This window comes from Melospiza georgiana, chromosome 11 (assembly GCF_028018845.1).
Source record: "Melospiza georgiana isolate bMelGeo1 chromosome 11, bMelGeo1.pri, whole genome shotgun sequence".
Classification (NCBI taxonomy): domain Eukaryota; kingdom Metazoa; phylum Chordata; class Aves; order Passeriformes; family Passerellidae; genus Melospiza; species Melospiza georgiana.
The window spans coordinates 5,933,082-6,466,918 of record NC_080440.1 but is presented as its reverse complement, the minus strand read 5'-3'; the positions used below and the strand labels follow the sequence as shown (position 1 = coordinate 6,466,918).

The 533,837-nt window shown below is 43.0% G+C and overlaps 1 protein-coding gene across 22 annotated transcripts; it reads right to left on the bottom strand.

The window, feature by feature from the left end:
* Nucleotides 1-204,068: 204,068 nt before the first annotated feature.
* On the bottom strand, nt 204,069-533,562 carry MAGI1 (membrane associated guanylate kinase, WW and PDZ domain containing 1). Of its 22 annotated transcripts, none has more exons than XM_058032300.1 (25): nt 533,277-533,562; nt 371,422-371,538; nt 290,551-290,670; nt 279,342-279,548; nt 276,308-276,518; nt 272,884-272,966; nt 270,088-270,126; nt 265,751-265,808; nt 263,422-263,510; nt 262,390-262,482; nt 259,460-259,642; nt 257,092-257,712; nt 241,234-241,265; nt 234,554-234,770; nt 228,814-228,891; nt 226,063-226,154; nt 224,918-225,110; nt 220,235-220,528; nt 216,886-217,089; nt 213,184-213,274; nt 213,005-213,068; nt 211,863-212,009; nt 210,569-210,707; nt 208,504-208,592; nt 206,792-206,936 (listed from the first exon to the last, which is right to left on the bottom strand). In XM_058032300.1, the coding sequence occupies exons 1-25, from the start codon at nt 533,560-533,562 to the stop codon at nt 206,880-206,882; spliced, it is 3,804 nt and encodes a 1,267-aa protein (XP_057888283.1). In that variant the 3' UTR covers nt 206,792-206,879. The 22 variants fall into 22 exon arrangements, with proteins under 22 accessions (XP_057888269.1, XP_057888272.1, XP_057888273.1 ...); XM_058032302.1 differs by having other exon boundaries at nt 211,863-212,006; nt 213,005-213,065; XM_058032301.1 differs by having other exon boundaries at nt 270,088-270,123.
* Between the last annotated feature and the right edge of the window lie 275 nt (nt 533,563-533,837).

Here is a 533,837-nt window from a genome sequence, read left to right as displayed (position 1 = left end):
GATTTTTGCATTTTGGTACAAGTTTTTTTGGGGAAAATGGGCCCATGTGTTATTGTTCTGTAGAGTGGAGGGAGGTGAAGCATAAACTCAGCTGAAAACTTATCCAGGGCTTCTGGCAAGTGTGGCCAGAAGCGTGTGATTTGTGCTGCTTACCAGATCTCTGCAAATCATGAATCCCACATGACGATTTGCAGGGGGATCTCTTTAAAAGGATGCAGGAAGTTAGAATTATCATCAGCTAATGAAGAGCGCAGAGAAATTAAAATGGAGCCAAAGGGAGGGGAAGATGTACTCATTTTCCTGAGAACTACTGCATTAGAGCCACCTGCTTACAGGGTTAACTTTCTTCCTCTCTATTTCAAATAAGGGGAGTCAACCTGACCTTTACTTTCAGATCTGAGAGAAGCCTTGAAAATGAGAACAGTGAGGCTCTCCAAATGCAAACACTGGCTGCAGCAGACCTATTTATAAATAGTTTAGAAGAACATCATGAACTACAGGAGGGGAATTTCCCCCCACAAGTTTGCTGCCTCACTGAACACAGCGACAAGCTTGAATTTGCTCTCTTACATACCAGGAGGCCTGCAGCAGAAAATGAAGTTAAATCCACAAACACAGGACCCAAAGCACTCAAGGGGCACCAGCTCCAGTTTTGCTGCAGTGTATGAAGGGGCCATTCTGCAGAGAATGCCTCTGCTCCAACATTCTCAGGCTTTAGTTCGTGGTTCTGCTTCATGGGCACAGACCCTGGGCAGAGCTGCTAAGGGGAAAAATCCCAAACCAGCTTAAGTGGCTCAGAGGACATCTACCTCTGAGAAGGGAGGAGTTTGGTACAGCCTCCCAGGCTGCATTCATCATTCTCTTCTATCTCTCTCCAACCTAAAAAAAAAACAACCTTTTTTTTTTTTTAACAAAGAATAAACTACAAACCATTCAACTGCAATAGTAATATAAAAAATTAATGAAGCGAGAAACTTACCCAAAATAGCAGCACGCCAGTCCTCATATGTTCTCTTAAGAATTCAGATTTATCATAGCCCGCAACTTGCTACACAATTCCCAGTCACATCTCCTGCTACACATTTCTGCTGGGCTGCTACTTTCAGTTTTGAACCTTAGCCCTACAAGGAATTATCTGAACAGAAGGTTAACCTTTGTTTTAAAGGATGTCATAAGTAAAAACAAACTCTGGCCTTGCAAAATTTCCCTGTTTGTATGTTTTGCTCCAGTTACTCAGAAAAATAGATTAAATTTCCCTTTCTGAGAAGTGTTATCTAACTGCAAACCAGTGGTAATGTCACTGGGCAGATGATATAGTCACTAAAGTGCACTTACTTGGTCAGCAGAGATGGCTTTGATGCTTGAAAAGACATTGCAAAAGGAGCATTTAATCTCTTCTCTGTCTACCCTCCCACACAAACACTGAGGATCAAGGCAGTTTCCTGGGGCCTGACAGAGTAGATGGCAGAGAGAGTTGGCTGGTGAAATTCTGTGTGATTTCAGAATAATACCTGTAATTATTGCCATATTTTGGTGTCTCCTATCTGCAGACATCCCAGGCTCTCTCTCACCTCTCTATGAATCACATCAGAGGCCACTGGAGCATACCAGGACTAGGAACAAAAGTCAGTTAAGGGTGAGATGCAGGGAAGAGGAATGCACACCTTTGACACCTCTCTATTAACAAAGGTTAACACACTGTCCCCTCTTTTGCAGGTTACTCCAAAAGTGGGGTGCATTTCACCAACCCAGACATTTCCAGCTACCTGTATGTATCTTCTGTTTCCCATCTCATTTCTCCTGAAGCCTCTCTAACAAACTTCATGGGTGATTTCTGGGATCAGGGTGATATCTTTCTATTTGTATTTCATAGCTCTCAGGAGAATTGTTTTCCACAGACTCATCTGGTTACTCTTGAGCTCAGGAGGTTTACAAAGAGTCAGCTGTAGAAAATACTGAAAATGAGAAAATTTTTTTTGCTATGGATAGTAGTCACAGACATACTCCTCTCTCCAACCAGCTGCCTGAAACATCCCTCTCCATTTCATAGAAAATGATCTTGGATGTGGGTTAGCTTGAAGGGTCATTGAGCAAGTTGCTGGCTCCATCAATGGCAGACTTGCTCTTCCAGGATCGCTGTGGCCATAAATAAAGTTACTTTAATTTCTCATAGGTCCACTCTTGGATTCAAGGAAAATAAGAAAAAAATAAAGACAAGAGGTGAGCTCACTCTGTTGGCCAGGCATGTAAGTTCACATCTTAGACAATCTGCTGATGAAGAGTCAGAGTTCCCAGAAGTTCAAGGATGTCTCAGGGCCTCTGAAAATCAGCTCCAACAGGGCCCAGTAACACCTGAAGTGGTGAGGAAAGGAACCCTGACACTTTTTGTGCCTGCACCAAAGTCCCTGACAAACTGGCAAAGCACTGAATTTATTTGCTTTAGATTGAGCTAATTTGAGCAACAGCTGGAAAGGTGAGTGTCTTTAATTAAGTGGACAATAATTTATGACTTATGTTGGATGCCAGTAAAAAATAAACTGTTTATTAATAATGGTTTTAAATCTCAGTTCCTGTTTTAAGCAAAATAAATTTAAGTAAGCAGTCCCAGCTGAGCTTCTGGTAGGAGGGAGTTTACTGAGAAAATTAAGTTAAAAAAGAGAAAAGCTACTCAGAATTTACTAGAGTTCATTCACCATCCTTAAATTTTGTGGGGAATGCAGTGCAATGTAGAACTCACGCTTTTCACAACGTTTTCTAAAGACACTGGCAACAGGTGTAATTCTCCTTTGGCTGAGAATTTGGAATCTCAGAACCTCTCATTTCTTATTTTATTAGTACTGTAAATGTATTTTGTACATACACACTATGTATATTTATACATATACACTTCTAGAGATAAATTGTTCCTGATGCAAAGCAGTTTGAGAGTTTCCCTCCCTAAATAAAGTGTCCAGTTCAAGCTGGCAAGCTCTCCAGAATGCAGCAAGTGAGATGGAAAAGACAGCAGCTAAACACTGGTTTTGTTTTTGGGAAAGGATTAGTTTCCTGTTTACATCAAATTCCTTCTGCAACCATGGGTAGATGAGTTAGTACCAGACACTCAGAGGGATTTAGGTTAGCAAAGGTGTAAATAGAAAACTTACAGAAATTTCTTTAATACCTGATGCTCAGGGGAATTGAGAATTGCTCTGTGTTCCTCTTTCTACCTAATTTGCTTCAACAGATGAAGTTTTCTGTGTCTTGGCTCTTCCTATTTAGAAAACGTCAAAACAAGTGATTTCCTTCCTCACCAAGAAGGATCAGGAGAGTGAGGCACTCCAGCAAACAAGTCGTTGAAAAAGGAGATAGCTGAAGGAATATGAAAGGTTTAATGCATTGCTGCTCACCTTTATCAGACATGAATGACATATGAAATATTTATCATCAGAACCACTGTCCTCACATGGGTGATGCTACCCAGAGCCTAGACAGCATCACTGCTCTCCTTTTCCACTGAGCAGGAGATGCTGCTGCAGATTTGGAGGAGAGCAATGCTCCACACATGAAAGCAGGGCTCAGTTCCAGCACCTTTCCTCAGCAGTGACAGGGTGTGCAGTTGGTCATGAGGGTCTACTAAACACACAGAGCTGAAAACCAGCCCCCACCACACAATAGACCTGAGACCTGTCAGGAACTCACTGTTCTGTCTGCATTCATCACAGGACCACTATGATCCAAATGTAAATGTCCCAGGCAGAGTTCTGGGATTGTGGAGTCATTCCACACATTATATACATTTGGCACATTTATATTCTTATTTTCTACAAACTGTGGTCACACATGTTGATGTTCTCATGTTCTCTGATGCAATAAAGCTTCCTGTGCTCCCTGCCCTCAGGTTCAGTTTCCCATCCATGCTCAAGAATTATTACTAAAGTAAGTACTGGAAATGCACCTCTCAGCACAGTTGCACAATATTTAATGGAAAGAAACCACCTTTAGTAATTAAAACAAAAGCCCAAAGGTTGACACGCATCTCTGACAGTGAAATTAGGAAGGAGTTTCACAAGAAGCCAAACTGTGAGCAACAGAAGCTGCAAAGACCTTGTTGCCTTTGGCTCCCTGGTTCAGGGCTGGGCCAGTTTCTGGGTAGTAACTCACAAAACCCAAGTCAGAACACCTCCTATAGCAGGAATACTTTTACTATGAGTAGTCTGAGGGATTTGGAGATTTACTTGAGATTACAGGTCAACTTTTGTTCCTGATTGAGTGCCATGGATTTAATCTCTCCTCAGTGGCTTATCTTACTGTTGCTGACATACCTAGCTGTCTGTCAAATTTGGACAGAACTTAACAACATATTCAGGTGTAAAGACTTACAGTGTGATGTTGGAAATATCTTTAGGAAGCCAGGCTTCCAAATCCCCCAGCAAAACCAAGTGATTGTAGTTTGACTTGTCTGCTTCAGCTGTGTTAACTCATGGGAAGTTACTGAAGCAAGTTCACGAACCGTCACTGATGCACAGCATGGGAACCCTGCTGATGGTAATTGCTGGGAGGATTGGTTGGAGCATTCAGTGACAGCCATTTATTGGACTAATAAACACAGAGCTTAGTGTTCCTATAGGAAGCACCAGCAGCTTTTGAATCAAGGCAAATGAAGATGGAAGATCTTTCCCTGTGGATGTAGTATCTGCAAAGGAGCAGCTGAATTTTGTTTCATCAGAGTTGTAACATCTTTCTGAGTAACATTTCCAAATGAAGGACTACTGAGAAACTCAGACATTGTCCATTTTCTCCCTAGGATATATCCTGCTGGGGCTTTGTACAGGTCATTAATACATTATCTGCTGAGCCATAAGACAACAAGCAAAGCCAGAGAAATGCAGTCTAGTGAAATTTGATAAGAGTAGAGGATGCATGGGTTTGCTACTTAAATAAATAAATGTTTAAATATTTAAACAAAAAAATTGGTTTGGAAGGAAAAGCTCCATGAGAGGGAGAGGTCAGATGAAAGCTGATGTTTTCTGGACCAATAACAGATATAACTACTGATCCAAAAAACTTGAACAGAAGAAGCTCTGCCAGGTTCCATTTGAATGGATAATGAATGGCTGAACTAGTTAAGTGAAAAGAGATGTTATGTGAGCCTAATATATAAAGCTCTAAAAGGAGGTAATTGGTTTGCTTTGATCAAGTAAAGAAAGAGATCCCCACCTTGGCTCTTCCCAGCAGAGATGGTTATCTTGGCAAAGCTGAGGAGGAGAAGTGGCCAGGCTTGCTCTGAGTCAGTGTCTGCAGCTTCCTGATGGCTCCCCATGTGACTTTGCTGTACAGGAAGGCCACGAGACAGAAGAGAGCAGTAACCTGAGTAGGAGCAATTCCATGTTGCTGCCCAGACAGTGTTATACCCCTGCACCCTTGGGGGAAAATCACAGTGTTCCACATGGCAATGGGAGCTCCTATCCACCACATACAGCATGGAGTGTTTCACAGCAGCCCCAGGTATCCTGTGAACATGACAAACACAACCATTCTGTTTCCTAGGCTTCAGTAGAAAAGCTTCATCTGCTAGCAAAACACTTGAAATTAGGGTGCAGTTCTGCTCTGAACATTAGCAACCAAATGACCAAAATATGCATTGTTTCCCAATGCTCTCACAGGGAGGGTGATGCCCAGAGCTCCAGGAACTCAGTGTCTTTCCTCCCTTCATATTCTTACCAGCAGAACCTCTCACCTACCTCAGTTGTATTTTTACCTCCCACACCCCTTTGACTCCAGCTGTTTACCAAACTCCAGCCACTTTATTGGGCAGAAATGGAAGAATAAGTGATTGTGAGAATATCTTGAGGGAGTGCAATCAGTGACTGAATTCAAACACAGTTATTCAGCTATTGTTCATTCAGCACCATGCCCGAGAGAAAATGAAATTCTGACCTTTGGCTATTTTGTAATATAAAAACTGCTGATAATATAAAGACAAACATTTTCTTGTGTACTTGTGGGAGACATCTGCTGAAATCAAAGGAAAATTTCCCACTATTTCAGAGTTTAGTGTGCCAGAGTAACTGAACATTTCAGAGCTCCTTGCAGGTGTCCAGCACATCAGCATTAAAAGGTTTGCTCCCATTTCATGGAATGCTTGTCAAAAATCAGGCATCTTTGCCTAACAAATTCTAAAAGTTGCATAAACCTGCCATGTTCTTGAACCAAACACTTCTCAAGTCTTTGTTCCTTTGCAACAATATGTGCTCTATTAAATAGCATAAGGCTCAAAATCACAGTATATTTTTAAAAATTATATAAAATGTTCCACATGTCAAATTAAAAGTTACACAGAAAACTTCATGTGGACCATCTGTGTTTGACTGCTCAGATAATATTAATTTCTGGAGTTCTGGGTCACAAAATTCTTCTCATTTCAAAAGCTAGCTAAAAGATCACTTGGATTTTTTCCTGTTGGCTTGAATCTTGTGTATCTTGTACAACTTCCTGGCTGTGTAGATGACATGTTGCAGCAGTAAGCTGCAGAACACTTAAGAGTAAAATTGAGCAGTATTTGAACACTGGGACAGTTTTCAAAGGGCATTGCAAATACACTCAATCCATCATTTGTTTTGCATTACTCTAAACCACATATATTCCCTGGGAAATGTAAGTAAATTTTGATGCGGAGAGGAATGGAAGAGGGCAAGAAGGGAAAGCAAGAAAATGTAAATACTTGAAGTGGAAATTAATATTGAAGAAATAGTTATTTGTGCTAAATAACTATTCCCAGGCGGAATATTAAACATTTTCTATTCTAAACAGTTTTTATTAAGTATAAACTAAACTATCTGTGTAACATAAGCATAGTTGAGAAACAGGAGTTTATTTCAAGTAAATATATATTTTTTCAATTAAAATAATCACTCAACCAGTTTTACAATTTAATCAAATCTCTGCATGACTGCTGAGATTTTGTGTATATACCAAGCCTTTGGGTACACACTGGAGCATCAGAGGGTGAGGACTGTCCCCGTGCCCAGGGCTGTTCCTAGAAATTCTTGGGTTGCCTTCTGAAGTCCTGCACAGGCTTTTTATCTTACTGATTTTGGGCCAGGAAACTGGAGCATTCATTTCACCTGTCATGGTCTGACAGAACTCCCTGCCTCCTTTTTGCTTCCCATTCCCCAGTTCACACACACTGTAGTTTATTTTGTGCAGCTGCCTTCCTTCCTTCCTGGGAAAGCTTTTAAGGTTTTGTCTGGCCTTAAAATGAAATCTAATAGAAGAAGTAGGAACTTTGGAAAATTACCTGGACAAGAGGGCAAGCATGGGTGTTCTTCCTGTTGTCCCTCCCTACTGCTGGAAATCTCGGTGTCAGTGTTGTGTCTGAGACATCATTCAAAAGCCATTCGTGAGCCACCAACCATGGGCTTGTGCAGCTCCTTCTGATCCCATTCGTGCTTTGGCTTCCTCAGCTTCCAGCAGCAGCAAGCTCCATGAACAAATTGTGCTTTACCTGGACAAGAGCACAACAAACCAACAATGCCCACACAGGGGGCGTTTTGGCTTTCCTCCCTGCTCTACTCATCCCCTCCCCAGCTGCAGACAGCCATGGAAGGGATGCAGAGCAGCCTGTGAGGCACAGACACCTCGAGCTGAGCACGGGCACAGAGGACGTGCCAAGAGCCTGGATCCAAGCAGCCCCTCTGTGCTGGCCTGCTCGCAGCTCCTCCTCTTGTACTCCAAACATAAATCAGAGCATGGAGAAGGAAGGTTTCCAGTTCCATGCTGCGCAGTGGAACCACTGCACTTACAGAGCTTACCCCAACGCCAGCTCTGAGTCTCCCTCACCCCCAACCCTTCCACAGAGTTTTCTGTAACAATTTCCATTTTCCTGCCCTTTTTCTGGGACAGAGAAAGGTAAAAGGAAGACATACAACATTCTCGGGCAGGGAAGAAACCCTCCCTGGTGTGCTTTCAGAGCAGGCTGGTTGTATTTGGAACTATGTGTTCAAGCCTCATTTTGCCTCTCCATACCCACAAACTCCTCACATCCCCATTGGTCCTTCAAGGTGGATGGGGAGCAGAGAAAAGCTCACCCAGGCTCTTGAGATGGTGACCAGAGGCAGGAGGGGATTTCACAAAGCTGTTGCTAGTGAAGGTCCAAGGTTTCATTCCTTAGTCCTTCTCCAAAATGTAACACATTCAGCTCACTTGTCCTGCAAAGCATCCCACGGACCTAATGATGTTATACAAACACAGTGTAGCATCAAATTTCTGCAAGACAAAACAGCAATAGGGGGTGTAAATCAAGTGCTGGCGAGAAAAGCCTTGCTAGAACAAAATAATTTCCAGATTGGAGAGCTGAGGGAACATTATCTTCAGAGAAGTGTGTTTCTGAGTTACTTTGATCAAATGAGCTTCAAAGGTGACTGCAGCCCCATAAGTGTTTTCCTAAGCAGTATCCTGTGGGATGGGGAAGGACAGAACTCAAGCAGAAGCTTTCTCCTGTACAAAAGCCTTGCCACTGACATTGTCAAGGGATCTGTTGCACTCCATTGTGTCCATAATCTTCAAATTAAAGCTCCCTAAATCCACAATAGTCTAATAAACCACAAGCCTGTAACAGCCCCTTCAATTTTCCACGTTAATAATCCATGGATTAAGAGTCCCTCTGCTGCTACAATAGCCAGAACTGATCTTCTCTACTGTGTCAATGACCCATGAATTATAGGGCTGTGTCTCAGATGGTTAGATAATACTTCACTCAAGTCTCAGTGATAGATTTTTCTAACAGGGCAGATTCAGGACTCTGTTTTGAAGTAAAAGCACATCATGGCATTCTCATTTTTGCGAGTGCTCTTCCTATTCCTCTTGACAGTATCCCCACACAAAAGCACAGCCCCCTTTTAATCATATCAATCCATTTGTTTTGCAATAAATGGCCTAGTCACCTTTCATTTACAACTGTACATTTAATATGTCATATGAAAGTTTAATGAGAGGCACAGCTTCCTAACTGGTTAATCAACTGATGCAAAATCCTTCAATTTCCAGGTCTTACAATAGCCTGGAATATTTTATACTGATTTGTGGATTGCACCTCTTAACAGACTTGTATCGCTTAATAAACCTTTAATACCCATTTGCTATGAAGTACACACAGCATCCCCAGCAGTCAAACCAGAGGGCAAAAGGAGGCAGAGCAGAGTCGCTTTAGAATTGCTGCCCAAACCCATCATCTGTAAAATGTTTATCGACTTTTCCTATCAGTGACAGTTGCATGATTTCACCTTTGCAAATACCACTGCAGCCAGCAGGCTGGGTTTTGTGTATGGATTGGAGCCAGGCACTGGCATGGAAAGCAATGTGATGGGTAGGAGCAGACACGTTGTCTCCGTGGCATTTTCACTGGGGGCACGGTCCCTGCTGCACGTTGTCTGCCAGAACAGAATCCCAACTCAATTACTTTTGTCTGCCTTTAATTTTTAAAGCAGAAACCTTCATATTGAACTCAAAGCCACACAACTCACGCAACTCAACAACCCCACTTTGTTGCAGGGTTGTTAAACCAAGGAATGCCTGTTAGGTTATCCAGCCATGTCTTCATCAAAGCCTGGCTGCTCCATACCATATTTTTACAACATTTGGTTCAGACTCCTATAACTCGGACCATTTAAAATGACACTGTCAGTTCTGCTAGACATGGAAAGAGGCTCTGCACTGCAAGTAATCAGCTACTTTTACCTCTGCTAAACATCTTAATGTGCGTTGAGCAAGAAGTTTGGGTTTATTCCACCCTTTGCAGGGCAATACATCATCTGCTCAAGAGTTAGAGCAGTAATGCTTTGGGGCAGGTAAAGCTGTGGCCATGGCTCAGGTGCCACAGTGATTCCCAATAAGGAAGCATCCATTACTTCCTGAAGAAATGTATTTACTGATTTTCTGTTTTACAGACAGTCAGTGAAGGTCAGTTTTGTGTATCACCCCTAGAGGCTATGAGAGTTTATTAAATAAGGGTCCCGAGTAAAGACTTGTTAACATTGATTCTGGAGCTTTATTCTACTCTTAAATCTTTCGGTGTCAGAAAGATCAGTGCAGGATCTATAGACAATTAAAATTACAGTCAAAGTCACAGTGAGGCCACTGTGGTGGCTGATAGAGAGTGAAGACAAATCTCTTCTGATGCAACAAAGAGAGATTGATAGGAACACGGAACAGTAACAGATGATGAAGTTTTACTGTTTGTGTAGCAATTGTGACAAGCATCAAGCCAAAGTGAAGTAAGTTTTGTGCTGCTGGCTACCAATTGTGATGTGATCCTGCAGCAAAACCCTGCAGTGCCAAAAATAATTGGATTCCCCTTAGCTGGCTGCCTAGTTTACAGCTATCAGAATCTCACCTCTTATTTCACTCTGGTGGAGATTCTAATGGCTTGCTTTATTGTCTTTTAGATGATGATAAAACAAGGGGCTGAATTGCCTATATATATATCTTGGGTTGCAGCTCAGATTTGGAAGACTAGATGTACTGCAATAAATGACAAAAATAAAGAAACCTGACCCATTTGCCTCATGGAGAGACACTAAAATTCTGTCATCAATTCATTTCCCTTTGCAAACAAGTGTAAGAACAATAACTGTATTGTCATTAGCCAGCACACAGAATCAATGCTAGGAACAAGTCCATACTAGCTGACCCACATGGAATAGAAAGTGCTGTTTTATCTCCTACAACTGCCAGGACCTGAGCAATGACTCTCCCCCTGACATTGACACAAAGTCAGCATTGTCTTCTGAACCCATCTCAGCCTTTAAGGTATCTTTGCAGTATTTTTCTTGAGCACAATGTTTATCTTGTTATACTGTGTATACAGAACAATCTATTTTTCTATAAGGAAAATATCAAGTGTCAAGCATCTGAAAGTCCAGAGGACCATGTGCTCAGCTGGGGTCCTTGCTCCAGAGATGGGGCAACCAGTGGGACACGGTGCCATGGTGAGCTCCCAGTGCCCAGCACGATGGTCTTCAGACCATCCTGTGACACAAACAGCAACAGCAAATGTTCATTCACTCATCCAGCCCTCATAGAACAGTAACTGCTGCTGTGAGACCTGTGGCAGCTTTTCGGGTTTGGCAATGCTGTGATTCCCATTAAATGATTAAACACTAAGCCTTGAGAAGTGAGGACAGGGCAGCACATGCACTTGTCACACAAACAGCAGTCTGTCACTCCTCTCATGCCAAGACAAACTAGTCCCAGGGTGAATGGGGTCAGGAGAAGCCCCATGGTGAGCTCCCCAGCCAGTCCTGTGGAGATGAGAGCAGGAGGGACACGGAAAGGGCAGCTCCAGATATCCCCAAGCCCACTGCTCTGGCAGGCACTGAGCAGGCTCCAAATGATGTGAACCTGCCCACCCCTCTGTCCCCCTGCCTCCAGCATATCCCTGCGTGCTCTCAATACACACACAGCTTGTTAGCAGCTCTGCAGGGTTCCCAGGAGCAGTGAATGAACAGAAACTGGGATTGTATGATCATAACAACCAGCTCAGTTTCTTCTCTCCTAAGCCCTCCTCCCCAGGCGCTGGAGGAGTGGCTCCAGAGGAAAGGCCATGAATTTTTTATTTCCCTGACCAGAGGGTGATTTTGCCTGGTTGAACTTATATACATTGTTGCTCGTTACTAGGGCAACAGGTACCTTACAAATGCTGATAATACACAAACTAATACAACTCTGCAGTTTGCTCTTTCTTTTCAGTGCAGCTTAATAACCCGTGTGGATGCTGCGAGCCGCCTCTCTCCCGCTGGGATAAATGAGCACTTCAGGAAGTATTATCTCCCTCCAGCCTGGACTCCATGGTGCCTGCACAAAGAGGAGGCACTGAACTGGGGAGCAGGGCCACTATCAAAAGGCAGAGTGATTTCAGAAAGCTCCAGGGAGGAGTGGGAACGCCTGTGGAAGCACCACACAAATCTGCTATGGCACTGCTGCCTTCCTGAAACCCAAAAGATCCTTAGTGCTCAGAATCCAAAGGGAGGAAATCCTCTAGGAAACACTCCTTAGTTCCATGTTGTGGCCCCATCAGCAGCATCAAGAGCTAACTGGATTAGGGGCTCTTTGTCAGACTCCACCTCTCTCCCCCTCTCATGCCCTTTGATGCACATGCCCAGTTGTTAGAGAACACTCCGGTTCCCCAGGGCTCTTGCGGAGAGAGCAGGGTTAAAATGCTTCGCTGCTCTCCTTAATCCCTCTCACATGATTTAGTCAACACCAGTAGGAGAGAAGGACTGGCAGGTTTGGCTCCCTCCTCTCCAGAAGCTGGGAGGAGGGCTGAATCCAGCACAGCACTGGGGCTGGATGCTGTGGGAGCTGCACAATCAACACTGAGCACACCAAAGGAACTGCAGGCTCAAGAGCTGCTGTTCCTCTAACCTTAACGCTTGATTTTTTTCCACTACTCAGCACCATTTAAAACTGGAAACAGAAAAGGCAAAGAGAAATTTAAAATACACTTTCTGCTCCTATCCAGAGCTGCTGCAGCATTTGTTCTGTGATAAGGGGTTGATCACTGTGCAGTAACAGAGGGAAAAGCCACCAGGAAACAGAGGCAAGTGCACAGTACTGTGCTGGAGACACTTCTCCTCAGTGGACCAACACACCAGTGATCTAGAATTTAATTTTCAAAGGCAACTATTCTGTTAAAGAAACTGAATAAGTGGCCATATTTCTGGGGACCAGAGATAGCCTAAGATGCAGTAGGCTAACAGGAGCTCAAAAAGAAAAAATGCAACACATAAACTAAAGCAACTCAAAACATAACTGATCCTCACTTCCCCCCACCTCTTCCGTTCCTGTTTTGGAAGTTTGTTTTGTTTAGTTTTTTAGAAAAAGAATCATAGGGGCATACATACATTTCAACTATTTTATGCTTGTTACCAGTCAGCCCCTTTGTCCCCGTGATCTAACAATAACACAAATAACTTAAATAATGTATGTTTAACTTCCTTCCAAAAGCAAAACACAGGATGGGTAGTGTAGTCTCTCTCAAAGGGCTTTACAAGCACAAAACCAGGACAGTTTTACAGACCCCATTCTTGTCCTGGATGACTTGCTGCTGCTGCAGGACAAGGAGCTTTTATTGAAATCCCAGCAGAAAAGTAAACATTTGAAATAAAGCTAAACAAGAGTTTAGTTGTTGAGGAAAAGACAGTCATCTGTCAGCATATGGTGAGCAAGCTCTTAGGAGTGGGGTGCTGAGCTGGGACTCCAGCATTTGAGTTTAACCTCTGCAGTCTGAATCCCTTCTACCTGATGAGAGGGCTCCCTGCTGGATCAAATTTGAAGTGCTGTTGGCTGCTGGAAGCACTATTCGTTTGCCAAATAAACCTAAGGAAAAAACAGACCAGGGTTCTAACACCAAAATATGCTGCTGGAGAATTCCCCCCAGGAAAACACCGTGAGCTCAGCAGCTCCCCCTGAAAGCTGCCAGCCACAGGTGCCTGTGTCAGCTGGGAATTTTCTGCCTGCCTATTCCATCTCCCCAGCCTTGCCTGCACTGCTCCCTAACCCAGCCCAACCTTTCAGGCTACGTGTGCAGACACCAGTAAAGGGAAGAGATTGCCCTGTGTTCCCATAGGAAGTATTTCAGACAAGAAAGACATGAAAATGCTGTAACCAAGTCAGGCAAGGACTGGAGCACAGGACAGAACAAGAATGGCATTTTTTCAGCATTCAAGGAACAAGCTGAGGATAGGTGCATCTAATTGCTTTCTCCAGTTACCTCATGGATGGCTATGATAAAGACAAAGGCAGATGGCCTTGCTTTGAGTAGGGATTGGTCTAAATGACCTGTACATTTTCTATCCAACCTCAGTTTTTCTCTGATTCTATGAAACTGTTCCAGTAAGGATTGTTTGCAGAACATGACGTTTGAAGTAATTGACTCCTGGAGAATGTGTAAAGCTCAGTTTCACCATAAACTCAAAGGAAAAAAAAAACCCTCTATGAAGTCCCTTCCGTGCCCCTGGATGACTTGCCAACCCAAACACCTGTTTCATATGGGTAGACTGCAACAAATAGCTGACCCATATCTGTAATTAATCTTGAGGGTGTTTTGATTTTTCAGAGGATTAATGCATCCAACATCTTTAATAAAAAACAAAAAGCCAAAACAATCCAAGCCTTCTTGAAATCAAGCAAAACCTAAAGCAGATGGCTAGACAACAGTTGCAAAGCAAACAAATATTCCATGGTTCAGCTCAACTTCAAAAAAGTTCAGCACCAAAAACCTGAGTAAGCACAGAGAATGTGTTACCTTTGGCAATCAGCAGGGCTCCAGATTTGCAGTATCATTTCTGATCTATGCAGACTGCTAATCAAAAATGACTATTCAGATTCTAATCAAAATAAACCTTCAAATTACTTCAGATGTGAACCATGGTTGAGACTAAAATATCAAGTATTCATAAAAGTTCTTTGACTGAACTAAGGATACACAGACAATCTTGTGCCAACAGATTGTGCTTCAGTTTTTGGTTACATAGAGCATGTGAAAACTAATAGAAATGGCCTACCAGCCTCATTTCCCACTCTGCTTTATCAGAGTGACACCATCTGACCTTGGCAAAAGCAAGGCACAATCCAACATGCCTGAAAATAGCAAGACCACGACATTTTCTTAATCACATTTTTTCTTCATGACAAGGTTGGACCAGATGATCTTTCAAGAACCCTGGTTTTAACCTGGGCTGTGCTATGAATCTATGGAGCATTTCTTATTAACAACAGCAGGGATTTCCAACATACAGTGCCTTACTGAACCTCCCTCCTCCTCAAGATACACTTTTGACTTTCTTGTTCTAAAATTCTTCATTTAGAAATCACTTATAATGAAATATTCCTTTCCTTCCTCTTCAGATTTTCAGGCAGAAACAATAGTGACAAACAGACAAACAAGAGTGACACCATGCCTTATCTATGGAACAGAAGTGCTCTGGGAAATGCATTGCTGGGATGTATGGAAGGGAGAGGAGGTGAGAGGAAGAGAACACGATCACTTTGTACCCTAGATGAGACAGAATCACTGTACAGACCCCTTCACACCACAACTCCTGCAAGTGCTGCCAGGCACAGAATTTTTGGCTAGAATGGAGGATGGGAGGGAAGGATTAGTGACAGTGCGTGTTATCTGCTTCAGACTGGAAAACCTGCTCTGGGGCTGCCACTGAGGTGCCTTTGGTGGAAATCCCTGTCTCCACATATTCCATTTATCCTTTCTCACATGCTCCTTGAGATCTACTAACAAAATAATATCTGGCCTGTGCAAAAGTACAACAAGGCAAAGTTTCTTCTCCCTGTGCCCCTGACAACGTGAGGCATCTACAGCATTTCTCAAACATCTATCTTGTTAGATTTTCTTTTTTTTGGTATTTCAGTACCAGTCTCTGGCAGATACAGCTTGAATTTCAGCATATTAATCAAACTCCTCCACACCCCATCAGCACCGATCTTGGCATGTGGCTACTTTAGTCTCAGGGACTCCTTGAGCTGTGTGCCCTGAGTCTACAGAAATTCCCCTCAAACCTCAGGAGACAGAAAAGGCTATGGTTATATTATTATTACCACACTAGAAAGTATGTTAGGGCTAGAACAAAGCCTAAACCATGCAACATGAATTCATAACACTGGAAAATACAAGGATGAGACATGCCATAGTTAAGTGTGATTTTTTCCCTCTCATTCTTGGACATGTCTGATATGGAAAAAGAGAAACAGGGGAGAAAGTACAGCTTTCCTTTGTGTCTAAAAGCCAGGATATCTTTCCATGGCAAAATACATTTGACAGTTTCTCTGCTCCTCCCAGGTCCCTTCAGCTGACTGAAAACTCAGTTTGTAGGAGAAACTGGAAGTATGTGGCAGCAATTATGTGTATTTTGCTCCTAACACTGGGTCAGAGTGCCCAAGACCACAGAAGAGTCCTAAATACCCATGTCTCCATCCCAACCAGTCCTGTTTGTGCCACTGATTGTGCCACTGATTGTATTTGCTGCTACAAGACACCGTAGACCATTGCTTGTAATCAGATACACATAACAACAGTGCCTTTGATCTTCAAAAGGGTTTTACTTCTTTGATTATGAGTTTATCAGCAGCACATACTCAGGCTGCAGACACACACAGTTTAGTCTTAACCCATTTTAAATGCAGGTACACAGCCAGCAAGTGTCTTTTATGCTGTATCCAAGTATCTATTGAGATAAACTGCCTGAGCTCTTCCAGGAGATAGCCTTTCTTGGCAGGTGCAACAGGGTGAGCTTCTCAAGATATTAAGAAACATCACAGCTAATAAATTACTGTGTACTGTGACTTTTCCCTCAAGACGAACTCTCAAATACACCATATTCCATATCAATCCCAATCACAATGCATTAAACCTACATCATCTTTATGTATGGTTTGACTCTCCAGTATTGGCTAAGCAAAAGAGTGTCAGGTAAAAAAAACCCCCATAACACAATAGCAATATTTAGAATTAGGGATAGCAAATTATGTTTTTTTCACTACATCAAGTTGCAAACAAAGTCAGACACTGCCTTGGGAACTGCCACACAGCCCAAAATGAAAATAAACGCAATATCAGCGAAGAGAAAAGTACTGAAGAGGAGTAATTAATTACTCTGCATCCATATTTGTTAGCTGATTTAGTTTCTGACCCATATGGAAACGCTGACAGGGCAGCTCAGAACACCTGCTGCTGTTTAGGCAAAAAAGCATTAAAACAAGAGTAAAAAAGAAATAGCAGTTGGCTATTTCATGTTTGCCACCCTACAGTTAATTCCATGAAATCTGGTTGATTTTAATAGCAATCTGCTCAGCTCCTCACTCTTTACAAGGAGATCAAATTCTGTTTGAGGTGCATGTGATGAAATTGTGTTACCTAACTGTGTGTGGGAAGAGGGACTTGCCAAGGAAGCTCCTCTGGCCATGCCCTGCAGTCTGCTCCTGCTCCCTCCATTTCATCACTGCTTTCTGCAGCCTTCTGCTGCTGGTCCAGGCTCATGAGCTCTTTGCAGCTCTTCCCCGTAGGCATCATCAAGCCAAATACAAAGATCCTGCCAGAAGATTAGAATATTTCTGTAGAAATCGAGAATATTTCTAAAAATATTCAGAATCAGAAAAAAACAGATTTTTTTTTTTTTGAAAGGGTTGAAATCCCTTCCAAAAGGAGACCATTTTTTTCAGGAAAGCTCAACATGTTGTTTAACTTATTCAAATATCTCAAAAAATCTTGGCCTCCATTACAGCATTGAACACCTGGAACTGGACATGCTGGGGTTTGGATGTCTGCTCCTAAAAGCAACAATAGCTTATGCTGTTGTGGGTAATTCAGTTTTGGAAGCAGAAGCCTTGATTTATATGAACTCCATGCTAATGGAGAATTACTTCCAGTTTGTTACAGATTTCAGCACTGAAATTAGCTGGTTTTCTTGCCAAATTTGGGTCCAGGGTGATTCCAATCGAATGAGTTTTGAAGAGCTCCAGTCCTTTTTATAACACTACAGCATGGCTTGCAAACCAGCTTTTAAATGTTTGGGGTTACCCAGCACTACAAAGTGTTCTTTTATCAGATGCAGCTGACTGAAAAATGAAAAAAACACTCCCTCTTTCCTCCCACTCTAAAAGCATTTAAAATGCAGCGTTTCCGGCAACCTAGCTGGGTGGAGGCAGTTGGCAAAGTGGTTTGTAATGTATAAAATACGGAGGGACAGATGTTCAGCTGATGGCTTTAACAGATACAACAGCAGCACAAGGATGACAGCTCTATTAGATTTCAGGAGGTGATGTGTCATTTGTGCAGTAGGCTACTCCACATCTTCATAAAAGCCACTTTTTATGGGGTGAGACGAGAGAGATCCAGATAAAAGTGACATAAGAAGGCTGGTCATGAGCTCGATTAAAGATTTGCTGGAAATCACATTAAATGGGAGCACACATCTGCAGATGAGCTCTGTGGCATTCCCAGTTGGCAGCAGAGCCCTCCCTTGCAGCTCACTGCTCCCTGGTGCATCCTTCACCTCTCTTACACCCAGGTGTAGCTGATGCTCTTTTCAGAGGAAGAGAACTGCCCGTTGCCCAGAGCATTGCCACATGATGGGTGTTTAAAGTTCCACTCTCAAACTGGTGATATCACAGCAGCATAGTGCTGCCAGTGACAAAACCAAGGCTGGACATCCCTATGATCCATGAAGCAGGAGCAGTCTCATCCCCAGCAATGTCCATACCATCAGTTTTAGCTACTCCAGTCTTTGCTCTTTGCCCATGACCTTCTTCCACTTCATCTTGCATTTCCTTTCTGAGTGTATTTTTCAGCTCGTGAATCCCAGGTGTTTCTCTTTCTCCAGCTGACACTCAGGCTGTGCATCAGGCAGCCAGCATGACTTGGCAAAGGTTTGCTGGGTCACTGGAGGAAGACCCTCAAATCCAGATTTTTGTTATTAAAGTTCTCAGTCATGCACGTCCTTAGAGACTGCGAGAGCATGAAAATTAAATCTACAGATTGAATTATTCCATGCTTTTATTTTTTTCTGGCTTAAGTGCACATGTGGTCTTGTCATCTTGTCATTTTTATCACTGTTAGTGATAGTCCTCAAAAAATAGTGAGCTAAACAATTCAATTTCTTATTCTTGCTGCAAGCTGAATACCAAATATGAACTCTGCAAAGTGCAGTTACTTATTCAACTTCATCTATCACATTTTACATTCTATCACACATAATGCTTATGTAGCATTTGCGATCATGCCATGAGGAGAATTTGCCTCAGGCTATAAACTACAAACTCATGTCCTGATGTCAACAAGTAGGAGAACCTGAAAACATCTGTGTCCTGCCTGGCAATCAGTCAGAGGAGAAGGTAAAACTACTCTGGTGATTCTTTTCTCAGTCCTTGGTCAGTCACACTCAGAGACTGGGAACCAAAACACAAGAACCCCTGCAGATTCAGAGCAAAGAGAAAACAGACAACAGCTACAGAAAAAGTGATATTCTAAAGGTAAAGTTCACTTCTACCAGCTCTAGTTCACTCTAGCCAACTAAGATAAAATCCAAACACATGGAAACTTTTTCTTCACATCCACATTCTCCAGCAACCTCCTTTCTGCTATCACTAACATAAAACAGGCAGAGAAACTTGCACAGTTTTTACTTAGGAAAGAGAGAGGAGATGACAACCAAGAGCTGTGCAAACCCCACAGTGTGAGCACCCAGAAAAATTGCAATGCAGGATTATTAGCAGAGTTTCTGTCCCTCTGCTGAAGGCATGCACAGCTTCAACAGAAACAAGGATCTGGTGAGAATCTTTAGTTATTGAATATAACTAAACAACAGCCCAGAGTTTCAGGTGTGATATGTAAATTGCTTACATGATTTTTGGTTGTCAAGTTTAAGGCTGCTTAAAAGACCCAAGCAGCTGGAGCCCTTCACCCTTACTGGAAAATCTGCTTCAAGCTGGGCAATCTTAAATAGTGTAAATAATAAAACTGGGTCTGCATTTCCTGGGAAACTTAGTGGGAAAGGACAAGATTTTGGAGGATGAAGTCATAAAAATCAGGGAGCTGAGGACTACTCCTCCTGGGTCACCCATCTTTTGCTGGAAGTTGAAACTTGTTGATTCTGTCTCATTTAAAAAAATTAAAATAAACATGAAACAGGTCCACAGCTCAAAGCAAGAGGTTTGAGCACCCTGTTACCAGTTTTGACCCTCTGTGATTAGAAATTTCTTTTCAAGCTCCTAAAGCACAGACCAGCACACGATGTCAACTCTAACAAAGCAGGAAAGAATTCTGCATATCAGCTAAGTGCTAATCTGTTCTGTCTTCTGCCACATGTCCAATATTTACACTTATTTAAATTGTGATTTTTATCCATGAGTGGTAGAACTGTAAACTTGCATTTTATTTGCAGTTTTGTACACTGCCCCAGCGGTTCCCTGAAAAACCCAAGAGGAGGAGTTCATGAAGGAGAGGAAGTGCTGTGCAGAGTGTCAAGGCTCTTTCAGTGGTAAGTTTCTTTTCCAGGCTGGATTGCAGGAGAAAGGTAGTCTCAAGGGGAAAAAACAGAATGAACATATGTACTCAGTAAATTCTTGATGCTTCATGAAAAATCTTGGCCCAGATACAGCTATGGCTAATAGTCCAAAGTAAAGCTAGTGGGAAAAAATTTCTCATACACAAACTAAACAGTTTAAAAGTTGAACTTAGAGCTTTCTCCTGAATAGATGTCCAAACCACATGAATTATTTCATGCACGAAGTAGCTAGACAAAGAGGTAAGAAACAACAGCTGAAAACACTGAAAAAAACCTCTCAAACATCTGTACTAAAATGATAACATTATAAAGGTATCTCAGTTCTCATGTTGAGATCCACAGAGCATGGGACATCAGCAATGGAGTATATAAAGGGATGTGTGCCTACTCTGCCTGCATGCCCCTCTTTCCAGAAAAACCTTCTTCAACATGCAATAAATGACTCTGGAGAAGCTTTGGGGAGATGGTTTGGGAGATCATATATAAATCTCTCACAAGGGCAAAATGATTACTGAGCAAAAAATCCTTGCTGTGGAATCTGTTTAAAAACACATCAAAGCTAGAGATGTTAAAAATAAAATATTTTCTCACTAAAAAAAAATCAACCAACCAACAAACCCACAAATCCAAGAACACAAAACTCCAAAAAACCCTCAAAAGACCTCCCAAGCCCCAAATCTCTGTCACTGGAAAACAGCCAGAGGAAGAGTTTATGTTCCTCCCCATAATAGATGTCAGTTCAGCCTTGGAACCTGGCCCACAGTGAGGGATGAAAGGATGAAGTTTCATACTCCCAACTATGAGAACCATACTCCCAACTAGGCACCATTTTGAATGAAAATATTTAGGTTATTAATGATATATTATTGTGCTCATAGGAAATAAAAACTTGAGCAAAACAAAAACTTTTACTAGAATGGTCCATTTTTTTTTTTTATTTAGGAAACTATTTAACTTAGGCTTTTTACCAGACATGGGAGAACAACATTTCTGCAAGTATTCTACTGGTAGTTTGACCCTATCTATCTCCAAAAGACCCAAAACCCACCCAAAAATGAACCTATCCAAAGGCATCTTCTTACTAAAAGATCCAAAACAAAACAACTTTCCCACAACTCGCTATCTCAAGCAGAATTTTCCATAACAAAAGCAGGGAGAACAGCTTTACCCATTTAGAGCAACTGAGATTTTGCCCCCAGACGTTCAGAAATCAAAAACACACAGCAGATTCAATTATGTCTCACAGCAGAAATAAATATTCAACTTACTGTAGGAATGTCCCAACGGACAACTTTTGTAGAAATAAATTTCAATAGAATTCATTTAGTTTTGCAACAGATGCTTTGAATTTGAGTCTGCTGCTCTCAAAAACCATGAGACAACAGCTGACCTTCAGCCATATCTTCCTATCATCCTCATTCTCATATCAACTTATGAACTGCTGGATGAAGTTAAGAGCAGAATCCATCTTGTGTTAAGGATTTACAAACCATTAGGAAGAGCTGAGCTCACTCTGACTTTATTTTGTTTTCATCACTAAAGCACATTCATTAAGTGCTGGTAAAGAATCCCTGAGCAGTTTCTAGGGATTGTAACAGATATTAAATGCCTTTTGGGTCCAAACAGTAGTTATTCAGCACCAATCTGTCTCTCCAGCTCTTGACAGGCACCACATAGGCAGACATCAAACGGGGCTGAGTATTTGATGAAAATTTTAGCAGATGATCTGGGAGCAGCAGAAAGGTTACAGACAGGGTTTAGCTTGCAGGGCACAAGCTGGAAGTGCCTCTGATGTATCCTCAAAAGATTAATGCTCAGTATCTTTAATCACTCCCTACAGTATTTAAAATAGGAATAAATCTACAGCCTCTCAAATGAACATTGTTTATAATCTTGGACAGAAAACAATGTGGGAGTTAATGTTCATGTAGAATACAATATTAAAACTCCCTTCCTATTTTCCTGTTTCTTTGAAAAGGTCCAAGTGAAAATAGCAGTGTTCCCTGTTCCCTGAGTTATCTGTAAAAAGGAAATGTTTCTGTGAATGCCACCAGCTGTTCTAGATCATAATTAAAGGATTGGTTTGTTATTGGTGCTTACAGAAAAATATATTTTACTGATAACTACAGCATAAATATTTATGTCAATTAGTTACAGCAAACCAGAAGCAATTAAGAAACAGCTTTTATCAGTTACTACACTACCTGCTAGCAGTGCAACTACTGAAAGTATCATGAATGGTAGATTGAAAAATAAATGTTGAGAGTAAGGAAATCTTCATACTTGCTCTTTTCTTGAAGACAAGGAGAGACCCTTGCCCAGCTCTTACTGTGCCCCTGTGATGGGTTTTTAATCACAAATGTGCTGAAATGCAAATGCTGTCACTAAAAACTGAGTGGCTGCTGTCTGTAGTACCCTGTGTACTTTTATTTTCCTATTCTGCAAATGAGTTGGCTTCAGTTTTGCTGATCTCCAGCGACAATTTGTTAGCAAATCTCTCTGCTAGGAAATTCACACAAACAACAGCGTAAGCAAATATTGGAGCATACTAATGAGAGACAATATTTACATTTACAAAATGTATTCTCCAAACCCAAGCCAAGATACCACAACCACTTATCCAAGGTTAGCTTTACTTGCACAAGGGACTTTACAGGACCACTGCAGTGCTGGAATAAAGTGACTCAGACAAGACCCTTCAGAAAACAACAGCAGCCTGAACTTCCAGTTGTTTACATCTGAGAGAAACCTTTGCTTACACCCTTAGTTTTAAGCACCTGTTTAGGTCTTATTAAACTGTTTTTACATTTTTAACTGCATAGAGGTGAATCCTAATTTAGAGATGCCATTAGATAAGAAAAACATAATGAGGAATAATTTATAATTGGAAAGTTGTTTAAAACTATCAATAGACAAAATTCCTGAGTGCAAATATACTCTGTTGACTTTACCCTATTTCTTATTTAAAAATAGAAAGAAATATTCAAACAATTTGGCTACAAGTATAGATTATTCAAAGCATGAATGAAAATATACTTGGAGGATATCTGAAAGTAGAAATCTTGTGTGGGGAGAAATAAGAGATTCTTAAAGTAAATGAAGTATTTTTTGTATTTTCCCACCCCTCAGAGATTTCTGAAGCTGAGGATGTTTGTCTTCCCCAGTTATTGACTAAAAATGCAGAGAAATAAAGAAAATGAATAGGACTGAGTTCTTTATAAGGGTGATAACATGCTTTTAGCTTTCCTTGTCAACCGCATACAGGTCAATCTTCTGAAAGATTGATCACAGAAGACAAGACCACTTCAGCAACCATGTTCTGGTAAAGCTTCTGCAGTTTTATTATTCATTATGTGTTGGTGCCTGTGGAATGCACATGTTTAAGTACCATAAAGGATCAATACTGTTGGAAAACCAGCTTATACACCTCAGACATGCACTTTTGATCACAAAAAGTTAAAAGTAAGGATGCGCTATTCTGTGCTGGAGATTTTTGGTTTTTGAAAATTAGATTTTTTTTTAGATTTTTAAAAATATCCCTTCACCATCCCTCCAAAAGATGTGTGCTGCTTTGAGAGCTGTAGGCTTTGCTCTGATTTTGACAAACACGCGGAGGAAAATTTCCCATTTATGCCAACACTGGCAGTGAAAATTGGATTTGAGTAGGAAATAGCAGAAGCAAGGAGGAAGCTGGTCTCAAAATTCCTGTCCAGGACCAGCACCTTGGTAGCCAATGAACTTGGAATTGCACCATGTGCTTGAACCAGGGAGGTCAGATCAGAGACACGGCTGAGCATGAGAAACTGAGGAGAACAGATGTGATGTCCACAGCTGTAACCACAGCCCTTACTCACACAACAAATACAAGACCTGCCTGGAAGATCCAAAGCTCCAAAAAGAAATATTTCTAGCCAAAACAATTACACTGCCATTGAGAGCTTCCTTGTATGGGGTCTCTTGGTTGTGCTAACCTCACCTGGGACAAGGCTGGGGTGCACCTTGTCCCCTGAGCACTCCGAGCTGATCCTGGTGTTTCACTGCAGCGCTGCTGCACCAACACCAAGTCAGACAATTTCTGTGGGGTAGGAATACCTGCACTCAGGTGGCCAAAAGCACTGGATCTGCATGCCCAGTGAGGGAGCTTGTCCCAGGCAGAGCAGGTTGGTAGCAGACCTGATTCAAGGCTATGCTGGCTCCAGGAGTTCCCAACTGCTGGGGTGGTAAACACAAATCCTCTGATCAGGTTTTAATTTTCTTCCAGGTATTGCAGCTACATGAAATCCTGCCATTCTTTTTGTCCATCTCAAATTCTTCATGTGTCTAAAGAGCAGCATCACCCTGATGACTAAAGGAGCGATTTCTTTTCGCTGCTGGAAAAAACAAGAAGTTCTGAAGAGGGAAAAAAAAAAACCCAAAAACCAAACAAAAAACCCTGAAGGTGGGGAAAAAAAAAAGAAAAAAAAAAAAAAAAAAGAGGTGCAGCCTTTTGACTGGTATTGAGCAATAATCCCCACCCAAAATTTTTTCCAAGCATGTTTCCATCCCTACAAGACAAAATCAGGGCTTCCCAATGACACCTCAGGACAAGCCTTTATTTTTCTTGGAAGATTCCATTTGGAAATCTAGACTAATAGATTCAGGCTGTGAAACAGTCCAAGCTTTTGGATTCTGAAAGGAAAGGATTTCCAACCAGCTCTCAGTGAGCTGATATCTATTTCCTGTCATCACTTCCCTGCTCTGTGCACCTATTGGAGAGGATTCCCTCTTTTATTCTCCCCGAGAACTTGGTTGTGTCTGGTGTGAGAAAACATCCAGCAAGGCTGTGCCAGGCATCTCCAGCCCCATGTGCTCAGGCTCTCAGCCTTTCCTCACAGATAAGGAGAACGTGCTCTGGGTGAGGCCGTGGCACAGCCACAACATTAACTCCCTCTGCCCCAGGCTCCTCTCCACACCTCCCCACTGCTGCTGCTGCATTTCCTTCCCCAGCACAGCAGAGTGACACTGCTGAACCCTGACACTGACCCCCAGCCCATCCAGGGCTTCTGCAGAGCCAAACCTCCAAATCATTTACTTCCACAGAGTAATTTGGGGATGCTGAACGCAATCAGCAAGAGGTGTATGCTCACATAATCCTGGTATTCTGTGCTGCCAGTGAGCTGTATTTATAAACAAGAATTATCTGTTTATCTCTCTTATCCATAAGAAATGCCTGACCAAGATTTCCTATTCTAGTTTATGTCAGTTTTCATTAGGCCTTTTGTTTCTACTATCTGAAGCAGCAGGCTTTGAATGGGGTATTATAAATGAAGATCATTTACCCCTCACAGAATAGACTCCTGACTTAATTAAAAGAAAACTGAAAGAATGAAATCAGACAATGATGCTATTGGAGAGTTCCATATCATTGTAATTTGATGTCATTTTCTAAATGGATCAAGAAATCATAACAGACAAGTGGCTGAATAATGCCACAGATGACTGTCTTAACAAGAAATATTTTTCCTATTTTCATCTGTGATGTACACACAGACAACAGCAACAATAGCATGGAAATAATTTCTTTAATTACTGTGTGATAGACTATAATGGAATAAAATGGCCATTGTTGGCTGGGATTAGGATCAGATGGATGCCTGAGAAGGAAATCCCCAAGATGTGGCTGGACAAACACCAGGCACAAACACATGCACAAATTCCACGAAGCACTTTATTAGTGAGTGCATTCACTGAATGGCAGCTGATAAGGTTTTCAATAACACAGAGACTGCTGGTTGTATAAAGCTCTGTAATCTAAACGAAATTCAAAGTGTTAACAATTTTGTAGCCTTTATCTGAACACATTTTTCCCACATGCTTTTGGTGACCAGGTCATAATCCAAAGACAAGCAACTCTCTTGTTTTACACTGTTGGTCTAGCAAGTGGCAATTTTTCTCCTGCACACAAAGGTCATTGTACCCCAGACAACATCTCATTCTGGGGTCTTCCACAAATCCAGGATGCACCAAAACAAACACAGATGGATTACATGTTGCCTGTTAACTCTGCATTCCTCTTTCTTTCCTTGGATGCCAAAAAATAATTAAAGAGCGTTTGTGTGCGAGTGGTGGCAGTGCATTCCTATAATTTGGCAATTATCTTGTCAGCTACCTTTATTAGATTCTCAGTACTGTAAATTGCTTTTAAGTATGTGCTCTGTGGCTCTACCATGCTTACAACATCAAATTCTGCAATTGCAAGCTTAGAGATAAGTTTTAATGGTAAACAAATTTGAGTGAAGTTCAGGATGTATTTATATAAAACTTCCCTTTTTTTCTGCTTAAAGACAAGGATCTAAATCTTTCCTAGGAAGTTAAGTGGGATTTTGTTTGCTCTAGTTTTTTGAGAGGAACTTGGTTCCCTTCCAGTCACGTGTGAAAATAAACCAAATTTGAAAGATGCAGTGTGTCCCAAAAGCTCTCTTTTAGGCATCATTAGGTACACTGTGAATTTTCTAATCCAGCCACAAGAATATCAGGCAGGGGAGTAGGAGATGAGGTACCCATGTCTGACTGTGGGAGCCCATCTTTAGAGAAACCCTCACTCCAAACCAGAAAACTGAGATAACAGAGCTGGGCACTGGCAGGAGGTGTGCAGGGCACAAAAGCAAGGATCCCCCTTGGTAAAGGGGCAAAATTGGAGACACAAAAAGGGCAAAAAGAGTGTGATTTTGTGAAGAACAACATTACTTGATAGATGAGAATTAGTTAATGAGCTATGGTTACAACATAGCCATGATCTTGATGTATCCCAACACACCTTTCCTTTTTTCTATCCTCTAACTCAGTGAATATGAAAAGCTACAACAACAGATGACAAATTGCTTGCCCAGCTCCATTTCTCTCATACTTGGTATGTATTTTAAGGAAAGATTTATCTGTTTCCAGTACTTGCTGACTGCTCAGATGCACCACAACAGCAGCAAAGCTCAGGGCATCATGGTGAGAGGCACGGGCTGTGTATGAGCAGCAAGGCCTGTCCAGTGCTCTTTGGAGTTCTGAGGGATGCTTGGAGGACAATTACCAGCTCACTTTAATTTGCAGCAATTTCTGAGGAGTCAGGGTAGTTGGGTGTGCAACAAAATGACCAGAACTGTTTGAACACTGCATTCTTGCTAACAAATGCAGGTGTTTTTTAGGGTGTATACTCCCTTCATCTCTTCCTGACATCTAGAAACATGCAAAAATGTTCTGCACTGTAGCAGGTTTTTTTTTTTGTTCTAGTTTTTTGTTTAATATAGGTAAGGTTGAAATGTTCTCCCCATTGAAATGTTTCCTTCCTGAATTATACATAACTTTAAGAAAAATACAGATGTGCAAATGTAAGGAAAACATCTAAGAATGCCCATATACAGCTGGTGTTTCAAGTGTCCTGTATCCTTTGGAAGGATGTCACTAGGACCATACCAGATTTAGATAGATAAACATCTATTTAGATACATAAATGTGCCAAAGTACTTGGTTACCTTGATATCACAATAGGATCTAACCTACAGCCTAAACTACATATTTATTCTGCTTTTAAACAATACCATGTAATTTCTACTGGCCTGAATCTCAGTATCACCACTTCCAGGTGGGTATTCTAACCAATATACTCCAGGATTCCTTTCATCCTTTAAAAAAAAAACTCAGTGAAATTCAGAATAATTTCAGCCAGAGACCTTCACAGCCAAATGGATTAGGAACATAGGATGGGAACATGGGGCTAATGGGCAGTGGTGGGAACTACTCAGTGGGAGCCCAGAGCCAGAGGGAGAACTTCCCCAGTGCCGGAGCTGGTGAGTTTAACAAGACCTGGCTCAAGGTTTGTTCTCTGCAGATTTCACAGGGAGCAATAAATTAATTATTTTCCCAGCCAAAAGTGTAGGTAGCATTGTTGTTGCACTGAGCTTTTTAACTCCAAAGCCACTGCTTCCTCTGTTTGTAAAGGGAGGAAGCATTGCAAACAAAACTTGAGCTTTTCCCTTGCTGCTACCTCCTTTGTGTAAGCAACCATCACTTAGCTTTGCAGTCAACCCCTTTTGTGGTACTTTAACAGTTGCAGATATTTCACAACAAGAACCAACCTCTGCCTGCTTGCTCCCACATCTCAAGTTCATACTTGAGTGATAGCGTGTCTAATTCTTAAAGTATCATTAGTAATTATGGGTCTATTAATACAGCTCCTAAGCCACTGTATTTTGTCTACAACCTCGTGACTCCCCTCACAATGTCACTGTCACTTAAACAAATGGACTGAAATATCCTTCCCCAGGATAAATTTCACTCCAGCACAGCTGTCCTCTGTCCTGCTGAGGTAGTTCAGGTGGTAAACTTTGCCTTAACAACACCATAGTTTGGGAATGGGATTAAGGAGTAAGAAACAACAATTGCAGGGCCTCTGCTAGGGGTCAGCTCACACATGCTTCCCTGGCAGCCTCAGAGAGGCAAATCCAGGATCAGAGCAATATGAAATCCACATGGGAAGTTCAGACCAGATACAACTGCACCATCATCAGCAAATAATCATCACTCATATGAAAAATGCTGCATTAGGAGGGGACAGTCCTATACCTCCCCAATGATTTATAAGCTATGATTGCAATTACCCCTTTGAAACAACAAAGAGGATGGCCTCCCACCAAATGTGCGTACAACACCCAGACAACTACCCTCTTCTTGGAAAACACAAGAAACCCAGACAAAGCTGATTATTTCATTCTAGCAACAAAGATCTTGCACAGAGGGAAAATGATTCACTTTAAATAACTTCCAAGTGGTGAGTGGCTCTGGAGGTGACATCTATGCCTTTGAACCCAAGGGTGAAAACCTAGAATATTCTGGCCAGTGGACAAAAATGCTTGCCTTGGTGCCAAAGGCATCTCAAGGTAAGCATGACTAGCAGCTCCTTGTCCAGACAGCTGAAGCCTTTGAAGATGAAGTGAAGGCATTAAGTGAGCACTGACCTGGAGTTGTACCACTTTTCCACTGTTTATTTCTGTTTGTACATGAAGAATAGATGAACAGTAGCCAGGAGACTGAAGAAGAGAAAGCGCAGAATCAATTAAAATGTACTTGGGAAAATGTCAAGGAGAACAAAACAAGCTCATGAGGTAAAGCTGGGGCACAGGTGAAGGTCAGGGTGGTGAAAAGGAAAAGGGGAAAGGAAGAAAAGGTGATTCTTCACCACCTTGGTGTCACACAGGCTCCCAGGGCAGCAGGGGGACGGGATTTGCTCACTGCCAGCAGATCTTGCCACGTACATGGCATCCTCTGAAAGTCCTTTCCCTTGGAGGAGAGGAGGGGACTGGAGCAGATGCAGCTGCATGGAGACCAGCCCATGAAGGAACCTTCTGGTCACTGTGCCCCAGGCAGCAGCTCCAGCACTCTGCAGGGCAGCTCACCCCAAGGATGGTGGCTGCCTCCTCAGAGCAATTCCATTCACCAACTTATTTGAGGTATTCCAGTGGAGAACACTTTCTTGTAAATTCCCAAGAGAAACAAGGAAACACCAACAGTTTTCAAGTGTTGGATTCAATGCTTGAAAGCATGTTGCAGGATATTCCTTGGTTGCATGACACATTTTTGTTGGGTTTATGTTATTCACCAACCCTTAAAATAATACCAAGGACAGCAGTTATACCTAGGATCTCAGATTTACTACTGCTGCTTCCCCACATCCCTGTCTGACTTGGGACCATTGCTTTCTGAAGCCACCCACACTGAACTCTGCAGCAGTATAATAGGAGCTTTTCAGGCAAAAACTGGAACTAATGAACAAAAACTGGGGAAAGAAAAGGCTCAGCTACAAGTAATTTCACATCCTCATCCTGAGGGCTCACTAGATTTCTTCATGTTTAAAGTCAGACCCACCTTCAATAAATAGAGATATGAAAGGATATCTTTCCTGCCTGAGGGATCAGCTTTCCTCTTCTGCCAATGCCACTTCCCAGATCAGGCACTTAACAGCTCAAATCCTGTATAATCCTACGTGCTACAAGAGTCAACTGCATCATGAGATCTACAAGGATGTCTCCAGAATTCATGTGTTCTCAATCCATGATAAAAGGACTGACATAAAGATTCTAGTGTAGAATTAGGACACAGTATCAATCACATTTCAAAAAATGCATGGTGAGAAACATTTCTTTTTTCTTCAAAAGACTTCTGGAAATTATTTTCTTTCAAACAAGAAAAACATATTTTTGATATAAAACAAGTCTTACAAACCAAAGCTTTAGCTTGGACAGAGATAATTTAAGCTCTTTCCAGCCATGAATTCACAGTGGGAGAGAGAAAACTGTTGAGTGTATAAAAGCAAGCTCAGTTTACCTGGGACCTCAGGCTTCTCAGATAACTAAGAAGTGAGTCACAGAGGCAAGAAAACTAAGCTGGCCATTCATCAAAACCAATCTAGCCACAGACACCACAAGTCCTGTTATCTTGCTGCCAGACACTACATTTTCCCCTATCAGTCTGCCTTGCAGCCTGGTCTCCTCATGGCCTCACAGTCTTCATCATTTTGGTCTTATTGTTGATTTCTTTCCTTCTTGCAAGAATTTTCACTTGATCCACCAGGTAACAGGGAGAGGAGAATGTTCAGATTGACTAAGCCTACATTTCTTTAAAATTAACTTGCTGGCTCTTGGAAAAACAAATAGTTTGTTCCCATCTCTCTTCAGGGGGTAAAGAAAGAAATAATCTGCATAAAAACATTTACAAATTTATGTTACTGACTTTCCTACTTACTAATTTAAAATAAGTTCTCTTAGGGAAAATTAAGGCATTTTTAACCAGATCTCTTTTGTGCAAGAGGCAGAGGAAAATTTCGGAGAAAAAAAAAACCCTCTCTAAAATCAAAACAGTAAAGATTTGCCCTTGGATAAGCACACAGGGTCTGTATTAGCCATGTCACTTAGTGCATGATTAGTGAGCTGTTAAATATTACAGCATGAGACAACTGCAACAGCATATGCAGGGCAAACAAGAAGCAAGGTTTTCTCCTAATAAAGACCTAAATTATTTGAGTGGCTCTAGAAAGAGAGCTCTCACCACCATCACAGATGGCCCAACCTGCACATGGCTGATGAGCCCATTGATGACCAAGTTTTTATTTGCAGGAGGCCCTGTGCAAACAGCAGAGAATGGGCTGTTTGTGTTCAGGTCTCATGTGGAATTGTTTCCACCCAGAACAGCTCTCAGAGATTGCTTTTGCTGACTGAAAGGGAAGTAAAATAACTCCTAAAATATTTTCACCAGTGCTCCTGTTTGGTTTTCCTGAGCACAGGAGCAACTGCAACACTAACACACCATCTTCAGCAGGGGAAAATGGATATGGCTCCGGTGACCTGCCCTGCGATTAACCCTCTTACACCCACTGAGCCTGGATCCTACATATTTTCCATTATGCTACAGCAACTGATAGCACTTCCATTCCTCTTTATAGCATCTGTGCCTATCTGATTAATTCTTCTTTCCTGCAGGAAGTCCAGCAGCCGTAGAGTACGTTTTATTAGGTAGAGTATAGCCAGATGATTTCAATAAATCACTTAAAAAAAGGAGACTAGTTTCCTGGTATTACCATAAAAACTACTTGAAGAGAATAATTTCAGATGATAAATCTGCTGCCATTCACCAACACTTGCATAGCTGATTAGAAACAGTGCATTGTCCCAAGCACGTCCCTTCCAACTCCCCACTGGGAACACTCCCAGCAGTACAGATATAAAACATATTCTTTCACACAGGGATACTAATATTGGTGATAAACTGGTAACATTTAACAGCTATTGTGCTACATTTCGTGACAGATTGCGCAGATCTTTTGATGCACATTTTCATAATATTTAGATCCAAATACATTGGGCTTTCTCCTACCATCCTGAACTTAAAATAAAATGTCCAGAGAAATCACAACAATCCATTTTCAACACCAAACCCATCAAAAGCTAAGGGAGCAGAATCAGGACAATGACAGGAGTGTTATGGATGCTCTCAATAGAACCCTACTACATACATCAAATAGAACAACTTCTCCTTGCATGGTTCAAACACTGGATTTTCTTTATGCATCTCATCACAGCAGTACACAGGGAAGCAAAGAGGCAATGGAGAGAACAGGAAAACAATAAAAATTGCCCGTAAGCATTATTATTGCATTTTGAATGAATTTGCTCCAGCTAGGCTTTTCCACTGGTGTTTGCTGCATCAGTGAGTGCAATAGGGAATTTTAAGCTGGTGAGCTCAAGCATTGCCCCCAGAAGCCACTCAGAGGATGGATCACTGCTGCTAACATGGTACAAATTGCTGCTCCCAAAGCCACTCAGGATTCAAAAGGGGAATTAAATTAACAACATGAAGGTGAAACACATTTTCATGGGATGACTGTGCAAACACATGCAGTCATTTGGCAGCAAGAGAAAATCCAAGCTCTACTAGCCCATATAGGAATGGTGTTGGGTATTGTTGGTTTGTTAGCTCTTTTTGGTGCATTTTACTCAATACAGACATTCTCAGTTTATTTCTCATGCAACACCACCCTTTACATTTCTGTGTAGTTTCCTACTGTGACCCCTTTCCAATGCAGTTGATTCTATAACACTTTCAAGTCCCAGACCTGAAATATGAATGCAACTGATGAGAAATAACTAAACTGATTTGAACCCCATGTTAAGACTGAGCAAAAATATGTGGAGTCAGAAGTCTGTGACTAAGTTTAAATATCCTTTAAAATAATTTTTGCACAAGTTTATTTGTGTGACAAGAGGAAGACGTCCTCCCTGCTCACTGATACTCCAAGAACGGAAGCATAATAATTTATGAAATAGGAGTATCTGTCTAGCTGGTAAAATATGGTTTAATCCATGGGCAAACAGCTGCCATATGTTAACTCTTTAACAAGCATCCAGATATCACAACTTATGCATGCAGATAGTCTACAATAAATGAATCTCTCTTTTGGCAGGTGCCCACACATAGATTTGGGAACAGAAATCATTCTTTAGTGTCAACAACCACAGCTGAAATCAGTACACACAGTAAATCAGAATCTCAAGTACAGCACCAACTTTCTGTTGTACCCTGGGAAGCACTGCTTTAATTAACAATGAAGTGAGGCTGTTGTGTTTGTGTAGGTTGCTGCTCCAGGCCATCCCTGTAGCGTTGGATGTTTGTGGTCTCCTCAGCTTCCTGCCGTTCTGTCACTTCTTGCTTGGTGCCTGCCATGAGACATGTCAGCTACAACATCTGTGCATGTAACATCAAAGATCCACTTTAGTTTACATTCTGGTGAGATGATGTAAAAGCAATTTGTTTGGGTCTTTTTAAAATTTGTTTTTCCTCCTCTTCTTTCTTTAGAAAAGGACATGCCACCAATGAGTCTCAGTTCAGTGCTGGATTAGCACAGGAAAGTGTGATGGTTGTCTACAAAGGTTGTTGCACGTTCTCTCCATGGGGGGGAAGGAAAAAATATTTTAAAAGTTTCCCATCCTCAACTATAGACGAGCTCAGTCTATTCAGACTCAGAAATTAAAATTAGCCTAGCAATTCCACTTTTTTCTTCCTTCCACTTTCATGACTTCAGATGACAAGTTTACCACAGGAAAAGAAATTTATTTAGAAATGATTCTGCATTGAGGAAGAAGAACCTCACTGCAACACTCATATGGTGAAACAATCACTTATAAATTGGTTTAGGGAAAGAAATCTGGTCTGGCAGTTAGGATGCTAGTCTCATAATTAAACTGCTGCATTCACAGTCCTACAGATTGCCCTGCAGACAATGACAGCCTGGTTGACATACAATGACATTCAGGTTGCCCCAGAAGCTGTGGATCCCATCCCTGGAAGTGCCCAAGGCCAAGCTGTACAGGATTTTGAGAGACCTGCTCCAGTGGAAGATGTCCCTGTCCAGTGTAAGGGAGTTGAAACTGATAAGATAATCTTAGATCCCTTTAATAATCTTTAAGACAATCTTTAAAATCCCTTCCAGCCCAAACCATACTATTTTTCTGCCCATAATTAGGCATTGAAATATTTTGATGAAACTGGATGCATCTCCCACACTTGAATGCCACACTTTTAGAATGAGGGCAGGGGCATTTCTGTACCTTCTGTATTGGGAGAACAACTCTACTGAACCCACAGTACTCAGATCTCATGGTGACAGGAGACACAATGGCATCAGACAACTTTGTGTGGCAGAGTACCTGTGCCTCCAAGCCTTCAGAGAAGCTCATTTAAAGTTGCCTGTTTTCAGTCTCTCTCCAGAAGTTACTACCAGTTCAAGGCTCTTCAGGACATTAATTATCAGCAAGAAGAAGGAGGAACAGAATTCAGCCACTTGAGGCTTTAAACACAGCCTCCCCACAGTGGTTGTGGGGAGCAGGAAAGCTCCTGCTGCACACAGAGCTGCTGTGGGCAGTCCCAGGCATCCTGCAGAGCAAGCAGTGAATTCTGACAGCAGCACTTCACAGGTACAGATGCTCTCAAACACGCCATTAATGTCTATCCTCTGGAAAATGAGCCTGGATTAGGAGAGTTCTGCACTTCTCCCTTCATCCATAGCTACATGCACGTAGCAAAAATGCTGGTGTCAGGTCAGGGGGCACGAGGGCAACTTCTGGCTATTTTCATCTTACCATGTACTGTAAATAGGAATTGCAACTGCTCAGCTGTGCAAGGCCTGTATCCATCTCAGCAAAGCCCTTGAGGCTTTTTTGGTGTGCTTTGAGAGTTTTTTGTTGTATCTTTTAAAAATGAAACAATGACCCTAATGTCTAGTTTTCCTCTTCAAGGAAAATTTTTCAATGTAAATGGTGTATTTTTTCCTTGTTGTTAGATACATATATAAATACACACACATGCATCCATGAATTTATTTCTATGGCCAATTATAACCAATTTGTCCCTGAAATGCTCTTTTGAAACATAGCAGGAAAAAGCCACTGATTCAATAGAGAATATTGACTTTTTCCCTACTGCCCTGGATATCTGCCCGAACAAAGAGCTGGTTAGACAAAATACAAAGAACCCTTTTGTGTGGGGCTAAGTTCACCTGGGAGAAGTATTAATGAAGTCCCAAGGGGGTGGGGACTCAAACTCCCCTGCTTTCAATGATAAAGGAAGACAGGCTCAGAACACCAAATACCCTGCCTTCCTCACCCCTTTCTCTTTAAGCCATGAGAAGCAGTGCCAATGTAATTGAGAATTAGGGACCTTTCTGCTATTAGTCTATAGGGTCTGTGAAGAAAGCAGGTAGAATTTCAGATGGCACACCAGCTGCTGCATGGCAGCAGAATCTACACCAAAGATTTTTAAGTAGGTCAATACTAGAGAACTGTTAACTCTCACTAAAAGACCTTCAAAATAAGTCAATAACACAAGCAATAATTACATGTGATAGCTGTACAAATGTCTGAATTTGAAATATGCTTGTTCAGTGTGTATTAAGCCATTTGTTCTATTTCATTTCTACTGCAGAAGACAAGACACAAAACCATTGTTCTGCCAGGAGATTTATGTCCACTCTAGTGAACCAGTGTCCCTGGTATTACTGTGGAAATTAAAACACTCCTAACTGATAATTATTCACCAGCTGTGCTGAGGAGCATTCTTCTCTCACCTCATATATTTGTATTTGTAAACTATACGTAGTTTGCAGCCTAAAGTTGGAATAGTGAAATATCTTTATTTGGTTCTGTTCATTTTAATTTTCCTTTAACTCCTGCCAAGCCCATTGCCTTAACTGTTACACCATAACAAACTCCTGACTCGAATTGTGAATTACAGAACCTATACCTGATTTCAGCATTTCTCACACATTGGAAAATAGGACAGCAGATTGCTCTCTCTCAAAAGAGCCTAAAAGGATGGAAATGCATGAACAAAGGGAAGTTGACATGATCCAAGTGGCCCTTCCAGACCTTCTGCCTGGGCAGAGCAGGAGCAGAAGAACAGCACAGGGAAGAACATCACCCAAAGGATGGGACCTGTGTGTCCCCAGCCTTGGTGAGATGTTCAACTGCTTCCCTACCCACAGGACAAAACAATCACTTTAAAAGAGAAGCAAAGGGCTACTCCTCCACACGCACCATTGGCACCATAACTGCCGGAGAGGAGAGCCCAAGCAGGCAGGGATAACTTTTTCCTTACAACCGAGAAATTGTGCAATTCCTGAAATACTTTCACACATTTTTGGGACAACTGTGCTGCCTGTTGTGGTACAAACATAGCCCTGCAGTCCTGCTCCCAAGGGCCTTCTGTAGCACAAGTTCTGCTGCTTCTCTAGTTGAGCCATCAAAACATCTCCCTGCAGTGCTTTTCCTGTGCAAAGCACAGACACATCTACACGAGTTATTGGGATTCAATTGCTTTTGCCACAGTCACAGTTCTAATGGGAAGGGCATACTTCCAGATCATCTAATTTCTTTTGAAGACCACCTCTGCAAGCTGTCCCATAAAACTCTAACCCCAGCACACACCCAGCTTCTGGTATCACCGTGCCTGAGCACAACTTGCTCGGGTGGGCAGTCACACAGCCCTGGTTTGTCAATTGTGGTGCCACCAAAGGAACACCTGTGGCCATCTCTGCTGAGCACAGGCTGCTGACACAAGTGCACACCTCTCTCTTTTGAGGGCTAAAAATCACAACTGAATGTCATTAAGAGCACATATTTTGAATGAACAGCTCAGAGCTAGGAACAATTAAGACAGGCTGCCAAAGCAGAAAGATTTATGGCCCTCAGGAAACCACTGTTTTGAAGGAGTCATTCTTCAGACTTGTAATGCAAAATGGTTTTGATGAACCAATTTCCTTTTCCCCTTTCATACATCCCCAATATACAGATACTGCTAGGTTTTCTATTACTTTATTTCCCTAAAAATTAGAAATGCTGAAAGCATACCAGCACTAGACATAGGTGCACTGCCATTTCAAATAATGCTCATCATTCAAGAGAAATACTACAACAATCACCCTGTAATACACTTTTAAGCAGGGGTCTCACAGAACAAATGCTTTAAAAGCATTAGGCTGGACTTCAAAAAGTAAAAATCTCATAGGTGGTCAAATGCTTTTGCTCTGGGTAAATAAGTTCTTTCTGATAGTAGAACTAAATCAAAATAAATCTGGTTAGTGTTCTTAGGTGAATTATTCTGTCACCTGAAAAACAAGTCTCTGTAGACCTAAGTGAAGGTTACTACTTAAATAGAGGGTGTAATGACTCCATTCTAGCTGCACTTAGCAGTCAGTGTGGCATGGTAAGTCAATATAACATTAGACAGGATGCATTATACTGCCTTTGTTATAAAAGACCAACAGCAAAAAGACAGAAACACAATTTTTCAGAAAGCACAGACCAAGACTTTCTGCAAACACTCATTAAAAAAACAAAATAAAGCTGAGTATTCCAATTCCACCAACATTTTAGGTTACAATATACATACAAATTCATTACCTTGGGTGAAGAGGCCCATGCAGAATCTTCTGTCTTCATGCAAAAATGGGTGTGAGGCAGCCTAGGGTGAACTTTCTCCTGGGAATGTAGGAGTACCTCCTTCACTCCCACCTAGTGTGCCACAGGGCACCTTCCAACCAAAAAGAGCCACCATACCTATCAGCTCCTTCCCTAAATCTCTCCTCCCAGAGGAAATAATTCATGTTAATCACAGATTGAGAGCACCTTTATCTGCTTTCAGTCTTGCTTGTTAGAGTTGGTTAGCAAAGGGCACTGAGGGGCTACAGGTGGGTGGCATTGTCTGCTGCCCCTCCCAGCACTTGCCAATGCGTAGGGGCAGCCCCAGTTTGAGTTGTAATTTTACTGAGTCAGTAAATAAATATAAGTACACTAAAGGTCTGAATCTTGAGTGACTGTAGGCAACAGCTTCAGTCTGTACAAGGTACAAAAGCACAGCAGTGAACTCAAGCACTACATGGTGTCACTTGGGCTGAAATGTTTAAGTGAATAATCATCACCTCAGCAGCAAGCCAAAATGCAACTTTATAATCCTTAGGAATCACACCTCTGTGTGTGCACACATAGATAAAACAGGCAAACTCATCTCCTTTCTGGCCAGATTGGAGACATGAGTTGTACATCTCAAGTTAAATTGGAATCTTGCTTATATCATCTAACATGATTTGTCTCCTGACCACTTTATTAAAATTTCAATGCCTAACCGTTAAAACAATAAAGCATCAGCACAAGCTTAGCTTTTTTGGTTTAACTTGAAGACTGATGGATACTCTCCTAACTCTTGCTGAAAGATTTCATTTTATTAGGTCACATTACAGAACTGTCTTCCTGAAGACTGAAATAATCTCCTTGGTGATAGCATGCTTGACTGACACGATGCACTCACCAACATCTTGTGGACAGCTGTGAACATTTGCAGTGGTGCCAATTAATCTATGATAGCATCAATGGAGACAGGGAAACAAAGAGGCCGACACAAAAAGCTCCATTGAATAACATAATAAATGAGTGATGCAGGTGTTCTGGGACTGGGTTTAATTTCTTCAGCCTTGCAGATAGTTAACACTTGAGTCACCTTGGTCAAGGTGTCTCCCAGTCATTGTCTCTTGGCTGCCTCCTCTCCAACAGCAACAGACCTTGCTCTGAGCTCCACTCTCAAGTATAAAGCTTGTACATACAAATAACATAAACAAATTTTCACGGTACAGCTGGAGGGACTTTGGTTTCTAAAATAGCCTTCAACACTCTGATGATATTTAAAGGATTTTTTTGTGGCATTGGAAAAGGTATAATTTCAGAAAATCACTAGGAACAGTTGCAATGTCCAATGAACAGAATGGCAAAAGTCAAAATGATGAGCCTAAAACTCATTGAATTTAATTGTAGGCGAGCACCTGGTAGCTGTTTTGCTGAATGGGGGCCTTGCAATCTTAGCTTAATGAGTTGCTTTGTAAGCTCTGAGCTAAATGGGGCTTGGAATCTTTAATGACCAATCTGTGTAAACAGCAGCTACTAAGTAACACTTTAATGCCTTGATGATCTTTTAATTTAATAGACAAATGATGAAGCAATTGTAACCAGCATCACAGCTTTAATGCAGCAGGGAATGCATGCTGGAAAGAGCAAACAAAGTAAGCAAGGATACAGAGGACTAACAGTATCTGGTAGAAGAACACAGATGCTCAGATGTGCTTTCCAGAAGTGAGATCTCCAACATCTGTCCCAGTTCAGAGTGAACCTATTTTAGAGAAATAGTGGTAAGGTGGTCCTTTAATCCTGAAGTGTACTGGGCCAGGATTTTAAAGCCATAGTTCCACTCATGTTAAAGGACGTAACCTGATTAAAGCACAGGATTGAAAAACCATCTTGGCATGCTCAGAGTGAAAATTGAGATTGTGAAGTCCCAGCCTGGTAATATCACAGCTGTGAGAGGAAGGGCTGTGCAAATGAGGGGTAATGGAGCAAGGTCATTATGGTCAGTACAGTCATTTACAACCTGCACCCCTTCTGCCACAAGGATTGTGTTAGATGTCAGTCAAGTAATGAAATGAGCTCTTTATGAAAAAGATGTGGCTGAAGGCATGATGAAAGCAAGGCTGTGTACTTACAACACATTGCAATGTCTTTAAAGTAGTGCCGAGCATTTCCCTGCAAGTGCACGAGCCAAGAGTCCACCTAAGGTCTGCATTTAATGTGCTGATGTGCTTGCAGGGTGTGTGCAGAGTGTGTAACATAGCAGGGTGCAGGTGCAGGCACTCTGTGAACCCACGCCTCTGAAACTTGGCCATTGCTCCTTGCTTTTCAAACAGCATCACCACTGGATCCTACCAAGGATGCCAGCTGCCTTACGGGGTCACTCACTCTGGCAATCCTTCCAAATGTGTTGAGCTCTCCCCAAAGCTCTCCTGTTACCCACTATACACTGAAGCCTCTCAGTTCAATCTGCTCCTTTCCTTCCTACCAGACCTGTATATTCATTACTTGCCTACTTTTGCCCCTTGCCAAACTCTTTCTTCCCTGTCAGACTCCCTGGTGCCTGGCAGTGCTGTTCCATGGGGTTATTCCACACTTGGCTGTCTCCAAAGGTCTGGTCCTTTTCCTGCTGTGCTGTTTCCAAGGCTCACAATCTCTAGGGCTTCTCTGAATAAACTGTGTCTCAAATATATCACCCTTTCCCTGGGCTGAGAGAAACTTGGGAGGTTCAAAGAGAACATCCATACTCTGATTTAAATGGAGTTCAGGAGAAAGGTGAAGTCTCTGCTGGGTTGCATAGGCAATTTTGGGTTTGGTCCTGTGTGAACCCTGGGAGTCACTTCCCATTTCCTTTCTGATCAGGTTCTTCTTTTGCCAGGGAACATACGTACAGTTTTCTTTAAAAACATAAATCATATATCTAATATTTTTTCCTTTGAAAATGAGCTGAAACTTGTGCATATTTTTTGCAGGTCTCCACCATTAAGACATAATCTTTTGGGCTGGCTAATATCTGAGATGTATTGTACCACCACACTGTGGATAAAAATTGTTCCTTGTGTGTTGGAGCACAAAAGAAGGACTTTTAATCTTCAGTTACATTTGGAGGCAGCATGAGAGAAAAAGGGGCTTGTCCAAAATGTAAATGTCATGTGTCATTCTTGAGGAGGCAGAAACAGAGAGGCCTGAAGAGACACATTTCATATTCCTCAGAGGGGCTTCTTGAGTGGCTGCTGAAGCCACTTGCCCCAGGAGAATATGTGGGATGTGCCAGGACCTTCAGTGGACTTGCAGAAGAGACCCTGATGTCAGAGGGAAGCCAAGAGACACAGGGGTGGCCAGGGAAAGGGCAAGTGCAGGGCTGAACCAGAGCAGAATTAATCTTTGGATTGGCATTGCTGTAGTCTGTGTTACACCCAGAAACTCCCTGCTTTCATCCATTTTGATTTGTTAAAGTCTTAATACTCTAAGATATTTTATGTATCTTTCAATCTCTCTTCACCTGAACCTGGTCTGTCCATCCATCCACCCATCCATCCCCAAAACTAAAGCAGGAAGCTGATGGAGGGTTCTGAATCTGTGGAAAATTTGTCTCCAGGCTTTTGGGCACATCTTCCCTGCTCACCTTTCAGAAAGCCAGCTGCCCTGGAATGGTTGTGATGTTGCTCCTGCCTGGCTAAGGATGCCAGCAGCTGCAGAATGCTTTGCTGGGCCATATGAACTGGCCTGTCCTGAAGCACTGATAGTGGTGAAAAGCTTTGGCTAAGTGGTCCCTCCACTTAGATAAGCTGCTTTTTACTTTTCCTTAAGGTTTTCCTTTCCTTTATGTGGCTGCTGATCCAGACTCTGTTGGCTTTTATGGGTGCATTAATGAGTCTGCTGTGAAAGTTTGCCAGTTCATTATTTAATGGCTCCATCAAGACTAAACAGAATTCTTTCTGAATCCATCCATCTCTGCAGAATGAGGCCTGACAAAGCCTTGTGCCCCAGATGAGCTGCACAAGGCTGTTGTCCTGTGCTTTGGCTGGGGGTATCACAGTGTTTGCTGCAGCCACATCCACAGCTCCTCCTGCACTGCTGGAGGTGGCACTGCTCTGTGCCAGCAGCTCTCATGCACCAGAAGGTAAAATCCCTGCTCTGGAGGCTTCTTATCACTGGCCTGCATTTCCCCACTGTGCTCAGAATGGTTTTATTCCATTTCTCCAGCCTAATTTTTTCTGCTTATCCGGTGACAGTTCAGTTGGCAGGGAAGAGGTTGTTGAGTCAATAATGAACATGAGGACAGAGCCAAGTGGCTGGCAGTCTTCTCCTGTCTCATGGATTTATTGAGTCTGGTTCTGAAAACTTCACACTGTAAGTCTCTTCCTTTTCACTTCTTTTCTTCTTCTTCTTCTTTTAGTTCTTGCAGTCACTGAAGCTTTGGAATGAGGCAAAGCTCCTCTCTCAACCTCTGCCTCATAGCTCAGGGATGGACCAGGACATACTGAGACCCAGGATGCTCATGACCCCAGACAGCTTCTGTTTGCCTTCTGTTTAACTCATGTTCTTCCTTTCTTGGGATCTCTCTCTGCTTATCTCCCAGGCTGCTGGCTCTCAGCAGGCATTTCTCTACGATTAGAGCTGAGTGTCTCACCACTGGCTCCTGCAAGATGCAGTCCCACACTTCATAAATAATCTCATCTGTAATTAGCAAGATCTTCTGTCTCCAGACTTGCAGTTCTAGTCCTGCACAGTCCAGTGAGTCCCTCCTCATTTCTTCTTTACTGAAGCTGAAAACATCATTCCCCTCCTCTTTGAGCCTGATGTGCTCGTGTGACCCCTGGGAGGCAGCTCCAGAAAATGGGGCTCTCCTGAAAATAGCAGCTCACCTTCTCCTTATCTCCTCACCATGAGATAAAGAAATGATGTTTCCTCTTTATCTCCCCCAACCCTGCTGCCAGTTCTGAACCCAGACTTGCCTCTTACTACAAAGTCTCCAATTCTGATGACCAACGTCAACAAATTTCTCTGAACTTTGGTTTTTTCATCTCTGCCATATTAATCTACATTTAATCTACATTTATTACTTACATGCATGCCCATGGAAAGATTTGCTTCCTAAAGTTACTCAGCCTGCCAAAACTCCTTCCCAAATTTAAGTGCTGCAGCTTAAATAGTTTTGTTATTCTTCAAAGGCTATTTATGAAATTGTATGATAGAAGAAAATTGTGCTCTGTGTTCAAAATTCTTTTATAAAACCCTCAGTAAAACATCATTTGGATATTTTTAAAATTGCTGACAGATTTCAAAGGAACAGCTGTTTATAGAACAAATTCCCCACCAGAAAAGCAATGACTGGAGTGTCCCACATCACATTTCCTTTGTGAGCCCTGATACCATCAGGAACCTGAAGTTTCAGATGAAAACAGCATAGGAAGATTAGAAATGTTCAAAATCCAAACTAAAGTTGGATGAGAATTTTTCAGGTGATCCTTCCAGCCTCCACAGAAGAATGAGACATCTGTGGATTTATACAAATAATTCCACATGACCTCACTACTCTATCTGAGAAGTCAAAGGCACTGGAATGCCACCCCTGTAAATGTCCCTGGCTCCATGACTTTTGTCTGCATGGAATCCAGCACAGCTGAAGGAGAACTTTACCAGCCCATGGCAGAGTTATAAATACACTTATAAATATATATTAAAAAACAAAGCCATGCAAAGAAGACTTAAATTACTTTTACCTGGCCACAATACATATAACCAGTATGCAGAGGCAGAACCAGCTCATGGCAGTGGTGACTGGCCAATGCCACAGTTTTATTTTGTCAGAGGCTGTCTAGCCTGTTGATTGCAAGACAGAGAACTGAGTGCTTTCCAGGATTTTTCATGTAGCAGAATTCTCAAAAAGCAGACAAGCACTGCAAGTGAAATACTTGAGGAGACTGGCCAAACCAAAGGCAAAATTAGCAATCATCTCTTTTGCTGCCATCAGTAGCTGAGGATTTAATTAGGGGGTGTTTTAAATATTTTCAAACCAATTACCAATACTTCATATATCTTCATTTCACAGATGTATACAAGATTGGTAAAGTAAAGCAATAGTTCTATGGGTTGGTAAATCATCTTTAGTCAGAAACCTTAGGGTACAACCAGAAATGAGTATATGAGGTCAAACTGCACTGATGAGGATGGTAGAGAAGGTCTGCTTCTTTTAAAAATAAATTATATTTTTCATACAAACCCCAGAGATCTTTCAATTCCTGCTGAAACCTGTGGCAGGTAGGGATGCAGGACCTGGCCTTACATGAACACCAGAGTGATTCTGAGCACCACAGTGCCTGCTGCTCCACTGCAGGGGCTCCTGAGCTCCAAATGCCTCCCGAGATCAGAAGCAGCAGTTCCTCCCACTCCTCACTCTACCCAGGTGGGTTCATCTCTGGTGCTACAGTAGCTGGTTAGAGAGAAAGCACACTTTTATTTTTAATGGTGGTACATGGCCAGGGATTTTTTAGTTTGGAACTTGGTTCTCATTTTCCAGAAGGTCATGTGGGATTTTTTTGCTCTCTAAGCAGCTTTATTTAATATGGAAAGTAGAATATCTTTTAAAACAGAAACCAGCTGTGTAGTTTATGGGTATCATCATATGGCTCTGCTTTTTGTTTCCTTACTTAACTGGAGCTTGGGGTTTCCTAGTTGCCAAGCTGCTAACACTAGTAAATGGAGTTTATTAGAGACAGTGTTTGTTGAACAATAACATTTTATATAGTCTGTCACTGTCTAGTACCTTAGATGAGTTACACATTTCTATTCTCTATTTTTGCCCTGATTTTTTTTTTTTTTTGGCACTTAAAATCCCATTTTCAGCTGTGGACACCAGAGAACAAAACCAAAGATGTGATCTTGTGCTTACTTATGCCTAAAATCTGCAAAGCCATCCCTGAGCAAACTCAGAGAATCAGACCTCCAAGGGTTAATCCCACGGTGCCTTTTGGCTGAGTTCAGCCAGCAGGAAGGGACTGGGGGGCAGATGAAATCCCTCCCCAGGAGATCCCTTCCAGGAGAGGGGCCCCTGTGCTCAGCAAAATATAATGTGACCATTCAAAGGCTGTCCCACAGCAGGAGCACAGACTGGGGTGGTGTGAGGACTGGGAGAGGCTCAGACCCTCCCAAAGGCTCAGCCTCTTCTTCTGCAGCTCTGAGGCATCAGGGGCAAACAACTCTTGCAGTCCAAGATGTCTCTGGAAGTTGCTTTCATTGGGCTCCAGCAGGCACCAAATTCAGCCCCAATTGGATGCACAGAGGTGAGCACAGCCTCTGCTTGGCCCTTTGGTGCCTCAATTGCACATGTAAGGCAGGGGCATCACTCAGCAGAAATGTTAGGGGGCAGATGAAATGAGGGTTTTTCACAGCAGCACCCTTCCCCATTTTTTCCTCTGTGCTCTGCAGATATTCTGGGCCAGCTCTGGTAGATATCTCTATGTGGTTATCAGCTGCTCTTCCTCTAATCAGAGAAGATTCATGCACTGCCAGCTTTAAACTGCAGGCTTGCTTTTAATAGCAGTTAGAAGCTTCAGGTATCTTTAGAGGTCCCTTTCACCAGGATTCCCCTGGGTTTTGGAGGACCTGGGCTTTTAAACAAGCACTCTGTAGGTGCAGCACACAGGGAACTGGGGTTACACTGAGTTCCTTCCCTGCTTGAGAATTATGGCTTCTTTGGCTACTGCTAGCTCAGCTCTGAAAAAGGTGATTTATCTTCATGGTTCATAAAAATACTCCTGGAGAAATTTCCCTTTTCCTGTCCCCCTTTGGAATAACTGCACTGCAACATGTCTTGGATTTAAAAACAAATATGGCCTGGAAAAGAATACCTTTGGATTTCCCCACTCTTACCTTCTGCTGTACAATGGCTTCACTCCCAGCTTTAAATTAGATGAGTGCTATGCTAGCAATATACTTCCCATACAGACTGAGAGCAAGGCATGAAAAGTTCAGCAAATGGGCTCAGTGGACATTTGCTTGCCAAGTATTAGCTGATGCTAGAAAGCAATTTTGATTCCCAGAGTTAAGAGGCCATTGCCAATAGAAAAGGTTTTGGTGCTTCATTTTCTTTGAATTACTTTAAAAAATTAGAGAAATTGCTTGCAGCCTGAAGAACTTGTGAAATTTATTAATGGTTAACAAATTTTCCAGTGTATTCATTTAGGTGTAAGTGATGCACAAATTCTGTGCAGTGAGCAATGTCACCTGTCTGGAAGAGCTCTCTTAGCCTATATTTGTGTGCAGAGGGATAGAGTGTGCCCCTGTCTGTTCCATTACCTTGGCATAAAGCTCTTTTGTAGATGTTCCTTAAATATTCACAGTACACAGCTACAGGATTTGTGGCTGAGGAATCCACAACTAGGCACCACAGGGACAAAGGACAACAGAATTGTATCTGTCTCAAAGTTAACATTTTTCTTGTTTTTTTTTTTTTTTTTTGAGGTTGGAATAAGATTCTGATCCTTCCAAAAACCATGTATGTCTAATGCAATGTTGTGATTAGTCCAATGAAGTCAATAAAGACAGTAACCAAGCAAAAATTGGAACATATGAATGTACTTTTGCAAGTCAGAGGAATGAGGAAAAGCTATGTATTCCCCTGGGTTTTAGCAATCAGAAGAGCACATGTATTAATAATGTGCAATACCCAGTGCAGTGCATGGAAAGCCATAAAAACGTGAGCCATTGGAGAGGAGTTCCTGTGTACAGAATTCCAATGCTCTTAGAGGTATATCCATTGATATCTACACACAAATCATATGTAACAATAAGAATTGGTTTGGCACAAGCTCCCAGACACTAATGGATAACACAGACCAAAAATGCTTGTCTAGCCTTTTGTTAGCAATTGAATGCTGCTCCTCACTGGAGACACCCACAGCAGAAACCTACCCTGGGGCTAAACTGGGAGGGTAGCTAGAGCTAACCCATCTTTGTCTACAGAAACCTTCTAGACACATAAATGTGTTTTACAGATGTCCAGTGGTGATTTACTCAGCCCAGAAGAATACACTTAACAGCACAAAGAGGGGTGCTGGGTTTAAGCACAGCCAGGGAGCTGTTTCTCACTACCACCTGCGGCTGGAGCAGACACTAGAGAGCATTTTACAGCTGAGCAGCCTAATCATGCTGGCATGAAGGGGTGCAAGGCCCATTGTCCTGTGGCATTGGCCAGCACAAAGGGCTGGGGCTGCCTTTGGTTCTGGATGCAAGCCCTTCTGCCAGAGCTTCAGCCCTTGTGTTCTACTTTTGGAGCAAATGAAGCCTGGACTAGCATGCTCTAGGCAGAGAAAAGGGCAAAATTTTAGCTAGAACTCCACCAGGAGCCAGGCACACAGAAATGTCCTGTCCCACATGTCTCTCTCACAGGGCAGCCCTAGATGACAGGCAAGCTTGAGCCTGGCTCTCCTTCCAGCACAGGCATTTGTGTCCTGTCAGAATCTGGCACTGGGTTTGGAAAGGGAAATTACTACTCCTTTCCTGAAAGTCAATTACTGCTGTTTCAATCCCAGATAAACTGGAGAAAGGCTGCCAAGAAACTCCAAATACACCCAAGGCCAAGTTTCTACAGGTGTCCACACAGCTACAGTCAACTCTGAGCTGCCACACCATGTAAGGAGTACATGTAAGAACACATGCACCAGTGTGAGAGAGTAAAACAAAGTAGCATTAGGGAAGCTGTTAAATCCGTGCCCATTTCCTAAAAACACGGAATGCAATTTGAGAAAACATCCTTGATACTGGTTATGCAAAAGAAGTGTTTCAGATACATGCTGAGTAGTTGGATGAGTGTTCTTTACTTACTTCCCCTCTGCTTCTGGAGTGGTTTGAAACATCCTTCTAGTAAAGGATCCAGTGTTTGGAGCGGGAAAAAGCACTTATTGGAAGATTAAAGGAATTTAAGCTTGCCAAAGCTAACAAAAGGACTCAAAGCTCAGCTGCTCCTTGTGGAAGGAGAGATCAGGCTTTGGTCAGCAGAGCTGGTAGCAGTTTGTGCAGGACTTTATGACAGCAAGAGCAAAGAGGCCCCAGGTTCTGCTTAGTAAAGGAATTGCTGTACAAACTCACCCTTTGCCAGCTGAGCCAAAGTCCAGGGGCCTCTGCAGGAAGGAGATTAACAAATAATATTTCAGAAAGGAAAAAGGAACAGTTCAATTGCCAAAACTTGTTCTGCCAGAGTGTGACCCTGCTCTTGCCCACAGAGACACCTGCCATTGTCCCCAGTGGGACACAGCCCTTGCCCACAGTCCCAGGGTGACACAGCAATGATGTGTCCCCTGAATGGCTCCTAAGAATATCCCAGCACTGGCAATCTCTGTTTCCTCCACCCACGTCCATTCAAAGCATCAATGGGCGAGGTTTTCCATTCTTAGGTTCTCTCTCACATTGTCTCAGAAGAATATGCTCAAAACTATTAACTACTTTCTAGCCAGAAGATTTTTTTTTTTTTGCATCCCACCTAATGCTCTGCACTTTATTTTATCTCTGTATTAATAATTTTATTATCAAACTGTGCAACAATACAGGAGACTTCAAATGTTAAGGATTTCTCCTGGTGTATTGTATTTGCAACAATGCTTCCCTCTTTATTTTCCATGGTAACAATATTTTCATTTTAAACACTATGGTTTTTAATGTAGTGCATGCTTTATTTCGATGGAAAGGTGATGCAAGCAATGCAACCTTGGTCACTGTTAGTCTTTCATAACAGTCTGGCATTTAGGATCAACAAATTTTCTTCATGAAAAAAATAAATGAAGAGAAAAATGTATCAAGGATTTTTCTATTTAACTTTTTTTGTATATAGAGCCTTGAAGGTCATGTTTAAACCCAGGATTAAGCCAACCATGAAGATTAAAAATTATATATTGAAAAAGATGCAGAGGTTTCTAAGCACGCATGAACACTTTAAGAAGCTTGAAGTTATGAGCAGAACAGCAATAAAGTGGCATGTTAAGAACACTGTTACAATAACACTGCAAGAATCATTAATTTATAATGGAGTTGATTTCATACTTACTTGAAAAGGTTCAGTGGCAGAGCACCTATAACTATGTATTTCTGAAAGGGCTGAAGAAGTTTCTCTAAGAAACTTTTCTACAGGAGATTTTCCCTGTATAGATGTTACCAGGCTAAATAAATCTGATGTACTGTGTGTGGAACAGGGACGTGAGGCTGAGGTGAATAAAGGCATTTGAGCAATTAGGGGGTTTCTGTCTGAATGCACCTCTCAATTTGGCTATAAAACTCAGTGCTGCAGGCAGTAGCTGTGGGTGCTGGACAGCTTGAGCAGCCTCATAGGAAACTGCTCTATTTCCCTACAGGATGATGCCATGGAAGTACCATTAAAGTGCGAGAGAGAATATTAGAATATTTCTTTCAGCATCTTTCACTGAAGCTGGTGTTCACCCTGCTGCTAAGTCTGCTATTGTGCTGTACTTAGGGGAGTCTGGGACTCTGCCAGTGCAGCCTCTACACTGCAAGGTGTCAGCTCACAAAAACACTTTGTGAGAATGTATTGGTGCTGATGAGACTTTCACTGGGAAAGGTTTCCTCAGCAGGGCCAGGAGACGACCACTGTGGTGTAAGGAATTGTCTACTCACTGGGCACCTCCTCAGGAACGTGAGAGAACCAAATTCAAGAGCCTGGGTGGTGACTCAGGGCAAGAGGCACCTCCCAAAACCCACAGCTGGCCTTGCCCTCAGGCTCTCTGTATTCCTGAATAAGCTCTTAAAATTTTTTTTACTACAGAAACTTTTGGGAGGCCTTGAATTTGTGTTGATGCAGAACAGAAAAATCTCTGAAATCTAAAAAATCTTTGAGCATCAAAAGCCTGTTTCTCTCCCAGCTCTTTTTCCTGAAGTCATTGACTCAACAAGATTGGAGATTTCTGAGGGAAAGACTGCAAAGAACATCATTGCTGAATCCTCTTCTTCACAATTTGTGAACACAGATCAATGCCAGTATCCTAAGCAGATCAAAGCACAGATTATTCTGTCTTCCAGTTTAGTCTGCCTAAAGGATTGACCCAAAACTTCTCAGAAAATGCTGCTTGTTGCCACCAGCCATCTCATTAACAAGGGGCCAGTCAGTCTGCACCTCACAGAGTGCTCTCAGTAGCTCAAAGCTTGGCACAGGCACTGGGGAGCCTCCCTCTGCATCTTGGCAAGGACAGCTATGAACACTCCTGGCTTCTTCTCCATGGACCAGGGCATGGCCAGACCTCAGCCACAGAAAGAGACAGGCATGGGGAGGGCAGGAGAGATATTGTTCCACAGCAGAGGGGAATAAAACAACTTCGTAATTCACTAAAATCCCTTTGGAAGGCGGTATGTAGATTCAGGTGATTTTTCCTTAGCACAAAACCAGCATCAAGACCCTGTCATTTCTCACCTGCTGAAGAAATCTTGGAAGGATAAGGTCTAGCCCAGAAATGGACTCAGATGCTTGCAGCTTTTTGCCATTTTCCCCTTGATTTTTCACCTGAAGTTCAATCACAAAATAGCATTCACAAGAAATGTGCCTTTCCAGCTGCAGTGACTGGAGGTATGTGATGTCTGGACCTGTAAAGACATCTTGGGCCTGCAGGTTGCCATGGGAGCTGAAGGTACAGAATACCCACAGCTTTCCCTTGGTTTTAATGAAGGGCCATGGTTGTTTTGGAAAGCTCAGCCCTGGGACAAAAGAGATATACACTGTGTTGACTGATCTTCCCTGGGCAGCACGGTCTCAAGTGGATTCTGAGCTCTAGAAGTGTTTATCCATTTTCAGAGGGTGTTTCAGCTCCTTGGCTGTGTTCATGCTTCATCAGCATGTGCAATCACAGCACTCACAGACATGATTGATTGAGCTTTCCACTGGCTGACTCCCACACAGACAGCATGGATCAGTCTCTGAGCAGGTATTAGCTCAGATACTCAAATCTTGTGCTTTCCACCCAAATCTGGTGCTTTGTTACCATTTGAGTGCTGTTTCTGGATGATATCTATCTTTATGCTGCTGTACTTGCTCCAACTCAACTCCTACCCCCTGCTCTTAGATCTACTGAGATTTTCTCCAGCCTGGCTCTCAGGCCAGAGGGTCAGCACATCAAACCAGCCCTGGTGGGACACAGCCTCCTTCAACTTCTCTCATCCTGTGCCTGCTTCCACATGATGGGGAGGCAATCACATGTTTTGTGTCTCCTGCACCGAATGATTTGTGCAGATTGATAAAACCCAGCCTCAGCTGAGATCAGGGCTGCCTGATGTCTGACCACAGCCTGGGACAGCACCCCTGGCCACATCCATCCATGGAGCATTTCACAGCAGGGGCAAATCCCAGCACCTTGAGGCCACTGTGCTGATGGATATGACCCTGCTCACCTTGCACAGTCATGAAAGCTCCCTTAATAAGCAAGTTTTTATTTCTGGAAATGCCACAAGAATTTTTTTCTTTTTTTTTCCCCCCTCACAATCAAAAGAGGCATCTCCTCCAGAAACCACAAAAACTTCCTTGGTAACTCCCTGTGTCCCACATCAATTTTATTGCATTCTTCCTGGCACAGGGAAAGAATGAAAATGGGTGATGGCAAGATATCTGCATGTTTTCTCCTCACTGCTTTTGCTGACTCAGAAATTTGATGAGAACAACAAGAAGCAGCAGACAGCATAACCTATCCAATCTTGCTGGAATCCAATTGTATGGCTTGCACAGGACATTTCCAAGGCAGGCTATCATTCTCACTGTTAATCTTGCATCACAGAACAGCTGGAAAAACTGTAAACTCCTCAGTTTTGCTAAGTGTATAGAAAGTTAGTCGTTCCACTAAAGAACATTGCACAGTCACAGACTTTCTTTTTTTAAGGTTCCAAGAAAAAAAAAAGAAAAAAAAGAAAGCGGGGGAGGAAACTTTTTTTTTCTTTTTTTTTTTTTTTTTGGTTGAGGCTGCTGCAAAGGTACAGACTTGTTTAAAGAAAAAAAAAAAGAAATGCTGATGACTGCTAAATCTAATTGCCAAAAATGTGCTTTCTGTTAATAAAGTCCTAATGAGATAAGTAGGGAAAAGGACAGGGTCTTATTTCTTGCTCATGAAAAAAAAGAGAGAGGAAGAAAAGCAATAAACAGAGTAACTGATTCTGTGGGGTGCAGATAATGGAATGACCTACTGGTCAAAGCTTTAGAGCCATCAGTACTGCACTATCAGCCTTCCCATTTTTGTTAAGGAAATAAATTTACTTGCAAATAACAGTAGTGAGGTATTACCCAGACTCCAGTGAGAGCACAACACATCTACAAATGCTTTCCCCAAACTGCTGAGTGCCTCCTGATGTGTCAGGAGAGACTGGAGCATGAAGGGAGGAAAGCAATGAAAATGCAGGTGAGGGACTGCCACATTTTCTCATTTCCTGGCCACAGTCTATTCCCAGCAGCTCCAGTGAAATATGTTACCTCCTCTCCTGAGAGACTAATGCAGCCACAACAGAAATCAAAAGGCACCTGGACTAGACAGCAAATCCTAAATCTTTATAGAGCCGAGGAATTCCCACAGGGAAGTAGGTTGGAGCCTTCCACTTAGCATTTACAGTATTTGTGTCCTATCCCAGGATCAGGGGGGGAGAAGCTCTGCTGGAGGTGTTTGTAGGTAAATTCCATGGCTCTGAAGGCCCTTTTTATTTTTAAGAGCCCACAAAGGGCAAGGTGTTTGGGAGAGGTGGGAGCAGAGGTTGCTTCAGGCAAGTGGAGATAAGAGAGCAGAAAGTAGTAGGCCTGCTTTGGTGGTTGTTAGAAGCCATGCTAGATGGAAAATGCAGCAATAAATATCACATTGTGCCTTAACTCCAACAGCCCAGAGAGTGCCCTGGGCTCAATAGCCATTGCAGGTTTGTACACTGCAAGGATGGCCTTCTGCTTGCAAGTACTTTTGGCCCTGAGTGGCCCAAAACACACCTGCAGACCTACCCAGCACTTGGGTGCTTCAAACAGCTTTTAAGTGCCATGTTGCTGTCTCTGGATATGCCTGGAGAGAGAAAGGCCAAGTTCTGGTTCCCCCAAGCCACACAGTCCAACCATCCACATCCCTTCCTCACCAAGCTGCTCTCACTTCATCCATGCCCAGTAAACTGGAACTCAGTATTTTGTTTCAAGGCCTTTCCTAGAATTAGGAACTGAAACTAGCCCAGGTCTTAAAATACTTTTTTACAGTTACTCAAATAAATGCTTTTAAAACAGTTTACAAGGGTGGCTTCAGATTTCGTTATTATTCCTATTTTTGTTTTGGCATTCACCAGCATTCATGGGAGTGTCTGAGCTCCTGCTTGGGGATCTGACCCCATAAAACAAGGCAGGGGATGGATTTGCCATATGTTTCTGTAACAGGCAAGAAGAAGAATTGCTAACAACAGAGCAGACAACCTCTGGAGCCAGGGCAGGGCCTGAGCCTGGCAGATCCTGGAGGCAGAAGGGGAGGAAGAGGAGAGGGGAGGAAGGTTTCCCCCAGGGCAGCCACTCACCCTCTTGTACTGCTGTCTGTAGGGAATACAGGGGACAAGCAGAGGGAATGCTGACTAGACAATAAGCAGCTAGATAGAAATTAATCCTGGAACAATCCCAACTCCTATACTGTTCATAATTACCTATCATTTTCCTGGCCAAACATTCACTCCTCTAGAAGTCCCTAATCCATTACCTGCCATGAAATGTCCTGCTGTAATTTCCTCATCTGGGCTGCAACGTTCCACCAGGCTTTGATGTTCTGGCAAGGCCAGGAAGGCGCTGAAATTTGGGATTAGCAAACATCCTCAGGCCTGATGTGGGCTCTCCAGCACCAGCATCTGAACCTAATAACAGCATTTCAACATTTGGGAAAGGTAGAGAGGTGATTCCTTGCTCTTTCAGGTATCAGAAGAGCTGTTTGAAGCCAGGGCAGGCTGGAAACCTTTGTGGTGTCAGCTACAGCTGCTCTGCTAAAGGGATGTCCCACATCCTGCTGTCCAGGCATCCCTACCCTAAGGACAGGCATGTTCCTCAATACAGAAATCATTGACCCAATGCCCCAAAGGGGCATCATTCTGGGTGAGTCTGTATGCCTTTTGTGTTTGGGGGCCTTTTTTTTGTTTTTTAAACACTGCACATGAAATAATGAAATATATATAATTTCCAAACAGTGGTTTACAAGGCCCAGTTAGGGGCTGAGGGGCAGTGCTTGCACAGATGAGCTTTAGGATTCTGCTGCTCCCCACTGAATGTTTGCAATCCTGCTTAGGCATACCTGCAATAATTGCAGCAGGAGCAGAGTCCCGTTTGCCTAAATATATTTTGAACAACAGTATCTAAGACATGAAAATAGACAAATTGCACAAATCCTCTAACCAGAGAGTTCAGCATCCCTTGCATTAAAAGAAAATCCTCAAGATCCAACATATTAATCATAAATGTGAGTATTTCTGTCTGAGCAGAGAAGGTGCCTTTGCTGAGCTCTGGCTGAAATGGAATATGTGTTGCCTCAGACCAGGGTAATGTCTGTTTATAAGGTTCAGATGGAGGAGAGGTAAGCAGCTCTCCAATTTTTGGATAAACAGCTGCAATGAAAACACAAGAAAAACCAGTTTTGTTTTGCTTTTGACTAATTTGTATTTGCTGAGAGCATGGGGTTTGTTCCTGTTGTTGCAGCTGGAAATTGCAAGGCGGCTGAAAGGTAAGAACTGAAATTGTACAAGCAATTAGCCCATGGTAATGTCTAATCACTGCTGGCATCTAAAAAAATGTGAAACAGCAGGGATGTTTAACTTTGAAAACCAACTACTGCACAGATGCAAGAACTATGTTTATTGAGGAAGTTTTCCTTGGCATATAGTTGTGAATTTTAAAAAAATAACTCTAAATATGCCAACATAAAGAGCACAGAACTATGGAAAGAAGTGTTATTTTTCATCACATGAACATTTGAGCGTAATTCCTGGGAAATTCATTCACACAAATCAAACAGTTTCTAAGGGCTAATCTCCACCAGATCAGTTAAAAATTATTTATTTTCAGCAGTCCTTAGCATGCCTCCAGTTCATGCTCTCCTTAAGCAGGATGGTGAGACCCACATCCTCTGCACAGGCTCTGTGTGAGAGCAGGGCCACCCCAGCAGGAGGGGTCGCAATGCAGCAATCTGTGCTGGACCCAGCAGCCTGCAGGAGCCTGCAGGAGCTGTGCGTGCCAAAACCCACACTGAGAAGCTGAAATGCATTAAAAATAACCCCAAGAGTCATGTCTGCAGTTGGGGTTCAGCTTGCTGGGAGGGCCCCAGCCAGGGGGCTGGGGACTGTATTGCCAGCCCAGCCCTGATGAGCCGGGTATTAAAAAACCCCATTTCCTTTCACAAATTTGGTGCTTCATTAGAGATGTGCCATCTCCTATTGATGTGCCAACCTCATCACATGAGACAGCTCTTTCTAATGCATGAGTAGGGTCCTACTGTTATTCCTTGCCAAGTTATGGTGTGGTGCTCTCCCCAGAAGTGAATCCCAGAGATGTGTTCTGGGATCCAGAGGTGCAGCAGTTGACTCCACATTTCTAAAAACATGCTGCTAGCTTGACTGATGGAAAGCATCAAAAGAAATTGTGATTTTGTAATCACACACCCAGAAGACCATGCATGAGTGTTTAGAGGGTATATAACACACAAGCAGAGCACAAGGGACATGTGTGTTCCCACAGTAGTGACACAAGAACCATCTTTAAGAAGAATCAGTCCTTTCTACTCCTGATCAACATGATACCAGCACTGATATGTGACACAGCAGGTTACTTTCCACAGCCTGCTAAGTCTATTCTGTCCTTTTTTCTTTTTTTAAGCCCTACAACCCTGTATTGATTTAAATCAGTGCAGGTTAATGAAACTGGTGGGGGTACAACAACATGTGTCTACACCAACTGCCAGACCTGTATTTTGAGATGAAGCAAGAAAGAATGGCAAAGACAGCCGACTAAAACCATGTTAGGAAATAGTGGAATAGCTAAATACACTGTAAAAATGGTGTAATAATTGATATAGTGTAACAATAATCAATAACAGGCAACCCTCCTGCCTTCCAAATGTTTGCCCTGTGCAGTGTCAGTAGGAGAGCACAGTGTTGCATGTCCAAGAGCAGATAAAAGAGCCAGCTTTGGTGTAGGGAGGGTAACAAACCATCCATGCCAAGGAAACCTAGACAAACCCACACTGACAGCAGGGAAACAATCAGTACAGCTCAGCCAAAGTTCACTTACTTCTTCTTCCTCCCCATGAGTGACCATGCTGGCGCTCAGAGGGTGCTGGACTCCATGTGGAACACCACAGACAGGATGGGAGGATGGCATCTCTGCAGCCCATGCTGCCTCCCAGAAGATTGCTCAGCCAACAAGCAGCAGAGGCTGAGCTGTGGCTGTTTTTAAGGAGTTTTATGTGGCCAACTCATACTCCGAATGCTCCACCCCACACAGGTGAGCTGTGTGCTTCTCCCCTGCAGTAATTTATACCCTTTGGGCAGGTAATCTCAGTAATTGGGTTCAGCTTGGGTGGGAATCTGTAGGGAGCAGCCTGGACCCAGCTGGTCTGTCCTAGAGAATGAGCCAGGCCCTGTCTCAGTGTCACTCTATGATCCTGGGGAGGAGGTGTTTCCAAATTTCCTTCCATCTCCCCTGGGTGCAAGAAATGGGGGGAAGGAGCATCTCCTCCTTTCTGTGCCCCAGGGGGGAATGTTGGTCACACTCACACCTCCCAGCCTCTGCAGCACATGCAGGTGGATACTGGTTTGTACACCCACTCATGCACCCCATGCACATCCCAGGGGAGAAATATGATCTGTGCAAAATATTCCCAGGTGGGAACTGGCCAGGCACTGGGACATAATCTGCTCCCAGGTCAAGCAAATGGTCAAGCAAGTGGATTGGTGAGATCCATCCACAGTCACTAGCAGTCTGGGTTAAAAATAAGAAGTGCCTGGGTTGTCACAGATTGTTTCCTCATAGTCAGAATGGGTCATTTCTTGAGCTTATTACAAAATTTAATTAAAATAGTTTTAAACTTTTTTTTTTTTTCATTTTACAGCTCCCATTTCTGCCTTCTGGGATTTTATTGGCTCAGCTCTCTTTTTTTATTATTTTCATTACATATTTCTGTCCCTCTCCATCAACTATCACATTTTTTTTTACGACACAGTAAAGCTGAAAGTGGGCTTTGACCCATGGATGTCATGCCTTTGTTAGCAAAATAAAACTGGAAAAGCATCTTTCAAAGAGATTGTATAAAGGGCCACTATGTATATAGTACTCACTTTCTTTAATCCACAGCTGAGTGCTTTTTCAAAACCAAGAAAAAAAGATGCAGACTTCAGTACTTTTAGCATAATTCTCCAGCAGCACAAAAATCACAGAAGGAAATGCCAGCCCCTGCAAACACCAGCCCGAAAACATTGAAGGCGAATCTGATGGTTCAACAAATCTGATGGGGTTTTGCTGAGCAAGTCAAACGTGCAAGTTCAAGGTTGGCTGAGCATCAGTATTATGTTCCAGTCTACCTCCACTGTCATATATTTAATCTCCAGTAATTAAACTTCTAAATGAATTCATTTCACCAGAGCCACAGTGCATGGAGCGAATCGGTGAGTAATTTTCATAACCTCGGAACCACCTCTGGATCGGGGTGGAGCTGCTGCTCCCTGTGCAGCAGCCTGTGCAGCAGATAGAGATGTAACTGTCAAAATAAGGGCAAAACTAAAGGAAAGAATACAAAGAACTCCCTTGGCTCAAGGTTTTCAAGTTCTTTCCTCTTACTAAAGAAATAGAACACACAATCACAAGAGCATATTGTGTTGCTGCAGCCCCTGGTTAAAAAAAAAGGTAAAAAATGTAAAGAAGCTGATTGGAAACTTCTGATTAGAGGTAAAACGTATCACTGATAACATCTAAGTACAAAGTGAGAATTGACAGCATGGTAGGCATGGAACTGCTGACACATGGATTGTTTGCTTTGGTGAGATGAAATGAGTTATTCCATGGTCAAACCCAATGCAGACAGGTAGGGGCAGGGACTGTGTGTCATGGGCTTCCAGAAGGATGCTGCAGAAAAGAGGGGCCTTGCATGTCTTGGTCTTTTGAAGAGTCAGGGTAATGCTTCCACCAGGGGTGCAGATTGGCAAACACAAAAATTTCCCCTCAAACGTCCAGGAAATCAGCATCATGTGACAAGCAAGGCCACGTAATGCTAATGCCTTATGCTTCCATTTTTATCCATTCCATGTGTTCCTTTCTTGAAAGTTGTGGCCCAGTTATCATTTATCAGCGCTTTCATATTTCATTTCTGGACACTGCTACCCATGAATTATCCATCCTTTTCATCTTGCTGAAGAGCTGAACCCTTTGAACTGTGTTCTGCTGCTCTGGTTCAGTTTTACCATTCATTCATCAGCGTGAAGTTAAAACAATTACTGAACAACTTGGGTAGCTGGCAAGCACTGAGGAAGCAGGATCCATTTCTGCCCGGGGGGAAGAAAGCCTCCATGCAATAGCATGGCCTTTGTCTTGCATCTCATAGGTGATGCTATTGATATGAAGGTTCTATCACATTGTGTGCCAAACCACTTGAGCTAGTTTCAGGTTGCAGCTCCCCCCGGGGTGTTTCCACTCAATATATAAAATAACCAGATCTGCTCTCTGTCCACTCCCAGCCTGGACACTGCTTAGTCAGCTCCCCAGTCTTGGCAAGCTGAAGCGAGAAAGTGGAGCTGCACTCCCTGCCTAGTTATTATCATTTCATCAATGATCACTCCTCTTAATGCTATGGAGCACATGGCAAAACAATGAGCAAATTGCATGTTTTCCTGAGGTGAGCAGAAAGCAGTGAAGTGACTGTAAAACACAGCACACAGATGTGTCAATGCATTCATTGTGCTCACCTCTGCAGCAGTGCTTTAGTTCATGACCACAGAGCTGCTGATTGCCTTGCTGCAAGGAAAAGGACTCTGGGGTGCATGGCAGAGATGCAGTTCTGCTTCCCCACACATCAGGAACATCAGGATTCTGGGATCTGATCTGGGTCATGTGCTACTATTTTTTTTTTTATAATTATCTCAACATTTACCACTAGGAACCATGGTACAAATAACAGTGATCATAGCTTTGCCTTGTAGACCTTTATGTTAGCTCCCTTTATTTTATATTGTTATTTTGCATTATAATTCATAACTATGGGGTTTTTTGCACTGTGCTGACATGAAATATCAAGGAGGGTTTTTTTTGGAAGAGTTGGACACCAAGTGGAAAGACTATAGCAAACTACAGCATTAAGAGTTATGGTTGAACTCAGAGATCTTAGAGGTCTGTTCAAACCTTAATGATTCTATTCTGTGACTACTGTTGGATGACTTGGACTGAGCCAGAACACCAGAAATTGAGTGTGAAAAGGGGCCAGTGTGCCAACAGCCCCTCCACAGGCAGGGCTGAGGAGGCAGGGCTCAGAAAGCAGGATTTCAGATCTGGCCTGGGGATGCTGTCCAGACCTTCTGCTTTTGAGGAGATGGGAACTGGGTCTGCTGGGAAGAGTTTAGAGTTTTGTTGATTTAACCCTCTCAAGCTGTTTAAAAATAACATTTCCTGTACTTAAAACATATCTCTGCTATTCCTGTGTCCCATGGTTTTTTATCACTCTTTTTTTTTTTTTTTTCCTTTTTTTTTCCCCCTGGTTAATGAGCTCTCACAAAATGCCTGGAGGCATGTAACTACTCTAGCATGAAGTTTGGGTTTAAGGAACAGGACCTTGGGGCCCTTCTGCCCAGGAAAATTCCAAATACAGGATTTTACCTTAAAGGATACCCAGGGGATCCAGAGATGGCAACAGCATCAGTTACCAGACTGGATTTCTCCAGCAAAAGCTGCTGGACAAGCTGGGCAATGCTAGAGAAACTCAGTTTGTCAGATGGGAAACTGCTCTTGGGGTATTCATGTTAAACAAGTGTTACATACAGTAAGGCAAGAGATTCTGCAAAGATTTTATTATAGCACACTCAGTCTGGATATTTAAAAGGTCATAAGGAAAATGCCTTAATTTTTCAGGTCATTCCTAAAGAACTTAATCAAAATTCTCTGTAAAGAGCCCGAAAGCACCAAGAAACCCATCACCTGAACTCTCCAAGCTGGGCTTAATTAATCATCAAAATCAAACCAGTCTTTTTAATTTAAAAAATACACATGAAGTACTCATCTCAGAGCAAGAGGCTCAGGTTCAAGTCCTTTTTCTGCTCATTACAGGTTTAGGTTTTTTTTTTCCTCCCTCCTGCTGGAATTGCTTAATTTGTATAAAAAGCGGAGCATTAATCAGATGAGAGCTCCTGCCAGTGTAATGTGGTTGTTGGGGTGAGGTGGAAATGCCCCTGCAGGTCTCCAAGCCGGGCTCATTTCAGGGGAGTGTCAGGGCTCCGAGTGCTCCTCTGCTGTGTCACTGTTCCCTGCCTCTCTGAGCCAAAATCCTGTCCCCAGGAATCCCCTCCCATCCCAGCACAGCCTGTTCCTGTGTCTGCATTGAGCGACGGAGAGCTGGGGCTGCTCAACAGCTCCAGGCTAAATCAGCACAAAAGGGGGGTAATTCCATCCCATTTTACATGCAAGCTCAAAGGCATCTTGAACCTGGAGTAGCTGCTAAAAGTAGGTGTGCCCATTATTTATTAGCAGTTAGTGTCATGTATCAGAAAATGCAACAAAATTGGCTTATTGTGGGTTTTTTTTGCCCTATCCAATATATTTTTATTGTTTATTTTGATTTTAGGAAAGAAACACTAGAGGAAAATTCACCAACTTAAACGTTTGCCAATGTTTTCACAGAAATATTTGCCACTGGAGGTCAGCTCCACATTTCCAAGAGTAATTTAATAACCTAAATCTATTATATCAAAAATCCCTCTGGACTCCTTGCAGACTAGAGAGATGTTCATAGGTCATTTTAAGAACATCAACATATACTTTGAAGATGACTCCAGAATCCCCTCTGTGCTATAGATTATTGTTGGACAAATTGTCCCTGAATCTATTTATTTGTATATATTTCTTTTTTTGCAGGGCTATGAGAAAGCATTGGTTTATCTGGCTGAAATTGTCTTGCTGTAGTTACACAACTGATGTTTGGCAGAGCACAGCAATACTGACTGAGAAAACAATGGAAAAGATTAAAAGTTACCTAGGAAAGATTTATTTACTCAAAATTGTTTCATGGAACTCTACAATTTAAAACCACTCTAACATCAAAACAGATGCTACAAATGATTTCACTCGATCCCACTGCTCAGAATGCCTGAAATTATGATCTGTGCATTTCTTGAATGCCTTTTGCATCTTTCAATGTGCACATTTTTCTTTTCTTTCAAATGGAAAAAGGAAATTTCACCCAGGCATTCTCAAAAAATTGACAAACTTTAAACAAAAAGCCATTCAAGTCAATGTAGGCTGGATTGATGAACCTTCAGGTTACACTGGCTAGCAGGCAGGCAGGAGCTCAGTGTGTGCACAGAATGCTGGAAAGGCTCAAAGCCAGGTAGGTTTTGGGCAGTGCAGGCTCTCCTGGCTCAGGGGGCTGATTTTTGATTTGCCTTTGCTGCCCCTGGGCCAGCCTCACTGCCCTGGCACCCAGGGACACCTGGCCTTTGGGCTGCTTCAGCAGAACCATGCTCACAACCCAGCCAAAAGTGGAGAGCAGGGGTTCAGCCAGGCTGGGAGTGCAGCATCCATTCAGTGCCACACAGAAGTGAAGCTGCTACACATGGAGAAACCTGAGCTTTGGGCAGTCAGAGGCACATCCCTCCTTCCAGGCATCCCCTCGTGCCCTGCAGGCAGAGTCTGTCTGTCTGACACAATAGAGAGAGCAAATTAAGCAAGCAAATAAATAATATCTTTTAAGCTTTTTGCTTCTTTATGAGGTTTTTCAGCAGACACAGAAGGTTCCTTGTCCTGCTGGCCAGGCAGAGCATCCCCAGCTTGCTGAGCCTCACAGAGCAGCAAATCCTGCACTTCCATCCTCATTGCTGCAGTGGAGACAGCAGGGCAGCAGGCCAGCTCTGGCTGAGTGACCCAACAGGAGTGTGAGTGAGGAAAACCCTGACCTAACTCGTTCTGCTGTTCACTCAGAGCATCCAGGCAGGGGCCAGCTGCTGCCCATCCTTCCTCATACCTACAACATGAGCTAAGAGTCACTGCTCATTTTCTGGCCTGATCCTAGAGCAGCACACATGCTTAAGCACATCTAATAAATATTTTTCCTAGCTCAGAGAAGACTAACATTTATTCCTGCTTTAGAAAAGATCATACCCTCTAAGTATACCCTTGCATTGCTCTGGCTGTATGCAGCTGGTTTGGGATGAGATGGCTGCAGATTCTGGCTGGAAAAACACTCATAAAACAAGAATCCAGAAATCCTTCAGTTGCATGAGGAGGGATATTCTGCAGCCAGAGGAAAACCCAGCACCTCAGCTGCTCCCAGAGAGATGCAGGGGATCTGTTCCTCCCACACCAGCAGCACTGGGTGATCTGGGCAGAGCTGTCTTTGCTGCTGAGGTTGAGCCTCTCAGCAGGGCAAGGACAAGGAGAGTTTTTCTGGGGGAAGATTGGAAAGTGTTTGTGTCCCTGGATAGTCTGTGGAAGTGTGTGGGTGTTTTCTGCTTGCTTTGAGGGCTCAGTTCCACAGAATACTTAGGCACATGTGTAACCAGAAGGGACGTCCAGGAGGAGTCCTGCAGAGACAGACGCTTCAGCCTCTCAGCTGCAGCAGCATCCAAACAGTTTTCCACGAAATCTCAATTGCTTTTCTTTTGTTCCAGCCACAAAAATAGCTTTCATTCTGGCAAGTCACTGCCTCTGTAGCAGCTGAATTAAACTCAGTTTGAAGTACAGCATGTCCTCCCCACTACAAACAAAAAATATCCCAATACAGGTAAGAGATCTTGCACTACTGAATATTATCTGACTACTAATGTGAAAAACAGAATTAATTCAATACCAAAAAGCTGTGAGAAAGTTTGTGCAAAAGCAACATCAATTATAGGGACTGTGTCATACCAGAACTAATTTACAACAATTTCAGTTTACATTACTTGGCCAGCACTGCTTATTGAGTAATTAAATGGCCAGATGACACACAATCAGATTCAGAAGCCTTGAATGTGAATGAATATCAGTTTCCCAATTCTGAAAGGAATTTAATAATGGAAATGTCCACTTACTGTCCAGTCAACCATATTCTGGAGAAAGCTGAAAAGCTGTGATACCCATGAGATCATCTTTGTGGTATTTTTTCCAGAACAGAAGTAAACCTGAGCTATTGCCTCATAGGGGAACAGGATTTGGGATGAAAACCCCCCTCTTTTCATCTTCACATAATGAAGCTTTCTGATTGGGATTCCTATGTCATTAAAACAGACACATCATTAAACCAGATACTTCATTAAATTTGGAAACACATTTAAAGCAGTGTGGGATAATTTCCTAGAACTATAAAGAAAACAATTACGGTTGTAGCAAAAGAAACATTTTCCACCCAACATTATTCAGTATGCATTGAATATCTAGTATTTAATATGCATTGAACACAGTGCCTTGTGTTGTATAAAGACACTGTGTTTCTCAGCATATAAACATTTAATTGCAATGATGTCTCACATTTCAGCTGCAAAGCTAGACACATATGTTTTCTGAATGTGTCAAATAAGCAAGACACCAACTAGCCTTGGTATATTGAGAAGAATGTGTTTAAACCACATGCCAAAGTAAACAGGAAAACTAAACTATTGGTTGGGATGTGTTTTTGGTTTTTGTGGGGTTTTGTTGGCAATTTTTAAGCATTACAATGTTTTATTGGAGCCCTAATACATATTACAATGAATATATATGAAAAATTGTCGATTCATCTACAAAATGAATTTACACACCCACCTGAAAAGACTCTTGAAATTTTGAAGAGTGTCAAAGTCCCACTTTGCTCACATGTATTTTCCTTCTCCTGCTTAAAAATCCAGAATGTGCCTAAATAAGTGACAGATTTAGTTAGACTAAGTTTTAGAGTGAAACTGCAGCAGAGACCCTGTTTTGTACAGAAAGCCATCCTACAGAAATGCAGGGCTGAGGCAGCTGCAGGAACTCAAATTTTGTGTCAAGAGGCTCCCTGCAGATGAACAGACACGACAAAATATGGAGGAATTACTCACCCAAGGCAATAATCCCCATCTGCAAAACTGTTGAACAAGGTAAACTGAAAGTTTCCTTGATGAATTTGCATTTCATGGGTAGAGAACCATTCATTTTATTCACTCAGCTATATCATGTCTGATAAACATATTTTCCATTACACCTTCTGGGACTTCTTTTAGGTACCTACAGAATTAAAGCCCAAACCCATGAATTGTAGAGCCAGTGTGAGGGAGATGGTGAGAAAAGCATCACACCCACACAGCAGCCCAGGCTTGTGCCAGATTAGTGTCTGCATCACCATGGCTTGATGTAAACAGAAATTTCCTGTCTTGGATCAGGGATGGGGGTTTTGATATGTAAAGGAGGGGAGGATGAAAGGGTAAAGCCCCTTTACACACAACAACAGGCCCAAGTTAGAAATGCTCCTGGAGACTCACACTTCCAAGGAATTGCTTCCAAAATTTGCCTGGTTTTGCACATTTGCTGTTAGTACACTCTGGGATTGCCCTATGGAGGAGAAGCACCTTGTCTCCCAGCCATTCCGAGGAGCAAACAGACTGGGATTTAGTCCAGGCAGGTGTTGGCTGGGGATGGATCTGTGTTCCCTTACCAGCTGTGTCTGTTTACAGGGCATCTGCTCGGCTCAAACACTGCAGGGTGATGCTGCAGTTTGTGCTTGGGCCAGCATAACTGATGGGAGGCTTTCCTGGCTGCCCATCATCCATCCCTGGAATACCAGTATGCTTTAGGAGATGAAATAGCCCAGTTGGTGCCTATTAAGCTCCTGCCTCAGACACAGAGGCAGGGTAGTCCTGGAGAGGGATCTTAACACGCTTTGGGTAAGGCTGTTATGGTGAGCACCATGCAGAACACCTGGCAGGAGATAACATCCAGACTTTTGGCTGAAAGACAGACTCACAGAGAGGGCCCAAGGGAGAGAAGGCAGGCCAGGACTTCTCCATCAGCATTCCAGCACAAGGAGGCAGAAGTGCGAGAGGATCTGTTTGAATTAGGATGTTAACTGGACTGGGATAGATGGGAATTGTTGATGCAGAGAAAACCAACATCCACTGGTCTAAACTGTGCAATACTGTCAGGATCTGCATTGCTGGGATTGTCTGAAGCCTGCTCTTAGGCTTTTTGCTGTCAGATTCCACTTGAAAACTGTTTCTTTCTCACTTTGTGGATGCAGCATCTGTCTGCTGGGAGAGGAGGGATACGCATAATTAAGTGCAAATAGTGTTCTCATGATGCAATGCAGAGTCATCTAATATTTCCCAGGTACCCCATCTCAAACAACTTGGCAGGAATTTACCAGTTGTGAGGCTGGGATTTAAGAACAGCAGTAAACTTGTGTGGTCCTGCAGAAGAACTCCTGATGCACAGTGCTCTGATCCTGCCCTTGAGAACAGCTGTGCAAGTCCACACTTATGGCTGGGCTGGTATTTTGAAGGGAAGCTTGGTTTAGTTTATGTGTTTTTCCTCCTTTTCCTTTAAGACAGCCTTCACTTTAAACCCAAGATCTCTGAATTTAGCACAGGGGGACAGTGCTGTCCGGCCACTGCAAGTGGCTGCTTTGTGTAATGTTCAAGAGACTCAACGTAGGAGACTAAAATCCCCCATAATTAATCCCTATGGAAAGTGTGGAGGAGTGCAGTATTTTATGTAAAAATGCAGGAGGGCCATTTAAGAACAGCTGAGTGGTTTGTTGGTCGTATTTGTGCTGGAATGAAGAGAGAATGAACAGTCACCAAGGCTAGGAGAAAAGGGATGTGGCTCCTGAGTATGCAGAGGGATCAAGAAGAGTCAATTGAGTGGTTTCCATCTCTCCCAGCCCTGACATTTCCCTTCTGCCACAAGCACATTGGGCAGGATAAGCTCACTTCTTTAGCAAATGCTTAGTTGTTGCAAATGCTCAGAATGTCAGCTGTTTATCACAATTATTTTTGCCTTTTAGCTGGAACCCAGAGCATTTTTGACTTTTGGCAAAAAGAATTGAGATACATATTACTTATTTATATAAGTAAAAGTACAAGCCAGGAATTTCCCTCATGATTCCTCATTCCAGACTAAGTTCTTGCTACCACTCCTCCTGACTCAGCCTTGGCAGGTGGCTCAATAAATTGATAATATGCTGCACAACCCTACAAGGAGCTTTATCAATGAAAACAAGCCCTCAACAGGAATGTTCAGTCTCTCTTCTCCAGTGGAATCAGCCAAAATGTAACGCTTTCATCCCAAGATAATGTTAGTCTGCAGATTTGGATCTGTTCTCACTGCTCCAGGGCTATTTATGTCTTCTTACCTTGAGGGTTTACTAATTAGCAGCCTTCTTCCACACCCTTTGATATCACTGAAGTAATCTCAGTGTAAGGGACTGCTTTCTCATGCTGTCTCTGAGGGAGTGGAGAGCAGCTGGAATCATTCAGAGTGGGAGAGTTTGAGCAGTTCCCCAGGAGCAGTGATTGAAAGATGGCAATAGTGCTGCTTACTCAAGGGAAGTGCCCTGGCTGCTTCAGGAGGGCTGTGGCTGACAGGGTAGGAAAGATATTCACCCTGAGCTCAGTCAGAACCAGTGGTCAGGTTTGCTGGTTGTAGTTGTGCTGAAATAAAGAGAGAATGAACTGTCACTATGAGGGGAGGGACGTGGCTCCAGAGTGGAAGGTGTCCTTACCCAAGGCAGGGGGGAGGCGGAACAAGATGATCTTTAGGTTCCTTCCAACACAAGTCATTCCATGGTCTTCTTTCATCCACTCAGGGAGAGGCATTCATTAATGAATACAGAACAAACTTTCCTTTTCCAAGCTCGATGCACTTTGCATTTACCACACTCAGCCCTATCTCAGGATGGTAGCAATTTCCTTCACCAGGCAGCAGCTTTCAAAGGAAGAGCTGGTACAGGTGGCTTCTCAGAACAAAGGAAAAGACAATAATAGTAGCTTTTTCTTTTTTCCTTTGAATGTTTTGCCTTCAGGGCTGTGTTAAGTACGAAGCAGATGACAAGCTAAGGAGATTGTTTCGGCTGATGCAGGAGTCCATCTCTGTTCTGGTGCAAAGAGATGACAGCAACATGTGTGAGACAGCCTGGCTGAACTGCAGCCTTCATGTGAGATGTTCACATCTCAGTAGACTTCAAGATAAATGGCCTTTATCTTGTCTTCCATATGGTTTTGCTTTCCGTGTGGTAAGTGAATAATAACATTGGCTGAAAGAGAGCAGCTATCAGACTGCACCAAGCTGGGAAAGCAGGGAAGAGGAGAGAAAAATTCAGAGGGCAGGGAGAAACCCTCCATGGAGGATCCTGATGGAATATGACAGGATGAAAATGGTACAGCAGAAATGGGCAGCTCAGGAGGCTGAAGAGAGCCTGCACAGCAGGTGGGGTGAAAGGCAGGTAATCTGGGTGAGAAAGGATCACATCCCTGGCACTGTTCACTCTCTCACCTGGGCTTGGACAAAACCACTCTCTGGTCAGTTTGCTTCAGGCCAAGCATGTGCTTCAGCATGTAGGTGGTTCAGAGTCTTGGAGGGAAGGTTTTCTGTTACAACTGACATCATCAGGGGTTTTGCTGAGCATGTCACTGGGACTGTGCACTCTGCGATGCTCTAGAGAAGAGGCAGGAGCAATATTGGCTCTATTTCAGCATGATGATTACATTACTGACTCCCACAGAGTAAGCTAGGAGCTGCAAACACAGTCCTTCATCCCAGCAATATTTTATACCTTAACATATTAGTTGTCAAGGTTAAAGAGATATGAAATACATATTAATAGCCAAAGCAAATGTGCTCAATGAGATGGCAGATCCACACTTCAATAGGTCTTTGGTTTTAGAAGCCAATTTAGCCCAGGTCTATTAAGAGCTCTTCCTGGTGAAAGAGTGAGGGTATTTTCTCTGCTACAATCATATCAGCCTGTACTCTGGGTTAATGGAGATAAGTATTACTGCCAGATTTTGTTCTTTCCCTGCATGTAATCTAATGCCAGATGGTTGTGAATGGGTATTAAATCCCTCATGTGCATGACCTCCCCAAGGTTTTTATCATTAGAACCTTAAAATAATTCAAGGAAAGCTTTCCCTAAGCCTGATCATAAACCTCCTAATGAGGAGCTGAAGTTACAAAGAAAATCCTTTCTTTAATTCTCATTTGGTGTTTTTTCCCTCCTTAATGACAAACAAGCAAGAATTCAGAGATGCCTTAAAACTATTTTCATAGAAAACATAAAAAAATGAGCATTCAGGTGAACAGTTCAGGTTCCCAGTGAAGTTCAGACATATAGAAACTGAACAGCCATCTTCAGCCTCCAGTGCCTGGGCCAGTAACATCACCACCATCCCTCAAGGCACATAAAAGTTACTCTGTCAGTAACTGACTGTTTTATTCACAGTGCAACATAACACCTTGTGTCAGAATAAATACGATCCAATGTCAAATGAGAAGTTCAAATGGGACCTTACAGAAGTACAAAGACTTACATGAACACTCTCTTCACACTATCTGGAGTTATGCAAGTGCAGCTGAATTCTCAGAGATTTTCCTGGGAGTTTTCTGTCCTTCATTTGCACAGCATGGGGGATACATTTTATGATTTTACTTTTAGTTTTCTACTTGCTGTATACTGCACCAAGCCTTACTTGCTGCCTGTTGCTTGAGCACACAAGAGAAAATTGTTCATATCCTCATGGGTCTTCTGTACTTCTCATTAGTGAATCATCCAAACACAACAAAAGTATTCCTGCAACTAAATCACACATTGTGAGAACAGGGAGGGGTGAGAAATAATAAAAATAAAATAAAGAAGTTTCAGAAATTTTGGGGTGTCCAAACTGTCCAAAAAACTTCACAAGGGCCTTTACACTGTACATGTAAGACTCAGCTCCCATTAATATCTGTACTGGGAATATGCAACATCTGCAAAAATCCCCAGTCCCTGGCCAAAACCACAGAAGCAATCATCCTGAAAGAGTTTAGTTCGGGTAACTGAGGAAACTGAACCCAGTTCATTGGGAGGGCACTCAAATGCATGAGCCCTTAATCATGGGACAACCTTGCCTTGCCCTGAAATCCCACACTCACCTCCCATCACCTAGGAAGATGACTCTGAAAGATAACATGCTACTTCCAAGATCTGACGCTAGAGCAGAGCCACCCAGCATGGCAGGAGATGATTTATTTAGAAATAAATGAACAAAATATGAATAAAAATACAAAACCTGCCTCAACACCCAGAAGTACCCTGTCATATCACCAAGGATGACATCACTGTGCAGCACATGGTTTCCCCAAACCAGAGCCACTCTTGCCCACTTCTCATGCAGCCACACAGACAGGGCATGTGCAGGCACCTGCTCTGTATTCTGTCACAGATGCAGGTGGCCTCTGGAATGGGAGAGGCAGGGATCCTTTGCCAGAGCTCAGAGCTGAACCAGGAGCACTGAGCTCCAAACAGACACTGGAGAAAACAGCATCTTGATGGGTAACAGCAGTTCATTAAATGTTTGAATGTAAGGCTGCCCCTTCTTACCTGCAGCTCCAGATGTCCTGCCCTCATTGCAGCCTCACCTCTTAGGTAAATTTGTCCTCTTCACCTTAATTCCATTCCTGTTTTATATTCACTGCTTCTGTCCACATCCAGTCTCACCCTGCTTAATTATCATTGTATTTATCCCCACATTTTCTTTATCAGCCTTGTTAGCAGCTCATTACCTCCCTGACTCCCATATTCCAAAGCCACCTTTACTTGGTTCTGCTCCCTGCCCACCCACCCACTCCTCACTACCCTTGTGCCCACTTGCCTCCCTTGGGCATCTCCAGTGAGGCCAGCTTGATGTCATTCATCCCCATCCCAAACTATTATCTGACCTAGAAGAGGTGTTTGTCTGGACAAGGAAATAGTTCATGTGAAACACTGGCAAAGACTCAGGGCCAAAGCCCTGTCTGAATTTGGAAGGCATCAGAACTGGGAATGGAGCACAACAGAGACAAATTGTTGCCCCCCTCATCCCTTGGTATAATTTTCCTCCCTGGCACCCTGGCCATGCCCCAGCACCACCATCGTGGGCTGTGGAGGAGCAGCAAGGAAAAGGCAAAGCTGAATGTGGAAGGAGCTAATGAAGCTGTGCAGAGCCCTTCAGCCTGCAGCCAGTGAAACCCTGCCCAAGTGCAGTGTTTTACAGCAGCACGAAAGCTATTTGTTATCCCAGGCCAAAAAGAAAAAAAAGAGTTGTTGGTTTCTGTCCATTCCTCAGATGCCATGTCTTAAAAGAACAAAGGAGCAATGCTGCCACCAGGCCCCACCAGAGAGGGACATGCTGGGGCTGCAGGACAGGCCACTTGTCCTGGGGAAACCTAACACTGAACTGGGGAATGGGACACGGGCTGCAGGACCCTGGTGTGCTCCATCTCTGGGGATGAGGAGTGCTCCTGGCACACCACCCTGGCACCTCCACAGCCTGAGAGCAAGGAGGGAGGCACGGGGTGAGCGGGTTTGCTCTGCAGCACTTTGGAGACAAAGCAATTTTACTAAAAAAGGAACTTGGAGCACTTCGGTCCATCAAGCAAGAGGCTGTGCCAGCTCTGTCTCCAGCCTGCTCAGTCCCTGGCGACCAGGAGGAGGAGGAGGAGGAGGAGGCAGTGGGAGGAAATGGCAGCAGGCGCTCTGCTCTGCACTGGCGGCTCAGGGCCGGCCACAAGAGAGCCCGAGGGTCTCTGCCAGCCCACAGAAGGGTGGGGAGAAGCAAACAGGGGTTTGGGGGCTGCTCTCACCAAGGAGCAGCAGGACACTGGTGGGGAACCTCTCCCTCTGCTTTCCCCTTCCCAGTCCTGCTGCCCAGTGCATGTTCCCCAGGGCACGAACCCACTCCTGCTGCGTGTCTGTGTCTCACCATGCCCTGGGACACCACACTCAACAGGGACCCACCCCTGCCCCAGGGTGCTGCTCTGGAACAGCACTCTCAAAAGCACTTCTGGCTACATGGATAATATCAACTTATTATAGCATTTCCCTTTATAGCTGTGCTGCAGACGGCGTTTTCAAATCACTGTAAAGCATTCTTGCTTTTTCTTTCCATCCCTCAGTGCAACTTGACAAGTTTTGTGGTTCTTTTCTTAATATGTGGGTTTATTTTATGTCACCGAGCACTGGCAAGGACAGAGAGGCTTTTAAGTCACAGTAATCTGAATTTTAGAAATAACAAGCTACAAAGATCTGTGATTAAATGTGGAGCACGTAAGAGCAGCAAAAACAAGTACTCTGTGTTCTTTAAAAGATCATTTGGGTAACAGTGACATAACCTAAGTACCCAGTTGCAGTCCAATTTAATCAGTAAATATGCCTCTGGAGCACAACCATCTCACTCAGGAAAAGAAACAGAAGTACAGTCACCACCAGTAGGAGAAATTAATGCATTCCACTTAGACAAAGATTAATTATTATGAATCAATCAAAAAATACATTTGCCCCAAGTGGGAGTATATGGTCTTGTATTCATCAAGTTGCTTTCAAATAATCATTAAACATCTAAAGACAGAAGACAATTTTGTTCACCCAAAGCAAGCACTACAAAATGAGGACCACCTTTTTTAGTCTGCAGCATTTTGATCTAAAGTAATTGCCCAAAAGTAGGACAGGCAGAATATCTGCTAGTAGGAATGTATATAGGTGTAGAGGACTCTGCTAATTCCAGTATCAGTTTTCATGTAAGAGTTTTCCTGTCAGTGCTGATTTTTTGATATAATTTTTATCATAAGTTTACCAAATTAAATTTATGTTTATAATAATTTTGTCCAGTTTAAGGGCCTCAGCTATAAACTCAATGGCATCTCAAAGGGTAATAAATCAGATTAAAAGCCAAAAGTTACCACAGTTGAATGTTTTCAAGAAAAATGAACATGGTGATTCCAGGAAGGGCAGGAGTAGGCGTCCCTTTGCATAGGGGTTCTATTAAAAATACTTCAGAAGGATGATGGTGGGACAAGTATGTCTGAAACAGACTGGGTTATTAACAGCAGGCCTGGCTCCCCTGCATCTCTTACATTGCATTTTCCATTTGTCTCTGGGCAGTCCTGGCATGTCCCTGTGACATTGCTCTGGGTAAGACAATGGGCAAGAACAAGAACACAGTCAAAATAAAATTAATTTGTCATTTACAAGAGAAAAGAAAAAGTGCAAAATTAAGGGACAGCAGGAAACAACTATGTTACCAACTGGAGAATATTATTTTTTTATTAAATTTATGTGTATGGGAAGTTTATTCTGTGGAACATTCCCCAAACCATCACTCCGTATTCATGGCTTAGCGTTCCTGGTGGGATGGGGAATGAGAAACTTGTTTCCTTTTACTTTGCAGGGCCAGGGTGAGGCACAAAGCAAATATCAGATGATCCCGATGAGTCCCTTCCAACTCAGTATATTTCATTATTTCTATCATAATTTATTCAGCAGAACCCCAGATGCTGAGGTTGACTTCACAGCCAGCTTTATCTGGGAGACTAAGAGAAGCCCTTCCAGGTAAAGCATTCTTCCCTTTTTTAAATAGTCTTTTTCTCCAGGGTTGGAGACACAGAGTAAGGCTCAGGCCTCACCAGCCCAAGCAGCGCTGGTGGGCAGGGCTTCCACTGACACTTTTTCCATTACAAATAATGTTCTACCCTAACATACTTTGTTTGACACCAATAAATCAGGGCAGCTCTTTTAATCATATCTGAGACTGAACTAGGCCGATTTTTTAAAGGTTAAAAAATTTGGTGACTTTTCAAAAACCCTTTTTTTTTTTTCTTTTTTAGTGCCACAGTCCAGCACTCCCTGTTCCTGGCAGCAGCTCAGAAATGCTCTGAGACATGCATCTTTTTGTGTCAGTTCTGACCCAAATGAAATCAAGAAACCTTGGAAATCTCACAGGAGATGGATTTTTGTGAGTTTTCCAATTTAAAGAGGTGGAGATAAACCAAGACAAGCGTGTGAGAAAAGATCTGCAGCATATGGAAGGTTCATCTATAACCAGATATGTCTGCCTTTATTTTTATGGCCTTACACTTTTCTAGAGATATGCCTACAGGCACTTGATTAACACTGGAGCAGTTATGTAAATGAATGAATGGGACAATAGATGTAGTAGAAGAAAGCCTTCATTCTTAACTCTGACAAGTGCTTTGCTTTCCAAAGGAGAGATTGTTTTAATTGGCCAGCTAGCTGCTTAGAGTGGGTTAGAAAGGACAGGGAGAGGACCTTCAAAAGCCAAGCAATTCTGAGGCTTTTCCCAAGCAGCAGCAATGATAAAAGAAAAATCTTGTTTCTGTTACTAATAATTTAAAAATGCTGCACTTTGTCATCAATCTCAATTTGCCATAATGAGCCTTGCAGGAAGTTCAAAAGTTGCAGTGGGACAAAAATGGGCTTCAGGGATGTTGGGCAATTCTGAAACATGATTCCAATTGCACCAGATAACGTCTGTGTTACCCTAAATAATATTTTCTTATTATGCCTGTTGTGGAGTCTGTATGCATGTGCAAGCATACATATATTTATAGATACACATAAATATAGAGAGCCCATGTGTCTACATGAATGTTCATATTAACAAATGTCAAAGGCAAGGCTCCTTCAATAACTATAAAGGTTTAATTTCTTATCTAGTGCATTCCATGTTTTACTTGGTTGAAGGCCTAGTATTTACATTTTAATTATCTAAGATTTCCTCTCTCCCAAGGAACACACTGGTTTGCCATGTTCAGTAAAGTAATGAAATGTAGAATAAATCTTTCTAGTGGAATAACTACATGATACTAAACCCATGTTTTATCTTATCCTCACCATGTACTTCAGTTTCTTTAAGTGTATCTTTGTAGCAACCAAACTTGCCATGAATTAGTTATGATGATATTACAGCTGAATTTCATTTCAAAGTCTCTCAGCAAGTTGTTAAGCATTTGTTGTCTAGGTCACTGCTGAGGAAATTTGAAAACTCTGATATGATTTATGAATATTACTATATTAGTACAGTATAAAAGGCTATGGGGAACACAAGCCCATAAACCGTTGTTTAATTTCGTTCCAATAAAAATTTCATTTCTTATAGCAAAACAAACAAGTAAATCAATGTTGAATGATTCTGTTGTTTTATTACGTAACTTATAATTTGCCTTGAGACATCCAAGCCAAGTAAAATCTGAGACCCTGCTCATTTTTGTTGAAACATGATTAGTTAACACTTAGAATTATTCTGCAGAGGTTGCTTCCTTGAATGGCATCCATAATGTGATGTAAGAGAAGAAAGTCCAGGAACAAAAGGTTTGGCTTTTTTCCCCCCTACGTATAATTATCTTATCCCTATTATTAGCCAATTTCTCAACGTAAACCTTTTTGTTCAGAAGTTTACTCAACTGTTCATGGGATAATTAGTTTCCTCAAATTCCTACAACATCAGTATTCAATTTAAGAGGTGCTGTTACCTTGAGACTTGATGTTGTACGAGTTGCATGGACACAGAACTCCTGGTGCTCCCCATGTAGCCCATCCCCATAGCTGGGGAACTGTCCCATCTGTACGAGCCCCTCTCAGCCCATGGAATGGGAAATGCTGAATAGTGAGAAGACAAGGTTAAAAGAGTCAAACCTTTGGCCATTTTTGCCAAATCACAAGCAAATCACAGTTTATATTAATCACCAGGTGAAGATTGAGCTCTTCTTTAAGAAACTGCAGTTTGTGGGACTTGCACATGGAGGAACACGGTGACATTTTGGAGGATCTGGCTGTTGCTGTCTAAAGCACCAAGTCTGTTGGCTTTTCCAGTACCATGCAATGAAAATGTCCCTCATACTAGTGAAGGACTAACCTAAGCCAGTATAATTTCTAATTTATTGTAGATGTATATATGTTAGCTTCTCAGAAATACTGCAGATATTTTTCAATCACTGGGAGGCAGTAATCCTCAAGCCCAACTAGGTTTTTCTCTTGGACATACTGCTTGACCTTAGGTGGATCACTTAATCTTTCATTCTCACTCTGTTTTGCTGTCTATAAAAGTATGATAATATTGGCTCACAGCACCTGCTGAATAAGCCAATATTCAACACAAATAGCTGATGTGAAATTAATATTTCTAAAGTACTCTGTTGCTGAGAATTGCTGTCAGCCCAAAGTGCATGCTATGGTGTACAATAGAAATGAGGCAGCTTGTGGCTATTCTTGAGCCAGCCTCTGTATCTGCTGCCTGACTTCACACGTACATGTCCAGTGGAAAAGAGATTTAAAAATAAAAGTGTCCTTGAAACTAGATAAGAAACTTTCAGCCAATGAAGAATGTCCATCAACACCTACCTGGGGGTACAGGTTATTTTCCAGTCTGTTCTGTCCAATTTCATGTCTTTGTGTACTCAAATCCACCATTCTGGCTGGTAAAGGAGGAAGGGACAGCTTTGGGAGGACTGTGGTAGGTCAGGGTACAGCAGGGTTTGAAAAGACCCCTCAGGGTTTTGAGTCATGATGTCTGCTGAAGCCACACACCTGATGATGGCAGAGCACAAGGTGACAGCAGTCCTGCCATCTCCACATGTCTGTCTGTCACTCCATGCCCAACAAGAGGATCCAACAATCCACATTGCCTACTCACTAATGAATTGAAGTACATAACTATTCCCTTTGGCTGGAAATTCCCAGAGAAAGGGTAACTGGCCCATCCTTTTTCCTTCCTCAGAGAAAATACCAGTTTGATTTTCAGAGGTGGGCATTACATACCTCGTGTCAATGCCTTGTACAAATCCTAATGCAGCATCTTCTGCCACAGAGCAGGAGGACCAAGGAGCTCTTCAGCACACTTAGGAAAGCTCAAAAATATTCTTTTCTTTAAAACTGTGAAGTCATCAGCAAGGGCTGAAATTTTAGAATGAATGAGATTCCATTTACACTAAACAACTGCTCAGTTGAATCTTCTCCTTCTTGCTTCTGCATCTCTTTAGCTCAAACTTTCACCTGGAAAATGCTCTGAAAATTTTGGGAACTATCAGTAGCAAGAAACAACCATTCAGTCACAGCCGGCATTTCTGAAAAATAAGTCACTCTATTCTCACTGTTGGGCAGTGGATTTTCCAGCAAAGTGGAACAGTGGGCAGAGCAGGCTTTTTTCCCCCTCCAACTCCACATTTCCCCAAGGAATTCCTATAGATTTCTCAGCATCCACCCAAGCAATGTCATGGTGCAGCTGTACTGTGTTATACCAACCCAACTTGTGTCCCCAGTGCCCTGCAGATTTGTACACTTCTGAGGGGAGGACAGCATTGCACAGCTGCTTAGGCCACAGCGTGGGCTGGTTTGTTTGCATGCTCGCTTCCTATAAAATGAAGAAAAAACCCCGAAGAAAACACCAGCCTGGAGATTAAAAGTCCCAAAGTTTTAGAATGGTCAACTCCAAGAAATGTGGTGGGTGTAAAAACCACAAATCAAGCTTTACATCCATGTACAGCATCTCTGTTTGTTCTGAACAATGCTCAATGGTGAGAGTGGGGAGCCCCGTGAGCGCTGCCTCCCACTGCGGACATGCCTCCCATTCCTGGGGACAGCGAGCTCCCCTTCCCACAGACACCCCAAAAAGCCTCTGTCTGCTCTTCACAGCACTGGGCAGGATTTTGCTTCCTCTTTGCAAAGCCCTTTCCAGCAGGATGGAGGTGGGCTTTGCTCCAGGAGCAGCAGTGTGTGAGCAGGTACCAGAGCAGGGCACTGGGTACAGAACTGCCTTTTGCACTGCTGTAATTGCTGGGAGCTGAGGAGCCACTGCCTCACTCCAGGTCCAGCTGAGGACTGGGTTTGGCTCATTAGTCTTAGCCCAGATCACACAGTGTTCACAAGGGGTGAAACTATAATTCATTCTTGTTAATCTACAATAAATCAGGAGAGGACAGAAAATGTTAGCTATGTAGCTAATATGTGCATTTGCCATTCATTAAAAACCATCACTGAAATGTGACTCAAAAGTAACTAAATTAGAGATTTTTCAACCAACTCTTCTCCAAAATTTGAATAACATTGATTTAATTTTTTAAAAAAATCTTTTGGCAAATGTACAAAATGAAATGAACATAAAAAACCCTTCCAAATCTGTTTATCAGGAACATCCTCATCTTTGTGAGATCTCTGTAGCAGCTGAAGGTATTACAGAGACATAATGCACAGAGTGCTTTAGGGTGAGAAAGTGCTTTTGAATAGGTTATAATTCATTTAAAACACACAAAATGAGTTTTAATGCATGCAGTCAAAGCATTAAACACTCTTTTAAAAGAAAAGCTTTATAAATATTGGGTTATTCAATAGATATAAGACCTCACTTATTCAGTGAGTGGAAATAAAAATTACTATATAAAACTACTTTTACTGTGTCATTTGCTACTTTGGAAGTTAATCTAGATGCTATTACATCTTGCAGAGATGACAATTCTGTATTAGGACTTAAAATCAAGTCTTCAGTCCTCCCAGAAATATTGCACAACTCACTTGCACCATGATATTTGGGAAAACTGAAAGCATGACCACCTTCACGACTTCCTCAGAGAGGCTGCATGGCAAGCCCACATAAATCTTTCAACTGAGATTCAAGCACTGGGAAGGAGCTACTGAATTGCTGGCAATGTGAGCTAATATGAACTAATATGAACTTCATGCATAATTTTGCTCTGTCCGGAATTGCCGCTTGGGGTGAACTTGTAGTAACAGGCTCGTCAGAGACCTGCCAGGGGAGTCTCTCTGGCAGGCTGAGAGCTGCAGCTGGAGCTGCCTCTCCTTCAGTTTGCTCTGAGTTCAGGACATGCTTGTGCAGCTCTGCTATAATCTTTTAGCTGGAGAGGAGGCAGAGAGGAACCCAACTGACCTGGAGCAGACGAATCTCAGCATAATCCCAGTGCAAAGTCAGGCTTCGGGTGAAACTGCAAAAGTGAAGAGTTTATTGAGGCTCACACTGGATCTAAGGCCATCTCGTCTGAGCTGAGGAAGCTGTGCATTCAGCATGCAGTTTGCTTGTTTTAATGACTGCTGGGGTGCCTGTAGCCAGAAAGGCATCCCAGCCCCTGGATGAGCAGACCCACCACCCCCGTGGAGCCACAAACACGGAGCTCAGTTCCCACCAGACACAAGCTCAGTCCATCCTTCCATCACTGCCTGCTTGACCCCTGGCACAGCAGCGAGGCAAGTCTCACATGGAGAAATAACACCTTGAACCTTTAAAAAACCAAAGAAAATCCCAAGAGGGCAAGCTTCATCAGCTGCACCTCTGAGTCCAACAAAGCACATCACTGTCCTTGTGAACTTTGTCTCAGCAAAGACAATACTTGGGCTTGACTTGTTTTCTGCTCTCCCAAGTAAAGAAATTGTTGTTCCCTTAAGAAAGCACTTCCCTGTTTGCAGTCAGGAAGATTTCCCTGATATTTTGCCAAGAGTTGTATAACAAATGGCTGATGAAACAAATAACAAGAACAGACCAGAGAGAAGAGAGGAAATATCTGAAAAGAGGAAAAGGACAAATGAGTCTTCAGAGAATATGAGCTATAGAGGATGGGCTGAGTTTATGTCTGGTAGATTTTGCTTCATTTCCAGTAATTCATGCTCTGTACGTTTCTAGAAACAGACAGATGAAGCATTTACAAAACCCATACCGCTGGATCCAAGAGAAGTTGTGAGAAAAAGAAAAGTTTTCTAAGTTTTGACAGTCAAAATAGATTTGTCACTAGGCCAATACACAGAATTTTCCCCTTCTAACTTGGGCTGAAAAAAGCAAATAGGATAATTTCTTTTGTCTGATTTCTCTGCCCAGTGGATTCACTCCACCACTGCTATCCCCACACTGGATGGTCCATGGAGCTCAGCCAGCACCTTTTGTCACAGTCCTTATTTTCTTTCAGGAGTTGAGTAGTGGTTAGTGCATGGACAGAACCATCCAAACCTCCAAAGGCACTCAGCAGATACTCTGAATATTTTGGTCAGGTGGGTCTGAACCAGGTGCCATCACTGCTGTCAGGCACTGGCACAGGGACATGCACTGCTGGCACACACCACTCAGTCCAGTCTTGACACTTTGGAGGAGCTCAGAAGCAGAAAATCTAGGAGTAAGGGGAAAAAACACAAATAAGAGACAAAAAGAAAATGAGAAAATAAAAAACCCTTATGCTGCGTAAAATTTGCATATGAATAATATTAAAATAATGCTTATTTATAGGCACATTATGAACAAGCAGTGCTGGTTATTAATCATTCTAGGGCCACTTTGCACATCTGTGTTTTCTATTAACACCAAGTAGCAGCCTCTGGAGCACATGTGTGTGCATCTGCCCTGTGACTGTGAACACCAAAACTGTTACACAGATATTGGGGAATAGCTCCCTAGATAAGCTGTGCATGTTTTCACAAGCAAAACATGCAGCCACAGCAGTGTGCACACAGAAAATACTCGATTTGTAAGAGCAAAACAGGGGCTCAAGGCAGGTCAGCACTACAGAGACCAAGCTCTGAACTGGCAACACCAATCCACCAGGACCTGTCACTGCCAAAAGACAGTGTAAGAACCTTTCAACATGAGCCACATCTTAATTTTTGTTTGGGCTGGTTTCGCCTCAAGGCCCTTGTCTGTGAATCCAGAATATAACTTGGACAAGAACATGCTTTTTCTGACCATTCAATGCATTTTTTTAGGGAAATTCAGGTGTAACTGAGCCCCATAAGCTATCATTACCTCCTTCTGAAGAGTCACCTAGCAAGATAAAAATTGTATGAGCAGCATAGTTATATTCCTAATAAAGTTTTCATGTGTTTAATTTTTGCAATATTGGTACAAAGGAAATTCTCACATATACAAAGTTTCAGGTGACAAATGTCAGCTGGAGATTTCAGGTGACAAATGCCAGTTCATTACCAGCAGTTAGGTTTTAAAGCACAACCTGGTTGCAAAAACTTGAAATATCACCATTCTTATAAGAAGAAATTAAAGCTTATTAAACCAATTCACTATTGTCTCAGTAATTCTCTGTTTCTGCTCAGTGATATTTTTTCCAGTATCCGCAGCAATTTTATGGGCGGGGTTCACATCAAGGACATGTACTGCTAGCTGGAAAATTGCATTTGATCTCTGCTTTTCCTTATCTCTTTTCAGGCTTTCTTTTCTCTTAAGTTTAAAGACACTTTCATTAAAGAAATTATTTCCTTTCTTTGGGAGGCTGAATCAGAAGGCACTAAAATCAGTGAGAGCCTTTCCATTAATTTAGGAGAGCTTTACATTAGACTTTCAATTAGAAACAGTTAAATGTAGAAGTATAAAGAAACCAAAGATAAAGGAGAGGGGACCAGGAGGTGGAAATGTTTCATGAACATTTACAAACCTCTAAGGTTTCATTTGGCTTTATGTTAAATTTGGGTCAAAGGTTTGGGGCAGCTTTTGTTCTCCTCAGCCCCCGTTTGCTCTGATCTTCTGTTCCAGAGTGGGATCTTGACAGGTGCACTGTGAAAAGGGAAAAAATCAGTTTGAAAAGCTGGACTCAAGACCTGCTAGAGGCAGAATGATGAGACAACTGCTTTGCAGTTTGTTTCATGTCAGAGGGAACACAATTGGCTGAGATGAAGTAGTGCAGCATTGGACTGAAAGCTGCAGATATTTTAAGGAAATGTGACAAGAGGGACAGATCAGAATTAACTCTCCTGCTGGGCCTCTCCTGCAATCACCTCGGTGGTGACAAACCCTTGAGTTTTGGGGCTGTGCCAGGCCCTGAGGCAGCAGCATTGACTGTGTCTGCCTCTTGTAAACCTATTCACTCGAGGACAACATTTTGTTGACCAGCGGCAAAACACCAAATCTCCCACAGGGAGATGGATCACTCATCCTCCAAAGGTCACAGGACACCAGGGTGGCAAAACCATTGTCCCCATGAGTCTTTGCCTGCCATTGAGAAGAGAAGAGTGAGGAACAAGAAGATTTTGGCACTAATGACGCAGATATATAAATAAGGCAACTCCATAAGGAGAGACAGTATCTTCAGTAGTAGTTTTTATAATTTCTAGATTATATTGTGGGAGAATCCGAGCAGCTTCCTGACACGTCTTCTAGCTAGCTTCAAAGGGAAGTAAAAGTTGAAAACAATTACTAAATTTTACTGAATTATGTTAATCAACTGGATAAATTTAGAGGAGGGGGGCAAGGGGCAGCTGATATATGGGAAGAAAAGAAGGATGCTAGGAGCAGAAGTGATAAAATTACCAGCCCTGGGGGACAGCAGGAAAAGCAGGCAGCTTTTAGCCCCAGAACACTAAATGCTCTGTCACAACACAATTCCTTCTGCTGCATCCCCAGCTCCTGCTTCTGCCTGAGTCCATCCCCAGCTCAGCCACATCAGCATGAAGGTTTGCCAGGCCCCTCTGAGCCAGACCAGCAAGACCTGGGTTAACACACAAATCTCCTGCACTGCTTGGGTGCAGCATCACTGCGCGTGGCTGGCGCTTCACACGTGTTTTGGCTCAGATTCATCCTATTCAGTTTAGGCATTTAACCACAGACTAAGTCTCTAATTCCCTTAAAATCCTTCTCCAGCAAGCAGAGAGAGGTGAGCACTCCCAGAGGCAATCCCTGCCGTTGGAGGGACCCTTGTCAGAGAGCACAGGGGCCAAGGGCACCCAGCCCAGCCCAGGACAGACCCTGGCTGCCACCACTCCTTCCCTTCTGCTCACTGGTGCAGGGGACCATGGTGTGGCCACAGAAGAATAAGGGACAAAAATAGGTTTGTGACCTACTTCTTGGAAGCAGGCAGCATTGAGAGAGACTGCTGGAGCCAAGGGGGAATAGATCTCAACCAGACAAATCACATGGATGCGTTGGTGAGCTGGGAATGACATTGCCTCTACATGCTGGCTTTCCCAGCTTTCCTGTTGAAGCCTTTTCTCTCTGTTTTTCACCATTCTTGACACACAGACCTGGACAGTTTTTTCCCCCCTTAATTTCTGTTGATATCACATTTTCTTCTGTGTTTATGTGAAACAATATTATTTTCCATGGTTTTGAAATCAGCTCAGGACACAGTTGTTGTCTCGCAACATTTTGGAAACTGCATTTAGGAAACAATTTTCAGCCATGAATATTTGAAGATTATTATACTTAAATCAGTTTCAAATATGAGATTCTTTTTCTTCTTGAGGGAATTGTGCTGTAACACTTAAATCCTTCATATTAATTTTTTCCCTTTCTGATTTAAATTCAGACATACTGTGGATTTATATTATTATTTTTCATCAATAGCAAGTGCTTTCCATGCTAGCAGGCTCTCAGTGGTGTCTGCTCTGAACAACAGAAAATACCTATTCCTTGGAGGAGTTTTCTCTAGATAATATTTTCATTTCTCGTCTATGTTTTTAATTATCAGTATTCTCTAGAGTTTCATCTTCTGCAGAAACCTCCAATATTTTTAGGACATCTTTTCAGACATCCTAATTGTTTCCTTGTGGAGACTGAACTGGATCCATGGGATGCTCAGCCTTAAATACCTGACACCTCTTACCCTTGTTTTCTCCCATGGGGTGGATTAAATCACATGTGCTGAAGACCTGCTCTAACAGAGGGACTGGATGATGTATGCTGCACACATCCAAGCAGTTCCATTGTAATAAATTAGTAAACTGAAATAATTTCAAAGAAAACATTTCATTTGTCCCATGTAAATAATATTTTCATTACTCATTTCAACTGGCTAAACAGCAAAACCAAAGTTTTTTACTGTAATAAAAAGAGAATGGTCTTAAGGCAAACACCACAAATAGAAAAAGTTGCTGGAAATTTCCTTTGTGGGAAGGGATGCAACAGAACTGGAGTTTTATCCTTGGGTCACCAATACTTAGGGTCAGCCAGGGGACTATCTTTGAAAAAATTAAAACTCTCCTGAGAAAAATAACACATTATTCCTTCTGTCTGACTCCAAAGAAGAAAAAAACTGTAATTTTACCCACCACATCTCACCTGATCCCTGTTCATGCCTGGGAAGATGCATTTCTTTCAGAGTGAGCCTGTTGCTGTCACATCCACCAGCTGAGCCCTGGGAGGTTTCTCTCTGTTGTGCTGCCAGGATGCTCCTCAGCCCCTTCTGGAGACACACAGGACAGGTCTCAGCACACTCAGCAAGATTATTTCAGTTCCATTTGCACAGAACACTCCTTTTCCATTGCAGGAAATCAGGGAATGGGGACTCAGCCCTCCCTTTGGCTGAGGATCACAATTATTGAGCATCCTGTAGACACTGCTGTTTAGGGTACACTCAAAATATCCCAGTGCATCCTAAAAACAGTTCCTGAACTGCTTAGCTTTAAAAAACATTATGTTGTCACTGCTGCTGATGCCATTTGGGCTCAGATTTATGGAAAAAAATTATAAATAAGCACACACCTGTACATAAATTCACACCTCAGAGGTTTGGGAGAATTAGATGTAAATGGCTGTTGGTGGAACTCAAACACTGTGCGCTGGTGCTGGAATTCAGAGCCAGCTTTTTGGGATTAGGTGTCCCTGACTAACCTCAGCTGTTAGAAATTATTGTGGAGCTTGGCCCTGGCAGGTGAGGGGTCACTGTGAGGAGGAGAACAAAAGCTTTTCTTCTCTCTTCTGCCCCTGCCTCCCCCATCTGCAGTATTGGGCAAATGTGGTTTTAATTCAGAAATACAAATGTCATCTTCAAAGTCACTCTGAGAAGGAAGGGTGGGGGAAAGGGAGAGCAAAAAAAAAAAAAAAAACCAAACAAAAAACCAACAAACCCAACCAAACAATTGGATTGCAATTTGTCAAGATTTTTTAAACTGTGAAATTGAACTGGAAAGTCTTAACAGCTGACTGATGAGGCAGTGGGGGAGGAAGAGAGACTGGGAGTGCTGGAGTTAGGCTGCAGTGCTCTTGAAATGCAATGAACTTCCTTGCTGTTCCAAACAGCATCTAATATTTTGCTTTCCTCAAGGCCAGCCCTTTTCTGATGTAAATAATCCTGTGATCCCATGTCACCAGGAGCCTAGGGAAAACAGCTCCACCTTACGCGCTGTTCTTGGAGCAAGGCAAAACTGTCACCAAAAGCTGTTTGGGAGCATTAAGTAGCAAGGAAACATTTTTTCCCTCACCTTGTGCTTTTGGAAATCTCCAAGCTGGGAGGTGTTTTTGTTTCAGGTTGTGACAGCAATGGCTGCACACGTGCTGCAGCTCTGACAGCAGATGTGAATAATGGAAAAGGGTTCTGAGCATGAGAAGTCACTCTGAGCAGTGGCTGTCCTTTCCTGATGTGTGTGACATTGACATAATACACCCCAGGGCTCTCTGGATCAGACAGTTTGCCTGTTCCATGTGCTGGTTTTATGAAGAGCAATCAAGCTGTAACCATGCAGGCAGCGTGTGTGGTGAGTGGTTCCATGCTGGCCATGGGTGGGAAGCACAGAGCTGAGGTCAGGGCAGCAAAAACAAGGTTTTGCCATCAGAGGAGAGGACTCCTGCTCCCTGGCAAGGCTCGTGGTCGGGGCTCTGGATGGTTCTACATCATCATGTTCTACATCATCATGGTTCTACATCTGATTGTATTACACGCACAGCACCTGGAAGCAGCTTTTGGGATGCACAGAAGCTCAACCAGATACATCTCACAGGAGCTGACATGTGAGCTGGAAATGCTCCTCACCAGTGTAAGAAATTACAGCAGTGAGGCTGGAGAGCAGGGTCACAGCTCAGCAGACGCCCAGTCCAAGCCCCTCTTCCTCAGTCTGTGAGGCAGTGGCCCATCAATCAGATACACGTTTCACAGAGCTGCATTAGGAAATCAGCAGCACTGAAAATCCTGTTTCCACCTCCCACATCCCCATCCTTCAGAAGGCAAAGTCTGTTTCTACAGGGACTGAAAGCAGGATTAATCCCCCTCTGATTTCCTCCTCTAACTCCTTCTCCCTGACACCCCATTCCAGCTTTCATCCTATCTGGGCTATTTAGTCTAGAGCAGGGAAGACGGAGAGGAGACATGATAACAGTCTTCAATTATATAAATGGCTTATGCAAAGAGGAAGGCAATAAATTGTTATCCACATCCTCAGGGAAAGCACAAGAAAAGTAATGGGTTTAAATGCAGCCAGGGAGACCTGAGTTCAGAGCTAGAATAACTTCCCTGCTGCAGGGGTCACTGGGCACTGGAGGGGACTGCCTGGGCAGGCTGGGGGATCTCCACGGCTGACAGGGTTACAAAAACACTGCAGACAAATGGGTCAGGAGTGGTTTCTGTGGGGGTGGATGAGGTGACCTGTTCAGGTCCTTTCTAGCCCTGTTTTGGTCTATACCATGGTGGTAACTATTCCAGCCTCACCCCTTGGCAGACAAGCACGACAAAACTCCACTCCTGTGTGTTTTGGTACAAGTTGGCAATCTTGTGGCAGCAACACAATTGGATCAAGGATCTGATGAAGTCAGCACACAACAGGCATAACCATAAGGTCCTGTGGCACCCAATTATTCTGCCTAATCCTAAATAGTTTAATTTTCTCTTGAACAGCCAGCAAGAGAAACTCAAACTCTTAAGAGCTCATCAGCTCTGCAGAGGACAAGGTTCACACTCACAAACACACACTGATTCCAAAGCAGCGGCACCTCAGCAGCCTCCCCACAAGTAAGACAAAGAAAGTTACTTTGCCCTGTGCAAGATTACCAGATATCTTGGGGTGTGCTCGTCTTGGCAGCTGGTACAGCCTCATCCTGCACAGCCCCTGCAAAAAGGAGCATCCCAGAGATGCTCTGCTCTGAAATGCACTTCTCACCAAATTGCGCTGAAAATGGGATGGATCCTGTGTTTACATAAGCATACCCTTAAGTGCATTGCTGGACTGGGGCCTTACCCAGCTATATTCCAGGCTCCTGGAGGTCAGTAGGGATTGATTAGCTTCTCTGCATGACCTGGGCACTGAAAGCCTACATGTGTCACAATGAGGATATTTCCCAGCATATAATTTTTCTCACTCAGTTTTAGATATCCTAGGCAGAAAAGATGGCCAATAACAACAAAGTCAGAAGGCAGTGTCTCCTTCTAAAAGAGAGGTGTGAGTGAACCCTAACAGATGTAATTTGTACCATTACTGCTGATGAAGCTAGCAAGGAGACATGATCAATAGCTGCTTGAGAAGATACAGCTGCAGATATCCAAATGGACATGAACAAGGAAGAGAGGTGTAAAAGGCAAGAGCTGAATATTTAAACCAGATGAAAGTTGTAAGGTAGGTTATTGACCTTGAAAGAACCAGATAAGTAAAAAAAAATTGAGAAGGGCAACAGTGATTTATGTACTTGCCCTGCACAAATATTAGAATGGCTTACTCAAGAGTGTAGTAAATTATGAATGAAGTAAAGCTCTATTAGATTAATGACGGAGGAGTTTATACAGAAAGGCTGGCATCTTTGGAAAGTGGGTAAGAGAAATTAATTTCATTTTAACTCCTTTGTTTCCAGGCTTGAACACTCCTTTTTCTGCCATGCAGTTACCTGTCTTACACTTTGTAATTATATATCTGTTTCCAGATCATTTGTGACAACAGTAGAACTCAATGTATGGAAAGAAACAAGACACCAGGAAGGGGCTCCCATGGAGACAGAGAAGATAAGTGCTAAAAGCTTTATCAAAGATGATAAAAGCTAAAAGCAGCTCAACAAGGAGCTGTTTCTAACACTGTAGAAAGAGGTGGGAGTTTTGGAATTGACCAAGAGGCTCCCAGACCTTTATCATGATTACTGTGGTGATGTCCAGAATCCCCAGTCCTGCGTCATTCATGCTGATGTCCCTAAAAAAGACAGAAGATGACAACCACCTCCCACAGGCCTCAAATCAAGCAAAGTAGGGTGGAGTTTGGTACAGCAACAAGGGGCCACAGCATGAACTGATTCACAGGTGATTGCACAGAAAGTTGGGCCAGGACCTCCACATTCCATTTCCTGCCCAAATGCCTAATCTAGACTAAAGGTAAGAACTTTTCTGTCTGCAAGAATAAACTTTTTAATCCGGCTTAAAGGGTTCTGTTTAGGAAAAAAAGGCTCAACACCCTCCCAAAAAACCTAACACACAAAAAAACCTCCAAACCCTTTCCCCCAAAAAAACCAAAATGAAAACCCCATAACAACGACAATAAAAAAAAAGAAGGAAAAAAATCCACCTAAATAGTTTTTCATGTATGTAGTTTGGTTTGCAAAATATGTGTGTTAATCCTAAACTGTGGAAGGTACAAACTGATCATCACAGCACTCCTAATTGAACATGGAAATGTATCTGTAATCATATGAAGTCCCAGCAGGGACTCTAACAATATATTGGACCATTGCCATCAACAAAAGAACTAATTCCACAGAGAAAATGTTCAGGGCACGGTTTGCACCAGTTACTCAGGGCACGGCCAGCTGCATTACTGGGGCACAGCAGCCTGTTGGTCACTGAGCTCTGTGGCTGCCTTTGGCTGCAGGAGTGGGTGCTGTGCTCTCCTCCATCCCTGAGACTGCCCTTGATGAGATCTGTGCCCGAATTCTCGCTCCATCCTCAGGGTCTCGCTCCATCCTCAGGCCTAAGGGGCTGGCACTGTGCTGCTCATTATTCACCGCTTGCCATGTACAGGTGACCTGAAAACCTGACCCACAGCCCAGTGAGCCCCCTGTGGATTTCTCTGTGCTCCAAATCGAGCCTTGAGAGAACAATTAGAATGAATGAGCTCAAATAAAAATTAAATTTCGGGAGTGTATTTATGATCAGTTTTGCGTGCTGCCCTTTGCTCCCTGCAAAACCCCTGGCTCAGGTGCAATGCAGCTGAAGAAAGTTCTGAGCAGGAGAGGACTGCATGTTAATAGATATACACAAAAGAGCTGCTTACAGGGGAAAAAACAAAGATGGATGAGAAATAAAAATTATTCAACAGCATCACCACCCACAGAGAATGAATTTCACAGGAAGGATAGTGCAGGTATAGCTACTATGGAAACAGGAATCTTCAACTCCTTTACATTATTATGTTTTCCCTTCATTGTAAGGTTTGTTGGAAAAGTAGAATATGCTAATAAACCTCCCTGACTTGTCTCCCTTGAAGTTTTGTGTGAGCAAAGTAACACATTCCATTTGAACTTCATAATTCATATGTAATTATTGTTAGTTATGTTCTCTTCAGCTCTCAATGGGCAGCTAATGAATTTAAGAAAATACATAGCCTCCTTGAATTGCCTACTGTAGTTTCTCACCAGCATTAGCTTGAACTTAGTTGGCAGCTTTACTCTAAAAAATAATCATTAAAACTTATCTCAATGCAGGTGTAATCTGGACAAAGAGGCTTACCCCATGATCTCCTGCTTCTGTGTTGCTCAATATCTCATCCTGTGCCATTCAAGGCTGCAGTATCTGAAGGCTGGGGTGCTTGGGTTCCTCCACCTGCAAGAACCAAGGGACAAATATGTATTTATTGGCCCACAACAGCTGCCATCCTGTGATGAGATAATTAGGCACATGCAGGGAGGGAATTCCCATGGGATTTGGGGTAGACAAGTTGAATTAGGCTGGAAGGGTGAAGGCTGGGATGGGGTCTGCTGCTCCTGCACAGCAGTGGCACTGGGCACAAACTGTCCTTTGCCCCGAGAAGATGCCAGAAGGAGGCACAAGGAGAAGGAGAACTGCTCCCTTCACTCTGTCCTGCCTCCACTGCACCTTCACCAGCAGTGGGAAGCAGTGGCTGCCCAGCTTCACCCTCACACCTGCAAACCTTTCCATGGCCTCATTTCCTCCCTCCTCCACATCCTCCCGCAGAAAGAGGTTTATTTGTTAAACAGAAAGACTGGCTTCTTTTGGTGAAGTATTTTAAGATGGTCTGCGTCTGTGTATGAAAATGGGGACTTATTTTCCTAAAAAAATCTACATTTTCTAAAGGTTACAGGAAACTATTTTTAAAGGAAATTCATAAGCATTTTTGAATTTTTTTTATTTTTATATTTGAATTTTTTGAATTTTTACAGCCTCTTCCTTGCAGAGAAGTCTCATCCACATTTCTTCATGAGACATTCAACATGTGCATTCATTTTCTGCTTCAAATAAGAAAAAGATCCAAACCCCATAGATGTTAATAGAAAATAAAGCTTTTTGTCCTGATACTGCAAAAACCTTTCACAACGGTGAAATGCAGAGTTAAAACACACTAATGTGGGGGAAAAAAAAGTCACTTGAATCCATCACAGTGAAATACTCTATCAATACCACCTTAACACAACACATTAAAATCACCAAAATACCACCTGCCTGTGAAAGGCTTGATTCTTATGAAATTGTTCCTTGAGAAAATGGTCCCATAGAACTTTTAAACTCTACTTAATCAGCACAAAACTAATCAAAGAAGACGACTCTTATTTCCTTTTCTAAATGAAAAATGTCCACTTCATGAGGGAAAGGTCAGCTGTTAGGCAGAGTGCTGGTGCACTTTAGAGAACCTAAAATCTGCACCTGGACTTCTTCACATCCTGAATATTTCCCTCCTTCAGTTTGGCTGAGAATTGCTGTTTAAAACTACTTTTTTCTTCCTGGTCCTTTCATTATTCTGACAGTTGTGTTTTTCCTAGAATTTACTCTTCCTGCAACATTTTCTGGATAGAACACAATAAATTCTGTTTTATGTCCTAATTCCAGCTACACAGCTATAGAAGTGTTAAATAGCTACTGTGACGTGTGTAATAAATAGCCATCTAACCACATTCTAAGCAACCTCAAATTCAGCCCAATAAATATTGCAATAAATTTGTGTTTGCCAGTAATCTGTATGAATATCAGTAAAAAGATAGACCAGAAATGCTAACCATACTAAAGAGCTTTGATTTTGGAAAAGGGCCATGTGCAATATTTTATTCTTCTCAGAGAGGAAAAAAATCAAAACAAAACAAAAAAAAAAAAAAATCCAAAAAAATTTTAGCAAATAATATAGTGCTGGGAAAGGAAGAGATTTTTCAACAACTTGCAATTTATTTAGATGACAAAAAATGAGATATATGAAGTAGGGCATGTTTCGCTGAACGTCAATGGCAGTTGCACAACACTTGCATGCATTAAAAAGCAGTAACTTTCCAGTTATTAATTAACTCCTATTGCCAATACCATTACCAGCAGCTGGAAACATCCACTGAACAAGACACACAACTCTTTTTCTTCCAGGCTGCAATCCTGTTCTGACTGCCAAAAGTTTTGAAAAATATTCCAAGTATTTGGCAGACTACTCAGTAGCCTCATCAATATCCCCTTCATCAGCATTTCTTCACCTACCACCCACATTTTGCCATCCTCTGGATGACAGAAGCCTGGAGCATCTCAGCTGGGAGAGGCTGGTGTGGCCCTGGCAGGAAGGGAGGGCTGTCCCCTCCTCCCATGCCCTACCTAGAGCATGGACACCCTGTTCACCAGACCAGGGACTGGGCTCCTCATCTCTGCTCTGCCTCCTGAAAAAACCTTCTGCATTTCTACTGCTCAGACTTGGACATCTTTAAGGTTCCTTCCTGGCTTTGCTTTCTCATTAACCCAAAAACCATTCACTGGTGTGAGCAGTGATGACAACACCTGCCACAGTTCTGTGTTTATTCCGGTCTGTTTAGTTTAGTTGTTTAGGTTTTGTTTCTATTTATAAGCTTAGAAAAAAAAATCCATTCACAGCAAGCTTTTAATATCACTGTTCATTCTTCACTCCCTATTTATTTCCTTCTGGAGCTCTGTGATCAGAAGATAGTACTACCAGCTTCCCCTGGTGTAAGTGTGCTCACAGAAAAAAAAAGCAGCTACACAATAGCTCTTCCATTACACAAAGGATGTGCATCAACATCTGCACAAGATAATATTTTCCACAGGGTCAGACTAATGGGTCATATACTCTGCAATTGTTTCTAATGGCTCAGTTTTGGTAAGGACTGTGGAAGCAAAGAAATGATGAGAAAAAGGGAATATTTCTTCACATTCAACTTCAGTTATTAGTGGTTGTACCCCAGGGAAGTGGGTACAGCCCCAAGCCTGGCAGAGTTCAAGAAGCGTTTGGACAATTCTGTCAGGCAGTCTGAGAGCACTCTGGGGTGTCCTGTGCAGGGCTAAGAGCTGGACTCGATGATCTCTGTGCATTCCTTCCAAATCAGCAAAATCTGTGATGTGCATTGAAGGTATGAAAGGTTGCCCATGGAAACTTAAATTCTGGGCAAAGCACTGCAGATTTGAAAACAGCAATTTTCTGTGAGCCTCTGAGCCATGTCAGAAGCACATCATACGTGCTTACACACAAAGTGTGGTTAGCTTGTCTTCTGCTCCTTGGGACACCACCACACAGAAAGCTTGGAGCTCCTCCACCAGCTGCATTGATTGGCAAGAATTTCCCAGGAGCAGGAGACACCAAACCTGTTTGCTCTCATAGGTGATCACTCTTTCCATTCCATCCACGGTTGTCCTTACCTTGTCTCACTCTTTCTCCACACAACACCCCACAGGGTTCTGCATCTCCCAGCTCCATAGATGTCTCAGCATGGAAGGAACAGCCCTGGACCTCCTCAGATTCTGTATGGTGCCATCAAAATCCACTCCGTCTTCCCAGTTATGACTGCTTTTCTGCCTGAGGAGAAACATTGCAAATGCAGAGGTACTGATTACACAGGGTGATTTTCTCTAGATGGAATCTAAGCTCTCAATTGAATAAATAAATAAATACAGCACAGAACATATTGACACATGTTCTGTTTTACATGAGACATCTCAAAGAGGGACAGAAAGGCTCTCAGCAGAGCACAGAATGGGCACACTGAAGCAGAAAAGTGTGTGGGTACAGAAAGCCCATTTTCCCTCAACTGCTTTAAATCACAGTCTTATTACAGGTGGAGGGTAAATGGAGGCAAGTATGAGCTTCAATTAACAGGTCAGGGGCTGGGACCTATCTAATTATAAACCCATTTACCCCTAGCCTAAACATCCTAATCTCAGCCCAAAATACACAAGTCTGCCTGCAGCAACACAAAGCAGCGATAGCCCGTGCAGGGACCTCCAGCCTCAAAGAGCCCATGTTGTTCTTTCAGCTATCACAGTTTATTTTTTGGACATTGAGGCTCCAGAGGCTGTGGAGCAGCAAGGCACCATGAAGAATACAGTGATTTGTGACTTCAAGGATGAGGGGAATCTTTTCAACAATACCATTGTCTGTCTGTCTCCACAAGATGTACTGCAAAGGTTAATTTGTTTTGAAATCCCCATTTTTAATTTGCATTGCTGATCAACCTAGCAATTATAAATGTTAATCTATTCTTCAGTGGCCTTAAATTCAGAGACTGAGACTGTTGAACAAAATAAAAATTTCATCCCTTGCTCTGATTTATTAAAACTTGAGTGATATGGAGAACCCACTGAGTCAGAGCACTGATAGGAGCATGCTTTCAAAGCACATCCTCAATTAATTTTAAAGCAGGAGGGACCAATTTATATCACTTTGATTTAAATCAGTTTTGTTAATTGTGATTTAAATCACAATTTCAATAATTCAATTTGCATTGCAGTTGTGCTTTCTAGCAGATATTCATGACAAAGGGTTATTCTCAGAGACTGACACCTAATAAAAATGCTTGATTGCAAAGAAAGGTAGCTCTGAGCTGGTATTTAGTATTTGTTTTTGTTAACTCTTAGTTAACAAAAACAAATAGCACACTAATGTCACATGTCACTATATATCTAAGCATTTATTTTGAGGGTTAATTTTTATGTTTCATTTATGAGAAAAACAGGACATGGAGGTTTTAGTCACCTGATTCACTTTTTAATGTGTGCTTTGTGTCATGCTGCTTCTAAACAAAAATATCCAGAAGAACATAGTTTAAGTGGAACTACATTGTGTCCTGCATATTTTAGGAAATATTATCAAAATATTCCTTGCAGCTGATGTACTGAACAGTGCAAATATCAACAGCAATAATCAGCTGAACTATTTTTTCTTTGCTTTCCTATTCTTCAAGATTAGAACTGGTTGATCTCAGATCTTCCCTCCCCCCCCCCACCACTCCACTTTTTACTCATAAAATGGGAAATGATAAGCAAATTTTCCTGTTCTTTCAACTACCAGTTGTTTTCCCAACTTGGAATACTCTAGTCATTAAGTGATGTAAAGCAGATAAAACAAAAAGAAGAAAATGTACTTTTTGCACCTGCAAAAAAAGGGCTGCAGCTGTCACAAGCTAGTTTATTACTCCAGAAATTCCAATTCCAGGTGTCTAGTTAGTAATTTCTCCCCTTTAGTGATATGACATTCTTCAGGATTCTGGCAATGAATATATACTCAGTCATTATTTTTATGAAAGAGGTTATTAATAAGAAAATAAAATTTTATTTTGGGCATTCATAACAAATTTAGGCTGTCATCATTTTAGAACGTGTGACTTCAAGTTTTATTTTCAGAAGACAAAAATATTAATTTAAAAATTCAAAGATGAATGAATGTGCGTTATAAAAACATACATTGATTTCTTGGCACTAAGGAACCACAGACAAAAGGACAAGAATGTGAATGGACTAATTGCCATCTGTTTCTAAAAGAGACACAATAAAGCACTGTAGATTTTTATTTTCTAGAGGATTTTTCTCCTGCCCTCAACTGACAAAGTATGATTTTTACCACTTGCACCTGGACAGGGATTCTTCCCTTCCCCACAAGGAAAACTCTGGAAAACAAACTCTCCCTACACCACAATTCTCACACATGAGAGAAAAGGCACATCTCTAATATCAAAGTGTTGTTTCTTAATCCAAATGCTTATTCTTGATTCTATCTAAATCTCTACCTGATTATAAATTAGTTAACTAAGTTAATTAACTGTGTCAGTTAACGATATGGCTGCTGGGTAAGAGAGCTTTCCCATTCAAGTACTTGATGCAAGTTTGCAGCACAGTTTCTTAGGGCAATGAGTGGTTTCAGTGGACTCAGTCTAAAGGCTTATTTTGGAAGTCTTTTCCACCCTTAATGATTCTGTGAATCCCATCCCCAGCAGGGCAGGGCACCAACACTGACTGCTCAGGCAGGCTGGCAGGAGGGCAGGGCTGGATCCATCTCTGGGCAGCAGCACCACAGCACTCACAATGCCCTTTGGAGCTGGGTAATAATTTTCCTCTGGGCTAGTCTTGCTATTTGGCACTAGGAAATTGTGTTCTCTGGGCCAAAAATCTGTGGGGTAACAGAGATCACAGAAGAGACATCCAGATGCAGCCTGCAATGGGGGTTTACATTAAGTCCTTCACACCTTAGTGAGCCTCCAGAACATGCAGCCTTATAATAATTTTCAATCATTTTTCTGAAATAAGAGACATTTGTTTTAATTTCTGCATGATATGCTGAAGATGCCACCTAGTACTTAGTTACTGGTGTTAACCAATAACCAGGAAGAATTCTATATTGGTGCTTAGGCCCTAGGAATTTGAAACTAAATTAAACAAGCAAGCAAGTTAGCTTTTCACCAGTTGTGAGTGTGCAGCACAGGAATATGCTCACGAAAAAGTGTGGGAGAACTGGGAACAGGCAGGGACACACCTGGGAGGGAGCAGGACAAACACCCAGCTAACTTTTCCATAAAGCCTTGCAGAAATACTTCCCAATCAGATGAAAACCTGAGCAAAACAAAATAAAATAAAAATTTGATAAGTAAACAACAATTTTGCAAAAGGGTAAAAGCATTTCTGTTGAATAAGATTTTTTGCTTACTCTAAACTTCAGAGCAGGCACAAACTAAAAAGAGGTGCCAAAAGCAGTAACTGGGGAGCTGTCACCGTGCTGCAGTTAAGGATATACACCCACAAGTTCCCCTTAGCAACACTTACTTTTCTGCTGAAAACCACCACACTTCACAATCCCTTTGTGCAAGTGCCAGCCTACCTAGAACTGGCAACTCAAATGTGCAGAACAGAAAAAAGGGATCAGGAGACACCTCAGTCCTGTATTTGGAGAGCTGCACTGTGCACTCAAGACCAATTAAATACTTTAAAACCTCAGTGAGTACCTGCAAGAGTTATGTCCACTAAGCCCATCAAGTCTGCAAAACTTGCACAGGAGAATCACAGAGGAATTTTGCAAGGGAAGGCTCAACACGCAGATGTAATTTTTATCCTTTGGAACACATAGGAAATTCCAGCAATCATGGAATGAAGTCTGAGTGTCTTGTTGAAAGATGTGCATTAAGCAAATATAAACCATGAAGTAAATACATGGAAAAAGTAGTGCCTTGGAAGAAACAAACAAGTGATACATGGCATCAGACTAAACAAGCCCATGCAAGGCCAAGATAGAGCAGCTATCTCTGAAATCACTAGGAAGTAATCATAAAGAAACACTTGAAATAATAAATAAAATAGAAGAAATAGTTCTTTTCCCCTAGCACTCATGTCTGAAGCAGTGCAGAGTGCCCTAGAGCTGGACATATAATTCTCCTTTAATCCCTTCATGCTGAAAGTGAAAGATGCTATACTGTGTCCATTGTACCTGGTCATCGAGGAATTGCCTCTGTGCAAGGATTCCTCATTTGCACAAAGCTGAGGAAATTGGGCTGCTCCTCCCAGACAGCACTGGATAAGACAGACAGGGGTGTCTGAGGAGGCACCACACTCCTGCTGCAGACAGTGAGGTGATCCATGATTTTGGAACAAGCCTGGCATGCACCAAAACAGCCAATGCTCAAATGACACAGCACATGGCACATTGAATGCTAACCAGATCTAAATTTCAGATTGGCTTTCCTGACACCAGCAGCTCATGAAGATGTCTGTGCTAGCTAGGTATTTCACCTCCTGTGTGAGGAAGGCAAACAAAACAAGTAAAACTAGCTGACATCAGGAAAATTGAGAAGCTGCAACTCACACAGAGTTGGCCCAGCAATAATCAGATTCCTCACTCCTTTATTTGCTCCTGGACCAGATCCATTCTGTCCAGATAAACTCCTCCCCAGTGCACTGCACAGCTCTGGTGTAATGAAGTGATGGGTCATGCTGGTGCTATCGCATCCAGGATTTATGAGGAGACATTATCACCTCAAATAGGGAATTGGAGTGGGCAGAGAGATTGTGGCTCTGCAAACAAGTCTTTTAGGCATATTTAGATGGGTAGGATGCAATCAATCAAATTAAGGTGCTGTGCATGGATGTATCTCCACTGACCTCAGAGAGAATTCCAGCATACGTTGGTACAGGATCTGGTGGTTAGGAATTCTTTAACCATGCACATCTATTAGCAAAAGCAGGTACACCTCCTACAGGTAATTCAGCATATTTCCTCTCCTTTTCTGAGAGTAAAATGTCCAGTGCTGATACCAAAGCTGCCTTCCCTGCTGATCCCCTTTTGTCTCTGCTTGGCACGTTACTTGCATTCTCCATTCAGCAGCAGCTGTGCATAGCTGGTCAAACACTCCAAGTTATTTGTCAAAGTTTTCCTAAGGCTTTTCATCTCCCTGTTTTCCCATGAGGTGCCCAAACACAAGTCATCTCTGTTGGCTTTTGGAGCACATTAATTCTGAGCACAGCATCAGAACTGGCAGGTAATCAGTTAGCTGGAGGTTAAAGTGGAGCATTTTTCCCTAACAAGGGCAACAAAAAGGTGGGAAAGATATTTCTGAATTAGAACATTTTTATTCAGGTAATATATTTCCTAGAGGCACACCTTTAATGCCAGCTCATGGGCAATTCTTTAACTAGATGCAATCTGAAAAGCCACTGGAGGTGGAGAAAAACAAAGCAGAATGTCTGATTTATCACTTCTGAAATGCAAGGTGGGGGGATAAACTGCAGCCTCAAGGCTTTGGGGCCTGAAGCACTGCACCACTCTGGATCCAGGAGGACAGAAAGAGGAATCCTCCAGCTAACATCACTCACACTTACCCTCAGACTGTGGGAGATGTCACTGTGAGGGCACAAGGAGGAAAGAAAGAGCCCTGAAGAGCAAGGGCAGCAACACAGGAGCTCTGGAGCACTCAGCTGGCAGCACAACACAGGAAAAGGGTCTGGGGGCCTGACCACACACAGCTTTTGTCACACAGTGAAGAGGGAAGTAGATCATATCTGCCCCATCTTGTAGCCCTGATCTAGAGCCAGCTAATTGGGAACAGGAGTTTTATGTAAGGATGAACTCCTTGGAATCTTTTAACATGAGTATCTCTCAAATAATTTATTTGATTTTGAGCTGTCTCCTAGGAAACAGTCCATTTGTGTCAGCATTAAGGAGTAGGATGCCATGCATAGTTAGGAATGCCTGTTAACCTCCACCCTTGGAATGCTCATCCCTACAAGACAGGAGGAGAGAGGGCAGAATGGGACCTGATCAGGGGGAGCCCGGCTCCTGTTTGTGCTTCAAGAGTTCTCACACCAAATTTAAGCCCAAATTCTGTCCTGTGGTGTCAGGCCAAGTGGATGCACAGGTAGCTGAGGTCAGGAATTAATTTGACACATTATGGCCCCAAATTCCAAAATGATTTGTGGATGAGAAAAACTTTCCTACCCTAATCAACAGGAATATTCATGTGCATGAAATTGGATGGGTAAGATCAGGATTAATCTCCAGAGAAACAAAATGATGTAAAGGCTGTTATTTATCCTGGCTGTGCTATTTTTCTAAGAGGGGGGAAAAAAAGGAGGAAAGATTTGAATTATAGCTATTTGATGGGTAACATTGCAGTAGACAGGTTAGTCCTTGTAACCTGCTGGCGCCATCAGCAGAGGACTAAATCAAATATGTTTTTATTCATCTTATGTATCTATTAATCCCATCCATTGCAATGCTTATTCAATATTTATGTTTGTATGAATTACTGCAGATTTCATTCCCTTTTGAAAACTAGGATAGCTGAAATGGTACAGGATTGCTTTTTATCCGACAGAGCTTTAATCTCTTTCTTATCATGGTTTCACCTGAACTGTTGTTCTAAAAACTAAATAAATTAGGTTTTGGTGAGATAAGAAGTTCCAATATTAGACCCTGATACCACTGGTCACGGTGTCATGATACACCCAACATTCCTTATAAATAATAAGTGTGTGAAGATCTATTTTTTTGACTGCCTGTATTAGTTTGAAAAAATGGCGCTTACCACACTGAGTAACATTTAACACTGCATACACTGTAGCCAAATTCCACTCTTTAGGAAGTACAGAAAGCCTCTTGCAGAAGTCAGGAAAGACTTTCTTCTCTACTTGTAGGAATGAACATAGTCTGTAGCTCCTGTCACTTAGTCATATCCATCATGGAACTCTCAATGTGGTACAAAGCATTTCAGAGAAAAATAGATCAGATTTATGTAAATCAGAATATGCCTGTTGCTGCACCCTAGCACTGAGATTGCAGTTCAGCATCTTGTTCCACTCTGCAGTGAAGAATCATCTGAAAGTTAGACTGGAGGACAAAATCTGCAAACAGACTTCAAAGGAAAACCCCCTGCCACCTTCTATGTGCCCACCATTTCTAGGGAGCAGGTGAAAGAAGGTTTGTAACTTCTGTGACTAAAAGTCTTGTTACCCAACCTTGCTCCCAAAAGAAATCTTGTCACATATATGTTAAACCAGGTCCCAAGTCCAGGAAGACAAGAGAGACATCAAGAAAGTCCAGAAAGACATCAGCACAATTCACAACTCCATTTTCAGAATCAGTGGATATTTTTCTTTGCTTATTCCGTACAGGAGCAGTCAAATGGACAACTTAGAATGACCTTAAAAAACTGAAACAAGAACAGGAGACAACTCTTAATACTGCTGTGCCATAATCCAGGCTACCCCAAACCATTCTCCAAAGCAAGAAACAGAAAAGCCCCATCAAGAAAATAGTGCCATAAAACAGAAAAACAAAGTGTAAACAGAAAAATAAAACCAGACGCCAATGTGCACCCAAAGGAACTATTAAAAGCAAAATGCTTGTCAGGGTAGGATGCTCCACTGCACACATCTGGTGCTCTCAGCAATTCAGAACATTTCTTTAATTGCTACACCTGAGACCAAGAGCAAGAAATAAATCCAGACACTGATCTCAATGTATTTGGAGGCAGGTAGAGATGAGTAGCAGCATGAGGATTTCATTGAGGATAATCAAGCAGTTATGCATTACTGCACTGAACAGACACGCTTGGGGTAGATCTATGCCTCTATAATTTGATGTCTGTTTTTTAAATCCTTCTGGTGCCAGACATTGCAGAGATAACTGTGATAAGCCTCCCATTTGGTATATATCATGCAGTACTTTTTGCACATCCAAGATGTCAGTTCAGCAATATCCAGTGGAAAAGGCAATGAACGAGATTTCAGAGCAGCTGGACTGACTCCAGGCTGTTGTTTCTTCTCATGGGTTGTTGCAAGTCACTGAACTTTTCTGTTCCTGTTTTATTTACTCAGACTCTAAGTACTGGCTGCATGTTTAGACAGCACCTTGCATGATGGATCCTCATACACTCTCAGGCCCTTAGAAATGTGTAAGTCAGTATTATTCACATTTCATGACTTAGGCTTTTCCTGACAACAAACAGTGAAGTCTGCGTGTTTATTGAGAGGAAAAGATTCAAAGACGGGCACAACACAAGAAAGAACATAACTAACACTTGCTCTGAGAAGCTGCTGGTGTTTCTAAACTGGAAAATGAGCTTGCTTAGCAAGTCCTCTTGCTCAGAATCTCTATATCCTTCACCTCTCAATAGGATGGTGAGAGGTTCCTCACCATTTTTCTAAGTGGTGTGAGTCCATACCAAGGGTGGGTTAGATACTGATGTTAAAATGTTCACATCCTTATTAGAAGGATATGTTATCACTTCCTTAGAAGAAGAATATTATTTGCTCTGAATCCAAGCTAAATATTCTAAAATTGCTTTTAATATTTTCTTTCAGAGTAAGATCAAGGATTTCCTTCTCTTGACTCAATTTGCTATAGCTTGTCCTTTGTGAACAGTAGCATGCCATAGCCAGCTGTCATTATTACTATATATTTCTCAGCTGTATTTCATGTAGACCTGGTGACCCATTTACCCAAAATATCCAGTTCTCACCCCTGCCATTTCCCAAATCAGGAATGACATATCTTGAACTACCTTAACTACCTCAGAGCATTCTAATCCAACAAATTTTAGCCATTTGTTGCCTTACAGCACATTTGAAGTCAGGAAAAGATATTAGGTTCTCATTCTTTGGGTGCAAACTGAAGTACAATCATGTTCTTAACACTGACCAGTACTAAATGCAGGATACATAGGTGCCATTTAAAGAGTCAAAAAGCCACTGGGTTTTAGCAAATCTGAGTCTGTTCAAATAGTGTCTTTTCCAGACAATTTGCCCTGCCTTGCCACAATTCATTTAAAAGAAATAATTGAATTAAAAAGTTAAATAAAAATAAATTTTTTACACAACAGAATATTGCCCAATTATGATGGCCCATTGCTCCAGTGAATAGCAGTGCAGCTGAGCAGAGGGCTGTGAGAAGAGTTCAGCAATCAAAGCCATCAGTCCTAACTGTTGTGATCAGACTGAAATTTCTGGTGAGTGTGGGGATCAGTTTCCTGATTTCATCTTTCACAGAGCACAAGCAGAGTAGACATCAACAACCCCTTTACTGTAGACCTCTGGCTCATTTTATTTGCATCTGATATGGACAATGTCAAAAGATGTTACCTCTAAATTGTCAAATTAAGATGAAGCCTGAGACTTGCTGATCCCTCCTCCTTTTGATGCTCAGAAGAGCTGGACATATTTTGAATGTCTGATTTGGTTTGTAGGGAATGTAATGCCTTTTTAACAAAGTTGGAATTTTGACCCAGAAAAGAAGATGAAAACACATGAATTATCTTGAAATGTGCTCTAATGCTGAATCAGAAGAAATTAAGTCAATATTCAAATTGTGAAAAAAACCCAAACCAAAACCAGAATACCAACAACACTCAAAATTCCAACTATACTCATCTTAAAAGTCCTTCTAATGACAGTTGTTACACAACAATATATTTTCATAGAGGCATAAATATCGATAACTTACAATGCCATTAAGAGTTAACAAGGAATGCATATACGCTGATGTATTTCCTTTTCCTCCCATCTTTAAGAAACTCCTGAGTCACTGGACTTCCAGATCACATTTATCTTTCTCTTTCATTGAAGATTCCTCTATACAAAGATTTGTGACCAGCTCAATGACAGGAAATTTTTTTTCCCCAAAGTTGAATTTCAGACTTCAATACCTCTTCATTGTGCAACTGCCTTTTCCTCAGAATTACGTTAAACTTATTTAAAGCTTTTATTTCAATTTAATTTAAAATAGATTTCCTGAAGATGAAAAGCCTTTGGGTTTTCTTTTGGCCTTCCCCTTGTTCCTACTTCCCATGTAATAATGCCATAATGATTCATTATTTGATGTTCTCTGGCTTCAGACTTATACTATAATTGCCTAATTTCTTATGAGAAAGGCAGATAAGGAAATATTTCAAGAGGCTTGTAAATAACTGACAAGGACCACAAGACTGTAGTTATTTTTAATTTATATCTGAAGTGCTTTGCTGTTCTAGCTGAAATAATGTGTTTGTATAGTTTTTCTCTGCAGCCTGTATCATTTATCACTCAGTAAGCAGCATGAGCTGCACATCCTGCTTTAAAACCTCAAAGTATTTTCCTAGTTACCATTACAGCAAGGTATTATAGTCTTCTGGAGAATCTATAGTGGAGTAATAAACTGCATGACTTTGAGTAAAAGACTTTCCTCTTTGATTTAACTCTAGTCTTACCAGCTAGAAGTTTCCAGTCCTGCATGGTTGCTTGGCTTTCCTGTGCCAAATAAGCCAGAGTTTGATCTCCTCCAGATTTTTTATTGCACTCCTGCAAAATAATTGAAGAAAATAAAACCCTTAAACTTGTCCTGAAAGCTGAACTTGCAATATCTTTGCATCCTGGCATTTAACTCTAAGAGGGAATACAGGTTATCTAATATGTGCTGCTGCTCACATGATGAATGCTACAGGTGGTGGTGCTTATGCTAATAAGGAAGTTAATGAGAAAAGCCAGGCTGGTTCATGTTTTGTAAGAAAGAGAATTAAACCCTATATTCATCAACTGGAAAAAAACCAAACATTAGAAAGGAAAGAATGGGTACAGTCCAAACAAAATAAAATTCAAGAAAGGAGAAGGAAACTATCATAGCTAGAAATATCAATGAATAGTGTCAGACATTGCTGTTGTATAATGCTGCCTTGCTTGCAGGGTTTATGTTAATATTGTTAGTTACTTCCTGAACAATGGCTGAAATAAGGATTTATAAGGATATTTAAAAATAGGATGAAAAGATGGAGAGAGGAAAGATCAGAAATCCAGAAAAACTTGAGTTTAGATGGGTGTCTACAGATCTTTTTCTTGTTTATTGATGAAAACTTGAGGCCTTGTAAAAGGACTTAAATGTTAAAAAACCCCACTAAGATTTTAGTCACAGCAGATAGGGAGTTCTTTACAGGGAGGGTGGTGAGGCACTGGCACAGATTGCCCAGAAAACACAAAAACCTGTGGATGCCTCATCCCTGGAAGTGTTCAAAGCCAGCTTGGATGGGACTTTGAGCAACCTGGTCTAGTGGAAGGTGTTGGAATGAGATGATCTCCAGGTCCCTTCCAACCCAAACCCTTCTATGCTTCTGAGATCACAAAAGTGAAAACATTTGGGTTTTAGGTTCAATTCAGTCTTTACTTCTATATCTGCAGAGCTTTGCTTTGCAAACAGTGATAACCAGGTTGAAGTGAAGAACATTCAGGTAATACCAATTTCTCCAGTTACCTACACTCACACCTGTGTAAAGGTAAAATGCAATTGTGTGCATCATTTCCAGCTTTGGGAGAGTCCCCCTTTTCCTCCCCTTCCCCACAGAAAGCAGTATAATCCTTTAAGTGGAGCTATGGTTAAAACCTACCCAAACTCCACACAGACAGGTTTTGTTCTGACACATGTGGTGGTGTGCTTTTTATTCTCTTTCTGACTAAAATGAATTGTAGTTAAGCACTTGACATTCCTCTCTGAGAACACTTCTGGTTTGGCAAAAGCTCAGTGAGAGTTCAAGAACCACCTCCCAAAGCTATTCTAACCTGGAGAAAAAAAATAAAGAGGATGGGCAGGCAGGTTGAAACACATGGATTAATTTCGTGCTAAAGTAAATTAACATATCTATAGAGAAGGGTAGAATAAAAGGAGGGAGCTGTAAGCATGGATAGACCTTGAACTGCTTGAAGAAAAGATCTTAGATGCATTCCTTTTTTTCCTACTTTATTATTAATTATTGCTGGTGTTTTGCAAACACAGGCAAGCCTGCTCCAGGGAATGTGGAGGTGTGCTGGAGATCCCCAAGGCAGCTGGATGAGGAAACCAGCACGTCTGCACAGAGCAGTGCCACAGACAAACCACTTCAGGTCCCCAAAAGGGCATCAGCTCATAGAGACATTGGTACAGCACCAGATCCAGACCTGCAGCACCATGATCATGTCTTCCCACAGAGAAACAGAGTGTGGGATGGAGATAGAGGAGTCACTGAACAGAAGAGCACAAACTCAACACCTCTTCAAAATATTGAAAATAAACCTCTACCATGTTAGATTGCCTTGATGTTTCTGGGCCTGTTTTATGAAGGAATACTCTTGAAAATCAGATTCACTGTGTCTGATATGGATGATTTTTGTGACAGCTGACAGTCTGTGAGCAACTCAATGCCCATGAGAGGAATAACCCCATGGAGGAATCCACTGCTGCACAGACAGACCTCAGTTTTAGTCTCCTCCCACAAAATGTGCAGTAGAAGTGGTGTCATGGTCACAAATGGGCAGTGAGGCAGGCTCAACATCTAAAATTCTGTACATCTCAGGAAAGGCCCAGACCAAACTAACTGCAATGGTGCTGCCTCCCAGCCTGAGAGCCTCACTGCTCACCAGGACCACAGTGACAGTCACCAGATGCAGATGTGGAAAACACAGGCTCAGCAGAGCCAGGACGTGGGGGTTTTTTTTGTTCAGCAACAGTTTTCACTTTGGGAACGTGGTGGAAGGAAGCTCAGATAGCATCAGGAGATTCTGCCATGCTCTCAGTATACTGGTTCATGTGTATCCCATGAACAGCCTCAGCTTTGGTGCCTGGTGCTGAATGAAGCTACCAGGACATGGTTCCCAAAGGAAGGTCCCTGAGGCTGCTCATACCTCACCCCATCCTTCAGGGATCTCCAGAGGACGTGAAGTCCCTGAGAAAAAGGAACAAATCTCATAGCCTTTTCCAATTAAAAATAAACCCATTAAATGAGAGGAAGCAGGGCAGGTGCCTCATTTCCCGAGCACCAATTCTGATTGAGGGCGAGTCCAGGCTCTGATTCACTGGCCAGCTTGGGGCCATTGTCCCACACACCCATGCACAGGAAGGAGAGCCCAGTCCCAGCACCTTGGGACCACCACCCTGGCACAGAGCTGCATCCTGGCACCCCAAACCTCAGTGGGATTCACAGATCCCCGTGCACAGCCAAGCAACTTCACCCTTATTTGCTTTCCTCTCCTGATGTTTGACCACCTGCTGCACTAGCAGAGCACTGAGCTGCTGCTGCTCCCAATGGACCCCAGACACTCACAGGAAAAAAAACCCAAATATAAATAATCACAACCCATGTGTTTAGTACACATAGGAGAAATCATTGACGTTTTCCTCTTCCGTGGTACTGGTTAAAAGAGCAAGCATTAAACCGGGGAGACAAATCACTTCCCATCCCAGATACTCTATTTAGGGATGTGCTTATCTGAAAGCTATGCCAGGAACACTGTGAGCAGGAAAGCACCTACTGACAACTAAGCCCTTCCTCCCAATTCAAGACATTTTATGACCTCCTGGGTTTTTCCTTAAGGAAGCCTTTCCCTTCTATCAGTTTGACTCTCTGTTCTCTGTAGCAGTGGCTGATAAATTAAGATGACAATATGGATTGATGAGGCTGAATCTGCTCCCAGCCTGGCTCATCTCTCTCCTTGATGCTGAGATGAAGCCACTGTCCCACATCTGGCACCCCAGTGTGCATCCAAGGAACAGCTTAAGATGTCATAAATCCAGGCTTTCCCAGCTAGATCAAGAAGGAGGAGGGCTTTCAGAGGCCTCCACTGAGACAGGGGAAGCTGTAACAAGTGTGTGAAAATTTGCTGGATTAATGTTTACATTTGATATATCTGCACATATGGGCAGAGGCAGCCATGCACATGCTTGGGTCCCACCAGATGTGAAGGGTTTGCAGCTGGGAAATCCCTTTTTGTTTGCGTCACCCAGCCCGAGCTCCACTCTTCAGCACACAAAGCACAGCTCCCAGCCCAGCCTGCCTCACTCCCAGATGGGGATCACAAACCAAAGGCTTGCACCTGTGTTGTGCAGACACATATCCAGAGGTTTTGCTGACCACTGTGAAAATAAAGCCTCCAACACATGGATTCAATGAAAATAGGATGGGCAGAGCTCTGCCCCCACACGCTTGTTGAGCTCAGTAGGGATGAGATGATGTGCTCATGCTGGTTCAGGATGTCACACATCACTTTCTAGAAGCTGCTCCAAATATGGGATGAGCATTTCTTGCTCCTCACTAATGGTATTACCCTGTCTGCCTCCCGGGAGTGGCTTATCCCTTCTGTGCTGAGCACCAGGGACAGGCTGGCTGCAGATGCATCACTGCTCTCTCTGCAGAGGGAAAGCAGCAGCTGCAGTTTAACTCCTTTCTCCCCACTGTCACAAAACACAATTGCATCTTCACTGAAAAAGTTACATTTGTCAAATTGGCATTACATTTGTCAAATTGGTAAGTAGCTCATAAACTGGGGCCAAGGACTGTGATTCCTCTGAGCTTTCTGATACTCTGACTCTGTCAATTTAATACCCCAGCAGAACAGGGCTTCTCTCCACTGTTTGTGTCTGAGGATTGAGACAGGATTAATTAAAGTGACTACTTTAATCTTGGAGTTTATGAGTAAAAACTGAGCATTAAAAAAATGGAGAAATATGTTTTTCCCCCTGAATATTTTTCATAGTATTTCCTAGGAAAATGTCTAAACTGATGACAGCACAATATCTCTTTCAGTTCTGGCCTCACCTTCACTGTTTTCTGTAAATGAAAAAGGGGAAGAAAAGGTTCAGATTTGATAGACTTCAAAATTAAATATTTTACCACATAGCCACATGCAGAAACAGTCACAAGATTTCATCAGTTTCCCTCTTCTGTCGTATTAATAATCTGTCATATTAGTGTTACTGCCTTTTAACCAACTTATTAGGGAAAAACCTCAAGCATTCAACTTCTGCTAATTTTTTGACAGTTTGGGCTTTTCGTCTGTGTTTAAATACAGTATTCACCCTTAATTCAGGGGGAAAATAAATCTTTACCTGGAAATCACCTTCTGTGCAATTACCTGTTAAGACTTCAAATGTAGCAAGGCTTCATTACTTTGGAGAAGATTTTCATGTGAAAATTGCTCTCCTCACAGGGGGCTGCCAGCTTTGTTATTAATGGCTGTCCGCTCACATTCTTTTCTCTGGACTATTGCTGCCGCTGTGGAGAGGTCCTGCCCGAGGGAGAGGAGCTGGTGGATTTGAGGGGGTGGCAGTGAGGAGTCAGGTCATTCATTACCCACCAGGTCTACCCAAAAACAACAATTCACAACTCACAGAATGCAATCAAGTGCATTCCTCTCCAGGGTGATTAAAGAAATATTCAATTCGGTGCAAGAGAGGTACAAAAGCTCTCTGTATCCTTCCTCTGCCAAGCATAGAAGAATGCCTTGCTTTAAATGATTTACAAAAACTCCCATATGCCAAAGACGTATCATTTACATGGAATCCAGGCAGCTTCATGCAATCACTGATTGCACATAATTGTCCCAAAAATGAGGGGCAGGGGGAGTAAATCAGCTTATCAGTGCTCAAGGTTTATTTTACTTCTCCCAAAAGAGGAGAAGCACAGGTTTGCTAGGAATCCTTTTTTGCTCTACTAAAAAAAAATTGAAATGAAGAATAAAATACAAAATAAAAATTCTTAGTTCTGATTTTCTAACTGCATCAAGTTTAGAATCAACACATAATATAAAATTGATCTAAAGCCCAAATCTCTAGTAACGGTATAAATCACATTCAAGTTTCTTCAAAACACTGCTAAACATCCAACAGGAGAAAATGACATTGTATATAACTTAACAGCAGTTGTGCCCTACCATATTAAAAATCAATTATGCAGTCTCAACTTATAGCAGATATTCATGGTGCTAATTTGAGTTGTCCTCGATAATTAGAGGATCTGTACCTCATCATTATAAAAAATTTACTTTTGCTAGGATTTGCACAGAGGTACTAACAGCATTACAGTCACGATGATTTTAATAAAAGCCAGATTGTGTCTAGTTCTAATACTCCTAATCTTTAATGGATTTATCCCACAATATCCACAGAAGAAAACTGAGCACCTTGCTGCCCATTTTTAACCAGTGGGGAACTGAAGCTCAGCAGCAACAGGGTTTAGACATTCAGAGACATAAGCAACCTGCTTGCCTTCACTTTTAACACACACATTGCAAAAATCCCCAACACAACCACATGAATGGTAACAGGCAAAAGAGATCAGACCTTTCCTGGAGAGCACCTGAGCTTCCAACACCCACAAACTGGTGTCTGTCTTAATGCACTGCAATATTTCTAGCGTCAGCCTGGCTTTACCAGGGAGGATGCAGAAACACAGGCCTTAAATTAGCTATAGAATGTGGTAGTGGGGTAAAATAAGAAAAGTACTGGAGATTTTCCTGCAGCAGGGAGAGGGTTATTTGCCTCAGAGAAGGGTTATTGTTTCAGAATTGTTTGATGAAATAATAAACAAAATACTGCACTGCTAACAGTTTCTGTAGAGCCATGCTGCCTTGCAATGCAGAGGAGGATGTGTACTCCCTGCTCAGAGAGGACTTCCTGCATAGCTTCAGTGTGAAGGAACACGCACTCATTTGTCAATGACAAAAAGCTAGAAGGCAATTTCTGAGCCGTAGTGCTTTCTCTTAAGCAGAAATCACCCCATCAACGTTTGAGGTGTTTAAGGAGATTCAAACGGTTTTAATGCTCGGGCTTCTTTTCTAAATTGAATTAAGAACCTGCACTGAACCAATATTGCAAAGGACAAAGGTCAAGGCTTTATTTATATAATACAAGGATGTAATGCAATAACCGGCTGTCGGAGGCACGTAAGTAAAACTCAGGGACAAAGCTGCAGACAGGATGTCAGCAGTGCACAGGGAATTAGCCATGCAATTCCCTCTCATTAATTACACACACACACGTCCCAGCCACCATACATCATCGTGAAGGCATAGCCACCAGTAACTGTGATTCATACCTTACCATTAACAGTGCAAGAAAAGGTGGAAGAGGATTGTGCTCTTCTGGCACCATCAGGTAGGCATAGTTGTGGGTTCTTCCTGTGTCCAATCTCAAATGAAACAGCAGCCATGGAAAAACAGTGTAAGGTGGAGCTTTTGTAATTTCCTGAAGTGCCATTTTTAGCCACGTTACTATATAAGGAATAAATATTTCACTACCAATTGTCAGGCAGCAATATAATATTTTTCTACAAAACCCTATTAAATAATTCTACATACTTTAAATATATACATACTCTAAATATTTTAATTCTACATACATTAAATAATTCTACACTAATTCTGTAATATTCTACAAAACTAATATTAATATTGTTACACCTTGCAAGATCTCAATAAGCATGTTCTGTGTCAACACACCTGTCAGAGACAAAAAGATTTAAAAGCTCAGAAGGACCTTAAAAGTTCCAGTTCTAAATATTGTTTTTCCTAATTTGCAAAGTACGTTGCTTGCTTAACATGGGGCACAACCTGCAAATTTACTCCCAGTCAAACACATCTACAACTTTTTGGAGCTCATTGTATATGTTTGGGGTACAAAACTACTTTGTTTTGTGCCAAACATTCTCTTACTATTGCCAAAAACAAAAATACCTGAAAAAAACCCCCACAGTTTTGGCAAAAAAAATGCAGAAAGGGAAAAACATTTCACTTGTTATATCTACTGTAGATGCTGGTTCCTTCTTTTCCTTCTTTTTTGTTTTTTTTTAATATGAGCATCACATCCTACTCACAATTTGACTTTCCAGTTTGTGCAGGAATGCCACAAAACCAAAAACCCATCTTAAGGTAACAGAACATACATAAGGCTTTACTGCCTTACCCTAAGAGCCCGTTGACATTTGGTTTTGTCCTCATGACATCTGTAACTAATGCAACATTGGAGCCCTTACCAAAGGCTTTAAAATAAAGTTTACCAGCATTAACTACCAGGTAGCCTTTTCCAAATGTTTTTCATGCACTTTCTACACCAGATTTGGAAAAATGCAGGTCTTCATGAAGTCTTTAACTGATGGAAAAGATCTAGGAAAGATTTCTGGTGACCAGGTGTACCCAAGAATTTCCCAGGCTCTCTGCTGGCAGAGAACAATGACTGATGTTCTTTACCTCAAGTTAACTTTAAGGGTGGGAAAAAGCCAAGCCAAGAATCTGCTCTATCCTATTCAGCTGAGCTATTTTACAGGTAAACCCACCAATTATGGCTCATGTTCACCCACAGAGCCTTGAGCAAGCTGTGCTTGGAATGGGAACTCTGAGTACCCCTTGTCATCAAAGGTCTCCAGAAAGATAAAGGTCAAATATACATTATTGGTAGGCTTTGCCCAGTTCTCAGGGCAAGAGTTACGTAAATGTGAGCAATCACACAGATTTTTTAACAAGCAGTCTTTAGAGAGCTTGGTGACCTTGCTACACATATAAATGCATTCCTCAAGAGGACAAAAATGTATAATGGCTGGTTTGGCATTGATGGATTTGCTGTGAGTCTGTGCTTAAACAAAAGAGAGGGAGGTGAGGAGAAAGTGAATATATGGAAACTCATTCAGTCTCAGAGAAAAGGGGGTATAAGAAGAAAAAGTAAAATGAAATATTGTTTATGGTTGCTCAACACAAGAATAGACAATCTTGTAACGTATAACAAAGATTTAAACATGGACAGAGGAAATTATTATTCCAGCTCTACAGAGAGAATCCCAGTCACAAAATGCAACTGCTTAAGAAGTGGGAAACTCCCAGTGACTGGACATTCCCCAGCTCAATGCCTGTCTTGTGCATTTTGCTGTTTCATGGTGTAGGACTTCTGTATGGAGGATGGGAAGCACAAAGGCCCTTGTGGTTGCTTTGGGCCTCTGGCTGCTATTGTAATACACAATACCATAAATATTGCTCACATTCTTTCAGCACTACACAGCAATTCTAGAAAGCGAAGAGCAACAATCTGGGCTGAGGGTCCAGTGCATTGTATGCACCAATGGCCCCTTCCCCTTAACCAGCCACTGCAGAGGAAGAAGAAACAGAAGAGGGAGCAGAAGGCAATGGCAGAAGGGAGAAGGGAACAGACAGAATGTCACAATGACCGTCTCCAGAGGAAACCTTCTGCTGCCCCTAGGAACACAACTGCTGGAATAGAAGGAAGGTCATAAAAACCAACCAGCACGCAACCCAAACCCAATTGCATTGAGAAGAACATTTCTGCAGACTGAGGATGGATGCAGCACCACAGAGTAGAAAAGAGTAACACTAACATCTTGCTTAAATGAGCACATCAGCAGAACTTTCTTTTTGGTACAATAAAAGAATTAAATGCAATGTGCAAATGATTCAAGATTTTATTGGCAGGGTGGAGAAAGAGTCTCTACATTCCAGGAGTGTTTTATTACTGCCTGCTTTTGCATTGCAAAGCAGTGAGCTCAAGGATATTTAGAGTAAGACCATTGTAAGAGGCATTTTTGTTATCCAAAACAAAATTGTTATTGCCTCAGAAGAGCAGGGGAGACTCCTGAAACATCTCTGTAACTGTATTTTAGGAAGCTGCTGCAAGCAGGCACACAGTTGCTTAGGGCCCATCAGAAATAGAATTAACATCTCCCTGTGTATTGAGACATACAGAGCTCATAGCTGGGTACCCCAAAGCTGTGTTTGCATTCTGCAGCTTTCAATTGATGAAGACATGCAACTAAAACATCTGCAAGTACGAGGTGTGCAATCATACTTTCCCTGAGTAACCATTTCTGAAATGAATGTTTGATATCAGGGAGTGCAAAATCCCGTTCCTGAAATCAGATGTATAAACCCCCCTCACTTTTGGACATCTCAGTCTTCAGCATGTGACTCAAAATCTTACAGCACAAAAATCATCCCTGTGTAGTTAGGCTGCACAAAGGAAGAGAGCTGTTCTCAGTGCTGCCATTCTCTGTAGGACATGCTATTCTTTCTAGAGCTGTAGGTTTTTGAAGCTGTGGTAATTTACACTTCTCTGACTCCTTCTCCTAGTTTCTCTGAGACTACTCAGCCATGATTTTAGGTGCAGTAATTGTAGGGACTAGAGAACTGTTCTTACTCCTGGGGATGGAAGGCCAGCCCAGCTCTCCACATAATTTTACTTTTCCTCTTCCAGCTTCCCACAGCCCTCATTTGCCTGTGTATGAATCCATCAGACAATCCACCAATCCCCAGATTTCTTCTAACATGAACAACTCAATATGATTCACAACCCCTTTTTACAGATACAACATAAAAATGAAAAGGGTAGAGTTCTAGGCCAGAGGGATCAGTTGGACAAGCACAGAAAAACAGAGACTGTGGTCTGGACAACAGAAATGCAAGAGAAAATCTAATTAATCTGGAGGGTAAAATGACTGAAATTTAGTCCACGGGAAGTTTGGAATAAAATTATCATCATTCTGTTTTGGAGAGAAGACCAGAAATTGGAGCATTCTTTACAGGCAGGAAATGAGAAAGAAAACCCATCAAAACAATATTAAGTTTTTCCAAATTAGACAACAGCTGAGATTCCCATTTTTCGGTCCCTTGAGCTGCCAGGCACTCATCTTTTCTTTCCAGTAACCCGAGAGGGAGCCAGGTGTCCCCAAGCCTGTTCCCAGGCTGTCAGAAGGGCACAGCAGAGGTTGCTGGCTTCTCCGAATGGAAACCATGGAGCTGGGTACCATCAACCCAGGCAGCTGCTGGGACACATCTATCCTAAACCTGTGGGTGCTGGAGCCAGGAACAGCCTGAATGGCTGAGTCAGCAGGCCCTGGAAACCCAGACTGGCTGAGAGCCTGCCAAGCAGCTCGCCAGCAGCCAGGCAAAGGGCCAGTGCTTCAGCACAAGTCAGTAGGAGCCTCCTCTCTGCTTTGCTATCAGCTAGTCAGACTTCTCCTGAAGGGAATGCTTGTCATTCCTGCTGGGAAGCTGCATGTGTGGCCCTACACCCCACTTCCTACCAGTCCCTGCATGAGGACACAGCAGCACAGCTTGTGTCACGCTTGACACTTATTTCCTCTCCCTTTCCAAAGCCAGATTTAACACAATCCATTCTTCCTGTCCTATGTTCTTTGCTTGAGGCTTCTTTGCCTCCATCCTGAGACAACACAATTTTACTAAGGACATTTTATAACAGACAGCTTCCCAGTTCCTCTATGATCATTTACTGCTGTAGGACACAGTTGCTTCATGCCCAGCCAAAACACTTGGGTAAAAGCTAAACATTCTAGAAGGGGTTTTATAACATCACATGATCCCAAGTGAGTCTTTAAATATATTTTATTGATTAGTTTTGGCTATATATGAACAAGGAATTGAGGGTCGATCCTGCAGCTTTAACTTAGGCTGTTCACATGTAACAAAGTGACTTTTGTCCCAGTCAGAATAAGGCCTTTAGTCCTAAAGCACACAACAACAAACTCCAATGTGACCTTTGCATGACAGAATTGCATGAAGAATGAGCTAGGCTAAACCCCAACCTTACATCTCCTCTTACAAGACATGGGCACATTCCCACTTGCTTTTGGAGCTCTGCTCCTACCTGCTTCCTGGAAACCCAGAACAGACCAGATAACATGACAGCTTTCACTGTTTTTTTCATGAGATACCCTGCTTGTCTTTCTTTCTTCTCCCTACTTTTAAAATCACCATGAGTTTTCTTTCTTCCAGATTTCTCTAATCCTTTCCCTGTGGTGTGTCCATTTCAGCCGGCCTCCCCTCTTCCCTCTAGTACCCGCGACTGCTCTCTTTGTCAGGGAAGTCGCAGGGAGTTCAGGTTTTCCCTTCTCCATTTCTCTTTGGACCTGACACTGCTCCTGACCCCTGCCCAGCTTTTGCTTTGAAGTGCTTTTTCTGCTCTCTGCTTTCCCACTGGATTGTGTTAACCCTCCTCCTTTCCCCGCTCCATCAGTTGGCTTCAATAAGCGAGAGGAGCTCACTGGAACCTCCTCTTTTGTGTTATCAGCATGCTTTCACTTCCAATAAAACCCTACCCACCTTCCACATAAAACAGTTTGGCAAAAAATGACGGCTTCCAAGGCCTGGGAATACTGCTAAATTCCATGTGGGAGCACTGCTGGCTGCCCCAGACAATCCTGTCAAATAGGTCTTGTGTTTGACCTAGGCAACTACACAGCAATGTCTAAAAACAAGCAGCCACCTTCTTTCCCCTCCCCAGGACCAAGATATTGAAGTGTGTTTTTTGCCATGTGCTGCAAACAGCATCATCCTTGTGGGGCTCTGCAACTTTGTTCCTGCTCTACTGCAATTTTAATGGAAAACACACCCAGAAATTTGGTTTAAGTACAGATGACTGATTTGATTCAGTCTCCTTGGTGCTACAGCTCCTAACTGATGGATGTTCAGGTCAAAGCAAGAAGTGGCATCAGCACAAAGAATGGCTCAGCTCTTACTCATTACAGACTCCTGTAAGTTTCCAGATCTATAAATATTCACGTTATTCCCCACAGAGGGGAAGAAAGAGGATGATTTGTATCCTTCTAGCTTGTTCTGCTAACACATCCCCATTTTTCAGTGTTTTCCAGTTGGATAAATACCATGACGAGCAGGAAACCCTTGTGAGAGAAACTACGTTTTAGAGTAAATCGTATTGGTGTATAGTTTATAAATATTTGCAGTGGAATGTGGAAAATGTCTGTATTGATCACATTAATGTATTCTGGATACAGAGGACTGGTCTTTTTAAAGACATGAATAGAATGAATAGAATGGGAAAAACACCCTGAATTTGTTTGTGTTATATAAACACATAGACAAAACCACTTTAAAGTAGAAAATGCTATTTTAATTATAATGGTAAAGCTTGATTTATTTTCTATACCTCTTTTGCCAGAAGTTGAAGCATCTCACAAGAATCTGAGTCATATTGCCTGAGGATCAAAACCAGAGAAAACTCAAAGCTAAAATGTTATAACCTCTTAACCACTCCATTAGCGAGAGCTGCTGATAACATTTAAATAAGAATGAAAAAACATTATTTGCTCAAAAATTGCATTACAAAGATAAACAGTAAGAGCTTGGGAATACCTTGGTTAACACAGCAAGCTGAAGGACATACTCAGATCTCTTCTCCACTCTCCTAAGTATTTTTCATTATTGCTTTACTAGATTACTAATTATTTTTGAAAGGATTGTTGTAGTTACAAATTCCCACTCAGGCTTCTTCACTCACCACTTGAGAATACTGCAAGGGAACACCTTTCCACAGATGAATGTGATCCACATGTGCATGTGGCTTTGTGCAGGTGGGAGCAGCACGGGGACACTGAGCCACAGCATTCCAGCACAGCCCCAGGCTGATCCCCTCCCTGACATCTCAGCACAGCTCATTCCTCTGTGCCACACTGATGCAGCTGTACCAGCAATAATAACCTTTCCCTCCTCCCCCCTTTTTCACCCGGGGCGTTTTAAGGCGAGCACTACCTGTGAGCCTTCAAACCCCTTTCACCCAGCACAATGGTGCTTCTTACAGCTGCTCATTTTCCAGCTTCCATCAGCATCGTGCAATTAAAGGATCTCTGCCATGAGTCATTATAACCCCTCCCCATGAAGCTGTTCAAAACATTAACCAGCCAAGAAAAGATATTGGGAATGATGCATGTGGAGCTCACAGCCCCTCACTTCACAGCTACTAACCTTCTTAGGTGCAGTGGCTTCTCACCTTTAAAAAAAAAAAAAAAAAAAAAAAAATAAAATAATAGCAGTAGTAGTAATTATCCACGCTGAGTGCCCATTCAGCTGTTTTGCTGGCAAGTAGCTTAACCAAATGGAAAACAGAATGGGAATAACCCACTCTGATGTTCCCAGAGTCCCTGTGGAAATCAAGGTGGCCAAGGTCACTGGTGTGTCTTTCCATACACTGCCGGTGCTGTTCATCTGCTGAGGGCAGCAGGAGCCCTGGGCAGCCCTCAGCAGAGCCTCCTCCTCCTCCTTCCAGGTATCTCAAGGATTTAGGAAGGTGAGTTCTCATGGTTATGGAGCTGGCTAACAGCCATCACTCATTTGACACTGGCCATTAAGCAGCCTGGAGGCAACCAGCATGGATCTTAAGCTGCTGCACATGTTTACCTTGCCTGGGGGAAAACAAAGTAGGGGAAGTTCTGGCAGAACCAACGTCTTGACTCTGTACACAAATATCCTCCTCCCTCCACTTCCCATTCAGGATTGTTGCATTCATTGCATTGCATCCTTGGTGTCTCAGCTGTGCTGGCTAGCAAACATCAGCATCTTCCCCCCACAGCCCGTGGGGCAGGAGGAGCAGCCATGTCCTCACTGGGGAGTTCAGGGCAGCAGATGAAGGCAGAAAACGTCCAGCCCCACCAAGCCTGAAGGGATCTGTGACAGGCCTGTACTCTGAGCCCTTCCACCACAGCATGAGAGAAATGGCTGTCAAGAACAATGATTATGTACATTCTGTACCCTGCTACAGAGGGAAAATAGCAACGGGGACAAGAGAAGCTTGGGTTGGGAAGGATGTTCCAGCAGAGGTGATTAATGGTGTTGAAAGAAACCTCCATTGTTTCAAATTTCTTTCCAATTAGCCACGAAGCTACTCCCTCCTTTTCCCTCTTGTTCTATTTTCTCTCCTTTTTTTCTTTTACCTGTGTTTGATTTAGAATCAAGGTTCATGATTTGTGTTATGACAGCAGAAATAAAGGATCTGTGTACTGTATGCATGGGGATTTGAAGCATTGCCTTTGATGGCTCATTAGCTGCATGTGGCTACATGCAACACTGCTCGACTGAGATATATTGCCCAGGATTTAATTCCAGAATTATTTCAAAGGCATTAAATTGAATGCTTGCCCTTTTCACCATGGTATTTAAATGGTACTTTGTATGCCAAGCTTCAAAAAAGAGTACAGGAAATACAGATGCACTGCTGCTTGAACATGTATTGACTTTGTTAATGTGTTAAACATTTATTAGAATTTTTTTTTAAAACAAGATAGTGTAAACCCAGTTGTTACTACAAGTAACTTTCTCTGCTACAAGAGAAAAAATGATTTTTTTTCTTAACTAACAAACAGCTCTCGGAACTAGTGAACAATATCTCATTTGTTCAGTGAGACTTAAAGAAGAGAACAGTCTCAGGCTGGAAAACAGAGATGCGCACATTTCCATGCTGGCTGAGTGAAACAAACCAGACAAAGCTTCTTCCAGAGTAGAGAGGAGATCAAACCCCAGAGCTGAGCTGAAGGTCAGGAGTCTCAGAGCTCTCCAGGCACAGCCCCAACCAGCTACTCCTGGTGGAAGGGTTCTTGAGGAACCTCTGGAGAAGCAGCTCTGAGCTCTCAGTTCACAGCATGGCAGGCACAGCCAGAGATGAGAGCTTGCCTCTGGTGCACAAAACCAAACCCTCCAAAACAGTCTGCACTTATTTCCTGCCAGTCTAAAACCTCCCTTAAGAAACAGTTCTCTGTATTCTCATTTTCCCCCCATTTGCCTTGTCCCTGCAGATTCAGAGATGCTGCTGTAAAACACAAAGTGGACATTATCCAGTTTACAACCAAACTTTCATTCCAAAATAAAGCAAACCCAAATCACAGTTTCCTTGAACTCAGGTGGGGATATCCCTCTGCTCAACCTCCCCTTGCCTACAGTGGGTCACACCTAAATGCAGTCAGTTGTGCAGGGGCAGCTGCCCAGCACTCTGCCTATGCACTTCTCCCCTTCTCCTTCCTGGCAGCATCTCTGCATCACAAACACACCAAATGTCAACATTTCGTTCAGGAGGAGACACATAACACAGCTAGTTCCATGATTTTATGTGTGGCCACAATAGGCTGGAGCTGGTGGGTTCTGTTGGAGCCTGAAGGACAGTGGGCATTACCAGAATTTGCATCTGGATCTGAAATGCAACACCATTTGGGAAGCACAGGCACCTAGAACTGTTGCCATGCAGCAACACCCAGGAGTCTGCAGCAGTATTACACCACAATTCAGCTTCAGCTGGGAGCCACGTTTTACTGCCTTAGTCACAGGACTTCTGAGTAACCACTGTCACAAAGAGATGCAAGAGGCAGAAGAATTTGCATTTTTTGAACCCGTTTGAGAGCTTGTCATTGTGTTTTAAGCCCTCTAATAAAACAGCATTAACAAAGACACTGAATTCCTTCATGTGCCTGAAAAGAAACCTGCACACACAGAGATCCTCTCCGCTTCTGCCCTGCCTACCAAAGGAAGTGCAAAGGAGCAGATCTGTCCAAACACATGGGCTGCATCTGGCCTGAGGTCTCTGGGGGGCTGTGCAGTGGGGACAGCACAGGGAGGCAGAGGAAAGATTGCCCAAAGTGCTCTTTCTGGCCCCATTCCAGCACATATATAATTTAATTGGGAATGCTGCATTACCCTTAGTCACTGTATAGCAACAGTTATCTTGATTATTTAGTAACTAAGGAGACTTTGGTGCAATTAAACAATTTCATTCATGTATGAGGGTCTGGAAAGGAACCTTACATTGCACAGAAAGGTCCCAACTTGCCACAAATGTACAGAACCGAGGCTGGCACCACGTTGATGAAGCTTGGTTTGATTTTCTGTGGAGATTCAAGATAACATTCCCAAATTTCCACATACCCAAATATCACAGCATAGGCATTTCCCCTCTTCCACCTTAACCACGGGATGTTTTGACTCCAACACCATTTCCAGGTACACTCTGTGGTATGGAATGGCCATGCAGAGTTTTCCCAAGAGCCACTATTTTCTGCATTTAAGTAAAGCCTCAGCTTCAAACAGACTGCTTTTACACGATTTCATGGCATATTGAGGAATGAAGCACTGGCGTTTGAGGCAAGTGATTTACTGACATGGGGTTATCCAGAGGTTTAATTTGTCATGCATCTCACTCTCATGCTGTGTTTCCCTCCTCATTCTCTCTTTCTCAGAGGCAGCATGCTGCACACCACTGGCAGTGAAAGGGCCTCCCTTCACACAGCAGCAATTAATTTTTCTCAGCTTCTCTCCAGCCAGATATCAATGATTCCTCAGGATCTGCAAAGCCTCTTTAAGACCCTGTCAGAAACATGGAAACCTTTTTTTTCTACTGCTCAGTTAAACACAGACTCTGTATTTAGATTACTCAGGCCAATCAATCTCATTCCTTCCCTCTTGATAAAATATTGGGTGTCAAAGCCTTTTAATCCAACAACTGGCCAGCCACAGACCCATTCATCTGCTAGTATGGATACAGAGTAGGCTGAAAGTGATGTCTGATCATGAATGTCTTTACTTTTAGATTATTGCAGTGCTTACAGACTGAGCCTGGTCCTGCACCTCACATCAGACACCACAGCTGGCAGTGGAAGAAGAGACACCCAATAGATTTGCAGCCGAAGCAAGACCTCCAAAGGATTTTGTTTTCAAAGCAAATGAATTCATTTTAAAGCACTTTGTCCAACCCTGGATGCTTCTAGGGCTGTGCAAACACTTGACTGCACGGAGATGGATTTGATCATAGCAACATCCAGGAGAAGAGTCAGTTCTGGCATTTCCACGTTCACTCTCACTTGCATCATGGTGTCTCCATCCATGGTGACAGCCATCACACATCCTCTGCCCTGGTCATCTTACACTGACTCTGTCACAAATACTAGTCATCAGAGAGGGGTGATCTTAAAAAGAGTTAAAATTTCCAAAAGCAAAAAAGAGTCTTTTGTTCAGGGACGTTATTGCATCACATCCTTCAAATAGCCAGAAGCTCCAGTTATTGCTCTTAAAAGTTATTTCTCATCATGCAGAGGTTCCTGTCTCCCACCACAGCTACTTTGCATTTCAGGAGAGGCACTGGCAGGTTGGAAATCCACAGAGAAAAACTGCAGGCAAAAAGGACTGCTTATTTATTTTACAAGGATATACTAGCAGTTAGGACAAGCTATCACATTGGAAATATGCAGTTGCATGCAGTAATGTGGACCATAAAAAGAGATTAATTAGTGATGAGAACCTAAAGAAGATTAATTAAAGTACACTAAACCAGGCATCATTTCCTCCACAACCTGCTTGATTTTAATCTGATTTGCTCTATAAAAGTGTTTTCCTTTGGGTTTATTGTTTGCCCTTTTGTGTCCTCCTCCAAAAGATATCTTCACACAACTGCCCAAGAAGCACTGCCTACACCTGCAAGGACAGGGCTCTTTGTGGCAATATTTATTTAAAAGTGGAAAATAACTGCGTACTTATTGATTTTGAGAGGAGCTTTCAGAACACACCAAGGGGATTAGCACTCAGCTCATCCCAGCTCATGTTCATTGCCTGAACTCATGTAGCTCCTTCAATTAACCTGCCAAAGTAATTTAATGATGTGTTTGATGGATCTCAGAAATAAACTCTGGGCACTTGTGGTGTGCTCAGGCAAAATTATGGCAACAGAACACACACAGGGGATGGCATTGGCCAAACTGAAGAGGAAATCTCCACTGGGCCAAGAATCCTTTGCCCATTTACCTGTGATGATTATGATAATATCACAGTTACACTTCAAATTTCCAGCTGAGATGCAGAGCTGACATGTTAAGTATCATAAAGATATGGATAACCCAAGCCTGCCTGGCTTCCTGAGTGCCTGCTGCATTCTAGAAAAAAGATACTAGTGGGAAAAAGCCACCCCTTCCTTTCAGCCCCAGAAATGGCTGGGGAGGTGAAGGATGAAACCCCCCCTGTGGCCTTCAGACAGGATTTGCTCTCAACCAGCACAAGCTGAAACAGGACTCAAGGTGAACAAGGGAATCTGAACAGGAGGGGAAAATAAGAATTACTTTCTGGAGCTGCAGCCTGCAAATCTGAGTATGCACCATGTCCCTCAGATGTATACGGCATGTCTTCCATGCCATTGTCACTTCTGGTGCTTTTTTTATCTGTATCAATTATCTCAGGGTGCCTTTTGTCTTGTATGCCCGCTGGCCATTCCTTGGACAGAGAGCTGGTGAAATTGGTTCCACACTTTTTATTAGAGAGAAACTTTCTCAGTATTCATCTGCACTTCATAACCCGTGGCTCTCTGCCACAGATTTGGGACAAGCATAGAAGCAGCTCTTCCCTACAGTTTAGCTTCTTTAATGTGAAATAGGGATACAACAGCCCACCTCAGTTCCCAATCCAGCCAGAACATTTTTCTTTCAAAAGCAGTAGAGCAATGTTAAGCTATTTCCTTGAGGCAGTGGAAATATGAAATACAGCAGTCTCCTGCTTTAAAGTAGACTTTGTTTTTTGGTTGGTCTTTTTTTGTTAGGTCTTTTTTTTTTTTTACTGTAAGTGGTATGACATATACCAGCCACCACTGTAAACCAATAAAAGCACAGCTCAATTTTCTGTCACAATGAAGATGACCAATAAAATTTTAAACCTGGACAACACCCATACAATTCTATAAAACCTGAGCAGAATGATAAATCTCCCTTTAAAAGCACACAGACTCTCACAGAGAGAGCTCTATAGGCATATAAATTATCCAGCTTTACCTTAGAAGGAATATGCTGCACATCATGACACACTCTTCAACATTGCCTGAACTGCCCTTCTAAACAGGTATGGGGCTGCTCTGCAGTACCACTGGGTTTTTTGGCAATTTCAACACAAAAATTTCAGCATAGGCTGCATTATATCAAGACAATGCTAACAGTTAACTAAATTAGACCAAATATTACTCTGTATTGTGCAGAAGCCTGCAAGGCTCAGCCAAAACCACAATCATCTTTGAAAACAGAGAAGGGATCTCTGCCCTGCAGCCTCAGCAGAGAAGACAGAGATGAAAATGGGGGAAATAGTGCAAAGACAATGCAAGAACTGTTTGCAAATGCCAGGAGTCCTGTGCATCCTGTCTGGGACTCTTTGTGTGGATGGGTGCAAGTCTTAGGAGCAAATTAGCTGGAGAAGACCAGAGAAGGAATTGATGAGGAAGGGCAGGGTTGCAGGAGGGTCATAAATGGACAGAATGAGCTAAATGTGTTTGACACTTGCCTGCAGTGAGAACTGTACCACACAAAGTCTATCAGAACCCAGGCTGGCACCAAATATAAGTGGAGGTGCTGCAGAACAGGAGAGGGGCAGCCACGTGCTGGCACAGCCACAGGAGGATGGTGAGAAGAAACTTTGGGTGGTAAAACAGCAAATCAACTTCCTGCAGTAGATTTGAAGTGGTGTGAAAAAACCCTAAAAGTACATAGATTTCAAGTCCTTTGTCTTGGAATAGAAGGAAAGGAAGGTAGTTTCATGTGCAAGGTGCTGCCAGTTCACAGGCAGTAGGATGTGGAGAGCCCTGGGCGCCCCCAGGACAAGCTGCTCACCCTGGAGCACACTCAGCAGTGTGAGCAGCAGCCCCTGAGCCTGATGGAAAGCTCTGTCCTGACTGTACCTACACATCAGACAAATTTTATTGCCACTATTCAGAGAAAAAGAGCCCAAATGCTTTCAAACACTGATAAGAGCTTTCTGTGAGTCATGCCAAGGAGGCAAAACTGTTACCATGTTTTGCTTCTTCTGTCTGGAAATGTGGAAAGAGTCCAAACCAGAAAAGGAGGGCCTCTGGGAGTCTTTGATTAAGGAAAACTATTTAACACACTTAAAAAGCTTTGCTACATTAAGACTGAACTCAAGCGAGGTACAGATGTAAGGCAACTAGAGAAAGAGGATTAAAGGGTCAGATTCTTTTGTCATTTAGAAAAAGGGATGCACAGAGTTTACCATTTTGTAAGGCATGCAGAAGGCAGAGGCCATTAGCATGGGCAATCCAAGAGTTTCTCTTCCCAATTTTCCTCCTCCCTGCTCCATGAGGTTTTTGGGGCTCTCCTGTAGTGGATACTCAAAGGTTCAGATTATGAGACACATTTGCCTCACAGCAAAAGCACTATTTACTCCAGGGGAAATTTTAGAGTATTATGCAATGATTATACTGAAATAATCAGAAAAAAATGCCTTTTTTTGTTAACCCACTTTTAATTCTACCGCAGTCAGAAATAAAGGAAATAAAACTGCAAGAAAATTGCTTCACATAGCAAAGGCAAGACCACAACTAGGGCTAGTCCATTCTTTAACTTGTAATCTTTCCATTGCTAACAACAGCTCTTTTCTAGTGATGACAAAATTTTGATAGAAGTCAGTACTTTGGTCATTTTTGGACATTGGCAGCATGTCAAGTAGCAGTGAAAAGGGTCAGTCTGGCTTTCAGGACAGCAAGAGGCTGGACCCAGCAGCACTGAGCAGATCTCCAGCCAAGCCTTGGGCTGGCACAAGCAGCACTTGCTGTTTCTGCCTGCTGACATTACTCAAGTGCTGCTTATCTGCTTGAACTCATATTGACTCATGCTGTTCCTGCAATAACGAAACAAAACTGCATCATTGACAGGATGCTGATCCATTTGGAATGATAAATGATAGACCAGAGAATAACGAAATCTGGGAAGTTCTGAAATTCTGATCTTCCATGTATCCAGTAAGCCAGAACCATAACTCCCTAATTTTTCTCCTACCTAAGGCCATCTTTTCTTGCCAGAGAAGATAAAAAAGGGTCAATTAATGGATTTATGCTAAAAGTTACTGCTGAAATCTTCACATCCACTTATTTTATATCTCTAGGCATTGAATTTTCAGCAATAGGCCTGGTATTGGATAAAACTGAAAATTAATGATGGAAAAATATTCAAGAAAACATGCAAGAGAGTATCACTTGCATCATAAATAGATTTTCAAGAGGAAGACTTAATCAGAGAAGCAGAGTAAGACACAAGAACATCCAGAAACGACTTCACAAATACACAAGGATGAAGAAAAGCATTTGGTTTGCTGAACTCAATTCCCCTTGGCACAGCTGCAAGCCACAAATGTGAGGTGACAGGATGATGCAAAAATTGCCCAATTTAAGGACTCTCCTGAAACTGATACGTGTCATTACTGAGACAGATTGTGGTTGCATACCCAGCTCTGTCAGTACCAAGGGATGTCAACATCCAGGTCATTCAAACCAATACCCTCCCAGAAAACTCTCACATGCAAGGATGAAGCAAGCACTCAAAAGTATCAGCTGCCACTGGTGAAAGATTATAAACGAAAAATCAGGAAAAGTCCCTTTTATAGATTTGTACATCATTAGGGAGAAAAGGAAAATAAGATCCCAAAGATTGCTGATAACAAAAAACTGAAGATTCAACATTTATTTTATCTGCGGCTGTGATTCTAGAGTGCCATAAAGAAAAATCCTGCTGAGAATTCAAAATATGCCTTCTCAACAGAACAAAAATGTAAGACTGATGTAAAGTATTTGCAAGCAAATAGACAAAATGCAAACCTCCCAAATTGGAAAGAACATTGTCCCTCCCGGAAGCTCCTCCTGAGAAGCGTTATTAGTGATAGCTCTCATGAAATCCTTACAATTTCCCAGTGTATGCATGAATGCAAATAGGTCCAGAGGGTGCAGGAACAATCATCCCAGCCCCAGTGATGCCACTGCCTGCCAGGGTGAGGATGACATGTGCCTGCCATTGCCACTGCCTGCCTTGGGAAGGCTGGTATTGTATGGGAACAAGAATTCCCAGCATGGGCTCCACAGGGCAGCATGGAGGAGCTGCGTCTTTCCTTTACTGCCCAGCACAAAGTACTCTTGGTAAAGCACAACTGAAATGGGAGGAAGTTTCAATCAAAGCTTGGGAAAGAAGAGCTGTGCTGTGCTGGGAGGCTGGGGTGCATTGAATGGAAAAGGCAGGGGGAATAACGCTAAAGCAGCAGAAACAAGAGGATGAATTCAGCTCCTGCAGACAGAGCTTCACCAGGAAGATAAGGCAAAATTATTGGGGTTTGTTTTAACTTATTTGCAACCAGAGAACTGTAACTCTAAAGCCTTCACCAGCATGGAATAAGTTTGAGTTTATTGAGCCTCTCACTAAAAAAAATCCAGACCAAAAAAAAAAAAGGAAAAACCAGGAGAGACCCAGGCACTCAAGCAGAACTTCTCATGATAATGAATAGTGTTCAGCACAGAGGGAAAGTTGCGAAAGGAGGTTATCAAAACCAATGGATACAGACAACTTTAAATGCACATCTGGACGCTGTTATGACAGGAGCAGTTTGCAGCACGCAGGGATAAAGTTTTAATGAAATATTCTTAACAAGAGAAACTTGCTACGCCTAGTCAGTAAAGGGCACAATTCCTTATTTTTGCAAGTAATACATCACTGAAGGCAAAAAGCTCCCCTCTAGGAAACCCTGGGATAAGGAGGTGCTGGCAGAGAATCAGGGAGGGACTGCCTGCTGCTGTTGCAAGCAAAGCCCTTTGGCACCAGGAAGAGCAAAGTATTTTTTTCCTTTATTAAAAAGGTATTTATTCACCCCAAGGGGTCTGTTCCTCTTGGACAAGGCATTGGCACCAACTGAGCTTACAGGGAGGAGGCAGAGTAAAGGGCACCTACACATTTCATTTCTGACACCAGCTCACACACCAAGGGAAGGGGATTAAGTGAAGAGAGAAAGATCTCATCAGAAATGCAGGGAGGGAACTACTGATCAACAGCAAGACATCAGGGTACAACAGCTCTTCCTACACCCAAGCAGTGCCCAGAGGTCCCAAACAATTTGATCTGGCAGTCAGATGCAAAGCTATCCCAAGACCACTCCTGGACCTGAGAAGACACTTGGTTTTACCCAAATGCAGGAGGAGGTACACTCTGAACTCACAGAACATAATACATTCAGAGTGCTCAGGAGTTATGGGCCAGCTCCTCACCTGGTTTTGTCTGACCTGAGCAAGAGCTGCAGCTCCCACAAGCAAGGGCCAGCCCAAACCCCCTGCTGGAGCACAGATACTGTGATTCTGAATTTCACAGGCACTCCCCACAGTTAGGGGCCCAACAGCCTGCCCAGTCCTTTCTGGAAGGTGCATAAAGGGTTGCAGCTTTTCCCAAGGATTCTTGCACTGCTTATAGGGTGCCTCTGTCACATTTTGCAGTAAAAAGCCACATGGCTCCTCCAGATCTTACCACCAGTACCCACAGAGTATTTTGGGCATGATGGAGGCTGTCTTGAACCTATCAGGCAACATAAGCATCCCCCCTGCACTTCTAGTGGTTCTTTTCTTAAATGAGCACTTGGGAAATAATTGTTGTGTGCTGAATACCATTATAAATCACACAATACCATTTCTCCCAGAGAACCACTATGAATCACAACCCCCTCTTCCAGAGGGCAAAGAGCAGAGCAGCACTCCAAACCACACAAAATGACCACAGATCCCAATATACCTAAGAACTTCAGAAGAAAATTTACATTCACAGGAATATTTTTCCATATGCCTTGTCTGTGGGTCTCCCAGAGAACAGGGCACATCAACAGCCAGGCTATTCTTTGAGGGAAATTCTAGAGGGCATTTCTCATTACAGACACATTCCTGTAAATAAAACAGACTACTGTACAGCATCTCCATCCAGGGCCCGAGAGCCAGGACTGCTCAGGCTCAGAATGTGATTTAAGCCCTGGGAAGGGATCTGGAAAATGCTACTGCTGACAGCAGAGAGGAGGGAGGGGAGGTGGAGGAAGCTGATTTTAAATCACAGAAAGAGCAGACTATGGAAGTGCAGACTTCATCATGCTGTGACAGAAGAAAGTGAGGGGCACTGGTGTTCCATCTTCATCATTGTTAAATCCTGGTTTACCTCTCAAACCTGTGCCTGCCCTGAGCAAACCTTGGCTTAGCTTCTTCTGTCTGCTGTACATATCAAAGTCTGGAGTCAGTTGTGGGGCATTCCTAGTCCTACTTATTGAACACTTTTATTCAAGGTAACAATCTCTTCCCTCCACTTCAGGGCACCATTTCCCTTCCACAGACATCTGCTAGCAGGAAGGTGACCTCCTTAGGCTCAGCTGAAATTAGCCAGCCTTAAAAGGAGAACATTACCTTAGTAAAATCACCAGAATTTTATCCCTTTGGCTTCCAATAATCAGTCCAGAATATACTCTAGGCCCTAATGCTACCCTTCTTCATCCTGCTGAGCATCATTCTTCCTTTGCAATTGAAACCCTCCTTCCACCCAGGAGCAGCAGAGGCAGAGAGGAATCCCCCCAGCCTCAGCCATCTAAATGCAAGTCTTTTAGTGTGAAATGGCAATCTGTGACCCTGCTCCAGTCAGGCACTGCAGAGACAGAAATTTTCAGCTCATGGGTTTATAAAAGACAGTGAATCTCACTATGGAAAAACCTCTTTCTTTCATTTCTTACAGAAGTTGTGAGTAGCTTCCCACTGCAGTATTGTAGCACATAGTAAAGCATTGAAAAAACTATTTCCACATCTACTGAAGTTCAGCACGCCCTCTAATCTGAACCCCTACAAACAAAAATGTAAATAATTTCCCCAGCATAAACCCCCCAAGGGCCAAGTGACTCCAGTTTATTCCAGAAGAACAGTTTGTAAATTATCCAATTAGATCTGTACAAGTTTTACAGCAAAGCCCTGAGTCATCTGCAAAGAAAATTCAGACCAGTATCATCAAAAAAGTTGCAAAAGTTTTTGAACAACATAATCCCAGTACCAGGAAACAAATTCTTTGTTGGACTTGCAACAGACTCTTTTTCACAAATTCCCATAAAGTGACCAGCAGAATAGGTTTGACCTCAAAAATAGAGCTTTGGCATGCAGATGTTAATTAAAAGAAAAAAAAAGTCAAAAGAAGCACTGAGAACAGACATTCACAAAGCATTTGCAGCAGTATAAAAACCACATGGTGCCAAGCAAAAATATTATATAGGAGTGACACAAAAGCAGTGCACACAAAAAAAAGAAAGCCTGGAAAATTCTGACACTACATTTCAAGCTGATGCTACTCCACACATGTCAGGAGGTCTGTGCAGTGAAATGACCATTTTGAAGCAAGTGAGGCTCTCCAGATTCCCAATCCTTCCTCTAGGAACTCCTCTGACAGGGTTACTCAACCCTTTGGATTATTTGCTTCACTGACAGGAGCTTAGAAAATGATCTCCCAGTAAGGATTGGCTTTTTGTATGCAGCTGGGACAGATCAGAAGAAACTTCAATCTTAGATGCTCCTGTTGTGCAAAGATTTAATAGCTTCCATTTGCAATATGATGATTGCCTAAATTAAAATGAAATTTTAAAAAAAGAGTGGTGTTGGAGGTTTCAGATTGGGAATTTAAATACGTGGTTGCTGTGGGTATTTGCTTTCCTGAGAGGAGATTTACATAGCTAAGTTTGGCATGTCTGCAAAATGTTTGCTCCTCTCAGAAAGCAGGATTACCAGGACAGCCTGCAGGATGCCCTACAGCAGCTCAGCATTCCTCCAGAGCAGGGAATTAGGCTCAGCCAACTTCTGCCTGGACAACCTAGGTCCAAAATAATTGGTTTTAAAGTCACTCCCTACAAGCCCTGTTTGGGTAAACTGTTGGGCTTTGCCTGCCTGCTCAGCCCCAGTGTCTCACCTATTCTGCCTTCAACATCTGAACCAGCAACCTCTTTTCCTCTGTTGCTTTCTAGTTATTTTGCCATATTTATACAGTTCCTCTAAAATTAAACATGCACTATTTATTTCTGCAGTACCTACAACATTACTTAGGAGTTATTACATGCAGCAAAGGAAAAAAAAATGTCTAAAATAACCTATGTAGAAATCTCGGATATGGCCTTCTATTTATTTATTCTCACTAGGAACTAACTAAAAATAAAACTGCAGTGAAGCTGCAATAAAGCAAATTTAAAATGCTCAACACAAGAGTAAATTTAGGTAATGCACTGCCATCAAGTATTTTGGGGTTTTGGGGGGGGGGGGGGGGTGAGTGTGTGTTTTTAAGTTTAAAACAACTTCAAGCATGGTTTAGCATTACAGTATTTCCAAAATAACAGTATGAGATAAAGTCTCTAACAGTATGAGATAAAGCAATCTAATGATGATAAAGTCTAACTGAAATGTGCTAGGAATAAACACTGAGTTTTTATTTAGTTACTCAGCATAACAGCTTCTTACATAAATGCCTGCAGGTGCTCCCTACCAGCACCAGTCCATAGCCCCAAGTATTGAGGTATTAAAACTCATTCAGACTCAGTTCTTTCCCCAGTTTGGATCCCATTTCTGGGTTCCAGATGTCTGCATGCTCTTTTTCCAAGGCATGTGTTCCCCCCAAGACAATCAGCCTCTCTGAGCTGGAAACCCCTTTACTCACATGACCATCCACATTTCTCTACAGGACCAATTCTGAAATTTGCTTCTACTTCATGCCCTGCTTTTGGCAATATTCCTTTTCTGTGTCTATTGACTGACAGTTGGGTTTGTTTCCTTTACAGTCAGGAATCAGAGATTTTAGATACAGCCTCATTTATTAGGATTCCTGTGGATGGATTTGCAGAAAATGTGTAGACTTGTAGATATTCAGCTGTACTGGAGTAGCCCCAACCTGTTAATGATTCAACCACTCTTCCACAACTAGAAGTAAGATTTTAATGAATGAAGAGTAAGAAAAAAGCATGTTCCTTCTCTTTAAAAGTACTAAGAATGCACAGGCATTAAAACAACTATAGAACAGAACAATTTCTAGCAGAAATGGTTCTCTTTCAAAACTAGCAGGTGAATACTTGAGAGTAAGCAACTCAGATTTTCAAAACTACTAAATAATTGCACTCCCACCTCCCCTGTAAGTGTTTCATTACCAACTTTTACCCATCTTACAGCCCTCACCCAGTAACACTAAAACACAGACATGCATCACTGCAGCAGGACAAAAACCAGCACGGGCTGGGTACAATTACAGGGCGTTTCTTGAGAGCACAGTTCACCTCAGGATAAAGTGTTCAACCCAGCCTGCTTTGTGCTTAAGCCTTTTGAGACAGCCAAGGGAAAATTTCATCTCAGAAGAGCAGAGACTCTGCAGTCTTAATAAAAGGTGGCACAGAGATAATGACATACTGCAGGCATCCCACAGTGATTTGGTGAAGTATCACAGCAAGGCCCCCCAGTCCATCCCAGCAATATTTTTAGAATTGTGTACTCTCAGACAGATCACAAAAACCTGAAGATTTTTTTTCAGATCAGAGGAAAAGGCTAGGCTTGTTCTCAGCTGCTTTTCCTACCCTGCCACAGCATTCTGCCTGTGTTTCTTGTCCTTGGGGTATTTAGCAGTAACAAAGTCATTGAGACACCCTTCTGTTCAGCAGATAAAACAAGTTTTCTACCTGACTTCACTGATTATTACCTTGCCTTCCAAAGAGGAAATGTCATCTGCATTCCCCAAGGAACAGAGACTGTATGAGGTACCTAATCCACATTTGCAGAAAGAGGTGTTGCAAATAACTTTCATGAAGTGCAAAAACTTAGGATGTGGCAGCTAATTGAACAGACAGCATTGTAACTGCTTAGGAACAGATCTCCAGAGCTGCCTCTTCCACAGCTAGGAGCACTCCAAATAAATGGAGGCCCTGCTCCTGACAGGACTGGTACAGGAGTCAAGGATCAATAAACCTCAGGGATTTCATGGAAGATAATAGGCAGAAAAAAGCACAGCTATGGCTGATAAGATCTTGCTATAAAGCCATACAGCAGAAAAAGTGTGAGAGATTCTAGTTACAGTAGAAAATACAGATTTCTTTGTGGGATCCTGTGTAGTCATGACCAAAGCATATCAGCTTAACCATGCTGTTAGAATGAGCATCCATAACAAAATAATCAAGACTTTACTTCAAAACCACTGCTTTGAAGCAAATATAGCAAAAAGTTTCCACTTTGAGTGAGAAACAAATGAATGAGAAGTAAAATATTTCTGTTGAAATCTTTGGGTACACTATTGCAACAGAAATAAAAATATTTGAATTTTAGATTGCAACTATCCTGATTCTGGGGACAAAAAGAGAGACAAATTAATTTTCAAAGAACACCACAACTGATGAAGGAAGTCTCCATTGCAAAGAGTCATAAAAATTCAAAATGCACTTGGCCACAAATGCCCAGCCATGCTAATTTCTATTTGTCATATATAGCCAGGATTTCACTGTAGTTCTCAAGTTTCTGCCAAGATTTATACAAAACCTGAACCTCAAATGTAATGAAAGAAGGCTGAAACAAGAGATCTGGCAACAACCTTTCAGGTTTTATTCAAGTAGGGCTTTCATTATGGAGGAAAGTGGACCTGGACATCTGTCAGCACTTTAATATAGTGTCTTGAAGTGTGACCACATTGTTTAACTCCTTCAAATCAAATGGAAATGTTTATTTTCTAATATCACTCAAAAGATATAAACTTTTTTTTTTCTGGACATAGATACCAAGGAACAAATTCATCAGAAAAAATATCCAATCCAAAACAATTTGAGACTAATTACCTCTTGAAATTTTGGCTTCTTCTAAACAGAGAAATTGAGGTCTTACTTCAACAGCTCTTTCCTTACATGCCTTTCTCCTTTATGTCCCTGTAAGCCTTTCCCAGGTCCAACTATTTATAAATTTGCCCTTTTTAAGCACTTTGAAGTTAGCCTTTTGCAGTTTGGAACCAATGCAGTGGGACATTTCTGCTTGAGCTGGAGCCATTGGCTTAACATTGCAAAGGCTGATGTACCTTGCACAAGATAAGCTCCTAAAATACAGAGAAGACTAAAAACTCTATGGACATTAGGAAAAAGCCTTCCAAAGCCTTCAATTACTGAACACAGGAGGAAATGTGGAAGACCAGCAGGTGAGAAAATAGAGCCTGTAATCAACATTATTCTTTTTCCCATACTCAAACATGAAAATTTACCTGGAAACCAAGCAAGTATAACTAAATTTCACTAGATTTGTTACTTAGCTGGGGTGAGCAGAACTCTTCCTTGTGGTAGACATTTCATACCACATCTTTCCGCTGGTGATGGCATCTAAAGCTGCCTCACCAGTACCTGCTCTTGGTGTCTTACCTGAAACCTGAGTGGCCCCCTAATGTATCCCATCTAGGCTCTTCTCCTGAATTATATACATTCCTGGAGACATCCCCCTGCACATTTGGTGTCCACCCTCTAAAGTATCCTGTTCTTCAGCTCTCCTGATGGCTTCATGACTGGCACACCTTCAGTCCTGTGTGTGTTCTTCCTGTTGAATTGGTCAGCTGTCCTGTATCTGAGGAGAGCTGTACCTGAATTATTTAATTCAGAATTGTTTCTTTTCCATAAACTTATTACCCTACTCTTCTCTGATACATTCTCCTTCTGGGCAAAGAAAATTTGAAGGTCAACTCTCAGTGAAATTAATTTTCAACATCCATGGCACTTCTGTAATTGATTGCAGCTTTAATGAGAGCCCTTTTGTCAGTGAATGTGTTAGGAGACGCTCAGGTTTCCTGATAATACACTTGATTAACATGACCAGGCAAATGAGGAATGGAGTCCTTTGTACTCATCTAATAATGCCCAGGACATTAAAATCAGTTTCTTTCCTCACAGCACTTGCTCCCATACATTGTTTTTGGATAAGCCACCTTTGCAAGATTGGATAGTGGTGAACATCCCTGAGTGAAGCAATCACACCCCTCTTTGCTGCTGCTGGAATAATGACCTTGATCCTCTGGGCATGGCCCATTCCAGACTTTTGATGCAGAAGGTGCAGCAATGCCATGAAACCCTTTTGTTCACAGAACTGAGCTGTTTCACACCCTCCAGGTGTCCTGGGCCTGGTCTCACCATACAGGACTGTGATAATGCAACATGGGGGCAAGGCCCTATTAGAACCACCTGGCAGGCTCCAATGACACTGTTGCCATGGTTATTTGTCACCATAGCTTTTTGTATGACATATCTTATGTTTTCTCTCATTGACACCTCAGGGGGACACTCCAGCTTGTAATGTTCCCTCTAACGCTCAATTATCCAAGCCAGTTACACAAGGCCTCACCTGCATTTTCTTTGTAAAATAAACCTCATGCTGGATTAGATGGACAAATCCAAGAGGTGACACAGCTCTTCAGCTGTGATTCAGCACATTATTACGAAACAATAAGAGCCTGGTATCATCAGGCTCTGAACTAGGCCTTCAGATGTGACAGGGTCTGAACTAGGCCTTCAGATGAGCCAAACCTTTCCTGATGCTCAAAACAATTAGACCCATCACTGATTTTGTCATCCTGTGCTAAATTTTCCAAACTATCAGGATTTTGTCCAGTATGAATGCTTGAGAAGCATGAAGAGCTTGTTCAGCTGTTGAAGAACCAGCCTAGGACATGGGTGACTCCAGAGGAGTCAGTCAGGAGTGTGGTACTTTGATTTAATGGGAAGATGCAATGGTCATGAGGGTTTCCTCATCCCACACTCCAGAAAATAATGACTAGTCACATCCTCCAACTAGAGCACATCAACACAGGACAGCTGCTGCTTTATTTTGAAGAAGAGCAGGAGAGCACATTGGCAAGAATCAACAGCTGATTTCTCTCAAAGATGAAATCAGAGCAATTGAGTACAAACTTTCATTTTTATGCTGTCATTTCTAGCCATGGCTATGTTTCTTGTCACATGGTTTTGAGTAGATTCCATTTGTAACCTGGTCAGGTCAGTGCTTCCCCAGAGTAATACAGGCTGACCTCCAAGTGCCATTCTGGGAGATGTGCAAAGTTGTGTGACTGATGACACTTCAGCACATGTTATTCTCTGAAGAGCCTACTTGGTGCATGTGCTTCAGATATACAACATATAAACTCTTGTCTGACTCCTGTCTTCTGTAGTAGCTTTGATCCTTAATTAACTCTACAGACGCACACTGAGTGGTCTTTACAACAGTAGCATCAGGGAAGAAAGCCACCCCTAGAGCCAATAACACAATGGAAAATTCAAAATATTTATTCCAAGCAAAAAGATTACTGCCCAGCCAGGGAAGGAAAGCTCTGAGCTCCTGCCCTCTAATGGATGTTATGCATCTGTATATGGCTTATTGGAAATATTTAATAAATTATTATAGAAAGTCATGTTACTCTCAGATTTATGCATTTCATTATTCTTCATTCAGTCTGACAAACAGCTTTAGTTTCCATTGCACAAAGTCTATAAATATAGAAGCTGCTATAACCAGAAAAATATACTATTTTCTATTTTTTACATGCTTTCTTCTTTACAAAAAAAAAAAAGTAGTTCTGGTATCCAGCACTATGGCCAGGCTGATCTAGACTATAACTGTGAAACCTGCAAACTGACTATGGCAATACATTGCACTGCTCAGTACTTTCTTTTTAATGTACCAATATGTCACACTTGAAGCATTTTTTGAGCAGTTCAAGAGAGTACTTGTAATGGAGATGTTAATCACAGGCAGCATTTTACACTGATTGATGAAATAGCAAGACAATTTTGTGTTCTTCACTTAATTATCTGAAAGTCTCCAAAAGCAATTCTTGCATCATGAGACACACTTGGAATCACTGCCTTATCTATACAAATCATCAGGAAAAATGTTACTGCATCCACTCGCCGAGGAAGAAAAAAGCCAGACTCAAATGTGCTCTCTGCTCTAAATAATGAAGTGGAACCAGCAGAACTGAGAGACTGGCAGGACAGATGTTTCTCAGCATTGTTAGTGCAGCCAGTAGGCTGCAGATTTCCCAGCTATCCTGGTCCTTCAGCTGCTTTCAGCAGCTTCACACTCACATTCCATCAGAGGGGGACAGTTAATTCTGTGAACAGCATTGCTCTGAACATCACAGAAAACATAAAACTAACAGAAACACAACCAGCTTCTAACTGAAACCTTTTCCTTCATGAATATAACAACTTCTACCAGTGACAGAAATTCTGCATTGAGTAATGGCAGATTCTTGCTCTGCTGAAATCTCCTGCAAAACTATGCAGCAAAGCCAAAGCTGATGTTAGTCCTATCTCTGCAGGAATCACTGGAGCTGAACAGGAGTATAAAACAAGGTGGAATTTGATTAGATACAAACATGTTTTCCTTTTACACAGACAAATCCTGCTTAAATTTATATCAGCACAACCCAGCGAATGTAACCACAGAAGCATGTGGCTCTGGTGGCACACATAATGAGATTTATTCAGAAAGCTGCCCATAACCGAACAGGCTTGTCACGAGAGGCACAAACTCCACATACTCAAGACCTACAGTATGTGTAACATTACACCCCGATTTGTTTTCTGAGCAGAGATGTATTCTCCATGGGATAATCCAGTCCTGCAATTTAACTCTCTTAAAAACATATGCAAGGCACATTTAGAAGGATTTCAACTCCCTGTGCAATAATAAGGATCGTATCCCTTTTTCAATCAGAGTATAGCATGCACACACTCTACTAAACTTTTACCATTAAATTACTTGCACCACATCTAATGACTCCATCTAAAAAGCCATTCCTAGAGGCTCCAAAAAAATCTCTGTAGTACTCACAGGCGAGGAAGCACCCCAGATGAAGGGTTATTCTGCTGCAGCAGTGTTAGAGCTGTTGACTACTTTGCACCACACTCTCCTGGGATGAATCCTGTCTAGGAAAAGCCAGCCCTTATCACCAATCCAGTTGGTTTCACTTCATTACTTGGAAAAACAGGTTCTCTGGTAGCAAACAGTCCTTATCTGCAGACTGTTCAGGGTGAAGAACCATTCACTTCTTGCAACATAGCTGGATATGGCTGTTTAGAAGTATAAACCAACTTCAGGGACCCAGTAAGAGCTCGTAGGAGGACCCAGAGTTTCTCAGAGTTTGCTGGAGTGACAGCAGATTTCCCTCTCGCCCAGTGACTGGCTGCTCTGCCTCTATTTCTAATGCAACACACTGAAAAGGAGAGAACTAGAGCAGAACCCAGCTTCAGACACCTCACAGCAGCCAAGAATGCTACAACTTCTTTTAAACCTAACAACTCCTCTAACCCTTTTATCTCAGTAACAAAGAGCCACAGATACTTATTTTAAGAATTGTCTTCTAAAGCTCCTGCTTAAATAAAAAGGGGTAAGAACACAGAAGCCAGCATACTGTTGTGTCTAAACACTGAATTCCTAGATTGTATCCCATCAAGTATAGTCCTGGGTAGAGTTACATACATTGTGCTAACCAAATCAATATGGCGTGATTTAAAGTAGGCATTACAATTTCACTGATAAATTTCCATTTATCATCCTAAAGGCAGAATGGCAAATGGAACTGCAACAGCAAATCTGGGGCAAGAAGAACCTTAGCCTGGCTGGAAAGGCTAAGGTTTTTTGGCTCTGGCTGAAAAAGCTTTGTTTGGGATATCTGCCTTGAAGAAAAATTCTTTATCTATCTAAAACCAATGGTAGAAAGATAGAGGGGACAAGGTGTAGGAGACAGCCACAATGAGTGGCACCCTTCCCACCTCCTGAGTCCATGGCCAGCAGAGCCAGAGGGGCCTGATGTTGGAGTGCCACAGCAACCAAAGGCTTGGATTTCTTAGAATTTTTAAAGTTGGAAAAGACCTTTAAAATCAGCAAGTCCAACCATCAAACACAAGTCCTGCTTCTACACAAGTAGGAAAACAAGTCAATAGCAGGTCTCACATTATTTCTCAGTTTAGGCAGCGTCATTGTTACCTGGGAGCCCCTACACTAATTGTGTGTGAACCAAAGCATCCAAGGAGAACCTCAGCCTGGTTTTGGAAGCAGGGCATGGGGATAGGAAGCAACAGGAGATAGACACTGCTTGGTGCTGAAGCTCATCTCTTAGCATGACTCAATCTGCACTGCCTAGGTTTTGCTCTAAGCAGCAGAAACATCCAGCCATTCAATGCCCTCTGAATATTACCAGGGGCAAAGCCTTTCACACTGAACAACTGCTTGGCAGGAGCTGCAATGGGCTTCCCACCCAAGACACATATATCATCCTTGAAAGCAATGAACCCACCTCACCCATAGCCTAAAACAGTTTTTTTTACATCTCCCATGAAGTTCACACAAGGAAGATTCCCTGAGCTGGAATCAATGAAAAGATACAACTAAAAAGCTACCTTTTACTGCCTTCACTACTGGTTCAAAGTTTAAGTTACCTTTGTAACACGTCCATCTTATATACCAGGAGGAGTGCACAAAAGCAGGAGGAGAGAGTTCTCTAAGGGCATGGTGCTGCAGGAGCCCTGCATTAATGTGCACCATTTAAAGTCAGCTCTGGCTGGTAGAAAACAGCCTATTTCACATGGCTCACAGCTCATGGACTTTACCAAGGCTCTCTCACAGCCACAGGGCCTGAGGAACAGATGGCCCAAGTGCAGTGCTGCAGACCTGCAGCTGAGCAGCACACAGTAGCTTTCAGTCCTGGTGTGATCCTTGCACATGGTAAAAATCACCACTGGTTCCAGCCTGTGTGTTTCAGCTCACTTTCACAGTGAGATGAAGCTGATCTCAAAGCAAATCAGCCATTTCTGAGCCAGCAATCCTTTAAAACCTCAAATCCATGTTTTCTTCATAAAACAGATCGCTCAGATTCAGCAACAGCACATACAAAGAACTCACAGAAGTCAGCCCAAAAACAGAGGGAAGGGAGCAGAAATTACATTTACAAAGCAGGAAGCAGACGTTTCTGCAAGGGTTCTGCTCAGCCACTGGAGCGCCTCAGGGAGGATTACACAAGAAATAAACTCTCTGCTCAAAGTATGTAAACTGATAAAACAGCCTTGCTTTGATGCTTGCTCTGCAAGAAGCATTTCAGCTGAATCAGTAACACTGCTTGTTCTTCACTGCACTGACACTGCAGCAGCTGCAGAGATATATTCACAATTTAACTGTGGTGTTTATTCCAGGAATTGCAAAGCTTGTGGGGCTTGATCTCTGAGGGAACATTGCTGCAACCACTCAGGCTTTTTCATGGGACTGATGATAAAAGATTCAGTCTTCTGTTAAAAATGGTATGCTGGATTTATGTGCTTATTGCATTTCTCCTGTACGAAAGCCTGACTTTTTATGGAAACCACAGAGATCCAGGTGGAGAAGTATTCAGGATATGACAACCACCTATTGCAGATTAGATCAGAAAGGGAAGCAGCAGCTTTATATATCAAGAAAGAGTCAAGTTTAGTTTATGGTCTTTTTAGAGCAGCCAAAAAATAACGATTCATTTTAGAGTCCTACTGCATCACTGGCAGTCTTGCAATGCCAAAGCTTTTAAATTTGGCAAAATGAAACCCGTAGGGAACATAGAGCTGTGGATGAATATCAAAACAGGGAGGATAGGCAAGCAGAGGACATGCTGCATTTTTGAGTGCTCTGGGTTTTGAGCAAACTTGGGGTCTGTTATGCTCATCTCCCATCTAGCACTTTTTTTTGCATTTAAATTAAATGCAAGCCCTTTGCTTTGTCCCAGGTTTAGTATATCAGTAGTTATCCCAGAGGCAGGGCAAGCAAAATCTGGTTTTATAATAGAGGGTTTCATAAAAAAAAAAAAAAAATCAACAGTTTTATTTTAAGACAAGAGAGCTCTCAAAACCTCTGAACAAATCCAAATACTGAGTGTGACAATCTCAAAAGGGCTGTTGCCAGCTACCACAGTGTAAATCCAGACAGAAAATACCTCACTTGCTTTTCCTGTGGGCCTTCTGTGTTTTCCCTTTTTTGCCTCACTACTCCATCACTCTCCTGTCCTCACGCTACTTTTGCTGGGGGCTGAAAGACCCCTTTTGTCATTTGGCACTTTACACTGAGGTGACATCACCCTGTGATGAACCAGCCCTCTGCACCCACAGCTCCTCTGGGGCAGCAGCAGATCCCACTGCCACAGCCTCAGGGACCCCAGTCCTGAGGACTCCTTTTTCACTTGGATCCCTCTGAAATGCTGCCACAGTCTCCATGGCACCATGGAAAAGACACATTTTTTAAATCCCTAAGAGTTGCAAATATTTGAGTGGCTCCTAAAACTAAGCCAGCCTCCTCAGGTGCTCTGAGCCTACCACATTATCCATTTCCCTCTCCACTTCAGAAATACTTCTGCAAAAGTTTCTCTGCCAATGGACCTGATGTGATTCATCATGCAGCATCAAGAGATGTCAGCTGAAAGCAAACCTGCTTAGGACCGAGGGCAGTAGCAAAGCTCTCAGTATAAGCTCCTATTTCCTTGTTTGTAAACAAAACCATGACAGGGTGCACAGCATTCACATTTTGACTTTTGTAGAGGTGTTTCACATTACTGTATGCTTACAAAGTCATTAGAAAGAAGACAGAGGCATGGCCCTGTGACATTGTGCAATGCTCTATTTGGGGAGCAGTACATGAAAGAAATTTTAGTTACACCATATTTCAGTTGTTTTCACTTAAATTTCTCCATAACATTTGTCTGGGAAAAACACCAAGAAATTTTTTAAAACTTCTGATCGCTGTGCTAATATGCAGAGTTAAATTTCAGATATTTTTTTTCCTTCTCCTTACTCCATTATCATCAGTGTTCCCAACAGATTGACATAGCAACAAAAATCTTAATCTCTCACTCTCTCTCCCCATAGTTTTGACCTTTCCATTTCCTAAGACAAGAGCTATAAACCTCACTTTCACCAATCAATCCCTTACTAGTGATGACACAGGCTTCAAGAGCACATGTTCTCTTCCTTCACACTGATAGGAAAGAACTGCTGTCAGTGATGACTCCTCTTACTGCACAGTGTGACCTGTCTAACCCCAGACAAATTTTTTAGGATGACTTTTTCATGGCAAGAGGTGGCAGCTTCTCCCTGCTCCATTAGGGCCTCTCTGCCTTAGATTTCTCTTTGCTCCAGCACGTGGAAATAAGTCCCAGCATGATGTGAGCTGTCAAAAGAGGAGGCACTGCTCAGCAGTCTGACGCTGCTCAGGAAGTGCAGAGTCATGGGCTCTCTCCAAAGAGCTTTGCCAATTTTCATTACGCAGGGATTGGGTAAGTAAACGTGTAAGAGCTCAGCAAGTCACTAAAAGGACGTGGTCAGACTGGAACTGTGCTGTTGAATCTGGAAGGGACTTTTCTTTCCCCTCTCAGTGAAGCAAGGGTCACCTCCCTTGGGATAGGATGTAACAAGTACTGCCAAGAGATCCATGGGAATTGCATCAGTTGGACGGGTGTACAGCACAGGGAACAGACTCTGGACATCAGTTCTGCATTTCCCTTCTGTGCTTACGTTTTAGGGGTTTTTTCCCAAAGGTTTGTCAGTGCATTTGTCACTGCTGTTAAATAATATTGAAAGGTCAGTTAGATAACTGACATTTTCTGATGTCACTCATATCCAATTTGTCTGCCTAATTCAATAGGGATAAGGGTCCATTCAAACAATCAAAAGCCCATCTCAGCTGTAAAGGATTTACAGCTTGCACATAGGTAATGGGGTGGTTATGTTCCATTCAGACACAAAATACTCTTCCTCCTTTTAATGCACTGCCTCCCTACAGGACACACCAGCTTCTCTCCTCCAAGGATCCACAGCAATCAGATTCCCAAAAAGCAGGTCACTATAGTGTACAGGGTCCCACATCAGCTGCACTAGTTCCTTACAGCTCACCTTTGTATTGTATTGCAGGTCAGTTCCTGAACTCACATGTAAGATAAAAAAACAGGGAACCTAAACCACCATCATACTTCCCAAATACCCACAGCCCCTTCTGCACCAGGAAAGCAACAGGCAGCTGCTGGCAATGAAGTGTTTCCAAGGAAATGGTTCTGAGCTGTGCTGCTGTTACACAGGAGGTACAGCAGCACCTCTAGAGTATGTAGCCCTACTTAAAAAGCAAGGCCAGATACACTAGAACACTCTGTACATTAAAATCACTCTCTCCACAACTCTGACAAGATTTTTTCTCCTGCATGCACAGCTCAAATGCAGCAGCCTTGCAGGAGAGTGGAGCTCCATGCACTTTCAAGTTGCACTCATCTCCACACAGCCAGCTTGGGGCAGGGGAGGAGAAAGTGGCATCCTGCTTTACACAGCTGCCTCCTGATGTTCCCAGCACTTCCCTCTGCTATTCGTACCTTCATGCAAGGAGACAAAGAAATACATTACCCTTTGCTGAGAGAGTTCTCCAGCAAACTGCTGCTACTTTGAATGGCACAGACCTCAGAAGGATTCTGGGAATTTGGAAGCTCGAGAGAATTTGCTTTCTACACATTGCTGGCAGAGCCAGTGCAGCTTTCCAAGTCCCATAACAACCCAACCTCCCCAGATAATCTGTTTTCCCAAACATTTAGCCATCTCAAGGCCCTGCTTGGATCTCTGTGAATGTTTATGACACTGCTATGTCACTCCTCCGTGGTGCTGCCCGAGTGCTTGCCTAATGTCTGACTCCTGAAAAAACATGGCTGTTTATAAAAGCTTGAAATGATGCACACAGTAACGGGACACAGCAGATTCAGCACACTGTGTCCAAAGCTCTGCTCTTAAAAATAGCCTGGACTGCATCACTGCATTTGTTCCAATCTAGAGAATTCATGTGCTCTCCCTGGTACTCCTAGTAAATAATTAACTGTTTAATATAATGAGTGTCAGAATAATTTAATGTTTAATCTGTCTAGAGTTTTTGTTGTAGTTTTTAGCTCTTTGCTGCCTCATACCAGCCACTTCTTTATACTAGACTACTAACAGAAGAATTAAAGGAAAACACTGACTTCCAGTCACCTTTCTGGGTCTTTGCATGTTTGGCAGTGACTTCTTCCCACTACCATTTAGAGCCATGTAACAGTTTCAGTGAACCTTCAGACCAGTATATCCATATATTCTTTGACCCCATGCACCTTTAGGGAGACAGGTTTGCTAGTCCAGGACAGCAATCAGATATCCTGCTCCTAATCTAACCTGCAGAGTCTCTCTTACAATTTGGGACTCCTTGAACAATTTTGTAATGCACTATCCCATCCCCCACATGTCATATATTTTGTTTCTTAATGGAATGTGTACCACCAGTGCAAAAAAAAAAAAACTTCCAATATTTGCACCTTTTGTTCCTTCACCCACTTCCTCTATGGATTTGCCAGAAGGATCAGCTTTATGTGTCCAGAAAGCCCCATAAATCTGCCCTGCCCAAATGGCCAAAGAGCACTCACACACCTTTGTGCATTCTGGTAGGTAAAACATTCTTGTATGGGTGTAGGAGAGAAAAGGGATGCTGATGAGATGGGCTCATTAGCAGAGCTGCAAGGCTCCAGCCAGCACTCTCAGACAGCACTTCTAGCCCAGGCTTTGCTGATATTTTTGGGAGTCTGAGCCACCTTCACGAGACAAAAGGGACATAAAGGAAGGTGTGGAAGCAGCAGAGCCCCAGAGCTGAGCCCAGTCCCTGATGTGAGACACGTACTCTAGGCCAGCTGATGGACTCTGCAGTTTGTGTCTACATGTGCACAGACACAGAGGCAAAAGCCATATTTACAGACATTTGAATTTTCTTAAAAAGCTGCTTTGCAGCCAAATACTTCAGCAAAGTAATTAGCTGGAGATTTTCAGAAAAGGCCAGCTCCCATGAGTGTTTATCTAGTGACTACTTCAGCCTGTGAAAACTTCATCTCTCTCAGTGCCTGCAAAACACAAGTCTGTATTAGAGTCCTAAACAGGAGCAATTACCCTTGCTTTGACAGTAATACAGCTCTTACAGAAACCTTTGTCTCCTCAATCCAGTTTCCTCTCATGGAGCTTTTTCTTTAATACCAGTCTCTGCACAATGATTCCAGAACTTGTGCTGCTATAAAAACCTTACTTCAAACCAGCTGACTCTTACTTTCCTCTCCCTAAAAAAATTACTTTCTGATATCTGAGGCTTATAATAGATGGGATATGTGCCAGAGTGAACAATAGGAGGAAATGAAAGATGAAATTATTAGGCAGGAATTAAACAGGAGATGAAATAACTCTGAAGTGTTTTGGATAGAAGAGAGCCTTTATTTTTGAAAAAAGCAGGATTCTGATTCTGGGTGGGGAAAACTCTTGCACATAAAGAGACAATTGCTATCCACTTCCAATCCTCACTTCATGCCAACATATTTTAAGGATCATTTCTATTCTTGCACACCCACATTGTTTTGATATTGCCCATGATCCAGCAGGGTCCATTACAACACTGCAAGTTAGCAGGAGAGACAAACCTTACTCGATAAGGGAAGGCATAGGTTTTGGAACACAACCCAAAGCTGAGAACCCCAAACTCCCCTGGTTTAATCCCAGACTAAGCTCCACACAATTCAAGCTGATCAGGTACAAAGGAAGGGCTGCACAAGCAGCAGCCTCCACTCACCATCCTGCTGAGAAGATGATGCTGGCAGTGCTACACACATCCTCACTCATGCCCAACTCCCTCAGAGTGAGAGAATCACACCCACCTTCCCTCTTTCTTGGTCTATTTAAAGACTATTGATCAGGCTGGGCAGAACAGGTGCTCATTGGGCACTCAGGAGAATCTCCTGTGGCCACTTTTCTAATCAGCACCTGGTGGCTTTAGGAGAGGAATTAAGCAGCTTGTCTTCAGCTGAGGAGCCAGGCTCACTCAGGCTGCAAAACCACATGTTTTCAGAGCAAACTAAGACAAAAAACACAGAAGTCTGCCCAAGGAAGTGATGGAGTCACCACACCTGGAGGGACTTAAAATATATGTAGATGTGGCACCAGGGGATATGGTTTAGGGGTGGCTTGGCAGTGCTGGGTTAATGGCTGGACTCGATGATCTTAGGAGTCTTGTCCCACCTAAATAAGTTTATCCAAGCCAAATGCTTTCACAGATAGTTAGAATGAGCAGCTGCCAAAAAGTGAGGCCCAGAAATGAGGCCCCCGGGTATATTATGCTAGGCCTGAAAATATTACGCTAAGCCGGGCTATATTACGCTAAGACCCAGCAATATTACGCAAGGCCCGGCCATATTACGCGAGGCCAGGCAATATTACGCTAGGCCTGCCATATTACGCTAGGCCCGGGTATATTACACGAGGCCCGGCCATGTTATGCCAGGCCCAGCCATATTACCCTAGACCCGGCCATATTACGCTAGGGCGGGCCATATTATGGTAGTCCCGGCAATATTACGCTAGGCCCGGGCATATTACGATAGTCCCGGCAATATTACGCTAGGCCCAGCCATATTACACTAGGCCCAGGTATATTACGTTAGGCCCAGGTATATTATGCTTGGCTAGGCCATATCACGCTAGGCCCGGCCATATTACGCTAGGCCAGGAAATATTAAGCTTGATCCGGTAATATTACGCTAGGCCCGGGCATATTACGCCAGGCCCGGGAATATTACGCTAGGCATGGCTATATTAGGCTAGGCCTGGCCATATTATGCTATGTCCCTGTATATTACGCTAGGCCCCTGTATATTACGCTAGGCCTGGCCATATCACGCTAGGCCCCTGTATATTACGCTAGGCCCAGGAATATTACGCTAGGCCCAAGCATATTACGCTAGGCCCAAGCATATTACGCTAGGCCCAGGAATATTACGCTAGGCCCCTGTATATTACGCTAGGCCTGGCCATATCACGCTAGGCCCCTGTATATTACGCTAGGCCCAAGCATATTACGCTAGGCCCAAGCATATTACGCTAGGCCCAGGAATATTACGCTAGGCCCCTGTATATTACGCTAGGCCTGGCCATATCACGCTAGGCCCCTGTATATTACGCTAGGCCCAAGCATATTACGCTAGGCCCCTGTATATTACGCTAGGCCCCTGTATATTACGCTAGGCCTGGCCATATCACGCTAGGCCCCTATATATTACGCTAGGCCCAGGAATATTACGCTAGGCCCAGGAATATTACGCTAGGCCCAAGCATATTACGCTAGGCCCCTGTATATTACGCTAGGCCCCTGTATATTACGCTAGGCCTGGCCATATCACGCTAGGCCCCTGTATATTACGCTAGGCCCAGGAATATTACGCTAGGCCCAAGCATATTACGCTAGGCCCAGGAATATTACGCTAGTCCCCTGTATATTACGCTAGGCCTGGCCATATCACGCTAAGCCCCTGTATATTACGCTAGGCCCCTGTATATTACACTAGGCCCAAGCATATTACGCTAGGCCCAGGAATATTACGCTAGGCCCCTGTATATTACGCTAGGCCTGGCCATATCACGCTAGGCCCCTGTATATTACGCTAGGCCCAAGCATATTACGCTAGGCCCCTGTATATTACGCTAGGCCTGGCCATATCACGCTAGGCCCCTATATATTACGCTAGGCCCAGGAATATTACGCTAGGCCCAGGAATATTACGCTAGGCCCAAGCATATTACGCTAGGCCCCTGTATATTACGCTAGGCCCCTGTATATTACGCTAGGCCTGGCCATATCACGCTAGGCCCCTGTATATTACGCTAGGCCCAGGAATATTACGCTAGGCCCAAGCATATTACGCTAGGCCCAGGAATATTACGCTAGTCCCCTGTATATTACGCTAGGCCTGGCCATATCACGCTAAGCCCCTGTATATTACGCTAGGCCCCTGTATATTACACTAGGCCCAAGCATATTACGCTAGGCCCAGGAATATTACGCTAGGCCCCTGTATATTACGCTAGGCCTGGCCATATCACGCTAGGCCCCTGTATATTACGCTAGGCCCCTGTATATTACGCTAGGCCCAGGAATATTACGCTAGGCCCTTCCATATTACGCCAGTCCCCTGTATATTATACTAGGCCCACCCATATTACGCCAGGCCCCTGTATATTACGCTAGGCCCGGCCATATTACTCTAGGCCCCTGTATATTACGCCAGGCCCGGCCATATTACGCTAGGCCTGGCCATATTATGCTAGGCCCAGGAATATTATGCTAGGCCTGGCCATATTACGCTAGGCCCAAGCATATTACACTAGGCCTGGCCATATCACGCTAGGGCAAGAAATATCACGCTTGGCCAGGCCATATCACGCTAGGCCCAGGAATATTATGCTAGGCTCGGCTATATTGCACTATATGCCAGGATGTATTAGGCTCGGCTATATGCCAGGATGTATTAAGCTAGATCCAGTAATATTATGCTAGGCCCTGCCATATTACGCTAGGCCCCTGTATATTATGCTAGGCTGGCCCATATTAAGCTAGGCCCCTGTATATTACGCTAGGCCCAGCCATATCACGCCAGGCCCGGCCATATTACTCTAGGCCCCTGTATATTACACTAGGCCCCTGTATATTACGCTAGGCCCGGCCATATTACGCCAGGCCCCTGTATATTACACTAGGCCCCTGTATATTACGCTAGGCCCGGCCATATTACGCCAGGCCCCTGTATATTACTCTAGGCCCGGCCATATTATGCTAGGCCCCTGTATATTACGCCAGGCCTGGGTATATTACGCTAGGCCCAGAAATATAACGCTTGGCCAGGCCATATCACGCTAGGCCCATGTATATTACGTTAGTCTCGGCTATATTACGCTAGGCCAGGAAATATTAAGCTAGATCTGGTAATATTACGCCAGGCCCGGCCATATAATGCCAGGCCCGGCCTTATTACGCCAGGGCCCTGTATATTACGCTAGGCCGGGCCATATTACGCTAGTCCCCTGTATATTACGCCAGGCCCTGGAATATTATGCCATGCCCGGGAATATTACGCTAGGCCCGGCTGTATTACGCTAGGCCCCTGTATATTACGCTAGGCCTGGGCATATTACGCTAGGCCCGGCTATTTTACACTAGGCCTGGCAATATTACCTGACGTTTTTGGTCAGGTTGGAGTTCATTTAAAATATGAACACAACCCTAACCCTGTATATATTGCACACCAGGAACAAAACTTGTAATTTTTTTAAGCTGAAACTTCAGGTCAGAATGAAGCATTTCTCAAACAGCCAGCACATCAGCTATTTTACTTCCCACACTATTTTTCATACTGTGCTATTGATTTTGTTTGGACACTGCAGATTTTTTTTGTGCACTGAATTTTTAGGTTTTTTTTTTTTTTTTTTTTCCTTCTTCGGTAATGATGTTCTCTAAACTTGGACTATAGAACCAGTTGCACAGATGTTGCCCTAGAACAAGTGGTGGTCAGTGTGACCTTCACTTGACACGGAAACAAAAAAGCATTTCCTCTACAATCTGCTATAAAAATAATAAAATATGGCTGTTACTATTTATCTTCTTGGCATGACTGCTGAATGATGAAGGCTATTAAAAATTTTGAAGTTATTGTTCTTTTGCTGAAACGTGGAGTTCCAAAAAAAAGTATATTATTCAATGTTTAAAAGTTAAAAATTATCCCAAATAGAAACTTTTATCTATGCTGAGAGATGGGAGTTGTGGATAACAAAGTGTGCCCTGTTTCTGAGTAGTAGGTGTGCAGCTACTACATTAAAAGTGACTCAACCATGTTGGGACATTTAGCACCAGCCCTGCCCTCTCTATGAGCTTATAAATCATAATCACTTTTCAGTAAGCACCTTATCATTCTTCTGGGGAGGTTTTATGTTGCCCTGGCACTGTCTGCTTTATGTACCATAGCGATGGCTCTATTAATTATTCAGCGCCTTCACATTTCCTGCCAGGCACTGTTGGTATCAAGCAGAAGTTCTGGGTATTGCCTGGCTTTTGGTGCCTTTGTAAAGCTGCTCAGAGCCTGGTTCCCCTTCACAGACAGGAGATTATTGTCTCTTACAAAATTTCCATGTAGTATATCCTCAGCTGGCTTTTGACCTAATGTTATGTAAACCTTTGCTCCCCTGGAGAAGAGCTGGAGAAATAAGAAAGAAAATATTCCAGAGAGGAATGTTACATGTTAAAAATATATTTGAGTTTTAGGTTTAAGAGAGGCTATTAAGGATGAATTTGAAATAGGGAATTATTTAGCATTAGGTACTTAGACCCTCTCTGATGCCTGTTTAATTTTCCTGTTAATATTCTTGTATTTCTGAGTATTACTCCTGGTTTTATCAGAGATGCAGCTTTAGCTCAGTCTGTCTGAGGAATAAGTCCTGATTCATGAATGGTCAATAAATACAAGAGGAAAACTGGATGAGGCCTGAATGATTGGGCCAGTTGTCAGCACTGCAGCTATCAGAACAGTCACTTCAGATCTGCCTGAGAATATACACAACACCAAGCTCAGACACCACAAGTGACAGCAACAGATAATGACGTAAAATTACCCCAGCAAGGTTCATTTTTCTAGATTTTGCATGACCTTCATCTACTCAGTAAAACCATCAGTAGTGTCTGATCTCATGAGGTTTTTTCTGTTGTTTGTGGCCCTCCTGTACCAGTCAGACACTGCTGCAGGCCAGGTGCTGGACTTGAGGATCCTGATGGGTCCCTTCCAGCTCAGAATATTCTATGTTTCTGATTCCAGGAGGGGTATGAGAGTGGTTCTCCAGCCCACCATGGTCACCGATGGCCTTTGGTACACATGGCCTGAAATCTGATGCTGTTCAGCAGCAGCAAGTTAATCACATGCAATATCTATGCAGCATAAAACCTGAAAATCCATACCAGTCACATTTCCTCACATTCAGCTCAGCCATGCTCCAGATTTATAAGCCATTTCTGAGTGATTTTATTCCTAGGAATGCATCCTGGCTAAGACTGCCTTTGCATGCATCATGCTGCTTTTGATTTAATCTCGATTAATTATTTTTGTCCAGCCATTCAGAGCCCACTCATCATGGGCACTGATTTATGATGCAAGGCATGAAATAACCAGGTTCTATTAGAGAGATTTGCAGTTACAAGACTGAAGCATTATTTATTGGGGCTTCACTGGTAATTGGTAATTTTCCCACCAGCACCTGTGAGTGGGCAAGGGGATTCTATTAGGCATTTTCTGGGATGATTACTTGTTTTATTTACTTGTCTGTTTTCAACAGCCACGTGAGAACAACAGTTGTTGTGGGTATTGAGCTACATACATTTAAATAAGAGCAAAACTCTCTCAGCAGTAAATGGAAGGGAGGTAAGACAGGTGTTTCCAGCACGGAACACATCTAATACCTGGATCTCTAGGCAAAAAGACACAGGCCTTATTGACTTTTAATGCAATCAGTTAAATATCCAGAAATACAAGTGTTGAATACTGACTTTTGCACCTCACAAATCAGCTGAAAGCTTCCCAGATACACTGCAGCTTTTGTGCCAATATAAAAAGTGCTGCTCCTGGAGTTTCACAACTGGTATTTTTGTGGGAGTTAAAAATACATGTATACATATTTGAACAAATATTTCCACTCCTCCTCCCATGCGGGCCTGATGCTGCCTGTTTGCCCGTGTGAGAGGGGAGGCAGGGACAGCCCTGGGACCCTGTGGAGCAGCCACATCTCTGCCCCTCAACCCCTGCCTAGGCCAGGCTTTACTGCTCTGCCCCTCCCTGCTCCTCTACTCTTTATAAACCAGTTTGTGGCAGCTGATTTTACTCTGGAGTGTAAATGCTCCAAGAGAAAGGTGTCTGGTTATTTCTCAGGGGATTGTGTGCTCACCGTGGAGAGGTGGCAGAGGGTCTGAAGGGAGCTGGGCTCAGCAGGTCAGGCAGCTCCCCAAAACCAAAACAGTCCAGGAAAGCTCCTAACAGGCACCACATAGATCAGGTTTAAGTCTTTCTTCTGTGCTGTGCTGCTGCTCTGTCCTCCTCACCAGGATGTTACTACCCTTGTTTTATTGCCCTCATGGAAATATGGGATTTCCAATCCCAATGAAGAAGTACTTAGATATTTAAATTAATTCAGCCTAACTTATATAAACTTGGTCAGGAAATGGTCCATTTTTTACTTAAGGTGCTGATGACCAAATTAGGCTGCAAAGCTACCCTGCCCTTTCATCAGCCCTTGGCTCACACCACAGACCAACAGCTGCCCTGGTTAGGTGGCTCTGGACCAAGCCACACACCCAAAAGCTTTTAATTTCTCTCTCCAGTACAAAGCCCTTTGCATTATGTGCAAAGAGAAAGCTCTGGTGAGTAAGAAATACTAGTTTTTCCTCTGCACGTTGCCCTGAGGTCCCATCGTTTTTCACAATCCAAACAGGACTGGCCTCAGTGTGTACTTGGAAGCCCAGAGAGTAAAACACATAGGAAATGAGGGGCAGGATGCTGGAAGTTCTGTGGCATCTTTTGTAATAGATAGGGTCTTAACCCCAGTGTCCTGGATAAACTCCAGTTCTGGTAATTGCATTCTGCATAGTTAAAATCCCCCTGCAGTTTCAAATGAATCCATTATTGCTCACTTCCTTCCCCAAATTGCTGTGCAGCTTTGCTTTGTGCTGCTCAAGAGTTGCTTTGTTTCACCTGAGGGATGATGGCATTTCATGACTGTATGAAACGGGCCTGAGTGCACAGTTTGTACAACACTCAGTGAAACACTCTGGGATTATTCATAATTAAATATCCGCTCCCTGCAAATGAATGGATTTATAATGTTGGGTGAAGTAGGGCAGCACAAAGCATGACTTCTCTCTGTACTTGAAAGTTGGTAATATAAAACTTAAAAGGGCAGTAAAAGACAGAAGTTTTCTAAAATTCCCCTTATGCAGCTAAGCATGCAAGCTCTAAGTGACTGTCTCAGTCTTTACTTTCCCATATTGCTATTGATTAATTGCTCTACTTCAATTTCCTTGTCCTAAGTGGAAACATTACAATTGTAACTTCAATCTCTGGCCACGATACAAACTGATTCTAAATCTTTAAATTGTGTCAGTGGGAGGAGGTGACGGGGGGGGGGGGGGGGGGGGGGGGTGTGTGTGGAAGGAGAGCTTTTATTTTTATTACTAATTTTCATGTGTTCCAGGACTTACTAATTTCACGCAGATGTAGAGAAACCACAAGGTATTTCTGCTGCAGTCGAACCCAGGAGATGCCTCAGCGTCATAAACTTGCTCTGGCATGATCTTGTCCCAGCAGTGCGTCCTGCTAAGGAACCTGAGGATATTCCACAAACATCAAAACATGCAAGTCTTTCTAGAGCTGAGCCACTGACCTTTTTCAACTCCAGCTGGTTGAGTTATAGCTTTGTTCCCATTTGAGATTCAGCCTTGTCCTTTTTGTGCTCATTGCTTGTGGTCTTGCAAGAATGTCGCAGGCATTTTGTGAATTTCCAGCTTGGCCTGGAAGGAAATGGCACCACAAGAAGCTCTGTGTCCCATAGGTGAGATAGACTTTCTAGGAGCCTTAGCAGGGGAGAAAACAGCCAGGACTCCCACCCTTGGGAGCATCATTCTTCAATAAAACTATTCCTCTGACCCAGGGGTATTACTCACAAAGCAGAAGGTCAATATAATGGTGTAAGCAGATTCCTCATCCCCTTTTCTTCTCTGCAAGGTAGGTCCCAATCTGCTCCTCGATTGCTCCAGCACAGTTTTGATGAAGGCTAAGAAGGAAATCAATAGAAAAAATTATAGAAAATTATGTATGATGTGGCATTCTTGAGAAAAAAAAATGCTTAATTTGAAACAGAAAAATGCTGGCTTGGGAGCCACATGTGTATTTCATTTGGAAAAAAAATCTGTACTGTTATTGAAGTAGCCACAATGAGAGTATTAGCTACAAATTAGGTATGTGTACTGGGAAGGCAGCTTTGTGTGGATGGGAGAGAGGCAGCAGCATCCCTCACACTGAGACACAAATGAGAAGCTGCAGGATCTGCAGGCTGGGCAGAGGTCAGCTCAGGACCCAACCCAGCCTCAGCGCTATTTTATCCATAAACAATATTTTGAACATAAACCACAATATCTTAAGAACAGTCCTCTGGTAAATAAATTGTCAGAGAGTAAATACCAAGCCTCTCCTTGAAGATTTGGAGGGGCAGGGAACCCAGCACGAGTAACAAACCACAGCTGACAGCATTCCACACTTCAAATGCCACGGAGCACTTTCATGGCACTGCTCCCCAGGGCTTTGGCCTCTCCACGTGGCAGCCTCGTGCCACCAGAGAGCACCCCCAAAGCCCAGCCATGGCTTTCTCCCCTCCCAAACCATTGTTTTTTCTGCAGCATCTGGGACAAGGATCCCTTCTCCTTCCTCCATCCCCAAACCCACATTGCAGGGTGGGTCCTCTGGGAGAGAAAATTAGCAAAATAAAACAAGTGACTTGCTTCCCACGTGCTCCTCTGCCATGCCACCCAAGTCTTCAGGGAGGAGGTGCTGTTCCACCCTCAGCTTGAATGCTAACAGTCCTTTAAAATTATATGGGAGCTGGCTGGGTTGGGCTGGAGGGCTTCTCTCCCAGGCCCCAGCAATGCCCTGATTTTGAAATAGGAAATTTTCATAAGCACTGTTGCAGAGATTTTGAAACTTTTAAAAAACAAAACTGGGAAATGGGCAGTGCATTTTTTCCATGTTCCTGACTGCCCTTTTTCCTTTTTCTTCAGTGAGAAAAGTTAAAAAAAAAAAAAAAATAGAGAGAGAGAAAGATAGAGAGAGAAGGAAACTAGAAGCACAGATGCGACATTATTCTAGAATGAATAATTTTGATTTAAAGTCCTGTCAGAGCTTTGATAAAAGAAGGTCTTTTTCCCAACATCGTGGTGGGGAAAGGACCGTGGAGGACAAATTAGAGGAGCGTTGCTTGTGCCTCCCAGCCGAGTTAATTCTGTTAGAGAGCTGCCGTGAGAGCGGTATTTACATAGCCACCCTCGGTGGGAATCGCACACACGGCGCTGCTCCGGCTTGCCGGCCAACAAACCGGGCAGCGACAGCTCCGAGGCCCCGGATTCGCGCAGGGATTGGATTCCCAGCCCTGGGAGCCCCCAGCAGCCGGACCGGGATGCGCACCGGGAGCGGGAGCACAGCACCCTCTGCTGTAGCTCTGCCTGACCGGACGGACACACGGACACGGGAATGACACCTGGGCACGGGAATGGACACCCGGGCACGGGAACGGACACCTGGACATGGGAATGGACCCCTGGACACGGGAACAGACCCCTAGACACGGGAACAGACATCTGGGCACAGGAACAGACACCTGGACATGGGAATGACATGGGAATGACACCTGGGCACGGGAATGGACACCTGGACATGGGAATGGACACCTGGATGCGGACACCTGGACACAGGAACTGACACCTGGACACAGGAATGGACACCTGGACACAGGCATGGACATCTGGACACAGGTACAGACACCTGGACACAAGAATGGACACCCAGACACAGACAACTAGACACGGGCACGGACACTTGGACATGGGAATGGACACCTGGACAGGGGCATGGACACCTGGACATAGACATCTGGATGCAGGTACAGATACCTGGACACAAGAATGGCCATCCAGACACAGACAACTAGACATGGGCATGGACACCTGGACACCGGAATGGACACCTGGACACAGACACCCGGACATGACAATGGACACCCAGACATGGCAATGGACACCTGGACACAGGCACAGACACCCCTACATGGCCATGGACACCTGGACACGGGCATCTGAACATTGACATCTGGACACGGGAATGGACACCAGGCACAGACACCTGGACACGGACACTTGGACACAGACATTGGTCACAGACAGACATGGCTCAGCTGAGTGCTCAGAGCTGCCTCATGCAGGGACACCCATGTCTGCCTTCTCCACTGGCTGCAAAAATCCCTTTTAATTCTTTCTAGACGCACATTATCATGGTTTTTGGCATCAAAACAAATTACTGCTACCTCTTTTGACTTTCCTCCTCTCTTGTTGGTGGCTAACCCTGCCATCAGTGAAACTGTGTGTGCTATTTAAAACATAAATAGTTCTTAATTTAACTGTCAGACACTGGATCTTGCTACACCTATTGGCATAGCTGAAATACTACTTTTAGAATATTTATTCCTCATGAACATATGTAAAACCTGTAGTCAAATGAAGGCCGCAATTTTTCTGATTAGCCAAACAGATTGAGCTCTGTAAAATCTCACACCATAAGAGACACTTTCCTGCCCTTTACTATGGCTCCTTGCAGTGTCCTTTCCAAGTTTTGCAACCTCTTTTCTGAGATGTGGGAGGCAGAATTGCATTTGCTATTCTCACCATAACAGCAGAGTTGGAGAAGGTTAAACCATTCATTCCCTGTTCTCCCATGTCCCTGGTCTCAGCAGATGTACAGGTCATGATGCTTCATTTCATTTTACTTCCTCTAAGAAGAGGATAAAATTTCCATTCAGAATACCAGTAAAAAAAAAACTAAAATCATCAAATCATCTTCTCCTCTTAAGACCTGAACATTTTATTGTGTGTCTATTAAATATTAATCCCTGATCCAGTAAATGAAGTTGTTTTGAACCCAGAAGAATTAACATGATCTTGACTAGCAAGTATGTTTAAGAAGGCATCTGGCACATGATGTTCACCCCTTTTTTTTTTTTGTTTAGAGAAAATCCTATGTAGGCAAATGCCTCAGGAAAGAGTGCACTCTTTCCTCAGAGAAGAGTACTGCATGAGACACTTCTTGTGCATTCAAAATTTTCCCTGGTGACAAGTAAGAATTTCCTCCCCTTAAATAAGGGATTGCCTTGCAGTCACAGCAGCTAAAAAGAGGTCACCTTTGCCTTCAAAAAGAGGCTCTTCAGGAATCTGTGTTCTGCCATAATCTCATTCTTGGAAAAAAAAATGAAGACATAGCCACGTAAAGAGATGTATTTATAACCACCATTGGTTTAATTTCAAACTGTTAGCTCCTCAACACACTAGCCATAAAATAGCTGTAAAAGCAGCTGCTTGCAAAAAGCTCCTGCACTGTCCCATGAGCACTCATAGCTACTTATTTATGATGGAGATCATGGAAGAAGAGCAGAGAAAATTGCACTTAGATTCCTTGAAGCAATTTTTTTTTCCCTGCAAGAATCGAGCATGAATTTATTGTGTAAATACAATTTAGGGTCACTCTTTAAAGCAGAGGTGATTACTCAAGGATGGAAATATAAGCTGTTATATGCATTGACAAAACAATGTGTTCACAGAGCCAGGTACCATCCGTGCTTTAACACCCAGGTCAGGCACAGGGATCTCAGCAAGTACAATTTAAAAGGTAATTGAAACATCAATATATATCTTCACGTTATTTTACTTGCAGCCAGACCATTATTGTAGTACATGTCAACTGAGCTGGCCAAGAGATCTTACAAGAGTGCATTGAACAATCCATGTTGGAAAAGGGGCTCAGACTGACCAAGCACAGCTCACACCATGGCCAGAATGGCTCTCTGTGGGTACCCCCAGGAGTGCCTGGAATTACTACAGAAAATGCATCCCCCAAACCCATACAAGGAACCCTAAGTGGAGTTGCAGAAATAACATAAGGCAGAGAATGGAGGGTGCATTATTTAGGATGGTTCCAGTTTCCCAAATCCTCCCCAAAACCATAATGGTGTCATGGGGACACCCTGTGGGGAGGTCATGCCTGGAGCCCAGAACCCCCCATGGTCTCTGGGCACCACTGCAGAACAAATACTAAACAGCAGTAAATTAACTGCATTTCTAATGGGAGCATCTTTTTTTCTTTCTTTCTTTTTTTAATGTAGTTTGTTGATGAAAACTTCATGACAGGAGAAAGATAAGAGTCACTTATAAATATTTATCATCGGTTATTTTTTCTATTCTCAAGAAAGAGAATAGTCTCTTTACTGAGAAAATAGAGTCTCATTAGGCTCTGCAGAAACCAATTATATGATGCTCATCATCTTTCAACTTTCATAGGTTCTTAATTGCTGTGGGAGAAACAGTTGTTGTTAAATAGCTATTTTTATATGATCCAGATATTATGACTGTTGAACCAGTAAAGTGCACAATATATTTATGCCATTGCTCTTAAACTTTTTATCTTCCTGGATTATTGATGTGCTCCTTGCAAACTGTCCAGTTAGCAAGACAGATACAATTAAAGTAAAATGGATGGGATGATAAGTTCATGTGCATAAAACCCCACAGGCACACACAGATCCCTTGTGCATCCTCATCCCTCTCAGCTAAACCAGGGAAGACTCCAAAGGTGTGCTGCAGCTTTAAAATATAATTCCTCCCAGCTGAATCGCTCCAGGATCTAAAAATTCAGTTCATTAAAAACATCATGACATCTAAAAATAATTACTAAACGAGAGTTTTGAAGGTGGCAGACTCTTAAATTGCCTTCTAAATTTCGGCCTTGCAGCTTTGCATGCTCAGCTTTCTTTTTGGAGTCTGTAAGTGCACTAAATATTTACTCCTTTCCTATCCCTTAATGAAAGCTGAGATTCTCATGAAACATCACAACCAAACAGCCTCATATCAGCTCACCAATACCAAGAGCAAAAAGTCCTTTAGATCTTAAATTGGTAACAAACGTGGAGGAGACACTGGGAAGTTTCAAATAGGGTACACCAGAAGGGAGGTTATTCATCCAAACCCTTTGAGATGTCTGTTACTCTTTATTAAGAAGGAACTGAGGAAGTCAGGCTGTTCTGAGCCACAGAAGCCCTTGGAATGTCCTGCTGATGGAGCTGCATGGTTCTCCAGCCCCACTGGAATAACTCACAATTTCTTCCTAAAGAGTTGAAGGTAAAAAAAGAATCTTGAGCTTCCCCAAACAGATCCGCAATTGATTCAATTGGGCTAATCAGAAAAACTGAATTTATGGAATGGATGTGCAAAAATAGGAGGAAAAGAAGCATAAGGAAGCCAGAAAGAGACGAAGACTTAGCTTAGCTGAGAACATTTTCTGAGCCCATAAGGGAAAATCACTGCTCCCAGCAGGCAAACTTCACCTTGTCCTTCCTGAGCAAGTGACATTCACCATCACGGTGGTATATTAGAGAGGATGAGCTGGGAGGGAATGTGATAAATTGCTGTAATTAAAGAAAGAAAAAGACACCAAATTAGCTGTCAAAGAGGAGGACTGCAAAAGTGCGCCTGGGATGAGATGATTCACAGGGTTAGAGCTTGGGATACTCCAGGCAGTGAAAGCACAGGAGATCCCCAAACATCCTCTGGGTGCTTCTGTCACACCTGGAGGATAAATCAAACCCGCAGCACTCCCCATCCTCCTTCCACGGCCTCTGCAGGGCAGAACTTCCCTCTGCTTTTCAGACTGCTGCATAACCCTGTGTGTAAATGATGCTTACAGCAAGGGGAGTGAGTTGACACTGCTGAGGGCTTTGTGAGGCTCTGCAGGGTGCCCTGGGATGCCAGTCGTGGCGCTCAGCTGACAGCTGAATATTGCTATATCCCTGCCTGTGTATGGTGGTTGCTAGGAGGCAAATATCATATTGAGAAACCTGAAAGGAAGTAACAATTTCAGGTCCAGTTTGGGGCTCCTTGAAATCTTTCTGTTGATTTTAAATAGGATGTGATGCAGCCTTTAGCAAAGATAGTGGGATTTTTGTGGAGAAGTGAAAATGGATGTCATCCAAATGACTCCAGGTAATAAGGATGGACAACAACGGGCCATTGGAAAGGAAGAATTACTGAGGAAAATGAAAGGCAGCATCAAAGAGCTTCAGCTGAACAAAACCCCACCAGATAAAGAATCTTTCTGGGAAAAGCTAACAATGGGAGCTTGTGTAAAACATGTATTATTCCTAGGCCGCTCTCATGCCAGGGTTAAATTTGGCAGAGCCTCTGGGGGTTTGTCCACATGGCCATTCTCACCTAATGAATTATCTCTACCTGTAAAGCTGAACCAAACTGTTTCTGCACTTTGTCCTTCCTGCTCTCCTACTGTGGAATCTTGCAGTGATTTTAGGTGTTATCTGGGCTGTAGGAGGTTTAAAGTTCACTGGATGGGGCCAGGGGAAGTTTTCTGGCATGTGGTGTGAACCCACTGCAGCTCTGCTCTGGACCCCTCTCCACTGCGAGCACAAAGCCACCCCAGGAGCCCTGAAACGCTGCAGCTGCTCTGTGGAAACACAAAAGAGAATAAAGGAATTTTCAAAGCGGAAAAAACCCCACCAGACCTGGACGAAACACAGTCAAACAAACAAAAGCTCTCCTTGCCTACTGTACTGTTGCAGGACAAGACCCTTTGTTCAGCAGGCCTCGAGCGCTCCCCATTAGCGGAGCCCCACACGGGCTCTCTGCTGGTCCCAGCTGAGCTCTGGCAGGATTTCAGCTCCTTCCTGGCAGCCCAACACTGCTCGTGCTTGGGACTTCCTGGGAGCCTTGCCCAGCAAGGCCACTCCTCATTTTGGGAAGGACAGAGCTCTGTCCATCTGGTGGGGCGTCCCTGAACAGGAGATGCTGGCCAGGGCACCACAGCCACACAAACGTCTGCAGCCAAACACCTGCAATCAGCGATGTCCCCCAGCTCTGCCACCATCCCAGCTACCCCAGGTCTCACCTGGGGGTGACCTACCAGCCATACCCATGTGGAGACCCCCATCCATTCCTCTTTGCTTTACCTGCCTTGCTGTGAGTGCTCAGGGCTGGGGACAGGGTGACAGACACCCCACAGGATGTGCAACACACTCTGACCACCCCAGGCACTGTAGGGATTAAGAATCTCCATTGCCATCATAGGCTGGGTTTTTTTTTTTTCTTTTTTTTCCCCTGTTATTATTTTGTTTGCCTATTCTCACTAAGAAGACAGCACAGAGAAATAAGATCAGTCGGCAGTCACACGTGGGGGTTTTGTGTGGTTGTTTCCATAGGAGCTGCATGGGGATGAAAGCATACTGCAAAAGAGTGGAAAACTGTTTTCATCACCTTCAGGGACTCCCTGTGGGGTGTAAGAGTCTGCTCAGGTATTCACACCTCCTCTGGTCCTCTAGGGAGGGATAATTTCCTCAGGGTTTGACTCGAAGACATTTCTTTTTTTGCAAGAGAAAGCAAACAACTCCCCCCCCAAAAAAGCACCACTGTGATCCTCACTCTCTGAGTGCTAATCTGGTTTAAGCAAAGTTACAGGGAGTGCCCACCAGCTGAAAAATGGTCCTGTCATCCTCAAAACAACTCAGTCTTAAATACCCTCACCAATGAGCAAGGAACAATTAATGCTGACTGTCCAAAAAGGCATAAAAATATAATTCCACCTCCCAATAAAATCTGATAAGTGGTTTTTAGCAGGCATGATATGCAGTCCCTTGCTCAGCCATATTCAAGCATTTGCACCAAACAGGTAAATTAGATGATTCAGGGTGCAGAAAATTAAAACCTTCACATCATGGGTGGAAGATTGAATCACAAAACTCACCTGTCTAGGACTGGCAAGATTCAAATTTTCAGTGCTAACTCAGCTTGAAGTTCCCAGCTGTATGCCATCATCTCATCTGTACATCATTGGTGACTGCTGTGGCCTCCCTCAGATGCCTTTTACCTGGAATTTGTTCAGGTGTCACAATAAGCCAGAGTCTTTACCTTATCGAATCTATAAAGTGACCAACAAACTTGAATCAAGCTGTTTTTAAATAAACATTTTTTTAAATGTTTAAAAATTTTGTGGATGGAAAAATGGAAGTTAATTTTTAATGATCCCAGATCCAAGGAAACCTATAGCTTGTACTGGTTTCAGCTGGGGTAGAGTTGATTTTCTTCACAGTGGCTGGTGCTGGGCTCTGTTTTGAACAGCACAGGGTTGGCAATACAGAGATATTTTTGTTGTTGCTGAGCAGGACTTACACGGAGCCAATGCCTTTTGTGTTTTTTATGCTGCCCACTGGTGAGGAAGTTGGGGTGCCTGGGAGGAGGCACAGCCAGGACAGGTGACCCAAAGAGAACTGAGGGATATTCCATGCCATGGGACATCAGGCTCATGTGTAAAGCTGGGGGAGGGAGGAGGAAGGGAGGGGATGTGTCTAGAGTGATGGAATTTATCTTCCCAAGTCACTGCTACATGTGCTGGGGCTCTCCTGGAGATGGTAGAACACCTACTTGCCCAGGGGAAGCAGTGAATTAATTCTTTGTTTTTCTTTGCCTCTGCTGGGTTTTGCTCTCCACATTAAACTGTCTTTATCCCAACCCACAAGTTTCTTGACTTCTAGCCTTCCAATTCTCTCCCTTCTCCTGCTTGGCTGCTGGCTGGGGTGAAACCATGACGCTGCTGGATACATCCAATAATCCACACAAGTGATGGAAGATCTAAACCCCTTGGAAGATCCAAGTCCCATTCCACAATCATGATCTGAATTTGCCTCTACCTGATGGACTGGGAAGATGCAGGGGGGGCAAACCACAGCCTGTTCTCCAGTTCAGCCCTCCTGGAGCTCCAAATCCCACCAAACCCAGCTGCTGCTACCCTGAGAAAAAAATATAAGTGGCAAAGCAGAGGCTCCTAAATAGGAATCATATTTAGATTGATTAAGATAGCTATTGTGTGTCAATTTATTTAAATATAAATGGATTATTTGGAATGTGCTCATTGAAGACTAATAGCTCCTGAATGCAATACAGATACGTGGCTAATTATAAAGTCAAGCAGCCATTATTAATGTTTCTAATGATCAATTTGTATTCCAACAACACACAATCATCAACTTTAAAGCTCCAACAGTCGCAGTAATTGGGAGAAGAGACTGCTCTATGCAGAAAGCAATCAACCAGCTAGTGCCTGCCTGGAATAAGAGGTAAAAACCTGGGTTTTCAGTGCCTGCACTAAGGCCTGAGAGCTGGAAGGCTTTTTTTCCTTGGTAGGCATGGCCTAGAGGAGGTTGGCTGAAAAGATGACAGAAATGTGGCTGGAAGGGGGATACACACAAGGATCTATAAGGCTACAGACCCTGGGCACTGTTAATACAATTCCAGAGTGATAGAGAGGCAATAGGACAAGCAGTCCCTGTGTGCAAACAAAATTCACTCAATTAGATACACTTAAAAGCAATAAATTTTTTCATGGAAAACCGGATCAGTTGTAACTTCCATTCTGCATGTCAGTTGAAGGAGCAGCAATAATTTAATACACTGCACTTGCAATTCTGTGCAACCAGAGCCTCACGTGGCTGGGTCACTGCCAGGAGGAAAGCAAACAGGCTTTTCTGAAGAGAGCATATCTGGGAGTAAATTTGGGCCAAATTAGATTTACCAAGCACACTTTGAAGTCTGTGGAAAGAGAACAGCTTCCCCCACCAGGCCAAGGGGCTCATCCCAAAGACATCTTGTTGAAGTCCCAGGGCCAGGCCTCACATGTGGGTGTTGGGACTTGGATGCAAATCCAAGTCTGGGGCTCATCATGGCCCCAGACCTGACTTCTCACTGGAACCCTGTGAAGTGTGGTGGTGGGGAGAGCAGGAGGCAGGAGCTTGTCGGTGAGCTCAGCCTCTGTCCATGCCATTGCCAGAGAACCCATATGGACCATCCACAGCAAACCCTCTGCACAGCCTTTGAGGAGGCTGCCCCTCAGTGCTCAGAGCCAGGCTGGCAGTGGGGCTGGGGCACCATTAATGGCTCCCATTTGCCATCCCTCTCTTGCAGAAGGATGCACAGCTTTCCCTGCATCCTGGAGGGCATGGGATCCTTTGCAGCAGCTCTCTGGTGCAGGCTGGAAAAGTCTCAGGGCAGATTGGTACATTTTGGATTTGGCCTTAGAGGTAGCTCCAAGTGCTGTTCTCCCTTTGAGGTATAAAACAAATGCTTCTTCCTCCAGGTTCTGTAATTCACTTCAAAAGCAAAGGTGAGATGAAGTGCAGGATGGTGCCAGTGGAAGGAAAAGGAACATGGAAAGGAGATGCTCTGTCCCTGTCCCTCCTGGCCCATTCTTCCCACCACTCCAAAGGTCCTGGTCTCATGAGAGAGGCCACCACAGGGACATCAGCCCTGAAGGGCAGAGAAATTCCTGGCCAGGAAAGACCTTGGAGTGAAGTTTTGGGCTGCCTACCTTCTGAAGGGCATGGGGATGTGGCTCCTGGGATACACTCACAGCTCCCAAAATCCACAGCATCCCTCTGCCTGGGGTGCCCATCCCTGAGGAGCTCAAAGGCTCAATAAAGCAGTGCTGTCACTGAGAGATGACAATGTGGAAGGTGTTGAGCCTGTAACACCTCTGCAAAACAGAATTTGAGGCCTTGAAGAACACAGCTTCTTTGTGGGCCTAGAACCAGTCCCATCAAGAGGAGGGAGATGATGGATCATGGGCAAGAAGGGAAGGACTTCAGCTGAGCCCTTTTGCTCTGTAGCATCCCCTTGTCCCAGGAATCAGCTCCACCTCAACTCTCTCAATGCTAGCCCAGCATGTCCTAAGAGCTTTCCAAAGGCCCTATGGTCTTTCCCAGGAAATTCTCAGGACACTTTCCATCCTTTCCACCAGGATCCCTGTGGCACCCAGTGTGACACAGCTCAATTCCCACTGAGCTCTCCTTCTCCAGGTGCTGTGGCCAGGGAGAATGAACCCAGCTGTTGTTATCTTGTTGTATTTCATATTTCTAGAGTCCCATACTGTTGCAATCATATTTCTAAAGTCCTGTACCTTCTCGGTGATATTTTTCATGGGCAGCTCCTCACAGCATGGACTTCTTCCTCTGCTTGTTGCTGCTTCTTAGTCAGGGCTCCTCCAAAGCTCTCCCTGACTAAAAAGCCCACTGCCTTTTATCCTAGTTGCCTTCAGCAGCCACAGCTGCTGCTCAATTGAGGACTTGGCAGCTGTAGCCCATCTAGAACAACTAGACAACTGGGATTGGGGCACAGCCACTTACACAATACAGATACTTACTAGGATAATCCTACTATACCCAGCACAGCCCCACCAGCCAGGGCAGCACAGCCCAGCTCCCCCAGCCCTCCTGCCTGCAGCCCCCAAACCACCCCCAGGCCCAGCTCACAGGGGGATGTCACGTTTGCCTTGGCTTTGTTTGGCCAGAGGGTGGAAGGAAACTGCAGCCAGACACACAGGCTCCCTCTACCCTTTGATCTTCAGCCAACAGAGTGTGTCAGATAGCTACCCAAATCTAGAAGGACAAGAGTATTACTCAGAGAAAAGCTTTATGGCAATTGCTCGATGCTTCACCAGTTCAGCAACTAAATCTCAACAAAAATATATATCTGCCTTCTATTCTGAGACAGCCACCCATCCTTTGCTGCAGTGACAGCACAGCGCTCAAAGTGTACTTTGGCCTTCAAGAAAATACACTCACAGCTCAGAAAATCACTTCAAAGCTCCATGGCTGCTTAAAACAGTGTTAATGGCTGATCTCTGCATCAGAAGAGGTGCAATTGCCATTGTCACCCCCTGCCCAAAGCTCTCCTGCTTTGTTGTTTGGAATTGCAGGCAGTCCCCAGCAGCCCCCCACTGCCTGTGGCCAGTCTAGCACTGCATGTGTTAGTAATGAGCTGCCATGGGCCATTCCCTGAGTATGAGCTCACTGCAGAAAAGGGATCTCCCTCCCCTTTTATTCCTTGGCAAGGCAGCAGGTTGTTCCTGCAGCTGTGCTGGAGCACCAACCATAGCTCAGGGGCTGGCTTCCAGCTCAGGGACCTTTGGACAGAGGTGGAAGGGCCAGAGGCTCTCAAGAGCCAGTGCTGGGGAGCCACTGTAGTGATTCCCTCATTTAGGGAACATCAGAACAACCTGCCAGAAACGCAGCCCTAGCAGGGACAGGCTGGCTGTGCCTTGGGCAGCAGGCACAGCATCTGACATCTGCAGTGTGTGACAGCTGCCCTGAGTCCCCTGCACAGCACAACTCCTCATGCACAGCTCCTGTGCAGGGAGGGAGCTTTGGAACAGATGTGCTGTGAATTGATAAGGTGTCAAATAGTTCTGACACTGTCTCCAGAGATAATATCAAGACTTGCATTTATGCTTCAACTCATTTCACAACTGCAAATCTCCAGGCAGCTGACACCCCATGCAGCAGCTGGGGGTCTGAGGAAGGTGCTGCACACCTTGTTCTACACACCCAGCTCAGATCAGCCACAGCAAATACCAAAACCTCTGGGTGGTTATGGTCACTTGCCTTAATGCACCTTCATCCTGCCATGGCCACCTCTCCAGTCTGCAGGGCTTTGGTTGACCTTTGGTTACATGAGAAATGTTCAAGCTGATTCTCTTTTTTGACTTACTCTGCATAAGATTGCTCCATTTGTGACTCCAATGTACCTGCATCTGCACTGGGGCAAATATTTTCCAGGCTCAGCAGTTGTGCAATTGTGAAGTGTAAATTCACATCAGTTTTCATTTTTTTTAAATTTCTTTCAGCATTCCAAGGAAAAGAATGGACGATTTCACTACCATATTTACTTAAAGAAAATTAATTAACCTCATGGCAGGACTGTGAATCTCATATGAGCCAGCATCTCATTTAAATGGTAGGCACAGCTTTTCTTACCTGGTTATCCAGCAGAGTGATTGCAGCCCCTGCATGGTGATGTTCATGCAGTGTGTGCTGGGGCTCTGGGAGAAGGCAGCAGTCACCTGGAGCTGCACCAGGGCTGGATTCTCACCACCAACGCCTCTCAGCACTGGTTATGAATGCTGAAGATGACAGCAAAGTGGGAGCTGAGGCTCAGCTCTCATAATCATGCAGCTCAGAGCTGTTTGAATGCCTGCAGAAAAAAACACACTTTACAAAATCAGACACATTCATACTGGTGTCACTTTGCAAAGGATAAGCAGATACAGAGCACTTTTAGAGCAGAACAACAGTGGCTCATTAGGTGTCAGAACAGCTTCCCAGCATCTGCCTGATTTGCACAAGCTCTGAACAGCATTTCTCTGAATCCCTGTGTTCAACTGCACCAAAGGCTGCTCTGCCTGGCAGCACCAGAAGCACACCAAGCTCCTGTGTCTGAGGCAGGCTGAGCCTCAGCCAGGGCTCTCCATCCTGAGCTTCCCCAGGGGCTGCCCAGGCAGCCACACAAGCACTTTCTGTCACCCAGGGGGTTGGGGAGCTCAGCACCCTCCAGATCCAGAGTAGTTTGGGTTGGGAGGCCAAACTGGGAGTCACTGACCCAACCCCTGCTCCAAGCATGGGCATTGGCTTGTTCAGGGCCTCCTGCACAGTATCTGAATATCTCCAGGATCCCAGTCTCCCTTGCTAGCTTTTCACATCCATTGTGAAATTGTTTTCCCATTTGTCTACTTGCAATTTCTCTTGCTGCTACTCATGCCCATTGTCTTTCTCATGCCCACAATATATTCTGCTATTGAAAGATGAAAAGGTCTATCAGGAAAGCTTTTAAATGATAGGAGCTAGTCACATTTTTCAAAAGGGTGCAATGTAGAACAGTGACAGAGGACTTGCAGGATTTTTTTGTGATTGTCTTGTCCTGCTGCTCCTTGCAAAGCATTGCACGCTGCAGCAGGTGTGGCACAAGAGTCACACAGAGAGCCAGCCCAGGAGGCAAGCACTGATTCCTGCTGGTGGGTAACTCAGCACTACTTAACTATTTGCCTGCTTCTACTCTGGTGAGTGCCACTGGAGAAGGAAGGCAGTGGGATCTTTGTCCCATTCAGTCACCCCCACTTGTGGGAGTCTCCCAAACAGCCAGGGCTGCCAAATCTGTGGTAAATCCATGCCAGGGTTCAGCCAGGATTCATCTCACTTCAGATTCTGCCCCAACTATCTCGTCATCCTACAAGAAGAAGAGTCACCCCTGTGCAAAATGCCTCCAAAATTTAAACCACTCCTAAAGAAAATGCGGTGTTGTGGTACCATGCTGGAGAAATCCATCCACTCTCCTCACCCCTGGGATGCAGAATGCTTCCCTCAGAGCACAGCCTGGGCAGACAGGACTCCTGGCAGCACACTTACAGCTGCCTGTTTATTCAAGATACAACTTCCTAGAAATAGGTTAATTACTTTCTTTTAATTACACATTCTCTTATTAAATGCCAATAATAAAAGGGAATGTCTGCCCTAGAGATAAGATTATGCCACCTTCATAATTTGGCTTTTCGGGACAGCAGATAAATGTCTCAGTCATTTTAAAATACAAATTTGTCATTCATGAGAGCAATAAATAATGCAAACAGGATGTGTGGTTACACTGACATTATCACATCATCACTGCAGCCTGGGCATGAATATGTGACACTATAACCTCAGGCTGTTTGATGAATTATTGCCCATCACCATTCTGTCTAACACAGAGGAACAGATGAGCACTGGCAGGGATTTATGGTTTCAGTTGCAGTTTTTGGGGCTGTAGTACAATTACTGGAGGTACTGCTGAAGCAGGGAGTGATGCAGGAAACGAAGGGAAAGTCTGCATCCTCCTGGGAGGTAATGTGTAAAGAAACCTTAACGAGTGTACCCTGTGGGGGATTTCCTACCCTGCAAGTACTTAAACTGCTAATTAATTCGTATTAAAACAAGGTCTTTTGTGTACATCAAAAAACGGTGCCTGAGGCTTTGAGCCTGCAGTGGGATCTCCCAGGACTGTGCACCAGCTGAGCCTGACAGCCTTGGCTGGGAGGATGCAGCGCTGAAAATCCTTCAGTGGCCTCCATTTTGGGGCTGGAGCACTGTGTGCTCATGTCCGTGCCTCAAGATCATTCCCAAGCATGATACAAGGACCAGAAAACCAGAGAGCACAAAAGCAACCAGCCTCCAGGCACAAATAAATTATGTATGGCTCTGCTCAGCCCTTGTTTTGCGTGTGCAGCAATACACGTTTGAGATGAGCCACGAGCTGCACATAAAACCTTTGCTTTTGACATCATGCTCCCTTGAAAACAGGGAAAAAGTTAGAGATACCCACACTCTCAGATCATTCATGGAAAACCAGAGGCTGACAAAGGAGCCTGAGAGGCCAGAGTGCTTTGGGTAGAACAGGACCATGCTGTTAGAGATGAGGTACCAGTGTCCTGCAGGGGATGTGATGCTTGTTTTGTGGAGAGGTTCCTCTTCCCATCCCTCCTCTCCTTGGGAGGACATCATCAGTTTCATACCCTCACAGCTCTTTCCAGGCATAATATTTCTTTTCCAGCTTTTTCTCATTTTTTGCCCCATAAAAGGCACTGACAATGAGCTTGCCTTTTGCTGTCAAGGCTGGCCAGACCCTGAGCTGGACTGGTGGGTTTGTTCCTGCAGGTGCTGGGTGGTGTCACAAGGCACAAAGACTCCAGCAGTCCCATCAGAGATGTGGGAGCTGGGACATCTCACCCCAGCCATGCCAGGGAAGGGATTTGGTAAAGTTCTGCCCTTCCTGCTGACCAGGGTAAGGAACAGCAGCTCTGCTGAGCACTGCAGCCAGTGCCATCAATGGGACCCCGTGCCAGGGCAGGATGGAAACTCCCAGAGGGCAGAGACAGACACACAGACACCCAGCAAAGCCCCCTGGGGTCAGGGTGGCTGGTGGCACCTTGGAATGAGCCTGGTGCCCCCAATGCCATGCCCAGGAGTGCTGCATGGCTGCTGATGCTGATCCAGGCAAGAAAGGTGGTTCATGAGCTTGGCCACCTCTTCCACAGCCCAGCCCCGGTACGAGCTGCCCTCACCCACACATGGTCTTCACCGATTGGCAAAATTAATGAGTCATGAACTGTTCCCGTGTTAATCACACCTTTGCGCAGCTCAATCCAACCTAACACTGCCCTCTTGTGCTGCAGCACACGAGGGGCCTTTGCTGGGAGGTGACTGGTTCGTGTTCTAATTAGAGGGGGGGCAATCTATGAAACCAGTTTTACCCACTTGTTTGTAAAGCAGTGCCAGTTTTATCCCAAGAGGGCAGGTCATCTCCATTTCTTGTCATTCTAAAAGCACGGGTGTCCTGCACAGCTCAGACTACCCATTCACTCACTCCAGGGAGATTAAAATGATGGGTGAAAGTAATAAACTCAAAGGGAAAATAACAATGTAACCACAACTCAAAGCATCTGAACAATGGAAAAGAGAAAAAATAGAAAACTGCACAATTAGGAAAGCACTTTGGCTCATACAGGCTGTGTTAAAATTCTTAAAGCATTGGTTAATGGCAGAAATCAGCATTTAATTAATACTGTGTTAAAATTTAGTTCTGTGGAGTCACATAACCCAAGCATTAAAAAAAAAAAATCATCATGATTAATGTTTTACCTAGAAAGAGCAACAATAGTCATGGGCAATAGCATGTCTGGAGCTCTCCCTCCACAGAGTCTCCGGCAGATTTCAGGGAGGGAGTTCTCAAGACACACATTTAGTCCTTTATTATCCCAGGAGGCCTGATGGGTGGCACAGTGTTTGGGTTATATTCTGCTGGGGATAAAGGTCTCAGTGGCACTGCCACAACTTTGAGCTGAAGTGCCACCCCTGAAGCCATGCACTGCCTCACCCTCCCAAGGATGGTGGTACCCCACAGCACCCACTGTGCTTCCCCTGGTCTCTGGGAGCAGGGCTGGACTGATGGGACAGCCCATGGAGAGAGGCTGCAGAAATGTGAAAGCACAGGGTTGTGCACTGTCTCTCTATCTACCCTGCAGGATCTCTGCCTGTGCTCTCACAGCTCCTTTCAAGTGGCTGCAAACATCACCTGTGTCTTCTGCAGAAGGGACAGAGATCAGGTATGATTTTATTTCAGTATTTATCAGACCTGCCTTGGACAGAAGTTATACCTGGCAGAAATGGTCACTTACAAAACTTATTTTCAGAAATCTGTCCACGCTGTGAAGTAGCCAGCACTGGAGCAGAAAGACATTAGAAACTCACTGGAGGAGGAAGGAGTGATGCCCACAGAGGAGAAAGAAAAGCTGATAATGTTTCCTCATTCTAAGGAAGAAGGACCTTTTCTGACACAGCACTGATTCATTCCTGGGTATTGCTATTTAATGGATTACTTACATAAGCAGAAGGGAAAAAAACGGAGAGAAAATAAAATAGGTGCCAAAATACAGACATGGAGATCCTGCATCATTTCCTAATTGATTTTAGAGCAGCCTGTCCCTCTCCAGCTGCACACTCAGGCGTGGGCTTGGCTGGGTTGTCACGACATAAACTCCAATGTGCTCACTTCCATGCAGGCAAGGCTGCCCATGGGGACCTACAAATGTTTCCTTAAGTTGAGACCTTTGTCCCTGGGGCCTTTGAAGAAGGAGGATAAACATTCATTCACAAGGGGAAAAGACTGTAAGAGCTCTTCAATCAATGGCCTATGAAATATGTAATCACTGAAGCTTGTGCTGCCTCAAACAGGATGAAGATCATTTGCTGCAGCACAAAGCTGTAGGGGGGAAAAAGAACTTTCTAAATTGGATTTAAAATCCAGCTCTTTGCTCCCCTCTTGCTGTGATAGCAGAGCTGGCAGTGGATGGTCACACCATTGAGGTCAGTTTTGCTGTTTGCCCCCAGTTTGTGAGACCTGCTCCCAGTTTTTCTGGCTGGCAGGAAGTGGAGAGCAGCCTTCCCTGGCATGTCCCAAATTAAATAAATATTGAAAAAGTTTCTGTAAGGGAGAGATGTGGCTGAAGATTTGGGAAGCTCTTGAGGCATTATTAAAATGCACTAAGTGGTTTGCTGGCAATTCTCTACTATTGTCATAGACTCAGGCAGGATCTGGTATGTCAGAAAATCCTGCATTCATTTTTCTAAATAAAACCTAGAGAAGAAAAGATGACATAACTTTTTTGACCAGGAAACTTGACATTTCGGAGTTGGCATTTCCTACTAAGTATTAATAATAAAACTTCCTGGGAAAAGACCAACAAACTATTTTGTGAAGCTTTTACTGGGCAGAGTTTAAGGTGTCCTAGTGTGAACTGATTTAGAACTTCTGCATTCTTGTTTTTCTGACAGACAGGAGGAGGAATTTCTTCCAGAGTTACCAGAACCCTTATTATACCAGCAAGATTGATTCTTCTGATAAACCAGTTAAAGCAAAACACAGCATTGGATGAGAGCAGAGCAGAGTGACCTGCCTGCCTGAGATTTAGTCCCAATAACGCTGATGACATATTGAAGGGCTGTTGAAGCCCTGACTAATATTGTATTTTCTTTTCCACTGGAGGATGATTTGATGTCACAAGCTGCACTGTGGGGGTTTGTGGATCCTCAGCTGATGGAAAGGGTTTTTCAACAGCAATGCCCTGCAACGCTTCCCATTACTTGCTGCTGACTTCAGCTTGTGAGAACTGGAAAGAATTTGTTCACAAGAGTTGTATTCATCTGGTCAGGACTGGAGTCTGTAATGTATTTTTCCTGAGGCTACACCTTAAGGCACTCTAGAAATGGTAGGGAGTGAGGATACCTACTTATTAAGTGTGGAAGGACTTTTTTATTCAAGGAAGTTTAAAAAAAATCTCTCTCCCAAAACTGGTGTGTGCTTCACTGACTAAACCAAGTGCTTGAACTTTTCCCAAATGCACTTTTGGCCAACACTGGGGAAACACTGAGAAGGCAGGACAAAGGGCAAAAATTGTTATTATTGCCCTGAGTGGATTTACTCTGGAAATGATAAATAGGTTTATAAGCATCCTGGGCTGGAACTGCTTTCTGCTTTGCAAGGAAGTCGCTTTATATTAAAGACTGTTTCATTTAAAAAGGGGTTTATAGTGTGCTTGCCACTGGGGCAGGGGATGGGACTTTCTGAGCCCTGAGCCTGCCTGTGGCTGCAAAGTGGTTCTGCCTCCTAAAATTGAAAATATCAGAGGATTTCTCCCAGACAAAAGCTGCCAGGAACTGGGGCTGTGACTGGCTTGGACTGCTGGATGCTATCTGTCCACTGCTCCCAAGACACTGGGGTGGAAATCTTTCTTTGAATTGTTCTCTCAAAAGGAAGAGGAGGAAAATAAAAAAAAGAGGTCTCCCTATGTTCAGCCTCCATCAAGCATTGTGAGGAATAACTGGCAAGAGAAATCCATCTGTAAAGCCTTGATGGCAGAGAAGAAGGATTTTCGCACATGCCAACTTCATAGTGGACACATTTATAGGAATATAAAGTGTTACTATGTGACAACAAAAATAGCTATTTGTTGACAGACCTTTTTTAATGTGTTAAAGGGCCATTAATCATTTCTTAGTCATGTCCAACAGTCAGATGTACTTACTTCATATCTTCATTTCCTTGTAACATTCCTACCAGCTCCTCAGCTATCTTCCTTTTCTTGGGAGCAGCTGTTTTGCCTGTTAAGGAAAAAAAAAGTTACATAAAAAATAGAAAAGAGAAAGTGGAAGTATGATAAAGATGAACACAAAGACTTCAAGGTTCTCAGTAAATACAGACCTCTATTACATGTGTGCAGTCAATAAGGTCACTTGTGTAGTAACTCATAACAAAGAACAGTTGACAATGTGTTATTTTTCTGCTGGAAAATATAATGTGAGGCTGAGCATGCTAATGACTTTTGGAAACGGGCAATGACAAAGATTGATTAATATCAGTTGACAGCCTGTTCCACAGCTCCGAAGCAGGAATAGCAATGATTGATTTGCCAAAATGTGGGGCACAGGCTTTAGATAATAGAAACATCTGAACTCAATCTGATTTCAGAAAAACAATTTAAGGGCCAAATGTATATCAGTAATTAAAAGCTTGCAGGAAAAGACAGAAGTGTTGCAGTATTTTCAAAAGGCACAAATTTAAACTGAGTTTTTCAATGTCTAATTACCTTTACAAACGTGAACCTGTAGAACTGTTGACTTCAGGACCAGAAACCTAAATAAAATGCAGAAACAAAAAATAGCAGGGGGGAGGAGAGAAACCAGCATAGTAGCATAATTGTTTTCTAAAAACCAGAGAGGGACATCATTGACATCTTAAAGCAGGAAGTTTTGATGGCAAAGCCCTCACCTAATTCCCATTTAGTAATGTGAATTACTGAAGAGTCACTTTCTGTCATGAAGACAAGGTGAACCAACAGCCATGGCAGTTTGCAGGGCTGCATGCTCACTGCCCAGGCTGCTAGGGAAACACCAGAGCAATGCTGCACCCCAGGCCAACAGGGATCCCCTCATTTTTAGCCATATCTGACAGAACACGCTCCAGAACTGGAGATAACTGGAAAGGAGAAGTAATCCCATCCTCACTGGATGTGGAGTCCTGTTCAAAGCTTGACCCATCCTTCCCATTTCTCCTCACATTACCGAGTTCAGCTCAAGAGCCCTGAGCCCTGGAAAGGCCAGACCAGTAAGCAAATATCTATTGTCCTGCTTTTGTCCACCACAGCATGCAGAGAGACAGGAGAGAAGGATGGTACATCCCATGACAGAACTCCACCAAAGTGCTGATCTTCATCAGGGATGTGGTCGTGAAGGAAGAGCTGGGTTAGCTGACACCATGCTGGCTGCTCTGCTTAGAATGGGTCAAATTGCAGCAGGTACCATGTCAGCTAATCAAAACCTCACTGCTAATGAAGGCAGAGCCTCCAAAAGAATTCCATCACCTGTCTCTGCTGCTGCAGCCACTGCCTGTGCAGTGCAAGGCACCATCTCTGCTGTGTCTCACAATGTGACAGACTGAAAGCTGCTCAGTGGAGCCCTAATTAGGAAAAGAAGATAAACAACAATAAAATTACAATAAACAACAATAAAATTGCAGGTGTTTTCACAGAGCACAGGATCTGTGAAAAAGTAGACAAGGATTTGATTAGGGAAGCATGGGGGTTTCACAGGCTTCATTCCAAAATGCATATTTTAAATAGAAATGGTGTTATTTGGTTATTTTCATAGGGAAGCTCATGAAGAATTCAGCAGGTTCATGAGCAACTGAGGATTTGAGCATCCCTTTCCAATCAGGCCTTTCAGGCAGGGTCTGAGTTTGGGGGTTTGTGACCTTTTGAATTGCATTACATTTATCAAGATGTTTCCAAAAAGAAACAGCAGCCACTCCTCCTCTGAGGTCAGTACATTTATAAATCATTAATATCTACAACTCAGAGGTTTTTCTTAATAAAATAAGGTGTTCCTGTGCACAATAAGCCATCCTCTTAAAGCAACCAGCCAAGCTTAACTAGTTAAGTCTGCACAGTGACCTCCATCCTGGGAAAGTTGTCCCTTGGATAGAGCTGTGTTGATCATGCAGTAAAGAACTGATGTGCCCATTCCTGGGGACAGATTACTCAGCTGAAGAACCCCTTTGCAGCAGCAGCTGTTCCAGAGATGAGGAAGGGGTTAAACCTTCCTTTGGGCACCTCAAAGTCAGGCATGGAAGGCCTTAGTGGATTATCAAAAGGCTTCTTCTGCCACCTGCAGATAAAGGCAGCTGTTCTCAAAGAGGTTTTGTTTCTACCACCCTGAAAGCCTCCTTCAGTCGTGCTAGTGGACATTTATGAGAGGAAGAATTTGGGAAAAGCTCTACAGTGAGTTATAGCTGTAATACTCATGGTAACAAGAAAAAATTTTTATAAGGCAAAATCCATAGCACCAAGTGTGTTTAACAGCTCCAAACACTCAAAACAGTGCATGAGGGGTGTGATTCACAAAGGATTCTGTAGGGGATGGGTTTTTTCTCCCAGGGCTGCTCCAGACTCCAGTGCATGCTCTCTGCAGGTGCAGGTGGACACAGAGCCTCCCCTTGTGTGCCCCAGCAGCTGGTGCTGAATTCCCCACCTGCACAGGAAAATGAGTGATGACATTTGCTGTCCTCCTTGGGCTTTAGTGTCTCTGCGCAGTGTCAGGGGCCTTGGTGATTGAGCAGGCAGTGGGGTGATGAACAGATACCAGCACAGAAAGCACTGGCAATGCCTGTACTGCTGCTCTGAGTAATGAGTCCCAGCTCAGAGCCTGGGATTTCTGCCGTTCAGGGGAAATTGATGGGTTTGGTGGTTCCACTGCATGGGGTCCATATTTTGTAGATCAAAACAAGGAGAGCAAACCACTGGAAATGGCCCCTTCCTCATGACTCCAAAGCTCTCTCTAAGCTTCCCTTCACATACATAATTTCCAGGTGCCTCTTTCTCTCTTCTGCAAATTGATTAATACAACACTTTTGAAAAGAGAATCCATCCAAGCCTGGGGCTTTCAAAAGTCCAAATAAGACCAATTTGTGGGGGTTTTTTTTGGTTGTTTTTTTTTTTTTTTTTTTTTTTTTGGTTTTTTTTGTTTGTTTTTTGTTTTTGTTTTTTTTTTTTTTGCTTTTGGTTTTTTTTGGTTTTTTGTGTGTGTGTGTGGGGAGGGATAGGGAGTGGCACAGGGCAGGAGCAGGTGTTCGCTGTCTCTTAGAGCTGCCATATGAAGGGTGGTGATTAAACCCATTAGTCTTGAAAGGATTCAGCTCAAATGAGAGTAATAACATACAGTGCATTGATGAAAAAAGAGCCTTGCCTCTAGAAATGTTTAGCACTGAAATCATGCTTTTTTAGGGCTTTGTGAGACATCCCTCAAGTGAACTTACCCTTAGAAATCAATAGAATTGATTTTGTTTATGCTGCACATTTTTCGTGTGGCTGCATCGTGGTGGCTAATTGACAGGTCAAAGTCTGTCCATGGAGTTTGGTAGAGAATACCTTTAAAGTTTAAGAGAGAAATTTAACTGATTATAGATAGTCACTCTAACATTTAATACCAGTTTTTACTATTGGAGTTCACAATGCATAGCTACAGCACAAAGAATATCTGCACCCCACTGCCTTAGAGCTCTTCAAGGCTCAGTTTCCCTGTTCTGAAATTAAAAGATGAGAAAGGTCAGGGACAACATCAATTATGGGCTTTTTCCAGATTAGCTATAAGTTTTAAAACTTTAGGAGAACTTTGCTTTTATTCCTTCTTCTCATTGAAAAAAAATTGAGTAAGTCTTTGCTCAAAGTGGGGAATAAATCCAAATGTTTACATTTGCCAGTAGTATCTAATCAAAGTCTACAAACAGAAACAAAAAACAGTGAGTTTTTTCGTCTAATAAAAAAATTAATTGTTTCTACAAAATATATGAGAATATTTTGTATGGTAGAAGCCAGTTAATATCTCATATCAGAGTTACACTATGATTTACTTTCATGCAAAAAAGTTTCTGTTCATAGAGAAATGAGGAATATTATATTTGAAGGGAATCAAGTTTGAAGTACATCTGAAATATACAAAAAATGATGTTTTAGCATCTTGTCTCCTTGTAAGCCATTAGTGAACTCAAACTCTGGCTTTCAAGATAGCAGGAAAGAGCTGACCTCTGACAGCCTCTGGTGACAGAGTCCTGTCTGAATGATTTAACAGCAAGATTAAGTGCTGTAGTGAAGTGTAACTATCACATAAGGAATACTTACTGTGATGCACTGTATGCTTTGCAAATGCTTCTGTGGATAACATCAGTCTGCTCCTCGTGTAACTGCAGCTGTTGTCCTGCCCCACTGACCTGGAGCAAAAACCCAGGGAGCTCTTGAGGACAAGAAAACTGTGGGTTTACCCCTGAGAGGATGAGGGAGATCCAGGAGCCACTGCACACAAATGAAAGCAGGAGACCCACAGGGAGCTCCAGTGGTGTCAGAATGAACAAACTTGGTTGTTAATTTATTTTGTGGTGAAGATAAAACTCCACTTGGTTCTTTAAACCAACACATCAGGTTTCATGGCAAAGAAATGTTACAAACATTTCTTGTTGTGCAAAAATGTGCAAAAAAAGAGAGGGTATTATACTGCAGGAGGAGTCAACCATGACAGTGATCACCAGCACATTTGTATGATGCTGTGTGGATGGGGTGACATTATCCACAGATCAGGTTTTAATCAAGTCAGAATTCCTCTGTAGCCCTTCATGCACCTCCCAGGCCAGCACTCAGAGGAGGGGTGAAGCATCACTACAAAACAGCTTGGGATATAGATTAGATGGCCTGCACTGAGGTTTGGTGGGTGCTCCTGCTGAAGGGCTCTTGGAGGGATTCCTCAGGAGAGAGCCTGGGGGTGAAGAGCTTGGATGGGGAGAAAAGCTTGGCACACAGACTCACATATTTATGTGTGTAAATAGCCACTGCCTGAGCTTGTTCTGGGCTCTGCTATCTCATATGAATTTTTATGAAGCAATTCCCAAGCAGGGAAGGTGTGAAAGGTGAGGAGAAAGGGAGGGCATTTCCTGGGAGCTGCCGGAAGCACATCCAGCGTGTTCCTGAAGAAATCCAGGAGGTGAAGTGAGGGTGACCAGTGTAGTGCCAGGGTTGGAAACATCTGGTCAAGAGGAGGAGAAAGAATGGGATAGACTGAGCAGAAACCAAGGCTCCTGGAGCTTTCAGCCCTGAGAGGCTGCTCAGGGCCCTGCTGAGCAGTGGCTTGCCCTCTCTTACTGCTTTCTTCCTACTCCACATCCTCTTGTCACACCACTCTTCCTTTCTGGCTCCTTGCCTAGTCCCCAGGGGCTCCTCCAGGGTTCAGGGGCTTCCCAGGAGACTCCCTCTGAGATGCACAGAGCAGGCACACACATGTGAGCAGAGGGAAACTTAAAGCAAAGACCCCTCAAGGTGCATTAACATGAAGCCCAGGGCCCCCAAAGCAGTGTCTGCTGCAGTGAGACACAGCACCCAAAGCAGTGAGGGTGGCACTGAACAGACAGTTCAGTTTGTGACACATTCTCACAAACATTTTGTTATGAACCATGAATTATTTGGAGTTCTTGCACTTTTCAGTTCAGGTGATCATGAGAAAAACACTTAACATCAAGAATAAATAAAATTACTGCTTCTTAGGGTGTCAGAAGGAGCTTTAAATTCAGATCCAGGAGTCCAAAATCTTTGTAGGATGCATTCAAAAGAAAACCAAAGCTATATAATTTTTATCTCATGAAGTCTCAGCTTTTCATGATTTCCTGCAATTGTGTCATCATTTCTGCTGCCGAGGACTGGAGGTTTATTTTCTCTCATGTCCTAGCCTCAGGGAATTGCTTAAGGAAACTCTGTGATAGCATTTCTATAACAGGGAACGATCTGGAGCTGGTCAGGCTAAGCAGCTGTGTCTCCCTGGTTCCCTGTTATCTGGGTAATTACCATCCTGCACTGCCTCTCGCTCAAAGGATGACGTTATTCCCTCCCTGGATAACAAGGTAGAATCAACTTTCCTCACAAATCCCATTATCTTCTGGAAGATCCTCTCAGAATGCAAATCAACAAGTCCAGTGCTGACAGGAGCCCAGCAGCAGCTCACAGCTCAATTCAAATTTCCTCCACGCTGCAGGATGAGACAATCTGGATTACTGAGAGTTACCTGGGCAGAGCAGTGACTCTGCATTTTATGAGCTCTTGTTCCTCAGATCAAAGAGCTTTGATGGGCATTTAATTAAAAGATAAAATAGCCAGCCATAAACTACCAGAGTAACCTTTTGAGAATACAGCTTGAATTACAATTAAAGAATGGCTATAATTGTCAGATTTTTGGCCTTCACCAAAAATGCCCTCCATCAGTGAGGGACTGTTGGGAGCAGCACCCACCTGGATTTTGGTGCTGTCACAGGGCAAGCTGCTTCAGGTGGTGAGAGCTCACATGCAGCGCTGGGTGTCTCCTGCTCACCCAAATCCAGGGAGACTCACAGGCAAGATTGTGAATCTCTGCTGCTCTTTTGTTCCAGAGCTGCAGCAGAGGTGTGCTGGTCCCAAAAGAAGCCATCCTCACTCTTGCCATATGGATAATTTCTTGATAAGGTGTTACACTCCTCCTGTGCCCTGGGGAGAAGCAGCCAAGGGGCAAAGCCCCTTTAGAAGGTGAATGTATGAGCCCTGGGGAGAGTGTGCTGTGAAATATAACTGCAATATTTCTGTGTTTTCTCCTTTCTGGCACAGTGCTGTAACTATTCCCTCACTACCTGACTCAAGGTGTGGGCAGTTTTTAGAGACAGTGAGTGTGACCAGTCTCTGTCTCCTCCATCACACACATGGACTGCTGATATTCACTGCTTTATCTCATTGGAAAGCTGCATTGCCTGGTCACAGCTACACAACAGGACAGCAAACTCCTGCAAGTTAACACCCAACAGAAATGTGATTTTATAAAAAGAAAGGGACACAAATTCCACAGGGAAAGGAAGCTGCTCTTGCTAGAGGCAGGAAAATGCAGATTGACTCTCAGGTGCAGAAAGGCCTGAGATCTGCTTCAGCCACGAATCTTATCTGAAACAGTCCAGTTTGAGAAATGTTTCAACCCAACAAAGAAACCAAAGCCAGACATGTCCCAGGTATGCACACCCACAAATCTGAGGTACCAAACTCCTCTAACACACCACAAAGCTGAAAAATCCCTTAGGCAGTGCCATAGGAGGACACCAGTGCTCCCTGTGCCCCCAGCCCTAAGTCCTCACTCCAGCATTTTGCTAATTACCTCAAGTGCATTTTCACGTATTTGGTGTTTAATTGTATTTTTCTCCAATGCATCCTCTTACATCATTCCTTTTTATAATTACAGTATGTTCTGAGGATGACTTACATTTAAAGCCCAGCACTAACACAATGAAACCTTTAACATTGAAAAATCCAGAGACATAAAGCATAACAACAACTGTTTTCTAAATCTCTGGCTTCATTCAAGGTGCAGAAGAGGCTATTATTTTTACTCTGCTTCTGGATCTGTTTTTTGCTCCTTTTGTCTGGCTGAGTTGCATTGTAATCTTAGAGGAATTAGTTGTTATCCAGCCTTGATGAGAAGGGCAGAACTGCTCCCTGAGCCTGGAGAATTGAAGTCCCATTTGATAGAGGAGTTGTTTCACTTTGCACATTTGTTTCACTAATGAAATATTTAAAAAATATTAAAGGATCTAAAGATGTTAAAATGTCTGGGTGCTGGCCAGTTCTCTGATAAGTTAATTTTACATTCAAAACCAATAAAACATTGGTCAAAGTGACAGATTTTGGCCTTACCCTGCATAATTCCTTTGCTTTAAGACATTTCAATTGAATCACTTAAACTCTGACTGTGCTTAGTCATTGATGCTGACACACCTTGGTAACTGAAGCAACACTGAGGAGTGTTTTGATTTAACTTAGCAAAAGTTACATCAGCTTAGCTGTAACCAAAATGATGTAGCTACAAAGAGGCCACAAGTCAAAATAAACACAGGGAGCGGGGAAAAGCCAGGAATTTGTAGGGAGGGGAGAGAAAGGCTGTCAGGGAGAGGGGGTCTGTGGGGCTCTGGTGATGCACAGGGGTCTCTTGCTGGTCTCAAAACTGAGTGTTCCAGCCCCACTGGGGTTTTCCAGTGTGAGCCCTCTGGAGCTGGGATTTTTATCTTGAGTTACAGAGGGGAATATTTTACATTTAGAGGAGGAAGAGATTAGATACATTTTCCAGCCTGCTGTGCAGTGAAGATGTATCTGCTTTGAGCAGGCACTCAGTTGAGAATGAAACTTAATAGAAGTGGAGAGATCCATTTCACCTTTGTCTCCAATCAGTTGTGTCATTTTACGTACTGGAAACTACTTAAAAAGCAACTAATCCTGCTGTTCAGGAAGGCACATGCCACCCTGTAAAGCTGCTTTATCTGCATATTGCTCTTGCCACATAGAGCAGGCAGAGCTACATTAGAGCTGTGTGAAAAGCTGACAACAAATTGACAAATAGAACAAAATTAATGTATTTTGTCACTTTGAAGGCTTCATTCTTTTCACTGAGAGGAACTGAGCATATTCCCCTCTCTTGCAGCTCAGTATGTCACCATTCCACAGGATGGCCATGCAAGAAGGAAACTGGGAAGATTGCATTTTCAGACCTTCAACAAAAACTTCCAGATGTGTTCTTTCCCCTGATCTTTTCCCTTGAACTTTCCAAAGTGCTTCCAGTGTAACCATGCTATGCATAAACCTGGCACAAAGCACCCAAGAGCACAGGCTGTGGTTTCATGGTGCCATTAGCATCTCCTTCCCCAGTCAAACCTGACACCAATTACACAAACATAAATCTTTGTAGCTCTTACTCCTGGCCAGGTTGGCACAGAGGCGGAAGGCAGCAGCAGAGCAGTTGCAGAGGAACATGAAAACAGCATCAGAAGCTCTCCTTCCCACTCAGCAATTTATTCACCAGAGAGAGCTTGCACTAAAGCAGGTTGATTTTATAAGCATCCTGGTAGCAAAAAGCTAATTTATTTTTAACTTCCTGAGTCGGATGAAAGGTGACTGTATCCAAATAGCAACTATGAATTTTTAGCCCATTGAAAGCCCTGGGGCAGCAATCATTGGCAGAGCAGCAAGCAATCAATGGCTGGCTCTGTGTTTGCACAAGGGAGCTGATTGATTACTGACTGCCAACACGATTGCCCGTGCTGCAAACATTTTCCTCTGGACTCTCCAAGGCAGCTGGGTTGTGAGGCTAACAAGCACCAAGAGAAGGGTATAGCAGCAGATCAGCTGTTTTCAGGATGTTTTGGTTAGCATCCTGACTGCAATGTTCAAAGTGGTCTGAGGCTCTGGAAGCACCCAGACGTTTTGTGTGCTGTGAGGTTCAACCAAGGTCTGATGGCCAAGGCTCCACACCTTCAGTGGGGAAACCAAACCATCCCTTCCTTCCACATGGCATTGCCAGGGACATCCTGCCCACCTGGTTTGTGAGGAGGGAGAGAGGGTTTGCTGTCTGATTCCCACCCTAGCTGAGGGCACAGGAGGCAATTTCCCCCTTCTTTGTTGGTTTAAACCTTCCCATCAAAAGCACTCCACAGAACCTTGCCTATAGTGCAAATTGTGCTGGTTCTACAGAAACCCAGGGCCTCTCCATCATTTTCCATCATCTATTACTAAGTAATAGAATTATTTGAGTTGGAAGAGAACTTAAAGATCATCTCATTTCACCTCCTTGCTATGGGCAGGGACTCCTTCCATCAGACCTCATTGCTCATCCAGCCTGTCCTTGAACACTTCCAGGGATGGGACAGTTACAGCTTTCCTGTTTCTCACAGTAAAGAATTTTTTCCTAAATTATTTTTGTTATTTTATTTGCTAATAGAAGAAAACATCTCTTCCTCTAATCTCTCTTGTAAAGTCTGCACTTATTTATGAACAGAGAGAGACAAGTTCCCCTCGAGGAGCTGTGATGGTTGGTATGAGCTGACATCCTTCATGACTATTTCAAGCCTTAAACTGAATGATGCAGAGGGATGCACCACATCTCCCTCCCCACTCAGAGCTGCTTTCAGGCAGAGGTGAAGCCAGGGGTTAAAGCATGCTTGGTATTAAATCAATAAACTGAGCATCTCTCTCAAAATTTTGCTTTGGGAACAAAACAAGCATTTTTCCCTAATCAAATAAATAACAAAACTATTTTATGCTATTTTTGTGTTTCACGCCTTCAATCCAAAACCCTGGCAAACAAATGAAAGAACCCAGTGATTTTCTGGCAAATGGCATAGACAAGAAAGTCAAACTACTCTCTGGTGCCCCAAGCTTTCCACAAGGGCCTTTCACAGGACACTGTTAATTAAGAATGCAGAAAAAAGTGTCGGCAGCTACTGATGACCAGAAAACACAACCAGCTTGATTTACATGGATTCTTCCACTACCTCAAGACAATGTCCAGACTTAAAATTAAATTTTTATTTTCCTCTGCTGCCCTTTCCAGGACCTGACACAGCAATAACAATGGTAAGAACCAAAGCAGTGAGGTGTTAAATAAATGTACAGCGTTAAATAAATGTACAGGAACAGACAGTGCACAAGCAACAACACCAACTTTCACTCCAGCCACTTTGTTGTGCCAGCTGTGGACACAGCAGCTTCAGTGGCTGTTGCCCAAATATATTCAAAAAGGAAACTGCATTATTGCAGTCAAACTGTATTTTTCAAGGACTGAACCCAAACGCCTTGAAAGAGCCAAATGGATCCAGAAGGTTGGGGATGAGCTCCCACTGCTTCCAGTGGCTTTTCTCACAGCTGGGATGTGTGATGTTGTTATACCCACACTATCTAACAGTGAAAAGATAACCCCTTTTTGCTGCCTTTTGACTTTTTCCCTTTAATATTGAGAAGAAGGTTTTTCAAACAATAGCCATCTCTTATTATGAGCATGCAAAAAATAATTGTACCCTCTATACATCACAATATTTGGAACAGTAGGGTAAAAAATGCTGCTGGCTTTGAGCTGCAAAAGATGGCAATGCATGAGGAAAGATGATGGAAGGGTGTGGATGTTACCAACAACTACTCATAATCACTTCCAGCTCTTCCCAAGCAGTTGGACATCACCAGCTTTTTGTTTCTTTCCATCTTTCTTATTTTCAAGTTTGACCTTTCTTGCTCCTGCTATCCCAAGAAGAGGCCACGTTGACTCCAAGTGACATTTCAATTACAGAGATAGGTCTCAAGCACAATGTATTATTAAAAACCTCACTGAATCAGAGAATGCCATAAAACTTCAAATGCTGCAGTTCTGATGCCATTGATCACTAAAATAAAGTCTTTGCTACAGACAGATGCATTGGCTGGGGATGTCTTGCTGAAGGATGCATAGGAGAGTAGGAGGCAAAGTGTTTTGCAAAGGTGAAAAGAGTAAGATAGAAAATTCAGCAAGTTGAGGGTTCAGCTGAAATTCATTTCATTCCATCAAAAAGAAAAAAAAAGGGTTTTCTTTCAGAACTGACACCTTCATGGGCCATTTCAAACCTTCCTATTTTCATACATAATCCTAGAGTCAATGGAAAGGTGCCCATGTCACACCAAGGCATCACAAGTGTGACCTTTTTAGCCCTTGGTTACACACTGATGGGGCAGATCTCTTGCAGCTCTTCCTCTTCTGCTGATACAACTACAATCTCCCATGTGAGTGGGAATGCACTGCAGCTCATGTCAAGGACAGTGGCAACTTCCACCATTGCTTTTTGCTATTCTGGATATTCATGCAAAAGCTTTGCTTTATCATCAGCTTGGTTGTTTAGCAACAACATTCTCAACAACAATTTACTCTAATGATCAAAAAATTTTTAATGAATACTTTGATTACACTTAGGTGCTGGAGGCCCACCAACATTCTGTTGGTCTGAGTTTTAAAAAAGCACATGAAAGAGTACTGGGTACAAGAGGAGCCTTAGCAACTAAGTGGAATTACTAAAATCACTGATATGAGGTGGTCAGAGAGGCACTGAAGTCTCTACATCAGACTGCAGCAAAGCTCTTAGCACAGCAGAGAAAGGCTCTGTGTGGCAAACTATGGAAGTTAAAGGTTACATCAAGTAAGATGTAAACCTCTGAAAGAAAATGGTAACACAGGTGCCCTTATCCTTCTGTATGCCATCAGCTTCTCAAATAGTGCCTGTGCCACCTCACAAACACGCCTCACTCTGAATGTGAGCAGTGTGGCCTTGGGGTTTCCCAGCAAGGGGGAGATCCTGGCTCAGGCTCACAGGGGCAGCAGGTGCATCAGCCCCAGAGCTCTCCCCCACCTGGGCTGTAGCCATGATATTTTCTGAAAAATCCTTTCCTTAGTATTTTTTCTCCTGAGAAGCTGAGAGGCCTCAGGAACAAAATGTAACCAATGGTTATCTGCTGCTGTGGAATAAAACAGGTGGATCTGTGATTGGTCTCATGTGGTTGTTTGTAATTAATGGCCAATCTCAGTCCAGCTGTCCGGACTGTCTCAGTTACAAGCCTTTGTTGTCATTCCTTTTCTATTCTTAGCTAGCCTTCTGATGAAATCCTTTCTTCTATTCTTTTAGCATAGTTTTAATATAATATATATGATAAAATAATAAATCAAGCCTTCTGAAACATGGAGCCAACATTCTCCTCTCTTCCCTCATCCTCAGACCCCTGCGAACACCACCACACTGGGCAGCTCTCCTGGGGCTGAGGCAGAAGTGTGTCCATGCCCAACACGCAGCTGTGACAGAACTACCCCAAAAAAGCAGCTCTGCAGCAGCATCCCCGCCATGGCAGAGCAGCCTGCACTGCTGCAGCCGTGCAGCCAAAGCCCCTGAGCAGCGCTGAGGCAGCAGCAGTGCCCAAGTACAGCACCCCAGCCCTCCCCTCCATTCTGGCATCTCTGAGATGGGCCAGGCACAATTTCAAACCCCCACCAATTCAGGGGCACCAGTCCTAATGCCCTCCATAGGACTGGCTTCCTTCCTGAGGATGGATTCCAATCCCATCTACATTTCAGTAAAATCTGATTTCAACAGAGACCATCGCGATAAACTCCAGCTTATACAGACCCAGAAGAAAATCTTTCCCGCAATCACCCAGGGCATCTACGACCAAGAGGCATCTTGGCAGGATGCATGAATGGCCTGATTGTGTCCATTTTCAAGAGGGAATACATATGTATAGCTCTGCATCCAGCTCAGCCTGTGCAGGCTCTGCTCCCTTGATGAGCAATCAGTCTGCTGCAGGAACAAACGCCTAATGACTGCTCTCAGCTGCTAATGCCACTGCTTTTTCTGGGACAATACCCAGGCCTGAACTGCAAATTCACATCTGGCTTTGTTGGAAATTAGCTGGGAATCGAAAGGGGTTAGCAATTAGCCTTTGGAAAAAATCTTCACTAATTCACAAGCAGGGAACAGGACACCAGAGGCCTCAGAGACATTTCAGAGGGATTTGGTGGTGTGTGTATAATATGGGGGCTTGTGGATTTATTTTAGGGAAAGGCTCTCCTCGTTTTTGGCTTTGGTCTATGAAAGAACTCAGGAACAGTGATTTTCCAAATGTATTTTTGCAGCAAAATGCAATTTGACTGCGCTTTCCCACTGTGCATTCAATTTCCATCAATGTTACTGGGATTAAGATTTTTCATGGCTCTTTTATTTTGCCATCTTCAATGAAAACTGGCATTGCTATTTGTACACTTGCTGTTTTCTTGAAGCCTGACAACATTCTATTCTGCTGAAACCCCTAAACCTCCTTAAGGTTTACAAAACTCATGCCAAAAGATTGGTTTACAACATTTAACTTGCTTAAAGGGTATCTTTATTTTTATCTGTTAAAATTAATTATTTTTCACCCAGTTTAACTACACTTTAGTCCAGTCTTCACACATCTAAGAGGAATAGCAAAACCAGCTCTGGTCAACCAAGAATAAAATATAAAATCTTCCTACTTTTCCATCAAGCCAACTGGAGGAAAGGAAGAAAACAGTCAAACTTTCTAGTATTGTTGGGGATAGTACTATAATTTGTTGTGTGTAAATATAATCTGAAAATCATTATATTTTGATGATAAAAATAAAATTATGCTTCCTGCTCTTCCAGGGGGCCAGCATGCACCATCCACTGCTCCTGAACTCTGGCACTCCATGGATCCCAAGAGCCACTGGGAATTATTTCCCTTTTTCACCCAGTTTTCTAAAACCTCTGTGGCTGCTCCTGGCTGTGTCAATCCAGGGGCTCAGTGGGAAGAGAAATGCAAAGAAAACCCCTCTCATTCATATTTCTCCTAAGTATTTAGGGTGGTTTGCTGATTCACTTCGCAGTGTAGCTTGCAGCAAACTCAAAATGAAGTTACTAGAGAATAATGACCACTAAGTGACTGATATTGCCTCATTTCTCTGAGCCTTAGCAACAGTCATTTCACTTGCCTGTTGCCATAACAACTCCAGCGTGCACATCAAGGTCACTAAGCCCACTTTGCTCCTTGCCTGTAGCTATGTCTCTGATGGCTTATACGCCTCATTTTTATTGTAGGTTCGTACATGGTGACTGGGAAGAAGAGGTACTTTTTCATCTTAGGAGTAAACAAGCACACAAAGATGAGTATTTCTCAAGGTAAGAGAAAATGGACAAAAGACAAAGCATTTCAAGGAAATGTTCATTCTTAATGGGAAAGCAGTTTTTAGGGGGAAAAAAAGTGTAGAAATATATAGATATATGAGGTCTAAAATACCCGACATTCAAGGAATCAAATTGGCAGCAAATTCTAGCCTGGAACGATTAAGAAAAATTTCCTGAAGAGTGGATATGAGTTCCTCGATTTCCAAGAGGACCTTCCAGCCTGCCTGAGGATGTGAGCACGGCCACATCGACAACCCTCAAGAGGCATCTCAGACATTGAAGAATTCTGACCTTGGTGCTGAAGTAAGTTTATCTCCAATGGAAACTCCCCATTTAGTGTTAGTCTAAGAGTCCTCAGTGCACCGTGCACTGAGGCATGCTGACCTGAAATAAGCTGGAAAGCAGCAGAGGACCACTGAGCTGATGAACTGCAAAGCCCCAGGTCAGGCGAGAAATCGCTCGCAGCTTCATTTTCCTTTGTTATTCCTTTCACAAATGTTAATGGATGCAAGTTTCCCTCTGTATTATTTACATGTCACACATCGTTTTCATTGTACAGAAAGGTTATAAAACATTTTTTTAATGCAAGTGAACCACATTCATTTGTCTTGCAAGCCAACTAGAGGCAGTTTCAAAGGAAAATCTAAGCTTCGACATTACCAAAGCATTTTTTCTGCCACATGGAAGGAGAAAAAAGAATTACTCTCTCTGAACAAAATATAAATAACTTTGCCACCTCGTCTTACAGCTGGTTGATTACAGCAGCCAGTAAATGAAAGGCTTTTCTATTTATTTGTAAGATTTACGCCAAAAATATCAGAGGAAAAGATGAAATGTCCAGAACTGCAGAGGGATTTATGAGGCAATAAATACTTCTGTGAATCATGAAATATAATTTTATATATGTGTGTAGTAGTTTGCTACAGGACAAGATAGAAAGACAGACAAGTGCATTTGTGTACATTGATGGACAGACAGGCAGCCATCCATACTGGAGCTGGACCACAAAATGCCAAATTTCAGTTTTGCTTGATCATTTCTAGTAGGCCCAGCTGACTCCAGCAGAGATTCTGGCCCAGCTCACCCTGAATCTTTCTAGAAAATGCAGAGCAGTGATTTAATCTTCCAGAGAGGACACAGAAGAAAAGGAATAGCTACAGACCTTGCAAGCCCACTGGGACCAGACAAAGAACTTCCCATGTTCAGGGATTCCCAAAGTTGCAGCCATGACACAGAACCTGTGTTCTTGTTGCCTGACCTCCACTGTGTCTCTGAGCTCCTGGCTGAACAGCAAGGGCTTCTTTTGGAGTTGACACCAAAGAATGGCTGAGAAAGAAATGGATTTTTGGTTGCTCTTGTGCCCTGGTGATACATACAGAGAATAAAGGCAGAAGGCAGAAGTGTTCTTGGCAATGACTTCTGCCATGAGCAAGTTCAACACACACAGGGAAATACAGATCGCTGACGAGTTAAATAGGAATTGCCAAATTTAGGACATTCAGGAGCAATCCATGTACTTATGATGGGATCCATGCCCTCTTAAAAAGAGTTGTGACAGCTGTCATACCCCAGGTGATACGCACAGAAGGTGTGAGCTGCCTGCCAGGCACCAGCACTAACACAGCCTCAGTAGAGGGGCTGGATGTGGCAGGCAGGACTGGGGCAGCTCTGGGAGCACTGGGGAGCTGAGGCCAGCCCCTTCCATGGGAAATGGGAAGGATGATGCATCAGGGACCCAGAGGGATCAGCTGGAGTCCACAGCAAAGGTGGGACTCAAAGTCCAACACGAGGGCACTGTCTGTCCTGCTGAGGGTATATATAAGGTTGAGGAGAAATTGGTTTCTGAACCCTTTTATTTATTCATCAGGTCTAAATTTATCCTTTTCAAAAGTTGTCTTATTTAGTGCATGTTCTGGACACACAACGTTAGGCCACTTTAATAATTCAAAGTCCCTTTGATGTCCTTCGTGTAGTCAGTTCACAGGAAGGTCCCAGCACGTCCACCCCAGAGCCCTGGCTGTCTCTAGGTCCCACCAGAGACAAAACACTGAAGAGCTAACACAGAGCCAAAGCCTCAGCATTGGTCTGACACTGATATTGACATCAAGGGAGCTCACCCTGTTCACCTTTGGTGAGCTGCAGCCCATAGAGCTCTGCCTGCCCACAGGTATTAAAAGTGTGCTGCTTAATGCCTCCTGCCAGCAAATAAGTGGAGATGTATCTCAGGGAAACAGCACATTCAATTGTCACAGATTCTGCTGCTTCCCACAGAGCATCTCTTGTTATTGCTTTAATAACTGAAGAGGAAATCCTGTTAATCATAAGTCTCAAGGTTGTAGGAGCTGACAGCTGTGATATCACAGCTGTTGATAGCTCAACACAGGCACGATGAGATGGCTGATAAGGCACGTCCTGGCTGTCAATAGGGAATTGAAGTACTCGCCTAATTTTTTACCAGGCACGCACCTTCCCTCCCAAAAATGTCACACGTCTTTCTTCTCCTGGTTATTACAATGAATGCACTGCTCCTACAATCAGATGCCAGCCTACAATTAAAGACATGCAGGTGTCAAACCTTGATTACCACTGCTTTAGTCAGCAAAAGCTTGAATGGGGGGAAGTGAAGTCAGCCCAGAAAGAAAGTAAAACAAATAACTGAATTAAACCTATCTTTGCTGGTGTAGCCTGGGTTTTTACATTAAAAAAACCCCAAAGCATCCAGCAAACTGAATTTGCTTGAAACATCAATACACTTTTCTTTAAACCATTGTTTAAAGCTCACAGTTCACATGCCAGTGTGGCAAGATGAGTTTGGTTTTGAGACTCCTTTGTGCAATGAGCTCCCTAAAATGGTGGCTGTTAGGAAGCTTTTACATCCAAGCACATGCCCATTACCACACATAAAATTAAAAAGCCATCCTGTGCAAACTGACTGAAGCCTGGCAAATATTTTAAACCTTTTGTGATTTTAAATGACACACGGTGATCTTCCCTTTTCACATCACTTATTGCCTCTGACACACACAATTTGTTAGCATGCCTGGGGTCACAAGCCAACAGAGCAAGGCTGAATTACAGCAGCCAGGAGGGTTTTCCTCCTCCATCCTCTGCAGCCTTTACACACTGCATGGTCTGCAGCTCCCATTGGTGCTACAGAAATAGAGGTGACTGCTGGCATGCTGGATAATGCGCATGGATGTGGCCTCATCTTTCTTCCTCTGAGCCCTGAAGGAGGCTGCCAAAGGCTCCTACAGAGAATTCAAGGTCTTTGTGGAAGGAAATTCCCATAAGAAAAGGGAAAACAAAAATATTGGTGAGAAACCCAATCTTGACCACTGTGACCAACACGGGAACCTTCTTGGGAAGAAAGGGAAAAAATAACCCACAACAATATGGCTCAAAAGGGCAATGAAATACCTGGTTCTGGGTGAGACTGTGGGGTCAGCAGTCCAAGGTGGGACGTGGTGGATATGAGAAAAGCCAAACATCTCAGCAAAAAGTGTGGCCTCTCCTGCACTGCTGGACAATTCAGCCTTGATTCTCTGGGCACCCTGGGCACTCACCTTGAACAGCAACTTTAAATCTCACTGATGTCAGTACAAAACCCCGTGGCTGGTTTAAAGCAGTGCTTTTTACCTTCTGTTTCAGCAAAGCCTGCTGGGGCTCTGTGGAGATTTTAGAGGGAGGTCGTGGCATCGTCCCCCAAAGAGACCCAAACCCTGCACACACAGCAGCAGGTGTGTGAGGTGTCTCCTTGGGAAGATCCCATGGGATGGCCCTGTGCTGCCCAGATTGACACAGCACCTCCAGAGAGAAAAGATTTCCTTTTAATTAACTCAGCCCTGACTTCGCAGAAGTTTTTCACAGCCCCAAACTTTATGTAATACTTCAAGATTAAGTTAAATAAGAAGAGACTTGACCTGGAAAAAGCTCCAGCTTAGGCAAAATTCATCTTTTTTTTTTCTCCTCATTTTTAGCAAATATAAAGATGTTTGGCTACTGTAGGTACAGCCGTGCCCAGAAGCATTAGCTATTAGTCAGCTCATGATAATTAGTCATCTAAGACACCGTTTTTTAAAGACCTCAAATAGCTCCATCTGCATCTTGCACTGAGGTCTTGAAGCTCAGTGCAGGAGAACAGGATGGGAACCCAGGAGGAAAGAGCAGGACAGGGTTGGCACCTGCACAGCCCTTCTGTGGCTGTGCAGAGGCTCTGGGTTTTGCCATTTAAAAACATCCCCAAAGCATCCAGCAGCATGAGTTTGCTTGAAACATCAATAAACTTTTCTTAAATAATTGTTTAAGAAATTAAACAATTATTAGGAGGACCAGCCTCCTCACCTCAGCCCCCATATAATGAGGGAGAAGAGACTCTGACACTTTTTGCTGCTGCTTCAAGCCCTAGCACAGTGCTGGAACATTGATTTCAGCACTCCTGATGTGAGCGGGGAGTGTCAGCATCACCAGAGGCTGTGCTGGCCCCTCAGCCCTGCTTTAGGAGGAGGTTTCTGCACAGGGCATGGGCTGAGGAGCCCCACAGGGCTGGCTTTGCTCCCCTATCCACAATCCATGTGGATCCAGACCTTCCCTGGTACGCTCTCCTCTGCAAGGAGGAAAGAAGGAAAGCAGGGTTGGAGATTTTTGTCCCACTCCTCCTCAAATCAACCTTTCATAATTAATTCAAAGAGGAAAATGAGTCTCTTGGGAAGGAAAGAGAGGAATCTTATCAATTATTTGAATAGGGTGGAATGCAGTGACATCAGCAGCTAATGAAGTAAATCTAAATTAAGCCACTTTTTTTTTTTCTTTACAAAAGCCAGAACATCTGGTGTTTGACAGTGAGACCCATAGAGTCACCAATTAATCTCACAAAGTGCCATTGCTCCTCATTTTTCTGTGTGAAACCATTTCTTCAGTCCTTACCACCAGTTTAGAAAATAAAAAATATCTTGTTGAATGAGCCACAGCAGAAATCTTCTTGTCATGAAGAACTCATTAGGTCAGCATTGAAGTGATTTATCAGGGGCTTGGATTTCAGATCAGCTTTGCTTGTACAACTGACTTGGTGGCTGTGCTTCAAGCAAAGGCTTGCAAATTGCCCTCAAAGCAAGCATGGCTCAAACAGAGCATCCAGCTCCTGACCAGTGGGGTGGAGACAGAGAAATCCTTCCTGCCCTCTATTGTGTCCTGACAGCCATCCAGATGTGATGCAAGGAGTGGAGCAGGTATTAATACTAATAAATGGTGCTGAGAGGGAGCTCACATGCTGGAGGAGATGCTGAAAGCAATATAAGATTAATTTATGTCATCTTAACTTCTCCTAAGCCCCCCTGCTGATCTGCCCAGCCCTTTGGGGGAGTGGATGGGCCCTCAGCACGTGGCAGGGACCAGTACAGTCTCACACTGCACCTGACCTTATATAATCCAACCTGTGTCTGATATTTTTCAGTTCCCTTGAGGTGAAAACTGCCTTTTCCATGTCAGTCAGAATTGTGTGTCTGTGCTAATCCTGTTCTTCCATATGCCTGAGCTGAGAGAGCAGAGTGGGAAAGGTGGGGAGGGAGGACATGATTTCTTTAAAAAGTCAAATCCCTAAGTTTCCATGGTCTGAAACATAAGATCAAGTTCATCATCCTTTTCAGCCCATCACACGTACAACAGATATTTTTCCTTGTAAGACAGATTTCACTTTCTTAACTAAGTTAATTTTCAGACAAGAAGAAAATCCACTGCTAAGCACAGCTTCAGGAAAAAGCCAAATACGTGCCTCCCTCCCATCCCCATCTGTACTCTATTTTCCATTCCCAGCTCTGCCTCTGACTCTTCCCCATCAGCTGGGTCTCGAGGTGGTGAGGAGAGGCATTTCTCTCCCTTCCAACTGTTTTTCCCATTGGAATTCCTTCTCCTTCTGCCAGCATCCTCCTCTCCCCCAGCACTGAACTTGGGCACATCAGCACTGAACTCTCAAACACGAAATTTCCAAGTGGATTCAAAACAAGTCCAAACGAGCTCATCCATCAATAGCTGTTAATGTCAAGGGCTCCGAGGGCAGGGGTGGGGTGAAGGCAGGGCCACAGTGCATACTCAGGCAACAATGGAAGTGTTGTTACGGAGCAATTAAGAATGCTGCTGTAACAGGTTGGCACTGCACCTTTGCTAAGGTGAGAGAAGTCACAAAACATTTACGTTACCCAGAGCAGGCAGCACCAAGTGCCCTTTATGTCCAGCCTGCATCTCCTCAGCAGTCATAGGAGAGCCAAACCTGCCTTGGGCCAAATAGTAATTGCATTTTTAAATAACAATAATCACTTTTTACCACGACTTTTCGGTTTGCTGAGTCAAATGTCATATTCCCAATTGCTGGGCATCCCTAGGTGCTGCCGTGTGAGCATTAATTAAATGGAGAAATTGAATTGGTTATCCTACACTTGAGCCACAAAGCATAAACATAAATAAAGGAACTTCTTTCTTGACAAATATTAGTCTAGAATAATTTGTTTATCCAAAAGTTCATTACCAACGTATAGTAACACTACCTTTAGGAGCTTAATCAGAGTCAAAACTCCATCCCCTGCAGAAGAATCTGTACTTCCTCCATATTCAAGGCTATTAAATTATTTCCACGTACATGGGATACAGAATTTTAACATGTGAATCTGGCAGGATTTGGCTGCTGCAATCCTGCCTGGTTTGAAAGTCAGGGGCTGAATTCTAAGCAGAGATGAATTGAAGGAAAGCAGCTGGAAAGGCTGCTTGACAAACAGCATGTATCTCCACTAAGGCCTGAACACACCGGGTAGGATTTCCATAAGGTGAAAAATATGGCTGTGAGCAAGATAGAAAAATGAAAAGCAAAAACAGAGTAAAGAACTGAGTGTCTGAAGACTATCAAGAGAGCTGATGCTCCCTGCATGGCTGAAGGGCTGAGCATGCTATTGACTGAGATGACAGAGCTTTTGGACAATATGGGAAATCAAAGAATGCCAGAGAGCTGGAGATCCAGCATTGTTCTGCACCCCCTCCTTTCCAAATGAGGGGAGTGAAGCAGAAATTGAATAATAGGAAAAAAAAAAAAAAGCTTGCTGGAAAAAATCCTTGTGCAGAAAGAAAGAGCCATGGACAAAACACACCCAGTGAAGGACTAAGAGTCCATTTCTTACCTGTGTGGAGACAGCTCCTCTAATTGCCCTGATGAGTTTCCCCTCAGAGGAGAGACCAGGTGCTGCTCCTCACCAGCCTCCAGGAACACATCAGCTCAGCTTTTATGTCAAACCATGCAGGGCAGACCAAGCAATCGGCATTTTTCTCCATTGGTGGAAGAGGATATCCAAGTCCAAGCTTGCTGAGCACTCAAGTTTGGTCCTCAGTCAGCCCAGGGGATGTCAACGGGGAGTTTGGCAGCATCCAGCACTCACAGGCGCTCAGGGAACATTTCTTATCAATGCCTTTCCAGAGCAGGAGAAAGGGAATGATTTTGGCCTCACCTGTGGTGACACAAGAGTCCCTCTGCTTCAGGAACAACATCTCTGGCAAAGGAGGACTGGGAGCCACCGTTCCTGGGCCTTGCACCAGCAGCACGGCAGAAGTGCTGGCCCCATGGTTAATCCCAAGCCCTGAGCTCTTGTCAAAGCACCAAAGTGAGGGACAAGCCATCCCATTTTAGCTCCCGTCTTCATGTCCTCTCCAGCAATTCTGCAAATATTGATTAAGACTGTGCTGTTCACTCGTAGTTGATAAGTCCTTCCAACAGCACTTCATGGGAGATTTCAAATTGCTTTGTTAGACCATCTTCTGTATATTTACCTACCAGCAACCCAATAATAGCAGGAAATTAAAGCCACATTAGCTTTAACTGCAATTATCCCATTATAGAAGCAGGTGAGTGCTGCAGAGGCAGTCATCACATTTTCACAGCATAACTACTTTGGATAAAAATTACAGGGAGGCAGGATCATTACCTGTGAGGAGATAAAGTGGATCACTTCAGAGCCTTGGTTGGTTTGTGACAGGAGGTCAAATGAAGATGTTCTAAGGTTAAAGTCAGGGTTTCCAGGTGACCTGCATTTAGCATCAAGAAAGTGCCTCTTTTCCCTTATCACTGAAACCTTTCTCACCTGCAGAATATTATTCAATAGGTGAATTCCATAGGTGAAAAACCAATTCCTTGGTTTTGTCTCCCAGCCAAGATCCATTTTCTTCAGAACCAGCAGACAACCACAGAAAACGAAATGGCACCTGCTGCTTTCACCTTTTAAGGAGAGTTTTATCCACCCTTACTCTCCTCTCCAAATGGCACAATTAAAAAGCAGGCTTTATCCTGTAATACAAATGAGAAATTTATCCACACCATATTTCTTGTGTCAAGCTGCCAGATCAAATTGGGAATGGGGGAGACACATGTTGGGGGTGTGGATTGATAGAAGAGCATTAGCTGGACAGATGAGTACAGGAAGAATTGAAGTAAGAGCCACTCAGTCCCCTCCCAAGAGTCCTGGGCAAACATGAAACCATCCAGCCCAAAAATCACTTTAAAATCTTTTTTGTGTGCCTACTGCAAACTGTCCATTCCTCACACAACAAGGGGTGCTTCTAGGCACAAAGCTACAGGGAAAAGAGACTTGAAAAATTGCCTTTTCTGAGGAATTTGGAGCTTCCTCCCTCTTTTGCAGAGCTGGGAGTGCCATTTTCAAGTGCTCCAGTGTTTTTACTAATTTTCACCAAGGGAGACTGGATCCCAGTCTTTTGGAGGATCCAGAGCAATTTTCTTCTTGCTTGGCCTTTCAGATTCATTTTTCAATGAATTTTTCAGATATTCAGAGCATTTGGATTGTTTGTACTGAACCATGCAAAGCTATTGCCTCTTCCCACCCATATAAAGTGGAATTTTATTTTGCACAAACAGGACAAAATGTTCATTCTGACCTGTCTCAAGGAAACCAAGTCCCACTTCTGATCGTCTCATCCACCAGAGCCTCTCTACAGAGGGAAGATGTCCTTAAATACCCTCATTTCCTTGGTGAGCACAGAGCTTTCCCCATCTGCTCTCTGAGCACAGACATGAGCCCAAGCCTTGTGTCAACATGTTCCCAGCCTCCCTCTGTAACGTGGAAATGACAGCGGGCTCTGCTTGTGAGGATGAAATCAAATGAATAAATGAACGTCAACAGACTGTGGGTAGGGGCCCAGAGGTTGCATAACAGAGACACTGCAAGTGCACAGATGCTGTGAAGCCAAAGTGGGTGCTGAGTGGATTGTCAGGGCTTGTTCTGGAGGGATGCACCTACTCGTGGCACCAGCACAGCTGTCAGGCAATGAATTATTCCCAGCGAATTAAGGAACAAAAAATCTCTCTCTCTACCCATCTCTACTCATGCAGGCCGTTTAGAGGGAATATTATGTGACATCTCTAGGTAAATCAGATGGTGAGTTATTACAGCGTGGTTCCTCTTCCCTGCAGGAACAAAATCTGGAGATATCCTACAAAATCCTTGCTATGTCAATGTCAAACTCAATAATGCTCCCCCAAAAAATTATTACCAGCTGCACATGTGGCAATAATGTCACACTAAGGGCATGGCTGCATGGATGAGGACTGACAGACTTATGCTCTGCGCCCCAGCTCTGAGCTGGCCAGATGCAAAGCAATTCTGCTCTAGAAGCAGAGAGCCACATTAGCAGGGTGACAGCTTATGCAAGAAGAGAGGACAAATTTTTTGCCACTGTGGTTTTCTGAATGCCTCTGTTTGGACATATTTGTCTCCTTTTCAGGTCTTGCCCTTTAGTCCTTTAACCTGAACTGGAATGCTTTCTTTTTATTCTCCTCTCTTGCAGTAGGAGAACTATACAAACCAAGGCTGATTTCACAAGCCTGGCAACAGCTTCTTAAATAAACAGCAGACTTTTGGGTTTTGTTCCTCTCAAACATAAATGCTGCTTCATCTTCTTTGTGCCACTTCCCCTCCAAAACTGCAGCAGCAGCAAAGCAATTAAGGGAGCATGAGGTAATATCCCATACAGAAAACCTGCTTCATTCCACACAAACACACAAATAACCTCCAGCTTGAGAGGGAGGAATGCACAAACACTTAGGAGCTAATTCCCAAACCCAGCAAGACAAAGGCAGAGTTAAAAGACTCAAAAACACCTGAGAAAGCAAAACAGTCTCTTATCCCTGGCTAAAGCAAACACAAAGAATAATTGCATTCACTTTCCAAGCTGGCAAGCCAGCCATAATATATTGCCTGCCACAGCAATCATTGTTCCTGTGCTCTCCACCCCAGCCTGACACACACTCAGCAGATTCATAACTCTCTCAAGTTCTCCAAGATAAACATGTGGGTGCTTGATACAGAATTTCAGGTATAATATTCCTTGGAGCATCCAGCATGCCACCCCATCCCCAACACAATGGGAGATTTACCCCCACTGCCCCAGGGACACGGGCTGCAGGCCAGCTCCAGAAGGACCAGAAGTTTCTTGTCTGTCTCCTATGCAGATGGGTGCCTGACTTGCACAGCTGCCCCTGGCATCCTCCAGTGCCCCCATCCCCAGTGGGATCACAGAGGGGTTGAATTGTGTTTGCCACCAGTGCCTGTGACAGGAATACCCAAAGGCCTTGCTGCACACTGAGCTCCCTGTGGCTTTTGGCAGCCCATTTGTCTTCCCCTCTTCTATTGCCAGTGACCAAAGAGCCCCTGCTCACCTTGACTCCTACTTCCCATGGCCAAATCCCAGCCTGAAACACTCTCTTCAGATGCTGGACTGACATAAATGTTGTGGGAAAACCACCCCACACCTTCAGAGTTTGGAAAAGCCATCTCCCCCTTCACCCCAAGGCCACAGTGGATTTATCTGACAAGCAGCCTTTATCAGAAGGGTGAGAAAGGCACCCCAGGGTTGAGCTGCTGCCAAGAGCCAGGAGAACCCAACAGACTGCATTTAGTTAAGGGCAGGTTATCTGATGCATTCAAACCTTGATTCAAGGAACCCATTAGATTCACTTTTTTGGTGGTGGAAAAAAACCTGACGGTCTTTGGCCAGGTTTAGCATGCAGGAAATCCTGGAGGGAAACTGGAGAGCACCTACATGTGTGCATGCACACCAAACAAGCTGCAGGTGTCTGTTTGCTGACAGCAACCAGCACATTCAAAGTGAGAATCTGCCCAGGACTGTCACATCTACTGCTGCCAGATCCATCTGCTCTGGTAGAAAATCCTCTCCTCCAAATCTGTTGTCCTGAGCTGCACCACACACTGCAGCTGGCTGGGAGGGCACTGAGATTTGCATCCTCAGTTTTTGGAAGGTATTGCTCAGCTCCCAGCTGGAAGGTCTCTGAAAGCTCCTGCTCTGCTTGACCCTGGCCCCAAATTCACCACCAGCTATCCCAGAGGGTGCCTGCCCCAGCTGCCCCAGGGGACATGGGGGCTGCAGGCCTGGGGACAGTGAATTCTCCCCAGCACGGGGTGTGCCACCCAGGGGGACTCTCAGAACCAGCCCCTGCCTGGATACCAAGCCCAAGAGCCCATTTATACAACAAATACAGAATGGTTCCAGTATTCCTAGTGAAATATTCTGTTTCTCCTAGGATAATAGGATAACAGCAGCACAAGAGATGAGGACTGATCCCAGCCAGGCTGGTCCTGTCTCCTTCTGCCTTCAGAATCTCCACTGGGACCCTCTGGTCCCCAGGCTCCACTGGAAATGGGCTGCCTCCACCATTGGAGGCAAGAACCCTTCCCAGACTGCTGGAGCCCAACTTCTCTGAGGCACTGCTGCCTCTTGCACCCCCCATTTCTTGTCCCATCCCATCCCATTGTCTCTAGCACAGCCCGTTTCATCCCCTCTGATGCTGACACTTGGCTCAGGGCTCAGTCCCTGGCTCAAGCAAAAAGGGAGGGCACCAAATGGTGGCAAGCATCTGCGTGCTGGTGTGCTCTTGGTATCACACGGGGCAGAAATGTGTCCTGCTTTCCTTCAGCAAGGGGAGATGAGGTGCTTGACAGGCAGAACTGCATTTAACCCAAGTGTCCCTGCCCACACATCTTGTCCCCCACCCTGTCCATGTCAAGGACAAAGCCTTTGCCTGCATGAAATCCTCCCTTTTCCCCAGCCATGAGCCCTGCTGCCATCCAGGCCCATGCCCTGAGGGGGAGCATTGTTCCTCCAACAGAGCCCTCTGCTCCTTCCTGGCCATGGCCTCACCATCAATGTTCTGCTGGTCCTTGAGGCATCTGCAAGCACTTGGCCCAGGCTTCCTCCATCCCTCCCCAGCCCTCCTGCTGCCTCTGCAGACTCCCTGTGCTTTATCCATGGTCTGCAAGAGGAAGATGAGGCTGGCTGGCTCCACTAGCCCTGCAAACTGACAGCAGCCACAGGCAGCTCCAGGCTAATGTCACAGCCACAGCCCCAGCACATGGCAGGGCCACTCTGACCTAGTTTTAACCCTGCTAAATATGCAAAGGAAGAGCACCACAGCGTGTGGGGGAAAGCAGTCTGAGGCTTTCCCCATTTCCTCAGTGTTCTCTGCTACTTTATCTCTAATACTCACACTACACAGGAACATGTCCAATGCCAGATCTTCTTATGGGTGTACCAAGAGAGGGAAAACATGGTTACATTTGAAAGGTGAGATGCTTAAGGTGGGGTTTTTTGGTTTTTTTACATGCTTATAGGAAAACGTGATTTTCCAAAGGTTAACATTTTGACAAAATTGAAAGAAGAAATGGAAAACATTTTTGAGTGGAAATCTCTTTTAATTTGCTTACCTTTTCTTATTGCTTGTTTTTTTCAGTCTTTTTGTTGTTAACTTAGTCATCAAGAGCTAAATGCTAGCCTGACTATCATTCTGACAGGCCTTTTTTGTTGTTGTGCTGGTTTTAAGAAAATGGATTTTTGTGCACTTGGCTTTATCTCTGTTTCAACATCTGCCTTTCCCTTACCATTACTGGCTCACTTCCACCATAGAAAATACTCAAACTTCATCTTCTCTTGATTCTTTAATAACTCTAGACCATTATGTAGTCTATAACTACTTCTTTGCTATGGAAACACTATTTTATTTGAATCACCCACATAGTTCTGGGTATTTCTGTTTTTCAGCATCTTAATTTCAGTATAAAATTGTGTTCACTGACAGTGCAGAGGGCTTTACTGAGGGAAAGGGCAGCACAGCATCCTGGTCTGTGTCCTTCAGATGCTACTGAAGCCCCCCAGCCAGGATCTGGTGATACCCAAGATGTCAATGCATCTCCTGAGTCTGAGAACACACCTGAGGCTGAGCTATGAAATTCCACCATGGCAGGGATGGGAGCATTGCCTGGAATAGGGACTGTAAGGACCTGTGGTAAAACAGAAATCCTCTAAATACTTGCTACCAGTGATCATAAGGGAGAAGAGATGCTCTTCTCATCCAGCATGGCCCAATGAATGGATGCCCTCAGTGCAGTGCCATTTTCTGCTCTGGAGAACTTGAGCACCACAAAGCAGAGCAAGCAAAGCAATGCGAGAAAAGTTTCCCGGAGAGGAATTTCCTGTGGAGCAAGAGGACAGCAATGGGACACAAAGCCACAACCACATTTTGAATGTGCTCCTGAGGGGCACTGCCACTTGATAGCCCATGTGAAACAAGTCCCAGACATGGAGATCCTTGTCAGAGTGCTCAAGAAAAAAAGGCAAGGACAGGAAGCCACGAAAACCATTAATCAGTAGACCGCAAGCGGTGTTGTTTCTGGCATAGGTTGAGAGAACGCTGATCATTAACTCCTATGAACATTCCTGACCTTGCTCAGGAAGGCTCTTAATTAAATGATTATGTCCCCTGACTTCTGCAAGTCTCGGGCGACTGCCTCTGCCTTCCTCAGCAAGGCATTTTTGGGAATCAGGATCTCCATGATTACACTCAACTAATTATTTGAAAAGCATTTTCATCTGGACTCCAAGCAATCAAATTAAATACAGTTAATGTGGGTTTGGCAGGACTACACACAAACAAAAGTTGCTCTGTTTTTGTGCAAAATTGGAAAATCAGTTTTTGCTAATAGCCTGGTGTATGAAATCTGCTGCTTCAGCTTTTCACTGTTTACCCATCCTCTCCATTTTGCTGCAAAACTGTTGATGCAGTTCTGCTGTGATAAATGAAGCCCAAAACCTCACAACATCCTGCCTTTAGCAAAAGACCTTGTAGGAACCAGAGACTGAGAAAGAATGAATTTCTCTGCTTTGCAGTAAAAAATGATAAAGACAAAGCGCGTGCTGGAAATGAAGGAACATGCCGAAAATAAAGGAATCAACTTGATGTCACTTTATCAAAAGAGATACAACAAGACAGTGATATAAATCATCAGGCTTTAGCAGCTATAGAAGATTTCAGGTAGGAAGGCAAACTAAGTAACACAAAGTAGAAGAAGCATATTTATAAAAAAATACTGCAAACCAAACCTCATTTTGCAGAGAACTGCAAGCAAGCAGATGGACATTTTCTAATAAGCTCACCAGTCTACTTGTCTAATTACTTAACACTTTGAAATTAATTTGATTTTTCTTTCTGAACAGCTATCCTTATGGATCATTTTCCACACTGAACAGGGAGTAAAGTACACCTAAACCTGAAGACAGCATGTGTCTATTTTTGGCTCAGTGAATTAGAGTGCATCCTTTTTAAAAAGAAATTCTGATGCAAAAGAAAATAATGAGATTTCATTGCTGTGAAACATGTCAGCACAGAAAGGATTAATAATCTGTAACTGCCATGAAGTTGTTGGAAGGCTCTCTCTTTATTAAGTCATAATTGGAATTAGAAGAGTCAGGCAGATGAATGAAATCCTCAGTAAGCAGAGGGATATAGATTTTCACAATATGCTGAAGCAATGCAATAACAGAAGCTACAATCATTAATATTACTTACAAACCAAGATTAATCTCTAGGATAGGCAGAATTTCAGGGTAAAATACTTGAGCTGATGCACTGCCACAGGTGATGGCAGTGTTAACCACTACTCTCAGCAAAAGGAACCAGCCCTCACCTGGAGGTCTTTGGGAGGAAAGCTCCCATCTGGTTTGGGATGCTCCCAGAGATGCACTCAGGAGGGAAGCAGAGCTGTGTGCCTACCAGCCCACAGTGCTGAGTGCTGGAATAAACACAGCCCAGGAGCCCCCAAGGCCCAGCTGCTCCAGCTGTGAGGGCAGCTGGAAGGCACCAGGCAGGGATGTGCCCAACAGGTACAGGTCCCTCACATGGGCTTGTGCCAGGCTCCCACATCAAAACTGTGTGTACTGTCACTTGAAGCACTTCAGAGCCATTTATAGTTTGCATATTTGCATATTTTTGCATTGTTATTGCACAATTAAGCTGAAGACTTCTGACCAAGCTGTCCAAGAGCACAAGGAAATCCAGTGGCAGTCAACTTTCAAGCTGGGTAATCAGTCAGAGGTTTAAAAAACAAACTGGGCCCATGTGAGTCAGGGCATGTTAGGAAGACACAGTCAGTAGTTCCTTTTATAAAGAATTAAACCTTTTCCAGGTTATTTAATGCATATTAAGTGACATAAAGTACCACTTTTATAAAACAGTACTTTTCAAGGACCAATGAAGAACTGCTTTAGACTTTTTCTCTGGGATTCCAGCAAAATAATTTCATGTTGACATCCCCAGCATTTTGTCTAAAAACACCTGTCTCATCAGGTTATCATTCCAACTAGAGAAGGGACTGGAGAAGGAAAACAGATGTCTAATGCATCCTCTGCAAGGAACAAGAAAACATATGCCATGAATATTCTTACGGTCTTTTCTTGTTCTCTTTCTGTTGTTACCATGCAAATAATGTGCACGGGAATCTTTAAACATCTTCTAACCATTCAGTAAATAATTTCACAGAATAATGAATTCAAGTACTGTGAATCAACCCCCAAAATTTAATGACTTATTTTAGTTTTTATGTCACATCTGGAAACCAGTAGGACATGGCTCTTGGGTGCACCTTCAGAGGGTGATTCTTGGCTTTTCCTCAGCTCTCCATGCCTGTGGTCAGGACCTCTGTTTCCACAGAGGAGTAGGAGCAGGACGTGCTGACCCTGTCTGCTGCAGTGTACAGCAGAGAAACTGCCTCGTGTGCTTGGAAGGCAGCCCTGAGTTACACAACTGCAGTTCAGAGGTCACAGAGGCAAAGGCTTTGCCAGAAGACTCCACACTTCAAAGCCGTGGCGACAATTGTTGGATCACACAGAGAGGAAAGAAGTTGCCTGTGGGTCCCTGAAGCAAACTGGAGTCTCAGAAGGAAAAACAGGATCCAGAAGAATTTACTGAGAAACAATGAGGTAAAAAACACTGCTTATTTATATGGAACAAAAGCCCCAGCTCTCAAGAAGCTCTCCAAGCTGCTTCCACATCCAATCAATATTTTCTTTAAGCACATATGGAATGAGCCTCAGCCAACTTCCTCCTCCAGACATTCCTATTTCTGACTATCCTTAGAAAGAAGCAAGGCAGCTAATTCAAAATTTCATTCATATGAACAGGAGTCACCAGGCTTGCAGGGACAGTCTCACCATCCTGTTTTCCTGACTCAACAAATTGAAGCAGCTAAGCTCAGCCATACATCCAAATATATGCACACACATGCCCTTAGCCCACAGCAGATGTCAGGTGATGGCACATGAGCCTGAACAGCCAGTGACACAAAAAAACCCTGAAGACTGAAATTTCTTACTAATGCAAGTGAAAGGAAATTTAAAACTGGTAATAGATGACACTGGGGCAGAGATGAAACCTGGTCTACAAAATCTACATAAGCAAGGTGGAATCTCCATTCCACATAAGCCTGACTCTTATAGTCAGCACCAAAGTTGCATCACCTTAAGAATGGACCAAAAGAACCTTGGCTGAGGCACAATGCCAGCAATTTGGATTTGCTTGACTATGACCTCTCCCTCCTGCTGCAGCAAAACCTCCTCAGAAGTTCTCTTTTAAGAAACTCTTTGCTGCAAAAAAATTAAAGCTAATGAGACTTCTCAAGGAGATGAAATCACCCCCGTTCCAACTTCAGCATCTTGAGGCTCAGACTGTTCCTTGAAAGGAGGGTTTGCAATGAAAATGCTGCCAAAGAAGATTTGCTGAGGGTAGGAGCTCCTCATCTGTCCAGTCAGCACCATGGATGGTGGGTGCTCATCTCTGGTGCTTCAGTGAAGAGCTCATCATTGCAGCTCTCATTATCACCAAATGGGCTGTGCAGAGAAGTTTGACATGGATGCAGAAGGGCTAGGGCATTATTTTCTGCTGACTTGCCAGAGCTCATCTCCTGGTGCCTCTAGACCCAGATTTGAAAGTTTAAACTCTGCCAAAATACAGGGGGAAACACTGCCTGAGGCTGAATTCATACATAAACCTCACTGCATTTTAATGGCATTTGCACCCTATTTTGTAGGATATGCTTGGGGCATTTATAGAGAATTCAGACACAGGAATTCAGGAACAGTATACCTTAAATTCTGGGGGAAAAAAAAAAATCTCTGAATGGAAGCTCAGGTTTTCATGGTCAGTCTCAACCACTGAATTTCTACATTCATTGAACACCAGTCCTTGTGACACCATGCATTTTATACTCCTCTCTGTCCTGAAACCCCAACATTTCCATCTGGGTGGCATTTTACTGCCTCTTCATTATATCCCAGGAAGGAATGCTGATGGATTAGCATCACATCCAAAACAGAAACTGGCATCATCTCAGACTCACGAGATTTACAGCAACTACAAAGTAAATTTGGATACTTTTTTTAGTTCCCACTCTTCCTTTTTTAGAAATAAATCTTAAGAAAATACAATCCCAAAGGCCTAACAGGCACACATTTACAGATGGCAGCAGTGAGTCATAAATGACATCTTTTCCTGGTACTATTTATGAGAGCCAAAAAACTGAACATATTATGAGCCATTTATAATGTTCTTCAGCAGAACAGTCAGCCAAGAGACAGAGCTGAAAGCCTGTTGCAACAAAAGGTATCAAAGTGAGGAGGAGAACAGTATCTATAATTACTACTCCAGTGATAAAACAAGCATATTACAGCAGATGGTTTAACACAAGATCACTATTAAATAAAACACTGGCTCCAATGCCAAGGGATGAATATTCAAGGAGTGAACTGAGTAAAAATGTATAAAGGCAGCAAATGCAGCTCAGTTAACCCAGAAGTTTTGTGCAGACTAACCAAAGAGATCAAACCCCACATAATTCCCCATGTTGGCTGAACAATCCCTCTGCAGTCAAAACTTTCCCAATTAGGAATTAATCAATGCAAATGGCAGGACTGAGCACACTGATGGCTCAGGAACTTGATCATGTCTGACTGATAAAAAAAGGTGTGAAACTCAACCCCAAAACAAATCCAAACCCTAACAGAATTAATTTGCACAGCTTTTTCACATACCACTTCAGAAACTTCCCCGTTCTTCATAAGAAACAGACTCTAATTCATCTTCTTGGCAGCTTCACAGTTGTAGGATGTTGTTTGACAAAACAGGAGCCAAGTTACAATCTAAAAAGAGGTTCTTTTCATTTTTAGAAGTTTTGAAAAATATTTTCTGGTCAAAAGTAAGGCTGGAATTAATTAAAGTGACTAAGGCTGCACCACAGAGCATGGAGCTGCAATGCTCATGCTGCACAGCAGGGCTCCAGCTCTCAGGGGGTTTGGAAGCACTAGAAAGGATGCCACCGCTGAAAAGGCATTTTGAATTTGTTTTTTGCAACTTGCAGTATTTTTAAAATTAAATGTTTCTGTAATTTTGATATTATCTATGTAATACCTTTAGCTGAGACTCAAGTCTTCCAAAGCTTGAGACTCACCTATGAAAGATCATTTAAATGATAACATGAACAAGGAGAAGAAAAATAGTAGCAACAGAAGGTAAAAATGCATAGCCAATGTATACCACTACAAAATGGTTTCAGAGTAAAAAGGCATTGTTCACTATAAGAGATTAAAATTAAAATATCCATACCCTCAAGGACTCAGGCTGCACCAGACAAATCCCTGTGATTGGAAATACAAATCCTTCAACCATTTGCTCTCTCTAGCTGCCAGGACTCCCACCAGGTTGCTTGAAGTGTCAGGTAAATAGATGAGTGGAGCCTGTTAAACTATGCAAGATTTAAAAGTTCTTTTAAAAATCTATGTAATAGAAACATTTTTCAACCTTAAAAGTCTTAAAGTCTTTCTGCATTTTAAGAACTAAGAGATGGGCGACCTACAGCCTTGGTGATACATAATATATATATATATATGTGCGTGTGTGTGTATATACACTTACATCATACACACACACACATATATATGTGTTATATCTATCTATCTATCTATCTATCTATCTATCTATCTATCTATCTATCTATCTATGTATACATATGGCACCAACAACCTCCAGTTGCTGCCTTGATTATTTTCTGGTCACATGTGCTTATGTGTTATGAAGAATCAATGACACAAACCTCAGACACAATTACAGACCCTGCTTCACTAAACCTTCAGTTTCTGACTACTTTAGGGGAAGAAATTTTATCCTGGAAGACTGGGAAACTTTACTTTAAGGCTTGTGAAATGATAATATATATTTAATGGATGATTAATACATATTTAATAGATGGCCCTTGGTGACCATAACCTATGGTTTTATTAATTTAGGCAGGGATGAATAAGTAACATTAAGGTGTGGTTCTTCCTTTATCTTATCACTACACTCGCATGCATGCTTTGTATGGAAAACTTTATTTGATAATAAAAATAGCATTCACAGACTTTCTCCTTCTTTGTTGCTACATCATATACATAGTGTCTGTTCCAAGGAAAGAAGCTCTTACTGGGTAAGTCCACATCTACTCATCCTAGTGTTATGTATAAACCCAATTAAGTCAAATAAAGCTATGAACAATGTAGTATTTATATATGCATAGTGTTTTATAAAAAAGATTGGCCCACATACTGCTTTTCATCGACACAGAAAAGAGCATTTTGCCTATAGCATGTTGCAAGAAATGATGATTGGAGAATATAGACTGCATACAAGTGCTTAATAATACATAAGCAGGCCCACCATGAAGAAAGAAATGATATTTTCAAACCAACAAAAGCTTTAGAATTACTGATACAGTCTCCCATTTTAAAACAGCTTTACATACCTGATTCAGTTTACATTAAAATATATCCCCTGAATCAAATTTTTTCCATTTTTAGAAATATAAACACTTAATCACATTCCTCACACCTAAATTTTGTCATAAATCCTCTTTTATACAAGAAAAAGGCAACAGTTTTGTGGTTTTTTTCCAACAGGCTCTATTAATTACAATTTCAACTGTACACACAATGATTGGCCATCTTCTTTCTTGGTTTTGTTTTTACAGTACCATGGCAACAACAGTGATAGACTTGCAATGGTTTTGTGTTCATATGGAGGATGTGAGTCAGTATACATGTACACACCAATGCACTGGAAAAAGCAGCAGTTTACTTTAGTGGTCCAACAGTAACGGCAAACATTTTGGCTCAGCTAGGCAGTAATCCATTAAATCTTAGACCAATGCTACAGCAGACTTACCACACAGCTTGCAAATTTAAAAATACAACTTAGAACCTTGCAGGTTTCTCTCTTTCTGCTGTTCTTAGACTCAAATTTACAGCATATAATCAGGTATGGATAGGCTTCCACAACCAGGTTGTCCCACTGATTGCCTCTTTTAGCCTGTGATTTTCTTTTGATACTTTTTTATTTAATTTTTTTTTTTTTTTTTTTTTGTTTTCCCTCCCCAGCAAGTGCACTCCTTTTGTCTCAGTAAGGATGAACCAGCAAAGCAACGAAAAACCAACCCTTCCAATACAGAGCAAGAAGAATTGAGAGCTTTTGGAATTTGGCAAAATGAAAGCCCACTGGTTTGGCCTGAGCAGAAGGAATACACCCACTCCGAGCAGGGGGACTGTGCTCCCACCGCATTGCGCCTTGTCCCAGAATCCCAATCCCTCCCCTTGCTTCCAAGCAGATACACGCCATGCATGCTGGGGTTGCTGTCCATATACAGCTGGGAGATGAGCAGGGCTGCTGCCTTAATGACAGATCATCATTACATGTTGCTGAGGCTAATGAGAGCTCAACAGTCCACGTTAGCGTGTGACACAGGCATGGTGCTGACCAGTCCTTCTGCCTCTGCGCATCCTGTCCAGGGGGGCCTGAAAGTATAAACTGTTCATGGAACAAACTACAAATTACTTATTGTAAATCATCTTGTGCTGTGTGGGTTTGGTTGCTTTTTTTTTTTAATTATTTATTATTATTATAAATATCCTTCATTGAAACAGTAGTCTCTTCAAACAGTTCTTGTAATTTTAGGAACATTTCTCTCTTTCCTTTTTAATTCCTTCAGCAGGAGCGCTCCATTCCTACTGAGATGAACAATTTTCTTCCTTCCCCACCCCCAACCCTTAAAAAATTTTCTACATACAGTGTAGCAGTGAGTCACTAGAGAACAGTCTGGATCAAATTATTCAAACTTGGTCATAAAATCCTTTCCCTATATTATATTACTGGCTACCCCCACTTACTATATTGGGGAGGAGGGGAAAGTAGCCCAATAAAGGGATTATTTTTAAGAAATCTACAAAGAATGTAGAAACAAAATTTTATAATCCTTTAGGACCAACATTTGGCAAGTAATTAAAAAAAAGAATACACTGAAAAATACTTTCTTTAATATTATACATCAGGCACAACGCTTTTTTTTTTGTTTTAAGATTTCATCTGCATAAACGGTTTGTAGGATCAGCAGGTGGCGGACGTCTCGTCGCCTGCGAAAGCCAGGTTGGTTCCACTCTCTCTTCTGCTCCCTTGGTGTGGGGAAGGTGACGGGGACCCCGGGGAGCCCCTCAGATGCTGAGGTCGGTGCTGCACTCCTTGTAGGGCCGCCTGCGCTGCTCGGGCGGGTGCCTGCGGCTGGGCTCGTGCTTCCAGCCGGGCTCTTCCCTCTCCCGGTGGCCAACTCGTTCCTCCCTGAGCCGTCTCTCAGGCGACCTCTCCCTCCGCCGGTCGGACGACTTGGCCCTTCGGTCGAGGGAGTTCTCTCTTCTCCGCTCAGGGGACCTCCTGGGCTCCGTGAGTCTCTCCAGCGACCGCCGTCGCCGGCCGGGCGACCGCTCTCTGCGCCTCTCAGGAGAGAGCTCTCTCCTCCTCTCAAGTCGCTCTCGCCTCTCCAAAGTGTTGTCAGCGCTCCTTGTCCCTTCCCTGCGCTTCTCAGGAGACCTCCTCTTCTGCCCGTTCACCACCGCCCTCTCTGGCTGCCTTTCGTGCCTCCTCTCCGGCGACCTCTCCGTCTTCCTGCCTGGCACGTGGTCGTTGGTTTTAGAAGTCCCATTCCAAGTGTGGTGTTCATTGGGATGTCTGCTAAACTCTCTGCTGCCTTTTAGGTCTCTAACGTAAGTCCGCTTGTCCCCATGTTGTGATGATTTGTGAAGGTCTGGTGGATAACTGGACTCCGATGATGGGTGCTGCCGTCGGTCGGATGGCGCGGGTTTCATTTCCGATACATTTTGTGAACCTGTGGCGGGACTGTTCCTGTCACTGCTGGGGTCTGAAAGAAAATAACAGCAAAGGGTTTGGTATTGATGCCTTCCGTGGCGCGCTGTGACACCACTTAGCACTCTTCAGACTTCATTAGTGACAAAAACAAACAACTGTTAAAGCAGTCAGCGAAGGCTAACCGAGGCTTTTGTTAATTTAACTGTGAACAACGAGAGTTACAGGTTAGTACTGGTGCTGCTCTGATCGTTAGCCATATTTTGGTCCAAGCTGATCTCATCTTTATGCTCTTCTGGGCATGGGGCACTTTACATTTCTCCCCGAGCCCAATTCATAATGTTTCAGTTATACTATATTCTTTCCAGTGGAAAAAAACCATTGTAGTTCAGGTTGTTGGCTGCTTTTTTTTAATAGCTTCCAATAAAGAGGGCCTTTAGGAAACAATTTTTTTCTTTTAAGACATTATAAAGAACTGCCTTCCAGGTGTGGGAGGCCTCGGTTCAAATAGTAGAAAATGTACAGAAAATAGAATTGACTATTAAGTTTTCACCTTGTAAAATAAAATTTTGAAGGTGTGAGAATTAGACTGTAATCATGCCATTTCCATTTCATTTAAGGCATAGCTTAATCTCACTTAGTTGTACCATGTTATGTAAAGTCCTAGGGTAGATTTTGGTTTTGCCACAATGATTCAAACAACGATGACAGTAGTTATGATTTTTTCATATCAAAGCAATGGAAAGATATTGTAATATGTAGGATGGCTTTGATTCAAATCTAATCTCCAGTTCATTATTTTTCATGTCCTATTTGAGGTAAAATACAGCTGAGCTGCCTCTGCAAGACAAACTGCAAAGCAGAAGTAGAAAAAGAACATCCAAACTAAACCCCAGCCCTTGCTGCAGCTAAGCTACAATTACTCCCGTCATTTGTAACGGATGTTTATGAATGATTCATTAAAAACATGAAAAACATTAAAGTAGCTGTGCTGCCTTAATGCAAGTGCTGCTTTTATTTGCTTATTGTTTTCTTTCTTAAAGTAACTCCTTCGTGGCAGCTTGGCTGACATTAGCCACTTCCTTACACTTGCACCCCAACACCCACCTTGTGGTGGAGTGCCCTGATGGCAATGACTGAAAACTCTCACAAACACTTGTGAGGACAGATTTTTTTCTTTTCCCCCTCTTTTTCTCCTTTTTGCCTTCCCTCCCACCAAGCCAAACACTCTACATTCCTCCTGCCACCATGCCAAGTGTCTCCCATTTGGTCGCACTTCCAGTCCTGAGCTTGGGAGGGCCGGTGTGTGCATGGGCTGTGATTTTTGTGAATTCCAAGTGAAACCCATGTTGCAACTCACACGTGGGCAGTTTTGCTCTATGAGCACTTTGAGGCCACGCTGCTTTCCTGTGGCTGTAAGCATGTGGCTTGTGGCAACCTGCCTTTCACACAAGGTACAAGTGAGGTTCAAACATGTCCTGTGGTGTGTGTACTTACAATTTGGGGGACGCAGGGTGTTCGGGATGAATTGCTGTACATATAGAATATAGCGAAGCAGAAAAGCAATGTGAGGGAATTAGGCCACAGCACAAAAACACCTAATATTGATTTTAGCTACAAACCGTAGTTTGATTATGGCCCATAAGGTAGAAGCAAGACTCCCCGAGCTTGTCATTTCTCATACATGCAGCGATATTAGGAGGTATCATCGCTGAGGAAGGAAGAGCCCAGCACCAAGAAAGGTAAGAGAAAGAGAAAGAGAAAAGTAGAAAATTTAGATTCCCTATAATAAAGATGAAAGAAAGAAAAATCTTCATATTTTATCTTAGAATAAAGAAAGTTTATTTTTCCAGTCAGATTGTCTAGGCTTCACCCAAATATAAGGCTGCAAAGACAGCAGTTGTTATTATTGTGACATAAAGAGACATCTAAGAGGTGATTCAATAACCCAGACAACGAGAGCATCCATTCTAAAAGACAGCTGGAACAGCGACACAGAATGTCATAGAAAAAACAGTAACAATCAAACAACAACGAAAAATAAAGTCCACCAGAGACCACAACATTAAAAATAAGTACAAAACTCATTACAAAAATATACAGCCTCATAGAGAAGCACGTTCCAATCAAGTCAGAAAAATATTGGAACTTAACATTATTAGAGGAACCATTTGCGACTGCAGCGAACAGAACGAAGAGAGAAAGGAGTCCCAAATGTTACAAGGATATTCTTTACAGTAGTGCAACCCCTGTATATTAAATCCTTGCTTGGAGAACGAACGTTTAGTGGTTAGCATTAGCCAAAAGAAAATTGGTGATGGATTTCCATCCTCAGTGCAACAGACATATGCTTTGAGAAGTGAAGCACTTAATTTACAGGGTATTTATGCAGTCTAGCATATGATACAGTACTGTACATCCAAAGGAGTATAGGAAAAGACAAAAGTAGAAAGAACATTACAGAATTTCAGTGCCATCATTGAACCTTCTGGTGTGCTATTTATATTACAGAAGTGTAAACCCACAGCTTCCCTTCCATATCGTTAAACACTTCAATTGTTTGTTGGTTATACTCTGAATTGGTCATTTTAAGTTAAATAATGAGCAGACTGAGCAGAAACTCTCAAACATAGTACAGTAAATGAAAATAAAGTCTAGTTCATAAATTGTGAAGAAGGGTTCTGTTTCTGGTGTTAGGGCATGGAGAGAATGATAAACACAGAACTCACTGACACAGAAATAACCCAAATACGGGGAGGAAAGTATAAAGGACATCCCTTCAATCATCAGTTTCTACAGAAACCTCAAAGACCTTTGGTTGGGAGTAGCCCTCCATCGAGGGCACAATATTTGACAATTATCTCAAATAAATAAGACATAATTATAATATTAAATAGTGTGCTAAGTTAAGCCACCCAGCAATCCAACCTCCAGGGGAAGAAAAGGAAATCTAATGCAATTCTTAGTAAGAAACCAGGACTGACTGTTTCCCCCAAGACAGACATGAGAGCACCTTTTCATAACCTCCTCACCTTTTCAGACCTTACAAATGAACTAGTTGAAACCAGCAGACTGTTTAAGGGGGGAGAAAAGGGCTCAGGAGGCCAAATCAATATATTTTTGCAGTAAAGCTTTTTTTTCCCCTTCTTTTTCTCAAATAACTTTATAAATATTTACATAAATATTATGGAAAGGCAAAAATCTCATAAGCCATCTCAGCATTCATGTCTATGGATACAGACAGGAACTAAGAGAAAAACCTAACCAAAAAAAGATAAATCACTGCTTCAGAATAGCAACTCGGGATCCCAGTTTTTGCATTGATTAGAAGAGGAGACCTATGTGAAACAACAATTCAGCCGCTGAGAAACAGTTTGGCACAGTTCAATAACATTCCTTTTTTGGCTGGACAAGACAATAAGGTTTGTTTTGTTTTGCTTTCCTCTCTGATCACCAAAAAATACTGCTATGATGATCTTGCCTTACACTGCGCCCCAAGTCCATGGAAGCAAGCAAAGGATGAAATGTGTAGAAAATTCAGCACAAGCGAGGCAATTATAAGTTGCAAAGGTTGGTAAGACACTGGTGAGAAAGGAAAATAAAAAAGAATTCCCGCTTCAGATCTTGAGACAAATATTCATGGAGTGATGCCAGGGAAGAAAGGAATGTTTTCATAGTTTGACCCACCATATTCTGGGACAGAGCCATCTCCACGTTTCAGAAACAGGCGGACCTTGCGGCCACCATTTTTAATCAGTTCGATGGCCCGAGCGTGCTTCATGTTCTTGGTAGTTTCTCCATTGATCTCTAAGATTTCATCACCAATCTGCCAATGCAATAAAGAGATTATGATTACAAACAAGTTCCCACAAGGGTCCCTACCAGCATACCACAAGACAGTGGCCATGGCAAAGCTGGAACAACTATGCATCAGGTGAAGCTAAACCTGCCCAACTCCTTCCAGTGAGTGCCTACTGTGTAGGAGTCTGGGAGACATGATGATGATGGAGAAAGCTTGAGGTATCAAAATATTTCACTGCTGTTCTGAAAATCACTTTGCTATTACTGTATTGCTCAACAGTAGTGTTAGAACTGGTGCTATTTTATTTATTTTGATTATTTATAAAGTCTTCAGTCAAAGTGGTTGCTTGTTTCACAGTCTGCTCCAACTAGGATGTTCAAAGAGCTTTTTCAGGTCTGTTTCTAACTAGGATATAGTTTGATATAGATATATAACTTGGATATAGATACCTACTATAAATCAGCAAAGCTGATTCTGCAAATAGAATAATTTATCAGGAGAAGAAAACATGGCATGGAAGAGCTCGTCAAAGCCTTGAATTCCACAGGGCAGCACTGATTTTGCATCATATTTTCATCAGCAAAATTTTTGGACCCATAGATCTACCCCTAGCACGAGAACTTTGAAAATGCCCTTCACATGCCATATCTGGAGACAATGACATATGCGGGAAAGTTATAATGCATTCTCCAACAAAGGTCCAAGGACTACATAAAGCCTGTCCAATTATTTCTTCAGTAGGCATTTTAAAACATATGCCCTTGTTATATAATGTTTGTCATTTAGCTGATATGTGAAGTTAACAATTAATGTTAATCAGAACTTACATTGTAATTTTTTAACCCCTGGGCCATAGACATGTTCTGTCCCCTCTCTGCCCACTAGCAGGCAAAGACTGTGGCTGTTCCATTTTCACAGCTACACGTGCCCTTGGGCATTAAACAACAGATCATGTACTAGAGTTTGGAAAGCAGTGTTGGAAGAAGGGGGTGAAATCTTCCACTGAACACACACTGCTCTAGACAGTGCACCAAGAGTGACAGATGCCATCAGCAGCAGTAAATAGAAACCACTTTCAGTTCACATTTAATTTCCCTTTTAGCTAGAACAGCAGAAGGGAGAGGCAGAGAAGTCAGCTTATCCCAAAGCAAGGTGATTTTGAGGCCAGTTTGTGCGTACCCTCATTTTGCCACATCTCTCAGCAGGCCCGTCCTCAGCGAGCCGCAGCACGTACAGGTCCATGTTGTACTCCCGGCCACCTCGCAGGCTGAAGCCAAACCCTTTGGCTCCTCTTTCTAGCTCAACAGTGTAGAAGTCTTGGTCCTGCTGGAGAGAAGACAGCAAACATCCAATTGAACAGAAAGTCAAGTACTGCTCCACTCTCATGTTGGAATTATTCAAGCAATGCTTTGTTGGTAATAATTAAAAATGCAAAATCAGTTGAATTTTCACACGCAGACCAGGATTTGCTGCTTCCTCAGACTCCACTCTGCAATTTGGAGTTCTGGTGGTTGGTGAAGGGCTGCTGGAATGAGTGGGCTTGGCCATGTCCTGTGGTGCATTTTTGGGCACCCTTGTTACACAGCACCTCCTGTGCCCAGGGCAGGAGGGGACATTTTAAGAAGGTGGTTAAAGGTTCTACCAATGAGGAAAGGAAAGGACAACCTTCCTTCCAGAACCAGCTTTATTGCAGTGTCTGATGGCACCTGGGGTGAGCCTGTGCCATGGTGCTGGCTTTTTGTGTTGGTACCACATCATTTATTCCTTAGCAAGAAGCTCAGAAGCCTTTTCATTGTTTTTCTCAAATGCTATTAAGGGAATGTTTTGAAGTCCCTAATGGAAGATGTTACTTCTGGGATGGCCAGTGGCAAGGAAAGTTAACAGTGAGATAGATAATCTTTCTAATAAGATGCCGTCTGTGCAAGCTGGAAAACTCCAGCTATCGCCCCTTATTAAGTTTTCCTCTTTTTTATTCTCTGAATTTATCATTTGCACACAACAATAGTTTCTGGAGAGGCCCCTCACAACAGACAATTCAATAAACAAACACAAAAATTATTACTGCCCTAAAAATGTCAGCTCCTTTTTTCTTTATTTTTACTCCCTCAAAGTCTCGATGAGAATGTGTTGGAAATGTTTCTCAGCTGAAACAACAGCAACACATATTAAGAAACTAATCAGCAAATTCCTCTTTCTTTTCAGGAGACTGAGGGAGAGCAGCTTCCCAGTAGGAATTTTCAAGGGGACTATTTAAACACAGCCCTCAAGCAGATTGGAAACAACAGTCTGTGGTAAGCAAAACAACTAGAGGTACTCCTTACCTGTGCTGCTTGGGGTGGTTTGAAATCAAACTGGGATTCCTGCTTTGGTTTGGTGTTGTTCCTGCTGCAATGAATGAGAGGGAGAGAGGAAAAATACAGCTCATGGGACCTGAAAGTGATGAAGAAGTAACTGAAGAGAGGGCATGTCGAGATGCCCTCCTCAAGGAAAACAATCTGACCTGGTCTCCTGTGGTATTTGCTGAGGAGTATGTGTGGTTGTGATTGTAGCAATTTTTTCTGCATTGGTCAATAAAGTAGCATTGGAGGATTCTGCAAAATAGATTTTGTTTCTATTATGAGAGAAGACCATGGGCTATTCACTGAAAGAAAAAAAGAGTTTTGCAAAAGCATTTCACAGAAAAGCAACATTACATTGTTTTTATAGAACTGGAGATGGGATCAAATTTCTTAATTCCCCAAATTAATATAATAAGTATGTATATGAAACTGTACACTCAACTGGAAAATGAAAAAAAAATTAAATTAGGACATCTGGATTGGAACCACCCCCAGACCATCAGACACATTCATGAAGACTCACTTATAGAAGGATTGAACAAAGTTTTGTCTGTTATCTAAAGACATGAATTCCAACAAATGAAGTTTCTAAATATTGTAGGTTGGGTGGATTAATTTTGTGGTATCTAAAGCCACTGCACTGACAGGCAGCTGCTCCTTTGCAGAACAGGTCTGCATACAGGAGACCCCCTTTTTTGTCTACACCCACTGTACCCAGGACAGACCCACAGATTGCAAGTGCCTACAAAACACTGACCATGATCCACCTTTCAAGACCGAAATCTAATCTGAATACACAGCCACTAAGACAACAGTGACAAAAACTGGATGGAGACATCTGGGTCTCCAAGATAAAATTACAAGGCCTTCTACCCTGCCCTTGTTTGCCTCTCAAGCTACAGGCATCCACTAATTCATTTTACTGGCTATGGAGAAAACTGCCATTATTAAACAGAGTCCAGATGTAATACAAAATCGCATCAATGGGAGGGTTTTGCCTGAATTAAGATGTGGTGGATCCTGGGAGTTTAACTTCATTTCCTTCATGCATTGATATTAATTCTGGAGATGTCTAGATAAGGGGAAGCTTTTTCCTTTCTGTAGCTATTTGCATGTCAAGGGAAATTCAGGAAAAGGGTCAGAGGAAAAGAAGAACCACTTAAACAGAAGGGTGCAACAAGAGCACAGCTCCTTTGCCTGCAGTGCTGTGCCCAAGTTAACATGCCCAAACCCTCAGCATATGGAGCTGAAACATCTTCCAGATCAGAGCTGGCTTGTGTCCAGCAGCTCAGAAAGCAAGAGAGGCTCCTGGGTCTGCCTGCACCTCTCAGTGTAGGCATGACCAAACCACACCCTTGAGATGATGTGCCACTGACAGCTGGCTTGTGTCAGAGGATGTCCCTACGTGTAGTTACACTGTTGGGGTTTAAGAAATAATTCTGTTTATTTTGTAAAGATGCCTTGATGTCAAAATCTGTCTCCTACACAAGAAACCCCCAAAACATGGTTAAGTGTTCTGTACTCATCCAGAACAAAAACCTCTGAAATCTTCCACAAATATTTGGAGATCAGATGAAGATGGGCTTCAAAGAGAATGCAAGATTCCTACCCTTTAGTAGGTCACACTAATAATACCAAGCAGAGCAACAACACATCTTTGGTACAGATGTATCTTCACACCACTGTACTGCATCTATCTTTAGCCCACCCTCTCCCATGATTCAGGAGTTGTGCATAATTTTGCCAGTGTTTTAGACACTGCTTCAGGACACATGCCAGCCACCATGCAAAACTGGAACAGAATACAGCAAAAATTATCTTTAGTACAATTATAATTACGTGTTCTAAACCTTACACATTTCATTGATTCCTTGCCCTGCGCTGCCCTAAAACTCTCTGTCACCAATTACATGCCTAACATAAGCTTGTCCTGTTCCAGCATTCTGTATCCTTGAATCTGCTGGAAGTGTTTTAAAGCATCATCCTTTCACTGCAAACACAATCCTGCAGTCATCTGTGCCAATTAACTTGTGCAACACTTATTACAAAGCAAAAACTCTTGGTGTTTTTAATAATGTTAGAAGAGATTAGCAGTGTGAGTTTATTGTGAGTCTTGTGATGCACCTCAGTTTCAGGTTTATCTGACAACTGGTTTCTGATTTATGCTCCCCCCTCCTTGAAGCACACAGACCATTTATATTTGCCAAAAAAGCACTCAAAAAGAAACAAAAGAAAACAACAAATCAAGAAAAGCATACAAAGACATCAAAAAGAAAACAACATTGAGACAGATTTCTTGTATCTCATGGGGTTTTAGAGCAAACCCCTCAGAGATTTTGAGAGTGTTGGGTCTTACTGTCTTTTGGAAAATAAATGCAGGTAATACTATGCAAAGTTGGCACTCTGACTTGGAATTTCAAAGTGACAGTAAATAAAAGGACTCAAAGCCTGAATTGCTACGAAAGCAGAGTTGATCCTTTCCCCAAAGAACAGCTTTCCATCTCCTCCAGGAATACGTGATGTCAATCACAGGTACATGTTTCCCTGACCTAAGCAATTTACATGATATTTGGGACACATCATTGCATGAGCAAGACTGGCTCAGCATTTATGTCAGGAGGTTATATTCTTAAAAAATTCTTAAATAATTTAGAAGTTGCTTAGTTCTCAGATGATTTTGCTTTTTTAGAAAATAAGCACTTTATTTACTTAAAGATTCACCCTCCTTTTTATCAGAGACTAAAATACAGGTAATGAACAATTCCTCTCTCAGTTTATCTTCCAAAACAGGCATGCACAGGCCAGCTCAGATGTTAGCTGGATTCACAGCCATTTTATTATTCATGAACACCCTATTTACTCCAAGAAGCAGAGGATTATATAGCATTTGACCTGGTACTCACTAGACAGTAGGAAAATAAAGCTTTTCTGCAAAACAGATCATCCTAAACAGAAATAATTTATAACCAGATCATTTCTCATCCTGGTCTGTGGGGAGCAATGCGGAAAGGTTTCTGCCCAAAGACCTCTCACTTTGAACCCATCCATGGCAGAGAAGCACAATAAACAAAGAAAATACTCAGAATTTAGAATGACAGCAATTTTAGTTCTGCTGCAGATACTTTAACAGGTTTCTGATCAGTTCCTATTTGGGGATCAAACCAGGGATTAATTTAATGGAACTGACACATAACACAGATCCTTATTTTTATTAACTACTTCAGTGACCTTAAATCAGCACCAAGTGTCAACTTAATAAGGGAATCTGCACATTCCCTCTCATCTGAAACAGTGAGATTCTGTCTAGGGTAACTCTTAAAATGGAACTTCAGAACCATCCCCATTTAAGTAGTCATTTAAAAATGTACTGAGCTTGCTCCCAAAGCAACTTACCCAGAATAAAAGCAAATCTGCTTTTGAAACAGCTTAAAACATGCCAAAGTGTTTATCTCTTTCTGTGATCTCCTTACTCTACAGCCTGCTTGTGTCTATACAAAGCTTCAAGAATCACACATCCTAACAAGTGATTCCCAAATATTCTAAAGCTGCATTATTAAACTAAGAATCAAACCAAAGTGTATCGAGAGATCCATCAAATTTATGGAAGATCATTTTAGGCAGATGCATGGAAAGGAATTTTTTTTTTTTTTTAATATTGAATTAGCACCTCCCTGTTAAAAACCAACCACTTCTACAAAAATAACCAAAAAATAAATCTAGGGGAGACTCACAACCTCCCTCACCACTAACTCCCACAGCGGGAGCGGAAACCGACCCCTCCACGGCTCTGCAGTGACAGAAAAATCCCGGGGAACAGCACCAAGGAGAGGGCGAGGCAAGAGAGCAGGGAACAGATACGTTACCATCTCCTGGAATGATGCGCAGGGTGACGGTGTTTCCCGCTTCCTTAATGAGGTTGACGATGTCTGAGTGCGACTTGTTGGTGATGGAGCACCCATTGACGGCCAAGATCCGGTCGCCGACTTTCAGCTTCCCGCAGCGGTCGGCGGGGCTCCCTTCAATTATCCGACCTATTTTGTGAGGCATGGCCACACATGCATTTCCCGCTTTTGTATCGGTTTGGGGGTTGTTTTTTTTTGTATTGTTTTGGTTTGGTTTTGGTTTTTTTTTTTATTGTTTACGTATGTGGGAATATGGTGAAGGGGAAAAGGAAAAAAAGGGTTGAAAAGGGAAAGAGAAGGTTAAGGGTTAATTAATTAATGCATCAAGCAAAAGTTATTATAGGATAGCTTTGCTGCCAGTGTTCAAAACATTGGCAATCAACTAGTTGAGTGCACAACACTTTACTTCTTCCACATAAAGGTGTTTTGTTAATCCCTCAAAACTCCCCCCAAGTGAATTTCTGTTAATAAATGGTGCAATTTTTATTGACTACAACTGCACTTAGCAGCTCCATCATAACCCAAATCTGATTTTGTTTTTGAAGAAAAAAATTGAACCTGTTTGTAGAAAACTCAACTTTCCTCCTCCAAGGTTACATCAGTGTCAGCCTCTTCAGTCCTTCTCTAAGCCAACTGCTGTTCAAGCTTCTGCCAATGTTTTGTTCTTTCTCAATTTAGAAAGATAAAATCATTCTAGGCCTAGGAGGGAGTGTGGCTCCCTATCTACCACACAGACCCACTCTACCAGTGCTGCATGGGGAAGCAACATGAAACGCTTTTCTTCCATTGTGAATAAAGGTACTACCAGGGAAGGCACAGGACCACTACAGATGGGCCAAGACTGACAAAGGTAACCTGTTTGGTGCTGGCACCCACCTCAGCCTCTACTAACCCTTCCTCTTTTATGATCTTAGATGCATCAGGTGAGAACAAAGAAGAAGGTTCTCCTCATTAAAATACCTCTAAAACCACACACAAAACCATTGAGATGTCTGACACACAGAGCGAGAGCACTTTAGGATGAATGTGTTCTGGAGACAAAATTCTCCTCCTGTTCCATGCAGTTGTTCTGTTTCTAAAACACGGGGTTGTCCATAACATGCAGAATTGGGACACAGGGGATATACAACATCACTCAGATAAATCCAGTGAGGTTTTTTACAGCTCCTTTGTGTGGGCAAGAGGCCTTGGGGCACACAGCACTGGTCATCTCACACTTTGCATCCACAATACATTCACCCTCAAGATGCACTTTCCCATCTCTGCTGTAGTCTTTATTTGATTAGTAGTTTTAGAGATACACACACATGACAACACTAGAAAGACCATAAAGAAGAAAAGGCTAAGACAAGGATATGTGAGGTTGGAAAGATGCAATGAAAACTGGCAGAAAGTGTTAATATTAGTTATATTAGTTACAAACATGAGGGAGATTTCTTTATTTATTTTGTCTTTAATTTTACCAGGATGTTAGAAAGTTTTTCTTTCTGGTAATACAAAGCCCCATCCAGTTTGCAGTTTATCATTTTGAGGATGTGAGTCTCTACTCTATCCAATCCACTAAACACAGATGAAAGAGCCCACACCAAAGTGACCAAGGTGGGTTTTAGAACCAGTTTGGCCCATCTCCAAATACTACCCATGAAAGAAAAAAACTACAAAGCAGGTCCAGAGCAAGCACCAGACAGCAGAGGGAACACATCTCATGCGGAGTGTTAGGAAAAAACTGAATATACTTGAAAAAATTAAAGGAAAAACAGTCACAGATCAACAGATCTCCTTGGGAGCCCCTGCACAGAAAACTTCCAGTTAGCAAGAATTTTGGGCTAAAGCAAACACAACTTTTAACAACCTCAGGTCAGGGTTTCTCTGCAGAAAAGAATTACAGCATAATCTTCATACAGTAAAAGTTATTTAGACAAGTTTGCAAACCTGTTCAGAAGATAAAAGCACGCTCTCTGTTCTAGACTGTGTTCAGTTTGATCTTTTTTTACATTACACCATTGTCTCCTGGCACCAAAACACCTATCTTGGAAGAGCAGTTTCCAGCAGCAAGGACAGGGTGAGAGAGCCTAGAATCTGAGAACTGACAGAACTCAGTGCACTAGTTTTGTACTACAGAATTCCCCCTTGAAATCTCTGCTGCCAGACTTCCCAGAACAGAGCCAGAAGCGGCCTGTTCTATCAATACCAGCAAAGGTGGTGGTGCTCCCTTGATGTATTACTAAGGGTGTCACTGATGGGTAATGGCAAGAAATATCAGAAATAAAGCCTAGGAGAGTGAGGAAAGGCCACTTCTTGCACCTGCATGCCCCAGGAGCACTCAAGCTGCACAGGGAGCCTGCAATGCATTTTCTCTGCAAACCACAGTGCTGCTGCGGGAGGCACTGTGAAGATGGACAGTGCTCTGTCCTTCCTTTCCCTCCACCCCTATCATGTGCCACAGACTAAGGGAACACCTTCCTTTACAAAGTACAAGTGGATGCCGCCTCTGGCCTCCTTTTGGAGGAGATGGAAAGGGAAGAAAATAGCATCTCTGAATGGTTTCCTCCTTGCAATGACACTTCTGCTTGAGAATAGGCTGTTCTGGGCATATTTGCAAAACCAGCTCATGTACATCTCCTCTGCAGCAGCCCTTGGAAATGGATATCTGCCTAGCAGAAAGACTGTCTTGAGACAGAAACCATGGCCACCTTTTTTAGGTCAGGATATTACGTGTGACATAGCTTAAACTTAATTTCTTCCTACTCTGAAGAAATGCATTTGGGAAGAGGTCAAATGGGTAAAAGAAACATCCTGTTCTTTTAACAGTATTCCCCATTTTATGTCTCACCAGGAAGCAGTATTAATTAAAACTTTCCAGTTACCAGCATGCTCACAACATAATGATGATCAGAATAACCCTGATTGCCAAAGAGAAGTTAATCAGTTTAAGCATTACTGCTTTTAAATCAACTGGCTTGATTCCACAGTCACGAGACATATTTCATTCCACCTGCTATATTTCTGCACTGGCAAACAGCATCACTGGGAGAGCAAAACCCAGAGAGGCTCTCCTAGAAAGTGAGCATCAGGAATTGCATCGGTGACATTTTAGCTCTTCAAGTTGGGATGTCATTTCACTTTTCTCAACTCAGTGCCGAACAACACCCAGGAGGCAACACCTACGGAGTCTTTACCTCTGATTTTGCTATAACTACATAAATTGGGGCACAATCATGACTTTTAACCAAACAGATCCCCACCCTCCTCCTCAGGCTGCAAGCTTTGCCTGTCACTGGAGGTGCAACCAAAAACGCACGGGACTCACCGAACGTCGTCCCCGCCTCGGGCCTGCTGACGGAGGAGACAATGACGAAGCCGAAGCCCTCGTTCTCTCCGCGGCGGATCTCCACGTCGTAGGGCTGAACCACGGCGCTGACCACACCGCTGCCGCCGCCACCGCCGCTGCCGATGCCGCTGGTGCTGCCACTGCCCGAGCTGACCGTGTTGAGCGAGTTCTGGCTGCCCTGCGGCGTCCGCTTCTCCTCCGTCAGCGAGGCCGGCTGGTTGCTGCTGTGGTGGGAGGAGGCCGGGGATGGGACTTCATTCTCTGCCTTGGGAACTGGGGAGGGGAGAAGAAAGAGTGTTGGAGCAGGCTGCACCAGTGTAGGAGTGATGGGGGTAGGACGGGCAGGACAGATGGAGATGAGAGATCTCTGAAGGCAGGGCTTGGAACTTGGGGTTTATTGCTGGGATTTGGGGTTTATTGCAAAGGGCCTGGGTGCAGGGCCCTGCTGGGATTTGGGGTTTATTGCACAGGGCCTGGGTGCAGGGCCCTGCTGGGAGCTGCCAGCCACAGCTCGGAGCAGGCCCGAGAGAAGTAAAGAGAGTGGTAAAGAGAAAGAGAGAGAGAGTATAAGAAGATAAGAGAGCGAGGTTCCTGTTACAATTCAATAAATTTTCTTCTGTGTTGACTATTCTAATTCTCACCAACCAATCTAATACAAGATACAAATCTTACAGCATTTATATACAGTCTATAAGAATCATTACATTGCCCTACTGTGTTACATTTTAAACTCTAAAAACTACTCTTTGGACTCCTTCTGCTAAGCTAGTAGGGTCTGCTCTGAGCCTTGCACCTTTCTGCAAGCAGAGAGTATTGTTTCATCAAAAGGGGATTACTTTCAGCTGGCCACACCACTGTTTTCTCATCATTCAGTAACTGAGGTATCTCAAAGCTTGCTTTCATTTCAATCTTGCTTATAGTTTCTATATTCTCAAAATCTTTTGCCAGGCAATCATACTTATAGGGCTTTCCTGTTTCATCTTCCCCAACACACCATTTAGTGCTGAGAGGAATATTGAATTTGTCTTTACAAACAAGCTGTGGGTCTGCTGGTAGATAAAACTAGCCCTGGAAGATAAAAGAAATAATGGGAAGGGTTCCACTGATTGATGAATGGAAGAAGATATTTGCTTTTACAAATAAACTTTACGTTTGCTGATAAATGAAATTAGACATTGAAAGATGAAAGAAACAATGGGGAAGAAAAACCCCTAAATTCCATAAGAATTAAAAATTAAAACAGAAGGTTATACATTAAAGGGGAATCTTTGGTATCAGGCATATTGGGAAGTCTGTACCTCTCAAGTACCTCAGCCAATGGGGAAAGAGAGAAGGGAAATGTGGCTGGGAAATTAGGATCAAAACAGAGGCTGCATCCTCCAAAAATTTGAGAGATCCCAGGGGAATGCCCCATGGCCTCTCCCTTTATTTTAATAAAGTAAAAGTACTTCTCTGTTTCCTTTTTGGACATAAACCTCTAATGTTTGTGGATTAATTTTCCTAACAGCGCTTGGAGAGAGGTGTCTACTGAGAAAAGGGTAAAAGAAAATCACCTGCTTTAGGCTACCCATCTATGGCCATGCTTTCAATGGCACTGCTCGGTGGTGGCCCTGCCCACACTGCCCACCCTCTCCTGTGTGTGCTCATTCAGCCAAAGCCATCCACTGCCAAACTGCAGCCTGGTTAGACCAGTGCAGTGCTGTGTGCTTGGATGCTCTGTGGCATTTTAAACCTGGATTGCATTGGTTCAAAGGTGCCTCCTCTTGCTACTGCATCCCCATTAAGTTATATATGTACAACCATATGTATGTTGTACATATATATGCACAACCCACAAGGAGAGGCAGTAATATCTCACAACACCACCTTCTGTGTAGTTTTAAACTGAAAGCTATCAATTAGTGCACTGATTGCCTTTGATTAATGGGATCTTTAGCAATAACAATCTCTCAACATGAGCAAAACAACTTGTGAACCAAGCATTTCTGGATGGAAGAACCAGCAACTATCATCTGTACAGTCTGCTACAGACATTAAACATTGTTAATGTTAATATTAAACAAGTGTTCAACAGCAACTGAAGTTGGAAGGGGTATTAGTTTAAAATCTAATCAGCTACCACAAGGCTTGAAGAAATCTCAAAAAAATTGCTTAGTCCAGACTCTGCTCGAGTGAGGGCCAACTATACCTAATATCAGTCCTGACAGATGTTTGTCTAATCAGCTGTTAAATATCTCCCCAAGCAATCTATTGGTTGCAATATCTGACTTAAATCTTCCCTGCTGCTACATAAGGCTATTATTCCTAGTGCTATCTAACGGGCATATGGAGAACATATTATTCCCTTCCTCTTTGCAGCAACCTCTTATAGTCTTGGGAAGTTTAATACCTCCTCCCCCTCCTCTGCTTTAAGCTAAAGAATCCAAATTTGTTCAATATTTCCTTTCAGACCATGTTTTCTAGAGCTCTCCTTATTTTCCCTGGTCTTCTGGACTCCTTCCAGTTGGGCTCTCTCCAAATCAAATATGTCTTTCTTGAAGAGCTGGACCATATTGCACTAAGCCATCATCTGCTGGGAAATCAGGAGAGTTTCCCCCTGCCTACATCCCTGCACAGTCTTTTTCTTCACCTGAGCCAACCTCAGCATAAAGCTCGTGGCCCACAATAGCTTCCACTTCTTGTTGCTCAGCCTGCTCTCCACAGCCCATTTGTGCAGCTGAGAGCAGCATATTGCACTTGTCCTTGCTGAATGGCTGCCTCTGCTAATCAGGTCACTTCTCCAATTTGGTGAATCAAAATTAAGTTGAAGATCTTAAAAGCATCAGCATGAAAATGGATGGCAAACAAAATCTAAACCTGTAATTTCATGATGTAAAAAAAAAAAGGATTTTAAAATATCCATAGATAGAAGCCCTGTCTGCGCTTATATACTCAAAAGTATGTACTAAATACATAGCATTCTTCATATTAAGATTACAGGAGCATAAAACTTCCCCTACATGAATCTCAGAACAGAGAGTACTCATTTAGGTGAACAATCTTTTTCTACGGGCATACAGATGACAGGAGGAACAAGGGACCAAAACTCAGGAACAGCCTTCTCCACAAAGTTCTGCTGAAATTTAAAAGCCTGTAAATATAAGGTGAAAGGAGGGATTCTGAATAATTTATCCTAGAGTAAGTGTCCACATTTGCAATGATTCAGAAATAGCTCGATGTGCAGTAACATGCCTCTGAATGAAATATCAAGAGAGATCTCAGGCATCTAAATCTTTCATGGTAATTTCTAGCCTGGAGGCTGTAAAACTGCATACAAAATTTACACACAAAAACAATACCAAAATTCAGCTGCCCTTCCCCTTCCTCCCAATGCTCTTCTAAACCTTCTCTTACACCAGACCTTGGTCAGGAATTAAAGACAGGCTGTCAGAGGAGAGACATAACCTAGTGTTTATGCACACTAGGAAGAAAGAAAGAAATGAGAAGTGAACATTTATTTATTATTATGCAGAAGGAACTCAGGCCTGGATAAGAATGCAGAGCTATTTCAGAGGTACTCTTCTAGTCCTACCTTCCACTGAGGACCTAATTTCCAACCTGAATGTTATTTTGATTCTCTCTAAGATCAAAGTACATGACTGCCTGTTTATCTGATGATGCCTAAACTTGAAAAGCTATATAATATCCTTTTCTTTGAGTGAGTAAAAGCAAATCCCACGCCTGAGTTCCTAAAGGGACTCAAAGGGACAGGCAGCACTCAAAAGTTACTATCTAGTATTAAACATATGGCTACATGTCATTTAGAAAGCTCATGCTCATGTCTTCATTTTCTCTGCTATCATGATGTTTTTCAATCACTTATTTGGGTGCCAAAATGGTACCAGTGTCACTTCTCTTTGCATGTTTGTCTTTCCACCACAGCTTCTTTTCTGTTTATTTAGATCCTGTACTTGTGCGGTGTGTACACAATGCCCAGTGTAACTCAGCATACAGAAAACTCTCTAGACCTGTGTAACCTGGTCTAGTGGAAGGTGTCTCTACCCACGGCAGAAGGGTTGGAAATGGATGATATCTAAGGTCCTTTTCAGCCCAAAGCATTCTATGATTCTGTGACAACAAACACCAACACCCTGGCCCACCAGAACCAACAATGTTTGCAGTTTCTCATCCTGAGGTCACTTTACTACATGTTGAAGCTTGCCCTGAGCCTGGGACAGCAGCCACCACACACCAGAGCCCTCACTCACACTCTGCCCTTGCCTCCCCCTCTCTGGACTCTTCATCTTTTCCCTCACTCCCAGTTTAAGGGTGACTATCAGGCTGCGCATTTATTTTGGGAAGTATACAGAAAACACAAGCAGCTGGCCACACTGTCTGCTGCATAAGTCAAACTAAAATTTTTCATTGCAACCAAACAGTTCCCCATTTTATCAGAAACCTTATGGAGATTGGGAAAGCCAACTGAGTCTCGACTGGAAAAACAATACTTAAAACTTATTTGATCAGGAACAAAAAAGACTAAAAACAGGCAAAAGAGGAAAAATAACAGTCCATCCCTTGAGTTTTCCCAGCACTAGAAGCTTTTTTTTCCTTAGACCATTTGCTGAACAGATGGGATCCTGGCAAGAAAAGCCACCCCTGCGGGGTGATACTGCAGCCTACCTGTGTAAACCACTTTGCGCCTGACGGTCAGGTTGACGTGGCCTTGTTTGGCTGCCTGCTGCATGAGCTGGACCACGAGCTGGTGAGATTTGCCCACCACAGGCGTCCCATCCACGCAGATCAGCTCATCGCCCGATCGCAGGCGGCCGTCGGCGTCAGCAGCACCCAGCGGTACAATGTGACCGATGTAAATCTGGGGAATTGGCACAGCAGGAGAGACAGCCATGAGAACCAGCTCAACAGACAGCTGCAAGCAAGGGGCACTCCCAGTTGGACCTGATTTAGGAGGGACATGGAATTGTTGACAAATGTCTGCTGGTCAGGGAAGTTGTTTCTGTGAAAGCGGTTCTGCGTGAATACAGCACATTGTGAAATTGTAATAAATTGACATCTTGTTTCTTTAGGCAGTCCGTTCACTCTAAGGACAGACAGCCTTGGGAAACTTCTTCAACCAGACAGTGACCAGACAGGAAGATGGTTAATAGCACTGAGGGTCTTGTCAGGGAAGCTGAGATTGAGTTACACTTTCAGTTGCCTGCAGCGTTTACAAGCTCTGCTCCACACGCTTGTTCTCCAACTCAGTCTTGGTTTATCTTCAGTGAGTTCTGTGGAGTTACTCTAACATGAGACAAATTCGTGGTCTCTCTTCTCATAAATGAGCAAAATAATTTTGGCAGGGTAAAACATGGAAAGTCATGCTGCCACTATCTAGCTGTGACCTGTGCAGCACAGGAAAGGATGACACCTCCCACAGGCACTGGATTTATGGTAAATAAATTAACTGAATTCAAGGAGAGAACTGAGCATTCTGAGAACCTGCCATTCTAAGATCAAAATACTTGCAAACATGACCAGAACATCCTCTTCTCAGTGTCCAAGGACCTATGTGTTTTTATTTGGTTTATCATTAAAGGAGAAGCCAAACACATTTCAGTTATGGAGTTCTGGGGTTATTTTGGAGGGAGAGGCAGGATAGATACATACATACATACATACATATATATATATATATATATGTATGTATGTATGTATACACCAGTAACTATTTAACTATTTAGCAATGATACTACAGCATAGTTCTGGACAGCTGTACATTCTATTGCTGTGTTTCTGAAAGATGCCACAAACTAAAACATGATACTCACAGGTTCTCCAGGCTCATTTCCACCTAGAATTCTAAATCCAAACCCGGTTTCCTTTCTCCATAGAAAGATATCCTGCTCTTGATAATCTGGAACTGAAGAGAAAGAAGAAAAACAATCATTTTTAATCAAAATACCACACCTTTTTACCCAAATCAGGACTATTCAGATGTACATAAAAGGATATGTCATGCAATTTTAACCTTTAAATGAGATGGGCTTGGAGACTACCTCTTTTTTACATAAAAAAAAGAGACATAACCATCAACATTTATAGTTTTAAATACTAAAGGATTATTACTTATATTAGCATTAAAATTTATGCAGTGGTTTCTACTTTCTAGGCATCTACTTGTGACATGCCCTTTATCCCTATAATATTTCCTTCTGTCAATATTAGCACCATTGCAAGAGTCTCTTCCAAACCATCAATAAATAAATGTGTACAGCAGAGAATTACTCTGCCAGAAACAATACAGCTGCCTCCTCTTACATGGGAGACAGAAGAGCCACTTGTTATGACTTCTACTATTTAATTAACTTCCCCAAGCATAGTTTGCTATCTGTCAAGCAACTCTGCTTCAAATAACTGTGGGACAGATCCCCAGTTGGTGTAAATCAGAAGGGCTCCACTCAAAGCAATGCAGCTCTCCTGACTCTCACTTGCTTGTGTGAAGGCTCTGCAAAAGCACTGAAGAAATAAAACCAGCTGGAAACATAAAAAAATCCCTACCTCACCTACTCATTAGTATGGAAGACCAGCAAGGTTTTTACAATGAATATTACATACAGTGAAGCACTAACCTTGAAGCGCTGTTGAACAGCAATGTTTTATATTAACTTACTCATGCTTGCTTTCATCCCTTTTTTAAAAATGCATAACTAATTGCTAACATTATATCATATCAGAAGGCAACTTCAGGTTCATTTAATATTTATTGGATAGTATCTGTAACATTGACTAATTTTGTAATGATCCCCTCCCAAAATTTATAATTAATGATAATAAAAAGCTGTTGCTTTACCAGTCAGCTGCCTATAACTTCAGCAAAGAAAGCAAAGTATATTGTTCAGGAATCCAATTTTAAAAAGTGCCTCCTCAGACACAGGATGCAGCATGTTTAATGACACATCATCTAGCTTTCTGTATCTCTGAACAGGTTGTTTTCCATTGGCATCAGTGAATGTCAAATTGGGCCCTAATTGGACTTTACACTGTCTGTGCTTATTCTGCAAAAATTTGGGTCTGCTCCGGTGCTTGTCAGACTTTTGGTTACCTCTGAAGTTCTCTCTTCAATGAGTTAAAATATAACACTAATTGAACAACTGGGAATACTAAAAGTTAAACGCATAGGTGAATGGTAAGCTATAGACGTCTGCTTTGACATTTTCATTTAAGCTGGCTTTACAGATAATATTTTTACATTTTAATTACCTGCAATTATAAGCCAAGCTTAACACCCGTGCCCTCCCTGAATCGGAGGCTGATTTTTGTCCAGACACAATTACAGAGCTCTGGGGTGATGAGCACGCCGGGTGCCTGCGTGCCTCATCTCCTCTGGCTGAAGGCAGCTCGCCACGCACAGACGTGCAGCACAACAGCATCCAGACAATGAATTAATTGCTGTTTGTCACTGCCTTCAGCAAGGGGAGCGTGACAAGCACACACAGTCAGGAGCGTCTCTCAGCCCTTCTCAGGCTGTTTTGGCACAGGCTGGCCCCAAACAATTAATAGTGTGTGTTGGATCTGTCAGAGGTAAAGTGGCTGCTGCAGAGAGCTCTGGTGTGGGCTTGTGTCCACGGCATCTCTCAGCACCTTCCCATTTGTCACCCCTCCAGTCCCACTGAGTGATGCCTTATGGCACTGGTTTGGGTCCCAGCTACACAATTAACACTGCTGGGGGGAACAGCAGGCCAGGCTGGACCAGCCATGTCAGACCAGAGCAACAGAAAAAGACAAGTCTGCCCCCAAAGAAGCCGATTCTTTTACATAGTGGTCCTTCCACTGGAAGGATTTCAGAGAGGTGGAACACAGATAAACAGATATACAGACAACACACACTGTTTCACAGAATGAGTACAAAGCTCCTTTTACCACTTATTGCAGCAGCTCTGCAGGGCAGTGATTCACTGGCACAGCCCAGAACACCCATCCACCCCCAAGCTTCAGAGGTGAGACCCTCTGAGGTTCCATACTGGAGAATTATTTTAGGTTGTCCCATTATTCAGTTGCACTTCTGAGGAGCCACTTTCCTTACTCAATGAGAACATGGTGCTGCTGAAACTTTGTTGAAAATGAATGGAAAATGGCCTCTAGGAGTCATTCATTGCAACTCTGCACCTTGACTGATCTCAAGCATGTCTGACTCTGATAAAACATGTACGCAGCCCAAACAGGTAAAATTTAACAGCAGTAAAACTTAATGTTCTTGTCCCAAATTAAACCAGACCATTTCGAGAGCAGTGCAAAAGTGGTAAGAAGAGTTCTGTGAATATCAGGACAGATGGGTGATGCAGCCCCATTGATGAGCCACGTGGGCAAACACATGAAGGAAACAAGAGCATGATACCCCCGCCCTCGACCACCTACACCATCCAGCCAGGACAGCAAAGCCAGGCTTTGCCCCTGGCTGGCTAAACCTGGCATATAGCCCTGCCAGGCTCCCTTGGTGATGAAGAGCCCCCACCACAGAGCAGCAATGACACCAGAACAAGACATCACAAGACACAGATACATTCTCAGCACAGTCTTACATTCTCCAAAACTCGTGGAATTGATTTCTCTCTCTCTCTCACCCTTGCTCAGTCCAGTTGCAGGTGAAGGTGACATAGCTGTAATATTAATTTTACAGTTTTGCGAAGCTTAATGTATCTGCTTTCTTGTTAGTTCATTTCATTAATTGTGACTTTATGGGTCATGTAAGGCTTGCATGCACAATTTATTGAGGTTATAGCTACTGTAGATTATGACATAATAAGTTTCACATTTCTGGGCATGTGTAGATATAAAATACACACACATATGAATTTACACATTTATGCACATGCATGCAGGTACATTTGAAAAACCTTTTTTCTCCTTAGAGGAAAAATTTATGTGAGAACACCTAAAACATACTTTTCTACAAATACTTTTCAACATCATAAGTTAGTTTTCCAAATAGAAATATCTTCACCTAATGTTAAAAGAAATTCTAAATATGTGGTGATGAAAAATGAACACGGTTCTTAATTGCAGACAATTTTAATCAAACTTTACTATGCAAACTTTAACATGCTATATAAAATAAAAATCTGCCTAGTGTGACATCAATTTCAACATAAGATGGATTCAAGAATGATCACTGTGAGTTTGCTTTAGTCACTGGCTCATTTGAGGCAGCAGCACTTTCAGTGACTCAGAGATTGGCAAAGCACGAAATGTTTAAGGCCCAGATTCAGCAAAGTATATGAGGACAAATCTTAAACTAGGAGTGGACAGTCTCACTAAAGCTGATGGAGAGTTTTTTAGATGAAAACACCTGCAATTTACCCACAGATTTCATAAGGCTCCATATCTGCAAGAAATCCATTTTCTAATCTATCCCACTGCAGGAGAATTCAAATTTTTTTTGTCTTTTCCCTTTAACCAACCCTTTGTGGTGGCATGGAAAGCTTTTGAAAGATGGCTTCAGCAGGAGCTCTTGACAAGATGAACAAGCTCACGTGAGTACCACGGTCCCTTTTAGCAACACATTCTCCAAGGGCACAGATACATCTGTGCGCCCAAGAGTATCACTGCAACTGTTTGTCTACTATTAATATAATAAAAGGACATAACCCTGCCAAAGGGCTTTTACTAAAAATCATATTTCAACTCAGTCTGATCAGAAGGTGGCTGAAATACTCTCTGAAATACTATGAAATTTATGAGTGTATTCTTCTTTTCTATTTTAAGGGGAAATTATCTAATGTTTGTGTCATTGTGCAAATATTTTTAGTTCTATGTAAGTGCTGATGAGCCAACATGCTAGGGTCAAGACTTGTTTGTATTGTTTTAATTAGATTTGGGGAGAGAAAAATCCTCCCAAACAAATTGTGTGCCTGAAAATAAAATTCAAATATTAATGATAACTTTGAATATTTTAAAAGCTTTAAAAATTCTCTATCGTGTTCTGCTTTACTTTTAATTAAATGCTTAAGCCCTTCAAAGGGATTCATTAACACATCTGCAATTCAGATTAATTCATTTTGTCACTGCTGTTTTGACAGATGGCCATATGTAGGATACGGTATTTTGCAATGCAATCAGGCCACATGAGAAAAATTTGACAACAGATTGTGTTAATCTTTAAGGAAGTTTAATAATACATTGAAAAGTAAAAAGCATATTATAAAAATATATTTCAATAAAACAGTGCGAGGTTTCTGAATTGTGGTTCTCTGCTAAGCCACTCAATTGCTGTTTCTCTAAGTGCTCTTCAAGTGTGTCATTCCTGGATCTTGGAGCTGCTTCAGCTTCCAAACCTTAAGGGTTTGTCCTTCCCTCTGATTCATGTACACAACTCCCACGAGCAGCAATGAGTTACCCACAACGAGCAGCTCAGGCAGCTAAAGCTCAGCACCAGCAAAGAGTGCATTTGTTGCCACCACCAAATGCTCTGTTTTCACATTCCCACAAAGCTGGCTATTCTCAAACATCTTAATCCAGCAAAGACTGGTCACCCTGGGCCAGACTGCAGCACAGCACATCTGAGCTCAGCCTTAGCCTTAGAGCATGCCTTTGGGTTTACAGCTTGGAAATAAGCTTCCTTGGGCCCCAGCCCAAACACTCAGCACCTTGCAGGGCTGATCCCCTCGCCCCAGGGAGCTCCACATGGAGGAACTTTAACCCACATTTGTGGAATAAAGTTGCAGCTCTAATCTGCTTCCCCTCAGCCAGTCCAGAAACAGTGATGGAGCCTTTCCTTAGCTTTGCATTAGTATTTCTAGCTTAATTTTTGTTATTTTTTTTCCTTCTCCTAAACAAGCAATGTCTGTGGCTCTCCCCCACAGAATTGGAGCACTTTCCGATATTAAGATGCTTTGGGTAAATCATAAAAACACATGCTTTTACCCAGTTATGGGTTAGCTGGTCCTTTTCAACCTAATTGTTCTCTACCAATGACTTCAGTGAGACAGGGCACATAAGGCAAATACAGTCTTTTTGAATGAAATACTGGTCCAAAGACAACTCAAGTACAGGAGGAATGAATTTTAGGAATTGTGAAATTTTAAAATGTTGCCTTTGCTTTCTGTGTCTGCACTCTTATTATTAATGTAAGTAACAGTGGGATGCATTCCCAGAGAAAAAGGCAGTAGGTATTCATTACAGATTCAGTACTTCTTAGAAATATCTTGGAGAAGAGAAATTCATACACTGAATAAAACCTCTTTACAATATTATTTTTAGATGAAAAAAAAAATAGGTCTTGGCTGGAGCTAATGAATTCATCTTCTTGTGTCAACTGCACTTGAGAAATTGCACTATGCTCTTTTTATGCTCAACAATTTCAAAACTGGGACAAAATAAAACACTTAAGATGATCTAACACTCTAAAATTCTGTCCTTTTTAAATTCATCGTATAGTTCAACACAAAGGCTTGTTCCTGTTTTTCAGCCCACTTGTTGAGGATTCAAAACCCTGAAGAACATCCTATAACCCCTTTTAAGGCTTTTTAAGGCCAGCAATTACCAGAGGGCAAGCCCTGAGTGGCAGAAGAGCTGTGCTGAGGGCTCCTCAAGTGGTGGAGCCTTCTAGAACCCCCCAAACTCCCTGGTGACTGCATGTGTCACCCACCCTCAGCCCTGGCACTAGGGTGACATCCTCCTGCTGTGCATGAGATTTTCACTCAGTTCTGCTCACACCTCCATCAGAAGGCTGCAGAGAGAGAGTCACACCCAGCACCCAAAGCTGTCACTGGGGATGACAGCCCCAAAGCCTGAGGGAATGGGTGAAGTAAAGGAGAAAGAGAAGATATGGCTGTTTCCCCACCATTCAAAGGTGGCACTGGAGTTAAACCCAACTGCAGATGGGTAAAAATGTGAGGAAGAGCACAGGTGGAGCTGACAGAGAGCCGAGCTGGAGTCCCCAGGGAATGGTTCCTCCCATCACACACTCTGATGCTCAGTGTCAGCAGAGCTCCCTGCAGATAACCCGAGAGCCACGCTTGGGAAAAACTGGGAGTGAGTCTCCAAGGGATGATTCAGGCCCCTAAGAAAGGCAAAGAAACACAGGGCTTCACCCCAAGCACCCAGGGCAGCAGAGCCAGGTTTCAGCTGTGAGCCACAGATTCTGCTTATGAGACTGGTGGTAAATATGGGCTTGGTGAGGCAAGGAGGAGCTGACCATTGGCCTCAAAGTAAAACCACCAGTCATGCTCTGGGATCAGACCACAAAAGTAGAAAGAGCACATCCAGCTCAATTTTTCACTTATCTTTCGTTCTTTTCTTCACATTTCATTGCCCACAGCAAAGCCATGTCACTAGCTAAGAGTGCAGGTTAATCCCCAGGGAATGTGTTTCACTCCAGCTTAAGGATAGAAATTCACAAGCTCTTGGACACCTCTAATGGTTTAAAAGGAGATATGACCATATCACATTTCCACCATTCTCCAAAAAAACCCTAACTATGAAACCAAGAAATCTCAGAAAAACACCTTCTTGGAAGGGAACAGCAATGGGATGAAGAGGTCATAGAAAAGCACCAATGTTCAAACAGGTTTTATCTGGCAGAAGAGGCAAGAGACAAGGACTGAAGCAGGAGAAGAGGATCAGCTCCACTAGAGATGCTGGACTAAGGAAAGGTGAGCCAGGGAAGCTGAAAAGGTCTAGCAGATCCCAGTCTAGCAACAGGCCCAAGCAGTGAGGACTGTGGCACAGGAAAAGATGGGGTGTGGGAAGCCAGCAGGTCAAGAGACTGAAAAGGCCTCTAGAAGGGCTCTAGTCCCAGCCAAGGACAAAACCTCTACAGGATAACTGCAGCCATCGAGGAAAGAGGGAGGATTTAGCACATGGTGCTGGAGGTGACACAGAAGGGCGACGGCCTGTGCACCTCAGGCTTTCTCCAGCTCAGTCTTGGGTCTTATCAGAGAAGACAGGCAGGAGTTAAGGCTGCTAAGCTGATACTAATGACTAATTAGTATGAGTTAAACAGTTAATTAGAAATTAGCTAAGTAGCTGCAGGGGGTCAGAGGCAATGGCAGCACAGTGCCAGCAGGAACCACGCGGGCTGGGCAGTGGGAAGGCCAGTGCCATGGGACACTGGGGGGGAGCTCTGCCCACAGCTCTGCAGGGCTCAGCAGCTGCTGTCCCTCAGCTCTCACCCCTTTTCCCTATTTCCATGAGCTGCACATACAAGTTCTGTCACTGCACTCTGCAGATCAGCGTGCCCCCAGAGCCCTCAGGGTCAGCATACCCAATCCCCAGGAAAGGATGGGAAAGGAGGCAGAGCACAAAAACAGAGACACCTACAAACTGCATTGCTGAGACATTCAATCCAAAGAGAGGCATCTTCAGCCAAGAAACTGTGACTCATGATTTAATTTTCCCAGGATATAAGACTTCAAAGTGATTCATTTCATCAGTGAGAAAAAGTCCTACCATTTTTCATTCTGAGGTAAAGGTTAATTTCTTACTGGTTTTACCAATTTCCAGTTAGACAATAAAATCAAACAGCGGGTGGTACTCTCAGCACTGAGACTTTGAAATTCCCCTTTCTCTAACTAAAGTAACTACTGCCTTTCAAAATGAACCTAACACTCTAACTCTTTAAGAAGCTTTTACAGATTTGATCATCTTCAGCAGTGCAATTAAAGCAAAGCCAATGTGTTTATTTTGTTTCCCAAGAAGAAACTGATTGAAACCACATTTATGGTCTTGGAACAGAGTCAAAACCCTGCTGAATTATTAGCCAAGTGAGCAGATTATTAATTGCCATAAAAGCCACTTACAATATGCATTTAATATCTGTATTGTTAAAGTGTCCACTCTGGTCAAAGTAAAATGGCTCAGCTGGATTTTCTCCTCCCCAGAGTGAGGCTGAAAGGCATCTGATATAAATTTCAGCAAACTAAATACTTCCCCTCCTTACTGAAATTCCTATGCATATCAGATAATGAGCCTTAACCTCAAAAAAGAGGTTAGGATCTGGATAACAAACTTGAAAAACTCTCCTCCAGCCTAATTTGAAAGCACAATAAAAACATAGGGGAAAAGACGGTCTTTAATTTTAAAGGGGTTTTTCATATTAAGAGATGAACCTTAGATGATTCCTAGAGATGATCTAAACCCAATCCTCATGAGACAGCAAACTGCATCTCTACCAAGTGGATCCCACCGACAGACACCAAACCAACCAGCAGAATCCCCACACCTCCAGCAGAAACCAAAACCACTCATTTCTCCGCAAAGAAAACACCCAGGCAGCAGCCGCCGTAGCCGTAGCCTTAGCAACTCCACCTGCTTCGTACTCACGTCGGCTTTCATACATGCTCCTGGACTGGGCCCAGATTTTGAATGGATCTGGCTTTTTCTGGCCGGCGGTGTCGGGCTGGTCGGCGGCCGGCGCCTCGGGGGCGGCGAAGTCGGGCAGCACCTGGGTGCTGTGCGCGGGCGACGCCGTGTGCCCACTGCGGTGGCTCGAGACGCTCTGCTGGGAACTGTTTTGGCTGTCTTTCCTTTCAAGTGGTTGCTGTAAGGAGGGGAGCGAGTGGAAAGGGAGAGAACAGACGGTTATTGGTCGCTGAGTGGGTGTTTTCCCATCAATTTTTCTCCCTTCTTTGATCAGGCTTTTTTTTCTGCATGCACATAAGTAAATATATAAGTCACAGTTTTGCTGCTACCCAGTTAATGCTGGGTACAGCTGAATTCCCCAGTGACAGATTCTGATAGGCAGACTGACAGAAAGAGATATACAAAACAAAGTAATTCATCATTAAAAAAAAAGAGCATTTTTCCATCTCACACATCAGACAGAGCTAAATCTCATTATAGGTTACTAGTTTCAGCGCACTTATTTTTTCCTAAATTAAGGCAGAAAATCTCACTAACCTTCTATTCAGATAACATTTGAGTCTAACTTGAGCCTGAAGTAAAATGGAAGAACTACCAATTTCACTGTGAAAACTCAGTCTGTCCCTCTGAAACAGATTCAAGCACAGCCCTTGCTATATAAGATCGCTTTTTCTCCCTGCGTAACAAATCTGTGGACATCTGAGTATACCTTTAATGGCTCTGCTCCCCAGAGCATCCAAGGGACTTCTACAGACCTTAACAAATGTGAAAATGTCTATTTGAAGTTTGATATGCTTTAATTAAATATATTAAAACAGGAAAAAATGCATCCATCTAAACTCAGAGCTTATTCCAAAGCAGTGTGTCAAGAGTTCTGACTACTTACTATTTAGCTAAGCGAGGTATATAGTTCCTAACTCAAATTCACAACTGTGTGCTCAAATGAAGCACAAGTCACATTTACATTGCCAGGATTTGTACTAGTCAACATGCAGCAAAATCCTCAACAAGAGCTCCCCACACTGTGCAGCAAATGCTTTTTAATGCTCTTTTGAGATGAACTTTGGGTTGCCACCAAGGCTGAGTGCAATCTCCACCTGCTCTGGAACAGGGAACTGTGCTCCCAGGGCTGCTGTGACACAGAGGGTGGGCAGAAAAACAGCATCCCACAGGTTGTTTATCCAACATCCACTGTTTCCCTGCTAAAAGGGGTCAGCTACAAGCACCAATAAACCTCAGGTGGGAATTTGAGCCTCCTGCTGGCAGAGGGTATCTGAAAACAGTGCAACAGAATTCTGTGCTTTCAGATACTTCTCTCTAGGAACCCAAGCTGGGGTAGGGAGAGAAGCCAGCAGCAGACACAGACTGGATCAGCATGGGGGGCTCACTGGCCACGGGTCTGGGCACCCCTTGGCTCACTCTGAACACGAGACCCCAGGCAGCCAATGCTCCATCGTACAACAGCTGAATTAACTGCAGAGGAGAAAGTAACCATACAAAGGGCCCTCTTTAAAGCCTTAAAAAACCCAAAACCCCAGGTAAAATTATTGTGAGGCTGTACATTCTTCAGGTTTACACTGAGAAAAAAATCCCAGTTTCAACAGCCCAAACAATGTTGACCTTTCAGCCCTGCATTTGAGTTGTTGATCCACCACCAGCATCTTTTTAAAGGGTATCTCGATTGACTAGAATGTGAAATTGCCTTTGTCCTTTAAAGCAATTTTGAACAAAGCTTACCTGCTGTGATTACTCATCTGCAGACTTTCAAATACAAATATCTAAACCAATTTCCAACATTTTTAGCTTTTTAAGTGGTAAATGAAGCTAATTCACATGCAGTCCTTCAATTTTTAATGAAACCATTTTAAAACAGCTATGCTGGGGATAATCAACTTAAAAAAAAAAACAACCCATCTCTCAGTCCAGCCATCTGGATTGGTTTGTTTGGCCAAATCACTAAAATAACTACAAGAATTCTGTGAAACTTCAGGCCAATCCCACTGGAAATAGCTGGTTACAGAATGTGGAGGACAGGGACTAATATGTGAAGCTTTATTCAGCCCTTAGGGAAATAATGAGAATTCTCTGAAAGCTTTCTGATTTAAAAAGAAACAAAGTTCGAACTTCAAGAAGTGCTCTCACTTTGTGATAGAAAAGGTTTACATTTTGAACAAACTGTGAATTCTGTTTTGTATTTGGATTGCAAATGGAAGTGTCAGCACATCTTAAGCAAAACTACCTCTAATTAAACTAGAGTAGCAGTTGCAAAAATAGGTATTTTTCAACAAATAGGTGATAACCTCTTTAGTGGGACAGGTGATTTTCCAAAAAATAACTCCTTCAAAAAGCCTGAAACATCTCTATTTAGGAGGGGGGACCAGAGCGAGGGCAACATAACCATGGTAATTAGGAATGGATGTAATTAAATTAATCCAAGACAATAAATATTGACTTTCATATCACCAGAGGAGGCCAGAAAGGTTTGGGGCCAAACTTCTTAGCACATGTTGCAGCAGCTTCAGTACCTCATAGCCATGAGGAATTGCAGGGGTCTGACCATCCTGCTCAGATGAAGTTTGTGTCTTGGTAAACAAAAAGCAGAGCCTTCCCAAGAGGGATGAGCCGACCAAATGCCAATGAAAGGATGGCTTGTCCATCTCCTGCCTTGTGCCCAGCTTTAGGCCCAATCTTCCTGGGTCTGAATCTCACTGTCCAGCTTGCTGAGTTCACACACCGTTCCTCTCTGCCCAGGAAAGCAGCAGGTGAGCTCAGGGTCTGGCTGGTGACAGAGCAGGAGGTTCTGAGCTCACCCTGAGGTGCTGATCATGGTCTCCACATCAGCTGAACTGTACTGACCTCTGCCAGGAGCTATGAAGAGCTTGGGCTACTGAACTACCTGAGCACCCCTGATTCGTGAGAGATCTCCTCCAGAGCTGCTGATAAACACCAGAGACTCACCAGCAGGACCTTTACCAAAAGTGGCTAGAAATCAAGGCTGTGGTGACTACCTTCAGTCCATTCAGGCTTAAATACAACTGATGAGATAAAATACTGATTCTGTTTTAAAGCCATGACAAAATAAATACATGGGAAGCTGGAGTTTCTCATGCCCTACCCAAACCCCTGGACTGTGAATAAAGAGGGATGTCTTGTACAGACTCATGTGGAACCAATTTCTCTTCCAAAATCATTGGCAGAGTCCCCGGTGCTGCTTATCCACCCAAAAAATGTGGTAAATCTCTTGTCTGGGACTAGCTGTGCATAGGAATTGCATTTTTGATCACAAGTCAGCTATGCTGACAATGCACTTATTTAAATCCAAAAGAAAAACATCAGATTTTTGGAAGAGTTTAGCATTTTATCCCCCCTGCAGTGATCCCATCTTCTGATGATCTAGATGCAGATTTTATGCTGTAGAGCTTTTTGGAGAAGCTGGTCCTGGCAGTGACAGCCAACTGAGCTGGAAGTGGGAATCTTTGCCCCCTTGTGGAGTATTTTGATGTAAGCAACAAGGAAAAAAAAAAAGAAAAAAAAGTTTGTGCTCATCCATGTTATACCAGGATAATTGCAGGGAAAATGCTCTTATAGAGAATTTTCACACCTAAAATGTATATCTCTAGATGTTCAATACAAAATATTATCCATTTTCATGCAAAAAATAATCAATAGGAAAATTTTAAAAAAAGGAGCAGCACAGAGAGCTGCTGGGAGCATGTCCTTGGTGAGGGGAAAGGGAATATAGAGTTTGGACATGTCCAGTCCCATGTATGGCTGGAAAGGGTTTTTTTATTAATTTAGGTCTTTCACTAAGGTTGAAAAAACACTCCTTAAAATCTGAGAAAAGCAAAGTCTGTCAGAAGATACATACAGACTGACAAATACAGCCCAGCAAACCTGAGCTGAAGGCAAGAAAACTTCCCAGGCTGTGTCACAGCCCCAGCACCAACAAACCTCTCACAGCATTAACATCTCACCACAGCCAGGAGGTACCACCAGCCTGAAGCTGGCCTTTGGGGAATGCAGGGCTGGGGCTGAGAACAGAAAATAGGATTTGCTTGAGGAATACCAGCCACTGGCAGTAAGTGGGGAATGTGTCTGGGCTTTGGGAAGGGATATGAGGAGATGAGAGAGGGTTCATCTCCTGAGCAAAGCAGAAGATGGACACCTGAGTCGTGACTTCCCTGATGCAGCACAAGAAACCAAAAACAAGCACAAGCTAAGATCAAAGCCAACTGCTCCCAGCTCGATGTGTGCTGTCCTCTAACTGCAGCCTGTTTATTGTACAAGGAGTGCTGGAAAAGGGAAATGCTGAGCAAAGGGCACGGGGGCAATGGGCAGCATGTCCCCCCAAGCCCCACAGCTGTGCTGTGCTGGGGACAGCCCCTGGCACACAGCTCTGATGGCAGCTCTCATGTTCACCCCATCCCTGCCAGTGCAGCAGCAAACTGGGAGTCCCTGGGACTGAGGGCATCCCCAGGAAACACACGGGCACAGTTCAGAGAGGGGATCCCAGACAGGGACCATGCCAGCGGGGCAGGACTGGCTCCTGCCTGTGATGAGTGGGAATCTTTGTGGCCAGGAAGGTCAGGCTGGACTCCCTGCAGTGGAGTGGCAGCCCTTCAACAAACCAAGGACAGACAACATTAGACACCACCTCTTCCCTGCCTCTGACTGCTGCCTTAGCCACACAAGCTCTGGGTTGGTGTAAATCCACCCTGGAGATGCCCTGAGGCACTGTGCCCCAGGTTTCCACACTCAGTGCCCGCGTGTCAGCCATGCCTGGGGAGGAAGGAGCGGCTGCAGCAGCTGAGCCCCGCTGGCTCTGCCCTCTGAGGAGCGGCTGCTCACGGTGCTGCAGTGAGTCCAGCATCACTGATAATTGCGCTGGTGATCACCCCCTGTGCAGCCAGGGGAACAGGAGGCTCTGCTTTTTGGGAATCCTGCACTTTAGAGGCAACAGCACCACCTAGGACCGTAGGAAAAATCACTGAGGGAACCCTGAAAAGGCTGGGGAGAGGCAGGCGAAGGAATGCCAGCTTTCCCCAGGCTGACAGGCTCCTCAGAGCAAACAGCAGAGAGAAATCTGCTGTTGCACAGCTACACCTGTTTGTAAGCAGCCTCTTTGTTCACCCAGGCTGGATTATCCAGCCACGGATTTACATGCTGCTCAGATTTTCACTGTGCATAGCTGCCAGCCAGAGAGGTGCCTGACACAGCAGGATCCCGCTGTGCGTGTGGCAAAGTGGGAGCATCCACGCCTGGGGAAGACCGCGGCTGATGGATTAGGGCCGCTTTAATGACAGAAGTCATAGCCCAGATCGCGTGCAGCCAATCCCGCTCTGATCAGGGGAGAAGGTGGAGGCAGGGAACAGAAACGTGCCAGACACGTCTGTATTTTCCACACTGGCTCCTGGCTCAGTGAGGGCTGGAGCAGCCCCCGCGTGTAACAGCGCCGCGATCCGCGAGGAGCACACCCCGCGCTTCTGCCTCCCAACATTAATGCGAGCTGACAATGGAAGAGGCCTGCGCTCACATGACTTTAATCAGCACTGCCCTAAGCCATCAGAATCACATTAATTATTTCAGGGCTTTCTTTTTGGATGAGCAGAGAGCTTGTATTAAAAGCAAGAGGCTTCTGCTCAGCTGCCTCCTAAACCTCTTGCCCAGGTTTGTGGTGAGGCAGTCTGTGCCCAGCTGCGGGTTTTGGCACCACCAGGGACTGTTGGTGAAGTTTCACACCATCTTACAGCACAGCAAACACCTCACTTGCTTTGCTTCCCCAAAGCTCCTGGCAGAGAATTTCGTCTCTCCCCCACTCTCAACAGATCAGTGCAAACTTTCAGGCTTTAGGTATTTCATTCCCTTTAAAAATAAAACATTGCTTTTTGTTGCATACAAATAGCACATTAATTCCTTCCATAATATCATTCATGGAGCTTTAACGATACTTGAGATCACAGCTTCCTGTGCTGCTAGCTGAGATGCTAAGATGTTTCCAGGTAACCGCTTTACATGGAAATCCATTCGGGAGGACAAGAAAATATTGTTCTGTTATTGCTTTTCTAAAGGATCTTCCTTCTAAGAGGAATCTTACACCTGCAGGTCAATCCTGCTCAGTATGGAAATGCCTCCAGAGCAGCTGGAGCACTCGGACAGCTGGCTGTATTCCCTGGGAACTGTAACCATGCTCCATTCATGCTTTGTCTCTCACGACAAGGTGCGTGCTTTCCTATTCTGTTAATAATTCAGCCAAAGGTTCTCAAGAAAACTCATTGAGTTAATGGAAAAGATTGGTGCCTATGAGCACCCGACAGGAATTGGTATCTAGCAAGAAGGTGGAGCCTCCCATCTTTCCAAAAGGAAACAATAGCTTTTTTTTTTGTTAAGTTAAACGATAGAGAAGCTCATCTGTCAGGGAAGCGGATTTGTAAACCTGAGGCTTTATTTGCAAACAAGTCCCCCTTCCGTACTGCATCCCCCTCTCATCTCCCCATGCAGCAGGAGCCGTGCAAGGTAATCATGGTTGCAACAGAAAAACAACTTAAAACAATCAAGACCCAGAAAGCAAACAAGCCGAACTCATGCTTTTTTTCCCTTCAAAACAGACAAACAGACAGAAATAGTAGCTGAAAAGTGCTTACCGACTTTGGGCTCTTCTTTGGGACTGGCAGTCCTGAAAAATGGCAACAAGGGAAAAATAAACATTAGCATTAAGCGTTACCTTCCCTTAAAGAAAAATAAAACCATCCCTAGGTGTATGATCCGAAGGTAGCCATCTGCAGAGTTATGTCAGCTCTCGCTCTGGCACCGGAGTTAGCAGTCTGTTCATATCGAATCAAAGCCGGGCGAGAGGCAGAGCCAGCCAGAGCCGGGGAAGCGGCAGCGGGGGGAGAGCTCTCTCTGCATTAGCTATTCTGCCTTGTGCTGCAGAGAGAAACCCACAGCCCTCAGCACTGCCCAAACCCAGCGCCTGCCTGGGCAGAATCTCAAATGCTCCCCTGGATTACAGCAGGTTTAGCTCACAATTAAGCCGGGGCTCTTTCCTCTTGACGCGATCGCCTCGGCGGTTCTGATCGGACCAATCGCGGCGGCGCAGGGGAAACAGGTTGATTTTTTAAAAAAGTATTTCTCTAGGAATTGATTTTTTTTTTTTTTTTTGAACGGAAAATGTGCGTTGGGTTTGAGCTGAGAGGTGTGGGCTGGGCAAAGGAAAACAAAAGCATGAGGAAGAATATGCTTTTCTCCCTACAATTATGAATGTTACTGAGAAAACACAGGTTTTCCTTCCTGTCCATCCTAAGTGGAAATCTTTGAGATTTTATCTGTAAGGTACAATTTCAGAGAGCTGTGGCTTGAGAACAGAGCCCTGACCCTTGGGGGGGATGCTGGGGAGCTTGGAGAAGCAGGGCTTACACAGATTGCAGGTGATGTAAAGGAACAAACACTGGGGAGGGCACCAGGGAAGGTATTTTCAAGGATAATTTTGCATTTTGAAGCAGCCTCTTACTCAGTCTGTGATGAGCAAGAGAACTCAAGTGATATTTCAATCAGCTACTTGTGCATAGAGCCTAGTTGCCAGCAGCAAAGGAGACACTTGCCTGGGGATTTACCTACAATGCAGGAAAAGCTCTTTCTTGGGGTCAAGACCTCCCTTTTCCCCCGCTGTTGGAAGACAGAGGAAACACCCCCAATATTTTTTTTTCTCTGTGTGAGACTCCAGAAGCAAACATAAACCAAAACACAGATTACACTACACATTAAGTGCTCAGTAATTCAGATGTTTGAAATCTGCTTTTGTCTTTAGGATGTGATTTATGTGGCATTTATGCCGCATTACGTTTTCTACTTTATGCATTTTGTTTATTCTAAACCCCATGCCCTCATATAACTTTTACACAGAGAATAAAACAAGCAGTGCAAGTGAATTACAAATCTGTCTAGGAAGATGCTTATTTTAAGGTAATTTGGGAGATGTTAGCACTGAATAGGGAAGATCCACAATTAAAAATTATAATCAGAGCTCTATTTGCTGCTACTCTCAGACTGGGATGCATACTGTAAGGAGTATTTTAAATGAAATATTTTCAAGCTTTTGAGGAATATCTGTGCTCTGCATGTCACTCTGATGCATTCCCAGCCAATAGGTGATACTCCTCCAGGCACTGATTGATTGAGGGACAATGAAATATCAAACTGTTTGAACTAAACAATCGAGACTGCAGCTTCATTTCTGCTGATAGGGACTGTGTTTGTATAATACCCTTAAAGAGGAAAACACTTCATAACATTCGTGGCAAATCACATTTTTAACAGGCATCATTTATCACAGAGATAAACAGACAGAGATTCTCCTCTCTCTCTCCTCATTCCACATGCATGCACACACGTTTACTCTTCCTTTCCAAGAGATGATCTTTCCTATTAAATCAATACATGGAACACATCCCCATGCACATACACACACCCTTAACCAACCAGCATGAGACAGAAAATATTTAAAAACATTTTAAATGTTCCCTCCAAAAAATAAAGCAGAAATGCAGGTGAGCTGCTGGGTCAAATTGAATCAGAATTCAGTCTATTGCATCAAAAGCTTAAATGTTAAAATTTAGTAAGTATGAACTACTGAACAAACCTTTCCTTCAAAGTTTGTCATTAATGTTGGCTATTCCAACCCCAAAGAGATGGAAAACAGTTGAAAAATAAAGGAAAACACATCAAGGCTATTGTTTGGTTGGTCCTTCAGAGGCCAATGAATCTTACAATGTCACTGCTCTGTGCCAGACTTTGCTGCAGAACAAGCAATAATTTACTTCTTACCAAAATAAGTGACTGCAGAACACGTTAACAAATGTTGGTAGTTTTTCAGGGGACAAGCTTATAGCCAGGGGAATAACCTGCCTGTACATTTTCCTGTGCAAATATTATTTATTCATCTAATTAGGGTCTCATTTTAGAACACCAGTTCCTGGCACAGCAGGCCAAATGAGTAAATGATAGATGTAATGGGGAGTTTTTATGCTCAGATGATGGAATGGATACAGTATTTAACAGAGATGAACATCAAGTGATTGAATAACCCCCAAATCCTGGGAGCTCCACCAGCAAGGAAATGCTGAGCTTTTCCAAAAAGCTTCTGGTGAAAACATTTCCCAAGCCTGTGAATTTGGCCTTAGGATTCCACTACCATGGAATTCCAGCACTGCTCATGCCATGCCTTGCTTGGAAGCTCATCCTCTTGGCTTCCCTGTTCTCTACTGAAGCCTCACTGCAACTTTTTCAGAGGTAAATGGGCCAAGCATAGACTGAACATCCCATCTGCATCTTTTTGGCATTATCCAGCTTTTTGGTGGTTCTGTAAATGGCTTCACATCCCTGGCTAGGAGAAGCCAGAATAGTAATAGTTTATTACTGACATTGCAATATAACTTCCCTGTGATTTGATACCTGTAGGCATCTCTCACTAGTACCTGAAATGCATCTTCTAATTTTGGGAGGTTTTGGACATACAGATTAGAGAAGATGGAAGAGTCAAGCAATCACACAAGGCTGTTGTCACCACAGAGTTAACAATGTTTTAAAACGAATGAGCACATCTGGTAAACAATGTCAATATGACCTAAAACCCCTTGAATGGGCTCATTGTAGCTAAATGTGCCTAGAATTAAATTAATTAGAAAACACAAATTACTTCCCTCTAAATAACAATGTAATAAAGCAACTGCTTAATGAAAAATATCAGTGATCAGTGAGCAATCCACAAGAACAAAAAAAGGGATTGTAATCAAACTAAATTCACAGACCTATGAGCAAAGCAAGAAAGACTTCATACAAGGTTAGTCAAAAATGAGTCAGATGCAGGGATCTAAATTAAACTAATTATCACAGAGATTATTACATTTATCTTAACAAAACCCTTTCTCTTTTCTCCCCAGTACTCCCTAAAGCTCTGTGTACAGCTGGCTGCATCCATCTGCTCAACTACATTTTGTAACATAGGGGAAAACCCACAAATCATTAAGCAAGTTCTGTAGCATGACTTCAGCACTCTTAATGCCACTGCCCATGAGGAGCTGTACCTCTGTTGCATGACACTGTGTTATGTTGTGAGTGATGTGACCTGTGAATTAAATCCATAATCCAGTTTATTTCATATTTATTTGTGTTAACTGTGCAGTCTTGAGTGGTAAAACTTCTGGGAAGCTGTAAGGTTGCTAACCCAATTTATGACGAGTTCATGGAAGAAAACATGGGACAAAACTTGACCTCAATTGTTGCTGTTTCTAACATGCAAATTTCAAAAGGACATTTTTTCCTCAACTCCTTTGTCTTTGTGCAACCTAAGTAACACAGGTAGACCACAAAACATGGCAAACTTTTGCGTTGTTGAGCATACACAGAATGCAATGTGTGACCTCAGACCCACACCAAAGCCTGGGCCTGCTTCTGGTGAGAGCTCAGAAGGCCACAAACACCCTAAAATTACCTAAATGTACACCAGACACAACACGCCCTCTTCCACAGCCTCATGTTTTAGAGATTGTGGGTCAAAATTATCTGAAATTGAATGCTAAGGAAGACTTATCTCTAGGCACTACAAGAGTAATGCAGTCAGCCCATCCCAACAGCTCGGACATGTGGAGGCCAGCTGCTGTGAATTCTTCACTTTTCACCACACATACACACACAAATTATATATTTCAATGGAATTTCAACTTACGTTGGAACAATCCAGTAGTTTGCACCACCCACCCACAGGACAAAGGCTCCTGGAATTGCTAAGAGCCAGTTTGGAGGCCTTGCTATCATCTTATGTATGGCTTACAATGTCTGCATACTGCTCAACACTTTTCATTTTTGGGGTAGTTTTGCACATGAAAGAGAACAGCTGTTTCAGATCTTCACTTCTCAGAGTTCCTTAACTCATCCAACACCTTGGATGGTCATTGTGGACCATCTATATCCAATAGCAAAACAAGCCATAGGTGAGTCTAAGAGGAAAGGTCACCCATGAGGTTTTGCCCTTATGTCACTTGCAGCCCAGAATGCACCAGTGCTGAAAATTAATTGGGGATGAAGGAAAACACAAGAAAATAAAGATTTCGGACTGTGTCCCAAGGTTAACATTTACAGAGAAAATGTTCCTGGCCTGGAAAAAAAATAAAACCTTCAAGCTTTCTAAATAGCACTTACACTGTGCTGAATAAAAACCAAAGGCTGTATCAAAGAAAACAGACACTTTGAAAGATGAGGTTTGGGTAAAGTACTGGAGTCAGGGGGTGCACAGCCATATACCTGGCATTGAACATTGATCTGTGTGCAAAACAAGGAACCTTAAATAATTAAAGCTAATGGCCATTAATGCTGCTGAGGGGGCAGGGGACAGGAGATTGGTGGTGACAAAGCAATGCCCTTGGTTCCCTATGATCCATTGCCAAAGAATTTCTAATAAAGGACAAATACTATTTAAAAGAGTAGATGGAAGTTCATCTTTTCCAGACCAGAACAATCAGCAGCAAGAGAGGCAAGTCTGTGCAAGCATAAGGAGAAGAAAGGAAAAAATCAAGAAGCATAAGGAGAAGAAAGAAAAAAATCAAGAAGAAATCCCCTACCTGTCCCTGCCAAACTTTTCTGCTCGTCATTGTGATTTGCATAACAAGAGTGACACTGCACTAGCAAAAAAAAAATTAGCTATGCAATATAAGCTTTAAGCAAGAGAATAATTTACACTGCAGTAATATAGCCCTGCCATAAATCAAGTTTGGTAACTACCAAATGCAGTGAAAAATGCTACATTTCTGATGCTAATGTTCAATGCTAATGCCAAGAAAGCAATGTTTTGAAGAGATCATCCTGGGCATTATTACCCCACTGTCACTGACGAAAAGCATAATGAGGCATAGAATATTATTGCCATTAAGAAGAATTTCAGTTCTAGATGCTCTAAAGATGCTAAATTTTATTAGCCTCAAATACCCATTTTTGGTTGGGATGCTGAACAATTCCCTGCCATTAAAGTCTCAGTCATATTTTCAGCATCTCAAATGAGAATTGATTTTAGAAGCAATAAAAAAAGATACAGGCTAATAAAATGCTATTTAATTACTATGAAAATATAAATTTAACTATGCAGTAATATATATATATATAAGATAATTTCAAGACAGTAAGGTAATAAAGAGATTGAAAATAAGTGTGACAATTACCCATCTAGCCTATGGTTGAAAGCATGTCAGCAGTTCTTGTATTTTCATTTTGAAGCTCATTAAATAAAGTGCTTATCATAAAGCTCAAGCTGTCAGAGTCATATGCTTCGATGAAAACCTTTGTTGATATTTAAACAAATATGTACATAGACGTTAAATTTCTGAAATCTCACAAATTTCAGAGGCTAAACACTAGAACTGGAAAGTAATTAGAGACCCCCACATTCTTTTTGCACAGATAAGGGGCTGTGGACACACAATATTATGTATCTGTTTTTCATATACATAAGCAAACATATGTGGCTATCTACATGTATGTATATGAGAGCAACTTTCCTTTTCCAGAAGCCCACAAAATCTATCACATAACAAGCTTTATTTCTGGAAACCTTTGCACAATTTTTGGGGCATGCTGCAGTTTTGAAGGTGCCCAGTCCCATAACTCCTGTCCCCAGCTGCCATGACCACGGAGGTGCCAAACCATATTGTGCTACAGTCACATCTGTATTTATCCTGCTTAGTGAGAGTGTTTGTCTTCAGACTTAGCACAGCACTGCCACAAGGTGTAAATCCATTTGCTCAAACTGGGTGGCTTTCGGGAGATTCTTGTGTCTCATATCTGGAGAGCAGCCTGTACAGAGGCTCCTGGCATTAGCTGGATGCTGCTATTAATATTTAACATCCCTTAATAATCAGCTAGCATTTACAGAATGCTCAGGCAGATTCAGACCTGGACAGTGCACATACACATGGCATGCTAAAAAGCTCTACTAGAGGGCAATGGTTTTATGGATGCTTTCACAAAACATCACTTTATTAGCCTGAAAACAGTTTTCTATTAAAATAGATCAAGACTTGATATACTTTCAAGGATGTAACCTGTACATCTCAGAAACTAACCCTGAAGGATGGAAAGAAAACTTCTGAGGACTGATATTTACCTGCACATCCCTACAAACATCACCAGGTCCTGACCTGTCCCAGCTGTGTCACCTCCCTGAAATTCAGCCTCCTCCACCAAGTCTCTCTGGCCTACAAGCCCTGCCAAATTCCTAAGCCCAACTTATGATGCACTGCAGGTCTTCTGGCTCTAAAGGCACAGCTTAACTGACTCTTAAAGCTGGAATAACCTAATTACTATCACCATAAAAAGAATAAATCTATCTGACCAAGGCAAAAAACCCCATTAAAATAAATAAACATAAAATCCTAATGCAGAATGGGAAAAACATTTAAATTCAGACTGGAGAGACTTAGAGACATGCAAACAGATATTTAAAAGCAATCCATTTCAGAACAAAACCATTGACTACCCCATTACAAAGTCATCCTTCTTCCTCAGTTTTGCCCACCTGCTATTGCTTTTAATGACTCTCCAAATGTATTTAATTACAGTGATAAACAGAGACCCTTCTTGGATTTCTGACACCTCATTACTTCTGTTATGGCTGGTTATTATAATGCCAAATCAAGGCAGCAGCTACTGCACCTACCTGCAGTGTGGCTGATAAAAACTCATTATTTACTTGCACACCAAAATGTCACCCAGGCAGTACGTAAGGGTAGGAGGAAAAGAAAGTGGAACAAAACCTTCCTTGCTGCACACCTCCAAGTCTGCTCCACTTCCTGCCGTGCAAGTCCTGATGAAGATGTGGGAGGCACATCTCCAGCTAAATCTGCCTTATCTAATGCACAGTATTAGGATCTGCTGTGCCACCTTGTGTTACATCACATCACATTTGATATAAAACAACACCGTGTGGGTTTGAGTTGCTCCACTTACACCACTTCAGCATTTAATACCAAAACCCAATCAACATAAGGTGAAAAAAAAAAAGCATGAGCTTTCAAAACCTCAAGCTAAGGAGAAAAAAAAAAACCTTTTAGAAAGAGTTTCAGAGCTCTAATCTTTCATTTGATAAGGAACCTGCTTTATTCTCATCTCAGAGCCTACTGCTTTCTGCAAGAAAGGATGGTTCTGGCAATAAAACATCCTGATGAGGAGATTTCAGCCATGCTTCCATGTTTTTTCTTCCAGCATTCAGCAAATGCTTTGGTTTTCTTACTGATGCTCAAGCAGATCCAGATTCCCTGCCACAGAAAGGCAGCCATGCATGTAACGTGCACACCACCACTATTGTGCTGTCATCACGCAGGACTACACAAAACTGACATTATTTCCCTATTCCAAACATGTTAATTGTTCATCTCCTTAGTGATTAAAGCACAGCTTTCCTCCTGGCCTTAAAGCACTCTTCATGAAATAGCAAAAAGCTTTAGAAGATTATATCAACCCTTGAAATAAATGCAAAATGTGCAACAAAATGCCAAATAATGAATCAGCAACTGTTCTATCCTATTTTACACTTCCAAGCAACTTTGGAGCTCAGATGACACATATATCTGGGGGACACAAGCTATAGCATAGATAGGCCATGCTGCCACAAAAATGCAGGCTAGCTCATGTAAAGCTGATGCTGACCCAAAAAGCAGATTTCACAGGAATCTCTTCATTTGCTTACTCATTTCTAGGAGACAATCAGTGCAAATGGAGTTAATGAAGGGTAGCTGAGGGGAAAACACTTGGGCCTCCAATGCCTAACAGATTAGTGTCAGCAATTCACATGTATCACACCAGCAATAGCTGGAAATTCTGCAGGCAATTAAAACGTTCATATCCCAGCAATGCTGAGTCTCCTTCATTATCAGAACTATAATATCATAAAGCTGCTTTTTCTGGAATCAAATGTTCATAGGACAATGTGCTTTGTTTGCAGCTCTTGGCCTGCCATGGTTTAGGAAGGCCAGTTGGATATGATACTAAAGTTTGAAATAAATTAAAAAAAAACAAAACAAAAAAAAAAAAAAAAAAAAAACAAAAACAAAAAAAGCCCCAAAAAAACTTTAATGTGGTATTTTTATAACTGGAATTTTGGGAGCTTAAGGAAGGGTTTTTGCACACATGGGCTTTTTGATATTTGGGTTTGTCAATTACTATTTCAACTGGATGCCTTGTACTGAAAAAGTCCAGCAGGACCTGGCAATGTTAATTCATTAGCTCCTGCAAATGCATTATTTATATGAATGTTAGGTACATACATTAAACTATCTGGTGTCTGAGCATGCTAACAACAATTACCCTTAGTGGCTGCAGCATTTCTAGGAGTGAAAAACCTGGGTGAAACCCTGCTGCCTCCTGGAGTCTAATGGGAGCTGTGACATGGACTCCAGCACCACCAAAACCTCCCCCTTTGTGTTTTTGGTCAGCAAAATCATCCCAAACCTCACAAATTCAGATCATCAAAAACAAACGACTAATGTCACTAAGATTAACACCTGTAAAGCACTTTGAAGGAGAAAAAACACCACGTAATCCCAACATATTACATTATTTATCAGACGACCTGATTTTAAATGTTAAGTTCGGCTTATTTTTATCACAAAGAGAAAACAAGTTTCTGCTTGCTTGCTTTACAAAACCAATTACAGAGATCAGTGTATGGTGCTGCATAACAATACCCAGCATTGTCCCAAAAAGGCGTATCTAACACTCCCCAGTGCTGCAGGAAAATTAACTCACACACTGGATTGAAACACATGCACATAAGCAATTCTAATGAGGGGTAGGAACTTCAAACTTCTTATTAAAAATACCTAAACTTATAGTATTTCCTTTATTTAATCTTTTCCTGACTTCAACTGATTTTCCTATCTGCTCCTTGATATACTAGTGCCTTATCAGAATAAGGCTGTGAGAGAATATCAAATGTTACTCATCAAACTTGCTTTAAACCTTTTTAAAAATCTCAACAGCTTCTTAGAACATAATTCTAGTCATCAGAGAGAAGACAATAACAAAGAATGGCTTGGTGGTTTGGAAAAAAAAAAAGACTCAGCTACTCCCAGCTAAAGGCTGCCACAGTCCTGCTCCTTCCCTGCACCTAAATTTTAACAATGCCTTTTTACTAGGATTGTCTGTTTTCAGAAAATGGCAAAAAGGCACAATACAAAACTTTTAAAAACATCTCATTTCTAACTCAGTTTGTAAACCAGTTTCACTAATCTAATTGCTTTCTTGCCTGGCAAAGCTCTTTAAAAGAAACAGTAACAAAAATAAACAAGAGGAAACAATTGAAGACAGATTTTAAAATGCCATGAGATATTCCAAGTTTAACCAGGAAACCCATAACTCTGGAATTATGAAATAATGACCCTGGAATACAAAGTAATGAACTTGAAAAATGAATCTTGGCCTTACACATGGACATACATTTCTTCAAGCATGCTGCAATTCTGATTTCCTAAATCAATCCTAAATAAACCCCAGTGAGGGGTGCCTATGAGCCTGGATAGTATTATTTGTACCACAATATCAGGTATTTTTCAGCATACAGCTGAAAATAACCTCTACTGAATGACAAATTGAAAGATTTAACAAACAGGTTTGGTGGAAGATACCTGAATAGAAGCTACTGGGAGCTGGTGGTCATGGACAGAATGTAAGACAAGAAAAAAAGAGGTGATTTGAAAAGGGATTTTAAAACAGTTTAGAAGTCAACTGAGCACACCAGAGGGCAGAAAGGAATTTGATCTGTCCCTGTTCTGGGGGTCCAGGGAAGGAGCAGCCACAAGAAAACCAACCACGATGGTGGCAATGAACGACGCCTGGCAGCAGCAGCTTTGTGCTCGGCCAGATGGGCTCCAGGGAGCTCCTAGATAAAAACAGCACAAAGACCTCAGTGTAAACTCTGCTCCCTCTCTGCTGGGGCTGAAAACTGCTGGAAATGGTGAGCTTTCCTTCCTATTCCACAAGCTTTGGCACTGGCAAACATGCTCTGTGGTAACCATCAGATGAGTCCCAGGTTGTGACTTTTGTCCCAAATGCAGTTTGGACTCACTCTCCCTCTAATTCAGCAGCTGCTAAGACAGTTTGAAACTTTCTGGCAGCTCACTGCTTAAGTGGCATGACTTTCAACTCACTCTTTGCTGCAAGCCTAAAGGGTAAACAGAAATGAGTGGCTTGTTTAAAAGAGTTCAAGCCTGCACTGAATAGCTGATTGCAGCTCTAATTATACCGTGGTTTTACATCATTAGGGATAGCAAATGAAAAGGAGCTCTAATTCCACCACTTGTCTTGTTTTTTTTTTAAACCACTCAATGATCCAGTTCCAGCTAAAGAAAGGAAGAGGAAACTTCATTACCAGGTGGGAATTCCAGCAGGGGAAGGTCCATACCTCTTAAACCCACTGACTTGAGGACCAAGTGAGCAGGACTACTGGAACAGACCTCTCCCCATTTCCACCAACCTCACAGCTTCCCACAAGCACCTTTCATTCTGTTGAACCATAAATAGGGAATTTACCACGGGCTTTACATGGAGGTAAGACTCAGGTAGCAGCTGATGGGCATTTAGACAAGTAGATGTTGCATTGATTCTTCTCCCATAAAACATATTTAGTTTTGACACTCTTGTGTATATCTATAAATCTATTTAGCATATATATTTTTATTTATATTTAATTTTCTTTTTCAGAAGATGTATTTCCATTCCCCAGTGTAATGTGAGTTTGGCACTGTGGAAAGCAATTGGAAATGGCACAGATTTGCACATGACATGTGAGTGACATTTCACCTGCGTGCCTGTACTTTGATCTGGACCAAAGTGGGAACACATCTTCCAGGGGATTATGTAGATCAGGCTAAGGTTTATGCTATTTTTGACCTTCCAGTGAATAAAGATGCAACTAAGCACTAACTGTGAGAGCTCTGAAGGTAAATTGTCTGTTCAGACCTGCACGAACACTCAGTGTAATTCTTGGAACTGAACAAAAACTAAACACATATATTTTGGTTAACCTGAAGATTGACCTTAAAAAAAGAGGTAAAAAAGGAAAAAAAATCTTATTTAATCAGGGGCAATTCACAAAGTATAAAATACATTAGAATTTTCTCTGAAACAAATATTAGGTCTTAGTGATTCCAAAAAATATAGCACATTAGTTTTGCAGAATAACTTGTTCTGACACAGGCCCCCACCTGTCCCAACACAGGCACAACTTCCAGAATAGAAGTCCCTTGGGAAGCAGGGAAATTATTGTGACAAAATGTTTCTTGTATTATGAATAGTCTGTGCAGAATGGAGAGGCATTTGAGAATTGCTTATTTCAGTTGATTACAGTGCATAGGCAAAGCTTCAATGACTAATGGATTTCAAGTGGCAAATAATATTACTTTATTTCTTCGCTTTCAATTTTTTTTTTTTTTTGTAGAAAGTACTTCATGTACTTGGTAGGTACAAGGTTAAAAGAACCTTTTCAGCTACAAACATTCAAAATAAAGTTGTACCTTTTACAGCGGCCTTAACAATAATTCTTTAAAATAACCAAGGTATGTAATCACAATTTCCAGTGCAGGGACAAAAACATGTGCTTAATTCTGCATTTTGTAGCAGCAGCAGTGGTTTACTTTCAGGTACAGAGCTCTCAAATGGTGCTGCTGGTTTATCACGCATCTCCTCTGCTGTTGCAGGCACCACGTCCTGTCCCCTTCAAACGTGCTCAGCTTCACCTTCAGGCAGTAAAGCCTTCACGCCTCCTCCAGTCTGACTTACAGGCTCTAATGGCTTAGCACCCCCTTCTCATCTCCAGTTTAAATTACTCTCAGCCAAACACACAGTTGTTCAGCCAGCTCCTTCATTTAAGTACCTTCTAGCTCTCCTGCCTAATAGAGACAATAATTATTTTGTCCCCTCTGTCCCTTCATTTTGCTAAGCAAAAGCAGCTTTTCCAGTCAGCCCAATCAACCCTCTGCACCCTGGGGTGGGGTGAACTCTTTCTGAACCCCTCATATCAGGGGGTTTGAGTTTTATCCACATATAGGTGAAAGAGGAAAACAACAGCAATATGATTGATACTACAGAGGAGAGGAAGGAGAAGGAAATTTAAAAAAAATCAAACCAGAACACAGACAAGGTAAATTTTCTATGAGGCCTCTGGAAAGCAAATTGTCAGTGATCTGACTTGGTATTGAAGTATTTATCCCAATCCTGCAAACGATTTTAGATGACACCTGAGCACACAGAGGGGGCATTTCAGCTTCACCCCTCCTGAAATCATCAGGATTCATCATCCTTGTGCTCCTCACTCAGAGGCAGCAGCAGGATTTGCCCTCTCCCATAAGCCAGTGCATCAGCTGAACACACTTCACAGTAAATATTTCACAGGCTGCTCTCAGCAACTCTGCATTTTAACAATTAGACCTCCTTGTTGGGAGTGCACCAGCAGCTTGGAGCAGGCAGAGCTTTTCCTGTATATTGCACATCTCTTTCTGATATTTTTCTGCTTGATTAGTAATCACTTTGAACATCCTTCCAGCAGCTCTTGGATAAAAGCCTTGGCATCACAGGGATGCTTCCTGCACAGCGGGACTGAGTACAAGCTGGGCTGAAGGAAGGATGCTGACAGCAGCTGAGCACTTTCCTCACTGGACACCAGAGGGAGGAGGAGGAAAGGACAAGTGACAGAGCGCTGAAGAACAGCTTCAAGAGCCCTGAAGGAGCTTATCAGACACCCGAGCCAAATACATTTCTGCAATCGCCCCAAAATAAAGAGCGGCGCCTTGTCTGGGGATGGTGCTGCTGAGAGAGACTTGGCAGGGGCAACACGAGGTGAAGTTACAGGGAAAGGACCTGAGTGCAGCAGCACTGAGAGCCAGGTGGATTTCAGCCAGTTCCACCTTTGTTTTTTTAAATAGTTTGGGCTCTAAAGGACCTTAAAGATCATCGAGTTCCAACCGCCGTGCTGGGCACAGGGTGTCCCAACCCCATCCAGCCTGGCCTTGGACACTCCCAGGGATGGGACAGCCACAGCTGGTCTGGGCACCCTGTGCCAGGGCCTCAGCACCCTCACAGGGAACAGCTTCTTCCCAATATCCAATCTAAACCTGCCAAGTTTCAGTTCAAAGCCATTTCCCTGTCCTGTGAAAAGCTCCTGTGAAAAGTCATTCTCCAGCCACCTTGTAGGCCCCTTTATGTCCTAGGAGCTGAACCTTGTAGGCCCCTTTATGTTCTGGGAGGTGCTGTAAGGTTTCCCTGAAGCTTTCTCTTTCCATGTTGAGCAACCCCAGATCTCAGCCTGTACTCACAGCAGAGCTACTCATGCCCTCATGCCTCTGATCATCTTGCTGGCCTCCTCTGGGCTGGCTCCCACAGGAGCAGGAGGTGCCAGTGCTGGCCTCCAGCTGGACGCAGTGCTCCAGGAGGGGTGGAGCAGAGGGGCAGGGTCCCCCTCTCACCTGCAGCCCAGGTGATGGATGGAGTTCTGGGCTCTGAGTGCACATGGCTGGGGCATGTCCAGCCTCTCACTCCCCAACATCAGAAGTCTTAAACAAACCTGACAGGTTTTGGGTCTGAGGCTTCTATTGTGCATACTCTGCTTGGCTTCTCTGCCATAGCTTGAGCATCTTGGTCCAGCTTGCCTCTGGATGTGAGAGAACCTTGTTTCAAAAAATAACTGTGGACCAAGGCGACCAAGACCTCCAAGTTCTGTACCACAAGAGCGTGAAATTCAAAACTGCAAGTGCTCTGTGCTGAGATGGAAATGTGAGGACCTTGAGGGAGGGAGGGAGGCAGTTCAAGGAGACTGACATGGCACCTTATCTAGGAAGGTGATAGCAAATGTGGTTAGTATCTTGATTAAATTAAAAAAAATAAAAAAAGATTCAACATGATTATCAGGGAACTATTTACTATTTTATTAAAACTAGGCTTTTATTTCCTCATCAAAACTTTTCATTATGCCTTCAAGGCTTTAGGAGGATTATTAAATGTCAGGCACAATTCAAATAATTAATATATGGTGTTACCAGATATATATGCACTCTCCAGGAGGATTAATAATAGCTGCTATTTTTCTTCCAACCATATTTTCTCTATAATACATATATTAATCATGAGAATGAAGTGCATTTTAAAAATCTCTCTAGTACTGAAAGTCTTTAAGGAACTCACACTTTGAAAATTGAAGAATTCTTAATATATTCTGTTCTCTACTTTCTAATTTACTATCAAAATACAAAAATACAGTAAGCACTTGGAAAGAAAGGAGTACAGGAAAGGCAGTGCTTTCTCCAGAGCTGCTATTAACTGCAGAATCAATGTATTCAATGCCTTGAAATAAGTCTTGGAAAACAACAAACCAGACTTGTGAATTCAGGAAACAACTTGTCCCTTGTGAAAATGGACTGGCTTTTGGTGTTTACTGCAATCAAAACACTCTAGAAAAGTCAGCAGGGAAGTACTTGCATAGCACACACTCCCCTCTGGCTGTGCTCAGCACCCACCTGTCCCTTTAACTCTGCCTCTGCAGGGAGGTCATTGCTGCCATCCACAGGGCACCCATGCATGTTCTGTCCATAAAACCCTGCATGGGACAGGGAGCACAGTGGGGACAGCCCTTTGTCCCTCTGAGAGCCCCAGTGCCAGGCAGGGAGGGAGAGCTGACCCCTCTGCTCTTGATTTTGCATTCCACACCCAACCTGGACTTTCCTGAGACCTTTTCCCTACCCCAGCAATCTCAATCCACAGGTTAAAGGGGTGCTGCCTCAGGTTACTTTACACTTACTATGTGCAGGGAAAGAGTTCCTGTGCATGGATTGACCACTGACAGGTTATTTGCCAGCCATTCTCCATGTAGGCTGCTGTGGGATGGGTTTTGTACCTGCTGGTGGCCTTAGCAGTGCTACCAAAAAATTGAGCTCAGCTCCCAATGGCACGGCAAACAAATGTGCAGAAGTCACACTGCAATTGCTTACAACTTGGAGAAATTTAAATTCTCTTCTAGGCTCCCAAATGTATCCCAGGTATAATCCTTCCCAATGAAGAGTCATTAAGTACCTGATTTTGAACACCGCAAATTGCAGAACATATTACCAGCCTTTCCCATATCTCAGAATAGCTCAAGGAATGTCTATGTTCTATTTAAAACACTCAGGTTTTCTGAGCATGAGACCAGGGTTTGTTATGTAAGCAAAGGTGTAACCACACCACCCTCCTGCCCCTTACCAGCTCTGTGTGCATGTGGGAACCTGAGCATCCCCCACAGTGCACCAACACACAATAAATAATTTTAACTACCTATGTGACCTGACAACTGCCAACTTGGGGCAGTTCCTACATCTCAGGAAAAATAAAAAAATCTACAGAGAAGCTTAGGAGAGCAGATCTTTCATGACATGCATTTTTTTCCCTTTTCTGATTTCAGGAAGAGGTGTTTCAAAGCAGTTTTGAAGCCTTACCTCCTCGCTGCACCAGCAACGTGACTTCGCTCCCCTTAGGACATTCAATCAGCATATCCACCACCTGGTTGTGAGTGAGGCTCTGCACATTCCTCTTGTTGACTTCCACTATGAGGTCTCCCTCCTTCAGGCCGCGGCACCGCGGGCTGTCCACAATCTGTTTCACTCTTTGGCCTCCCCCACCGGGGCTGTCTGCTATAGTAAACCCAAAGCCCATGGGCCCCTTCACTATGTGCACAGTTATGAGTTCAGGCTGCGTGGCTATGGAGGACGCCAAGGACACCGTGTCGTTGGGGTAGCCGTGGGGTCCATTGGAGGAGACCTCGGCCGGGCTGCTGGGCCTGGCCTCCTTTGTGCCGTTCACTTTCCCTGTTTTGCTGCTGTGGCTGGCCGGGGAGTCGTAGTTCTCCTGCCCGTTCACAATGATGGGCTCTTTGTCCAAAATCGCCACGGACGTGACCAGGCTGGTGTTGGGGTCGTCGGGGTCGAAGGGCAGGGGGTAGCCCCGGCACAGCTCCAGGTCCACGCTGGCTCCGATGGGGATGGACTGGAAGATTTTCACCACCTGGGCGTGAGTGTGCCCCAGCACACAGGTGTCGTTCACGCTGACTATGACGTCCCCTGCAGCGGACACAGACAGACAGACAAGGAAATACATTTTGTGCACTGCAGGAAGGGGAGGGCTAGAGCCTGAGAGCAGATCTGCAGCACCCACAGGGCCAGAGGGCTACAGCCTGAGAGCAGATCTGTGACATCCACAGGGCCAGAGGGCTACAGGCTGAGAGCAGATCTGCAGCACCCACAAAGCCAGAGGGCTACAACCTGAGAGCAGATCTGCAGCATCCACAGGTACCACTTACAGGCAACAGCAGCACTTCAGCACAAGAAAAAGGAGCAGTATTGTAAATTCACAGCAAGCTCCATGGCAGGGAAGAACGATGCATCTGACTCCATGTTGCTAGAAGGCTAATTTATTACTTTATTGTACTATATTATATTAAAGAATACTACACTATACTAAAGAATACAGAAAAGATACTCAATGCCAAAAAGATAATAATAAGTACTTGTGACTCTTTCCAGAGTCCCAACACAGCTTGGCCCCTATTGCCAATGAGTGAAAACAACTCACACCAGAATCCAATGAAACAATCACCTGTGGGTACACAATCTCCAAACACATTCCACATGAGCACAAGACAGGAGAAGCAAATGGGATAAGAATTGTTTTTCTTTTCTCTGAGGCCTCTCTCTGCCTTTTAGCTTCCCAGGAGGAAAACTCCAGGTGAAGGAATCATGTTTAGAGGATGTGAATGTCACAGAGCCGTGATACTTGGGTGAGCAAAAACTCTGTGGATTCATGGCATAAAGCCTTTATGTACATAAATGTTTTCGGAAGTGAAAATGGAATTGGCTCATGCAAAAAATTAATAAATTTAAATGCTGGTATATGGCCCATTTCACAGCTATTTTGAAGTCCAGCTCTCACTGTTACACGTTGACATATGATAGAAACAGAATTGAGAGCAGAATTGAGAGCACATGGGAGCTGTAACAGAAGGTTCTCTGTTCTCTGTACCAACTGCTCAGACACAGTGAGTGCCACATGTCATGTCTCATACTTCAGCCTGAACTCCAGATATTGATAAAGTTATGAGTCATTTTATTAACACTGGGGCTGCAAAATAGGGACACTAAGTGCTGTGATGCTCAAGCTGAAAGTGAGGAGTTGTGACCTCAGACGAAGCCTAAGAGGATTTCATAGAATCAAGGTGGAAAAATACCTCCAAGATCATTGAGTCAAACCATTAACCCAGCAACACTGTGCTCACCACTAAACCATATTTCATATTTTGCAACTAAATTGTGATGGACCTGATCTCGGGCAAAATGAATTTGCCCTTGGTGCCTCCACACAGGGAAATTGCAGATTAGCCCACTGCTCTGTCCATTCCTTGGGAGTAGCTTTGGAAAGAGGCAAGCAGCATGGCAGAGACACAAACACAAGGTGGTGCAGCCCTACAAAAATCCTTCATCCACAGCAGGGAGCAGGAACCCACAGCCTGATGTGGAACCCCACAACTGCTGGCTTTTCTCCTCAGATCAGTGTGGGGACAGCAGGAGCTGGCAGTGTCTCAGTGTCAAAATAATGACACTGAGATGGAATTCCAACACATGAAATGTACTTTTCCAAGATTCCGGATATATTCCTCAATGTATCTCACTTCCTTACTTGCTGATAGGAAAGCTGAATGCCTTTCCCCAAGAAAGGGATGAAGACTACAGTCCTTTATGAACAGCACTTCAAACCAGCTGCAAAAACACAAACCAAAGTGATAGTGATGATTTTGACAGAAAGCATCAGTACCTGTTTCCATTTTGCCATCCAACGCTGCAGGACCATCAAGCACCAAACTTTTGATTTGGAGGAATTCATCTGGCTCATCTCCTCCAACGACGGTGAAGCCAAAGCCCCTGCTGCTCTTCCTTAGCTTGGTGTGGATGAACTTCCCTTTCAACTCAGAAGGGTTTCGTGTAAAAAAAGGTTTTCCTGCGTAGGAAGTTTGGAAAAAAAATCTATAAGCAGGCAGGCAAGAGTGTTTGATCTCTTTTTCCTCTGCTCCTCCCCACTGCAAGGAGTCCACGGACAAACACAGCAGTGTGCAGGGACAGGACTGCACTTCACTCCTGCAGCCTCTCATCACATTCAGCCTGTCTCCCTGGATCCAGGCAGGCACTAAAAGATGTGAACAAAACCCCAGTACCTGGCACTTTGTTAGCTGTGGTCGTGCTCACCAAAGCCCCAAGGCTACAAAAGGGAAAACATGCTGCTTTAAAGAATGGAATCCATGAAAGCTAGGGATGCTGGGCTGGATGTGTGTCTCATCTCTGTCCTGAGGTGTTTGTATCCACCCTGGGAAGGATGGGGCAGGGTTAGGGGGCCTCCTACAGGAGTCTGCAGCGAGAGTTTCTGCAGAAAGAAGCATCATTATGTTTTTCACCACTTGACTTTCTCCCAACTCACTGAGCAAAAAGCAAGTTCTGAGCTCTGATAAGACACTGATACCCTTTAGCATAACCCCCAGCCCCACCATTGCTACTGCCCTATGACCTCCACTGGAGAAAAGGGGAGGACACTGATATTGCTCTTCAGACACTGTTTGAAGTCTTTTCCCTTTCTGCTCTTTGCCTGTTGTGGATGAAACACTGCTGGTGTGAAGTTTGAATCAAAGAGCAGCCCAGGACCAGAGCAGTTGTGCTGGAGGGCTGGGAATGCTCTCTGGGAGCACAGTTCAGAGGGAAAGAGGTGCCCCACGGACCAAAGCACATCCTTGCAAAGCATGTTGCACAGGCTCAGCAAAGGGATCAGGGCTGCTGCACTTCACAGTGCCAGCACTAAACACCTTTGCACTTTTAATTGTTTTTAACGCTTAGTCTGTGCCACTAAGCCCTCTGGTGACAACTCTGGGATCAGCAGTGTGTATCACAGCCAGCAGGGCTGGCTCTCTTTCAAACACCTCAGCAGCATTGCTGTGGGCCTCTGCTCAGAGAGGAGACCTCAGGGGAGAGCGAGGGGATTTGAGATTTGTAAGCCTTTGACTGGGAGGAACAAATGTATATTTGAAGATTATTCATGAGGAGGCAGTGTGAGGACTTGTAGTTTTCTGCCTTTGAAAAGGTGGCAGAGGAACATGGAAATCCTGCACATCGTGGGCAGATGGTCTGCTCAGACCCCAGCCTGCAATAAAAGCCCTGACTATCAAAGGGCAGCCCAGAGTCCCCGATAACACTCACAGCTGAGGGGCAGAGTGCAGCAGGGCTCGTTTCTGGTTCAAAGGATGAGCAGAACAAGCAGAGCTTGCTGGTGTCTGCCCACAGACACAGGCTGAGCTTGCCCTGCAGCAGCAGGACAGCAGCATCACAGGCTACATCCCACCTACAGAACTCACATTTGAAGTGAGTCTATCTACAAAACCCAGGCTGTGAGAGTGCTGCCAGGAGCACAGGGAGGGCTCCTTGTGCCCACGTCCCTGCCAGCAGTGCCATCAGGGGGAGAGATGGAAACCTCCAGGCATGGAAACTGCTGCAAATGGGGAGAGAGAGAGAAGGAGCAGCACTGAGAAAGGAAGAGGAAGGAATGAAAGAGGAGAGGAGTCATCAGCAGATACCAGGAAATGTCACTCAGAGTGGTGCTGAGACAGGTTAATGCCCTGCTCTAACGCTGCCGCACAGTTTTGGCGGCTGAGTTGTTGGGTGATGTTGAGCTCCCAACATCAGCCCTGTGTGACAGCTCCTTTGCATTGCCATGTGTGGATGCTTGGGCTGCCCTTGCTTCAGCCTGACTGTGGGAAAGGCAAAGGTGGCGTCCACAGAGGCCTCCAGGAGGAAGATCAGCATTTTTGGGGCATCTGACGACAACTCTACACTCAGGTGCCTCCTGGTCAGGGTGCCAGCCTCAGACCTCCCATGTTTTTTCCTTGCTACCAGGCTGGATTACTCTAATGTACTCTAATATCCCTTAGAATTGTGCTGGGGGATTTGGGTGCTGTGAAATCCCATGTCTGTTTTGGAAGGGCTGATCTGCTTCCTCCTGCTGCAGAGAACTTTTCCTGGCAGGAAAGGCTGCCAGAGACAGCAGCACTCCTGTCAGGTTTGCTTTCAGAGACCATGGGAGAACTTCCCAGCTCTGTCAGGAAGGTGCATTCCAGCCAGCTTCCCTCTCACCTTCCCCAAGCTCTGGCTCCTGCAGACCAGGGCAATGCCACTCACTTGCTATGCAATTCAGATGTAGTCAAAACTAAGCCTACTTACAACCACTTGTAACCAGAGAGCACTTTACTGCCACAGGTACAAGTGGAACTCCCTGCCCTTGCTGGTGACCTGACCTGGCAATGTTTCAGCTCATGCTGCAAATTCAGGAATGATTCATGTCCTGCCTGGTGAGTTATTTAAGGCAAACAACTGGTCTGTGACCACTGACACAATAAATAAGGCTGTAATAGCCCAGAGCACCTGCACAAAAGTACAACTTCTGAGTAAGCCCACTGTGTTTGAAAACTTGGAAGAATAGCCACAATCCTCTTTTTGATGTGTGCACCAAATCTCATTCACCTCTTGCACTCAGCAACAAATGTAGTCTTGAGACAAACTAGCCTCAAAAATCTGGGAATTCAGATAAGCAGGCACAGGGCCTGGTGTGTCATCAGTCATGGAAATACTGCCCTTGTGGTGGCTGAGGAAATTCTCAGGAATAAAAACCTTGTTGCTCTTTTACAACTGGCTTAACAAGGCTGTTACCTTGTACTGGTGCTTCCCGAGCTGCCTCTTGGTTGTTTGAAACATGGTTTGGAGCAGCAGGTGGAGGGAGAGATGGACACTCCTCTGTCCATTCTGGAGAGGGCAGAGAGGGAAATGTTACTGGTTTCACAACAGCACCAGGAGCTGCTGCACACATTGGGAGCATGGGGCTCAAGCAGAGGAGAGGTGAGAAGCATGGCAAGAGAGGAAACAGAGTCACAGACAGAGGGAATACAATGAATGGGATGTCCAAAAACAAGTTCTGAAGGATCTCTATATCCAGGTCAACGGATCCATCTGCTGGGACATCCTATCTCACACTGAAACTTGGGACGCGATTTGCATCTAAGTGGACTTGACATGAAATTGAAATCACAGCATGTAAGTACTTCTACTTACATGCCATGAGGTGCCACTCATGGCATCTAAGTAGAAGAACAAACCCAAATACCACAGGGCCCTCACTGCAGCTGGGCTCCATTTGAACAAAAAAAAAATGAAAAAGTAAGAAAGAAAAAAAGGGGGCTGGGAGGGAGGAAAATAATTTTTAAAAAGTGTTTCAAAATAAGGAAATTACTTCAGATTTTAGAGCCTGACAACATTCAAAGGTCTTGGTTTAAGAAATCTCTCATGCAGGGTTTATCTGGTGCATGTAAGAGCCCACTCCTCATCCCCTCTGACAGCCTGAGTCCAGTGCAGACTGGAACAACACCTACAGTGACTGACTTCATGGAGCAGACTGAAGAGGAAAACGTGCTTTAGCTGTCTCTGGGAAGTCTAGAAACTTTCCAGAGAAAACAAAGGACATACAAAGAAAAATCTCTCCTGTCTAACAAGATTGAAAACTTCTACACTTAAATAATCCAGTTTAGATTTCCTCCTTTGCTGCATCTTCTGTGCAGGACAGACACAGCCTTTGCCATGCGCATCACTTTGCCATGGAGGGAAGGACAAACAGTGGCACGGTGCTGCCAGGGCCAGGGAGGACATTCCCCATGAATAACCCACCCACCATGCCCTCAAGGTGCCAACCTTCTGGAGGCTGTTGCTGTTGTTCCAGCTGCTTCTTCCTCTTGGCTTCAAGGACGGGGTTCTCATACTGTGTCTTGCGGTTGATGTGGCTGGAGATGGAAGAGAGCAAAGAGTTAGCAATGAAACCCGTGGTGCAACAGGCAGGAATGAAGGCCAGGCACTGGAACTTCTCTTTCTGAGGAAAGGAGTAAAATCCCAAACAAACCCAACAGCAGTGGTGTGGAGCCAGGCTCATCCAAAAGGAGTATTTATTAAAACAAGCAGATTCTGGTATTGATATGATGTCTCGAGTAGGGATGGGTAGTTCCTTCAAATACATTAAAGTAGTGATCTATCTGTGAAAAATGAGATTAAAGCAGGAAAGGCATACTGTCTGATTGCATTTTAAAAGACAGGCCTGTATCATCCCTGCTTTAATCAGATTCCCAGAGGTGCAGTCATTTCCTGGCTCACCCAAGTTAAAAACAAAACAAAGCAAACCAAACCCCAACATCTGTCAGCAATCTGATCAATGCACACAGGGTGTCTTAAAAATATCTGCAGGGATGCAAGCTGTGAGCTGGGCTCCAAATGGATCAAAATCTATCCAGAATGAGCCACCAGCAAATACTCCCAGTGGAAACCAGCATTTAGTGAAACTTCAGCTGCTTTCCTCAGGCAGCTTTTGAGCACTATGAGATGTGGAGAGCCAATATTTTGTACCAGTTCCAGGAAGAGAAAAAACAATCAGCCCAGTCCCATCACAGCACACAAGGCTCAACAGAGGATTCACCACGTTATTAAACCCAGTGAAGAACAGCAGCCACAGATGCTGGGGAGGCAGGGGCAGGGCTGGGACTCCCTGAATGCCTCATCAACTGCTCAAGAGCCATTTTCAGTAGAGATTTTGCTACAGCAGAGGAACAGGAAGACCTCAAAAAATATATTACCTTAAAGCCTGTCTTTGTATACAAAGCAAAGTTTACCATTAAGAGTAATTGCTGTTATATATCCTATCCAGCCTGCCTTTATAAAAAAACCCATGTGAAAACCAACCATATTTTCAAGTAATTGTGACAGAAGCACTCCAGGGATTTATATTCAGAAATTTTTCTGTTAAAGATCAATATTAAATCACTAGAAAAATATTTAACTTACTAAATAAAAAACAAGTTAGTGACTTCTACCTCACTGAAAGTGAGCTCTAACTCACTCATTGAAAAAGATTTCCCATTTCAAGGTATCTTTGGAGAGCCAAGAAAAAATTATAACTACTTTAAAAATGATATAAACTTTTTCATGATACAATTGTCTCTCAATAAAAACTATTATGTAATAACAAAGTGACTGATTTGAAGGGACAGAGACAAATGCTGAAATTACAGCCATCATGCTAGCTTAGAGACAGCAAGTAAAATAAAATTATTGTCTTATTGAAGTTACTTTTTGATTTAATTTCATCAGTGAGGAGTGCCACAAAACTAACAGGCATGTGTATATAAAGTGACAGGACAATATCCTGTAAAGATCTCTTGGTATGGCATTTAATAGCTGAAAAATATTCTTGATGTCTTTGGTAAATAAATGTCAAGCCTTAATTACACAGTTTGCTAACCTTGTTTCCCTAGGCACAGATGGGAGGGTCAGAAATGAGCCAAAGCAGACAGAAACTGTATTCCATGTCTACTCTGAGGGCTATCATAAGCCATCCTACTAGACAGGAGTATACACATAATTAAAAATTCATTTTATGGGGTCAGTGATGAAACAGAACTCAGATCTCTGCTTTCCCAAAGGAGCAATCTGACATGTCGATAAAGGAGAGGCTGCTCCAATTCCACAGAGAGTCCCATTAAACCTGTAATTGTATTCACAATCACACAGCCTGATGGAAGAGCCTCTGCCATGGCTGCTTGGTCACACCATCTTCTCCAATCCTCCTTTTGAGCATCTTCTGGCTGGTGGATTGCTTTGCACACTCATTTTGTGACCACAGCACTGCACAAAGCCCACCTAACTCAGCTAAATGCACACTCATTAATGTTCTCTGGATGGAACATTATAATTTGTGAGCTGCTGGGGCTCCTGCACATCCTAACCCTGGATTGCTCCTGCCTTTTTTGAGCTTAACCCCTTCCCAGGGCACTCCTGTCCCCCATAGCCCACTCTGGGTTGATGGGGATGGCCAGACAGGGCTGCCCTGTCCCAGACCCCATAACATCCCCCAGCCTGTCATGGGCCAGGGTCTTCTCCTCCTCCTTGGCCTCAGGTGGTACCAGCAAAGCACAGAGGGGGTGCAGGGACCCCTCCTCCCCACAACAGCCCCACCAGAGCAGGCAGCAGCACTTACTCTACATAGTAGACACCATATACAGGATCTTCAATTTTCTCCCAACCAGCAGGCAACTCTGGAAATAGAAAAAGCATTACTGAAACCTCCAGGGCAGGTGTTTTCTGACAGGCAGGTGCTCCTGCCCAACGTGCACAACTCATCAGGAGGTCAGGCCTTGCTTTGAGTACTTTTCAGAAGGATCACAGCCCCCTTTGGAGGGCTGGCACAGTGACACCAACACCCCAGCCTGAGCCCCCTGTGCTGGGTCATCACTGGGAAACACCCACACCGGTCAATGTTTGATTTGCTTTTTCCATTAAATGAGCAAATGCTCAATACACTTCCTGTCTGGGATTGCCTCAAGTGCCCCCCTGGTTTCTCCACCATGGCCAGTGGCTCTGGAGGGAGCACTGCAGGGGAAATCAATGCAGGAAAGGCCAGGGCATTTCAACACCAACCCATGAAGGCAGGTGAGACTATGGCAAAAACTCTACCCCACTGACAGAGACCACTTCCACCTCCTGTACCAGGGCTGAGCCATTTATGCTCACCAGTGCAGAAAAGTGGAATTTTTTTACTCTTTTCATAGGGATTTGCATTGCTCAGCCATGAGCCCAACACAAAACCAGGACAAGGTGGATTTAACATGTATGGCAAAGTATGGAACCCACCCAGGAGGTGCATTTCATTGCACAACACTTCATGTAAGAACACACACTGCCACAGTCACATGGAACAGATATTTCCTTCATTACCATAATTGACAAAAAACCGTTCTGAAGATGAAATTAACATTTTAAAATGGATCTGCTTTTGTTCCTGTTGATTTTCTAGGCTGCAGACAGTACTTTAACTGTAATTAGTGAATGTAATGCAATCACTTCAGCATCCAACTGAGGGTTATTAAACTGTATGTGTTTCTTAAGGGCCTGATCCTTGTGCCACTCATTTAAACCTCCACCACACTATGGACTGTGCACATGCGGACCCACAAATTTTGCACATTCATTTAAATATAGAAAAACCCAACAGTGATGGATAATACAAGTTTAAATAGCTCATGCAAAGTAATTTGTCAAAATTTAACATGAAATTTGTCAACACCGACAGTAATCTATGTTTGTTCATTATCAAATGCAGAGATTTATTTCTATTAATGGCATAAATTGCTGAGCCAATATAATCAACAATGGTCCATTAATTAGAATAATGTTGCCATAAGGATAGAAATATCTCAAGACTGGTGAGGAAGAGAATCTATACCAACACACATGGACTAATTACTCAAAGTTTATGTTTGCGTTTAGAATTGGCTGGAGATCAGATGAAATCAGCTTTCATGAATTTTGCTCCATGTGTCCCTTATTTGCATATAAAAGGTAGGTTTTCCATTCTTATCATTATTTTATCCTGATTTTGTTTAACATCTTTGGATTCCTTGAGACATAAGCCATTAAATGCAAGCCAACGCTAACTTCTGGGCATGAAAAAACTCCATGTTTTTATCAGCAGAGATTGAACACTTCAGAATTAGAAATTCCTTTACACCCTTCAAATTTATCTGAGAAAAGGTCAGAAAGCTAGAGGCCAATCTGGAAAGATTTTTCACAAAGGGAACTCTCAGGTCTGCAGAGGAATCCCAGAAGGTGAGAGCACCATGGGACTGGCTCCAAGAGTTTCAGTGGGATTCAATTACAACCTAGCATGCAGTTGGGAAAATCACAAGCTGTTGTATCAATTTAGTTTGTTGCACTGTGGTGAAGGTAGAATGGTAAAGAGATCAAGCTGGGGTGAAAGAAAAATAAAAAGTCAATGAGGGAAAGAAGTGATGCACAAATGCCTTCAAATGAGTTCCAGCAGTTCTCATGCTAAATATCTTTTGTCTGTTTTAGACTGCTAAGTGCTTTTTTATTTTTAAAGTTTAAGCAAAAAAAAAAAAAAAAAATTGTTTTCTTTCTTCTGTTCACAAAAGATTTTGATAGTTAATGTATTTTTTTTCTTCCTATTTAAAGTATTTTCACAAAAGATCAGAATACCAGCACTTTACTAACCCCAAAAATGCCAAAATCTTTCCTGTTTAATATCTCTGCAGCTTTTTTAAAGGAACAAATCTCCATGTTTTCAGATATAACAATATACAAAACTGCAGCTTTTAACACATTTCTTGATGATTATGTAGATGCACTTTTCAACTCCTACAAGCTTCCATAAGTTCTCTAAAGTAAAAGACAATATTCTCCATAGCCATGTTTCAGTCTAGCTGTTTTAAATTATTCATCTCCTTTCTTTATCTCTCCTGCTAAACTGAAGATGACCCAGAGCATTAGATTTTATCACAAATATGAGATTTCAAAAAACATTTTGCATCATTAGGAGCCTGAGTGAGCCATATGGTTTTTATTTTGGTACATCCATGCAGCACCAATGCAGTCTCAGAGCATGTATCAGCAGGTGGGTAAATTCAATGGACATATATCTAATATCACAATTCTAAGCCTTGGATAAGCACATGGATTCCTGTTGAGATGCTCTAGTATCCTGCCCTACATACAGAGGGGCTGGATGAATTCCTAAAAATTTACTTCTCTAGCCATCAGGTATTTCAGCTGCAGCCATGCATGACTGTGAATGAGCTGGAGGGAAACTCAGCACACTCAGCTCTTACTGCTCCCTGTGAAGGCAGGTCAAATTCTGCTCTATAGGTTAAATTTTTGTGTCTGAAGAACAACCCTCTGTTAGAATGTGACCTATTACTCCATAACTCTTTGGAAAACAAGAAGCTGTGAAAATACCTCAAGTCTTCTTATATTTAGAACAGAAATTGTTGATAACTTAAGGCACTAAATAGCTGGTGCAAACCAGTTTTTACTAATCTGAGTTACTATAACTATACTAAGTTTTCATGCCCTCTCCTTAATGTTGCTGTAACCAATTGAGTAATTTGAAAACGTCTTTCTTTACACGGCAACATTTGCACATCTCAACAGCATATTGATGGGCTGCGAGCTCAGTAAAACTTATCTGCACTGAAACAAAGGGAAAATCTTGTGGTGTTGGAGCAGAATCCTTGTGTACATAAGGGCCTGCAGGTCTGGGGTCAGGCTTATCAATTAATGAGTTTTCCTGCAACTATTTCTTCAGCTCTGCTCTTGCACTAGTTCCTGATAGCAGACTGAAAGAAGGCTAATTTCTGTTCAATATTGCCTCTAAATTTGCTTTTTTAAAACCTCCCTCTCATTTTAAGTCACTAGTTGTGAAGACCTTAGTGAGAACTCTTTGCAGATTGTTGATGTGCATCCACCTACTTCTGATGCTACTTGGTCAGCTGCTGATCATTTGTGCAAGCTGCACATAACACTCATGGACCACTAAAGAGACTGCATTCTTCTTTAAATTGTCATTTCTTTCAAATTGCTCTATGAGAAGTTAGGCATTTTATTCCAGGCATATTATTCAGAAGAACCATTCATGGAGGAGTGTTCCAAGCCCACTGCTGGCTGCTGATGCTGTATCCATCACACAGAAGCAGGGAGCAGAATACACTTCCTTGCAAGTCATTACAGAAACCAGAGCTTAATTCTCTGCTAATACAATTCCTCCAGTATGTAAAACTATGAACTGTAACTACAGTCCTTTTAAAAAGCAATAATAGTCCTGGTGGAAATAAAATCCTATGCAACCTCTTATCCCTTCAGCTCTGCGAGTGCACTAGAGCATAGCTGAACAGAAATAACAACTACCTCTGCCATCAGTATAAACACAATGAGCACTGCTAGATTAGATATCTAGACAGCATCCTTCACAAAGAGATGCAGCAAATAAAAGTGTACCACATCACTGAAAATCATCTGTTTATAAAATCACTGACTGAGGGGAAATTTTAAGCTGCTTCATTCACGAGCTCAGCTGAAGCATCCGATGTAATACTTAAACTTACTGAATCACATTTAGCTTCTATTGTCTGGGAAATGGCTTGGGCCCCAGCAAAAAAGCATCATATGAGCTACTTCATTTCATCTTTGGCATCTATGAGCTTTTTCCTGGAGCCAGAGATGCCAAAGGAAAAGATGCCAACTTCTGCAGAGTCCAGGAGGAAGCGGCTTCGAAATAACTTTGCAAGACTGGGGCTCTCTAGCTTTCTTCAAACTCTGAATCAGTAAGAAAAGCACTGCAGATCTGGAGCTAGGGAAAGATAAATGCTTTCTGTGATAGGGAAGTTTTGCTGATAAATTACTCCTATTGAAATAAAAAAAAACCTGAATGATGCAAAATGATACAAAGGAGAAAGTAAGTAATTAAAGGCTCAAAACAGTGCAGTTGAAGTCAAATATCAAAATGAGAGATGGATGATTTACCTAGTTCACTGTCCAGTTCCTCCGTGTGCACCCCTTCTTCTCCAAGGGAAGAGCAGTAAATGAGACAGAAAAAATTAAAAGAAAATTTCAGATACCAGCCCCAAGCAAGAAATTCCCTAGAGCAAACAGCAGAACCAGCACTAATTTTCTACACACCGAGCCCAAGCTTCCCATTTAGCACACGCCAGTGATCAGAATATTGATGGATCTGATGCAGATAATGAAAGAAGTGGTTTTTGCACTCTCAAAACATCTTCATCAATGGACTACTTCCATGTCATGGTTTGATATGGCAAAGTCATGAAATTGTGATGTTCTCACTGTAGTGAGGATTTTCCCTCAGATCCTACAGTCCAACCTTTGCAATCTGTTCTACAGACACATGGATCTAGCAGAAGGCCAGACCTGGACACTAATGAGGGAATCTGAGAGGAAAACCTTGCACCCAAACAAGGAACTAATGTAGCAAGGTTTTCAAGAAAACATCTAAATTTATGTGCACACAAGGTCCAACAGACCTCAGTGTCCTACTCAGATGATTTAGGCATGAAGCCTTGTTTAACTGGAGGCACAGACCCCAGTCCAGATGCACTGGTGAGGCACAGACAGGAATGCACCAGTTTTAGCAGGGCACCTGGGACAAAGATCACATAATTTTTCAAAGACACAAAGCCATCAATATTCGCTGTTGCTCCATTTAGCATTATCTGCTCCATATTCATAAGTTAACAGTGACACAGATGATTAAAGTATTGCTTGGCCTATAAATAATAATAATGCAGTCTGAAAATGAAAGATGGTGACAAAACCAGAACAAAGATGGTAAAAACAATCTTGGGCCCAGCACAGCAAAGTTTAAGCCACATAAATGAGTGACAGAAGCAAACAGAGGTTGTAGGGTTGAAACATCTGGACATCCAAAAAACTACTTCCATGACCTCTTTGCAAAATACCCTATCAAAGCAGTTGTTTGGGACCATTAGTGTGAAATAAAAATTGCAATTTCCTTTGATAGCCCAAACAATGGGAAACAAGTAAAAAAGGACACATATCTTGATGAAACAAAAGCACAAGGGAACTGCAAACAAATCTGAAACAATATCTAACATTTATAAAATCCATAAAGAGGGTGAAATGAGCCTGGCAACTCACATACACACACACACACCAAACAAAACAGAGGAGTCATCCCACTGACTCTTAAGGAATGACACACAACAGTGACCCTTGCCAAAAACCATCCAGCTTCTATGACAAAGCAAAACTAACCTAACTAATCTTCTCTCCTCCCTGTTTTTTAAAACATAATTATTATTATGTGCTAAGCAAGATTAGAGCAGCCAAGCAAAGCATTGCAGAGCACTACTGTAACTATGAAGCAACTGGTTTAACTAGTGAATGTTAAAAATATCCATTAATGAGCAACTTGGTGAATGAAGTGAAGGGGTGTGTGGGAAGATGAAATTAGCTGATTTTAAGGAGTTGATAAACAAAGATGCCACTGCTCTCCAAAATGATGAACTCAATGAAATACAATAATACCAGCTGTATGTTTCTATTCCAAATTAAACAAATTATTCCAGTGTTTGCTTTATAATTGCTAAGAGGACAAGAGTAAGACTTTCCCTTCTGTGAAGAACTGTGTAACAGAGGAGCTCAGTCCCCCTCTGCAGCCTTGTGGTGCTGGCTGTTCCTTGCCTGGCACATCCCTGTGGTTTGAGGGTATCCTGCACTGTGCTCCATCACAGCAGCCTAGACTGCAGAGGTAAGTTCTCACACCCTGCAAAATCTCTCAAGTGAAAGATAGGAGAGAGTGAAACACTACTACATGTGTAAAAACAGTTAACAACAGGTCTGGAGGCCAGACTTGAACCTAACAGTGAAAAGGGATTGAGTTGATTCTTTTATGAAATAAAATTGTGATTTTTATTAAGATGACTGACACCAGGAGGTGGTTCATTGTATTATGAAAACTGATTTTACAAGGACAGCACCAACACTGATGAAGGAAGCCCTCTTTTAAGAAGTGTCTACCATGACAGGCCTGTATTAGCCAAGATTATGTATTTCAATTTCATCACCTTTCCTGGTCAGTAGGCCAAAATTCCCTCACAGGTTTTCCCAAATATTTAAGTTATTTTCATAATTCACTTTTTCTTCCAACATCTCATAAAGGAGGCTGGGAAGGGACCTCCTTTAACATTCCTGCATTTGGCTGCTCTAAATCGGACAGTGGCTTGCATTTCCAACATCTCAAGGAATACCAAATCTCAGTGCAAATTTTCAGTGTCAGAAATCTACCCTTTCAAATGGAACTTGTTTCAGCAATCACAACACTGCACAGACTGTCGGCATTTAACAGCACAAGTGAAGCAGTTGAGTTATTTCTGCTCAGACAAGGAAACAGCAACATGACTCTCTCAATTCACGTGAAGCGGGCGGCTGGAGCGGAACACAGCGGAGCACGCAGAGCCTCAGTCACTCCCTCCCACACAGAGATCCAAGAAGCAAACATGTCAGACAGCTTTGAGTCTTGTTCAGCACCAGTGGCTTTTCAAATGCCTTTGCAAAAACTTACTTGTAGCACCTCCTTGGTTTTTATTAAATTATCTGGCACCTCAGTGGCCGTGTTACATTCACAGCGATTTTACAACATTGTCTCTTTGTACTTCCTAATAAATATTTTTTAAATTTTTTTAAGTCATTCTGAACACTAGTTATTAGAAAGAGAAAAGTAAAAAAGTCACCTAGGAATGGACCAAACACAGTATTATGTCACTATTTTTAGTCTCTTACCATCATCTTCACATTCTTCTAGAGGCTTCTGCTGTTTGTTCAGGCACCGTGGATCTAGCCAAGATGTTGTTTTTGTGTTATGGCTGGAAACCAAAAATGGAAATACAACCTTTGTTAATAAAGCAGAGTTGAAATATCCATGACATAAAAGTATATATCCTCTTTATTATTCAACAGACCTGGAGGCATACTTTTGATTCAAAGAAACAGCTCAACAATTTGATGTTTTACAAACTAGTCGACCAAATCACAAGAACTTTGGCATTGAAAACACAAAGGTAACAAGTAAAAATATACAAATCAGTACTCCTGACTGGAAAGTGACATGTGAATGCTGCGATAATATAATATCAATTTCCAAATTTTTGTCTTTGTTGGCTTGTTTTTAATTCCCAGAGCTGTCTCTGAGCTGAAGGCAGAAGTTTCACTTCCTCACTAAATTATGCAGTGAGCTTTGTTCCTACAAAAGACCTTTGACATGTCTAGAGTTGACCCAAGCATTAGTCAAAAATGGTTTTGACTGAAAACTTTATAATTACACAAATAAAGATGTTCTGTCTAAGCCTTTGATGGAAGTTGAACAGCTTTACTTTCAACTCTTCCTTTCCACAAGTCCCCTGACAGCCTCATGATGCCAGTCCCAGCGGTGAAGGTTGCATAGTAAACAGGCTTAAAATACATTTTTCTAGAAGTTATTTTCTCCCATAATTTCATTTGCATAAGCAGACAATCTGATAATATAATGCCTCTTCTACAACCTGGTTTCATCTTAGACACAACCTGCAGTCCCTGAGGTATCACTTATCTAGCTTAGCCTCTAACACTGCTTAACAGTTTTAAGTTTCAATGGTGTAGTAATGCTATTTTCTTCTCCTTCAAGGTCTCAAAGAGGTTTACAAACTGAATTTTAGCCTCACAACAGTCTCATGAGGGCTCTATAATGAGGGCCACGATCCCTGAGGAACTAACAAGCAACCAGCACACTTGTATTGTACTGGAAGAAAAGGGGCTAGCCCTGCTCCCAGGATCTGAGTGAGTAAATAAAAGGTCCTTGTTTTACACATCCTACTACCCAGCCCTCCCAAGGCAGGATGAGGAAATGTGTTTAATCCTTATGTGTGCTTCAGAGCAATTGATCAGCACCTAGAAAACTGAATGGCAGAAATTCAGCAAGTCAGGAAAATCAGCAAAAATAAAGCAGAGGGGCTCTGCCCCCTTATTTATAAGCAAGTCTGCAGTCTAGCTGAGAAGGAGGGTGGTGGGAGGAGAGCAATAGAATATTTGCATATTTCTTGCAATTTTGTACTTGCTAAGCAAAGGCTCACTCACAACAGTGCAGTTTGCTGAGGCACAGAAAATTTAGCTAAACAGCTTTCAGATCACACTCTCAGGTGGAAAGGATTGTGTTAGACCTGTAACATGCACAGATAACAGGGGACTGGGAAAATGAAAATCCCAGTTAAAGCTCCAGAGAAACATATCTCGAGAACCAAATTGCTCCAGCTATATCAGGGTTGGCTATCTGACACACAGCCCTGGCCCCACTGGACCTGCACTGGTGCTGTGCAAGAAGCTCATGCTGCTCCCCTCAGCACCCTGACTTGATACCCAAAGTGCCACAGATGCTGGAACAGACATCTGAGCCAGCTTGGGTCCACACTGCTCATTAGTTCACTTTCTTAATCTGATACAAATCAAGCTAAATGGTTTCTAGGCTCAGGGTGTCTTCAGAATTAACAGAACTGCAGTCATTCAGTGCTGCATCCACAGCAACAGGTTCATGCACAAAATCAGCCCCATGGGAGCATCTCCTCAAACCGCACTGCAGGGAGGGAGCGGGTGCTGCTGCCAGAGCTTCACATCACACAGGCCTGTGTTACAGGCTGTGTTTCCCCAACACACACATGATTCTCCTGACAATTATTTAGAGGTGCTGCAGTCCTGCACTGTTCAGAGACCACAGAACAGCAGCCATAGGGGTGGGTTTGGGGAAATCGGTGGCGGCAGTGGAACCCCGATGGAAGCACCTGTAAGGAAGGGCAGCAGGGGCCCCTGTGGGGTCAAAAAGGGAGCAACTGACTGCTTGGGCAGCATTTACTGCTCATCATCTGTCCTCCTCCAAGGAGGAAAGTGGCAGGCTGAACGGGCTATTAGGCTGTTCTCTATAAAGGGCAGAGAGAACATCAAGTAACGAGGACACAGTGAGGGGAGAAAGCCATGCTCAGGGTAATGTACTCCTCCTGGTTTCATCTGATGAGAATTTGCATTCTGCCTTCTTCTGACCTTGTCTTACACTCAGAGACTGTTGGAGCCTCTTCAGGTAATTGAGAGTGCCCTGGAAAATGGCTTTTTTCAGAGCAGCCTTCTCCCAGCTGAAGAAAGGCTGCTGTGGTGCCCTCAGTCATCCCAGCTCCTCACATATTCTGGCAATCTTCTCTCATGTGTTCCCTTGCCCCTGCAGCCAAGGGAAAACCTGCTCTTGAACTTTCCCCTGGCCTTGTCCAAAAGTCTCCTCTCCTGACAATGAGGCAGGACTGCTGCCCTCAGAGCCCTGATCCAGTGTAACTCTCCACAGGAGACAGGGCTAATTAACAGAGGAAGTTCTTCTGCAGTAACTGGGCATTGGCTTCTGGTAGGGTTTCCACAACTGCATTAAACAGACCATCAAATCCAGAATAAATTCCTCAACCCCTCTTCTACTTGGCAGCTAAGGGTTTGAGTTTCAAAGGCTAATTGAGTGTTAATGTCTAGCTAAACTCTGTGCAAGACATCTCTTACACTAACAGCTCCTATTTTATAAGTTACTCCTACCTCAATAAATTTAGACAAGTATAATTTGAGACTATTATTTATGGCATGAAAAAAAATCAATATCATCATAAAACTGCTGACAGCAATCAGCTCTTAGGCAAAGACTGCAGAGCTTGAGGTGTTCCAAACTTGCTGTGCCTACCCTGCACTGAACTGTACCTTTTGCAAGCCACTGGAGAACATTAACACATTTGGCCCCTTTGCTGCGACGAGGGGACAGCACACAAAGTCCATCCCTGTCTCTGATGCACAGGACTGGAGGAATCCCTGTCTCTGCTGCATTATGCACAGAATGAAGTCTCAGCCCTTCCAATTAGGAGCTTTCATCCCACCCGTGAAAACAACTGGCCTGTATTTTATAAGTGTCTGTTGCTTTTGTAACTACCCTCATAAAACAAGCAATTCCCTCTGCCTGGGAACTCAGGAGTGATTTGGATGTTAATACAATCAGGAAATGCAAACCCCCTTCAGAAGCAGTAAAGAGCTAACAGCTCTGCAACCTAACTGCATACACTAAATATTTAATACACACACAAAATGCATCCATGGAGGTTCACTTTATGCCCAAAGAGAGGCGGGGAGATGGAATCAGAACAACAAAAAAGTGCTTTACTCTATAAAATAGACTTCTCCGTTCTCCGTGTAGGCCATCTCCCAGTTTTCTGGCAGAGGACCTAGGTTATCCTCGGCAGCAGGAGGTAGGTACTGGGGGAGGCTCTGAGATGGGTCCGTGGTGGGGACGTGGGTGTGCCTCTCAATCGCGGACGCGGGCGCTGCCTCTCTCCCGATGCGCGCGCTGTGCTCGTCCAGGTCACCAGACTCTGCTGCGAACAAACACAGATACAAGTGAGAATCAGTGACAATCAGTCCTTTCCTTCCCTGTTTGCTCCTCCAGGTTTATCCTGCCGGTTTTCCTCTCCGTGCCTTTTAACGCACGAGGCGCGGCAGCAGATGGAGCGAGGGCAGAGCCCCGGCAGTCTCTGAGGCAGCAGGGACGAGCTCTCCTTGCCCACACACCCTCTGCCAGCCAAGCAAACCAGGAGCTGTGATCAGCTCCAGCAGGCCCTGCTGAGCTACCAAATTCCTCCAGGCTGTCTGAGGCCAGGGCTCGCTGGTGTTCAGTGTGATTTCAAGCAGGCTTACAGGTTCACCCCTGCAGTGCCAACTGTGGGACAGGATTAGGAGGATAAAATTTCTTGTTTGAAGAATGATCAAAAGAGATTTTACAAGTGCAAAATGCTGCCAGAAGCTCAAAGTCAACAAGCTAATGGTGAGTGTCTTCAGTGCAGTGCGTTATTTTAAATTAAAAATTAAAATGAATGTCAGTGCTGTACCATGTGTCCATGTGTTGCTGCTCACTAGTGCCCGTTCTTGCTGTCTGAGGAGGTTTATTCCAAGGCTCATCACTGTATCCTTCAAGCCAAAGTCAGACAGGAGTATTTTATGCTGTATCTGGCCCTTCTCCCTCTAAGGAAATATTTCTGATGTTGTATCCATGCAGTTTCGAGCTGTATCCATGAAACAATGCTGCTCTTCCCCTCCCATGACTAATGACAGTAAATACTCCCCAATAAACAGGTCTGTGCCCTCACTCCTTTACAGAGAGGTTTTGGCAACAACGGACAAATGCTAAAATAAACCCTTTGTCTACCAAAGGGACTTTCTCTGTTTGGCTCTTGTGGTGTTGAAAATTTATGGCAGCACTTCCACATCCCCTGAGAACATCAGTACAAGCACAGCGTGACAATGCACAGAGCAAAAATCAGAGATCAGTGTCACCCTCTGCCAAGTCCCCAAGGAGTGGGGCTGAAAGGGCTTCCCAGACAGGACCTTCCCTGCTCTCCACACCAGAGACTATGGACATCCTCAGCTCACAGCCCACAGCCCTGGAAACAGCTCCTTCATTATTCCAGTCTGTGTGCTGCCATTACCAAAAGAGAACACTGGGAGGAACAGGAAGAAAAACATCTAGACTATACCAGTACCCTCAGTGCTTGCTTTTCAGCCCTCCTGGAGTTTGATATTTTTAGGTAGAAGATGACAACATAAAGAAGCATGAAAGAATCATCGCCAGCTAAAAACTGAGAGTACAAACATGCCAAAATCTGGAAAACACAAGTTACCCAGAGGTCTCCTAGGGAAGCAGGAGCATTTTAATATGGCTAGCACACTTTCATGAGAAATAAGGATAAGGAATCACTTTGGTATACGAGGAATAACTCTCTCCCTGATTCTGTGCTCATTTAATGAAGGCAAGGGGCCAGGGTGTGATAACATTGTGACAAATGAGCTGCATCTTCCAGTATTTCATCTTGCAAAGGAAAACAAGGAAGAGAAATGATGCTCAAGCTACTTCAGAGACACCAAACTGAGACAGGCAGCAAGGAAATCAAATAACAGATCTCCCACCAGCTTCTTCCTGAAATCAGATCCCGTGACAAAGGCCGAGGCTGCTGTCATGTCACAACATGTGAGAAACCACCCTTGGTTTGTCAATGAGCTGGTAAGCAGAGACAGAAATTCTAACCTGTGAGAAATTAAGCTGGCTAGAAGCAATTTGAGTTGGAAATATAGCAAGTAGCAGCCAAAGAGGGTACAACCCTCAAAAGCCATTTGATAGTCTGGCGTGCAGAGGCCAAAACTAAATCTCAGTCTAAATCCTTTTAAAGCTCTAAACAGATGTTAGAGCCAGGACATTGGCAGGTAGGATCCGGCAGGACAGATCTTCTAGTCAAAAGGCTGGGAAGGAAAATTTTCATGGTGATAGAAAATGATCAGAGGACAAAGGTGGGTGCCAGTTATGGTGAGCTCCCAAGGCAATCAGTTGGGAAAGCCTTGAAGATGTGGATAATACTTGCTCAGTACCTGCCTCAAAAGATGAATTCAGTGCTTGAAACTGAGCTGAGGTAACAATGCCCTAAGCACTAACAAATACTAGGCCTGGGGGCATGGGGAAGAGCTCTTGGCCCTCAGAGCTTCACAAACTTCCAGCAGATTTCTGTGGAAACTCAATGGATCTCCAATGATGTTTTAGTCTGAATCTGCCTGCACAGCACTTGACTTGAGATTGCAAAGGTTTCCAGTGATCTTTCAGCCCAGGCTTGATGGCAGCCATGGTGGGAACAAGATCTGTGCTCAGCAGGACACAAGACCTTCATGAAATACAGAACTTGCACCCATGCTCCAGATCTCACTCCTGCAGCAAGCAGCACTCCATGTGCTGGGAGGTACCTGGAGAAGAGGACCTAGGACGGCAACTGTATGTGATGGGCAGCTCTAGATGCAAGGAAGGATAAAGGACAGCAACATATTTAGGAAGGAGCAACGATTAATTTCAAATGTAAACCTGGTTGAGTCATTTCATACTGTTTGTAGCTGTCAACCATAGCTCAACTGTTCCCTGACCTTTCTGCAATTAATGGATTTGAACTTTACCACATTTTTGTCTCAACCAGTTCAATCCCACAAGGCTTTTTGGAAAGACCCAGCTGTGCATGTGGTCGATCACACCTGGGTATCTGCCAGTTCTGTTTGACACTGACAGCTCTGCAGAAAACACATAAAAAAACAATATCCCCTCTACAAAACACTCTCCAAAAGCCCTCCCCACATATTCCAACTGAAAGACAGCAGTATTTTTGCTTTACCTGTGAAGCTACTGCTCATTTCAGGTACATCATCCTCTTCCTCATTCTCTGTATGCACTATGCCAGCATTTTGCATATCATTGTAAGACTTGGTTCGCTTTGGAGTCGACTGCTTGGAGCCAGACTGCAGGTTTTGCAAAGCATTGGTGGAAGTCACTTTCCCACTGAGGGGCTGGCTTGGAGGCTTCGGCGTTCCATAATAGTTACCTAGGCAATAGAGACACATTTGCATCTTCAAAAGAGAACAGTTTATAGCAGTAAGTTTTCCATTTCATTTTCTTTACAGTTCCATTAAATTTCTGTCCCTCCCCACAGATAAGTATATAAAGAAACTAACACGTGCCATTCCCATTTTGGGGGTGCACGCTTCATCTCTACAGCAGACACAGAAATATTTCTTGCCTTTTTAGTTATTCTTGTTAAATCTAAAAGGAGAAGCAATGGTTGTATTGTTTAGGTGCACTGAGCGTACATGGGCTAAAACAAAAGGCAGTCACGGTGAATAGCAAAACTTCATCTCGTTACATCTGAATTTCAATTAGTAGCCTTTTTACATGTGTGCACCCACACAATGCTGTGGCAGATCTGGAGTGAGCCCTGCAGAAAATAAAAAATTCATGACTGCTATCACCAAGAGAAGTGATGAAAGGCTCGATGGCCTGCTTTAGTACACAGGTTCTTTTAGGGGGGATGTTGCATTTGGAAAGCAAACACTATTTTCTCTCTAGAAGAAAACTTAGTCAAAGGAGAGAAAAGGAAAGATACCACATGGCTTTGTTCAAAGAGGAAATTCAGCAGTTGGGTCAACTTGGGTAGAAGCAAAGACCCAGACCTTAAAGCTAAGCTTGAAGGGACACATATGCATATGGGGTTATGCCAACACATGCTCAGAATCCATCACCAGTTGTGATGGAAACAGTGAAGAGTGCTTGGGCTGCCTCCCTGCCATTTTAAGTGACTGTGGAAGAGATACAGAATAAGTGCATGATCATTCATGCCAGCACAGCACAGAGGTATTTCAGACCCATTGCAAGGTGAATCTTGTAATTTTTACACAATGACCTGTTATATACAACAGTTTTATATAAAACTACCCTTCAGATTCCAAGGGTAGACTTAAAAATTTTCCCTATGCCCTTTGACGTGACAAAACACAAAGGATGCCCTCCCAAATAGCTCAATTGTGGCAGTAGTGCAAAATCCTTCTCTAAAACATACATCTATTTACATTCTTCATTGAATGCCCCACCGGGCATTCAATGTCACCAGCCCACTGACAGAACCAGAAGAAACAGTCTCAAGCTACGTCAGGGAAAGTACAGGTTGGATATTAGGAAAAAGTTTTCACTGAAAGAATAATAAAGTAGTGGAATGCTCTTCCCAGGGAGGTGGTAGAATCACCATCTCAGGATGTGTTTAAAAAAGACTGGACATGGCACTTGGTGCTGTAGTCTAGTTGAGGTGCTAGGGCATAAATTGGACTTGATGACCTTAGAGGTCTCTTCCAACCTCATTATTCGGTGCTTCTGTTAAGGTATTTCTCACAGAGCAGAGGCCCAAGCAGCCAGAGCAGCTCCCAGCTCTGTTCCAGCTGGAGTAGCAGGACAGCAACACGTGCAGTTTGTCTGAACAAGGTGTGCTCCAGCCTGTACACAAGGACGTGGATGCAGCTCCGCGGGAGCAGCAGCGCTTTCATCTTCTGTTCATCAGCTCAGAATCTCAAATGTACATTGATGCATAATTTATGGGGAGAAGGAAATTACTGCTTCTGGAAAGAGCCTCTAATGGGTACGGAGGCTCTGCAAGCAGGTTGCAGTTTCTGCTAGAGAAATAATTCTTATGCTCCACATACTGCAGAACTGTTTTACACAAAAAGAGGCGGAATGGGGGAGAGGGAGTGCAAAGGGAAAATATAAACGTAGGTGGGCAAAAAAAAAAGATAATTAACCTTGCTCCCATCTATCCTCTTTCTCATAAGGAACAACACTACTCTGGGATTTTGTGGTTTTTGGGGTTTTTTTAGGCAGTTGCTTTGTTTGGTTTTCCAGAGGAAAATAAAAGTTTTCTAAGGATATTAACTGCTAAGCAGAGAGAGCCATGTGTGTGCCATACACATGAAAATGACTTTTATTTATAGCACTGCACATCACCATTTTATGCAGAAGTTATTTTGGGTCTGTTTTAACTGGTTAAATTCTTTAGGAGGGATGCAACACAGAGGATGAAGGGGATATATAGATGTTGATAGTGTGGGTTTCATTTCCCCTGGACAAGAGCAAAGCACAGATGGCACCATCCCTCCTCCAATTAAGGAGAAATGTATGATTATATCTTTGAATTTTGTTCCTCTTCAGTTCCTCCAGCAACAGCAAAGCTGGAGTTCCTACCAGTCCACAGAGAGCTGTTCCTCAACAGAAAAACAGGCTTCTCTGAAGTATTTCAGGATTTCTTACACCAAAATCATGAGTCATTTTTCAAACCAGCCATGGCTGTTGGTACTAACATTAGTGAATAATTGCTCTCTACCAAGACAGTGTGCTGTCTTAGAGGATCCCTGTAAATATAAATGAGCATATAAAAAGAGCAAATATGAATTTGAGCATGGCTCTCCACGTGTGGGGTTTTTGGGAAATGTAGCCACTGGGGCTGAACTTTTCTTTTTTCACCACAGGAGGCAGATTAAGCCTGAGTCAATATTCGAAAAAATCAGAGCTCTTCCTTCAGATTCCCACAAGGACAAACAGGTTGGGAAAATAACTCAGCTCGTGATGAAAATGTTTAAAAGAATGCTCCAGCCCAGCTTCCAGGTGACATGGAAAATGAGAAAAAATGGAAATGCTATCTTTCCCTGATGTTTGCTGGATGCAGTCAGCCCTATTTCTCTTCTCCATGCAGTTATTTTTGAAGATGTGGCATGCGGGCCTGGGCGTGGGAGCAGACACACTATTAGGGGGGACTGGTAAAAATAATCACCAAACCTCATGTTTCATCCTCAACATTGGAAACAGAAAATATTTACACTGTGACTCAGAAATCCAAACATGCTCCATTAACAACTGACAGTGAACAGCCCAGCAAGAGTTTTACAACACTCAGACTTGACATTATTCGTTCAAATTAAATCTATCAATGTTTATGAGGAAACATACATTTAAAAATAGGCTTTAACAGTGTTTTGTGAGCCACTTGTAAGCCCAAAGAAGGGGCTAACTTCATAGCCAGTGTAATTTGTAGTGAATATCCAATCAGCTCTAATTATTAACAGCATGTTACATGTGCATACACAAGCATCTGTCATCCCAGAGGATCCCAGAACATTTTCTGAAGTCAGCACAGCAGTCAGGGCAGGAGTCCCTGGGGTGCTGAGCTCAGGTGAAGCTCTGCAAAGGGTTCTGACCTCAACAGGATGTCCCTGTCCCCCAGACAATGGAGATTTCCAGGACAGGACTGCAGGATATTCTACTTTTCTGTGGAAATGCCAGCTCTGAAGCAGCCAGTGTGGCAGGAATGGCACATTCCCATGTGCAATTCCTATGGGAACTGGGCCCCTACCCCTTACCCTCCTCTTAATCACACTTGGATCCTGCCTCCAGCACCTGAATTAATAGCTAATAACAACCCACTCACTCCACAGATGCACACACCATTAACTGAATCCCTCGTCAGCACTTTTCACTAACCATTATTTTATTCAGTCCCTTGGTGCTTAAAACTTACTTAACCACAGCTGAAGTTTGATGGCAGCATCTGCAGCCAAATCCATGACTTAATCCATGCACTCTGAAGCACCATTCAGGAGAGTGCACAAAAATAACAATAATAATGAAAAACCCCAAACAGAAGAGCTATTTGGAACGAGTTTGTTTCTTTTCATCTCCTTATCTTTAAGTGTCGGCAGCTTACACATTTCAGCATCACACCCAGTAATTAGACTTTGGTAGCAGCTTATCACAACAATAAGACAAGTTCTCATCATCATAACACTTCCTGCTCTGCCAATTCAAGCAGTGATCACAATCAATGAAAGCAATCTACAGCAGCTTCCACCCTGTCCTGAATTCAAGCAAATTTTCCAAAACTTGAAAAGTTCTCTTGACTGACAGTGTTGCTTTTGGAAAATTTGTCCTATATTCCAAATAACAAAGCATTCTTAATAAGTATTCCCCCTGATGGGCAGTAAATTCACTTTAAATTGTTTGTGTGACCTGGGATTTAAAACACAATTCACAAAAACACACCAACTAGTTAAGTAAAATATCTATGAATCTATTCCGTAAAACCCTTGAATTCACACCATTGAATTCAAATCCATTTGGGCTGAAAGGACTTCATCCATCCAGGAGCCATGCTGTTCCTGGAATGGGTTGAATGCACAAGAAATGGTTGAAATGCAGAAGAAGAGAGGCACAATCACACAGGTTCAAAAGTGGAATGAACACTAAAGCAGAGAGGGAGTAGGAGACCACAGAGGCTGCTGGGGTGGGGACAGGGAGCTGACATGGAGAGGTGGGGAAGGCAGAGTATCTAAATGTAAGGCCAAACATGAATTTGAGCATTAATTCTGATGGTGCAATTACAGCAATGGAAGAATGTGCTCCCAAACCACATATCTGAGTTACTTTAACCAGTAGGTGTTTGCTCTGCATTCTCCTTTCTGGTGAAAGATGTCCATGCCTGGAACTGGGAGTGCATCTGTGTCTCAGCAAAGAACCAAGAAGAATTTACTGATTTTTTGTGAATTTACTGATGCCTACATCAAAAAAAATCCCAAGAAACACAAAAGCCTCAGTGCAGCACCGAGGGCCCTGTGTCCATGAGAAGTGCATCTCATCTTCAAAGCCACCACTCTGTGCTAACAAGGACTCCATTAATAGCTCATGTTTCAAAAAGCACTTTATAGCTTTCTGTCTTGTGGAAATGGGTATTTTGGGAAAGACACTTGGAGATAAGCAGCAAAATTAAGCAAGGCCTTGACACAAAGACTTGAAATGCAATTATTAATGTAATTGTTTTATTTTCTCAGACTCAGCTCCCCTTCTCTGCACTGTACAAGAACATAAACAATTGAACCTTAATTTCAGCAGAAGAGCTCCTGCTCATGTAATCCAGCAGGAGTGTTTGTGTCTGATTAGCACAGGATGGATTGGTTCCTGGGAGCAGAGCTCCTGCCATGGTGTTTTGTCTGTTCTCCTCCCAGATCACATTCTGCTACAGATTTCCACATCTAGATGACAGATCTGGCTGCTGTCTGCAAGATTCACCTAGCTGCAACTGCACATTGATTAGCAATTGCCTTGAGGAAATTCAGAGTATCCAGGCAACCAGGAGGAGGCTGCAGATGCAGCAGCTGGATTGGAAGGAAAACAGGCAATGAAGGGGAGCTCAGAGAAATTAACCCACAATATTTACATTTGCTTGAAACAGGAGATCCTCTGTCAATTTTTGTCGTTATTAATGATGAGGTTAAGTGAAAGATCAGTTTAAGTTTCTTGTTAAATAAGTCAAACTGTTACAAACTGCACATTTCAAATAGGTCTGAAATTTAACATATACTCCCATTAATGTCCTAAAGGCAGTGGCAGCATGGGAGAAAGTCACCCACAGAAGAAATCACTCTTACTTATTCTGAGTTTTGCTGTGTTATCACTAGGTGTTGCCACATGCTATTGTTAGCACTCATGTACAAGTGTATCCAAGCACATTTAAGGCTTGGAAAAATCCTAAACCAAAGCAATGATACTAAAAGTAATAAACAAACAGTACAACCTTGCTAGCATGGACCAGGAGGGGGCTGGGGAGTTCCATGAGACTAGCTGTGCTATATTTACATTTAAATAGATTAAAAAAAATCATAGGGAACATAAATGAATGTGTACTTGTGTATGGTGCATGAAGAAAGCAGGAGAAGCAGCTGGAAACACCCTACCTAGCAGAGGGCTGCAGGAATAAAGAAAACACCCTGTCAAGCCATTGCAACATGGAACTCTTCTTGCAAATAGTTAAATATTTATGTGTCTAGTCCCACCATGAGGATGTGTCCCGTTAGCACCTCCCCTCTCTGGAAGGCAGTGGCAGGGAAATGCTGCAGGCTGGGGAGCCCAGGCTGCCTCTGCAGGGCAACACCAGCAAGAAGCAGCCACTGATGGAGGGCCCCAAGAACATCCTGTACCAAAAAAAACCCAATGCCAAAATGTGCCTGGACTGCTGGGAACAGCCTTCAACACATCAAACTATGGCTACACAGTAAATGATGCCTGAAATAACCTGAACTCTTAAGAAGAAACAACTAATTCACCATATCTCAACATAATTCCCTTTTTTGCCAGAGGTTTTTGGGAACCTTTTCCCTGAGGTTTCTGTTTTAAAACACATGAGTGCTAATGAACCATTTCTGACAGAGCTCACATTGAGAAACTTGTTATTGGAAGTGCAGAGAGAGGGAGAAGGCAGTCAGGAGTGCTGCAGGAAATTCAAAGGCACTCTAAACCTCTATCAGATATTTGAATATTTGCTTTTAGAGAACAAGAGTTACTCAGGTACCACTTCAGCTGTTTGCAGAATGAAGCATTGTTATCAGATGACACTCCAGTACAGCAGCACTCATGCTTAGTTAGCACTGATAATTGTGCATCTACACAACAAGGGGTTGCCTTTTTTTCTCTACCAGTGGTTTAAAAAATAACAAGACAAAAAGCAAGCAAAGTATTAAGAGCCAAAGATAGAAGAGGAATCATTCTGCAGCGCACAGATATTAGTGTGTGGATATTCAGTGTGACACAATATAACAGTGCTAAAGAAGCCATTATGATTTACTGAGACAATCTCCAATTCTAGAAACAAAAATCAGTGGATCTGATTAAACAGAACATGTTGTTCACCTGCAAGGGCATCCCCAGCATCTGCCACCCTTCCTCTCCCATCTTCCCCTCACATTCTGCCTGCCACAGGCTCAGCTCTCATTTCCAGGTAGGCCTGAGCTGGTGACACCCACAGGCTGTGAAGGCACCAGCAAAAATAATCCACCCATTTTGCTGAAGCAGCTGGGGTAGTGTGGCTGCTGCAGAGAAGCCCAAGGAGAGCCAGCACATCAGATAAATTAGGCTAAGGCATCTTGATTTGAAGCATGTTGCTGAATACACCTCTCTACTTGGGCTGAAATTCAAACTGCACTATTAATGTAATTTATTACAATCATTAAGTACCACAATTGGAGACCCTGTCTACAGCAGATAGTTTTATACACTTGGAGAGTGTTAGCAAGTCACCCCATTACATCTCAGTCATGAGACTAATGCAGATTACTTATTACTTCTCTTGGCAATCACATAACACTTGTCCTGAGAATGAAAGATGATGCCTTGACAATAATACCCTATAATGTAATAACCCTTCACATGTTATAGAGTGCAGCACTTTTTCTTTTGAGGATCACTAAGTGCTGGGCAGGCATTCACTCACACAGCCTCACCAAACCCTGGTGATGCAGCCATCCCCATTCAAAAAGCATCCCCCTGCCCATGTCCCTGTGTGCCACTGCACAGCTCCCCTCTGCAGGGCTGAGTGCCTGAATGCAGCACAGCCCTCCAGAACACCCTGGCTTCCCCTCTCCCCCTCCTATTCCAAACAGCAGATAGCTGCAGGCACAGGGGATCTGCTGAAATATTAATGAGGAGAGAAGTAAGTGTTGTTTTAATATTCTTCAGGCCAGTAACCTGAAGTACAGAGCAGCTACCTGATCTGCCCAGGGCCACTCAGCAGCTGGGGAAAAAAAAAAGGGAATAAAATCTGGAAGCGGTGGCTGTGCTCAAAAGAGCCCTCCCTTGGGGTGCCTGTGAGAGCCTGCAATTCAAATGCAGAAGTAATTGCTAAATAATTAGTAACCTACACAATTACTTCCATGCATCCATCAGTATTTTCTGCCCTGAAGGAACAGTCAATAAATGCCTGAGACTACAATTACAGTGATTTCCTATCCACCAGAAGGCCTAGACGATGTGCAGCCTAAAAAGAATTTTCCTTCCTAATGAGTATTGTCAATGGGAATTTCTAATTGGCTTGAGAGGGTTGTGTGCAGCACACACGTGGGGCAAAATCACCAATACTGGGGCAGGCCTTCCAGCTCCAGCTGCTGGATTCATGTGATCAGCATGCAGCTTTCATCAGGGGAGGAAAAATAATGTTTCTGGGCTTTATGGTTAAAAATCAGGATGTTAAAACCCAAACTGAAAACTCCAGGAATTAAGGTTCACCAATGCCTCCTCCCACCTGATTACATTTTTTGAAGACTTTTGAGGGCAGAACACACCCAAAAGATGAGAGGTGACCAAAACAGCAGCTGCCATGCCTGCTCTGCCTTCACTGGGATGTGAATCAAAAGCTGCCCAGAGGAACCTATTTGGAGTGCACCAGAAGAAATAATAATGGCATTACAAAGCCCTGCAGGTCAGCAACACCTCTTTTCTCCTGTCAGCTTGCACTTTCTCTTTGCAATTAGAGCACTTTCAAAACCCAGGTTGTTCTTTGAAAACCTGATTCACTCTCCTACTTTTTTATGGCTTCCAATTCTTCTCTTCTGCTTTTTCTTTATTCTTTCCAAATCAATAGTATCTGTACCAGCATCAAAGTCCTGTGTATTACCCCTCTTCTGATGCCTCTCTGTTTTCTAATCTTTCTCCCCAGAATTCTCTTCAGTAGCTGTTATTAAATGTTTCTGTTGCCCCTTCTTCACTGAGATTTCTCCCAGTGACAGAATCCAGGTGACTTTATGTCCACCTTCTCCACAACCACGTGATGCTTACAAGGCCAGAAGGGTCCTTGGGACCACAGTGACCCCATCACTCTGCTTGAGCTACATGAGCTTGGGCTGCTACACAAAAACTTCCCCATTGCTCATCCCTATTGTCCATTTCATAGCATCCCTCTTCCTTCATCTCTAAATCACTTGAGAGCATTAAATCACAAGCAACCCCACCTCTTCAATTGTTCTGATTTCTACTCAGCACAGCAGGTAGAACTAGAAGATTATTTTCTTGTGTTGGGTTTTATTTTTCTGGTTTAGAACAGGCCACAACTGATCAAAAATACAGCCAAATTTATCATGGTGGAACACTTATTAAAAAAAATATGGCAGCAAAATGCAGCAAAAAAAAGTGATAATTAAAATACCTAAGACTGTAAAGCTGGACAATAACAGAGACTTAGCCATTAAAAGTTGAACTTGCATTGTGGTTTGGGTTTTTTGGCAGATTTTTTTTTTATAGACAAAATAGCTTGTGATGGTAGCATCAAGTCTGAATCATCTCATCTTCCAAGATCTAATCAAGATCAACGCTGTCTTGATCGATACAGCTGTAAAATAAGATTTCCCAAAAAAAGTACAACAAAGCCATTAAAGAAATCTCAGAAGGCAGCAAAATAATTTCTTTAAGCCATAAGTGAAAAATGAACTCTATTTATTTCACATTACGATCAAATAGTAATGTGTCTTGATGCATATGTGCACACATGCATCATCATTATTTGCTTTATTTTTATTGATTTTTCCTTCCATGGGCCAGCACTCCAAAACCACAATGCACCAGCATCACTGATGTCAACGGGCAAAGAAGCTTCTCAGCACTTCTGACAAATTATTCCTTTAAAGTTCAGGCACTTCTGTCACCCGCAGAAATGAAATACACATTAGACTTATGAGAAATCATCCTCATCTCCAGCAGCTGAAAAGAGCAAGCCATGAAACCCAAACAGCTGAGCTGCTGCTGCACATAATCACATAAGCAATGAAATGACCGTGTTCTAACTGTCCCAGGTGGGTTCAGCATTTCCTGAGAACTAATTCCCAGCATGTCCCAGGAGCCAGCTTACAGACACTTACCCATTTTGTCTTTCCAAGTGGAAAGGTCACTAGAACAAACAGATCAGGAAGCAATGGCGAGGCCTTTCAGCTGATCTATTTCAAGCACCACGACAAAGAAAACTAATTTGGTGTTATAATTAGAAACACAGAGAGGAAAAAGCTCATTTTGGAGAAGAGCTGCTGCTGGAACGTTAGCATTGGTGCTGATGGAGCTAATCAGCTCAGAGAAGTGGAAGAGTGAAACCAAATTATACATTTAGCATCTTCATGCAAACCAGGTCTGCAGCTGGGAGTGAGCATAAGGTTTAAAGGTGCCCTTAAAAAGGAGTTTTTAAAGAAGTAGACAGACTCCTGAAATACTGTTTTTCTTCAGACCCTGAACACCAAAGCCACATGTCACAATTTCTTCTGCTCATGTTTGATGAGCAGAAATTCAATTTTCAAAGAATTTTGGCTAGTTGTATATAGTTTGTATTTTTAAATGTATTCCATATTTCTTATTATAAAGAATAATTAGAATAAGGGTGCAAGGATAGGGCTTTTTCAATCTCTCAGATTTACAGAAAGAACCATTAAACTTCTTTCAAATGGAAATATGAAATGACTGAAGTACACTGGAAGGACTTTCAAACCTGTAAAGTATTTCTTTTCATTGTCTTGTCAAGAGGTACATTTGAATGTTCTCCTGAGGAAAAAAACCCCAACCCACTCCAAAAAGAGTTTTTAATTTAAAGGAGCTACAGACTGCAGATTTAGTTACACAAATCTGATTGTGCACCTAAAAATGGCCAATTTGCCTTGCATTTCTCTGGAGCTGTTTTTGCTCTCACCCTGGTGACATTTCAGTGCCCCTTGGCTGTCTCAGTCTGTTGTTTGCAAAGTTGTGCTGTAAAAAAGGATCAACACAATGACCCAAGTTATAAGCAATTATCCAAGAATAAGGAAAAAAACTCCAAAAGCAGTGCATGATGCATAGCTGCATAGTGACACACAACTGGGTGATGAAGGAAGTGTATTTAGGGAAGAGACAAGGAAAGAGAAACAGCAGGAGGAAAGAAAAACTGAACAAGGAGATGAGCCCTAGTGGACACAAAGGATAAATGCACACTGCCCCAGTATGTTACAGGATTATATATTGGATTTTCCTGGCCTACTGTTGATCTTTTCAGGCAGTTAACTTGAAGGCAGAAGATGAAAGCACAACAAAACTGGAATTCCCTCTCTCATGTTCCAGAGAAAAGGGAAGCAGAGCACTGGGATGGAAACAAGGTCCTAACTTGACTGAGAGTGATGCAAATGTGGTGTCCCACTGTGGGTATCTGGAGTGCTCTTTCACTGCCCCTGGCTCCATACCTTCATAAGTTCCTACTTCCAGAAGGGTCCCACTTTGCTCCAGCTCCCGGAATTCCTCCACAGTCAGAAAGTTATAGTCCACACCAGGCACTTCTCCTTCTCTCGGAGGGCGGGTTGTGCCTGAAAAGAAAATCAGAACATTATCAGAATTGTTTTCTTATCAAGAGTTAAGAAATAAGTAACGAATTTTCACAAAGATACAGAAGTATCTGTAAAACACATTTCTGGGAGCTACAAGGGTCAAAAGAAGTTTGAAGTTAGGACCCCATGTGAAAACAAGACACGGATTTCAGGTTGAACCAGTGGCACCAATTAGAACAAAACAACTGAGGGATGTTTCTTGTGTTCTCAGAAAGACACTGGCACAGAAACCTCTCATCTCTATGTCCAGAAACACAGCTGGAATAGTTTGGTACTGGGAATATGCCAGCAATTACTTTCTACTGTTAGCACTGTCTCATACTTCACTAAAACTGCAATCTGTATTACCAGATAAGGCAACCATTTTCCAGCTTCCATTACTTCTGTATCACTAGCTCACCAAATGTTCTCTCACATCATAAACATAATTTCTCCCTTGTTTCTTCTTACTGTTTTATCTCTATTCATGCCATTATTTTTTATTCAGCATTAAAAAGTAGCATGAGATGGTTTTGATGCACACCTGCTCACTGAAGAGACAACCTGACAACTCCTCTCACAGAAGCTCACCTACAAGCTGGTTCCAGTTCAGGAATATTTTGAGCAATAAGTCACACCCAGTCTTGTCTCCTCAGCACTCAACAATTTCTGTAGTGCCCATGGAGAACTGGCTCTGATCACTGCCACTCTGCCAGCTCTGAAACTCTTGTCCCTTCTGGCCAATTTACAGCACTCTGAAGCACAGTGTAAGATGAGTCATTTCATTACTTTTTTTTCCTAAGATGACTTGGGATGCTGCATTTTAGGTCACTGAGCACAGCTTCATTGATAAGGATCCATTTCTGTTCAACAGCCTTTATTTTCCATCACTCTGGATTCTGTACATCTGAGATTAAATACAAATGACAGATTTACAGATGGTACAGGAAACTGAATTTTGGAAGGAAGACCAGAGTTACAGAGTTGGAGGTGTCTGAATGCTGTGGCTGAAACCAGTCTGCTGGCTTGGGAATAACTTCAGAGACATGGAAGCCATACCTAACATTTAACAAAGCATAATTTCTCACTTCTGAGGGACTCTTCTGGCCCCTGGGCAGTGTCTTCTCAGTGCATACAATTTTTTAAACCCTTTATAAAAGGACAGAAGAAAGAATAAAGAAGCTGAGCTTCTGAAAACTAATTGGGAAGATTCCAGTTTTCAGAAGTTGAAAGAGCATAAATTTACCATGCCTGCATCTGGCAAATGTTTTCCTCAAGTGCCAGGAAAGCGGAAAGTCTGCTTATCTCCTATTCATCTGAGAGACTGCTCAAGAGGTCAGTCTTGACAGAGTGACACCCTTGAAAGACTATCACTAGATTAATTTCCTTGATTGACATCCACTTTCTCTAACATCCTCCATTTCTTGTTTCAAAATAGAAACTCTTTTTTATTATTTACCATCAGCCTTCAGAGAGTCTATAAATTCCTATGCTTTTTTCCATCATTCCTCCTCTCGGAGCTGTATGAATGGGTGAAGGAAGGATAAAAAGTAAGGAAGGAGATGGAAAAAGTGATGGATATCTGTATCCTGCTAGCAGAATTACTCTTTCCTATTTGAAAAAGGACTCAGTCTTGCATTTTTTGTATTTCTGAATGCTCATAGTAATGCTACAGCAATATTTACTGGGTAGATTGTATCAGAAGACAATTTTCTTTCACAGATCTAGTCCAGAGGAATGCAGGAGCTGCACCTTGTGCCCCTCTCTCCTCATGCTGGTGCTTCCATCCCAACAGAGGGATGGAAAGGCAGAGAAGCTCACCCAGGTCCCTCCCTGGCACACCAGGAGCAGGGAGCACACACCCAGCAGCCAGGATGATCACAGCCCAATCCACATCTCCTCCCTGAGCACTGAGTTGCCACTGAGGCTGTGAGGACCCTCCCCAGGGCATCGTGTCTGGTGGCCACTGCCACATTCCCCTAAGCCTGGCTGGGTGTGGGAAGCAAGAAGGATGAAAAGCCACACCAATAACTCTGACCAGTGGTTTGCTGTAGCTGTCCCATGCCCAGAGCACAATGGAAGTGAGAATCTCTAGCACTGCTCATCAATCAGGCAAACGTCACCCCCAGCCATGTGAGCTGAATGACAAAGATTGGGACTGTGTTTTCCCAATAACTGCTAACACATTGATGAGACACAAAGATCAGGATTGCTTTCACCTTATCTTTTAAAGCCTCTCCTTCTCTTTATCTCTATCTTCCCACAGAGCATATTTATTAATCATTTTTTCCTTCCTTCTGAATTTTTATAGCAGTGAAATTGCAGTCAACAGTTTACTAGTGCTGGCTGCCTATTTGACATGACAATTATATCTCTGCCATAATTCCTCTGAGCCATTTTAATGGATCTATTTGTTTCATCTCAGTGTTCTTAATTTCCTGAATATGTTCAAGTCAAAAAAAAAAACAAAAAACCCGCAGCTGTGCCTGCAACACACGCAGAAAGCATTAGGAAAGTCACCACAGAAAAGGAAAACATTGCATCACAGAGATAACATTTGTCACCTCAGCTGGTCCTCAGCAGCAAACCCGGGGAAAATAAAAACTGCACTGGCTGGGATATCTTATCTGGGCGAAGAGAAAAAAAACCCAGCAAGTTTCCATGTTGCTGTCTGGAGCAGAGATTGCTTGCAGATGCTCGGGCTGTTCTCCTGCTCCACATCCGAGCAAGTGTTAGGCAGGCAGGCAGGGGGAAGGGAGAGCCCGCCTCCGCTCCTCTCCGAGCAGAATGACAGGCTGCCGGCTGGACACACGCCTGGCAGATGGCATTTCAAAGAGTTTCCATGAACCATCTGGGATGTGTACAATGATTACAAACCACACTTACAACAAAGCCAGAAGGGCTGCTTCGCAGGGAGGGTGGGGGGAGAGGGCGGGCGGCAAGGAAAGGGGGGAGAGAAGAAAGCCAAGAGGCACAAACTCTGACTGTTCTCACTTTTCCCAGGATAACACTGGGAATCATCGGCACCTTCCAGCCAGAGCCCTCTCACAGCCTGGAACAGCTGCTCCAAGGCTGTGTGTGCACAGAGCACAGGGCAGTGGCATCACAGCCTGCTGGCCACCACTGCAGCTCTCTGCTGATAAACTCCCATCGTAATCAAGTCTCCCACCACTAGCATGGCTTAATTATGTACAAAAGCAAAGTGTGTCTGTCCTCCTTCCTCCCTTGAATTGCATTTCAACATCCTTTCCACAGGATGGCCTTCAGTGAAGGGGATGACTACTTTTTATCAGAGCTAATAGCAGGTCAGAGCACTGCTAATGGCAGAATAAATTGAGCACAACGAGAGCTGTATTTAGCCCAAACAAAAGATAAGATACACCACTCCAGAAGATGAGCCAATCATATTTAAATATGTTTAGTTGCCTGTCTTGTTTGCATTGAAATATTAAGTGGTATGAAATCTTATTGCCTTTAGGTACCAATTTAGCTAATTAATTTGAGCTATGTCCATTGTGTTACTACCTCAGAATTGCTAATGCTGCAACAAGGAACTGGAGGGGAAACTGAGTGGCTACCAACTCTTTCTGCACATTTAATGGTTCATAAGCTTTCAGTCTGATTTGGCTAGCATGTCCCACAGCATACACAGCTAGTTAGATATATTACATTCCCAGGGAAATTCCTCAAATTTCCTGTAACCACAGAAGATTTAAGAAAACAAAAACATAAGGCTACTGGTAGCATTGCAATTTTTACTTTCTTTTGTGGGCTGGGGAAGTAAAACTACATCTAACATGAAATGTTTGCCCAGCTGTTGGTTTGGTTATCGCCCCCAAGCTATCTGCATCCCAGTTTATTCATGTATCCCTAATGCTTGTGCCACAGGAGAGGGATTTCCTCATGGGCTGGAGACCCCACCTGAGAAACTGCTTCTAGACGCAGGTGAGTTTGCCCAAGGAGAGCTCAGTGCTGTACCTGAACTAGTTAGAGCTTGTGCACACATGCTTGGAATAACTGGGCTGTGGCTCAGATGTACTGATGACTATCAGCTACTCTGCTGAATAATTTAAGTGCCCATTTAACAGACAAATAGCTTCTGCTGTTGTGCTGCCTATCAACCATGCTGACACTCACCCAACACGAGCCTCAATTATACCATGGCCAGACTGTTAATATATAGCTCAGGGGCTGTTTAGTTCTTTATCAATCTACCAGGCCTTCAAGTTAAGCTGTTAATATTCACTGATGCCCTGCTGTAAATAAATCAGTCTTGCTTATTGTAATCTAAAAATAAGACTTAATGGGGCTGCAGTCACTTCAATTGCTTCCATGTAAAAAGAAAAACGTTCTTGGGCAGTAATGCTGTTAGTGTGCACCAAAACCAGCCCGTAGCAAGTCATTTGGAAATCACCATTTCAAGTTCAGAATACCTACAAGTCCCATTTGCAAAGCAGCAATTTCTGCAAGCTCCTTCTCCAGCTCCACTGGCTGGCAGTGACAATCTGGTGAGCCACCAAAATACATCTCATCAAACCACAAGCCATTTGCTCCTCATCTCCACTGGCCAGCATCTCTTAAAATGACAGACAATGTGGTAGCTGTACACTCAAAGTAATGATAAGAGTTGCTACAGCCATATTTTATACAGGCTCAAGCCACTGGTGGTTAGCAGCAGTGGGTGGAACTGCAGTAAATAAGGTTTTAATGTGAAGTGTGCAGGGATCCTCCTGACTCAGGAGGCTGCAAGGCCAAGTGCTGCTGTGGGAGCTTTGGGAAGGCTGGGGTGGGAGGAAGGCAAGGCGCTGCTTTTCCCATTGTTCTAAAAATTTGGTATTTTTGTTCATTCAGCAAGAAGAGACTGCTCTCATCACCTACACGGAAAAATCCTTCAGCTGCTAAAGAAGAAACCCATTAGGAAAAGCAGCCCCTTTTCCCTCCCACTGTGTTTGGAGGTCACCTTCTTGCCTCTCATCTCAGGGTAATTTGGAGAGCCTGCTTTGGCTCTCCTGCATCTGTCACCTATGGTGCCAGATAACTGGAAGGCAGAACAAACTTCCCAGATCTGCTAATAGCAAATGGAGGAGGGAAAAGACAGAGACAGCCTGGTCTGACTCCACAAGAGGGAACCTGATCAGCAGCCAAGCTCCAGCAGAACTTATCAGCAGCACAGCACTAAAAACAGCCTTATCCACATTCACAAAAATAAAGTGTAACCTGTCTGCAAGAAGACACTGTACACAGAACTGCCTTATCTTACTGACTTCTGGGGTCACTCAAACTAAGAATACCTTATTTTTACCCCAACAGAAGTAAAAGGAATTGTGTTTGGATGTTGTTGTGCAATCCATTATGCACTGTAACCCCATGTACCTGTGGTGAGGGGTCACTCATAGTTGTAACTACATAAAATATGGGCATTTCAGACAGGCCCAATCTGTTACAAACCAAACATGCTCAGCTTGTAAACACAATTTTCTCCTGAAACTCGAAACTCAGGCAGCCCATTCTGGAATTTTAAATTCAGTCCATCCCTTCTCCAGCCAGCAATAAACCCCAAAAACGTGACAAGCATTCAAGGTGTCTTGGTGGAGGAGTAGAAATTCAACCCAAAGAAGAATGTGTCTACCATCAGAAATTAACTCCCAGGCCTGCTAATGATGTACACACAGGAACAGATGCTGATTGACTCTTCCTGGCCACACACACAACTGCAGGAATAAAAGCAAATGTCTGTCACTGTGGTCAGCAGGAACAACTGATTAAACCCAGAAAAGAGCTGACCAAGACAGAAGCGTCTTTCTACAGACATGTTTCAGAGAGAAAGGCATTTAATGGCTGCTGTCTACAGCAATTTTTCTTCCATGGAGGAGATGGAAGGGAAGCTCCTTCTCCCACCTGCCTTTCCAGCACGTGGCCAGAGAAGGATCCCAGAGCAGCAGCTTGTGAGGAGCCCCTGTTGCTCAGCAGGCTGTACCAGCCATGCCCACAGGAGCTGGCAGGCTGACCCTCAGCACACAGAGAGGATTCTCTCCCTCTCTCTCAGCTGCTGTGTCCAGCCCATCTCCCTAAATTTCCCTGCCCTTCCCCAACAGAGGCAGGGACTGCCCCAAGCCTCCCTGGAGAAGTGATTCAGCCAAGGCACACAGCACAGCTCAGATTGTGTAAACCCTCCAGGGCAGCGAGTTATTTTTGTCCTTTATAAATCTATTTTTGGTATTTCAGTGGCCTTCCCAGCCACCAAATAAGAACACAGATAATCTTCAACACATTTATCCTCGGAGCGCTCTGAGGTAGAGAATGTGGGTTTGTTTCTGGTTAATAGCACAAGACCAGCCAAACCCAGGCTCTCAGAGGACTCCAGAAACCTAATTCTGGAGAAATCAATGGGATTTAGGAAACCCTACAGATCAGGATCAGGGCCTAACAGATTAAAAGGGACAAAAATAACTGGCCACAGTGTTGGGGCTTTGCAGGCTCATCTGTGTGTGTTGTGAAACATCAGGGCAAGGCCAGGCACAGCCAGTTCAGCATGTTCACTCCCCACTGCAATATCATTAAAAAAACCCTGATAATTACCTGATGACGAGAAGTAAGGGTATAAATCCTGCCACACTCCCCAAAAAAGCCACTTTAAAAAGTTTTGTTTAAGGATCTATGCCAAACATTCCAACAGAGCATCACCCCCCGACCCAAGGTCCACCCGTGGTTCCACTGCCATGTGGCACCTATGCAGTCACAGCCTCTTCATGTGTCCTTACAGCATTCATTTGCTTTCTCCTGAGCAAAGAAAAGAGTATTCTAGCACCAAATAAAGCTTAAATAATAAATATTCTCGGGTTCACAATAGCAGCAGCTCTAGATCCCTTTCTTTGAGTGATTGCTGTTACCTCACAGACACCTGCAGCCAAATCCCTCTTATTTCCCACGAGGTGGGACACCCACCAAGAAGATTAAACTTCATGAACTAATGAGTTTGCCATTAATCCCGTGTTCCTGGAGTCCAACAGCATGACATCCACTAATTTAAATTGTGAACTGCTGATGAAAAAGCAAACTATGTACCTCCTTGGCAAGAATACCTTAGCTGTAGCTATGCACAGTTCTATTCATTCTAATATATGGATTAGTGTAATAAAGTGTAATTTTATAAATCAATAAGGCTGTAGTAATGAGATTGCACTGTAATGTTCTGCTTCTAAATACTGGCACAGAAATGAATGAAAATTGCCATTTGTCTAAGTGTGGATGCAACTTACAGCTAGTGAAATTAGCTGACAGTAAATTAACAAGGTGATTATATACATGCACTTATATTCCATTTCTCTCACATATACATTTTTAGAAGCTTAGATAATTCTGCAGCCATGGCACATAATTTTATTCCAAAAGGTCCACTTTTCATCTTTGTAAAAATTACCATAGTTTCTTTCAGTAGAAATGTCTTGGGAAAGACATTGAGAAAGGTTGTCTGAGGGTGGTAAATTAAATACATACAGTGGCTAATTACAGAGCATCCTGAGTAGCTGGTTATTTTTAATCCTGCAGATCATTCACTCTGGGCTATTTCCACCCAAGCCTGCATTTCAATCTCCATCTCAATCTTTTGGGGCCAGCAGACTGGACCAGGTGAATTCCTCAACAGCACCACTACACAAGCTGACACCACTATTGGAATTAAAAAAATGTAATTCTTTTCTTTAAAGCTCGATACCAAAACCTTTTAAATTACACAAAACAAGATATCCTGTTTTCTATTCTACTTCAAGGCTTCAGACATGCCCCTAAGATCAAATACCATCATTAAGCCCATAATAAATGGCATTTCCAACACAGACTGAACACCTGCAGTATTTCAATTCAGCTTTTATTCAAAAACAATGCTTGCTTTTCACATCTGCATACATATGTGCACATATATCCATGAAGATATATTCTGCACTTAAAAGCCAGAGTACTAAATTTCGGTTTATTTGTCCAACAGCTCAGCTGCCTCAACAGAGATTTTTTACTTCCTTTTGCTGTTTGTATGGCTGAGATACAACACAATGTGGATCATCCCTGTTTGGATGTGATATAAAACTCCTTCTTTTGACTTTAAATGCCCTTGCAGCAGACCTCTAATTTGTAGTTAAAAGTAAATAAAACACCTCACTTAACAGCAGGAAGATCAGTTCATTAGTCTAATCTCTGTAAAATTCCACCACAGAAAGAAAGAGTCATAGAAAACATACTGGTGTTTTGCCTCAAATTTGTTTCAGTGACCACATCCAGTCTACTGAGAAGAAAGAGTCAGAGAGGTTTTCTTCCTCATTAAAAAAAAAAAAAAACCTAAACAAAAAAACCCCAACAGAACAAACACACACCACTACCACCACCCCCATTCCACCACACATCCACAGGACATCAGTATAGTTATTAAAAGCAGTCTTTTCACCTGAACAACTTACACTGCAAACACTGTCTCCATGGAATACCTTCTCCCCTAGCCCAGAGCCATGAAATGCTATAAAACTAATGGACTTTGAACTGTGAGAGCCTCATCACACTCTAGGAGAGTCAGAGTCTCCTGTGGCTCCTCAAGTTTTGGCTCTGCCCACTCATCAACCCTTGGTTCAGATTGTTCTTTTCCCCTCACAAATCTTCCCTGGCCTTTGCTTAAGCAGTTTTCCAGCTTCATATTCAATACTGACTGAAAATTGCAAATGCCTGTGCTATAGCAAGGAGGATGCAGACTATAGAAATGTAATGCACTCCTGTAACCATATGGATGCACTTGCTGTGAAACTCAAGGGAAGGACCAGAACAGACAGCAAATGTACCCAGCAATATGCACATTTAGGCACTATTCCCTACAGATTCTGTCCCTCAGTTTTACCTGTTCTTAACTGCTACCAATTCCTGCACTTTTTTTTAGTAGCTCTGTATGCAAGGCATGCTTTAGTTCTTCATGATTGCTATCACTTCAGCTGGTTGAAAGCATTCTCCTGGTTCACCTTCTGTGAGGCTGATTAGATAACAGCTCAAGATGCTGAAAAAATGCCAAACATTGAGAAGCTGATTGGTGTTTGAGTTTCAGATTCATCCCTATTGATAACTGGAATGTTAAAATGTAAAAGAAATCAAATACATACATTTAAAATCTTTTCTTACCTGACTGAAATAAAACCTGTTACAATGTTTTGTTATTTACAGTTCCTTTGCTACAAATTCCAAATCCACCAGCTCTAACACAGAAAGAACTTGTAATTTTCTAAGTGCAATAGAATACTAAAGAAAATTCAAGTTCCAATACATTCTCCTCACTTTTAATTAAAACATTTCCTGGTACAGCAGAAGCCTACTGGTTAGGTAGTGCATAACTCTGCATCTGTGCAGTCCAAAATTAACTGTCACGTTATTGATAATGTATACAAGCCTCTCCATTGATTTTATTGCTGTTCCAGTTGTACACAAACAATAAAAACCTTGCCTACAAATCCTGTCATCACCTAGGAGTTTCATAGGACACACTCTCACAGGGTGCTTTACTCTGCCTTGCTGAAGCCAAGAAACACCCCTATAAAATACTCCAGTGCTTGGTTAAATGATCTTTGCTTCATTTCCTCTGATTACCTCCAGTTCTACCTTCTCTCTGGTAAATGTCCCTGTGTACTCGTTTACAGCTCTGCCTTCACACAAAACAATCACTCCATCACATTACACACTCCATCACTTTATTAGCTCCTTGCAAATCATTTTCTGCAAGTGTCCCAATTTCAAATGCCATTTTAAATTCATTTGCTGCTTTATCAATGCCCTGCTGGTGCTGACTGGGCAGCAGACACCACCAGATGCCCCAGGGAGCTGTGACACCAGCAGCTCCAGCTTTCACTGCGGTGAGTGATTCCAGAGCATCTCCAGGTCCCCACCACCACTGGTTTGAGTCCAACATAAATAAACAGCACACAATAATTATCCTCATGCAACTGTCTGGCAGCCCAAACAAATGAGCTGTTCTTTGTCTTGCCTCCAATTCCCTGCAAAAGAAAAACACCACCAGGTTTTAGCTGGCAGTTGTGTTGGCATCACAGGGAGGATAAGGAAGAAATCCTCAACACCCCAATTACCTGCTCAGCTTAGACATGGCTGGTGGAGGGTACTGTGATCCGAGGTGCTGAGAAGACAGTTTCCCCAGAAATCTGATTTCTCATGCTGCTGGATCACTGCATGTCTGGGAAATGAATGCCTGGAAGCACACAATCAGATGCAGGCTTCAGAAAAACCCTGAGATGATTTTCTCTCAGAAGCGTCTGTATGTTATTTGACTTAGAGGACAGCCGAGTGATTACCAGAGATAGACTGCTCTTTTCTTCAGCACAAGAGTATCATATGACAGATAAGACCTTATTAAAAAAATAAAGTTTAGATTCAAACTCCAGCACTTATTTTCAAAGTGTGAAGCATTTATCCTTTGACAGCTGTGTTGAGTCCTTCAGAGGAGAGATGCAGGTGAAACCACTCTGGCAGACAGATGCTGGTACAGAACTGATAATGGGACTTGCTGCAAATCACCTGCTTAGTTCAAAGCACACAAGGATGCCAATTGTTTCAAGACCCATTTCCCTGATTGGTGTTAAACACATGCTCAAGCTTTTGCAGGGTAACAGCCTTGGGGCAATAAATGTTTTGTGGGGAAAAAAGGAAAAATCAAAAAAATATTGTCTTTTCATTCTGAGTCAGGACACTGCTGATTTAAGGTGCTCCTTACTGCTGCCCACAGCACTGGTAGAGGTGACAGGGCTGGAGAGAGCCAGGGGTTCCATCTCACAGCACCATTTTTAAAAAGAAATATTCTCTCATCCTGTCAAGGATGAGTTAGTTGCAGAAAGGCAAAAGAAAATAAGTGAGAAATCCCTGCTATCTCTGCCACTGTGGGTGAGGGTGACCAAAGTCCAACAAATGAGACATCATTTCATTGGAGGCATTTAAAATATAAAATAAAACAAACACCCCAATCTTCCACCATACATCAAAAAACCCAGAGCAGGTCCCATTTATCAGCACATTTGCCTTCAAAATACCCCCAGCAAGGTGGGAAGATGACACTGTGCCTGTTTCCCTGATGGGTTCTGGAGGCACTGCACAGCCAAGCTGGCAGCCCGAGCCCAGAGCCGATTAGGAGGGAAGCAGCAGAAGGTCACTGGTGTCCCACAGCTCTGTGGCCAGCACACAATGTTTGGGAGTTAAGAGCATTACTGCTCTGGGATGCTGATCTGTGCAGATAAACGTGACAGGCCTTGGTGATGGCTTCATCACAGGGAACTGCTGACTCAATAGTCAGGCATAATGGCAAGAGCTGTTTATGTGCATACATTGAAAAACAACAGATGACTTCTGCAGCAAAACACATGGGGAAAATTCTTTCTCCAGGCAACACAAAAGAGGCAAAGTAGCTAAAGCACTTTCCCACAGTGACTGTGCAGTAAAGTAAATTAGGGCTCTGAACAGCAACCATCCATTATCCCATGTATTTTAGCAATTCTGAGATTAATAACTGGAAAGGGCCAATAAAACAGTGTTAGAAGAAAACACACATCCTTTTGATGAACTGCCACTCACTCCTTTCAGATCACTTCATACCTCAACAGAAAATCTGAAGTTTGAAACATTCACTACAGCATTTTTTCTACCACTATTGCCATTTAAATTCTTCTTTACACTTTCTAGATGAATGAATCACATTAATTATTTCTTTTTTCCCCTCTGACTGTTCAGCCAAATTAGGCTACTTCCAGAGTTGAAGGGGAAAACGCAATCATTAACGCTTCCAAACACCCATTTGGCAGAAAAACATGCAGGAGGGAAGACATTCCTGTGAGCTGTGAGAAATCATTGTCTATCACACAAATACCACCTTCTCTTTTATTGTTGTAGCTGTCTTTCACCTATACAAATTTTACTTGAGATAGGATAAGACTGTAAACAAGTGTATTTGAAAATCACAACTCTGAGACAACCTTCAAAACAAATCAAAAGTTATTAACACTTGTGTTGGGAGCCAATTCTACTAGGTAGGAATTGTAAAACCTGCAGCTTGGAGGGATTCATTCATCTCTCCTCTAACTCTTATCATTTCTTCCCAGCCCTCCATCAGAGACCACAACACCGTTATTCTGAGAGCTGAAGCTGATTTCCTGGATCATTTTACTCAATGGGAAATCTCATTTATTATTGAAAATAACAGAAACTTGACCTTCCCTGGAGACTTTTACAGAAGTTCAGACTGGAGGTGAATTTGTCCAACCTGCATAATGCAAGTCAATTCCTCCCAGGGTAAAGCAGCTTTCAAAGGGAACAAGGCTGGTGGAATTGACCCTTTTGTGCATAATTAATGCAACCATTGATCAGCCACAGCTTGGATCAGGAATTTTTTTGAAAGATAAATGCACAGCGATGAATTCACACACTTTTAAAAAGTCAAACTTCAAGAAACATGCTTTGATCAATGAGAGGCTCTTGCTACCACACCTAAGCAGGTATTTCCCATCCATGGCACACAGATCAGGGTCACTCAGAAGGAACCTTCACAGCAGACAGTGGCAGCTGTGACTCTTGCTGCCCATACAGCCTCTCTAATGGACAAGTGAGTGATTTCCAGGTTTATTCCCCACCTGGTGTGTGCAAACCATTCCCAGATTCCCATTAGGATCAGTGGGAGCATGGAGAGTGTGGCCATGAGCAGACACAATGAAAGCTCAGCTGCTGAAAGTATCCACAGGCTACCTAGAGTACTATTCCATGACCTTTAGCTTACCCTCCTCATCTCATTGGAAACCATGGCTACAAGTTACCACAATGTGTGAATTTACAAATAATAATGAATTAATCTAGAGTGGTATCTCTGCTAGTCAGGTAGCAATGGTCACAATATTTATAGAACTGGATTTATAAAGCTGCTTATTCTCAGACATCCAGTGCTTGCTTTTCTTCCTCCCAGGCCTAACAGTAGTGCAGAGGAAAGTGAGTAGTTTTTTTTGTATACTCTGTGTTACATAGGCCACTAACTTTGTGGACTGCTGATGGCACTTGTTTACATACTGACATCCTATTTTCCCATACACCATTCTCATGGAAAGGACTTCAGATTCCCAGGATGATATTTAAGTGCCTAGGTAAAAATTATAGCACTTACAGGTGGATTTTGAGAGAGCCCAACATCAAAAATTCAAGTTTGCAGGAGGATTGGCTCTGCACTAGCTGCTACAAGTGGTCAGTGGTTTTGAAACCATGAAGAGCAAAAAAATAACACTCCCTATCACATCTTTCATGGATGGTGCTTAGGCAAAGCTGCTCCTGCCTTCAGGTAGAGGAATGGATTAAATTACCTCCTTCAAGGTCTCCTCTAAAGTTTGAAAATCACAGGTGCTGGCAACACTGTAATCATATAGCAGAATTTTCAAGAGGACAATGCTGTTGTAAATTATGTCAGAGCTGTAAGGTGTGCTGGTAGAAGAGGATTTTTCTTTTCAAAGGTATCCAAGCCAACTCATTCATCTGTTTAGAGCAGGCCTGTTTCAAATGAGTTTTTACCAAGTGCAATCTACGCTGCAGTCACTCGAGGACAGAGCTCAGCAGCCAAGTATTTATGGCTTTGTTAGGGCAGGTGCTGCATCTTACCAAGGGCAAGAGTTCATGTGTCTGGATTATGAGCAACACTCAGCTTCAAATCCTGCCAAGGACCTTTACACACCTGTGATCAGCACAGACAGAGCCACACTCTCAGCCACAGAATATCTGAGTTGGGAGGGATCATCGAGTCCAGCTCCTGGCCCTGCTCAGGACACCCCAACAACCCCACAGTGTGCCTGAGAGCATTGTCCAGACACAAACTCTTCCCAGCAGGGCTGGGAGAGGAATGATGATGGAGGAGGGATGGAGGAGGGTGCAGGGTGTGACTCAAGCGCTGGAGCAGCACTGTTCCACCCAGCCTGGCTCTGCACACTCCAGGATTATATTTAATAATTGGAATATATAAATTTTATATCTATATATATATATCATTATACAATTGTTCTATATAGAACTGTTATGTATTGTCATATATAACTCTATAATCAATATGTTCACTATGAATAATTACAGATGATCTATAAGGACGAGCCCTTCACTGCAGCAGCTCCGGTTACCGACAGGGACCCTGCTGACCCTCCCCACTCCCCAGCCAGACCAGCTTTCCTCCCTGTTCCACCCCAGCATTCCCAGGGCACAGTCACAGAGCCCTTTATTCACAGGAACAGCCAATTCCCTGCCCTGTAACTCGGGTTTTACACCCTGCAGCCTCCCCCGCTCCAGGAGCCCGATGATCCCCCCGGCCCCGGTCACCTGCAGCCCGGTGAGCCTCACATCTCCACAGGCAGCCTTACATAACCTCCCCCTGCAGATTAAAGGTTTAAAAGTTTGCGTTCCCACTCAGATAAGCCCCTGCTCACCTCCGAGCTGCCCTCCCCGAGCCCCTGCACATCCCCACCTCCCAAAGGGATATTCCATACCATGGAACACCTTTCCTTTCCTTTCTCATACCACTTCATACAATTTCCCCCTCTCTCACAACCAGGGTTTCAGTCCCTCTCTTGGACAAAAATAGGTGAGATCAGAAGTAAAAAAATGTCTGCTTTCTGTATCACTTCAGTTATGTCAGATTTGCTCCCAACACATCAAAATTTTTGGAGCGTGTTAGCTGTTAAACCTCTGCTAAATTAGATTTCTCTCTTCCTCAGCTGCCTCTACCCCACAGCAAAGGCAGGGGACAACCTCTGTTTCTCCTGGAGACTGACATTGCATCATTACAGGTGTTCCTGGTACCCTTGGCCCACAGGCAGCACATCCACAAGAGTAAAGTTACTCTATCTTTCATATGAGTAGCTGGGACCTTGGAATAAAGTCCCAACCTTCTCACCAAAGATGGATGAAAAGTTCAGATGGGGACACCCTTCCCACACTGGACATAAGGTCACTTCTGTCTCCTTTTTTCAGGTAGTGATGGCTACAGAAGACACCAGTTGCTGCACCCTCATGATCTGTCTCAAGATAAACTTCTTGTCACCAGCAAAGGAAATGGAAGGCCAAATCTGTCACACAGACTGCACTGATACATCTGCAGGTGAGAAGCAGGACTCATTTGTCAGGTCATCCAGACATGAAGGTGTTCCTGTTCCTAGTGGTTGAAGCCTGAAAGGTTATTTTTTTTTTTCTGCTTGGAGAATCTGAAGGAAGGGCAAAGCTGGTTCCTTCCCTCTCTGAGAGCTAGCTTGGTTCACATGCTAAGATTAAAGAGCAGAATTTGTAAAGGTTTGCATGATGGGTTCATACCTCAATTAGCAAAGTGCAAGAGAGCAGAAGAGTTATACTCATCACAAAAAAAGAAAAAAAGTTTAAAAAGCTTTCATCACTCACCAAGACCTTCCTAGGGCAATTTTCTAACTCTTCTACAGCACAGTCCCTCCCTTACTCTGTGCACATCCTGACTTTGTCAATGCTGATTTGTGCTGTAGAAATGAGCCTGGTTTGCAGGGGTCACTCATTTCCTACACCCCTTGCTCAGGAGTGGAAAGAGTTTGTCATCAGACAGCAAAGTGCTAAAGACTTGTCAACACTCTCTGGGCAACAACCTTATACAAAGTCTTGTATGAAAATCTTCCTGCCCTTGCCCCTCTCCTTGTGCATCTCTCAAAGGACATGCAAATAGTTAATACTCAATTACCTTGATAAAATTACACATCTCCACTGATCTGCATGTTTCACCTCTCGGCTCAGTGAAAACAAGCAAGACATCATTGCTGGAGTCTAGGTGCCTGCAAACATACAAATAAGGAGCAGTAGAGCAGAACAGGAATGCATTACCCTTTCAAAGCTCTGCTGACACATGGGTCTGGGCTTCATTATCACCTCTGGAGTTTACAGCAGTATATGCTATAATTAGGAGTGTGTCAGAGCTCGGAGAGAGCGCTGCAATCATCACTGGTCTCTGCTGGCATGAATATGATAAGCAGCAGAGCATGAGGCAGAACTTCTATCCGAGTTCTTGAACAAGGATGAACTCTCACCCTCTTCTCCTGCTTGAAAAAGATCATATGGAATGTTTTAAAGAAATCAGGCTGGTTCATTCTGCAGAAAGCCTTGGTTAATGCCAACCTTCTGGCTTTAATTCATGGTGTTGCAAACAGGGCAAGGGGTAACAGGAGGGAGAGCAGACTGGAGTGAGAAAAAGGGTTCAAAAAGGGTTCAAAAAGTGTTCCAAAACCACTAAAAACTTAAAGAAAATCAACTGCAAAAAGTTGACCTCTCACATGTCAAGAACAATTTTCATAAAGGATTAAATGTGTATTAAAGGTTTTTATACAACTGTACTAATAGATTGTTAAATATGTATACTCAAATGTCTCCTGGAGTAGAACAGCTCTGCGGGAGTCATTCCTCACCCTTAAATATTCACAACATTTTGGCAGACTTGCTAAAACTGGAGCCCACATATTTTTTTTTCTTTTGTTGAAGCAACCTGCAAATCATTCTGTGCTTGTGCATTATTGATATTTTCATGGCTGCCTGCTAGCTTCAGGTGCTTAAATAGTTTTGCCAAAGTGCATTAAACCCCAGTTTGTAACAAGCTTTTACACAACTGACATCCCAAAGAGGAATTTTTTTATGGGTTTCTTTAACTGCTTAAAGGCTGATTGCACACACTTATCTCTCACCACTGGAAGGACTATAAAGCTAAAGTGAGATTTTATATCCCTATTTCAGGACACTAAAAGTATGGTGCTGTAATAGAAATGCTGACATTATTCAGTTATGGTGGTGCAACCTCTCTACCATAATTATGTACAGTTGGAGATAATAAACCCTGCTGATTCAGGAGAAATCTCTGATTGGGCTGGAAGATGGGGAAGTGCTGGATAATCTGTTTCCTGAGTGGCAACAGCAGGCCTAAAGAGCATCCACAGAGGAGCAGAGTTGGTGAGGAAACAACAACAGAGTCCAATCATGACTCCTCAGAGATGCTCTTACTCTTTTTGTTGTTCATGTGATTGCAAGAGACCTAAAGGACTCACTCAGGACTTGTCCTGAAGGGACATGGTGACATTAATCTGGAGGAGTGAGAAACACCAATGGCTGGGAAAGGTTTGATTACATGATTGGGACCCAGTCAAGAGAGCACAGAGCCCTGATTTTCATAAGAACTCTTCGTTTCTGGCCTTTGAAAAACCAAACCCCTTTGAAATAACTCAAGTTCACCAAGAAAAATGAAGGAAAAAGGAGAAAAATATCTCAACATGCATGTGCATATTAAAACTGAACAATCTGCAAAAAATTGCCTTGAAATCTCTGATATATGGAAAAAACCCCAATTAGAACTGTTTCAATGAGTAATTTTTTTTAAAAAAGATGGATAGGGTCTTTCCCTTCTTCCATCTCTATTAACTTTGCTTTGGGAGATGATGGGGAAGGGAGGATCAAACATGACAAGAATTTTGGTGAAAACTGTTAATTCAGTTCAGTGCTTTCCTGTACTCTTTCTCCTTCCATATTGAATTTTTTACATATTTACACTGAATTTCCTATTAAATGATCATCCTCTCAACAAATGCTTGATTGATAAAAAAAATTCCAAATGCATCACCATGACTGGCTCTAATTACTATTAATAAATACATAATGAACATTGATAAGATTAAGAAACCATTCCAAAAATTGGTTACTATTTTCACTCCACAGCTGGAACTCCACATTAGCAGCAATGCCAGCAGGCTATTAATATTCTCAGATTAACAACATGCAAGCAGATCATACTAGGATGAGCTCGAATTTTGCAAAACGAAATACCTGGGCAAATATTTAGCACAAAAGAAAAAAGTGTAAGTTAATATTGGTTTAGCATGGGGTATTATGGAGATAGATAGAGTGGGAGTTGCAACATTTTTGGGAGGGATGGAATGTATGGAGGAAATGGAGCACAATGTCCTTACCCATGGCATGGGACAGAGCTGCTGAGCGTCACAGTGGTGAGGATTTTTAGGAGCATGGCTCCACATCCTGGCAGCAGGTAAGGATTTGGGAGAAGGGCTCTCCTGGCAGGACAGCCAGGCTCTGATGGGTTCAGGGGTAAAACCTGCTGGGAGTTGATGGAAGGAAGCGGGATGGGACAGCACCGGCCCGAGCATCACCCAGACCCACACTGCCAGGGTGGGGAGAAGGTGCTTCCATTGCTGATCCTGCAGTGCCCCACACACAGCAGCAGCCTCTCCCGTCCCAGAGGGCAGAGAGCCTGGTCCTGGCTATAACCCAGCCCCTGTTCCATTCCCATCCTCCCCAAACCCATCCCATCACAGCACAACCTGCAGCTCCGTCTGCCCAGCTACCTGGCATCAGCCACTGCTCTGCAGGAGAGGTCAGGGAGGAAGACACACTTTCTGCTTGGCTTCCTATTTGTCTGATGCCCCGAGGCACTCACAATTTAATATGTATTTCTTTTTAAAGTAAGTGGAATTGAAATAAATCCATACTGTTCGCCAGTTTCCAGCTTACATAATCAAAGTCAACTGTGCATTCACAAATTCCTCCCTTCTCTGCAAGCTAATCTGACAGTAGCAGGGGGGGAAATAATCTCCTGTGGCACTGTCTCGATTTCCCCGGGAAAATAAAATGACTTCAGTTTATAATGACTTAGTAATGAATTAAACATTTTGAAATCCATAAAGGAACCTCAATAATAAGATCTTTAAAAACTGCAGACACAGTCAAAGCAAAGACAAAAAAAAAAAAAAAAAGGAAGCAGAAATATGTTTGAAATTAAGTGGAGACAAATCACAAAGCCACGGATGTGATGCAGCAAGGCAATAGGTGCAGCCAGGAGAGGGGGGAGAATCCATTCACCAGCCTGAGTTCGCCCATTCAGCGTCACTTCCATCAGATCCTGAACAAAATAAAGTTACTGCAGCTATAGTTTTCTTCACTTATTCAAAGGACCTAATACAGGAGTTTTAATAAACAGAAATATCAGAGTTTTCAAAGTTGATCCAGGCACCCTGGTTAAATGGAAGTTGATGACTCCACTACACTGGGAAGTGCTGAGATCCAGACCTTTGCATGGCTTAAAATGGCTGCAGCAGTTCAAGGATTCTGTAACTTTCATGCACAACACCATGGAGCACAGGAGAAGGGTCTCTTTCCTGGCTATACACTATTTTAAATTTAACAAAGCCAATGTAATTAGTCCCATGAGCACCCCTCCAGTAACAGCTTCAGCTCCCAGCACTAGTGAGCTGTATGCTATGCAGTAATTATGCTACCAAGCTGTCAGAGCCTCCTTATCTGCATGCAAATTAGTTCATATGCTATACATCTGCTGTAATGACAGTATTAAACCAAGAATTTTATAATGAAGCCGTCCTCTTTATAGCAACATAGCACAATTACTTTATTAACATATTGCACATCTATGTCTGTAACTGCTCCCAGTCAAACAGATGAATTTTCCATTCCCCCATACAGCAAGATTTTTGCTTCTCTCCCTGTATCTGTAAATAAACACAAAGAACAGGAATCTCTAAACTGCCTCCGTACAACACCACTCCTCCATTGTTCCAGGCGAAGGACCGCACCGAATGCCATTAAAGCGTGACAAGGTGAACGAGTATTCCCACAACGCTCCCAAAGGTTAGGAGATGAAACAGTGATAATCAAATCAGCAGCTGTTTGCTCCCAGTCGTGACATCAATCAGCGGCTGCTGTCACCGGGGCTGCTGCATCGAGCTGCCGGAGGGACCCGGAGCCCCCAGACCCGAGAGGAGAAGGGAAGGAGAGAAAAACCTGCACCGGTGGGCAATGAGGAGCTGCTGTCTGGGAGGGTTCCTGCCTGGAAAAGGCGTGCTGGGGGCAGCCCCACCATGGAGAGCACTCGGGGGATGCGGAGCAGGGATGGGAGCGCCAAGAGTGAGTACCACCCGCTCATCGCATCCTCATCCTGCCCTCCCAACACCCAAACACACCCAGCGCCTCTCAGCACCAGCTTTCGACCCCAGACCTTCTGCCAACCCAGGTGATGGGAAAGTTTGGTGGCTTCCCAGTCCAAGAGCTTTTTCCCAGTTTCTTTTCTTTTATTTTTTTTTAATACTTTATAAAGGTTATTTACAGTAACTAACCTAAAATAAATAAATATAACTGATAGAGGACTTCATTCCATTTCCTTGTAGGCAGTTGATCAGCTCTTCTCCTTGTTATTTTTTGAGCAACTGCTCAATTCTTCTACAAATACAAACAAAAAACCACCAATCAACCAACCCAAAAGCCCACATAGAAAGGTATGTGTTCAGCTCTAAACCTTTAGTAGATCTTTACTTCTATTTCTCAGTTTAGGTCTGTTTTTAACCTTCCAGCTCTATTACCCATGGATCTGCACCCCAATCTTCCTGCAAGCCAGCTAGCTGCCTCTGCAGGGTGAAAAGGAAAGGTCATTTATAATAATGGGGAATATCAATTGTGGGACCTTATTCCACTTAAGCTGATGCAGGTTATTTACCCTTTTGACCAAAAGGATAAATAATCTGATTACTCCTTTAAAATAAAGAAATTCTATCTTGGGAATAGAGCAGTTGTGCTCTATTCCCAAGATAGAATTTATTCAAATAAATTCCCAAAATTCTCTATTCCCAAATTCTATCTTGGGAATGGAGCAGTTGTGCTTCCTAGACATCCTCAATGGGCAGGAACAAAGACAAGTGGAGGGAAAAAACCCAACAAAAAACCTTTTCCCCTTTTCATGTGACATTTCCCCATGCACCAAAAGGTGTGGATAGGTCTCTGGGAAGTTTCAGCACCACTTTGTTCTCCATGCAAATCACCTCTTTCATCAATTATCTTAAAGCCATTTATAAACACAACTGCCATTTCAAAGCCACAAGGAGATAGGTGAGAATTACTACGGACAGCACAAAGATGTTCAAATACTAAACAAATCCAAATGCTCTCTTAAAAATCTCTATTTACAGCCTTAGTAAAGCCCTGAGTACTGACACCGCAGTGCATAAAACAAGAAACAAAAGAGTTAGGGAAAGGCACAGAGAAATGTCTCTCCTCTACAAAAGCTTGTTTTATTTTTGTCAGCATAACCTGTAGTTTGCTGGGTTTCTGTGAGATCAAATATTTGATCAGTTTATGAAAGGGATGATATTATGTGTTTGCCTGAGGGAACAGGGTCACTGGATTTCATGACCTCAGAGTTTATTCCAGTGTTTGGTTCCCATGAGAAAAGTGCTAAATTACTGTTTTCCTGTGGGAGAAGGGAACACAAAATCAGAATATATCACAGTCCTCCTGCAGCCACTAACGAGATCTTCTGTAGCCTTTGACACAACCTCATGAACTAATGCAACACAAAGCACCTTATTAGCACTCAGTGGGCACCCAACCAAAGGACTGAGCTTTCAGAGCAGCCACTCAGCCAGATCTGCTGGAAAACTCTTCTGTGGCTGTGCTGCCACTGAAATCTCTCCTCTGCTGTGCTGACAAAGGTGAAGGCCCCTAATGTCCCCCCACCATTAGCTGCAGCGGAGCTTGGGCCATGTCCTGGGGTGGCATTGATGTCACCCAGCTCTCCCCTGGCAGGGTAGACACCTCAGACTGAGCCAGGGCTTCAGGCTCCCTGTGCTCTGAGCCACCAGGCACCCCCAGTGAAACCAGGGCACAGCTCAGGCCAGCAGCCACCTCATGGTGAGCCCCAGGAGCACCAATCCACCTGCACTGACCTCAAAGGCCTTCTGGAGCACCAGCTCAGGCGCAGATGTTTGCAGTTGGGTGAGATGAGTGCTGCCTCAGAGCACAGCCCACTCAGCATCACCAGCCTGGCTGTCGCAGCAGCCCTGAATTTTGGTGTCAATCTCTCCCATCACTGTAAATCCCTCTGTATTTCACCTGACAGACTCAGCTTCTTCATCCTGTACCTGAGACTGTGCACCCTCCCTCCTCTGCCTCTCCTACCCCTGCTCCTGGACATTCTTTCAAACTTGGATAGTTGGGTTTTTTATTTCAGATTCACTGGTGCATTCTCCATCACCTCCCTCTCCCCAGCCACACATCCATGACCTGCCACAGACAGTTCTCTCTCCACCTAAGACAGAAGCACCTTCTGCCATCTCTTCCAATCTCCAGATTCCTTCTAACCACGAGTATCTGGCTCTGCCTTTGCTTCCTCACACTTCTGTTGCATTATTAAAGAGGAAATTCTGCCATCAGCACACTAATCTGCTAGGAAATAAAACCACATGAAAATCACCTGCAAGGTGTGCTATTTTAGGTGGGACTGCTAATGTAGGTCAAGTTTTATTTTAAAAATTCCTACTGATGTAATTTGGAAGGAAAATCTCCTCCTCTGGGTTGCATGTGTGTTTATTAAGATGTCTCTTATGAATTCTGGATTTTGAATCTTCCCACCATTGTTTTTAATGGAAAAAAATCACATAAGCATATGTAATTCTCACTGTGTAGGAAGCCAACTCCATGCTCACAGCTCATGCATTTTGAGTGATATTCAAGAAAATGAAAATCACGGTTTGACATTGAAAAAAAAAGTAAATTTTGACATTGAAGAAACACCCAAAGCACTTGAGAATCAGCTCAGGATCACTTCTTGATCCTGTTACAATTCTGTCTGCCCAATTCACTGAGATAAGTATCATGCAGGCTTCTGCTATAAGCAAATCTCCCCAAAGCCCATTCTACTGTGGGCAGCCAGTCCTTAAGAATTTTACAGTTTTCCATGAAGCTCTGGCATTTTCTCTCCCTCACAGTAGCAACACTGGTGCATCTGGGAATTTACAGTTGCACACTGCAATTCTGCAGAAACACCTTGAAATATTGAAATACTGAAGTGACCTTGTTTTTTAACATATTGTAATAGACTTCATGTGTACATGACCCACATTGAAACTTAGTGTATGGGCTTTTTTCTTTCTTCTTTTTCTTTGTTAAACATTTGAGATTGCTATTGCTCCTGAGCAGAGTTTAATCATTAGAATATTTTAATTTTGTTATTAAAAAATACGGAAGCCAATCCCAAACTGGGACTAAAATGACTGCACTTCATAAAGAAGAGCTCTGACAGGGGATAAAGCAATTTATTCACTCCTTCTTCCTTCACCTAGAAATTAAATACTTCACAAAAGATCATCAGCAAGACACTCAATTTGTAGACACTAATAACCTTGGCAGTGTCCTTGCAGAGCAGAACAGCTGTTGAGTTGATGGGCACCATGTCCCAGTAGAGAAAAGCTACAGCTTTCTCCACTGTAAATGCTGTGGTTTTCTGCTTTTCAGGCACTCCTGCTTTGTGCCTTGCTTGCCCTGAACAAAAATATTGCCACTAACATTGCTAGCTGTTAAACTGAAAGATTGCTCTGTTCTGGCATTTGTTTTAAGTGTATTTAAATCCCAGTAAGCAACTCTTGTTGCTTTCAAAAATTTAAGTAAACAACAAAATGTGAGTTTTTCTGAGATTTTCAAAATCCAGCTACCAGCATTTAGCACTGACCAGAGTCCAGCTGTGCTGCAGCACCTCACTGCAAATTCCCCCTTAGACCAACTGTGCAATTAAATATGGTGAGATAAAGGAGGAAAACTCATTTCTCCTTGCCTATGCATTGGGCTAAGTGCATTCACACTCTCACTTTGTGCAGCTCACTTTCTAATTGTAACATCTTCTTGACAAAGGCTTTACATGGGTTTCCCACCCCTCAAGAAAGAAGAAGAAAAGAACAACATCATCTTCCCTGGGCACACCAGCCTGCAACCTCTGTGTGGTGCCTCTGAAATCCCTGTTCCTGCTGTGCCTTCCCAGAATGGTGTTTACAGCAGTGGGCTGGGACAGTAAAACAGTGTCAACCTCCAAAGATCAAAACCCATGGCTGTGAAAAAAACTGGCTGGGCCTGTGATTTCCAAATTCCCTTTATCTGCTGCAGTGTGTGCTCGATGCTTTGTGCTGTTAGCAAAATAAGCAGTGTTGAGAAGAGGAATTTTGAAGGGCTTCTCACATCCTATCAATAACCATCCCCAAAGGGCAATCCTAGCTCGTTTTTTCCTTTTAATCTTGCCAGAGAAGAAAGGCAGCTTGCACCTAGCAACATCTCACAGAAAGCCATATGGCTCAGGATGCCAGGGACTGTTCTTTTCCCCACAGCTAAACGAGGCTTTACCAGGTACATGACACAGAAAGTTTGTCTACAATCCTGCTTCCAAATAAGAACACATTTTGGTAATTACACTGCCAATTAGGTTTTTGCTAGGTCAGGCAGAAGGCACTAGGAAAGACAGAGACTTAAATCCAGTTTTATAATCTCACTTCTAAGGCCTTCAGGAAGTTGGATTATTTTAGTAGAAACCTGAGAGGGAAAAGCAACAGTTCTGCTATTGTTTATTACCTTGTGTGAAGTGATTAATACAGCAGTTTATTGTCTCAGTTGCACAAAAGAACTATGTGCCAACTCTTCCAGCTGAGCAAAAAGCACCACGTTGCTTTGAAATTAAAAACAACATGGAACAGTGCCAAGGGTGAAAGGTGGAGCAAATCCAAACTTCCCTCAAGCAGAAGGAATGAAAAAGTAGAACTATGGCACAAAATCTCTTTCTACCTTTGCTTCTGCTCCTTCTGAGATTACAAGAGAGTTGTGGTAAGCTCATGGAGAGCCCAACTGACAATCATTAGAATAATAAAATCTTAAGGGGTTGGAATAGACCTTAAAGATCACCTGGTCCCAGCTGTGCCTGCCATGGGCAGGGACACTTCCCACTAGACCAGGATGATCAAGGCTTTATCAATCTAGCTTTGAACACTGCCAGGGGTGGGGAATCCACGTTCTTCCTGGGGGACCTGCTCCCAGTACCTCACCACCCTCACAGTAAAAATCAACCCAGGTGTGGATCACAGAAACTGAGAAATTCAAAGAGAATCCATTGAGAAAATCAGAGTGGAATCTCTTTTCTAGAAAGAGAGCTCTTTAAACACTAGTCAATATGAGAGCTTACTAAGTCAACACATGTCTCTTACATATTGCTATTTTATGTTGTAGAATACCCGCTGACACCTCATTCCCTCCACCTGCCACCAGCAGTGTTTGCTCCATCCATCCCACTCCTGTACACAGTAACACAGAGGGGGTGAGCAGCCATCCATGCTACACTGAGGATTCCCAGCCTTCTTTGTCCATAATGCTCCAAAATCCAAGGCCCCTCCTGGCAGCCAGTGGCTTGCCAAGGAGCCAGGACCACCAGCTACTGCCCAACAGGGTGTCTCACACAGTGCCTTCCTGTCCACATCAGTTTGCATCATGTCTTGTTGGCAGTCTTGCATATTGATTCCATGCTGGGTGCCTGCACACCCAAGCACAGCTCTGACCTGTGACCAATGTGCCCTTCTCAGGCTACCCCACACTAAACTAAGAATAAAAACCAGTGAGAGCTCTAAATCTGCTGGCCAACATGCACAAGCTGTCTCTCTTTTAGCTTTAAGTTTAAGCCATGCTATAACCAACATCAGTGGGACTCCTCAGCCGTTACAAACTCACACAACCTTTATTCAGCACAGCCCATCTGCAGATACAGAGGCCATCCCAGTCTGCTGAAGCCCTCTGCAGCTTTTCCTTCTTCTGCACTGGTGCACAGAAAAATTAGAAAACCTCTGGTTTAATAAAAATATGTGCACTGTAACAGAACATGTTTTTACATCAATATAGGAACTCAGCAGGAAATAATAAAACACTAAAAAAAAATAGAGAGCTTTTAAGTGTTACAGCTTTCAAGTCTGATTGCACAGCTCTCTCTCAAGTCTAGAGGTGGGCCTCTCATAGAGTAGGTAAAAATTTCCATGCTGCAGTACCATCAAGCTCTTGTTTCTTGAGCTCTCTGGGAAAGCTTTTTAAACACCCAGCATCTTGGCATCTGTGCTCAGTGCAGCATAAATCCACACCCATCCTGTCCTCAGCTCTGACACACTGAATTTTGTAAGAAAAAAGGAGGATTTCCCAGCTTCCTGGGTGATATTAGAAATATGTCATGTGGAAGATTAATTTCTGGGTAGAAAGCAGAAAAGATGAAATTTCTTTTTCTGGACATGGAATTTTTTTCTTTTCAAGCAGAAGACGTCACAAGCTTAAAGTTTAGCTGAGATGGTGAATTCAGGTATATATGGTAAGTGTATCTCAGTTACCATGACCACATACTTTCTATACAAATCACATAATTTACTGTTCAAAATCATATTTAACACAGAAAGGCCAATCTTCTCTGAAATCTATGACTGATTTACATAATGCACCTTTGGAATCCTTTTTTAATGTGTTAATTCCTGTTAACACAGAAAGATGTTGCAGGCACAGGTTTAAGCTCGGCACATTCTGCTCTGCTCCCCCTAAAAGACTGCAGCAAAACTCTCATAAAATAGCAGAACTCTCATAAAATAGCTATTTAGGAGCTACATGGTGCCTCTTTCTGATCAGGAGTCATTGTGGAGAGATAACCAATGGATCATGCAAAATTCACTGCTCATTTGCCCCTCTAAAGGCTGGGAGGAAAACAAAAGGGGCTGGTGACAATCCTGCAGCACAGGCAGGGCTTTGGAAGGCACCTCAAAGGATGCCCAAAGGTGCTCACCTCCCCCTGCACCCTGCTGCTCCTGCAATTCACTGGTGCTCAGGCATCACAGCAGAAACCTTGGCACCTTGTCCTCTGCTCTTACTTCTTCCACATATGTTGCCTTCAAAAGGCATTTTAAGACCAAAGGATGAGCCAAAAACCTGGGGGAGGCTTTTGATCATTCCCAGCATGGAAGGTCTTATGTGGCATTCCCAGTTTGTGCAAGAGCAGGAAATACAGCAGTGCTGTTGCCATTGTATGTCTTTATATCTAAAGAAACATATGCTCAGAATTCAAATGAGAGAATTTACACTTTACATAGACTGGGTTTTCTTTAAGGTTTCGCTTCCTCCTGTCCTCTCTTCTTCATGTTTAAAGGAACCCTTCCTTTAAAGCAATCTTCTACAGGACACAATTCTATTCTGACTTTATGATGTATCATAACTCAGTATATTAAAATGGCTAAAATTCTGGAAAAGCTATAAAAGAGACTGGTGCTGAAGTTGATCAAGACTATAACCTACACTCACTAGGCAATAATTTATGGACTACAAAAGCTACTCAATCCTCCATGTTTCTCAATTATTCCCAACACACAGTCCACACAACGAGATTAACATAAAATCCAGGCAACATCAGAAAGCTGTAACTCTTTACAATAAATCAGCCACTTCCCTTTCATTAGGTTCTGCACAGTTCATAGCATTTCCTTTCTGGAAAAACCATGACTAGTTACTGTCTGCCTTCAGAAACAAAACTATCAGTAACATTTCCATGGGGATCATCTGAAATGGATTTCTAATAACATGCAGGTTAAAAGGTTTCCTTGTTCTCCCCTTTCTGCATCCAACATTCAAACTTTATGGTCCCAATGACACTATTAAAGGCACATATGCTTAATAACAAAACTGGTAAAGAAGTGTGTCTTAAAACATATAACTGCGTGTTTAAATATAGAACAGACATGAACTTGGGCAGGGCTGTAACACAGAGGAACAGGTTCTATTTATTCCCCCAGCAGCCACCCCAGAACAGGAGTAACTGATAAAGGCTCTTATCCTGGCCTGGCTGTATGTAGCACTTCATCAGCTGGCTTAAAGGCACTTTGCTAAGGCTGAGATGCATTGTTATCCCTGTTTTACAGAAAAGGAAAAGCTCCCCAAGGTTACAGAAGAAGGTCAGGAACACGTATCTGCAACCACCACCTACATACCTGAACTGCTGTGCTTTGCCCATTAAGCCACACTCTAAGAGCTTCACAGATTAAGTATTGTGTTAATCCTAAATGCAAATATTTAACATAAATATAAACACTTAATGTTGTGTAAACATTTAGCTTAGTTTCTCAACAAACTTAAGAGAACTCACAGTACTTTAGCTCTTAAGTTGTATTGAATTAGGCCAACCTCTAATTTGAACAATACTGATGGCCCTGATTTCTTTCTCTAGAAATGCAGGGACTCGAAGCATTACTTCTGCATAAATTTGGAGGAAAAACAGATGGCCCTGATGCATCTCACTTAAACAGGAAGATCAAGAAATATTTCAAGTCCTGCAATCCAAATTTAGGTAATGCTTGCTAAATCTCAAGGTGGAAGACACAAGAGAGAGATTCTTGAGTTAATACACTGATATCAGCTCAGAGCCTTCTCATGGAGGAATAGCACAAAACATCATGACACAAGTTAGGGTGATGCATACAGCACGCCAGAACACACAGAAATGTCCTGTATTTCCCTGTGAGGGAGGTGACACCCATAAGATATCATGTTAACTGGGCCATATCTCCTCCATCACAACAAAACCTGGTTTTTGGATAACATTGGATCCATCACATGGATTTTGGCCAAATGAGCTGCAGATGGGAACCCCTTCTGACCTCCAAAAGCAAAGAGAAACCTCAAACCATGTCTGCTTAAAAGAGTCCAGATTAAATGTTCTTTTCAGTGACTGTTTTCACATACCTTGGCTCCCACTGAACTCAAACACATCACAGCTCTGAGTGCGGGGCTGGCACAGCCAGGGAGCCAGGCTGTCCCATGGGCACACAGCTTGTCCCATGAAGGCTACCTGCACTCCTGGGAGGCACCAAAAAACTAGCAATATAGTTTTTTCTAGATGAGGCAACTCAGACTGATTGTGTAGCTGGAAGTGACAGATGGAGTGAAAACGCTGGAACGTTCATTCCAGACTTGTCCAAGGGTAAGTGCTGCCCTTATTTACAACTCCCTGTTTCACAGCTCAGCCACTGAGGCCAGCCTCAAAACTTCACACAATTATCACTTGGAGGTCTGCATTTTCTAGGAGGGGGGTTATTCCAAAACACAGCAAGAGAAACAAATGAAATGAATAAGCAACAGCTTTCACGGAGGAAGCAACTGAGAGCCGCTTGTGCCAGACGTCCCTGCCCAGGCTGCCCTGCCTGGCTTGGTGGTGACAGCGTGGAAACATAAAATGTGACTGCATTCCCCACAAACTCACACTGACAGCACCAGGGCACTCAGAGGAAGTGGCTGCAATGTTAGCATTCACCAGGAATCATTCCACAAATAATGGAGCTACTGTTCCCATTTCCAGCAGGAGAGGCACGTGGCGCGGGAGCACCTACACTGAAAGGGGCTGCACCAACAAAGGCACATCCAGCACACACTGATTTTTTTATTATTAAGGGTGCTGTACTGGGAAGTAGTGGGGAAATAGGGCATTCTGGTCTCTGCAGAGATCAGATTCTATTTTCATGGCTAATTTTATGACTACAGTAAGGTATTTAAGCTACCACACCCAGCGGTAACGAAGGTTTGCACGGTTTACCGGGGTCAGAGAGGATTTGTCTCAGGAATTTCTACATCCTGCAAACAATCCCACTATTCTGAAAACACCTGCATAACTGTCATGGCAGTCGACCAAACAACGTTTTTTCTCCTGTACCAAACAATTTCTGACATACTCCATTTTATCCAAGAGCCAGAGCACTTTTTCAAAATCAAAATCACTACATCTTGACAAAAGACGAGAATGAGAGGAAACACCTTGGGCAATCATCCTCAGCACACAGGGACTGGGAGAAGTGGAACAACCCTTTCCCATCACACACAAGGAATTTCAAATTGAAACCCATTCTTTGGAGAAGGCTGAGTGAGAGCAGACAGTCAGAACCTGCTTGCAGTAGAAAAACAGTCTGCAATCTCGATTTCAAAGTTGCTGTTATGATACCATAATACACTTTTAAAGCAGCTCATTACCAATTTATTAAACATTAGGGCTTCTTTGAGACTGCTGGAGAGTATTGTTTAAACTGCTATTTAAAAGTGTTCAGACTCACAGCATGGATAATTCATTCTTATGCCAATACAGATACACATATTGGGAGTGTGGAGCTGTATTACAGCTCTTTTTGAAAAAGTGGTTTTGCATGCAGAGTAAGTGTGCTTTCTCACATTCGGACCATGAACTAGATAAAATAACTTCCAAATAACAAACACAACTTACTGGAGCAGTAAGTGGTACTTCTAAATAAACATAAACATTATTCTGACATTTGGATACCTTATACAACAATAAATAAAGCCATTAATACAGACAAGTAGGCATGTCTCCATGTTCCAGGAGATGCCAGGCCATCACCTTTAGAAAGGGTTGTGTGGCTTTAGAGAGAGGTAACAACCTCATTAAAGCCTTTAGTCTGTCTGGAGATTTCCTCATTTGTTTGGGCTGAGATGACTTCTTTTTTTTTTTTCTTTTTTTTTTTTTTTCCTTTTCTGAAAGGATTAACAAACAGAAGAGGAGCAGTGCTTCCTTGTTCAAGTTCTTATTTTTAATAAGAAAAATAAATATTAATTAGAATACAAACCAAGAGTAGTCCTGCTGAAGTGGAAATTTTTTTTTTTTGCAGAGACTGGGTAACCATGGAGTAGAAGGTTGCAATTAATTGACTTATACACCAGGAACCTTCAATAAAGAGTGGTCAGTTTGAACTTTGTGCTCAGTAATGAGCTCTCCAGTTCCCTTTTTGACAGAATGAACCACAGCAGTGCTGCATGACTCCAGTTAGCTTCATTTTATAATTACAAGTCTGTTCTTTACTATTTTTCCCCAGCTTAAATACCACTTTTTCAAAGCGATGCTAAGGGAAAAAAGAAATGGAACCAATTTTAATGAACTCATGCAAATATAAGCCTGGTGAAATGAAATCACAGACCTAAGCAGAATACTGCATTGAACACATTTGTATGTTTTATGCTAAGCTCATCTAAATTTGAGTAATTGGACCTAATTTGGCAATCTGCACAATCCGTTTGCAAACTTCCACCACTGAATTTTAAGTATGAGCCTGGAAAATCATTAACATTTTTATTTATCATGGTGGCCCCAATCCAGCACAGTACTAAAATCTATGTTTGAATGTTTTGAATGAGGTCTTAGCACATGCACAGCATCCAAGAGTTATCAGGAACTCTAATTGCAGAGAAAAGTCACTGATATGTTCAGATCACATAATTTTCATCTCAAATCTCTGAAACTTGAGACTGGGAACCTTCTTCCAAAAAATCCACTATCTTTATTCCTTCTCCATTCCACACTACCTGAAAAACATTCTCCAGATCAGAAAAGTTGCTCTATTGCTTTTCATCTCCACCCCTTCCTCTTCAAGAAATCCTCTTACCTGCTGTTTTCCCTTCGTGCAGATGTTCACCCAGTGCTTTTCCTTTCAGCATGCACCTGTCTCCCCAGAGCAGTGCACAAACTGGATGTGCTTTCCATGCTCCAGGAGCAGGGTGGTAGCACCAACCCAGTTTATTAAAGGCCATAATCCTCCCCCATAATCTCCCCCACAGGTGTTTTGGCTGCAGTGAGGGTTATTTTTAATTTGTGTCTCATCTTTTCTCAACAAAAATAGGTCTTGAACTTATAAAAATGTTCTTGCTCCTTAAGATACTTAGTAGGAAAGAAAATTGTTTCCCATTCAGCTGTATTCATTACCTACGTTTTTTTCTGAAGGCATCTTCATGAAGAGAAGCCAAACCACCCTTTTCCAGGTAGAAACTGCCAGTCTGGATTTGGGTCAAAGCCTGCATCCATTGCAATGGGAAGACTCCAGCAATCCCAGGAAACTGCTCCAACCAGGGGTGTAAGCAGCCTACAATGGCACCATGAACCCTCTCCACACAGCCAGAGCAGCACCCCTTGACTATGGCTGTGTGTCAGGAAAGCCACTTTAAATCACAGGTAAAGCCAAGATCTATAAAGGCAGAACTGTGCTAGATCACATGCAAGTTTAGTTTCTCCCCATGTGTCCTCAGGAAATGTGTTAATTGCTCACAGCTCTAACACAGATTTTCAATACATCTGCAAGATGCAGCAACACACACTGAGGGGAAGATCTGATTCTTTTCAGAGCATATTTGAGGGATATTCAGTACATTTCAGCATTATGGCTTTACCCCTTCCCAAGCCTCCTTGTACCAAACACCATTTTTCTCCCACTGGCTGGACTGGATCCTGGGTACCACCCATCACTGGCAGGGCAGGATGCAGCTCAGTCCCACACTTGGCCAGAATGCTCAGCTGCCCTCAGGACTCCACAGGGGCAATTCTGTGCCAGGACAGGCTGCTGGAGGACAGGTGTTAACTCCTTGTCATGATGAGCAAAATCTGCAGCCCAGCATTTTGAAATCACACATCCTCCCTCCTCCATCTCTATCTCAAATCAGTTCCTTATACACTGGATCACAAATTGCTGCCACAAATTAGATTCCATATTTTTGTAGGCCATCTTAAGAACTGTGACTTGAGGCAATGTGATTTGGGCAAGAATTCAGAGGAGACACTCCTGGGGGTTTCCCCAAATCAGAACTGCTTTGCACAGGATTAATTTTGCTCCCAGGACTTTCGCAGCATAGTCAGTTACAAACACCTGCCTTTCTTTTACCATTGTCATGATATTGCTGTAGTCAAATTCTCTCCAATTAATCTGAGTAGAAAAAAATCAGACCTTTTATTTTGCAACAGGAGAAAAATTTAAAACTTATTCTGCTCTGACACATTTAATGCAAATTGCTGCTTAGGTGGAGAGAAGGCCCTGGTGGAGAAGAGCTCATGCCAGCCCCATCTGTGAGCAGACAGGTCATGCACAACAGCATCCCACAGACCTAGGTCTCTTTAAAAGGCATAAACTCACCAACCAAACCATGTTTTATGTTGAGGACATGCTGCTCTTTTGATCAGGAACTAGCAGCCCCTCACTAGATGGGTGAAGAGGAAATTACCAGCTGCTCAGACAACACCAAATCCAAGGGTCTGTCTTCTTTTAGAAGCCTTTCCCTGCAACTGCATGACAAGCCAAGTTCCTACACCTTGACAGCCCATTCACCTCAGCCTGCCAGCTTGTAGAGAAAGAGCTGGGGTGGTGTTAAATCAGGTTGAAATGGAAGATGTCACCAGAACTGAAGTTTCAAAATGCACCTGAGCAACAGTGCTCTTTTCTCCACTGAAAAAGAGAACTGAGAAGAAATAAGGGGGCTTAAAGGACACAGGAATCACTAAAAGATAATTAGGCAAAAACATTTTTTAAGTCATAACAAACATGACTCAAAAATTACAAAAGTCATCACAAAATCTGGTTCCCTGTCACATCTGAGGGAACTGAATTTCACCAGTTGGCATGAGCTTAAACCATGTATGTTGCACTCCCTCCAGCTTAGGCTTGTGCTTATCAAGCTCTGAAGTCTGATACTTAAGCCTGATCCAAAATGCTGAGAGGCTCCTCCCTGACAAGGGCTCAGTCAGGTGTCTTTATTAATCACAGCTAGCAAATATTTTAATTCTAGGACCTTTGGGAGGAAGGGGCAGAGTGGGGCTCTGTGCCTTGTTCCACACGAGGAGATGACAACTGAGATCTGCAGTGCCTGGTAAATATTTGATGCTGAGATCCACTGGGTATGCAGTGCAATGCTGGTGCCTTGTTTTGCTCTGTGTTCCCTGCATCTCCAATGTTATTTGCAACAGCTTAGTGGAACGACAACAAAAAGAGGTTTCATTCCCACAGGACAGCACTGGCTGACCTCTCTCACTGCTTCATGTAATTCACAGGGAGCAGCCACTAAACAGGAACTGAAGTGCTTTGCAATTTTTAAAGGGGACTAAATGGCACCACAGATTTACATATAGATAGCATTCCAGAGAACATTGATGTTGATTTCTTCTGCCTAGCATTTATCTACCAGGTTATCCTGGTAGCCAGAGGATGAGCCTGCAACAGGGCAGTGCTGAATTCACATCCCTGTGTCATCCCCAACAGGTCACTGCACTGGCATTAAAATAACATTTAAACACAGTGTGGCCAATGAAAATAGACAATGAAAGCGAAATGCATATCTTTCAGAACAATTCTACATCTGAGGACCTTACCAAGACTTTGCAGAGGTCTCTCATCCGAATTTTTAGTGGAAAGAGAATTACTCTAAGATAAAATGTCACATTCTGAGGATGGGCACAGTGGGGTTTGACCCACGCTCAGCAAATCACTGCATCCCAGAGGCCCCAAAGCAGTCCAGATACCACCAACACTGGCAGACAGCAGCCCTACTGCCTTCAGGGCATGCAATAGTAAAGACAGCTGTTCTGAATCAACATCATCTTAACACATCTCAGAAAGCTTTCTGGTTTCATTGCAGTATATGGATGGGGTGATTTTTTATTTTATTTCTCTGCTATTCAAAGATCTTTAATAAAATATAACTAAAACCCTCCCATTCTCTTAGGAATAGGAGTGATGTTTGCAATGAACTCTGTCATAAGAAGGTATGTGTCAGGGAAACAGGGAAAGACTGGGATATTTCTAGATCTCCAGTCTCTTTATGCAGCTTAATGCTAATGAAAGGAAACCATTTTTTGCACACAGTGAAAGGGAACAGATGGTGTCACAGTTCTGCTGTGGAATTTAAGCAGAGTGACAACCTATACAGCAGATCAACATCATGGGTGAAACTCTTTTAGGTAGTTGCATGGAGGGTTTGTTTGTTTTTTTATCTACTTATTACTATCCAAAAATCTTGAAAAGCTTTTTCTTTCCTTTTTTTTTTTTCCTTTTAATTGAAACCTAAGAAAACGGTATGATAACCTCACCATCCTACAAAATGCCAGAAGACACATGAAGAGCAGTATTTCAAATACGCTGTGAAGGGACAGCTGAAGCACAGCACCTCATATTGCAAACTGGCTTTCTAATCATGTATCCATCCAGACACAGTCACTGGCTAGGAAACCAGTGAGGGCTTAAAAATGACACCACCAAGCTGAAAATCACTGCTCTGCCTGAAAACTGGTCCTAGCTTTAATTATGCCTGCAAGGCAGATGACAGCAGAATTGAGATTTTTTTTCCCTCATTTTTAATAATTTTATATTTTACAATTTTAGTTTCCAATATTCTATGTACAGTTCATCTCATTGTTTCATTTCTATATTCACCTGCTTTCATTTGGGAGAAAAACAAAGGCAAACAAAAAGCAGATAAAAATCATAGTTGGAAATTTACCCAGAAACTGGAAAATTAAATTTGCCTTTCTATGCAATGATATGTTGCTGCTGTTGCTTTTAATTTGATGGTTGAATTTTTTTAACCCTACTGATAACTGAGTCAATTATGTTTTCATATGGTTCACCTAGCAGAGGCATCTGAATCCCCACAAAGCATCCCCCTCTGGTGAGACAGCCCATAGGCAACCTGAAGTTTCACAATTTTTACTGTTTTCCTTCCCTCAGATTCCTTTCAGCTTGTTTCAGCTGCCTGCATGAGTATTTCAGAGTGCATACCTCTAAAAGCAACAGATGACATACTCATCCACTCCATAATTCACATTGACAATAGCCAATCTCTGCTCAGCCCATATCCCACAAGAGAAGGGATTAATCAGGCACTGACATCCTGAACAACAAAGCTCAGGCTGCTGGGTTAGGGGTTAGATCCCCTCCAGGAATGGCCTGGACCCACTGCACTCTCTCTGAAACCCTGGAAGATGTTTGCACAATGACAGCCCCATATTCCCTCAGGGATGAACGATGTGCATCCAAACCTACCCCACTGCAAGCCTCATTCTGGTTTGTACAATGAGATGGGGAAAATCAGGGTTTAGATACAGCCCATTTTGGCACATTGCAATTTACAACCTGCTGGGTTTTGGCTGTGAGACCCAACAGCAATCAGGCTGTGAAGCCAAATTTTTGTATTCAGGTGTGAGTGTGCACAGAAGAGGGAAAGCAGAGCAGCACAAGCACCCTGAGCTGAGTGCTCTGGTCTCCAGTGGGTCAGAGTGCCCAATGTGCTGTGCTCCCCTACATCTTTAAAACAGCAGAGCCTGAAACCAAGGTTAAAATAAGAGATGCTCCACCCTCCAGTGCAGGTGACAAACAGCTTAAAATCACCCCCATTTAACCAGGATCTCGACCTGGGTGTATTTGTGGGGATAAAACAGCACTTCCTCAAGCAGAAGGGAATGCCAGGGCTCTCTCAGAGACCTGCCACAACACAGGAACCATCAATGCCACCACAGCAAACCAGCTGTGACCCCAACAGTGGCAACACTTACAGCAGGACCTCACATAGATACATTTGGGGTGGAAGCACTTGAAGTGGGGAAAAGTGGGGAAATATCTACAGTGAGTGAATTCCATACTCATTCATAAAAGTTCATAAGGGGCACCCTGCTGATTGACACGTCTTGCAGGGAGGGACAACACCTTCCAACACTTCCTTCGAGGAGAAATGGAACACTCAGGTTTTAAGGCATTTACAGGGCATTTCTCAGATGTGGCAGGTAAGATCACCCCTGTGCTCCAGAGCACCCAGGCTCTCTGTGCAGAAACACAAGAGCTATTACACAGCGAGTGCGAGGGACAGAAAAGCAGAAAGAGAAGAGACTGTGGGTAAATAGGGTTAATCCTTGCAGGTAATACCCTTCCCGTTAAATTGTGCAGCATTTTCCAGTCTGCAGATTCTCAATCCCGTTTAACATCTCTCTCACGCTGTGAGCAGACACACGGCAGCTCCCCCTACCCCCCAGATCTGCGCCCCTTCCCCAAAATTCTGCCAAGCTGTTTTTGCAGGCAGCAGCCAGTTAAACCAAAGGCTGCTGGTACTACCCCGGGAAGCTGGAGGGGGGCGGGTGAGCCGCACAAAAGATCTCCACACAAAAGGCCATCCTTTTCATCCTTCTCCTTCTTCATTTTCTCCAGCTGAGCCATAGCTTTATTTAATCAACACTTAAAAATAGATGCAAATGCGGGAGGGGGTAGGGATTGCGGGGAGGGGGATGATATAGGACAACATCTATTTTAATACAAAGAATTAAATTTGGTGGGTGAGGGGATGTAGGGAGCCTTCAGCTCTCATCTTCCCCCTGCTTCCAAACGAGCCCTCTAACCCGTGTCCCTAACGCTCACAGAATCCATGCAGCATGCTACAGATATTTCCCTTTTTTTTCTTTTTTCCTCCCCCCAGGAGAAGACGTAAAGGGATTGACTCCGAAAGGACAGCGAACATCTTTGCGTTCCCAGCAAGACCCGCACAGCACATAATCATATGAAAAACATGGCTGGCTGGTGCATCGACAGATGCAAACGAGAAACACCAGACTTAGCCTTATTCACAGCAAAATTAAACAGGGACGAGAGGGGGAGAGAAAGGCAAATAATTGTGGCTGTGTAACATGGCTGCACAATTTTCAAAGCCTCCCCGACTGCCAGCTTGCAGGGAGCATTGAAAATGTGTGTCTGCTCCAAAGGGAGCTGTTCCTGCAGCACAGCCCGCTCATCCCGCTCTCCATCCCGGGGCTGGCACGCTGGCCAGCCAGCCCCAAAGCTAAAATAGTTTACCTGATCAATGCAACTTCACGGGAGCCGGAGGTAGAGGGATCCTAGCAGAAATGCAGCAAGGAAGAGAGGAAAAAAATCTGCTTGGATCCTTCTGGCAGTCCACAGCCTCATCTACATGCATCTGAGCGAGCCCTTTCCAGCAGCTGCTTCTTTTATCAAGCCCACAGGCACAGCAAATTAGTCCGGTTAGACAGTTCAGTCAATGTGGGCTATTCACAGCGTGGCTGCTGCAGGAGCCCAGCTTCTCCTGTCCCCTGTCCCCGGGTAGGCACCCGCCCACCTCCACATGGCCCTGGATAAACACGGCTCTCCCTCGCAGCACCCACCGCACGCACCACATGATCCTGACAATCATCTCACCGGACCTCTCGCTTCCCCCCAGCCTGGGGAAAAAGGCTAAGCCCCAGAAAGGCTTCACTTTAAAGGGAAAAGCTTTCTTTTTCCTTCCCTCTCCCCTTTCCTCCCCCACCCCCCCACCCACCCCCCCCCCCCGCCACCCCTTCCTTTTTTTGTCCCCTTCCCAAGCAAGGAGGGGGAAAAAAATAAAACTGAACGCAAAGATTTGAGGATGGGTGATATCTTCCTAATCGACTCAGCTGGGAAAATGAAGTGTCACTCCGAAATGAAGTGCCATTCAGACTTCTAATAAGCACAAAGCATCAGACAGAATTCCTGGATAAAGCCTGAGACATTCTTGGAGAGGGAGGCTGACCACAGTTAGTGCATCCTTGATCAGTACAAAGCCACTGATTTCCATTTTGTTGTTTTAAAGAAGAAAATGAGAAAATGTGATAAGCCCTTTGTTTCTTCTCCTTTCCCCACCATAAACCATTTTGAGACATTCATATAGGAATAGCCACACACACAATCTGAAATAAAGCACCCACTGTGCCATCCTTGGGAGTGGGGAGTAAAGGTGTCAGACACAGCATACTGGAGGCATCTCCCCCTTAAATACACTCATGGGTGGGACCCATAGGGTCAAACATGAAGAAGAAATATTTATGAAAGTCATTCCGTTTTTCTGTAACTGCACAAAGTAAAGAAGAATTAAGCCCTTTTCTGCACTCCAATAAATCTTTAGGACTAACAGTGTCCTTCTTTGTCCCCTCCAACACAGGAATCAATATGCATATGGAGCTATAAATAAACTCACACATATATATATATCCTATAAAATGCAGCTTCTCTTGGTTATCTAAACTCTCTTTGCGAAGTAACACACTTAATTGGAAGAGTTCTCCAAACAATCTGGCTGATCCCTGATGGCTGCCTACTTCATGTCAGCATTTGGAAAGCAGAGACTTCTGTCCACATAGCCCTACACAGTAGGATAGGGTAGATTTCCTCCTCAGTCAGGCTTGCAAAGCACAGCATTGTGCTGATACTTGGAGTCATACAGACTCATTGTGCTGATATTCAAAATTTACAAGTGTTACTGTAAACAGAGGTATTGTAGATGTAAAATGAGGAACATGAAACTGAGAGACTGGAACCTGAAACCATGGCAAGGTTGACTGAAGTATGTCTGAATTTGCACATCCTAGAATCACAAAATCACAGAATGATTTTGGCTGGGAGAGGTCTTAAACACCATCTAGTTGTGCAGTGAGCAGGAGATTTTCCTCTAGGCCAGGTTGCTCAAAAACCTCATCCAGCCTGGCCTTGAACACTCTGAGGGATGGGTCAACCACGGCTTCTCTGGGACACCTGTGCCAGTGACTCATCACCCTCATCACAAAAAAATGCTGCCAAATATCCAAGTGAAATCTCCCCTCTCAAGGTTACAAAGGCTCCAGTAAAAATCTCCAGAGCTGCAGGCACTGCTCCTGCTGGGATCTGGCCAAAGGAGATTACAGAGGAAGAGCCCACTCTGTTCACCTGCTGACCACACCTTGGGCAGCCCAGGATAGGGTTGGATTTCCAACTGGTTCAAACCGATCCAAACCAGTTCAAACTAGTCCAAACCGTTGCAAACTTTCTAAACCAGTGCGAAGCAGTGCAAACCATTCTAAAGCAGTCCAAACCGGTTCAAAGCAGTTCTGAGCGGTCCGGATCAGTTTAGACCAGTTTGAAATGGTTCCGACCAGTTTTGACCAGTTTGAACCGGTTTAGACTGGTTTGAACATATTCCGATCAGTTCAAAACAGTTCCAACCTCTTCTGACCAGTTTGAACAGGTTTAAACCAGTTTCAACCAGTTTAAACGGGTTTCAGTCCAGACCAGTTCAGCCAAGTCTGGCCCCGCTCAAACTGTTTTGGACTGGTTTGAACCATTTTTGACTGGTTTGGAGTGGTTTGAAGTGGATTGAACTGGTTCAGCTTTGGAAAGCTCCTGTACCCCACCCATATAAGCCAGAGGTGAGCACTGCTCAGGTGTTTGATGCTGGACTAGAAGCAGGGTCATCCAGGCCGTGAATAGAAACCCACCATGGCATCACAGCACTGGCTCCTCCAGCCATCACACACAAACCACAAAACTCCATAAATCCTCCTTCCTTTTCTGAAACGGGTAAGGAACTTTATGGCTCTGAAGGAGAAGTTTGAACTTACTCCCGAAATTCCTCAGAGGCTTAAGAAAAGAGTAAAGACAATAAAAGGCTGAGGAAGGAAAAAGAATAACAAAGAAACAAACCTCATGCTTCCTGTGCTATTCCCACCTTTCTAATGTTGTGAGGCTGGCAATACCCAAAAGCAAATGATACTTTAATCAGGGCCACCATCCAAATTTGACTGTAGGAAGTAAGAAACATCTCAACAAAGGAAAACTCTTGGAATGGGTTATAAATTAATTTCAAAGTCAGGGGAAGAACTGAATCCAAAAACCCATGAGCTGGGTGAGCAGGGAGCGAGCAGTGTCTTTGACAATGGGGAAAGGTAACGCTGCTCTTCTGCCTGCCTGCAATTTCCAGCCTCAGCAATGCATTGTTATCTTTAATTTGCCCCTGTCTGAACACAAAGGTTTGGTACTGCCCCTCTGCTCATCTCTGCTCACTCATTACCTCTCTTGCCTGAAAGGTGAGAGGAAGCAGGAGGCAGAATTGAAGTCACTTCAAGACTGCAATGATAAAAATGGGAGCAGGCTCCCGGTATTGAAGTGATTTCAGCTTTTATTATAAAAAAAAAAGAGAAAGGCCTAAAGCAAGGGGGCTGAACAGGACCATTCCTGTCAAGGATGCTGCAATGCCTGCAGAGATGTCCCCGATGTCCCAGATGGAGGGGCATGACTTCAGTGGGTCGCAAGCCCCTATTTATCCTGTTTTTTGTCCCTTTGGATTGGTTTCTGTTTTGATCCTTCATTTGCATGAAGGTTTTAGGCTTTGACTGGGCCATTGCAGTTCTGTCCGGGCTGGCTCGTGGTGCACTTTACTTAGGTGTATTGTGGTACCTTGAGTACCCTATTTATTATAACTACCCTTTTAACCCCTTTTACAGTATAATAACCAAACTAACAGTACATGCTTAACAATCTATCAGCTATTTTACAACAGTTTCTAACCTATTTTTAACAGCATTACAGAGCATTTAATAAGCATGGCACGTCACTGTCCCTGATCCCACAGGGAAGTGTGATCCACCAGCCAGGGAAGGGCAGTCCATGCTGCCACCACAGCTATAGCTGCTGCTCACACTCTGGGAAAGGTGGGGAACATCCACCCAAGGGTGGTGGGGGACAGCTTTAGTCCCAAGGAGTGGAAATGTGGAAAGGAAGGACTTCCCACATATGAGCAGAATCAATGTGTGAGAAAGGTGAAGGATGCTGCAGCCCCCCTGGTGATCAACTGGCACCTCTCCAGAGTGTGAACATCCTCACCTTTCCACACCTTTTCAGCAAGATCCACTGCTCAGCATCTCAGAGCAACTCCAGGTGCCCATAGCACAGGGCAAAGGCCGTGAAAATTCCAGCAGCAGCAGGAGATGGAATATGCACAATGTAAAGATATGCGGGCCAGATGTGATACTGGCATGGTAAAGTATAGTTGGCTGAAGAACTATTTTTTCAGGCTTAATTAGAATTTAGCCCTGATAAAAAGCCAAACAGTTTCCCCTTGTAGTCAATAGGGGTTTGTCATTGTCCTTAAAGGCAGGAGGATGTGGAACATCAGGAAAAAAAAAAGTCCAATTCCTCCCCTTGAATAGGTGAAGTCCATTCTTTGCTGTCACATTTGATTTCTGAAAGAGATCATAGTGTATTGCTAGGATTTAACTTAGTATTTCTTAAAAAATAGTTTTTAGCAGGATAAAGTGATTTATAAGATATTTTTCTTCCTGCATATTTGATCACTTGTTAAGGGAATGCAATTTAGCTCTTAAAAACAATCCCCAGATCTTTCTCTCCAGGAATCTCAGCCCCCTGATGCTCAGCATCCCTGAAGCACCCCACAGAGCAGGGATGCTGCAGTGTCACCGTGGAACAGGTGACATATGTGCCTCTCCATCCATTGTCTCCTGCTGAAATGCTAATGATCACCGGGGAGTCCTGGAGCTGCCCAAGACTCCATGGAAAGAAACAAAGGGGGGAGAAAAGCACAGAGGCAATCTTAAAGCAGCCTAAAAACTTAACTTCAGAGAAACAGTTGGAGCCCATATCCACAAGATTCTGTGTTGCAGAAGGAAGGAAAAAAAAAACCAACCTCACTCTTTGAAGTTGGCTGGAAGCACAACTGGGTGGCTTCCAACTCCTCTCAGACTCTAATTTGACACTTACTTTGCCATGTTTATATATTTCAGGCAGACAGGAGGGGAAGGAATAATGTAAAAGCCTGATCAATGTAGTACAAAGGTCAAAAGATCTCAGGTCCTTGCTTCACCTGTAAGCTGGTCCTTGACATCAGCTCCTGCTAAGCAAGGAACACGTGGGTGTGTGTCCTTGGAGAGCAAATCTGGCTTTTTTCAGAGTACTACACAAAGGTACATGAAGAGGGCACAATTCTGAACAGCAACATTCAATGTTGTCTGCAAACTGTAATCAACTATGTGCATTATTATGCACTGATTTTTCTTCATGGTCATTGATTTTAGGAACAGATATTTAATCTGCACTGTATAATACCCGGCCTAAAATTTCAATTAGTTCCTCTGGTACTGAGCGCAGGCAGATAAAATTGCAGAACTATTATCAGCTTAAAAAACCCCAAGCAACAAACAAAACAGAACCCAACCCGCACTGTTCTGATATTCCTTCTTGCTCTTACATACAATGTCTGGAAGCACATATTGTAGCTTATCTGAACAACATTTTTAAACAGAACAATGGAAGTATACTGAATATATATATTGAAAATGTCTAGTTTTGAAAAATATCAATATGAAACTTTGACTTGGAGTCTGGTACACTTCTACATTCCACTATGAATTTTGTTTGTTTTGCAGGAGCAGAAACATGAAAATTCTTGCAGTGTTACCATAATAAACTTCTCATTTTTAAACTTCTCTGTGGACTTGTATAATAAAAATAATGTTTAAAATGCATCCCCTATGCCATAAAAGTATCACAGTTAAGAGTTGATATATAGGAAATGACACTTCAAATATTCACAGAACAGAAAGAAAACAACCCTCCTAATGAATTTAACTTTCTATTAAAGTAAACAGTGCTTTTTGTATTGAATCACAGAAGTGTTTCACCCAAGTAAGTGGTGAATGACTTATATTTTACCAATATACCAACCACAAGCAAAGATGAGATGCTGTATTTATCTGTACCTGACAATCCCTTTCTTGCCCTTACTAGACAGAGCGCCCTGAAGAGGCTGAGGACTCCCCCAGAGAACCCATTCAGCTTTGATGCTTATAGATGTAAGTAGAATCACTGATGTTAAAAGGATCTTTTACAGATTTGTCACAGTGTTTATCACTCTATCCCAGCCTCACTCAGACCAAGAGATGCTCTGCAAAGTGTCATTTCAGGTTGTTTCCCTGCCTTGGAGTGTATCCTTTTCTCACATTAGGAATGAGCAAAAAAAATGGACTGATCATTTTCCCCATGCTTAATAGATTCTGGCACAACCTGGCCTCCACTATAAACAAATAGCCTCAGCACATGAAACCCCTGAAGACTGATTAAAAGCAAGGCTGATTTCATCTGCACTGGTTTGTGCAGCCATTAATATTGTTAACACACCACCTTTTGTTCTGCGTAGCTGGAGGGCAGCTCACATTGCACTCGCTGAGGCACCTCTGAAGGTATGTTCAGTGCCAGTGACATGTATGATTATGTTAATGGTGCTTAACATTTCTTTAACATGAGGAAAACTGACACCAGCAAAGCAGAAATTGATACTTGTGTGTAAAGTGATGCCATTGAGGTTCAGGGAGGGAGGAGGGAGCCACACAGGTTTGTGCAAGTGTGGGGGAAAAGCATCTGGGCTGAGCTGAGATGGACCAAAAGGGGATGGATCATAAGCAACTGGGCTGTCACTTTGAAAAAGCTCAGTACTAAGCACAGCAATGCTGATTTTGGACAGGAGAAGGTGGAAACACTGTAAATGTTCAGGAGAGCATGAGAGCGAAGAAGAACAGAGTCAAGAAACCATTCCCTGGAGCCCTTGAGACCCCAGGAGATCTTCTACAAATGCCTGCAGTGGAGGGATGTTTGTGCTTTCCTGTGCCTTACATCACTTCCTACCACTGATTTGGTGTTCTAGGACTGGAAAATTATGTCTGGCTTCATGGCCTGGCAGGATATGTGTGCATGCACCAGTCCCAGTAACAGCCCAGTACCTGGCTGCTCCCCACTGAGGGAGCAGTGCAGATTTACCACAGCTGCAATTCTGCTCCTTGATATTTCTTTTCTGGCCTAAAGGATGATTTGAAACAAAAACTAGGTGATGCAAACTCTAGGGGAAACAAGGAGACAAAATGATCAGGGATAATTTTTTTTTCTGCAATACTAAGACAGTAAAATTTAAATCTGACATTTTTAGAAAGACAGGAGCTGACAAATACAGGAGGAATACAAAGCTGTCCTCAATCCTCCCCCACCTTCCTGTCTTCTTTAAAAATAAATAAACAGAAGAATTAAACAAGCATTTAGAAAGTGGCAGCCACAACTCACTTTGTCACACACACTAGAAGCTCTTCCATCCACGGACCCATGGGAAAGCCACCTCCCTCCTGATACACTGCTAATGTGAGCCAGACTCAGACATGCAGCTGATTGACATCCAAGGACCCACTTGATGCAATTTATTCCATTTTCAGCTATTAATTTTAACTGCAAAGATGCATTGTAGGGAACTAGACTTAAACCCAAACCAGCACAATTCAGATCACGGCCTCCAATCTGCCCAGTCAGACCAGCTACATAATCCCACTCATTTTAGACTGGCAGGATGCTTCTTGTAAGTCGAGGACACCTGCAGCAAACTACTCATCTGCACAGGCCTCAATGAACAACATAAACTATTATTATTGTTGTTGTTGTTGTTATTTTACAATAACAATAATAGTAATAATAATAGAGCAGCTTGCAATCCTTGTGATCCATTACAGCATATTCTGTCCTTTCAGCCCTACAACAAGTGGGAGTTTGGCTCAGTCTTGCCAGGTGAGAGCCAGCCCTCTTCCCACAAACACTGCAGCCTCCAAGCTGCACTGCTGAAAGCCCCATGAATTTCCTCAGCCAGGGAGAATCTCTCCTCCTCAGCAGCTTTTTGAGACCCTTTGCACAGGAGTGAGGACACTCCCCTGAGCACAGACCCCTTAGGGAGCCCTTTTCACTGTCCTCCTCCTCAATTCCTTGTTCCCAGCTGATGGCTACAACTCCACACCTTGCTCATGAAGTCCACTCAAAATGCAGGGTTTCCAGCACAGGTTCAGGATCCAATGTCCCCAGGCTTTCTGCATGTCTCTGCCAAGGACTGAACTTTGCAAACCTGAGATGTGTGTACAAATGGCACACTAGTGCCACAGGACACGTCCTGCCAGCAGCTCTGAGGTTCTGCAGCTCCTGTGTGCCCTGTGGCCCACCCAAACCTGCCCACCTCAGCTGCCAGCCCCTCTGCTATGTCCCCTCTCCCTGCCACAGATTTGGGGTGTCCCATGCCCCCCAGCCATTGCCCACTGCAGCCCAGCACACCTGAGCTGCTCAGAAGGCGCAGGGGCACCACCCACCCCATGCTACTGCAGACAGACAGATGACCTGCCTGAAACTGGTTCTTTTAACTCTGCCTTAAATTAATATTCTGTGATAGAAGCTATTCTTATTAATTGGAATGCAAGGGAGATCAAGCTGAGGATTGGAAACCACATATCTAATTTTTATTAGTTAGAAAATGCAATATATGTCTATTCTTTTTTCTATTGCTTCAACCTAAAGGTAATTTCCTCCAGTTCTCCTACCAAACATCAAGGACTAAATAGAGCTCATTCTTTTTGTTTGCACTTTGGTGAAATAACAAGTAATAGTCAGCCCTTAAATAGAGCACAGGGTCAGGAATTCAATATACAAGAACCAAACAGCAGCATTCCTACTTGTTTAAAAAAGACAAGCACAAAGGGACACAGAGGAAGGGAGGTTATTTTCTGAGAATTAAGCAGCCAAACAAGGCTGGGATTTGGACCTGTGGCTCCCACAGCTGGGGCTGTCTGTGCTGGGGAGCCCTGGCCGTGCTCACCACCCAGGAGAATGCAGGGGTGGGGATGGGGATGGAGGCAGGCACACACGGCCTGCTGCTTAAAATGCATCTGGAATCAGCCTCCAATCTCCTCCTGCACCTAGAAATCCTCTGCCTGCATACAAATGCATCCCAGCCTCACTGCACAAGTCTGCCAGGATTAATGCCACACAACAGCCTCCCATTAGACTGCACCCAATGACAGAAACAGACTGATTTTGAATTTTACTTAAAAGTTAACTGAATAGCTGAGCACTTTGCAAGAAAATCATCTCCCTGTCCAGCCACTAGACACTCCACACCCCCCCCCCTCCAAAAAAACCAAGACACGACAGTGCTTTGTATCAGCAGCTACAGCGAGGACAGTTGTGAGAAGCAAGAACAAGGGAAGGCTGGTGGCTGCTATGCATGTCCAGCCAGATTAGATCACCAGCAAGAGTCCCAGGAAAGGCAGGGACAATACTGTCACCCATCTGGGAGGTGGAACACATGATGGGTTCAAACAAATTGAAGTTTCAAGAGATCCAAAGAGGACAATTCCTGGCACCAAAGGCAGGATTTGCATTGCCTGGATTGCAGAAGGCCAGTCTGGCCAGCCTGTCCCTCCTCTGGTGAGGTGCAGGCCCTTGCATTTCCCAGCCAAGGAAGGGAGTCAAGCGCAGTGAAAGCCTGCAGCAGGATTTGTTTTAAAGCCACGCTGCAGACCAGGGCCACTCTCAGGAAGATGCTGCAGTAACAAAGAATAATGAGGCTGATTCCTGCTCCAAGGCACCTGGAGCTAAGCAGCAGCAATCCTTCAGCCATGACCCATCCTGATGTGCTGCTGTCAGTCACTGGGTTGGGAAAACATGTGTTTGATGTGTGCCATTACCCACCCGGCCTTGGGAATCACAAGGCAAGGCTTCTCTCACTGAGAATGGACCAGCAAAGTGCCAAGGGCTTCTCAGCAGGGGGAGGAGGGCTGACACTTCTGCAGAGGGGGCAAAATAAACCTCCTGCCACTTCTCCAGTGTGATTAAATCAGGGCAGATCTATGCCCATTGTATAGGTGCTTGTCAGATTTATAAACAGTTACATACCATTTGCATTTAAACATTGAAACTCTTAACAGGCCAGTGGTGGAGATCCAGCAGTGAACCAGAGCAGTTCACACAATGTTTTAAAGGCAAACGCTGTGATATTTCAATGCACAATAACTGGGAAGTAAAATATATATCAAAGCACAAAACTAAAAAGCCTTGCAACTGAACTGAGAAAAAGCAACACAGCAACATAAATTACAGTCATGAATCCCCCTTAAAACACAGGGAAAAATAGTATTTAGAATTTTAAGTGTTATCAGTGCCAATAAAGGTAAATGATTTATCTCAGCACAATTTTTAAGCTGACTCAACATCCTTTTATAACTATGCGCTTGCTTAAAATTGAAATGTCTTCATGCTTGAGAGGAAAGGCACATGAAACAGCATGGGCACCTCCTATATGAGATGGCTCTGGTGTGACCATGGCTTGTAGAGGGTTTGGGAGGCTGGACATCACCTTTCTGTGTCCCAGTTCCCTTTTCAGACATCCACCTTAGGGACTTTATTTGGTACTGAGCTCATTTGGAAAACCACAATCTACCAGTACCTTGTACCAACCCAATTTATTTCTCCTTTTTTCCCCCTCCTCCTGCAAGTACCCAATTGCTCATTTTGATGCAAAAAAAAAGAGATGTTTCACACCTGTAAAAGCAGCTTCCTCACAGCACTTGTCTTACCAGGATGAAGATGAAACCACACTCAAACACCCTGCAGTGAGGATGGGTGGGGAAGCAGTTGCTCCATTTCCATCCCAGAGGCCACCCAAGGGACAGGCAACCCCATCTGACCTCCCTGCACAGCTAATCCTGGCATTTTCAAGGGCCTCAGGGATGCTGGTACCCAGCTATTAGTACATGAACCCTCATTCCCATGGGCTTCACTGACAGTCTCAGACTTAGTTAACTGCATCTTCTTGAAATATGAAAATGTGTGGGAAGGAACAGTGAGAACTTTTAAAAATTGCAGTACTTTGATCCTAATTAACAGAGTTGACTGAAAGCAAAATATGTAGAGCTAATTTTCACAATATTTTTCCACAATCCCTAGACAGAGCCTTTTTCCTGGCACTGTTTAAAATTAATGAAGTAAATATGTTTGCATATTTATCTTTTCATTACATGGAAACAACAACAAGGAAAACAGATTGAACTGATAGCAGAATTCTTCCACTCCAAAGCAGCCTGGATGTGGTTTCTGTTTCAGTTCATACAATGCAACCCAAGTCAAACAAGCAATGCAAGTTCACTGGCCATGTAAGTAATCAGTTTTATCCAACAGAGCTTCTACAAAATAACTGCTGTAGGAATTGACCCCTTCATTTTACTTTTTTGTCTCTGTGAAGATATCTTGAAATGGGTTTGATGGAAAACAATATCCTTGCTGAAGTCTAAAAAACAAATTGTCATGGGTTACCCCACACGAGTAACAACAAATACACCATGGAACCATAGGGCTAATTGACCCAGGCAGTGGAAAAATGGGAAAGGACACACAGACATGGATTCATTATGACTCTTGTATTAATTCCCAAAGAGATATTTTCATTTTTTTGGAACCTGAAGCCCAGAATCTGTTAACAGAGCCTTGAGAGGTCATTGGTCCCTACACCACATTGAAACCACAGTATGGTCTGGATTTACACAAGTGGGATTGGCAGGAACAGAAGAACCAACCTGCAGGACTGACTGCAGACTCCTTGGAGGGAAGGCAGCCAGCTGCCACAAGTCCTGCTCAAAGGTACAGGCAGATCCCACAGTTGGTGGGAGTGGGATGTGGATGATTAAAATGTGTGCAGATGAAGCAGAAGCTCAGCCTCACAAGGATGACAAGCACAGGCAGAAGGCAAAGACCTTCCTTTGGGTGAAAATTGTCAGTTTGTCCCAAAATCTGAGCAGGCTCAGCAGCCCCTATTTATTCCCATGGCACACAGAGGGTGGAAACTCTTAAGAAATCCCTTCAGTTCACACACACACACCCCATGAAATACCCATTGCATGCCTGACTAGGTTTGCTCTGTCCTGGCAGAGAGGGTGAGACATCTCATGTCAGAAGTCATGTCCTCTTATCCAGCTTTACCTTAACTCTCATGGATACAACAATTCATTAAAAAAACAGTTTTGTTTTTTTTTCCTCCAAGGGTCACAAAGGCTAAATAAATGTGATGAATTTCATGCTACTCAATGATTCCTCGTTATGCCTTGATGACTGTATCAATTGCCATTACAAATGCTGAGCACCCATGATTAAAGTGATAATTAAAAAGGCAAATCATAGCAAGCAGTTGTTCCTCTGTTACCAGAGAGCATGGCCTGGGCTGTTTGCAGCATTGATTACCTGTACATACACAACATCCTCTGGAAACCCAGATTTTAGAAACTACAGGAGAAAAAATCATAAAGAGTAAAGAACCATTATTATCCCCTTTCCATCAGTGCATATTACAGAAGTAATGAGCATGCAGATTTATTAGCTTTTTGTCTACCTGAAGAAAAAGCACACATGACACCTTCAACCCTGATGACTGCCTTTCAGCCATGACATTTTCCTGTTTTCAAGCCTGTGATGCAAAAGAGAGATTTGGGTTTTGTGAAGCTCTTGCTTCCTCTGCTGTACAGCTTTCATTTTCCTTTTTTTTTCACTCTGGTACTTTGGAGATGCAACTACTGATAAACCATTCCTTTCTTCCCTCCCACATGGCACTATGCAGATGTCAGCTATACCACCATGCACAGAAGACAAAAAAATACCCCAAACCCTTCCATGCTTCTCAGTTTGTTTCTGGTCTATCAGCTCGCAAGATTTTGGGGTTTTTTGACAATGTAGTTTTCTTTTCTTTTGAATGAGCAAGATCATTTAAGTGACACGGTGGCAAATGGCATGGTAGCTACAAAATCCTTTGTTAATTTTTTTTGCCAGAAAAGTCTAGGAAATAGCAATGGATCGCAAAAGTAAACGTTGTCTGTGTGCATAAAAGGGTTTGCTCTTTGAACTGCACTGAGATGTCACAGTCATTACTATATGAAAGCCTGAACATTTTCTTCTATTTTGCAACAATTGTCAAGCAAGTGAAAGCTTTATTTGATTTCCATTCACACTGAAGACAAGATTTAGTACTCCAGTGGAACAGGCAGTGTCAGAAGGATTTTAAATTGTAATGCTACCACTTTAACATCTTAAAGGCACTTTTCAGAAGATAAACTCATCTGCCTATGATGACTAAATGACACAGTAATGGAGAAGAGGTAAAGATTTTCTTATGGTAATAAAAAGGAATACTTCACACAGAGAAAGGAAAGCAGAGATCTATGCACTTCCTAGAAACACTTTCAAGAATCTTTCAAAATAATGGAAAAATAAATATATACATGATATTTATCCACATAGTCTCAACCAGGACTGATACAGATTTCTGACAGCAGCTGTCACTTCAGAGAGTCAACTTTAAAAAACAATAAAACCACTCAGCAGAGTACCTGATGGAGGAACACAACTGCAGGAAGGAGTCAGTAGGTGATGGCCCTGGGATTGTTGAGAGCTGTTAGCCAATGCTAGCACTGCATCCATTTCCAAAATTACTTAAGCAATATAGCATAACTACAACATATATGATGCAGAGAAAAAGCTGTCTCAGGTGAAAACCTTCCAAGATTAACATACAAAAATACAAATCCTCAATACAGAAAATATAGAAAAGATTCACTTTTATTTTGTATTAGATGAAGAGCAATTCCTGTGATATTGTCATGTCAGCAACAGTTCCAACCACCTTAAACCAAAGAAGAATTTGGGGGAAAGAAACCCTATCCATATATGTTGCCAAGCATCTGCAGCTTTGGGGCACTGGAAGATGTGTTCCTAAATCCCTGCATGTCCTACAAAGCCAGTCACTACAATTGTTCCCTTGCACTGAGTGAGGTTGTTGCCTCTGCCTTGGGATATCAACCCTGTAACAATGACAATTTTTCTGGGTTTGGATCCTTCACTGGGGACATTTCAGAAGGTCCTGCCAAGGCAAAGCTGGGGCACAGCCTCTTGGTGTTACTCACAGTGAGCTGCACTTAGTCACTGCTTGTCATGCTGGTATCTTTATTTACACATGCAGCTAAAAAAAGATGATAAGATTACAAAATCTGTGTCTTTTCCATTCCTGGCTCTGAGGCAGTATCTTGGTTTGGAAATAAGAAAACCCTGTAGGTGTCTGAGTTTTCTGGGGGAGAGGCAAGAAAAGAATAGTGTTGCCTTTTTTTTTTTCTGTATTTATGTTGTCAAATCTCACTGATACATCAACACCGGTGAGTGGCTGCATTTTATAAAATAAAGCAGATATTTTGAATTAATGACAAGATGAATGGAATGAATTGAATTAATGACAAGGGAATGGACAAAATTAATTTATCCTGCTAAGACAATTGATAAAACCTGCAAACATTAGGTATAGGGGAGTGGAAAGGCTTTGCTGATACAGGACTTCAAGAACAGACATCAAGATTCTCCCTGGATTCACCACAAATTGGGATTTTCAGACCCAGTGGAAATTGGTCTCTGCTCATCCTGAAACTAAAGCTAAAATTCTCCTTCCATTGACTTGGGGAGAAGCAGCCCAAGGATTATAGATCAAAATTGTAACTCTTATGTTCATGTTAAATACTAATCCAATGTTCTTTACTGAAAACTAAATTAACTCCCACTGCAAGAGCGTTAAGTTGCAGCAAGTGCAGCTGCAATAAAGCTCTCAATCTTGACCATTCCAGAGGTCACACACACTGCAAAAATGCCAATTCCACATTTTCCTTCAAGAAACACGAGGTCAAAATGAAGTTAAGGTGCAGTGAAGAGCATGTCTCAGTGTATGTGACCCCTCTCCTGTGCCTGCACGCTCCCCAAACCCGATCCTGAAAAGACCTTGTTCCACACAAATCCATTATATCAGTGCAATTAAACTTAATAGTGTCATAAAGGCAGGGAGCATCTGGAGGTATTGATAAGGTTTCCATTTATGGACACTTTGGTGGGGAAATTGCTGCTTTCTTTTACATAATGATGCAGCTATTTTGGATTAGGGGAGGCCGGGCCTGGGGGCTTTTTTCCTCTGCTTTCAATTTAATGGTTTTCTATACCTTTAGTCAAACATAGATGTGAGATCACTGGTACTGAATTTCTCCCAGTTTTAATCTTGAAATATGGTATCTAAGGAAGGTTTCTCATCGGTTCAACAGCTTGTCTCATCCTGATGCATTGGAATAAAGAGAAAGCTCACTTGGGCCATATGTTTCAGTTGTTCCTCTCACTCCCCCGCTGTCTTTCCACACATACCATGACCGTGGACAACCTCTCCTTAAGTGGGCAAACAAATGGTTTAACTCAGATTTGCACAGTGTTTGCTGACTTGTGTGGGCTCCAGGATCCAACTCAGCTTTATCATTTCAGGCAAACATATTTCTGACTGACACGGTGGTAATTAGAGCAGCTCGATTTTATTAGATTGATGACAGATTAAAGGCCAGGATCTCAACCAGCCCTGAAATCCATGGTGCTGCACTGATCTATGCCAGCTGTGAGGGTGGCCCCAAGTCTTTTACATTGTTTTGTGCCCCCTTACATAACCAGGTTTTAAAAATTAAATGTTTTCAAGCCTGCATGTGTGGTCCCTAATCTACTTGCCCAGTGTAGGACTCAACAACATTCTTGAATTCAGTTTCCACTTCAAACTGTCTGCCCCACTAAATCCTTCGTATCATTAAAACAGCATAAATGAACTTAAGAGAAAACTTTTCATCCCTTTACAATGAATAGAAAAACAAAAAATAACATCTTAATTTTCTGGCACCTCTGTAGGCTGATGGACCTGGACTGTCCATCCCTTATCCTCAACTGAAACTGTTCAGAATGTGTCTCCTTTCTATCTTGCACCCCAACCATGTGAATTAACTATAGGCCAAACTGGTGCTGGTTCCTAGTAAGGCAAAGCACAGAACCGAAGAGCTCAGATCCAAGATCCATTCCCACAAGCCTTATTTTAGCAGCATCCAAAGATAAGCACCACAATCTCAACAACTGAAACCCCCTCAATGGGGATCTCCAAACCAACACCATCTCAGGAGAGAACTGTCATTCTTAATCCTGAGGAAGATCCTGAATTAAAGGGAAGCCTCACCTAAAGAGCTGTTCCATCCTGGATCTTTTGGCCCATCACTTTGTTTTTATTTGAAGCTTTTCCACAGCAGTACCAAACCTCATTCTTTATACAGTTGACAGTAAGATGCCCAGTTCTGTGTCAGAGAGTCCCCAGCCTGTCCCCACAGGGGAGGTGACCTGAATGTGCAAATAATGTGACCTGGAATAAGTCCAAAGGGGGCTTTTTACATCAGGTGGGCCCGTGGCTGTTATTATAACCAGGGACATTAGCAAATCTCATCAAGCACTCATCCGACCTCGTGCCAGAGGTGAGCTGCATTTGGTTTCATCAGGGAAAGAAAAGAGGATAAAAATCCATTAGAATGAACCAGCTGTAAGAGGCCATTGAGACCATCCCATTTATTTGAAGTAGACTTTATATCACAAAACATTTCAACAGCTTTCTGATGTTTGGTCTATTTTTAAAGACTTTCAGTTAGTCATAGATGAACCTCAAAATATTCAGTGGCTTGATATGAATAAATATGCTTATCCAAGCCTGTGACCTGACATTAAAAAAAGCTGCAGTGATTTATGCCAACTGAGAAGGTTAAACTGGGAGACAGCCTCTCTTGTGATGCAGGAGGAATTTTTCCTGTTACAACTCAAGTTTAGAACAATCCAAAAGAAAGAATCTTTGCCACATGAAAACACCACTCTTACAATTCGGTCTGATCTCTCTAGACAAGCAGAGAATGCTTCACCCAGTAATACCTCCACCATGGCTGTAACTCCCATTTAACAACACAGTAAGATGATATTTAAAGCATTTGGATGCCTCAAAGACCGGAAGAATCCAACCCCATTCTTTCAGAAATTTGTCAGGACCTAGCTTGTATGTAGCAATGCTATAAAACAAAGCCAAGATACTTAATTGCTTCAAGAGAGGCAAGAGGAGTCTGTCTTTGCTCCTTTAAATCTCTAGCTCGTGTCCTGCAAATTCCTGAAGCATTTCCAGAGGGAGGAGTGCTGTTCTGAGGGGTCAGTGCAGCAGCTCTTTACACAAATAACCACACGTACACCCCAAAGAGGCATTTCCCATCCAATAAGTAACACAACAAATAAGCAAATCAAAGCCCAAGTGATGAGCACACTTTAAAAATCCAGTGACTGATTAACCCCCAATCAGAAGATGCCCATCTCCTGGAGCAACTCAGGAAATTTGGTAGAAAATGGCTTAAACTGAGCTGTAAGGCTGGTGAGCGTTCATTATAGAGCAACACCAGAGCTGAAGCTGCTCCTGATGCCAAGGCTTCACCCACAGCCACAATAAAGCAACAAAGCCCCTGCTGGTGCTCACCAATGGGGCCAGGTCACAGGCAGGTGTGTTCCAGAAAACACAACTGCTCCTCTCAAACTCCAAAACCAGAATTCAGACAATTTACAGCTGGAAAACTCATACCTGGAATGCATCAGGTCCATAAAGCCAACATTCTCCCCTTGGTTCTCCACATAAAAGCCATTTGTAAGGCCACTGGAAAAATACTAAGGGCTAAATTTGCAGCTCTGTTCTCTCCAAAACAAGTTTCCACAAGCTCTCCATAGCCATCCCATTTTCAGTATCTCCTGCCCAATAAAAGGCAGGTTTGAAACACCAAAAAGACACCTGTCTGCATTAAAAATTAACTGCTTGTAGGCCTACATACAAATTAACTATTTTTCTTGGCAAAAGCAGAACTTTTGGCCACCGTTCTGTAACTTGCAAATGTTTTAACTGATTTGGGTCATATTTAGTTGAACATTTTTATTTGGGCTTACAAATAAATAACACAAATTTTACAGGAACTTCTAAAGATTTCCACAGCAGAAGAATTCTGAAAAGTTTGGCAACTAGTAAGCTTACCAAATAATTTCTTTGGGCTTTTTTTAAAGTTCTGTATTATAAAAACAACAGCTTTATGATCATTTAAATCATTATCATGTGGCTGACCATAGGAATACTGAGCTGTGCATTGCAGTGCATTCCTTTCCTCCAGCTGGGTGATGGACAGAGCTGTTTGCTGTTTGATGCTGCCACATCTGATCTTGTAAAGAAAAAATAAATAGTGAGCATGAACAGCTTGGCCTAATGCATTGGAAATCAGAATTTCCCCCCAAAATGCTCTGCTTTTATTGTACTTGAGAATGAAAGCATTGACTTCCACAGCTTTTTCTTTCCCTGATTTTGATGATCCCCTCATGGTGACAATGCCTTGAGTTTATCCTTCTCATTTTGTGCACACAGGTGGGCTTTTACTGGAATTAAGGTCTGAGCATTGAGAACACACTGTGGTGTTTTCAGCAGGGTATCACCCTACACTTTGGATGTTGCTACCCAAAAAATTATATATTTGCTAATTTTCATTACTTTTTTTTTTGAGATTTTCAATTTATTAGTCATATTCTTCAAACATTCCTGATCATTATGGTGATCAGGAAATACATAAGCAGGGCAGAGTGCACATGGGCAGACAAATGGGACATTATTTTCTGTCTTCCTTTTAACTTCAATATTATAGTCTTGACTCACTGTGGTATCATTTTTGCTTCCCAGTTTCCAAGTAAGCCATTAGATTATCTAATATGGCTTGTTATTTAGAACAGCCAATTTAGGTGATTATTAGCTACTAGAAACTATTGTAAAAAATTATTAGAAATTAGAATTATTATTAGAAACTATTGTAAAAAAAAACATAAAAAGCACATAGGCATGATTTAAATGTGAAGTCCCATTTTGGTATTAAACCACTCAGCTTCTATTTGACAGGACAAAAATCAGGTACAAAAATTAGCCTTTATCTATAACTATACACATGTATTTACCAAGAAATAAATATTTTGAAAGGTATTTTCTGGGAAAACAAACTTGAGACAAAACAATGAGGCATTCATATCAGCCTCTGCCTTGTTCAAAGTAGGTAAAAATGGTATTTTGAGGTAAAATTCCTAGGCAAATTGCATAGAGCACAGCTACTTTAGAATTTGCAGGCCTCTTCTTTTGAGAGAGCTCTCACTCCTTTCATCTCAGGAAACAGACAAACATTTGAACTTAATGGCCATGGAAATGATGTGGCCAGAAGCTTCTGCACTGCTGAGAACTTGATGTTACATTGCCTAAGCAGCTCTGGGTCCCAAAGACACAAGTGGCACTCACAGCCATCCCTGGCTTCACTTAATTCTATTTTTGACCAGCCTTTCTTTTGTTTCAATTTGTTCTTCTTTCTTTTTGTACATTTCCAGTGGCACACAAAGCTCCCATGCAGCCTCAACACAGGCCTGGTTTTAGTATGACACTCCACAGTGGAACAGTCCTTTTTAATTTTAGCTTTAACAATGAAAGTCAGATTTCCAAAGCTGCATCTACCACACAATATTTTGCCAAGTGAATATATTTTTCCCCTTCCCTCTAAAGGCAGCACCATAAAAGCTGCATTTTAATAATTACATAGTGCTTTTCATCCAGAGATCCCAAAGAGCTTTAAAAAAGGAGCATATCATTACCCTCAGCTTACAATGGGAGAAAATAAGGCAGAGAGGGATAAATCCATGCCACTATTTGCATTTTTGGGGGAGTATGAGGAGCTGTAATTAGGCATTAGGAACAAGTTATTTGCTGAAAGGGTGGTCAGACATTGGAACAGGCTGCCTGGGGAAGTGATGGAATCACCACACCTGGAAATTATGGGAAGGGTCTGAGCACTGACTGCACAAGGGGACACAACTGCAAAATCAAAAATCTCCCAGAGAATGGACTGATGGCAAAAAAACCCACTGTAAGTGTAGTGCTGCCTTTCTTCTCCTGCACTGCCACCTTTTTGAGCAAGATTAGAGATCAGCAATTAAAGCAGCCCAGCAGCGAGGGTGCAGCATGCACCATCTACAAATAACTTGCCATGGTCATTGTTCCTGGGGGTCAGCTGCACAATGTTGAAAAGTTAGACTGATAGATTTAATATCAGATGGCATTTAAGCTGCTGACAGTCTTTTAAACCCGCTGAGTTGGAGGATGCTGGCACTTAATTACTGAGATGGTATCGGACCTCACAGCCAGCGTGGTGTGGGATGTATGGGCTTGCAAGCAGAGCCCAACAGACCTTTTTTAATAAAACTTTAAGCTAGAGAAGCCTTGAATACAGAAACTGTTTTAGTCCTACTGCTGCACATAGTTTGGGCAGTCTGTAGCTGTGTCAAAGAGCAGCACAGACCAAAGGAGCATCCACACCAGCTCCTGCAGCATTTTTCCAGAAACCAGGATTATTCCTTGCTGTTGCTTTATGTAGTATTTTGAAATTTCTCTTTTTTATTTTTTTAACCCTCTTTTTCTCAAAATGCAGCCAACCCCCAGCAAAATATCTCCTCAGAGGGCAGAAACAATTGTGTGGATTGAGACAAACTGTGGGTGGATATGCAGAAGGTCAATCATTGCACCCAACCATAACAAGCTCCTGTTAACAGAGCTTGGGGTAACTTAGGACAGGTCATTTTCTCAATACCCACTTTTATCTTTTTTTTTTTTTTTTAGATAGATAAGCCTGTAACATGCAGAGATGAAGGTGGCCAATGTCAAAGAGAGAATGCTCCCAGAGAACACACAGAGATCCACCAGCTTAAACCAAAGCCTTCTGGCCCATTGCTCAGTTGTGGCCCTGACCATCAGCTCCCACCCCTCACAGCCAACCCTCACTGCACAAAGATGGGGTTTGGCAAAGCTGACTGCCACAAATCACAGAACCAAAACTGGCAGGCCCTGAGCACCTCTGTTTCTGATTGCCTGGATGCACCCAAATAAAATCAGACCAAACCAAATGGGGTGTATGAATCAAAGGAGAAAAAGCAGAAGGGTTTAACCCAGTCACAATTTCTATTTCAGTGAGGAGAGAACACAAGTTCTTGAAGTACAGTGAATAGTGTCTGCAGGAAGAAGTTCAAGTACCAAGGGGATGGTCAGCAACACAAAACAACTAGACTACAAAAATTCAAAAATTAATAGTGCCAGGCTTATTTGGATGTGTATTTGTAAAATGCATTTAAAATAAGGAACTCCTCAGGGAAAACTATCAAAAAAATTGTGTAATTAGATATGCGGCCAGGAAAGACATCAAAGGAGCTTAAGATTTCTTCCACTCCACCCAAGAATATCCAAGGAATATCATTCCAAAGCACAAGGTTTGTTCAGGTGCTGTTTGTTCACAGCCCTGTTAGTTTGGTTGCTGTAACAGCACTACAAACCTCAGATAGCACCAGCAAGGGCAGCTGCTGGCCACCAAATGCCAATCAGAAATATTTAAAAATGTGCTGTAGACAGGTGACCAGAAGGAACCAAGTTACTATTTGCCATGCAACAGCAACAGAGCACCCCAGTACTCAAGCAGAAGTCCAGCTTCTGAACAGCAAAAGTTTTAAGATTCTAAAGGAGTTCCTTTCATTCTACCTTTGCTCAGGGCAAGGAGTACAGACATGGCTCCAGTGGCTCATTCAGCCATCCCAGGCCAAGCACTTTGCTTTGCAAAGACACCCTTCTTTTCTGCCACTGATTGTTCTGATAGACCCATTCTGTGCCAGAAGCGCTGATGTTTAGAACATTGAAGGAGTTCAAAGAGCAAACTTGTTAAGCTCTGTGAATATGGAGAGGAATCGAGTAGATTTGATACACTGGAAAAGGAGAAAAGGGATCAGAGAACAGCCACCATAAAACCTCATTATGAAAGCACCCACGAGAGTCATTGGTTTGCACTATTACTATATAAAGATTTTTTGTTATAGTGGGGATATCTGAAATGGTGCTTAGTGCAGTGGGACATGCTTTAACTTTACAAAGAATGTTACAACAGGCAACTATTCAATAAGGCTGCTAAAGGATGAAGCCAGCAGGTAATTCACCAGGAGTGAGTCACTTTTAAATATTTCACTAAAAGAACACACTGAGATAATAATATCTCATTTATCAGCTTGCCTGAAAGATGCTACAGCCCTAGTATCTCTTTTTCAGTGAAGCAGACCTTTTATTAGAGAAAGGTCCTTCCATTTAAAGACCTCCCCATGGTGCCAGTGGGCCATTTGCAGCTAGAGATGCAAAGAGTTCCATGTATGAAAGCAACTTTTGGGCAGCATTCAAATCTCCCCTTGCACTGAAAGTGCAAGCTTTGCATGTATCAGATACAGCAACACCTGAAAAGCCATTTCACACACTCCATTATCAGCTTCTCCTTTCAGAGACTCCTATTTCCATTTCCCAAACTTTAAATACTATGGGTAAAATCTCCCATAGTCGTTCTCTGACCCTCCTTGAGAGCTTCAAGGCAGGGCTTTGGGAGGAAGGTAGAACTTTGAAATTTTGGGGTGCTCCTTTGCTCCTCCCTGCCTTTTAAAAAGCACTGCAACAGTAAACATGGACAAAATACCTGCTAAAATACAGTCTCCCAAATACAGCACTTCTGAGCTACCAAAGCCTGCAGTTCAGGTTGCTCAGACAGTTTTTGTTTCTCTTTGGTTTTGTAGGTATTTCTCAAGAACTCTTCCACATCCTGAAGTCAGACCTTTTTATTTCCTTTATAAAACCCATTTCTCACTTCACTTAGAGAGCAGCAGAGAGTAACAAATGAGGCAGAGGGTTATCAGAAGGAGAAAGCAAGACTGAGCAAGAGGAAAGCACCTATGTTACACATTATTTGACAAGACTTGCCCAGATAACGGCAAATATGATGTGCAAAATGTTCAAGTTGTGGCAGCATCCATTCCTAACCTTCAACTTCAAATTCTCCACAGGAAGATGTCTATTCATTCCTCAGGCAGAGTCTGAGCTGGGGAAATGCCTCATAGATGGTGCCCTAGAAGGAAGGCCTCAAAACACAAGCCTGCCAACACAAAGATGAATTTTGCAAAAAGGCTTCTGTTGGTATAACAAGCTCCCCAATGCAGCTAGTGGCAACTTTTCCACTTCCTCTTATATAATTTGGAAATTCAAGTCAATCGTGCTCAGCTTGTTAGACTTTGGTAAAACTGCTGTGAATCCAGCAATATTCCTTTAATTGTGTGATGATACATTATTTTAGTTAGGCTGGGGAAGCTCCATGGTCTAGCTTCTCTCCATCTCTTTTGTAGGGATTCTATTACCCAAACACTGACACAGAAACTCTGCAGCTCAATGTACTGAATGGACACCTTCATCTGTGGAGAAGAAATGGGGTTTGATTCCCCATGCAATGAACTCACTGATACTGTAACCCAGAGCAGCTCAAAATCAAACTGCTCTGCCTTGGAGAAGCAAAGGGAAGATGAATAGAGGTCACTAATATTTAGTCACCAAGACCTTTATAAAAGTCAGAATACTCAGACTGCAATGACCCAGAAAGGCCAGTGAACTAATAAAACAATAGAATCCATGAAGTATGAGAAAGAGGAAAATGGAAAAAAATTGAAAAGGGTCCATCCAATCAAACGATCGCTAAAGGAGCTGATAAGGGGAATTAAATGCTCTGTGTTGTGCCCTAATAACCCAAAGAAAATCTGAAACTTCAAATAATGAGGACAGCAGGGCTCAACCTTCATGTCCCCCAAATCACATGTAACCAAGATGAGTTCTTTCTAAGGGGTAAGCAGCTGCTTAACAGAGTGATGATAAAACCAGCTCAAGTATTCTAGCCTCACTGTGGCTTTCTAAACCCTTTCCAGCTTCCCAGTGGTTTGCCACTGTGAGAATACTTTCTGGGACATTCATCTCCTTCACAAAACATCACCTCATCAGCAGGTAATGTGTGACATCCTCCGTGACAGTCCCAGGAGTGAAGGGAAGGATTTAATGAGCACAGACTCTGAATCACTTCCTGATTAGGACTCAAATGGAGTTGACTTCATCTTCACCAGGAAAAAAAACATAAAATCAAGTCTTGAGGAAGAAAAGGCAAGGTTTTAACTCATGTATCTAAATGCAAACCTTTGGTTTCCCTTTGGAGTTTAGGATGACAGATTTTTCACAAGTTAAACTATTGTTTTGTCAACACCGGACACTTGTCCACTAACCTACATTCAATAGACACCTTAAACCAGCACTACATTCTCTGCTACAGCCCATTTCCAGCTTCTGCTGCTGAAAAGAACTTGGATCCTCAGTCTAAGCCTCAGGGGATGTCTCAATCCTCAGGCTCTTGCTTTGGTCCATGCAATAATCAGGAAGAGGAGTTGGTGTTTTTCCCCCAGTCACATCCCCACCCTTACCAAGGTCTGCATTGTGGTGCTGAATTGTCAGCTTGCCATCACAGCAGTGACACACTACTCATCACTAGGCAGTGCTGACAGATCTGCATTTCCAACTGCACCTTCTACATGGCTATTATTCAGCTGCTGCCCGTTCATTTAAATTAGAGTTTAAAATCAACACCAGAGAGTTCTCAATAAACCTACCAAAGACTTCTAGAAAGCCTGTGCTTAAAGAAGATGCAAACACAGGGGGAAAAGGAGCAAATCTAACTTTTTTTTCCCATTTATATCACAATCTCACAGAGTTATTTCAGAGCTTTTACTTTTTGTGTGCTTGGCCCACATCTTCACATGCAATAACAGGCAGTGTTGTACCCTGATGAAAACAAAACACATTAAAAAATCCCCCACAAACTAAAATTTCCAATCTGCAATGGATTGAGTGTTTCCTCAGGCCAACAAAGAGGGTGGTAACACTGCAAATTCCAGGTAGTGGGACACTACCTCTGTTTAGGCAGGCAAAGCAACAAGCTATTTTCTCTACAGTGAATGATATCCACAGCCATATTCCAGTTGCTGACAGAATGACATTATTCATCTAGCAGGGTTTTTTTTCCCTACTTCAATATGGAACATTTTCAGAAAATATATATAAAAAAGTCATTTAGGCACAGCTCACTTAGGGCTGACTTGACACAAATTTATTGGGTAATTGCCTCATTGGCCTCGAACTGCTGGGTCAACTATTTTTCTTCTTGGGTTTCATTTTCTTAATGAATCCTTTGAAAATCTATTTTAGAAGGAAAAAAAATTCAATCTCTTCCAAGGAAAAGAGTGGGTGTTCATGATATTTTACATCAACTAAATATTACATAGTTTTTGAGAAAAACTATGACTTTAGTTATCATGGACTCTTCTGTTCATGACATTTTGATGTTTGTAGTTAAAAGCAAGTGTAAGCATTTGTATTACACACACACCAGGTACATACATGCCATGTAACCATGGCAATATAGGCCATATGGATATTAACATATTTATGCAAATATGCTAATCTGACTATCAGGAGATACAATGTCTGTCCATGGGTAAAATCAGAGGGGGTGGGGAGAATCAGCCTAAGGTTAAACTATCACTCTTCCTTCCATAAGCTTTTCTCCAAAACCTGAAACATGCTCGAGTGATAATTTTGAGGTGACACTACCTGTCCCAAAGGAAAAGGGGTTTTTTTTCCATGAGAAAGGGATAGATTTTGCCAAGCCATCTTCCACAGGTAGGTTCAGCAATAAAAAATAAAAGATCACTAGGCTAAAAGTAGGAAAATCCAATTACTTTATTTTAGGGGAAAAGATATGTACTTTTAGTCATCACTGCCAGCTTCATCTCTAATTAATGTGAAATTGCAATAGAAATTCTGTCCAATCTATGTGAATTTGGAAACTTGCTTTAACCATGCTTTTTCTTCCACATTTGTCTACAGCTGAGATTCCTGAAGACATCCTGCATAGTCTGAGCCAGTTCACGCCCCCAGACAGAGCTCAACAGACCAAGAATATTTCTCCTACTTCTCTAGGTTTTGTCTTTCAAGTAGAAGAAACTCAAGTCTCCCACTAAAGGATGAGAAAAAGGAAGAGCAGCATATTTGATCTGTTATTTTCCAGCAGTCAGCTGGAATTCTACTGTATGTGGTCAAGAGGAGGGGGGACAGACTCTTACTCATGTGTGCAGAGCAGCAACAACAGCTCAGGATTAGCTGCAGACAGAAAGACCACATGGGATTAACACAGTGAACCAGTCATCATGCTTACCAGAATATTCAAGAGCAAAACGTTCAGAGGATTTCAGAACAGGATTTAGCAGAACTTGACTGAAAATAGCACCACATTTTGAATAAGCTCTACTGAATACCACAGCACCCAGCACCTTTTGGATGAAATGACTTGATGTGCATTGGTTTTAGAAGCATTTCTTGTGCAACCATGTAGAGACTTCGTGCACTGGGAAGGATGGAAAGCTGGCAGAAAGGTGTTTGTGCACAGCTCCAAAGTGCAGGGAAGAGCCTTCCCTGCAGCAAAGGAACTTCTAAACAACTGAAACTCAAGATAAATGTTGTTACTGTCAGGTGCAGAGTCAGGAACCCAACACTACTCAATCAGCTTCTGCTGCTGAATTAATGACTTCATTGCTGCTTTTTTTTATTTTCTGCAACACTGACTGCTATGACAGCCTTACCTGTGCTAGGGCTTCTCAATAATGACAAAAGATATACTCCAAGTTTCATATTTCACATTGGATTACCTGCATTAGACGAGTGTGCTAAAAAAACCCAAAAGGGTTATTGCTATTACAGCAAAACCTGGCTCTGCAACCCTTCAGCAGCAGGAGCTGAAGAGCTCCTGGAACAGCTGCCTGTGCTCCTGCTCACAAACATTACAGCAGCTTCCCTGGAGGAAGTGCAGCATCACTCCTGGATCCACACAGATCCATCATTGCTCCCATCTGACAGGACTTAGCAGAAGACAAGGATGAGTGGAAATGAGCTGGCAAAGGAGAAAACCCTCCCTGTGCTTCTGCACCTCCCAGAGCTCCCTCGCTCTCTCCAGACCAGAGTTCCTCCTGGATGGGATTTCCCACACTGCAGAAGGAGCCACACAACAACAGCAACAGGTTCACAGCCCAACCCTCTGCTGAGGAAGCCCCTCTGACAGAGCAGCCCTTTGCACACACTGCAGCCTCCCAGGCTGAGCCAGACTTTGCATTTTCTGCTCATTTTTCCTTGGGCACTGCAGAATAGAAAATAAGCATAATTAACAACATAAAGCTCGAGCTGCTGAACCTGGTAGCTCAATTTAAAAACAAGCTCCACACATTCAAGCCATGCTAGAAGAAGTCTTATGAATTGTCTGTGCAAGCGCTGCCTTAAATCTTTTTTGGCTGCCAATTCCAGCTGCTGCCCTATAAACCATTCCCACTAACAGGCACACAGACTGATACCCACAGCAAGGGCAGCAAATAGATCACAGTGATAATGCTGTTGATGTTACACGATACAGAACCTAACCCAACACACCAGTGCCAGGACAGTGCTCTCCAAGTGCCCCTGGCACCCCCAAATAGTCACTCCCACAGCTGGCCAGTCTCTCTAACAGCCTTTACTCATCTGCAGCCTTGGCCAGCCTTTGAGCAGACACACGAGCTTGTCCATATTACACACTCTTAGTTTATTTTTCATCACCTTTTTTGGCAATTTACACAGCAACAAATGATCAAAGGTGCACAATGATCCTGGTTCATGGTCAGCTTGGCCATTCATCCACGGAAAAGGGATACACAGAGAGGCAGCTGCAATATGTGAGGCTGTTGCAGCCCCTGGTCATTCTTTACCTGAGCTGTGGGCAAAACAAGCTGATCACCCTTCGTGACTATTAACCCATGGATATGTAAAAATTAATAAGCAAAATAATTCAAGCCTTGCTTGCAAATTCCTCTGAAACTCACAGCAAAAAAAAAAGCAAATCCTTCCCAGTGTAACAGCAGGCACAAATCACCAGCTAAGTTAGCTCTAAAGGCAAATATTCCATTTTCACTGAGAGATGCAGTGGGCCATAATATGAATAAGGAACAAAGACCCCTTTCATTCTGCTGACAAATACAGTATAGCATGTCACAAATCACAAGGGGAGCAGACAACACAATGACAGCAATTAAATGGGTGTATTTTTATTAAGAAATACATACAATAATGACTGACTGTGTACACTCTCCCCCTCCCCAACCCTTCAAGGATTAAAAGCCATGGCAAACATGGCTGTAAATGTTTAGGGATGTTAACTTCAGTTAGACAGAAAACTCTCAGAAAGGAAGGGTCCATCCAGCCAGTGCAGCAGGATGCACACAGAAGCAGACATAGATGTTTTGTTTGGCTTTATGCATGTTGAACACCTTGTTTATTGCCATTCACACAGCTTCCCCAACTCATCCGAAATCGATGGATTTCTGGAGAAGCTCAAAAAAAATACCCCCCCCCCTTTTTAACTCTTTCACTGCTGAATTCCAACCGAGACACCATTCCTGCCTCCCCCTTGCTGACCCAGACTGCTCTCGGGGGATTCACACCTGCTGAGTTTGGGGGAATATTCACAGAAAAAAGGACCCTGCCGTGCCTTTGAGCTGTGAGCCGCCTCTCTGAGCCCGGCACCCACCGTGGCACGGACCCCGGCCCGTTCTCCCTCCCGCTCCGCCCGGAGCCAGCGCTCCCAGCCGGGCTCAGCGCATCCCTGCCGGGGCTCTCCTTCCCGCCCCCTCCCCGCCCGAAGACAATGCGGGGACAGACACTGAGCAGCACCTGCTGTATCGCATTAACATGCACGGGGATGTAGGGATGGTTTTTCCCATCCAAGCACTAAGCCCGCATTGTTCGGGGCGATCCATCAGCGGATGGCTGCTCCCCCCCTCTCCCCAGCGCCGGCCCCACAAGCCCCCTTCTGACATGTCCCCTTGTCTCTGGCAGCCCGGGCTGACGAGCACGTTTAGGAATGCACTTCATTAAATCGGAGCTGCCCCATTCCAACCTGCAATGCGGAGGCAGCACAAAGCCCGCGCCACGCTTCCTCCCGCATTTCCCTCAAAAGCCCCATTGTTCGGCAGGCATCTGCTCCCGAGCTCAGCCTATTCGTGCCCATTGACCCCGCTTCTCGCAGCACACCCGCTCGCCAACGGGCCCCACGTAAAGCCTGCTTGATGAATTAAAAAGCAGCACTAGCCATCTGTCCATCTGTCCTCCCGGGCTGCCAGCCCCGCAGCCTCCCTCGCATCCCGACCTGCGGCTCGGCGAACGCGCACCCAGCCCCGCACCATCGCTGCCTTTCATCCCTCCCTTAGCAGCTAGGAAACAGGGCAGGGGAGGAAAAGGGACAGAGAATACAACGGAACATTCTCACTTGCCTGAGTCCTTCGAAATTCAAGCACAAATACAAGATTAATCCTTCCTTTGTGAGGTCTTGTCTTTAAGTCGTGGTATGTAATGATCCTCAGCACTGCAGCAGAGGGGAATAAAAAATGCAGGGATCATAAGCAGGGGGAGGACAGGGCTTACTTACATCAGGGTTTCTGCCACATGACAATAGGTTTGAGAGGGAAGAATAAGCTGGCAGCAGCAGCTGACAGTGCAAAAGGGAGAATGCAGAAGCCTGCCTTTTATATTATTGGTGACATTTCTAACACATGACAACAATTTCCATCTGTATTTAAGCTGCGAGTGTGAGGAAAAGAGCATTACATCACGACTCCTTTATTCCTAGGGGCTGTGGAATATGTAGGCCAGAGGGATTAAAAAGCACCTGTGTATACTGGAGATCTGAACCACAAGGCAGATTTCCACCCCTCACTTCTTTCTTCCTCACCCTTTTTTTCCCCTCTATCACCTGCATTGAGCTGCTGTTTGAAAATATGCCCAGGGAAGTGCAAAATGGTATTGTCCTAGTTAGCAAGGCTCAAGCATGGGGGAACGATGCAAATATGTGTTCCTGGCTCTGTCTCTCTCTCTGCAGGAGATACAGCACTCATTTCTGCAAGCAATTGGACAGAATACAGAGCATCTTCCTGTTTTCTGCCGTCCTCGTCCCAAGGGCTTCGAGTTTCTCTTAAAGTACCAACTTTCATCTTCCTTTTAAGTCTGCAGGGAATTTCAGTGACAGCAGCAACAATGACTTCCCCACCCCCCCTTTTACAGCCAACACATGCCTGTATCTTTTAAAAAGTAAACATCCAGAACCAGGCAAAGATATTTTGGAAGAAGCACTTGACTGCTTCAGAGCCAGCAGGTGTCCGTCTTGGACGCTTTCCACATATCTCACAGGACATGATAGCTCAGATGCAGCTTGGAAACCCTGAGGGACTCCAGCCCTGCAAGGAAAGCTGCTCCCCTGCAGCTCCAGGGATGCTGCAGCTGCAGGGAGGCAGGCAGGGAATGGGAATGCCGAGGATGGCACTGCAGGGTGGGACACCGCTCCCATGGCCCAGGGGGTGCAGCACTCATTCTGCTCCTGGAACGAGCAGAATTTGGAGCCCCACCAGCCCAGAGGCATCGCTGGCAGAGCTGCTCTGTCCAGCTGTGGGCACAGGACACAGCTCACAGGTTCACAGCACCTGTGTGGAAAGGCCAGGAAAGAGAAAATATCATCTTCTCCCAGCCCAAACCCAGCAGCAAACACAGACACTGCTCTTGCTGATGTACTCAAAAGTGCTTGAACTAGGTAAGGGCAAAACATCGCTGAGCCAGCAACCCTTGCATTACCTTCATAGGAGACATGGCCACACACTAACAGGAGATTGGACTGCTTGTAAACAGTCTTAAATTTATCTAACATCCATATTTTCATGAAAACACCAGCTGGGTCAAGGTGCTGGCCCATTATATGTCTCTTGTTTTAAAAAAACCCACAAAAATTCTTTGCTCAAGATCACCTTCCTGATCTTTCAACACTGGCCTCTTGGAGCCATAGACTGTTTTTGGGTATATGTCTAGTCAACTCAAAGCTGCTGTGGGAAATCCAAAGCCTTTGATAATGTTGGGTTTAGAATATTGCACTCAGTAAATTTGGAAGACTGCAATATGAAAATAAATTACTCTGAATTCCTTGTCCACAAAATAAAAAAAAAAATCTGCAGGAGCCACACTGAAACTCTCTCAACCAGATGAAACTTCAATGAGGCAGTACCTACATGGAACATTCCAGAAAAAAGCCTCTTTATTAAAAAAAGAAATGGAGCATTTTACTTTAGATTTATTCAGAGATGCAGCTCTCCAGTCATTTATGGAAACTCTTTCATAAGATTTAGAAGAGGGGAAAACGGAAACAATGAAATGACTTATTTTTAATCTGGGGTTTAAAGGCTTTTTTTTTCTTTCAAAAAAAAAAAAAAAAAAAAAAAAAAAGAGTCCCACACACAAAGAAAGAAATTCAATGCAAACCTCTGTTTCTGTATCATGAAAGCCCATTCCAGTACCAGAGTAATCAATTTCTCAGAGCTTGTGTGGTCTGCAGCAAAAGCCAAAGAAGGTATTTGAGTTTATACAGCCTTCAGCATTTTGATGGCTTGCTTTTGAAATACGACATGTTTAAATTTTATATCTTTTTTTACAGTTAGTTATGTCTTAGGAAAATGGTTGCTCTTGGTAGAAAAAACAGAAGGAAAGGAGAATAAATGAAATTCAACCTGTTTTTGAGCTGTTTGCCCATTCTAAAATCAGAGTAGTTCAAAGTTGCACCATGAAAAACTATTACAGTTGTAATTACAGCTCTCATCATTATATTATACCCAGTCTTAATTTAGCATCAAACACTTTGGCTCACATGAACAGAAAAGAATTACTAAATAAAAGTGGTGCTTCAATAGCAAGAGCTTATTACCAGATAAGCATCCACAGAAATTTACAGGAACAGCAAAGCAAATACTTTGTCAGATGTAAGAACTCTCCACCTTTTCTAGAGCTGAATGTCATAAGCAAATCACAAATCACTTCAGGATGGGGAAAGGAGCCTTTGTCCTTACAGTAACCCCAGCTTCCCACCATGAAAGAAGGCCATCTTGAGACAAGATTTTACAGCTGGGATTTAGCTCACAGGGTGGAAAAAGTGTGAGATAGAGCACTCTTGTAGGTAGGAACAAACCTCTGCAACAGAGTTCTCATTCTTTCATCAGTACATTTTGGATCCAATTCACTTACCATGTGGGAACAGCAAATGGGGAACAAACTGTGAATTCAAATAACTGTAAACTCAGCAAGATGTGGAAATAAAACACAGATGGTGCACTTCAGATTAAGGGTCAGCATTTCAGCGTCGCTTTCCACTTTCACATTGTGATAGGTGATGTATAACAACCACCTTCTCCCCGAGACAGCACTCTGATCAAACCATGACTCACTTAGGAAAACAAGAGGCTCCTTGGAAGCCTCCTGCCACTCGAGAGGAGCTAAGGTTACCTGTTTAAGCTGCGGGTTTGCTGCTGGAGGATTAATGTTCAGGAGTGGAAATTGCCTCCACCAGACAGACAAGGCTGAACAAAGGTTCCTTCAGCATTTCCATCTCCCTGCTGGCTGCAGCAGGGCTGCTCTGCCTGGCTCTGCCCAGTGCCCACATGGTCCCCTCTTCACCACCCCCCTTGCCAGCAAGAGGTTGCAGAGGTTGCTCTGATACCTGTTTGCAAAAGCCAGTGTGAGAAACAACACTTTGAAAATTGAAAAAGGTTTATTAAACCTTGACAAAAATACAAAAAAAGACTACATAAGGGAAAACTTGCAGTGCTGGGAACTGCCCCTCATGGATACCACATGGCCAGGTCATCTTCAAGCTGGATGCTCAGTCTTTTATACCCCTGGGGGCTGCATCAGCCAGCCCTGACCCCTCCAAAGTCTGTCAGTCAGCTCTTCTGTGCCATTTATCAGTGGAAACTGCTTCCTTGTAACTGAATTGGAGCTCAGGTGTTGCCATGCCTCACCCCCTAAGCACCAAGCTTTTCAATTCCCAACTGCCCCATGCCAGGGACACCTGTGCAGCTTCTTTGTACCTGTCCTGGACAGCCCAGGCCGTCTGATGGCAACAATACAGTGGGGAAAGGGAACTGTGTGGAGAACAGAGGACATCTAAACTACAATAACATAATTATGCATCACTAAAGCTTTTCTTTAAATTCACACAATAGTCATCCCTTAATTGTGAGAGCCAATCATCTCATTATCCACCTATAACACCAAGAACACAACCCACTGCTGCCAAAATTCCCCAGTAGCAGCCCTTACAAAGTGCTCAGTCCTAAAACACCTCTGCAGGCCTGCATCCTGCTTGCCTGAACACTGGGCTAATTTCATTCTCTCAGACCCATTTGGTCCAAAATCTGAGGAATGGAATTTAGGATGACTTTATTCTAGCTATGAAGTGTTAGTTGCATGCCCAGGGCCTTCTAGAAAAGGTTTGCCTGCCTGTAAGCACAAGTTCAAAGGAGAAATAAAGGAGTAAGTACAGATTAAATGACAGAAGAGCTGTAAATCTATAGGAGCTTGAAATGCCAGATAGAGAGGAGCAGGAGTGATTGTAAGGTGATTATTACCTTCAAAATATGCCGGAGGTTGTTTATCAGATCAGAGTTAATGAGGGAGAAATCTAATAGAACTATAATATTAAATTTACCACTTTAATGGTATCATCAATGTTCTATAATGTGGGCAATTTACTGAATGTCTGTCAGTGTGATTCTCCAGTGTGGTTAGTTACACAGCAGCTGCACTACTGCATCTCATCAGCTTTTCCCTTCCAGAAAACACCAGGAATTTCGCAGAGGATTGCTATGTGAGACAGTAATCTAGATCTTTAAAATTATGGAAATGCAAAAATGGGAAAGGTGTTTATGAACATGATGGGATGTTCACATTCCTGGAAGAACTGGGTCCAGCTCTGCCCCACTGTTGAGTCCAGCCTTCCTACTGCTGCACAGACAGTGTCCTGCTGGGTTTTCCATTATTTTCTTTCACATCTGGCAACAGTTGCTGCTCTCCTGAAAACCTTCCATATCTGGATTTAGGAAAATTGCTAATAACCTCATTATTCAAGCACATTTTCAGCTCTCCTGTGTGATCCTCCTCCGAACAACAGAAAACACTAAAAAACTCACACCCTAGAAAGACATGAACAGAGATGGGCTCATAAATCAACACTTATATGAAAAAAGTCAAAATATCTAGTCTCAAGGTTTTGATTGCTAATTCAAAAGCCCTGTGAACAGTAGGAGATGGTAATGCTGTGTTTATTAATAGCTATCTCCTCATGTATTCAAGGAAGAGTTCACGAAAAGCAGCAGCAGCTTCTTAATGTGGAGCTCCTCCTTCCCTGAGCATCTGCTCCAGCCCCTCTGTTCTGAGCTTTGCCAGTTCCAATCCCTAATACAGCAAAGATCACCTGAACATTTTCAGCATACAACAAATGTCCCATTAAATAACTTTAAATTTTGGTACTCGAGTTGCCATGGTGGTCTTAGGTAAAAAACAAAGTATCATCAATGTCTCTAATAAGCCTTTTCATACCTTTCACCAACATCAACCTGTTTACTGTTTTCTGTCCTGGTAAATGGAGTGTTAAAACTAAAGTTCAATGAAAAAGCGCAGGTAGAGAATGAATGATGAAGTATGAAATACAATTCAAGAGCAGATGATACTTCCAAAGGTCTTTGATGAGGTTTTGCTCCTTATTCAGCTGAAAAAGACCATGCAAGAAGAACTGCCAGATCACTATTCACCTGATTACTCTGTGATACACACCTCATTTTGAAGATACATTAGCCTTTTAAAGAGCCATTTATTAAGCATTTCCATTTAAATAAAAATTTTCACAATCCTCAGTGAAACAGATGTATTCCCTCTTAAATCACTAATTAAGAGCAGCCTGGGACATTAACAAAGCCCTTTAAAAGGAATTCAGAGAGCTAGTGTCCCCCCTTAAATAAATCTGTTCTGGCAATGACCCAGGAATCTTGACTTCATAACTCACAGCTCTAATTATTCAAGAGAACATCATAAAAAAAGGATACATCTAGACTGTTAAGACTAATAAGAAAGATTTATTTTTCCTTCAATAGGGGCAGAAATACAAATATTTGTTCTATTTTTTCTACCCTCTTATTCACTTGGGGTGGGGGGAAGGAAATCAGTGAATTTACAGAGTTATTCCCAGTAAAGGTACTGGATATGACTCTCCCCAAAGAAAACCAGCTAGCAGAATCTAAACAGCTTTATAAATTATTCCATGGCTAATCACCTCTCTGCTGAAATAAAGACAAAAAGGATTTAGAGGACAAATACAGCATGCCTGATGTGAGGAAGCATGTAATGTTAAAGAAAGGAGAGCTGTTTGAAGATGAGATGTGACAACTCCTCATGCCCATCAAACCCTCAGGAGCTGGCATCTGCCATTGCCCCCCTGGGCTCAGGGACTGCCACGGGAGCAGAACTGGGAATCACACAGGAAACTCCTCCTCTGGGATCACACTGGGCCAGGGGAATCTCCAATCAATGTGATTTTACAGGTATTCCTCTTTAAACTCTGACATCTTTGATGGAAAACACAGGAGTTCTGTGATGGTGAAACCACCAGCACAGCCAAGCACAAACATACCTGCACAGTGATGGATGCTTTCTGCAAGGAGTTAATCATTGAAATACCAAATGTGAAGCCCAAATACAAATGTGAGTGGAAAAGCAGGTTAAAGAACAGCTACACATTTAGTTTTACCTCACTTTAAAACAATCCTTTTGCTTGGAGCACTCATTCTCTTGCTTTGCAGCATAATCAATACACTGAAACCCTTGAACAGATGCATGGTGATAGCTGAAAAGAAATCAAACTGCCAAGAAATCTAAAGCTGTGCCACTGCAGCCATCACCAAAGATCTAATTAGGACATCATATGATAAACTGTGGCAGGACAGAGGCAGTTTTGAAGTAAATAATGTGGGGAAATTCATCTCCACCCCTTCAACCCCCAAACAGCAGTACCTGCTCCCAGGTCTGATTCACTCTCTGCTGTCCCAGACTCTCACCTTGGAAACCTTTATGTTTTAAAACAAATGCACAGACATTGTTTGCACTGCACCTAAATATCCACTGGCAGCTGCTTTGCCAGAGCACAAAGCAACTGCAATGAAAAACCTGCAAAATTAAGTACACTGGGGAGCAACAAAGAAAACAAAGGAAAGTGGCCCTGTAATCTCTTCCCACAGTCCTTACCCAAATCTCCTTTGGCAAGTGCCATGGGAGAGCATCCCAGGCTGAGCTCCTCTGCTTTGTGCTGTTCTCTGGTGCCTCATGCAATTCCAACTGGGTGTACAGTGAAACACAAAAAAGCTATTCCTCACAAATGGGGAAGCAGATGGAGCAATATTTGCCATCATAAGTGATTTTATTTCCAAAATTAAATAACAAAACAAACAAACCCACCCCCAAACAATGGTTTGACTGGCACAAAATGTGCTATTGATCTGAAAGGACAGACCAGATGGGAGAAAGGTCCTGAAGTCTTCTAGATTAAACAAAAATTATTGTCTATGGAAAGGAACTAAACTACAGAAATATTTGCCCTGTTGCTCAGAATAGGGTACTTTTCTCTCTTTTAAAAGTGAAAACACATCTGCTTTACTAATTAGTGAATGAATTATATCCTTGAAAACTGCAGGGGACAGTGCTGCAATTTGGCACTCTCTGGAACACGGGTATAAGGATTTTCTAAAGTCAGTGATTGTACTCAGGGTACAGTCCCAGCTGAAAACAGGAAAAATCAAATGGATATACACTAGCTGGCATGGAAATATATCTCATATTATACAGAGTTAGATTAACTCACAAGCAAACATTCTTAAGAAAAATTATTTTTATATACTGCTGGTATCCATATGCTGCAACCCAGTGATAATGGCACTATTTTAAAAGTAATTAAAACTTTTTTCCTAAATAAATCTTGTAAAAAATTAATTATTTTTATGTGATAGAAAAAAGTCTGCTGCTCCTCACCTTATCAGTGTGGGCCTTTAAATGAATATTTCATGGACCCTGCAACTATTTCTCATTACAAAAGCAGAATTACACCTCTAGGAAGGGAACTGCAACAAAAGGTCCTTGGATAATAAATACAGCTGCAGGTCTGGAAAGCTTTTGAGAATTCAAAAACATTTGTGTACATAAACTGATGATTTATTGCCTGGGAAGAAAACTAATGTGCACTGTCTGTGATTCTGTTTATCATTAATAAAAATTAGTAACTAAAAATAACTTTGAAATTGTAACTCAAATATCCACACATGTAAAAACACATTCATTTGTAACATAAAGGTCTTTGTGCTTCACTTCAGCAATTTTTCCCAGTATACTGATATACTTTTATGCTCTCTATTCTAATGAAAAGAGCCTTCTGTGAGCTGGTTTGCATATCCCTTTTATCAAGTCATTCTGAAGTTCAGAAATACTTATGGGGGAACTAGAGCTATAGGACTTTAAAAACTACCCTGGGAAATCACCTGAGTCTGCAGATTTGACAGGAGTTTCATCACACCCCAGCCCATTCAGCCCCTCCAGTCCCCCATTACCTGCAGATGATGGCAGTTATGCACAGAACTGCTTATAGACTGCCCTTTGGAAGTTCAATTACCCATGAAAATCTTGAATTCAGAGAATAAGCTTCAATGTGCAGTCTACAATCCCTTACTAAAGTTTGTCCTATCAAAACTGTGTAGTTCTGTTGTTCAATATTATTGGTTTTGCTTTGAAAGGAGACTTCTCCTTTGCACCAGGAGATCACCTGGAATAGAGAAACTCTCAAACTTCCCTGTGAAACGTGAGAGCTCAGGCCAGCCAGCTGTCTGAGCGTTGTTGGCTTTTTCTGAGCCTCCTCACAGGTCACTCCACACTTAAAACTATTGATTTTTGTCCATTTCTTTCCATTTTGCTCCATGTTCCTCTCTAAAACCAAGCACAGCAGCTGGGGCTACTGTGCTGTAATTGAGGACAGGAACAGATCAAACTCTGGGAAGGTGAGAGAACAGACAGCAGGAATGGAAGTGGTAAATCTCTAACATTCAGATCTCCAGTCAGTTAATCCCAGGACATGTACTTGTTTTGGGGAAGTCAATCAACTGTTGAATGATGAACTCCTGACATTTTAAAAGCCAATTTTGTGAAGAGAAGGGGAAAAATAAAAAGAAGAATCCCATACAGTGTCTAGTCTGACTTAACTCTAGGCTAGCCACTGTTGCCTTTTCATCTACCATCAAAAAAATCTTGCACCTTCCAGAGCTTTGCTTCTGAAGACTGCAGCCTGGCAAGGAAAGGAATTGCACTGAAATAGGATTAGATGTTATTTCAGTCAGTCTGCACCAGGTATTCTGCTTTGGCAAGTAAAGGTCCAGACACCAGACCCACCACAGCTGCCTCTGCATGCCGCACAGGACTGAAACAAGCGGAGAATCAAGTAAATGGAAAAAAAAACCCCCAAAATCAAACAACATGCTGAGATAAGCTTTTATGGAAGTATCATCTTTCTGATTCCTCATGATGCACTTTGAAAAGAAAACAGCTGCCAGGTTGTTGAGTATAGCACAAATAGCCAGTACTGAATGTTTATAATAAACAGATACCCTCTGCCATCATTTCAAAAAGAGGAAGACAATCCTGGGTGTTCAGCCTTCTGTGAGCAGTGGTTGGGGCAGGCTGCTGCTTTAGTACCTTAAAGTGAGTTGCTATCTCATACCTTTCTCAATAAACACTCTTGCACAGATATCCCCAGCAGGGCTGTTTGGAAACACCTATTTAATGGATATACTCTTACATGAACTTCCAATTAATCACAAATTCCACTGGGTGAATCTTCACATACAACAAATTCCACAGGTGAACCTTCACACACAACAATCCTGTTTGGGTAAGTCCTGCTCCTAGAAACATCCTCTGAAACCTAAAGCCAGAATGTCACCACACTGCATCACTGACCCTCGGCCCCCGCCAAATCACACCAACTTCTGTGAGCACAAATGGACTCAAATGTGGCACAGGGTGCCCCAGCAAGATGCCTCACACAATTGATAAATCTTCCCTCTTGCTCTCAAGTGTTTGGGCTGGCAAAATTGAGCTGGAGTAAATGAAATCCACTCTGAGAGTAAGGTGTGGACCAGGTCTTTGCATCAGTCAAAGCACTTCTGGTAGAGGCATGGCCAAGGGGTAATTGTGGAATTGCTGCCATCTCACAATATCACAATATAGCTCAATCTCAATGGAGCCATCAACTACCCCAAAACAAAACATTATTTCTGATCCCCTTCACAAGGCACATCAAAACACAGGAAAAATGTGGTATTTCCAAACAAAAGAAGGAAAAGGGATAGTTAGAGACTGGACCAACATAATACTAATCTGGATGATGTATTGGTGGACTTTTGTCTAGTTTTGATGATGGAAACTACATGCCAGGAATGAAAACAGCAACTCATCTGAACATCTCTGAGAATAACTTTGCTCAAGTTCTAAAATCCTGATTTTTCTTAAGCAAAAGACAAAAATATTCCACAGTAAAGGCTTGGGTGAAGTTTACAATGAAATGAAAGCCTCAGGAAGAAAGTCAAGGAAGTGACTGCCCAGTGGTGGTTTACGTGAAGTAAAAGCTGAACTACACTAACTCTTCCAAAGATTTGTCCATTGCAGCATGGCTTTATAACCACTTATAGACCACCCAAATAAATGAATAGGTGCCCTGCCTCTCTTCCTTGTCCTAGCTGATGCTGCTGCTCAAGTTGCAAAGTCAGAGGAGAATGCCTTGGCTCTGTAAATAAACCCGTGGGTTTGGTGTGATAGGAACAGCAGAGCACTCGAGACTCACAACAACCAAACTTGGAGGCCACCTGGAATCCTGTCACAGCTGTTGTTTACTACAGAGCATTGCAGGAAGAAATCAGCTCAGTGGGGAGCTGGGAGCTGAGGGGATGAGGACTAGGGAGAAGTGTGCTGGAGGGGCAGATGGCACTGGGGAGCAGGGGAAGAATTCAGTTTGCAAAAATGTCTGTGTGGTTTGCCAACTTATTTCAACAATACTTCACCTGTGGGTCCATTTCAAGGTCTCATTTGTTTATGATGGTTCACACATTTAGGGATAAAACCCTCTGATCTCTCAGGAAACCATCCTGTGTCACCCATACAGGCAAATGCTCATATGGTCCCTGGGAGCTAACTTGATCTCACTCATCCTGACGGGTTCACCAGAAAATAAATCAAACTCTTAAACAACTCCCTTAAAGAAAAAAATCTAAATGATGCTTAATCAGCATGTCATTACAAAATAATGAGGTTGAGCCGAGCATCTTACATCTTCCCTTCCTTCTGCTTGACCTCTGGCTTCTACAAAAGCTGTTATGACTTCACACGATGGGCACAGGGCTATGTGGGAAACAGAAACATTCTGGGTTTTCTCACCACCTGCACCAAACCAATCCAGGCTGAATCACAAGCTATTCTCACCAGAATTTCTGGGCAATAACTGGTTAACAGCACCTTATTCCATTTTGCATTTACTAATTATCACTTCATTTAGCCCTTATATTAGTGCAATAAAAAGCAGCTGTCAGGCCAAGCATGCTCAGTCCAAGGGACCTTGTGTTCTTGTTTGTGTTTACCACATAAGCATCGGGAAATTCCATTTTCAAAATACAAGGCTTCATAATCCATTAGCACTAGAGATTGGTCCAGGGCTCTGGATTTACTGGTCACGTGTACCAGGGAATAAAAATATGAGCATACAGCCAGATTAATCTCCAGACCTGTAAAGCATCCCAACCACCATGCAGCAGTCTCATTCCAAGCCACATAGGAATATTAGCATCATTCTTAAAAGCTACCATTAATGCCATCCCACAGTAAATGAAGCAAAAATTAAATGGTACCTGCCCAACAATTTAGAAAGTGTGGAGACACACAATAACTAACACCACTTCTCAGGTTTTCCACTTGTTTCATAAGTGAAACATAAGTACTTATGCTCTTATTATTACACCAACAACCCACATCTCCCCCAGCTATTTTAAAAAGGCAGGAATCACTTTCACTTCTCTTAATTTTAAATCAAAAGCAAGACCAAGCAGCTTAGCTCACCATCAAGTTCAATAAATCAGATAAAGGAATCAACGGAAAGCATTTCAAAATGTAACCTTGGTAACGTGCAAAATGTTTCCCCAGAACTCATACTCATTTGCTTTATTTGCTGTTTTAGGAAATGAAATATCACACATAGGCAGAAGGGCATTAGTATCACAACACTGCATCTCCCAAGCCTAGCACTGCACGTGCTCTCCTGCAAGGCACTTTTTGCAGTATGCCCTAAAAATCTGCAGCCTGCCAAGTTAGGTGATTGAAAAATAATCATATTTCACATTGACAGAATGGCAAATGGAAGTGTTCAATAGTAAACAGTAATCCATATTTATTCTTTATGTCCTTTTATGTTGTTTAAACATAATTTGTTTCGTGCTTTTCACTGATAAAATGAGCATAAACTCCATGGTGTTATAACAGCATCTGCCATTTGAAGAATCAACATTTGTCAGTGTTACCACTCAATTTTAACTGGTCTTACACAGCCCTCCTGCATGCAACACTTAGACTGAAAATGACTACTACTGTGTGTACCACTATGTGATATTTGTTGGCAAATACTGATTTTTGAATTGCAGCATAATTATTCAATATTTATATAAGTCTACCAGGATAAACAATCTCTGATTTCTGATTCACAACGAGACAGAAATCCTCAAATTATTTTGCTGCTTATCTCAGTATCTATAACTAAGCTGTTTACTTATTCCAGCCTGATCTAAAGGGCATATCATTATTTCCACAGCTCAGCCAAATTAAGGAAAAAAAGCTCTTCCTTAGAAGAGTGTCCCCTACCACCTGGAGAATGTCAAACTGAGGTGCAACAAAGGATGATCACTCTACACTCTTTCTATGTCTTCCCAAAATGCCAAGGACAATCTCATTTTAGTAATTATTCTGACCTTCTAAGGACTACCATGCTTCAGAGTTCTTAGTTTTTCTTCTGCTTTTTTTTTTCTTTTGTCTTTTTTTCAATTGGTTTGGGGTTTTTTGTTTTGGTTTGCTTGTTTGGGGTTTTTGGTCTGGTTTTTTGTTTTAGGTTTTGTTGTTGTGTATTGGGTGGGGGGTTTTTTGTTTGTTTGGGGTTTTTTGAGTGAAAATAAGCATTTCTTTCTCAGCTTTGCTAACTCCTGTTCCTTATCTCCTGCATGAATCAAGGATGACCTTCCAACAGTGGCAGATGCCTTCAACAATGGCACCCAGCCATAAAATGCTGTTCAATTCTACAAGTTAAACAAGCATCAGAAATAAAATTCTGCTCGGGAAATAAAAATAGAAGCCTCTTTTATATTCATAGGTTTTAAACCAATAAGCAACATTCACCATTCTGATATTAATATAGACTAAGCCAAGCAATCACTTCATGGCAGTTTTTTTTAGGGCTTTTCTCCAAAGTAGGCATCACAAGGCTTGCACCACACCATCAACTGCTCCAAAAAGGTAATCAAAAAAGCCTCATTCAGAGATGAATCATTTTCCTTTTCAACCCTATCTGCTGTCACACATGGAAGCCTGCCCAAACTGCAAACAGTCTCCCCCACAGGAAGGCTGCCCCAAAAATGAAGATGGAATTCTATCATCAGCTGAGGGCTGTGTACAAATCACCAACAGGATGGGACTGCTAGGAACATGCCTTGAGTTGTTTTATTTTCCAGCATCACTCTCATTACATGGTTATGACAATAGGAAGATGCCACCAGCTCACATCCCAGGTAGCAGACCAAGAATTTAATGTTACAACTCACTTTATAAGTTTTTTGACCAATCCCACAAAGCAAAAGCACATTGACAGTAGTTCTATCCAATCACTATAACCGCAGGTACCTTTGGTTAAAACAATGCTTGCTTATTTCAAATAAAATACCTGCTTGTAAGCCTTAAAACACAATGCACAGAGCTCCATTATTAAGCTTGAAACTTCCTAACATCTCACTAGATAAACTTTTCTGCAGCTTAGGGAGATATCCTAGACAGGCGTTAATACACAGACCATTGTTCTAATTGTCCTTACTTTTCTACTTCTTACATAATTTTTCTGCTGACCAATCTCATGGCTACTGCTTAGTCCTAATCACAGTTCTGCTCTGCTCTAATCACAGCAGTCTCTGAGGCCTGCCTTTTGCAGCTTTCCCAAAACCCTCTGATTTTAAAGATTCCCACAATATTCTGCCCCAGGGAGTGCAGCGGGGCAAGGTTTGTCATTTACTGGCGCTACAGAACACAAAATAACACAATGAGCACACACAGCTTTCCCAAAGTTAAAAGAGCACTTCTAATTTCTGATTCCAACATTTATAAATTTCCAAAAGTGACTGTGGATTGGAGGGTGACAGTGCCACCTCTCCAATGACACTGGACAAACCAACAGTCCATCAAATTTCTCCTCCTCCATAAAAGAATGCAAACCAATATGTTATTTACATAAAGTGTGCGAGAAAGTTCTTTACAAGAGTGCAAACATCAGAAAAACTTAAAAAAACCAGGGTGACAACTTACAAGGCACAGCGTGGCGATAAAGGTTGTCCCGGATGGTCTGCTGCAGGTCGTGGTCTGGTGACCCCTTCTGAAACCTCTGGTTGAGATAATGCCTCAGATCCTTGGTCAGTCGGCCCCCTGCAAGGGAAAAAAATCCATTATTTATTTATTTCTAAATGCAACAGCCATTTATTCATTTTTAAATGCACACAATTACCATTTGCAATTGAGGCAAATGGTAGATTTCCATTCAGAGCCCCCTAAATTATGGCATGCTGACTTTATGAGCAGAGGCTCATCTTCCTCTACAAATGGCTAATTACCAAAAATAACTTGCTGTAAACAAGAGGTCTCTCTTGTCTCATAATGCCACATTCTTCCTGTGGTGTTAAACAGATCATCATTCCTGTTTATCACTTATTTGTCCGAGCAAATGGAGACAGACAGATGACAGGAAAAAGAAGAAAAATAATAAAGGTATTGCTTTTGCAAGTCTCTGGAGGGTGAGAGGGGTGGAGAGACAGAAGGCAAAAGCTGCTCCAATTGGAGCTACTAATAAAGCTCAACATGGCAAAAAAATCAACCAAGTGCTATACTTTCCACTGGTATCCATCCTACACACAGCAGAAATTACAAAAGTATTGATTTAATGAGTTAAGAGCACCCAAGGTCCTTAAAAACAAAAAAACAATATCCAATGCTTTTCACCTAAATCTGTTTATTTGCCTATTTGCCTGTTCAGGTTTGAACACTTTCAGAAGTGTGAAAGATGATAAATGAGTTGAAAACAAAACAAAAGTAAAAAAAGAACATACAAATAAAAAAAAAGAAAAGAAAAGAAAAAGAAATGTAGCTGTTAATGAACATTGCCAGTTGTTGAATACCAAACCCTTTTTTGTAACAGAACATATGAACTGCAGAAACCTAATGAAGTCTTTTCCCAAAAATATTTCCAAGTTTGGAATAACACTGACATTAATTTGACTGAAGAGCAAAAACAGGGATTGAAACCCTTCTGTTCTAAAATGAAAAGGAAAAAAAAACCACTGGAAAATCTTCTGAGAAATGCAAGCAGGAGGATCAAAGCCTGGAGCAGCTGCCACCCAAGGACCAAGAGAAGGATGCTGCAGCTTGTGGTGGACATCAGCCTCCAACATGTCCTGAGGCCACCCAGGGACTGGGCACTGCTTCCCTCTCCCAACACCAGGACTGGGAGACACCAAGGAAAACCAAGCAGGATCCTGGTTTAGAATCATCACAGACAAGAGCCCCAGACTGTGCACTCTCCCTGGAGAGTACTGTGGGGGCAAGGAGCTGATTGAGGAGATTCAAGGGGAGATGGAAAAGCACTTGTAGGACAGAACCATTGGGGGCTGCATAATCACAGAATGGTTTGGGTTGGAAGGACCTTAAAGATCACCTTGATACCGTATCCCTGCCAAGGGCAGGGACACCTTCCAGTGGGCCAGGTTGCTCAATGCCCCATCCAACCTGGCCTGGAAAAGAAGAGGGAAAAGGAAATCCCTTGGGCTTAACGTTAATGGCTGGTGGCTGGGAGACCCAGGAAAGAAGTGGGGGAATATCAAGTATCTTGCTCTTCTCCTTCCCTTTGCCAGGCATCTTATTTATGGCCTCAGCTGGAGCCAAAATGCTGGACTGCATGGACCTTGGGCTGAACCACTGCAGCTGTTTTCAGTCTTTTATCACTTGCATTATGATTTTTTTGATTGTGAATTTGTAATGCAGAGATCATGTCAATACATCTGGACACTGAATGCAGCCTCACAGTTGCAGATTCCTGGCTGGAGCCTCTAGGAATCACTGCAGAGCAAATCAAAAATAATAATACTGCAATGGAGTGCAGTCAGACACTAGGTCTGGGAGGCAGAAGCAGCACCAGGCAAATGGAGAAATAAGAAAGAGTGCAGACTGTGGGCAGGATAAAACCATTGCAGCCAGGCAGCATTTTACCAGAAATGTTGGTTTAAAAACAAAATTAAACACAAAAAAGCCCGCAGTCTGAAGTACTATGTCAAATTTTTAAAATAATTTTGTGACTTGTATTTACATCCTCCTGACAGCTTTTTCTTTTAATTAAATCTCTTATTGAAGAAAAGAATGCTCAGGCAGCAGGCTCAGCTATTAACAAAAGGAAATTTTTAAAGATCAAGATGCTCGTTGCAGAAATGAAACAACAAAACTGAAATTATGGGAGATATAACTGGCTCAAAACACTTTCCTGAGAAACACCAGCAACATCCCTCACTCCCAGAGCGAATTATCAACCCATTTTCTAACAAATGGTCTCCAGCTATTGCACCATAAAATTTGTTTCCCACATAGGAGGCACTTGGAGGGTTTGGTAGACCTATGGGCTACAGTTTTTCAATATCAGAGCTGACTTCCCAAACTCCAGATGTTTGATTTCATACCATGTTGTTTTACTCCAGAGGGAGACTGGGCACAAAAGAGAGCCTCTGCTGAAAAAATTAAGTAGTTTTTTATCTGTTAACTAAACAGTCCATATATTTCTTTGGACAAGAGAGAGTAAGGCAAGGTAGATTTTCATAGCAGAAAAGGACAAATGAGACAAACTGTTTGGGCATAATGCAAGGGCTTATTCCAGGGAAGAAATTATTGCACAGAACTGCATGTATCACATAAGTGAACTTTCTTCCAAAATACTGTGTGATCCCTGATTCAATGATTTATGTAACAATAATGTCTTGAGGTGAACAAGCTCTACTGAGCTAGGCCTTGTTTGACCACAGAATATATGCAATTTAATGATGATATCCTGCTTTTAGCTTCCCTCTGCGCCCATTCCATCTAGCATCTCAGTCTATTATGGCCCTGCTGGAAAGTTTGGTTATTTGGTTTATGCAGGAGCTGGGATTTCCCAGCTGAGTCACTGAAGCACTAGTTAAAAAGGCACTTGCAAAAAACAGGGGCTGTAGCAACACTTACACTCACATAAGTGTCCCCTCTGGGGGCTCAGAGCGACGCTTATTTCTATTACATTTTTATTTCAGAAGAGAAGCAAGAAGAAGAAGAAGAAAAAAAAAAAAAAAAAAGGCAAAAAGAAATCCAGCCCCCAAAAAGCTTCCTGTTCCTAAATTCCAGGAAAGTCTTGACAGAAATGAAGGAGGCTTCTTGCAGCTCTGATGATCTCAGCTCAGCAGTTGCTGAGGCCACAAGCTGTGGGCACAGGCAGGTTCAGGAACTCCCTCCACTGCAGGGCAGAAGAAAATGAGCTAACACAGAAACCAGCTCTATGTGGGAAGCTGCCAAAGGGATCCAGCACGGAACACGTTGGATTTTTTACCATTTCAAATGCTTCTCTCTGCTCTGATCTCTTACAAAAATCTCCCCTGAGTTGACACTGGCTTTGTTTAGTAGGTTTCAGTGCTGCACACAAGTTTATAAACTCTGCTGTGCCCTCAGTCCAAAATGTATGCACCCATAATCCCTGAGAACCTGAAAAACACGCCAGTGACATTTCAGCAACCTCCTCTGTGCAAATCTTAGCAGCAAAATTAATTCTGTTCCTTGGGGCATCGCTGCCTTGTGCAAACTCCCTCTGAGACCAAACCTGACCTTTGATGGCTGCTGTCCATGCACCAGCCACTAAAGATGGGCAGGTGCCCAGAACCACCTCATTTTATGCAAAAATCCTCCCCTTTCTAAAATTGAAATCCATGTCAGTGTGCTCAAGAAAATACTTCCTTTAGAGAGGAGCTGTGTCAACCAGAAGTATATATTGGCCTTCAAAATAGTCCCCTGCTCTCATGAAGACTGAATTTTACATTTACTCTTTTGAGATTCCTTCTTTTCTTCTCTGCTAAAAGGATGTAAAAAGATCCAACAGTGATAATAGCAGAGGGACAGGAGATGAAACCCAGGAACAGCAGTTTTCAAAGCAGAGAATACAGGTCTGAAGACTCAATACTCCATTCTTCCTTTGTGCTGGTCAGGATATGATGGAAATTGTTTATTTGCACCCAGAAAAATCACCTTGTTATTTCTGTAATGAAAATTAGGCTGATACATGTGGCTTAGATCATCAGACACACATAAAAAATGAAAAATTCACCAAAATTTATAGTTCACAAGTAAGATGCTAAAAGATCTTTTGTGCTGTTGCAAGAATTTCCCTTTTTTCTCTGCTGAACAGAATCAATGCCCTTTTTTAATGTGAAGGTACAGTCAGAGAACCAACTTTTCACTGCTTCACTTCTCACAGTACTACTCCAAATCTGAGGTGCTTCCATCTTATTATCTGAATCCTTGGAATGAAACACAGAGCAAAATGGCTGGTTTAATCTATTCTTCTTAATTATTATACTGTAGAGCATGTTTATCACCCTCCCCAACCATTACATGGTAACATCATTTCAGCAGCAAAATAGAAACCCAAAGGGGAAGCATCTCTCATAGGAAAAAAAAATAAAATTAAAAAAAAAATTACTGACATATGGTTTTCTGAGAAAGAATGAAGTGTCAGGTTTTTGTAGCTCAATGTGTAACTTAAACGGGTTTGTGATTAATGAAAAATATTGACTCTTTCTAAACACATTGCTTCCAAACCCACAATTCTGTCACACATTTGTCCTCCAACAGTCACCTGATATAAAGTCCCCAGGGAAGCTTTGCTTTGAACTGTGCTGTGACACTTGGTGCTAAAATTCCCAGCTTCTGCAGGAAGGAAGCTGCATGTGGGATCATCCAACACTGACTGTGCTGTGTGAGAGCATCACCTCTTGGAGGGCTCTCCCAGCAGCAGCACAGACCTGGGGCTGGGAGCCTCCTGCCCCACTGCCCTCCAGTAATGAAAGCACACTGCAGAAATGACCAAGCACAATCTGATTTTTTTTTCCCCAAGAAAAAGCTGAGTGTGAACACTGTGGGGCTGCCAGCACCTTCCTGCCAGCTGGTGGAGAGTCCATGCCAGCTCTGTGCAATATGTGTGTGTGCTGAAGATGTATTTTAAACTCGTGCTTTGGAAACTATCATTTGAGAGTTTATGTTTCTATTAATTACTGCAGCTGTTTGATCCCATTTCTGCTCGAGATGGTCCCAGATAATCCTGATCAGCAGCCACACTCTGACAGAGCCTATAGATGCTCGTGCAAAGATGGGTCAGGGTCAGGCCTGGGACACACTGGTCCCTGACCTATATTACACTCCTCTAAGCAGATTACACCAGTATATATTTTTTTGCTTTACCCTTCTTTAGGAAGGCAACCAATTGCTACACTCACAGTGACTGATAGCATCTGAACTAGAAAAATCTATTTTCCATGCCTGAATTGCAGCAGAATCCCCCTTCTCCTGTCAGGATCTCTGTTTAAAGGTGTCTTTAGCAGGGGCATTCTCTGTGGTCAGACAAAGACCATTTCAAAACAACAGGGCCATGAAGCAATGAAAGGTTAAAGGCCTCACTAAAAGGATAAAAGTGCAATAGAGTCATCTGGATTAAGACTCTCTCTCACCACCCTGATGTCTACATTGAGAGGGAAGGATTCAATTTTTTAAAGACACAAAGATTGCACATGTTGGATTTGCAGTATAAACCCCTGACTGTAACATACTGTCTATCATCTGAAGATCTCTATCTGAAGGTATTTAACTAATAAATTATCATGGTTGGCAGGGTTTTATTTCTGTGCTACAAAACATAGAACTGCAAATAAGGGGCGGGGGGGGAACCCTACTAAAACCAGGCCAAACAAAACATCCAAACCCTGCTTGTTTAGAGACATGAGCAGAGAACTTGCAGTTGGTATTTTCTAGAGCAGCAAGTGGACTTGCAATTTCAGATGATTGGCACTGCAGGCTGGGGGACTTCACTTGTGCTCCTGCTCTGCCCAGCAGAAGATAACCAACACAAACTCATCTATAATTAGAGCCAAAATAGCTCCCCTTAGCTAGGAAGTGTGTTAACTAAGATGGCTATAAACCCTTTAATCCCTTGAAAACAAGAGCCTATTTTTAAAAGAAATGTTAAAATATTAATAATGTAACTCAAGACAACTTTTCAATCTGTTGTAAATCCTTACTATCAAGTGGGGCTCCTGGAAAACAGGAGACAGTTCTTAAAACTTTTCCAACAGCAATGCCAGGGCATCACCACTGTCTCCTACTAATACTTGCCATCAATTTTCCTCAAGTCCTATTGCAAAGGTGGCCCTGATAATCACACATATATCCTGTTAATGCTTGGAGAGATTACTATTCTACTTCTGGACAAATTAATAGAATAATTTTCATGGTAAGGTCCAGGAGGCAGCAGCCCATCTCAGAAGGCTGAGTAGATTTTTATCATTTAACAAGACTGCACTGGTAGCCACATCATCATCAAATATTCCTAATCCCAGCAGTTGTTATGGAAATGAGAATAGTTTGTGTTCCATCGTTTCATCCTGCCCCATCCTTGTCTTCCAGCTGCTGTCCAAAAGTGATTATAAATAATGGGGCTATAAAAGCCATTCAATAATTAGAAGATTCATTGGCCATATGCCAGCAGTGACAAAAGAGAGTGATTTATGGAAGATGAGCCTGTCACATCTGCCAGATCACAGTTTCATTACGCCTGTGGCTTTAAGGTCACAGTTTAGCACTGTTTCAACAGCCATTTGTCAAGGGGGTGCTGGGGAGGAGAGGTGAAATACATCATGGTTTTGTTTGCTTTCTTGTTTTAACTACTAAATAAATAAGTAAATAAAGTGCAGTACCTACATTTGTTATTACATGTCTCTTGTGAGGTCAAAGACACAAGAAGACATTCATCATGGCTGGCCAGAGTTCAAATAAGACCATGAAGAGAAAACCCATTAAAAAGCCTTGAGAATTCTTGTGGCTTCTTAAATTCAATACAATCTAAGCATGTTCTGTCTTCCAACCACCCATGAAATGAAGGTACCTTGTAAACACATAACATGTTGGTAAATTAATTGCTACTACATTTTCCTAACACAAGTAAACTTAAAAACCTTTTATGGTTCAGTGTTCCAAAATGATATTTAAACCTTGCCATGGGAGTTCAGATTAACAATTAATATGGCTCAGCAAACACCTAATTTGATACCAATTCCATTTTCTCATCTTCTTTTCCTCTTAAAAACAAACAAAAAACACCAATGAACTTTTATTGCTGGGTACCAATTCTACCACCATAAAGTCCAGATGTTTAAATGCTCCCCATAAATGCTTCAATAACCTCATCTGTTATTGTCAGTGATTGCTCCCATTCCAATGTGGGCAGTCTCTGGTGACAAAAACTGCTGCTCTGAGGGTGCAGACTGGATCTTTGCTGGAGATTGTATACCCAGGACCAACCAATATATTACTTTAATTTGTACCAGCCTCCTAAAACCAGACTGCAGTCAGATGAACTGCTCAGATCAGAGCCCAGATGCTGCCAGATTATTCTAACAACTCCACACCACAACAAAAGCAAAATGACTGCTCACCCTTTGCCTACCTCCTGAAGTAGAACATAAAATACATCCCAATTTTTATGCTTTAAAAACTTCCCTGAACAACAAAGTCTCATCCATTGCAAAAGACTTCCAGTGGAAGGAAATGATGATAAGCTGGAGGGTTATGGTATGAAGAATTGCACAAAGTTCCAGGATGAGCTACCTGCCCAGCAATAAAACCCCACTTGGATGGAGCAGCCTGGCTGCTGAATCAGCACTGAGCACCTCAGTGCAGCCAGTAATTCCTGTCTGGAGAATGAATAACTCACTTTATTACTGAGAGAACTTCTTAAAATGTTATTTTAGGTGTAAGCTGTGAAGCTGAAGGAGATGTATTCACACTCAGAACTTTCAGGTCATGTCCAGAATCAGGAGCAGGCAAGAGCCTTCTTGGCATGGCACCTTTGGTATCACTCTCAATCTGCATGGGTGAGTGAACCAGCACTGAGGTGGTAATTCAGCATTTGCTGCTGCAGAAATGCACTTCACAGATCATAAATCCCTGGTAAAACTCTTCTAAGAGCATGTCACCTCATCTACTGTATTCACAGGGTGTCCCACCTTATTTTCTGTGCATTAATAGAGATTCATATTTCTACACTAAATTTAAACAAATAGCCTTTCAGCTGAAAAGGGCCAGAAAAACAGAAAAACCCACAGAGCTCAGGCACTGAGGTTGAAAAGAAAAAAATGTCATTATTTATACACCAGGCCTGAAAATTTTGAACATTTGTGACAAACACACTTCTGTTGCTCTCAACTGAATTCAGATCAGCAATGATTCCAAATGCAGCAGCAAGCCCAGACTCTCTTCCTTTTTGGCCCCTTCAAGCTTCTGGTGCCCTCAGAGTTTCAGCCCTGAATTTCTTGAGGCTCCTGGAGAAGAAAATTGCTTCACCCTCTGACATCTTTGCAGCCCAGGGCAATCCTGACCTGGGAGACAGCCGCAACTACATTCCAGGAATGGCCTGCTCTGCCATGGAAAGACAAATCAGATTTTTCTACCTCAAGAAGGATCTGTTTTATTATTTTTTCCTTCAAAATACTGAGGTTTAAGTTCTGCTCCTCTTCTTAAATCCTCTGATATCATTTTTGTCCATATAGAGCCTATAGCATGATAAATAATGATATTGATAAATGTGAATATAAATAGCTATTGATAGATATGATAAATAACAGTAGATAAATGATGACATTTCTCCAGAGAAAGTGGAACCATACCTGCCCCAGGTAAGCCTAAGGAGCAGAAAATCTGATCCACCTGAGGCAAAAATACAATAGAACATGGTGCTCAAGCAACAGGAGCATGTGATGAATAGAAGAGGGAAAGGCAAGGGCAGCAGTATCCAAGCTGTTGGCCTTGGATACCTCTAAAACACATTTGAACTGGCCTGCCACAAAACATGAAACACAATTTGCCTCATCCAAATGGATGCTGGCAGATGTGGAGCCTGCCCCTGTGCTTTGTAGCCATAGTTAATCATGAACCCAACTAACCAAAAGCGGGAGATCAACCACTCCTACTCTGTTATTGACTCACAGGAGACCTCTTTTCTCCCCCTATGCCATTTTCAAGAAATGCTACAAGCTCCCTGCTCTTGCTTCTGCGTTTTGTTTTCCTTGTTCACTTTTAAGAACCCACAGACAAGGAAATGGAGGCTGTCAAGTGGTCTCTGGAATGACAGTAGAGAAGCAAGAGAGAAGGAACCCACTGGGAGGAGAAATGCAGAATATCTTACTACTGAAATGAAAAATCTCAAAGATAAGACTATAGAACTGATTAACAGACACACACACAAACTAAGTTGTGTTTTCACAACAAAGCTCAGGAGGTGTGTGGACAAAGAACAAAGTGATGCAGCATCCTCTGGTCCTGTTTCCAATGAAGTTTGGATTAGTATCAAGCTAAATACTTTATCCAGTTCTGTGGCCAGATCAGCGTTGACCCAGAGTTAACTGGTTGACAATCAAGCTGTAACATTAAAGCTATGTCCATAAATGCCTCTGTTTGGCAGTGACCTCAAACCAAGTGCCCAAAGCAAAGGCTCAGCCCTGCAGAGCTTTCCAGCAAGGCAGAGCCAGAGGTGAATGCAGAAGCTGCTTTGAGCAGGGCATTGTGCCTTGCACACAAAGGCCCTGCTGTGCTGGGGCACCCTGCACTCTGTGAAGCCATCCACAGGGGCAAGAAACAGGGGCTGATGATGCCACGTAGGCTTTGTAAAAAAATAAAACACAACAAAAAAAAAAAAAAAAAAAGTTGTAAGAAGAGAAAAACCCTCCTCCAGAACTGAAGTGAATGCAGAATGAAGTCACTGTAAGACACTGCCATGGGCTGCAGCCTCTGAAGGATTCAGTGGAGTCTGCTCTGAGCATTTCCATCAATGAGCACAGACTGAGCTACGTGAGCAGCCCAGGAAAGGCTTCCCAGGAAAGCACAGCCTGCCTGGGAGCCACACAACAGCCCTGCCACCACACAACAGCCCTTGTCACCACACAACCGGCCCCGTCACAACGCACCTGGCCCCTGTCCCCATGCAACCGGCCCCTGTCACCCCACAACAGGCCCTGTCCCCCCACTTCTCTGGGTGAAGCCACCAGGGTAAGGGAGCATTGCTCCTGTCCCTTCCTTCTGAAGATGCCAGCAAGCTCTGCCTTTTCTAGGATTCAGGGAGCAGCAGAAGCAGGGCAGGGGGTGAAGGAGAAAGTCCAGCTAAAATAACAAGAGTGGGGAAAATCAAGATGAAAAGCACTTGCAGAATTCACTCCAAGGAAAAGACCCATTTCTGGAAATGAGATGCACATCTCTCTATGTCTCCTAAAAGGAGTTGCCATATGTTCTAAAAGTAGGATATAATATTTGAGCTGCAAAAGCCAAATCAGCTTGAGGAACAGACGGCATTACAATGCTTTAGCAGAACAAGCCCCCCATAACAATATGCCAGCAAACTCATTTTCTAGAATGGCACTAGGAAAATATTTGCAAAATCTGAAACCCATTCCCTAAATACAGCATTTGGTTTTTCCAGAATGGGGAAAAAGTGCCACACATATGCCAGAATTGGGGAGTTCTAAATAGCTCTTCATATTCTTTGATTTTTTGGCTTGCTTTTCTCTGTAATTTTTGGATGGTGGGGTTTTTTTGGAGCTTTTTTTTTTTTAATTTGACCTCAAATTTCTTGAGCAGTCATTCTTGTTCTTCCTTGGTTGCTGGAGGGACAAATTCCCACAGCCCAGCCAGGTCACCTCTGAATTTTGATCACAGTGTTAGAGTTTTTCCCTCTGAGCTCCCAGGCTCCAGGACATACATCAATATTAACAGCTTAATTTCCAGAGGAACTGAATACATAAAATCTAATGCTGGCAACCTGTGATTGTCAGGCTATAAACACACACTAAATCAAGATATTGTCAGAACACTAGAATTTTTATGCTGTTTTTCAAATTCTTTTTTTTTCCTCTCACAAGTATCTCTATCACAAACAAAATTTTGGCCTCCTTGGAAAAAAGCAGCTGAAAATCATGTGTCCACAGGAACAAAATCTGTCCAACGCATGTTCCAGCTGCTTTTGCCCCTTCTCCAGTGTGGTTGGATGATACACACTCAGGTGCAGCAGTGTCTGACCAAAGAAAAAGAAATCATTTTTTTCATTTGCAATATATTTATTTACAGAGTGCTACAGGTTAATTTTCCAACTTGCTCAAGAAACTTCCCAGAACCAAAATTTGCCATGAAACAAACACGACCAGAAACAAGATTTGCTGTGGTCGCACCTTAGCAAGTAAAGGTCCTGCTCTTTCCACATTATTTTCAAAGAGCACAACTCAGCTTCACCTCTGATGGACCTCTATTTTTTTTTTTCTTCTTTAAATATAATTACACATTTATGTACATATAGAATAGATGCCAAACCACTAACATACAGTACAGAAAGGAAGCACACAGGCAACAATGCTGTGTGATTTACAAAATCAGGCTCTCAAAGCTGAATATAATTATGAACAAAATCTGTTGGGAAGAAAACATTTAAATGGAAAAACGTGTATAACAGTTGGGAGCTGTTGAAGCCCATTTTACAAGAGGCCCCAAAAGGCACAAAAATTGAGTAAGGAGGTCACACTGGTTTAAAAACAAACCTGACTTATAGGGAAAGTGACTACAGCTTTTTTCAGTTTCATGTTGTTGACAAAAGGAAAACAAGATCTAAGCAACTGAACCAGCTCGGCTTAATCATTTTAACTGCAAACATTTTTGTTTTATTTTTATTGTACCATTGGAAGTGTTTTCTGAGGGTTGGAGGATATTCTCCATCCCTGGAAAATGTTACATCAACATTGAATGTTGTTCTTGAAAAATCAAGATTAAAGAGAAATTGATTCAAGCTCGTTCTCTAATGTCCTGAGCTATTACTTAGAAATGTGATTTACCAAGAGTGGGTTGAATAAGCAGGTAAAGGATCTGGAAGAATGGGGGAACCAACAGCGATTTAGAAGAGCAAAATAAGGCAATGAGCTGAATCTTTTGAATTGCTCAGGTAACCAAGAGCCTGGGCGAGTTGAGAAAACCTTCCTGGTAAAAGAGAAGTGCTAACAGGGCTACTGTGCTGTGAAAGCAATTCAATACACAGCATTGTGGGCCTCCCTTTTGTGCAGGAAATGGAACTGAAATTCTAAAATCAGATTTTACAGCACTGGCAGAATGAAGGAGTTGGATGGAACAAGCAAGAACCATGGCAGTCAGTGATGGGTTTTAATAAAGTACCACTACATCTTATTGGCAAAACTCAAAAGTAGAAGTGAGGAGTGAAACAGGGGAAGGTTGCTGTTAACTATTGTACATTAAGTTGTATGAAGCAAAAAAGCTCTGATTCTTGGGACTGTATCACACAGAGCAAATCTTCTCCTCTGTAACCTTCAGGTTAAAGTCTGGTCAAAGGCAACAGCTAAAATACTGAAAACCTCACATTTAAAATGAAAAACCTGTACAGTGTAGGTCTCTAACATAAATATAATCCTTCACATAAAGCAAGTTTGGCAATAAAAAAATTAAAAGGCACATGAAAAACTTACTAGGGTCTGTAACAAACATATTTGCCCTGGTCACAAGGTCTTTTTCTCTTAATGAGTTTAGGAGTGCCTGTATCATGTTTCTGTCACCCCAAGAAACAAATATGAATATTACAGATGGTAAAACCCACATTTTCTCGAGCAGGAAATAAATGTTTATATGCAGCATACAGCAAAATGTATATTTCCAGAGACAATAGTTACAAGATTTAGACTTATTAGTGCAGGAATTTTAATGGAAAACATGTTTTTGGGGATAAGAATTTTAATTACAAAGAAACCACATACAACTTGCTTCTTTAGATATAAAGCAGAGCAGTTCTGCAGCAGAAAAAAAAGGGTCTCTTTTGATGAAAACAGAATATTGGAATAAAGAGAGAAACACTCAGCTCGTGTGTATGGTTAGACATTTCCCTGGTAATGCTTTTGATCCCAAAATGGCATTTGTCAGGATGGAGACATTCCTCAGGAATGTGACATTTCTGCGGGACTCAGACCCAGCTCTGATGGTGCCTGCTCAGATCCTTCCCCTGCCAGGCTGCCCTGACCCCAGCACAGCTCCCAAGGCTCCAGGCTCAGCCAGCCCAGTCCTTCTGCCCACATCCTTCTTTTCTTTTCCATTCTTACAATCTTTAGACAATGCACACTGCAGGGATAAAAACTAGCACTAAAAGAAGGGGCATATGAAGGCTACCAACAACCCAGGGTTGATCTTTCCACTGCAAACAAAAAAAAGTTAACCCAAGTACCAGTCCAGTGCTGAAGATACAAAAATGGTACCTCCAGAATGGAGTTTCACAAATTCTGGTTTGGTAGAAATGGAAATACAGACTTTTTTTGGGAAGACAATATGCTGCAGGCATCTTGCATTAAAAACAATTAGCTGGAAAATACAAGACCAGAAGTGGGTAAAAAACTAGTTTCTCAGAATTCCAAGTGGAAAGAAACACTGGTTTCATTCTCATTACATTACTCCACAAAGAACACCTTTTGTGAAAGACTAACAGGAAAAGAAGAAATTAAATGTTTAATCAGGCTTTGCTGATGGCTTTGGCATCATGGGATTTTTCTCATTTTACAAGACAAGTAGACCTGACCATGGTTTATTCCCATTTTTACCAGTAACTTCTATCTCTTCAGACTCACATGGTTTGACCAATTTGCAATTCTCCCAGGAAATCTGCATGCTCAAGCAGCAGCTTTACTTCATTGCCATTAAAACCAACAGCTATTTTATTTTTTATTATTTTGATAAGCCTTCTGATGATCCAGCTAAAGACTACAAGAGAGGCAATAGAAAACAATAAGAATCAGAGTTAATTGTCTAAATACCAATTCTTCCTCCTTAAGTTTTTATTCTTTAATTTTGGAGAGCTCTTCTTGTACCTTCTTGTTGCTTTGCAAACAAACATTTTTCATCCTCATTTAATCAAATGTATTTGGATGGAGATCCTTAACACTGACTCTGAAATGGAAAGCTCTCATCAGCTTAACCCTGCATTAATTTTATGCTTCTCTCATTTTTTTGGGAGTGCACAGTCACAGCTCCAGAAGTTCTGCAAAGTTGAGAGACGTTTTCAGCAGCACAGGTACACTGAAGCCTCCTATACTCCCTCTGCTAGTGAGGGGGAAAAAACAAGTTGTAGAGGTCTAAACTGATCCAGCAAAAGATGCAAGGGAGCACAGGATGGGCTTTGCATTTCTGCTGAGTGAATGTCACTGGTTTCTGCTTTTATGCTACTCTGGGATTTCAGAAAACTCTGCCTCTAATCTTTAAATCATCAGGATTTTTTTCTTTCTGCTGTTTTAAAAAGGACTTTTGGTCAGAACCTTCAAGCTTGGCAAGAAAAGGTGTCAGACAAGCAGCATGCAAAAGGAATAGCTATTTATCAAAGGAGCAATCCAGAAAAATGCCATGTTCCTGCTTGAATACAGTCCCACTGCCCCACTTTTAGAGTCTGAACCAGGGCAGATGAACAAAGGAGCAGCTTTGGAAGGCAGGTTGTTTTTTAAAATATTTTAAATAAAGAACAGAGCATCATGCACAAAGGCATCTAGGAGCCACAGATAAACAGCTCACAGAGGGGACTCAGAATACAAAGTCTGTTTCAGACAGGAGCTGCACTACTGTCCCCAGCTTTGGGCTACTCACACTCCTCTGCCAATAAGCCCCATGGGGAAACCTTCAGATTCCTAGAAATAAATTCTGCTGCTGTTTCTGAGTGAGGCTGGCTAGGCTGGCCAGCCCACCACCTCTGACAGCTGTTTTTTCACACTTCTATCCCCGTTGTTCTAAAATTGCTTTCCTAAATATTAATTCATTGGTCTAATTTTACATTTCTTTGAGTTTGGTCTTCCTTTTAAGTCACAGTCTTTTTGATAGTTAAGCTTTTAAAAGAAATTTAAGGAGTGTGACCTTTTCATGATTTGATTCTCTCCTGATCCTGCCTTGGCACCTCTGCTCAGAGCCAGAAATTCCAAACAAGGTGCATCCACTGCATGTACACATCACCCTGCCAGCACAGAAATGGCAGATGCATCTACACAGGCTGACAATTGATTTACTCATCATTTGCAACCCTTTGCAAAGGAACTAGACTTCCTAGCAATCAATGAGAAAATAACCTTGTTAGCAAAAAAGCCAATGTTCTTTTAAATTAATCAGTTCTTTTTCATCCAAACAGTACAGATAATGAGAGAGATGATGACATTTTACATGACCTATAAAAAGCAGAGTTTCTATTTTAGGCTCTCCTTCGCAAGGGTGCCAGGATGATTATGTTTTGTTTACTGGACAAAATAATCTCTTATTTGTTAAGGCTTGAATGCAATTTTATACAGCACAAAATTTTATCTTCTATTGTCTTAATTATCATCTGGAGGGTTGAAGCATGAAAATGATGGCAGAGGAAAAAATTAATATTAATGTGCTCTAGCTGCAATTTAAAGAGAAAGGACTTGGAGCTTGCTTTTGCTCATGAGCTTAACATACTGCATCAGACCAGTGGATTATATCCCATTTAGCTGCTATTGTTTCTCCAAGTAGCACAAAGAAAACAGACACCAACCTTTTGCAGACATTCCCAGTGCTCAAACACACAACCTTTTCCTTTTACATCACTTGGAAAAGAGTGTGAAAATGTTTCCTGCTTAGGATGGTGTGCAAGACTACGCTACTGTTTTTCAAGTTCTTTGTATGACACCTTTGTCACCTACAGCATGTTCTCATGCCAGTGTGAAAGCACAGGCAGCAGGAGCCTTTTCTCTCATTTCCATCCTAATAGCCAGAGAATTCAGGGTCTGGGGGAAAGGTGCATTTATCCCAGGAGGAGATGGCAAAACCAGAGAGAGTCTTGGATGATGAGCAGTGACCCCAGTGGGTTTTCTACCTTCCTAGCTGGAAATCAAAGGGGAGCGTAGTGTGTGCTGATTTTAAATTAAAACAAATGAGATGCATGGTCTGACCACTTCCAAAAGTACCAGTAGGGATTGGAAAAGACAGCACTTAGATGCAATGAGACATGGTTTAATTCTTTTGCAGTTGCATCCTGCTGTTTGAGCCCTGACCTCTCCAGGTCTGAAAGAGAAAGGGAGAAACTCAAAGGTTTCATTTCGCTTTTTTTTTGGACAAGAAGAAGTGGATTGAACTTGTTTTCAGGACTGCATACACACTGTTAGAAAATTTTTAAAAAAAGAAGCAAGAAAAGTATCAATTAAAAAGAAGACTGGTTTCTAAATTTGAGCTGATATGACAGTCAAGATATACTGGTAAAAAAAATAAATCTGTATTATAGGGAGAAAAATTTAAGTAATCTGAAAACATAGAGACAAAGAGTTTGCATGGCTTATCATAACAATTCATTTCAAGTTAAGTTTTAATGCAAAATGAAATGTGTCACTATGGCATCCTGCACCACTGAGAAAGTGAGGGAAATGTCTCAGATCTGACTCAGCCCATGGGCTCCAGGACCAGCTGCAAACACAGCAACAATGATACCAAAGATCTTTTTCCCCCTCTGCTGTTTTGTCCCATGACTATTTTAACACCAAGGTTGGCTACATCTAAACATCCATGTTATAGTTTTCCCCTCGTGGAGTTCTTTTTGCTTATTTGTTTGCTTGTTTGCACTACTTTGCAAAATCCCAAAATGCACAATTCTGCTTTAGCAGCTCCAAATTCAATCAAGTGGATTATCTTCATGCCCACCTAAACTGTGCTCAGAATATGGAAACATTGATCATCCACTGTGTAGAATTACAGAGATTAGAAAGGTAAGAAGTGGGGTTTAAAGGTATTAAAAGTTTGAGGAAACTGCTCCAATAAAGCACAGAAGAGTGTGAATTAGGTGCTAATTTCCACCAGCACTCCACTCGAACCCAAAGAGGGAAGCGGACGGATCTGAGGCTCCCCACAGCTCCAGTTTGTGGGTCTGGGAAGGCAGAGGTTGCTGGGGGTTTGCATCACTCTGCTCCAGGTGTGGTGACCCCATGGCTTCACCCAGGGCAGCAGAGCCCTGAGTGTTTCCTTCCATGGCCAGCAATTCTGGGAAACTCCACCCTGTCCTTCTGCCCATCCCACCCAAGCTTCAAACACTCCAGTCACCATCACCTGTGCAACAGCTCATACACAGAAGTCCTCCTACTGTAGCCATGAGATTTTCTGAAAAGTCCTTTCCTTGGGATTTTTTTCTCCTGAGAAGCTGAGAGGCCTCAGGAACAAAAAGCAAACAATGGCTATCTGCTGCTGTGGAATGCAACAGGTGCATCTGTGATTGGTCTCATATGGTTGTTTCTAATTAATGGCCAATCACAGTTGCTTTTGTTCTCCTTCTTCTTTCTTTTTCTATTCTTAGCCAGCCTTCTGATGAAATCCTTCCTTCTATTCTTTTAGTATAGTTTTAATATAATACATATCATAAAATAATAAATCAAGCCTTCTGAAACATGGAGCCAGATCCTCATCTCTTCCCTGATCCTAAGATCCCTGCGAACACGGTCACACTCCTACTACATTTCCAAACTATTTAAAGACCCAACAGCATATACAGAAACACAAATATCTTCTGTTTATTGGATAACATAGAGCACCCAAACCTGAGCATCTACAATTAATGATCAACACCTGTACACACAAAATATTTCCTATACAGACACTATTTAACCAAAGAATAAGGCAATTCAAAAATATCTAAAAATAAATTAAGAAAGAAAGAAAAAAAAAAAAAAAGGAAAAAGAAAAAGAAAAAAGAGAATGGAATTAACAGCCAAACAAAATACAGCTAGGTATGCAGCTAAGCTGAGGTAAGCCAAGAGCAGAACATATCTGAGAATTGATCAAATCACACTGCCTAGCAGATTAGTGCCTGGGGAAGAGAAAGGCTGAAGAGCACAGACACTCCAGAGTGCCAGCTATAAAGCAGAGTCTAATGAAATGATAAGCTATTTATGCAAAGCATTCATGGCTATGACAATTCATTTGCACAGAGTGAAAATAGAGTAGAAATTTGTCAAAATGCAAATACAACAGTGACCTATTGATACAAGGTCAAAAAGTGAAGGGGAGAAGCAAATTCAGGACACCAGGGCTACAATTACTGCAGTGCTCAACATTTCTCTCTTTACATTAAGATTTTTCCATCAAAAGGTAGATCTAAGCAACTCATTAACATGAAAAAAAACCGAAGAAGACATTACTGAAAAGGAAGCCAGAAATACACATCTTGTAATTTGAATTAAGATCTTCTGCTGGAGAATGTCTTTATCTTTCCAGGCAAAATAGCAAAGCAATTTTGTAGAATTTAATTGAGAAATAAGGCACACAAAAGGGCTGCTTATATGCATACCTCAGTAGGAGATACAGAATAGAAATAAGTCCTCTGAACAAAACTGAGCACTGCACATCAAACAATGTTGCCAAGTGCCACCAAGTGCCACTGCTTGCCTATGAAATTTCATGTTTAAAACCATATTTGAGGAAAGTCACATTGCTTCCCCAACAAAAAAGCAGTTACTTTTAAGTTACTATTGCTACGATACACTAGACATAAATATATCCAAGCCAAATCAAAAGGAAGCACTTGTATTTTTATTTGAAATTCAGTGATCTGGTTAAGACATTGCTATTTTGACCACCAGCTTTAATTTTGAAAGGATTTGAGCAGCTTTACTGTCCAGCAGCCATGAATAATTCTGTGCTTGAGCACTTTTTATAGAAGTACATGAAGCAAAGCACCACTGCAACCTGCAGTGCACCTGTCCCTCACCAGCTTTGTCACAGGGGCAAGTGAATGCAAGCTAAACAAACTGTACACTTCTCACCCCAGATGACTTCTGGCTCTCTATCTGCACACACTTTTTTTTTTTTTTTCTCAAACATTTCAGTTTTCATAAGCAGCACAACAAATAGTTGTTGTCCTTTTTGGAGAGAAAACAATTGGATTGGGAATTCTTCCTGTGCCCAACACTATACATGCAATAGGAGCTTTTGAACACTTATGCAGCCTTTCAACAGCCTGTTTCAGTAAGAATTCACTTTTTCCTTCAGCCAGACCGCTTTTAGAAATTTGTTTTTCAATACTGCAAGCATTACAGCCCATACAACAGAAAGAATTGCAATTATCAGCTGATAAAAAGAACTGACCTGGGAGTGTTAAATTCACACATGCAAACATACACCAAATGATTAACTCATTCATTTGGGATCATGCTTTGGTCCCTTGCTAAAGAGCACAACTACATGTGCTCAAGAAGAAGAAACCTGACAGGTTTCAGTTCAGTTCTCCCATCAGCTATTCCAGGAATTTATTACTGTCACAGGAGTTGTCTGCATAAGCCAGAGCACAGTCACAGCACCAGTGTAAGCTGCCTGCATTAAAGCCAGCAGCCTGCTGTGGTTGTCAGCCCCAGGAAATCATGTGTCTCTGGATGGTGTCTTCCACAACTTTTTCCTCATAATTCCTCACAATGGATTTTCTCCTCTTTTGCATTTTACAGCTTAAAACTCTATAAAGCTTGCCAGCTCCACCTTGGCTTTTCCTTGCTGGCAAATCATTAGAAATGACTGAAATAGTCCTGTGCAAATAAACTCAACCTTCAGCTCACATCAAGAGCCATTTTGAGGATTGTGTGCCCTGAAAATGAAAATTGTACCCAGTGCTTTCCTCTTCTAAGTCCTTCACCTAACCAAAGCTGCAGGCTTGATATTAAGCAAATTCCTGATTTCACAATGGAGTTTCAATTAAATATGACAGGAAACTTTTTTTTTTTTTTTGCAATTTGACTTCAAATATTCTACATGTCAGTGTTACGGGAGAACTGAAAATGGAAAAGATTTTAAAAGCATGGCCTGTCATCACTGCCATAATTTCATTGAGAAAATATACAGAAATATAAAACTGAATGGATGTGGTTTTAGGAAGACAAGGTACTTTTTATTCAGTTTAAACAGAGTGGCAAGAAAACTGATGGATAAACTCCTTAACTACACTGAGTTTTGTCAGGGGTCCACACCCTGCTGCTTTTCAGAAAGCTCCTGACTGCCAAGTGAGTGATTGCTATTCTTATGCATCTCCTTTCACTGGTATCTTCCAAATGCCCATTTCTCCTTGCTAATATATAACAGTCTACAACTCAGAAAAAAAGTAATTTGTGCTGTGCAAGTACCCAGTGACAACAGAAGTAAATGACAGGAGGTGTGAGAGAGATACAAGCACATGATGATGAGGACAATCTTTAAAGCATCCCTTCTTTTCTCCCTGTTTTTTTTTTTTGTTTTTTTTTTTGTCTAAAAAAGACAAGATATTTTTCAAATGCCCCTAATTATGCTACCCTACTTGTAAATTATTGTGCCACTCTTTTCTTTACCCAGCCCTCCTGCCTGATCAGATGAGAAGTTCCATGAACTATCAGCTGTCTTCCAACTTTATTCCTGCAGTACCAAGTACCCTGAGCCTCAGAGGATGCCAGCAGAAATATCCACAATACAAATATACAAATTTTTCATGCTGTACATACACAGTTACACCATTTTCTACTTCAGGATAGAAACTTATTTTGGGCATAGATTTGTATCTGTCCTAACTTCTCCAAAATACATCTTGGGAAGTAACAGGGATCTTGGAAAACCTAAATAATCCCAGCTGTGCATTCTCACGTGATTGTGCACAAGCAGTGTAATGGTTCCATTAGAGGCCAGTACCAGGCCTCCAAAACCCTGTTTGCTGTACAGAACCTAAAATAATCACAAAGAGCAAATGTCAAGAGTTACTGTTATTACCATATGTAAAGTGCAGAACATTTTTTCCCAGAAATTATTTCCCATCAGTTTTGCTATGAAGAGAGCACGATTCAAGGATTACAGCTTTTGTGCTGAATAGCATGTCTAAAATTAAAGGCAATTTAAAGTAGAACTATCTAATAAAACAATAAAGAGAAAGCAAAAAAGTCTGCTGTAGAAAACAAACACAAACCAGCAGACCATGTAAACTGTCTGAGGCAAAGAGGCAGAATGGATTCCAGTCTTAACATTGGAGTAGCTGGTTAAAATGGCTCAAAGGCTTGGATCTTCTACATTGTAACTTAAGAGCTGAGAGCATCTTGAGTTCCTTATTAGCTGCAGTAAAAATACCCCTAATGAAAGGACACAGAGAATTACTAACACAAGTCTGAAACATTTTTCCAGATTGCAGGATTTTAGTCACATCTGTTACTTCAACAATCAAAAAAAAAAAACAACAACCTTATAACATCACTGTGTTAAGCATCCATTTTTTAATATATATGGTGTGTACAACTGAACACATACTGTGGTTACAGCCTGTTAGGCAGTCATATCTGCAATACACATTGTGGGCATTAATGCAATGTATTCCCGCATGCAGGGCAGGGGAGCACTCCTTGTTTTACACACGAAAAATTCAGATTCAGAAGGACATGTGGGATGCAAGCAGAGGGGAGGAGGAGAAACCAGCCCACTGGATTGCCTGCCCCAAGTGCTCTTACACTCTGGGCCACTGCAGAGAGCACCAGGGCCAGCAGTGGTCACAGAGAACACTCAGAGATGGCACAGAGCAGTTCTAAACCAGTTTGTGAACAACATTCGTTCAGATTCCATCCTCTCACTGTGGTTTATCACACAGCATTATAATGATTTATTATGCTATAAATTATTTCAAGACCAAAGACAAGAACTGTGCATTGAAATGTGCAGAGCAACCAAGAAAAATCTCAAAATCTGTCAACAAATGAAGCTCATTTGGAAGAAATTGAATACAAAGGGGAGATATGAAACCAGTCAGTGTAGAGCAGCAGGGAATTGGTGCTATGGCACAAACTTGAAAGTGTTAATTTGGGATTTCCCATGTGTGCACTGTGTCCTGGGGGGCATCAGGCACAGGATCACCAGCTGGGCCAGGGAGGGGATTGACCTGTCACATCAAGTCCTGGGGGCAGTTTTGGGTACCACAATATAAAAAAGTCATTCAGCTATCAGAGAGCATCCAAAGGAGAGCCATGAGGAGGGTGAAAGGTCTGGAGGGGCTGTGTGAGGAGCAGCTGAGGGCACTGGGTTTGTACAGCTTGGAGAGACTGAGGGGTAATCTTAGTGAGGGGTGATGTTCAACACCTCCATGAGGGACAGCAGAGGATCTCCTTACTCCTGTGACCACTGACAGCACTCAAGGAGATGGCGTGAAGCTGAGTAACAGAAGTTTAGATTGGGGATCAGGAAAAGGTTTTTCACCCAGAAGGTGTTTGGGCACTGGAAGATGGTCTCCAGAAAGGTGGTCACAGCGCCAAGCCTGCCTGAGTTCAAGAAGAGTTTGGATAGCACATGGTTTGACTCTTGGGATGTTCTGTACCTGGACTCAATGATCCTGATGGGTCCCTGCCAACTCAGGATATTTTATAATTATGACAATTTAAAGCTATTGCAAAGTCAGTATTTCTACTCTTTTATCTTTCTTAGCACACAGACGAGAAGTTCTAGGTGGTTCAGCCGCCTGCTTTGCTCACCCAAAAACTTTAAACAGTTATCAACAAGGCATATTTAATAACCAGGCATTGCTCTACTACTGCTAACCCAGCTGATTGTGTTATCTGAGCACAAGCTAGCAGAAATGATGGCATTTGGAAAGAAAAGCCATCCATCCCCTCTCCTTTGCTAGAACAAATTCGGGCAGTTCTCAAAGTAACAACACACCAAGACAGATTCAAACTCTTTGAAGATATTGATTCACAGTTCAACCACCTCAAGGACTTTTTTACTTGTAACAACCTTCAATAGAACGTGCACCAATTTTTTCGTGTAACACAAACTGTCAGTTTCTGGAGGGCAAATGCTCAGTTTCCCACATTTCTTCCACTTTATTGTAGGCAAGGGGATTTGTCCTACTGAAGTGCTGCTGAGAATTGATTTGGTTTGTCATTCCAATTCATTACCAGTTGTAAGAGAAGAACCACTGTTATTCCAAAACCTTTTTTACCTTTTCCAAAAGGCAAAATATGTATTTCTATTTTCTGGGTAAGCAGGTTAAAATTAGAGTATAAAGGTTTTTGGCAGTGGCATCCATTCACAATAGCAAAAGCACCACAGTTTGAATCAAGGCTGCCATTGCACATCACTGCTGTTCTATTTAATATTCTTTTCATGGCACTCCTAAGTACATTTGATCTCTTTGATAGCTTCTTGGCAATACTTTTTCATTAGAATCATTATTATCTAAAAATCTTTTAATTTTCATTTTAATACACATAAACTCACTGTGAAGCCAGCTTAAATACTGCTAAAGCCACTTGGAATAGAGAACTCAAATCTACTAATGCTACAAATTCTACCTGCTGAATGCAACATTTTGTACTGCAGGATGGGTGAAATAAAGATGTTGAGGAGTACATTGGTATTCTTAGTCAGTAATGGAAAGTTACTTTTCCCCTTCCCTAGTAAGGATTTCACCTTAAACAAGTCATCAGGGATCTTCAGTCTGCATTTCATAATTAGTTTTTTTCAGATGTTCATTTCATAAAAGAATCACAGGCTGTGAATAAATAGAATAATCTTTCAGGTTGAATTTATTGGCACTATTTTGCTCAGCAGTGACTTTTCTGGATCTCAGATCCAAAATTTTCATCACAATAATCTTATCACGTGATTAAAATTTGTAAAAGAAGCAAATCACAGTATACCCTAGAAAATACAAAGACCTTAATGTGGCATATGCATTATCCAGAAGATCTGCTTCTGAAAGATTTGCTCTTCTGCACCCTGAAATAAGGCAAAAAAATTAGTTCCTGGGAAACCAAGATTAGAGTGACATGCAAGTCCTTGGACTAACTACAATATGATTTGTTTTAAATTGTTTCCACTTAGCTTCCCCCCTAGGTTTTGCTATGAGACACACACTTTCTGATATTTGGTACCGATTGTCAATTCAAATTACATTAAACCCTAACAGCAAAGTCTGTAACACCCTGGCTAGGAAGACTAAGAAAAAACTATTACTTGATATACTTGCAAAATAAATAATATTCTGCTGCTTTGGAGGAGCCTGGGACAGGAAGAGCAGAGCTGTCATCTGCTAGAACAGAGATAAATTAGCACGGCTGTGTCAGAGAGCCCAATGTAGGACATTGTATTATGTGCAGTCTCAGGATGTCTTAATAGCTTCTTGCTCTCCTAGAAGCTTAAAGCTCAGCCCAAATTCCACACACATAATTCTTCATCCTACATAATGAGCTGATTGTTGCATCGTTGACAAACGCAAAATAAAAAATTCAGGCTTCAGCTACGAAATATACTAACCAAGAATCAAAAATTATTAAACCCAAGCAACATGAGAGAACTGATTTACTTTGCATTCATGAAATGTTAAGTCATTTACACAGCAAGTGCAGAAACATCTCTAACAACCACGCTAACGACTTGCCTTAAAACATTTCCAAACCTCTCTGTGCTCTCCCTGCCCAGGGGCTCCCAAGTGAAAGGAATCAAGGCTGGAGTCAAGTGCTGGTCGAGTGAAAGAGGTGAAGTGCATGAAGGAGAAAATAAGACCAGACATCACACAACACTTAGTTGCAGCCAAACTGACAGAGAGCATTGTTGTTGCCCAGTGATCTATGGGTAATATCTGTTTACTAAACAAACTCAAGACTCACAGAAATATCCCTTTGTCAATGTAATGATTTTCACTGTTGTGAAGAACTGAAGGCTTAATGTTAGAGGATACTAGTATCTGATTCTGCTGCTGGTAGATTTTAAAGTTACATAGAAAAAGAAAATAACACTAATATTATTCAAAGTGTGAGACGAAATCTTCCTTCCAGCAAAAGCAGCTTTGTCATTCAGGGACACCCTCTGCAACAAAGCAGACCTATTTATAAGCTGCCTGAAAAGCACCCAAAAGTTGATTTAGCAGCTGTACCTGTGACTGCAGCTGTGCCCAGACTCAGGGTACAGCAGTGCCCAGGGATGCTTCTGTGCCCTGGGCCATGAGTTCCCATCTATTGAGCTGTCAGAAGCGTCCCTGGCACATTTTTGGCCTGTGCCAACTATAATTTTCTCATGCACTCGCAGGCACAGTTTGAGAGCTGGCACAGTTTCCAGTCCTATGGGAATGTTTTGCAGGTTACGAGACTTTTAATGGTATGGATGTGGGTCATTCTGTACCAGCTGGCCTCAGCTCCCAGAACCTTCACAGACACAGTTAAAAGCTCAGAGATAACCTCCAATATAATAGTAATTGCAAATTAAACCTTGTTGTGGGGGTTTCCCTTTTCCTGCCCACAACAGTTCTTGAGACACTTCACAACACTTTAAGTTAGTAAGCTTCTTAAAATAAATTCAGAGTGTGTTTAGTGACCGCCATTTCCAGTATTTATCTCTTGGAATGTCCTAGAAATTCAAGCTAAATAAACAAAAGCTTGTATCATTCCAAGTAGTCTGATAAATAGCTGCTGAAAACTTCAATGCTTCTGATTTGGAGAGCTTACAGAAGCAAAGGCATTTATATTCTGAAGCTACATCTGTAAATTGTTCAAGCATCATACCATGACAACAATCTTATAGGATAAAATGATCTTTAATAACAGGGAGAGTAAGTCTATATTCATGCTCCTTGCCTCTAACAAGCATCAAAGCTGACTGTCCCTGGGACTCAATAGCAGTCTGTAAGCATTGGATTTAGAGCTGTAATGCTGCAAACCCTCACATATGTGAGCAACTTGGCACAGACAAGCTGCCTCACACCACTGCTTCTTATTCTCCTCCTGTACCCAGTCCTTCATGGTATGTCCACAAAGTGAATCCTACATCTTAATAAACCTTATTACAGTCAGTAGCACTGCCTGCAGAAACAATTTTTGCAGGACCACAGCACATTTGGCCCCATTAACCTGAGTAAAACTACTTTAGGATGGAAAGAATCTCCAAATCTTGCATTCTCCATATGGACTGCACTACAGCTCAGAGGAATAATGAAGGAATATCTCTGAGCATGCAGCAAACTCCTCCAGGATGGTAAAAGCCATCAGGTTTTGCTTCAGAGGGCTAAGAGGAGTGATGGGACATGCAATAACTGCCTTGGTGGCTTTGGAAGAGCTCAAATCCCCACAAACATCCTGGCTCTTGGCCATGCTGCTGCACAGCCTGCCTCCCCCTCTGCACCTCCGTCCACATCACAGCCCAAACACAAAACTGGGCTCAACCTTACCTGAAACAGGACCTAAATTTCTCCTCCTCAGCTAAATTTCTGCACCTGGAGACGAAGCTGCTGCAGAGCTTTCAGTGGCACTGTTGTTGCTGCAGAGCAGAAACATCTCCTTACAACAGAGGCAGCTACAGAAAAATCAAATGGCTTTTTTGCAGCCTACCCATGAAAAGAATTGAACCACAGCAACAAAGAAAGGAACTTATTACCATGGTTATTGCTGCTATTTCTAGACAACGTGAATGGGCTTTTTAGGCTTTCATGAGAGAATTTACAGACTCTGGGGCAAGCACACTGTTAGTAATTGCAGTTGCATTCTGCCACTTGAGTATTTTTGGCAATTGAACTGTCAGAAACCATTTGACAGAAAAATGTCTCTGCATCATTAGTGCCAGCAAGGAGGATATCATGCGCCAAAGTATGAAGTGAAAAGTACTTCTGCTTTTACAAGTGAATCTTCTGCAGCTCACCAATTTCAAACTTCCACCCCCTTCCTGGCCCAAAATCCAGGTCTGAATTTTGAGGTTGTCACATGTGCTACTAGTGCCTTATAAGGCTTTTTGGTTTTACACAGCAAAATGTGAATGTTCTTTATCCAAATCCAATTGCCTGCCTTTCACCAAAAAAAAGTGCAACACTCCTATGCCACAGCCTTTCTCACCAGATCACTGCAGTCTCTGTTCTCTCCTGTTTAGATCTCATCTTTCTCCAACAAAAAATTATAGCTTTTTCAGAGCTTTGGTTTCAGCAAAGCCAATAGGAGCTGCAGGAACATATTTGAAAATTGGATTACTGGAAAAAAAGAGGCTCTGGAAACAGACTGGAAAATTCTGAGCTGCAAAATTAGAAACTAAGTGAAATTAGATGAATTTTATAGTCTTCCAGGCTTCAGATCTCAGTGTCTGTCCTTTTTCTTATGATCCTTATTAAAACCAATCACTATTTCTTTTTTAACCTAAGACACAGCAACTCCAACTGTCTGAAGTTTCCTCAGCTTCAACATTCAAGATGTTCCTCAGCATTGAGGTACCAGCTCTTTTCAATTTAGAAGCTTCTAATTGCATTGGAACCATGAGCACATTTGTCAAGATTTATGAATCAACAGATCCCCACTCTGAGTAATGGTTCCAATCACAAAGAAACTGCCCATCATCATTTGAAGTACTGTTTGCTCAGTCCTTTCACCTCATCTTGCTTTAGCTTCTCATCTGCTGCATAGTTTCTCGAGTAACAATTTTCTTTTAATGAGTGTGTGCAATCAGCAGTGAACTGCAGGAGTTGTAATCAACCAGAAAAATATCCACTTCCATGTTTACTCCTGTAAGCAGGTCGCAGATGGGGAAAGTAGGTGTTTCGGTGGGTTGCTTCTGCTACCCACAATTCCTATTTTGTCTAGTGAAAAATCAATAAAATTAAATGAATTATGCATTCAATAAAATAAATAAAATATTTGAATAAGACAGACACAACAATGGCTGATTTTGCATCTGTATTCCCTTGGAATTTGGAAAAGCAAATGATATTAATGGAAAATTAAAAGATATGCAAGACTTGAATGCTTTCAAGAATGGAGATTTTGGCACTGGTGATTACACCTGCCACTGAACTGCACATTACAATATCCATCCATTTTCTGCTGACATTGATTGAACACAAGGACTTCTGGCAGTAACTTTCTAAGCCAAAGAACTTTAGCAGTTCATTTAAGCTTATTTTAAACCTGAAAAATTTTAAACTGTCTTTATTGATCACTGAGGGTAATATACAGCTCTTCCAAAGGAGAGATGATGCCTTGCTGCCAGTGGGATGAACTCTTCTACTGTTTTGCCTCATGCCATGGTTGGACACTGGCCCGAGGCCAGGTACCCATGAAAGCCTCTCACTCACCCTCCCCTGCCTGGGCAGAGGAGAGGAAAAAAATTAATGAAGAGTTGAGATAAGGACTAGGAGAAAGCCCTCCAAGGGCAAAACAAGCTCAACTTAAAGGCACAGGTAAATTTATAACTAACAGAGTCAAAGCAGGATAAATGAGAAGTAAAATAAGCCCTTAAAGAACCTTTTCATCTAGCCCTCCTTCCCACCAAAGCACAGGGAGACAGGGCATAGTGGTTTGGTCAGTTCATCACTGAGGTTTTGTTTTGCTGCTCCAGGAGAGGAGTCCTTCCCCTGTGAGGCCGTGGGGTCCCTCCCATGGGGGACAGTTCCCTGTGAACTTCTCCAGTGTGGCTCCACTCTCACCAGCAGCAGCCCCACAGCACCTGCAGCAATGTGAATTCCCCCAGGGGCACACAGCCCTCCCCAAACTGCTGCAGTGTGGGTCACCCTTCCATGGGGTGCAGTCCTGCAAGGACAGGAGGCTGCTCCAGGCCTTCGCCTCCCAATGGATCCCAGCCTCCTCCAGGCATCCAAGCCTTGCTTCCCTCACATGTTCTCACCTTTGACTGGAACAAAAACTGTTTCCCACTTTGTTTTGATTTTCTTCTCCAATCTGTTATCACAGAGGTGTTACCAGCCTTTGTGACTGGCCCAGTTTTGGCCAGCAGCATGCCCATCCTCAGAGCATCAGGGACTGGCTCTGCTGAGCATGGTGGAAGCTTCCAGAAACTTCTCACAGAAATCACCTCTGTGCCCCCCCAATACCAAAATCAGTCCATGCCAAACCAACACACCTTAACAGAGGATAATTTTTGCTAGAGGAACTGGATAAATGAACCAGGACATCTAGATTCAATAGTCAGTTCTGTCTCAGACTTCTCATGTAGAGTTAATCTCCTTCAGCTTTAGTAAAATGGAGATAATTCTGTTTCCTGCAGATCCTGCCTGTCTGAGCTAAGGCAGATTTACCCACTCCTGCTGCACTTCTGCCCAAAGTGAAGGTCTGTTTGCTTGGGAGCTTTGCCCCACCAGCTCCTACAGATTTTTCAACATACAGAGAACTTCACCTGCAAACTCCAAGATCAAGAATGCTGATTTTGCCTGGCTGACATTGAGGTGTTGATTGTGTGGTTGGAGGGGAGGGTGGCACCTCAAAAAAAATCTAAAGTAGCCCCAGAAACTTAAATGATATTAAATAGATAAATAAGCTACAAAGATGGTAAAGCATTTAAGGGTTTATACCAAAACATGCACACAGTGACAGAATTTACATGTACATGGATGCAATTAAGTTTGGGTTCTAGAAATCCAAAAAGGCAAAATTCAAATGCACAGTGCTAACTGCAAACTGTACCAAGATTATATTTTAAGCAGCAGTGGATTGAATCAAAATACATAATTCACAGTTTCTTCCTAATCCATTTCAAAGTGAAATATTAATCAACAGAAGTATTTCACTCCTCCATTTATTTCTGTTTCTCAGGAAAAAAAGAAAAAAAAAAAGCTTTATCCCTCTCTCCTTTACTGCTTTACAGAGCTGTAGGGCTCAGCTGTGCTCATTGCCAGCTTACAGACTTTGCTTAGGCCTGTGCTAAGCACCTTCAAAACCAGACTGTAAATCACCCTGAGTCTAAATCTGGAAGGGAAATGAATTTGCCTATAAAAGCAAATTCTGCATTTCAGACCTTAAACTCTAAAGTTAGGATGTTGCACTGGAGCTTTTCAAACTCAGATTAGTTATGTCTTTTTTAATGAAATTTAATCTTTTCCCAACTTGAATTTATTAACTAAAAGGTCAACAAACGCAAAGTAGTTGAGGTTAAATTTTAGGATTCATCCTCATCCTTAAAAAACTCTTTTAATTCATTTGCAAACAGAGTCCAATGTCATCCCTAGGATTTTGAGTTAATTACCTTGGAAAATGTACAGCCAAAGACTGCTAGACATTCAGAGGGCAATATTTGATCTAAAATCGAGTTTGTCATGCTAGGAAGCTGCCAGTGAAATTCTCTTCTCTGAGGACTGTTGTTTGTACCTGAACTATTTCTAAACATTTTTAAAACAGCTCCAACTATTTTAGAACTTTGCAGAAATTCTCACTAAACCAAATGACAATTAAGTCTCATTAAAATCCCAGCTCTCCTTCATGGCACACTCATGAGAAAATGCAGAGCAACCATCAGGTTGTTTCATATAGTCCTGAGAGAAGACAAGATTGCCATATATTTTCAGTTACTTTATTATGAGTTTTATTAGGATATATGATGCTATTAAGGGTCCTGATACACAGTCAGGTTCCTTCCCTTTTTCAGAATAAGATAGGCTATTTGCAGTTACTGACCATGATGGGTGAGACAGAATTGCTGCTGTACTCTGCTTGTGGGTTGCATGTAGGGCTAATGTGCAACCCTAGGCATGCTTAAAAGATAAACAGCCATTTTTAATGCACTGCCATCAGGTTTTCACTGAGTATTTTCCTCAGACTCTGGAAACAAATGGTGCTTTGGGAGCCTTGTGATCAATGGGAATGGCAGTTCTGTGGCTATTTCAGCCACGTGGGCTCTGTGCTTGGAAGGAAAGGCATCACTAACTACAGGGAAAAAGCTGATTAAGTGCCCTCTCCCAAATGAGCGTGCCATTGTTTATCTTGATAAACAGCCTCTCCATGAGGGAAAAACAAGCCAGCTGCACTTGCAGTGCCCAGCTCCTGCCAGGCTGGGCTCAGCACTCTGCTGGCACCTCTGGACCCTCTCCTGGCTGCCCTCTCTGCTCCTCACACTCAAGGAAGCCAAGACTTGGCACAGCCCTGACACAGAGCTTGGTGTGATTAGAGAGGGCACAAACTGCCCAAACTGCACTGCTCATTTGCAGGTTAAACACAAGACAGAGCCCAACATCTGATGGAGAACGCACACAGCTTATGTGAAAATGTAATTTCTGCCTCTCAGCCCTGTCTTTCTGGCCAGACACCTGGAAACTCTTCTCTAAGGTACTGCAGCTGGCACCAGTGGGACTGGCTAACATTTCTGGCAGCACTGGTGGGACAGAAAAACCATGGGCAATGGTCCAAAAACCTTCTGCCAGCACTGCCCTCCCTTTCCCAACCCTGGTGCAAGGCACCATCAAGCTCAGGTTAAGAGGAGCAGACCAGCAGTGCTGCCAAGGCTCACAGCAGCTCTTTGCCCCACTCTTAGAAATGCTGCTAAAACAGAAGAGACCCCACTTAGATGGCTCAAGAGATATGATACAGAACTGCCTTGCTCTTTTCAGGTCTTTGTTTCTGCCTCTTTGAGCACCCCATTCCACCTTGTACCAGCCAGGCTGAGGTGCAGACCCCAAGGTGTCCATCCCTATATAGAAGAATATTCAGGGGATATCCTATATATATACATTTATATATTCATATATATTTATAGATATATAGAATTGTATATAGAGATAGATACATACATACACACAGACATTTATATATATACTGTATATATCTTCTATATATCTTATATAATATCTTATGCCATTTCCAGCCATCAGTGGGGTTGTCCTACACCCTGTGTTCTGCTCAGGAATAGGGACCAAAACAACAGAAAACTGTGAGGAATCCTTATTTCATGACATTTTCCTCTTCCTCCAAGTAATTTATCTTGTCAGACTCAGGGCCAATTACTAACAAAATCTTTGACATAACAAATGTGCCATAGAGTCTGTCACTGCTTCAAGTAGAGCTAAAACTGGGAAGCCAGCAAGCAAGCAGAGGGCATTGGGCAGGAAAAGCAGCCCTTCCTCTCAGCTCTGTGCTATCAGGAACACCAACCACTCACTCTGCAAAAATCACATTACAACAGTGACTTTCCAGACAACACACTAAAAGTAACTCAAGCTAATAAAGGAACTAACTCTTTTAATGACTAATTAACTTCTCAGCTAAGCAGTTCAGCAAAGAGATCTGATTTGGTGCATGTGAAACTACCAGGAGAAAAAAACAGTAGGTCCAATATATATCAGTATCTCAAGTATAAATGGTGATGTTATGCCTTTAAGTCACAGAATAAGGTGTGGAAAAACAACTGTTAACAGAAGTAACTGAATTTAACTTCCCACCCTGTGCACCTCAAGTGACAGTAAATGAAATTACCAAAAGCTGCCTCCCCAGACAGCTACAACAGCTGAGCCACAGTCACAAATGTAAGACCAGTACTGAGTCAGCAAGGTGACACCCATCATTAAATGCTGAACTTCTGCTGGAGGAGAAAGCAGTTTTTCTCAGTTGGGAGAAAGTTTTTCCAAACTGAGATAGCTCCCCACAGATGGAGCATGGGGTGAATGGTACAGAGAAATCCCACACTTCTGGAAAATTATTTGTACAACAAGTTTTCTCTGTTTGCATTCAGAATGAGCCAAGATGGCAGGACACAGCTTCACACAACAGTTGAGCTAAACTTGCATTTTAGGTCCAGGCCTTGTTTTCCATCCCTCCTTGTTGTGTCAAGCAGCATTAAGTCAAAGTTTTTAGCCCATATTCCATGCAGTCCCACAGCATGGCACAAAACCAGCTCACTGCTACTGAGCTCCTCTGCTGGGAGGGATTTATGTTTCCACTCAAAAACTTTAGATATCCATAAATCAAGAGAGGCTAGAAGGAAAAAAAAAAAATCCCTGAATTAGACCAATACTCCAGTGTTTGTTAATTTAACTTCCAATTTCTCAGCCAGTAGCCTAATTCAGAGACTGCCATCAAAAACACTATTACATTTATCTGTGTCTTGCTTCAGATTTTCTTAATGTACTTAACTACAATCTCTAACACACAGAGTGTGGTTTGGATAAATCCTGTAATCTAATCAATCAGCTAATTCCAGTACAAGCCAAAAGGGGGGTGAGGGAAAGCAAATCCTAAAACTTTTCATTACATATTTCTCTCAGAAATAAATCACCACCTAATGGATTGCTAAACTCATGCACAAGTAAATTACCAGCACATAATTAAGAATTAAAAGCCTTCTGTGATCAGAGGTTGCTGTTCACAATGAGCTGACAGAGATTATGAAAAAAGGCTTTTTCTATAAAATAAATTGAAATACAAATGTTTCTACACCACACTGCATATGAAAAACTAATAAAGAATATCAGAAATTAAATCAAATGTACTCATTCTCTCTGTGGCATATGAGAATTAAAAGTAAACTAAAGCCTTATTTTCATATTTGTTTGAACTGCCACGTTACAACCTTGTTGTTGTTCCCCTCAATGAAGCCTGAATGAATCTCTAAAGAAGGGCTCCAGTGGCTCCTCATGGTAAACCTGTTATCTTGGATATATCCAAGATGAGTATGTACATGGAAAAAAAAAGTGTGAGGCTTGCCCAGACACACCATGCAAAATCCTGTCTGATAGGTTTAAAGTTAAACACAGAGATGCACACAGAACACAGAGCATAGCTGGTACCACATGAGGGAGATTATGAAGGAGCTCAGAGCTAACATTTAAAGTTAGTGGTGTCAGGGAATCTCTCCAGGCCAGGATCACACCCCAGACAGCAACACTGGTTAAGGCCTCTGCTGCCCAGGCAGCTGTTCTGCATCATCAGATCCTGGCAGCTCTGCCAACACCTCCAGGAACTGCTTTTGCTCACACAGGGTGAAGTCTGTTCAGCAAAGGATTGCAGCTCAAGAAGTTAGAGCTTCTTGAAAAATCAAAATAATCAGCTCAGCTTAAGCAGCAGCACCTTTGCTGCAGTCTGGCTCTGCCCCACACAGAGCACACCTGGGCTCAGCAGCTCGCCAAGAAACACCAGGTTCATCCTGTGTGGAATGTACACACAGCTTCAGGTGGACATCTCCACCAGCCTAAAGTGGCCTGGACAGCACAGCTGCCAAAGGCCTCAGTCCCTTCCCTGCACCTTCCTGAGGTCCTTCCCTGCCTTGGCCCTTGCAGCTGGGTGGGGATGCCAGGGCAGTGGTGCAGCAGCAAACCAAGGAGATCAATTCTCTTAAGTCAGCTCAGGAGACCAAACCCATTTTCTCTGTGGCCAAATGAGAGGCAGGAGTGCTGCTTTTAAAGTCACATTCAAACGCTGCAGCACAGTCATGTTTTTGGGTGCCAACATTCTGATCTAGAGCAGCCTTGAATACACCTTCAGACCTTGTAGTATTATACTGAGCTACAATACAGAGCAATGCTCACACAAACAGGCTCATTCTGCTCTCCATAAGGCTGTAAGTTTGAGAAAACATTAAGGAACATCTATAGAAAACAAAGCACAGCTCTTTAATTTTGGTTTACCCTGCTACAGCTGCACCCTTGTGACCTTTCAGACCAAGATCAGGCAACAAGAAGTTAAATGTTAAGAGCTTTACAAAATAGGATTTTCTTTTTCCCCTCCTGATTTTGCTGGAAGACCATCAATATTGGATGAACTCCTTTAGATGTGCTGTGCCCAGAGCCACTGAATACCAAATGCTAGAGTAGCTATGCTTCAAAGAGAATATTCTGTCATAAGCTGAGTTTTAGGAAGGCCAGTTCCCGATCAGACTGCTGCCAAGAATCTTGCAAAAAAAACCCCTCATCCATGAAGGCTCTGCTTCATTATTTTGTGACAAATAGGGCTACTCCACAAGCCAGGATTAATAAGGAAAAAGTACAGGATAGCATTAAACACCACAGGACAGTAGCCATCAGATTAAAAAATAATAATTTGGTGTTATCAACAATAAGGGACATTTTTATCCACAATTCCTCTTAGAATTTGCATGCATGTGGCTGTGGACAATCCACCAGCATATCTCAGAAACAAAAAATAATTATTACTCACTTCAGTTCTGTGTGGGCATCCACTGGACCATAAGCTTGAGGAGAAGTAGGAGACTGCACAGAAAACAATGCTGCCTCAATTCAGTAATTAGATCCAGAACCAGAATTAGAAAGGAAATTCTTATTAGGAGACCATTACAAAACTTCCGAGTCTACAAGGCTGGGGAGGGGAGAGAAGCAGAATTATTTCAAAATTTTCCCCTTTTCCTTGTAATCTGTGATTTTGAGTTCCTATCTTATCAAGCAAGCTTATGTGTGCATCAATGCACTGTTGCTTTGGCAAATCAGCCTTAAAGGAAACTGTCTCCAAACAAAGAGCATCAAAGAGAAAATACAGCCCAGTCTCAGCCAGCACAAAGCATGTTCAGTCTGCCCACCAAGGTGTTCAGGGCACTGAGAGATTTACTTCCCTGGATGCTTTTGTTCACCTCTACCTGACACAGATTACTTTATTGATCCACTCTAAGAACATGGTCTTTAAACCACTATTTAAACCACAGAAATGAAGATTTCCTTTGTCTCTGCAATTTATCTCCAGCCCAGAGAGCAGCTGAGTTACTGCAGCCACCACACTGACTGCCTAGGCAGCACCCTGTGGTGTTGTCAGCCCTCCTCTGCACCAACAGCCAGACATCATCCCTACATGAAAACTGAGCTTGTTTTCTAAAAACTTTACTTGGCCCAAACAGCTTCACTATTCCTCCTGTAAGTTCCTGCCTTGCTCTTGCCCAGTTGGATGCATAATCAATTGTTTGCACCCTCCTTCCCATCCATCTCCCACTGCAACACAACAGAACTGTCAAATAAGATTTATTGCCATCCAATTGTAAGAGCAATGCTAATCAATGCTTACTATGAAAATTTTAAAAGTGAAATTCCACTTTTCTTTTTACAGGGTGGTCCAGTGAACAGCATGCAAGAGCAGATCATTACTGCCCAAGCCTGGGGGCATCCCCAAAAAGTGACTGTTCCTACACCCTTAAATACCTGAAATAATAACACTGTCCTGAACACACTCAGATTTCATGATTATTTTTCTGGATTTATTTTCCTTTTTCTTTCTATTATTTTACTGAAGCCCATGATGAACCAAACACAAGGCATTCAGAATGAATCAGAGGAATCCTTCTTCTTCCTCACCTCCCTTCATGCCTCCAAATCTCTACACAGATGCCAGCAAAGATTTCTGTGCTGCAGGTGGTTGTTGGGAAGTTATTGTGCAAATGGAAGCTTAACACATCTGCAAAAAAAAGTTTATGATAACTCATGAACTCATTTTAGAGGTGTTACGAACTTGATTCAGTTGCGTCAGCTGGCCTTGCTGCTATGGAACTGAATGACCTAGAAGACAGCTGTGAATTAATTGCCTATGAGATATCCTGTATGAGACATCATCTAACTTGGATGTAAATAATAAAGCATGCCAGCTTCCTAATGTGCCAGAAATCTAAACTCCAATTTGTTTTGGAGCACTATTTTTAAGCATCTAGCAGGAGATAAACATACCCTTATAAGGTCTTTTAAATAAGGATGAAAAACTAACAATAACTACACTAACAGAAATCTAATGCAACACATCCACAAAGTTTTCTTCAGAACCTCTCTCATGCTGGGATTGCCCAGAGCCTTAAACTCACAATCCCCTCTGTGGGACCACACACATCTCACTGGTGAATGGAACACCACACCCCACAAGGGTGCAGCCAAATGCTCAGCTGAGGAAATGTGGAGATTTCAGGGATGAAACCACAGCATCAGTGAAGACCAACCTCGAGACCTTTAGAAAAATCTGTTGGTGAATTTTTCTCTTTGAATTTTCCAGAGTCTCAAGTAAATGATCAGCTGAATTTCCCAACTATGCCAGAATGTTTCCCATGAGGTCCGCACATGAGATAACCAGTAAGGGTAAAACACTTCCATGTTCTGGAGGCCCTTGTAAGCTGTTTCTCTGAATTCATCTCCAGAACAAAAAGTCAATATGCAGTTGGTTTTCTGCCCACTGCACCCCTCATCACTCGTTTGATATTTACTTTATTTTTAATTAAAAAGATGTATAGTCCCTTCGAGGGCACTAAAACAGAGCAACTGTTCAGAAAAATCAATACAGGCAGGGTTGTGGCTCCCCATAGGAAGTTTAATTCTTGACAGCAGATCTGCAGCAAAACAGACAAGAGTATAAAGCAACCCCCAGAGTTTCAGCATGGCCATTCCAAGCACCCCAGAAAAACTGGGCTGCACCATTTCCAGCAGCCTCTGCTCCAGCCCTGCAAGCTCTGACATTGAAAAGCCCACACTGAGCAATGGGAGAAAACTGGGTGGTCATTACATACTATCAAAAGAGACTAAAACACCACTGTAAGAAGCTGGAAATGCAGAGGGCAGTGTTGATTATAAACCTGCCTGGCCAGAACCTCCAGCTGGATATGGACAGAGTAAGGTAGAGGGAAGAGACAAGAAAACACCATTGAGAGCTGGCACTTTCCAGTGCTTTTATGTGGCAATGAAAATTTGGCTGCTTCAGGGGTACAGGAACAAAGCATTGCTACAGCATCCACCCTCACTCCTCCAAAATCAAGACATGTTTTGCACTTGTAGAACAAATTTAGAAATTTTAAAAGTAATCTGATCAATAGCAATTAGATGTCCCAATATTTATCTTCTAGAACTCTAATTTTTAGCTATCCAGCATAATTTTGATGACTTCCTGAGATTAACACAGGTAAAAAAGTATGCAGAAAGTATAACTTGTAAACGAGTTAAAATCTGACTCCATGAGCAATTTGTTCTCATGAGTGTAAGATGTTAGAAAACCTTGATTTTTGTCTATATACACACACTAAAAGGAGTAACACCGCATTTATTTTTGTGTTTTCCTCATTCATCTATACATTGATAAAGGCAAGTCTGGCATAATTTCTAGGACAACACTGAATTTTAAATTCAGACACTTGGCATTGGCTCAAGAAATGAGTGAGGCCTGGAGAAAAACATTTCATTTGAAACCAAATGTCTCCCTTCTGGAATCAAAGTGATTCTAGCTGTATTAATAACACTGTGGCCTATACAAGTTTTCTCCCACATATCTCTTGTGTCTGAGCACGTCTTCAAACACCTGGATACCAATTAAAGTTGTCTTTATTTTAATAATAACTGAAAGGTTGGAAGGGGTTCTCTGATTTCATGTGCCTGCCCTGGATGGAGGTAAGTTATTTATGCCTTGAAAAACGACCAGTTAACAAGAAAAAGAAAAGATGCCACAAATAGAGTAGATACATCCTTACTGTCTACAGCCAAGCACAAGCCTCTCAGCACTAACAATGAGTCTCTGAGATATTGAATCTACCCAAAAGTACAAAGTATGCACAACAGGGCTGCACTATAATAGGCATTCTAACTCTACTGAACTATTTTAAATGACATAGCAAAATTAAATTTCATTGCAGCTCACTTGATCAATCAAGTGGAAACAGCAATACTTTTAATGTTTGCAAAAGGCATCAGCAGACTGCAAGCAAAATGTCTTAGCATTTGTCTTGCCTGCACAAAGATATATTTTTTTAAACTGCAAATATAGGAAGCCTTTATATGAAATATCCAAAATTTTTAGGAATGAGACTTGTTTATAGCAACTTCTGACCCCAAAAGGTAAGGCCTTCAAGAAATGCTAAGTTCTCTGACAGACTACAGGAACACTAAAGAAACAGAGGCATTTTTTCCCAGATACACAAAATGAAATAAACTGCCTCACTGAGAAATGTTCCCAGGAACACAGTAATGAGATGTAGCAGCAGATCCTGCTGCAGCCTTAATTACATGGGTCACAAGTGAGAAAGGATGACTGCCAGCACACAGCAAGTGCAGTGGCCTTGGAATCATAGAATCATACAATCCTAAAACCCTGTAGGTTGGAAAAGGCCTCTTTAGGCCCCATCATTAACTCAGTACTGCCACGTTCACCACTAAACCATGCCCCTTAAATGCCACATCCATTTTTTTTTAAACACTTTCAGAATTCTATTTTACCATTTCCCCTGGCAGCCTGTTCCAATGCCTGACCACCATTTGCAGTGAAGAATTTTTTCCTACAATCCAGACTAAATCTTTCCCTGTGAAACTTGAGGCAGTTTCCTCTTGTTTTATTGCCTGCTGTTTGGAGAAGAGATGGAATCCCACCTTGCCAACCCCAGCTCATCCTCTTCATAAGTCATTAGTGAGAGGTGAGAGCACTGGCCAGATAATTGCATTGAACTTAAGTATTCAGGAGAGTGAGGTTGTGGGTTTGCTCTGTTAATTCTGCACCCTGCATGGTGAGCATGCAGCCCTCTGTGCTGGGTACCACCATCAGCCAGCCAGGGCAGGGCCAGGGTCATGAAAACCACCAGGACATTATTCCCCTGACACCACTGGCCGCATGAGAGAGAAATTGAGGCTCAAGGAACTAAGTCACACTTGCACAGCACCACATCCATATGCTTTATATATTAATGCATGATGAAAGTCATAAAAATAAGGTATAATTAAACCAGGGGAGAGTCTAGTAAAAGTTTTTAAGGCAAAATGAACTTGCACTGTTTCTTGCCAAACCAAACTCTTGAGGTTCATCTATTTTTTCCCCCCCTTCCAGCTGCCCTTCCTTTCACCTTGCATTTTATGAGGCCCCATTTAGAAAGGTGATCCCTGAACTCACAGACTGGGTGTTTCACAAAGCCCAGAGACAGAGAGGTTCACTCTGGTACAGGCCATCAATTCTGGAAAGAGACCTCTGTGTCTGGATTCAAAAGGGAAGTTGCTGAGCATCTTTCCAAAAACAACACACTTTAAAATGTGTGCTTAATGTGTGGATTAAAGGGAGCTGGCCTGAGCTGCCAGCTCAAGGGGAAAATAAGAGCTCTGACTTAGCAGTTTAGAGCACATTAATGTTAAAGCCATGAGGAAATCTTGTGCTTGCATTCGTAGCCAGGACGTAAGCAGAGGCAGAGTTTCTGCTTTTTCACTTGTGGTTAAGCAGGTCTGGGGGACCAAAATAGGCAGCTCAGATGTTGCTTTCCACAGCTGGTCCCCAGTGCTGCTGCTGGCCCGTTGTTTGGGTGGCTTCAGGCCGATGCCACACCAAAAAAGTAAGAACAGTGCTCAGTAAATAATTCAAACATGCAGCCATCAAAGTGGTCCCATGTCTCCCCAGAGGGAAACTCAGACTACAAGTGGAGAAAATCCTTGCTGGCCAAGAGCTATTTGAAATTTCTTGAAGACTTTAATCTGATGCGCATTTTGTTTAAGTCTGCACCTGCTTTTATTGCAGAAAATCAAGTAGATTCAATGTTGACATTTAGAGATAGCACAGCAGATCTGCCCTTTTGAGTTTTCTAAAAGTCATGGATAGGTCATTTTGGCTTAGCAGTCTGTGCTCAGGAGTTCTGCTTAAACTGCAAGAGACGAGGAAGTGTTACACCCAAAAGATGGGAGAACCTTGAAGTGACATTCAGAGATCTGAACCTGAGACTATGCAAATTATCTGAACCCCTTAAATTGGCATATCCTGAAATACAGGATCACATACTCCTACCATTTACATTCCTCCTGAAGCCCTGACTTGGGTGACACTACAGATAGTTTACTCATGTTTGAGTGAGAGGCAAACAGGGTAGTTTTGTAGGGAATTTATCACTTTCAAGTTTCAGCCATTCACTCCTAGAATACAGCATGGTCAGAATTTCCTTAAAGCCATTCAATGACAATCCCTACACTGGCACAGCTCACAAAGGAGCCTGAACCACAAGTCACAAAGAGAAAAGCTACTTCAAATTTATTTGAAATGTAATTATTTTATTTATTTTAATATGTGATTTCAGACTGCAGACCCAGAATATGCCCAGGTAATTACAGAACTCTGTGAAAGTAACACTTGTGATCCCATCCCATTAGACTGCAAGTCAAGACAGTCACATCTCCACCCAATCTCCTGAGGAGCATCAGGCTGAAGGCCACGATCAAAGTCAAATCCAGTCTCCTGAAATTGCAGATACCCAGGAATAAAGGCATTTAATCTGCAAAGGTCCACAAAATATATTCTCCCTGCACTATTACTCACCACAGCAAAGCCTCTAACAAATGTCATGCATCCAGTAGCACAGGGCTGGCCACAAACTGTTTAATGTGCTGGATGAAAAACATGGAAAGGTCAAAGGCAGAGTCAGGGTTCCCACAATTTTGGGAAGCTGAGTTGGTTAAACAAAAGAATTTATTTTAAAGCTCCTAGAAAAACAGGCTTTCACCACCTGCTGCAGCAACATGCACAGTCTCAATTCAGAAAGAAAATAAAGAACTAAGACAAGTTCTCCTTGAACCTTAAAATATGCAAACTTAAACTTGGTAATTCATCACAGCCTTTTGAAAATCAAGTATTTTCTATCATTTAATGCACAATCCTGTTCATGCGTCTGAGTTACCAAAAAGTCTTAGAGATCTTTTCCCCAGTCCTCTTGCACAGCATGTACAAAGCCCTGGTTTAGCTACAGGCAGGTGAATTCTACCTCAGAATGCCAAAAGCTGCACCAATTTCTGAGGTATCTTCTGTTACATAAATATATAACAAAGAAAGGCCAAAAACCCAAAATATAAACAGAACTTCCAGCTTCTAGTCCCCAATTTGGATTCTTAATCATCACCTTAGACATATGAGCTCTCTTGTCTTTATGGAACTTGTTGGACTCCTTCGGTATTTTTAATTTTAAATTTTTATTGACTTCAGTGTTCCTTGCCAAGACTGAAAAAGAAGACTTTTTGCTGAAGATTAGGATTTGAAATTGGCATGCATTTCTTGGGCTTATTTGACAGGCTAAAGCCAATCTGATATCAGTCCTCTGGGAAACATGGACATCTGGGGAGGACAAATGCTGTAAATCTGAAAGGTTTTGTCCAACTATAAATACAATATTTTGAGACTCAGGACCATCATTAACTTGGCAAAACTCTAGATGCACATTGCAGCACCTGAAAATGGTATCATATCACTAATAAAATACTGAGAATTATTTTTCATCTGCAAACACATGCAAAGTAACAATCCTGAAAAGAAATCCACATTAAAGTTTCTAAGTTATGATCCCTTTAAAGTAAAAAGCAGTCACTTAAAATTAAGGCTCAAATATAGTTCAGTAACCAGAGTGTCAGGATTTTGATTCTGCAGGGACAACACTGATGATGTTTTAATTAAGCCCTCACTAATCCTCACGTCTCGAGTTTCAGACTGCCTAATTCGTTTGCAGAAGGGTGATGAATTTCAACAAGGGAAGCCATACACTGATTTTAGGTACTGGTAGGGTTACATAGCTCCAACTTTTGTTGAAAGCAGGTTATATTTTTGCTGACTTACATTCAGTTATTTTAGTGAGGTTTGTTTCCACACCCCAAGAAACAGAAAATGGATTTTGCCAAGTTAACAGTATTTTTCTCTTTTGTTGTTGCTGCTGAAAAAGCAATGATGTTACAAAGTTGCTATTAGAAATTTGGCAGCTACGATCGTTGTCAGCTTTTCTTGACTGCAATATATTTAGCATAGCTTAAACAGCTTGCAAGAACCTGGGTAAGTCCAGAAAACAACTCCTCTGAGTAAGCTGATTTTCCACAATGACAGTGAAGGTTTCATGCCCATTAAGTCAATTTAACCAAGTCACCTCCCTGAAATGTAACTTAACTCTATAGAGGAAAAATAGCCTTAGATATTCTGTATTAAACACAGTGGGACATTCTATTTAATCTTCTCTGGTCATCCTTTGTTAGAGAAATCACTTGTTGAAGACTCATAGTAGGCAATGCCCAATATCCCCCCATACAGAAGAGCTGCTTTGAGGATCAGGAATCATCTGACTAATGCAGCTGATCATCTTTCATTAGAAAAATGTTCACACTGAGAATGAGAAAAAGAAGGTACATGCACAGCAAAGCAACTATAGCAAAGAAAAAGAAGGCCCAGCAATCTCTTTGTCTCCTTTCTTCTCATCTCTTGTCCAACCCTGAGACTCCAGCGTACCTCCTGTGCACACTCAGGTACCCAGAGCTGACAAAAGGCTGATTTCCCTCCTGTTTGATCCTTCAGAAAACTGAGAAGCACTAACACACACTGCAATTTCTGTGAACAGGGTTTGTCATCCCTGTTTCCCTTCAAGCAGTCAAAGAAGCAACAATCTGTCTTTCCAACAACACTTTTCCACATCCTACTACATGTGTCTTTACCTCAGAACCAAAGAATCAACATCAGACAAGAAGCTTTAAATTCAGCTCCTCCAGAGGTGATGCAGGCTCAAACCTTCCCCCTGTACCTCCTGTGGCTGTACATGAAGCACATTTTGGGGGAAAAACACAAGATCTGCTGTAGAAGGCAGGAGTCTGAAAGTGAGCTTAGCAACATGAGGGCAGAATCACTTCAAGGGGGTGAGATCCCCAGCAAAGCAGTCTCTCAAATAGAGAGGCTTGAAAAATTGGGAGACTTGTGTTGGTGTCTGGTTGCTGATCAAGGAGCAATGAGAGATGCAGGAAGGAGAGAGAAAAACTGGGAGTAGCCAGAATATCACCAATGATGAATTGGGGCTGCAGTTTTACTCAAGGGGCAGTCTGGAGAAAGACCACCATGGTCCACATCTCTCTCCCACAAGCTGCACCAGTAAAGCATCCCTCTGGACATCTCTTTTTTTACCTCTTTGAAACAAAACCCAAAAGAGCTCAAACAAACCAACAAAAACTTTGATACACAGCTAAATTTCCAGCTAATAGTGTGGGTTTGGAGTTCCAGATGATGAAGTGCACGTTTGGACTTTGCCCCCTCACCAGGGCTGGCAGATCCCCCTCCATCTGACAGGCTCTGCTCAAGATAAAGTTGATAGAATTGAAGCAGCAGGGAAGAAGCAGGTCTGAGAAACAAACCTGTAGCACTCCTTGATCAGCAGCTTTTACACAAAACATGCCTGGATCAATCTATGCTGATAAGCTGTAGATTGTGGGCATTAAATTCAGCCATGTCTCATAGCAGTCACAAAAGATTATGGTGCAAAGTCAACAGTATTGACAATTACTGCAGTGCCTGAATTCCAAGGCCTCTGCTGTGTAATTTGGAGGTTACAGTGCTGCAGAGGAGGCTCCACAGGTTCAAAAGAGAATTTTAGATAGAGTTTTAACAAATCCAAATTTCAAGCTTGACAACTATGTCTTGTACCAGAAAATAAAATGAAATCAGTGCAAAAATTTGAATGAGTTCATTAAAAAAAAAAAAAAAAAAAAGAAAAAAAGGCAAAGCTTTTCTGGTATTTAAATTCACAATGTTAATTAGATGTATTCCTTTAAACTACTCTCAGGAGAATCCATGTTCACTTTTACTGTGCATTATAATTTTTATCACAGCTTTACCCGTATAATGCAGAAATAGCTTAAAAACTTCAGAAGTGAGTTTAGTTCACTTAATGTGAATACATCACATTTGCCTTGGTTTGTCCCCTCTCAATCTCAATCTCTTTATTGCCACCTTTAGACCACCCTATCAGAACAGCTTGTTGGAAAATGCTCTTCAGGAATCCACAATTTCTGTGCCCACTATTGCCTGACTTGCACTTGGCTGTGACCACTGTGACTTCCATGGGTAACTCAAGTCCTAGTTTAATGCAATATCGCCCTCTTATTTCCCTTTCCCTCCCTCCACTTCTGCACAGGCAAAGCTGCAGTCATCACCATGGAAACTAGCTGGAGAATTTAAAAAAAAAAATAAATAAAATAAAAGCCTACAGAGTCATGCAAAGCTTGTGCAGTGCCACCCACTGGGTACTGGCGTTAGGGAGCCTCCAAGTACAAAGCAGCCCTGATCAGTGCAAGCAAAGACCCTCTCGCTGCAGTGCCTGCATTCAGACCCAAATATGTGAATTTTGGCACCAATTTTGGCACCAATCCTTCCTTACAGGGCAGGATTTGCTCTCAGTGCCCACCCAGATCGCCCTGGTGAAACTCAAGGTTGATAAACTCAGATTCCCTGTTCTGTGTCAACATGGGAATGTCTTGTTTTCATGGAAGTTTATTCATGATCTACTGCTCCATCCTCTGCAGTGGTTTATTCCCAGAGTGCAGGCATGGGCATCCTGGGAAAACACACCCTTGCAATTCCAGAGGGAGCTGCAGGGTTGGGGTTCATCAGGGGTCAGGCCATGAATTGCAGCTCCTTTTGATGAGGTATGAAATGCCCAAGAAGATTTGAGGTTATGGGGAGCTTGCATTTGTTAATCCATCATGGATTTTTTTTTTTTTTTGTTACTGGCCAATAGTAACTAATAGCAGGTTTTACTTTAGGAAGATCTCCATGGTGATCTGAGCCTGCTGACATCAGCTGGGGTTTTTTTGGTGTGGATTTAAGAACAATAAACATAGTCTAATTAAAGGGGAAAAGACCTCAAAAATTGGACAAAAGAGGAAGAACTCGTGTACATGCTGCAGTTCAGTCTTCGAGAAAGAAGCAGAATACTTTAAAGAAATCTCTCTGATATAATTTATGTCATTAAAATAATTTAGAAAAAACCTTGACTACTTTTGCAGTAAATAACAGAGCATGCCATGAAGAAAATTAGTTGATGGGGAGAAAAGCAAAAACAAAATGAGAAAAAAATTAAAAATAGTCCCTACATCCAAAAGGATCATAGTAATTTTTATAGGTGTTTAAGACAGATTTTTCAGATCTGCTGCAGTATCACATATGAGCTCTCTAGCACAAGTGTTTAAAATGAAAAAGGGGAAAAAAGGGAAATGTATTCAGACCTGATTTGTTCTTTTTCTATATGTTCCTACAAGCAGCATTTCAAAATACTTTTTTAATCAAGTGATTTTCACAAATTTGGCAGGGTATTTTTTGATTTCATCTCACATTGCTGAAAGCAATTGGATATTTTCCCTCTGCATGACTCTTTTTTCCCCTCTTTCCTCTAACAGGTTTCACAAATACATCCACACACTTATTTTAAACTGACACTACAGAAATGAGTTACATTTTGTATTTTAATCAGGCACAAGCCATGCAAGAAAATAAGTTTAAGTGGCAGGTAATCACACCAATGAAATATTTATGGAAATTGATTAGACCAAACCCCTTATTCTCACCTCAAGACATTTGTATTTTACACAAACACACAAAAAAGAAAGCAAGATTAAGAGTTATACAAAGTTATAGTTCATTCCTTTTACAAATCAGAGCACAGGAACAATTTCTAGACGTCTGAGCAAGTGCAAGCCAGGGTTTGCAGCTCAGAGCCCAGCACACTTTGGTTCCCTTGGCTGGCTTGTGAGCTACCTTGCTAAAGAGGAGACAGGAAAAAAGGAGACAGGAAAAAAGGACTGGCACAGATCTCCCAGAGCAGCATTGGAAAGCCATTCTCAACACAAGGTTTGCCCTCAACACTCCTGAATGAAATTAAACCATGATTTTGTGAGCATTAAGCTCAGAGCTCAAAGTGAGCAAGACATACAAATTATTCTCTATTGACCATTCTGTGATGGTGCCTTCCCATTACTTCTAGCCATGAGTTACCTCCATTGCCAGGCCACTGACCTCCCCAAGTATTCAAAAGTATTGGCAGAGTAGAAAATTGGCGTGTGTGAGAATGACTGCACTTTGTGTCAGAAGGCAGATCTTCCGGACACCGAATGTTGGATTTTGTTTTGGTTGTAACCCCCCACTTCTATAAAAGTAACAGCATTGCAGGAAGAAATTTCAGATCTTTATACATATTTATATATAGTGTGGATTTTTATACAGATGCTAAAAAAAAGAAGCAATTCCCATATGGATGAACAAATAGTTACCTATAAACACAATACACAGAGGCTGGAGAGGAGTCCTATTTAATCCATTCTAGACCTAGGGCACCATTTATGTGACAAGCTGCTGTAGAAAGGCAGTTTTCATGTCAAATACAGTCCCTGTGTTGGTGCCAAGGCCAAAAGAGCAAGAGCAAATGTAGAACTTGCAATTCTTCCCTTGGGGCCCTTCCACAGCAGCCTGCAGACAGCAGATGGGGAAACACCACAGCCCTGTGCCCTCCAGCAACCCCAGCAACAGTTCAGGTGCTGCTGGTTGCACCACCAGGTAATCCCATCGTCCCTGAACACATCCTCTGGGAGGATGCCAGCCTGGCATTGTCCCCTGCCCTGCCTCACAGCAAGGGTTGCCTCAGACTACAGAGAAGTTTGCCCAGACACCACCTCAGGATTCCTGAACTGTCTAAAAAACCCCATACTTGACAGCACCTACAAGGTTTCTTCTGAAAGCAAGACATAACAACTCACTGGAGACACAAAATACACATCTGGAGGGTAGGACAGATTATTAACAAGAAGAGGGAGAGCTCAAAAATACCAAATCAGCAAAGCAAAGTGTCTGTGATTTCTGCCACCTCGATATAGAGAAAAGAAATTGCCTTCTAAAGATCCCCAGGGAGAAGACTTCAGGCAGAAGGAAAGATGATTAGTTTGCACATTCACAAGCTTTCCACTAAACAACAGTTGATGACAGCATTAGAGATGGGAAGGAGCAAGGAATTAAGGGATAAGAAGCACAGCAAAAGTCACAGGATAAACTCTGCGCAGAGGAAGACAGAAAACTTGAAATCAAAATCTATAAAGCAGTTTATCTTAGAGGCAGAGGCAAGAATGCCAGCTTTTCCATCTCCCATTGTAATGGCTAGCTCTCCAAGGAAACATACTGCTAAAACTAATAACATGTCCAAAAGCTGAAATTAACTTTACATGCTACTGCCACATAGAAGTTATATTTCTAATTCAAATCAAATGAAAAACACATTCCAAAATAGGGCAAAATGAATAATGAAGATGTGGAAATCAAAGGATCTGGGGCAGGATTTATCTGTCACAAGTTTCTAGGAAGGACAGACGCCAGTACAGACGTTAAACACGATGACACTTCCCTAGAGACTTAGGATAATACTTCAGCCTTAACTAACACACTCAAAACACTTCACAGACATTAACTAATTAATCCTCAATCCTCATGTGGCTGTAAAAATTACACAGTAGGGAAATAAGGTCAGATCTTCAGAGGAGATCAAGCTGAGATTAAGCAGTCTGCCCCAAGGCCATACACTGACTTGACAGCAGAGACAGTTCCCAGGTCCAAGAGCCACCCCAGCACCAGAACACCTTTGGAGGGACACTGACAGCCCCAAACATCTGCAGCAGCTGCTCAAACAAAGCAAAGGGCTTTAGGCAGGGTCAGATATCCCCCTGTGCCCAAAGATAAACCCCTAAACACGTCCTAAGGCAATAAGCTGTGCACCCACAGACCTCCCTCTCCTGCTGCAGCCCAGCAAACCAGCTGGGGCTCAGTGGGAGGAGAGCTTTCCTCAGCACCACAAACCCCTGTGCTGCACCTCCCCAGGACAATTCCCTTCCAGATCCACATTCCAGGTAGCCAACATCACTTCAGCTCATGAGAGACTTCATTCAAATTCCTGAGGCACGTTTTGCAAATTCTATACAGAACATGGTGCAAATTGCACCTGGTCAAGTCTGACCCATCACAGCCTTCAGAGCCCAGGAGTGTGAGGATGAATAGAGAAAAGGTGACTCTCAGGGGTGCTGAAAGCACTCAGGCAGGCCACAGCAGAGGATGCACTGGCACACTCAGTCCCCTGGGAATCAAACAATTCCCAGAAAACAAAAAACGTGCAGGAGGAGATCAACCCACACATCCTACAGTTAAATATTCCCTAAGTGCAGCCGAAAACAAGTGGCAGCAGCTCTGCACTGTTGCCCATGTGAAACTCAACAGAATGGCTACAGCCAAGGAGAAGATGCTGGCCCAAGGACCCTTTGTCCAAAAACACCCCACATTCTGCCATTTCTTGTGGCATTTGAACTGCTTTTAGTTTTGCCTGCAGCCACAATGCCAACCCCTATGAACTCTCAGCTTTTTCAGAAAGTACTTCAGAGTACTTTGAAAATAGTAAAGCATTCAGAGTACTTTGAAAATAGTAAAGCATCATTTAAAAGGTTCAGTCCTTACAGCAGAACTGTCTGAAGATAAATAAAAGTTTGGCTACCACAAGCAGCAGTATTTCTACCAGTCCTGGGTTTCCTTTTTGCAAAAATCTGGGTTTGGGTTTGTGAAATAAACCTGTGTCTAAACTTCTAATTATATTAAGAAAAGGTAAGTGCTAGAAAACAGCTGGACCTCACAGTTCTAGCAGAAAGTTATTTTAAAAGCCAAGAGTTTAAATGACAGCTTTTTTAAACTGTACCTGATGGGAAAAGAAAATGGTGCCTGGGGTCTAAGGTCTGTGCTGGCAAGAAAGGCTGTGCAAATTGGGAACGAGACAGGACAGGGAAAAGAGTCCCACTAATGTCAGCAGTGTAAAATCTGGTATTAACTGAGAAAGGTGACTTGGATGAAGATAAATATAGTGCACAAGTGAAGACAAGTGACTTGCTAGACAAAGACAGCAATGAGCTGTGAGGAAGGGCAGAGAGGCAGCTCGTTCTGTGAAAAAGGAAAAAGCACGCACACAAAGACGTAAACAAGATTTCAGCTTGAAGGAACTGGCAGTTCCTCTCTGTCACTACCATTTACATTGCATTTCCTGCAGCCTTTATAAAACCTGGCTCCTCTAATTCATTCTAATTCACTCTAATGCCTCCACATGGCTCTTTCATTGCGTGTGTGGGCAGTCTAGAAAGCAGTAGTTGGACAGCTTTTGACTGAAAGAAAATGTTTTAGGCACAGCTCAAAGCCTGTGGGAGTCAAGAGAAAGCATTGAATTTGGCTTTCAAAAGAAACAGGATGCCAGGAGAGTCACATGAATGGTTAAAAGAGAAGATGCATAGGCCTCAATTGGGTTTTAGCCATTAGCTGTAGTAGGCTGGTTTTAATTAATAGCAGGTGGCTCACTCTTTTGGCAAGGGCAGATGTGAGTTAAAGTTTTAAGATGTCAATGCAGTGTTTACCCTGCTTAGTAAAAAACAGTGTTCTGCAAACTTTTTTCCAGGACCACATCTGTACAAACACTGCCTGGGGACCTGGGATCCAGGTGGGCCCTTGGCAGCATGGGAGCCCTAACAGCAGTGAAGGGTGCCAGGATCCAAAGGCTGCAACAACAAGTGCACAAGGCACTTGATCAAGGAAAATCATTATTCCCCTTTCTTAGCTCTTTCAACCAGAGCTGGAATTGTGCCTCCTATCTTGATGCTCCCCTAATGTAAGAAAGATGTTGATCAGCTTGGGGAAGTCCATCTGAGCACCAGGATGGTGAGCACTGGAGCATGCAAGCTGTGAGGAGAGGCTGAGTTAGGCTGACCTGGAAAGGAGAAGGCTTTGGGGGGCTACAGAAGCCATCAAGCACCAAGGCAGGGCTTACATAGAACAACCATGGGCTTCATTGAGGAAGGACAATGAGACTGTCTGGACTGGAAATACTGGACACACTACCTGGGTATAATTAGGGATTGCTACAGCAGGCCAGAAGAGCTGAAGAATCTCTGTCCTTGAAACTGTAGACAAAACCCTGTATTATATTTGTGGGATGCCCCATGGCAGGAAGGAACGATGAATCTGACTCCATGTTCTCAGAAGGCTAATTTATTATTTTATACTCAAATAATATACTAAACTATACTAAAGAACACAGAAAGGATACTTACAGAAGGCTAAAAAGATAATAATGAAAACTCGTGACCCTTTCCAGAGCCCCAGCACAGCTTGGCAGTGATTGGCCATTGAGTCAAGACAATTCACATGAAACCAATGAAACAACCACCTGCTGGTAAAGAATCTCCAACCACATTCCAAAGGAGCAAAACACAGGAGAAGCAAATCAGATAATGTTTTCCTTTCTCTCTGAGGCTTCTCATCTTCCCAGGAGAAAAATCCTGGGCAAAGGGATTTTTCAGAAAATATGGATGTGACAGCCCTGAGCAAGCTGGTATAACATCAGTGCTGTCCCATCTTTGATCAAGAGGCTGAACTATACAATCTCACAGGAATCTTTCCAATCCAAATAATTTGATGGTATTTGTCACAAGCACTAGTACACAGGATATATAGTTATAAAGACAGAACACTCTGAAAACACTAAATTACAGTGCATGTGTTAAAACAAACAACCAACCCCCAAAAACCACAGTAACCCACAAAATACAGGCCATTGCTTAGACAAAAGCTCACATATTTTCTCACAAGCCTTTGCAGAACAGTAATCACCATGGCAAAAACAACAGGCAAGAACTGTGTAAACCACTGCCATCTATTGAGTTTAAGAGATTAATGGCCAGTGAGTGTTCATTGAGTAGATTTACAGTTGTACAAAAGTGCAATAAATAAGTAAAATCAGGTGCCTCGTGCAAGCCACCTCAGATGCCATGACCTGCTCTGCAGAGGAACATAAAGCAATGAAAGAAAAGCCACGTTTAAAGTAAGATTGGTCTGAAAACAAATGAGATTAAATTATTGACTGCAAAGTGTCTCATTTTAAACAGAGATTACTGGCTCTGCACTAGTCTTCCACTTGATTTAGATTTCTACTTCCATCTGATTTAGGTTTTATCACTGCAAGAATAATGGCACTTTGCCTTTCACATTAAGTAAGTTCTTTTTCACATATAATGTTTCTCAACGAGATATCCCACAGTTTAATTAAATTAAAATTGAAATTGCATTGTAAGAATACAGATCATTTAGTACCTGAGACACTTATGCATTCATTCTGTTTCATGAAGAAATTAATTATGTGAAAGTCATTAACAACAGCTGCAATTCCTTATGGATTTAAGTTATGTTTTGAATTGGAAGACTGAAGTTCCCAGCTGATTCAAATTCTACATGATGGCAAAAATGAATTAATGATGATAATATTCCATATGAACCAGCACAGGAATGAAATTCAGTGTTAAATCTAAAGGCAGCAGCATGGACAATGAAAGAAGAGGAACCTATTTCTATTGTACTAATTTTGTCCTACAGAAGTCTGGAGTGCTGGATGAGCTAGAGCTTCAACCTTAGTACTGGTAAAATAAATAACAGCCTTGGAACTGAGTTAACAAATACCAGGACTAGGCTTTGGCTTCCCTGGATCACCTTCTCTCTTTTCTCCAAGAAAACCTCAGAATTTTTTTTCCTCAGCCATGGTGTAAGAGAAATCTTTTCCAGACTGATGAAATCTTTTCCAGACTGAAAAGTGAGAACGATAAAAAAAGACCTATAAAGAATGATAAACACAGGATTTCAAAATTGGCCACCCTGCTGTTAATTATCACCATTTCCTCCACAGTTTATGCATATTCAAATTATGCTGGCACTTCTCCTTCTGAGGAAACAGTTCAAAAGGGGCAAGAGGAATCTCTACAGCAGAGCCTGGTGTTTGAAAATTCACACACTGCATCAGTTGGATAGCAGAGCCAATTTCCCAGATATATAAATCTGGGTTTAACTTCTGCAACAAAAACATTCACATCCATCCCTTTTATTATGCTATAGGGACATCTCTGTTGGCTGAAACATCATACAGGGAATCAGAATGAAGATGCAGGGCAAATTCTAAAGAAGCATAACCCCCACATAACCTTCTTTGCCCAGGTCCAGGGTTCTATTTTGAAACTAAGGAGTAAATTGTGGGCTCTGCTGAGGAATTGGTCTCCACCATCAAAGCCAACCAAGTGCACAGGACTCAATATTTTTCCAGGAAAAAAAAAACCAAAACACTGATTAATTAAAATGCAATGGCATCTTCCTGCCAAATATTTTCCCAGCCTTATGTTCAGCTAAGAGCAATAAGGCTTGCCTATATCATCCAAAAGACTGGTAGCCCTTCTCAACACGCCGTCATCTATCACCCAACACAAGTCCCTGTTTGCAGAGGAACAGATTGCAGCCCAGTAGATGGGCAGCTGAGGGTTTCACTTGTGTCCAACCCACAGCTCCCTCTGTCTAAAAGCCAATTTCAGCAGTTTCAGCACAGGGAATGCAGTGTGGCACTGGGATGGAGCCCCAGGAGCTGCCCCAGGCTCATCAGGCTCCCTGGTCCCACCAAGTCATGGGAGCTTGAACCACACCAGCTGAAATGCCTTTTCATGAGATGAGCCATGCTCTAGGTAAGGCCTGATTAAATACCATCAAAAAGCAATATTTAAACAGCTCCTTACTGGAGCCCATGCAGAACCAGGGGCCCACACTGAAATTTTAAGGCAAATTTCTCCATCTACTTCCATAGATAAAATGGTGACCTCCTTCAAACAACACTTTTGGTGCTGAAAGGCAGGGAAATGTGGTCATATTAGGATTAACGACTTGAATTAACTCTCTTGCACCTGTGCCTCACTGGATCCGTGGCTAAGATGGACAGTAGCTTTGCCTTCTTAAAGTAACACTTGAGGGGTTTTTTTGTCTACATAAAATCTTTTCTCTTCCTGTCTTACCAAAGAAACTATTTCAGAAGGAAAAATGCCTCCCACTGTAAAAGTTTCTTGATATGAAAAATGCAAATCTCAAACAGCTATAATGAAGAAAATCAATTTTAGACTCCTGGTGGCTATCTTCCTGCAAAGCTGTATTATTTTTCATCAAGTATCTACAAGAACCAGATCACGTTTCTAGCTTTCTGTTCCTCTCCTGTGTAATGAGGGAGAATCATGTATATTGCTTTCATTTAATTTACCCTAGAAATTCAGAGTTATTGATTGTAGTTGGTAGACTTCCTAGCTGTAAGAGACTGGAAGCAACACTTTTATGCCTTTTATATTGCTTACTGCTGAGAGGGACCCAAAAAAAAGAAGGAAAAAAAAAGGGGGGGGGGAGGCAAAATTAAGCTTTGATCCTGGGGGAGAATATATCAATATGGAGATAAAATACTGTCTGGGAATACCTAAATATATAACTGAACTAGAGATGCAGACTGCCTCTTACAACACTTATTTAAAAAAAAAAAAATCCATGCAACTGATTATGTGAGAGATATCAGAAAGATCTAGAGTAATCAAGCAAAATTTGCATATTATTCACTGAAAAACATGCAGGTTTATGGAAGGACCAGAAACTATTCTTTAATTTAGATAGTATTTGGAAAACAGTTTTGCAAAGGGAAGGAAAAGAACAACAGAATTTTGAGGAAATACTTTGTTTGGATATTTTAAAAGCAATAATTTAATGCAGAAAGCTGCCAAAATATCAAACAGGATTAATGCTAGAATACTTTGCATGATTTGGTAGCTTACAAATGAATGCACAGAGCCAGCATCTGTCAACTCCCTCAGGCAGCCTTGCTTAACGGAATGCAATTTCTTACCTGAAAAACATAAATAAGAAACACACATTTACATTTTGCTCTGCATAACTTAATCTGTTATTTAGTACCCTAAATCACACACGAAACCAGTTCCTCCTATTAAGCATGCAAAGATGCCGCATCACTTGTGTAGAATGTTTTTAAAATCAACAGTAGTTTCCAATTAAAACGGCTGAGATGTAAATATTTATACCAAATACAGCAACGTGATTAACATTCTTACCAGATACAAGCTCACTGGAGTACAACACTTCCCATAATTACCCCCTGCACAAGGACTGAAGCTGTTTGATCCCAGAGGCATCAGGAGGAGGGAGCTAACACCCAAAACACGACCACCAGACATCACCTAAGGGTCCTCCTTCACCCAGGGAATGCTCTCTGGGACAGGAGCATGGAAAATGTTCCTGGAGCACCTTCCCCTGCTCTGGGGTCTCACACAGATCTAAACCTGAGCCCTAGCACAGGTGGGAGATGTGCACAGTGGAGCCTCAAGCAGTGAGAGTGGCTTGGCTCTGGTCTGAGTCCCAGGCTGGCATTCAGGGGAAACTTCAGAGAGCATTTTCATTTTCCCTTGTGTTGCACTCACATCAGATCTGCAGTTCCTTTCCATCTGGATCAATTTGTGTTAGATGTGAACAGACCCCTGAGGCTCTGCTCAGGTATTAAATGTTTTTGGTGCAAGTCTCTGCAGTAAATAGGAACAAACTTATAAGCCAGGAATCATCTGAATTCCACAGGGATCGAGGCAGAATCCATACAGCTGCCATGAGGTCCTCAGCTGCAGTCATAGATGGATTATACTCATTTAAAAAAGGTATTAATGTATAAAGCTTCCACAAGGGACAAAACCCACAACACTAAAGAGAAAGCATCAGTAAAACACTGCAGCTCTTTACTGACATCTTCAAGCAGCAATGGGAATCCATCCAAATCAAACAGACAAAGTGCAAGTGCCCAGGAAACTATGAGAACTGAGAATGGCCACATTTAATTCCACAAAAACTGTGCCCTCTTTTTCCTCCCCTCTTCCTCCTCAAAATGTGTTCCAATCCTGCTACTAGAGGCAATGGAAGAAAAGTTTAGTAAGCCTAGGTTTGAACTCTTAATGCACATAAATAAAAATTCATGAAGATACAAGGAAAACTATCTAATATGTTCAAACAACCTATTCTGGCTCCCTGGGTTTCTCCAGGTAAAGCTCTATGAAATTTCTTCTCCTGGAAGTTTTAAATTGCATTTTAATTACATCATAGGCTTTTGGGGTAGAGCATTGGCTTAAGCTGAAAGGAATAGGTATCCATCAGTCTAATCACAGTATCTGCAAAACACTCAGTTCTGCAGTATTTATGCTTCTCTTTTTGTGAGGAAGCCATCTTCCATTTAATAATTAAACTGAAGGAAGTTCAGCTTTACTACACAGGAAATTTGGGAGAGCTCCCTGCACCCCGTATCTTTTAATGTGATTTTCCTGAAGTTCCTCTATCTGCAAGTAAGGTGCTTCAGAGACAAATTTCTCGGCTGTGGTTTAGAATGCAAGAGATAACCAGACCATATTTCCACAGGTTTTCTGACAAAGCTGCATTTGCAGGACTGTCCAGAGTTTCGCCAAGTTAAAGGGGACATTGTTGAACTTGCTTAATCAGAACTGATCCATTCTATTTTCCCTACAGGTTTGCAGCATGAGATATCAGAGCACAGTTATCTACACCCAAATGACTGGTGTAGATCCACTGCTTGCCTGGATCAGTTCAGCTCAAACACCCCTTCCTGTTCCAGATGTGTGATGGAGGAGGGTCACAACTGACAGGTTTTAACCATATTTGATAGAAATTTGACACAGATGTTGTTGGCTCAGCTCAACATTACACAGAAAGAAAAGCAAAATTTGTTCCAGCGTTACAGGCTCTGATGTTAGGAAACAGCACAAGCCTGGTTGTTAATTCTCAGCAGCACCTCTTGGCTCCCCTGCAGAGGGGAGATTTTGCCTCATTCTCCCCTAAGTACAGGGGATCATTCCTTCCTGCAGAGCTCTGCTGACCCACACACTGAGCTGCTGTCTGAAGGCACCATCCACACTGAGAGGTGTCATTAACAGATGATGGGGACACACGACTCTGTTTGCACAGCAACACTTCAATGTCACGGGAAACCTGATAGAGTTTGGGGACTTGGATCTGAAGTGTGACATCCCCATTTAAAATGCACACATTTGGGACAAGGAACAGAGTGACTTATCTGCTTGGTGTTGGGCTGGCAGAATTGCTCATAGCCATATAGGAATTACCTAAATGTTTTCCAGAGAAACCTTCAAATAAACCTCGCACTGGCATTTCCTTCATGTTTGCCACCATTTCTGAAAAGTTTTTCAGAGAGATTTTTAATGGCTGTGTTCTTTCCCAGCTTGCCACTTGACCATCCCTGAAAGGTCCCCATGAATTTGGGGCAGAATGGCAGCCCTGGTGACATCAGCCCCACAAACTGGGCTCCCTGGGCACTGCACTGACACACAACATTGACCCTCAGCACATCAGCTGAGACAGAAAATGATGACAATCCTGACCCTGACGTGCCAGGTAGTCCTGGAACACTCACTCCACACCTCAGCCCTCCCTCAGCACCCTGTCTGTCCCAGACACCTGATTTTGGGAGGTCAGGGCTCACAGGGCACAGCAGAGACCCCCTAATCCCACCTGAAGCACTTCAGCATACAGAGACAGAATAACAAAGCCAGTTTTGACTGTTAAATGGTGGGTCTTTAAAACATACTTCCCTCTCCTCATTTCAGAGTAAAACAAACGTTTATACATTGAATACATGTGACTCTGGACTTGGTTATACTGGAAAAGATAAAATGTAAAGTAATTGAAAGGGACAGGTCAGAACATTTAGCTGATCTTTCCCAGATGCTTTTAATTTCTTGAGTTGGCATATGAGAATATCCTGGTGATGAATGTACTGTTTATACCAGAAATACAGTAATAAAAACAAAGTTCTTAAAAGAAAACTGAAAATATTCTGATATGGTTTTATGAATATGACACACAGACTTGCAGAAACAAACACCAGCAATTGAAATGGGATAGAAAACTAAAATATCAAACAATTAGGCTTGCTTGCAGAACTGCTGCAGGTTCTACATTGCAGCTATGTTATCTTAGCAATTAGCTTGAAGATTATGGCACAGCCAAACAAGCTTACACATCTCTATGGTTTCATGGTATGCAAGCAATAAAAGCTGAAAGAGAATCTTTACATTACTTCATAACTTTAAAAGAACACCATATTGTGTATAACAGGATGAGGCACTTGTTTAAAAATTCAGTGTTATTTTAGCATCAATAGCTTTCACTAGCAGCTTTCTGAACACAGTTGCGTGGGGAGAAAATTAGTTTCCTAACATTTGCTTCTTCCAAAGGCTAAAAAATGTCATGGCTAAAAAAGTCATGACTGCAGCCTTAGGTATAGACCAACACTCATCTCAGGACTAAACCCTGGCTAAGGGTGGGAAGCTGGGGGTTTACTGGTAGCAAATAAGAAAATGCCAAAGGGAAACAGCAAAACTGAACATTATCTGCAGCCAAATTAATATTCCAGCAGCTTAGAGAGCAAGTAGTTTCTCAGCAGTTTGAGTAAATATTGACAGCAAATGAGGTCAGTTACCTGAATTTCTGATGAAATCTGGAAAGGTTTAGTATTAAAATGTACCCATATTAAATACTGCCACACATTTTGTGAAAACATGTATTTGTGGGGTTTTTCCCCCAACTACTAGTTGCCAAGTTCCTGTCCTGGGGGATGAGTGTCCAGCCCTACATATTGCAGAGGACCAGGGAGATGGACAGGGCACAACAGGCAGCACTAGCACATTCCTCAGCATTCAAAATAATGAGATTATTCAGATTCAGACCAAAGACTCAGCTCTGTGTTGCGGCATTGAAATTTGAGAGAGGAAGCAGAGAAAGGGAGTTTGGGAATTAATTATTACCCGACTCAGAACAGTGCAAACTTCATTACTTGTAGGTGGGTGATAACAGGGCAACTGCTCTGCTGCCAAGGGCCTTCTGCCCTGACCTTACTGCAGCCAAATGGGGCCTCAGACAAAGGTCAGCTAACCAAAATAAAATAAACACACCCTCCCCTGGCAGGGAAGGCAATGAACTTGCAGGTCCCTTTCTGCACAGGAGAGGAGGGACAGAAATGCTGCCCTGGCTGGTGACAGGTTAAGTCATGCAGAGCTGCAGGGGGCTGCATTGGGCTGCAGGATGAGGTGAGCAGAAACACTAAAAACTACTGAAAAAATACAACCAATGAGTCAGAAACCTTTGGCCACCCAAAATCACAGCCCCAAAGCTTCAGGCTGCCTCATTATCTCCATCACAGCTCCAAGAGTTCCAGCTACTGAATTGCCAACTGGTGCCACTCACAGCAACAAATTCCCGGGTGTGGGTAACAAGCACCAAATCATTTTGTGCATGAAAAGCTTCAGTCCCTCTGAACTGATCTGAATTTTCACTGCCAGCATCCTAAAGCCCCAGGACTGCCTTCTCTACATCTCAATACTGTCAATAAATTAAATTCCAGGGCAACAGAATGAAACCCGGACAAGCCGATGATGCCCAGAGATTCATTGCTAAGGAAATAAATTTTCCTTCTCTGCATAAAAATTCTAGGAATGTACTGTTAAAGTGATCAGAAGCTTAGTACTGGTGCTACTAAATCTCTGAGGGTTGCCATTTTGGGTGCCTATTAAGGGTTTATATTTATGTTATAAATCAACTTATTGCATTCCATGGAGAGCAATTTGAACACTAGGATAATACCCCTTAACTAGCTTTTTATAGGAAATTTAAAGGCTGAAGAACAGTAATAGCACTATAAAAGACACCTATTTTTTGCTTCCTGAAAATAATAGCATGCTACAGAGCCATGAAAAAAGAAAATGATAGCAGTGCTAACCTGCAATAATGATACTAATAAAAAGAAAACACTACTGAAGAAATTATGAGGAGAAAGACACTAAAATTTCTGTGTCTAGCTAAAGCACTAGCATAACCTTTCAGAGAATATATTTGCAAAGTACATAAAAGTTCCAGTTATTTCAAAGGTTATGATTATGTCCTTCCTTTATTTAAATTGACACCGGTTATTACCACACTTTCTTGGTCCAGAGTCTAAGAAATATAAGAAGCATAAATTGTCGATATGAAATTATAGTGTTATTTGTTATTACAGTGTTATTAAAGTGATATTTACCGAGTTCAGGCAGCTTTTTTTTTTTGCCTCCCTAGTGTAAGCTTCAACAAGGAACAGGAAAAGCCTGGGTTTATGGCAGAATCAGCTAATGGATTTTTAACTTCCCATATTTTCAGCGAGATGGGGCCAACAGAAATAGAAGAACAAGAGCATCCAGCCAGCAAGCTGTGGGGTTGAGACTGGACGTGGCTGTTCCTGTGTCCTGGGAAAGCTGAAAATCCCAGCAGCTCCTCTACCTTCCAGATTCTCTATTCCTCCACCTCCCTTGCAGACCCACAAGCCCCTCTCTGCAATGTCTATCTGCACAGGGATCCCCACCTTTAGGTGGACTCAGACTTTATTAAATTTCCTCTGAGCCAGCAGTTCCCCCTGGGGTTGTTATGGGAAGGGTAGAAGAGGCATCACCAACGCTGTGAGAGCAGAGAACTGCAGCCAGGAAGAAACAAAAGGTGTCTGTGGGCAGCAGAGGGTCTGAGTCTTCTTGCCAGGCATCCCTCTGATGCACACATGACCCATAGGAAATTCCATGGCAGCAGCACAGAGGAAAATCAGCCAAATTCTTCATTTCCCCAATCTCAGACAGCTGTGGGTACACAAAAGGGACCCTGGGGTATATCCCAGCACACTGCCACACTTTCAGCTTGCCCACATTTCAACACCAGGGATATTTTTGTGGTTTTAATCATGGGTAACACTCATGAAATTATGGCAAGGCTATTACTCCTTATCACTGCATCTTGTAATGTAATACCAGAAAACTTTTTTTTTCACATTGTCAAAACTAACTAAAACTGTTGATGGTTCATGGTTATAATCCACTAGCTCACGTCAATAACAGCCCAAGAGAGTTTATACAAAGTCTCTCCCATTTGGATGATTTGTTGAAGTCACGAAATAAAAGTGGAACATCGTTATTTGTTCATAAACAACACTGCCTTTCATTCTATATAATTCTAAAGATATGCAGTGTTTGCACCTTCACTTCCTACTGACATCATTACCAGGAGCTGTCAGCAAAATGCAAAAAAATAGAGGGGGAATAACACACAGTTTTATGAGTGCAACCAAATATAAAGAGTTTATGCTGTTGCCTTCAGTTATGCACCACTCATCATTCATCCTGAAAGGCAGGAGTGGACACATCAGCAGAACCCAGTTCCTCAAGACACAGCTGCTCATGGAGCTGATGAAAAGGCAAAGTTTTTCTGCACTTGCTTCAACTTCAGCTTATTTTAAAAGCAATTTACACAAACAGAATCTGAGCCTAACCATCCACATGGCTTAACCCTGCCCCCTCAAGCATCAGCAAGCACAATTCAGAGGAAACCCAGCACAAAACCATGTCACTAAATGCAAAAGAAAGGACCTATGGGTAAAAGGCAGCATTAATTCAAACCAAAAATCCGAACAGTTAATAAACAGGGATAATAGAAAGAATACACAGTGTGCATCTGGAACTACATGGAAGAGCCATGGAAGCTGGTGTTAGTGCATCCAAAGAAAAGGTTTGGAGAGGTCAGTGCACCTGAAACACCTTTACTGTCTGGCAAGCACCACCTGTTCCCTCCCATAATACACTGGGTAATATCCTCCCCATTAAAAGTGTAATTAAAATTAATTTTAATCACCAGAGGAAAAGCTGCAGTCCCAAGCTGCCAGCCAAGGCAGTGCCCAGGGCCTGTCTCTGCAGCTGAATCTCTGTTGTCAGGAGCAACTGGCACTGTTTGAGGGAAGAGACAAAAAACCAGTGGCAAATGCTTCTTTGCAGCTCTGGAAGAATCCCCAGGACCCAGCACAGAGATGATGCTATTTCAAGAGGGCTGCTGTGGCTCTGATGTCCCCAGAACTTCCCTCACCCAACCAGGACAGGCTCGTGACTGAGGAGAGACTCTGTGGAGTCACTGATTTCTCCTCTCTGGTGCAAAGTGAAGCTGCACCATAATAAACAGAGGAAATATTCCTTCAGTGAGAGGGGAATAATCATCACCTCATCAGTCAGGGGCCCTCCTTGGTAGGGCATTCTCAAGCAACTGAAATTACAACAGAGCTATACTTTTCTTTGTACTGAAATATTCACAAACTAGTTTAAACCTTATGCTCCAAGTTAAATTCAGCTAAAAGGCAGTACTGTAGGCTGAGTGAGGTTATTCAGCATTTCCAGATCTCAAAGCTCTTGTGCCACACAGAATCTTCTGGAGAAAAAAGAAGGTACCTCCACACTAGTTAGCTGGAAATAAAAAAATACCTAAGTCACTGGCAGCAGATAAATATGCAATTCCTTTTTACTGTTCTGCTTAATTGGGGAGGGTATAATCTATATTTTTATAAAGGGATATTAGTCCCTAACAGATCAGGTATGAACAGCAATCCCTTGGCTGAGCCAAGCTAACAGCACATGGGCAGATCCAGCTCAGGGATCAGGCAGCTGTTCTGTTCCTATAGCCTCTCTACCTTCTTTTTTTTTTTTTTAATTCTTCCTCTTCTTTGAATTTGTAATTCAAAATAGTTGCTAGAGAAATCTGAAGTCAAAACTATTCAGCCACTCACAAATGACCCCTGTAACACTTTCTTCATTCCCTGCTAACCAGACTCACTCTTAAATCTCATTAAGGCTTTGATGAGTGGAAGGGTTGCACAAAAGACAGGTGAAAATGAGAATAAAGGAGATAAAAGAAAAGTGCTGAAACCCTGGGAAGAAACTGTTATTAAAAAAAATACCAAAGCATTTTAATAACTGCACGTAGGGTAAAATTAAAACTATTTCAAACACATGATTTGAAATGTCCCAGCTTATTTTGTTTGCTCTTAATGCCACAGGGATGCAGATAATGAGAACTGCAGCGGCCCAACAGCAATGCCAAGCTCAACAGCAAATCTGGCAGATGGCTTCAGCCTCCAAAACGAGAGCCTCCACTGGACCTGGAGGGAGCCATTCATTAGGTGCAGGGTGCACAGTGAGTCTGACTCCAAAATCAAGCTCACAGCAATGAACCTGTGTGACGGTGTTCACAGGGGTCCCAGGGTGAGCGAAGAGACGAGGATCTGACTCCATGTTTCAGAAGGCTGATTTATTATTTTATGATATATATTACATTAAAACTATACTAAAAGAATAGAAGAAAGGATTTCATCAGAAGGCTGGCTAAGAATGGAAAAAGAAAGAAGAATGATAACAAAGGCTTGTGTCTTGCTGACTGTGATTGGCCATTAATTAGAAACATCAACATGGACCAGTCACAGATGCACCTGTTGCATTCCACAGCAGCAGATAACCATTGTTTACATTTTGTTCCTGAGGCCTCTCAGCTTCTCAGGAGGAAAAATCCCAAGGAAAGGATTTTTCACAAAAGATGTCTGTGACAAACCTGTGCTGGAGCAGCTCTGTGGGACTGCAGCCCATGAGGAGCCTCCAGAGCTGGGGAGAAAGGAAGGAAGAGCAGAGAATGGACTGGGCATCCCCCTGGAGAGAGCAGGACTTAGAGGAGTGGGGAACGATGGAGTGAAGCTGAGCCTGGGGAAAAGCTGTTTGAATTCAGCTTAGCAATTCTCACTACCCAAATCTGGCTTAACTGGCTCTGAATGAACTTTTCGCCAAGCTGAATCTGCTTTGCCTGTGTCAGTCACTGGTAAGAAATCTCCCTGCCTTCACCTTGACCAACAAGCTTTTTGGTCTTATTTTCTCTCCTTGTCCTGTTCAGGAGGCAAACAAAGGGTGGGCAGGTGGCAGAGGGACAAGGTCACCACACCACAAGGCAGTAATTCTACTGTAATTTTGCCATCTTGAGTTTCTCTCTGCTGAAAAGCAATGGTGCTTACTCATCTCTTCTCAGCCTTTGAGGCCTAAAAAGCAACAGCAAACTAAGTCCATTAACAGAGTCAGAAATCAGGACATGGATGCCCAGTGAAGAATTAAATCACAGCTAAAAAGAAAAAAAATCCAAAACATTGATTCTGATTTCCCACAGCTGCTTTCAGGCTCCACCCCACTCCCCTACCTATGAGTTTATTTCGCTATTTTTTAATCATAATGAAAGATCAAGCCCAACACTCTTTTAGTTTTAAGATTTACCTTGATTTAAAGGCCTCCATAAAGTGGTGCATAATTATACCAAATGGAGGGATGGCTTTAATGTGGTGTTTTTTAAATCAATACAATTGCACTGGTTATAACTACTAATGCAAACACAGGGATGGTGGGAGGAAGATGCCTTGCACTGCTAATAGTCCATTCTTTATCTACCCTGGGAGCAGCTGTACAGCCACAGTGTCACCCTGCAGCTCCTCCTGTCTTGGGGCACAGCAGGGGTGTGTTTATAATAACTGTACCATTTTTTTGGATGGAGTTAAAGTGCTCTAGTTAGGTTTTTGCTCCTTACCAAGGCAGCAAACTGACTGCCAGCCCCATGTTAAGGAAACCTTGGGTGGCACAGCACAGCCCCAGGCTGGGCTCAGGGTACCAGCTGAGCTCTGTCACAGACATCTTTTATGGAAAATCCTTTCCTTGAGATTTTTCCTCCTGAGAAGCTGAGAGGCCTCAGGAAAAATGTAAACATTGATTATCTGCTGCTGTGGAATGCAACAGGTACATCTGTGATTGGTCTAGTGTGGTTGTTTCTAATTAATGGCCAATCACAGTCAGCTGGCTCAGACTCTGTCTGAGACACAAACCTTTGTTAATCATTCTTTCTTTTTCTATTCTTAGATAGCCTTCTGATGAAAACCTTTCTTCTATTCTTTTAGTATAGTTTTAATGTAATATATATCATTAAATAATAAATCAAGCCTTCTGAAACGGAGTCAGATCTTTGTCTCTTCCCTCATCCAAGAACCCCTGTGAACACTGTCACAGAAATCTTTGCTGGGCTGGCTCCACTCCTGTTGCAGGATTGTGTTTCACCAAAGCACAAGGGATTAAGGGCCAGGAAAAAAACCCCAAACCAAACCACAAGCCCTCCCCCTCCCGCAGATAAACAGCTGTTTTGGCAGGACTGGGAATGCTCCAAGAGCAGAGAGCACAGCATGAGGATGTTGGCAAGGAGCTGCTTTCACACCTGGCTTCTCACATCACACTTGCCTGCCCAAAATGGAAAACACAGATGGGCCTTGCCCCTCCACCCAGCAACCCCTCCCCATTCAGCAGGGCATTTCAATGTGTTTAACTTGAGGCTTGCACTTAAATTCCACAGATTTAGATAGGACTTAATTACATGCTTGAATGCCTTTCTCATCTGGGAGAAGTGTAAATACTTCCTCAATATAGTTTGATGAATTGGCACCCAATGCAAACAAGACCTATTTTGCTGAGTTAATGTTGGGAGTCCATCATGTGAAGAAGCACACCTTAGGGAAGGTTCCCTACCATCACAAGCAGAATTCCTTTTAATTCAGCAAATATCTGCCCCTTTCTCACTGGACTTCCAGTTGAGTTCACCTTGTACTTTGTGTCACAAGTAGAAAAATCACAGAAAAGTGAAAAATACTTCCCCAGTGTCCCTCAAGACATGAAGGAACATAGACAGGAGCACGCTACACAGAGCACTGACCAGTGCCTGCAACACAAAGATCATCAACACTAGATCACCACTTGTCCCCCAATGCAAAAAACAACCAAAGATTTTAACATCTGATCAGACTGAGTATTCCATAGGTTTATCTTGTCCATTGAAATCAGGTGCTCCCTTCATTTGGTTGCAAACATTATGGCCAAAGCATGAAATCTGAGAGCAGAAGTCCAGGAAAAGCTATTACAGATGACTAGGACCAGAAAAGGAAATCAAAATATTATTTAGGTTTGTCCTTTGAGTCATGGGAGATCAAGTTGAAAAGACAAAAAGTCCCAATACCATATGACAGAAATACACATTATTGCCTTGCTCATATGATAGTAATAAAAATAATAAAGACCATAAAGATGAGAGATCTGCAAAATAGCTTTAAATACCACTGAGATAACCCATGTCATGGGCCAATATCTTCATTTAGAACAAATAAATATACCACTCAAGAAACTGCAAATGAAGCAGTTCCACAGAACTAAATTTTCCTTTCTTTTCAAAAAGGTATAAAAAGAAGCTATTATAAAAAAATAACCATTACATAAACCCCACATATGTTGCAATTATATCAAATTGAAAGGAGATTTAATTTTGTTGGCAGGGACATGAGAACTTTGGGCATGCACACCACTAAAGTAATGAAATCCAGTTTCACCCATTAGAACAGAAAAAAAAAAAAAACAAAAAGGGAAAAAAAAATGATGATAACAATCAAAGCTGGTGCCCCTCAGTGGAACCACAGATTTAATAGAAAGCATGTTCCTGTGTTGCCTACAGCCAGGAGCAGATGAAAGACACTTGTGCGATTAGTTAACAAGTGGCCATTTAATCCTCCTGACAAACCCTCCTTTCAACTGCAGCTTCTCCTGTTTCCACTCCTCTTTGAATGCCTCGTTCAGTGTGCACAGATCAAGGTCTGCATTCCTACAAAGAGCAGAGATCCCCCCACTCTTGCCAGTAAAACCAGCAAGTGCTTTACCGACTCCCAACTGTATTTCCTTCTGCTCCTTATGAATTTGATACAAATGTGATCTTAGATTTATGCTTCGGAAAAAGTCCTTAATACAAGAGGCTTCCAGTACATGGGAAGGACATGATTCACCTCACCCAAATCCCTAACCTGAGTGGCTCCAGGATATATTGCTTTAAGATAAAAATTCAGCACAAATCTCCATATTACATGTTCCATGTCCTTACACAGTAAACATCAGACAGCTCATCTTGTTTTCAAAGATCAGGAAGTTACTTTGATTTACCTCCTTTTTCCCCCTGAAGTTTAAATATGGGCAGCTCTTCAAGAGAGCACAGCACACAGGATGTAAGGACATGTTTAAAATCCATATGGGCCAAGAGAGGCACAACCATGTTCATCAAGTTATATGCTAGGCAGCACTTTCTTCAATGTTTATGGGTGGTATGAACAGGTTTTGCCTTGCCAAGCACCCTTTATGATTACAGCCCTGTCACAATTAAATAGGCAGCGTGTGATCACTAATGTGAGCCTCCAGATGGGTTTGGCTCCTGGCTTTCACACTGTTCTTCACTTCTGAGAGAAGCCTTCATTATAACAATGGATAATTTGTAATACTTGCATTTAAATACTTCCTCTTAAAAGGGAACTTGTGGTTGTATTACACCTTGCAAGTACAATTCATGAGATAAAGCAGAAAAATAATCATCATCTCTTGGCTCACCCCCTTCCCTTATCTAATCACTTCATGAAAAATTACTCAAAGGTGCCTTTAAGGCCAAGGAGTAATTTGGTTTCCAGTCATTGACTTTTAAATAGATAGCTGGAAGCAGTGCAAATTTCTTAAATTCCACAACAGTAGCAAGTCACTGAGCCTCCCTTTCATCTCAACCACTCAATTTATGCTCCAGCACACATTACTGCAGATATAACCTCTTCCATCACCACCCAGCCACACTGCCACTATTAATGCAAACAGCCTTGCTCTACAGCTACGTGTGAGCAAATTAATTCAACTCATCTCAAATCGACTTTGCAGGGTCCCAGCCAGGCTCTAGAAAAGTTTAGAGAAAGCTCTAATTTTTAAGCTGTCCTAGACTGAAATAATCAATATTTGTCCCATCTAGCATTTGTGCTTCAAGTTTGATGGCTCAGATATTGGTGATTCACTGCTCAGCCTGTGCAAACAGAGCCTTATTCCAGATTAGCATCTGCTCTGATGAGTCAGTCAAGTCACAGGCTTTGGGCACAAATTAACAAGACATTGGAGGAAAAGTTTGAGAAGTTCAAACTTCTACCATAATTCTGAAAAAATTGTCTGCACTGAATGGATTACACATTTCATTTTGAAAAGCTTTTAAGAACAATAATTACTTTATCATTTAGAATAGTTTGGGGGGTTTTGTTTTTTTTTTAACTTGAGTATTACTAAAAATCACAGATTTTAGTCACACTGATGCTCCTTTGCCCCCAAAACCCCATTTGTATTCGTATTTTTAACTGAATCACTGTCTGGTAGGCATAGCAGTAAAGACTTAGGAAGATGCAACTTTCTTTCATAAAGAAAAATGCCCCTTAAAAGCTGGAGTCCAAGCCATATGGAACAGTACCAGTCACAGGTTCAGAGGTCGTAGGGTCTCAGTCTGCACAACAAAATATCTCATTCCAACATTCCAGGTTTCTCTTTGGTCTTTTCAAAGTAAATTAACGCTTCTTTGCAATCCAGTGAATAGACTAAATAGACGGATAATACCTGATGTGAGCAATCAAACAAGTCAATGATTCAGTCTTTGCAGTACCTAAATTTAAATATATCCCACAAAATCAAGGTGAATGGCCACAGCCACAGCTTTCAAAGCTGCTGAAACTCACAACCCCAAATTCCCAAGGATTTCACACCATCCCTTGGGCACATCCTCCAGCCTCAGCAAAACCAGCATTGTATTGACACAAGAGTCAAAGAAGAATATTTATCTTAAGATATTTACCCACAGGACTAAGAGACAACCATGACATCCTGTTCTACAACAGGATTTTCACAAATAAATTAATAAATAACCTCAGAGTGCGCAAACTGCTGCTCACCACGAGAGGGCACGTTTTAAAAACCTTAAGCAGAAAACTCCTGCTTGGGACCAGATGTAATTCCAGTGAGGGAATAAAGGCTTGGGGCACGAGGTGGGAAAAGGCAGCACAAAGATTGAAAATGTGAAACGCCAATAAGCCCATTCAATGCAGGACAAACATTCATGTGACAGACAGCCTGAGCATTTCTCTGCTGACACTGGTGCTGTGTGGACACCAAAGGTGCTTTGCACTTCTGCCGTCACCTCAAAATGTCAGCTGAGATTTCAGAATGCCCACAAAGTCAGTGCTGCACTTCTCTTCTGGTAAGCAAATGATTTATGTGGTTAAACTGCACTCAGAAGTGCTGATATTAATATATTCTATGAAAGGAAGCACTCATCTCTCCTTCAAGCTTCAGAATAGCACACGCTGCCCTGCCAGCTTTATTTCTGGGCTGCATTTGTCAGAAAACCTGCTGCAGACAGAGCAGCAGCACTGCTCTGCTCCAAGTGGTGCCTGGGAGCTGAGAATGCACATCTGCAGCAAGGTCATTATTTCATAATTCAGGTTTGTAAAGGCATCTTGTACAGGTTCAAACCTCTTCTGCTACAATTCTTTTAGACAGAGAAGATAACCCATCACCTGCTTTAGTTAATACTGGATTAGAATGCAATTGCTATAAAGATATATATTTTCCTTTATTCACCATAGTATTTATCACAAAGATGAATACTAGCATTTTCCAAAAATTCCATGAAAAGCATTACAAATAAAACATCCCTTTACAATTCAAAATAAAATTACATGTTAGTTTAACAAATTGCTGGGAAACACAGCAAGTACATGCAACCTAAAAGAAAAAATACATTTTAATTCAACTATTTGAAAAACACACAGTTCATTCACAGGTCCAGTTATTATGCCTTTCTGATTAGAGGCAAAACAGTGATACTTTTCCTTGGCAAACACTTGTTCAAAAGGGGAGCAGCCAATACTGGCTCCAATACCTCACTCTGTGCCATCCCATTCAGGGCTTTCCACATCAATTTCCCTCCTAATAAACCTTTTCAAAACATTTCAAAGGAAACTTGCTCTCCTCATTTGCTCTCAGATTTCTACAAGCCTGAGATCAGGGCTCTGTATAATGAAACAATTAACAATGACTCTTTTCTACTCCTTGACACCACAAAGCCTGTTGATAATAAAAACTCAGCATTTGTGTCAAAACTTTCTTTATGTTGAAATATAGCCATGTACAAGGCTAAGGAAAACATTATAATTCAGCCTGCAAGAAAATCTGATGAATTCAGTGGGAATTCCTGCAGCAGAGCAGTCATTCAAACACATATTGGCAGAACAATCAATGAAAGCCAAAATACTTCACAGCCCAATTTATGCTAAAATTTTCTAGCAGCAAAGGGACATGAGAAGCAACATCTGTCTGGCAAAGGCAGAGGGTTGATGCTCAGTTATTTCTTAAATTAAGGCTGCTGAAGGACATTTGATTTCACAGCAGCTCCAGAGACACAATGAAAAATAACACAAGTGAGCCCAGGGAACTCAACTGTACCCCAACCTGCACATGTCTGTGGGTCATTCTTATACCAACAGAAAACACCTCTGGAAAGCACTTAGGAGCTAAGGAAGGCTCTTCAGAAGCTAGTATGCATCAAAATTAGTGGATCTTGTGTCTTAAAAGGAGGGATGAATGTTTTCCTTAGTTTTGTGAGGTCAGAAACTACACTAATAGAAATACTAAATAGTTTTGATTCTAAGAGAATATAAACAGAACAATTAAGCAAAATTCCCCCATCGTAGCTTATCCACCCTCTCCAGAAGATGGTATCCCAGTTTAGAGGTTGTCATCTTCCTAGCACACAGCACAGGTGACACTTCAGGGACTGGCACATGAGAAGGAAAATGATGGCTGGGTGCAGGACTGTCCATAGCAGAGGCAGTGCACTGCTGCCCCAGCTGCTCAGGAACCTCTCAGGCACACAAACACCCACCAGGATGAGCACACCTCCTTCCCAGCACAGGTTACAAGCTTGAGACCTTGCTTGAGACAATTGCTACTTCATCTGAAGAATGAATTCAAAAAGCCCAACAGTGCAAATGGTATTCACTGTTTAGGACCATCACTTCACCCAGGAGCATGCACAGTAACCCCAGCACTGCTCTCATTGCACGATGGCTGCTCTACTGGTCTATCCTGACAAGGGGTAATTCTTGTCTAATGCAAACTTACAGCCAGGCATATTCAGTGAAATTTATCCATAAAAATATTGCAAAGATATTATTTCAAAGATATGATATCATGTGAATCTCTATAGAAACATCTTGGATGGAAGGTGACAGCTAAATGGAAGTATAAAATAATAATTATAGAGCATCAAGCCTATGCCCCTCTTTGTACAGCTTTTGCTTGAACTTTTGAGCTAATTATTGTTTTCTAAGAATACCACAGGGCAGGAAACAGGGCTCCTTAATGGTAAAACTAAAGACTGCTTGAAATACTTAGCTGAAAATCGTGACAGCTTCAGCAATACAGTCCCTGGAGCTCGGTGGTGCTGGCTCCAGAGGGAGCCACTGCCTCACTTTTGCAGTGGCAGCCAGAGGCCAGCACACAGAAAATCAGCAGCAGCTGAACCTCCACAAAGGCTTTCCAGGGCAAAAGCAGACAGGATGAGGGGAATCTCTCCTGCATTGCATGATGAGTATGTGACAAAACTGCTCTCCCCACAATCAGTGACAGCAATCGTCTGCATTGTGCTGTTGGACTGAAACAAAGCAGATTGTTTCATAAAGAACACAAATAGTCGAGGGCTGCCAGACGAGAGCGAGCGTGGGTGCACCCATACAGAGGAAAAGAGCAGCTTGCACTCAGAAAACATGCTCTGGGTTTGAAACACCCTTGGGAAAAGAGCCCACAGAAGAACAGCCCAAAAGGTAATTGAGAAGAAGAGCAAAAAGCATTCTGTTGAAAAGATGCAAGAGCATCTTCCATGCAACTCCTCCCAAACACCTGTAGAGTTGTTTTTGCCTTGTTAAACAACAGAACAAGGCCTCCTTTGGTAATTGCTTGAACTGTGCTAACCTTGGACTGTGCTCAGCTGGACAGCTTCTCATCACTGTGGTCATAGAGAGCAGATGAGAGATGAGCAGATTGGGAGGGTCAGAAAAGCCAGTCAGCATACTCTGACATGGACAGAACACAGAACCAAGAGCACAGACACAGGTTCACTGCTTCCCTGGGGAGCAAGTCCTGGAGAGGGCAAGAACATCCCCACTGCAGGGAAGAATCGCACTGATTCTTTTAAGATACACCCAAAATAGCTTGCTGAAGGGGCCACCAAGATCCCCAAAAGGTGCTAGTGGCAGTGCTAAGCTCTAAAAGCAGGGGTTGATCAGCACCCAAAACAGTTGCACTTTCAAGTCCATCAATTTTATCTCCATAATTTGCAGTAACTTGGCTGCATTAGAGACACATTTAGGGTCCTATACCTTCCCAAACTTCCCCAGATTCATTATCCTTTCTCTATAGTGGGAATAGTCTATCTCAAAGCTCTATCAACTCTAATCCATAGCAGAGCATTTGCCTTGATCTCTCCTAAGAAGTCAAAGTGTGGAGGGGTGGGCGAGTTATAAGCAGACATAGCCCAGATCCATTTTCTCTTTTACAGTGGTCCAAGTATGGCTGCCAACTAAAATCAAAGTTTTGTGGTTTTCTGTCTGCATAGCAGCAGTCAGCCTTTGTGAGTGGAAACTAAATCCCAGAGACACACAAGAGCCAGGCTGGCAAACACTCTGGCTTCTAGCAAAGCAGGAGAGCACATTTTGCAGACAAGTAAAGCAAAAAAGACACAAGTTAGAGAGGCTGGTTTAGCTCTACCTGCTGCATGCCATTAAAAAATGTAAAATATGCATCAGTGCTGTGCTACAGCTCATTCCCTGGAAGACTAATGGACTTAAGTTTAACATCTCACTAACCAAACTAACTAGCCAAAGGAGCACTCCCTTTCCCTGCTGCACAATGGACCAAGGCTGCCCTGAGCAGCAGGACAGGCTCCCAGGTGTTCACTTCCAGCAAATATGGTGTATTTGTTCCTCACATTGTGTCACAATGCAGCCTCCTCTGCCCTGTCTACATCAGCCCCTCCCAGCAGGAGAATATCCTTCAGGAGCTGGTTCTAGCCTGGCCATCCAGGTGAGATCAGCCAAACACAGCAGGAATCTAATAAACCACACCAGGAATCTAATAAACCACACAGACCTCAAAAGGTAGGAGGTGGTGGCTCACAGCTGCCAAACCCTTTGAGCGGGTTCAGAGCTTCACTCTCCACCTTTAAACCACAAAGCAGAACAGGACAGGAGCACGTGCCAGCCAAGGGATGCTCACCCCTTTCCCCGGACACCCCACAGCTCACAGGCAGCTCCACAACCTCTCTGATGTCTGTCTCATCACCAGCTTGACCAGGTAAATTGGAAATAGAGCAAAACTGGAGCACTTGTTGTCCTGAGGGAGCAGAAAAAACTCAGCAGGAGATGTGCTGTGTACAGGGAGCCTGGCTGACCACTGGCACCCCTCAAGGGCAGCAGCCCAGCCTTGTGCTGTGCCATGAAAAAGTTCCCCCAGGTACCTAATGGCTGTTTCAGTATTGCATGTGGTCTGCTCACAGGTAAAGATCTCCTCTCTAAGGAGGGAGCAGAAAAATGCACCTGGGGAGCTATGGCTCCTTTCACTGCAGAATTCTTGGGTCCCCTCTGCAGGATAATGAGGTGGGGCACCACAGCCCCAAACATTCCATTGCTCTGGAACAGATCAATTGCTTGATCTTTCCTCATATCAGAATGCTGTTGTGATATAACACCATTTACACAGAGGTTCTACTAACACTCATTACACCATAATGAGCATTTTGGCAGAAATTCCATAGATGATTTATAACGCTGTCTGGATGCATTTACTATATCAAGCCAATATAGTATCAAAGAAATGCAAGTACCTGTGTTTAAATGAAAAGCTTCGCGTAGCTTAAGCAAAGAAGATAAAGACAGTAAAAAATACAAGCAGAAAAAACTAATTATGAAAATCAGAATCCTTTTGAACAGTCTGGATGGTCATTTGGAAATAAATCTCTATTCTTAATGCCTCAAAACTCCTGCTATGTCAAGCTTATTGCCAGAAGACAGGCTATTAACAAAGACAATTTTCTTTCATTAACATACAACAAAGTATTTATATTAAGAAATTCCAGATGGAGAGCAAGACTTTTTACCCCCCTCTGCCACCAACATGCTGTGGAGTCAACCTTCCTTAAAATACATGATCTGCTGAATTAAGGGAAAATTGAGTAGCTCACAGAAAAAGAAAAAATAAAGGAGGACAAATGAAAAGCTTGGCTTGACAGGTTAATCTCTGTTGCTTTAATTATTGTGTTTAACATCAATTGGAGAGAAAAAGAAGAGACTACAACAAAGCTGTGTGTCCTGGATGCAGCATGCTCAGCAAGACTTCTGCCAAAAACACAATGTTTTTATCAAAACAGCCTCTGATTAATGTTTCCCTCTCCCTGTGACAGTCCTGTGCATTTTCATCTCTTGATTTAGAGCCAAATTAGCTCCATGTTCCAAGGGTTAATGCTCTCAAAAGCCTCATTATGGCAGCTATCTGCCCAGAGCTACCCTGTGTAAGCTAAAACACACAACAACCCCCAGCACATGATGCCAATGCTACATGAAAGAGATAAGACAGCATTTCTTTGACTGTGCAGAATCACTGCAGCTGACTGTTATGTGGCAGATTTAGGGCTTGCTCATAGCCTGATGAGCCCATCCTGAAGCTAAGCAGGATAAGTCCTCACTGCCAGGACTGAGGCTCAAGTCTGGCTCCTGGCACTTGCAAAATGACAGGCTGCTGCAGGGAATCTTCAATTTGAACCTTTCCATCAATAATGTCAGAGGGAGAAATGCTGGCTACAGCTGAACACTATTTTTGGTTGATTGAAAGCCACGGGCTAAAAAAATAGTCAATAATTTAAAGGGAGGGATGGGGAAAAGAACCCACTTAAAACACCTCTCACTTTTGTATTCCCTGTCAATGACCCCACTAGAGCAGCAGATTTCTGACCAGTGCTCCATACCAGAGGGAACTGCATTGCTCACTGCCTCATCTGTGTGCATCTCAGAGGCACCAGAACCACAGCAGCCCTGGCCATTAAACACTTTACACATAAAAATCCTGGCACCAACACTTTTGTTTAAACAAAAGAGACACCAGTAAGCTTAAAAGGGATATTCAGAAGAACAGGACTGTTCTTGGCCAAAATGACTGCATGCTCTGGCACTGGGTCCAGCAGGATGGCTCTAACGTTTCCACCCTCTCCTTTGCCCATAACTGCCCATGCTGGGGGAAAACTGGAGCCTGCTACTGCATTTCTAAGGGAGAGTTTTGAAGTGCAATTTAGGCTGGCCAGGGCATCCTAACCAGCATTTTCTTTGCTCATGAGGCTTCCACACATACCCAGGCTTGGAGAGCAAAGCAGCATGACAGGACTTTGTGCTTGTAGAAGACAGTAGGCAACTTTCTGAAGGAAGCCACAGAATGACCACTCAGTCCTCACCTCTCCCCCAGCAACACTTCAATCCCACCTCTTGGTGGAAAGGCAGCAAAGCATTTCATGGAAGAGAGTACAAAGCACTCTTGGCAGCATCTCTCTTATTTGCTAACAGGGTTGTCCTGATCTGGTTCTACAATCAAAGAAACAAGGCACAGGGGTCATGTTTCACTTGGGTGAGTTCAGGGTTTTCATGGACTGCTGGTCCCCAAAGTGTTCCCTGCCCCAGAGCCTACTGCCATCAGCTCACTCCACCTCTCAGTCAAGCTGCACACATTCATTAGCTCTGTAACAGCTTTCTTTATCTAACTGGGATTTTTTTTTTCTGCAGCACATCTCTGAGGCATAAACCAAGGCTGGAAAAAAAAACCTAATTAGCGTAGACAGCACTGCAATGCAATTCTCAATCTTAACAGCCACTGAGTTTTCAGGAGAGAGAGCAGAAAGCGATAAATGCCGGTACATTGAGAACTAATGAAACCTCTGAAAATCATTGCAGTAGAGAGACCCTATTGTATAAGGATTTAGATTTCAAAGACCATAAGGAAATGCCTTTTAATTACAATTATATATGTAAAGACAGCATTTACATTGCTACAGTGCTTGTTTAAAGGCTTTATTGTTAATTAGTTTACACAATGAAGCAGAAGAAAGTTGAGGGGGGGAAAAAGAAAGGTTATTTGCTCTAAATATTAACATTTGTCTGTTAATTTTGCTAGAAGCTCATTCATAAGCTGTACCACAGTTCAGAACTAAGGATGAGAAAACCTTCTCTTCGCTTTGCTACACTGTGGAATTTGCAAAATGCAGCTTATGCCACGGCGAGCAGACAAAAATATTGCAACTATTTCCTTAATATTTCCTTAAATGTTTTTCATTAAAGCTTTGGCAGGGGATGGAAAAGCAGCAAACACATCACTGAGCTTCTGCCAGAGCTCAGCCCAAGGTCAGCCAGCCCCACAGAACAACAATGCAATTCCCACTCTGTCCCAGCAGCTAAGCTTCCCAGGTACCCAGGCTCCTGCCATCCCCACACTGCCTTCCCACCCAGCCCCACTGACAGAGATGCTGCAGCCTTTGGGAACAGGGATTGTGCCTTCCAAGAGGGCTCCTGGGGCAAGCTAGATTTGTACTTGGGCACTGGCTGTGTGTGAAACATTTTGATCTCTGTTCTTTACAGGGAAGACATTCTCTGCTTTTAAGACATGGCAAACAGGCTTTGAGGGCAGAGCCTCCATCATTTCAGTGCCTGATTTGCAGGGGGTAAGAAACTCACCCTAATGAGAAGGCTTCACAGTGGGAAATGGAAGGATAAAGTAACTCCTGGTTTGAAAGGCTTCACTGTCTGCTCATTCCAGCTTTCTCAGAAGAGCTACAACTGTCAGCACAGTCTGGGCAAGACAAGAAACCACGTCAAGACCTGAGGTTTACATAAGCAGATACAGCTTACAGAACTCTTACACCAACCACCACCTGTTTCCTATTGACTGCTTCTTTCCTCTAAAAGGCAAGATGCTGCAGAGGGGCAAGAAAACCACATCCATTTCCTAATGCCATATAATAACCAGCCCAGTCTTTCCTTTCCTACAGCCTGGCCTTGCAGATAGCAGAAAAAAATACCAAGAAAAGGGGAAAAACCTCATAAGCTTGACATCTTGCACATGTCTTGAACCAACCTCTTGCACTGCATGGCCATGAGATGTCTGAAACCTGGAGCTTTGGTCTAACAAAATAGAAAGAAGAATCAGAGTCAGATAGAAATATTTTGATACAGTATGGTTCTAATGAATAAACACTACACAGAGGAAACAGCAGGAACCTAAATTCTCTCCCTCTGACCATCCAGTTTGTACTTGTGACACATAAACATCGCCAGGGATGAAGGAAGTATTGGAAAAAGACAAGTTCTGTTCCCTTTAGAAAAACCCTTTGCATGGAGCTCCATAAGAAAAGAGATGGGCAAGAACCCAAAATCCCCACACCAAAAAAATCTCCCAATTGCAAACCAGGGAGCAAAGGAGAAACCCAGAGAAGCTCATTTCCACCGTTAAAAATACAACATAAGAGGATAAAAAATACAAACTGCTGGCCTAGCTTATCCCAGGATGAGCTTCAGTTCACTAAATATTTGTTCTGTCACAGAGGCAAAGCAAGGAAACTGGAAAACACTTACAGAACTCCTGATCCATATGCTTGGATTTGCTAACCCAACAATGAGAGCAAAAGCATGAACAAAGCTAAAACCCCTGGCGCTTCACCCTGTCCAAAGAGGAAACAGGTCTTAGGACTGTAAATCACAACTTTTTCCTGGCTTTTATGATGTTTAATGCTGCTCAAACCCTGCCTCTGCAGCAGAGATGGTTCTTCATTAATTACTGCATTTCTCAGGTGATGAAAATCAGAGTGAAGGTCACTCTGAGCAACTCTAGCACCAGGTAACATCCTGCCTTTGCCTCCCACCCTCCTGCTGCCATCAGTGACTCCCCTTCACCTCCCTCACCATTGCTGCTGTGGAACCTTCTGCAGAGCTGACAGATTCTGAATTCCTTTGGAAACAAGATAGAAATGAGATCTGGCCAAGCACCTCCTGCACAGGTGGAGATAAGCACCTCCACATGAAAGAAGGGAGGTGTTTTCTCCCCTCTTCCTCCCAGTCTCTTTTCTCCTCAAGAAAAAAGGCACTAGAAAAATATTGTGCAAGAAACAGATGGAGGAGACAGGGAGGTAAAATAAAAACAAACAGGTTATTATTTGGTATAAATCTACTCTGGTTCCTAAAGGAATGAATAAAGTAAAAAGAGAAGACATTCAATACACGTAGCTTTCTCCTTTCACAATATTGGGCTGGTGCCCAGAATTGAAGGAGTGATGAGTTTGCTCATATGAGCCAAAAGAAATGGCTCTCACTTGTTGATGGTATCCTTTACAAGATAACAATTGCAGTGTTTGCCACAGATCACGTCTCATTCTTGCAACATCTCACACTGGAAAGAGTTTCTGCTTTTATTAGTTTTGAATAAGCTCAACTTCCCTTTTACTCATTTTCCTTGAATGCTCCTCTTCTACCTGACATTAAATCTCTCTTTGGACATTTACTCAATTAATTTGCCTTAATTAAATTGAGATTACTCCACTTAGGAAGTGGAGTGAACTGAAATCAAATTAAAGCAACTTTAATTTTGAAAAGTGCAAACACAGAGGTTTAATGAGGTTTAAATAATCATTTTTAAATTCACACCTCTAGTTAATTTAATTCAGCTTTCCTGAAGATCCCTGTATGGACATGTCCTATGTCAAGATGTATTTGAGAAAAGACAGTGAAGGGAAGAACAACATCCACATACAGAGAGAGAGAGATGATAAAGGCAATTCTGTCCACACATCTCTGCAACAGAATGAGATCACTGATTTTTCTGCTTTTAGAAACCCTGCTAGCAACAGAAGTACAAGGGATGAGTGAGGCTGACATCCTCAGCACATCTTTTTCATCACTTACACAAGAGGGCAAAGCAATGAAAGCACAGACCTGAGATCCATTTTTCAAGTGAAGGGGTCAAAAATTATGGAGCAAAGCACACTAAGAGCAACTAAAAAACAGACATACATCATACCCCATCCTAAAGAGAGACAGACTGTGACCACAGGCATTTAAGGACTGCTAGAAGATCCACAGAAAGGAGTAGCAGTGTGTGACATGGCTGTGATGTCATTGTGCATGGTCCAGTCAGGGTCATCGGGAACCCCTCTGTCCTCTCCCAAGGGGCAATTTGGGCTGAAACCAAGGAGCAGGCTGGATGTTTTATTTGACACCACCCCAGGCTGCTGAGCAAGACAAGACAAACGTGGCCCAACACCACCAGCCTCTTGGTTTTGACCTCCAGTTCCAGGAGCAAACCATCTGTTACTAATAGTTGGTTGTGGCAGCAAATCTTTGGTTCACTGACTGGAGCACTGCTCCAAACCCCCACCCAGAGTCTCTCTGCACTTGTCAGGAGCAGCCTCTTGGCAGTGGAAGCTGCTCTCAGAGCTCCAGGGCATGTTCTAGGAAATCCTTCCTGGCTGATTTCTGACATCCTCTGGCCATCATTTCTCATTCTCCTGTGCACTCTCTCAGGCTGTAAGATGTGTTTTCCCCTCTGCAGTGACATCTGCTCACTCTGGATGTAGCTGAGGACACATCCAGAACACACCCAGATACTCTCAGCCCACAGCTGGGGTGTGCCTGTGCACCATTTCCCCACCACTGAGGTCAGGCTGATTCACCCTGCACAGGAAACAATGACCCACAGCCTCCATCAGCCCTTCCATGTGCGCAGAGCACAGACACAGGGCTTGCCAGCTCACACAGCACTTGCCAGCAGTATCTAATGTCACTATTTTCCCACACCTCTCCACTCTAAAAAAAACAGATTTAGAACACCAGCAGCACATGCACAGACAGCTGTGTATCCACACTGCCACACTTGCACACAGACCTATTGGGATTTTACTGTCCTTCTTATCACTACCAGAGCCATGCAGGAACTGGGGAGATGCTTACACACATGCTTGTTTGCTCCTCAGATGAATATTTTAAAAGAAATGTGTGCCAGAGTCTATTTATGGCCCTGGAAGCTGTGCAAACTCCACGCATTTACTACCTCTTCACTAACTCAAGCTGCCATTATGCACTGATTAGGCACTGACAGCAAAATAAAACTCTTGGAGTTTTCATATAAAGGCTGTCACAGACTAATTCAAAGACAATATCAAATTAGGCAAGCAAATACCTGTCCAAACTTTCCTTCAAATATAATGAATTGCTGGTTTAGTTCAGGCATTCACATTTTCAGCTCAAAATGACAGAGGATGTTTTCCCCACTCCTGCAAATTTAACAAGCCACTGAAACACAAGGTTTATCCCTGAGTCACTCACACCTGCATAATCCTGCTCATCTCTAATAGGAGCTGCAATTTAAATTCTAGCAACAATAAAGACTGGAGGGGTGGTGGAAGGAAATGCAACAGCACTCAGGACAATGCAAAGATGCTCAGCCCTTAAATAATCCCAGAACACCATTTAGGTTCAGAGACCCTGGCAGGAAAAGATTTCCAGTGAGCCAAGCCAAGGGCACTGGGAATTAATTTCCCCTCTCTTCCCAATACAAAAAGCAGAGGTAAAATCAATTTGTACCAACAGCAGAACTTACGCTGGGAAGCCACAGGGAGTAGGTTAATTGTGAGATTGTAAAGAAAAATAACACTTGCTACAAAGCAATTAAAAGCTGCTCTCATGAGTGTTCAGAGTCCCTTTCAATTTACTTAAAACAAACATGTTTCCCTAAAAAGAAAAAAAAAATCAAAACCCCTCAACCTTCAGCACAAGCTCATTACTCCCTCCAGATTCTTCCAAAACAAGCACTTGCACTGTGCTTTTACAGTGACTGGGGAAATACAACCAAAATATTCTGCTGTAATCTCCATACAGGATCTTGAATGCTTCACAAATGTGAAGGGAAATACAGCAGGGAAGAGTCAGCCTTGTGCTTACACAGAGGTGGGCACATGGAGATGTTCCAGGCGACTGCTGAAGGTGGAGCAGCGTCACTCATGGTTTCACTGAGGGTAAAAGTCAGATTTGCTCAGAATTTGCAGAGACAGAACAGGGGCAGGTGTTTAGAGAGGGAACAGAGCTCCCTGCACAGACCAACACTGCCTTTTCTCACAACCCATCCAAGGTGCTTTCCTGAGCTGAAAGCGCCATTGTGGCACAAAACTGTCCTTCACACTGGCACCAGTGCCAGGCTGGGTTCCACCTGCTGCATTGGGAGCTGCACAGCCACAGAGGCTCCTGATCCCACCCAGCCACCCCTGACCTGCAGGATGGCAAATCCCAGCCTTTTGGGATAGGAAAGGGCTCCCAGACAGGGCTGCTTTGGTCACAAAACAAAGCAATGCCCAGTGCCTTCTCCTGGCCAACAGCCCCATCTCTCCATTTCCCTGCAGAGGTGAAGGAATGGGGCTGTATCACATTGGAGCAAGGGCTGCAACACCAAAAAACAACCATTTTCATAAGAAAACAAAACAGATCAAGTCAAAGAGGGGAAAACAACAATATTTTTTTATTTTAAACAATTAATGAACAGTAAATAAAAGTCAGCAGCTTCTGCAAATTGTAGAGGGGAAGCTGGTGGCAGCTCTGGGGCAGTGACAGTCCTGCCAGCAAACACCTCCTTGCATTTCAGACAGCCCTGAGCAGCTCTCAGACTCCACAGGGGAGAAAACCATACCAGGGCCTTGAGAATTAGGAGGAGGCTTTTGTAAAGGATATTAAAGCTCATGCTTTGGGGATTAAGTCAGTCTTTATCTGTTAGAGATCAGGATGTGGCTAACAGTAGGGGACAGATTATCTGCATCTGCCACTGGGGAGGATTTACACCTTCTGAAGCATCTGTGCCTGCTATTGTCAAAAAACCATTCTTCAGCCTGAGCCAGCAGCTTCTACAGGCAAGGAATGTAAAGCTTTCCACGTTGTGTGCAAAGGTCCTCAGTGGCAGCATGTAAGACTTTTCAGTAAATTAGAAGAACAGAAATGGAATCTTGATTGTATCAGGCCATGTAGAAGTTAATTTTTATTTGTAAAAACACACACTTGTCCCTGACTTGGGAAATTTACCAAAGGCAACATCCATTCTCAAGCCTGGTGTTTAATAAAAAACAGAAAATCTACATGGTGGGCAAAGAGTCCCCTGAAAAATTCCTGGATTTCTACAGCTTTCCTTTAGAGCAGAAAAAGTTGCATAAAAGGTCTTGGCCCATGAGTAGGAAAGACTCCAGATCTTCACTCAATCCATCCCTCCATAAAACCACTGCTGTAAATATGGGAAACAGCTGCTGCAAGTCAGGGCCATGGTGTGGCCATCCCTGGGGCATCCACATGTGCAACAGGTGAGAGTGCACATTCTAGAGTATTTTCTAGGCTTTCTCACTCTGCTTTCCACTATCTCCAAGTTCTTTAACACCAACAGAATGACTGATATCCATTTAGCATTACAGCACCAAAACAAACAGCTCATTAAACCTCCAGAAAGCTATTTCAGAGAAATGTATCAGTTGAAACACTCCCAAAATTTATCTTCCAGAAAAGCTGATAATCACATGCTCATAAGAAACAAATGTTCAACCAGAGTCGGTTTTGTAATATATTAATTAACATAATTTTCATCGGCAGTGACAACGGGCCATCTGCTGCTCTGGCACCACCAGAGACTGAGTTCCAAGCCACTTTAAGCTGTTTCTTGTTGTGCATGGCTGATTTCCATCTAAAAACTAAGCATGAGTTTCTCATCTTTTTTTGGACAAGCCCTTCCCAACAGGCAGCAAACAAAGTTTTCAGCCTGGTGACCCAATCCCCCATTTCAGCTGCTCCTGGCTCCCTGCCCTGTGGCACCCAGCAGCTGGCACAAGGGCTGGCACTGCAGCATCCATGCCAGCATCCTGGCTTCAATCAGAGCATATCCCAAAGGGAAAAACCATCTAGAGACACAGTTAGCACAACTTTCTCTGCAATAAATTAAGTGCAAACTTCAATGGCAGGAGCTGTAATCTGGTTTATCAATAACATTGGCCAAGGGGCATAACTGCTTCCAAAACAAACTCGCTGACTTACAGCCAGCTGGTGACCTCAGTAATCTAATTTTTATTTCAGAGGCAGTGAAAATGCCAACAGAAAAACATGTCTGTTTGTCCTGTCCCTCTCTAGCTTCCATTTTCATTGTTTATACAGAAGAATACAAAAATGGGAGAGGTTTCCCTAACTCCTCTTGCCACTCAGGCTCCCATAACTCAAAATCATTGTTTAATTATTCCCAAATAGCACCTGACTCTGTAGAATCCCAGGATGAATAACCATCGTTTTGGCAAAGACAAGAGTTTAGGAAAATCACTCACATTCTGGGCAGTAAGTTTTCTGAGCTTTAAGAAGAAATAACAACTTCATTGAAAAGTTGAAAAGCAAGTTCATTTACTCTGCTATTTATACCTTAATTATGTAGATGAGCAAACTATTTTCAAGTCAGACCTGATAAACTGCAATAATTTTAAAAACAGAAAATCCCTTGGTGGGAGAGGTTCAGTCAGTCCCCAGCTTTGAATCCAAGCTGGGAAATGAGGACCAGCATCCAGCTCTGCAGGCCTGAATGTTTCCTTAAACATCTGTGCCACACTCAAATTCACACTGGGGCTTCAAAAATCACACCAAGCTGATGTTCTGGAAGTGGTCACCCTGTAGCTTTGAGATCTGCTGATCCCTCTCCATCTTGCGAGTCCCAACTGGCCCCCAACTCAGAGTCCCTAAATTTTGAGAGAGGGGATGCTCTATTCTTCAAGGCCTGTAAGACATGGCGCAAATTGATGTTGATGGCTTCTAACAAATGTAACCAGGTCACCAGTGAACGTTGCCAGGCTTTGACACAAAACATTTCCCAAATAAAACCTTGCAACACTGATAAAGGTCATTTACCAGAAATCAATATTTGGAAACAGACTCCTGAGTGCAGCAGATTAACACTGGTGACAATGATATTTGCTTTCACTACAAGTAATATTTGCAATAACAGAGCACTGTTTTATCCTATGTGTGACACACACACAAGGAAACCTAAACTATTTAAATGTAAATGAGAACGTTCGTATTTGACACCAAGATTTTGCCATTCACTATTTGCCAGAAGTATTAAAGGATTTCTATTTGCCAGTTTCAGCAGGCAGTGAACCATGTGTGCTTTTCACCAGGCACTGGAGCAGGGCCTGTGCAGCTCTTGCCTGACCCTTTCCAGGCTCCTGTCCCCATCCCACAGATTACATTAATCCTCTTGTTTGTTCTTTCTTTAATTAAATGATTCAATCTCTCAGGCAGTCTGTGCACAGATATCAGCAGATAAAAATTAAAAAAAAAAAAAAATCCTGACTGTACTCACAGGAATAATCTTTACCGTGTTAATTAGCAACCAGAATCACAAGGAAACACACCCAAGATAATTAAGGGAGAAGCATGCAGAGAGAAATTTTAAGTATAGCAAGCTGAAATTTCCCCAAGTTCCAGATTCTGGCTGTTGCTTCTCATTCTTGATAAGCATGGAAAGAAGTGACCTGAGAGAGCTGGGAGGGTGTCTCTGTCAGAAGGTGTTTTAATGGGCACATTCAATAAATATCTGCTCAGGCGGGTTGAAGCAAAGATGATCCTCTCTGGTAACAAAAGACTTCAAATCCCAAGATCCCTTCAAAAGGGAGGGATCTCCCTTTTGAATACTTTATATCTCCCTTTATAATACTTTATAGTGATATTTAACACAGGGACCAATGCCCTGTCTCAGGCACCAACCTACAGAGAACAGCTTATCTGGAAGCCACTGAGACTGCTGGGGAGAGGCAGACTCATAACCAGGGAAAGAGTCAATAAGCTCTGAAAAGCCCTTGGTGGATTTTGATGGATGATGCAAAGAAGTTAGTTATGATTTAACTGCCATTTCAGTTTTCTCTCCTTCAATAAGATGATTCATTACAAAATAAACCCAGAAACTGGTCACTGCAACAACGTAACCACCAGCTTTTAGCAGTTATCCCAAGGAAATGATAAAGCCTTCTTTGATCCACTAATGATATTTCAAGTGAGAAAAAAAGTTGTATTTAAGGGGGAAAAAAATTTATAGAAACTCTTTGAAGTGCTGCCTCTATAGCAATTAAAAAGTGACAGCCTGTAGAGAACAGGAGGATATGTTCTATTTTTGTACAGTGCTAAATAGGTAATGCCATGCCAAGACAAATCAGGGCTGAGGCCAGAGCAGCAGATATTCTCCAGAAATGCACAAGCACACATCTGCCCCAGAGCACTGCCAGCAAAGCCTCCCTGCATCCCACACCAGCCCTCCCCAACACAGGGCACAGAAGGCTTGGGCTGGGCATAGATAAAAACACATTTGGTGGAAAACAATCTTTATAAAAAGAGAAGATGTAAAGCATGAGGCAATCTCTGGCACTTTCCTGAGCACTCCAATGCCACTCTGTGAGTAATCAGGTGCTTTGGACACTGCTGTGCCCACCTGCCCACAGTGGAACAGGAGAAGGTTCCCTGTGAAGGCTTTTACTACCAAACCAAAGAGGTTTGGAACATCTGAGGCAAGAAAAGGAGAATTATGTCATAAATTCTCTGAAAGCATTATACATAAGGCATGATCCCTCCTGGCAGGTAGGGGTCTGAAGAAATGACCCACAATTCTCTGGCAGTTTTGTATTTCCAAACATGCAACAGAGGAATCTTCCACACAGCAGCTAATGAAGCACCAACATCAATCTTTATCCTTCACCCGGGGCAACACCTCAGTAGCTCAAGCAGATAACATTTCTTTTGCAGTCCATACAGCTTTTAAATATATAGCAGATTTGAAAATATATTGGTTTGGATTAATAAAGTTATGAACTTCAAGTGCTTTGTATAAAAGAACAGTTTGTCTTTAGTTACCTAATGCTGATGGCATCATATGTTTCACCTTGTTCATAATTCAGGACAATACATGTTTTTGCTGTTAAGGACGTTGTTAATTTGGAATCTAATCATTTAGAGAGAAGTCATAAGTGCTTTCAAGTGCTTTCACAGTCACATTTCCATAGTCTTACAAAATATTCAGAAGCCTCTCCTCCAGAAGACTTGCACGAACAACAGGAGAATACTATGAATAGATGAGACCAGGAGGTACCACACCATGGTGGCACTTCTGTACACAAATGAAGCTGCTAAGAGACAACAAAATGACATTTTGTCTAACAGACAATAATTTACTACCTGTAAGAATGCCACATGCCACTCCAAAGAAGTGATCTGAATACCTGAGGGCACTGCATGACCCACCAAGGTCTCTGACAAACGATCACGGCTTCCCTGTGCCCAGCTCCTCTCCTCACAAAAAAACATGGACAATAGTCCCTTACTGATTGCTCACCCAGGGGAGCCCACCAGCATGTGCTCCCCACCCCAAACACTCAGCTCCCACCCAAAGGGGAGGTGACACACTTCTGCCACTCTGTCACTGTGCCAGTGGCCACAAAAGAAGGAACCCCTCCATGCTGTGTGATATTTCTGCTGATAACAAGCCTTTAAAAATTTAAAGCATGTGAATAAAAGCTTTTGTGGTCAGATAAATGGCCCATATGCTGGCAATTAAATTTTATACTAGCAATATGGTTGTATTGTCAGCTACCAGAACGTGAAAGATCTTTCTGACTTTCAGAAATTTGGCTGGGGCTCCACATACTTCTGCAAAATTCAGGATCCTCAGCACCCAAACAGGTCTCCAGGATTCCTTGTTGGGCCACTGGGCAGGAGCAGGGCTGGAAGTGCATTTTCTCCCACAGGGAAAGCTCTATTTTTGCCACACATGCCAAGCTGTGTCTCAGGTCTTTCCCTTCCTGCACACCCTCTCATTGAGTAAGCCTCACATCCTTGGTCTAGGGTTTCAAAGCACACAGCCCCAGCCCAGGGCTTGGCTTTAGCTCCTGGCCAGCTGGCTCCAAGCTCCACTCCCCAGTGCAGGAGTCAAGGCACGAGCCAACTGCAAACACAAACCAAATCCCTTCCAAGCTCCTACTGCCTTTAATCTCTTGCTTATTGCACTAACCCTCAACTTACAGATGTTACACATACAGAAAAAGGAGTTAGGTTTTGGGTTTTTTTGTTTTACATGTATTTCACATAGTCAGTGCCCCCATGTTTGCTACACATAACTAAGCGCCAGTTCTGTCGCCTTTTCAGGCCACGCTGCTTCAGTAAAGCACATGATTAACAAAAGCACCAGTTGACTAAATTGACACGCTCCAAATGTCATTTAATCCTCAGAAAAAAACAATAAATCTGGTAATAAAACTGCATCTACTAACAGGTCCCTAGAGCCTAGGCTAAATTCATGGGCAAGCCTTACCCTGCATACACACACAGTCATTTCTCACACAGACACACTGGTGTCACCCAGATGTTGCCGTGTTTGGGGCACTTGGTAAGGCAACAGTGATATCTGAAATACATATATTAAATCTTTAAATCTTAAATACCAACCCTTCATAAACACAGAAAATCCCAGGCACTGGCTCATGTTTGGATTCCCAGGAAAGAGCTTGTTATACACAAGCTCTTTGTTTTAACTTAAGTTTTGACTTAACTTTGTGCTTCATCTTGCAATTGATAAATAAGACAGGGTGAAGCACGACTAAAAGCTTAATTCCTCCCCCCATAGCATAAGCCATCTCCTTATGAGTAAGACAGGTTCCATACAGTGAAGAACTTTAGATTCATGGCCAAGAAGGGTCTAACAGGCAGGCACCATTTTTCACACCAGAGCCTTGAGCCAGAAACACTAAATCCCACCTGAACTCTTTCCCATTACATCAGAAAACTGACATTTGCATTCCTGTATACAAAAGTGAAATAATTTCCTTTTCATTTCCTGAAGGCAGAAAAATAGTCCCTCCAAAGAAAGGAAGCATTCTTCTTCTAATTAAAGTTTGGATTCAGAGTTTTGCAGCAGTGTACTGCCCTGGGTTTGCAGATATGTCATTAGGGTGATTACTTGGAAGATCCCATGAAAATGAAAAATGAGATGGTCAAACTCCTGGGTACAGAAATAATTGCTTTTATGTTGGATTGCTTGCTTAATTCCAGGGAAAGGTAGTCTTTGATAAACTGTAGTCCTTATCATATTTCCAAATGTGTGATGTTACAGTTCATTTAAGTTTCCCTTCCTTATCTCTGCCTTTCCTCAATACCACTCAAACTTCAAAACTCATTTCACTTCCCTTCTTATACCCAATAATCATTGCTATTGTTGCTGCTCTAAAGAAACTAAAGTCTGTGTATATAGAAGGAAAACATGCAAAAATGTAGAAAGCCTTGGCCTTGAACTCCCCCGGTGCCACCACACTTTGCATCTGCAGTTAAATTATCCCTCCCTGTCTGAGCAAACTGCAGCTGTAAACAAAAGACATTTTGCTATCTACAGGCAAAATAGTCTGGCAAAAGCTTCATTATTTTAAAGAACAGAGCAATCACTGTAAATTTCCCATGGTAGCAGGGAGACAGAGCAATTAGACACAGCCCAGAGGGCTGACCAGCACACTTCAGAGTTCCCAGTGACTTGCAAAAGCTTTCTGACCAAACTTTGGTGGTTCTTATTTCTCCCTAAGAAATCAGAGCAATCTGTCTCCTGAAAACACAAAGCAAACATAACACCAGAAAAAAATAATAAAGACATAAGAGAGAGATGAAATTGCTGATGGATATTGCTGGCAAAACTTCTGTACAAGCCTACCTTCTGCTCTCTTCAAATGGGCTCTGCCACTCTGGGACCATTTGTTAGACCACAGCCACTGCCAAACTGCAAGATGATACCCCTGACAGCAACACAACTCATTACTCCCTGATTTATGGAACAAGAGCTCGGGAGGGGCCAGCACACAATCTGGGAAAAAAACACCAAACACCAAATCCATCCACAGAGGTGACATTTATTAGGTTTACGCATTTTATAGTAGCATTAAGTGTGCTCCTAGAAGAGGCAGGGAAAACGTGCTTATTCAGAAGGAAAATTCATTGCTTGTACCTCCCAGTCTGCTTTATTACCCAGCAGCCCATGGCAAGTGCTCTGTTTAAGGACTGGCAGCACTTTGGGCACAGATGCCTCCAGGGAGAGACACGAACACACTTGAAGAGCACCTTGCAGATCCAGCCAAAACACTCAGCTTGGAGCTGTGAAGGTTTTACACTTGACAAATATTCATGTCACAGTAGAAAACACTCCTTTTATCTTCTCCCCTTCTTCCCTGAAGGCTCCCAGGCCAATCACCAGCTCTTCGTTCTTTACACCTGGAGCTGTTCTTCCACACAAGCTCACCTTGCCTTTGAGTTCAAACATTTTGGGACATGCTGGGGGCCAACAAGAAGCAAAGAATTAGTGGTGCCTCCTGACCTTTCTTGCTTTCCTGCTGCCTCCCTGTCTCAGGCTGAGTTTGCAAGGTGTTTTAGCCTAGCTGAAGTGCACACACAGTCCCAGCCACGCCCTGCAGCATCTCTGCATGTCCTGTCCCCAGTGGCCCTTGGACCACTTCACCCATGGGAGCAGATCTGCTGTCTTGGTTACTGCCCAAAAGTTTCCCAAGCTACTGTCACAAGAAATAGCAAGTGAATTGACACCTTCAGCATTGCCCACAGACAAAAATACTGTTTAATCTCCCAGAAAAGCCCCAGGGAGCAAAGATGAGAGGGGCTGAGGTACCCCCAGAGGTGAACAGCAGGCACCCAAACTCCCTTCCCTGCTCAAATAAATGGACAGTCCTTTCCCTGTGAGTCTCCAAAGACATTTTCCAAGAGCCCATAAAGGGTTTGGCATCCCATTCCCCACACAAACTCCCTTCTGGGGAGGGGAATTTCACAGCACTTTATTGAAACAAGCTGCTCTAGATCAGACAAGAGTGCTAAAGCAGGTAACACCCAACATGCCAATCCATCCTGCAAAAACACCCACATTTATGTTCCAGGTAATAGTTACTGATGTGGAGCACTGGTTTTATCTAACCCTTTGACCAGGAATTTAAATTGAACTGCAATCCATGAAAATTGCCAGGCTGGAGGTGTTGGTGAGGTAACAAAGTGAGATGACAACTTTATGCTTTAAAAAACATGTTGTCAGTTTGGGAGGAGAAAATTCATGCTTCATTTTGTCTCCAAACCAGCTGAGTAAGTAGCAGAACACACAATTTATTTTCCTGTGTCACACACCTAGTGCATGCAACTCTGCCCAAGAGCCCTTCCCCCTCCTCTCCTCCAATTGCCTGAGAACAAGTTAAAAAATGAGAATTAAATCTTTAAACAGCTTGTGTTTGCAGGAATGAATGGTGTCAATGCAAACAAGTGCAATTAGTCAATCATAACGAACTGATAATAAAAAACAACATATGAAAGCTCTATTTTAGTGTTATTTAAAGTGACAATATTTAAACATCTTATTATAGAACTAATAAAATTCTGCAATGTTATTACCACATATTACTGCAACCAGTGACAATCAATAAATTAATACATACTAATTACAACGCTTAACTACAGCACTTTGATTAGGAAGAGAGGAAAAACACAATGATCAAATCCCTGGAGAAGAAGTGGGAAGGATTTACAGCTCTCTAACGGCAGTGTTACCAACAGCACATTAAATCTCAGACAGATGTTTCCCTATGCAAACAAAGAGCTCAGTGACAAGACCTCTAAGACTATTTTTTTTTTTTTTTTAACACCATGAAGCAGCACTGTTTTAGTTTGTAACGCCAGGCAGGCAGCCAGGCACGTACAAAACCACACGCACACACTTGAGAAACATGAAACACTTTCTCCTCAGTGATGCCACGGTCATCAACGCTTGGTTCAAAGCAATGCTTTAAGAAAAAAACCCCAAAACTTTCAGACTCTTAAACTACAAAAAGTTAACTTATTTTTATATGCTTGTGGTAAAGAATTACTGACCAAGTTTCCTGCAGGCAGATCTTCTATACCTTGGTGGTCACCATTGTTAAAAAGTATTAAAATCCAGAGATTTTGAAACTGATCTTTACAGTAGCACCAAACTTAATATCTGAAATGAGATGAGAGTATACAAGGTACAGGACATGGTGAAAAAAAGATGGGCAGAGCCTCTAGAATAGCTGGAATGCACTGTCACTGCAACACCTGGGTGGTATTAAAATGTTTCAGCTGAACTGCAGATTGAAAAGCTCATTTAGCACCAAAAGGTATTTGGTGTTCTCTCCAGGTAGCCATTACTGTGCTGCTTATGATAACAGAAAACTTGAGAAAGGCTGACAGACACCCTTTAATTAAAGGGGATTGCAAAAGTACTTAAGGCAGCACAGTCAGCCACAGGGAAAAAAAATAAATCTGTGCTTTCCTTCATAAATTTGGAGCACCTCTGTATAAAGGATATGGATAATCTCTTCCCCTGCTCAATGTGAACTGAAGTTCATTCACTTGGGTTTGCCAGGAGCTACTCAGAACTCAGTCCTATCACGCTGCAACCCTTCCCAGGCCAGCTCCTCAGCCAGATTAAAAAAAAAATAATAAAATATCAACATTCTTCCCTTTAGACACTGCCAACGGTCATCCCTTGACACACTTTGCCTTTTCTGGCACAACACTCAGGAGTTGCATCATCCTTTCAACTCCACAGTTAAAAGGCATCACCACTCACAGCGCTGATGCTTTGGAAACCTGACCTCATCACTGCTGAGAAGTAAATATTGCCTTGCACTGCCTTCCCCAAGGTGATGATCATGAAGTCTTGTGCCTGCCACTTCATGAGATTCCCTGCAAGGCTAAAGCTCAGGTTTCTGACAGGTATCACAGCTCCCATTTTCCATAGGGGTGAATCAGCGAGCTGAGGCGCTGGGACATGTAATCCATGTCAGATGGAAATATGGAAATTCCCCTTCCTGCCACTGCTTTAGTAACAGTGACACCTGTTTTTGCACTCCCTGTGTGCAAGCCCTACGAGGTCACCCAGAGAGGCCGATCAACGCAAGGTGGCAGCCCAGGCTGGGCCCCCTCCTTCTGATGATGCTGTTTCACACGAGAGCGGAGATGCTCTGCCTAACAAAGCGCTCCTGTGATCTTCCAGAGCACACTCAGCAAACACAAGCTTTACAGATCTTAAAATGGGGAAAAAAAAATCCTCTTAGGATAAAAAGCTGGGTGAGGAGGACAGCCACATTCCCAGGGCTCTGCTCAGATCCTGGGGTCAGTGCTGCAGCTGAATGCAGGAATTGCTGAGTGTGATCCACAGGCTTGATGATCCAACAGTCCCCCTGACCTAGAGCTGATAAACCACCTCAACTAAGGAAGATTTTATAAATTAAATATATGGATAGAGCAACAACAGAGGATCTTCTGAACCTTGACTTGAAAGTTCTTTCCTAGAGGGAATAATAAATATTTTTAGAACTACATTTGTGAGAGACAGATGTGAAGCAGGATTGTTATTAAGCCCTAAGACATGAAGTACCTCACTGTAGGAGGGACGAGGTACAGAAGAGGAGGAAAAGAGCCATTTTTGACACAGATAGTGCAATTGTTTCTCTGGACATCTTTGCATTGAGGTCTCAAGGTTACTCCAGTTGAGTTTTGACTTGTAACTAATAGGCATGAATTAACAAAGTAGCCACAATGTCTGGTACCTGCATTGGCATAATCTCTCTATTAACCCTTTACTAAAGCTGCTTTATTTTAAATGTAAATATAGATATGTAGCTTTTATAGATAGATATACTAGATATATATGTTATGTACACTATTGTCTACATTGTGTATATATTACTATTTATTGTGTTTACTTCTAAGCAGTGATGACAGAGAAAGTCTATTTCAGTAATATTTTGGGTACAAGTGGAATAGTCATCATAGGAAAAACACAATGAAAAGTAGATGCTTTTGAACTATTTGAAAAATCATCCCTGAATCTTGCTGACACAGTGATAGGTGACACTGTCATTCATAAAAGTCAAACAGTCTGATGTGTAGAAGGTGTCATGCTTCACTTTTGCAGCCTGAACTATTTGTTAGGGAGATAGCACACCAACTTGTCTTCAGGAAACAAACATTACATTAAGTTAATTTGAAATCCAACAGCTTTGTTACTTCAGTTGAATCTTTAATCACATTGTCCTTCCAACAAATGGACTCAGGGCTTCATTTCTCCTCTCTCCTGGTATTTTGTTAAAGCAACTTTTCCTAAATGGTTTCAGCACCACTGTGCTACAGCAGCCCTGGATGTCCCTCTCCAGTGCTCCTCAGCAATGTGGATATGGAGCCAGAAAACATTCACCACATCTTGTCCTTCCTTCCCCACCAGCAGATGAAAATACCTTCTGGATCTCAACTGATGCCATTGCTTTTATACCACCTTTACCTGCCACATTCTATTAGGGAGAAAAAAAAAGAAAAAGGCAAACATGTTCCTTTGTGGAAAAGAAGGATTTTTGCACAAAGGAAGACAAAGCCCCTCACACACACAGCACAACAGTCCTGGAACTAAATGACAATCACTTCTCACATGACAGTTCATGCACAGGGCTAATAAAAATAGAAAAAAAAGTTGGTATAAACCCCATATATCAAATCCTCACCACCTGTAGTGGGATGGAGATGTGTTGTTAATGAATGCCACAATCCCAATTTCCATAGTCCAGGCTACACCCTCTGGTTCTGCAGCGGCTGACAGCAATTTCAGAATTCAGGTTTCCCCAGGTCCCAGGCAGGGACATGCTTCTCCCTCCTCCTCCTCCCTCCCTCATGCTTTCAGGCCTTTTTTTGCACACCACCATTTGGCAAGCTGAACACGCATCAAAACTGCCCTTTCGAAATAAGAGGAGCAGAAACCAAAAGTCAAGCTGTACAGTTCCAGCCAGAGGGAGGGAACAGCAGCCTTGGCAGCTCCCTCCTCCTTTCTGAGGCCATTTCTGAGCATCCATCCCCTCAGTGTGAGGAGCCCACCCTATTATCCCTGTCCCAGGGAAGGTGGGAGGTGAAATTCTGCCTCAGAATCTCTCCCAGCGAGGAGGCTCTGCAGGGACTGCAGCACAAACCAGGCTGGCTCCTGACTCCCAGCCCTGCAAGCAGTGCCAGTTGCTTGCCTTATTTCCCTTAATTTAATGCATCTTTTTCTGAGTTTTAATGCCTCTTTTTCCTAATTTTAATGCATTTTCCAAAGAGTGGAGGTGCCCAACCCAGCTGACTCCAGGGCACCCTTGGGGACATCACTCCACAGCCCGTGCCACCTCGCTTTGTTCCATTTACAACCATTTTGTAAAAAACACTGATCTTGTTCCTTTTACAGCCTGTGCTGTTCATTCTTCATTAAATACACCTCTCCTTGGAAAAGCCATTTGCTCCAGCAGGAGCACCATGCATTTATTACTGCCAGGCTGCAGCCCATAATGCTGACAAATGCTACCATGATTGGTAAAACACTTATTGCTATAGCTGGCTCTGGGCTTAATTTCTAGCACGCTGACAGCACACGGTGATAAATATTCTATTTATTTGCACTTGAGCAGCAACAGCACACACAAGTGGCCTCTCCATGGCCAGGTAATGTCAGCTGTAGCTGGAGGACACTGCAGATCACACAACACGCACCAATTCCTTGCATCTTCTGGCTGGGCCAAACTTCAGAGGTGATGGTGGAGATTCAGAGCTTTCCCACACACTTTGTGCCCCAGGAGCACAGACAGTGGGGAATGCAAGCGAGTTACAACACATTTCTTCTGTGAGCACAATGATTCACCCAGGCCAGGACTGCCCAGGGCAGAACGCTGCTTTTGAGGAGGAAAGGGAAAAAATTTTCTTATTTTCAGGGAAAAAATCCCGACAAAACCAGCAGGACAGAGGCATGCTTGCTTCTCTGGCATGCAAGGGGAAAGGATCCAGCTCTGCAGCACCCAGCTGAAATTGAGAACTCAAGCCCAGAGGTCTGGCAGTGCTGATGAACCCTCAGCAGGGATCACCCACTGCTCTGCAAGGAGCAGCTGTTGTGCCCTTTATCCCCTCTTGGTCCAAACATTCCAAGCTTGGCATAATCCTGACATGGAACAGGGGCTTTCCTGAAGTCTGAAAAAAGATTTCTCTAAGTTAAACAACAACAACAAAAAAGAAGTAAATATCTTATTGTGCTGTTGCCTGTAACCTAATCACCACAGCAGACCATTCAAACTCATCCTCCTGGATGAGGCCACAGCGTACAATGCCCAGTGAAATCATCACTTCTCAGAGGCAAATCACACACTGTCCCTCAGCAAGGCACAGCAAGGGGAGGATTGCCATGCTGAGAGAGGTGCACCCCTGCAAACAGCTCAGCTCCTCACCCTTCTGATGGGACAGGGGAGTTACTGCTCAGCAGGGCCCAGGGAAAATCCACCTGGATTCTTATTTTATCAATGTCCACATCGATAGTTACACAAAAAGCTATTTCAGATGAAGGTCCACAACAGGGCAAACCCATAATGCTGCTGTACAGTAAAGAAAAGCAGATTTCTCCCAGCAATGCTGGCTCACAGCAGAGAGCTCTCTTTGCACGGGTAATTCATACCAGGCCTGCATTTCAACAGCAAGCAGCAAACAAATGATCCTGCCATTTTCCCCACAACATTTTAGTAGCATGATAAATAAGTTCAAAGTATTTTCTAGGCTCTCTCAAGCTGCTTTGCACTATCTCTGAGTGCACACCCCAGGAAGCCACCAGGCATTTATAGTTAGCACTTGTGAATGTCTGTCTTCATATTTACAGCTCTCAGGGATGGAACAGCAGCTATTGCAAGCCATGGCAAGACTGAGAACCCTGGCCCTGGGAGCCCAGGAATTTGGCTGCAATCTACAGCATCTCTGCCAAAAAGGACTGGGATATTGTTAAGGATGATGATAACAGGGTGCACAGGGAAAGTGGGAACAGGCAACCTCTTCTTTATCTCCTCACTGCTTTTTCCTGGGTCAGTGTTGGAGTTCAGAGAAACAGACAATAAAAGCACTAACCAAACACTACCAAAAGCCAGAGCCCAAGAGAAACACAGCTATGTTTCCCTGAAAGGAGCGAATATTAGTTTTCTGACAGTTTAAATATTGTATCCTGCTTACTAACTGTCAGTAAATTTACAAATAGTTGGCAGCTTGGCTTATGACCAGGACCCAAAGGAATGTTGACTGTAGCAATTTAATGGCCTGTTTCTATCAGCAACAGCAGCAACGTTTAAAATACTTCTCATTGCTAGTGAATTTATCTTAAAAAAACCCCAACGGCAGAAGAGATGCTAGTTTTACATTTTTCACCCTGCTGAGGCCTCATATTGGATCATTACTCATTCCACACACCCCCAGCCACTTCTCCAAAGCTTTGAATTTTGTTTCATTCCAACTGCTGGGATTGCAAACTCAGTGATGAAAACAGACAGCTCCTGGCTCTTTAACAAAAAGCAAAAATTCCTTCCTCCCTAACAAAGGCTTTAGTGACCATGAGTCAGCCATGCTGCAGCATCAAAGACTAAGAGTGGACATTCTTCCTCAAGTTTCCAAATTTCTCAGTGCCAGAACAGGAGATAGATAAAAGCCTTAAGAGATGGAGGAGTGAAGAATTACAGGGCTTGCAATGCTTCAGCCTCTCTAACTTTGTACTGCACAGCAGGTTTCTTCTGAAGAAACAGCACTGCACTCTCATTCCAGGGGTGATGCTTTATGCCTTGGGTGTTCACATCATCCCCTTTTCCCATCTCACAGGTGGAGCAGCCCAAGGATGAGCTCAGAGCTGTGCTGGCATGGTCAGGATGCTCAGGGCCACTCCTTCCCCAGCAGCCACACAGGTGAGATGGAAATTCAGCCCCTCTCCCTGGATGAGCCCAATCCTGATTATTTGCACCAATAACACTGATGAAGTGAATAATTTTTAAATGACACCTCCACACTGTCCAAGCATGGTCGTTAGCCAACACCAAAGAGCTCCTGCCAGCACTTGCTTTGCTCCAAGTGAGGAACCTTCACTGGCAAAGCCCTGCAAGCACCAGCTGCTCTGGGCAAGGAGAGCATCCCAGTGACCCCACAGACTCCAGCTACATGAACCACAACCTGGTGAAATATTTCCTTTACCACCTCAACCTGCTTACTGCTAATTTCCAACAGCCCTACAGACCACACTACACAGGCTAAAATATACAGTTCACTGCAAAGAAATAAATCTTTGGAAAGGGGAACAGTTAGTTGAACTAATCCAGGGTGAACTGAGCGTGAGAAAGGCATCAGAATGATTTCAAAATAAATTCAGGATGCCCGTCTAGGAATGTGAACTGTTGCTTTCCATGCAATTATATAGGAGACAAATCATAGCTCTGGCTAAAAATGTAAACATCTCTATAAGGAAGAGGGAAGGAAAAGCAGGGTATCCAAACTAAAAGGCTCTCACACCATTAAATGTAATCACTAAGCAACTATTAGCCAGTCTGAAAAGAAGATGAAAGGATAATGGAGGGAGATATGGGCTGGCAATTACAGGGGAAGCAAAATGAAATAGTCCACATTTATTTTGGGTTTTATTAAGCTTCCACAAATAGCCATATTGCATTGTGGAGAAAGAAGGGAGAAAATAACAAAAGGACTGAAATTAGTCTCAGGTTCCCCAGAGTCCTTCCTACAGCCCCAGAGACAAAGATCATCTCATGACCACCCCAGCTCCTGACCTTGGGATGGCTCCTCTGGGTGTACAAATCACACAACCAAGCTGGAAACTTCTGCTTTTGGATGAGCCCAGAAATGGAGAAACCGCATCAAAACAACTTTCATAGCAATGGCAACAATGAGAACAAAACTTGCTTTTTGTAGGCCTAGGTTTTATGGAAATAGCCATTTCTCAAGCCAAGCTCATAGAAATCGGAAATTAAGAAAAGATAATGCTGCCATTATCATCCTTTCACAGGGACAGCCTGCTGAGACCACCTTGGAGGCCAATGCTGGAGTTCCCCTCCCACCAGAACACCCTGTTTGCCCAACAGCTCCTCACCACAACTGAAGGATTCCTGAAGATTTCATAAAACTTTTTCCCAGCCTCAAACACCTTCAAATGCCATGCCAACAGTCCACTGACTTCAAGAAAATATGCAAGATCCCCTATCTATCCCAGCACCTGCCTGAAAACTGAAATAATGCCGATTTCAAAGTGATCGGTTTGTTCAAGAATTGTCATTCCACATCTGCATCCATGCTATGATGTGCAGCTAGATACTACAAATCATTACTGCACAACTCCTCACAGCAAAACATGGAGCATCAATTGATGCCACAGTGCTCCTTTTCAATCGGCCTGCTAAAAACCCAGCAGCATATCTGGGAATATATCAGCAGAATCAACACCAGTGCTCTTTCCAGCAACAAGAACACGTCCAAAATTCACAGATAAGGTTCCAGATGACATCATGCTAGCAGTGAAGCACAGCAGGGCTCACGTTCAAGAGAACCTTCTCAGAGAGCAAATGACTCCATAGAAATATGCATTTCAGAACAACTACCTTTCCTTACAAAGATGGTAATATAGATTATCTTTCAAAAAGCCCCATCTGAAACATTTGGGAAAAAATCCAGAGGAGAGAGTTCTAGGAATTCTGCCTTAAGGCCACACTGGAGAGCTGCTTGGACTGGTGCCTCAGAATATCAGAGCAGGTTGTGACTGTGCCTCCAGACCAGCTGGAGCTGGGCTCAACACAGGTTCCCCTCCATCCCTGCCATGCTGGAAATCCTTGTACAGAGAAGGATCAATACCAGGGTAAAAATACACATTGAGACACAAAAATGGAGCTCTGCAGGACAAGACTGGTAATCTTTGCCACCTGCTAGGGATGCCTAGGATGAAAAAACCAGAAATCCTTGACTGCCCTCACAGAATCATTCCACTGTTCCATACTTCCCCTTTCCAATGGTTACATGGAGGAGCAATCAAACAAATACAGCACCAAAAATGCTGGTGCTGTTTGTAACTATTTTCTGACATTTGCTGTTCTGAGCTGAATTGCAAGTGACAGCTATAAAAATAACAAAGTAATATTTGGATAAGCAAATGTGTACTAGATGAAATGCTGGGAAGACAAATCACACTGCCAGTGTGGCACACACTCCAACAGTGCTGTCAGCCCAGGACTCAGGAGTTACATCCATCTTTTCTGCAGAGCCATTAAAAAGCTAAAAACTCATTCAGCTATATTACCTGGTGTAGGATATTGCTTTCCCACACAAATCTCTGCTGCCTGTCCAAGGCACAACAAGCAGATACAGATAATGACAACACCTCCAGATGACATTTGAAAGACATGGCTAAAATTTGGGGGAGGAGTAAAAGTGGATTTTTATCACTCAGTGATCTGAAGTCTGTTACAGACCTTTTATTAGTGGCACAGAAATGTGCTTTACTTGGATGCATCATATCCTTAGACAGAAGGTACTAAAGCTTTAAGCAGAAATAAAGGGTCAGGATTGGTCATGCCATGACTGTATTGCTCCATCCCACAGTGACCCAGCACCCACCACATAAACCCACACAGGCACCAGCCAGTACCTAGAAAATGTGACTTTTCCCGATGGATTACACATCATGCCAGTCAGAAAAACCTCCTTCTTTAGAAAAGAAAACGGAAAAGAAGTCAGAAAGCAAAAAGTGAAGATCTCCAGAAAAGTACTTTAACAACTAAACCTAGTTATTGTTGCATTTGGCAGCTGTTCAAATCACACTGCATTAACAAACACATTTACTCAGAAATCAGACAGAAATGGGCTTAGACAGTCAGCCCTGACTCAGAATTCATAAAGCATTTGCAAGGACCAGACCCCAAGTCTTGCACTCTGCAACCTTTGGATTCCACCAAAAGCCAAAATTTTAGAAATAATCTTGGAAGGGAATTTGCTACTGTTTTGGCCAGGCAGAAAACAGAGTAGGAGTTTAATAAATGATTGTTTACAACAATTTGAAACTAAATTAAGCCTTTCAGGGATCCCACTGCAGCCCTGGCAGCACACCCCAAGTTCCCTTGCCAGCTAAACTGCAGACAGCAAGCCAGATTTACCAGAATAAAACCTGATCAGACACTGAATCAGGAGCATACTCCAAATAACCAAGAGCTTTTTTCAGCCTCCTTATGCACAGTGGAGTCATACGCATTTTGTAGCCATCAGTTTTAGCACAACTAATTCCATTTTCTTTTAATGACTTATGGGGGGGGAGCCTTTTCCTTGGAGCAGCAGTCAGTGGAAATAATGAATGACCTCCTTTCACAAGATCAGAGATGTATTTGCACATAAACAGCTGAAGAAAACTGGACTCAACAGTCTGCAGATGCCCATGATATAATAAGAACAAATAAAAAGCTTATGACACTGTAACTCTGCACCAGCAGAAACATAAATCCTGCTGGAAGCTTTGGAGTCAGATGGCCTTTGAAAATCACTCACAGGTTCTAAATTTCCTGGCAATGGGCAGCAGGGTTGGTATTAAACACAAAAACCTCCTGCCAAACAAACACTGAGGCAATAAATAGCAGTAATAAAGCAGAGACAGACGGACCTTTGAATCCATTGGTCAAGAGAATTGCTGTCTCAAAGACAGGGTGCAGATCTGTGTGTGGGACCTGCTCAGGAGACTGCAGCACATCCCCAGTGCAGGAGGCTCCCTGCAGCGCCCTGCTCTCCATCCCTGCCAGACAGCATCACCTGCCTGGACATGGGGAGAGGGAGGCAGCTGGAACCCCAGGAAGGCTCTGACTCAGTGCTCAGGGAGGGACATAAAAAATTCCTTAAAAAAAAAAAAAATCCTTCAAAAGAAAAAAAAAATTCCTTAAAAAATAAAAAAATTCCTTAAAAAATAAAAAAATTCCTTAAAAAATAAAAAAATTCCTTAAAAAATAAAAAAATTCCTTAAAAAATAAAAAAATTCCTTAAAAAATAAAAAAATTCCTTAAAAAATAAAAAAAAATTCCTTAAAAAATAAAAAAATTCCTTAAAAAATAAAAAAATTCCTTAAAAAATAAAAAAATTCCTTAAAAAATAAAAAAAATTCCTTAAAAAATAAAAAAATCCTTAAAAAATAAAAAAATCCTTTAAAAAAATAAAAAAATCCTTTAAAAAAATAAAAAAATCCTTAAAAAAAATCCTTAAAAAAAAAAAATCCTTAAAAAAAAAAAAAAATCCTAAACAGAGGGGAAGGGTTCTCATCACTGCCTTTAGCAGTCCACTTAAGGGCACCTCTGCTGCCCTGGCTTTATGAAAGCAGAGCTGGGCTCTCCGAGGCTCCAGCAGCATTTCCCACGTGCAGAGCACAGGGACAGAACCCAAATCCCAGCATCGACATTCACTGGGGAGGGCTGGGACGTGCAGAAACCCATCAACAATGGGAAGTAAATATAGAGTCACTGCTGGAAAACAAACCACTCACAATAAACCCACCAGCAGTTGGTTGTAAACAACCTACTCTGGGCTTTTTAAAATGTTTTTACATCTAAGCACCTTGATTCTAAAATCCAAATTCTCTCACCCCCTCATTCAACTCTAGGTGCCCTCTCTACACTTAATAACAAAGTGATTGGATCAAAGGCAGCCCTTCCATTAATCCCCAATACACAAAGTGCCTCCCCAGGAGCATTTAGTATTCATGGGCAGGCTCCTCCTGCACCAACCACAGCCACACCATCACTCAGCCAGCAACTGCTTTCAAAACAGGCTGCAGCTCAAATAAATCTGTGATTATATAAATGCTAATACAAAGTAAAGATAACCATTAGTACGAATCCAATGGCTCGCAGAGAAGCACAAATAGAAAAACATTTTCTTAAGCACACTCCCAGTAATCCTACAAAGCATGTGGAGAAGCCTGATGCTGAAGGGTGAATGCAGGTTTCTAACACTTCCCAAAGTTACTCAGCTGCAAAATGGGGGGATTCATTTTACAACCAGAATTGGATAGAATTCAAAGCCAGGGATTATTAAAACCTGAAAGTCTCCAAGGTTTTCTCCTATTAAGGAAAGTGAGCAAGCAAATGCATTCAACAAAAAAAAAAGCACAGAGAAAAAAAATCAATTTGGTCTTTATATATATATATATATGTTTCATATAGATGATATATGTTATATGCTTTATATATATGTTATATAGATGATGTATCTTATATATATGTTTTTATATGTTTATACACGTTATATGTCTATATATAGATCTGATATATCATATGTATATATGATAGATATCTATCTATCTCATATATATACACACACATATACATACATATATACACATACACACACATATACATATATATATATATATATATAAAACTCCTCAACACTGACAACTTTCCTTAGGGAAAAAAAAAGCCCAAAACAAACAGGTATTCTTTATTTCAGTTTGGAGGGGTTTTTTGCCAACAGTAGAGGAGCACAGTTCTCACTGTGAAATCTTTTCTGCAGTGCCATCCTGGTCTCTGAGCCCCTGATCTCCTCTCTGTCCAGCTAAGGCAGGCTCCCTTTGGTGAGCACACACAGGGGCAGCCACCCAGGAGTGCTCATTAAATCACCCACTAATTCTCAAGGTGACACCGTGCTGGGACCAGGACAATGCCTCAATGTGGCACCACAGTCACTCAGGGAAATTAGAGACATTTTACACATCCAGATCTCATCTCCTATGAGTATTTATAGGTAACAGATCCATATGGATTTATAGCCTCGAGGGATTCTGAGATGATCTATTCCCATCTCCCCCTGTAACACAGGCCACATCATATCCATCAATTCGTCCCTGGCTTCTGCTTTAACTAGAGCATCTCCCTATACATCAATCCTTGACTTAACACCTTCCATGACAGGGAACCCACTGGGTAACTTTTGATAAATTGCTTCAGTGGTTAATTATCCACTCTGGTAAAAAAAATGTATTCAATTTCCTGACAATGCATTACTTGCAAAACTACAACAGAGCTGTAATAAAAAAGCCTTTTTTAATCCGTAGCTGTTCAAGAGTGGACTAATAAGAACTTAATCTCCCAATTGCTTGAACAAAAAGAACACAAAAGAAGGTACTTTTGTATAGAAAAGATGAGTAAGATATTTAAAGAGACTTTTCACAATAACAGACATGTCCCAGATCACTCTCCCAGCTGTGCCAGTCTGCAGTCTATCTTAATATACAGCACTAAAATCACCTTTGTTCAGCAAACAGTTAACAAAGATGCTAAATCCCTGGACAATGAATTCTGGGCAGGAGAACTAAGAACTCTGTGATGTTCTTGGCCATTAAACAAACAGCCTCCTGGTCAGGATAACAAGATGATATTTCATGTAAAAAACCTGCTCCTTTGCAGAAGGCCTCCTCCAAAAACCACTCAAACATCTCCACTTTGGCATTAATTGCCCAGGTCCCTCCTGCCTGGGTGAAGAGGAGATGAACTCTGCCAACTGCACTGCCTAATGATGAATATCAAGTTGAGTTAATGAGGTAACATTCAGCATGGTAAAGCAACTGAAGAATCTCTCTTTTTTAGCTTCTTTTAAAAGCATCTCAGTGAGCAAAGAGTTGCAGCTTTTTTTTTTTTTTTTTGCATATGTCAAATATTTGAAGACATAAAGCAAGCTATGCATGTATAAGCTTCTTCTGACACATTTAAAGCCTACATCATACTTAACCTTGGCATATAAAGGCAATTGGGCCTGAACCAGCATTTTTAAGGCTTTCAGAATCAAACTCTTTACTGCACTGGCCAGGTCATTAAAAAAAAAAAAAAAAAAAAAAAAAAAAAAAATGGAGATAAAAAGAAAAAAAGAAAGGGAGGGAAAAAAGTCTTTACTACGTTAAGCAGTTCTCTGCTGATGCCTCTGCACTCTGTGGATGAGCCACAGCCCCACAAAATAAGGAGTTAAGGGGAGGAATGTGTTTCAGGGACCCTAAAACTAAAGAGCAGCAGTAGCTGAAATTAAGGGAGGACTCCCCTTTAGTTCACCATCTTTTCCCATTTACAGTCCCAAATACTGACAATTAATGTATTTAAATGTATTTACCAACACTGGCTTTGTGAATGTCTTGCAAAGCCTGCTCCACCTGATTGCAGAGCACCCTGGCTTTCAGCACCATTCCCCACTAATGCCACACTCACCATCACATTTGGGCAAAGGTAAGCTGTGTTCCCCAAAATGGACAGACAAACTTCTCTGTCACTCTGGACAGCCAGCAGAACCACTGCTAAGAGCAGACAGTTCTGCTCAGAGCCACCTTTCCTACCCACTTTCACAGCATTTGACAAAATGGACAATAATCTCTCTGGCAGGAGAGAAAATAAAAAGCAGATTTATTTTTTTTTTTAAGTATGAGTTATACATAGCAAAAATCATCATGAAGAATGAGGATTTGCTGTAAAGAGTGGCTCAGACTTTCCCTACAGTTTCAATACTGTTAGCTATTAGAAGTCCCTCTAAAAATCAAGCTGCCTGTCTAAAAAACCTTTTGTCTTCAAAACTTGGTAATAATTTTTAAACCCTAAGAAAGAACCCAGATATGATTAATTAATCTCTTAATTCATCAGAATCTCTCTGATTATTATCAAAAGAATTGCTTAACACGAAGCCATTGCAATTGTAAAGTGCCAAGTGTGCAGTTAATGTGCTGATACCAAAACCTGAGTACCATGGTTGGTGAGCATCCCAGACCTTCTGCCAACTTACTCAGGGTGAGAATATGGAAATTTAAACAAATTAAAAAGCACTACACAGCTTTAAGCTGTCAACAGATTTCATCCCAAATAGTTTTTAAACCAAACCAAACCCACAGGCAGCTGTGCCTGACTCAGGTTTACTGGCAGCCAATTAACATTTCACTGATTCCAGAAAGAAAGATCACCTTCCTGATTGCTGTGGGGTTTACCAGGCTGGAAACCATTCCCCAGTGCTTTAAAGCAGGCATCCCTCCCTAGCTCTGGGCAGGGATGGTGCAGCAGGTGAGGAGGAGGATGCTGAGGAGCTCAGCCAGCAGTTCCAATCACCCACTGGAAGCTGGAGTGCCCTGATGGTGAGCACAGAGGGGTGGAGGGGGCCAGAAACCCCAAACTCGCTCAGGAGCTTGTCAGAAATCAGTTTGCAGTGAGCAAGCAAGCTAAAGGTTAATGGAATGCAATCTAAGGAAGTAAAACAAGGACACTGATGACTTGAAACAAGGGCCTGGAGCTGGCTGTGCTGGCTGGAGCCCTTTCCCCACACAAAGGGGATGTTAGGAAAGCAGAGTGGCATAAGACTGATTCTACTGGGGTGTCCCATGCTCAGGAATCTCTATAGTCAGATCTATCACTATGCTTTACTTTGTCAGGCATTGTTCAAGCTTGAAGTCAAAATTAGCAGTGTAAGGACAGGGTGCACATTCTTGGTTTGGGATTTTATTTTTTCCTTTAGAGGGAAAACTTTCTCTGATTTTCAACTGATTTTTTCAACTGCATAGACTTCCAATGCCACATTTATGCCATCACTATGGATTTTTGTAAGGGAATAGTATTTACAAAAAAGCGATCATCCTCTAGGCTCCAGATACAACAATTAAAACTGGGAAATTATTTTTTTTTTTAATCTAAGGGTTCTCCTAGCATGACTTCATTGAACGCAGATTCCAGATCTAAACACAATTTTTTTCTACTAATGCCTAATCAGGATATCCTAAACAAATAAAAGTAATAGAAATTTAAAAGAAGTTGATAGGGAGAAAAAAACTCCCACCAACCAACAACACACAAACCAACAAAACACACAAAAAATGCACTGGAGAATTCCACTGTTTCACTAATTTACTCACAAAGTGTGAGAAACACATAAATAACCAAAGAATTTCCCACTATTGCGTGCAAGCCATTTAAGGACATAAATTCAAGAATATCTATACACAAGCTGCTGTCAGACCAGTCACATGTGGTGGGTAGAAAAACGATCTGATATTTGCAATCACTTTTACAGCCAGTGTGTTAAGGCAACAGCCTTAGGAAAATATGAATGCAATGCAAGACTAAACCAAACAAAATGGCTCACATAACTCACAGCTAAGAATCTGCCAGCACTTCACCAGGTGAATGAAATTAGCAACCTGACAATTAGCAAGAGGAATAAATCCCCATAAAAAGCAAGCAGAAAGGAATTTAAGTGCCTGAATACAAATTTTTGGCTTCACACACTTGCTGTTGTTACCAGTGTAATATGTTTACCCATTTCTCTATGGGATATAAAACTCAACTTGGTATGAAAACAAATCACTGAAAGTCTTGGCAGATTAGTAAATGTCAGATCAAATTAAACCTTCTCCTAGACTATGCAGGGGCTGTACAAATTTATCAGAGCCTCACAGATTCTTCGCTCTCTTGACATGAATAGGTCAGAACAGCCCAGAGACAAAAGGCAGCCAGATCAGAAGACTGAAAATGCACAATTTTGGAAGGCCACTTATTGCCAGACTTTGTTTTGCCACTACACTCATTGACAGTTTTGGAGATGGAGATAGGAAGCAGCAACAGGCAGCAGCTTTCTCCTCTCCAAGGCTCTCTCTGGAATACAGCAGCTGGGCAGCCCACCCTCCCAGGCTTGAAGGCTTCAAGCTGTGGCATGCAAAACATAGCAGGGATTGTAATCTCCCTTTTCTGCAAGTGATCTGAGGGTGTTTTACAGCAGGGACACATCCCTCAAGCTTTGCTGCCAGAAGATTCTGCAGAGGGAGCACAAAGCCTCTGGGCTGCAGCAGGGCTACTGCAAGGCAGAAAAGGGGGGAAAAAAAGGAAAAGAAAGAAACATTCTGCCTTTAAAAGCACCTAATTAGGATGGATGGTGAGTAAGCCAGAATTTGCTCTGAATGGTGCAGGAAGTCAGGAGAGCACAAATCCCCACAACGCATCCATGCTGCAGCTCTGGGAACAGCATCCATGAGAGCAGTGCAGGAACAGCAGAGCACCCTGGGATCCTCACAGGGAAACCAGCCCAGGCCCTCCTCAGGTGCTTTTGTCACCAACAGACTGTGACAAAGCTGCTGCTGAAAGAGCACCAGGCACACAGCAAGTGAGAGCAGTCAGTATTTCTAGGCTGGGGTCTGCTTACCAAACTGAGCAGCATACTTAGCAGTAAGATTTAGACATGAAAATACATCAACTCCTTCTGTCTGGTGAAGGAAAACAACTTGCCTGCTGCACTCCTGCCCAGGCAAGGGGCAGGCAGGGCAGCAGCAGCAGCACTAACACATCTCAGCAGCACTAACACAGCTCAGCCCCCAGCCCCTTGCATCCCACCTGTCCTGCTGCAGCTCAAGTGCCTACAGCCCCTTCCAGCATCTGTGAATGTTCCAGAAGGATTTCCAGCCCTTACTGAGCTCTGGCACCTGTTGGACATGTCCCTCCTCTCCCCAGAGCTGGGCCCTTTGTTTCCATTGCCCACCAAGATGACTGGGGGTGAAGGGGGACTGACATTTATCACCAGCCCTTCAAAGCACAGAACAAACTCCCCCAGCCACCCCCATCACGTCCCCTTGGTGATCTCCAGGACATGCAGGCACAAGGCAGTAACACAGAACAGGTCACAGGTGAGTTCTCTCAGCTATCTGAGCCCCTGCTTAGCTCTGGGAAACACAAATTTCCAATGCCCATGGACAGGCTGGTCCCTGCCTCAAGCAAAGGAGGCTGTGGATTTAAGGAATTCACTGAACACGCACCCAGGGCAATCCTTGCTGGGATAACTGTGCCATGAGAGCCCTTCAGACAGAGACTTCTTCCATTTACATCACATTGTATCACAAGTTAATGACTCCCAATTACATTAAGTGCTTTTTAAAATCACGGAACAATTAGTTCCAAAAAGCAAGGAAGTATCAGCAACTTGATTTCTCATTAAGAAGATAAAATAATAAACAAGAAACTAGTGACTTGCCACAGATAGCAGAGCACACACTGTTTACAGGAACAATTGTGTTTCTGTGCTGCAGGATCATCTTGTGCTTTTTATTTAAGGAACACAATGGTAAAAGAGCACAGAACCATTACAGCACGGAAAGCAGCCATGCTTGGAGGGTTGCTTTGCCTTTTCAAAGGGAAACCAGGAGCACAATGATGTTTTATTGTTATTCTTTTGGAATACACAAGTGAACAATATATTGCATAAAAACAATTCCTTGTAAACAACTTGAATCGTAAAAGCAAACAATACCTCAAGTAATAAAAGGAGTTTATATCCTGAAAGATCAATTATTATTTTGGCTTGTTGATATGAAACAGAATAAACTATTTATTAGAGCTCAAATCATTTAGGAACTATAACCACAATGATATATAAGTAAAGATCATGGCAAGGAACCAGAACTGTAACATAAATATTTAGGCTTTCAATGTAGCAAAGAACACACACAAGTTGTTAGCTACACCAGGACAGGACCAGAGCACTGCCCTTTCTGGCAGCCACCTAACAACAGCCAGGGCAAGAATTTTACTATTTTCAGAGAAGCAAGAAATTGAGTATTAAAAAAAAAAAAAAACCCCACCAGATTTTTTTTATAAAACTTGCAGCTTGTAAACCTAATTTCCAAAAATATTAGCAGAAGCCAAAGCTGATAATGGTATTGAGCATGCAGACATGGGCCAAGCTGTACCCTGACAGCCCCCAGAGCAGGAATTCCATCAGAAACAAACCCGACCACCCCAGCTCTCAGTGTGGCTCCAAAGGATGGGGAGAAGGAGCAAACAAAGAACTGCAGCAGCTGCCTGGGGCATGCACCTTCAGAAACACTTCCCAAACTCACTCCCTCTTACTCAAGCCCCTTCCTTGCTTCTTGGGGAGAAGACAGGGCCTGCCCAGGCTCAGTGCAAGCAGTGCTCAGCATTCCTTACCTGCTGCCTCCTGTCCCTGCCCCGCTCAGTTTTGGGATCCCCAGGCAGGGAGGGATGAGCTGCTGGCAGAGGGTGCGGCCTCTGCCTCATACCTGGGACACTGAGCATGCTCCCACCTCCTCCCTGGCCAGGTTTCAGGGGGAAAAACTTACCTGAAAGTCGATTAGGGACATCCCAGCAGTGGATGAGCTTTACCCAGGATCCCTTTCATAACATTTAAACTCAAAGGGGGATAAAGCAAAGAGCACACAGCCTTAGCTTGTTTTAGCAACTAACTCTGAATCAACCCATATGGGCAAAAAGCCATTTAGATCAAAACTCAGGAGAGCTGGGTCCCATTTCAGGTGCTGACAAAACACACCTGCGTGCTTGGTTGTGCTTCATCTTCACATCTATAAGGAGCAGCTGTGAGGGGCTGGTTTATTCCTTCTTTTGCTTGCCTTCCCTGCAGCCCATTTGGATAATGTACAGCCTTTTACAAGGCATTTTTACAATACCTGAGACAACAGCACCTTGACCTCTATTAGAGCTGCTAAATGGTATCATGTTGCTTGCATCACTGTAAACCCAGAACTCAGGCAAATAAGGAGCAGCTCTCAAGTGACTGCCAAAAAAAAAAAGGCTCCTCTAGTATCCAAACAGTGCCAGCAACAGAACCAAAGCTGCTGCAGCAGAGATGTGAAAACTTACAGATCAGGAAGGAAAACGGGCAGAAGGAGGAAAGAGGCAGGCTGCTTCCCCACAGCTGGAAGTGCACATTTGATTCAGGCACTGCTGGGTCGAAAGTTGCCAGAAATCTTGCATCAGAATCTGATCCAGTTTCCACACAGCCTCCTTATGCCAGCAGCACACAAACCCACAGCTGGCTGAGCAGCCTCTGCTCTCCCAGGTGCAGGATCTCTGTGCCCACTGCTCAGCAAGATCCCCACAACACATCCATGCTGCACCCCAGGTGAAAATCCTAAACCAGCAACTCCTCATAAATGTGCTGTCCATGCAAGACACCAGTGCCAAACTGACCACAGGGCTGGGATGGGGACAGGGCTCCCCCGAGGGCCTGTGCAGTGCCTGACATCCCCCCAGCCAGCTGGGCTGAGCTGGCATGCTGATGTGCATGCCTAGCCACAGAAATGCCCATTTTTAGCATATCTGCCTTGTAAATTAGATATTTTTAGCCTATCTGCCATTTCCCCAGGTCTTCCCAACCTGTAAACATGCCCTTTTAATTTAGCTGGGTCTCAGGGGGAGCAGAAGCAGCTCAGTCACACTGAAAGCAGAGGACTCAAGTCCAGTATTACCAGTCCCTGGCTGCTGGTAACACAGAAGTACAGACAGAAGCTGTCAGCATGAGCACAGCTAACACAGGTGTGATCACCCTGCCCTCTTCTTTCTTCAGGCCCCTCCTGGTGCTCACAGGAGCTGTGGTCACTGGATCACTCTACTCTGAAATTTAGCACAGGTTGAACTACCTGAAAAGGAAAGAGGAGGATGGAGTGGTGCAGGTGTGAGTTAACCCTGGAGGATGGAGTGTAGGTGTGGGTTAACCCTGAGCAGGAGCCACACACCTTCCTCAGGGTCACTGTCAACACAGAGCACAGCTGGGAAGTGATGTTGAGCATGGGGGATATGGTGATACCAAGAAAGGACCTGGCAGCCTCATGCTTTACCATGAAGCAGGGAGAGGTCAATGTCCAGCTCACAAAATCATAAATTCAAAGATATTCAGCTGAAACTGGGTGTTCCTGTACAAACACCCAGCAAAGCAGCCTGAGAGGACACACCAGCCACCATCAGAATGTCTTTGGCCTCCTCTTGCAGAAGGACCTGCTTTTGGGACCACAGTACAGCTCAGGACACCCAACAGGACAGCCACATGTCAGCAGAGACAGGAAAACGAGGAACCTCCAAACACTCTCAATAGCAAAGGTTCACAGCACACCTCCACTTGCAGCTTTAACATCAACAGCTTGCCAAGAGCAAAATCCACGTTTCCCTGAGGAAGCTACTAGCACTTCTCCAAGATTTTGCCTTTTAAAGTCAAACAGTGCAGTGAACAAAGTTTTACCAAGTGCAGCAGAAAATAAACTTCAAAATACGATCGCAGGCACTTGCAGCAGGAGCTTTCAAACAGCCAGGCTGCTCAGCACAGCACACTGCTGCAACCTCCCTGGTCCCAGTGCTCTCAGTTCTGAGCAAATACAGCACTGAACCTGTCCTCAACGACTTTAATGCTGCCAACACTGATGATTTTCACACATATCTGATGGTTTTCCTTAAAAAAACTCAGCTCCTGGAGTCGTGCGATAAAGAAGAAACATGCACTTTTATTAAGGAAAAGGCTTTTAGATCATCTTTTTGTCCAGGAAACAAGAAAAATGAACATTTACATTACAAAACTGGGAAAATCCTACAACAAAGAGCCTTTCAACAGTCACTGTTGCTTTAAGTCTCAGGGGCAGTGGGCACTAAGTAAACTAAATCCTTCTTTTTTCTTTTTTAGCTTATCTCACAAATTACATGAGCATCTAAGTTGCTTGCTTGTTGGTTATTTTCCCCAGAAATTTATGCTGTCAGTAATTCTGAGCAGTGAATAAATTCAAGGAAATTATGTGCTTTCTACCACTCCTTCAGCAATATAAAGCAAGGTGACATGAACAGAACAAACTCCCAATTATACCTTTAGTTCCTCCTGTCACTACAGAGTGCTCTATCTTTCAAATAATACAATTAAAAATTAAATACAGCCTGGAGAGCTCTAAAGACACAGACAAAAGACTCCACATTTCTCTACAAGATCTTTTCAAACTCTACAAATCCCCCAGTTTTTTGAGATGAAACTGCCACTGAAAGCCAAAGCAGCATAGCCTGGTGGCACCTGCCAAGTTTTGTCATCATATTGCAAAGCTCCCATACCTTGTTGGTGATTTCTCATGGTCATCCCCTCACAGTACTGACTTCTTCTTCACAGCACAACCAACCAACTGCAACTCTCTCCTCACCCAGCTAACCCACCCTTTTGTAGCCCTCATCTTCTAATTGGACACAGCTGTGGCCTATTAAGGGCAGGCCTGTTCCTAATCTTTGGTGATTAGCACAGCTGCAACTCCTCAGGTGTGAGATTACCTTCTGCACTACCTTTATTTTCTTACATTCTATCCCTCCACAAAGTCTGAGCCACTCCAGCAAGACAAGCTCTACTAAAATTAAGGAATACTAATAAAAAATAAACCCCTGTGCCCCTCTCCACCAGATTTTTCCACCACACCTCTAGCTGATCTCTCAAGACAGAAACCTGAGATGTGCTCTGATGGACGTGGGTCATTCCCATGGCACCAGAGAGGGTCACAGAGGATCTCTTGTCCCCGTCCAGGGTGGCTTTGGTGTGGGGAAAGGGAGATGTGGCATGGCAGCATTGCTGGGAAGGAGACCCAGCCCACATCACGGCTGGTGCTGAGCCTGTGTGTTTGTAAGAGGTTTTTTGGAAGCCAGAGGGGCCAGTCCTGCCCATGCTCCACGCAGGTGCAGCCTGAGTGAAGCCAGCACCACTCCCACAGGGCTGTGATGGGCTCAGACCATGGCTGATACCCTTTGCTGGTTTTCGACCCATCTCCTGGGCTATCACACCTCCTCTCATGTTGGTGGTTGGCTGGTGGTTGGTGGCTCCCTACCGCTTCACTGCCCCTCTCCCTGGGGTTAAAAGGAACAGCAACCACGGGCTCAGGGAGTTCTGTTGGAGCTGCTGCTGCATTCAGAGGCCTGTGGGCCAGAATAAAGCTCTGGATCCAAACCCTCCATCAGAACCGACTCCTTTCCTTCACCATCGCCTTAAAGCTTCTCCATCAGAGGTGAAACCTGAGGAGCAGATGCTGTTATGGGGGCAAGCTCCATCCCAGCACCACCAGAGCTCCTGCAGGCCTGGACTTGTCTCCACAGGCCCAGCTGCAGCACCCAGCCAGCCAAAACTGTCTGTGGGGTGAAACGCCACACACCCAGCCAGCCCAAAGTGTCTGTGGCATGAAACGCCACACACCCAGCCAGCCAAAATGTATGTGGGGTGAAACACCACACATCCATCCAGCCAAAGATGTCTTTGGGTGAAACACCACACATCCAACTAGCCAAGGATGTCTCTGGGGTGAAACACCACACACCCAGCCAGCCCAAAGTGTCTGTGGGGTGAAACACCACAGTGCTGCTATTTGGTTCAGCACCAAGGGCCAGACAAGCTCAGGCATGTCCTGTCCAGCAATATTGGTCATATTCCAAACCTCCTCCTCCTCCTCCTGCTCCCCTGGGTGTCAGCAGCACCAAGCACCGCTCCTGAGTTTGCCGCTGCTGCAGCCACAGCCGGATGCTCCTGCAGCACAAGGTGGCTCCCAGCACTCTGTGTCCCCATGTCCCCTGAGCTCTCCATGTCCCCACATCACCTCCTCGCCACAGCTCATTAACATGCTCCTTCCCAGTGCCCCTCCTCGCTCTCAGCCAGCACTAATGGGCTCCTTGGCAAATCCGCCGCACGTTCCGCCGAGCTCCGAACGCTCCCATTTTCATACACACAGAGAAATGCAAAGTTTATTCTAAGTAGAAGTGGCAGCTTCTAATTTAAGACTATTCTAATTTAAGATTGTACCGTTTGACTCCTGGGCACAACAAAAGCTACCTATTGCCCACGTGGATGGCCAGTCAGCTCTAATGCCATCTCAAGGGGCAATTGCAAATAAAGGTGGCCAGTTCTGAACCCACTGACCCTTTTTGACTGCAGGGCTCACTCCCCAGCAAGCCCAGATGTATTTTTTTTATGGGTGAAATTCCACTCACTCCATTAATGCCATCAACCAGTTGCTGGGAGCAAGAATTGCATTAAATTTTTTTATCTGCCGCCAGACGGCCAAGGGAGCAGGAAAAGGCGAGGCAGCCAGGGGACAGAATCCCACATTATCCCAAACAGGGTTTCTCAGCTGCTTTTTTTAAGTGCCTGCAGTCTGCCTTATATATGTGCACATGTATTTATATATGCATCAACATGTGCAGGTTGAAATTTTGCACATTGGCATTGAAGTGAATACAAGTGTCTTGTATGCATGTCAGCAGCCCCACACACAATGGTCACAACTTCTGGGGCCCCACAAGCACCGAGGGCACTGGTGCTCTTCTCCCCAGGCAGGATCAGGACCTGCTGCACCCCACATTGCCCTGTCTCCTTGCTGAAATGCATGAGGTCAAAGCCTCACACTTCCAGGCACTGGAACCCAGGCTGAACCAGCACAATTTCACCCTATCAGGAAACATCCCCACCACACAGCTCCAGAGCATGATGAACACAGCTTGATCTGCCTTATTTTTCAACCTGCTGAATTGCTAGAATATGTTCAGCTGTTACACACCCCAGCTCCATAATCCCACCCTCAGCAGCTGTTACATTTGCTGTGGTACTTACAACAGCTGTTACAGCTCTGTAAAAAGGTAAAACAGTTGAGACTTCCAAAATTGGGGCTGGGAGGGGGTGAAGCAGAGCCCAAGCAACCCCTGCATCCAGCTGCATCCAGAGAACCAGCCATGGATTCACCAATACATGTGGTACAGAGCCACATCACAGCTCAGAGCAGTTTAAGGAACTTTCCGGTGTTGCCATAGTGGCATTAAAAAGCTGTCAGCTTCCTGGAAGACAAGCAGCAGAGGCTGGGATTCAGTGTTTAAAGGATGATTAAATCTAAGTGACTTAAATTATACATTCCTGTTCTGGAACTGACACCATTTAAAACACACCATTTATTCCCCATTTCCTCTGACACTGATTACTACCCACTAAAAGACGAGCATTCTCTTACAAGCAGTGAAGTAACAAACTAAGGATTTATGAATTGGAGATAATTAAAAGGTTTTGCATTACAAATAGAGTAAAACATTTACATTCTATAGGCCACCTGAGAACACTTAAAGATTCAAACTGGACATTTTTTACCTGAAAATCTGCCTGCTCTCTACCAAGGCTGCAAGTTGAGACACAGGAATCTTGCAGCTATTCTACACTAGAATCACAATCAAACATTTGCTGAGCTTCTGGACAACCTGAGAGAGACTCAAGACCCACTGTTAATTCTCCCACATGGAGCTCTGTGAGCTGAAGCTCCATTAAGCTGACACAAAGAAATTTTCTGTTTCTCCTTGATATATCCACAGAGTGACTTGCAAGCCATTACCATTGAGATTTCCCAGGCACAGAGCCGTAGGATTTTCTTGGCTGGCAATGATGGCACTTTACCAGGAGCAAGAAGAAGCAGCACAAGGGATCACCCAAGGCCATGAGGGCATGGAGAGTCTATTCCCCAGCCACCCAGAGCACCCACAGCCCCTCTCAGATCAGTGTGGTCAACTATTGGTCCAAACTTATGATCTTGAGCAGGATGCTGTAGTCTCCACCCCAGTGATAAAGCACGTGAAGGCATTAACACCTCCACTGTGATGGGAGGTTCTGGAATTGCATATGAGCACCTCAGTAACTTCAAAAAAGCTATTTTTAACATGATTTACCCCTCCTTCCTGAAATCTGCGAGCCAGAAAACACAGGATTGATCTCACTGCCTGGTAGAAATATGAGAAGAGACTAATTGAGCACAGAGATCTCAGGGAAGGAATCTTCAAGGAATCTTTTGATTTGGACAAGGACCCTTACAAAATGCCAGAAGAAAGCTAAAACAAAGGAAAATTAAAAAAAAAAAAAAAAGGCTAATCCTGGATCTTCCCTGAGAGCTTGCTTTTTCCTGCACTCACAGGAGTGCTGAAGACTCAGAACAGAAGAGGCTCCAGGATCCTGGGAGGGGAATTGTGGCTGCAAGTGTGAGACGGGGAGAGGATTGGCAACACAAACAGCAGCAAACACAAACAGTGACTCACGGCACACAGCACACAAACAACACTGCAAGAGGCAGTCTGCAATTGTAATTCAAACCAAAATAAACAAGAATGGCAGTCCAGTGCGAGGAAAGGGAGGATGACAGTGATGGGAGGGGGGCGTGGGGACTCCATCACGTTCACATCTGTTGCTCTCACAGCATCCCGAATGAGCAGCTCCAGAATGAAACAGAGAAGGGAAGATAAATGGGACAGCAGCAGCTTCTTGTGATCTACATCCCTGCTTGAAGTTTTCATGACTGCACTGAGAGCAGAATTTATATCCCAAAGCCATGCAATAGCCTACTGCACTGCTACTGGTTTTGACCCCTGGCCCCTGAAACCAATTCTAGCAACAGAAATAAAAAGTCCAGCTTGGAAGGGTAATGAGTGAAATAGACCCTGTGTAGTGGGTGGTTGGACAGAGGGCAGCAGAGGGGGAGAAATCACACCATCAGCAAGAGGCACTGCTTTAACTGCTCTGCGAATCCTCCAGTCAAGCAGATTCACAATTTCTTTTGCTCTTGCTTCATTACCTCCTAGTAAGAAACTTCTCCAATTGCACCTTGAACAATTTTTTTTCAGGCAAATCAAGGTATTTTTCTCCCGTGACAACTAGGAGCTAATGATCATCCTTTTTACAGAAATCTTTTATGCATCAGAAAATGTGTTGCTTGCACTCAGGCTTATATTTCCAAATACAGCTCCTTCTGTATTCCCTCTTCAGCCTCCTTTGCTGAGCCTCCCACCTCTGTGGTTCATCTCCAGACTTGCCACTGTGACCATTCTCCTCCTGCTGCAATGCCCAACTCCCCTTGGTGCAGCTGGAAGGGATTTTCCATTTATTTTATCTGCAGCCAGTGGGCTTGGCTTTGCTCTTCCCTCTCCATGACATCCCTGGGGAACATTGATGGCAATCACTAATGACTGGCCAGCTTTATGAGCTTGCTGAGACTGAATTTTCCTCATAATTATACTGAGAATAATTTCACCAAGTCCAGCTGATGTGAATATTGGATAATATCTTCTGTATTTGACAAAGTCTGTGTACGTCATCACCATTACAGCTTTGGGAGGACTGAAGCAGAGGAAGAGCAGATCATGTCCGCCCCTTGCAACCCTTCATCTCTCCAGCCTTGTTCTGCTCCTCTATGGCTTTCCTCACACATTCCACCTTTCTTTGCAAAAACCTCACCCAATTTAGAAGATTTCAAGTAAATAGTTTTTCCACTAGAGGGCACAAAGACAATTTCTCTTAAATAGAAACTGATGTTAGAAGGATTAATAAAATAATTGCTAACGTCTCATCAAAGGCATCTCAAATGTCAATAAATGAGCACTCAATAAATTAAGATGTAGTTCCAGCTGCCCAGGTACTACACCACCTCAAAATGTCTCATAGAAACTGAAAAACTAAAAATCCCAAAGTGATGCTACTTTAACAAGATTTCCTATATCACACTAAGCACTTTATCCTGTGAATCCTATGCTTCCCCACTATCTCACTAGGCACAAACCACAACATTAACACAGCAATGGAAACAGAAGACCCATCCTAGTATTTTCTAAGTTGAATTTAACCAAGTTTAGCTTCAAATCAATGAACTTTTTAATGTTTTGGTTTCCCACCTCAAAAGAAGTTTTGTACCAGTATTTCTGTTTGCAGATACTTTTGGGCCATGGTAAATCACTTCCCGACCTGTCCCGGGTAAATTAAAGAGATTTTGGCCTTTAGCACTCTCCTATTCAAACCAGCTTTTTCAGCTTTAAACCTTGTCTTGTAAACTTGCTGCAGGTTATATCTATGCCCATAACACACTTCCCCAGCTCCTCAATAAGGAATGGTGTGAAAACACAAACTCCATGGGAAAGCGATAACATCAAGCACTCGGTTACACAAATGAGCGGGACGACAGCGATAATTCCAGAACGTTGTGTTGAGAGCAGTGTGGCTCTCACCAGCCTCCCCAGCCCCAGAACAGTCCCAGGCAGAGCACACCTTGCCCAGACCCACCTTGGAGGCTCCTGTGATCCCTGTGATCCATGCATCCCATGGTGCCGAGGCGATGGGCGAGCGCACAGTACCCCAGCCGTGCGCGGGTGTCCGCACGCAGCCCTTCCATGGCCAGCTGTCCCCCGAGGAGCTGCTCCCACTGCTCCAGCCTGGGGCAGGGAGCTTTGCTCTCTGCCTGTGGGTTCCCACTGCCTGGAGGGTTTGGCTGCAGCAGAGTCAGCCCTGAGGCTTTGCTAATGGGAGAAGAGGGACAATAGCGATGCGCAGGTGCTTCCTCCCATTTAAAGTGTTTACTTGTGCAGCCCAGGCCGTGACGCTAGGGAGGATTAGATCTGCATGCTGCTCTACAGAGTTCAAAAGGTAGCACGTAACAAAAGGAACCCTGAAATACTGCTTATTAAATTAAAGTGATTTTTTTTTCTTTTTAAACCCTGCTTCCTTTGCCAATGCCAAGTAAGAGGGTTTTTCCAAGCATACAATAACAGCGGTTTCAAATGGGAAATGATACACACTGTATCAAAACAAAACACCAATCCTAACACAAAAGCAAAGGGTTTATCAGAGTATCTCCACTGCCTAGGCAGCAGGCTCCTCTGGCATGGCAAAGACAATTTCATCAGCCAGCAGAGAAGGCCAAACTCAAGCTCTGTGCATGGTGTGAGAAAAATTAAAAAGTCCAAGAAGGAAGGAAGGGTATAGCTAAGCCACAACTGCAAGCTAAGGAAAACATCAGCCCAAAAGAGCAACAAAGGCGTATTTGTTTTATGAGATAAAACAAGCAATTCAACTATATTCCACAGTAAATCATTTGGCTTAGGACTGCAACAGGGACAAAAAAAAAAAGAAGAAGAAAAAGAAGGGAGCATCTGAATCTAATTTTGTTGTTCTAAGTTTACATTACATGAATCAAGATCCTTACCAGAGAAGCCAGGCACTCAAATCCACACTTGGATCTTGTACATAGGAAGTATCAGATGTACTCAATCTCTTACAGTTCCCTCTAGTCAGTAAAGGCCCAAAGACACTCAGCACTTAAAGTAAAATAATAATAAAAGCAATAACAATAATAAAAAATGTCAAGGCACTTTTTCTAGTATGAAAATGAAATCCAGCTACATAGACAATCATTTGTGAACATTTCAGTCCTCCCAAAAGTACCACCCCTACTGTATGAGAAGTTTCAAATAAAGTATCATCATATTTAGGATTCCGCAACCAGAGACTGCACTTCATATTCACACAAAACTGCACCTCAAAATGCTGGACATGCTGACAACAATGCCGCATACGTTTTCATTCAACCCCATTCTCTTAATGTCCAAATAAACACAACTGAATCCTTTTGTGTGAGGGCTGTATTATTTAATCCTCTCCTCGTGGTTGCAGCTATTTCAGATGTACTTCCATTGACTTTCCTTCTTGGTTCAAACAGACTGAGTGGGATTTGCACTTCCATCTTCTGAGATCTGGTGGGATGATTGCTCAGAGAGTGTCAGATCATCAGTGAAGCTAGAAATGACAATTTAAATCCCTCTCTGTGCTGCTCAATCATAGGCATTTGCCAGGAGATAAGTGGCAAGTGCTGCTTTCATTGATGCCAGTGACAGAGTGATGCAATGGCTTCAAATTAGCAGGTTAACAATTTTAGAGCTGCTTTTGTGCAGCTCAGCAATGCTGTGTCCAGCTTACCAGACTTTTCTCCTTGAAGTAACATGAGCACATGGGCAGAGGTGTGCTAAGAACAGCTGCAGCAACACATGAACTCAGCTATTGACTAACAAGCTTGGATCAAACCCGTTTTACCTGTGCTGGAACAGTCTGTCAGCACACTCAGCCCCCACTCACCCTCCCTCACCTCAAACAGCACTGCCAAACACCAGGTGGGCTTCATAACCTCAAACCACCTTGTCTGCCCTGCACACAAACTCTGCTGAGCAAAGGCCAAACCAGCATCTACAGGCAGCTCCAAGTTATCCACAAAACAGGGGCAAGGCACTGTGTGCAGTGTGTTCTCAGGGATGAACTCAAATCCAGGGGAACTGCTGGGAAATCCCTGCCCCAAATCACTCAGCATCACCGTGAGCAGCCCAGGCTGCTCCACCACCCCTGCAGAGACCACAGACCCTGTGACAGCACTCCTGTGTCTCTTTTATTGGCAGCTTTACTCTCTAGTCTTGCTGGACACCAGCAATGCATATATTTTATTTTTATGGCTTTCATTCCACTGCTCCTTGCAGTTCCTGAAGCGACACAAGATGTCATTTATTTAGAGGAGATCCACCTGAAAAACAATTTAATGCACATTCCCTGAAAGAATATCAGAACATAAACAGGTGAAAGTAACTTCATTTACCAGGGGAGGCTTATGGATGCTCAGAGGCAGAGATTTATTACGCACTGCCTTGGGCAAGTGGAAGGACAGCGAGAGGAGAGATGGATTTCTGGCTGTAGAGCATCGTAAATGCCAAACCCCAAATAAGTCTTTACAAGATCTATTGCTCATACTCGCTCTGAAGCTGCAGGAAGGGGGTGGCCAGGGGTTCAGGCCACTGCTGAGGACCCCCAACATCCTCCAGGACAAGGATGCAAGTGAAGGGCTTGTCCCAGCAGGCTGCAGGAAAGCTGCTCTCTCCCAGAGCTGCTGCTGGGCACCCTGTGCTGGGGCATCAATCCTGCATGCTTCAGTGGGAGGATGGGATTTGGTGGGATAAACCGGGGAGAACATTAGGAAAGCCTTTCCAGAGTTCTTAGTATGACAGAAGAGGACAAATAATACAAGTTACAAATAATAACTTACAAATAATAACTAAAAGCAAACACATCCGTGGGGAAACACTTCCTCAAAATCCTGAGTTTTTTGTTTGTTTGTTTTAAATGGCTGAGAATAGAAGAAACAATTCACCCCCAGAGGACTGCAGTCTGAAAGAGCTGAATCCTGCAAGCAGCAATTCACAGAAGCTGGAAGCCAACACAGCTGGAATTAGCAAAAAGCACAAATGAAAGTTTTCCATTGAGGCAAATGGGGTTTTGAGCAGAACAGCAATAACATGATGTTCAAAACTTTGTTGCATGGCTTTTATGATTCCTCCCAGCAGTGTGCAACAAAACATACCTGAGCTGTAATCAATTTCTTACGGCCTTATATAAACATAACAAGAATTTTGTCCTCTGTAATAGTTGTTGCTCTCAAGGCTGCAATAAATGAATCAGTCACAACCCTGCTGCCACTATCTCCTATCTCGCTGTCTCAAGTCACTGCCTTTATTTAAGCTACCAGTCTAACCACTTCCAGCTTCAACAAACATTTAAAATGTAACCTGTAGCTAAATTCCAGGCAGAATGAAGCACTCTACATTCAAAGGGAAGGAGTGGAAAAACCATTTTCCTCTGTTGTCACTACCTTCCTTTCATCTCAGATCCCTCTCCAGCCATCGGGGAAGGGAATTCCAGCAGCAAATCTCTCGAACAATGACGCAGAGAGATTTGGGACTGGAAAGCTGTGGAGACACTGACTGTGAACACTGGGCCTTGCATGTAGTTGGCAAATCCCTTGTCCAGCATCACCCCATTGCCTGAGGACAGCTCTGGTTACTTCTTCTGGAGGCAGGAGAGGACCAGAAAGGGCATGAGGAGCACGTGCCAATAATCATCCACCTTCTGAAGGGACAGACCTTCCACGAGATGAGTTGCTCCCTCCAGTCTGTCCTCAGGCCCTGCCCAAAGCACCTCATGCAGCAGATCCAGGCGTAACCAACACATTGGGTCCAAGGTTTAGGGATACCTGAGAGGGGAATTGCCTGGGCTCACCCCAGGGTCAGGACTTGAGGCAACACCTGAACTGGCCCAGAGCCATTCAGAGAGCTCTGTGTCACTTGGGCACTGAGCTGCCTTGCTTCAGGGCTTCGTTCTGTCCATAAAGAAAGGTCAGGGGTTGTCAGAACCTGTGTCCTCCCATTCCACAGTTCTGTCCCAAGGAACAGCAGCAGGAATTGCTTGAGGAGAATCCCAGAGGAGGACAAGTGCATGGCAGTACTTCCCCAAATACTCCACCAGAGATGCTGTGCCTCCAGGGCCAGCACAGCCAGAAATGTTATCTTGGTTTAGCCCTGGATGGATTTCTCCAGATCATTCTCTCCCTCTGTTTCACCAGTGAATGGCAAATTCACTCCAGCACCATGATAAAGCACAGGGGAAGGTGGAGAATGGGGGGAGAAGAGACACCTGAGCCAACTTCAAGGGTTTTGCTTCACTCATACATAATTGAAAGAAAGGGCTGTATGTCTGGACTACAAGAAAGTAGATTTTTCTTTTTTTTTTCCTGCTACCAGCCCCATCACGTGAGGGATGCTGTCATACGATAGCCTTGGGGGAGGCTTGCAAACTTGGACAATTTACTGAGAAGCAAAGTAAACTACTACTGACAGCAAGTGGACCAGAGCCCAGATCCCTGAGAGGTTCTGACAATGGGAGGACTCAGGAAAAATAATCCAGCCTTGACCTCGCACTGGGGGAGGCCCAGAGAAGCACATGCATGTATTTTATTTCACACTAACCTCTGCTTGACCAGTTATGCAAATAAATCTCTGCTTGTCCTAAGTACACTTCTAGACACTGAGGGAGGATCTGGGAGAATTCACAATAAAGCCAGACCTGCTGATCACTGCATTGCGACTGAACTTCTCAAGAAATGAAGTATTAAGCAGGAAAGAGTGGCACATACAGCCCATAAAACAAGGGAAACTGCAGCCAAAAAAAGAAATCCAAGCTCAGAAGGGAAAAAAGGAAAAAGTACTTAAGAATCTGATAGATGATCACGATCACTCCAGCTCCCTGCAGGCAGAGCAGCAGTGCCTGGTCCCTGAAGAACACATCCCAAGGCAGTGAGAGCCATGGGAGCAGAGTGTCACTGCAGGGACCCACAGGAACCAGCCACACCTGCTGCTGTGGGCAGCACAGGCACCTGGAGCCTGGGGAGGGGAAGCTCCATGTGCACACCCTGCACGAACACAAAAAAGAACAAACCAAGATGTGTCTGAGGGGTTCTGACACCTCCCTCAGTGCAGGAGGGATGTGGCACCTCATCTTCCAGCAGCACACAGTGCTGCAGTGCTGGCAGCAGCTGATGCTCCTGTGCTGCTCCCCTTGCAGGAGAGGGTCCAGGGATGCAGCATCACCAAGAGATTTACCCCACTGGTCACAGTCCGTTCTGCAGGGCTCTGATCAGAGGCTGCTGGCATGAAGATGGCACAGTTAAACCTGACTTCAGCTTCCCCTGGCTTCAGTCAGTGTTGCTCAGTCACTCACCCACCACTAAACTCCTCAGCGCCAGCTCCCTTTAGGCCTGGCAGGATTCAGCTGAGTTTGGGGTGAGCCCTCTCATTTTCTAATTATTGTGGTTATTGCACAGCAGAATTCTTCTAACATGGCAACACTTCAGAACTCCATGGGCATGAAGCTTCCAGAGATCACCACAGTGACTGCTGAGGGGCTCATTGTCAGGACCCAGCACATCCCTCTGGCTTCCTGAGCAGCCAAGAGCCCTGCCAGGGGTCTCAGGGACCCTGGCACAGAGCCCAGAACACCTGTGGGTTTGATTATGACCCATGGAGAAAATTACCAACCTTATATGAAGATCAGCAGGCCACAACAGTTTAGGTAGAATAATAGTGGAGTTATCGCAGAGTGGAAAAGCAGATTTTAGAGTTTCTGGCATGGGGGTTCAAGATGGAGGGAACTGGGCCTGTCCAGCCTTTCTCCTTCTTCTTCTTCTTGGCCTCCATCTTCTGCTGTGATGGTGGCATTTACAGATTGGTTTAGAGTAGAATTCACCTGAAAACCCTTGTGACCACTGTCACACAGTGAAAAGTAAAGAAAAATTTCAGACTGCCTGAGCCATCCCCACTTGGAGGCTCACCTGCCCCTAGCAGCTCTCCTGCCCACTGAGATGGCCAAGGTTTGACCCAAGGTTCCCGTGGGGAAGGTTCAGCTCAGGCCCCTGTGGCACAAGAAGCTGCAAGCCAGCAATGCAGAGGAGAGGGAGTCACTGCTTCAGTGCACTGATCCACACAGACAGCAAGAGGCTGGGGAAGGGGAAAAAAAATGCACTAAAAATTCTTCTGACAGGGTGAAAAATGAAAGCAAAGTGAAACACAGCTCAATCTGTCAAAACAAAATCACAGCAAGCCCACTGAAAGGAAAAAAAAAATCACACAGCTCAGCTCACACTTTCTAGTAGGCAATAACTGGTACATTTGTTTTCCTGAAGATGAGAGGGTGAGTTAAGTTTGCTAGACAACACTGAACAGATTTGAAAGGTAATCATGGCAGCAGCACAAATGATCAGATTTCCCAGGGATATTCAGGACTTGCTGTCTCCCACCTTGCCACTCAACAGAAGCATTTACAGCTGCACTGCTGAACTGAGGGATGCACTCCAAAGAGCCTGATCCAGACAGGCTCTGCCCTGTCCCTCTGATTCATCATTCAAGAAGGAGGAAAGATTATGCTTTTAGCAGAAAAAAGGAAAAAATTGGCATGGCAAAAGGTCCCATACAGAGCATTTTTGATCGGGGCAGTAAAGGCCAAGGTAATATTCAGGCTACAGAGAAACCATTAACCTGGAAAGAGAGTCCTAACAATGTTACCCAGAGGGTATTTTGAATAGTGAGACAGTCTGTAATTAGCTTAGGTGGCCCAACATAATTATTCATGGCCTGAGGAAGCATCTCCCACTGCAAGAAGCACAGGATACATATTTATAGTTCTTTCCTGATAAGCTTATTAAAGGTTTCAGAGAGGAATGACCACAGCATTTGACTGTTTTGTTATAAGCTGGAGATGCAAGCAGTAATGAGTGAGCAGCCAGGAGAACAAAGGCAAGGACTGCCCTGGGCTCTAAGCAGAGGGGAAAAAATCCCAGTAAAGCAGAGAAAAGCCTTCAAACATAGATTCTGTTACACTCCAATGTGAAATTGCCATTTGATGCTTCATTTTGAAATGGATGACTATACACATGCCCTTTTTCTATAAATGTGTGAACAAGCATTGCAATAAACCCCATTTTAACAAGGCCTTGAGCATTACCAACAGGAAATAATATAGTGGAAACAGTTAATATAGATGTACAACACCTCATATATATTGCATTTGCACATTAAAAAACTTAAACCAAATCTTCCAAATAATTCTTTATAATATAAAAATTGTAATTTCTTAATGTTTCCATTCCAGCAGACCTTTGCCTACTCAGATCTTTCTCAGCCTGAACTGGGTTGCAGGTGCACACAGAAATCAAACTGGGATTTGGCACAGGATAGATGGGAAGAAAAACCTGTAAACACCACGACAGAGCTGTCTGTTTTTCCTTGGATGGCTGAAAACACCCACCACAAACTGCATTTTGCAAGCAGAACTCTGCCCTGCACGTGGCCAGCCAGTGGCACACCCAGCTCAGAGCAGCTGAGGCAGTTCCAGCTGTAATCCAGCTGAACCCTCAAAGGCAGCTCCAGCACCCAAAGTGGCATTTTCCTGTCCCTTGAATGGCCTGAGCAAGTGACCATCTCTGCTCCTGGGAGGCTGGGCTGAGCTCTTTGAACAAAGGAATCCAACCTGACCCAAACACAGGTCTGTGAGGCAGCAGATGTGAAATTGGCACCTCAGCACTATTTTCTGTCCCAAATGCTCAGAGGGGTTCATCCCACCCAAGCTGAGCAGCCTGGATGAAATCTGGGTACAAGGCACATGAGCAGAGGCTAAATATGGAGCATTTCAACTTGCAAAGCTGGAGATTCTCACACAAAATAAAAGCACTTACTAGTATGTGTGCATTGACAGATAGCAAATTGCAACAAGAATAATGGGACAGCAAGGGGAAAAAAAAGAAGCAAATTAACAAAATAAAGCTGATTCTGATGACATAAAATTCTTGTAACTCCTAGATTAGCTTGTATTCCTTTTATCATCACTCTGGGTTTGGTTTTGTTTCCTTTAATTCTAGGGAGGTTTTTTGAGAAACATGGAATTTCTTCCCTCTCTAGAAAAGAAAAACCTCATCTGCTCTGCATAGTTTTAAGATTAACAATCCAAGGTCAAGCTCTTGAAAGGCATTGTAGTGGTGAAATATTTTTCTAAACCACATTTCAGTGAAGGAGGAATTTCATCCTGACTTGGGATATTTGTTTTTAACCTAGGTAGGTTCTGGGGCTTTTTTTTTGGCTTCTTAAACAATATCAACCAATTAGAACTCCAAGGCTTGATAAAATCAGCACCCTTCAGGTGAATGCTGATTACCAAAACGACAAAGATCAAGGGCTACAAAAGAAAATAAAAACACCACAAAAACCAACAACAACATACCTCAGGATGGACCCAAATGATGCATAAATATTGTTCTATTTTTGTCCTGTCAAAGAGAAAAAAGAAAGCCAAAGCCAGCAGTGCCTAAAAATAGTACCTGAGCAAAGGGAGGGCTGAATTAGTGAGACAGACCTTGCCTGGCCAAAATATCCCCTTAGAAATCAGGAGGGGACCCTCACAGACCTCCTTGCCATGGGAGGCAATTAAAGCTGGCTGGAATAATCTCTTCTGCTGCACAGCATGTGCAGATGAGGACATTTACACAGATGGTTGTGCCAATAGAGGATTAAAGGAGCATTTAGCCTGGGTGTGTTCCAGTCCAGGTGACTGGAAAGGAGATGATGGTCCAGCTACAACAGCAAGGCAGAGTCTAGCAAAGGTGGAAATGAAGAAGGGAAGAAAAGAAATGAAACCCCAGTATATTTCAAGTGACAAAAATTCCCTATGAAATGCAGATAAACCCATTTTCCTACTGCCTCCAAGTAGCTCAGAACCAGGCCCTCAAGACTCAAAATCCAGAAACCTTGTGTTTACACTCTGCAGAAGAAACCTGGCTGGACTAATTCCTCCAGAAACTGCTGATCTCTGCAAGCTCCAAGGACATGTAAAGAAACTTTAAAGTGGGAGAGCCACAGAAGAGGGGTGTTTGTTTTTAAAAGCTGCTCCCAGGCTGAAACCCTGGATCCAGGAGTGAGGCTGATGTACACAGAGGTGTTTACAAGGCTCCCAATGAGGATTTTATAAACGGAAGAGCTGAACTGCAGCCTTGAGAGTTGGGAGCATGTTACCACACTCTTCCTGTCTCCAGAGGTGACCCATCTCTTCATGTCATTTCAGCCTCACACACAAACGTTAATTTAGGACCAGTGACTCATGATTCCTGTTTTCCAGAACATTCAAACCAATATTGCAAGGAAACCTGTTGTGTTTTTTTTCTCCCCCCCATAGGCTGAGTGGCTGGGTAAGAACAGGAAAGGCAGGAAGAAGTAAAAAATGGAGCAAAAAGTGGATAAACAGTTCTGTTAACCTCTCCTGAGCTTTCACAAGGGATGAGCTGCAGAAGGTGCCCCCTGCACAGGGCACGGGGTGTGCAAAGGCTTGGCATCAAAAGGCCAAGGACTCATTAAAATGCAGACGAAGCCTGGTGGATGTGGAGCAAATTGAAGACTAACAGACCCAAACATCCAAACTCCAACATCCCAGATGCACCATCACACACTCAGCCCCTTCCAGAGGCTGCACCATGCTCCCTGGCTGCTGTGGGCTCAGGAGAAGAACATTGGAAGTTTTTATTAGTTCCAAAAATTAAGTATATAAAACTGCCGTGCTGCACTAGCACTGAGACTTTCCACGTGGGGGAAGAAAAAGGAGAAAATAACATCAACAAAAGGCAGCTGATCACTAGGGGGCACAGCAGTGTGGTTATCTCCAGCAAGACAAAAGCTCTCCCCAGTGGGTCCCAGCCTGCAGAGCAGTCCCAAGGAGCATTTTGCTGCAGCAGAAGCAAGGACCTGATGCAGATACCAAAAACTCCTGACAGCTCCCAAAGCTGCCATTTGCAGGAGCCAGGCTTGGCTCCAGCTCTGTTAGCACATCGCTGCCGAGGCTGAAAGGTTTTTAAACCCTCTCTGTTAATTAAAACAATGCAGAAACACCAGGGCCCTGCAGGTGGAAACACATCCCACAGGCCCATGCAGGTGCCTGGGTGTGCAGCCTCAGTCCCTCTCTGCCAGGACCACAATCCTTATAAAGAATAATGTGAAAACGCAGATTATGCAGGATAAGGTGAGGTGGGACCACATCACACACCACAGTTTGTGGGGACACCAAGGGCCACCTTTCCCATGCCCTGGGCATTTCACAGCTCTGTGTCCTGCTCCTGCAGGTGCAACCTTGGGGAATTAATCCCAAGGGATGTATCAGCCATCCATCAGAAAATAAACAGATGAAGTGATAAAATTACCAACTCACATAAAGCTACAGCCAGCCTGCACTGCTGGTAGAGAAGAAAGCACAAAAACATTCAAGGCACCTTCAAGGACCTCCCATCAGCTGTTTTTCCTTTATGAGGAGCGTCACCTTTTCTGAAGACATTGCAGAGGCTGCAATTCCAACCAACAGTGACATGACTTCATTTCCTTTGGAAAACAACAGCTCTGCCAGCCCCTCCTTCCCTTGTCCTGCACTCTCATGAGCAAAGTGCTCAGATCTCCAGGAAGGGGGTAAGGTCAGGAGCAAATGCCTGAATTGCTCCCAGATTAGCAGCCCAGAGGGAGCAATTCCAACAGAAAGCATTTATAATATTCTTGGTATTAAATGCTTTTGGCCAAGATGAAATTTGTTGCAGTTGCACTTTTTGTTTCTTCAAAGCTCTGGAGTAATTTCTTTCCCCAAAAGCTGCCTCCACAAGCTGAATCTGTGGGAAAATGGAGATTTCACACACAGAAACCAGCACAGCTAAATAATAAACTCAGGCAATTGCTCAGATTTTGAAGCTTGATCTCTTATTCCCCACAGAAGAAAGCACCCACATAGAAAAGCAAATTGTTGCCCCAAAACTGATGTGTCACCCTAATTTCCTGAGATCAATCCCATGTCAGTCAAACCCTTTTCTAAAAACAAATAGAATATGTGAATGTACAATCAAGCAAACATCTAAAAAACCCTTGACTGCAATTTGGCTGGACAGGAGCTTTATGAAGAGAAGCTGGTTTATACCCAACATTTCTGAATTCTTTTATTAGGATCCAAGAGTTCTTAGATAAGGTTGACAGGACCCCATTAAATCACTGAATATTAACTATTCCATTTATTACATTTTGCCCTTCCCCTTCTTCCCAGCTCAAATCAGTATTTTCTTGTTTCTTTTTTGTGTTTTTTATTTCCCAACTTCCCTGATCCTCCACAAAATGAATTTCTATCACAATATTGGATGGGGAGCACCTCATCTATTAAAATGCCATTGCTGCCAGCTCTGTAGGTGATGACTTCAGAGAGGAAACACCATTGCTGCTCTTTTTCTTCCTTCCCCTCCCTCCACAGCTTCACATATTCTCACAAGGAAAAGGGCACTGTGCTCTCATGCTCTCAGACTGGAACAGATAAAAACCACTGTGGAGCAAAGAAAGGCCTCAGGGCTGAATGAACCAATTCTAACCCCTGCAGAAAAACACTGTTTTCTAAAATCAAGAACAGTGCAGTACCTGGGGAGGATCCTGGATGAAAGAAAAAAAAAAATCACAGCTCTTGGTTTGCCTTTATTTTTTGGTGCCAGCTGGAATTCAACCCACTTTCATCCACCAAGTTTTTATCATCTAATGCTACAAAAAACTGCAAAGAAATCACAGTCCAAAAGCATGTTTAAACCCCAGGAAAGCCTGGCTTGACAATGCTCCCAATCTTTATAAACTTAAGAAGAGCCATCAAGCCTTGGACAACTGCTGATAGGGAAGTGTGGGAGAATTCAGGATATCCAATCCAGCCTGATTGTCTTGGGCTGAAAACTGAGAAATATTCCCAGGGCAGTGATTTCATGCAGAAGCACAGCAGTATGATGATTGATGGCCACATAAAACCCATAAAGACAAAAATATTTTAAATATTACAGATTATTATTTTTTAAACTGTTCAGCAGAGCTTCCCACCCAGGAACAGACATCCACCAGCACTCCTGCAGTGCCTAATAATGTATTTTTGGCTAGGTGGAAACCAAGGGTGAACACAGATGGATAACAATTATAGAATCACAGAAAGGCCTGGGCTGGAATAGACCTGAAAGATTATTTGGTTCCAACAATTGACCAAACAGCTCCAGAAACAGTGGGGAAATGGAGGAATCCCCTTTTTATATATCCCTTCCTTTTACAAGCCTTTGATGCTCTGATATTTCATGTGAAACATCTCTGCTGGCAGGGAGAGCATCCTGATGGAGCAGGGGAGGCTCACGGTGGAGCAGTGACAGCAATTCCTCCTGATGTGCTTCAGAAAAACCTTCTTTCCAAAGCCAAACTTTATATTGATTTATGTCCTGAAGCATGAAGATATATCCCATCCAGTATTCTTACTTTCAGAGGGCTGGGTTTTGTTTTGGGTGGATTTTTGCCTTAAATCTCTGTTGCTCCAACAGTTCGTGTATATTTAATTACTGGCATCGTCTCAGACATTGAATTTTGGCCCTCAGTAACAGCCCATGGCAAGCAGCTCTGTGAATTAACAAGGGGGAAACCATTCCCTGTTTCCTTTGGAGTGCAATGTTAAAGCTGCATAGCTAAATTCCCAGAGGCCAGGAAATGAAAACATTAAATATTCTAATAGCATCACTAAAGAAGTCGTGTTTTACATATATGTCATTCCAATGAAATATTTTTCCTGTTTAATCATTTAGTGTTAATGCAACTCATGCTGGTGTTAAAGGTTCACAGACACAAAAAAAAGAGAAAGCAAGGATCTCACATGGGAATCCCATCCAGGATATAACCAGGCAATCACTACTGCAGACACTGAAATTTCACATTTTCTAATTTTGTTGATTCTAACTAGACACACTTAATGGCACAGTAATTATATAAATTACCTGGAACACATAACACTGCATTTATACATAATAAATGAACTGTTGCAGAGGAAATGCCAAGGAAATGTAACTAAATTTTATTCACTTTCATTCCTTAAAAGAAAAGAATCAAAAGCCATGTAACTGTAGCAGGATGATAAACAAAACCACTTTCTGTAAGAAACTTCTTCCCACAGATCTTTCCTTAAATCTTGGCAATTAAGACATTTCCAAGAGGTTGGGGACTGCAAACCAACAGGTTCATCTCTCCTGAAACTGACTCACAAAAAATTCAAATCCCCACTCTGAGATGCAGCAAAGTCCTGGGCAGCCTCAGCTGAAGCTGCCAGATGAGCAGGACCATCCCTATGCACTGTTACAAAAGTGAAAGGAAAAGGAAATTTCCCATTTAAGAGCTGTCACACAAAATGAAACAACAACCTTCAATTCCGTTTAGTTCCAAAGGAGCTCTCCTGACACAAGGCAAGGACAGATGCAGAATGGCTCAGATTGTCTGGCAGCAGACAGTTGGTCCAGAACTGTGAGTTTATACAAACATGTTCAACTCAGAACAAGATTTCTCAAGGGTGACACAGATGCCCAGGCAATAACCGAGCAGATGCTGGTGTGATGGTCTTGAATTTCTGTGGCTTTTTAGCAGAGGGATGGGGTAAAGAGCAATGAACGTGGAAGAGAATTGAAACACCTCAGAAAAAGGTGAGAACAAGACTCACCTCCCAGCATTTCTGCCCAGAGCATCACACACACAGACATCTCATCCCCTGCACCCTGTTGCTGCAGACACCTCACTTGTCCATTTTTTACATTTTTGCATTAGTCTATAAGAAAACTGCTCCAATTTTCCAACAAAAAGTTTGCAGCTGCTCCCAAAGCACCCACAGCAGAGCCCTGTCTCGACAGAAGGTGGGCTCAATCTGCTTGGTAAAATCTTCTTGTCTGGGCCAAGCATCCTCCAAAAAAGCAAGGTTTGGAGTGACTGACATAACTGGGGGCCCTTTGCACAAAAACTGTTTGTATTTTACATTTGCTTGACAGTAAAATACCCAGTATTGTTGGGTTTCTGCCAGACCACTGGAACAGAGCCCTTTGATGGAGCAAAAGCTGCCCTGAACACACAATTGAGATGGGGTTCCCATGTTATGCAGCACCACAGCTCTTCAATTCTTCAACCCATTTCTTCCAGTGAGATTTCAAAAGCAATTGCAGCCTAAAAGATGTTTCCAACTCTTTTTTTTTTTCCTTTATTTTAAGAAATGAAACCTCTAAAAGGCCAGCAAACCACATATGGGAAAGCACAGACTTGAAATACATACACATATTCAAGAAAAATGAAACCATAGGCTTCCACTTCAGCCAGAAGAACAAAGTATCTAACCTCAGTCTTCAAAGACAAGGAAATGCAGAAACAACACCATCTCTCCTCTTACTCATCCCTACTGTGCTGAGTTGTTACAATCCATGCAGGCCACCCAAAATTAAAGAGACCTCCAGAAAAAATTTCAGCTCCAAAGGGATATGTTAAAAACCAGCCCAAGGCAGGTTATGTGGTTGAAATGAAATGCTCAGCATCCATCAAGAGTGTTGTATATGCCACTCCTGAATTGCAACAGCCACACTCATGTGGTTACAATTTACAAATTAGCACTAGGTAAAGTAAGAATTTCCTCACACCTTGAAATCTGAAATAGCAGCAATTTTTCCCACAGTCAGCTTCAGCACTCAGTACATTTCCTCCTGGTGAGAGTCTTTGGCCAGTATTTAAGCTCTCAGCTCTGTTCCCCTTCCCTTTAGTGGCAGTCTGATGTGCATTGAGACCAAAATTGTCACTGGGGGGGATGGAGGCAGCAATCCTGGCTCTGTCTGACCCATTCCTGTGGTGTTTGTGATCTGTCCAATGTTGGTGCAGCCACACACAAAGGCAAGGTGCAGAGCAGGCAGGGAAAGCAGCTCACAAGCTGGGGTGTGCAACACCAGGGCAGCAAGCACAAGGGGCAGCATGAGACAGGATCACACCTCTAGGGAAGCACATAAACCCTTCTTTCTCATGGCAAGCCCCAAACCCATTGCTTGGGGGCAATGCCCTCTCATCCCTTCCCTGCTGGGAGCAGGGAATGACTCAGGACTGCTCAGAGCAGGGCATTAATTACAGCTCTCCCAGTCATGTCTGTAGGGCATTTCCCAAGCTCACTCAGGTACATCCATGGGAGAGAGACCTCAGTGTGGACACAGCAGGAAGGTGTTTTCAGCCACATCATCTGGGAAAAGCAAAAACAAAAACCAAGCCCTCTGACTGAAGCCTCCCCCCAGCAAACCCAGGTCAGGAACTGCCATCTCTTGCTGTCTGTGCAGAATGCTCAAATGCCCCTCAGAATTTATACAGGGCTGCTTGGGCGCAAAACCAGAGCCACACAGCTTCCCCCAGGACTCAAGATGATGTAAATCCCATCAGCTTATTGGGACAAAACAAAAAACATCCCCTAAACTCAACCTGCACCAATCCCCATCCCACGGACTGGCCTGACCCACTGATGGGGACAAACTGTCATCCCAGGACACCCTCCCTTCATCTTCCCATGGACCTGGTGGCCTGGAAAGGGGCATCTCCAGCCACCACAGACCTGTGACCTAGTACACACGGGCCCAGTCCCCAAAAAATGGTTTTTTACATTGTAAAATACCATCTGACCAGGAGTCCCAGCTTTATCATCCTCATTTACTTCCCACCACACAAGGTCCTCACCTCAAGGTAATATTTAATTATTTAAGCACTTTTGTAGCTTGATTCCAGGGGTTTGTGCACATCACTCAGGCTGTCTGCTGACATTTGCAAGCAAAATGCCCAAGTGCTGCTGGAACTTGCACTGATTTGTAATGAAATGGCTTTGAACCAACATTTTCATCAAAGGTGGTTCTGCCTCACCCTTTTGCTAAACACAAAGTGGTTTCCCTGTTGGAAAAGATAATGAATACTAGAAATAAGAACAGTTTTGAACAGAAGCTCCCAACAAAGCAGAAAACCTGGAAATCACCTGAGGAAAACAACTTCTCATCCCTATCAGATTTGAACTGTTGGATAAGCAATCTTTATCCAACAAATCAGTGCTAATTTCTCATGCCCATCTCAAGGATGACCACACTCTGCTCAGCTGTTTTATGCCCAGAGCTGAGCTAAACATTGCCCTGAGGAGCTACTGGTGACCCCTTAGCAGCTCTTGGCACCAGAGGCATGTCTGCTTGGCAGAGATGGAGATGTAAAATACAAATATATTCATACTTAGACACACTTAACTCCATCAACAGTCCTTCCTGCACATAACAGTGCCCCACAGCAGAAACAACCCTGCTTCACAAACACTACAAGACAATGACTCTCCCCAGGGAGGGAGGCAAAGAAACACCTGCAAACATTAAAAAAAAAATATTTCACACAAAATTTATACTGAGCTTGCCAGGTACTACGAATGATTTTTCAGAGAAGTGGTGTTTACAAGGCTAGCCAAGAACTTCTGAGTAAACCCTGTAAGTCAATTAAATACTGCTCTGACACAGAGCCATGGATCATCCAGTGCTCAAAGAGTAGCACTGTGATTTAGTCAAAGGCAGCAGTCTGGTGGTAAATACATCACTGTGTCCTGGCAGACAACTGACTGCTATCATTAGAAAACATGTGTTCCACCAATTACAAAAATTAATTATAAAGCCATGTCGGGTCACTGGGTGGGAAAATAATTATTTCACTTCACAACATTAAATGAGAGACAGTGCCCCACCTTCATCAGTATGCAAATTGCAATGGACTGCTTGGGACTAACCCAGCTACCTCCAATGCTGGCAGGTGCCCAACCTAACCCAGTATAGTCCTCAGCTGAGATGGATGAACACCACCCTGTGAGAATCCACTTTGGCAACAAAGGAAATGCAGCAGAGGAAGAAGGATGGCAAAGAAAAGAAAAAAAATGCAGACCTAGTGAAAAATTCCGTAGCAAAATTTCTAATTCATAAGGAGTCAAATAAAATTTCAAATATAACAAACAGTTCCTGAGCTGGGGAGGGACTGATAATATCAACACTTGCTCTGAGCCAGGGCCATGTGTGCTGGTGGGATACAAAAAAAGTCTTTGAAAACTGCTGCAAATGGAAGCTCTGCTGGAAGACCATCACTTATGTATTTGGTTTATTGCTTTTCTTGATTAAAGAGTTTTGGTAAAGGCACTAGGAAAAATTTTGGCAAAATTTTGCCGTGTTGTTATGACTTCAGAAAATCAGCACTACGTATTTCTGGGGTAAGATTCCCAATGTCCCTGTCCAGGAAGGATTTTGCAGCTCCTCTGATCAACCAGGAGCTGAGATACCAGATTGCCCCCAGGTCTACAAGCATTTTGCCTAAGGTTCAGCTGTACTTACATACCAGAAAACTTAGGAAGACTACAGAGATTTCTGTAGAAAATCTATTTTAAAAATATCTTTAATATTTTTATTTTAAAAATATTTTTATTTTCTATATTTCTATAAATATATTTCTATATTTATTTTTATATTATTTTTTATATATTTTATATTCCAATAGAAAAAATTATCTATCATCGACATCCATCCATCTATCTATCTATCTATCTATCTATCTATCTATCTATCTATCTATCTATCTATATCCTACCTTCCAAATGGCAATAAGCCTTCTCCAAACCAAAGCCTGCTGCCATTTACAGGTAGGTAACCTCTCTTCTCCCCCATATTTCCCAGGAATGCAGCTGATGAGGTGCCCACTCCCGTGTGATAACTTTGTTTTCCCCAGGTTTTGGGTGCTGTCCTTGAAGGAGCCCTCCAGACTTTTTAAATTGCCTCTGCAACATGAAAGGACAAACCTAGGTTCTGTAAGACACCTTCATCTTCCCTCTAGAGCATGTACCTACAAAAAGCATTGCACATTGACAAGAACACACATTCATTTTAAAGATCTAGTGAAGAAACTAGATAAAACAAAAAATACCAAAACCAAACCCCAGATACTGCTACACACCTGCAGCCCTGAGACACAATTTATTACATTTGGAGCAGCTGTGCACATTGAACCTTCTTTTATTGCTTTGGAGACTTGCATCACAGCTACCTTCACTTTGACAAACATTTCCTCATAAAGCTGGCTCCTGAGGAACAAGATAGAGATTTCATACAGTATCTGTGTGTGTGTATAAAAACAATAACGCATTTCCATATGACACCAGCTGACATTTCCTTATCAATGCAAACAGCCCTGCCCTGCCACTCCCTGAGGCTACATGCTGATGGGAGTGCTGGGAGCTGGGGCTGTGAGGAGTCTCACACCCAGACCACCCTGACACACAGGTAAATTCACTTCACCACTGCAAACCCCAGGCTTTTTCTAGGTTAATTCTTGAGCCTCTGGTGGCCCGGGGCCATTGATAATTTCCCACTCCATATTCCGCTGCTCTGCCCAAGAGGCTCCTTGCATAGAAGGGTGATCTTGTTGCAGATATTTGGATCAGTTTGCACCTCAAAGCACAGCAGGTTAAAAATCTTCTCCCTCGAAAACCATAGAAATAAAATGATGTTTTGCTCATCCCCCCTGTTAAAAGCTGCAAGAGATGATAAAACATTTCCCTTTTAGGACAAGGGGAAATGGCCTCAAGGTGTGCAAGGGGAAGTTCAGGTTATATATCAGGAAAAATTTATTCACTGAAAGAATGGTTGAGCATTGGAACAGGCTGCCCAGGGAAGTTGTGGAGTCACCATCCCTGAAAGTGTTAAAAAAGGAGGAGACATGGCACTTCATGACAGACTTGGTGGCCATGGTGACATTTGTTTGAAGGTTGGCCTTGATCATCTTGGAGGATTCCTCCGACGTTAATGATTCTATGATTCTAAACCAACTTTGTTTGCTATGCAATGGTTAATACACCCCACACAAGCACTCTCACATAATCATGCAAGTTAAATCAAATAAACCAGAGGTGCTTCCAAGCCCTGACACAGCCCAGAGGCCTCCAGGCCCCAGGCAGCCTTAGGGGCAGCGTTCTCCATTTTGCAGAGCTGCAGGGAGATCTGGATAAACCCCCTCATGTCCTGCTGCAGCTGCAGGGATGGGAGCTGTCTCTCCTCTCTACCTCTGGCCTTGAGACAAACTTGCCCAGCCTCATGTCACTGCACAGCTCTCCCACTCCAGGCAACACTGGGGAGGCTGAGCTGCTCCAGAGGTCCTTGCAGCCCTGTTTTACAGCCTTGCTCAGATCCTCAGTGCCTGCTTTCTCCTCAGTGCCTGCTTCTGAACTGCTGACACTGCAGGGAAAAGGCAGAATTCAAAGTGTCCCTGTGTGCAGCACAGCTGGACAGTGCTCCAGAATGGCTGCTCCTCACTTTGGGCATCTCTGCACCCAGTGAATCCACACCAAAGGGCCAGGCAGGCCCTAAACTGGCTGTGTAGGTACTTTTCCATCAAACTGTACATTTGGGCTTTTTTGTAGTCCTGAATTTTCACCCCAACCTCCCTTCAGGAAATCATGCAGTGCAGGAGTCAGAGGCTTAGGGATGACAGCTGCTCTCAAATCACCTGGGGTCATGCACATCCCCATGCTCCAGAGGACAGCAGTGACCAGAAGCACAGCAGACTGAATTTCCAACATCTCACGTGGCCACAGGACACTGCACCAACAGTCACAAGCCATCTCATATGGTCTAAAAGCAATTTCCCTCTTCTACATTGCTTTTAATAGGTTTGTTTGTTTTTAAATTAGTACCTTGCTATCTATTTCCCATTCTGATTTGTCTCTCACAGGTTTGTCTTTGCTTATGAAAACAACATTTAACAACATTTAATTTGTCCTTTTTATGAAGTTTAAAATTCAAAATCTGTCCTATTTTTAATCAACTGTCTGTATTAATTTCCCTTTCAATTCAGAGTTTACTTGTATCAGTTTCTCAAGCTATATTCCCACTCGTTGAATGAGCCTCAAAAATTCTCATTTCCTCATGATGGATTATTTTCATTAGAAAATCTCCTTTTGAAGTACATGTCTCCTCTGGATGTTTTCCACCTTTTTTGGAGTTTCACCTTCTGCACTGGTTTGCCAGGGCTCCGTGCTTGCTCCTCTCCCCAGCTCTCTGCAAGAGCACGCAGGAGTGCTCGGAGAATCTTCCTATCAACAAATGTTCAGGGGAGCAAAACATACTGGTTTATCTGGTTTTGCTGCTGAATCTCTAGCTGCAATCTACACTGGTTTAGATGGTGAACAAAACATTAAAGACCAAATAAATGAGAGTATTTAAATCCAGAGTTATGAAAAGGCATTCTTTACTTTCCAGAGTGCCTACTGCATGCTACTGGCTTTCCAAAGCTCTGATGAGAGCCTGCATGAAAAGAGGCCTTAAACATGGGCAGGGTCACAGTGCAGTTTTTAAGCCAAACAGTTTTCAGTCATTTTAACAGCCACCCAGCAATGGCCATGGAAGCACTCATGAGGTGCTCAGCAGCTTTTGAAGAAGATCAACAAAATAATTTTACTCTCTCACTTGTTAGTAATTTCCAAGGGAATTCTGAACAAACACGTACACAGCCTTCTCTGGAAAACTTTCTAGCAAAGATCAGATGCTAGAAAGGCCTTTATGAGTAAGTCAAAGAGTTTCCTCACAAAATTCCTAGAGAAGAAAAAAACAAGCAAACCACAGCCTCCACTCCAAGGGACTGCCTTTGGGAAGGGAGATGGAAATCAAGTGGGGCAAGGGAAAGAAGTTCCTTGCATTGTCTGATGTTTGGTGGTCATGGTGTAACCAGCCAGACAATTCCCATGAGAAAAGTCTACAAAGAAGCAGAGGCTGGCCAACCCTGTATTTAAAAATTTCCAAGTATGGTTGCTACATTTAGCCTAGACAGTACAGGAACACCACAGCAATTTGTAAAATTAAAACTGATGGAGATATCCCAAAGTGATGCTGTTTAAATCATCCAGCTTCCAGTGGGTAGATATTCAAACACTTTTTGGAAAGTGTTGTCTTTTTTTCACACTTACAAGCACAGATCCAAGATCCCCCATTCTTTGGTCATATTTTTAAATTCCTAACTGTCTGCACCTCCTAAACCCCTAAATAAATGTTGCTTTCTGATGAGCCCATCTGGATGAAACAGCAATATCTTTTGTTGATGAGTGATGTACTTTGTCAATACAAGGGCAGGAAAAGAATGGACCAAAGCAATTTCTGGGCCTCCAGCTAAGACACAGAAGTAAATTCAGATGACAAATACAAATATGGTAAACTTCACCATCTTCTGTTTAATTAGGTTTATCACATCACCATCATTTTGCACATCTTGAAGAGCTGGGTACAACTCTGGCTGTTTCTGGTATGAAAGGTCAAGGTACAAGAAATCAAAAGTGCTTACATTAAACTACATCTGTGGGTCCAAACTTTGCTTACATGGTTTTTCTATACTTTATTTTCCTCACTTAAAACTCAGCTTGATTTTTAGCCATTATCATATTGCTACAATGAAAGTATTAACTTTTCCATTAACCACAAATAAATACATTTTACCAGTTCAAAACATTGGATCCAAGACAGAAATCACTTCAGCCATGCCAGCCTGGTAGAGCCACTCAGTCTCAGCAACAAAAGGTTTCAATCAGATAGCAAAAACTTTTGTCCATCAGATTTAGATTTGTCCTGAAATGCAAGACAGACTTTCCTCCTTCCCCACTTTGCAGAGCCAAAACGCACAGAAACCAAGAAAATTAAAACCTTCTGCATTAGTCTGCAACATGCTACAAAATGTAATAAAAAGCCAAATGTCTCTGAGCCCTCCCCCCTCATCTAGCTGAATTATTATTTCAACCAGTCATGTAGTTGCAACTCTGCCTACATCTCCAAAAACTAAACAATTATGCCACAATAGGGGTATTTTGTTCGCTCAGAAAAAAAATCCTCTCTTGAAAAACTATGTTGGTGGTTGAATCCGTTTCCTTTAGGAGGAGCTGGCTGTAATCTCAGTGGGACTTGTGGTTTCAGCTATTCATACTGTTCATAGCAGTTTCTGTTTTTTCTCAAAGCAGTGTAACCCAGCAACACAGAGAAAAGCTGTGATTAACTTCTGAGATACAAGATGTCACGGCAGTGCACGTCGCCTCTTCACCGGGAGAACCATAAATCTCTGCTGCTCTGTTTCTGCACAGACACCTCACATCCCAGGCAGAGTGGAAAGCAAAGTTAGAAATCACTGAAATTTTCTGGTTTACCCAAGAAGTTGACTGTGGACTCGTGACTCTCAGACAGATCATCCTTCAGAGCTGCAAGGAACTGCATCTCTCAGGGCCTGATCGATTCCTTCGGTTCCCTGCCAGCCACAGGAGAGCTTTAAAATTTACAAGCATTGTATTAGCTGACTTTACCTAAGGAATGGCTATCAATTATCCACATACACAGAAGACATTTCCTTTTATTTGTATGCAAATGCCCATATGTGGTGGAATGAGACTGGAAGGGAACATGTGGGCATCAAAATCTTGCATAAATTATATACTTTTTTTTTAAATTCACTAAAATGCTTGTGTCAATCTCAATAAATAAATTTATAGAAATCCAAAACACCACAACCAACCAACCAAGCAATTAAAAAAGCTAAGGGGAATAATCAGAATGATGTTAAGGAAAAAAATAAATAAAACTCTTTCCTTTATCTCTTACATGAGGCACCTAGGCTTGCCTTGATGTCTGAAGTACAACAGCTACACAGTAAGACATCCAGGCTCTGTTATTCGAGATACAGAATAAATCATAATTAATTGGCTTTAAAAAAAGTAAGACTCATCTGGCTGTCCCACCAACACAGAGAAGCTTGGGAGAAACTCAGCTCACACTGGCGAGCACAGCTCTGCAGTCCAAACCTTTGGGACAAGCACCAGCCTTCCCCTTCCCTAATGAACACACTGACGCAGTCCCTTCTGTGTGCTCTGGGAGATGTTATTTCTTTTTTTTTAATGACAGGTTCTGTTATCTCCTGTATATATTAAAACTGGCCTTTCAGCTCTGCCATTAATACCAGACACTGAAGTCAGAGGTGAACTCTAAGTGACTCTGACACTCTCAGATTAGGGCATCTCTCTGACAGGCTCCTGACACAGCCTCTTTTCATGTCTTGGGACTGCAGCAAGAGGGGAAAAAACTGCCCAGAGCTCAGGGTTTCCAAGCTGCTCTCCAGCAGCAGTTATTTATTACTGCTCTGCCCTGCAATGTCACCCAGGTGCTGCAGAGGAAAGAAGGAGGCCATTCCCTGATATCAAGAGTTACAAAATATTTTGAGAAAAAACTGACAAAGGATAAGCAGATGGGCACAAGATGAAAGCAAAGCAATCCCAGGGCTGAAAGCACGACTTTTATGTTTTGTAAAGCTTTTTTGTTTTGCAAAGTTGACCAGGTGGTTTAAACAAAGAAAGAAGGAAAGAAGGAAAGAAGGAAAGAAGGAAAGAAGGAAAGAAGGAAAGAAGGAAAGAAGGAAAGAAGGAAAGAAGGAAAGAAGGAAAGAAGGAAAGAAGGAAAGAGAAAATTCAGATCAACAAACAAGAATAAACTGAATAAATTTATCAGAGCCAAAGCAGCATTGAAGAAAATTGACTCCTGCCTAGAACTAAGTGCATTGTTGCAGATGAACAAAAAAAAATCCAAACTCCAAAGAGGCATGTCCAAAACCACACAGGAACAGGGTGCCTTTATTCCCCTGTGCTGCTCTCTGGGAAGAAATCCTTCAGGAGCCAGATATCAGCTCTAAATTACTAGTTTTGTTACTTCCAGGCCCCACAATGAAACAGGGGGTGGCTGAGGTTACCACGCTGTGGTAATAATCAAATTTAAGGGGATTATAATCATTATAAGCTAATCAGGGTAGAATTATATATTTTTAATTAGCAGCTGCTGTGTGGTTAAGGCACTAGAATCCCCAGCTGTTTGCTGCTAAGTGCAACCAACAGAATCTTACTTGAAGTACAAAATACATGCTTCTACATGGAAAATATATTAAGGAAATTTAAAATTGCCCTTAAAAATTCTATATACTGTAAAGCCTCATTATAGATCATGTTTTTTGCTTTCAGCAGTGGAAAGTCTTTGGTTTTGTTTTTTTTTTTTAAAGTCTGTGCATTTAATCTTATATTGAACATAGGCCAAATACAAAAATATACAATACATTGTGTATATTGTTACTTCAAACTACATAGTAGTTACTTGTAAATCCTCCAGCATTTGGTATAAACACATAGTGTTTGCCTACTCATTTTAAGTCTAGAAAAGGACATATTTATGGGGAGCCCTAAGAGGTATTCACTGCATGAATAATGTAGACTGAATAAAACTTGTCATTTGGATTGTCAACAGACAACAGACTTTAATCCAAGACTCCCAAGTAAAGAAACAGATCTCCTCAGTTTCTGTAACCACCCCTGCACACATTGTTGTATTTTTAAATTATTTTTCAGCTGCATTTTAACTGAGAACCTTTCTGTGTTATCACAGAGAGACTTCCACTGGCACCAGCCCCCAGAGATCTTGCTTAGTTTAAAAATAAATCAAACCCAACAGCCAGTTCAACTGAAAACAAAAAGGTTTTGTTAAAGCTGCTCAGGTATAAAGAGGCTGATCAGAGCCTGCAGATGCTTGGCACAAGTCTGCAACAAAAACCCCAAACAGCAAAGCAGCAGATCTTGTCTTGAAACACGTTCTTCAGGTTCCCCATGACAGACCAGCCTCCTTCTCCACAGCCCAGCAGACTTGGGACAGATTTAGGGACAGCAGAGCTGCACCTGAGCACAGCCAGGTCCTTCTTCCACAGTCACTGTTTGAGGATATGCCTTAAGGTAAATCCACAAGGTGCTGGAGAGGGCTGAGCAGTCACCTTCCCGTTCCAGCCCTGCCAGAGGACAGGGCTCTGTCCAGGGGAGCAGACAGCCAGGCTGCTGGTGATGAGAGTTCTCCAAGCCAAGCCCAAAGCCAAAGCCCAAAGCCCAAAGCCCAAGCTCAGCTTTGGATGCTGTTTCTGAGTCCTGCACTGTCAGTGCTGCTCTGTGTGCTCCCCAAGCCTTGTCCTGCCAAAATATCAGTGACACTTCCCCAGCTGCACAGTGAACTTTGTGTCTGTTCCATCACCTCTCTCATCACAGACCAGGTATGGATGGAGAAGACAAATGACCTTAGATTCATCCTTTGAGCGAAACTTTCCTATGAAATGGATGTAATACAACCAAGACTGCACACCAGCTCTTCACAGAAATTGCTGTTTCTAAGAGTTTTCAAGCTCTAGGCAGTCCTGAATAACGTTCTCTGCCATGTCTGAGGGCTTTGACTAACAGGGCAGGAAATGAAGACTCAGAAAACCCAACAACAATTCCTTAAACACCCTCCTGTTGACTCAGACTAACACAGCCAGCCATGGCAAGAAAAGGGCCTCCTTGAAATGCCAAGAGCTCTTGGATAAATCATCTGGTCTTGCAGATGGGTGCTGCTGCCCAGACTGGCTCCTCCAAGGCACCCAAACCCTGTGGGGATTACTGACAGCTTCAGACCAAGGTTATCAGTGATGGGAGCTGTACAGGATTAAACCCTTGTCTTTCCACTCTAAAGCACAACACACCCTCAGAGCAAAGGCAAAATATACATTTGAGGGAGAAAGAAGCCAAAAAAGACAGCTGTTACACCCAAAATATTAGCATCACATCCCTTTCAAGTCACGGGGACAGAGTCACTGAAGACATGGCTTCTGACAAGAGGTGCACAAGGAAATCAAAGACTTTCACAGAACTGTGGCACTGAGCTGTGCCCAGGCAGGCAAATAATGGGCTAAATTAATCGCCTGTAGCATGACACTGCTGGAAAATCCTGGAGGTTCTGACTGCTTTGCAGCATGGCTCCTTCAACTTCACCCCATGCTGGGGCTTTAATCTGCAGGGCTGTAATGGCACTATCAGCAACGTTAGAGGCAAGACTAAAAATAAACGAGGGACAAGAAAAATGCAGAGCTCCTCCTCCCCACAAGGTCTGGAGGGAATTTCCTGACTCAGTCAGACTGCTGGATCACTTGTTTACTCGTTACTAAGTATGAATTTTCACAGCAGTGTGTGTGGTTTTCACTGAAGTCTCCGAGTTAAAATCAACAGGGCAGTAATGTCAGAAGGAAACTAAACGTCACTGATCCTCCTGAGGGACAGGATCCCTGCTGCTTCCCTGCCCATGCTGCACGTGGTGTTTCCAAGGAAAACACTGCATTTCCAGGTCAGTATGAAAGTACAGGGGGCAAAGGGAGTCCCTTGGATGGATGGGTGAAGGACAGCAGCTCCCACAGCAACCTGCATCCTGCTCAATCCACGAGATCTGTTTACCCCCAGATAATGAAGCTGTCATGCAACATTCAGAGGAACTGAAGGGTTTATCCCTCTGCAAAGCACCTCTTCAAAGGTTCTCTTGAGAGCCAAGAGGCATTTGGGGAAGGAGAAGTCAACTCTGCTCCCTGTGGCACCCACAGAAGACACAGCAGGCACAAGCGATTTCAGAGCTACACAATAAGCTGGCACAGAGATTCATTTATGGAGAGCTAGAAATTAAGTTTGACTTTAAAATAGCTCAGTCACCAGTTGCAGCTCAGAGGATCACATTCCTCCTCCCATCTTTGCCCAGCAGCTTTCCCAGACTGGCCTCCAAGCAGGGCAGGATTTCCCTACGAGGGTGGCAGGCAAAAATCCATGGCTGGGGAGCTGAAGGAACCTGCTTAGGAAGGGATGCTCAGCACTTCCTACAGCACTGAACACTTTATTCCAGGACCAACACTGCAGCCAAGACCATTCCTGTCTGTGGCAGCCTGGCACACAGATAACAAGGTATTTATTGAAAATTTTAGGAGGTGCCTGCAGGTTCACAGTGCTCTAAGACAGAGTCTCACCTTCCCACTCCATTCTCCATGGAGCTCTCCTTCTTCACCTCCCCTACCCCTGGAGCACACAGCAGAGGAAAATATAAGATTTCAAGCTTTGCAAACCTCCAGCCTAAACCAACATCCTGTAAAACTACGAGTTAAAGGCAGGAACACTTCACTTCCAAACCACAAAGGCTGTAATGAGTGTGGTTTAATTGGCTGGTACAAGAGCTGCACAGCCAGAATCAGCAGCTGGCAATGAAATCAACCCTTCTGCACAGCAGATTGCTAAACTTTTGCCCTTGTCTGCAACGTGGTGTGTCACACAAGTAATTCAGTACCCATAAAAAGAATTACAAAAGTATCTAAGAAAAATAAAGTGTTAGCCCAGAACTGGCAATAGAGTAAGTTTTGTCCCCAAAAGTTTCTAGTTGTAGACCCTATAGGGATGAATTTCTATGTACATATATATATAACATTCTCCATAAGAAACCTGTATATTTTAGGTGTCACTAAAAATCTGGCCCTTTAGAGATACTGATTTTAAGAGGCTTGGAACATATTTAAAAATCTCATTATTGGAATTAGAAATTAGATCCTTTAAAAAATCAGTCCCAAGTGACAGAAGTCTCTATCAAGTGATGATGGCACATTTCCCTGCTTCATTTATTTAATACATCACTCAGCTATTCACACATGTCCAAGCTCTCCCTTAGAGGTTTACAAAGCACACAGCAAAGTTAGTTTGCATCTAACTTCAGAACAGCCAGATTAGTAAGGAACAGGGTTTTACAGCAAAGCCTTCCTTTCATCTGGGGAAAAAAGCTTTCAATCTTGTAAAGCCAGTGTAGTAAACCTTCAAGCCAAGGTCTTTCACAGAGGTAACTGGGGCTCATTGCTATCCTATCCCCTTGATTGAGTTAATGGAAGTTTTATAGTTTGCACTTTACTTAAAACTAACTTTTTCTCAAACAGAGAAATGCACATTAGGCAGGGTAAAAAATACATAAAGAATAATAAAACAACCCAAAACCCACATCAACAAGAACCTGAAGTGGTTTGTGCATACATATTTTAATTCAAAAAGCAAGGCTAACCTAAATAAAAGGAATACATATGAGAAGAGCAACACAGATTCATTCTGCAGGCAGCTGAGGAATTGCTGTTCTCAGCCTCCTCCTGCTGTGAGATCCTGGGTGCCCACACCCAGCAGCTTCTGTCTGAGCCCAGAAGCTGGCACTGCCTTTAGGAGATGAAATGCAGAGCAGGATTTTAACTCCTCACTTAGTTCAGCTGCAGACCACAGGAGTACAGTCCATGCCTTCCTGCTTTTACCTGCACAACTCTATTTTAAATTGGGTCTTGTCCCCAGGGCTCCATATTAAAGGAGTTGCTCATGCAAGGAATCAAGAGTCAGAAGCTTTGGACGTGTCAGGACAAATCCCACCAAATGTAAATTGGTGTAATGTACAGATTTATGCTGGCTTACATGGCAGCAGAAAGGGAAAGGCAGTAATTCAAACTGCTGCACAAGCTCCCAGCAGCAGTGATGATAAGCATTGCTTTTCTAAGGCTGAAAGAAGGTTCTGGGAAAGGAAGATAAATCAAAACATGTCATCTTTGAAAGGGGAGCAGTGCAGGAGCTAAGCCCCAGTGGCTTGACAAACACCCATCTCTTCCCATAAAACAGGCTTTGGTGTAATTCAGTACGCAAGTTTTGCAACAGTTCTCATTCTAGTTAAAACTGCGTGAGGGTTCATTAATTTGAATGCTGTGTGATTTGCCATGCCCACACCTGGGAATGCACCAAACCCTGGAAGCATTTGCCTGTTGGCAGAGGGATGAGCCCTGCTCTCTCAGCCCTGCCCCACAAGTGGGCTGCAGCAGCTCTCAACCTTTGGTGACTTCAGACCTGACCTTGCCAAGCTCCACAGGAGCCCAGGACACATCCCTAGCCAGACCCTGGTGCCACCCACCCTCTGAAAGCCACCACCCTGTCAGGGACAGGGAGCAAAGCCAGAGCCTGTCCCCACTCCCAGCTTGTGCAAGTTCACACAGAACGTGGGTCTGGGTTCTCTAAAAATCAAACAATCCCCTCAAAGAGAAAACCTTGCTGGTATGTCAGTTATGACAAACATTGCTGATCAGGAAACTGAACCTGTGAGCTCAGCTCGCATGTTAAAGGCACTTACACCTATATTTTGGTGCGTTCTTTTGACCTGAGATATTAAATCATGCACACTGAGCTAAGGTTTTTCCAGGTAACAAAGGGGTTTATCAGCACACCTCTGGTGGAATATTAACTCCAGTGTTTTGCTGGGAAGAGGCTGAGTTTAATCTGGATTGCAATTGGAGAGCGGGAAAGAAAAAAGGTCAGAGCAAACATGGCACCATGATTAAAGGAGTGGGTTAATTATCAACCAGGGGTATGAAACTGTGGAAACACAGCAGTCCTGCTGGTGATGATGCTGGCTGCTGGACAAGCAGAAAGGGATCCAGGCTGCTTCCAAAAGGAAAGGGATTAAAGCTCTCACGCTGTTACATAACTAAAGAAGCTGGTTTTGAAACAGATATCTGTGTCTGCAGGGTATTTGGGGTGCAATGGCTTTATTAGCCAGACACACCACAAGCAGCAAGGCAGGCTTAATGCCCATTAAAAAAATATCTTATGCCTGGTATCAGGGAGCTCTGCAGGGTTCAGAAATGGATCAGACATTTCTCCACATGACAAGAAGAGCCGAAGGCAGCATCTGATACTGCACAAAAGGCAACAAACACCATAAACAAGGTACATAAAGGCACAAACTGCCCTCTGCCTGCAAGAGACCAGGACACTCCACCACAAATGGGTTTTTCTTCCTAGAGGGCACATGTTTCTAAAGCTATCTTCTAAACCAGATTATATCAACCAGTATTTGCATCACGAAAGCAGCTGAGAGGACAGCTCACCTGAGTCTGCTGCGACACATCCTACTCCAAATAAACAGCATCAGCAACAATGTAATTGTAAAATCACTCACAAAAGGAACAACAAAAACAGAACCCAGAAAATTTGTAACTGTTACTATTTAAACTACCACTACCAGAAAAAACAACACTGGAGCAAAACGTTAAATGGCAAAGAAAGGCATAGCTACAAAAAGAAAGTTAAAATATTACATCAGCCCAAACCTGCCAAAACTGAAGGAATCATAACAGATAAAAGAAAGTATTGGAGGAAAAGTGGGTAAAAATAGAAATGCCAGGATGTGACATGCCTGGGAGTTATAGAAAAAGCATCTGGATTGTCCTCACATCCCCTCCTGACTACTGTCTAACTCGGTAACCATCCCTCTTGAGCAAGGGGGCTGTCTCAAGCACAGCAATGGGGCAGTGCCAGCCTCTTTCCATCTGATGCCATTTGGGACAAGGCACCTTCCCAGCCAGACAGGAGCAGCTTGTGCCCTCAGCTGCACAGAGCTGGGTGCAGCCCTGGGCCTGCCCTCCAGCCCAGGGGACACCAGGGGACACCAGGGGACACACAGACACAGACACACACATAGACACACACACACACAGACACACAAACACACACACAGACACACGACCTTCTGCTCATGGCCCTGGGGAAGGACCAAGCTCCATCCACAGGAACTGCATCAGAGCCACCAAAAACAGCTCTGAAAATTCATACACTGCTGCAACTCACTCCAGGCAAAAGGAAGAGCACAGAAAGCCCCATCTCCCAGCCTGTCAAGGCTACAGAAATATAATTTCCACTTTATTTCTGGAGCCTGCCATTTACTGAGCACTGCTGGGGGGACCCACTTCTCTTCTGCATCCTCTCTCCTTTCACGAGCCCAAAGGCAAGGCCTGGCAATGCATCCTCATGGGATGCACACTACACAGAGTGCTGCTCTCTGCAGGGACACCTGAGCACAATGACAACTTGAAATATTTCTTAAAAAAAAAAAAAAAAAGAGAGAAAAATCCTTTTCAACTGAGCAATTTTTATTTTTACAGCAGTTCCAGCCAACTGCCTGGCTCAGTATCTGGTACCTGCCATAAATGTCCTTTGCCACAGTGACAGCTACAGAGAAGGAGTTGAGGATGTTTAGCAAAAGATGCTTTGTCATTTTGTGAAGCATTAACACCGCTCAACGCTCTTTAAAGGACATTACAGCAACTTGGCTGTGGATCCAGACTCTCCTGCTTAAATTATGGATTTTATAATGCTCTGAACATCACTTCTAAAGAGCACAGACTTTGGAGTGTCTCTCCTCTGCTCATTCCATGGTCCCCAAAGTCTGAACCAGGCAGATATTTGAGTTTTCACAGCTAAGCTGAGGCAGGAGAAAATCCCATTCCATAGAAATCTGAGGAGAACAAACCCGAGCAGCTGCATGTGAAAATTATATGAAGTCCAAAGCCAGAGTGTGAGCCTTAGGACAGAGACACGGTCAGGCAAGTGCACAAATGCTTTCCACGTGTTCTGGGTGGAAAGAAACTGAATTTTTTAAAGTCTAACATGGAAACTGCTTTAAGCAATTTGTCATCTCCAATTGAGGTTGTGCAGTAAAAGAGAGATTTCGACAAGTCAAACAACTTCCTACCGGAACGGCCGCATGCAATGTTCAAACCTCCTCCCACAGACTCCTCAGAAAAGGAGAATTTCTAATTCTGCCATCCAGGAAGACTTTGAAATGTCACTGCTCTTTGATTTGACCAGTGCAGAGGAAATGCAGAGTGGAGAGAAGGGGAAAACAATGCATTTACCATTTTTTTAAACTTGATTCCAAGGCAGCAATGTGACCAAGTGCTAAGAAATGCAAATATTGCATCTTTGCCTCCAAGAGGGGGAAGCTTCAGCCACATTTCCTGTAAATGTTACAAATTAAAGCTCACCTGGGTACAACAAGGCATCAATGTGCAACACCAGCTGAAGGAGAACTGAAGCTGAGAGCACCTTTTAGCTACACCTGAGCTAAAAACAATGTTTTTATGGCAAAAAGCCCTCTGAACGTGATCCACTGCAATGGACCATAATGCTGAAATCTCTTCTACATCAGGGACTCTGAGGAGAAATAAGCACACAATAAATATTCACTGCTGTTTCTGCCACTGTTCACAGAGCTCTCAGCATTCAGCAGTGCTGCTGCTGTGTCCCAGTACCTGAAAGCTCTGTCCTCTGGAGGCCTTGAGGAAGTTTTGTTTATCAGTTGGTAATGGGAAGCCTTTCCTCAGCCAGAGCTCAGGGAGGAGCAGGCTCTGCTTGACAAAACCCACAGGTTGCTGGAAGATGCTTGAGGTTTACAAAAATGGAGTAGCCAGAGCAGAACAGCATCAAAAGTCACCTATTATTTGTAAAACCTACCTCCACCTGCAACTTATACAGGAAAAGAGGAACACCAGCTTTAATTAAGCCTGTTAAAAAAGTCCCTAGCTTTTTGAAGGCAAGTTTTGAACCTTCCTGTTGAGCACACACCCAGGGCCTGGAGGGCAGGAGGTGCCGTAGGCAGCAGAAACGCTCTTTTGTCAGAAATCCACCAAGGAATTATTGTATCCAGCACATCCTGAGCCAGGCTCCAACAAACAGGCAGCTGATGGAACCTTCCCTGCCAACCCAAGTGCACTGTGGAAAAATGCTTGTGGTGCTCCCTGCCAGGGGTGAGACCCCATCCGGGCAGCCACTGCCCAGGGGGAGAAGGACACAGAGAGTAAAAGCAAAGTGTAAGCAGAATACAGCAAATAAAAGCAAACTGTGAGGAGAATACAGCAAATAAAAGCAAACTGTGAGGAGGATACAGCAAATAAAAGTCAACTGTGAGGAGCCAGCCTGGGTGTCAGAACCCAGGACACCCCTCTGGCTGCCCTGGAGGACTCGAGAGCCCTGGCACAGAGTCAAAGACACCTGTGCCTTCGATTTTAACCCATGGAAACAATTACCAACTTTGTGCCAAGAGTTACAAGCCTCAAGGGTTTGAGTAGATTGATAGTGAATTTGTCACAGGGTGAAAAAGTAGAATTTTGGGGGTTTAGAATGGGGGTTCAAGAGGCAAGATGGAGGAATCTGGGCATGTCCTGCCTTCTCCTTCTTCTTCTTATCCTTCATCTTCTGCTGGGATGGTGGCACTTTTGGATCGGTTTAGGGTAGAGACAGACTGTCTAAGTTAGGTGATAGGTATTGGAAAATTATTGTACATAAAGTATACGTGGTTCTTAGTATAAAAAGGTAACACCATCCCAAGGGCTGTCGCTGTGCCTCAACCCAACCTGCTGGACAGATCTCAGCAGGTCAGAGAAAGAATGTATTAGATAAGAGCAAATAAACAACCTTGAAAACCAGACCTGAGGAATCCCAACTTCTTCTTCGAGCGTGGGGCTGGGAAAAAAATACTTTTAAAAATTTTTTTAATACCTTGGGAGCCATTCCAGCAGCACAAAACCTGAGAGCTGGGAGCCAGGGCTCCCTTGTTTCCTCAGCATCCCCAGGGGAACAGCAGGCAGAGCCACCACAGCAGGATGCAGTGCCAGCTCACCCACTTGGTCTGGGGACTCAGGGCAGCTCAAAGCACCACTGTCCTGGCAGGACACAGCTGAGCTGCACATCAGCTGCACTAAATCAATTGGAAATAGGTTTTGGTTAATCCTCTGCAGCCTTTTAATGTTGGGATTGTGACAACTTGCCCGGCTTTTTAGGCAAACAGCAATTTCCACACTGGTTTAGGCAAGCCTCAGTGCTGATTACAGCATCTTTTACAGACAAGATACAAAAAGCCCTCTGCAATGTGTTACGTTAGCACATGCTTAAATTTAAGCACTCTCATTTTTACTGGGGCTTTTCTCATGTGCAACAACTTCAGCACATCCCAATTTGCCAGCCTGCAATATTACCAAGATATCCTGTCCCAGCTCAGAACTGTGTAAAAAAACCCTCTTTGTGTTTAGCCCCTGGAAAAACTGATACGTGGGTATTTCTAGCATCAGCTAATACAACTGGAAAATTGGCAACAGAAAACAAAAATAAGTGGAAAAGTAGCCTTGGAAAAGTCCCTAATCCATCTCTTTTGCAGATAAAAATTTCAGCCTTTTACAGGTTTTATAAGCACAAATTTTAAAAAATTAAAACCAACAAACTATAGGGCATTTTATGGAAACACTGTTGTGGCAAAGCTCCACCTGAGCAGGACAACCTGGAAATACAACAAGGGAGCTGTTCCAGCTTAGGCAATTCACCCTTTTCCCCTGTTTTAATGAGGATCTGGGAAGCAGCAGAGCCCCACAGCATAGCCAAGAGTGAGCCAAGATTTGTGGGTCCATGTCCTTGTCACAAACATCCCAACTGAGCCACAGCCTTTGTGCTCCACTATCACTGAGCTCTCCATAACCCTCATTCTTTCCTGTAAACACCCAGGCAAGGACAACTCTCAGGTCCATGCCCTGCCTGGCCCAAGAGAGCCCCAAACTCATCATTCCTGACAGACTGACACCATGCATGCAGGTATTCACCACATTTCCCACCCTCACAATGGAATGACCCCGTGTTAAAGTGTAACTGCCCCCTGCCTCTGGAATGAGGGAGCTAAATGCCATTTTATGGCCTTGAGTGTGCCAGGGGCCTCTGTGCACACTGAAACTGGGCACCTTTCCGAGGTGCAGTTTACAGCTGTACTCTGGAATTCCCTCCTGCACGCCTGCAGTGACTCACAGGGGCCAGACCAAGGTCTGGGTAGCAGCTGGTCAGGAAAAGGAATCTGGATCTTCTTCAGCAGCTGCATCACCTAATCTGTAAGCCACTGAGGTCTCATGAGCAAACCATCTCTCAAAACCTTCTCTCAAAACCAACATGTTCCTGCAGATGATTTACAGGAGAGGTATCACCAAAACAGTTTCACCACAGCATCACCACAATAATGATTTTCAGTGTTTATACAGGAGCAGAGGCTGCTCCTGCATCTCGTGATGAAATAATGGGCATGGGAACTGCTCTCAGCCAGAATGGAGGTGGTTTCATGCTCTTCCTTTTTACCTTCCACATAGCTGTGCCAACAATGAACTTTAGCACTCGTGGTGAAACCCATGGCACTGGCTGTTCAGCAGCCTGAGCTGCTGAAATCATGGGATTAGTTTCCATTATAAAGGAAAAACTAGGAGTGAAGAAAAGGACATTGTGGAACTTTCACTGAAGCAGCAGTTGACAACAGGGATGCTAAAGTGAAAAAGTGAAAAGGTTAAATATATTTATACTCATAAATACACACCATCACATATTCTCCGAGTCTCACCCAAGAATTCAAACTATTTTTATGGGTGACACAATATTTTCAGAAGCTCCTCCTCTCGCACAGGCTGTGTGTGGATATAAAATTTTCCCCTCCATGTAACCTCACTGAGCAGCCAACCCTTGGACCAGCACAGCCCCGATATCCTCAGTGCCCATCTGGATTTTGCCCAGAGCAGCTCCACACCTCCCACAGACAGCCAGAGACAGACAGTGGGGGTTTAATTGCCTCACTCCACCTGGAGCAAACAAAGCTTCCTGCACCAGGAGGGATTTACAGACTGGAGCTTAGTCCAGACAAAAATAGCTCCACATGAGATTGAGGGAACAATCTCAGCATGCCCATATCTCTTGATTAAAAAAAAAAAAAAATTATAGAAGGAAAGCTACAGGACATGTATAAAAGCATTTGTCAGCTCAGATCTCCACTTGGAACCAGTTTGATTAATAAAAGCAGGCAGTAGGTGACAGGGAGGACCCCACAGTGCACACAGGCTACACACAAGTTAACAAAACACCGTATACCATTGCTAAGCAAGTTTGCTATTTGCACATCAAACAAACACACAGTGTTTGCTGGGGTACCAGCAAAGACAATCTAACAGCAACAAAGCAAGCCATCCCCTCCCACTAAGTAAACAACTCACTGATTTTATAGAGAAACAGCAGATTCTGTGATCCTCAGAGTCCCTGCTGAGCAGCCAGCAGAACCTCTGGGCTTGCTCATGCAGTCAGGCTATTGCTGCCCCTCTAACCCACCACCAGAGCACATGGAGAAGATATTCTATATTAGCCACTTCATTGTTTAAAGAAAAATGCATTCCAGGGAAAATAGAACATGATTCTTTGTTTTGCACCAGACCAACCCCTCTCCTGCCCACAGGACAGGGAGAGAACAAAGCCTGGGCTGGACCAGTGGCTGCCAAAGCCCCATCAGGTGTCCTGTCTTCAGTGCTGTCCCCCAGGCCGCAGCACTGCAAAGAGGAGACTCAGCTTGGAGACAGCAGTGTCCCCAAATTCAGCCAAGCTGCAGATTTCTCGTCCCCCAGCTCCCCCAGGGCTGTGCTCTGCCACACGTCCCCCACTGTCCCTGTGCCACACAGGGGAGCCACACACTGTCCTGGGGCAGCAGGAGATACTGTAGGCACCACATCCTAGCAGAATATTCAACAGCAAAGCTGCACCACAGAGTCACAGAATGGTTTCAGTTGGAAGGGACCTTAAAGATCATTCATGGCAAGGACACCTCCCACTGTCCCAGGCTGCTCCAGACCCCATCCAACCTGGCCTTGGGCACTGCCAGGGATCCAGGGGCAGCCACACTTCTCTGGGCACCTGTGCCAGGGCCTGCCCACCCTCACCCACTCAGCAAAGAATTTCTTCTTTGTGTCTTACCTAACCCTGCCCTTTTCCAGGGGCATTGAAGTCATTCCCCCTTATCTTATCACTGCCCACCTTAAAGTCCTTCTCCAGCTCTCCATCATCAGAACAGATGATGGGCTGCTGTGGGACTGTCACCAGCTGGTCCTGCAGAAAACACTCAGGATGTTGTTTTTAGAGACAGCCTCAGCATGAACAACTCCGCTGGAGAACTTCCCCAACCCAAAGCTTTTGGTATCATTTGTGTATCTCCTGCTGCTCTCTCCACCTCTGCCCCAGCCATCCCTGGCTTCCCACAGGGCTGCAGGGAATTGCTCCAAGGCTCAGGAACCTCCACCTGTACCCCTGCCTTTAAATTGCTAATTGGGAGCTGCGGCTGAGCCTTTGGGAAAGGAGGAGGATGGGCATGTTCCTGCTATTTTGAAGAAAAGCCATTTTGCAGTTATTCTGCAGCCCAGGTCCCCACCTGTCCAGTTCAGCCTGTTTGGGAACTTTCTTATTCATCCAAAAGCCTCTGAGACATCTGAGTCTGTCATCAGCTTGGTCTGACACCCACTCGGTGCAGGATCTGTACCACTGGAATAAGACAGGTTGAACATCAAAGTTGGGTTTTTTTGAAGCACACAATATCTGCCCAACTTTGTTTGTGTTGAGGGAGTGGCTGGATTTTAGGCAGCTTCTTTTTCAAAGGCTTTTTGTTAATAACTAAATGAAAAAGCCAGAATTGAGGTTTTCCTCTTAAAAAACAAGCCAGAGATTAAGGATATGAAGAAAGAAGTCAGTCTCTTCCCACTCTAATTGTACTGAGACACTGACTTGAGGGCTCCAAAATTACAGATGTGTAATCCAAGACAATGAACTCTTTACTGAGGGATTAGCAAACCATGCAAAACCGATTCCTTATTCAAATGCCTTGCAATTGTAAGGGCATCTGTTCCACTTTGCAAGTCATCCCAAAGGCTTTGTTTGTTTTGATTTCCTGTTCCATTATGAAGACAGGGCACTTTGCATTATTTTCACACCGTGTAGTAAGCATTATTGTTTAGTCTAAGAAGGGACAGTTAATGAAATTCAATAAATATTTTTAAAACCTTATTTTTCTTTTAAGTTACGACACAAACCCTCACAACCATAAAAACTGAAACTGTCTTTAGTCAAAAATTAAGTGTGTAAAATGTAACCCAAAACATCAGGACCTGAAGGAAAAACTGTTTTGTTTCTCCAAGGTCTACTAGGAGCAGATAAAAAAAAATCTGCAGGTATAAATACTGCTAACACAAAACAAACAATTAGGCTTAAATAATATTACTAAAAATTAGTAATTTAATTAGTAATTAAATATTATTATAAAAATTTTTAAAATTATAAAATAAAATTACTAAAAATGTTTAAATAGTATTACAAAGACAAAATAAACAATATTAAAATAAAATAATATTAACACAAAAAAACCAATTAGGTTTAAATAATATTGCTAAAAATTAGTCATTTAATTAGTAATTAAATATTACTAAAATAAAATTACTAGAAAAATGTTTAAATAGTATTACAAACACAAAATAAACAATATTAAAATAAAATAATATTAGTAACACAAAATTATGCCAGAGTCAGAATCATGATGCCATCATTCCTGCTTGTAGCAGTGGAATAGTTCTGGAAACCATTTAAAATGTCACAGGAGGAAGCGTGGATGGAGTGTGTGACCTTTGGAAACTGAAGGGTGGATCTCAACAAAAATATCCCATTTACCCTGAGCCACACTGCTCCTGCAGGGCCAAGGGAGATGCTGGCCCACCTGGTTCAGAAGGAAAAGTAAAAAATTACAATTAAAGGGGGAAAAAATAAACATCTCAATCTGCCAGCATACCAGTGCAATGCAAAAGCTGCCAAACTGCTCTGGAAGCAGCAGCCTCTTCCACAGCTCTCAGATCAGCAGATAACAAAATCTGGATGACAGCCTAGGTTTATGTGTGTTTCCCAACACCAGATCCTTGCAGGAAGCCCCAACCTTCATCCATCTGATGCTGTGGGTCCCCTGTGCTGCCAGCTCTGAGCCCCTGCCTGTCACAGCACAGCCACACTGAGGCACAGACCAAACCACAGACTGAGCAAACAAACATCCAAGTGTCCAGAGAGACAGAGAAATTATGCCAGTGGTGAAAATGGTGTTTCTGCTCCTGCAGGCTCAGCAGTGCTGTCACTCAGGAGCTGCTGCTGTCCCCATCCTGCAGGAGATGCCCCTGGTGACAAGAGTCACAGAGGATCTCCAGGGATCACAGGGGAGTGACCCAGCCCTGTGCCCTTGGTGCAAAAAGGTCACTTCATACTCGCTTTCTAAAAGGCAAAAATAAATATTTTCCACAGCTGAGCTAGAGAAAAACTCTGGAGAAATATGGACCAGGAGGAGCTGCATTTTGCTGCTGCAGGAATTGGGACAGGGAGCTGGAAGGAGCTCAGACAATGCAGAATTTGAGTACTAGCCCTCCAAGTACCACTGAGTGCTCACAGCAAGGATCCCTACACATTCAGCTAACATTCTGCCTCAAATTCTTCATAGTCCTTCTATAAATTCATGGCACTTGCTCTTAGAGAACCACCGCTCTGTGCTTTTCACCAAGAAATTTAAGTCACTTGCAGCACACAAAGATCAAAACCAAATGCTTTGATTTACAAGTTCCAGTCAAAGTCAGAGGAAGTGTGAAAAAGGAAAAATACAAACACCTGAAATAACTAGCAGGCATAGCTCGTGTCTGGAGCTAAGCAAAGGAATGCAAATAAAAAACTTGGCCAATTATTTTTAAAAACCTCAGGAGAGGTCCCAAGGATCCTGTCCTTGCCCACAGCCCAGACCCTGCTAATGCAATAGAAAAAAGCCCCTGAGGCAGCAGCATCTTCTCAGCTTCCACATTACTTCAAACTGAGCCAGGCTGAAATCTAATGAGAGAGGGCTCAAATCATCAGTTCTGCACAGCCACTAAAGCGCTGCTCTGAATATCTTTGCACCTTAATGCAGCTGCCCTGGGGCAAATGTTTCCCTGTGCACGCACACACTGCCAAAGGAGCAAGGGTGTTTCTCAGGCATCAGATCAAGAGATACAGCAACAGCCAGAAGAGAGGCATGAACGATCACAGCCTGAGCTGAACCGGGAGAAAATGACAATCCCAAACCCAGCAATGCAAGGAACTACTGCTGGTTTGGCTTTCAAACCTGTTAAAAAAAAACCAAAATTCTTACATTTCTAACATGGAAGATGAATCTTAAATTTCATGATAGCAGGTCAATAATTCACTCATGCAGGAGTTGTAAGTCTGTCTTAAAAACACGGAACAACATGCAGGATGGTGTTAACATCTTATTTTGCAGTGGTGTTGAATGACTGCTCATAATTAGACCCTAATTGTGATTTAATTGCTCTGTGATCTGACTGGCCATAAAGAGGGAGCCAGGAGTCCCATCTCAATGGGTGGAAAGATTAACTTTATTGTGGGAAGCATAGCCCCCTTTCATGCCGTGAGAAGTATCACATTAACTCCTGGAAATTTTTATAACAGGCACGATGTGGCTCCTGGGCTCTCCTGCCCATCTCTGGGGTGCTGCTCCATGGCTGGAGAGGATGGATGACTGCTCTGCCACAAGCAGGATCAACTTCTAAATGCTGGCAAGTTCTGCACTGTAAATCCAGGCACAGTAAAGATAAGGTCTTGCTCAAGGCAGTATTTTAATACAAGATATACACATTTCATGACTACTAAGTGCAGTACTTCTTTAAAGAAATAAGACTACTGATTTGTAGCAAAATATACTCCAAGTGAGAGAAGAAGGGATTCTGCCTTTTTTAATTTTACATTTTGTTCTCAACTACTCCAGTTGTCAGAGCTGAAAACAGGCTTCATAAATCAAGAATACAAGAACATCTCTGAGGTTTTCAGATGGCAGCACTTCTTTCTCTCCACTTGAAACCCACCTGAGTCCAAAAAGAATTTGGGTCAGATGGAAAAATGACTGAGAGAATTCACTGGCACTGAGCTAGCAGAGACTGGAGGAAAACACTTTCTGGAGCTCGTGTGTGATGCTGCAGAGGTAAACTGGGAACAGCAGGAGCTCACTCTCGAACAGCCTCTCCCTCCCCTGGCCCAGCACATCAGCCCAAGCCCTGCTCCACACTCAGTGCTGGGATTCTGCAGAGCCAGGCTTGGGCACTGAGCGTGGGATGTTCAGCATCACCACTCACAAGGTGACACTCTGCTCCCCTGTGTGTGCTAAACCACCAAACACGCAGCAATCTACAGATGCATCAACTCTTCCTTCTTTTTTTTAAATAAATGTTTTACCAAAAAAATGCCAAAATAACAAACAGAAGTTATCCCACAAGCTCTCTCAGGAAAATAAAAGGAAAATACTCAAATACCAGCTCATGGAAACTTTTTGGAAGAGGCTGGTTTTGTTCACATGAATTTATGTAACTGAGTTTAACATCTCATGTTCAGCAGATGCCAGCCTGACATTGAAGCATTGAGTCACTGCACTGTATTTCAGGATTTATCTTAGGGTCAAGTTAATGTTTGAAAAGAAACAAATGCAGCCCATAGCACTGGGTAAACAGTGACTGTTTCTGCTTGGGATCATGCCTGCTCCTGTCTGCCCTGTACAGGGCTAAAAAAACCCCACAAGCAAAAAAACTCCTCCCTACCGTGGGATCATCCCAGCTGCAAGGTCCTATCAAAATTATGAATTGCACAAACTGCTCTCAGCACCTCCTGGTTTCAAAGCAATAGGTCATTAGGAGCTTGGGATTCTGAGACTTTTTCAGGGAAGCAAAGCGTTGAAATGAGAACTGAAAAACCAATTTAATTTACAAGCATATTAACTTTGACAGTTTCCCATACCAAGCATCTGGCTTGGTGTGGTTTGGCACAGGTCAGCGAACCAGGGAGCAGAAAAACCTGGAAATCTCTCACTGAGGGAGAATGAAAACCCAAATACCCTGCCTCAAATAAAACATGGTCTATTTTTTACAGATACAGTCTTAAATCTTCTCTTTTGGAGGATGGCACAACAAACTTCTCTCCCCTTACGCTGGACTCTGTTAACCAAGATCCATGAGAAGAAATGGTGTGCCTGGCTTTATAACTGATCTATCCAATGAAATCAATTATCAGTTTATCAAAGTGAGCTGTTTTGACAAATGTGAAATGTATTCAAGGAAGCTACAACATTCAAAGTACAGCTGGGAAATCACTATGTGAAGGCAATGCCAGCTTTACACTAGAATATGTGACCACTGCTCCTATAATTCAATCTATTAATTCCATACTCTCTGACCAAGCAATAATAAAAATGCATTTATTAACTCCACAGCAGTTAATTGCCAATTTCATCAGAACTTAGGCACAGATGTAAGATGGAAAACAGTCAGTCATAAAAGCACTACATGCTAACTGAGGTTTTTTCACACATTTGACAGTTCTGAAAGTTACTAAAATACATGGCAGCAAAATTCTTCTTTTCTCCCCCAAAACAGGCAACTACAATGGCACAGCTTTATTCTCAAATGTCACAGCAAAAAAGTGGCAAAGAGGAAAAGGAAGGGAAAGCTCCATTCGATTTCTTTATCCTTCTTCACTCTTTCTCCCAAGGTAAGCAAAGGATCAAAAAATCCCATATGACCAATATTAAATACCAATTTATTTCCATTAAGAGATTTCATAGAGGCTCCTCCTTTTTGCATGTACTTTTCAAACTTACCACTCACAAAAGCAAGAAGAAAAAAACATTGCAAGAAAACCTGTAAGTTTCCAAACTCTGGTTGAATGACAAAGCCCATGCACAGCCTGTCCCACCTACATTTCCATCCTCGTCCCTTTCACCAAGGGCAAGGTCAGAACAGTTATTTTCCTGCTCATGCTTGCAGATGACTGACTTATAGTAAATTTCCTGTTTTTCCAGCCTTGTAAATGTCATACAAAACAGACAGGCAATAAAATGTATACATTTCCAGGCTAATATTGCCCCAGCACTTCAGCACCAATCAGTTAGAAACTACGAACTGTGAGGAGAAGGAAAATCTGGGTAACTTTTTACAAAGTTACTATGTAAAAAAAAAATCTGGGTAACTATGTAAACACATGTTTGCAATCTTATCTGCACACTCCTCGGCCGTCTGCTCTAGTGCCACACTTTTTCTGTTGAATGACAGTTGCCATTCCCATAATCAGATCTTTAATCAACACAGAAGTAATGAATTTTAATTAAAATACTCTCCTTTTCCATGCTTCTGATTCTGATACATGAGGGAGAGCTTTGCAAAGAGCAGCGTGCAGATGCCAGGCTACCATTGACAGGCTCTCCAGACCACAAAAATATTTAGTGATTCAAAAACCAAATATTTATTTCTATTCCGCATTCTTGGCTAATAAAGCATTTCTTAAAAATATGGAGAAAGAAAAAAAAAAAAAGAAGAAACTACAACCCCACAATAACCAAGGGCTTGGTTCTCAGCTCTGGATGGGAACAGTCCAAGGTTTAAGTGCCTGCCCTGCCTCACAGATGGGTTTTGAACCCTTTTCTCCCACTTTCCCGGTAAACCCAACCCACATGCTAAAACTCAGCTCTCTGCCCTTTCTTTTGACCATATCCTGGAGCTGAGACACATTTACCACCAAGTCCTGTCATGTGCAGTTTATTCCCAGGACATGTTTTATTTACACTAACTCATGTTTCCAAAACAACAAAAAGTTTGATCACAAATTGTTTGGTTGGGCAGGGTTTTATACACACCTTCCTTCACCCACCAACACCGATCACATTGCAACACCACAAGCTGCATTTTAATACTTCTGCTAAAACAATCAGTATGTAAAAAAACCCTCTGCCTAATTTCCTCATACTTTTCTTCATGCTTTTCTCCCCCTCCCACTTGGGCAGGGAAACCAGCAGGCTGAGTTTCCCTCACCACTTCCCAGCAAAGTGAAGGCAGCAGGGAAAACACGCATTTGTTTAACAAAAATCTGGGTATTTTGGGAGTTTGACAGTGTTTGCTGGAATACTGCTACTGAGTCCTGGAAGGGACTAACAAGTCACTGAGCTGTGGTGGCTCAGCTCTGGGGCAGTGCACAGGACTCAGCTCCTCTCCACACCATCGCTGGCATCTGCTCTGGCTCCGGAGCTCCCAAGGATGAAACAAGTGCCTGCAGCCCTTTATCTCAGCTCATCAGCGAGCCCAGGGACAAGACTTCAGGTGACAGTTCTGCCAGCTGGCCAGAAATGCTCTCTGCAGCTACCAGCTGGGTTGAACCAAGTACAGGGAAAAATCCCTCGCACCACAAGCCAGAGCGAAACCCCCACAGTTAGGAGATGCTCACGTCTGGATGACAAATAAATCTTCCCCTAAGGAATCTCTTGGGCAACACGAAGAAAACTTCCCTTCCTTCCTGCACTTGGAGCTGACCTCGGGGAGCTCCTCTGCCTCTCACACCTCCGGCTGTCCAGCTGCAGTGCTGCTCCTCCTGCCAGCCTCGGTGGCTGCGGCAGCACCAACAGCTTCTTGGCACTAAATTCAAGTCCTGTCCTGGAAATCACAAGCCCATCAGCCAGGCCTGCTAGCTAACCTGTTGAGCGACTGTGGAGTGCACACGGATGTGAAGTGGCATCTTTTTAATCCGGCATGGGAGGACTCTTCCTATCCTCTTCCTCAGCCAAACAGCAGAGCTACCTGTCTGTTCCTTCACCTGTGCGCGGCAGGACTGGCAGCATGGATGTGCCCTCACCTAGGGCAAACCAGGGGGAAGAAAGGTAAATCTGAGCAGCCTTCCAGCCAGAGAGGGAAGATGCAGGAGAGCCCAAGCTTTTTCTTCCCACGCTGGCAGCCGGCAAACACACGCTGCACTTTCAGAACAAGACTCCACTCATCACTCAGCAGCTCCAAAGGATGCTCGGCTGCTGGAGGAGGGGATCCCTGCCCCACTCCCCCAGCACTGAAGCTCCCTCAGCCTCTCCGAGGGTCAGCCGGACACCGAGCTGCCCGGGACAAGCGCGGGTTCCCCGCAGGGAGCGGTGGCGGCTCCGCGGTGCCTTTGGGAAAGTCTCACGCAATTGCTCGCTGCGCTTAGCGCAGGGCAGGCACTGCGGGGCGGCTGCAGCCGGCTCCGGACCAGGAGGTGCCCGCGCATCATCAGCGCCCTCGCCGAAGGTGCGCACACGCGTGGCTGCCCCTGTCGAAGGGCTGATGTTCTCCAGCCCCGGCACCGCGCTCGCCCGTGGCCACCCAGCCCCGCAGCCCCGCGGGGAGCGCGGAGCGAGTTTCCCCCGTCCCGCCGCGTTCCCCTCGCACCTTGTCGGACGGCTTTCACCACGATGGGGTCCTTGCAGCTCCGGATCACTTCCAGCACGTCGTAGCGCGGCAGCCCCGACACGCGGACCCCCTGCACCTCCAGCAGCAGCTCGCCCTCGCTCAGCGCCGCCTCGCCGTCCCCCGCCGCCGCGCCCGCGTACGGGAACTCGCCGTGCTCCGCGCCGCCGAGCAGCGCGAAGCCCAGCTGCCCGCCGGGCCCGCGGGTCAGCGCGCACTGCCGCACCCGGCCGGACCAGTGGTTCTTCTTCTGCACCACCCGCGACATGGCGCTGCGCGTCCCTCCGCGCCCGCGGAGCGCGCTCGGCAGGTGCGCAGGGGGCGCGGACCCGCCGCCCGCTCAGGCCATCACCGCCCGCACGGCCCCGCGCCCGCGGAGGGCGCGCACCGCCTCCCGCCCGCCCCTCCGCGCCGTCCCTTCTCCCCTCTTATCAAGAAAAAAAAATTAAATAAAATTAAAAATAATTTAAAAGCGCTGAAAAAGCAAATCCGGCAGGCGCGCGGTGTTGCCGCCCCCTCTCCGCGGGCGCTGCGCGGGGCGCG

What these genes read in the sequence shown, in the direction of transcription:
- MAGI1 (XM_058032286.1), bottom strand. Translation starts at nt 533,562, where the DNA reads ATGTCGCGGGTGGTGCAGAAGAAGAACCACTGGTCCGGCCGGGTGCGG. An exon ending in GGATGGCAAAATGGAAACAG is followed by an intron (nt 257,713 to 259,459) that starts GTACTGATGCTT and finishes TGTCCGCTGCAG; the next exon opens with GGGACGTCATAGTCAGCGTG. An exon ending in GTTGCTGGTGCAGCGAGGAG is followed by an intron (nt 241,266 to 257,091) that starts GTAAGGCTTCAA and finishes GCCATTTTTCAG; the next exon opens with GACTGCCAGTCCCAAAGAAG.